The sequence below is a fragment of the Engystomops pustulosus genome, chromosome 9 (assembly GCF_040894005.1).
Source record: "Engystomops pustulosus chromosome 9, aEngPut4.maternal, whole genome shotgun sequence".
In the NCBI taxonomy this organism is placed as follows: Eukaryota; Metazoa; Chordata; class Amphibia; order Anura; family Leptodactylidae; genus Engystomops; species Engystomops pustulosus.
Genome location: NC_092419.1, coordinates 38,514,130 through 39,090,845, shown reverse-complemented (window position 1 = coordinate 39,090,845; position 576,716 = coordinate 38,514,130).

Sequence of the window (576,716 nt, the reverse complement as noted above, 5' to 3'; positions counted from 1 at the left end):
AATTCTGAGCAATTTGTAGTGAGACTTGCGACCGCTGTGTTCTGCGCTTAGTGGCGCACATATCCATAGCAAAGGCCGAAGTGGCAAAATTCAGTAGGGGTTGGATTTCTATTAGGCAATAACTCAGTGTCATCTCATCTGGCATAGTAGTGTGCTTCCTTTGATACTTGGCTAGAAAATAGCCATAGGAGAATACAAACAGCTTCTTGAAGCCTACAGTAGCGTTCTATATATTTGATTTCTGGTTGATCTGCTGGTGGCTGTAGTTTCTGCAGTGCATGTACTTGCCAATTCTGAGCAATTTGTAGTGAGACTTGCGACCGCTGTGTTCTGCGCTTAGTGGCGCACATATCCATAGCAAAGGCCGAAGTGGCAAAATTCAGTAGGGGTTGGATTTCTATTAGGCAATAACTCAGTGTCATCTCATCTGGCATAGTAGTGTGCTTCCTTTGATACTTGGCTAGAAAATAGCCATAGGAGAATACAAACAGCTTCTTGAAGCCTACAGTAGCGTTCTATATATTTGATTTCTGGTTGATCTGCTGGTGGCTGTAGTTTCTGCAGTGCATGTACTTGCCAATTCTGAGCAATTTGTAGTGAGACTTGCGACCGCTGTGTTCTGCGCTTAGTGGCGCACATATCCATAGCAAAGGCCGAAGTGGCAAAATTCAGTAGGGGTTGGATTTCTATTAGGCAATAACTCAGTGTCATCTCATCTGGCATAGTAGTGTGCTTCCTTTGATACTTGGCTAGAAAATAGCCATAGGAGAATACAAACAGCTTCTTGAAGCCTACAGTAGCGTTCTATATATTTGATTTCTGGTTGATCTGCTGGTGGCTGTAGTTTCTGCAGTGCATGTACTTGCCAATTCTGAGCAATTTGTAGTGAGACTTGCGACCGCTGTGTTCTGCGCTTAGTGGCGCACATATCCATAGCAAAGGCCGAAGTGGCAAAATTCAGTAGGGGTTGGATTTCTATTAGGCAATAACTCAGTGTCATCTCATCTGGCATAGTAGTGTGCTTCCTTTGATACTTGGCTAGAAAATAGCCATAGGAGAATTTAAACAGCTTCTTGAAGCCTACAGTAGCGTTCTATATATTTGATTTCTGGTTGATCTGCTGGTGGCTGTAGTTTCTGCAGTGCATGTACTTGCCAATTCTGAGCAATTTGTAGTGAGACTTGCGACCGCTGTGTTCTGCGCTTAGTGGCGCACATATCCATAGCAAAGGCCGAAGTGGCAAAATTCAGTAGGGGTTGGATTTCTATTAGGCAATAACTCAGTGTCATCTCATCTGGCATAGTAGTGTGCTTCCTTTGATACTTGGCTAGAAAATAGCCATAGGAGAATACAAACAGCTTTAGGTCTGTTTCTCAGCGCATATCGGAGGAGGTGGAGGTGGAGGAGGATGAGGAGGAAGAGGAGGAGAATGTTGGCGAGACACAAGAGGGGACCATTGTTCAGTCCTTCACTGTTCAGCGTGTATGGGCAGAAGAAGAGGAGTTGGAGGAGTTGGAGGAGGAGGAAATGGACAGTCAGGCCAGTGAGGGGAGTGAATTCTTACGCGTTGGTACTCTGGCGCATATGGCAGATTTCATGCTAGGCTGCCTATCCCGTGACCCTCGCGTTCAAAGAATTTATTCCAGCACCGATTACTGGGTGTTCACTCTCCTGGACCCACGGTACAAGCAAAATCTTCCCACTCTCATCCCTGGAGAGGAAAGGAGTGTGAGAATGCATGAATACCAGCAGGCCCTGGTGCACAAGCTGAAACAGTATTTCCCTTCTGACAGCGCTAGCGGCAGAGTGCGTAGTTCTGCGGGACAAGTAGCGAGGGAGAGTAGGCGAGCAGGCAGCTTGTCCAGCACTGGCAAGGGTACGCTTTACAAGGCTTTTGCCAGCTTTATGTCACCCCAGCAAGACACTGTCACCTGTCCCCAGTCTCGGCAGAGTAGGGCTGATCTTTACAGAAAGATGGTGAGGGAGTACGTAGCTGACCATACCATCGTCCTAAATGATCACACAGCTCCCTACAACTACTGGGTTTCAAAGCTGGACATGTGGCACGAACTGGCGCTGTACGCCTTGGAGGTTCTTGCCTGCCCTGCCGCTAGCGTCTTGTCCGAGCGGGTTTTCAGTGCAGCTGGTGGCATCATCACCGATAAGCGTACACACCTGTCGACTGACAGCGCTGACAGGCTGACGCTTATTAAAATGAATAAAGGCTGGATTTCTCAGAATTTCCAATCTCCACCAGGTGAAGGAAGCTCAACCTGAATAATTGATCCACTCCTCCTCCTCCTCCTCATTTTCCTCCTTCTCCTCCTCTTTGTACAGTAAAGCAGAGGAAAATGGCTATTTTTTGACAGGGCCCACTGGCTCTTGCTATAGTACTTCATGCATTTAATTTTTCTGGAGGGTCACCTACCCGGTCCTCTGTTTGAAACAGTTTTTGTGAGTGCCACATACAGGCACTCAATCTATTCCATTTTTCTGGAGGGCCACCTACCCGGTCCTCTGTTTTAAAAAATTTTTGGGACTGCCACATACAGGCACTCAATCTATTCCATTTTACTGCAGGGCCACCTACCTGCTCCTCTGGTTTGAACAATTTTTGGGACTGCCACATACAGGCACTCAATCTATTCCATTTTACTGGAGGGCCACCTACCTGCTCCTCTGGTTTGAAACATTTTTGGGACTGCCACATACAGGCACTCAATCTATTCCATTTTACTGCAGGGCCACCTACCTGCTCCTCTGGTTTGAACAATTTTTGGGACTGCCACATACAGGCACTCAATCTATTCCATTTTACTGCAGGGCCACCTACCTGCTCCTCTGGTTTGAACAATTTTTGGGACTGCCACATACAGGCACTCAATCTATTCCATTTTACTGGAGGGCCACCTACCTGCTCCTCTGGTTTGAAACATTTTTGGGACTGCCACATACAGGCACTCAATCTATCCCATTTTACTGGAGGGCCACCTACCTGCTCCTCTGGTTTGAAAAATGTTTGGGACTGCCACATACAGGCACTATCCAAATTAAATTGTCTCCATAGCAGCCTCCACACGTTGTCTCCATTGCTACCTCCAAAAGTCGTCCATATAGCTGCCTCCATACATCGTCCCTTTATCAAACAAGGTGTGTCAGGCAGAAATTTGGGTTGTTTTCATGGATTCCACATCAAAGTTGTTAACTTTGTCGCCACCCTGCTGTGTTATCCACAAAATATACTGGCAAACTTTTACCATTTAGGGATATTATTTCAGCGCTTCTTGCGCATCTGTTTACATTCCCCTCACCCGGCATATCCTAAACTTATAAGAACGCTACTACACTTGATCTTATACAAAAGGTTCTTAGAAGTGCTGTTTGGGGAGTAGCCTAGAGACAGGGGCTTGGATTGGCGAAAGCTCGCCTGGCAGCGGAACGCCAGCTCCATGCGCATCATGCGCTTCTTGCGCATCTGTTTACATTCCCCTCACCCGCCATATCCCAAACTTATAAGAACGCTACTACACTTAACTTGGTGCAGGCTGGGACCGAGTCTGACCCTGGGGCTGGTCATATACTGCCGACGCAGAGAATTGCGGGGCCTACCTCGGTCCAGGTCTCAAAGGCCTACTATACCTCCTCCCACCCCTCCTCCACCTCCTCCTCCTCCGAATTACCATCCGTGGGCATGGCGCCATCAGTCGGTAGCTCTAGGCACAGCAGCAGTGCCGTCGCTAAGCGACAGCAGGCGGTGCTGAAACTGCTGAGCCTAGGCGATAAAAGGCACACCGCCCAAGAGCTATTACAGGGCATTCCACATCAAAGTTGTTAACTTTGTCGCCACCCTGCTGTGTAATCCCCAAAATATACTTGCAAACTTTTACCATTTAGGGATATTATTTCAGCGCTTCTTGCGCATCTGTTTACATTCCCCTCACCCGCCATATCCTAAACTTATAAGAACGCTACTACACTTGATCTTATACAAAAGGTTCTTAGAAGTGCTGTTTGGGGAGTAGCCTATAGACAGGGGCTTGGATTGGCGAAAGCTCGCCTGGCAGCGGAGCGCCAGCTCCATGCCAAGATCCAACTAACATAGTTTTAACTGCAGCAACTTTAATCTACTACTAGTTCACTGCCTCCATACATGGTCCCCTTATCAAACGAGCTGTGTCAGGCAGAATTTTGGGTTGTTTTCATGGCTTCCATGTTAACTTTGTCGCCACCCTGCTGTGTAATCCACAAAATATACTGGCAAACTTTTATCATGTACCGATATTATTTGAGCGCTTCTTGCTCACCTCCTTTGGTTCCTCTCTGCCACCCATTGGTTTGAAGCCTGAGTCCATTTAGGGTATGTCGCCATGACACTCTCTAGCCTGCTGCCGCTGCCTCTGCATGCCGTCCCCTATAGTGTCAGGGTCAATTATTGGATGTTTTAGATGCTATCTAGCTTCATTCTGTCACTCTGTCATGGCCATGCTGTTGCCCATAATTTTGGCATAATGGTGCGATTATGCAGCCTCAGAGGCATCCATGCATGCTGCCCCTGCTGTTTCCTGTCCATTTCCGTGGTGTTTCCATCCTTTTCTGAGGTTCCCAGGTGTTTGGCCAAGCTTCCCTGTGCAGAGCCTTGGTCCCCTTGAAAAATGCTCGAGTCTCCCATTGACTTCAATGGGGTTCGTTATTCGAGACGAGCACTCGAGCATCGGGAAAAGTTCGTCTCGAATAACGAGTACCCGAGCATTTTAGTGTTCGCTCATCTCTAGTCAATAACAATTCAAGTATAAATCTACATAAACCATTTCAACCTCCACATCCATTGGTTAAGTGGGATCAAAGCTAATTTTCATGGATTTCTCTCCATTGAGGGATGATGCAATGTCAATACAGTGTGAGCCATGGAAATAAAACATAAAATCATCTCTAGAAAAACGGAAAACCTAGGAATACAGAAAGGGGTTTTCTTAAATGAGGGAAGTATATTTGTTTTTGTCGAAATGCTTTTACAGAATAATAACTGGAAATCAAGTTTGATTTTCTTGGATATAATGTATTATTAGGTCTGCAAAATAATAGTATATGCAAAAAAATACTATTTGTCATTATTTTAAAAGCATTTTCTTTGCTTAAATGATGGGTTCAATTACACAAATGTCTTTATGCTGAAAATATTTTGTACTTTGGGAATTGACTTGCTTGAGAATTTACTTTGGGGGAATAGAATATTTAGTGTCAGAGTTAATGAAAATTTACTTTAGGGAATGGAATATCCATCTCATAGGAGGAAATTTATCAGCGCTTGCACACCATGTGGGAGTGAAGGGACTGTGGAGTGGTGCATGAGGTATCATGAGGTCTATCGTGGTGGCGGGGGAATGGGGGCGTGGCTTTATCATACACATGATAAATCTCCCCCATAGTTTTTTGAAAATTTGCGCAAACATTTGGTGTTCTGGTGTAATTTTATCTTTTTTATGAATAGGATGTCACAGAGGAACTGATCATCTGCAGATTTTAAGAAAATAAGCTTTAGATTGGTTATTTTTTATTGAATATCCAATTTATGAAAGCAAACATAAGGAGAGGTAACTAGTCTACTTTAAAGGGAACCTGTTATCAGAAAAAGGCAGAGTAAACTTTACTCAACCCCTTCTCCCCGACACTGTGCCCTAGGGTCCTAGGGTCAATCCAGTGTGAATGGCAGTGATAGGGCTAATCCATAGCCTTTAGTAATTAGCTGAATGGTTAGGAGTATGCGTGTGAATGTGACTACCGGATAGGCAATAGACAAAAAGGTAGAGGGAATATATAGGAGCACAAACTGCTAAAGCCAACCCTCACCTATGGCTCAAGTATAGTCTCTAGTAGCCCAATGCAGACAATAATACCGCATAGTCACTCCGAAAAACCATCAGTTAATAAGTAGCAGTTCAGACCTAGTACTGCTCCAGTCGCCCTGCCAAAAAACACTGAGTGGTGATTTAACAACACACCTACAATCACCACTGTGCTGTATAAAATACCTTTTAAAATTGGTTGTTAGTATTGTTGCAAAAGTGTTGCAACAAAAAGTAGGATACGCAAGCACAGTTTATGCACCTACTTAATGAGAAACTAACAAAATAACCACGATAATGTTGTACATTAAAAATCACAGTCTTGCCCTCTTTTAAGTATGTGAAATAAAAGCTACGTTTTATTTTCAAGTAATAACTCCAAAATCAGTGAACCTAAACTTTACTCAACCCCTTCTCCCCGACACTGTGCCCTTGTGCTGTATAGATGTACCAGCTTAATCCCTTAACACCCTGGTCCTTTTTTATTTTTTTCAAATTACACTTCATAGTGATGGTAATTAATTATTTCATGGCATGTACTCAGAAATGGGAAAAAAATTCTAAATGCAGTAAAAATGGTGAAAAAAACTAATTTGCACCGTTTTCTTGTGGGCTGGGATTTTATGGCTTTTACTGTGTGCCCCAAATGACGTGTTTCCTTTATTCTTTGGGTCAGTACGATTACAGAAATATCAAATTTGTATAGGATTTTGCAATGTTTTCATACATTTACAAAAATTAAAACCTTTCAGTACAAAAAATTTGGGGGGATTTTGCCATATTCTGGCGCTAATAACTTTGCATATGGAACTGTGGGTGGAGACATTTTGTGCAACTTTTTATAATGTTTTCAATACGACCATTATTAGGACTGTAGGACCTTTTCATCAATTTTTATTGAATTTGTTATATTTTTTAAAATGGCAAAAAAGTGCCATTTTCGAATTTGGGCGCTATTTTCCGTTACAGGGTTAAACGCAGTGAAAAACTGTTATTATATTTTGATAGATCGGCATTTTCAGTTACGGTGATAGATGTAGTAATTGGCTTAGTGATAGAAAACAGAGAGCTGTCATTTATGGAACATTCTCAGATTGGGTTGACCTTACCAGTAGTGCCACAGGTGTCAGTATTGGGCTCAATTCTTATTAATGATCTTGTAGTGGCTTTACACAGTCAAGTTTCAATATTTGCAGATGATACTAAGCTGTGTAAAGTAATAAATACTGAGGCCAATAGTTTAGCATTACAGAGGGTTTTGTGGAAGCTTGAGGAGTGAACGGAGAAATGGTTGATGAGGTTTAATGTAGATAAATGTAAGGTTATGCACTTGGGCCATGAAAACAAAAGGCACAATGTTCTAAACAGCCAATTACTTGGTAAAACTGAATGGTAAATTTAATTTTAGTGACCAGAGCCAGGCAGCTGCTGCTAACGCAAATAGAATTATGGGATGTGTCAAGAGATGAATAGATTCTCATGATAAGAACATAGTTTTGTCCTTATATAAATCACTGCTCAGACCACACATGGAATATTGTGTACAGTTTTGAGTATATAAAAAGGATATAGTAGAACTGGAACGGGCACAGAGGAGAGCAACCATGATTATTAGGGGAATGGGGGAGGGACTAGAATATAATGACAGATGACAAAATTAGGGATTATTCAGTTTAGAATAAAGATGACTGAGGGGAGACCTCATTACAATATATAAACACTTGAACAGGCAGTACAAGGATCTTTCCAAAGATCTTTTTATACCTAGTCCTGTGAATAGGACAAGGGGATATCCTCTACATCTAGAGGAGAGGCAATTCTACCACCAACAGAGGTTCTTTACTGTAAGAGTAGTGAGACTATGGAACTCTCTGCCCAAGGAGGTTGTTATTGCGGACTCTATGTACATGTTCAAGAGAGGCCCGAATGCCTTTTTGGAAAGCGAAAATATCACAGGTTAAAAGCAATTGTCTAATTCTTAAAGGTTAGACTTGATGGACTTGCATCTTTTTCCAGCCCTATATACTAGGATACTATGAATATTTACATCCCCTGATGGTCTTTTTAAAATGTTTTTATGTTGCAGCATGAATAGAAAATCGTCATTTATCCTTTTGTATGATGCAATGAGGGAGTCAGGCAACCCCACCTCCTGCAGTCATACAACCCCGCCTCCTGCAGTCAGCCAACCCCGTCTCCTGTAGTCAGACAGCCCTGCCTCCTGCAGTCAGTTTGCTCTGCCCACTCTCACAGATCTCCTGATAACTGGACAATTAAATCACAATTAGGAGGCAGGGATGGAATGCCAGGAGGTGGGGTTGCCTGACTGCCCTTTATGGCTGAAAATCCCCCCCAAATTATTCTATATTTGATTAGTGAAATGAAAATATTCAAGGAACACAATATGCATGATAAAATCTGTACAATTCTGACAAAATTCCAAATCTTTAAGAAAGATAGAACATAGCTTTTGAGACAGTTGGTAGCTATAAATCAGTAATTTATTGTCCCTTTTTTTTGTTTTATCAAAGAATCATAAATAATGCAAAGTGTCCAGATGTCTCAGTGTTACTTTTAAATTGATCCAGACAGTAAACCAGTCTTGTGGTGTTTAAAATAAATATTAAATTAAAAAAGAACATTTTAGTCCACAGTGTTTTAATCTTTAGGGTAAAGAGTTTTATATTACCACGTATGATGGAGAAATGGTAACTTTGTAGTATATTTTTTTCAGAACCAAGATTAAAAAAATGAAGTTATATTATCTTAAGAGGTATGTAGCTTATACGTAACTTAGAATAGCTTTTGAATTTTTGTCTAATATTTAGTAATAAATACTACTGTGACATGTTAAAAGGACGGTTCTTTTCATTGCTTGATTTTTCATAGTCTTTGTTTGTTTTAACCTTTGTTTTGTTTATAGGGCATTTAACCCCTTAATGACCGCCGTATAGGCTTTTTAAAGCGGTCATTAAGGGTACTTCTTCTGACGCGTACGCCTTTCTACGGCGGCGCGTCAGAAGAAGATTTTGGGACACCGGGTCCTGCAAGTGCCGGTGCCGGGCTGTGATCTTACAGCCCAGACCCGGCACTAACACCCGGGATCGGAAAAACTCTGATCTCGGGTGTTTAACCCCTTACACGCTGCGGTCAAGCATGACCGCGGCGTGCAAGTGTGTCCCCCGTGGATCAGACCCCCCGGTATGCTTACCGGGGGATCCGATCGGCCCTGCTGCTACCCACGGGTCCGGCGAGTGACCCAGGGATTCCGGCTCCTCTACCCGCCGGGTTCTGCCTTTTTGGCAGAACCCGGCTGTAAGTAACTGAGCATGCGCAGTTTGTCTAAGTAATGTCAGATTGGAGGAGTGGCGCCACACTCCTCTAAGCGGCACAAACCGCCATCCCTTTATGGCAGCTGTAAGGGATTAGCTCCGGGGATCGTCGTCTCCTAAGCAGACGACCAGCACACACAGGGACTTCACACAATGTGAGTAAGGTTAAGACTGGCCTCAGCCAGCTTTATTAGGCAGTACACAAACTCAAAACATAAAAATAATACCTAAGCCTCTCCGGCACTAACTAAACATCGAGGTTCCCTACCTCACCAGGTGCTGGCCTACTGCCAGCCACCCCAAAACACAGTAACAGTTCACTGCCACCGCTCCACAGGCCTTTGCCGTAGCCTGTCTCTTCCCCAGGGTGGAGCCCAGTGTGAAGTCTGCCCCATGTATTAGTGCAGCCCCTCCAGCTGAAAACTAATCCACTTAATTAGACAGACCCAACTTTTCCAGGTCTGTCTTCTACTCAGCTTTTCATAAGGCAAAATGCACATTTTATGCCCAAAAGCTTCTCTAGTGGCAGCCACCCTGCCACATATCCTCCCCCTGTGATCAAGGCCGTAGGCCTGATCAATAAGCTTAATTCTCCCTCCGGGGTCAAAGCTCCTATATTGGGGTCTAATCCCTACGGTTCCTAAAAGCACTGTAGAGACCCTACTATCTACTACATCTTCTATACCTGGAAAATGACAGCTTTTTTCCTTAACTGCAGGAGACACAGACAGCTCAAAATTAGTCCCAGCATCTCTTCCTTCACACAACTGATCATCTTCAATCATGTCTCTATTAACAATGATAGATTTTCTTCTCCTCTTTCTCTTGCATTTTACTGGAGACTCCACATACCCCTCAGGGCTTGGCATGGTTAGGCCCCATCTCTTCATCACCTTGTGGATGCCGTCACACCGGTTACCATCCACTGAGGCATATGCACTGTGCTTTTTCCCCTTCGCATTGCACACGACACGCACGGGTTTGCCCGTTTTCCAGTCTTCAGCTTCGGCACCTTCTTTGTCATTGAAGGGGGCATTACCGTTCAGAACCAGGGCACGATTCACATTGGTGAGCTTCTGGTCACATGTCTGCAAAGCTGTGCGCTTGCTACCTCTGAGGTCACAACCTCCGCTCTCGGTGTAGGTGAAACTCATCTCAACATCAGCATCATCCTCATCACCTCCAGCTAACACTTCGGACCCAAGTCCTGGCATGGACTTTCCACAATGGCAGCCTTAAGCTCTTCATGGCTTGCACTAGGTTCCTGGCTGACCTCTTCCTCGGTCAGTCCTTCATACGCCTTGCTGGCCAACACCTCAGTCTTCACCGAGTCTTTCCTGTGTAGGAATTTCGAGGGCTCTGTTGACATTATATCAGACACCGTCTCCTCACATCCACTGCAGTCATCACCCGGTATATCTTCAAGGCACTTCTCACCATCCAGACCATCTTCACTTTCGCTCTTCAGATGATCAGGCAGATCTACCGTTGGGTGCAGCTGTGCTGGAGTCTCTGTAGGGCCCATCTGGGTATTCCTCCACTTGCCCAGAGAATGCTGGCATGCACTATGACTGAGACGAGACGATAGAGCTTCCACACGTACACAGCAACTCGGCTGGTCCCTTTGTTGTAGACTTGGCGCCACTTCAACCTTCTCCACAGGTTCAGCAGGCTGAGACAGCTCTTCACCTGTCTTCGGGGGGTAACCATTAACCCATTCTTCGGATTTTCCCAAGACTGTATTCAGACTACTGGTTATAAGCGATCCCACTTGGGTGGCCATCACGGTTGAGACTACAGACTTAGTCACACCCACACCGCCTTGTACTGCACCAGCTTCCCAGCCCAATATATCGGACGTCGCACCTGTAACAGTGTCTCGGGCACCAGTCACTGTATTTGTCTTCAATACGGCTTTTCCAGTTGGCTGCTGAAGAAAAGCCAGGTTGGACTCCTGTTTCCCCAAACCTTTGCGAGCAAAGTCATTACTTGTGGCAACCGGTGGCTCCAGAATGCCTATGAGAGGCCTTGATCCAGTCACTGTAACGTCAGTCAAGGGCTTCTCCTCCTTCTCAGCAACATCACGATCACTGCGGATGCATGGGCGACCTTCCCTCACAGAGTTGTAGACTGCACTCACCACACTGCAGGCAGAACTACCAAAGGGCTGGGGCATCACATGTTCCACCACCTTCTGGGGATCTGGGGTCCCCTCATCCGTAGGTGTATGATTAAGAGTGGCGCTTCCACCCTGTTCACACACAATTTCAGTCAGCACGCCATCATGCGTATTCTGCGGTTCATCAGCAAGTGTACAGGGGTCTGGTTTACGCCTGGTCTCCTTCCTAGGACACTTCTGGTGCCACATCACGACAGAACACACCTGGAGGTCGGCATCACCATTTTGGCACTTTCTTTTGTTCCCCGAACACGTACACATGTGAACCTCCCATTCACTTTTCTTTGCAAACACCGTATCACAGAAAGGACAGTACGAGATATCAATCTTCAACTCATGTTTCTGTAATATATGTCTCTTTAGGTCATCTTTTCTTCTATAAGACACGTGACAATTGTAGCATTTATACCAGTTATTCCGCAAACCAGTATTCACATGACGCTTCAGTTTATTGATGCTTCTTCTGGCCTTGTTCACACACGAACTCAGTACATCAATCTCCTCAGAAGCCTCAGGTGTATCAGATGTTTGGTTTCCCCCTGACATTTCCTGAACACTGATGTGAGACTCCTCCACAGGTGACTGACACAGGCTATCCTCACCTCCTGCAGGTTCTGAGCGAGTAGCTGCTTCTCTAGGGCTCTGTTCACACGCACTGTTTGTGTAACTCTGGGCTGAAGGGAAACCACTAACAATCAGGATCTCATTATCTTCACCTGCCCTTGCTATGGCGGTATCCCTATCTGAACTGCCATTAGCTACATTACACATCTCAGGCTCGCTACCTGTGTCATTACAACTCACAACCTCTAGGGGCACCTCTGAGCTAACTCTCTCAGTATCTAGGGCTGCACCTAGTTCACACTCTGCATAATTCTGAACAGACATTGTAACGCTATCAGATGTTATCGGCATTGCAGAATTGTCACATGTTACAGGTAGTGTCATATAATCACAGTTAACACTATAATCACAGGTTAGAGGCAGATTATGCACAACATTACACTTTTCTGGTTTAACTTCAGAAATTAAGGCATCACAAATATTATCATCATCACATAGTCCATCAGACTTTATCAGTCTCAGTGGCAGAGTCTCCTTCTGTGGGATCAAGACCCCTTGGTCACAGTTCAGACTGCAACCTGTTGAGACTCCACCCACCATCACCTCAGGTCGCTGAGACTTCTCCAGATCGTCCTTTGGGGAGATTGGGACTGTACCCGATGTCAGAGGGGTCTCCCAGGAAAAGCAGCTATTCCCACTACTTGGAATACTTTCCCACAAGTCCCAGAAAAAAGGGAGGTTTTTCCCCAGGATGAACTCCACCTCCAGATCTGCACAAATCTCCAGCTTATGTGTCACAATCGCAATATCACTTTCAAAGTCAATCCAGACAGTCTTACCCTTCCCTGGCTGGTACTTCAGGAACAATAAGATGTCCGGTTTAACTCTGGAGACATCCTGAGAACAGTCCAGTTCCACCATCAGCGGGATTCCACCCACTATCATCTCACAGGTCTTGACTGGCAACTTCTCTGGTCTCCTGACCAGAGGACAATGAGGTGCACTGACCTCACATGGCACAGCCGCATGCTGTCGCCGTTGGTTGCCCCTAGCAACCACATCTTTGCGCTGCTGCATACACGCTGCAACACGTGGCCACTTGGCTGCAGGACATTCCGCCACACACCGGTTCATCCGTAGACATCTGCAAAGCTGCTCCCGTCGGTTGCCCCCGGCAACGGCACATAGCAACCTCTCCTCAGGAACTGCAGACCGATCACAGACATCTCGAACCATCGGCTGGGATCCGCTCGCCTTGGCAGTTGGGGTCTCCATAACCCGAATGGCTTCTGGCATTCCAAGGTCCTCCCACATCATCTGCCGCCAGCGTCTCTGGAACTCATCCATCGGACCCATGGTGATTACTCCCACAGCAAACAAGCAGTCTCTGTATATCTCTCACACCAAGACAAATCTTCCCGTGACCACAGCGCCTCCAGCAGCAGGAACAACAGTCTCTCACATGAGGGCTACTGGCCCTTTAAATCTCGCTGTGTGTGCTGATTTCCATGCCACAGCATACCGCCACCATATGTAAGGGATTAGCTCCGGGGATCGTCGTCTCCTAAGCAGACGACCAGCACACACAGGGACTTCACACAATGTGAGTAAGGTTAAGACTGGCCTCAGCCAGCTTTATTAGGCAGTACACAAACTCAAAACATAAAAATAATACCTAAGCCTCTCCGGCACTAACTAAACATCGAGGTTCCCTACCTCACCAGGTGCTGGCCTACTGCCAGCCACCCCAAAACACAGTAACAGTTCACTGCCACCGCTCCACAGGCCTTTGCCGTAGCCTGTCTCTTCCCCAGGGTGGAGCCCAGTGTGAAGTCTGCCCCATGTATTAGTGCAGCCCCTCCAGCTGAAAACTAATCCACTTAATTAGACAGACCCAACTTTTCCAGGTCTGTCTTCTACTCAGCTTTTCATAAGGCAAAATGCACATTTTATGCCCAAAAGCTTCTCTAGTGGCAGCCACCCTGCCACACAGCGCTATCATTGCTATAAGCAACCTTCCTCATCTGACATTACTTAGACAAACTGAGTTTGACAAAGATCTATTGTTGACCGAAACGTCACATGTTGTTTGTGTCAATAAAATTTCCTTGCAACTCACTTTTTTTCAGAACGAATCGCAAAACTTAGCACTTAAATTTTATAACTAACATGAAGTACAATGTATCACGAGAAAACATTCTCAAAATCACCTAGGTATGTTAAAGCGCTCCGAAGTTATAACCAATTATCGTGAGACATGTCAGATTTGAAAAATCGAGTCTGGTCATTGAGCTGAAAACTAGTGTCGGTGATAAGGGGTTAAAGGCATAGCCCAAAAGCCTGCTGAACCTGTAGTTATATAGATCACAGAACCACATGATGTGATCTAAAGAGATGAAATTCTCATCTTTAATCTAACACCCAAAGCAGGTACTTCTCATCTTATTTGCATATGATTTTAAAGATTTCAAATAAAATAATTCTCGAAATTATTTTTTATATAACACCTGAGGGTGCTAGTAGTTGTAATGGAATAAAAGTTCCCTATAAGTGGTTGTCCAGTTTCCATAAATAGAATATTGTTTGTATAATGAAAATGTTCTTTCTGCATTTATTCCTCAGGGTCTCTGCTTGCTGTCATTTTATTGGCAACTCCATTGTTTACCTGCTGTAGATAAAAACTGGTCAAAGATCATGTTATGTTACACAGGTTCAGGGCTCATTATATTCCTGGTCATGTTATGTCACGCAGGTGCATGGCTCACTAGTATCATGAAAAATTATCAGAGCTGTGTGACAACACAACCATGAACTGTTTTTTATGCACTAGAAATAATAATATAGGAAATATCTTGAACTCCAGTCACACTGCATAAGTTGTAAGGAAATTTTATTGACACAAACAACATGTGACGTTTCGGTCAACAATAGACCTTTGTCAAACTCAGTTTGTCTAAGTAATGTCAGATTGGAGGAGTGGCGCCACACTCCTCTAAGCGGCACAGACCGCCATCCCTTTATGGCAGCGATATCATTGCTATAAGCAACCTTCCTCATCTGACATTACTTAGACAAACTGAGTTTGACAAAGATCTATTGTTGACCGAAACGTCACATGTTGTTTGTGTCAATAAAATTTCCTTGCAACTTATGCAGTGTGACTGGAGTCCAAGATATTTCCTACACTATGTGGGATTGGGACCCTCTCCGGAGCACCTGCACCGAATATTGATTACAGTGTGTAGCCAATTTTAACTAGAAATAATAATGACACACTCTAAAGAACGAAAGCAAGCAGAGATCTCAAAATCTGTGATTAATGCATTCAGATAAATATTGGAATTTGGTATAACGCTGTCATTTTTTTTTTCTTAAACTGGGCAACTCCTGGCTGTATGGAAAGGATTTACAGACTGGCAGAAAAACAGCCTAAATGTCCTATGAAATTCATCCAAAAGAAGGCTACTCGGATCATGTTACTAAATGTTTTTGCAAACTATTTTTATTTTAAATAAAACTGCTCCTTTGTCCTATTGTCTGTCCCAATGTGATCAGACATTAATAGATTAACAATGGAGTCAAGCAGCTTCAAGTTACTTCGTCAAATAACAAATGTGTATCCGTAACAATATTTTTGGCCCAAAAATGATAATAAAATTATCTCAATTAAAAAGGTTTTCTGAATTTTGTATTCAACCGGTGAATAGTCCTCTTCTATCGCTCATCATAGTGATGCTTAATAAACGCTATGGCACTAAAAGAAAAATATATTACAATAAAAACATTATTCATCTTTTATGTGGTTAATGTTAATTTTTTAGAGCTCAACATCATTTCTTTTTTTTAAGTGGACCAATGTGGTGGAGGTTTTAGGTCTCACCGATTATTAAACTTGGATTCCATCTACGGATAAAATAAACTTTACCAATTTTTTTATTTTTTGCAAGAGTGATACAAAATCTATCTCTGCTATTAATTGATTTTATTTTGTATTACCCCTCCCTATTCTCTCCATGTACCTGGCTGAATCACTGTCTTTGTGTTCTGCATATTATTGCAGCCAGCTCTCAATGCTTTTGTGAAAATGTAAGTCTAAAAGTACATTGTGTCTCTATAATAATTGAAATATGAGCTTAGTGCCACTTGTGTCAAACAAGTTCCAGGCTTGTCTCTAACCATGTCTGTATTCAGTGTCCTATGACACTTACTTTACTGAATGTTACAAGTTGCAGACAGTCATATCAGGTTAGAAACCATTTATTTTAATAATTTACTGTAATAATGTAATATTACAGAAAATTTTTGAGCAACCAAGCCCAAATGTGAAACTGCAAGTAAATATGTTTACTCCTTCTTTATAGATTCATAGATCTAGGCAGGTTTGTTACCAGAGCTCCTCCATGCTGCTGCTTCACAGGCTCTAGAACTCCCCCTCCCACTATGTCAGTTTGTAGTAGGTTAAGTGAGAGTTTTTTTTAGAAATTGAAGATTTAAAAAAAGATTACCACTGTGCCTGGATCTATGAGTAAGTGTTCTTGTGGGGGGCCGGAGTGGGAGGGGGCAGCTGCCACTTGTTAGTATATAAGGTAATGGTGTGGCAGTGGCGTATTTTTTGCACTGCGCCTAGAAGCAGTGGCATAGAAGCAGTGGCATAGAAAACTGGCATAGAAGCAGTGATATATCCCCCCCCCTATATTTTTGACTGTTGGGACTGAAAGAGCTCTAGGAATTTGTGCTCTCACATGTCGGGGTAGGAATCAGATGTCCATCCCAGCACATTAAAGGTTAGCTACACGCAATGGAGAGCATGTGTTTTATATATCGGTCTTGATACTCCCATGCCTTACTAAAATGGCTTCAGTAGGGGACTGCATGCCAGGGGATCAAACTTTCATGACAGTTTTTATGAAAAGATTTATGGGAAGATTTATCAAAAGTGTCTAAGAGCACAACTGCTCTTGTTGCCCAATTAATCGGAGCTCATCCTTGATTTAATAAACATCTGTGGGAGAATTAAAGCTGAGCTCTGATTGGTTGCAATGAACAACTAGAACAGGTCCGCTTCAGGTACTTCTGATAGATTGTTCCCTTTGAATCTGGAGAATTCTGGAGGCATCACCTTTTTTCCAGCTACACCTCCTTTTGAAAATGTTATCCCAAGTTTTGTGCACATGAAGTAGAAAAATATGTATATCAGTGGCTTGTGCCATTTGTATACCAAAAAGCAGTTTATATATAGCATTCCCTAGGTGTATAGCACCTGTGTTTATAAATTCCTTTCTACCTCCTCATTCCAATAGGGCAAATGCATCAAACTATTTGTTTTGCTGTTTATTTGCACAACTTTTCAAGGCACATGAGAACTTTTTGGTTTTTTTGTGCCTCGTTTCTCGCTTCAAAGTTTGCCGTTGTCTAGTTTTATGATGTGTTCCCTGAGTTATCACCTGAATTTAGATGTGACAGGTGGGACTTTTTGAAAAAGTTGAAATTTTTTTTAGCTAAAAGCAGAATCCGATTTTTGGAGACTTTTGCGGCATGTACAAGTATCAAGAAGGAAAACCCACTAAGATACAACTGACCACCATACAAAAAAGGACACAAAGCCAAACATATGATACATGCGTGCCATATACTTTTATTTTCAGAAAGTGAAAAAGACACATTGGGCCAGATTTATTAAAGCCCCTACACCAGTTTTTTGTCTGATTTTGCACATTCTTTTCAGTGCAAACTGCTTGCACATGTATTTAACATATGTATCGCGGCTGCACTATTCTGCACTGAAAGTGCATGGTCTATGTTAAAGATGCAAAAAAAAAATTGAGCAGTGCAGTGGTCATATTCATGAAGAACGCGCAACACATTTCATTAGTCTGTCGCACGCTGCACCCTCTACAGGCAAACTACACATGGTGCAGTTTGCACTATTTTTAATAAATGTGGGGTATTGTATTAGTTTATATTAACTTAAAGATTTAAACAAAAAAATCAATTTTAGAAAACAAATTGAACCTTTCTTTTGTTTTTTTCTAAAGGTAGGGGGCATAAATTGATGTATCGGATGCATATTACAATAGATAGGTTTGATACAGTGAATGTTATGTCTGTATGCAAAACATTTTTAATGAGTTTCCATAAAGTTTAAGACAAAATGAATCCATTACAATGCAGTTAAATCTCATGTGCAATGTAGAGGAAAATTAAGAGAGAAATGAAGTAAAAGGAAGGATGGCAATGAAGCAAAATATTAGTCTATCTGTGCCTTTCTCGGTAGTCATTCTTCAGTAACCAGTGAATCATCATTGAGCAGCCTAAAAATGCTTCAAATACTCCAACATGCAAGCAAATACCAAGGATAGCTTTCACCAGGTGAGGGAACAGGCAATTGGTGGAGATTTCTGCATAGGATTTTGCTAGGCCCAGTGGGCAGAAAATGTTATGGATTGTGCCATAGACTTTGCTGCATATTTGAATAAATCATGAATGATTATAGAAATCAAACATTGATGGTCATTACAGGGCCCCCCTGAGATATAAACATCAGATATGACATCTAAAAGTTAATAAGTATCTCTATGGCTCTAATCTCTGGGCCTCACAACCGCAAATGGAGAGAGTTTGTGAAAAGCAGTTTTCAGCTGTTTCCACAGATTTTCGATTGGATTCAGGCCTGGACTGTGACTTGGCCATTCTAACACCTGAATATGTTTATTTGTGACTTATTCCATTGTGGATTTTGCTTTATATTTGACATCATTGTCTTAGTGGAAGAAAAATCTCCGTCCCAGTCTCGGGTCTTTTGCAGACTCCAACAAATTTTCTTCCAGAATGGTCCTGTGTTTGGCTCCATCCATCTTCCCATCAATTTTAACCATCTGCTATACCTGCTGAAGAAAAGCCCACCACCATGTGTGTTCAGGGTGATGAGCTGTATTGCCTTTATACCAAACATATCGTGTGGCTATGAGGCCAAAAAAATTGTTTTTGGTTTCATCTGATGAGAACACTTTCTTCCACATGTTTTGTGTCTCCCAGGTGGCTTGTGGCAAACTTTAAACAAGAATTTTTAGGGATATCTTTGAGAAATTGATAATGAGCCTCTTGGCTGCATCTCTGATCAATCTTCTCCTTAGTTGAAATGAAAGTTTAGAGGGACGCCTAGGTCTTGGTAGATTTGCAGTGGTCTGATAATCCTTCCATTTCAATATAATCACTTGCACAAGGCTCCTTAAGATGTTTAAAGTTTGTGAAAACTCAGATGGATATGAATCTTATGCAAGCGTGTACCTTCTTAACTGTTTTCTGTATAATACATTTGGAAAAACAATAAAAAGATTTATACAAAAAAAAGTTTGTGAAAACTGTTATAATCCAAACCCGGCTTTAAACTTTCCAACAACAGTTTCCAACAACTTGTTGTTGATTCACCACAAAATTAATTTAAAAAAAAACAAATTTATATCTTTCAGTTTGAAGCCTGAAATGTGGCAAAAGGTAGAAAAGTAGAAAAGGGGGTTGAATACTTTTGCAAGGCACTGTATCCTGTTGAGAATTTATCATGGTTTGTATGCTGTTTTGCAGGGTCAAGAATCAGGATTGTTTATGCAACCCTTATGTCAAGTGGGAATTTAGGGGAAGGGAATGGAATGGGTTGCATTACATTAGGCACATTTCCTATAGCTGACATAAGCTATAGCAGAATGTTCCCACTCTCTCCCCTATGATTTTTGGGAAAATTCCTTCAACAATATAATCCTGTATAACAAATACCATTAATTTGCAATAATTTCACAGCCAAATTCAAGTTAGTAAAGCTACCAATTGTCTTGTAAAATATAACAAGGATATGTGCCTTCGAGAGAGCTATTCCTCTCACTCAATTTGTCTTTTTAGGGTTACCATTTCACTTTTAAATAGAAAATAGGAAAATTGAGTGGACTATCATTATGTTAACCTTAAACCTGTAAAATACATGAAATTCACGTAATTCATAAAAAAGCTAATTTCTTTTCTTTTCTTTCCAAGTCAACATTTAAAAGACCATAGGAGACTGTAAACTAACAAGGGATTGTGTTTAGTGCTCTACAAAGCAATACATCTAATCTCAACAACCTCAAAAGTTCTTAATGAACCTTTTGTTTACAATTTCTCAAAAGCATTATTACTTTCATGCACCCATTAAAGGGATTCCACAGTGAGAACTTTAAAAGTTTAGTTTGACTTTGAACTGCTATGTACTAATGGATCTAATAAAACTTAAATGAAGCTGTTTTGTTCTCATTATTTAAATGGTCATAAAAGAGATTTGTAATGATCCTTCTTAATATAAAATATAATGCATTGTACCTTCTGCATGCAGTAAACTAAAATTCAGTTAGAAGGTTAAGTTATTTGTGATTGACTCTTAACCTGAAAGATGTTTCAATAATATGCATCAAGAAAGTGGAACCCTGCACAGCAGTGGTGTACACCAAAAATGTCCACGACACACTGAAATGAATCCAACAAACAAAAGCAAAGCTGTGTGCCATTGATAAATTGGTACAAAAAAACAAGAATTTTTATTGAAACACACACCTAAAGACAGACAAAAAAAACCATAAAAACAATTAAAAATAGTACCAAAGTACAGACAGTACAAATTTGTATTATTGATACTCTGGTAAGTACAATAACAAACCCCTCCTGAATGGGTAGTGTAAACCATGACCAACCCTATAGAAATGTAAACAAGTTGAAAGTGCCTGTGCATATAGCCAGCTGACATAAAAGTACTGAATAGGTAGACTGGTGACTAGAGAGAATATTCCTCAAAAGTTAGTAAGGTAAGTGCAAGGCAAATCCCCAGTATACATTACAGGTTATCTGGCATTAAGCCAGGCAGCATGGTGACAACATCAAAGGTGCGGGTTGATGCAAAAGTCAGGAGGTGGATGGCTCCCCACGCGTTCCGTCTCACTAGAGACTTCCTCAGGGGTAAAGATGCTGTTGCATCGTGCGTGTTAGGCCCGTGTGTGCACTACAGATGCCGGAAGTCACGCGAGAGTAGGTGATATTCTGTCAATCAATACAGGCGCATGCGCAATCAACTAGGTCCGAACACTGGAAGTGACGAGGCGTCGGACGCAGCGCTATCAAGGTAAGTATAGTAACCAAGCAACCAAATGCTACTGACGATAGATATATCAATCCTCATGCATAAATACGGCGATCTATCATTCTGCTCCGACCCTATGGTTAATCCTCAGGTACATCGATGATGCACTCTATTTGTTATAAGTGAAATCACGCGTCTTAATACATTCAATGAATGGTGAAAGAAGAGAGATGAAAATAAAAGTGAAAATGCTTCATGTGACAAAAAATCTAAAATAAATCTTGTCAAAGTATGAATTTATTATAGAGACCACAAATAGTATCATCCCACTCCAACACAGGAAAAATAATCCTGTGCGCATCACGTGTAACGACAACGATAATATTACACCCAATCTACATATATAAAAAGTTAATGGCGAGGTAAACATGCAAATAAATGAAAGAATGCCCACATAAACGTCACCAGTGGGTATGCAGTATTAAAGTGCTATTCAAATTTGAATTGACACAAAGGAAGAGAGTTATAGAAACGTATATGTATCTTATATACGACGCAATTACAATAGAGTGGAGATATGATAACCGAGGTTAATGCGTGGATAATAATTAAACAGTAACGAGATTAGAAAGGTAAATAATTCAAATGGCCTGTTTATAAGGCATGTATATCAACCGAAGGAACTAGCAGAGTACAAGTGGGAACATATAGGAGAGCCATGGCAAAAAGCACTTTGGTCAGAAAGATATATATTTGTTTCTCTGTGTGCGGTGGGTTTAAGTCCTAATGTAGGTAGAAACCAATCATAAATATAAAAGTCACATAAGGTCAAATAGGGAGTCAGAAGTCCAGGAATCAGAAGGGGGGGTACAACTGTTGACAAGAACCATGTTGGTTGTCCATATTGCATTAAGTGGTCTTTATCTTTCTATTTTCTCATTTTTCTTGTACCTTTCCTTTTCTCCTTTCTTCTCTTTTCTTCTTCATTCTTTCTATTTCAATGGGAATAAGAGGTCTGGTATTCAGGAATCAATTCACAGGTGATATGGTGTTATGGTGAAGGTACATGAAGAAACCTCTTCCATTAAGAGAGCTATTTAAGTAAAAAATCACATATTAGTAGATCCTACAAAACATAAACTCAGAGGGTACCAGAGTAAATGTGAAAAAAGGGGGGAAGGTGCTAAAGTGGGAACTATAGGAGGACTATAAGAGTCCCAGACTACAAAGGGGCGGGACCCAGAATAAACCAAAAGAAAGAAGAGTGCAAGTGAACTTGGATATGGGAATATAGTACAATGTGCCAGGAGAGTATCTGTGAATGAAGGAGGGAACATTGGGAGGAAAGAAAAATAGAAAAAAAAGAAAAAAAGGAGGGATAATTAGGTAAAGGACTTACCCTCAAGATACATGTCGATCGTGTACACTGTCAAGAGATGATTCGGCAATACCTTTCTTCTGAGAGTGTCTTCATTAGCGTTTGTAGAAACCTATAAAGAGCAAATATTCGTTGATACCATCTGGTGCTCGTGTCCCCAGTTGGTAGATCCACCGATATTAGATTTTTTGGCACATGAAGCATTTTCACTTTAGATTGCCGTATTTGTGCATGAGGATTGATATATCTATCATCAGTAGCATTTGGTTGCTTGGTTACTATACTTACCTTGATAGCGATGGGTCCTTAGCCACGTCACTTCTGGTGTTTGGACCTAGTTGATTGCGCATGTGCCTGTATTGATTGACAGAATCTCACCTACTCTTGCGTGACTTCCGGCATCTGTAGTGCACGATGCAACAGCTGATTGTGAGTGCTATGGGGGGGGGGGTGTATAAGGGGAGCCTGGCAATAAGGGGGCATCTTTACCCCTGAGGAAGTCTCTAGTGAGAGACAGAACGCATGGGGAGCCATCCACCTCCTGACTTTTGCATCAACCCGCACCTTTGATGTTGTCACCATGCTGCCTGGCTTAATGCCAGATAACCTGTAATGTATACTGGGGATTTGCCTTGCACTTACCTTACTAACTTTTGAGGAATATTCTCTCTAGTCACCAGTCTACCTGTTCAGTACTTTTATGTCAGCTGGCTATATGCACATGCGCTTTCAACTTGTTTACATTTCTAGGGTTGTTCTTGGTTTATGCTACCCATTCAGGAGGGGTTTGTTATTGTACTTACCAGAGTATCAATAGCACGAATTTGTACTGTATGTACTTTGGTACTATCTTTAATTGTTTTTATGGCATTGCCTGTGTTTAGGTGTGTGTTTCAATAAAAATTCTTGTTTTTTGCACCAATTTAACAGTGGCACACATCTTTGCTTTTGTTTGTTATGCTCCAATAATAGACAGCAAGTGATCCTCCAACAGAGAAGGGAAATTTTCATTGTTAATTCAGCACTAAGTTGACCTTTCAATAGTAGTGATTTGGGTTTTACATTATGATTACGAAAACAATTGAATTGTGGCTACTATTAACCCCGTGCCAATTATGACATATTAGTACATCACAGACTGAGCCCTCTCCATACAATGCTTTCTGCATATGGCAGAAAACACCCTTCGGTAACACATAGGTATTAACCTCTCGATCGTCATTGACACAGCTGCTGATGGCATTAAAAAGCAAACATATCGTGAGCGACGCCATATTGGCTTGATTGTTACTTCTCGTAATATCATTGGAGATTGGTGATCTGTTACCATGACAGCCTTGGGTCATACGAAGACCTGAGGCTCATTTTAACCCATTTATTACAATGTGCAATTAGCACAGTGTAATAAAGGATGCAGACATTCCCCATAGTATGGCAGTTTATGCTATGATCAATCAGAAAACCTAGGGTTAAAGAACCCTAGGGGGTCTTAAAAACTGTAAAAAATACATTGAAAAAGTGAAAAAAAAAAAAACCCTTTCCTTAGTAAAAATCATAAATATATTAGATACTGCTGCATCCAAAATGTCTCATCTATCAAAATATAATAATGATTATTCCCAGCACTTAACCTTGTAACAAATTGTCCTCAATAATGTTGGTAAGAGCAAGCTTTCATTGTGCACACCTACTGGGAAACAAAATCCATTACGCACTGAAATACTGAATTTCTGAAAAATTATACTATAAGAGAGCCCCAGAAAGTCATGGTATAAGAAATTGTTGTGGAAAATGGAATCGGCAGAAACATAATTGGATTTGAATGAAAATGGTGCAGAAGATTAACTACTCATTGCCAGTTTCTCTAAAAAAAAGTCTTATAGAAAATTGTCATAGCTAATGGAGACATTGAAGAACATTTACCAAGCATCTGCAAAGAAAGCTTGTCTTCATGCATACCAAGTGACCGTGATCCATATATAAAATATGTTTTTTGTTTTTGGGTTGCTTTGGAACATTTTTCCCCAACATTTCTAATGTAATGTGGTAAACGGAGATGGCATGAATTTCCCTATAATAAATGGATCTAGTGCATGGTATTATGGGTGCATAATCGGCTCCATCAGTTTTGACTACCATGAGCACTACAGTGTAGGTGAAGATTTTCAATGAATTTGTTGATTAATTGGATGATGAGAAAATTAGCACTGGATAATTTCAACAGAAAGGGGAAACACCTCCAATGCAACCATAACTTGATGACAGGAAATTGATGGAGCAATGCCAGTCCCACTAAACAGTACACTCAAATTCTTGGTCATAGATCTTGGAGTTATTATCACACCTATTCAACTTCAGACCACCATAAGTAGAGTCCATTGGTATCTTACATTATTTATAGCATAAAGAATAATGGTGGCATGGTGCTTTTTACAGATATACAGAAATGAACCTTCCATTCATACAAGTCTATGTGAACTGATGGTAAACTAAAGCGCTTCCAGATCAGGTGTGCATTATTCTCTTATATAATGGAAGAGAGCAGATAACTATTGATGATGTGAATATAAAAATATAAATAAAAATGATAACAATGAAGATGAATATCAGAGCCATATTCCATTTCAAGTATCACTGAAGCAGTAATAAGCCAAAGCATCTCATGCTGTGGATTAGATTGTAATTAGGTGAATATAGCTCGTATAATACTACTCACTTAGTGTATAACAAAACATGCAATGTACATTGCGAGGATCTTATGGTGCAGCTACCCGGGGTTCAGCATCTGCGTAGGAAACCCAAAGGAACATCAGTATAGGGAGGATAAAAAGATTTAAGGATTTAGGTGCACTTACAATAGGTCAAAATGGTTATCATCTAAAAAGAGATGTCACTCAGGCATCAAACTGTACCTATACATCACTTCATGTAATAAACCACTAATTCTCTATGAATTTGGTGTATCTTCTGACAACCATGATGGCCTATTATAGTAGTGCACCTGATTCCTTGAATCTCTTTATCCTCCCACTACTGACTTCCCTTCAAGTAGACAATGAAGAAGACTGGCATAAACCACACTGAGCCCCTGCAATAAAAGATGAGTCACTGATAGTCTGTAAAAACTCTTGCCACCAGAACTCTGTACGAACATTTAGCATCCTCCTAGGTTTCCTCAACAAGAAGCAGTGTTCAAATACAAAGCCTTGGCAGAACACCTGTTTCCTGCACTGAGTTGTGATCACGCCTACAGTAAACTTTTCAGGAAGTCGCTCTTGCCCACTGTCTGTTGTTAGGGAATATTTGGGCAATTGGGAAATAAGAAAATACATTTTCCAGGATGGGAACACATTGGTCAAACATTGTCTCCTTGTAAGGAATTGGCTACCTTGTATGGCAGCACCCTTAACATAAAGCATGACTTTATGTAAGCCCAATGACAGTATGCAGGATTAAAGCCAAAAGGAACCAATTCCAAACTGTAGAATTCTGAAGCGCTGCTTCAGTATAGTTGCATCTCTTCAGTAAAGTGTAGGGAACTGGTTTGGATGAGTGAGAGGCTAGGGTTGGAAAGTAAAAGCTCTCCTTACGGGGACTTTGCCAATTGAGGCACCCTTACAGGCGTGTGAAGACTTTCAGCAATGAATGCTCTACTGAGGGATTCTGGGAAATGTTTTACAGGATGTGAAAATAGAAACATTGCCTCTCTAGCTGAAGGCTACCAGTATCCAAAAGCAATAACCGCACCACCCTCCGTTACTCAAAATACATAGAGAGATATATTCGATATGAGTACCAGGAATGTTCACATACACAGGTGTAGGAGCAAAAAACCTAAATCAGATGGTGCTCCAGTCTTTGGAAAAGACAGTCCCACAACAGATCAACAAAGGTGTAGAAAATGGACGGCACTTACCAATCTTCAGTAATACATTTCTTCTTCTTTATTGAAGCAAAAACAGGGAGGTCAAAAGAGAGACAGAGCCACCCTCCGCATGGTTAAGCACTGCACTTGAGAGGCTTTACCCAGGATGTGAGGAAGTCACAATTCGGCAGGTGGAGCGACTGCACAATGGGGTGGGTTTAGCCAATGTGCACTAGGGTTACGTATAGCCCATGATATTGGATCTAGGTGTGTTTGTATGACGTGTGTTTCTAACTATAGAAGTTCAAATAGTATATATAATTGGAATATCAGGTGTTTCCCACTTGACCTATAGGCATAAAAGAACCCTATTTGGTCTTGATCACTATACACGGAGGCCGGAAGAAGCACTGTATTGCGCAAAACGGCCATCACCTTTTAACGGGCACCCTGCTTTCACTCCCTCCCTATTATGTTCTCCATGTGAGTATATGTTTTTGCTTCAATAAAGAAGAATAAAGATGTTACTGAAGATTGGTAAGTGCTGTCCTTTTTTTATACCTTCATTGATCCATTGCCTCTCTAGCTACCTTGTAACTTATTCCTAACTTATTTATGCCATGACATGATCTTCGGGGACGGTGTCTTTTTGTGCTCTTGTAACTTGTAAATAAAAGAAGTGTTTTATAAAAAATTTTTCAGGATGTTGGGTGCAAACTAACTCTTTAACAAATGCAATTTCAAATGTCTTGCTTCTATGGAATTCACCAAAGTAGAATGGAATATGAATTTCTCCTATTGTAGTGTCCACTTATATTTGACAACAGATATTTATAAATAAATGACGAATAAATCTGCTAAAAATTGATCCAAAAATTGAGTTAGCAGTTGATCCGATTAAACATAGAAAGTGCACTGGTCATTCTTCTCAGCAGCTGTAGTGGTTCATTACACACTAGACATAATATAATACCTAATTTAAGGTATTATACAGAGTCTCCCTGCCAAGGCCGATAAATGTTATAAACACTGTATCATTATAGCGGTGTATAAAGAGACCCATATATGCTACAACCATACATGATAACTCTACTGGTTGCAAACCCCCAAAAAGTGATTAAGGATATTTACACTCAACAATCCAATCAGTATCTGGACCTGAAGAAGGTCCATCCCCGAAACGCATTGTACATGCTTTCGTTCTTATATACATGCTTATGTTCTTATAAATGTTGTTACTTTTTGTAAAATACTACGTTTGAGCAGTTACCCACATTATATAATCCTGATTGCAGTACTTTATTTAGAAGAAATTCTACAGATTTATTTTAAGGCTAATTCTATGGAACAGTTTTTGTTTTTTCGGACTCTTACTGTACTTTATGGCAAAAAGTTACAAACAAATATTCATATATTCTACAAATTAATTTATACTTTATCATACCATTTTCTTATCTTCTGCATTTTATCATTAAAAAAAAATCAGGATACATTGTGCAGTGAATTCAAAGCCCAAAACATGTTCCACTTGGATAACAAACTGGCTGTTCTCATTTCAAAGGCTATCTGGTAATCTCTTGGATATCAAATTACTTTTTTTGAGTTATTTAGATAAAAAAAGTCACAATGGTTGCAAAAGGGCAATAACCTTTTCTTATCATTCTTCTCTCATGATCTCTTACTTCAAAAACAATTCTAAAAAAAATAAAAGAAATAAAAAATAAAACATTGTAGTTGTGTTTGAGCTAATATTTAACCTTTTTCCCTTCCCTACCAAGAATGGCTTAAACATGTCTTTGTAGATGCTGCAGTTGTGTCAATGTTTAAGCATGTGTTTATCTCGTAAAAATGAATACATTAAATTTTATTTTTAGTATCTCTAATGCCATACAAGAAAATGTCTTCATAAATTACCATGGTATTACAAATTGTTGTGACTGTCAAGCATGTGGTAGTAAAGTAATTTTTACACTCTAAAAAATATACTGTGAATAATGTGCCAAGTTCTGTGCATAGTGAAAAATATAGTGGTTTGTGTAAAAATCTTTTCATTTCAAGACTTTCGAACACATATAAACTGCAAATAAAGATCTAGTTCCTGCCTGTTTTTCCTGCCTGTATGTCCAGTTCTGTAGCTTACAAAACCATATGCCTGATGCTATCTGAAAGATAAGGTTCCCCTCTTTAATATGGCACACTAATCATATTTTTAGGTACTATAGAGCTTTTAAGCCCTATAGATAGGGCTTTCTGAAATGAAACTCCCCCTTCAACCTCCAAACGCCACTCATCTCATTTGAAAATGAGGTGAGCAGACACAGATTTGCCTTACTTTAGGGGTGATTATTTATAAGTAAGCAGGAGAGATTTCACATAAAGAGGGTATTTTAGAAAGGGCATTGTAAAACTGACCGGACAGTATTGTGGAGTAAAACCTGATGACCGGTTCTCTTTAAATAGCCAGAACAAAGGTTAAAAAACACTGACCCCCTGGGGTGGGAGCTTCTGGGTATAAGACCCTGTACAACACATTAATCTCCTTTTCCTTGAAGCAATTTTAGCATAATAAATCATTCAAAGTTACCCTGAGTACTAAGCAGTAGATCAGCGTAAAATCAACTGAAGCTATAAAGAAATATGCAGCTGCAAGGGTACAGGATTCTCCTTTTATTGTATTTACATTACATTCGGAAAAAAATCCATTTTATATAATAGAAGTATGGTCACTTCTCACTGTGTACGTACCAGTATACATGCAATATTATAAAGGTCTCTGCAATACATAGAGGTGAGCTACTGTATCAAAGCAGCTATCATATAGGCATTCACCTCATAAAGAGTTGAGCTGCTTGTTAAAGAAGATTTATCAATGAAATACTGTTTCCAAAATACTCTGACATTTCTTTGTACCAGTGCCTCTAATTTCTTTAGACCCTGGCAATGAATTTGACTTCACCCGGCATCAATGGGTCAGGTTAGCTGCTGAAAGGTGCCTACGTGTATGATGAAGAGCACTGTGGGGTTCCCATACAGAACGTTTGTCCTGGGCCCGATATTGTAGTAGAACATAATATAAAATGTGTAAAAAGTATAAACAGTGTAAATAGTGTCTCAATATTCACCAGGAAAGAAAATTATTTGTAGGGTTTTATCTAAGAATTACTTTGCAAATTTTTTGTCAATTGCAATTTGCAATTGTGTTTTCTCCATTGAGACTTTATTTAATGTAAATATTATACAATGTTAGATATTATATAATGTTGCAGTAGATGTAAAACCTATGGAACATTTATTTATATGATTATACTGTTGTGCCTTATACTTGCATTAACTTAAAGGTCAGCACTGAATGTCAGTCCAAAATCAAAGGTTTTGTATCCAAATCCATTACCATATGAATTTAGGCTTAGTAACACATGACTACGTGAATGGCCTTGTTATCATATGAATACCTAAAACCTTAATTAGAATAGGAATAATAATATCCATCAGAAGCAGTTCCCAGGTAACAAAAGATTTTTATTTCAAACTGCACTGAATAAAAATGAAACGAAAATTACATAATAAACGCTGAGACACCTATCGTGCATAGAACATCCAGTTATCCACTTAAAAGTCCTATAGTGAGAGTTTAGAGATATATATCTGGTAGATATGCAGAGTTGATCTTGTACCTCAGATCCGTAGCAAATTTGAACATATGTGGATGAAGTTTAAAAGAATGAAGTTTAAAAGTATGAAAAAAAAAATGCTTTGGATATCAAAGAATGAGGGTGAAATCTGCAGTAAAATCACCGCAAAATCTACATGTAACACATTCATATTTTGTTCCATTATGTTCCATTCTTCTAATCAATAACAAAAGTTGTATTGGTTTTTATATAAGACAAAAGACTCTCAATACTGTAGTCATTTACTTCCTCCCTGCTGCTAAGAAAAAATTACAGGAACAAGGCTCAGTTCACACCTTTCTCGGGGGTTTACGTTACACTCTCCATTTTACTTGTGGAGCAAGGGACTCAGTTGCAGGGGGTTCTCATGTTGGATTCTCACTCCAGTTATATCAAACAAAGAGCATGGCACCACTAAAGGATATATTTTTCTTTTTTTTAATTTACATAAATGTAGAAAGTTATAAGCTTTCACCATAGTATATCAATAATAAATATCACATAGGGAGCAAATCAAAATCACACAACGTTTCGATCATCCCGGCCTTCGTCAAATAATATCTGAAATCTGGGGATACTAACCATTTGAGTCACCTCTCCATTCATGATCTAAGCCTAACAAAAATATCTTGAATTTCCTAACCAGGCAAGAAATAAAATGCAGTCTGTGTACTTTTGCAGGATATATGTAGAGATGTGCTAGAAAAATTCTAGGTATGAAAATAGATGCACTGCTCAGTAATGGTTCAAATTTCAAGTTTATTAGGTTGTTTAAGTGGGCAAAACATTTTGGGAAGATAATATTAGAGATAATATGTGAACCTCTAACAGGGGGATTATTTATTCCAGCAGAGGTGATGGATGTACATGACTGCTGTGAGGAAGTGCAGAGGCTCAAATATATCAGATTTTTGGACCTGATGAAGGGAACAGTGCATTCCCAAAACACGTTGTCCACTGAAACAACCTAATAAACACAAAATTTAACCATTACCAAGCAGCCCATCTGTTTCTACCTGGAATTCTTCTAACATGTCTCTACATATACCGATCCATATGCCAATCCTTTTCCAGGAGATACATGGAGTTACCTAGTACTGCAACTTATGGAGTTTCAGTCTATGTATTAATGTAGTTGTTGTGCTGTGGCATTTGCATATTTTTCCAGGAGATTTTCTGGCTAAAGTCTCAGTCCAAGTTCAAAAACAACAAAGACAAGCATGAATCTACGGCAGGAATGTTGAAAGTAAAATTATATATAATTATATATATATATATATATATCTGGCTATGAGTAGTAACAATAATATTTCTTTATTTATATAGCGCACACAGAGTACGCAGCGCTGCACAAAGCATGCCAAACTGGTCCCTGTCCCCATGGGACTCACAATCTAAACAACCTAATAGTATGTTTTGGAGTGTGGGAGGAAACCGAAGAACCCAGAGGAAACCCACACAAACAGGGATATAACATACAAACTCTTTGCAAATGTTGACCTGGGTGGGATTCAATCCCAGGACCCCAACGCTGGAAGGCAAAAGTGCTACTCACTCGCGGCCAACAAAGCACATCATTTATCTAGACATGGGGCAGAGAAGCCACCAATACACATTTAAATATTTATGACAAGTAGGAATATAAGTACAGAGGTCTGATACTTAGCAGCCGCAGAGATCAGGAAACAGAGAACTGGTCAGAGAATAGATTATTGCAGAACAACCCAAAGAAGAACAGAACTGTCTGCTTCCTTTATTTATAAGATGCTTAGAATAGCTGATCTGTTGGGGTACTAGGTGTCAGACCATCATTAATGTGACATGGAAAACCTATTCTAGAGATAAGTTATCAATTTTTTTCAAAATGGAAAAACCCTTTTACTCATCTTTTACATTACCCTTTTACTATATTAGCAAACATTGCATGAAAATTTTAGTCTCTATATTGTATAGAGTTGAGTTAAAACAGTATCAATCACAAATTCTATTCAAACATTCCAAGTATTTACTAGAAATACAATGTGACACATTCGAGTTCATTATTTAAGTCCTTGCGGCTGCTTTTCTTCTATATTCCTATACCTTTTGGCTTACCTGCGGTCTTGTGTACAGCTACAAAGAACATGAAAAACTGAGAAGGATGTTGCATAGTAATGAGGATCATTTTCTTGCACTTCTGAGCGTGAGAAGGTGTAGGGCTTAGTCTTTCTTGATCTGCAAACACACAGGTGGGATAAGTTTTTTTACTTCCAGAAAGAAGGTGAAGGGGTCATGTTTCTGCAACGATTTTTACACTTTGAGTTTCAGAAGTCCTTCTACACTAGCTAATGCTGAGCCTGGTATTCACTGCATTCCATTTTTACCTCTTTGACTTTAACAAAGCCTCCTGCCAAATAAATAATTAGGTAACCTAGCAATTTTCTTTCATGGAAGATTAACACGTCAGGTTGGAACATAATTAATGTATCAAAAAAAAGAGATGGTGCACATGAGTTCCTGTAGGTAAATGTCGATTTTACCCTTTTTTTTAATACATGTTGAGCCTAAACAGCCCTTACCAAATGGTTCCATGAGAGTTGCGACATCTCCTCTAGATGCTTGTCATCTAGAAAAGTGCATTGGCTCCTTGGTTGTCACCACACCCCTCCAGGTCCAATAAATCAATTGTAGAAGTTCTGGCAAAGTTTGGTGTTGAGAACAGGGTTGTATTTCAATAAAATCCATGGAGAAACTTAATAATACTGTCATTGTCCTTTTACATCTAGGCTAACTGACATAATGGGGGAGATTCATTATGACTTCTCTACCAGTTTTCTTGTGGAGAATCCACATGAAACTCCCGGTCCCTGACAGTCTTCTGGCTTCTCTGTCCCACACACTACTATAGGCTTGTCAGTAAGAGAGCAGGGACAGGGCAGACAGGGGGCAAGAAAGAGGACAGGCAGAAGGTGGGTGCATTTACTATATACTACATTTACATATTTACTACATAGGAGAAAACTCCACCAGTTCCAATTTGGTCTACAGGTTGGAGTTGTCAGAGCCTGCGCCCATATCCACTAAGAGACCAGAGAGAACACCAGATTGCCAGTGCGGGGAACTTTAAGACTGGGTACATAATAAATTTAGTACAACACATTTAGTAAAGAAACCCAATTTGCATAGTGCTATATACACCTTGGTTTAAGGCTTAAATTTTCTTTCTGCTTATTTTCCTTGTTAAACAGTTCATTTTCTTTCAGTAGGAAAGACTTTTGGTATCATATAGTCTGGCACTAGTCTGCTTGCGCCCACCTCATCTTCTTATTTGGTCTGGCACAGGGTGCTATGCCCAAAATGCGTTAACGGTTGGATTACCTTTGTTGTTTTACTAAATAAATATCAGTTATAAAGGGATGGACATGGTCAGCAACAATATTCAGGTAGGCTGTGGCGTTGCAACGATGCTCAATTGGTACCAAGGGGCCCAAAGTGTGCCAAGAAAATATTCCCCACACCATGACACCACCACCACCAGCCTGAACCGTTGCTACAAGGCAGGATGGATCCATGCTTTCATGTTGTTGACGCCAAATTCTGACCCTACCATCCGAATGTCGCAGCAGACTCATCAGACCAGGCAACGTTTTTCCAATCTTCTACTGTCCAATTTCGATGAGCTTGTGCAAATTGTAGCCTCAGTTTCCTGTTCTTAGCTGAAAGGAGTGGCACCTGGTGTGGTCTTCTGCTGCTGTAGCCCATCTGCCTCAAAGTTCAACGTACTGTGCGTTCAGAGATGCTCTTCTGCTTACCTTGGTTGTAACAGGTGGCGATTTGAGTCACTGTTGCCTTTCTATCAGCTCGAACCAGTCTGCACATTCTCCTCTGACCTCTGGCATCAACAAGGCATTTCCGCCCACAGAACTGCCGCTCACTGGATGTTTTTCCTTTCTCATTCTCTGTAAACCCTAGAGATGGTTGTGCATGAAAATCCCAGTAGATCAGCAGTTTCTGAAATACTCAGACCAGCCCTTCTGGCACCAACAACCATGTCACGTTCAAAGGCACTCAAATCACCTTTCTTCCCCATACTGATGCTCGGTTTGAACTGCAGGAGATTGTCTTGACCATGTCTACATGCCTAAATGCACCGAGTTGCCGCCATGTGATTGGCTGATTAGAAATTAAGTGTTAACGAGCAGTTGGACAGGTGTACCTAATAAAGTGGCCGGTGAGTGTATATAGGAAACCAGAGAACCTCTGTCCAGAGAGAGCTCCGTCTACAGCAGGTTAACTATTGCTGGACCAAAGCAGAGCTGCAGAGGAGAAGGGTGTGGTGCAATTAACACGCTCCTAACATCAAGGCAGCCATACAATTTTGAAATTATCTATGCTGACTGTGTCAAAAACATATGGAATGATCATAACTTCTTCAAGAAAATAGGTGGGACATAGCCTTACACCTTACAGCCTTTCACAATTATTTTTACTTGAGTCATCATCAATTAGATAATAATCACCTAATGTACCTTCCTTCTCTTCTTTACTTAGTATATCTTGTGTGCTTAGTATATTCTATGTCTGTCATAGAATTGTTAGGCACCGGCACAGGTTATAGGTAATGCATCGGAACGGGGCTTTCCCCCTTGTGCGCTGTGGCACGGCCACTTGGGCCACACATTGTTATATGGTATTACAAACCTTGATGAATCCCCCATGTTTTTTATGTATTTACAAAAAGCACTACAAATTATATTTGTAATATTTTATTGTTCTTCTGAGTTTTACTCCTATAATTTCTTTAATGACAACCTCTGAGTACTGAGTTATATTTGTAAGATGTTCCGATGCATTTAGTCTAGCAAGCTGTTTTTGTACTTAAGGAAAAAAAAACGTTTAAATATGGGGCATCAGCAGATTTGTATACGCAGTCAGCATTTATTGAAAGATTTTATTTATTTATTCTTACATGATATTCTTTTATTCCACTAATGTTACTGTAAAATATGCAGTGTTTTAGCTGAACTTGCTTCTAAATCAAAACTGATATAAAGGGCTACAAAACATAAAACAACTGTTTCTAAAATGTAGACACAGTTTTTGAAGATAATTTTAAAGTGTTCTCTAGATTAAACTAATTTGGAAGCATGGTCATACTACCATAATAAAATCCTTAAAGGGATATGGCCAGGGTTGTATTGCCCTAAACACTGAGCCCGAAAACAACATCATTAAAGGTCCATCTACATTTGACAATTATCATCATGATTCACTCTCTCTCTCTCTGATATCATGTAGCAATAAGTGATTAAAAATAGAAGAGAGTGTAAAATATGTTTGAAAATATTTTTTATCACTTATGTAGTGCAGTGTATGTGATATATTTTCATTTGTTTTTAATATTTCTCCATATTTCGCATAGTTTATGTTTTATGGTAAATTTGAGTAAACATAGGGGCAGATTTACTTACCTGTCCTGACATGTTCCCCAAAAGTGCATTGTCCGACCGGGATTCACTATAATTGTGTGCTCGATATCCTACATGTGACGCTTCCCCACTCAGGTCGGCAGGAGTTCACCTTCTTCTTCCTGGTGCATGTAGGTGCCTGATCTTGCGACACAATTTGAAAGTTAAATCCCGTGCTCCGTCCGAATCAGTCGGATTGTCCCCCAATTTCTGTTGCATTAAAGCCAGGGCAGATGCGCCGAAATCCAATTGCGTGTGACACAATCCCTTGCCAAATACCTGCCACCGCGGAGCAAATCCCGAAAATGTTGGCAAATCCGACGAAAATGTGGCCGTGGACCCTAAGTAAATAAGACCCAAAGTGTTAATCTCCGAGTTGTGACATATAGCTCAGGAGATTGGCACTATAAGTGAAGTCCATTAAGGTTTTATAATGACTATGATGAAGTCTTTTTGTCCATTAATGGTTGATAACCCCTTGCACATTCCGGTCAAGCAGGACCCCAACATGCAAAGGGAAACCTTCCTCCCATATGTCGGACCTCCCCCCCAAGTCACTTACCTGGGGGATCTAAACCTTATATAACATACTAAAATGAGTCAGAATGCTGATAAAGTTAGTTTTCATATTATAGCATAGGCTATTGGAACCTGTCACCAGCCACAAATGATATTCCTGCTGATAGGTTTGCTATCATGAAGTATTTTTTTCCATAAAACAATAGTGCAGGTGATAATAGTTGGTTCTCCGCCACTGTGCTATGTGGTCTGATTCTTTGTAAATGTCTTTTTGTCTTTAACCTGCTGGAGAATTTAGGTCTCAGCTGTGGTAATTTGTATTATCCTATCAGGAGTGACCAGGCTCCATTTAAGGCTGGATTAGTCATTCAGTCTTTGCTAGGTATTGTTGTATCTGCAGCTTATCCCTGGCTCTGTTCTGACGGATCATCTATACTTCCTAGTAGCTTGTTTCTTTGTCTGTTGTGAGAGATTCTGAATTTTTGTTCTCTTGTATGCTCTTTCCTGTCTGTTCCCCTTTGTCCGTGTTTATGTAACAATAAGTGCCTTGTGGACCTGCTCTGGTTGTTATCCGTTATTCCTGTTATTGAGCTCCTTCCTGTATTTAGTCTCGAATGTGTGTTTGTGTACATGCTGGGATTGATAGTTCTCCAAGTATTTTGCAGCAATCTTTTCACTATGGGCGCCCAAATTTAGCAGACCAGACCCTATTATTCTTTGGTCCTTTCTTTAACGTTATGGATAGGTCTTCATGATCAGAGAGAGAAGTTGTCGGGTCCAAGGAAGCTGACCATCACTAGCTTAGTCATAGAGTAAGGGACAGTTTTCTCTTCCCTGTTTTCCTAGTTCTTGCTGCTCTCTCTACATGGTTTCCTGCATCTGTGTAAACCGTAACATAAACTACATGCAATAGAAGTCTTTGGAGAGGGGAGAGAGGATGAAGAGGCAGAGATAAAAAAAAATAATTTGCATTAAAATTTGATAGTATTATGTTTCAATGAATTGGATTACCATGTGAAAACGATATCCTCCACTGAAAAAAAATATTATTCTCCGCCTCACTTCACAATAGATTTTAGTGTAAACAGATGTATTTGTGTCTGGACTTAAATACAATCTAACAATGTATGACTTTTTCAAGTTACACAATAACATATTCAATCCTATAAAACTGGATTTTATTGTCTTGTGCTCATGACCCCACTCCACCTCCGCCCCCCACCATGAAGCTACTGTTGGCTTTTGTACAAAATCCAATTACCTAAGACTAGGTTTCATAACTCTTAATCTTTATTTATTATGAACATTTTCTGCAATGTCTCACTCTCAGTGGCTCTTAGTGAAGGAGTTTCAGAACAGATTCCATTTTCCTCCATATTGATAATTTTATCAGACCTGGGAGATTTCCTTGTGTACAATACCTGAGCCTTCTGATAAGATTATCTATCTTGCAGACAGAAAGTGTTGAGCTCTGTTACAATTGATTCCCAATTGAACACGTGTAGAATTGCTGGGCTTTTAAGAAGCTCTGAAAACCCAGTAATATCAAGAGGGGGTAAACATTGTTCTTTAAAAAAAAAATGTTCATATTTGTATTTGCTGACATGTAGTATCTGTTTAAACATGACAAATAGAATGTAACTAAAGAAATCTATTTATTTTACTGCTATATGCAATGTTTTATATCGTGAAAATATTATCATTAAGTTGCTTTATGTTTCATCAATTATCAGTCATATTCCAGTTATTTCAAGCTACCTCTTATACAAAGGATTGGAACAAAAACTGTCAAGGGTGCCCGCGCTCTGGCCCCAGCTCCGGACTCACCTGTCATGGCTCCTTCTCCCCAGTGGACTGCCGTGCGCGCGCATCCCCACCTCCCAGGTTACGTGCCGGCTGTTGGAAATTTAAATGGCCAGCGCACCGCTAATTGGTGCTCCGTCTGAACACCTAAACTGTACTAACCAGCAACTCTCTTCCTTCCCCATGGATCTTTGTGCCTATGCCTTTATGAAAGCTCCCCTGCGATATTCCTGCGTTTCTGCGGGATCCTGCTCCTGAGTTCCCGTGTTCCTGAGTTCCCGTGTTCCTGAGTTCCCGTGTTCCTGTGTCCCTGTGTTTCTGCGTTCCTATGTTCCTGTGTCCCATTCTCATCTGCCTGGACCTCCCGTTGCTGACCCCGGATTGGACTTGACCTTGCATCTCTGTTGCCTCCCCTGACCCTGTGCCTGGACCTGACCCCGAGACTGTTTCCTGCTAAGGTACCTCAACTTCGGCTGCCACCGCAGGCTAGTCACAACTGTGGAATGACCTGGTGCTACCCCGCCGCTGCAAGACCATCCCACTTTGCGGTCGGCTCTATTGAAGACCAGGTACCACTTAGACTCCATTCCCAGGTGTCGGCTAGTACCACCTCCCACAGTGGATCCGCTGCTCCCGAATCCTGACAAAAACTTTCCAATATGTAAGGATCCAACCACAAAGACCCATAATACCTACTTAAATTAAAATCCTGAATGTCCCTTAGGAATGGACCTCCAAGTGGTGCATGCATGTTGTCAATTTATTCAACCCAATGGAATGACTGAGACAGCTAGATACTGAATACAGATTTTTTTTTCCTGCTGTCCCATAAAGATGAAGAGAAGCTTGAGTCCTACAATGAAGTTCTATGGATAAAACCTTTTTCTGGTCCATATTGTTTAAATAATTGGATTGAAATCTGGAGAAAAAGGTGGCCTAATCATCAGCTTGAAATATGTCATGTTCCAGAAGAAATTCAATGGCAGATTATCCTAATGAAAGAGGTTATTTCTTTTAGGGAATAAATTAGGGAATATCTTATTGGCAGTGGAACACATTGAAGTAACATTCCATGAATGTCAAAACTTATAGGATTTTAGAAGAACAAAAGACATTGCTTCCATTAGCACAGCTTGTCTCATAGTGCATCCTGTTAACAACAGCAATAGACATACAACCACATCACATGATGTATATGACAATCTAGTTCTTCAGACATGGCCACTTCTGGTGTTAGGGCCAGTGATGGTGTTCAGTGTCCACTGTAGCTACTTTAAATTGTGGGAAGGAATTAAGATGGAAATTCTGACTGGTCAGTGTATACAAAGCCACATAAGGAAAAAGTCTTGTGTTTTCATGAAAGTCATGAAAACTTTTTTTCATTTTGCCTTGCCCCCTTTCCTTTTTTGGATTAATAACAGCAGTAGTTAGCTGCATTTAAAAAAAATGTCTGAAGAGAAACAAATACAGATTTGCAATAGTGCCAGAATAATTACAGATTCATACTGAATCTATGAACAAGTAAATTCATCTATAGTAATTATCCTTCTTCAGATCATTATTGATAGATTCTAACAGGGCCGGCGCCAGCACTGGGCATACCTAGGCAAGTGCCAAGGCCCATGGTTGCTGGGGGGGGGCAACCATAAGGCTGTACATAAGGAATCCATCAGTATGAAGGGGGTTGTAGCTAATTAATGGGATGAGTGGGCTTTATATAAAATAACCATGAGGGGGCTGTTTGATTTGATAAACAAGGGAATATTTTAGGGAACAGGAAACTTTTTAGTTTCTGAACTTTTAATGTTGCCACGTAAGTTCACTACAAAGGGGTCTACTGAGGCTCTGTCACCCAGAGGCCTACTGAAACCTGGAACTAGCCCTGGATTCTAACCACTATATACCCAGAGCACCAGGGGAACACCATCCATGAGGAAAGTAGAGCCATTTGCCTCAGGAAGCAGCACCTTAATCTATAAATTAGAAAAAAAAATGTGCTAATTTAGCCAAATAAATTTTTATTCATAGAGGATATTAAAAACATTCAAAAGGACATACATGTTCACACAAACAGCAAAAAAAACATATATTAATATAAATTCATGAGTAAAAATTTCATATAAATATGCAATATATATATTTTGTCCGATACAATAAAGTTTTAGGAAATAAAGTTTGTGGGGAAGGTAGGTAATAGGTAAGTAATCAGGTAATCAGATGGTACATGTCCTTTAAATGGCCTTCAACAAATAAGCTTCACTTGTTGCCTTTTATATCCTACTCCTTGCAAGAAATAATCTGTGTTTTTCCCCTCCTGCTTAATGTTTTGCTTGATAACTTGGCAAATCTTTTCAGTATCCTTTATAAAGGCAAAGATCTGAGCCCCACAGTAATTCAACATTTCTCAACCTCGGCAAAGGAAAGATCATTATTTCATTCTGTCGTAAAACAAAAACAATTTCTTAATGTACTCGCAATAGCATATTTGTGTCAACTTCCACTTATAATTTTCTTTTTACACTGATAAAAACCATTGTTTTAAGCAATAACATATCCAGCTTTGCAAAAAGACAGATTCTATTTGGAAAGCATAGCAGTTCTAAATTTAGTTCCAGATTATGTGCATCTTGAAAGGTATAATTACAGAGCAGCAGTGAGATAATAAATGGTTGTGCGTGAACTCTTGACTGGAAAAGACCCCAGGGATTATGTTCCAGTGCAGTTTTAGTTTCTCTGTTTTATTTTAATTGTTGATCAACATTTTGCATCTGTAGTACATAAATGTGCGAATATTTACTGCATGTGCATACATGTGAAACCCTTGCTCCGAGGCTGGATGGCAGAATTTCTAGGATATAATGAAGAAACATGCTGCAAAGGTCAAAATCTTCTTCCTTCAGAAATTGCTTATTAAAATCTAACCTTTCCATTCGGGTTCAGCACTGTGATTACATAAGACTGATGCAGTACTATGTACTTTAAAATAAATTATAGATTGCTTCTAATGAGGATTATCTATTATGCTGCATTGTTATACAGTTTAATTCACTATATTTTATTCTTATAAAGACAGATGAGACACATTGATGGAGTATTTTGCAGATACTTGGGATTTTCCTTTTTTCCCCCTTTTTTTACTTTATAATTTGATGTTTTGAAGAGTAGACTTTATGAAGAACAAAGGCAAGTTTGCCCGTAACACATTCTATGTAACTGCTTGAGGTCCTGGAGACCAAAAGGTATCCACACAGTGATAGAATACAGGTTCACCCTGACTTCTTGTTAAAATAATAGCTACTTCGGGGAACCAATGAGAAGCTGCATCCTCCCTTTTAACCCCCATAGGGTTAACCACTCTCTTTCTTTCTCCATCCGTTCTAGGAAGATGGTGATGAATAAAGTGTCAAAGGTGCTCCCGCGACCACGTCTTGGGTCGTGGGCACACCCGTGCTCCCGACCAAGTCCCAGCACTCCAGCAGCCTAACTTACCAGTCCTCATTCCTGCTTGGCCTCCAGAAGTCTGGCACATGCACCCCCGCCTCCTAGGGCGTGCGCATGCTGACTCCCGAAGATTTAAAGGGCCAGCGCACTATTGATCGGTGCTGGCCATTCCTGCAATCTGTGATAAGCCAGATTCTTCCTGCACAACCTGCGGCACCCTTTGTGCTTCCATGCCTCTAAGAAGGCTGTGTTCCCTGTCCTGTGCTCTAGTCCTGATTTTCCGTTGTGACCTTGGTTCTGTTCCTGGCCTTGCTTCTCTGCTGCCTCCCCTGACCTTCTGCTTTGCCCTTGACATTGATCCTGTGCTGCCTGTCTCGACCTCCTTCCTGTTCCCGATCATGGCTCTGTACCTGACCTTGGCTGCCACTGCGGTCAAAGTCGTGCCTGTGGAGTAACCTGGTAGTACTAGGCAGCAGCAAGTCCAACCCGCTTTGCAGCGGGCTCTGATGAAAAAGGAATTGAGCTGTGCTACTCCAATCCAAGGGGCAAAGTTTGACATTGGGGGACCCCAGGGACAGAAGTTTGCTTGGGACCCACAAAGTACCCAGACTGCCCTTGATAATAGGCATTAGTATTTTATTCACAGAACCTCACAATGCAATGCAAGATTTTATTTCATCACATAAAAAAGTAGTATTTGCACAAAATGTATCTAAAATTAAATCCAGCCTTGTATTTCTGCTACACCACCAGAGAAACTTGTTCTTCTATATATAGAAATGTGTCAAAACAACTAAATGGGACCTGTATGTATCCCATCTGCTATTGTGCTAATGTAAATCTGCAAAAAGTTTGTATGTTCTCTCTGTGTTTGCATGGGTTTCCTCCAGGTCCTCTGGTTTCCTCCCAAAAAATACTGGTAGGTTGTTTTGATTGTGAGTCCCATGGGGACATGGACTGATTTGGCTACCTCTGTGCTGGATTGCGGAATCTATGTGCGCTATATAGATAAAGAATTATTATAAAATAGCTGCAGTTTAGCTGCCAACAGTGTCCTTCAATGTATCTGTTACAATCCCTGATTCTGGTGGTAGTCCTTTAAGCACTTACAGTATTCTGAAACTACACCTCTTTCCCAGCATTCAAAACTGGCGTTATTTGATGTTCTATGTACAATAATACTTTGCTGTTTTTACAGGTTACTATTGGAACAGTAAAGTTTTATTGTCGTACTATAGTGATGTGTAAGAGTGAATGATGGATTTTTTCAAGGCTCATGATAAACACGGTATTGAGATGTGGTGATATGAGTTGACAGCGGTGATTTTTATGCAATTTGTAAGTGTAGTTCTTTTTGTGGTATGAGGGTTCATTCATACTCCTGTTTGTGGTGTATGTTTCATTATTATGGTTGGTTAGATGGTTGGATGTGTAACATTTTATGTTGTGGTGGGGTGGCATGCATCATCTGGGGCTGGGTGTGGGTTGTTCTTTTGTGTAGGGGCGGGGTTTAGTGTCGTATGTGTACACTATCATGCTGAATTGTAGGTTGGTGTGTTTTTAATTCACATTTTCATGCAACTAGTGCATGTCACTGATTTTCATTATTATTCTTAGGTCATTATTTTTGTGATTTGTACACATGTATTCACTAATCTGAAAATATCTCATACATATATTACAGTATTCAGATTTTATTTTGTTTCATTCTTTATGGTGATGCACAACAAGTATATAATGGTTCTGATATATGGTATATAGTTTTGGTTATTGTTCATGCATTGAAGGTTTAATTTACCTTATACTCATTTGGTCAACTATGTTCAATGACCGTGTTTTGTTTTTTCTACTGTTTATATATGGATTTAAGTCAATCGATCATTTATCAATTTGACAATCTGCATGATGCCGATAGGAAGAGAAGTTTTGACAATTTATTTTTTCTTCTCTAGAATTGCCACATGTGAGCGCATGTGCCGGGAGGAACTTCATCTACTCCCTTTTCTTGGACACCGATTGAGGTAGGGAATGACGCCATCTGGTCACATGCGCCCGGTATTATGCTACTTCCTTCACAGGTTATTGAATAATGGCGCTCACCTGTGATTTTCACTATATACAGCTGAACAGCACACTTGTTCAGCACCCCCTGATGAAACTTGGTGCAAAATGTGTTGGTGTGCTGGGCAATGTGACTTGGTTGTACAATACAAAATGACCTGTGGTTGGTATTTTTAAACTTTTGAACTATGGACTCTAGTGCAATTCAAGTTTAGGATGTTTGATCTAAGTGATGTTGTGATGTAATAACTTTACAGTAAGGCTTTTCAACTTGGTTGTGTCTTAAAGGACACCTGTCATCAGGTCTGTGTCACTAGTCTTGTCACTACTACCTGTTGGAGCAGGTCACAAGGATCCATCCCAGCCTTTATCTAGTTATTTCATACATTATTCATTGTAAAATCACATATTTTTTATCATGTAAATGAGGCTGGTCACATGGTCAGAGGCAGTGATGTCACCCCTGTTATCCCTCCCCTCTCCTCCCCCTGCTCATGTCTGTGTGTAATGTATAGTAAAGCATGGCTTGTGTGTGTTCTGCATCTGCTGACATGCTGTATCCTCCTAATATACAGGTGAGAGACAGACATCAGCTACACATGAATCTGACATGTTCTGCTGTAACATGGCTGCATCCTGGAGCTGTTGTATCTCTCCTATACACACACATAGGCTGCAGGGGGCGTGGCCATCAGCACCAGGAAGCACATCATTATACAGGCTGTCAGTCATGCACTGGGGGTGTGGCTGTGCCTCCCACTCATGAATAAGGTGGACAGCTAGAATATGCTAATGCTTCATTGGACATTTCACAGGTCATTTGCATACAGCTTTAGGACCTCATTTCTTAGGTTTACAGGCATGTAGAGGGACAATGAAGGGATAGAGGCAATGCTCTCTAATGGCAGTTTATGAAAATATATTTAGTTTAGGGGGTTATTTTGCATGACGGGTTCTCTTTAAGGTATTTTTAGGTTAACATGAACAGGTAATTTGTATTGTAAACAGTTGCACTTTATTATACCTTAGGTTTTTATAGCGTCAAAGTATTTTGGATTGATTCCTGACGCTAGTTGTTAATGTCCATGTTTTGTTTGTTTTTTATTGTATTTTTAAAGAGGTATGGTTATGCTGTCTGGTGTCTTGCATCTAATAAAATTATGATCAGGGAGAGGTGGATTTTGAGGTGGATCTCTTTAAGGCATTCAGAAAAATAAATTAAAAAAATTTATAGGACCTCATTGCTTAGGTTTACAGCCATGTAGAGGGACAATGAAGGGATAGAGGCAATGCTCTCTAATGGCAGTTTATGAAAATATATTTAGTTTAGGGGGGTTATTTTGCATGACGGGTTCTCTTTAAGGAGAGAAGCATGGTGGATTTTAATAACAGAAGCCCTTGGAGCATTAGGACTCAATGACAAAAATGACATGGGAGTTTTTTTTATAAAGTTAGTCCATAATTCTACCCAGAGAATGGCTACTAATAAGTACTGTTCATTGTGGCAGGATATAATACTTTCCCAGTAAGTCTTTTATATATATATATCTATTTTTTGAGTAAGTCGAGACGTCTCTGGCTCCCCTGCATAGTTTGTTCCCTTGCTTTCCCTCCGATCATCAAAGCTATTTGCCATAACATTAGGCCAGGATGTCTTAGCCCACACCTTGGCCGGCCTTATCTGTGTATGTTAAGCTTTGCTCATCTAAGTCCCGAACCAGTACTGTCTTGACGGTAAATTAACATTGTATTAACTACGTGTTATTGGTTGCTATGCCTATTTAAAATATAATGATTGTTTTTGTCTCTTTTCCAGCTGGAATATAAGCCACACCCCCTTTTGCAAACAAGGAATACTATTCTACTCCTTTTCTGCATAAAGTTCTCCTTCAGGTCCGCATTGGAGAGTTATGCCCATGTATTTTTTGATTGGCCGGGCGCGCTCCGACAGATATGTGTATGGTTTCTATTCAGGTCCAATTCAGTCAAGGTTCATAGACTCCGCCCCTCCACAAATTTGATTGGAGGAGTTCGCTAGTGCAGTCTTCCTTCTGGTCCAAAGCGGCACCTTGCTTGTAGAGGCGGAACCTAGTAAGGCTCCACCCCTTCTATTTGTTTTTAACCAATGATGTTTATTTTAAAGTTGTGGGTGTGTTATTGTGACATAACATTCTGTGTGCCAAACCGCCTATAAATGAGTTGGACTGCCACATAGAGTCAGGCAAGATGAAGCGCTAAGACAGCGCAAAACGATTCGTCCCTCTCACACTGCTATCTGCGTCCCTCCCTCTCCCTGATCGCATGTATGTATTTTAAAGGATCGCAAAATAATGAAATGATGTTTTAATCTTCAATGGTGAGTGCCAACTATTCATTTTCTATTTGACTATTGGATAAGAAGACTGCATCTTTGATTATAGTTAGAGCACCACCTGCATTAGTCCCTGTCTTGCACCATGCAAAGTTATGTCCTAAATAGGGAAAGGAGAAGTCTCACTTAACGGACTGCTAATAGCGCCCATTGAATTTTTCTCTGAACTTTCTTTGTTATTTTTCTAATAAAATAATGACTTTGTGTCATCATTGAGTTTTTGTAGTCATTTAAAGGTACTCTAAGATTTTTGATTTATAGGTTACCTATTCATTTGTTGAGGCAGAGCCCTCAAATTTGGGATATTTGAGATTGATATTGCATAGGACAACTGTATTGTTTTTCTTGGTTTATTAATCATACCTGAACCATGTCTTCATAACACCATACCGACTGATATTCTCCATAATCAAGACAAACAATACATCCAATGTAAACAATGACTGATCTTAATCAGCAAAAATTAAGCATAAAGTACAGAGCAGACTAGCAAACTAAAGATGTAACTCTAAACATGATAGAAACCATTTAAAACAGTATTTTTTTTACTTCGGAAGTAAAAAGTAAAATCTGGCAGACTCCTACTCAATACAAATAATTAAGTTAAAGATTGGCTTAAGCAGAGAGATTTCAGACTTCCTTTACACAGAACGCTGACAGCAGGCTGCAGAGATTCATCATTACGATCTTTAACCACATCTGTGCCTCTTACTCCTCCTTGTGGTTTTCCTTCTCTGTTTTCAAATAATCCACATCTGTATCTTTGTTAGAATCAGCATGAGGTAGGAGCATGTCAGTTTGATTATTGTCATCGATATCAACGGAAGCAAGTCTCTGGCATGTGGATTGATTTCCTATGTGCATAGCATTGCATGATAGAACACTGAAGGTTACAGTTCTGTACAGTATGTAAGCGAATACACTGTGCTCACTATTCTATGCCGCTTACACACTGTACTTTTTACATTCCAACATTTATACTAAGCAATTTGTTGTGTAGACTCTTTAAAGTGTTGAATTTTAGCATAATCTTAATTCTATTATAATTTTACTATATTGGCATAAGAGAAGATAAGCAAAGCTGTGGTTATGATAAGCTATTATGGGCTTGAGTGGATACTTTTGCTTGAACCAGTAGGCAGTTAGATGCAAAAGGACATGAAATTAAGAAACAGTCAATGAGGTGTCCCCCTGGTCAATCATATCCATGGCCGGTTGCTCAGGGCATCAATTTGCGGCACTGGCTGTCCAATTCAGCAATACATCCAGGTCTGGGGATCGAACCCGAACCGGAATGTCACATCTGATCATCTCTATCCAGGAACAAACTGAGAAGGCTCAGCAGAAGCATATGTGAATTAGAATATGGTGTTTGTAATAGCAAGGTTCTTTCCATAAACAATGCATGGGGAGAAATGGCAGAACTACAAACCAAGGAAGATGGTTACACTTGTTGAAGTAGCAAACTAGGCAAAACACTACAGTAATAGGACAAAACTGTGAAAACCACTAGAGCAGCAGTGGAGGGCGTGGTAAGACACTAGAGTAACATGCTACTTGAATTAGGAAAATAGGTGAAACAACCAGTAGCAAAATACACAACATTAACGACTTAATTCTAGGATGGTACCAAGGAGACACTGTGAGTATAGACCAGAAGCAAGTCTTGGAAACATCTAGGACAGTGATGGCAAACCTTTTAGATGCAGAGTGCCCCAACAACATCCAAAACTCACATATTTTTCGCAAAGTGCCGATGCGACAATTTGAACAGTAACTTATTACTCCCTGCTCTGTCACATGTTTAAATTGTATAGGAACCTGAGGACACCAATACAGTAGAGAGAAGGAGAAAAAGCTTTGGTTATCATTGCAGCTTCCTTCTAGGGTCCTGGGCTGCCTTGGACTGCAAGAGGCCTTGAGTGCTGCCTGGCGAACTCTGCGGTGGATTGATGGCAAGAGTGCCCATAGAGAGGGCTCTGAGTGCCACCTCTGGCACCCGTGCCATAGGTTTGTCACCACTGATCTAGGAGAAACAGGACGTAGCAAATAGAAGCAGGTTCTTGATAGAACCAGTATTCTTCAGATGCTATGACCAGGGGCAGGCAATAGACATAACAAAGATGGCAATAAAAATATACCAGGAACAGCATCCAGAATCATCCAAGAATTGGAACCAGCAGATTCCAGGACCATCATCTAGGAGGTTATAGGTTATTCCAGCACAGTTTATATTTCAATGGTGTTTTGTAAAAAATGATCAGTATTACTGTATGCAATGTTCCTCTACAATTCTCTTCTTCTGGAATAAACATCAGTTACTATGGTCAAGAAGTCAACATTTTTTAGGTACCCTTTAACTCTGTTACAACTTCTAGTCATGCTGCAGTTTCCTGCTGCCTTGTACTCTTTTAATGAAGGCTGTTTGTTGTCATTTAATTTTGCAAACAATCAGATAAAATTAGTTCTAGTCACCTCTGGATCATTATTCATGAATTTCACAAGGACATTCTTTTCACAGGAGCGGATTGCTTCTACTTCAAAGTACAGTAAGTCCCTTCCAAAAAAAAAGACGTAATGATGTGTGAACAACCAATACATCTATTCATAAATTGAAACTTAATTGAAACAATCACCCAAAAATTATGTAAAAAATAGTTTTTAGGTTACAGAATGCCATGTATTGAGTAAGTTAAAATCCCTCACTTTCCAAAAAACCACTTAGGACAATGGTCTTCACAAAGTGCTTGTCATTGAAAAAACATTCCATGTGTATTCTCAGCTCCTAAGTGACTGTCCTCAGCATAATAGATCACTAACATTGTTACAAACCTACCACAATCAGAATTTTCTAAAGTAAAAATCTAGAACATCACATTATGGAATATATTTATTGTTCATGTCATTGTATTTGCAACTATTCAACATAACTGCTGTGATTATTTATTGCTAGAAATTCTTAGTTCTCCATAAACCATTCCCAGGTTGAACATACTTTTTAAAGTTTGTTTTATTACTTGAAACTTGGCTACTGCTCATAATAAGCAGGGTTATTTTGTGATAGGTTATATGCCTTAACACTTTCAGCACAAATTCAGCCATCTGATTGGATATGGATGAATAATCAACCTGTGCATATAATATGTATAGATTTTGATTATTTTTTACACTTGGTTTACCTAGAGGTCTATAAGGATACTATGTGGTCTGAATTATTTCATTTTCTGTGCTACAGACTAGGGGCCCTTTGATTATAGTTTTGGCAAAATACAATTACTGTGAGGTATGGTATTGGGAAACCATCATGGCACTGGGTAAAGTGCTACTGCACTGCCAGAATCATGTGCAACCAATTTGAAGGTGGTCTCAATTGAAAAAGTCTTTGTAAGGAGAACTTTTATTAACTGACCTTAGTCAAACGCCTCCCAGCTTAGCTCTAAGCCAAATCAGTTCCCTACACTGTACTGATGAGACGCAGCCACATCAAAACTGTCTACTGTTGAGAATCTGTTCCTTCTGGATTGGTTTGGTTCTGCTGGTTTGGCTTAATCCCAGCTTCTTGAAAGCCATGTTGGAAAAAAAAATGAAAAAAAGATCCTACCACCACAATTAAAAATTCTTGATTTATTTAATACATGTTAATACACAAACAGATTGATATTGTCATCCATACTGCCTGATGCGTTCCATGCAACTTAAACAAATTGTGTGCCCTTAGTCATAGCCTACTCACCAGGGTGGTTGTTTGCAACAGTCAGAGAAAAAGTTGCATCAAAAGTACATAGACCAGGGTAGGGTCTGGTGTCAATCTGCGCCTAAACAAAACCTCAAATCATGAACGCAGTCCTATTGTGAAAACTAGTCTATGCAAATAATGAATTTGGTGCAAGTAAGGTTGATGTCAAAGTGACTTTGCATTGTCTTATGTTCATTTGGTGCATTGGAAAGTCAGAAAGATGCCAAACACAGCAAAAAACAAACTGTGAAAAACTACCCACTATATTTCCATTGCTTTTATTTAAACCCATAATTCAAGTGCTGCAAAGCAAAAGTAATGTGTACAGACACATACACATCAAGCAACATATCTACATACTCTTCCAGCTACAATTAAATCTTCTAATGTTTTAAAATACCTCAAAACTTTCATAAAAAATGATCAAAAGTGGAGTTAAAAAACAGAAATCACACAAAAAGATGTAAGAGGGATGTTCAAAGTTTAGCTTTAGTTTATTCCAACTACAGTCATGGCCATAAGTTTTGAGAATGACAAAAATATAATATTTTTGTGTGTTTGTCAGATGTTTTTACCAAATACAGAAATACAAGTGCAATCATATTATGAGTAACAAAAGCTTTTATTGGCAGCTAGAATGAGTTAATGCAGCAAGTAAGTATTTGCAGTGTTGCCCCTTCTTCTTCAGGACATCTGCAATTCTCCCTGGAAGCTCTCAATCAACTTCTGGACCAAATCCTGACTGATAGCCGTCCATTCTTGCACAATCAATGCTTGCATTTTGTCCCAATTTGATGGTTTTTGTTTGTCTACCCGTCTCTTCACTATTGACCACAAGTTCTCAATGGGATTAAGATCTGGGGAGTTTCCAGGCCATGGACCCAAAATCTGCATGTTTTGTTCCCTGAGCCATTTAGTTATCACCTTTGCTTTATGGCAAGGTGCTCCATCATGCTGGAAAAGGCATTGTTGATCACCAAAATGCTCTTGGACGGTTGGGAGAAGTTGCTCTTGGAGGACATTCTGGTCTCATTCTTTATTCATGGATGTGTTTTTAGGCAAGACTGTGAGTGAGACGATTCCCTTGACTGAGAAGTAACCCCACACATGAATGGTTGCAGGACGCTTTACAGTTGACATGAGACAAGACTGGTGGTAACACTCACATTGTCTTCTCTGTGTCTTTCTCAGAGAAAATGACTTTACACCAGTCCTCAGCAGTCCACTCCCTGTACCTTTTGCCTCACATTGCGTGCAGATGCACTCACACCTGCCTGCTGCCATTCCTGATCAAGCTCTGCACTGCTGGTAGCCCAATCCCGACGCTGAAACACTTTTAAGAGAAGGTCTTGGCACTTGCTGGTCCTTCTTTGGCCCCCTGGAGCCATTTTGGCAACAATGGAACCTCTCTCCTTGAATTCCTTGATGATACTCTTCCCAGTTTTGAGCAGTGCAATGATGACTGCACATGTTTCTTTAGAAATAATCATGGTTAACGGAAGAGAAACAACGATGCCAAGTACCAGCCTCCTTTTCTTACCTAATCATGATAGATTGATCTCCAGCCCTGTCCTCATCAACACCCACACCTTTGTTAATAGAGCAATCACTGAAACGATGTTAGCTGCTCCTTTTAAGGCAGGCCTGCAATGAAATTGAGATGTGTTTTGGGGGAAAAAGTTAATTTCCTAGGCAAATATTGACTTTGCAATTAATTGCTGTTAAGCTGATCACTCTTTATAACATTCTGGAGTATATGCAAATTTCCATTATAAAACCTGATGCAGTAGACTTTGTAAAAACATCATTCTCAAAACTTTTGGCCATGACTGTAAAAGTGAAACACTATGGATAATTCCACTTCTTTCATTACCACATTTAAATGAGGCTTGATGCTGCAGATGCTGAACAGATCTGAATGTATCTAATTTATCTTTATTAATTAATTGCTCAAATCATGTCACTAAGTGACATATTTAAAACAAATGATTTGCGAAAAAAAATGTTACTTCTCCATAAGTCACAGATGAGGCAGTCAAATTAATTTATCTGTAAAACCTCCATTTGGCTTACTTAGAACAGATACTTGAAATCCAGCCAACTTCAATTAAGTAAGTAGAAAAAGTAACATTTTACAAATTGCTCATGTCTTTACACTAAAATCCAAGCTATAAGCAATCAGCAACTTATAAAGAAGTAACTTTTCCTACTTTCTCCTACACATGACAAGGATTTGCGGACGTGTGCTAACCATTTGTTCTACAGCTAGTATACATTTATTGCCTCATGAACAAGGCCGTGGATTCTATACTCCATACATAAGCTGGTTGGCTGGGTCACAAAAGATAGGGAAGTTCCTAACAGGCTGTATCTGGCCAGTGGAGTCTTGCTCACCCGCCAATGACACTCGGACTGCGAACAATGATTCATTAGACCCTTGTTTGCGTCCCATAGTCTTAGATCCACTGAACAGAACTAGAAATTTTGGAAGTGCGGTAACCATAAATTTTACAGCTAGAACATGTCCTCATTCACTGCTATTGAATCATGAAAATAGCCAACTATCTAGGCTTCAAATGTTAGGGCAGATCCTATCCTGCTGCAGTCAGCCTGAGGAGTCATTCTCACCCACCAATGACACATTGGGGCACATTTACTTACCCGGTCCAGTCGTGATCCCGCGGCACGTTGTCCTACGCTGATTCGGGTCTGCCTGGATTCACTGGGGTCCGTGCGCCCGATATCCAGCTGCTGCGCCAAGGTTCGCCGGAGTTCACCTTCTTCGTCCCAGTGCATGTAAGTGCTGATCTTGCGACACAAATTCTTTTTTAAATTCTGCAGTTTTTCCGAATCCATCGGGTCCCCGATTTCTGTTGCGAGAAAAACAAGCGCCGATGCGGCACAATCCGATCACGTCCGCCGAAATCCCGGGGCAATTCAGGGCAACTCGTAAATATTTGGGAAACCCGACGAAAGTGTGGCGTTTGGACCCTTTGTAAATGAGCCCCATTGGCTGCAAACAACAACCCACTAGACCATTTTCTGCAACCCATACAACTGCATACTTCATATGCAGGTAGCCATAAATTTTTGATTGTGTCACAGATATGAAATATATATGAAATTTACTATAGCCATAGGTGACGCTATAAAAATCTTAAAAAAGAACAGAAATCATAAAAAAAAAAATTACAATCTTAAAAATAAGTGATTCCTAAGGATTTTTTTCATGACACATAGGATTGGCCATATATTTATTACAAATAAGCATCTGTTGCTGCTAAACAGACCTCAAAGTAACATGCTTTCGGCTTGCCATATATACTGACTGGTCAGAACAACCTATTGGAGTTGAGTGAGGTTCCATCCCTTTACCGATCAGACTTGGATGGCCTATCCTGAGTCTATATAGGTCCTTATTACAAATTCCATTTATGTCCACAAATGCGCTTATCTTGATAGACAATCTGGAATACATTGAGAACTGGCACCATATATATTTGAGGTGAGAAGTCAAGCTTAGTTGAAAATAGAAGACATTACAGAAAAGCATCTTAAGGTACTGGTATTAAAATCCCCCTGTTTCTGAAGTGTAGGGAATAGTCGTAAGAAATCTTAAATATTATAGCGGAACTAGATGAAGTCTGACTAGTCAAGAGAGTAAAATGGCCACATCGGTCAGAAAGGTGGCCAGTAGTATGTTATAATAAAACATATTAATAAGTTAGCTAAAGGAATTATATGCTTAGACAATGGGGCACATTTACTTACCCGTCCCATCGCGATCCCCACCGTGCGTTGTCCGACGAGGATTCAGGTCTGCCACAATTCACTAAGATTGTGCGCCTAATATCCTGCATGTGTCGCTTCCACGCTGAGGTCCACTGCAGTTCACCTTCTTCTTCCTGTGCTGATCTTGCGACACAATTTGCTTTTTAAATTACGCGGTTTGTCCGAATCAGTCGGGTTGTCCGACATCCACGCCCTCCGATTTGTGTTGCATGCAAGAGGGTGCCGATGGGACACTATCTGATCGCGTACGCCAAAAACCCAGGGCAATTCAGCGCAAAACGGAAATAATTGTGAAACCCGACGAAAATGCGGCATTCGGAACCTTAGTAAATGTGCCCCAATGTGCTAATGTAAATATATAAAGGAAAAATATTCTGTTTTTATGTCACATAAAGAAGAAAGTAACTAAATGGCCTAATAATAAAGTAATACAGGTAAATTAGCTTGAAATGCATGCTATTTTGTTGTCAAATACATTTCTAAGTTTTTCCTAAGTGCTTTCTGAATGCAGAGCTGCCTGTCAAGGTATAATTTGGATTATTTTGGCCCAAACAAGTGTAAATGATTCTATTTCTACAAACATGGATTTCTTTACTATGATTTACAAGTTGCCTTCACTACACCTGTCAGGAGAGAGAAATCTGTGGAAAAGGACTATATTTCACTTCTGTGTTACTATAGCAGTTGGGCTTTAATTATATGCAAGTGCATGACTTGAAAACACATCCATTTTTTGATGTAACAAATTGATCCTTATGATAATTTACGAGACCTTACAAAAGGCATTTTCAGCAGATTTTTATGAACTATAATTTTGATTTAAACTGTCAATCCACTTTTTCTAAAGTATATTTACAGTTGACATTGGAACTGCTTAGTAACTTTGGTTTGTTTCAAAAATGCTTTTTTCATAAAATTGAAACAAATATTACTTTGGCATTTAAAAAGGTTAATAAAATATTTAATTATGCATTTATTTTGTCAAATTTAAAGTAGATAAAACATCATAGTAAGTGGGGGTGAGTTTTTGTATTTTCTAGAGCTTCAAGATGTTTTGCAGAAGGATATAAATGGTAGGGTGTAAACATTGTCAGGATTTCTAATGGTATACAGGACCATAAAATGGATTGATGCTTCAACTGAAGGAGTGGGATCATGCGGAATCTCCACAATTCTGCCAAAAAAGATTTTGCACAATTAAGTAGAAACCCTAAACTAACAACTCCAAACTGGTCCCGCAAGTAGTTATATAGTACTGTGATAATTAAGAAAAAAAATAAAGTGAGCACATCTATTACATCTGAGCCTGCACTCTCCTCTGTCCATAAAGTACAGCTGAGGAAATGCTGATGGTGTAAAATTTTTTTATTCTGTCTTTTGCTATTCTGAAAACTGGTGTATATTCCTCAAAGCCATGATTGACAGCCATCTTTCTCCTTCAAAATCCACTGTAAGTGACATAATGGGGCACATTTACTTACACGATCCGGCGCGTTTCACTCAGATCGTGCGCATGAGATCCTGCATGTGTCGCTTCCCTGCTGAGGTCCGCTGGAGTTCACCTTCTTCTTCCCGGTGTGTGTCGCATGAAAGTCGGCAAAATCTGATCGCGTGCGCCAAAAACCCAACGGAAATGCGGTGTGCTGACCCTAAGTAAATGTGCCCCAATATCTCCCAACTCTCAAAGCTCCACTGTCTGATGACAGAGAACTAACCCAATCACCTTCTGGACTGGGGTTATGGTTTCTCATGCATGGTCTTGTAGATCATTACTCTTTTCCTGATATTGTTTTGTATTTGACTTGTTTATTCTGTCATCTGTTTCTGGTATTTTAACTATTTTGTGTGTATCTTTGACTACCCGTTTACCGAGGGATTTTGTATTGCATTGTCCTTGTGGTTCTGACTCATCTTTGGTGACTATTCCTCTCTTTGTGTATCGTCCTGGCTTTGTCTCCTTGTTTGCATTTTGGCAGAGGAAGAAAAGACTTACTGCTTAGGGTAAGTGGGGCAAATAGGTAGGGAAGTCTGGAAAAAGGTTAAGTCTTATTAAGACTTATTGTATTTGTTTGTCATTACTATCCATCCAGTCTGTTTCATGAATAGCATCATTGTGCAGATTCCCCTAGGGAAGTGGTGGTAAACCTAAGGCACAGGTGCCAGAGGTGGCACTCCTAACCATATATGTGGGCATCAAAACCAACATCCCAGCACAGAGTTTACCAGTCAAGACTTAAAGAATCTTCCTGCAGTCCCAGGGGACTCAAGATATGCTGCTCCCAGTTCCCTTTTAAAGCAACATATCCTGGGTTGATTGGGACTGTAAAATTATAGATTGCCTTTGGAGGTCTTCCTGCTACCCCCGTGTTTCTTCCTGTACAGGGGGAGCCTGGAGATAAGATAACAAAAAATTACTGCCTAAAATGTAGTGTGTTTGAGTTAAATCTTGGGTAATCAGTCTCTAAAAGGCGCACCTTCATTTCTCTATGGTAAACATTGACTGATAAACTCTCTGTGTTAAAGTTGCTTACTTCTTAACGGGGTTATGCCACGAAACAATTGACTGCAAAAAGCTGTCAAAGAGGTTAAAATATTTCAAAAATCCATTTGTAATGGTTACCTGGAAGTAAAAGTACCTTTCTATTTGTTATTATGATGCTTGTTCAGCCTCTATTCTGTTCCACACAGAAGCAGATGTGGGAGGGGCCTAGCCAGGCATATGCACAGCACTGACAGTGGCAGTTATTGCACAACTCAGTGCTATAGAGCGCTCAGCCTTCAGAGTCTCCTTCCACCTGCTGTGCTCAAATAGTCCCTGCATTTACTGACCCAATAGAAGTCCAATAGAAATGTGTCATAAGCCTCATGTCAAAAGTGCACCAAAAAAGTTGGTGCAGTCTGTCAAAGCAGTGCACCAGATTCATGAAGAACATGCGCCAGAAATCCTGAATCTGGAGCCCCCTGCACACTACACAGGACAATGCACATAGTACACAAATACTATGTATTCTCACAGCATCATGGTCGGTCAGGCTGACATGCATGGCGGAAGTCTAGGTGGGTGTAGGGGAGGAAAACCCCACATGTATCGTCACTCCAAAGTGACACTTACCCCTGAGGAAGTCACTTTGAAGTGAGGATACGCATGGAGTTTGCCGTCCCTGCATTTTTCTAGACCTCTGACATATTTACACTTTACTGTCCGCCTGACCGACCATGATGCTGTGAGAATACATTGAATTGCAACTAAATCACTAGATAGATAGATATTTATGAGATAGATAGATATGAGATAGATAGATATGAGATGGATAGATAGATAAAAGGTGATAAATAAATAGGACTTGGATAGATAAATAGGTGACAGCTTCTCAGATGTTACTGATCTTTAGCCCTGTCAGGGACAGGGGCCCCTTTGCAGGGTAGCATGGAGGGACAGTGCATGGAGGAGAGTACAGGAGGAGGGCTGCAGGAGAGCAGGGTAGCATGGAGGGACAGTGCACGGTGGAGAGTACAGGAGGAGGACTGCATCAGGAGAGGTCAGAGCTCAGACTGTTACTTGTGTTATCTCTGCAGCCTCCTGTGTGACCTGACTAATGGTGGAGGGAGGAAGAGCTGCTATATTGCTATGATCCATGTTAGGGGAGGACTCCTCTGTGCAGCAGATTTCCATGTCTGGCTGCAGTTACCTTGTATCTGTTGCTGTAGGCTCCTGTGTGACCTGACTAATGGTGGATGGAGGAGAGGGCTGCTATATAGCTATGATCCATGTTGGGGGAGGACTCCTCTGTGCAGCAGATAGCCATGTCTGGCTGCATTTGCCTTGTGTCTGCTGCTGTAGGCTCCTGTGGAGCTGGTAAGCAGTGGCCATCACAGCACAATCTCTGCCGCTCCTCCTCTCTCACTTCCTATCGGCTGCAGTGTGTCAGCTGATCTCTCAGTGTGGAGAGGAGCTGTGTGGAGTGATCTGTACTGCAGAGCAGCTGCTTACTCCTTGAGCACAGACTCGGCCAGATCAGCTGTTGCTCAGGACGGGACACAGCTACCACTAGAGGGCGCCAGCAACCAGGACAAAAGGAGTTATCTCAGTAAGGCTGCAGATTTTGTAATAAGTGTAAATGGTGAAAGTACTTGTCACAATGCATTGGACCCAATTACAGCCATTTGCTATGGTGACACAACCCCTTTAAAGGTCTTTTAGGAGACAGTGGCCCACTATGTGCAGTTTTCCTGTGTAGTGTGCAGAGTGTGCCAGATATAGGCAGAAATAGGCACAATATTTGAACACTGCTCTTTTACGGCCTGATTCATAGAAGCCTTTCCATCTGGAAATGGAAGCCTGCTCAGTGGGAGCTGGGACGGTGCCCACCCAGAAAGTGCCCAAAGGCCAAACCCTCCCTTTCTCAAAGACTTTATCCTTCACAGAAAGGAATTACCTCATAGGGGACCGAGAACTAGTGGTGATTAAACTGGTGTTATTTTCTGGAGGGAGATAGTTTTCCGGTCTGCATATATACAGATCACAAGAATCTCCGGAATGCACAGTGAATCAACCCACGTCAAGCTCGCTGGTCACTCTTCTTTTCCCTCTTCAATTTCCTTATTCACTTCCATTCGGCTGAGAAGAACATCAAGGCTGATGCCCTCTCTTGTGCCTCAGATATCATTGGGGAGAAACTGGCTCCTAGACATGTCATTCCTCCTGAGCAGTGGACCTTCAGGAGCTACCTTCTGGCAAGAGCTAAGTCTGACCTGCTCTACAGAAGAAGATTCTGCCTTGGAGACATTGCTTATGTGTGGCTTGGCAACCTGGGGAGCAACCCTCACTCGCCCTCATTTCCCCTTATTATTGGTGGCCAGATCTGGTCAAGGATACGCAACTTTGTGGGATTGTGCGCTTCCTGTGCCTGAAATAAGTAATCTTGTCTGAAACCTGCTGGTCTCCTTCAGCTATTGCCGATACCCAGCTGCCCATGGACTCATATGGCTATGGATTTCATCACCAACCTTCCACCCTCCACAGGCAATACCATCATCTGGGTGGTGACCAACCATTTTTCCAAAATGTACCATTTTGTTTCTCTGCCGGGTCTTCCATCTGCTCCACACCTTGCCAGCCTGTTCTTCCAACACATCTTCCAGAACCATGGACTTCCCCAACACATCGTTTCTGATTCGAGAGTTCAGTTTGTTTCTGAGTTCTGGCATTCCCTGTATAACTAGCTTCAGATTAAACTGGAATTTTCTTCCACCTTTCACCCACAGTCTAATAGCCGAGTGGAAATAGTTAACCAGACTATCACCAGGCTGCTACCACCATTTTGTTTCTGGCCGTCTGGACGACTGGTCTACTCTGTTGCCATCGGTGGAATTTCCTACAACTCCCTAGATTCTGCATGTGCCAGCTGAGCACCATTCTTCACTAATTATGGACTGCACCAATGCCCTCCTCTTTCTCTATCCATGTCTTTGTACGTTCCTCCAGTTGAAGACTTGGTACAGGATCTGAAGTCCATTTGGGAGCAGCCTCGCCTTTCCTTGCTACAGGCTTCTGCTCGAACCAAGCTTCAGGCTGACAAGAAACGTAGGTCTCCTCCTATCTTCTCTCCAGGTGACAAAGTCTGGTTATCCTTCAGTTATGTGTGGCTGAAGATCCCTAGCTATAAACTTAGTCCTCGTTTCCTGGGTCCTTTCGAGGTGCTGATGCGCATCAATCGACAAGCTGTGCCTTTCTCCAACCAGGCGCATCCCGAACTCCTTCTATGTCTCGCTACTCAAGCCTGTCATCCTGAACCGCTTTTCCCAGCAAGTTCCTCCTCCTGCTACTGAGTCTGACTACACAAATGTCTTTGGGGTAAGGGAGATCCTAGACATGAAGACGGAGAAAGGTAAGTGGTTCTCCTTGGTAGACTGGAAGGGTTTTGGGCCTGAGGAGAGAACTTGGGAGCCCGAGGACAATATCCTGGATCATGATCTCCTGCAGAGATTTCTGCAGCCCAAGAAGAAGGGGAGGTCCAAGGGCGTGGTACTGTCATGGGTGCTCCAACGACCCATATTGCGGGTCCTGGGCTCATCCTTGCCCCTCATGCCCCACCAGCGCAGAGCCCACACCACTCCCCTATCCTCATTCTTGTTCTGGCTCCTGCGACTGTGTGCATGTGTCTCATTGGCTTGCAAAGGTTTAAAGGTCCAGCGCACCACTGATTGGTGCTGGCCATTTCCAGGAAATTTTTAAAAGCCAGCCTCTTCCAGCATCCCCTGCCAGATCTTTGTACTATATGCCTTTAAGAAAGCTAGTATTATTGCCCTCGTGTATTTCCCGTTGTGACCCTGGACCTTTTACTGTTTATGCTTCTCCGCTGCCAGCCCTGACCTTCTGCTTAGCCACTGAAGTTGATCCTGTGCCACCTGTCCTGACCTCCTGCCTTTCCCAGACCAGGAACTTGCCTTCCATTTCTGTAACTCGCCTTTGCTGCCACCGTGCACAAAGTCGAGCCTGTGGAGCAACCTGGTGGTACCACGCTGCAGCAAGTCCAACTCATTTTGCTGTGGGCTCTGGTGAAAACCATGTGCCACTTAGACTCCGATCCCAGGTGTCAGGTAAGGTCATCGTCAGTGGTGGTCCATTAAGTTCACTACCCCTGGAGTTTGACACTCCACCATGGCCATAAGAGCTTTTTCATGTAGCAGAGAGATGGTGGTGGTAGTGCTGACGACAATGGTGTCATCAGTGCTTAATATATCTGTGGCCAATTGGAAGCATTGGCAGCCCATTCATTGGAAGTACAGTGCTGCTGCTCACTACTTTGACTCACATGAGCATTCTGGAGCTGGATCTCAACAGCTCTGGCATTTCTGGGTAATGGTTGAGAAAGCTTTGTACAACCAGATTCAACAAACGCGCAAGAACATTCATTTACTATCCTCAGCACAAAGCTGCAACAAGGTTTCACTGTTGTCAGAAAACAATCTTATGGGCTTCTGGTTCAATGGAAGCAACCACTCTCCTGTCTGCTCCTGAATCCTTGTCCCCAGTTCCCTGGCAGTCAGGTTTGTGGGTTCTCTGTGGCTTTGCTAAAGCCGGTGGTGCCTCCTATTGTTTCCTCCTAGTACTCTACTTCTTCCTCTCTTGCTCAAGAGAGGAGGAAGTAGAGTAGTAGGAGGAAGCAATAGGAGGCAAGGAGTGATGATTGGTAATCCTGGGTAGGGGTAGAATGTGAGCCAAGGTGCTCTCTGCCCTGGAACAAGCCACCACTACATTAACACAGTGGGCAGTTAAAAAGATCTAATGTCCCTATGCATGCTTACTTGTCCATGTGTCAGCTGTGAGGTGCACCTCAGAACTAATGGCTTTCCACAGTACTCATCTGATTTTGGAGTACATAAGCTGTTGGAGCACGTGATGGCCTGCAGGGAAAGTTGTAGGCGCACAGCAGTCATCAGATCTTTAAAGCTGTCCATCTCCACCACCCTGAATTGAAGCATTTCAAAGGCCATCAATTTGGAAAAGCTCTTATTCAGAACCAGAGCTTAGGAACGAGATTGCCCAAACTTCCTTTTTCTTTCCTTGATGTGGGGGATGGAAATCTGAATTTATGGTGTGGACAGGTAGCCTGGAGTGACCAGAAATACTCACATTGTTAAGAAATTGGCTGTGATTTATGGACTGTTAGTACAGTGTGCAACACATGTTCTCTGGGAAAAAATGCCACAACGTAGACCCCTGCTGGCCTTTGTTTGCTGGGTCCCTAGGCTTGCTGGACAGCAGCAGGCAAGAACGTAGCTACTGGCTGATGGTACTTTTACTTTTTTCGAACTAACAATGCCTTCCACCCATTCAGGGTCTTTTAATTGTTCATCATCCACACCCTCTTCCTACAACATAAGGTCTTGGGTAGCTTTCAATGCTGAGGCAGGTGGATGGGCTGCAGATTACCAGCTTAATGACTTTTGTCTGAAATGGCTTTTCTGTTTTGAAGAGGGGTGAGGAAGAGGGCTCTGAACTTTAAGCACAGGTTGAGCATCACAAACATAATCAAATAAAAAGGTTGAGGCACACCCCTGCTTTGCCAAGAGAAACTTGGTGCAGGCAGAGAGGGAACAAGATATTACCTTGCCCCACCAGCTCCACCACAAGCTACTTCATTAAAGAAAAAAAAAACTGCAGTACCATTTGAGGATATAGACAAAATAATAACAATTTATTACTGTATCCCAGATATAGGTCTAAGAGTGATAGTGTATGTTAATACTTACTAAAATACTTGTAAAACTGTGAAATTTGAAGAAGCAACTTTCATAGTTTGATGGATTTGCAAACTATAGAGCAATAACACATTTCAGTTTTGTTGCAACTGCAAACTATAATATAACAACCTGTTTCCAATTTTTGATGGAGCGGCAAACTATACTGATGTTGTGACTTTAGACAAAATCTACCATTTGATTTCATGCATTATGAACCAATCATAACTTGAGAATGCTCTAGCTACAATGATGCAGAAATATATCTTGTTTAATCCCTGAGCTGAAGCTCTGTTGTTCCTTTGCCTGGCTTGGCACTTTTCCTCTCACATTAGTTATGCACGGCACCAGAGAATGTTGTAATCACTGTGTTATCCCATAGAGGCAGAAGTCATCAATCACTGCACTGCAGCTCAGGTTTATTAGTCTTGTCTAGACTGTTCAGAAAGCTTGTGTAATGTGTTTTTTAAAGGCAGGCTGAAGAAATCCCAAGGTCTAAAATATTATCATTGTTTTTTTCAGCAAAACCACTCAGCACAGGGATAAACAAGATATGTGCCTGCATCAGTATGCAACAAGGTATGTTTGAAATCAAATGGTAGATTTCCTTTAAGATATTGCTGGATAATACAGGAACTGCAAATTTTAGTATGACATTGCTGTTCCATCAAAATATGAAAGGCAAACTAAACTATACCTTTTAGAATGTGACTGCAAAATATAATGTAACAGAAGTTTGCAGACTTTAATGGACCTGAAACCTATACAGCAACAGCAACTATGCTAATATTGTGCATTTAAAATACTGCCGAATGATGCAACTGTAAACTATAATGTGACAGCACCTTTCAGAATTTGATACAATAGTACTTATAGTACTAAGTCTGATCCCACACTATAGCAGTCTATCAGTAGCTCAATGCAGTTCTTCATTGTGTCCTAAAAAGGGCAATTATTTCAGATATCCACCTGTCTCTAGTTACAACAACCTTCTAAGTGTCCTGAAAAGGGCAATTGTTGTTTGAGAAAACTCTTCCTATGTGACTGACACTAAACAGCAGAGAGATCTCCCAAGCTATGCCTCCTGTGTGTAATGGTGACTGGCCAAGCTACTCTGCTCTTGTACAGCAGAGTCACAAGTCCTGCCTTGCCAATTACAGCCATGCCCACAGAGGACATGTCTATGGTTGCTGAGGGACTGCAAGCTGGTTGATTGGCTTCTCAGCAGTCAATCAACCAGCTTAGCACTTTTTCATAAACACAATCCTGAAGCACAAACAGCAATGTCTGTCCGCCAGATTCGGATGTGAATTTTGTAGCTCAGATTCCCTCATCATTAATATTAATCTTTATGTTTAAATTCTAAAACAGTATTTTGCTTTAATAATGAATAAATATAAAATATATCAACAACTTCCCCAAGCTGTTATATATGGGACATAGTGTATAAAAGAAGTTGCACATTTACTTAGAAGTAAAGCTACAGTATGATGCATTTGACAACATTTATAAAGCACCATTTATTTTGGTATAGATTTCACATAAATACATGTGCAAAATGCTTTATGTAGTGTTTCCGCCAGTTTTATGTCTGTCACAACACAAAACCCTGCACCTAAAGGAGCGTTCCAGTGTGTATTCGCACCGTGCACCATATTTATGTTGACAAGTCCGACATAATGGTGGCGCATGACCATTAAACTGAGTGCACCCAGTTTACTCACATTAGGTGTGTGTAATCTGGGTACACTCTGTGAATGTGGGCCATTATTTTTTAACAAAGAAAATTAAAAAAAAAAATAATGAAATCAATTGAAAAATACAGTGATCCAGAGATTTTTTCCAAATCAAAAGGGATTTAAGTTTGAGGGTGCTTGGCAATGGGGACTCTTCTTACAATTTAAATTCCAACATCCAATAATTTGCACATTTGGATCTTTAACATAAATTGACGATGTGGTCTATTGAAAGAAAATTTTATTCCATCGAGGTCTGGTTCTTATTTTTCTATCATTCTTCCATGCCTCAATTAAGAAGACCGGTAAAAAATAAGAACAAGCTAACAAATTGCTAAGGGAACTGTGGATGTAAGGTTACATGCAAAATATCTTCAGTATTGTAAGATATTGAACCATAGATTCATAAATATTACATATCAATATTTTTTTTAGTTCATTATTACTTAAAATTCATGTGATTTTGGACAGGCTAGTGCTGACTGCAGAAGGACTCTCCAGTACCTGACTTCATCACCTGGGCACCCATTGACCCAATGAATACCCAGTTAAAGGGGTTGTCCGAGTTTTGAAAAAAAAATAAAGGTGGCCGGGAGCGGGCTGCTTAAAACAATAAAGATGTACTTACCTTCCGGTGGCCGCCGGAGCAGCGCTGCATTCAGCTTCCGGCCGGACCCAACAACCTTCCGGCCCCCATACACAATGCTGTGTATAGGGACGGATAGGCGTACCCGGCCAGGGCCGGCCGGAAGCTGAATGCAGCGCTGCTCCAGCGGCCATGTTTGTTTACCGGAGGGCACCGGAAGGTAAGTACATCTTTATTGTTTTAAGCAGCCCGCTCCCGGCCACCTATAGTTTTTTTTCGGAACTCTCGGACAACCCCTTTAAGGCCAAGGACATGACCAGATTTTTAAAAGAGTAGCCACTTTATCCCAGATACTTTTGCTGTTAAACAAGCTGAGTATTTTACATTACAAAATACTTCCGTTAATTACATTTCAATAATTGTACATAAAATGGTTTCATAGAAAATGTCTAAAATAATAATCTGTCCTACATTTGTATAATGTAATATTTTTGCACTCATTTTTGTCCCAAAGATAGCCTTAGATGACTTCATTAATTAGATGATTCTATATAATAATGCAAAACCTCGAGGATCTACTTATGAAGTCAGACATCTAATGATGTATTTTAAATCAATAATCTAATTGAGATATAAGTTATTGTCACTTCATGCCCTAAAGCAGAATGTGCTGAATTCTCTATAATGAGTTTTCTTGGACTTTGTATAAGCCATAAAAAGCAACAATTATGCTTACCGACTATGTCTTATTTCTGCCTAGATTGAGTAGCTAAAAGCGTAATTAAATAATATACTTTGTATGGAGATAATTAGAATATACTGTTTTAATATCACACAGTGATATCTGTCACAGACAGTTGGTTAAGCTCCACTATGACACAAATCTGGTTTGATTTGGATGGCCTTTGCTGCAATAGAATTACCAGGTGGGTCTGGCAGAGAAAATTTGAGGTTGGTGCAAGTCCAAGTACAAGCCAATGGTCGGAGTAGGCAGCTATAGTTAAGAGACAGATCATGCAGAAGTCGTCACCAAATGACCACAAAATCAAAATCATATATCAGAGACAAAGTCACAGAACAAGAGTGTTCGAAACACAGTTGTTAGATGTGGCAATATATTATAACACCATCTCATATAATAGGATAGTTTGGTGCCTTTTATAAACAGGAATGGTCATGAATCGGTGCATTTGCCCTGAGAAAGTTAGCACTAATATATGCTAATACATGCCCACTAGTGCTTGAAGGAGTGTGGCTGCCTAGAGAGGTAAAATATTTATGGGTCAGGTTTACATCGTCCCACATATAGCTATATGTGGCTATGCATTATTTGATACAGCTATAGAACATCAGTACAGGTGTCAGTTCTGCTCCTATGATATTGATTGCATAGGTACAATATTCTGGCACAATACATTACATTCAATGTTATACCAGTGGCGCTGACACCTGTAGGGATGCTGTGCAGTGATGGTCTGCAGCGTGTTGGGTATGGGAGGAAGGTCCAGAAAGCTTTTTATACAGTAAGTTCTGTAAGTCCTGTCTGTTTCTGCTCCTCCTGTGTCTTATATAGTTAAAATCACAAAGAGAAGCCTGTAGAATCACGTGAAATCCTGGGGTGCAGCAGCGTATTGTGCCTGACCACAGCTCTAATGATAAAGTTCACCTTCTTCTTCCCAGTGTATGTAAGTGCATGGCTTGCAACACAAATTTAAATGTTAAATCTTGCGTATAGACTGAATCCGTCAGATTGTCCCAGTGTCACGGGTCACGTGCGACACAATCCCCAGCACAATCCCCGAAAAGTCGGGAAAAACAACGAAAATAAGCCCCAGTAGGTCCAAATCTCCTGTGTTACAGTTTCCAGGACAATTGGAACTGAATAAAATGAGGAAAATAGATGAGAATTTTATAAATAAAATGATGGCCCTATCACAAAGTTTAGAAACGGAAAGTCCAGAGCAGCACAGCTAACGGTGGGTGCAAAAGCCGATGATCCCTTGGCGCGGGTCCCAAATATACAATGAGTGAAGAGGCAGCACTCCGAGATGTGTTGGAATGGGTGAGGTTTTATTCCATTAAAACAAACTCACAAAAAAAGCATCACAAAATTTAGACATGATGTGAAGGAAACCGCAACGTTCCGGACCCCTGAAGGGTACGTAAGGTCACTCAGTTATCCTTTTACAGACACTCCCAGAACGCACGGGTTCTGAGAGGCGCAGGAAGTGATTTAAAGTTGTCCACCCAACTTCCGGATATGGCACAACCCTAAATCAAATCCCTGAATGGCTATAAGATCCCTCTCACTAGCCGCAGTGAGACAGAATATTATCAGCCTTATGCTGCCACCAGTTCTCTTTTAATATAAGCCCGGTCCGTAACGGGATTACATAGGGTGAGGAACCAACCCGGTAGCATGTATATAAGCGAGAAACCCAGACGTAAGATTCGTGATCGAGATAAAAGAGCAACACAGATTAGATTTTATATTTAATTGCCTTAAGGGCACACTTGACAATACAGTACACACAATAGATATATACAGTAAACAGAGTACAAATTACACGGGTAGCACCACTAGTCTAAGCAGTTTAGTTAGTTAGTTACCTTTGTGTGTGGCCTAATGGGGATGGATAGTCCACACTTTTAGATCCTCCCTGCGCTTAGTTGATGTTAGTTTCCCCCAGGGCAAAAGACAACCGGCCCCTTCAATGGTGCCCGATTATATCAGGTGTGGACTTACCTCTGTTCTCCCTAAAGGTGTGGTCAATGGTCACTCCTACCAGATATTACATCCAGAGCCCTGGAGAAGCCACAGCTACCCCAGGGGAAGTCCTGGGGTCATGGTTCTGGTATCATTGGATCCGGGTGAATCCCAGGATCGCATTGATACCAAACCTGACCCATTTGCTATGGTCCTATCCAGAGATATTGATATCTCGGGATCTGAGTATCCTAAAGCAATGAACAATGGGTTGTTATGATTTACGGAGAATAACCAATCCAAAAATGTATTTTGTGTTCTGGTGAGACGGACCATAACATCATAACTGTCTCTATTCAACCTGGTGATGTGAAAGTTTTAATGGCTCTTTGTTTGAGACTGGGGAGACGAGGAGGGGGTGAGGCCTGCAGTCGGTTTGTCTGTATAGGTCTTTGAAGCCCAGTCACATGCTGGGTTTGTCAACAAACTGGCTCATTTAGGTTAATTTATGGTGGTGAATTACCAGCAGGCCTCCCCTTCCCCTGGTCACATCATCACACATGAGCTTTAGCATTTTGGCAAAATTTGCAAATGGAGCAAGTAGGTGGATTAAAATATTTCATACTTTGTAAAAAAGAAACAGCTTGATAAAACGTCCTAATAATTGATCGCATCCTCTGACATCTATTAGTGTGGTGGCTGGATTATACTTTTTATAAAATCTTAACTCACACTTATTTTGCAGACTATATATGGAAATTTTTAAATATTAGGCTTTATTAAAACCTAGAGATAAGTGTCTTTGAGTTTACACTTAGAAGATTTTATGACGCATATGTCAAATTCATTGAACTCGGAAAAGTTAAAACTGTGAATAACAGTCATTGACCTTTTTCTTGCCACTTACAATTTGAGCACCGAATTCTACTAGATGTAAAGTAGATGTCGTAAGAATATGATTATGTTGCCAAATCTGCCTCGTACTCTTAGACAGGAGGAATAAGTAAGTCTCTTGAGCTAAATTTATAAGACATATAAAACATATAAAACATACTGTACTGCACAAAATGAAGGTCCGGCAAAAATGCTACTGAATATAAATAGTTTATTGCTAAAAAAAAGGGTTTTTTCCAATAATGAAGACCTTACTCAGTTGATAGGATGAGCATCTAATCCTTGCATTTGCAATAGCTGGCACTTTCTGTGACAAATAAGAATCCACCGGTCCCACATCTATCATGAGGCTAGTGGATACGTTGGCCTCAGGAGGCATTGCAGAGCAGTTGAGGTAGGGTGGAAGTGCACCAATTTATGGGCAGCTACCTTAAATGTTGTGCTGCACTACCATTTTACTTCATCCCCCCCTTCTCTGCCTCTTTTCAGTCCTGGAGGCCAAATCAGACAGTAAACGGAGCAGAATTTTCCTTCTGCTGGATGGAGAAGATGCAGTTGTCGTTGAATCTAGAGAATGGGGTGTCAAAGGGTGCAGGACTGCGTACCTGAGGGACAGGAGAGCTATGTCGATGGGATCTTGCCCTGTCCCAAGTTCTGGACCGTTCATGCTTTATGTGCTAAAAGTAAGTTATTGCGCGTGTGTATATAACATACACTTTTGTAAGTCATTTTAAATAAATATATATGCTCAAATACAGTACAAAGCTGTTGTCCAGTTTTATTAATGTTTATACTATGGACCAGGGGCGTTGCTAGGGTGGAAAAAGATCCGGGGCACGGGCCCCAATGCATGTGTATCGCACTTTCAGTAATGCCCCCCCTGTACATAACCCCCTCACATGTGGTTGTGCCAATAACAACTTTACAGAGGGTGTATACAGCTACAGAAACACCAGAGAAATCCCTACGTGTTACATCCAGTGACAGCTGGTGACATGTCCACTTCACTATTAGGGTGGTGGCACACGTGCCGTTTTGAACCCGCTGTTAGTCGGGTTTTAGTCATGCGTTTTCAGTACATTACTTAAAAACGGGCCAAAAACGTGTTTAAAACGCCACGTGTAAAATCACCCTAAGGTTGCGCTCACACGATTGCATTTAAACAAATACAAGACACCAGGCGCTCGTTATCCATCACATGCATTTCACTGGAAACTCATGTGAGATCAAACCTAGGCCCTTCCTTCTGCCACGTGTGAACACACCCCAAGGAATGTCCTCACAGCCCCCAGTAATGTACCCACACATCCATCCAGTAATATCACACACAGCCCCCTTGTAATCTCCCTCAGTAATGTGCCCCACACATCCCCCCCCTGTAATGTCCCCCAGTAATGTGCCCCACACCCCCCCCCTGTAATGTCCCCCAGTAATGTGCCCCACACACAGTCCCCCTGTAATGTGCCCCCCCACAGATCCCCCTGTAATGTGCCCCATACAGATCCCCCTGTAATGTGCCCCATACAGATCCCCCTGTAATGTGCCCCATAAACATCCCCCTGTAATGTGCCCCATAAACATCCCCCTGTAATGTGCCCCACACAGATCCCCCTGTAATGTGCCCCACACAGATCCCCCTGCTATGTGCCCCACACAGATCCCCCTGTAATGTGCCCCACACAGATCCCCCTGTAATGTGCCCCACACAGATCCCCCTGCTATGTGCCCCACACAGATCCCCCTGTCATGTGCCCCACACAGATCCCCCTGTAATGTGCCCCACACTGATCCCTCCTGTAATGTGCCCCACACTGATCCCTCCTGTAATGTGCCCCATAAACATCCCCCTGTAATGTGCCCCATAAACATCCCCCTGTAATGTGCCCCATAAACATCCCCCTGTAATGTGCCCCACACAGATCCCCCTGTCATGTGCCCCACACAGATCCCCCTGTCATGTTCCCCACACTGATCCCCCTGTAATGTGCCCCACACTGATCCCCCTGTAATGTGCCCCACACAGATCCCCCTGTCATGTGCCCCACACAGATCCCCCTGTAATGTGCCCCACACAGATCCCCCTGTAATGTGCATCATACAGATCCCCCTGTAATGTGCCCCATACAGATCCCCCTGTAATGTGCCCCACACAGATCCCCCTGTAATGTGCATCATACAGATCCCCCTGTAATGTGCCCCACACAGATCCCCCTGTAATGTGCCCCACACAGATCCCCCTGTAATGTGCCCCACACAGATCCTCCTGTAATGTGCCCCACACAGATCCCTCCTGTAATGTGCCCCACACAGATCCCCCTGTAATGTGCCTCACACAGATCCCCCTGCTATGTGCCCCACACAGATCCCTCCTGTAATGTGCCCCACACAGATCCCCCTGCTATGTGCCCCACACAGATCCCTCCTGTAATGTGCCCCACACAGATCCCTCCTGTAATGTGCCCCATACAGATCCCTCCTGTAATGTGCCCCATACAGATCCCTCCTGTAATGTGCCCCACATAGATCCCCTGTAATGTGCCCCACACAGATCCCCCTGTAATGTGCCCCACACAGATCCCCCTGTAATGTGCCCCATACAGATCCCCCTGTAATGTGCCCCATACAGATCCCCCTGTAATGTGCCCCATACAGATCCCCCTGTAATATGCCCCACACAGATGCTCCCACAATGTGCCCCACACAGATCCTCCCGCAATGTGCCCCATACAGATCCCCCTGTAATGTGCCTCATACAGACCCCCCTGTAATGTGCCCCATACAGATCCCTCCTGTAATGTGCCCCACACAGATCCCCCTGTAATGTGCCCCACATAGACCCCCCTGTAATGTGCCCCACACAGATCCCTCCTGTAATGTGCCCCACACAGATCCCCCTGTAATGTGCCCCATATAGATCTCCCTGCTATGTGCCCATATACATCTTCCTATGTTCTCCCTCTCACCTCACTCACTCTTGCAGATCCGTGCACTGCCGCCCCCTGCAGGTCATGTGATCGTGACATCATCACAGGTCCTGCAGGCAAAGCAGTGAACATTGTGCCTGTCTCATCACGATCTATGTCCAGAGGACTTGGATCGTGAAGAGAGAGAGAGAGGAGATCCGGGGCACCGGCCAAAAGATCCGGGGCACGGACCCCGAATCTTTTGACCTAGCAACGCCCCTGCTATGGACCCCAGGGGCTCTAAAAATAATACAGTAGTCCATATCATCTCACATGCACCTTCCAGCCTTTGTTGCTATAATGAGACTCAGCAGTGGCCATGTTGAGAGCACGCTCCAGGCTGTAGCTGGTAATGCTTCTCAGTAGTGGATTATTATAAAGGCAGTTTGGGAGGTAGCCTCGGGCCCAAGACTTCTGTGGTGCCCATAGTGCCCACTAAAATCTATACTCTAAAGGACCTTCACCCATGAAATCCTCATGAATCTGTTGCTTCTGTATGCAAGAAATATTTTAGGACTTTTGAAGGTCCTCCAAAGGTCCTGAAACCACAGATTATAAGGTGGCGAAAGAGATGCATTCTTCATTTCCGTAGAAGCTAATTTAAGCACCAGATAGAAGAAGGGCATTCCAGACTTGTAGGCTATAATATTCATATAGCCCAGGGCCCATGGCAGTCTTATGCTACTGTATATCACTGCTTTACAGTCTACACATCCCTATAGTTAAAATATAACTAAAGATTTCTTAGTTATGTGATTCATACCAATGGTATTACGATGAAGGTATTACATGTACATGCAGGATTAGGTATAATGAGTAGTTATTCCCATCTGCCTATTTATATTCAGTTTCCACTATCTATTTCACTATAAATACACTAAGATCTCAAGTACAGACCAGTATGAACAGAGTATAGGTGAACTGAATAAACAAGTTACACTATCACAATGGAAAAACTGCTAATTAAAATAGAAGCACTCTGCATAGGGCAGTGGTGGCGAGCCTATGGCACGGGTGCCAGAGGCGGCACTCAGAGCCCTTTTTGTGGGCACTCAGTGATACTGACTTTGCGACTTGGGAATGTAGGCAGAAGAATGAGTAGACAGGGCCAAATTATATTTGGAGGATCTTCTGCTGGCCCCACGATTCTCAGAGTACAGAGGGACACTGGAAAGAAGCTAAAATGTTGCAAATTTTTCATCTTGTCCTCAGGAGGCCTATATGATGGAATGTTGTAGAGGAACAGGGAGCAATAAGTTACTGCTTTAACTTTTGGTTGGCACCTCGCAATAAATAAGGGAGGTTTTGGGTTGGAGATTGGGCACTCGGCAGCTAAAAGGTTCGCCATCACTGGCATAGGGTATTAAAAAGTTATTTGGCCTCTAAGGTAGTAGACAAATATGGTAGTTTTCTTATGACTAGCCACACACGACCGACACATAAAATAGAAACATAACAAAACCTCTAAAATGATCAGGGATCAAGCAAGATTGCCTTTGATATCAGGACTAGATATATCTCATCTGTTGCATCTTTAACCTAATTTATATATCCAAAAAAAGGACTATAAACTACAATGATTTACTAGAATCACAGATTCTGCGTCTACGAAAGTCTATTTAAATATCAAGTGGATCCTTGCTATGTATACTGTAAGGCATTTTCAAGTACAATTAATTAACACTGAATGTTAATTGGGTATAACTCTAAATCAATAAGGTAATAGAGTTCACAGCTAAGAGGCTCTTCATCTTATATGGTATTTTCCTAGTCTCACTATTTAGTGAATCACGTGATTAAATGACATATATGTCAATAGACGTATCCCAGTATATCAAGGTTTCTCCACTCTGTATAGATTGTCTCTAAAACCTCAGCAAAATATACTGTATGAGAAATGATCAATCTTATTATTGAGTGCATTGAGTTGTATATAAATCATGGCTATATGCACATTAATATCAGTGAGCTTGGATTATTGCTAAAGTTACCCTGGTCTAAAATGGGGGTTTTAAATTCACTATGTTGCTTGACTTGAGAAATATATGTATAGTATGGCTGCACTGTATTCTGTAGATTCAGTTGCCTATAAAACCAGTCCCAAGTTATGTACATGGTGGGCTCTGTAGGTTTGTTCTTAAGTGTCAGGATTCAGGGGTAGTGGGCCCATTGAACCACAGTGGACGACACCATAAGCTGACACCTGGGAACAGAGTCTGAATGGCACATGCTTTTCAGTAGAGCCTTCCGCAAAGCAGGTTGGACTTGCTGCAGCACGGAACCATCAGGCCGCTCCACATGCTCAGCTTTGTCCACGGTGGAGGCCAAGGCGAAGTACAGAGTCGTGAGGTAGAATTGTGGTCAGGGACAGGCAAGTGGTCGAAACAAGAGGCACAGGATCAAGGTCAGAGGCAGAGCAGGAGGTCAGGGCTGGCAGCGGAGAAGCTTAATCAGGAACAGAACCAAGGTCACAATGGGAATTCACCAAACAATCACAGGACTTAGAGAACAAGCTTTTCACTAAGGCACGAGGCACAATGATCTGGTTGGGCATGTGGGAAGAGGCTGGCTATGTATTAAATGACCAGGTAGTCAGCACCGATTAGCGGTGCACTGGCCCTTTAAAATGCACACAGTCGGCGCATGTGCACAGTAGGAGGCGGGGACGCACACACCTGACTGCAGGAGCAGCTACTGGTTCGTGAAGAGGTAAGTGAGATTGCTGGGGTGGATGGGGAACACAGAAGAGCAAGGGTGCACCTGTGACCCGAGACATGGTTCGCAGGGGCACCCATGACATTGAGTTTGTTCTGAAAGCAGGAAGAGGAGAGCACATAGAAATTTTGTAACTTTTATATGCCAAAAAATCCCAGCAAAACCAATTATAAATCTCACCCATACGAAGCATAAGAACATTTATTAAAGGGCCATAGCCACTGAATCTGATGAGCCGTGGAGTTTCATAAACATAGAACTGTCCCAAGGAGCCGCCTAATGATAAATCTCCCCCATTGTTATTATTACTTTAGTAGATAGATAAAAGCTAGTCAGGGGAGCAAAGAGGTCCATTTGGAACTATGAACTAAAAGAAGGACCAAACAGTGCTGATTTATAATTGTTTACTCCCAGTACCAATTAGTAAGATTTCTATCTGGCTGCAAAATGAGCATTTAATGTACTGAATTGATTCATGTTGTACATTACACCAGCCTTTGCTGACAGATGTGTATCGCTAGTGACGATCTGTCTCAATGTTCACAACGCTGCATTATGTTTAAAGAGTAATGATGTTACCACAATGATGACGAGCATGGATTTGCCTTGAATTGCTACTCATGAAAAAAAGAATTTTTATATTGTGCTCCTTCCTACTGTTGTAATGATGTAAAACGATAGACGTAAAAGCCTAATATGCTCATCACACAGTGTGCACATACAGACATGCATATTGCTGGAATTTTTTGTTTTTTCTCATTTGTTCCAGCTATTTATACTGCACCTGCAAACAGACAAATATATTTTGACATTTCTGCTGTTGAAAAGCCTACTTCAAGATGATTGTCATTACAAAAATATGTTCATATGCGCAGATCTGAATTACCAGATGGAAATGTAATTCTATCTCACCATACTCTTCAAATGTCTAGCATATGTTTCACAAAGGGCTGAAAAGGGAGAAGCGGTAGACACATTTTTCTTTCTGGAATAGCATTTACATTGTGTTCTGTTATTTTGTATCCTACGATATGGCATATCAGTGTCTTTAGACATAGCAAAGTGCTAACAAAGCCTTAAAACTCAGCAAGGTCTTCAAGGTGACTCAGTCATGTAAACACAGTCAAAGATTTAAGAACATGTTCTTAATGTCTAGGACATCTACAGAATAATCTGTAAATCCCGGATAAATGCAGATTCTGGTACAAACATTTTTGCAAAGTGAATGGGTCCACTAACCTACTACCCACCAAGCACTCTGTCTGAGCACTTACACAAGATCAAAATATAGCCTGGCATGTATGTTTAGTTGTTTATAGGGACTTGGTTGATCTTACCCTTTAGGAAGTCACCTTGTGCGACAATACGCATGAGGTGCCTACCAACACTTCAGGGGCGTAACTAGGAGAGGCAGGGGAAAATATACATATTTGTATAATCACACATGTTTTTTCCTGGATGCCAGGAAACTGGCTAGCTGAGAGAGATGCTGGGCAAGGTACAGGGACTGGCAAAGGGCATATATCTATACATGAGCAACAGCAAAACCTAATCAACTAATCAGCAGCTTTTACAACACCTACATCTACTGATGCTAGTTCACATAGCACAACAAGACCTCCTCAAACCAACACTAGCAAAAGAAGTATCCGGAATCATTTCCACACTACCAATAGGGAAAAGCCCTGGCCCAGATGGGCTACCGTCTGAATATTATAAGATAGATAATTGTGGTAGCTATAGAACCATCTCATTACTGAACATTGATGTAAAAATCTGAGCAAAGCTTCTAGCCACGCTCTTGGCATGCCATTCAATACGCAACGTTGAAACAGATCCCACTAATTCTACTTGATAGAGATGCCAAAAGAGCATTTGACTTGGTGGACTGGTCTTTTCTGACTGATCTCACTTTAGTGTCCCCCTCAGTTTATTAGAGCCATCATGTTACTCTATAGAAACCCTAGTGCTAGAATCAGAGTCAATTGCATTCTCTCTAGCCCCTTTAAAATCTAGAAAGGAACACACCAGGGCTTCCCCCTGTTCCTCTTTATAATGGTCATGGAGACTCTATTCCAAGCGTTAAGACAACACTCTGACATTAAAGGACTAATGGTGGGCAAGACACAAAATCTCAACGTGGCCTTCTCCGACAATCTCTTGTTGCTTCTCACAGACCCTGGCACAACATTCCCACCCATAATTAAGTTATTTTCAGAATTTGGATCCCTTTCAAACTTTAAAGTAAATCTAGCTAAATCAGAGACTCTTAACATATCAGCCCCTTTAGCAACTATTTTTACCCTCAAGACTGCTTTACCCTTCAAATGGCAAGTGACAAGATTAAAATATTTAGGCCTTTACATCACACAGAAATGTGCCTCATTATACAAGGAAAATTACCTCCCCTTACTAAACCAAATAACCCCTTTGTTTTTGAAACGTTAGCTTTACCATACGTCTTGTGGATGTGCCGTAAGAATCTTATAAAGACATTCACTATGCCCAAACTATTTTACCTCATTCCTACTTAACAGTCCTTTTTCTTAAGACTTAGGACAGTCTTTATCTTTTTCTTATGGAAAGGAAAAAAAGCGAGAGTCCCATTTGAATGCTTAGAGCTCAAGAAGCTCTTTGGTGACTTTGGCATGCCAGATGCCTACAACTACTACAGGGCTAATCATCTGAAACAATGGATACAGCTCCAAAACCCTAGGCACATCTCTGGAAATGTTTTCTCTGAGTATGCGGTAAAAAGCTCAACTGTGGAACAAAGACACTTCCTGAACCTATTATAATCCGGTCACCAGGGGCATCATGCAAGTGATTACATCACTCAACCAGGATATACACCTATTAGGACACCCCTCTCCTCTTATGCCCAGTAGTATAGACACACTAGACACCTCCCTGAAACCCTAATCTATTTGGGCTCATCTAGACCACATCCCTCTCAAGAAATTACACAGTTCCAACATTTCTGACCTACTGATTGATTCACAGTTGCACCACTGTACATTCAAATGGCTGCAAACAGATCCACCCACCATCAATGAATAGCTGGATAAGATTGACACTACTTGTAGACTGGAGGAATTAGTGAGTTAAGAAGCGAGAACTCATGCTAAATATAAAAAGTTATGGGCCCCTGGAAGGACTTTAGGTTCTGACAGAAGCCACCACCAAATATTGATATGACCTGAGGGGGCCACCTGAGGAAACCTTCTTTAGCCCAGTGTATACATAGATAGGGGAAAGTAGAAAACTTAGCAAACAGGATAGTGAGATAGATCCCATAACTACATCCATTACTTCTACATGGTATTGTACTAACTACAGGCTGGACTGGACTCATGACTTGGAATGATCAACTATACAAGGCTATGTTAGTAAGGACTTGCTTAATATGTTAATATGTTGTTGTTTCTCCTTTGCTCACCCTACCCATCCCCGTACGGGATTCCGTAAACTCAAACATGAAAATACAAATTAGGACCCATTATTGTATCTTATTTATTACTATGTTACCTTTGTTACCAACCGAGGGTATCATTATGCACATTAGTGATTTTAACATTATATTACCTAATCTACAATAACTTATTTCAATGTTCTATATCCCATCATGACTAGAGTGGACTAAGTCCTGAAAAAATTACCTGACTCTATGAAGAAGCTACTTTCAAAGATTGAATATAATTCAGGTGCAGTGCAGTTCTAATCTGCTTTAGTTTTTTCTTTGGAATCCCTCAGACGTACAAGATCTTTTGCTTCTATTCATTATTCCTATGTCTGACGTTGTTCAAAATAATCGGGTAAATGTGTTGCAGCATGCTGCTATAAAAAGCCAGATGGAGACATAACATATTGTTATATTACGTACCAAGTCTAGCATATGTTCTCCACCCCCACCCCCAAAAAAGTATTCTTTATTATCTTGACAAGCACATTGCTGACTCATATTTGTTAAGTATTTTAAGGATTTATTTTCTTTTAAGTCTCTTAGGCAATGTTCTTTTATTTTTAAATAACTAATACACTTTATTTTTTTTCCTTCTATTTAAAACACAACTCAACTATAAATGCTACATTTTTTTAAAATCCTGACTTTCTTTGTAAATTAACTTAATTGCATCAGAGGTATAATGGTGGAGGCAGATCTTACTGAGCTCTCAACTCAGTCAACACCACTTTGTGACTTTATACTGGTACAGGTGCTTTGCAGACCATGATGTATATAATGCCCCTCATTTATATAAATAATAACCCTCTAATATTGACCCTTAATTTAACTAATCCCCACGCTTATTTAATTTCCATAAAATAAATATTGCTTACTTTTATAAAACCTCTGTTCTAAAATACCCCTTCCTATTGCCCTCGTAGACAATTACATTTGTGCCTCAAAGGGAAACTGTTATCAGGAAGGTTATTGTTACATGATGATAGGTTCCAATTGCCTTTGGCATGTTGATTTCAAAATTCATTTCAATTGTTTCTTTAACATTACCTGGCTCCCTGTCAGAAGAGTGTGGTGAGTCCTGGGGGAAGGAGGGAGTGGCAGTTCAAACAACAATTGCTTGTGGTAGTGAGCTGATGTAAGTGGGGGAGTAGAGGAGAGGCTGACAGAAGGGGAGGAAGATGAACTCGGTCCAATGTTCAGCCCACCTTTGGCTTAAGTTGGATCCAGATGTATGGAAAATGTGCCCCAAAGTGCAATGCTCTTCATGCACATAGGATACCATTAAAATATTCTTTCTACTTTATTAGATCACATGAAAAGGAAAGCATGATGCTCTGAATGGCCACATAAACCACCCACAAGGAGGAGAAAGGATGTGGCAAATAAGGAGAACATGATTTGTGCCATTTGAACTGCCCCTCCCCCCCCTCTTCCAGGACTCACCACACGCTGGAATTATTCAGATGCACAACAATGGCATTTCTGGGATCAACATGCCAGAGGATATTGGAACCTGTCATCATATAAAAATTAACTTACTGATGACACGTTCTCTTTAATTTCCACCAAATTTAAGAAAACTGGTCACCGTATTCCTGTGTTTTAGACACTACTACACTACTTTGGCTTATCCAAAAAGAGGATTGGAACTTGTAGGAGCTGCAAACTTTACTGCCCCACAATGCAAGAAAACGAATGCAATTCTGTGATGTATCCAAAAGCAGGGGGCAATAATGAAACCCTATCCATATCTGGCCTTGTTTCCTAGTGTCATAATGCTAGAAGGCATTGGGGCAGATTTACTTACCCGGTCCTGTCGTGATCCAGAGGCGCGTTCTATGTGGAGGATTCGGGTCTTCCGTAGTGCACCCGATGTCTACTAGGTGTCCTTGCTCTGCTGAAGTCCGTCGGAGTTCACTGGAGTTCACCAAGCTATCCTGGGTGCAGGTAAGTGTGTGTAAGCGGCATTTTTTTTTAATACGGCGGTTTTTCTGAATCCGTCAGGTTTTCTTATGGCCACGCCCCCCGATTTCCGGCGTGTGCATGCCGGCGCCGATGTGCCACAATCCGATCGCGTACACCAAAAACCCGGGGCAATTCAGGGAAAATCGGCACAAAACGACATAATTCCGGTAACCCAATGGAAAAAAGCGATTCGGGCCCTTAGTAAATGACCCCCATTAAGTTCACTAAGCTTTAGTCTGTATTCCATCTACAATATTTGTATAATGATGTATGATTTCACTTGTTACACTGTAACAAGTGGAAATGCTCTTTTAATAGAAGAAGTGTTATACAGTTGCCATTCAGAACAAGAAACTTAAAGGTGTAAAGTGCTTTCCTACGGCCTTCTTCACAAAATATCACACCATTACCATTTAGAATTTGGAATGCCTTGGATTTCTTAAACAGTTACTTAGGAAGCCCTGGATACTTATGTCAGCGGTCAAGACCTGTGTTCTTCACACCTCATTCTCTTTTCACAGTTGCAAAGCATTAAAAGCCAGTCTACGGGTTTCAGAAAACCAATGAGTTAAATCGCTGTATTCTAGCATTACGGAGACAATAAGAGAAGCCACTGAAGCCAGCGAGTTCTCCATTGATCTGTATGGAATTTCTTATAGACTTGTCACATAGTGATTTAATCTCTTCTGTCCAACACATTCTTCCAGAGAGCATCTGGTAAGCAGGTTAGGAGCACCTTTATTTATCCAAAATCTAGAACTCAATAGTAAAACTGCAGTCACTGGGTGTTTTGTGCTGGGACGAGCTGCTCTGATACAGCCATGAGTTAACCCATAAGTGACTGATTTGTTTAAACTAAATGCAGTGTAGGAGTTGAAGATTGGCCCCATCGTGAGCAGTCACATGGGATTGGAATATAATTATTGGCTAGACTGTTTGAAATCCATCCATGTTGTACCTTCTAAGGATTGGAATCATTTGACTAGATTGGAAAGAAAGCAGAAGCTTATATCAAGACAAAAAAAAACAAGCTGCTATTGTTTCTATTCTATTGTACAGTGTGTAGTATGCAAAACTTAGCAACCATATTATATTGATACTGAGAGCTTTTATAAAATTAAATAACTGTTCTTTGATGTTTCTTTGCACTTTATAATGTATCATGTGATTATGTTTGTATTGGCACTTGTAATCCATTGTGCCCTTAAATGGTCTATAGAATATAGAATGGCAGAAAGAGAGAACAAGTAGGAAGTGCTAATAGTGTGATAATGTATGGAACAAAGTCAGAAATACAAGCTGAAATGGTGCTCACCGTCTTTGGTTGTGCTATAGATAGGCACAACACTATTAAGTGGCCTTGTACAGATAACATCTGGTGCTGTCTTCAGATAAGGAAGATCGTCTGTATTGAGTAGCCTCACTGGACAGGATCCTTACAGTAAAAAGTATAAACGTGGCTTATTCGAATGGTGGACTCAGACATATGAATGGTGGATATGAATGGTAAAATATTACCAAATTTTTATTGAAAGTTGAGGTCTTAACAACACAACAAATTTTCGGGTGAAGTCTCCCCTTTTTCAGTGTAACATTAGACTGATGCTAAGGGTACGCTATGTTGAAACACTCTAGATTTCTAATATTTTACCACCAGTATGCACCTTTGAATGGGACTGGTCACATATATATTAAGTTTACCACAGTAAGTACATTTCCTTTCTGCCCCTAGAAGCTGAAACTGCTGATAGCCACTTCAGGACTTTACAAGAAGTCCCATGTCGTGCAGATTTCTGGCAGGTCAAGGGATTGTGTACCCTTTACAAGCCAAGGACATCTACACACCACTCCAACCACTGACATGAGTGTGGTGTTCCCGGAGGGGCGTACATTCAGTAATGAGTTCATGGCTCCCTCATTTGTCATAAGGAAAAGCAGTATAGGGCTACTATTTTATATTTTATTCCTTTATTAGAGATGAGCGAGCACTAAAATGCTCGAGTGCTCGTTATTCAAGACAAACTTTTCCTGATGCTCGAGTGCTCGTCTCGAATAACGAGCTCCATTGAAGTCAATGGGAGACTCGAGCATTTTTCAAAGGGACCATGGTACGGGAATAAAATGTGTTATTTAATTGAAAAAGAATGTGTTCTGATAAGTTAGCAGATTTATGCAAACATCTGCAATCTATTCTTCACTGTTCCGCGCGTATATTATCTCCCGACAAGTTAGCAGATGTGAAGAACAGTGAAGAATAGAATAAAAACAGTGAACACAGGATCATTTAATTGAAAAACGCTGTGAAAAACACAGTGAAGAATAGATTGCAGATGTTTGCCCCATTGCCTCTGCGCTGCCCCCATTGCCTCTGCGCTGCTCCCTGATGCCTCTTCGCTGATCCCCATTGCCTCTGCGCTGCTCCGCATTGCCTCTGAGCTGCTCCCCGATGCCTCTGAGCTGCTCCCCGATGCCTCTGCGCTGCTCCCCAATGCCTCTGCGCTGCTCCCCATTGCCTCTGAGCTGCTCCCCGAAGCTTCTGAGCTGCTCCCCGAAGCCTCTGCGCTGCTCCCCGATGCCTCCGTGCTGCTCCCCGATTCCCCTGCGCTGATCCCCATTGCCTCTGCGCTGCTCCCCATTGCCTCTGAGCTGCTCCCTGATGCCTCTGAGCTGCTCCCCGATGCCTCTGCGCTGCTCCCCGATGCCTCTGTGCTGCTCCCTGATGCCTCTGCGTTGATCCCCATTGCCTCTGCGCTGGTCCCCGATGCCTTTGCACTGCTCCCCGATGCCTCTGCGCTGCTCCCCGATGCCTCTGCAATGCTCCACGATGCCTCTGCGCTTCTCCCCGATGTCTCTGTGCTGCTCCCCGATGTGTCTGTGCTGCTCCCCGATGTCTCTGTCCTGCTCCCCGATGTCTCTGTCCTGCTCCCCGGTGTCTCTGTCCTGCTCCCCGGTGTCTCTGTCCTGCTCACCGTGTTCTTCAATGTGTTCTTCACACATATATATTGTTCTTCACATACTATTTTGTTTGCAACGTTTTGCGCGTATCTTCCGACAAGTAAGCAGATGTGCCGAACATCTGTAATCTATTCTTCACTGTGTTCTTCACTGTGTTTTTCACTTAAATGATCCTGTGTTCACTGTTTTTATTCTATTCTTCATTGTTCTTCACTGTGTTTTTTTAATTAAATGCTCAATCTCGAGCAGGGGAAATACTCGTCCGAGCAACGAGCCGTTTCGAATACCTTAATACTCGAACGAGCATCAAGCTCGGACGAGTATACTCGTTCATCTCTATTCTTTATACTTTGAAATATGAAACAGGACAAAGTGAATTGAATACTAAGATATTTTCAGTGCAATAATTTTCAATGCCACTCTTTCAACAAATGGTGAGACTGGTTGTTACTTGCATTAAATGTGTTATCAAATAAACAGCATTTGTAATATCCATCAAAGAGAATATATGAGCGTTGCCAGTAAAAACAACGAGAGAAAAGCATGTTATACTATTGTAATGTAATAATTGTTTTTGTTAAGGACAGCATAGAGATAATGAATACTCTCTGCTAAATATGGTATAATGACAGACTAATTACACAAAAATAATAAAGTCGAGAGATATTTCTCGCAAATGATTTCTGATGTCTGTATCTAAGGATATGGAGTCATTTTTAATTAGCGGTATTGTTAAAATGTCCCGAACAAAGTTCAAAGCAATTTCTTTCCTATTTGCTACTGCAAGACTGTTTTATATAATGGGTTTTACAAACAACATAGATGTTATATTTACAATGAAGGTGCTAATTGAGAATGGATGTTTACTGGAAAGCTTGTTCACTAAGCAATTATTCATTTTGGAATGATTGCAAATAAATCAAAATACTATCAAAATGAGAAGTTAATATTTCAATTTTATCACATTCTAATTATAGTTGGTCCGCCCATATATATTCCACATTCCTTAATACAATCAGACTCCTCTGTCATAAATTCACTGAATGTATCCACTGCTCCATATTCACCCACCCCAGCTAACTTAATGTCTGCCCACACACCCCTAGCTCAACTAATGTCTAACCACACCCAAACCTTATAAAGTATCTGCCTACAACCCCAAGCCAACTTATGTCTGCCTACACACTTAGCCAACCTAATAATGTATGTATAACTATATACACTCACCGGCCACTTTATTAGGTACACCTTTCCAACTGGTCATTAACACTTAATTTCTAATCAGCCAATCACATGGCGGCAACTCAGTGCATTTAGGCATGTAGACATGGTCAAGACAATCTCCTGCAGTTCAAACCGAGCATCAGTATGGGGAAGAAAGGTGATTTGAGTGCCTTTGAACGTGGCATGGTTGTTGGTGCCAGAAGGGCTGGTCTGAGTATTTCAGAAACTGCTGATCTACTGGGATTTAAACTCACAACCATCTCTAGGGTTTACAGAGAATGGTCCGAAAAAGAAAAAACATCCAGTGAGTGGCAGTTCTGTGGGCGGAAATGCCTTGTTGATGCCAGAGGTCAGAGAAGAATGGGCAGACTGGTTCGAGCTGATAGAAAGGCAACAGTGACTCAAATCGCCACCCGTTACAACCAAGGTAGGCAGAAGAGCATCTCTGAACGCACAGTACTTCGAACTTTAAGGCAGATGGGCTACAGCAGCAGAAGACCACACTGGGTGCCACTCCTTTCAGCTAAGAACAGGAAACTGAGGCTACAATTTGCACAAGCTCATCCCAAAGATCTCAATCCAATAGAGCATCTTTGGGATGTGGTGGAACGGGAGATTCGCATCATGGATGTGCAGCCGACAAATCTGAGGCAACTGTGTGATGCCATCATGTCAATATGGACCAAAATCTCTGAGGAATGCTTCCAGCACCTTGTTGAATCTATGCCACGAAGAATTGAGGCAGTTCTGAAGGCAAAAGGGGGTCCAACCTGTTACTAGCTTGGTGTACCTAATAAAGTGGCCGGTGAGTGTATATACTATAACTATACTACACTGCACAGTGTACCACACTGTGGTAGTGATTACAATACCGTGTGGACTAACTAGACGGCTAGACCAATCTAGATTAATCTAATGCATAATAAAAATGAAGAGGCCTTTGCCAGATATTCTTTGATCTAGCCCATATTTGGTGAGCACTTAAGATTAATGAAGAAACAAAACAGATTAAAGAGTGTTCAGCAGCGACAAAAGAGAAATAGTGTAATGTTTTTTTTTCTGTATTGAAAGAGTTTTTGGAATAGCCTTCCTCAGCACTGGTCATGGAAGGGACAGCAGAGAGCTTCAAGAAGGGTCTAGATGCCTTTCTACAACAAAATGGCATAGATAGTTATGTTATTATTAAAATTGTTTACTTTACGCCTTCACTTTACTTCCTTGGTTGAACTTGATGGACAAATGTCTTTTTTTAAACACACTGTATAAAAATAAAACACTGTTTTATGAGAAATTTACCTGAATATAACAGAGAAGAGATTTATTCTTCATTATCTCCATCTGTATTTCACTTGTGGCTTTTAGATATTTACAATCTTTCCACTAAAGGAAATCAACCGCTGAAAAAAAACAAAAAAAGGTTACAAATACTCATACCCGCTCATCTTCACCTTAATCTCGGCGCTGTTTGTCTCTAGTCTTGACACTCCGGGAACACCTGCCAACTTATAACTAGCAGCACGGAGAGCGGGTACAATGCCCGGCACCCTGGGATAGTAATTATACATGCCCCTGCATGTATAATACACACCTCTTGTGTGACATCACCTTGCCCTCCATGCTTCCAGCATGGAAGGCGAGGTGCGAGGGCATGCATAATTTTCAGCCTGGAGCACCAGACATCTTGTCCCCGTGCTCCATGCTGCTAATTACAATTTTCTTTTCTGGGTGATCCTGACATGTCAAGACAAGAGACAGACAGGGCCGGGATCAAGATATACAAGATATAAAGGAGTGGGTGTGAATATTTGTAGCTTTTTTTTTTTTTCAGTCGATTCAGTTGATTTCCTTTAGGTGTGCCAAAGATAGCAGTTTTGGAAAAATCTTTGTAGTCAACAGTTCAACAGTTCATGGGTGAAAAGTAAATAAGTAAAATATTTACATTTTTCTCATTCATTTTTCCAGAAGTATTTACCACTTTGATAAATATCTAAAATATATATTTTTGTTTGTATGGTATGAACCGGTTGAATTTGATATTTTTGAGAATTTTAGATTTAAAATTTAAGCAACTAGTGAAAAAAATGGAAAATTTCAGGTTTCATTGCTATTTCATTTATTTTTTGAGCAGAGACGCATGCATGCTGTTTAATGGATAAGTCCAGCTGAGCTGGCCAAGAATTGTAGTCAAATGGAACAGGAAACAAAAATTTTGCTCGTATTTTGGTAACAAATATCTTGTTATTTTTCAAGGTTTTACGTTTTGCTACTACAAAGCTTTTGCAATAACCCCCCAACCATGATGTTTGGGCTGTTGAAGCCCATTGTTATATGCCGGAATGATGTATCAGTACTTAAAATTATTCTAACTTTTCCCCATTTCTCTTGCACAAACAAATATCACTTGTGTGCTTTTTTAATGATGGGAGATGAACAACGCATGAAAGAAGCATGTATAATATGGCTTTATATCACAACTATCAGAAATTTACCATGCTGTGTATTGCAGTGTGCTCTTCTTCCAGTCTTCAATGCTTTAATCTTCTCAAAAATACTGGCAGAAGTCTTAGCTATAAAATGATCTATTTTAAGTTCCTTCCCCGGCTATATGTGCTGGCAGCTGCGGTTTAGTCAGGCTGTGCTTACACGCTGTGTTTGAATTGCATTTTGAAATGCAAGTTAAACACAATGGGGAATAGCCTGTCCCGACCCGATATGGGCTTAGACCTAAATATATTCAATCAGGAACAGCAAAATACGTGGTTCTAGTTCCAGACTGCATACATTTAGGTGTAAATGCATTTGCAATTCGGAGTAATTCCTCTCATTGTGATTGAATTGCAATTCAAAATGCAATTCAAGCTCCACATGTGAATGCACTTAACTGAATCTGCAGTTGATAATTAGGTAATTTAAGCCCACTAAATACCCAGCTTGCCCTAGCTGTTGGGTGGTGTTAAATATTAACCCTTTAACGACCTGGCCCTTTTTTTTTTTTTTTCATTTTTCACTTAACACCTTCAAAAATCTATAACTTTTTTAGTTTTACACGTAAAGAGCTCTGTGACAGCTTATTTTCTGTGTAATAAAATGAATTTCATAGTGATGGTATTGATATATTCCATGACATGTACTGGGAAGCAGGAAAAAAATTGCAAATGCAGTGAAAATGCTGAAAAAACGCATTTGCACCATTTTCTTTTGGGCTTTGTTTTTATGCCTTTCAAGGTGTGCCGCAAATGACATGTCTACATTGTTATTTGGGTTGGAGCGATCAAGTGGATAACACATTTGTACAGGTTTTATAATGTCTTCATACATTTTAAAAAATTTAAACCACCTATACCAATTTTTTTGATTTTTCTATCTTCTGGTAGCAGCACAGTGAAGAAATTCCATCATTCTTTCTAACCCTGCTATGCATTGCAATACAGTCTTCTTTGGAGGAACCGTAAGGGGTACTGCAGCATTACATATTCCAATACAGCCTTTTCAGTGGTTATGCACTAAGCATATCCCCCTCAGGTGAAAGCACACTCAAAGGAAAACCAACAAAAGATGATAAATCCGCCCTACCTTCACCACAACATAATTTCAACAAGGACTGACAAACTTTAACATATGACTGATAATCTATACAAATATTTTGTATTCTGCAACCTGGACACTGACAATAAATTGATCTTTTTATAAGAATTGCCCTGAGTCCTTCTGGTGTTACCCAAGTAATTTATTTTGGAAAGAATACGGAAAAATAATTTTAATGTTCCCTAAAGATAGTAGCCCAACCCTTTTTGTGTGGAGCAAGACAAGTGTTCCCAAAGAATCTGTAACCATTCAGCACTGGGATAAAACATTTTAATAGATCTTTGTAAATTCTGCTTATAACTGACACACAGAGTAGTAATAAAGAGTCCTCATGTTCAAGGGTATATTGCAGTGGTATTATTAGTTTTATAATGTACTTATAAGTGCTTGTAACTACTAGAACAACATAGACTATAATATGTCCATGGCCTTGCATTTGTTAAAAGAATAAAAATTACCTCATTCAGTATCTTTACCATTGAAATATATATGACTGCCAAGAAACAGCAGCAAATAGAACATTGGATTACTTCACATCAAGTGCCCAAGTGTTCCAAACACACCCCGACCCAAAAATAAATCAGTAAAAAAAAAAAAAAAACATTCTATATAAGGTATTAAGGTTCAAGCAATGGTGATATGAAAAGCTAGATGTTCAGTAGGTGGTTTTCGAAAATAAGTAATAATGCTATGCCCGCAGAGGTTAAAGACAAAATACAGTAAAATAAAATATATATGTATCTTGTTTCCATTGAATTAATATTCCAAATATTAACTTTTTCTCTGCCAGGCGTTGGAAATTTTGTTCTGTTATTGGCCACAGCAATTTTTGCTATTTTGACATATAACTAAATTAACACCGTAAAAAATTAGACTAAACCCTATAAAACCATGTATTCAAAACCACATTAAGGGGTTTATTGAAATAGGCACCTTCATGCAATTTTAATTCAAAGTATAACATTTTTTAAAAATGTATTAACTTGTCTTTAAATGGAAAAATTAATACAGTTACAACCTGCAAAATATAGCAATTAACCGGTTCTGAGCCCTCTCCACAGCCGGTAAGTCTTTGCTGCATATTGCAGCAAAGGCTTACCGGTAACACCCGCGATCGGTGCTAGCACCGATCGCGGGTGTTTTCACAGCGTGGGCTGCCGGCAAAGCTGCAAAGGCGCATGGGCGCCGCCATCCTACCTGGGATCGCCGCTCCCCGTGACGTCATCGGGGGGCGGCGATCCGTCTCCATGGTAGCCTCGGGTCTTCCGAAGACCCGAGGCTATTTCATTTTAACCCCTTCATTACAATGTGCTGATAGCACATTGTAATGAATGAGGAAGAAAATCCCCATATACTGCCATACTGTAGTATGGCAGTATATGATAGGATCGATCAGACAACCTAGGGTTAAAGTACCCTAGGGTGTCTGAAAAATAGTATAAATAAAAAAAAAAAAAGTTAAAAAAAAAAATGATAATAAAAAAACCTAAAATTTCAAATCACCCCCCTTTCCCTAGAACTGACATAAATATAAATAAACAGTAAAAATCATAAACACATCAGGTATCGACGCGTCTGAAAATGCCCGATCTATCAAAATATGATAACGTTTTTTCAATGCGTTTAACCCCGTAACGGAAAATAGCGCCCAAAGTCAAAAATGGCACTTTTTTGCCATTTTGAAAAATCTAAAAAGATCTATAAAAAGTGATCAAAAGGTCGTACAGTCCTAAAAATGATATCATTGAACATATTATAAAGATTTCGCAAAAAATGACACCACCCACAGCTCTGTACACCATAGTATAAAAAAGTTATTAGCGCCAGAAGTTGGCAAAATCAAAAAAATTATTTTTGTACAGGAGGTTTTAATTTTTGTAAATGTATGAAAACATTATAAAACCTATACAAATTTGGTATCCCTTTAATCGTACCGACCCAAAGAATAAAGTAGACATGTCATTTGGGGCGCTCAGTGAAAGACGTAATATCCAAGCCCACAAGAAAATGGCGCAAATGCGTTTTTTCACCATTTTCATTGCATTTGGAATTTTTTTCCCGCTTCCGAGTACATGGCATGGAATATTTAATACCATAATTATGAAGTGCAATTTGTTACGCAGAAAACAAGCCGTCACACAGCTCTTTACGTGTAAAAATAAAAAAGTTATAGATTTTTGAAGGTGGGGAGTGAAAAATGGACATGAAAAAACAGGAAAGGGCCCGGTCCTTAACCGGTTAAAAAGAAAGTACAGGCAGTCCCCGGGTTACATACAAGTTCTGTAGGTTTGTTCTTAAGTTGAATTTGTATGTAAGTCCGAACTGTATATTTTATCATTGTAATCCCAGCCAGAACTTTTTTGGTCTCTATGACAATTAGATTTTAAAAATGTTGGGTTGTCATAAGAATCAGGATTAACACTAAAGCTTCATTACAGACACCTTTGATAACTGTTCTATCTGTTTATTGTAGCCTAGGACTATAGTACAACAAATTACCAATATCCAGTGGTCCGTTTGTAACTAGGGGTCGTATGTAAGTCGAGTGTTCTTAAGTAGGGGACCGCCTATACACCACTAAAACCTGTATATTTTTTTAAAGGAAACCTACCATTTCAAATGGTAGGTGTAAGCTGTAAACACCGAGCACCAGCTCAGGGTGAGCTGGTGCCGGTGCCTAGTTTCGTTAGTGTTATAAACCGCTGTATCGCGGTTTTAACACTTTTTAAACTTTATAGCAGAAACTGCTTCGGCGCTGCGTGCGCACGGTCGCGCGCAGCGCCGAAGCAGCTTCTGCTATAAAGTTTAAAAACTGTTAAAACCGTGATACAGCGGTTTATAACACTAACGAAACTAAGCACCGGCACCAGCTCACCCTGAGCTGGTGCTCGGTGTTTACAGCTTACACCGACGATTTGAAATGGTAGGTTTCCTTTAAATGCAAACAACTGGGCACTTACATTTGTCTCAATAAACATTTGAAAGCCCATATTACTCTCGCTCTTTCATCAAATCCTAAAACAAATGTTATGCAATATTAAGTGTAATTCACATTTTACAGAAAACACAGTCTAAACAAAGATACAAAAGGTATACAAAAATAACTATTACACACATCCCCCTTCATGGAACTAAGCAAGCAAACTGTGATAAAATACAAAAATGACATGAACATTGTAAATTTCCACTTAAATATGTACAAATCGGAATACTTACATAAATACTTTCCTTTAAACCGTAATATATAAATATATATATATATATATACATATATATATATATATATATACAGTGCCTACAAGTAGTATTCAACCCCCTGCAGATTTAGCAGGTTTGATAAGAAGCAAATAAGTTAGAGCCTTCCAACTTCAAACAAGAGCAGGATTTATTAACAGATGCATAAATCTTACAAACCAAAAAGTTATGTTGCTTAGTTATATTTTACCAAATTTTAAACATAAAAGTGTGGGTCAATTATTATTCAACCCCTAGGTTTAATATTTTGTGGAATAACCCTTGTTTGCAATTACAGCTAATAATCGTCTTTTATAAGACCTGATCAGGCCGGCACAGGTCTCTGGAGTTATCTTGGCCCACTCCTCCATGCAGATCTTCTCCATGTTATCTAGGTTCTTTGGGTGTCTCATGTGGACTTTAATCTTGAGCTCCTTCCACAATTTTTCAATTGGGCTAAGGTCAGGAGACTGACTAGGCCACTGCAACACCTTGATTTTTTCCCTCTTGAACCAGGCCTTGGTTTTCTTGGCTGTGTGCTTTGGGTCGTTGTGTTGTTGGAAGATGAAATGATGACGCATCTTAAGATCCTTGATGGAGGAGCGGAGGTTCTTGGCCAAAATCTCCAAGTGGGCCGTGCTATCCATCTTCCCATGGAAGCGGACCAGATGGCCAGGCCCCTTGGCTGAGAAGCAGCCCCACAGCATGATGCTGCCACCACCATGCTTGACTGTAGGGATGGTATTCTTGGGGTCGTATGCAGTGCCATCCAGTCTCCAAACGTCACATGTGTGGTTGCCACTAAAGATCTCTCATCAGACCAGAGAACCTTGAACCAGTCTGTCTCAGAGTCCTCCAAGTGATCATGAGCAAACTGTAAACAAGCCTTGACATGACGCTTTGAAAGTAAAGGTACCTTAAGTGCTCGTCTGGAACGGAGACCATTGGGGTGGAGTACTTTACTTATGGTATTGACTGAAACCAATGTCCCCACTGCCGTGAGATCTTCCCAGAGCTCCTTCCTTGTTGTCCTTGGGTTAGCCTTGACTCTTCAGACAAGCCTCACCTCGGCACGGGAGGAAACTTTCAAAGGCTGTCCAGGCCGTGGAAGGCTAACAGTAGTTGCATTAGCCTTCCACTTCCAGATGATGCTCCCAACAGTGCAGACAGGTAGGCCCAACTCCTTGGAAAGGGTTTTGTACCTCTAGCCAGCCTTGTGACCCTCCACGATCTTGTCTCTAATGGCCTTGGAATGCTCCTTTGTCTTTCCCATGGTGAACATGTATGAGTGCTGGTCACAAGTTTGGGGAGGGTCTTAAATAGTCAGAAAAGGCTGGAAAAACAGATAATTAATCCAAACATGTGAAGCTCATTGTTCTTTGTGCCTGAACTACTTCTTAATACTTTAGGGGAACCAAACAGAATTCTGGTGGTTTGAGGGGTTGAATAATAATTGACACATACTTTTATGTTTAAAATTTATTAAAAAATAACTAAGCAACATAACTTTTTGGTTTCCAAGATTTATGCATCTGTTAATAAATCCTGCTCTTGTTTGAAGTTGGAAGGCTCTAACTTATTTGCTTCTTATCAACCTTATAAAACCTGCTTGAATACTACTTGTAGGCACTGTATATATATATATATATATATATATATATATATATATATATATATATATTCACCAAAATATGCAGCAAATAGAACAATAAATCTGCACCAAATAATTTTTGAAAAAGATTCCACTTGGCTGTGCAATATAGCTGTGATATATGTTTGCACATTCCTTTCACAATGGTAACTGGAATAAAAAACTATATATCCATAAACCAAGCTAATTTGATATTGAAGGTCACTGTAAGATATGTGTAATATGCAGCGTAGTAACTCAACTTCCCGCTGTTCATAAGAATTTGAGTAAGAATGCTGTAAAATAAATATATTTAATAGGAAGTTGATGGAATGTTTGTATGTTCCACATGTTATATGCAACTATTTAGAAAAAGTTCTGGATTGTGGTGTTAATATATAGTCACATTAGGCAAAGAGGTGCTGCTCTCACACATTGGGGCACATCTACTAAGTCCGAAAACAGCATTTCCGTCAGGTTTCCAGACTTTTCACCGTTTTCCCCTGAATTGCCCCAGGTTTTTGGCACGGATTGGCGGCATCAAGGGATGGGTAAGTAAATGTGCCCCATTGTCTCACAATTATCCACTACACAATATTCAATACACAACACTGAGATTGGTTTTGGTACTGTTCTCTTGTACATATTTATGCGTTATGCGTGTCTATATATATATATATATATATATATATATATATATATATATAGGGACCTGCAGCACCTGCAGCTCTGGGTGTGATGTCCCTTCTTCACCTCTTTATGCATGGAGTGTGTGTGTGCATAGCCCTGTATAGTTGTCAGAACTCATAAATTGCTTTGAATGTGATCAGATTCTGGCTTCTGTGCTTGAAAACCACACCCAGAACTGCTTGTGATTGACTGTTCCCTTTTAGGATATTTCCTTAGGGAAAGTTAGGTATGAGTTTGAGCTTGTTTCTGTGTGTAGCTGGGGCTTGAGTGAGGGACGGCTGAACCAGTTAGTGCAGGGGGCAGTGTGCATTGCTCTCTTTATATTCTGCCCAGTTTTGTCTCCGTCTCTGTCCGACTTTGCTTGTCTGACTGTATTTGCTGTTTATCCCTCAGTGGTGTATATTTCCCAATGTGACCCCGTTTTTCCTGTTTCCGACTAGTGTTTGTAATTGGCTTCAAGTCTTTCTGTGTACTAGTGTAAAGACAGGGCTAGCTCTGATTTCCTGTTACCTTTCCACTCCACTATCCAACAGGTGCCAGATGAAGTAAGTTTTTTTCTGTGTCACCTTGTAGGGTCACTCAGGGTCCATAAGTTATGTCCTGAGAGCAGGTTTGCCCTTGTCAGGGCGGTCTTTCTTCTACAGGCTGGGCCTCAGCCTGCAGGAACATTGCATAGTGAGTTGCCATTACTTACCTAGTCTGACAGCTTGCACCAAGTCTGGTTGTGGTTGCGCGGTTGTGATTTATGAAAATAATAAACCAATTAATTTAGTTACATGAATTCATTGCTCTTATATTCTTTGTTATAGATCATACACACTTATTTAACAAAATATTTACACATATGGCTTAACTGGCTACTTTTCAAATATAATAATATGTGCCAGTTATGGCATATGGTGCACTTTGGTTCCAAAAATAACTACTAAATTACAATACATTGTTTAATTTTATCGATTTTACATTAAACATGAAGGTATTTTTTTTAAAAAAATTTAATTAAATGTGTATTCTATTTAACATATCTCCTATTTTCTTGTATCATAATGATGAATATACAGTCATTTTATGTTACATTTGTAGGCATAGTATCACTCTAAATATCATTTATAGCTTTCAATTTGAAGTTTTTTTTTAAATGGAGAATTTCCGAATGCTCTAGAATCTACAGCACGGAGGGGCTCTGGTAAGACACCCAGGATACCGTTGGGCTAATTAGTATCATTTTATAAGTTGATTTTAGAAGGAAGGAGGCCCTGGATAACACATATAACAAAATCACCACAGTCACTGAGCCTGAAAACCCTTCAAATCTTTGCTTCCTAATGCAGAGTGCAGCAGAGTCCCATATTTTGGAGTAAATTATAATTCTTGTGCTCCACATAGAAGAGCACAAGTATTATAAGGCAAAAGAGCTAACTGCTGTTTCTGTACCCTTATAGTTGCATCTGAGAAAGTTGATAATGTGAAGGCTGATAATGAGACAATAATTCTGAAACCGTTATGAGGGCAAATAATTACATAATATTTTCTAAAACCATTATCCTATTACATTATTTTATGTGCTACAAAACCGCCATTATACTTTTCTTTTCCAAACAAAAGTGTTTTATCTGCAGCTGAGAAATCTCATTAATTCACTGAATTAATACCAAATATAATAGTGTTATATTAATATTCATTCAAAGTTTAAAACTTTCCATTAAGTTTCTATTACATCTATTTGTTGTAAATATGTCACATAAAAGTAATTTATTGGGAAATTCTAAGCCTCACATATTAACTGCGGTTGGGCAGTTTATAATAATGATTCTGAAAAGTGTAATTTTATGATATTCAACACAGTCAGCAAAACAAACAAAGATTTTTATGTACAAAAATGTTAATATTAGATAGTTATTTTATAGTTGTTTTGCTATTAACATCATACATTACCACTTAATAATTTTCCTGCATAGCAAATCCATAATTTCATTTCCAGCGTTTATACTTTGTAAGATTTATGTATTGTGCTTAATAACGCATACCAGCTACACCAAGATAGGCTGCAACTTGTTATTTATTATGTTAATGGTTGTATTTTATGTTAATAATCACAAACACAACAGACATATGTTTCATAAAGTTGCATTCTGGACTATAAATTACACAGAAAACATAGATAACTACAACTAAATAAAGCAAAAAAGGTGCCTTTTATTCAAAGATTGAAGCATTTTCTATGGATCTTTTTATACATTTACTACTTTTGTGTTTAAAGAATTAATAACAACCATAGAATATAATACATAGTCATACAACAAAAGTACTGTTTGAATTCTGTGTTTTTTTTTTATCAAGACATAATTTAAAAAAATTAACAATTTGGTCCTTAGAAGAAAAACATGACACAACACAAAAATTTGGCCAAAATGTTAACATTTTACATTTAATTAAATTCAAAATATGTCATATACATACAGTACGTTTCTTCAATTAAATATTATTTTTTTTAAAAAGTACCTATGTGAACATATTTTCCCATAGATATAGTCATATGCTCCCTTAGAAACGAGGGATATCTGTCCTTGGATGCGACCACTCCTGCTGGATTTATTGTCCAAAGAAACAAATAATTTCTGCATATGTAATAGTCAGAAGTTATTGCATGTCCCAGAGTGGTCCTGTGGTAATAAACACTGAATCCAGGTGATCTCATCTGGCCTCAATAGTGAATGCCTGGCCACTGCTGGAAGAGTGATGTGGTGGTCATATCCAAGGACAACATGGTTAAATTTATTAGAAATTATCTTACCCATGTACACTTTTTTTTAATAACATGCATTTATGGCAGATAAATTAACTTAAATGTGAATAACCATGTGAGAATATCCCTTTAATGTTAAAGCACACTCTGTGAACTACCAGTTAGTGGAACCACCACCAGCAACAATAACTTTAACCTTCTCTCACATTGTGTTTTGTGGACATCCGTCTATCTACTTAGCAATAGAGTATCCAGCTCACATTTTAACAACCACAGATCATGCTTCCCAGCAGAGCTTCAATTCAAAGATAGAAAAATATAGTGATCCAGGAATGATTTTTTATTGAAATAAACAAAGTTACATGGGAAACATCAAAAGAGACATCAACAATTAATTTCTGGTGAGTATAGAATCTTACTTAAAGCCATGATTTAGGGTGCTATATGTATCGCAAACACATTGGAGATGTTGAACATGCTATACTCATCAGAAAAACATTGAGATTTTGGACATCCATTTTTGCATAACTCTCTTAAAGGGGTATTCCCAATGACTTAGGTCTCTTTCACACAAATGTATGCTCACCTGGGCTGCTCACCCCTCCCCTCTCCATAGGGAAGAGTGCAGCGCAGCCATACTTCCCCGAAAAGATTGAGCAAGCTCAATATTTTTCCTGTGTATGTTACAGTATGGTGGCCAATACATCGCATTCAAATGGATGGATATATTGCCCACTAAAATGCATGTGCCAAAATGTTACAATAGCATGCAACCAGAAAAAAATATTCATGTGCTCAACAATTTTCAGCCTATACTATTGAATGGAGTTAGGATGAGCTGGAAGCTCATTAATTGTTGGATATATAGCCTCAATTTTGACTATAATGCTTTGCTTTACAAAGTCGTTTGGGGTTGACTGCAAGATTTCAGAGTCCTTTGACTACAAAATCAGGCCCAAATTATCATCCCTTCAACATCATAGTTGACAGGTGTTATTAGAGGTTTGTGAAGATCTATTGTGTGCTTTCACCAAACGTGCCACAGAATATTGTAATTAAACTGATTCACTTGTTATTTGCTTCTTGGTAATAATGTTACTTGTGATACAGATTAGGGTCATAATTTTTCTTTTGATAACTAATGCACATGATGACTATATCTCCTTTCCAATTCCATGGAGAAGTTAGGGTAGCACAAATGACTGCAGTACATCACAAATTGATATTTTTGGGGTTTTGTAGCTGCAAACATTGCCCAAAGTCACGTCGCCCATTTAGACATCTGTCTACCACCACAAATACCTTTACAGGCATCAGAAATGATGTCTTAGTGTACTTAGTGCCTGCCAGCTGAGACAGCAATCTCTATACAGAATTATGGTTTCTTACTAGATTGTAAAAAATAGTAGGTTGAAAAAAAACATTGGTCCATCAAGTCCAACCTATGAATTTTAAAAGGCAGACGTTAATCAATAAGTTTTGTTTATTAGAAAAGCATCCGTGTCCCTCTTGGAAATTTTCAGATTATCATCTTTGTCCTCAGTCTCACTGCTCTTACAGTAAAGTAACCCTCTACATGGCAATGGTAGAGCCGGCTCTCCTCTAGGCATAGAGGATGCCCCCTTGTCCTGGTCACAGGCCTAGGTTTAAATAGATACTTGGAAAGATCCCTGTACTTCTCATTCAGGTATTTGTAATGAGGTCTCTCCTTAGCCGTCTGTTATCTAAGCTGAATGATGGCAAGTTTTGCATTAGGAAGTAGGAGTTCTCCCTATGGAGAAACTGCCAATTGAGACCACCTTGTAGGCATGAGGAGAGTTAAAGCCATTGATGCACCACTAGGGGATTCTAGGTTCCTGTTTCAATGGGGTTGTATCTCTTCAGTACAGTGTAGGGAACTGGTTTAGCTGAGGTTTTTTGACTGGATGGGACAAGAAAAACCATGCCTCTTACCTCCAAAGATAAGTGAGACAGACCTATCCTAAATGTATTCTCACAAAATATACAGTTGTGTAGGAATCTTCTGTTTGTCATCAATATTAGTCTACTACATTAAATTGCGAGGCTTAAAAATGTTTACCAGTAAAAGAAAGTTCTCAAATCGTAATCCCCTATTAATTCTAGCATGATAAATATAACATTTAACCCCTTAATATGCAAAAAAGCTTATTCAGTTTTATTGCTGTTTTTGCTCCGATCACTGTTTTAGCTGCTCTGTGTGAGAGCCAGCTCTTTGGGCGGGAACTAGCTGGGAAGACATTTTAAGCTTCCCCTGTACTATGTTTGTGCACAAGAAGGTGTGAGCTGATAATGTTATTAGATTATCAAGGTTTAGCTATGCTAAATTTAGCTCATTTAGCTTCTGTGCATTCAACTAATAAGATTCATGAGATAGATATAAGACAGAATGACACACTTGACAGCTCTACTTTCTCACCTAACCAAGCCCAGGCTCAGTACTGCTATGCCACCTTTCCCCTCAAGAGCTTTTCTTTCTGTAGAGCAGGTCTCCACCTCAAGCTGCTGAACAGAACATGTCTCTGTCTCTAGTGCTTTATTTCCCCTACCACTTGCTGCTGTAGTACAGTAGATGCATGTTCATGTGAGAGGAATCAGACCTGCTCCACTATAGGCATTAGTTTATGGCCATATCCAAGGACATCCAAAATATACAACATCAGACCATATTCATGAGTTTATGGTTATATACAAAGGCAACCAAAATATTTAACTTCAGGACTGATGGAGACAGGATAGAATTACATCTGTGAAATGTTGATAATTTTGTTAATAACATTGAATTAGAGAATGTGTTATTTTGCTATCCTTGGTATATTTAAGAATGTTGTCTTAAATATGATGCCTGGTGCCTGTTCTAAAAATCGGTAAAATCCAAAAATATCAAAGCATGAACTGTTAACACCTGCTGCTAGAGACGTGATTGCTGAAAGCTCATGCTCCTCTAATATTGCATATTTAGAGGGGAATTTTCACTCCGTAACTGTTTTCTGTATGTTCTGACTTTTTTTTTGTCTTCAATAGATGTCAAATGTATTATAATAAAGGCAAAATTAGGAATGCAGGCACATAGTTGAACAGCATGTACAAACTCTGCAATCTGATAAGTAGAAAATGAAAAAAAGATATGTGTAAACCCCCTCGGGTAGATAAACTTTAAAGTTAATTTAATTTCTTATCTTTGAGATGCTAGAAAAATATAAAAAGAGGATCATATCGTCAAAACAGTTTCTGATCACAGGACGTCTTATATTATTTCAAGAGTTCTTATTGGTATCTAAATCAAATTATCATAGAATGAGACAATTATTGCAAAACAATGTTATTCAGACAAGGGAGAAATTGCTCCTGTATAATATTGCTAGAATTCTTTTGACTATAAAGGTTTGCTCATATTGTAAAATATCACCTTGATTGTGGATATTTCGGTGATCCCTTTATAATATTTAGCAGAAAGATTATTTGTCTGGGTGCAATAAAATTTCTTTCAATATAGAATTAACAAGATAGGTATGTCTTTGTAATAATAATAAATATAGTATAAATGGCTATTTTTTTTCAAGTTGCTTTAATTAAAAACGAGATCTTTTTCACATAAAAATTCCTAAACAGGTCCTGGTAGATGGAAAAATCAGACACAGAGCAAACTAGATGTTTGTACCACTTCCCGTAGAGGAAACTAGGTAGGTGTCACAACACAGACTATATAACTCAGGACTATCGTACAAATGAGTAAAGCTACTTGGGGGCGTGGTTTGGCCGCCGAGAGAGATGGCCGCGTGAAGCGTTAGCTCCGTGCACTGAGCAGCAACCCACCGCTCTCACCTCTCGCCAGCGACTCAGAGCACCCTAAAAAGTGCCCAGCAATCTTTATAAAGCACATGGGAAAGAGGGGTGAAGTTACTAACCGGTACACAAGAAGAATCCCGCAATACTTCCCGGCAACAGCGCGCCACAGCAAACATGGCGCTGGCGCCAAAAGTGTGAAGGAAGCAGACAGACAGAGAGACGGTCCTGCCGAGACAGGGATAAGAACCTTGGCAAGAATTTCAAGCGCATCCCCGGTAAAGGTAGGAGAGATCCCTGCGGAACGCATAGTTCAGGAGTTCGAGGTTCCCATTAGGTGGGCGAGCACGCCATCTCCAGTGGCAGGGAAAATGGCGTCAGGGGCCATAAAAAATAGCAAAGACTCCCGCTCCATGCAACGAGCTAAGCCAGACAAGGGGGTAGAGGCAAGACAGTCTACCTCCAAGACACCGACAGGAAGCCCGGCAAAACAGCGCCAGAGACTGCAGCTCAACCCGAACGCAGAACCGTGGGATGCGGAACAGCAAAGAGAGGAGTTAGAAACACAGATAGATGAAGCAGATGCCTTTGCGTCATTCCAAACTTCTGATAAAACAGTGACTGAACACTTATTGAAGGATATGTTGGAAGCATTGAGATCGTCTCTCACATCCAATCTCCTTAAGCTAATAAGCCCCCTGCAATCCAACATTGCTGAAATACAAGAGCAAGTCTCCCATGTAGAATCTAAGATGGCGGAATATGCCTCTGAGTTCAACAATCTAGCCGACGGTCATCAGGAACTAGAAGGGAAAGTTTCCCAATTGCAAGCAAAACTGGTGGACTATGAGGACCGCAATAGACGGAATAATATTAAATTCAGGGGGATTCCCGAGTCGGTTTTGGGCCCAAAGCTAAGGGATTACGTGACTCTACTAACAAAAACCTGCCTGCCGAAACTGACGGATTGTGAATTGAATATCGACAGGGCTCACAGAGTCCCCAAGCCAAAGAACTTGCCGGACACTACTCCCAGAGACGTGTTGGCACGTTACTGCTTCTACAACACCAAAGACCAGCTGCTGACATATTCAAGGAAGCATCCCAGTCTCCCTGCTCCATACAATATGATCAAGCTGTATGCAGACCTGTCGTCAGCCACACTACAGGCGAGGAGAGGATTCCAGCCACTGACCACAGTACTACGCAAGCATGCGGTCCCGTACAGGGGGGGATTTCCGACCAAATTGCTGATTACCTACCAAGAGAAGATTCATGTGGTACACTCCCCTGCGGAGGGGCTCGACTTGCTGAGAACCTGGGACTTACCTGAGGAAATGTGAAGCTGGGATGTTTAATACTCACCACACTCCAGAGACTGGTATTTATATATATAAATACGGCTATACTGTTGTAGTAGGAGTTAATTATTATAGCCAGCACCATTGTTACCTTAAATGTTGTTATATCCACAATGTAAGGTTGGTCACATATTAGCCTACTCTAAGATGCTGCTCGGTGTCGCAAGGGGCTAGTTTATGTATAACCACTCGACCCCATACTCTTAGAGTACGTGAATTGTACTTAAAAACCTAACTGACTTAAAGTTTTATTATATAACCTACTTATCCAAATTTCTGTTTAAATTTTATCCATATCGGGTGGATTTAACCTGTATAAAGAAAAAAAAAAAAAAAAAAAAAAAAGATCGATAATCCGACCTGTGAGAGGAGACATTTAGCTTTAAGGAGAAAGGGCTGGAATCATTATGGGGTACAAAATAGTGTCCATAAATGTGAGAGGCCTAAATAGCCCACAGAAAAGAACCTACATGTGGCGAGAAGCAATATCACAGAAATGTGACATAATATGTGCCCAGGAGGCACATCTAGAGACAGGAAAGACTCCAAAACTATTTCACAAAAAATTCCCTACGATCATCACATCTACATTCACAAAAAAAAAAAGAGGGGTATTGATTGCCTTTAAGGACTCAATAGCAGTGACTATTCACTCGCAAATAATAGACCCACAGAGTAGATTTATCATTGTAGTATGCACAATTAACAACACTGATTTGACGTTAGTCAACTTGTATGCCCCTAACCGCCACCAACTGAGATTCACAAAGAAAGTGATTAGAGCAGCAAAAAAGGTGCAGAAAGGCAATTTAATACTTTGCGGGGATTTTAATGCCCCCCCAACACCATCCATTGACACAACCTCTAAAAATGTCACTACGAGCACCAGACTGGATCAGATTATCTCTGAATATGGGTTGTTTGATGCCTGGAGGGTTTTTCATGCTGAGGAGAAAGATTTCACTTATTTTTCTGCCCGTCACCACACATATTCGAGAATAGATCTGTTCCTAGTGGAGAAGGATTTATTAGATAGAATAGAGGACTCGAATATAGGCGACATTACGTGGTCCGACCACGCTCCGACGGCGATAAGCATTTCTGATCAGTACCCCAAACACAGCGACTACACTTGGAGACTAGACACATCACTATTACATAACGAACAGACTGCTAAAACAATCAGACAGTACATAGTAGACTACTACCATCTTAACTCAACAGTCGATCTGGATGACTTTACTTTTTGGTCGGCCCACAAAGTATATGTAAGAGGCCTCATTTCAGACTTAAGTGGCAGGTTAAAACGCCAAAGAGACAAACAAATAGAAAAAACGACAAACAACATTCACAAACTAGAAACAAAAAACAAAAACTCATACGACCCTACCACAACCAAAGAACTAAAAAAAGAAAGGGATTACCTAAGGAATCTACTTTTGTATAAATATGAGAGGGATCTTACAAAATTAAAACTAAAGTACTACTCACAGGACAATAAAACAGGAAAATTATTAGCCTCCAGAGTGAAAAAACTGGCGCAAAAAAATAAAATTCTTAGCATCCTACACCCTACAACCCGACAAAAAATCCTCTCACCAAGAGGTATAGCCAATGCTTTCAAGGACTACTATAGCGCCTTATATAATCTAGAAAAAGATCCAGATATTTCAGCCCCTACTCAGAAAGACATCGATGCTTTCCTTGGGGGACTTAATCTACCAAAGCTGTCTACGGAGCAGCTACAGAGGTTGAATGACCCAATAACATGTTCAGAAATTAATAGTACAATTAAAAAGATGCCCAAGAACAAGGCACCAGGATCCGACGGGTACGCCAATGAATACTACCATAAGTATGCGGATATTCTTGCTCCAAGATTAGAGGTTGTGTTCAATAAAGCCATGAAAGAAGGCGACTTCCCACTAGATATGTTGAGAGCTACAATCACGACGATTCCTAAACCGGGTAAAAATCCAGAGGAAGTCCAAAACTATAGGCCTATATCCCTATTAAATGGGGACATTAAACTGTACGCTAAAATAATAGCCACCCGATTGATGAAGGTTACACCAGAACTTGTCAGAGATGACCAGACGGGGTTCACCCCAGGGAGACAGGCCCCAGATAATACGCGTAGGATTATCTCGTTAATGCAATACTGTGAAAAAAATCGGATACCATCCGTGTTTGTAACGGTGGACGCAGAGAAAGCGTTCGATCGTGTTAGCTGGATATATGCCTTTTCGGCTCTTAAAAAATTTGGTTTCACAGGCCCGATCCTCTCTGCTATAAAAGCGCTTTATTCGAACCCTAATGCCCAAGTGTTAGTCAATGGGGTGCTATCGAAATCCTTCCAATTAACTAATGGAACAAGCCAAGGGTGCCCTCTATCCCCGACCTTTTTCAACTTATCCATAGAACCATTGGCGGAAGCAATTAGGTCTAACAATAGCATAGAGGGCATAACGGTGGGGAGGGAATCACACAAGCTTGCCTTATTCGCAGACGATGTGATTTTGATGCATACGAACCCTATGTCTTCCTTGACAAATTCACTGAACCTGCTAAAAGACTTTGGTGCAATTTCACTCTACAAATTAAACGCCTCCAAAACGCAAGTGCTTCCGATAGCCATGCAGGAGGAAGAGATCACCCTACTGAAAAAAAAATTCCAGCTAGACTGGAGATCTGAGACCATAGATTACTTGGGGGTCAAGTTGGCGTACCCCACCTCAGACTTATTCAAACATAACTTCCCTGAATTGCTGAGGAACACAGCCCGAGAATTAGAGGATTATACAAAAGTAGTCACCTCATGGTTTGGGAAAATAGCATTGTATAAGATGATGATCTTGCCTAAATATCTGTATCTATTTCGAACTCTCCCGATAACATTACCAAAATCTTTCTTATCACAAGCCAGGAAACAAATGTCTAGATTTATATGGCAAGGTAAGAAACCAAGAACTTCCATGTCTATCATAACAAAACATAGACTAGCAGGCGGGTTGGGACTCCCCGACTTAGAGGATTACCATACAGCATGTATAGGAGACCAACTGACACATTGGTGGAACTCAAACAGGGAGAAAGCATGGGTCCGGCTAGAACTAGCCCTAACTAAATCCACATCATTGAGGAACAGACTGATATCAGGATTATGGAACCTGAAACCCCCCCACTCTGACATGCACACAATACAGGCTTCAGACAAGAGTTGGTCGTGCTTTAACAGCAGGACAAAAAACCTGACCAAACTCCCATTGCAGGACATACCTATTGAATTTCTAGAAGAACAGATTGAGGATTTAAACTTGAAGCAGTGGAGAGCCAAAGCGATGATATCTATTTACGACTTGAAACCAGACGTACGTAGAGTAGAAATGCAGCACCTTAAAGAAAAATTTCATGTCCCAGACTCAGAGTTCTTAGCCGTGCACAGAATTAATGACTTTTTCGCATCTCTCCCATCTTCCTCTCCTGCTATGAATAACGATCTCCTAAAAGCATGGACAAATAGGGAGGGAAAAACAAAGGGTATAACCAAAATATACAATAACTTAGAGGACAAGAATCTCTTAACCTTGAACAAACCAATGGAAAATTGGAGTAGGGATCTAAACACACACATCTCAGAATCAGAGTGGAGACATGCTCTTAAAGATATCTACGCCACATTCCGCTGCACGCAATTTCAGGAGGCAGCTATCAAAACCATTATGAGATGGTACTACACTCCGTCTAGGCTACATCTCATATACCCATCTTCCTCACCCAAATGTTGGAGGGATTGTGGACACATGGGTTCACTTATTCACATACTATGGAAGTGTAAAAAAATCTCCCCTTTATGGGTACAAACGAGAACAATGATCTCCTCCCTACTCCAAAGACCCTTTGTTCTAACCCCCAAAACAGCACTATTACTGATAGATCTGAGGACACTTAAACCAAACCAAAGAACGGTGGTGGGCCACTTGCTGATTGCCACCAAATTAGCTATTACTCGTCATTGGAAAAAGGAGGGATGCCCCCCCGCCTCAGAGGTAATAGATATTATGAACAATACCTATGCATTTGAACGAGCTTTGGCACTCGGCTCCAAGCGGTCAACCTCATTCAAAAAAAACTGGCCAATATGGTCCTCCTCCCCATACTGTGGTAAATAATCAGAAGTAAGAACTAAGCTTGGTCTCTAAAACAGGTCGCACACACACCAGAAGGAAAAGGGCAGTGAAGTCAGGATTACAACAGGTCACCCGATAGGTTAGATGGTAATCTCTTAAAGTTGTTATTTGGTTGATGGCACAGCAACAGCATACATTGTAAGTATCTCAACTCTACATACGTAAAATAACGCCAATCCGGATAGAGTTTCAAAAATGTGATGGAATAACAGGAGAAGGAAATGAGAACACAAGCAACAGGAGAGCTGTTATCCTCCAGTACCCCCGAAAGTGGATCCGGATAAAGGTGAAATATAAACTATGTACGAAAGATATTTACGAATCAACAAGGAACTTTTAAAACAAGATTTCGAGCGTTAAAAAGTGAGCTTATGAATATGTAAGGTTATACCGACTGTGTTCGGATTACTGTTGTAGGCTAGTCGCCTATGAGTTGTTATTCTTTGTGTAATAAGAAAAAAAACCAATAAAAAGTTTTATAAAAAAAAAAAAAAAAAAAGAGTAAAGCTACTTAAACTCATTAAATGAAATTAAACTCATTGAATTGCCTGTTTTTTAAATTGAGTTTTGAGTGTACTGGATAATATTTGACCTTAATTGTCACCTAAATAGGGTCACTACAAATGCCTAAGGCTGGCCTATGCAAATTTCCTAAATAGGTAAGACAGGGAATTGTGGCGGCTAGAGATGAGCAGACCTGGAGTTTCAGTTTGGGTCGGCATTCGGATTGGCGACCAAACAGCTGAACTGAAACTACAAGTCCGCTCATCTCTAGAAGTGGCATGAATTTCAATATTTTTGTTCCTGTCTCCTTCCTATTATCTATGTGTCTAAACATCAACAGTTTATTAACTTCATGAATTGCTGTGTCACTTTTGGAAACCTTTTGGACTAGGAATCATTAAGATGCTGTTTGGGCAATTACAATTTGGGAAATACAAGTTTGGACCATAAAAATTGGCAGCAATTGGCAGAATTGGCAGCAACACATTAATTGGTAATTGGTAAATTTTCTGAGAAACTTTGCAGATTTTTACTGGTAGCCATTAGAAAATGTAAAATCTCTGGCTATGTAATGAAGAAAGAGCCAGAGTCTTTTTTCATACATGCATAGATATACATAAAGAATTAGAGGGACAACATTATAGATAATTTGTTTCTTTCTTCTGCAGTTCTCTACGTACTTCGAGCCATTTATCAATAAGTTTAGCTTTTTTTTCCACAATGCAGGATTGGTGTAGTGCGATGCAGTGAAATGTGACCATTGTCCTCTACCACATTTTTATGGGTGGTGGGGGGATTTATCAATCCTGGCAGTGCAAACAAGCCTTGATTAAGTTGCAATTCCTTGCACATAGACTCCAAATTAGGATCATTGGGGGTCATTTACTAAGGGCCCGATTCGCGTTTTCCTGTCATGTTACCCGAATATTTCCGATTTGCGCCGATTTTCCCTGAATTGCCTCGGGATTTTGGCACACGTGATCGTATTGTGGCGCATCGGCGCACCGGCATGCACGCGATGGAAAAAAAAATGTGTCGCGAAAATTGCACTTACCTTCACTCAGCCCGGCTCGGTGTATTCCAGTGCGTTCGATGTTCTTCAGTGCAGCAGCGCCACCTGGTGGACGGCGGAGGAACTACCTTAGTGAATCGCGGCTGGACCCGAATCCACCGCAGAGAACGCGCCGCAGGATCGCGAATGGGCCGGGTAAGTAAATCTGCCCCATTAAGTTATATCCTATGCCTATTCCTGGAGCAGATAAATCTCCACAAATGTGTGCTAGTTAATATGACTCATGATGATTAAAATTCATATTTATATTTCTATTCTGTCCCTTGTACTAAATTAGACACATGGGTCTTGTGGGCCGATATGCCATACAAAATGGTGGTCCATAAAAAGTTTTACCATTAAGTAAGCTTTCTGGACATAAAGTTTTAAGATAGTATGACTGAATGTTTAGTCTATAAAGAGTTTCTTTATTTTGTTGAGGATATACTGTACATAATGCTGAAGATAAATTGTAAGAATAAAATAGATTTAAAGACCTACTGCAAGGTTTCTACATCAAGGATAGTTCATACTGTAACATCTACAGTAAGTGCATCATAAATAGTCCTTGTAGGACAATGCACTTAAAAATGATCTGTAATATTTGATTACTTACTCCATTAATGCATTAGGAAGAACAAAACCTTTGCAGACATAATCTAAAACCGTATTTGAAAACCTAGGAAGGCAGAAGGGGTTGTGGTGGATGGTAGACATATGTCTCCGAGGTGCCTTACCTCAGTGACGTAAAAACCATTATTGCTGGTGTCAGAATCATGAATTGTAGGAAAGCACAGGGTGTCATGGTCGATGGTAGACACGTGTCACCAAGGTGCCCGGCCTCAGTGAAGTAAAAATCATTATTGCTGGTATCAGAACCATATATTGTAGGAAAGTACAAGGCGTCATGGTCGATGGTAGTTACGTGTCACCAAAGTGCCTGGCCTCAGTGTAGTAAAAACTATCATTGCTGGTGTCAGAAGCATATATTGTAGGAAGGCACAAGGCATTGTGGTGGATGGTAAATACTTGTCACCGAGGTGCCTGGCCCCAGTGAAGTAAAAGCCATTATTGCTGGTGTCAGAACCATATATTGTAGGAAGGCACAAGGCGTCGTGGTTCATGCTAGAATGTGTCACCGAGGTGCTTGGACTCAGCTAAGTGAAAACCATTATTGCTGGTGTCAGAGCCATAAATAGGAGGAAAGCAAAAGGCATTGTGGTCGATGGTAGATATGTGTCACTGAGGTGCCTCGCCTCATTAACGCAGAAAAACAGCAGCATTTGGCCACTAAGAAACATTTGTCAGCTTAGTAAAGATGCAACTCTATTTATCCAGGACAGTTTTTTCTGGAGCATTCAAAGTGCTGGGTGGGATGTCTGCTCCCATGTTCCAGGCTAGGGCTTACAAGTCCTATGTAATGTCAACATTGTTGGATGAAGGGGGTGTGGTTCCCTACCTGTGGTGTAGCTCAGTGTAAAAAAGTGGATGTCAGAACCAGAATTGGGCCTTGCTGTGTGCAAAAGTCTGAGGAGTAAAACGTGCAACTAACCCAGTGGAGGTTGAAGTATGGTAGTGCGCCTGAAAATATGTACTGTGCTTGATGATACAGAATGCTGTGATTTGTCGACTGGCAATTAAAGACAACTGTTTAGTCATCTAAACCCCAAAATATATGTAAAAAAGTGTTCTTTTCTCACAGTGTGATTACAAAAATTTGATATGAAAATGATTATGAAGAACCCTAAAATGAAAAATAAAATGTGACTAAAATTCGACATGTGGCTATTTTCTATTTAACCACTTTTTTACCACCATATGATTATTTACGTCATATAGTGGAAAGGACTTTATGCAGAGGGCTCATGGACAAGGTCTACATACGAGGCAGGTATAAGCTATTTTATACTCCAGACATCTGCCGTTAACTGCTGTGATCGAACCATACATAATCTCATCTCAAAAAATGAAAGTATTATTGGTGCTATCATATGGCCAAAATAAAATAATTTTTTTGTACAAAAGATTTTCATTTCAAATTTTAAAACATTATGAACCATAATTGAATTTGGTGTCTCTGTTATCATCTCTGTTAACCTGTTTGAAAATCTTTGTCGATTGCATTAGGAATTCCATTTCCAACTTCCCTGTAGACTAAGCAAAATATAAAATTATGCCATCAGGAATTGTGATTTGTCATGGAGATAACAAGCCTATACATGTCTCTGTAAATGGAAAGTCAAAAAGATATGGCGCGAGTAAAGAGGGTAGTAAGGAAATGGAAACCCAAAACTGGAAAAAGTTATGTTAGAATAGAATAGAATGCTTTATTGTCCCCATAGGGGAAATTGATTGTGTCACAGCAACAACAACTCCATCCGCATAATCACAAATATACAGATACAAACAATAAAACATGATGGCGTACAACCAATACACAGACATAATAAGAGTAACGAAATAAAAAACCACAGTAAAAGGTAGTGATAAAAATCACATGCCTTGGGTATTTGTAGCCTCAATTTCTTACCCAGGTTAACTTACCCATTTCCGAGATCTTCACAATGGCTCTATGACATCTATGTCAGTAATTGCCATTGAACAAATAACAGTTTCCAAACGGGGGGGCGACCGCATGAAAAAACTTCACATGCGGGAAGCCTTCTGGATTAGGATGCTGGACACCCGTTTTCCCAAAGGGATGAACTACAGAAACGATTTAATGTTTGTTTATTAATGTTTTTTCCACATATTTCTTACCTACATTTCTTCTACTCCGGTCTTTACATGTTCCCTCCCTCCTAATGTCATGTGATCCTAGTCCAAATCCTTCTGTCACGCCTCTCACACGCCCACCATACTGTTTCCGGTGGCGTTCTCCTCCATTATAAAAATTTGTCTCGATGTCTCCTTCAACAGTTATGATTAAGGACAACAATTTGTCCGAAACGCGTCACCTTTAATTTTCCCCGATGTGATGTCACGCTTTTAACATGTTACGAATAAACTTATGAAGATTTTTTCTACCTTTTAACAGCTGCTAGTGCGGATTTCCTTTATTTCCATATTTTTTCTTACATCTTACCTTGGATCCGGACCAAGTGTCACTTCTCATCCAGCACAGCCTACAATCAAGACGTACCTTGGAAGGGTGAGCACACATAATTTTGTTCTTCCTCTTTTTCCTTAACTTACCCAATTACCCTAGGTAAAAATGAGTTTTTAAATCTATTTGTTCTACATGTGATTTGCAGAAACCTTTCACTGAATGTACTACACTGTACGACTAGTGGATTAGCTTCATTGCTCAAAATGGACCTGTATTTCGAGAGCATACATAAACACAAAACTGACTCCCAGTCCTCCATCTTGGAGTCAACAATCGAGCTCTCCTTCTTAACCAGTTTCTTAATTTGTTGGAGTCTGCGTTTAAAGCGTTTAAAGAATTTTCCAACCAAAACAATCTATCCACATTTGAGAATTGAGTGAAAAGGCTAGAGATGAAGTCGATGTTAGCTGGTGTATACCATAATTCATCTCTTGTCTCCAAGATTGTTGGTATGAACTCCAATTTAGTAAGTGAGATGTCAAAGTTCTGTAGCCGACCTGGGTATTTCTTCCAGTGCTGTGCCTGTTCACTCGCTATAGCCTCCGACCATTGAAGCCTGAATGGACACTTGTAACATAGCCTGGTGTAGAATTGTACGTCAGCACATCCAGCCTCTGAATACATTAAGACACCTGATCAATCTACCTTATGACTGTAAGGCTACCATCACACACACACGTATGGGGGACATATATACGGCCGACGTATATACGGCGTATATATGTCTCCCATAGCCATCAATGGTTGCACGGTGCTGTACCCGGGAGAAATGGGACATGGCCAGGATATGTCCTAATTTTTGCCTGAATATGGCTCCATGCACCATATATTACTATGGAGAAGTTAATGGAAATCTACCATCAAAATCCATGGTTAACCTACTCATAGATCTGGCCACTGTGTGGTAATCTTCTTATGCTTTTTATCCATGGTCACCTTCCTTCTAAAATCAACTTTTACAATTATGTTAATGAGATGGGCTCTGGGGTGCCAAAGCACCTCCATGCTCTGGCATTACACGCTGTTACACTGTATAGAAGCACTTACCATTTTCACTGTGTGCTTAAATATCCTCTGCTAAAAGATAACAGCAAGCAGAGAGAGGAAGGAAGTTCTGAGGGAGCTTGCGGTGGGAGAGGACAGTGTAACAGCCTGTGAAGCCAGAGTATGTAGGGGCTCTAGTAATGTACACTTGGAGCCCTTCTGTTGAAACATAATTCTCTGATGATAAAGAGAACACTTGATTCTTTGGAATAAAAATGTGAGCCATGGTTTAAATTTTTTAAAATGTATTAAAAGACAATAAAACCTGTATAAATTAGGTATTAGCATGGTCTTACCAAACCAAAGAAAAAAGTAGAGGTGTTCCTTGGAGTGTACAATGAAAGCCATAAAAACTGAGCCAACAAGAAAATGGTGCAAATGTGTTTTTTCAATGATTTCACAGCATTTTGATTTTTTTGCCTGCTTCCCTGTACAAGGCATGGAATAATAAATACCAACACTACAAAGTACAAGGTGGAGAGCAAAACATGAATGAAAAAAGGCTGCATCCTTACGGGGTTAAATACACTTGAAAGGAGCTGTTGTCAAAATGATCTCCTTAGTCTTGTGCAAATAATCCTTATGATGAGAAGTGCGACAATTATGTCTGGCATCCCGTAAACTACAAGCTTGAAGTGCCTGACACCATAATAATAGAACCAGGGACAGATATATTAGATAAAAGAATGACCTTATCAGCAATAAAAATGTACTTTATTCTTAATATACAAGATAAACTGACATTGAAAATATATGGAAGTAATTGCTGCTGATGGTGATCTACAGGTTATTATTGTTGTTATACTTTTTCTTGCACTGAATGTGTCTCAATAAACATACATTGTATAACTGTCTGTGTTATTAGGTAACTTACATTGTATTTGTCTGTAATTGTAACCCACTTAGTATTCAGACCTTATCTGCATGAATTCACATTTTTATACCTATTAACTCATTCTACCTTTAATTTGAAGGCTAGGAGTCATACGATAGTATTCTCACGGTATAGCAATGCCATAACATCACTTCATTTAGTCATCAACATAATCTATTACTTGATGCAGTGTGGAGATGGAACAAACTGAATGTATAAATAACATTCAGATACAAAATCAACAATAAAACATTCAAGCTTCATGGTGTGACCCTTTTGTATACTTATAGAAATGTTTAATTTAAAAAAGATTATCCTATTTCTATCATAATTCTAAAATGTAAATATTCACATCATTATCATGTGCTTTGTGCTGTCCTTGCTATAACTAGTCTCTATCTAGACCCTGTGTGTATACACAAGGCAGTGTTCGGTGGATGTACCAAATTTGAACCTATATTACTTCATGACTGAACAGACAGCACCATGAGAAGTGAGGGCAGCTTCTAATTAACTCAACTTAAGGGCAAAGACAGGAAGAGGTTAGTCTCTGCCCACTTTGTAGCTGCTCAAGACGATTCCTGACAAGCAGAATAGAACAGAAATATGACATACAGCTCCAGAAAAAAAGGCCAGAAAATGTGATATGTGCAGCAAAGGGGGAATTACTAATTGGTAAAAATCATTAAGAAATTCTAGTTACACTCTAAATCTACTAAGGCTGCATTCAGAAAAACATGTGCACACGGCAGCACGCTGGAGAGGAGGAGGGGTGAGCAGTGCTTTACTCTCCATAGGAAACAGCGCCTAACTGCTGTTCTTATGGCTGAAGGTAGAACAGGCTCTATATTTTTTGTGGCAACTGCATGGTACAGTACCACGCCCTGGCGCCATAGACTTTTATGGGGACATATACCCCCCCCCCCCACAACAGTCATATGAATGCAACCTAAAATGTTTTTATTTACACAGATCCCATTTTAAGTACATTTTATTATTTTCAATAGTGATTGTGTATGGTATTGATAACCGTTTGCTTCTAAACCTTTCTGTATCTTCATTTTATTTTATTCACATGTAAAGTTAAAAAAAGGCCTTCCATATTATTTGGACTTTGTATGCGCTTGGAAGATTTGTAATATTTTGACAATGTACCACTAGATTAATGAACATGTACACTGTTTTAGATGTGTCAATGAGTAAAACTATACCTTGCTTTATGCCTGAATGGCTAGCAATAATAAAATACCTTCCTCTTGGTGAACGCAAACAAAATTTTGACTTTGTCAGGCTTACAGTATTTGTACATTGTTTAAGCACTATTGTTATGTGTGTACTATATTCATTGCCACACAACCCATGAGGAGACCTGAAAAAGTTGCTGCCTGCTGGATGAGGGGAAGTGGGTGCTTCCTCCCCCTATCAGTAAAGCACCAGTGGCCGCAGCCCAAGACCGTGCTGCTGAATACCATGTCCAAGCCATGGTCAGAAAACTTAGATTTCAAATTAAAATAAAAACTCTATACTTTTTTCAGCTACTTCTCGCTGCTGCTCCGTGTTCTTCCCTGCCTGAGTATACACTATTATGTCCCAGGGGGGGTTTGCATCCGTGTGGCATCATAGTGTGTGCACGCCTGCAAGGTGCTGCCAGAAAGTAAAGCCACGGGGAGAAGAAGCCGATGGCTCTGCAGTGGCCATTTCATGAAATAGGGCTCTGCTGTTTCATTAAAGGGTGCTCTGCTGTGGATATTTCATTAACGCATGCTCTGCTTTGGATATTTCATAAAATAGGAAGCTCTGCAGTAAATATTCCATTAATGGGGGGCTCTGCAGTGGATATTTCATTAAATGGGGGCTCTGCCGTGGATATTTTATTGAAGGGGGGATCTGCAGTGGTCATTTATTAAAGGGGGGCTCTGCAATAGATATTTTATAAAATGGGGGCTCTGCAGTCGATATTTCATTAAATGGGGGCTCTGATGTGTATATTCTTTTAAAGGGGGCTTTGCAGTGGATAATCTATTAAAGGGGTGCTCTGCAGTGGGCATTTCATTAGTGAGGGGGTCTGCTGCACATTTTAGTAGCAGCTGCATTTCCTACCCTAGGCTTATACTCAAGTCAATGGGGCTCATTTACGAAGGGAAAACCCGACGGATTCGGAAAAACCGCAGAATTTTTTTTAAAAAATGTGTCGCTTGACACGCGCTTACCTGCACCCAAGATAGGACGGGGAACTCTGGCGGACTTCAGTGCAGCAGTGACACCTGGTGGACATCGGGCGCACTACCTTAGTGAATCGCCGGAAGACCCGAGTCCTCGACTGGATCGCGAATGGACCGGGTAAGTAAAAATTACCCATTCTTTTCTTGTGGTTAAATTAGGTGCTTTTGGTGCTTTAGGTGCTTTACATATACTTAAGAATTTATGGTATGAATATATTTTTTTCCCTCATAGTAAAAAGGCTAAAGACAAGAGGACATTAGAGGTGTGTGTAGAAAAACGGTTGTTATAATGTGTCATCCTTCTTATAAAGACAGGCAACAGAAGAAGCAAAACTATGCAGAACTATTATATGGTAGGGAACATGTGTAACTGGCTTCTCTATCAACTTTGTGATCGGTGGTCACCCCAATTGATTATTACCACCAAGTACAGTGTATAACTCTTTGTCCATGGGGGAGGAGTCTCTATAATTCACCTCAGGCAGCAGAGAGGCAAGGTAGTCCCCTGACTATATGGCTTTGCTATTTGTTCCATGCAGGACACTTATCTGCACACTTTAAAAATATATGTAGAGGTATTTGTTAGAACTGGGAATGAGGTGAACCCTTTTAATTTGCTTCGGGGTACCCGTGCCCACAAAGTTCACTACAAACCCATGCTTTGTGGGTCGGGTCTGCCCACTACAGAACAACATAATTTTGAAGAAGTAGCTGAGCCATATGAGCGGAAGTAGTGAGTAGCAGAAGTAGTGAATTACAAAAGAACGCAAGCTCCATAGAATTTTGATATTGTAGCAATGCCCACAATACTGTACTTTGCACAATGCTTACCAGTGATATTTGCTTACTGTTTGACTTTATTATTGGTTCACGTTTCCACCTAATATTCATACATTTTATTAGGTTGATATATACATGGGCCATCGAATTGATCCACTGCAACGTCCATAAGATTATTCTCCTTTAATCAATGTAATGAATTCTGACAAAAATACAATCGCCTTCTAAATTTGTATTGTGTCTGTTGCACTTTTTCCTCTGACAGCACTGACATCATTATACAGTAGATCAAATAGATGCCAAGTTTTGTGATCCTACAGGCAGAAACTGAAATACTTAAAAATCTGTCTCCAATTTGTGTCTGTCACATCGACACTACCTGGCCTAATGCCTTCGCATGCTTTACCATAATAAAGCCTGGAGTTGTATTACAAAGTCTTCACCTGAACAACTTTGTCATATGCATCTGATGATCACCTCCCTTCCTTACAATTGTCACTGTCACTTTCCCTTCCTCGCTGTGTATTGTATATACTGTGCATCATAATACTGCAAGTTGAACAATTTTATAAATATATTTAAAATTTTTGTATGTTATGGTCATGTTATGAATTATACTAGACTTATTAATATATATATATATATATATATATACACATATATATATATATATATATATATATATATATATATATATATACTGTATATATATTAATAAGTCTAGTATAATTAATTTATATATATATTTATAGTATTATTTTTAATTAGAATGTAATATTATATTAAAGGCGAGCATTAAATTAACTGTACACTAGTTAGAATGGATACTATAATTCTGTTAGCTGGTTTATGGGGTATACTTTAATAATTATCATATGCAAATATTTGCCCTATGGTGGTACTCTATTAGGCATATCAGAATAGAAATTCAGTATATGGATATGTGCTGAATTTACCAATATTTCAAGCCATTTTTTATTATCCACATACAGGCAATCCCCAGGTTAGGTAAAGCATAGGTTCTTTAGGTTTGTTCTTAAGTTGAATTTGTATGTAAGTCAGAACTGTTTATTTTATAATTGTAGCTCCTGATAGTCCGAAGCAGTTGGATTGTCCGTCGGTATGCCCCCTAATTTGTGGGGCATGGAAGCCAGCGCAGCTGCACCAAAAAAAGGGTTGTGTGTGACGCAATTGCAATGCACCCACTACTTAACTACCTGTGTAAGCCATTTTACCGAAAAAAAGGGCACAGTCTGAAAAAAATGTTTCACAAAGCCTTAGCCTATTTTGACTTGTTTTCTCGCCTTTATTGGCCTACAGTTGGGAATCTGCTCCTTCTGGAATAGATATACTGGTTTGGCATAACCCCACATCATGTTTTTAGACTTCTTGTAGGTCATACTTGGTGTTAAGGCAGCTGCCTTTCAAGGTAGCAAAAGGAGGCATTGTTTTTCATTTAACACCTTGGAAAACATATTTGCATACTGGTACATTTCAAATGAAGACTTCATTTCAGCCAGTACCTGCCAAATAAGAGGGCAAGGTATGGTGTGAAGATGTATAAGCTGTGTGAGAGTACGTCAGGGTACACATATAAGTTCAGAGTGTATGAAGGGAAGGACTCAAGAATAGTTCCACAGAATAACACCAGCATAACACCAGCATTACACTGTTTAAAAGCCTCACTTCCAGAAAAACTGTGGTGTGCAGTACTGTCAGAAGGAATCAGAGAGGAAGTTGCTGCTAGTAGAAAAACTAGAAAGCCCTAGAGACGGGCACTATGCAGCAACTCTGTATTGTGTGTTAATTATAAGGACAAGAGAGAGGTTCTTGTATTAAAAACAATACATGACAAACAAGTACCCCTCCCCTGTACGAGGTACCAGTACAGAAACCCCCAAACCGGACTGCATTTTGGACTACAATAAGTACAATGTATACTTTCCTGGAGGGGTATAGTTTTCAAATACCAACAGAAAACATATGGGATCACACGTCATACTACAAGTACCAAAAATTTAATTCAAAATATACACCTTTATTAATTCAAATAGACAATCATAAATTGGACATTAAAAACATACACATTAAAACCACAAAAACAAACAGCATGGTGGTGGTCAGTCTATTAACCATAGTAAAAAGTACCACGTCATAATAGTATACAACATCAATCCATAAGTATGAAAATAAGGGCTATACCGGGCACAGAAAATATAAACTCAATATCAAGTCAGACACAATGTCAAAGTAATATACCTGTGCCTCAGACCAGATTAGCCCCAGACCACCACCACAGCACCACATGCTTGAATTACATAGGGATCGGTTACCAGAGAAGTGGGTACACTTATTGGTATTTATAGTTTTCAAATAGGGTCAGTTCTCAGGGGTTTCTTCAGTACTGGTCCATAAGGGCATTTACACTTTCTTCATGAGGCAGAAATAATATAAATATATATGTGTGTGTGTGTAAAATGTCTGTGCTCCAAATGCCAGTTCTTTTTTCTGAGATCTGTCATGTGCCCATTCTGTTAATTATTGCCACATGTGGGTTATTGCTGTACCAAGGACAACCCGCATAATGATTTGGGGAGTTTTTGTCTCCAGTGGCAAAATACATTTGACACTACAAGGCCATATTTGATAATTTGCAATGCAATTTTTACTCTGCACCATTCACTTTTGAGCCAACATCTTAGGGGTTAAAATGCTTGTACAACCCAAGATAAATTCTTTGATGGTTGCCCTTTCCTAAAACAGGGTCATTTCTCAGGGGTTTCTATTATACTGTTACCTCAGGGGCACCTCAACTCCAGTCTAGTGAAAACTGAGTTCCAAAAGCTAAAATTTTGCTAGTTCCCTACAGACCCCTGCTGTAGCCGTCCTGTTGATTATTGACAAATTTGGGGTATTCCCCTAATTGGTATAAAGCACATAATGATTTTTTATGTGTTTCTCCCAGGTGGCATGAACTGGGCAAAATACAATAGCACTACATGCCATATTTGGCCAGCATCTCAGGGGTTAAAATGCTCACTAAACCCAAGATAAATTTGAGGAAGGGTGTAATTTCTAAAATGGTGTCACTTGTTGGGGGTTTCTTTTGTACTGGTACCCAGAGGCTCTGCTTACACAACATGACACTCAAAAGCCTGTGAAAACAGAGCTCCAAAACCTTAATTTTTGGGGTTGTGTTTAACTAAAGTGGCATGAGCTTAGCAAAATATATTTGGCACTGAAATGGCATATTTGAGACAAAATACAATTTTTACACTGCACCATTTCCGTTGTAATTAGATTTGGGCCAGCATGTTGGGGGTTAAAATGCTCATTACAGTCCTATATAAATTAGGGTTTCCAAAATGATGTAACTGAGGGTTTCCAATGATGTTGCCTTTGACGGTTTTCTATTTTACTAGTACTTTAGCGGCTCTCCAAGCACACTGTAGCACCACAAAACATTTATAGCCAAAGTGGCCTGCCAAAAACCCAATAACAATAACTCCATTCATTGGACATCGCTGAGTGATGAAACAGCAGTTGACATCCACATGTCAGGTATCGGGATGTATATTTACCTTCTGAGTGTGTACATTTTAGAGCTAAATGTGAATATTCTTATACAAAAATTTAAATGTAGAAATTGAGGAGAAAGAATCAAAGGGTTAACAACATTTCCAAATGTTAATTTGAATAGTCTGGGGTGTTAAGTTCATAAAATTATGTTCTTGTGGGGGTTTATTGTACATAAACCTTTATAATGCACTTCCAAACTAAATTGGCACCAAAAATTTTGCGTTTTTCAAATCTCTTGAAAATCTGAGAACTTGCTACTAAAACTATAAACATCCATAAAATAAGGAAACGTAAAACAAATTATGGAACTATAAAGAAGATAAATAGAAAAAGGTTTCTACGAAAAAAAAAAATTATTGATTGTCTCACGAGATATCTCATGAGATAACACTCTCTGAATCCCAGGGATATGTTAAAGTGTTGAAAAGTTATTACCATGGGAAGAGACAATGGTTAGGTTTTTAAAAAAAGGGCTGTGCAAACTGGCTACGTCCTTAAGGGGTTAAGAAATAGTTTTTAGGTCCTAGTGACTGATTGTATTTTTTTATGTTGTATTATAGACCTATATCTCTTGATTAAATTATCACGTGGTTCATCATTGTTATTTGTATAGTATAGTAGCATAGGTAATCCCATTTTGGTCAGGAAATATGGGAAAGGAAACATCATTCTTACTGAAGGATATCTGGTCTCAGCAGGGGGAGGGGGGGGGCGAGCCAACCTCAAATGCTCTGGAGGACAATTTCACACCAGCTGAAAGTTACGTTTTTTTAAGGTGCACAGCCGTTCTTCATAGAAACTCTCCTAGACATAATTTCAAAAGGAAGTTATGGTGCATCCTAGATGTGCATCATATACATTTCTGTGATCTGGGGAGCAGGACAAACGCCGTCCTAATTCTCAGTCTGTCTCTTGAATGGGGAGATATGTTGGAACTCCTAATAGAAGCATAGAAGCAGAGCTTTGTTGGTGCCAATATGTGCTAGGTGCCTGGCCAGATCTGATGGCAAAAGTACTGCCACTCTTTGTTCTTCTGTTGAGGATTTCTGGCCTATCTTGGCTTTGGAAGGAGAACCCTAGGATCCTCTCAAGATTGTCTAACAAAGAGACACCTCTGGAGACAAGTGGATTTTTCTTCGCATTGGGAGAGATTTTCGGCTGACCATTGCATTGATGAAGCCTGTATTTGTTAACTTGCTTGTACAGTCACCTGCCCCTCTGACACTGCCAGATAGATCAAAAGGCTTGAGTCTCCTTATTTATTTGACACGTGGCTGTGCCAAACCAGCTTTCTGCACCAAAAGCCATGTGCACATTTAAGGTGAACGTTTGCATGGCCTTGGTGGTGCGCATGGTCTTGGTGGTGTGCAGGTGCGGGACAGAAACACCATGCACCAGCCCACTCTGCCACAGGCCGTACACCCTTCAAACCCCAATTGTGGTGTTTTATAAGTAACTGTGATTATTTAAGGGGCTTCTAAGCCATGCATTTTCAAAATCAGCCTAGCATAATATCTGGTCCCCCTTTTTTACACGACCTCAGGTATTCTAAAAAAAATTTTTAGGCTGCTGAGTGAACTTAAAGAAATCACACCAAGACTGGAGTATGGTATAAAAATCTTCCTCAGCAGGAAGTGTAACCGACCAAAAGAGGAAGTAGTTCTGGTCTTTATTGCTGACACATAACATTATATACCAGTGATGGTGAACCTTTTAGAGACCAAGTGCCCAAACTACAAACAAGACCTGCCTTTTTATCGCAAAGTGCCAACACAGAAATTTTATTTGTGATTTATACTCCCTTCTCCTGAATTTGGATGATCATTGTAGCTTCTCTAAAGCCATAAACAGGAAGAATTGCCAGGGCCAGAGCAGGAGCTACAATGATAATCCAAATCTGTCTACACCTTCCCACTCCTCCAGTAGTCCCAGGAGCGCTATCTTGGGTGGTCTGCGACTGTAGGAAGATACCTGGAGTCCTATCTAGTGATGGCCTGGGTGCCCAGAAAAAGAGCTCTGAGTGCCACCTCTGGCACCAGTGCCATAGGTTCGCCACCCTGTTATATACAAACTACTTTGGGGAGAGAACATCACATCTAGTAAGGAGTGACTACATAGATGATTGGTTGTCTCATCATCACATGAACATAGCAATGTAGCATCATTTCCCCATAGTCCATATAGAACTGTAATAGTTCCAATAATGCTCAGTGGATCTGTGACGTTGGTAGCAGATCTTCTCTGTTATTTACAGGAACTGGCTAGGTACAAGACATCCGTCTATTCCAGCAAGTTTTCTTCCAGTTGAAGGCACATACTGGGGGTCGATCCACAGGTAGGTATCATACCAGTATTTAGCAAGGGAGCAAATTAAAAGCATTTTTATTAATCATACAGTAATACTTCACAATAGGGCACTGGAAGCTGTCACCAGCCAAAAATGACATTCCTGTAACAGGTTCACTTTAAGGCTTTTTGTATGGAGAGCTTGTTGCTAATACTGTAGAAACTTAAGCTTGATACACACACCCCAGTGGGTTCTTGCCATGTTTTCAACATATCATATTTTATGTTCATAGATTTTGGGAAACATGGCAATGTATCATAAAAGCTTGCTGCCCTACAGTAAAGATGATCTTCAGCATTATCCTACTTATTCCTGTCAGTTCATGTTCACCAATTTCTTACCATTTCCTTTTTATCTAATGATTATGCAGAATGGAAATTGTTATTTTGGATGAATTTTAGTTTAACATTAGTTACCCCCTGTATTATTCATATACTGTATAAAATCATAATGGCAATAAAAGAGTAAAACTGTAAAAACATTGTGCTGTTTGCCACCTTTAAAAGTCATTTTCTTTGTATTTTGTTTATTATTCATTGTTATATAATCCATATTCCTTTGATGCTTCTTGGTAATTTTACCTTTAATGTTTACTTTGCATAAAGGAATATTTCCTGATGTCTCAGCATACAGATGGGTTACAAGATTCATTTGCATATATCTTTTCTATAATCTTTCAACATTTATGATTATATGCACCTACACTTTGCACCCTGGTCATTAATATTTTGCATGCTATGCAAAACTAAACATTTACCTAATTGCTATTAGCTGGCAATTATTTTTTTTTCTTTGTTAATTAGTAATTACTTCTTCAATTTCAGTGGAAGCCAGATTGTACAGCAGTCGTAGTGGGAGATTGTCAGGTTCGATGATTGCATATAAATTGAAGGACAAATTCACATTAACTCTGAAAACTAATGAGTGAAAGTGGCATATATTACTGTATACAGTACAAAAGGAAAATTGTCATGATTAAATTATTAAACCTAAACTCTTTCCCTCACTGCCCTTATCTCCAGCAACAGCCTTTCCCTCTCTGTCTTCTCTCTGTAACAGTTCCGTTGTATGTGTTATGTGTCCCACCTGGCCGATACTTTGCATGGCTGTGTTTGCTAAGTGCTGAAATTGGTTGATAGGCTGCTCAGATTAGATTTTCCTCACATTACTGAATGCCAAACCTGAAGCCTAAATGTCTGGTTGATGTTTGGCTTTGGGCTTGTGAACCCGAACCGTTCATCACTAATAGAGAACCATACAGTTTTGTAGCTACTGGGGTTCAGACTTGAAGGGAACTTCTATAAGAAAATAATAGAACGTATCTTTCTCAAGCTCCTATTTCCTGTGTTGCTCCTTAATTTCCGGTTTTAGGCCCCTTGCCCAACTGGAACTTGTGGTGGAATATGGTACCTACTGTATCGAAAATCTGGCTCTCCTGAAAGGGAAAATCACTTTCTTCTTCCGGGGGACTTCACTTTCTAAGTTGGTCCCTGGAGTCTATTCATTGCATGAAGAGGGTCCCATGACCCCACTATATCTTGTTCAGTAAGGAAGGGGAGACGGGTACTTCAAGTCAAAGGGATACATTAATAAAAGCACATCAAGGGCGCAGAGCCATAAGGTCGGAAGATACTTGACAGACATGACATGGCAATTTGCAATATCCCAGTTCTTATTATAATAAACAAACCCATACTATTTCAGCTCAGCATTATCTTATGAGTTATTTTGATGTAGGATCTTATTACTATTGTTTTCAAACAAGAACCTAAATCAATATCCGGGTTGTTCTGGAATTAACATAAATGGCCTCCAAAGTGTCAAAATGTCTTTCTTACACACTTTTTTATTCTTCTGTCATGTGTTATGATAGAAATGTTGAGCAGTTCAGAGAATCTTTTCATATTGTAAAAACCTTTGACCATTAAAACAATATGTTTCTTTCCGGCTCAGGCTATAAAAAAGTGTTTTGTAATTTACATTTTTTGCTACAATGATGATTTTAGAAATTGTAATTATATGTTTTTAAGGTTGGGCTGAGAAGAAGTTGACTTCACTATGATTTAGAAATTCCATAGTTACTTCTTTTCTTAGTTACTTAATTATTTCTTTCAGGTACACACTGCTGCAGAGGAGGATTTCAAAGGTCTTCAGTCCTATTTTTTCTTTATGACTAAAATTACCAATGTATTTCACTGTTACCATTTAAAAAATACAACTCAAACACATTTTATAATTGATGTTATAGGAAAATACAGTACTTGAATTTGTTGATGCAATAAAAGGAAACCAATGGTTTGATGTCTATGCGCTTTCTTGAAAATTCCAGGCTCCAAGTGCTTACATATCACATGCCGCTTCACATGGAAACTCTTTATACAATGTTCATTACCATAATCATTTATATCAATATAATTTTTAACATATAAGTTAAGACACAAATGCTTGTATTGAGAGGGGTCATGGGCTGAGTCCTCTCTATACAGGGTGGGTATTTGGTGTATTACACAGGATCTGTAGTTTTAATTGTGGCAAATTGATTGAGACTTTAGAAAAGGTGGTATGTACCTTTAAAATTTAAGAGTACACTTGCAGCTGTGATGTTAACTACTCAAATGCCGTGGACACACCCAGAATTCTCTAGAGGAGCATCAATGGCTATACTTCTTCACAAACCTAAAAGGTGGCCTTTATTGGCAGTCTCCGTAAGGAGAACTCTTACTTACTGACCCTAGTCAAAAGTCTCTCACTCAGCCAAACCAGTTCCCTATGCTGTACTGAAGTGACCTAGGTTGAAACAGTGCTGTCTACAATTGGGAATCTGTTCCTTCTGGAATAGATATACTGGTTGGGTTTTATTCCTGCATCATTAGGCTTTCTGACATGCTTGATTTCAAGGGAGCTGCCTAAAAAAGGTGTGGTTTTCCTTATCCTTTCATGGAAAATTTGCATATGTCTCCATACACTTGAATGGCGGCCTTAATCGGCAGTCCTTTATTTTCCGACCATGGACACACCCAACACATACGCACCATCAAATTGACCTACCCCCAGAATGCTAACAAAAACTGACAAATTCAAAAACATGCCAGGTATCCTCACATCATGAAATGCCTGGTTTATCAAAATATAAAAAAGATTTATCCATGCAGAAAGAGACATAAATGAAAAGCAATCGCAGAGGTTACGAATGTGACCAAGCCGTAAAGGAGAGCAAGGCCTGTTGCTGTCAAAGTTCAATGTAAGAAGAAAGTAACGGCACTCATCCACTTGTTAGAAAGTGCAATGTCCTTTATTCAGGTGAAGAAGCATAAAATCACATGCAGGGAGAAGCAAGCCTTGGAAACGGGGCCGTTTCACGCTCAGTGGTGCTTTTTCAAGAGCATCAGCCCTTTGGGCTCTTACAGGAAGAATAGAACACACAACACACCGGATGACGGTCAGTCTGACATTGCTTCTGGATGAAGCCCCGATGGGGGAGAGAAAACTTGGAAACTACCCAGAGACTGAGCCACGGCTGTTTCCATCACCATGGTACTAATCATTGAGCACAAGACAGGCGCAGAAGGACAGCTCACATGTATGCTGGGATTGCTCATCAGAATATGAGCAATCCCATAATAATATTGTGTTTAGATATTAGATGTAAACGCTTTGGGAGGAATTTATCAAAAGCTGTAGTATTGTGTACCAGTTCTTGAAGTTCATCCCCCACCCCAACCTGTGCACATTGCACCAGATATGTTATTCCAAGTCCTGCTTGCCGTACAATTACCGTACAATGACCTATGCCAGGTGCTGGCACATTCTATTGCATGGTGGTGTTGTTGGGTAGAAAAAGTGATATATGATGAACAGCAGCACCCTCAATGTAACAGTGCCAATGCTGCAGTTTGGCTGGCAGACAAGATGTCCTGTATAATACAAGAACTACCATCTGCTGCACTGTGTACAGCCCATATGATCATGCCTTCATATGGGCCTGTTGTACGCAGGTTGACAATTAATTGACACCAGTGGGGGGTAGGTTACTGGAGTCAATTGTAGCCAGTGTTAATGCCAGAAAACTGTCTAGAATGTTCACAATTCCAAAGGAACCTGGAATTAAAAATTTTGATTTTTTTCCCTGGGGCCCAGTGGACACCACTGCTGATAACTAATTTTTTACATCTACAATGATCACCATTTGGAGTCTGTTTTTTGTTAGACAAGTTGTTCTTTTTAACATCCATTTGGGTGCTACTAAAGTATTAACCAGATTTTAACTCTTCTGGTGTGATGAGGAAAAATAGGGTATTTTGGCATTGTTGTTGAAAAATTCATTTTTCACTGGAGAGCTTATATAACATAACTTTATTATGCAGGTCTATACAATTCAAACATTAGATAATTTATATAGTTTTGTTTTTTCATCTTTTGATAACAGTCATGTAAAGGAGTTTTTGTTCGGTGAACTGCCATCTTTATTATTATCATTATGGAAAATGTGAGATTGTGAGATATCACAGTTGGCTGCAAAACAAACCTGCATTTTATCATTATTTTAAGCAATAGAATGACGTAAAGTATCAAATGTACATGAAATATGAACAAAACTATATTGTGGTGTGCTAATTCAACCCCTATAAAAATACACATGCATAAAAACTTATACAAAAACATTGGGGAATCCTCCTGATGGACTAGAGATCCAGGATGTCCTGGGAGATATTCCACAAATCACATTCAGAAAGGGACAGATTACTCAAAGATCGGCTGGTTCAGAGTCATTATATAACCCCCCAAAATACTACAAGAATATACTGGCTGGGAATTTCAAATGCAATGGGTGCATTGTATGCCCCTACATGCAGGTTGGTAAGACCTTTGCATCTACCAACACGGGATGCAGTTATAACATCAAAAATATCAATAAATGTAAGACCAGTGGTGTAATTTACAAAATGACATGCAGATAGGGGATTGAAAAAAAGAAATGTGAAAAAGGATATGGGGACACTTACTATACATTGACAAAAACAACGACACGTCGGTGGCAAAATATATAAATCAGAAACATGGGTGTGATACTTCTGTTTTATCTTTCATGGGCATAGAGGTTGCCAAACAATCACCAAGTGCTGGAAACTGGGAACAAACCATTTTACAAGAGAAAACCTGGTGGGTTTTTGAATTGGACACAATGAACAATTGAATTTTTTTTGTTTTTTATAAATACTAATGAGATGAAATCCCAATAAGAAATAATATCCAAATGAGTCGAATCTTGGGCCATATATGTAATAAAGGGTTTTGTTAATCCAAGATCAAACTATCATGACCCACAATAGGGCACACTCAGTGCCATTTATGCCACTTCAAAAAGAAGTACCATCATCTGTCACCTAGATTTTTAACTAAAGACAAGGTGCAGAGTGTGATGACCCCCGGATAACCATTTCAATCCTGTAGCATTAAATCATACTATTGCACATCAAAAGTGTGAAATCCACTTGGTTGGAAAATACAAAAATAATAACTACATTAATCATGTCTCTCCCAAATTTTTGGTAGTTTGATCTATCTGCCGCTGGAGATTGGTAATTGAAAATAGGCAGCACTCCAAGGTATTCAGTGAAAAAGCGGTGTTCTTTATTCCATGTTAGAGTACATTAAAGTACATAAGCAGCAACGTTTCGGCTCCAAGCCGCTGGAGATCCTTATCCAATACTTCAGTGTTGGATCGGATCATCCCCTCCACTTATATCCAAAACTTGCACACCCACATGCGCATCAACATGCGTTCCATATGAGGTGCGCATGCACTGTCATAGTACGCTTCACAGTGGAACACACCTACTTTGACAGCGTCCAAATGGTGTAGGAGAAGTACACCAACTAATCAGATGAGGTTTTTAATTTATGGAGACTGATGGATGTGCAGAGGGGGAGACATTTTTGCCTATATGGGGGGGGGGGGTCAATTAGATATAAGGAGGATATCCTCACTCACTCCTCATTCACCAATGGGGAGAGCCCTACAGAAGTCCTGCATCTGACCAAGTCCAGTGTTCTAACGGTCCCCAATAGGTTTGTTTCCCTATGGCTGCACTTTTTCAGCCATTGCAGTGCCTCAATAAGGAGGTTCAAATCCCCTTTCTTTAGTCCCAAATAGTCCCCTGATGATTCACTGGAATAGGTGATTAACGCATAGGGACAGGGACATCATCTACCGTCTTTTCAGGACGGTAACTTGATGGGTATATAGGGACCTTGATGAGGATATAGGTATCATTTAGAATCATGGAGTAAGTGCATCCATAAACCCCATCCTGAGGCTCTCTACTATGGTTCATATCCTAAAGCTCAACACCCGACCTAGTAATATTTTACTAATTTTTTTTAACTAATATTCATGTATGCATTTTGGCACAGTTTCAGTGTGTGGTATGTATTTTTTTTAGTAAAAGTTATGTTTTATAAGCTAGTGCCTTGTCTTTGAGAGATATTGAATAGGCTGGATACCAATATTGTATAGGTAAAGATTTGGCATGTCCGTATTTAACCCCCATAAGCCAATACTTTGTGTACACCATAGTGTGTGCGAGGGCAGTGCAAGATCTATTGCTGGTGGAGCCCACACTATGATGTCAGCAAGTGGCACTTGAATCATGAAGAGGACATGCGGGGGGGGGGGGATGCAGAAAGGAGAGCATTGACTTTACTTTTTTATATACTGGGCTCTTGGACACAATATACTAAGGGCTAACTATATACAGGATGTAGGCTGGATGGTTATATACAGGTGGCAGGTGCTGGATAGCTTTATAATGGGGGCAGGTGCTGGCTATATACTGGAGATCAGGCACTGGCGGGTTATATACTGGGGGCTGGCTGACTAAATGCAGGTGACTGGCTGGCTATATACTAGGGCAGGGGCTGGCTATATGCAGGGGACTGGCATGGGACTGGCTGGTTATATACTAAGAGGCAGGGGGCTGAATAGTCTAGGCTATGACCAATGTATTTTTCAACCTAGGCTTATACCAAGTATATACACTAAGTTGTATTTGTATGAAAGTCGGAACAGGTATGTTTTATATGTGTAATTCTGGACAAAAATGCTGTTGTCATGGGCACAAGGGTTATCAGTAACACATAATTGCATACACCTTTGATGACTCTTACAGCTATTCATTGCACTCGTGGGGCTAAATTTCAATAAATTACCAGCATCCTGTCTGTAAGTCAGGTTCTTATGTTGGGGACTGCTAATATAACAATTTTGAAGATATTTACAAACACTTCAATGCAAAGGTTTATCAACGTCTATCGATATTAAATAAGGAATTTCACTGTATATCTATGCCAAAAATACACTGTATCCTTCTCAAAAAAATCTTAAGAAAATAGAAGTAAACTTTTTCTGTTTTCGTATCTCAGTACACATAATTTATTTCTCTTGGGTTATCTTAAAAAGTGCCTTCACAGCAAATTAGAGGCCTGGATGTGTTGTGAAGCTTCTCTGCTATATATGGAATCTGTGCAGAATGTAGCTATGCCACTGAAGCTTCAAATACACAACATAAATTGCATTACCTCAGGCCTTTTACTCATTTGTGAACTCCCAGCAGATAATTGATGCCACAGCACTGGCTGTATCATTAAGGGAAACAAAATGTTGTGACCACAAAGGGAAAAAAGCGAGTGTTTTGGGGGAACAGATGTAATCAGCATGGCTGTTTTTTTTTCTTTCTTTTTTTTTTTTTTTAATCTCAACATTGAAAAGATATAAAGTAGATGAAAAATCACACACAGTCTATTTCCTGTGGCATAATGTGTCCCAATATGTCTTGACATAATTAGAAAATACAGGGATTTAAGGTGGCTGGGCAGCGAAGACAAATATGATCCGCAGTCGTCCAAATGTTATACGAAGCCGCACTGGCCTTTGGTCACAGCATTTCACAGGAAATTGTCAAATTTGAACTTAATTTGTTCTCTGCACCATGAAGGTTCATGCAGAGAAAGCCAAGCATTGTGTTGTTATAAATGCACCGAGCTAAAAGTGTGCAGTCTATCTCAGCAAGTAAGCAAATGTTCGTGATACAGATCATTTTTTGTAAGAGCAAAAAATTATTTGCTCACATGTACAATTTATGATAAGGTTTATTCAATTTGATAAAGTTCATCAGATTTACACATAATAAAATTATAGATCTGTACAGGATGTGAATGGAGCTGTAATCTGGCTCCATTCATATAGTATAACAACTGAGGGTTTTGGGGACCACAAAACCACATTAAATTATAAGGAACTCAAAGGTGATGACTATGATTATGATTATTCATTACTATCTGGTAAGCAATTCTATCAATACAATAACATTGCCCTAGTAAATTATTGCAAACCCCAAGATTGCCAGTTTTATATCACCATAACTATAAGGCTACATGCACACTGCCGTGAGCCAACGGCACACGGCAGCGCGGGGAGAGGAGGAGGCGGTGAGCACAGCTCACCCCCGCCCCTCTCCATAGCGATATATGGCCGCGACGCCTTAATACGGGAAAAGATAGGACATGTAGGGCGCCGTGAGCCCATAGAAGCGTAATGGAGCCTAATACACGGATGTGAACACAGACTTAGGCTGCATTCACACACATGTATGGGGGACGTATATACGGCCGACATACGTCCCCCATACATGTGTGTGAATACAGCCTAAGTCTGTGTTCACATCCGTGTATTAGGCTCCATTACGCTTCTCCATAGCAGATTCCATTAAAAAGCATGGATAAGAAAACTCCTGCTATCAGGGTTTTTACTCTCTTATATATTACTCTGTCAATGAGTCCTTTAGGTTGGACTCCATCATTGCTCCTTTTGATTTGGCTCCTGAAGAAGCAACAGGTGCAAAACTTGCGTCTGGGTGTTTGCATTGGCCTCCTGGGATTGTACTTCCATTTTTTTCATGTATTTGGCAGATAACTATACTTACGTAACATTTTATAATATATTATATTAATACCCATGGATGGGATTACATATTTAACTTTTTTATAGATGTGGTGATAGGGATTGGGCATTTTGCGGGGGATGTGTATGTTGTGTTTGCCTTATTCTATTCTGTGCCTTTTCCTCGGTATCAATTGCCCTGATAACTATGATGAATTGAATTGTTGCCAATATTTTTTGTAAATAATAAAATTTGGTATTTCTTCATATTGAATAAGACAGACCCCAGTTCTTTTTTGGTTTGGAATATAATACAATGGCGTAGTAAATTATTGCAAACCCTGGGATTCCATTAAAAAGCATGGATAGAAAAAACCTCTTTTTACTCTATAATATATAACGTTGTCAATGGGGCCTTTTGGGTTTGACTCCACTATTGCATACCGCAGTTTATTCTAATTGTTCTGCTTGTATACGCAAAAACAACTGAAGGTCTACCACTGGTGCGAACAACTTACACAAAATAATACTGCAACATCAATTTGAGATTTCCAGATGAGATAAAATGTAGCCATAAACATGAGATAATGTTACCCCATGTATTAAGATAATATTACCCCGAAGTATTAAGATTGGCGTGTTGTGCGCCAGTGTTACTCATGTGATGCAGGTGACATACCGGAATTAGTTATTCTGGTTCAGTATTTGTAAGCTATATGATTTGTCTTGACTTTTCCCAGTCCAATACTTTTGTTTTAAAAGGAAGATATGACACTGCTAGTAATGCGCTTAATTCTACAGGCAAAGTCACCAACAGTAATCAAATTATGCACATTTATGTCAGCAACATGCTCCAACATCATCAGGGAGCGATGATACTCCCCAAATTACTAGTGTCCTGAGAAATTAATAATTCCATTGCTGTTAACAGAGTGAAGAACCTGGACTGAACTTTCTAATGAGATTCAGGGTCAGGTCCAGGTACCTAAATCCACAAAGTTCAGTTCAAACCAAAATTTTGCGGTTTGGGTCTGTTCAACACTACTGAATGTCCAATGTTAAAGAAAGAATTAGGCTCCTTTCACACTTGCGTTTTTCACGCGCATTTTCTGTGCGTGCTTTTGCGTTGCAGATCCCGTCAGAGTTTGGTCAGGGTTTGGTCAGTGAAAAACGCCCATTTTGCATCAGAGTTCAATCAGTTTTAAATCAGAGTTTGTTCAGTGTCTCAGTTTTTCACGTGCGTTTTCAATGCATTTTCAATGCGTTTTTCACGCACAGGTAGTACGCATGAAATGGAGTCAGGACTGAGCTCTATCTTTTCTATGGCAATTGATGCATGAAAAATGCATTGCACTTGTATTGCACTTGCAAGTGTCTCAGAGTGCAATGCATTTTTTATTCATCTCCATAGACTTGTATGGTGCGTTAAAAAAACGCGTTTGTGCGCGTGAAAAAAATTGTCTGCAAAAGCCCATTGACAATGAGTCGGAGTGCAATGCAAGTTCTGCGTGTCAAAAGCACGCGCAGAACACGTGCTTGGATGCACAGGCACCAGTATTTTTAAACTATTTTTTTTATTTATTTTTAACAAATAACTGGTGCCAGAAAATGTAATAGTATCTGAAGCTTATGGCAACTCCAGAGCTTGATCAGATCTAAAATATTAGAACAGTTGTTTCCTCTATAGGAGAGCCTGAAAATCTGTTAATGATATAAATCCTCTCTTTGCAGTAATGACAGAAGTTGCTAAGGGTGGCCCCCAATAGTAATTACTGCATAGTCTCAGTCAGAGATATAACTTTTAGCTGCTAGCTCCCAATGTAAAATCTATTCTAGACTGTACTGTTTGTTATTATGATGCTATCTTTGTAATGCTATTGGGTTGGGTACACTCTCCAGTTATTTTCCTTGTCCCTATGCCCACTATAAATTACTACATTGTTATCCCAGACGTAACACCGTCAATATATCATAGTATATAAGGCTGAAAGGAGACGCAAGTCCATCAAGTCCAACCTTCAAGAGAAGTGTGTTTCATAGTTCAGTTTTAAAGGCATTTTATTACAAACACCTAAACTATAGGTATAAGAAAATAGATTTTCTATAAGACAAAAGATGTGAAATCCCCACTTAAATTTCAGCTTTTAAGATTGCATAAGGAAAGTGTGGCCGTGAAAATCACATTTCTGAATTTCTTGCATGCTGGGAGTTAACAAGACAATCACTGCTAATTAGCAACTATGAAATAATGTTTCATAGCTCTGAAGATGACAGCAGATTCAAGACAACACATCTTATCTGCATATCACGCAGAACAGAAGATGACATAATGTGGAAAACGAAAAAAGAATCATTCTGCATAGTCTGCAAAAGGAACCATACAAAGAAGAAAAACGAATTTCCATCATGATGAAGTACTCACGAAATGGGGGATATGACATTGAGATACTTAACAGACTGGGCCATAAGGAAATTGTTATTTAGCATGGTTAGAAAAAATAAATATATCTATAATGTCTAATCCGAACTAGATTAAAATTGGCGGCAGTTTCCTTGTAGTAGTTGATCACTATTTTATAGGGATTGATTACAACTGCACTATAGGAGGTATCTACAAAATGTATTGAGTTTGAGTCCAACGTTTACGACCACCAACATGTACTAGAAAGCTAGACAAATTTGCGATAATAAATAATAAATAATAATAAAATATACAGTTCCGACTTACATACAAATTCAACTTACCTTATATACTCGAGTATAAGCCTAGTTTTTCAGCACAAAAAATGTGTTGAAAAACCCAAACTCGGCTTATACTCGAGTCAAAAAAATAAATAAATCAAAACTCCCCTTTCCGGCTGCCCCCCTAGATCTTCTATGCGATCCATCCGGAAGAGGCGGCAGGTCCATGCGACATCACATCATCTGACATCAACAGCAGCCGCTGCAATGGTATTGTTGTGCTGCACGACAGGGGGAGGGTGGCTATTTACACTGGGGCAGCGGCTGCCAGGATATATACACTGGGGCAGGGGCTGGTAGGCTTTATACACTGGGGCAGGGGCTGACTGGCTATATACTGGGGAGGCTGTGACCAATGCATTTCCCACCCTCAGCTTATACTCAAGTCAATAAGTTTTCCCAGTTTTTGGGGGCCTCGGCTCATACTCGGGTCGGCTTATACTCGAGTATATACGGTAAGAAAAAACCTTCAGACCCTATCTTGTACGTAACCCGGGGACTGCCTGTCCATTCAATATATTCAATATCGTATCGCCACATTTAGAATATATTATTTTCTGTGACCTTATTTATAGTATACGGCAGTTCAGCACAATTTATAAAGATGTGTAAAAAATGGAAATCTGTATATTTATATGTCATGCATTGCTTATAATGTTTAGAGATTTTTTTACAGTATTACTCCCTTGATAATTTATATAAAATTCTCTCTCATCTCCTCATTTAAAACTATGCCCTGTTAGTGCTTCTAATGATCTTATTTAGTTTGGCAGAAACTGCCTGGCACTATTTTTATGGTCCAGTTTTCCATACATTAATATCCCCAAGTCCTTTTTCATGTCAGTTCTGTTAAGGTTTATGCATTTCAACACATAATGTATTGTATAAATTAAATTGAAATTGTTTACCTACCTTAAGGGAGGTTTATAAGATATTGATATTGCTGACCTAGCCTTAGAATAGGTCATTGATAGACCTATACTTCCTTTTGTGGCAGACAATGGCGCACAATCTTTTCTTTACCCTATATATAACACAGTCGAGCTTACCATCACAGTACACCCTGAGGAAGCTGACTGTGAAATGTGTGTGGGGTGCTGTGGTTGGGGGTCTATGATCCTTGTTTGAAAATGCAACAGTCTAGTTGGTATAGTATTAGGCCTCTGATTATTGGTTTTTGATGCGGTCAATATGCTATTGTGTGTGTTGTAGCACTTTCTAGCTTTTTATACTTTTTAGTCCCACCAAGACTGGTAATATTTGTGGTAGACCAATACCTTTATGCTTTTCAAGAATTTTTTATTGCTTTTATACAATATTTTATTTGGAATATATTTATGTCCGGGCAATCACTACATTCTTTTATGTATATGTTCAGGTTTGATGATCAATGTGTTTTTATCTATTTTGTACTGATTCAATTATCTGTTTGACTGTGCAGTGAATATTGTGTGGTTACTTTGGTCCTGGTTACGTATAGATAAATATGGTAAGTTGTAGTCAATGCCGTACAATGTGTATGAGTTAAGAGGCTGGAACTTTTTACTAATATTGGTGTTAGTCAACTTTAAGACCAATTTACAAAGTTCTAGTCTTAATCAATGTGCACCATTATGTTTCCCCTCATTCTGCAGCTCCTGCTGTAAGAGATTCAATCCCCTACTGATGACCGTCCTAAATGTTGGGTTTTCCCGTTGGGAACCCAGTAGAGAAAGCAGAAATAGTATTTACCTTGTGTTATATTATGTGAGTGGACCTTTTAGTGGAGCTAAGCGGACCTGAACTTTAAGTTTGGTGTTGTTCCCCCTAAACAGGACATAACCTGCAAAGCCCTGTCTGGGTCCACTCATTTCTAGCATTGAGGGATTTTTGCCTTTAAAAATGCAAAAATGTAAAATTTAAAAGAAAAATTAAAGTGTGTATGCCCCTCCAGTCACTAACAACCAATACATAAAAAAATAAAAACAATACAATAAAACAGACAGGTGATATGATAAAAAATTCAGAGAAGAAATAGACAAAAAAAATGTAGAGGGAAATAAACTGATAATTGGTCTAGGACTAGAGGTTCTCCATTACCTCAAGTAAACGCATCAAATATACAATATTTACAATTCAGTTGCAATAGTTGTAATAATGACTTGTTACTGCTTGAAAATGGCTACATTGAGCTAGCCGAAACGTAGCTTTGTATCCACATGTGAATAAACACTTTTTGGATTGGGACAACGGAGTGCGGCTGCCTTCTCTTTTGGTTTTGTGACTACTGGATCTCGGGTCGGATCAAAGCAGCTAGCACCCACACGGATTGAATCCCTTGCTACACCTCACAGTGCTGACCTTTTCTGCCAGACTTGTTATACAATGTTAAAACAGAGAGTGTGACTGTAAAACATATTTCTTACTCGCATAGTTAGCGTAGTTGAATTAGTATAGTGTAAAACACTCACTTGAACTTCAGACCTCGGGCAGAGACTCGTACTCAAAACAATCGTATGAGCCACATGACGTGACGTTTCAGGGGGCGAGTAAAAATATGTTTTATAGTGACACTCTGTTTTAACATCCTATAAAAAGCCATTATTACTCTTGTGCACAAAACTATGAAGACTATTGCAACTGAATTGTAAATATTGTATATTTAATAATATTGAAGTAAAGAAAACACTTGTCTAAAGAAGAAAACTTTGTTTATGGTCTTTATTGTTGGACACAGTTCATTGATATGTTAAAAAACTCTAAATAAAGTGCTAAATGCTATTGTTGCCGTGTTACATTCAGGAAAAATAGCTCACATGGAAAAAAAAACTTTTTGAACAAGTAAAATTGTAACCCTCCCCCCAAAAAAATAACATAAGAATCCTGTGGCCCACATTTATTAAAATGTTTGCACCAGTTTTCTGTCAAAAAATAATTTTCAAACTGCTTGCACGTGTATTTAAAAAATGTCTTTGTCAGTGTTGTGCCATGGCTCCACTGTGGGGGGGATTTATGCACTTACGCCACAATTCTGGTGGTTTTGCACCAAAAACAATGGGGGTCATTTAATAAGGGCCCAAATCGCATTTTTCCACCGCGTTACCCAAATATTTCCGATTTGCGACGATTTTCCCTGAATTGCCCCAGGTTTTTGGTGCACGCAATCGGATTGTGGAGCATCGGCGCCGGCATGCACACGACGGAAATGGGGGATGTGGCCATACAAAAACCCAACGGATTCGGAAAAAACGGCACATTTTTTTTAAAAAAAAAGTGTTGCTTGACACGTGCTTACCTGCACTCGTCCTGGCTTGGTGAACTTCAGTGAACTCCGACGAACTTCCACGCAGCAGCGACAGCTCGTGGACATCGGGGGAACTACCTTAGTGAATCACCGGAAGACCCGAATCTGCCACACAGAACGCGCCGCTGGATCACGACAGGACCGGGTAAGAAAATCGGCCTCAATGTCTAAAATGCCTTGCACCACATTTATCAAGGCTTTTAGACCTTTTTTGGCACTTTTCTGACTTTTTCCGACTAAGGGGACGTGGCCTTAAGGGGGCTTGGCCTAGAAAGAAAGCGGCATAGCTTGTGAGAATTTGCCCTTGGGCACATAATTCTGGCGCACAGTTTCGACCAAATTAAAGAAGGTCTAGAGTAGTAACCGACAGTCTTATCCTGCACTAGAATTCTTTATCACAGTGATAAATCTAGCGCATCAAAAGACTATTTTTGTGTCCAACAAGGGGTATGTTAGTGCTTATTCGGAGTTTGCGCCACATTTATCAATGACGTGCACCACAATTTTGCAGCTTGAACAAAGTGCATACAAAAATGGGTGCACACTTCCCAAGCAACAATAAAATCTGTGCGCCAGTTCTGATTAATCTGGCGCATTCTGCACACTTCGCAGGCTATTTGCACATAGTACAGACTGAACTAAGTTTGATAAATGTGGGCCTAAATATTAAAGGTGCACCAAAAAAAAGATGATACACAATTTCAAAGCTGTGCAGGGTCCTGCACCTTGCATTTTTGTTTGCCTCACTATTTATAAATCTGGGCCAGAGACTTGAAAAGCAACCATACAGAAAACTAAAATTTTTTTTCACAAAATAAAAGTTTCCTCCTGTATAATAACAATGTGTGATTTAAAACTGTAAATACCAGAACTAATCTGATCTGAAAAATCTGTGAACATGGGGTTTTGGTTTTCAGTGAAAAATGAAATCGATCTACAATGCTTTGACTTTTTGGCTTTGGAAATTTGCATAAAGAACCTCCATTGCAAATTCCATAAAAAATCATAGACTTTTTTTGTCTATTATCTTTTGTCAAGATAATAGACTCTCCAACAGACCACAAAACAAGCACAACAGAAAAATAGAAGCCCCCGAAACTAATTGAGCATAGCCGAAATAAAAGCCAATAAAATTGTAATGCTTCTCAAATTTATTGTCGAAATTGAGATATAATTTCTTATTATGTGGCATTCACTGTTTATGATATATTTTGGTTACCATTAATGTTTTATAATGAGAGATTGTATAAAATGTTTTGAGCACTCTGAAGCAGTCAGTACCATTTAGAGGTTAAAGAAAAATGTGTAGCCGATAGCAAGACAACGCTTCCTAACAAGCATGCCTTCAGGCTCAGCACTTATCACTTACCTAGTCAGTAACACTAGAACATATCGTGAAGAGGAAATGGGACCAGGATGACAAATACACAGTATCCTTAAAAAACATGGTCAATACAAGTGTTCCTTTCAATTCCTTTCAATAAAATTCATATACAATTTTTTACAAAGTGGATTAGTGATTGGGTATTCAGTACTACTTGACAAGCTGTACAATAGTAAAAAAGAAAAATAGAAATGGCGCTACCATCTGCTGTCATCCTCTTTCGAGATTTTGAGCATGACATGTACTTTTTCAGACATCAGAGTACTGAATCTTTAGCAGTGCTACGTGATAAGCTGAATTTAGAGGGTTATTCCAGAAATTTGAACTTCTGATAAAAACACATAATGATTTAAACAAATAAATAAAACAAAACAAAATGTCATTAATCACAAAGCAGAGTGTAAACACCGTAGTTTAGTTTTATGGTCCACAACATTTTATAGGCTTCCTAAAGTAGGAAGAATTGTCTCCAAGATGGCTGCAACAAGATACTACAAATCCCATTATCCCTCAGTAACAATTTCACCCTCTTATGCTCAGCTCACAGTGATGATATCCAGGCTGTCCTGCTCTATTACCATAGTAATGATATGTGTGTAACTGCCATCACAGCATGTTGCCCCACTGAGCTGATGTCTAACTAAAACAGTGGCCATACTGGATGCACTGCAAGCAATCAACTACAGCAAAACATAGTGTTGATCTTCTGTCCTGTGTCTCCTCCACAGTGACAAAATCAAAGGACTGATTAAAGGGCGATTAGCATTTTAATAATTCAATATAGTTTACATTTTTTGCTAAAATTTTAGATAGTAACTAATTACATATTAGATTATATTTTAATGAACAATTTAAAACTTTTTGAATCTTTTTTTGCCCTTTTAGGAAATTGCTGACAACTATATGACAGACATTGAATTACGCTTCCCCCAAACTATTTATCAAGACCATTTTAATACATGTGGGTGCTCTTTGAGAATACTGAAAACTGTAAGAACCTGAAGCATTTGTAAAAATCCTGAGCATGTCTTTCCAACAGATGTTTGCTCTCCACATGAATGCACACTATCGCCAATCAGACAAGAACCAAATCCAAATTTCCATTCAATGTTTCTCTCCCGGTTTGATATACCAGTAATGGTTATATATGTTTGCAGTAGCACATGACAGTCTTCAAGAAATATTCCTGCCCACCGGCACACTTTATGCAGTCAAAGGCAAGTGGACTGTCAAAGGTTGTAAATGTTTTTACTTGCGGCTTCTACCTGACAAATCAAACCTTGCTCGTTCTTGAAAAGTCCACAATTTTTTTTCCAGCAACTTAGACTCCATGTTAACTCTCTCAGCAACTATGAAAATAGGATGGAGAAAGCTTTCACATTTTTCCTTATGGCTCAACAAATCTTTAAAAATATTAATATCTGTTATTATACTATTATAAAACACAACATAAAAATTGTATTAATAAAAATGCAACACTATAAAATAGTTACCATAAAAAATGTTATAGCAACATCAAAAATAAAAACCAAATACCTGTGTTTTGCCTTCTAGTAGCTTCGTTCAAGAGACTTGGGGTCTAGCTAGTGAACTGCATGCGTTTCAAAAAAATGAAAAAAAAAATGTATTATCATTATTTCCTTTAGCAGAGAAATGTACCAATTTATTCCTAATATGAATCCTTTACATTTTATTCTGAAACTTGACGTACAAGGATTTATGCTATGAAGCACAGATTCGATAGTCTGCATTAATTAAACCCAAAGGTGTTCATTAGGGTTGAGTTTAAGATCTGGAGTTCCTCCACATCAAAATTGTTAAACAACGGTGGAGATTTATCATAAAAACGGATTCATGTGCTGGTTTGTAGACTGTCTTAGAGCTCTGCTACACGTCCGATTTATCAAAGTGGCTTAGATCACTTGTTAAATCTGGCGAATGAAGTGTTACGGTCTGCTAAAAAAGTCATAAGAAGTCACAATTTTTTTTGTGCAACTGATCCCTTAGTTTTTCCTACACCATGAGGAGACTGGAGAGATTTTGCACTAAAGGTATCAAATTTGTGAATTGTCGCACATCATAATCTAAACTTCTGGATTCTAGCGATATTGAGAAGCATAGTAGGAGAAATGAAAAGTGGGGAGGGTATGGAATAATTGCAAAAAATTGTCCAAATAAGCAGTTGAAACAATTTTTTGACAAGGAAACCACCTGAAAACAGGTGCAAAGGAGAAGATAAATTACCACTATGGGGCTCATTTACTAAGGGCTCCACAGCCGCACTTTTGTCGGGTTTCCCAACTTTTTCCGTTTTGCGCCGAATTCTGCCGGGATTTTTGTGCACAGATTTTTGTGCATCTCCAGAACCTGATAGGAGCTGGACAACTTCTGGGAATTAACCCCTCATGGTGCAGAATAACCAAGCACAATAGCAAGCACCATGCAGAGGTACCACAACTCCCAGCAGTCCAGAACACAACTCCTAGACAGTGCGAGGTCTTAGCAGCCGCTGCCCGGGGTGCTTGCCAGAGACCGCTGGTAGTGGACGAGAGGTGGAGTTTGTGCGAATACGCGCTGGAGGTCGGATAATGCTGCTAGCACCACCAGAAGAACCAGAAGTCCCAGCATTCTCTCCAGCGAACCTCACATGAACTGTTTGCTTTGTTACCATCCAGAGATATTTGTATCTCTGTGTCTAAGAATGCTAGAACCTATTAAGTCTGTTTATATCATCCCCTGGCTGTACCAATTACAAAAATGTATCAGGCTTTGGTCTGAGATGGACCATAATTCCATAAATGCCCATGACTATGATTGGGTATTTGTTGTTGTCATTAAGGGTACTACTTCTGATGCCATGCCTTTATATGGCACTACATCAGAAGAAGATTGCAGGGCATTTTGTCCTGCTACTACTGGCACTGAGCTGTGTAATGACAGCCCAAAACTCTGGATTGGAAAAGTTTTGATCCCGAGTGTTTAACCACATAGACACCACGGAAACCCCATGAAAACGATTTCCTGTGATCTAAAAACCTAATTAAGTAAAATGGTTATTACACTTACAGGCCAGGGAAGCGGTCTGATGCAGAATTGATCAAGGTGCGTGAAAGGGCAGGTTGCGCCTCTTGTGCATAGAGCCCCATAGTATGTCCGGTGTGACATGCAGGGCAGGGGAAAATTAAAGTTAGAGCATATGGCGCACGGTCACTTGGCTAACATGCTGCAATATGGCCAAGACAGCATCACAATGCATTTTCATAACTATATGGGGGTCATTTATTTTAACTTCTCCCTTTTTTGCCTCTTAAATTTGTGATTTTGTGTGTCCATTTGCAGAATTGCGCAATAATTTGCAACGTTTTCACCTGCAACCAATCTTAAAAATCTAGATTTGAATACATAAAAAAGCTAGGTGCAAATTTTAAGAATAAACATAAATGACCCCAATATCTGAGCTTTTAGTAATTTTTTGAAACTATACTGTATAAATTCTCTATTCTTAACTCAGTTGCTCAAAAAATAAACAGCAAAAAGGTACAGAAATAAAATAATCCAATGAATAGAAAGCTTTTCTTCCAGAGATCAAAGCGTTTTTTATTTTTTGTTACAAATGGTATATAAGAGGTATATAAAAAAAAGCGCGTTTCGGCACTCAACTAATGCCTTCATCAAGTTAAAAAACCAATCTATGTACAACATGTGGTATAGTCGATTTCCGTTTATGATACTCTCACTACCAGAAATAAAATAAAAAAATAGACAGTTCAGAAAAAAATAGGTTACACTGATATATAACATGGTCTTCTTGTGAAAATAAAAAAATATATCATGTGTAAGTGTGTTTTCTATATAAAATAACATGTGAAATGTAAAATAAATCTGCGATTTTTACTTTTATGTTTGCATTCCATAAATACCTAGTCCCCTATCCACAAAGGAGTTAATTAGTGACTGACATTTTTTTGTGCTTAGAGCATTAAACTTACATTGCACCACACTATTTCTAGCTCTAGGGATCTGCCCCAGCTATGTGTTTTTGGAACATTTACAAGATTTTCACAGTCATTCTCTGAAAATATATCAAACTTATTCCATGTCCAAAATGCTTCGCTTGAATATAATGAGTTTACACGATAATAATGAATTGTTAATGTTTGGTATGGGTGATATTATTAGTACATGGCTAGTAGCAAGTAACATTTAGTAAATTTTTCACCAACAAGTGTCATCCCTATTGGCAACACAACAAGATGGGGGAGATCTGCTATGTGTTTTTTGGCAGTTTACTGGCAGACAAGGCATGTAACCCCTGTTGTGTTGCATTTTCCCGACCCGAAAATTGGCAGAGACTATAACTGAAATCTCTACCAGGTTAGACTCGGCCTGGAGGAGATTGCTTCCGTGTCTTCTAAGAGACCAGAGCCTCTTAGTGGATTTGGGCTGCAGAGCATTAGTGGGTGGGATAATCATACTGGGGTTCAAAACACCTGTCTTAGTAGATCCCCCCCCCCCGATATGTCTTCACCTTTTAGATTTTGGCACACCCTATAAGTTTTCTAATCTTTGCACATCATATATGTTTGCAAATCACACTGACCTAACAAAGTAAAATAAGGTAAAAAAAGTAATAACACAATTATTTTTTTTACAAAAATAAGCAAAACCTCGCACGTATATAATTAGTTTTTCTACATCCCAAAAAAAAAAAAAGAACAAGCACGATAAAGGTTTGGGTTTAAAGTAGATGGCAAAATAAATAATTTATTAAATATTTCTTTTTAGTTCATACAATTAACAATAAAACACTACAAACATTATGTATGAACACAACTGTGATATGTATTTATTACGTTTTATACGTTCCCTTCCGTCTTTATGTTTTGACTTGCAGGACAAATGTATATATAAATAGGAATAAATATTTAAAAAAAAGATATTATGAGTTAATTATTTTAACCTTATCTATCAGAAAACACTTTTATACAGCAAACTAGAGCACATTTTTTAAGAAAGTAATTTATTGATGGAGCATTTGTTTTTTAGGGAGTAAATGGATTTTTTATGAGTTACAATCCGTACACCACAAATCAATATTTTCAGATGGTGAACACACTTACCTCTAATGCACTTACTACATAACAACAAAGACCTAGGTCCTTTGAGACGGATAAAAGCTAACAGCACAGCATTCTCCATATAACCAGTGTCATGTGAGGTAATAAGAGTGGTACATGGGACCCTTGTTCTCTATTGACTCTTTGTATTGAAAACTTGACGTCCCAGTTGAATAAAGTTTAAAAAGGGAATGTTAAGTGACATTGTTTTCTACCAAATATTAACCTACAATATACAACAGTATTAAATATATATTATCAATAGTGATGATCACCTGGGGCAAAATACAGTTTTTTCTTTTTTTAATGAATTTTTATTGAGTTTTTTTCCTTTTTCAATAACATTACATGTCAGATATACATAAAAAACAGGAATGTACACAATAAACTTTGCTCTTTCCATTTGTTAAAGAAGCGTAAGTACTTTGCCTGAGACGTCCCTAATACATGTGTCATTTTGCACGCTGTGCCAACGGTCCCTGCAAGGAGCAACAATCTGTATTACCAGGTCCCCTCCAAGCAAAACAAGAACTGAAGTGGATGACACACCAAAACACATGGAAACACCTGAGGCTCCCTCTTCTGCTTTGGTTGTTTAGGTCTCTTCCCCCGACTCTAAGTGACAAGGTCACCTGTCTACCCACAAAGGGAGGATGTATCACCACAACCATCAACAATCCTGTAAACACCATCCCAATGAAGCTTTTAGCTTTCTATGCCACCAAACAATGGAGAAAAAGTGGACGTTTGGCCCATCACACTCAAAAATCCTGGAATTGACTGGGAATGTTGCAAAATTGCTGGCCTTCAAAAGGTACCATTCCAGGCAGCTTCAAAGATCATTTGGCGGGAATTATCCCACATATGTCCCATTTGCCACTACTTTTCTGAGCAGGCCATCCCAAGGTATAAATTGTGCAATGCCATTAGTTGCAAGGCGCACACCACAATTGACATGTGGACAAGGAGGAGTGTTACATCTCTTTAAGTACCCACTTGGTCTGTTTGTACCACCAAGGATTGATGGACATCACTACTTACCTCTGGTTGCCTTATAATTCTCTTCTTCTGTCTCCTCATTTAGTCAGTGTTGGGCTGACACCACCTGTTTCAGCACAGCCATGGCAAAATGGCTCCATGCTGAAATGTATCTGTCTTGCCAAAAGACCACACACTTCCCAAAGTTGTGAAAAATTCCAACACCTAGAGTAACTCCTTAGATCAACTGAAACTATTTACATAAACAGAAACTTTTTAAAAAAATGTAAACTTTATAGAAAAACAAGAATATGACTAGTCTAAAACTGTTCCTATTACACAGTCATCTTTGCTGGGATGTAAACTATTTTACCTCACCGTGCTTAGCAGGAGCTAGTGATGGCCATTAGTTTCACCTTCCCTCTTTATTTCCTACCTGTACTGGTAGTTGCTAAGTGCAGGTCCAGAGAGTGCAGGAGGATAGAAGATGATCAAGCCCGTGTAGCTACTGTAGGTGAACTGTTCTCCTGTCTGTAACCATATGTTATTCTATCACATGTATATGGGGGGGCCTTAATAAAATATGGAGGGGGGCCTTTATAAAATATGGAAGGGGGTGGCAGTTTGCATTGGGGGCCTTAATAAAATATGGAGGTGTTGGGAATGGCAGTGTGCATGGGGGGCCTTAATAAAATATTAGGGTGAGTGGCAGAGTGCATGGGGGGCCTTAATAAAATATTAAGGGGGATGGCACTGTGCATGGGGGGCCTTAATAAAACATGGAGGGAGGGAATGGCCGTGTGTATGAGGGGGGCCTTAATAAAATATGGAGGGGGTGGCAGTGTGTATGGGGGGGCCTTATTAAAATCTGGAGGTGGGGCAGTGTAGATGACATTGTTTTATCCAGGTGACATTATACTGTAGGTAACTGTGGTATTTTTAGGGGCACAGTGAGGGGGATATGCTTCCCAGAGCTGAACACATCTGCCAGAATTTTCTGCAACCAGATTTTATGATAATTTTGGACGTAAAGGAGAAGACGTGTCACCAGTGAGGTAGTAGATCCTACTTCTTCCTTTGTCAGATCAGTTTTGTATTCACTGACTAACCTTCTTGCGTGAGACAGCTCTCAGCTTATGTACTGGTTTATCTATAGGGTCAGAGAGCCAGGTGTGGTGCGGGGAAGCTATAGTAGGGTAAATGTCATTAGTTCTTATAAAGGTTTTCAGCATTTCATTATTGGAAGGTTGGTATGCAGTGCGAACACTTACATCCCTAACCACGGCCCAGCCAGCAGCAGAAAGCCCGGGAAACCAGGAGTAACTCTTCTATTATTCCTAACATTAATACCCTGACAAAACGTCACCACTGAAGCCCCTGTACACAAACCAAGAGCTCTTCCTCAGACTTCTGAACCACTGTCTGATTCTGCTTTTTAAGAAAGTTTTATTTTTTTTTCCTTTTCTGATACCAGACATCCTAAGTACAATAAAAAGTGAATGCCAGTTAATTTGACCACCAAACTGTAGTATTGTGGTGTGAAACCTGTCAATAGATTTGCTAGAATGAGATAGTATACAATACTGTATTGAATTGATATAATGAGAAATTGGAGCTCATAGACAAATTTGAGCTAAATGATTGCTAATATTTCATGGAAATAATGGGGCACATTTACTTACCCGGTCCTGTCGCGATTTAGCGGTGCGTTCTGAGTTGAGGATTCGGGTATTCCGGTGATTCACTAAGGTAGTGTGGCCAATGTCCACCACATTCGTCTGGAGTTCACTATCCTATTCCCGGTGCAGGTAAGCGCGGGCCAAGCAACACTTTTTTTTTTTTTTTTTTATTCCGAATCCGTTGGGTTTTCCAAAGTCCACGCCCCCCAATTTCCGTTGTATGCATGCCGACGCTGATGCACCACAATCCGATCGCGTGCACCAAAAACCCAGGACAATTCAGGGAAAGACGGCGCACATCGGTAATATTCGGGTAACCCGACGAAAAATAGCGATTTGGGCCCTTAGTAAATGACCCCCAATATATATTTTATATATTTATATAAGTTTGTGTTAGTTTGTGTTCTATAAGTGTACATGGACAACCAACCAGTGGCTTTGTTGTAATTTGATCTCAGAGTGTGTGTTCAATGTCATCAGTCATCTTCAAAAAACATTCTAATGAAAGGCGTGTATTTCAGTGACAGGTTTTCTTTGAATTTCTTTATGAAATCCATGAAACCATCCACTTAATATTTTCAGTTACTATAGCATGAACATTTATATAAGCAAGCATGACATTTGTATGTATGTATTCAGATGAAATTTCAGTGCCATCTAATTTGCAGTTTCTATCATTGTGTCCTTCCTTTTTATTTTGTCAATTGACTCACCATAAGATAAAATAAGCAATTTACGGAGTTCTAACCTGTTTTATACAACTCTTCTGGGAATTTATCTGAATAGGGATAATTTTAATTGCCTTTCTAATCTCTACAGAATTAATCGCGACAAGTCAAGGTTTTGTTGATCATTAATATACAAAAAAAAATAATTGATCATTTCAGCATGTCGCCATTTGCCGATTGTGCATTTATTTTTTGAGTAATAGGTAAACTTGCTGTGCCAAGGACTTGGAAGAACTGCATGTTAATTGCATTGCAAAGTATTCTGAACTCAAAAAAAGTCAACTTCCCAATGCCTTTAAAGTGCCATTTTCCCCTTGCAGGCAAAAGTTAACATCAAAGAGAACATTCCCTTTTTAACATAACATCAAAGTCCCTGGTTTTATATAATTAAACTAACGTACAGTTACATCTGATTAATTGTCATATTTGATTTCAGGTTAAAAAGAAAGCATTTTAGTCTTTCCCTTTCTAAAATATTTATTTTATAAAATCCAAAACAAACTACTTTTTTATCTACTGTTAGTGTTATATCATCATGGTAGATTGTTTGGCTGTATTGATTAAAAAATTCTTATCACTTAAAGGGCATCTAACATCAGGTTTGCTGATGGTAGACTAGTCCTACTTACATACATAAAAAAACAATGTTAGTGCTCTAACTCCACAATAAAAGCACTAACATTGTTTTTTTATGTGTGTTTTTCTGGCTAATTTGGGAGTTTTGCCAAGTTAGTAGCTCCTCCAGTATTTGCCTCCCCTTTTCCGGATACTGCAACACAATTTTTTTTTTAGTCCTACTTACATGCTCGTGCAGAATCGTTCTTCTGAGAACATATTTTATCATAACCCAATAATCTGTAATCTTGGTGACGTACTGTTAAACAAAATATGCTAATCAGTCTGTGTTTCTCCGGTCTACATAACCCTTACATCTTTATGCTTCCAGCTCCACCTGGTCTCTCCTGGAAGTATAACAGGGTAGCGAATAAGTTATAAGATGTGGCCCACAGAGGTGACATAAGCTGGAGTACCCAATATATTGCAGAAATTACAAACTATAGAATTATAATAAAAAAAGTTCTAAGAAGAACGATTTTGCTCAAGCTTTAAGTTGGACTAGTCTACCATTAGTAAACCTGATGGTAGATGTCCTTTAAGAGACAGCAACCATTACACTGTGTTTACACTGAGGTCTCATGAAAATAGGCTGCCCACACAAGTACTCACAAAAAGGTTGGCTTGTGGGTGATATTTCAGGATGAACCTAAAATGGAGTCTAATCTTCACATGTGAACTCAATGTAACCTTCTCTAAACTTTTGGATGCACTACTGTCCAATGTTTCTTTAGCAGAATAAGTTTGATCCACTAATCACTCAATAAATTTCCTCAAATTTTGACAGAGATCGAGACCTAACAATTGACCATTGCAAGGCTTCAAGTTGTTGATGTTCTCTGATGGAAGTGGCCACTGAGCTTCGAGTGCCACAGAGAATCTGTAACATAGATACAGAAATGCTAGAATGTTCACAGAGAGGGCTATAAGTGGACATCATTTGGCTAAATCCCACAATGACTGCTTCATTGTGAATAGTGCCCTGCAAAAAACAGATAATGAATGCCACACACCTCCAGGCATATTTAGTTGGGTGAGAGGCACTCAAATGCCATATGTCAAACCATATAAAACTATTTACATCAGTGTACTGCTTGCTATATACAGGTACAAGGGTATCCTACCATTCTACCTGGCCCAGATGTCATCATCTTGGATGATTCAAGGAGCATCCAAGTGAGATAAGGGTACAGTGAAACTCAGTGCTGTTCACCAATGATGTTACAGATATCAAGGTGAATGCTATGTATTAGTCACTGTTGTCACTAGAAGAGCCTTCTGTGGTGTGACAGTGTGGGCAGGTGTATCTAATCAATAAAGAACTTTCATAAACTTTATAGGTAAAGTTACAAACCCAAAGTACTTGAATAAAATTATTGATCCAGTCATTGTGCCTCTGCATAAATAACACAGGCCAAATTTTATCTTCATGGATGACAATGTCCAAACTCATTAAAGTAATTTGGGAACAAATGCTAGAGACTGTGGTAACTCAAATGGAGTGTCCTGCCCTTTCTCCAGACCTTTTCAGAGGCTCGAAACTCTTTGCCCCAGAATCTTAATGACAGAGGGCTGCCCCTACAAGAAGAGTGGGATGCCATGCCTCAGCAAACAATGAGTTAACTTATGAACATCATGAGATGTGGTCAAGTGGTAATTAATGTCCAAGGCCACATGAAAATGTATTGATAATTAACATTTTTTGATAATTTTTGTTTGATATTATTTCAATAATTAGTTTGAGGTGAGGAAATCACCATCTCTTGCTTCTACTTAAATGCCCTACTTTCTTGATATAATGTAACCGCTGTGTCAACATTTTACATTTTCAATTAACAGCACCTTAAACATCCTTTGCTTTTTGTGGGTTGTGTATATTTGTTGTTACTACCACAAGTTTTATATTAGAGCTGGATGCAATATGGAGGTATGTAATTTTGAAATGCTTGGGTGAAGGATGAACCTGCCTTAAAGGCTTCATCTGTCTGGCAATATTTGAACATGTAGGAGTCTGATTAATTTATTTGTCTTTCTGGTTCACTAGCAGTTAACCTGCTGTGATGGACAGAATCCTTATCCTATCGCAGTGATGGCGAACCTATGGCACTGGTGCCAGAGGTGGCACTCAGAACCCTTTCTGTGGGCACTCAGGCCATCACCAGAGATGACTCCAGGTATCTTCCTGCGGTCCCAGACAGCCCAGGACTTGCTGTGCACAGAGATATTTTAAAGTGACAGCTCTACCTGGGACTATTTTCTGCCATATTGGTGTCCTCAGGAGCTAGTATCAATGAAAACTGTGACAGAGAAGGGAGTATAAATCACAAATTACATTTCTGTGTTGGCACTTTGCGATAAATAAGCGGGTCTTTCTTGTAGTTTGGGCACTCGGCCTCTAAAAGGTTCGCCATCACTGTCCTATCGGATATCACATAAATAGTCCTTGGAATTTATCCTCTGTGCTTATTATAGTTCACACTTGACCATGCTTGTGTCTATTGTGTTTGGTTATAGCTGGTGTCTTCTGACCCCTTGCCTTGTCTTACTGTTTATCCTTTTTATCTATTGATTTGGTACTTTGTTGTCCTTTAGGATAGAAATAATTCCAGCCTGTCTCTATCAGTCTTTGTGTACACAATTGTGGTTGTCCCAGGATACGAATGTGAATCTTCTGACTTCGGGGTTGGGAAGACATAATGTTCTACTAACTGACACTGCACTGAGCTGCTCTCTGCACTCCAGCCGCCAGCCTTGCATTCCAAGATGAGCTCACACACCGACTTCCTGCTGGCAAGCTATAGTGGGGGGAGAGTGAAGCCGCAAACTACAGGCAAATATGGTCTTTATGCAGGAGAGGGGGAAGCATATAGCAGAGCTCACAGTGTATGTTATGTTATGTTTATGATAGTAGAGCTGAGAATTTTATGTGTAATATGCATCTTATGGATCTCATCATCTCTCATCTCCAATCTGTCTCATCTATCTTTCTGTGTTTTAGATACTAGTGAATGTTCAGAAGCTAAATGAAAGTTTATATAAACCTGTACTTTTATAATGTAAGCACATTGTCAGCACACAGCATCTCATAGCACAGAGGGATCATAATGTTTCTGCTTACAGAGTCCATGCCCACACTCTGGAATTTTACACAGACCATCACTAAATGATATAGTAAAAAGAAGAAGAGTCAGCTCACCAAAAGTCCATGTAGCAGGGTCAGGACTGTTGGAGCACGAGCAATTAGTTCCAAGTCCACGATATAATGATAATTATAAGTCCAGCTTCATACAACAGTCCGGGAGTATTTTTAAAACGTAGAAGTTTATTTTATCTTGTTAGAAGTTGACAAAGACCTGCAGTGTTATTTGGCAAAGGGGCTAAAACAGCAATACAACTGAATAATGATCTTGGTTGAGGTTGAAAAATGATCTTTATTGTATTAACATTACTAGGGGTATGAAATTTGAGAATTTTCTTTCATGGTCAAACCTTTAAGCAGGGGCTGTCAACAGTTCACTAACAGTTAACCTGCTGTAATGGACAGAATCTTTATCTTGTCAGAGTTTGTAGCAAGATACCAACATCACATAAAAGTTCCTGGGAATTTATCCACAGTGCTTGTATAGTTAAGATTTGATTAGGTTGGTATTTATTCTGTCTGCCTATTTTTGGTGTCTTATGGCCCCTTACCTTGTCTTACTGTTTATCCTTTTTATCTATTGACTTGGTACTTTTTGTCTTCTAGGTTTTGACTCGGCTCTGGTGACTTTTCTTATTTGTTTAGCCTTTATCTGTTGTTATCACTTAGAGTTAAGCAGGGGCTATCAGCAGATACTGGCCACCACCCAGGATAGTTTCAAGTAAGTAGCTAGGGACCGTCAGTTTAGTTTTAGGGCTCAGAGTCTGTGTCTGTCTTTCTCTTACCAGTCTGCTCTGTTACACCTGTTGTATCTTCCAAAAAGTTGTGTTATTTGATTATTTGTTTCTTCACTCTAACTTCAAATATATCTGGTCATCTTTTCCCGATGGATACATGTTACAGGACCCAACAGTTTTGAAATAAATTTTGATTTTGATGCCCCTTCACAAATTTTTTTTAGAATGAATTATATATGAAATCTTTACAATATAATAAGCTTTTTCTGGAATGATTTATTGAGCTACAGTGTATGACAATTTTGCTTTCTGTAGTAAGTAAAAGAATAGATCACACTTATTTAGCAGGTAAGTATCACCCTACATGCCAACGGTGCAAAGTCAGTTGTCTGCTCCAGGTCACCAGCTGTGCAATAAATATTTAACTCAAGGGAACAGAGCAGCATTTACACACTGTCTACAGTCATTGTAATGCACATACATAACACTGTTTAATTTATTCTCAATTATTTTTCACGTATTTTACAACAATTAAATGTTTTATTAAGCTTTTATAAATGCAAAAAATATAATTAATTAAAAGAACATTCTAGGCTGATACACTGGGGGAGATTCATTATGGCTGAAAATAACACAGAAATCCCCCCCATTCCAGCCAGTTTTTGCCATTCTCTGACCCATGTGCCACTATGGGCATGTCGGGGTAGAGAGCTGATGGGGAGCAAGGTGGGTTGAGAGTGGGCCAGGCGCCTGTCATATGTACTATATTTATTATTGCAATAAAGGAAACAAGTTCCAATCTGGTATACAGATTGGAACTGGTGAAGTTTACACTCATATTCACTAAGAGGCCAGAGCCTGTTAGTGAATACAGGCGCATGTCTGCTGGTGAGGGGAATTTTAAGACTGACATTAAAAATGCCAGTTTTAATAAATTCCCCCCACTGTGTTATAACTATTTGGTCTTTAAAGCTTTTCTTAATATGCCTCTCCTTCAGGGTCATTGCTAGGCACAACATACTAATATACTTTTACATAAATGCCGTAACTTGTGTAATTTGCCGAATGCAGAGCTTTTGGGAGCTTGTTTTCTGCAGGACAAACTGTACTTCCTAGTAGCTCCATTTATTCTTCTACATCCCCTTCTTCAGGTCAGTGCGATCACCACAATGCCACATTTTTATAGCTAGTATCATGCTTTATTACTTTAAAAAAAACATTAAAAAAGTCCATATCAAAAATGTAAAATAACCCTTTTTATTTTATACCACAGTGTACTGAGATTGGTGAGGTATAATCTTTTTACAAGACAAACTGATATTTTCATTGAGACCAGTGTGGTACATTTGTAACTTTTGATTACTTTTTCTTTCAATTTTTATGTCTGGGGAAATGGTGAAAAAACATAAATTCGGACATTTAGACATTTTCTTCCCATTACTGGGTGTACCACATGTAATAATATGGATATTGTATATATGGATAGATGTGGCATTTTGGGATATAGGACACCTAACATGTTCATTTGTTAATATTCTTATATTCTAGGAAAGGATAGGGCTCTTGATTTGAAGTTTTTTTATTATGGTTTTTGGTCCATAATTACTTTTTTTAACCTGTCAGCGCTCTGCGTCCGATATATCCAAAATGCAATAAAAAGTGATCAATAAAACATATGTACTCCAGAATGATCCTGTTGCAAAGTCTAACATGTCCCACAAAAAACAAGCCATCAATCAGTTCCATAGCCAACAAATAAAAATGTTATGCCACTTGGAAGACGGCGATGCAAAAATGATGGATTTTTCCCCACATTAGGGTTTTATTTGGCAAATTTATTAAAATGGAAGAAAAAATATTTAAGTCTGGGATCCCCGTAATTGTATTGACCCATAGAATAAAGATAACATGATTATTGGGCTATACGGTAAACACCAAAAAGAAAAAAAAGTTTAAAATGCAGTACAGAATTTATGCTTTTCTACTCCTGCCCTCAAAAAAAGTTCCTAAATTTTCAACAATAGGGCCTACTAACCCCAAAATGGTAACACTGCAAAAAACATCTCATCCTGCAAAAAAATGCCATCATATGGCTCCCAATAACAGAAAAACTAAAATTTTATAGCCTGCAAAAGGGACCAATAAGGAAACTAAAATCCTGTGTCAAAATTGTCTTGATGGGATCAGGTTTCAGGTTTCTTGCCGGAAAACCACACCCAGAGCTGCCTGTGATTGACAGCTCCATTTCTGCTCTTGGGAAAGTTAGGTTGTGTCTTTGAACTCGTTTTCTCTGCATCTGCAATTTGAGTCATGGACGGTTGAGCCAGTCAGCGCTGTAGGTAGTGTCCATTACTGCCTTAAATTCTGCCCTGCCCCTTCATTGCGTGCTGGGTTCTTGCTATTCTGTGTATTGACTTTTGCTTTGCCTACTGACCATTCTATTTGCTATACGATTCTGTACCTTTGCCGCCATCTTGGTTTTGAGACAGTTTGTTTAACTCCGCTTGTCTTTCTGTATCTGTTGTTTGTCCCTGAGTATCGTTTATCTTCTAGTGTGACCCCACATTCCTGTCTCAGTCTTATGTCGGGTTCTGTGTACCAGTGTGAACGCTGGTCTATTCCTGTATTCCGGTTACCTGTCCGCTCCACCATCCAGCTGCTGCCAAACGAAGTAAGTCTTCCCTGTCAACTTGTAGGGTTGCTCAGGGACTGTCATTTAGGTTCATGATAGTGGGTTCGTCCTTGCAAGGGGGATTTATCTGCTTTAGGCAGGCCTTAGCCCGCAGGGATGTCGCAGGGTGAGTTCGCCACCACTCACCTAGTTTGACAGCCAGCGGCAAGCCTGGTTGTGGTTGCGCAGTTGCTGGACAGGTGCTGACATCCTGGTATCTATATGTCGCTCCTTCCCTTCTGCGCCTTGTTGTGTGCCTATAAAACAATTAATGGTCACATGTGGGAGGTCTCTGTACTCGGGAAAATTTGTGTAATAAATTGTAAGATGGGTTTTCTCTTTTTATCTTTTGAAAATGTGTAAATTTTAGGGCTAAATGAAAGTAAACAGACAAAATCTCAAGGGGTTTGAAAATGGGTTGATTATAGGGGGGCCTTGAAGTTAAATATGTAAAATTTCATTCAAAATAGTATTTATCCCCAAAATAGTCAATTCTGAAAATACGGAAAATCGATATTCAATTTGTAAGCCGCGTGACATCAAAATAAATTAAATGTAAAGTAGACATATGGGAAATGTTATTCAGCAACTTATTAAGGTGGTGAATCGATCTGCTTGAATACGCAATGATTTTGAAATTCAAAAATGGCAAATTTTTCAAAAAGTTCATACATTTTTCTCTTTTTTGTAAATAAACACAAAACTTATCAGCCAACATTTACCAATAAAATGAATTACAACATGTGGGGAAAAACTATCTCAGAATCGTTTTGATAAGTAACAGTGTTCAAAAGTTATAACCATATAAAGCAACACAGAATACAAAAAATTGGGCTAAGCCTTAAGCTATAAACTGGCTGCATCTTAAGAAGTTGTTGAAGAGGTTTTCTAGTTTTATAAAAAGTGCTCTTTAAGTGGCTTTACATTTGTCAGAATAAAAACAACGCATTTCGGGGCCGATCGGCTCCCTTTATCAGGTCCAAAAGACAACAATCGAGCTATGAAATTTAAAAGTGAAAAACACTAATAACAGTATAAATACAAAAGAAAAAGTTGAAATTAAGAGGAAATACCAGTATTACTATTTGGAAACACATGCATATACATAACATATAAAAGGTGAACTTCACAATTCAATGTATAAAATCCATTAACCCCTAGGCGCACCAGGACGTTATAGTACGTCCCCGGGGCTAGATGCTTAGCGCACGGGGACGTTCTGTAACGTCCTGCTTCTGGCACCGGCTCCGATCGCGGGTGTTAACCCCTTACACGCCGCAGTCAAACATGACCGCGGCGTGTAAGGGTGTTTGCGCTGTGGATCGGATCCACCGTGCCGCTTACCGGGGGATCCAATCCACTTCTGGGCAGCTCCGAGGACTGGCATGTGTCCTGGAGCTGCCCGGTCTCCATGGCAGTCAGACCCCTTCCGGGTCTGATTGTAAACTGTCTGAGCATGCGCAAGCTTGCTCAGACAGTTTACACTGCTCTACAATAAAATAGTATTGTAGAGCAGTGTATTGAACTTAAACCAGTGATCAGAGCATCACTGGTTCAAGTTCAAGTATGTATAATTTAAAAAAAGTCAAAAACACTAAAGTTAACACATTAGAATAAATAAAAAATAAATGCATTAAAATATAAGCCCCTAAAATGTCACTTTCCTATAAAAACACTTAATGAAGTATAAAAAACACAAAAATACAAAAACCCCCAGCATATTTGGTATTGCCGCGTCTGTAATAATCTGTGTAATAAAACAGAATTGTTACTGGACCCGGACGGTACACGCCGTAGAAAAAAAACGCAAAAACGTTCCGAAAAAAGATCATTTTTAATTAATACCCTATAAAAAATGCTCTAAAAAGTAATTTAAAAAATGTTATGCACTCCAAAATAAGCCCACTAAAAAGAACAACTCTTCTCGCAAAAAATAAGCCCCTAACCAGATTTGTCAGCCGAAAAATAAAAAAGTTATGCATATGAAAAGATGGTGATGGTAAAATGAACAATATTTTCTCCAAATTGGTTTCTATTCAGTACAATTGAATAAAATACACAAAACCCCCACATATTTGGTATCCCTGCGTCCGTAACAATCTTCATAATAAAACAGAATCATTATTAGATCCGCAAAGTGAACCCCGTAAAAAACAAAACAAAAAAAAGCTCCAGAAAAAAGATCATTTTTAATTAATACCCTATAAAAATGCTCTAAAAAGGGATTTAACCCCTTCCCGACATTTGACGTACTATTACTGCATGGCGGGAGGTGCGTTCCCGCAATATGCAGTAATAGTACGTCAAACTTCTGGCCCCGGCTCCTGAATGGAGCCGGGGCCAGAAGCTGCGGGTGTCGGCTATATATTATAGCCGACACCCTCCTCTAACACCCGCGATTGGAGATTTCTCCGATCGCGGTGTTAACCCCTAACACGCCGCGGTCGCGCTGACCGCGGCGTGCTAGGGGCATTTAACTAGATTCGGACTGCCGGTGCCCGGGGCTGCGCGATCTCCTTCCGGGGAGCTGGGTCCTGCCTCCTGGCAGGACCCGGCTGTGACACACTGAGCATGCGCAGCATGCTCGGTGTTTCACATAATACAGTGTAATACATCTGTATTACACTGTATTAGGTGAAGAATAGCTTGAACAAGTGATCAGTGGATCACTTGTTCAAGCTAACCTGTAAAAGTAAAGAAAAAAAGTTAAAAACACTGAATAAACACAATTTTTAATAAAAATAATTAATTAAATAGAGTTAAAGTCCCCTAAACACAAACATTCCCTATACACATCTAATAAAGTAAAAATACCTGAAAATCACCAAAACCCCCCACATATTTGGTATCGCCGCGTCCGTAACAATCTGTACAATAAGTCAGAAACATTATTGGACCCGTACGGTGAACACCGTAAAAACAAAACCCGAAAAACTCGCCAAAAATATAAATTTTCATAAAATCCCTTCACAAAAATGTTCTAAAAAGTGATCAAAAAAAGTTATGTGCCCCAAAATGGTACCAATTGAAAGAACAACTCAACACGTAAAAAATAAGCCCTAAACTAGCTCTGTCAACCAAAAAATATTAAGGTTAAGTTCCCGAAAAGATGGCTATGCAGAAACAAATGAGATTTCCTCTATATTAGTTTTTCTCCAGTAAAATTGTAAAAATAAATGAAAAACTATATAAATGAGGTATCACCGTAATCGTAGTGATCTATAGAACGAAAATATTATAGTATTTTTTTTAATGTATGGTGTACGACCCACAAAATATACAAAAAAAAAGAAACCCCAAATTGACAATTTTCTTTTCCTCCATACATTAAAGAGTTAATGAAATCTCATCGAAAAGCTACAGATCCACTTAAATGAAGTATTTGTAAAGTGCATCTCATGTCGCAAAAAATAAGCCCTTATATGTCCAAATTGCCAAAAAAATAAAGATTGTATAGCCCATAAAAAGTGACAATGCATAATCTGCTCTGAATGGCGCAGCTTCCCTTCCATGCCCTGGGGTGTGCCCATACAGGAGGTTACCACCACATATGGGGTATTGTTATACGCGGGAGAGATTGGGGATCAAATTTTGAGGAGCGTTTTGGAATTTTATCCACTGAGAATTTGTACATTTTATGAAAAACACATTCATTTAGCCAAATAAAATGTAATTTCGAAATTGCATCCGATTTTGTTTTAACCCCTGTAAACCAATTAAAGGGTTAACAAACTTGATAAAAGTTGTTTTACGTACGTTGAGGGGTTTAGTTTCTATAATGGGGTAATTTATGGGGTTTTAATTTATTTAGGCATCTCAAAGTGACTTGAAACCTGAGCAGGTCCCTCAATAGCAGGATTTTGCTTTTTTTATGAAAATGTAAAAAATTGCACCTAACGTTCAAAGCCCCATAACATCTTACAAAAATAAGAGTATGCATAAAAAACCACGGAGGTATAAAGTAGACATTCGGTGAATGTTAGTTATTATGTTTTTTGGTGTTATGACTCATGTGTGGAAAAAGTAGAAAATTTAGAATTTCGAAAATTGCTAATTTTTCCAAATTTTCACCAAATATCTGATTTTCTCATAAATAAATGCAAAACATACCACCAAAATTTTTTAACTAACATGAAGTACAAAGTGTCACGAGAAAACAATTTCAAAATCACTTGGATATGTTAAAGCGTTCCAAAGTTATAACCATTTATAGTGACACAGGGCAGATTTGAAAAAATGGGCCGTGTCAGGAAGGTGAAAAGTGGCTTCAGCGTTAAGGGGTTAAAAAATGTTATGCACTCTAAAATACGACCACTAAAAAGAACAATCCTTCTCGCAAAAAATAAGCCCTTAAACAGATTTGTGAGGCAAAAAATAAAAAAGTTATGCATATGAAAGACGGTGATGCTAAAATTAACAACATTTTTGACAAATTACTTTTTATTCAGTAAAAATGGGAAAAAATAAAAAATCTATATAAATGAGGTCTTTTTGTAATTGTGGCGACCCATAGAATAAAAAAAATATACTATTTTTATGGTATGGTAAACAGCAAAAAAAAAAACCATAAAAATCTTCCTGAAAAGTGATGATTTTCATTTCCTCCACCAACAAAGTGTTAATAAAATCTCACCAATTAGCCTATAGATTCCCCCAAATTACGTACCGGAAAAGTGCATCTCATGTGGCAAAAGAAATAAGCCCCTATAGGTCCACATTAAAAAAAAGAAAAAAATTATAGCCTGTACAATGTGACATAGCAAATCTGATCTGCATGGCGCCTCCTTCCCTTCTCTGCCCGACCGTGCGCCCATACAGCAGGTTACCACCACATATGGGGTATCGGTGTACTCGGGAGAGATTGGGTAACAAACTTTGTGGAGCCTTTATTCATTTAATCCATTGTAAATGTTTAATTTTCCACCCAAAATGGGTGTATTGTGAAAAAATATTACAATTTGCAGACTGCACCTCCATTTTGTTTTAACCCCTACAAAACACGTAAAGCGTTAACAAACTTCTTAAAAGTGGTTTTTCATACGTTGAAGGGTGTAGTTTCCACAATGGGGTAATTTATGAGTCTCGCTATTATTTAGGCCTCTCAGTGTCAATTAGAAGTTGAGCAGGTCCATCTAAATACGGGTTTTGGTGATTTTACAAAAAATGTGAAAAATGATACCTAAATTCTGAGCCTCATAACATTCTATTAAAATATGTGGAATCTTAAAAAACCATGCCAGCATAAAGCAGACATTTGGGAAATGTAAGTTATGAATTTATTTGGGAGCTATGACTATCTGCATCAAAAGTAGAGAATTTAGAACGTTGAAAATAAAGAATTTTTCCAAATTTTTGCCAAATTTTGTTTTTTTTCATAACTAAACGCAAAAGATTTCATCCAAATTTTTAAACTAATTTGAAGTACAATGTGTCACGAGAAAACATTCTCAAAATCCCCTGGATATCTCATAGCGTTCCAAAGCTATAACCACTTATAGTGACACAGGTCAGATTTGAAGAATGGGGTCGCGTCCTTAAGGCCAAAAGAGGCTGAGTCCCGTAGGGGTTAATAGTTCAAAGTCAACATTGTATACACATGAAAAAATTATAAAGGCAATCGATAATAATAGACAACTCTTAATCAGAGTAGGACCACCTGCATAATCCTAATAACTTAATCCTAACATGTATGTGTTATTATCATTATCAGTCTAACTTTTCAAAAGTTTACATTGTTTTTTGCAAACACAACACCATCACCATTATGAGATTGCAACCACTTATGTTGTAGTCAAAGCAAAATTTGGATTGTTTAAATTCTTTCCTAAAGTGTGCTGTGTACAGTGCTGGACTGGCCAGAACCAGGGCATCTGCCAGTGGGCTCTGGTTTGAACCCAATACTGGACCCCAAACAGCAGAAGTAGGGCTGATGGATGATGGGCCACTAGAATAATTTTAACTGAAGGGCCCAATAAGTCCAGTTTGACATCTGGTATTTTTCTTTATTTAACTGTAGATATAAAGCTACAGAATTATCAGTATTTTGTTTGAAAAAAAATGGACAAATACATGAAAATGCAATATTTTTCAAGTCAGAATACATTCATAAGTGAGGGAAAGCAGTTGCACAAATGAAAAGCGACACTAGTCTAAAAGTGTGAAAATTGACCTTGTACTCTGCTGTCACTTAAGTACATCTTTTGTTCTGTATACCTTTCCTCCCCTCCTTTCAATACAAATCAAAAGATAAATAGGATTTTATAGTGAATGTAGAAAATAGTACATTGTTCAATGCCCTGAAGATGGTAACATTTAACCATCTACTTCATATAAACTAATGATTGTTGGAATCAGAAACATATTAGTTTGCATATTGGTTTCCCCATGACAGTTTCATGTTACTTAAGTGGGTTGCCCAGCTTTTTATACTGAAGATCTATCTTAATTAGAACATCCTGGTTTATAATTACAATAGGGTATAAATATGGGATCATATGCCACTGACAGCTATGAAACCAACAATACCACTTTTCTTTCTTTTATCAATACTACTGTACATCCTCTCAGGAGCCAGGTACCACTATCTGCTTCTTCCCATATTCACTAATGAAAACAAACGATCTGTAGGTGTGTAGTGTATTACCACCAATAACGTAATACTTATTTATTCTTAAAGGGTACTATATGTACATCTTTGTCAACCCTTTTAGTTTACTGCTTATTGTAATAATAAAGAGACTAAAATAATTTTATCAGTAGGGATACATTAAAAGTGGCCTATCCTGTGTGTCAGGAAGCTTGCATATATGGCTGTACACAGCTTAGCTTCTTCACCAAATTAGTTTGAGTAATATTCATCTCATTCCTGCTATATCCCTTCATCAGCTAAGCTCCTCCCATCTCACAAAAGTCGACTCAGTATAATAAAGTTTTTTTCCTGCTGTATCCCTCCATCAGTCATGCTACTTCCCTCAGCCATGCCCATTCCATCACACAAAAGACAACACAGTATAATAAAGCTCATTCCTGCTGTATCTCTCCCTCAGTCATGCCACCTTAATGTCAGCCATGCCCATTCCATCTCACAAAAGACAACTCAGTATAATAAAGCTCATTCCTGCAGTATATCTCCCTCAGTCATGCCACCTCCCTCAGCCATGCCCATTCCATTTCACGAAAGACAACTCAGTATAATAAAGCTCATTCCTGCTGTATCTCTCCCTCAGTCATGCCACCACCATGTGAGCCATGCCCATTCCATCTTACAAAAGACAACTCAGTATAATAAAGCTCATTCCTGTTGTATCTCTCCCTCAGTCATGCCACCTTAATGTCAGCCATGACCATTCCATCTCACAAAAGACAACTCAGTATAATAAAGCTTATTCCTGCTGTATCCCTCCATCAGTCATGCCACCTCCCTCAGCCATGCCCATTCCATCTCACGAAAGACAACTCAGTATAATAAAGCTCATTCCTGCTGTATCTCTCCCTCAGTCATGCCACCTCCCTCAGCCATGCCCATTCCATCTCACAAAAGACAACTCAGTATAATAAAGCTTATTCCTGCTGTATCCCTCCCTCAGTTATGCCACCTCCCTCAGCCATGCCCATTCCATCTCACGAAAGACAACTCAGAATAATAAAGCTCATTCCTGCTGTATCTCTCCCTCAGTCATGCCACCTTAATGTCAGCCATGCCCATTCCATCTCACAAAAGACAACTCAGTATAATAAAGCTTATTCCTGCTGTATCCCTCCCTCAGTCATGCCACCTCCCTCAGCCATGCCCATTCCATCTCACGAAAGACAACTCAGTATAATAAAGCTCATTCCTGCTATATCTCTCCCTCAGTCATGCCACCTCCCTCAGCCATGCCCATTCTATCTCACAAAAGACAACTCAGTATAATAAAGCTTATTCCTGCTTTATCCCTCCCTCAGTTATGCCACCTCCCTCAGCCATGCCCATTCCATCTCACGAAAGACAACTCAGTATAATAAAGCTCATTCCCGCTGTATCTCTCCCTCAGTCATGCCACCTCCATGTGAGCCATGCCCATTCCATCTCACAAAAGACAACTCAGTATAATAAAGCTTATTCCTGCTGTATCCCTCCCTCAGTCATGCCACCTCCCTCAGCCATGCCCATTCCATCTCACGAAAGACAACTCAGTATAATAAAGCTCATTCCTGCTATATCTCTCCCTCAGTCATGCCACCTCCCTCAGCCATGCCCATTCTATCTCACAAAAGACAACTCAGTATAATAAAGCTTATTCCTGCTTTATCCCTCCCTCAGTTATGCCACCTCCCTCAGCCATGCCCATTCCATCTCACGAAAGACAACTCAGTATAATAAAGCTCATTCCTGCTGTATCTCTCCCTCAGTCATGCCACCTCCATGTGAGCCATGCCCATTCCATCTCACAAAAGACAACTCAGTATAATAAAGCTTATTCCTGCGGTATCTTCCTCAGTTATGCCACCTCCCTCAGCCATGCCCATTCCATCTCACAGCAGACAGCTCAGGCTAATAAAGATCATTCCTGCTATATCCCTCCCTCAGTCACACCACCTCCCTCAGCCATGCTCCACTCCCTCTATGTGTAACACTCACTGTCCAGTCTTTCCTCTCCCACATCAAGCAGTGAAGAAGCAGTAGATATATTTGATGAAGCATTTGATACATTTGTTCATCTCTACTTATCAAAATGGATATATGCAGTGTAAACAGAAAAGGTGGTGGGCGGTGTGCATTTGCATATGTGATACGGAGAGACAGCTGATGACATGTTCCCAAATGTAGGCAACACCCAACAGCCAATTTCCAAATGTTAAAAAGATTGCAATTGGAAATAATGATTTATAAATGTATGAATCATTTCTTTTGTTTACTTGTACAAAAGAAAAGTTTTAACGTTCCTTGTATGTTGCTACAAATATCTTCAAATTTGCTTTGGCAAATACATTCAACTTAACATGAAATATTGAAATATATAGTATATGATTAAATTTATAGAACATTTTACCATAGGGAACAAATATTATGCTATGTCTTTTATTGTATTGGTCACATTCCTGTTTGCTGGTCCAAGAAATGAAGGCTAAATTCTGAGTGGTTTGCTCATCCTACTCTCAATTGCATTTCTAAATTGCATTCCCGTGGATGGATTTCTAAGCTTAATTTACTTATGGTTAATTTTTTTTCTCCTGTGTTTTCTCATGGATATTGTTTGTTATCTGATTCACCATTTCACTCTTATCTCCAATTCTCTACATCCTCAGATTTCTTCATCTGCTTTATGTTACCAATCTTGCCAACATTCCTGGCATGTCTTAGGGTAAATTCTTGCAATGTATACCAGATAATAATTTTGGGAGACCTTTCCTTCTAACTTTATATTACATTGCCATGCACAGGTAATGTCTGCTCCTTGTTCTTTTTCACTTTCTCCTCCACACAGCCTTGACTGCCATGTTGACTTCTTCTGATGAAACCTCTTTAACATCTTGTTTCTGCTGCTATGGCAGACATGAGAAGAGGTGCCCTACATTAATTGGGATGCACAGTTTATGACAGTTATCTTATAAATCAGTCAGCCGCTTGTACAGAAGACTCTAATAGAGCTAGGTGATGGCATTTCTCCTCATGTTACAAGCACAGATTGTGGGGGTTTACTAGTGATGAGCGGACCGCTTCCTCTACTTGTCGCTGGCAAAGCCACAACTAGTCAACGTCTGTGATTGGTGGCAGTAGTACCATGTAGTGTTACCAAACCAAATCTTTGTTCAAGGTTTGGCCAAACTCGTCAAACCTAAACATGTCCGCTCATCAATAGATGGCTAAATAATCAGCTACTTTTTACACAGGGGGGATAGGACAGTAGGGAAATGCATGATCCAATTATTCCTCTTAAAAGCTCACCCAAATATGTATCTTACAGCAATAACAGTAATCCAAATGTCAACAATATTGGGGCACATTTACTTACCTGGTCCGGAGGAGTTCCCAAAAGTGCATTGTCCGGTGACAAGTGCATTGTCCGATGCATTGTGCCCAATTTCCTGTATTTGTCGCTTCCCTGATCAGGTCCGCCGGAGTTCACCATCTTCCTCCCGATGTATGTAAGTACATTTCTTGCAACACAATCAACTTCACACGTTTGCTTTTTCAGATGCAGTTAAATTCTGTGGCTTGTCCGAATCCGTCAGATCGTCCGACGGCTGGCCCCACCCATTTATGTTGCATGAAAGCCAGCGCAATTGCGCCAAACATCCGATCACATACAACACAATCGTCTGCTAAATACCTGTCCCAGTGACGCTACCCCCGAAAATGTTGGAAAACCCAGTGGAAATGCAATCTGCGGACCCTTAGTAAAAAAGCCCCATTGTGCTCTAGGACTTTGCAAAGGCATTTGACGCTGTCCCTTATAGATGCCTGATGGGTAAAATAAGGGCTATTGGTTTGGCAGGAATCATTTGCAATTGGAGTGAAGACTGGCTGAAGGATCGTATACAGAGAGTTTTGGTCAATGATTCCTACTCGGAATGGTCACCAGTTATGAGTGGTGTAACCCAGGGTTCGTTGCTTGGTCCACTACTATTTCATATATTTATTAATGATATAGAGGTAGGAATAAATAGCACTGTGTCTGCTTTTGCAGATGCCACCAAGCTGTGCAGTGTAATACAGCCTATGGAGGATGTTCATAGGCTGCAGGGTGACTTGGACAAACTGAATGTTTGGTCATCCACTCTGCAAATGTGGCTCAATGTGAATAAATGTAAGGATATGCATCTGGAGGCTAATAATCCACAGGCAACATATGTGGTTGGGGGAGTAAACATGGGAAGAGTCCCTTGTTGAGAAGGACCTGTGGGTACATGTAGATCATAAATTAAATAACAGCATGCAGTGTCAAACAGCTGCCTCTAAAGCCAGCAAGATCTTGTCATGTATCAAAAGTGGTAGGGACTCTTGTGATAGGGATGTAATATTACCACTGTACAAGGCATTGGTCAGGCCTCACCTGGAATATGCTGTCCAGTTCTGGGTTCCGGTTCATAAAAAGGATGCCCAAGAGCTGGAGAAGGTTCAATGAAGAGCTACAAAAATTATAAGGGGTATGAGGAGAGATTAAAACAACTGGATTTTTTAAGTCTGAAAAAGAAACGACTACAAGGGGAAAAGATTAATTTATATAAATATGTGAATGGTCCATACAAAAAATATGGTGGTAAGTTGTTTCAGATTGACTCAAATCAAAAGACGAGGGTGCACAAGTGTAAAGTATCTTTACACTTGATTTAAGCTATTTAAGGTGAGCGCGCTTCTCAGGGGGGGTACTGTCCATACCCTCCCTCTCTATACATATCCCTCGGATATTTTCATTTCAATTTAATTTACTTTTTCCCATTTATCCTACGATAATACACGAGGCGCCATCCTCTTGTTTTGCCTCTCCTTTTTTTGTTTTCATTATAGCATTAATCTGTGGAATAGCCAGCCTCAGGTGCTGGTCACAGCAGGGACACAGAGAGCTTCAAGAAGGGTCAAGATGCCTTTTTACACCTAAATAACATTGATAGTTATGTTTTATAGAATTGTATCCCACAAATCTCTTCCTCATCCAATCCCTTCCCTTGGTTGAACTTGATGGACATGTGTCTTTTTTCAACTGTATAAACTATGACATTTTTCTATTTTTTCTATGAAATTTTTCTATGAAAAATGTACTGTATGTTACTTTCTAATAAGAAAATAATGGTCTGCTCTGATAACAAGCTCCATGGACAATAACAAGGTGGATTGTATCAGGCAACCTTGTCTTTACGCCTAAGGCACATCAATTAAAGGGGTTGTCTTAATATTGATGCAGTACTCCAGCAGCCCCATAAAAGTAAAGAGAGCTGGTCATAAGATTTCATTAACACTGGAATTCTAACCCTCATTTTCTTCCCCACTGGGGAAGGTTTTTTAGTGGGAGCCCTGACACCCCTTTCATTATATGTCTTTCCTTATTGCTTGCGTCAGATACCAGCTACCAGTGGCATAACTAGGAGAGGCTGTGCCCCATGACAAACTTCTGCATGGGGGCCCCTTTCCCCTGAAAAAAAAGGTAGGCGGAGTTTCAGTGGGTGGGTGGGCTGAAGTTTGTACTGGGTGGCGGGTCAGCATTCAGGAAATTATAGGCACAGCGGGAGGGGCAGGCAGCTAGAGTTTGGGCTGGTGGGGCCTTACGGCCTTTGGGCGGGTGGAGTTTTGGCTGGCTGGCCGGCGTTCAGAGAAGACAGGGAGGGAGGGGCCTGCAGGTATGCATCAGTGAATTATGACCCGGCCGTGTGTCCCCGGGTCCCTCCCCACAAAGGGGAGGGTGCGACAGCGATTATTACGCCACTGCCAGCTACTGCATACTGTGAATATTCCACAAGACCTCTGGTTATGTCGACTTAGTCGTCTACCTATTTGGCTCTTTTGAAAGTCACTCACATCTTTACACTTGCCCTTTTTCCTACTCTCAAAGCATTAACTTCAAGAACTGACTTTTCACTTTCTGCCTTAAATATCGCACCCTCTGACAGGTGCTATTGTCACTCGATAATAAATGTTATTCACTTTACATGTCAGTGGTAATGTTATGGCAAGTCCATAGATTTGCTTTATTTTGGAAAACATTGTGGCTTATATTCTGTAGGGATGAAATAATTTCCACTGTATGTCTACATACCGTTAATTCCGTATGACATGTACATAGATGTCATGTTAGTCTTAGAGAAAGCAGTCACCAAAAGGAGGCTTGTTAGTTTCGAAGAGAAGAAATTAGCCTGAATCCTGCTTTCTCGTTTGAGGAAATTATTTGTAATGAGTACATCTGAGTAAAAAGTTTTTTCAAGAGTCATTAAAAGAAAATAATTGACTGTGAAAACTGCTGGTGTGGAATTTCTTGAAAACAACAACTGGATGTTGTGGAGCCGTTCTCCTTAAGCGATAATTTTAGACGTTGTTTTCTTCTTTCCTGCATTTTCCCAGTTAACTGTCTGAACTCAAGTCTAGAATCTATTTTAGCTATGCATCAATTTATTTATTTATTTATATGATTATCCATCCATCCCATGTCAATCTTTTTATATTACATTATTCATATAGATGAATTATATTTTCATCTATTCAGTATTTAATTTAGTTTTCTCTTTACGCCACAATTTGGTAGCTAGGCAATGTCCTGTCTAAGCTGAACAATTGGTAACCAAGGTTTTAATTCCAAGTTGTGTTGTTTTGTCCTTCAAATTTATCATACGTATAATGCTATCCTCTCCCTACAACAGGTTTATCTGGAGGCTTTTAACCACCTGGATTCAATGGGGCACATTTACTAAGGGTCGCATATTTCCGCCGGGTTTTCTGAATTTTAACGTTTCCGATTGCGTGCGCCAAAAACCTGGGGCAATTCGGCGTACGCGATCGGATTGTGTTGCATCGGCGCCGGCTTGCATGCAACGAAAAACGGGGGGCATGGTTGTTGGAAAACCCAACGGATTCGGAAATATTGTGCTATTTTTTTAAAAAAGTGTCGCTTGACACACACTTACATGCACCAGGAATAGGATGAAGATCTCCGGGGGACCTCAGTGGACATCAGCGCAGAAGACCCGAATCCTCATTGGAGAACGTGCCGCTGGATCGCGACAGTACCGGGTAAGTAAATGAGCCCCAATGTTTTTACTACAGGTTAGCTGTGGGACATGCAGTAACTCACAGACATTTCATGTGTAAAAGCAGTGGTCGTATCCAAGGAAAGCTGTTTCTAAAGGACTACATGTCGTAAAGATTTTTTAAAAATGATATCCAATTGAAGAAATGTAGGTATATCTATGAATTAAATTAAGTGTTTATTCCAAGATGAAAATACCCCTTTAAATAAGGTTAACTAAACCAATTCTTCATGAAACCATTTCATTGCAGTTTTGCAACATAACAACAGTAGATTTACAAACTGTGGTTTATACTCCCCCAACACAAATACAGTTCAATTCATACAATGTTACTATGGTTATACCAGTTGAAATTGCTTTGTTTATTGCAGCTACAGGTACATTGATTTGACACATATTACGTACAATATGTCATCCAATAAACATTATCATAGGACCATTACAATAAGGAACTCCATTGTGTTTGTAAGATATAACAGTATATGATGTAATTGTTGGTTACATAGCTTTATTGTCTTTGGAATAATTGATCTATGTAATTACTATGTGAAGCATTGTATCTGATGGTACCAATCCCTGATTAGACTTTGATGATGGAGTAGCGGGGGGTATAATGGGTAAACATTGTTCTTTACAATTGTCTTTAATTTTTACATCTTTCTTTCCATACTTCATGGTTCTCCTATTGCACCCTGTGCTATCATTGTGTTTGAGAACATACTTAGGATTCAATTAGAAAATTAGAAAGGCTTCTATTGCACGTAAGACTTTGTATATCTGTATAGTTTGTCATTACTTTTAGCCCAGTTTTGTTCATCATCTATGCAGACCCTGGTTTAGTGGTGGCCTTCATTTCCGCACATCTAAGGCTATCCATTTTATCATTCCACTCAAACAACAAATAGACTAGTTAACAAACTGTCATGATATCATGTTGCTCTGTGAAAAGTATCTATGCATATATCAATATATCAAGCCAAGAGAACAGGTAACATCTGCATGCTGTATACATATACTGTACAGGCAGTCCTTGGGTTACAGAAAGATAGGTTCTTTAGGTTTGTTGTTAAGTTGAATTCGTAGGTAAGTCGGAACATATATATTTTGTAGCACTGATTATCCTAAGCTGATCAAGTTTACGTCCCTCCAGAAGTTAATTATTTTCACAGAATAGATTAAAGACTAGAGATGAGCGAGCACTAAAATGCTTGGGTGCTCGTTATTCGAGACGAACTTTTTCAGATGCTCGAGTGCTCGTCTCGAATAACGAGCCCCATTGAAGTCAATGGGAGACCCGAGCATTTTTCAAAGGGACCATGGTTCAGGAATAAAATGTGTTATTTAATTGAAAAAGAATGTCTTCTGATAAGTTAGCAGATGTATGCAAACATCTGCAATCTATTCTTCACTGTTCCGCGCGTATATTATCTCCCGACAAGTTAAAGATGTGAAGAACAGTGAAGAATAGAATAAAAACAGTGAACACAGGATCATTTAAGTGAAAAACGCAGTGAAAAACACAGTGAAGAATAGATTGCAGATGTTCGGCACATCTGCTTACTTGTCGGGGTGATACGCTGTCCCGGGATCCGCTCCTCTTCTTCCACTGAAGTCTCCCCGTGCTGCCCGATGTCTCCCCCGTGCTGCCCGATGTCTCCCCCGTGCTGCCCGATGTCTCCCCGTGCTGCCCGATGTCTCCCCCGTGCTGCCCGATGTCTCCCCGTGCTGCCCGATGTCTCCCCCGTGCTGCCCGATGTCTCCCCCGAGCTGCCCGATGTCTCCCCCGCGCTGCCCGATGTCTCCCCCGCGCTGCCCGATGTCTCCCCCGTGCTGCCCGATGTCTCCCCCGTGCTGCCCGATTTCTCCCCCGCGCTTCCCGATGTCTCCCCGCGCTGCCCGATGTCTCCCCCGTGCTGCCCGATGTCTCCCCGCGCTGCCCGATGTCTCCCCCGCGCTGCCCGATGTCTCCCCCGCGCTGCCCGATGTCTCCCCCGCGCTGCCCGATGTCTCCCCCGCGCTGCCCGATGTCTCCCCGCTGCCCGATGTCTCCCCCGTGCTGCCCGATGTCTCCCCGTGCTGCTTGATGTCTCCCTGCTGCTTGATGTCTCCCTGCTGCCGTTCCGCGCGTATCTCCCGACAAGTAAGCAGATGTGCCGAACATCTGTAATCTATTCTTCACTGTGTTCTTCACTGTCTTTTTCACTTAAATGATCCTGTGTTCACTGTGTTCACTGTTTTTATTCTATTCTTCATTGTTCTTCACTGTGTTTTTTTAATTAAATGCTCGATCTCGAGCAGGGGAAATACTCGTCCGAGCAACGAGTCGTTTTGAGTACCTTAATACTCGAACGAGCATCAAGCTCGGACGAGTATACTCGCTCATCTCTATTAAAGACGCTAAAAAATAACTTTTATTAGTATTATTTAAAAATGCCAAAATAACCTTATTAAAGGATCAAGAGAACAATTGGCACTTAAATGAGACCCATACACTTACTTTCTATTGGCCTCTCCTTTTAAGTTGTATTTTTAATATCCATCCAGTAAGCCTATAGGGTAGGTTAACTGGTATTAACAACTGACAACATAGGCCTATAGTATTTATAAAGACTATTCTAGTCTATAGACCCTGATAACGACCCTACACGTTTCGACGAGTGCCCCCCCCCCCCCCATCCGGGGTTCTCAATTTCACTCACAGTTTCTTTATTATTAGAGATGAGCGAGTATACTCGTCCGAGTATACTGCTCGGTCGAGTATTAGCATACTCGGACCTGCTCGTTACTCGGACGAGTATCTCGCCGGCTCGAGATCGAGCAGTAAATTAATAAAATAAATTGAATAAAAGTATTTTTATTGTAAAAAAAAATATTACACATGTTTGCAGATGTTTTACTTGTAAGAACACATTGAAATAACACTATTCTTCACTTTGCAGGTGTTCGCGCGTGTCTCCCGCTAAGTTAGGAGATGTGCACGAACATCTGGAATGTGAAGAATAGTGTTATTTCAATGTGTTCTGCACTTAAATGATCCTGTATTCACTGTTTTTAATGTTTTAATTCTATTCTTCACATTGCAGCTGTGCGCGCGTGTCTCCCGATAGGTTCGGAGATACGCCCGCACATCTGCAAAGTGAAGAATACTGTTATATCAATGTGTTCTGCACTTAAATGGTCCTGTATTCACTGTTTTTAATGTTTTAATTCTATTCTTCACTTTGCAGCTGTGCGCGCGTATCTCCGAACCTATCGGGAGACACGCGCGCACACCTGCAATGTGAAGAATAGAATTAAAACATTAAAAACTGTGAAAACACAAACATTTAAGGGCAGAACACATTGAAATAACACTATTCTTCACATTCCAGATGTTCGTGCACACCTCCTAACTTAGCGGGAGACACGCGCGAACACCTGCAAAGTGAAGAATAGTGTTATTTCAAGGTGTTCTTACAAGTAAAACATCTGCAAACATCTGGAATTTTTTTTTGCACTGTTCTTTTACTGTTCAGTTTTATTAAAAAAAAATGCTCGGGTCTCCCATTGACTTCAATGGGGCTCGTTATTCGAGACGAGCACTCGAGCATCTGGAAAAGTTCGTCTCGAATAACGAGCACCCGAGCATTTTAGTGCTCGCTCATCTCTATTTATTATCTAAAAATTATCTTTAGAAAAAATTCTTTATTATCTAAGAATTTTTAGAGTTTCACCAGAGGTCGAAGAGAGGTGCATCTGTAACTAGGGGCCGTCTGTAAGTCAGGTTTCATTGAGTCAAGGACCGCCTGTACAGGTTCACATTTATGAACTGGGTACACTGTTACACATATATGGTACACTCACCGGCCACTTTATTAGGTACACCTGTCCAACTGCTCGGTAACACTTAATTTCTAATCAGCCAATCACATGGCGGCAATTCAGAGCATTTAGGCATGTAGACATGGTCAAGACAATCTCCTGCAGTTCAAACCAAGCATCAGTATGGGGAAGAAAGGTGATTTGAGTGCCTTTGAACGTGGCATGGTTGTTGGTGCCAGAAGGAATTTTCACGCACAACCATCTCTAGGGTTTACAGAGAATGGTCTGAAAAAGAAAAAACATCCAGTGAGCGGCAGTTCTGTGGGCGGAAATGCCTTGTTGATGCCAGAGGTCAGAGGAGAATGGGCAGACTGGTTTGAGCTGATAGAAAGGCAACAGTGACTCAAATCGCCACCCGTTACAACCAAGGTAGGCATCTCTGAATGCACAGTACATCGAACTTTGAGGCAGATGGTCTACAGCAGCAGAGGACCACACCGGGTGCCACTCCTTTCAGCTAAGAACAGGAAACTGAGGCTACAATTTGCACAAGCTCATCGAATTTGGACAGTAGAAGATTGGAAAAATGTTGCCTGGTCTGATGACCTGGTCTCGATTTCTGCTGCGACATTCGGATGGTAGGGTCAGAATTTGGCGTCAACAACATGAAAGCATGGATCCATCCTGCCTTGTATCAACGGTTCAGGCTGATGGTGGTGGTGTCATGGTGTGGGGAATATTTTCTTGGCACTCTTTGGGCCCCTTGGTACCAATTGAGCATCGTTGCAATGCCATGTCAATCCCTTTATGACCACAATGTACCCAACATCTGATGGCTACTTTCAGCAGGATAATGCGCCATGTCATAAAGCTGGAATCATCTCAGACTGGTTTCTTGAACATGACAATGAGTTCACTGTACTCAAATGGCCTCCACAGTCACCAGATCTCAATCCAATAGAGCATCTTTGGGATGTGGTGGAATGGGAGATTCGCATCATGGATGTGCAGCCGACAAATCTGCGGCAACTGTGTGTTGCCATCATGTCAATATGGACCAAAATCTGGAATGCTTCCAGCACCTTGTTGAATCTATGCCACGAAGAATTGAGGCAGTTCTGAAGGCAAAAGGGGGTCCAACCTGTTACTAGCATGGTGTACCTAATAAAGTGGCCGGTGAGTGTATATATATGGTTTTCTCTTGATGCAAAAAGTTATCACAAATTCTTTCATTTTGTCCCTCCCTACCCCTTTCTACTCCTCATTGAAGATACGATTGGTGGTACTGAGTAGTGCGGAATGGATTTTGACACTTTATTTTATTCTCAACTTAAGCTGTAGTACCAGCAAGATGAATAGTTGTTATCCTACACAATAACTTCAATGAAGTGATTCTTATACTAGGTGTATAAATGGCGAGCTACATAAGCAGAACAGGTGCACCAAGGTGTGTCACTGCTGGTTATTTAATGACTATTATATATTTTCCTCACTGTACCATACTCTTATGGTACAGTATATATCATCGTTTTTATCTCATCTATCAATCTATGCATCATCTATCTTACATCCATTTATCTATGTATTTATCTATCAATGTTTCTTGTAATCTACCATTTCTCTTATCCTTTACTATCTCTTTCTATTTCTCTCTTATTCATTGTTCTGTCTCTATATCCATCCATCCCCCTCTATCTCTTTTTTGTTAACACTTGCCACAACAGTTATATGTCAAATAACGCAATAAACAGAAAGTGACATTCCTCCAATGAATACCATTCAATTGAGCTATTCATATGAAAATACATCCCCTGCTGCCACCATCTGCATGACTCTGTGTACGACAACTACATAAAAGAATCGCTTGTTTTCTTCTGCAGTATAGGTATGGAATCTGGGGTTATGCCAGGTTTTACATAAAAGCAGAGAGCATATTCATCAGATAATATGAAGAAGTGTGAGAAGGACATATTTTCATATATTTATGGATAAAATTTCACTTACAAAGTGGTATGTGTCAAAAGTGATGTAAATGCAAAGTAAGTAAAGAAACATGTACTTCGCATCTTCACATTTTATAGGAAAGTTAATCATTCAATGTTTTCACAAAAGCCACAAAGTTCAATGACATTTACTTTGAACACATTTTTCATCACATGTTTCTTCACATTATATATATATATATATATATTCTTTATTTGTCAAATACAATATATATATATATATATATTTAATTCACAATAAGGCCTTGTGCACACAACTGTAAATGTAAAAATGGCAGCTAGTTAACCAAACAAGACACAGCAATGCACAAAAAATGGCTCATAAAGAGTACACTTATATTAGATTAAAATACTATAAATGTTATTGCGGAACAGACCAAACAACAAGGACATACATGTAAAAACATTTAAAAAATGTATTCTACAAAGTGTACAAAAGCGGAGACCCGTGTGGAGGTCAACTGCAAAAAACACCACTGTCCAAACACTTGATAATGCCACCTAGCCTCCCTATGGGTGGGCAGAATAACAAAATAATGAGAAATATGAAGAGTGTCCACTATTTAGCCTTGCATCACAACTCCATGGAAGTACTATATAGTCAGCATTTTAACAAACCAGGGACCAAAATAAATCATCAACTGCAAGATCAATAAAGAACTGTACTGTAACAAAGTGCCAGTGCCATAATCAATATTTAAATAAATTGATACAACTTCAATACCAAGTAGAAGAATAAACTGGAAGAAAAAAGTGCAAAGTGCTCAATATCCCATACAAAGCAGGTTCCCAAGTTCCACTAGCTAGTCAAGAGATGCAGTATCCGGCTCCCATAGAGTAGGCATGCAGATGGGAGGAGGAATAGGTCCAGTGGTTGCTAGTTCACAGCTGCTATTGACTGTTAAGTGAGCACAACACGTCTCACCACAACGTGCCAAGCCGGGTGGCCACTAAGCGAGATTAGTATAGCAAGATTTATTCCTGACCCCATTCGATCTACCTTCTCTGCTGGACATGTTTTGGAGGTTATATCACTTGATAGAATTAGCTTCCACAATACAAGTGGATTAATATATTCCCTTCCAATTAAAAACTTTGCAGGGTCTTATATAAAATTATCCTGGCCTTAAGACAGTTGTAATTCCTGTCACACGGCCAGAAATTGTGACTATTTCCCCCTTTACACCACCTCCACCACCACCTTATACCACAGGGGTGGATAAAATTAAACGCTGGTGCCTGATGGAACACCCTTTGATAAATTCCTCCAGATTTAAAGGGAACCTGTCACCTCCTTTAGCCTGCTAAACCATAAAGAGGACCTTTCATGGTATGATTAATGCGGTCTGTAGGTAGCCTTGTAACCAATGCTGCACTATGCCTGAACAATTCACTTACATATAATGCCTTTCCTCCAGTCAAAGATGTGGGAAGCTATATGTCAACCTGATATGCCTCCTGATGGCAGTTTGGACATCAAACCAAACCTCCGTCCATCCCATCTGCTGCCCATTCCCTGCCTCATTCATTTCCCACTTCAACGTTGGCCTGTTAATGGCTTGAATGAGTAAGTATGCATGCGCAGTGCGCCTGTACACTCTTCTCTGTCCCTGCACACTCATGATTGGCTGTGCAGCTTTGTCTGTTCTCTGGCTAGGTGAATGCAAGGATGGATAATGGAGGATAGCTGCACTGCACATGCACAAGAACTCATGCAAGACATGGGCAGGAAAGATGGAGTTCGAGGTCTAAATGGCAGGAAGCATGCCAGGGTGACTGCTCATCCTGCTCCCCACCTCCTGGACTACAGGAAAGACATGGAATATAAGCATTATTCAGGAATGCTGTAGCATTGGCCGGTTATAAGGACACCTCCTTATAAGGACACTTCCAGAACACATTAATCATCCCATATAAGATGCATTAACAGACCTTTTTATTTTTTTTGGTGCATACCTGTAATTTGCGTAAAGACTGTATTTACTGTATTTACTTCTGGAGTTGAGAGTTGGTTGACTTCTTTTAAGGCCCCTGTAGCTGACTGCACCCTACCAGTATAAACAGTCCCGTGTACTAGTCAGTTTCATCTCACCAAGTACAGTGCAATGCCTGTGAGTCCTTGCATCATAGAGAAATATGGTGCAAGGAGTCTCTATCTGACAGGCAAACTGAAAACCTGACACTGTAACCACTGATAATCCAAAGAAACCCTATAAATATGGACACATTTTTCGACACTTTTTTTTCAACATTTTTCCCCTAAATATTATCTAGGAGAACTTAAGGATATACATCCCTATTGTATATATGATGAATATGGTGATCATTGTATCACCTTTATGAGTTCCACCTGGCTGTTGTTTTATCTTTAATTCTTCTCTAAGTATTACTTTCTATAACATGTTGTGTATATTTTACAATTAAATTTGACCTTTTTATGATGTATGGGTCATTGCTTTGTGTCTTGTAGGTGTTAGTTTGACATATTTTCGAAGGACACTGATTATAGTGTTTGAGGAATGTTTCTAGGTGGTATTATATTATTTCCTGTTTGATCTTTGATCTGCTTCCATGTTGGATGTTCCTATGGACAATTTGAATGGACTTTAAATAAAAGGTATGGATTCTATAACTATTTGTTCCTGCAGCTGGATCTTTTGTTTCTTTGGATTTCCACATAATTCTCTTGGGGTGGGATGGCTCGGACTAATTCCACATAATGTGTCCAGGTGAGCTGATCCCAGATTATACAGCAGGTGGGTGTTGCTAGAAGCTGAACGAATCACAGCTTTCCCTGTTTGTTTACATGGGGCAAGGACCAGAGAGATGGCAGCACTGGACGCCTGGTGGGACCTCGAAGGTAAGTACATGTTTATTTATTTTTTTTAACTTACCCCATCCTGGCCACTCAAGGGGTTTTTTATGCACTTGGACAACCCTTTAATCATGTCTTAATCCAGTGCCATTCAGATTGAGATTGGTTACACACACATACACACATTCTCTCCCATTATAATGGCAATAACAGTATTTCCCTAGGTTAATCAAGGCAATTATGTTTTTACCGTAATAATCACTTCTACAGTCAAGTACCTGGATGACACTAATTACATGGAATTATACCTTAACCTTTATGGTGCACCTTACAGTCAAGTAGTCCATAACATATTTATAGAGTTCCTAATTTGCAAAAGTGTTACTGTGTAAGTATCATTAATTAACCGAGGAGATATGAGAAATGAGATGGCTTCTTTACTTCCTCAACCGTTCTATTGTTACATCCTTCTGCATTTCAATATATATTTCTACAATGTGGCCCACGAGAAGCTCTTCACAAAATTAATATTTGAAGGTGAAGTGCTTTTTCAGTAGTTTCCAATGTGTAAGGATTATATAATTATTCACTGTACTCTACTTTTTTTTATTAATAATCAGCAAGTGATTTAATTCTCAAATCAGTGTCTGCATTACAGGTTCCCTATAAGTATATAACCTAAATTAGGATTCACATAATTTTACAAATAAGTCAGGATCAGTCAGGATTTCATTTCTGAACACCTTAAAAGGTAATTAAACATAAGTCTATATTTAAGTTTTTCTCAAGTACTGTACAGATTAATTTCCACTGATGTATTATGTAAAAAAATTGTAATATTTCTACAAAATATATTATTGTCATTTTTGTATATTGTAATTCCTTGTACTTTTGTCCCATTCTTATTACCCTACATATTTTACTATAAATAAAAGAAAATGAACTCTATGATATTTTATTGTAAGTTTGTATCTTTCATGGAAATCTAAATCTTTTTCTCCTCATACTTTGAGGGTATGCAGTCTTCTTATAGGGTCATGTCAATGCTGTACATTCTGGTATAATAAGATGTTTCCTTTCATTTCTGCATCTTTTGGTGTCTTATTTACATCCCGAAGAAGAGAGAGGCCAACCCCCCTCCATTGTCTCCCTACCAGGGGCGTACCGAGAAGAGGCATGGCCCAATAGCAGACTTCTGAATGGCCCCCCTACCTCTCATACATATTTATGTACTCACAAATGTATACGCTCTCACACACATTTATACACTTACACAGATCTGTCCCAGTAGCTGCTGACCACATGAAGGAAGTACATTGCAGGAATTAGATATGAGAGATCCCTAGTCCTTTCATTCGACTGTCCCTTCTCCTCCATAATTTCTTATCTGAGCTGCTGATTCATGCTGTGTAGTGTGTAAATTGTGAAGTACTATATACAAATGCTCTTCAATGTACAGCATAACATGTATATAATCATGTACATCCATTCTTTAGTGTTTCAGGCTGGATGCTGGGGCCACTTGACATTTGGGCCCCATTGAAGCTGCTAGCGCTGCTACCGCTGTAGTTAGGCCACTGCTCCTTACTGACAGCCCACATACAAGGGATGGGTACAGAGGGATAGGTACCTTGGCAACTTCTCACCACATCTCCCTTGTCCTCCTTTTGTACTATCGTCTCTGTTTTTTTGATCCCTCCCTTTGTTTTGTGAAATTTTAGGAGGGATTTATCAAGGGTTTTACTGGTGTCACAAATCACAGTTCATGTTACAAGGCCAGGAGTTGCAAACCCTGTACAAGTGAATATAACACAACCTTTTTTGACCCTTATACCACTAGATCTCTTTGCATTATGAAGCTTGACTTTCATTTCCCCCTATACAGCTCCCCCGATACTAAGCAGTGGTATTACATAACATTTCCAAGATCATTAACTTTGGGACATCCAATTTTCGACCAATAAAATGTTGTTTTGGGCAGACCATGGTTTGTTGTGTTACGATGATTTTTTGGAATGCTGTGGAAATGCTGTGTCTTGGGTTGGAAAATTTCCAGCATACATTGATATGCTATTGCAATTGTATGTTTCTACAGTTGTAAATTGCTCTGTATTTGCCACCAGCAACTGAGCAGAAAAAGTGCAGTGTGATGAGACACATGACACAGACACATACAATCACATAAAAGTCAACTGCAGGACACAAATGTCATCATTCAATAATCTAAAACTCTAATATGTCTAGATAAATTGCCGTCCCGTCACAATGTGTCTAGCTGAGTACAATGTATCTCTATAAAAGGCCATGCAATTAGAGTATTACATTGTTGGTTTGTGTAGTCATCAAAGGTAGAGTGATATTGTTTGCCTTTTCAAAGCTTTGAATAAATTGACTATTATTGAGTGTAGCATCTTCTGCTTTGACAAAGTACAACATCTGATCGATCTGACATTTTTGGTTTTTAGAGGATTGAAACCTATCGATCTGCTCTTGTGTGATATGAATACATTTATCAAACCATTCTCTTTATATGAGTAAATGCATACGGAGCACAAGTTGCCAAAGTACAGATACAAGAGAAGTCAGAGACATTGACACTGATTTCTTTGCAAATAATTTGAGTATTCGTGTAAAAAGTGAAGGTATCAAATTGCAGCACCAGAAAGTTTTGACCATTATATGCAGATGAATGTGTACAAGTAAGAAGATATATATAATATATTTATAATTTGAAAATATAATATACAAGGCCCACATATTGAAAATAGTAACTTAACTAACTCAGTTGCCAAGTCATCAATGGTCTACATTAAAGAAGGACATATACTGTGTCTAGTGAATTGCAGACCCCAAGCACAATGCAAGATGCCATTTACTATAGGATCATCGATCCCCGATGATGTCACAAGGAGCTAGGATTCTCAGCAAAATAGCAACACCCTGTTATCGAAGGCAGTTTTACCGGTGGGGGCTGAGTGTTCAGTTATAATTCTCTCATTCATAATTTTTTCCTGTGGTGTCTTTTGGTCATGTGCTGGATACACAACACAGCTGTATGGCTTTTTACAGTCAAAACACAATTATAGTTTCTTCTTTTTAACAAACCATCCCCCAAAGAGTCCATTACACGAGCATAGACTGATTTTCATTCCATTGCTAACCATCTATAGCACTGTATAAGAGCTAGCAGTAATCTCGAAAAAATGTGAGAAACTGGTCAAAAATATAAAATTGATGATTTAATATTTGTAATACATGTAATTTATATTTTTATAAATGAATAACATAGTTTTTTAAACTGGGGCACCCTTTTAAACTTACATATGTGAAGCACAACCATATTGACATGAGAAATAATGACCTGAGGGAAGTTGGCCCCCCTACCTTCTTCAAATCAAACTAAATTGGTGTCAAACGTTTGTGCTACATTTGTGCTGGTTTGTGCAGCAGAAATTTTCGTATGTGCCGCTATCGTTTTTAAGATTTTAATGAAAGTTTCCAGAGGTCATCAGAGGTCAACCAGCCCCCCCACATTGCCCAAATCAAACAAAACTGAGACTGAACAATTCTGCTATGTTTGTGCTGGATTGTGCTGCTCAAATTTTTGTTTGTGCTGCTTTTGTTTTGAATATATGAACAAAAAAATTAAAGTTCAAAAGTTCAACCAGCCCCCCCACATTAACAGAATCAAACAAAACTGGTGTCAAGCGTTAGTGCTACGTTTGTGCTGGTTTGTGCAGCAAAAAGTTTCGTTTGTGCCGCTATCATTTTTAAGGTATGTTCAGGTGTTTAAGGTGTTTAGGATGAACTGGTAAAAAACAAACTTAGTGACACTTTCCTGGTTTGACCACCAGGGGGAGCTAGCAAACACATTGTACTTTGGAAGAAATGAACTCTGATGACCTCTGCAAAAAAGTATGAATATATTAAAAATGATAGTGACACAAACGAAAATTTAATCCAATCTGATGGCGAGAAGGACCACCCTAAGTCTTGTTCCAGTGCAATAATAAAGACAGGTTTTGGGATTCCATGCTTGGAGAGAGTAACTGTTTTTAAAGTATGGCCAGAAGGTGTCTAGGTACTTTGGGAAGCATAATTATTTCTTCCATCCAAGAAGCCTTTAGAGCCTTGGCCTCTAATCTCATTACTTGTTTACACATTGTTGATTTATCCAATATGTGTAAAAAAATTAAGAGTAGGGAACAATTTACTTAGCATCACTGTCAGTGCCTCTGGGTCACTAGCCTTTTATAGTAAGGTTTTAGAAGAACCCCCAGATATTTGTCGATTGTTGGAGCCCATGCAGAAGGGAATTAAATTAGCTGGCATTGCAAGTGCTGGTGTGGCCCGCTTGTGTAATGTTTTGTTTATTCACCTGGCAAATAATAAGGTTCCCTTAGTGATAGAGCTTTCCCAGTGCCCTTGGTGAGAGTCAGTCAGGTTCCAGGCCATGCTAGTTGTTCTGCTGGAAGCATGGCTATTTCAAAGTCCATTCCTAGCTGCTCATGGTTTATGTTGTTCAAGCATATCCATCTCTTTAGATGTGAAACATGATAGTACGTTAATGGGTCTGGCAGTCCTATGCCTCACATATTTTTGTGGCGGTTTAGGGTACTATAAGCCAACCTTGAACTGCCATTCTTCCAGAGGAACTTTCTGAAAATTGTCATAGTAGAGGAAAAGAATCTCTGAGGGAGGTAAATAGTTATCATTTGGAGCAAGTATAATCACTTTGGCATAATGTATGTTTTTAATCAGTTCTTCATTCCTAACCATGAGATGTAGGGAGCCAATATTGCCTTTAATTGACAATTCAATTGATTTCAGTAAAAGGTAAGTAAGTAGTTCTCTGCGTAGAGGTCCCTAGGGTCGCGTGTGATTAGCAACCCAAAATATTTGTTTGTTGGGTTTCCATTTGAATTTAGAGTCTCTTTTCAAGCTTGAAATTTGTGACTTGGGCATAGATATATTCATGGCCTCCGACTTGCTAAAGTTAACCCAAAAACTGGATATTTCTCCAAGAGTTTTAGTACTTGAGGAAAGGCTTCCTTTGGGTTAATTATTAACAGCAGCAAGTCGTCCGCAAATGAAGCTTTCAAATATGATGGTGTTAGGGTTGGGTAACACAAAAGACAGTGGATAGTGTGCCCTGAGCTTGCCTCAACCTCTGTCCCTTCCTATAGCCCCCCCATGCTAAACCGTGGGGCGACTACTTGAAGACTCGAAATACACTGGATAAGTGTGGGAAGGGAAAACACAAACAGACTGACAAACATAAAACATAACGAGAGGGTACGTCAAGAGCAAAATCAGTAAGCAAAGAGTCAATGTCAAAAACTAGCCGAGATCACAACAATTCAGACACAGAGCAAGTAAAACCTAATGCAGAGAACAAGCAATGAAAGGGATTTCAAACACTGGCACAAGTGACTAGTGAAGCTGCAATTTATGCAGTCAGAACCTCACCTCCACAACCTCATAGGAGCTGGACAACTTCTGGGAATCAACCCCTCATAGTGCAGAATAACCAAGCACAATAGCAGGCACCATGAAGAGGTACCACAACTCCCAGCAGTCCAAAACATAACTCCTAAACAGCGCAAGGTCTTAGCAGTCGCTGCCCGGGGTGCGCACCAGAGACCACTGGTAGCGGACAAGAGGTGGAGTCTGCACGGATACGCGCCGGAGGTCGAAGAACGCTGCTAGCATCACCAGTAGAACCAGAAGTCCCAGCATTCTCCCCAGCGAACATGACAGATGGACCTATTTTTAGTCCCTTTATCTCATTGCATTCCCTAAGAGCTTGCAGTAGAGTCTACATGACTGAAATTAACAGACAGGGAGAGCAGGCAACCTTACTGTGTTCCATTATTTATAAGGAAGGGGTCTGAAAGTACCCCGTTATTTTAACGAGTACCGTCGGGCAATTGTATAGGGAATTCACTGCCTGGAATCTGGGATTTTTAATTTTCTCGTCACCCCATACATACAAACCCATTTGACTTTATCAAAGGCTTTCTAAGCATCTGTGCTGAGAAGGACCAATGGTATGTTGAGCTTTTTTGCAAACTGGATGGGGTGTAGGACCCTAGTGGAGTTCTGATTGCCTTTCTGTCCCTGTATGAAACCTGTTTACTCAGGGTCCAGTAACAAGGGCAGGAGTTTAGACAGACGCTGGCCAAGAATCTTTGCTCAGATCTTTCTATTTGCGCTGATTAACAAAATGGGGCGGTAGTTACCACATAATTCCAAGACCTTACATTCCATTGGTATGAATGTAATAATAGCTTCTAGGGCTTGCCTTGGGAGGTTTTCACCTGTTCTTAAAGCTTCAGACCACTCTACAAAGTAGGGAAGAAGGACTGGTTATAATTTTTTAAAGTTAATGGTTGTAAGTCCATCCGGACCAGGGCTTTTATTTACGGTAAAGAAGGCATGGTCCGGCTATTTAAGGACCAGAATTTAGGGGCATGGACTTTATTACCTTTTAGACCTACTTGGTAGAAATTGGTTGAGCTAACTCATCCCTACCCTCTCTGCTCTGATGCGGCAAGCTAAGTGTGTATAAAAATTCTCTAATCTCAGTCGTGGATGTTGCAGAGCCATTCTGGTGTTGTGTTTTTATTTTGTACAGGTTCTCATAGAATGACTTAAATTCCTTTGCAATCAGGGATGTATCACTTGTTTTAGTAGAGTCTGGCCTAGTTATGTTTTTAATATGGTATTGGTATTTCTGTTTCTGGATAAGTCTAGTCATTAATTTATTTCCCTTTATCCCCATGAGCGTAGTAGAGGAATTTAGTATATAGGTAATTTCTAGCTGCCTTGATGTCCAGGTGGTCCTTTAACTGCTCTCTTAGTTTTGTCAATTCAATTTGTCAATAGCAGCTCGTTGAAAGTGGCTAGTCTGTGTTTTTTAACTGCTGGCCCTAATGCTATCAGTTCCCCCCTGATAAAAACTTTATGTCCCTCCCATCCAATAGCTTGTGATGAGTCTTCTGTTTTAGTTCTCAGTAGTCAGAATGCTTGTGCTGGAAATTCTATTCTCTGTATCTAGTAGTCACTTGTTTAGTGCCGAAGATTTTGCGCCTTTGGTAGGTCTGAGAAGGTCAGTCGTAAATGTCCATTTCCATCTTTGAATCATGTTAAGACAATGTCATGATATAAAGAGATAATCTAGCCTCTGAAAGCTGTCGTGCACCGAGGAATAGAATGAGCAGTCTTGATCTGAAGGGTGGCATAATCGCCAAGTGTCTAGTAAGTTGTCTGGCAAATAGCGTTTTTGCACCCCCGCTAGTGCTTTATGCGTGTGTGAAGTCTGTCCCTTGGATAAGTTGAATGAGGGCTTCAAAGCTACTTTAATACGCCCCCCCCCCCCCCCCCGCGATTAATATCCCCTCTGCAAATTCAGTTAGTTTGGGTAGGGTCTCTCTTAACCAAGTGGTTTGACCCCTATTTGGGGCACAGAAATCAGCTAGTTGACCTCAATGTGGCCTAGTAGTCCCGTCACAAAGATGTACCTCCCTTATGTGTCTCTACATACTTGCCTCAAGGGTGTCTGTCTAGAAACCGCTATGCTTACTGCTCTTGCCACTGTCTCCAGGAATGAAATCATTGTGAATATTGCCCTGATGTTAATTTGGGTAGCTTATGTTCTCTAAAATGTGTTTTTTTAGGAAACAAATGTTAGTGTGCGGTTTGCTTAATGGTGTGTAGACTTGAGAACTCTTTTGAACCAGATGCAGTGCCCTGTGTGTTCTTTCAATGATGACTTGTTTGGCATATTCTCTTTGGCAGCTGCAGTCAGCTCCTTGTGCATTATCTCGTCAAGGATGCCTTTGAATATAACATTTTTTTCCTGGTCTTCTAGCAAGGCAAAAGCCTTATTCATTGCATAAAGTTGGGCTTTATAGGCAATCTCCATAGCCGAATTAAAATTGACCAACACCTCCTGGTTTACCTCTAGCTCCTCTACCCGCTGCCGTATATGGCATACCTGCTATTTTATCTCTGCCAGTTCTTTCATTATTGGTGTGGATGCCTGGAGAGGTAATGGAGTCTCGGCTTCACTCGGTAGAAGATTCCGGACATGCTGTGTATGAGTCCTCCATCACCTTGTGTTCCTTTCCATCTTGCATTTCTGAATTGCAGGAGAGGTCAGCTTCTTCTGCAGGAATTTGTATAATTCACCTTGGCCTCTCTTGTTTCTCGGCATGCCTGTCATTTCTCCAGATCTTCCCCTATCCATATTAACCATGTTTCACCTGGTGAGTTAGCTAGATTTAATATTGCTTGAGACCCTGGCTGCAAGAGCTCTGTCTTAGATATCCGTTTCACTACACGGTTAGCCGCCGCCCCTTTTTTGGTGGATTCTACCTCTATTTTTGAGTGGAAACTGCTTGCACATGTATTTTAGAAGTGTCTTCGCAACATATGTGTCACACTTTTGTTGGTGCAGCTGCACCATTCCTCACGCGACACAAATTTTGTCAAAATTGGCATTCAGGTGCACAGTCGGATGCATTTAAAATGTCACATGCCACATTTAACATGCAAAAGTCGACAAAAGTGTGTTGCACAGACCATCTGTGAACAGAGCAGTGCAAGGAGTCCCAGGTTCATGAAGAATGGTAACCACAAATCATGAATCTGGCGCACTTTGCACTATACACAGCCAATCTGCCCTAGTGCAGTTTGCCCTATTTTTAGTAAATGTGCCCCATTATGTTAGAATGCTTCCCATGCCTTAAAGGGGTCCTCCAGTGACTTACAATTTGGTTCACAACTGGCTGCACGCTTCATGTTGGGGTGTAAGGGGGGTACAGCAAACCTCCATTGTTGTGATCTCTGAGGTCCCATCAATGAGACCCCACAAATCAGCATGTTAACCTGTATGTCACTGGAACACCCCATTCATTTTGGGTAACAACAACTAAAATAAATAACATAAAATTTAATTAAAGACAGAGTGAAAAATTTACAAAATGTTGATATATTGACAAAATAGATAAAATTGAATGATTTATTTTTTACAGATACATTTTAAATGGAAATAGTTTTACACAGAAATGTATTTTCTCATATACTTATTGCCAAAACAGGAAAACACACTACATGCGAGTTATATTGTAAAATAAAGAAAAAAAATAGGCTAGAAACTCGATATGAAAATTAATGATCATTTCAATGATGATAGACATTGAGGATATACAATGGAAAATTTGGTTAGTTAGACAGAATTAGAAATTAATCAAGTAAAATCTATGACAACTTGGAAATAAACAGATATAAGGAAATTGAATTAAAAGGCAGAAAGCGTATTAGATAAATTGTAGCGGCTCGAGTAATTTAATATCTATGTGATAAGTTTTTTTTTGTTGTTTCCTTTTTTATAACAGGGTTTATCTAATAATAATAATTAAAAACTAGAATCAAGGGGCGTCTTATCAGTAATCATTGTTCAGTACTCCCAGCTACCAAGAAAATGACCTACGTGTCTTCTTCTCCACAAAGCAATTAGAATGAAGGACAGAAAGTGTTTCTTTCATTTATCACTAGAATATTTTAGTCCACGAAGGAATTTGGAAAGTCAGAAAAATTCTAAGAGGCAATTTGTTTATGACGAAACCTCTGTGTATTCAAAGAATAATCGAGAATGTTTTTAATCAAGAATAAAAGTCTCCTAGGATCTTATTAAGACTCAGGAAGCAACTCTGATATTTACATTAAAATCTGGTATAGTACTAAGGTAGACAATACACCAGGTCATAAACGAGAGTATCAAGATGAGAAGGATCATGCCAGCCGTCCTTTACATGGGGCATCATGGGGCATCACATGGAGCAACAATCCTCTGGACATCATTTTCAGGTCAGATCCCGAGTGTTACTAGGGGAAGGGGGTTGAGCGTTCGGGCGCGGTATGTAAACCGAGTCCCTAAGATTTTTATGTGTGTTATTATGAAGCTATCCAATTATTATTGAATAAAAAATCATGAGGGAAGACCCAGGAGGCAACTCTAATATTTACAGTGGGTACAGAAAGTGTTCACACGATCATAAATAGTCAGACCCTATGGTCAGTATTGAGTAGAAGCAGCTTTTGAGCTAGTACAGCCATGAGTCTTCTTTGGAATGAGGCACATTTGGTGGGTGGGTTTTCAGGGGTGACAGGTCCTCTTTCAGTCTCCGCTCGTGAATGCCTGATCCAGCCTCTGCTCCGTGATGCCCGCTCTGTTTCACTCCAGCCGTCCAGCCCCCGCTCCGCTCCTCCACCGTTCGGCGCTCGTGTCTTCAGCTAAGTTAGCAGATGTTCGGAACATCTGCAATGTGTTCTTCACTGTGTTCTTTCACTGTGTTCTTCACTTAAATGATCTTGTGTTCACTGAGTTCACAGTGTTCACTGTTTTAATTGTATTCTTCACTGTTCTTCACTGTCTTTTCTTAATTAAATGCTCGATCTCAAGCAGGGGAAATACTCGTCCGAGCAAAGAGCCGTTCCGAGTATGCTAATACTCTAAATGTAATCATTTTACTTGCTGAGCCTTCATTTTTAACGTAGAGTATAATGTCCTCATGTCATACAGTGATGCATATTTGGTAAACACATTTATAATTCTATAACTCGGATGCCACCAGAAGTTGCCCGGAGGTAGGTGTAGAACATGCGCTTACCAGTTCCTGCTTTTTTTGGCATGCGTTAATCTGAACAAACAACATTGTCTTCATTTTAGTTCAATGTCTTCAGGGGGCTATCTCGTGACGTCAATTAACTTTCCATATATCTTATTAGGTTTTTAAAGCCATGTAGCTAAATGAAAAATGTTTAAACATATCCCATAATCATTATTTGCCAATGACAAAAAATAGCTGCCTACTAACCTTTGTTAAGGGACCACTTCAGGTAGCAGTTTAAGTGGGTGACCTCTACCTTCACACCCCCTTTGCAGTAACTCACCCCAAGTTACCTCCTATTTATTTTTAATATTTCCGGTTACTTTGCTTATTTAGAACTCTGCACCATTAGAATAAAATCAATGATCAATAGGTTCTCACTTAGAATCCATTAGCAATACGAATATATCAATAATGCATGTAGCATTAGAGGTCATATAAAAAATCGGAGAACACATTTATATGCTGGAATATTTCCAAAGATATAGGTGGGCATTGGATAACAATCTTTATGCTGACAATGAATTCTGTTGACATAATGTATGGACATAAGCGCATTTCTTAAATTATTTTGTGTTGGATTTGTTTTATTTAGTTTCAACAGTATTATTGTTGTAAAAGCAAACAGAACCTTACAATAACACAAGGCAAAATATACGCCCCAGACATAACAAGATTTGTAAAAATCGGTACAAGTCCACCATTAATAACAATTCAATGGGGTGGGACACAGGAAGGAGGGCAAATATTATACTTTTTATGAAACATTTACCAGCAGTAATGTTTAGATACCTATTCTTAGCCAAACATCATGTTTATATGAGCCAGATCATTACCAAGTTGAGGGTTAGGAGAGTACCAAAGTCCTTTCAAGAGTGACCCCGATAAAACAATCCATGGGTTCCAAATTCTATTGAATAGCAGAAGTATGCCCGTCCTAGTTGCCTCAATTCTCTTGAACAGCATTACAAGGTTAATCCTATTTTTACCTGCGGTAAAGGAAAAGTCTGCTGTTTTTGATTGTCATCTTAATGACAACCTTTTTCTTAGGTTGTTAGGAGGTTCTGAATTTTGGTTGCAATTTTTCTGAAAATCGCCAAAATCTGTACTTAGAGGCATCTGCTAAGCTTTAAGTGACATTGAGAGCCCGAAATAGCAGTAAAACCGTGTAAATTGTAGCATTTTAGAAACTACACCCCTCAATGTATGAAAAAATCTACTTTAAAAAGTTTGTAAACCCTTATGTTGTTACACAGGGGATAAAGCAAAATCTAGGTGGAATTTACAAACTGTGATTAATTTGGGCCAAAAATTTAAAAGTGGCAATATATTAAATGAAACAAAAAAACTCCACAAAGTTTGATATCCAACTAAACTCGAGTATGCTGTATGGGCACATGACATGACATAGAACGGAAGGAGCGCTATTCAGAGCAGATTTGCATTGTTACATTCTACAGGTTATAAAATGTTTATTTTTTTTATAATTTTGATATATGGGGGGTTATGTTTTGTGGGATGAGATCCAATTTTCAGGTACATCATATGGGGGGTTCAATAGCTAATTATTAAGATTTTATTATTAAGCATTAATTCTGGTTTGGGGTTTTTAGTTTTGTTTCCATCCGTTCACCCCTCCATAAAAACAAAATGTTATCTTTATTTTATGGTTCATCACAATTATGATGATACCCCATTTATATAGCTTTTTTATGGTTGACTTCTTTTGCAGAATGTAGAACTCATTTTGTGAGAAATTTGCTTATTTTTCCATTACCATGTAATGGGCATAACATTCATGATATTTCTGCTGACATAAAGGTGGGTAGATGGTGTTTAAGAAGCTGTCTGTACTACATGGGTCAAGTTGAGTGAATGCGGATTGGAATTGACAGAATGTGCTGTAGATATGTTCAAGGTGGAAAGGACTGTGTTAATGCATTTTTATGTGTAGAAGCTAACATTTTGTCAAAATTGCTGGCGTATCTATAAAAGAATGCTTGACTCCATCTAGGGACCCTCACAGTTTTAGTAGTAAGGAGTTCCTTAAATTCCTGAAGTGTGGTATCGTAAATGTGTTTGTTGGGGTGTAGGGTGGGTTGCAGTTGATTTGTCTGGCTCTCCAGTCTATACTGCATCTAAGTATGTTGCCTTTTATGTTGTGCTGCTTACCTCATTATAGCATTTAATATAAATTGTTTATGACCCAACCATCGGCTACTTACCGGTTGGTTACCGGAAAGATTAAATAAGTTATGATTCTATATTTTTGAACGGATAGTGGGGTCCACTATTAGCAATTTGGAGTTGGTTTATTCAAAAGGATTTTACCTTGGTCTGTTGGAATATGAAAATTGCAAACAAAGTGGTTCTCACCTTTTGCTGGCTTTTATTTCCAGCTTGTCCAGAAGCTTCAGCAGTGACATGACTACCACAGCTTTCTTTTCCTTCTGTGTCTACTGTGTCTGCAGGAAGATACCTGGAGTAATCTCTGGTGATGGCCTGAGTGCCCACAGAAAGGGCTCTGAGTGCCACCTCTGGCAACCGTGCCATAGGTTTGCCATCACTGCTCTAGAGCATTATCAGTAGGACTTGACCTTGCTCTACCATTGGAGATAGCCGCAAGCAGCATACCGAGATAACTGTCTTAAGAAAACACTCTATTCCCTTTTTAATAAGGTGAGCCTAAGAGATTCACTAAAATATTTCCTTTGTCACTGAAGATACCTTTTAATCATGTGTGCTTTTCTCTCTTTTGTTTCCTCTGGCTCGGTTTATCTCTCTCACACTTGAGAAAAAAAAATGCATTTCCCAGACCTTCTGAATACCCAGTGGTATAAAATAATAAACAGTTCATACCCTCTCCAGCGCTCTCATTCAGGTGAGGCCTGCATGCTACCACTGGCCTCTGTTTGCATATTTTTCATACCCAGAGAGGCATATATTAAAATTCATCTGAACACCTTTAAGACCAAGCATAAAATGTTGATATTAATATATCAGCTAAATTATTTATATGTTCCATGCAGTTCCAAAATCATGTGAAGCATTCAAGGAATTCTACCATCAAAATAAAGCATGATAAACCAGGAATGCTTACTCACAGATCCAGGCACTGTGACTGTAATAATCTTCTATTTTTTTTCAATGGCCTCCTTGGCCACCTCAGCACTTCCCCCTTTCTTCACACGAATTGCTCCTTGAACTCTGCAACAACATGTGAATCTGCAGCATGGAGGGGTTCTAATTTCAAAAGTTGATCTGGATCTATCCTTTATTCCTCCACAACAAAAAATTTTAGCTGCTAAACTAATTTCTATTGCAAAAGTACTAATAGTAAGAAATACTGCTGACCTGAGAGAATTGTGTCCTAGTTTTCTGGCGTAAAGTAAGCCAACTAATAGGAGGTGCAGCGTACGACTAGACAGTCTGATACTAGGACAGATTTACCATCCAGCACCAGACATTTAGATGAATCTAGTATAGAATAAGATGGTCTAGTCTAACTCTGCACTGTCTAACCTTAGGACACTTATTATAAATCTGCCACAATATGTGTTACGGTATCTATAGACAAATCTGTAAAAATATACAGGCAGTCCCCGGGTTACGTACAAGATAAGTTCTTAAGGTTTGTTCTTAAGTTAACGTTGTATGTAAGTCGGAACTGTATATTTTATAATTGTAATCCCAGGCAATTTTTTTTGGTCTCTGTGACAATTGGATTTTAAAACTTTTGGGTTGTCAAAAGAAACAGGATTAACAATACATATTAATTACTAGATATAGGAACGAGGTGGAGAGACAAGAGGAGACAGAGAGCGCTCCTATGGTGTATTACCCTTGATAATATGGTTATCAGTGTTGTGGTATTACACTCACCTCTGAGAGTTGTGCATCAAGGGCACAACTCCTTTTGATGCCTGTAACAATGCTCTAAGCCGCTGCCCGGTCCCGCTGTTCAATCTCCTGTAAACAGTAGACAGTATTCAAAAGCATCCGAATGGGATGCGTTGATGTTCTCCTCAAGTTTTGGGACATGAGACAGGCACTGACTTACTTGGAAGCTTTTCCTTAAAAAAAGTCTTTTTTTATTTAAGCCATAAATGGCGATAAAACAATAAAAGGTTCTTACAATTAAAAATTGGAATAACGCTAAGTCCTAGCGCGAAACGCGTTATTCCAACTTTTAATTGTAAGAACGCTTTATTGTTTTATCGGCATTTATGGCTTAAATTAAAAAAAACTTTTTTAAGGAAAAGCTTCCGAGTAAGTCAGCGCCTGTCTCATGTTGCAAATACTTGAGGAGAACATCAACGCACCCCATTCGGATGCTCTTAAATATTAATTACTGACACCTTTGATAACTATAAAACACAGTTGTTTGTGGTGCACAGTTTTGCCCCTTAAGGAGCTACTCACGGTATAAGACCGGTCCACACAGTCTTTGAGCAACGCCCCGGAAGAAGCCTTGCCGGCGAAACCCTGGGTCGGGCGGAGAGAAAGCTAGCGTCCCGTTATGTGAATTTGTGATATGCGCATTTTTATTGGATTTTTGTGAGTATAATGAACTGGAATAAATTTTAATCTTGTTGGAACGTACCACACCATCTGCCTGAAAATTTTCTTCCAGTTACAATATAATAAAGGAGGAGAATGAGAACGTGATGGTGCTAGTCTGAATGGTGACATACTTTCAGCAGGAGAAATTGAAGATTGGTGCTGTTCATCGAAGTTTTAGAAATCTTGGAGCTCCGGTCATAGTGAAAATATTTTTCTCTATTTTGTGGACCTTTGATAACTGTTATAGCTGTTTATTGTAGCCTATGTCGAAAATACAGTAAATCACCAACGTCAAGAGGTCCGTTTGTAACTAGGGGTCGTATGTAAGTCAGGTGTTCTTAAGTCGAGGACCGCCTGTAGTCTGTTTTGATTTTCCTGTGGATATTTATTATTGTTATTGTCCCTTCCTTTACTTCCTCATAAAGAAGTCTCTGATATGGAGATACTCCTTGGGATATATTTGTAGCACTAGAGTATTTGTTACATACCATGTAGTATTCGCTCTATATCGTCCCTTTCAACCTGTATGTAACGGCCCTGCGTAGGCAAATGCTACTTTGAATGTACCTCATGACCCTGTCTATGTTTTCTTGTATATTTTATAAATGAAACCCCCAAAAAACAAATAAAAGTAATATTTTAAAAATAAAGTTGATTTCAGATGAAAGGAGGCCATGGATAACAGATATTAGAAGATTACCACAGTCACGGTGCTTGGATCTATGAGTAAGTGTCCCGGGTTTATCATGGTACATTTCTGTATGTATGTAAAACACTCAGCGTGTCATTAGCTGAATCGTTGTATTTCAGCAGCTGGGAATGATTGTTTTGGACATATGGAGTACCTGCATGAATTACAGGTTAAGTATGATTTAAAAAAACCCACCATTGCATATGACAGGCGTTTACTTTTTTCGCATAATAAATATATCACATGGCATTTACAAACTCTCCAATACATCTCCCAAACAAAGAAGAAGGAAGAATACGGTATTCTTCTTCAGTGCCTCAAACAAAATAGAGCTGTCAGTTTCTTATGCTAATATATAACAAACAAGCGGTGTCATTCTTTGGTGGTGTCAACAGTTTACCTCATTAATATTGATTGATAAAGAATAGTTATGGTTCTGGATGCATTTTTTAATTAATTATCCAAATGTCTTCGGGGCGGGTTCATTAGCATATCTAGCACTTGTGATGTGTTTCTCAAGCAGAGTAGACAAAGCAATGTTGTAATCTAATTCAGCACAGTTCTCTTTGACTGCACATCACAGTATGTACTATGATTTTTGCTGAAGGCTCATTTTCATGCTCAGTGAACACTTGAGTGACCACATATCTCTGAATCTTTGTTTGTTACTCCTTAGCACTCATACTCCTCTCTGACTAATAGAAAAGAGATTAGTCACAGAGTCTTTTCTGTGCTTCTCTCGAGCATTTTATTAGAAGCTATCTCATGTTCTGTCAATACAATCGGAGAATAACTCATGGTGGCCTGGGCGGCAATTTTCCATTCACTGGGAGTAATAAGTAGCATTAATTTTAGAAAATTCTTGAATCTTGTTCAGTGGTTGTAGAGAATTTAATGGAAACTTGTCATCACATTTTTCACAAATACAGCTAGTGGCAGGTTCCCATAGAGCCCTAGTAACTGATAACCTTCTTATAGCTAAAAAGTATGGCCCTCAGATTCCCATATATTCAACTTTATAATTTTATCTGGTATCCAGGAATATCTACAGCAAGAGCAGGTGGGCGTAGCCTCCTCAGGCTGAATCCAGCAGCTCCTCCCAAAGCGTTATCTGCATGCAGCAGTAATGTCATATGACCAGGGTGACATCATTGCAGGTCCTTTAGCCTTGTAACATTAGAAAACTGTACACCAACATATATCACATGAAATCACAGCATCCTGCATGGCAAGGAGTAGAAGCACATGCAGGTGTGCTGTGATTCTTTATGTGGTCAGATATGTACACAGGGTACAGTTTTCTAATGTTGAGAGGCTAAAGGACCTGTGATGATGTCAACTTGGTCACATGACATTAGGCCATGACCCCCCTCCCCCATCCCTGACTCACTCTAAAGATCCCTAGATACCAGGCAAGTTTATAACTTTGATTTTTATGGAGAGTTGAGGGAAACAACTTTTAGCTAAAAGAAGGGGGTCAGGGCTATTACTGTGGCAATTTAAGAACCTGCCACTAGCTGTATTTGGGAAAAATTTGATGACATGTTCAATTTAAAGAAATGTTAGTTTAAACCCAGTGAGATTTCGTTATTTTGCTTTTCAAACGTCATTAATTTTATTAATTTTTTATGATGGAAGTGACTATAGAATCTTCCTACTTGTAAAAAAATAACATCAATAACAACTGTTTGAGGCTGTGGAGATACAGTGAAGGAAGGGAGGGTGTTGGTTAATGTTAAGAATCTGAATCATGTACATTATTGCTGTGGATACTAAATGTGGAATTCATTATTTTCAATGCAAATATGGAGCCCAAAACCCATGCTGCAGGATGCCAGAAGAAACCAACCTTTTACCAAGTGTCAGTTATTACATCTGAGGTCCATTGTAGTAAATGGGAACTGATATGCAAATCAAAATAACCTGTGAACAGGTGCAATGGTGGTTTTGGAAGCAGTTTTATAACTTTCTTTTATGGATCTACTAGTGCCCATTGACAATGAAAAGATAGGATCTGAAAATACCACATCTTTCAGCTTTCAGCAAAAATGTATTTAGAAAAAAGACAGAGCTTGGAACCATAATAATGTGATTTGCTCCTAAAATTAATAAAATAGTGATTAAGTGGCAAAGAACAAATGATAGTGTTTTCAGAAAAAGTGGTTAAATGGTTATTAATAGATGAGCAAAAGGGTCAAAATTTGGTTTTGACGGGCTCATTTCACAACAATATTCAGTTCACCTCACAGTCTTTGACTGTAAATGACTGTAAAATGGGGCTAGTAGAGGCTAGATGTCGTGGCTGAAAAATGGTGGGAACAACTTTCCAGTTGCCATGCCCACAATGGGTTAGGCAAAGTACTTGAAACAATAACATAAAAAAATTAAAAAATGAGAAAATAATTTTAAAAAATTATGTTACAGGGGTTAAGGGTGTTTAGGCCCATTTATTCTCTCTGAGGTAGAAGAAGCAATGGGAAAACCAGAAACTCTCACTGTGGTTAAAGGCACTCTGGGCGTTCAGACCCAGTTATTTACATAAAGGTTTAAGTTCCAATGGAAAAAGAACAGTCTTCCTCGCAGACAGCACTCACTGATTCCCAAGGTGCATTGTTTCTTTATTTTAGCATAGAGGGCAGTGGTTCAGAGGCCAACACTCTACAGAGATGGGCCGTTTCACACACTCTGAGTGTCTTCTTCTATCGCTGGTTGAGGAAGTGCGGACTGTGCAAAACAGCTTGCATAGCGTTGGAGAGCCCCATCAGATCTTTAAAGCTGTCGATCACCACCAATCTGAATAGAAGCAATTCAAATGCCAGCAATTTGAAAATGTGTGATCGGCAAAACCTTTACTTTCTCTCATTGATTTGGGGGATGCAGAGCTGAATAGATGCTGCGGATGAGCTTGGTTATGGTGACAGTGGTGTTGCTGGAGGTAATAGCGGGGGTGACATCTTAGGTAGGCCTTTTGAGGCCTACATGTACACGCTGCACACTCTGTGGCTTACCTGCACCAGAGGAACTTGGAGCAGACAGAGTCGGAACACATCCTCTCCCTGTAGCACTAGCTTTATAACAACCACAAGCATTTTCATGGCCAAGCCCCTGCATATTTATCCCTGATTTCCTCATTTTAAGGTATTACTGGATGCTATTCACTGACAATTGCATTTTTATGATCTACATATTAGTGTGCTAGTGTTAGCAAATGCTATTTACTGACAACAGCACATTTATGATCAATATATTTGTGTGCACTATACATTGCCAATAGCACTTTTATGATCAAGGTATTACTGGATGCAATTCACTGACAACAGCACTTTTATGATCTATGTACTGGTGTGTGTTATTCACTGACAACAACTCCTTTACAATCCAGGTGTTACTAGATGTTATTCACTGAGAAAATACTCCTTATGATATATCTATTAGTGTACATTATTCACAGACAACAAGGTATTACTAGATGCTATTGACTGACAGACAGATTTATGTACTAGTGTGAGGTTATTCACTGACAACAGCTCCTTTAAATTCAAGGTTACTAAATGCTATTTATTGACAAAAGCATGTTTATGATCTACACATAAGTATGCACTATTCATTGACAACTACTCTTTCATGATAAAGGTATTACTAAATTACTATTCACTGACAACAGAACTTTTATGATCTATGTATCAGTATGTGCTATTCACTGACAACAGCAATTGTGTGATCAAGGTATTACTGGATGCTATTCACTGACAACAGCACCATTTACGATCTACATATTAGTATGTACTATTCACTGACAACAACACTTTTATGATCAAGGTATTACTGGATGCTATTCACTAACAACGGCACCATTACAATCCAGGTATTACTGGATGTTATTTACTGAAAACAGCACTTTTATAATTTATGTATTAATGTGCACTATTCACTGACAACAGCACATTTACAATCAAGGTATTACTGAACACAATTCACTAAAAAAACAGCACTTACATGATCTAAGTATTAATGCATGCTATTCACTGGCAACAGCACTTTTATCATTTATGTTTGTGTGATATTCACTGACAAAAGGACCTTAACAATCAAGGAATGATTGATGATGATTTATGATTTTTTTAAAGCTAAAAACTATACAAAGACAGGACCTTCTTATTGGATGATGCAGTAAATGCTAATAGTCTAGTCTTTCCAAATATTTATGTAATCCTATATAATCTTTAAGAATATTTCCGCACTATAGAAGCCTATGAGTAGCCTAAGGCAGATCTATAGAGTGCCTTAATAAGGGCAATTATTTCAGATTTCAACCTTTCCCTAATAACAGCAGCCTCCTCTGTACACCAAAGTGTCCTGAAAATGGCATTTGCTGTTTATGTTTAGAAGCCCCTGCCCATATGAGCAGCAAGCTCTCCCTTGCTCTATCTCTCTTATGTGTAATGGCACCAGAACATGTGACCCTGCTATACTGTAGAGTCACATGTCCAGCCCAGCTAACCACAGGCATGCATACAGAAGACTTGACGGTGGTTGCTAAGTGTCTGCCAGCTACTTGAATGGTTGTTTTAGTGGTTAATTAAGCAGATTGGTGTTTTTTCCAAACACAGTCAAGGATCCCAAACTGCAGTGCTGGTTCGGTCACCGAGTTCAGTGGTGCTAACCCCATCAAATTCAGGACGGATCTGCTAATCACTAGTCATTAACTTTTACACAATCATTGAAGTAGAATCTTTGAAATATTAGATTCAAGTGCCTCTTTCTTCAATTACTTTGGCTCCTTTCTCTTTCCTTCGTAATCTGATTCTCACTTTAATAGATTTGCTGAATTCAGTTCATTGAGTCCATTGGTCTCATACAGTATTTCAGCTTAGTTCAACTTCATATATTGGATAGAGCCCTGATAGAGTCATATGTTTGTATCCTAGTTTTATTTTTAAGAATTTAGATTTGTAGCTTTATCTTCAGCTGCCCATCCTACAGCAAGATTTTTTTTGTTTGTTTTTTGTTTAAAGCATAGACTACTTGCATAGTGAAATGTACAGGGTAAAAATATGAACATAATCATATTTTGAGACCATTAAAGTAAAAGTAAAGGATAAAAACTTTCTCACAGTCACAAATGAAAGGGAAGGTTGTAACCTTCTCCAAGAATATGTTTTCACCTCTCATCAAAAGTGCTTGGATTTCTCTACGGAGAAAAAAAAAGGTCAGTTTGCTCAAAGGTTGGCTTTTCTTTTTTTTTATTTCCTTTCTTTTATTCGCTACCAATGAATCTACAAAACGCTACATGCTTGACATAATCCGTGAGACAACCATAGGTCACTGGTAGAACCCCCACAGGTCTAAACAAGATGTATAAAGTAATACATCAGTGACTCATCCTGCTTCAGTTTCTAAGTCTTTGCAATGTGCGACGTTCAATGTATCATTCCAATGTGCAGTTCTACGACATGATCAGTTGATCGTAAATGATAGTAAACCTTTCTTTGTTTAACAGCAGTATTCGGTTCATGTTATGGTCTTTTTGTCACCTTTATCTTCATGGAGAATATACTGCAATTTTATAGGTCATTTTGGTCTTAAGAGAAAAAGGAGGCCGATTAATCAGTTGATAATATAATATCTAATCTTGTAAACCAATAAATATCATAGCCGGGTTCAATATATTTTACAAGTAAAGTAAATTTAAAAAAGGAAAAGAAAATGTACTGTACAATATCAAATGCTATAGAATTATACAAAGAGACTACTGCTGCAGAATAAATAGCTATTTCAACCTTACTTGGACTAAAATTTGTAGACTTAAAAGTAAAAATAATATAAAACAATATTCTTAAAGCTTTTGTACCTTATTCAATATTAATAATGCAGGGTTCATTTTCTATAGAAATAATAGCAGTGCAATGTATAGCGTCTCATTGATGAAGTCTTACTAAGATGGTCTTACTAGAATACTATAATATAAAATTGAAAAGGATTCAATTAAGGCATTGACAGAATCGTATGTCAAAGTGTCATTAAAGGACACCTATCATTTAAAATTGAAGCCCATACTTAGTCAAATATCTATATTAGTCTAATAATCACCTTTCTATACATCTATATATGTGGCTTCTTTGTTTTGAAATACTTTTGCAAATTATTATCCCACCTTGCCTGCCAAATATGCAAATGAGCACAAAATGGTTCAATCCACAGAACTTTCAGAGGGGTGGTCTACTCCACTTCTCCTCTTCTAATCCAATCCACCCCTTCACTCCCAGTCTCATGCTTGTGCACTTCCGTTCACTCGTTCTGATCTCTCCCTAGAGTCTCCTTCCCCTGCTGTGCAGGCATCATACACTGTGTTTGATCAAACAGAATCTCCTGGCCAAAATCTCGGCAGCTGTGGGTGATAGATGGAAGTGGTGGGTGTAACCAACCTAGGCAAAAGCCTATGACAAACATTGAAATAAATGGTGGTTAATATTCAGGGTTGTGTTCCAGGTGGTAAATTCAGGTAAGGTCCAAATATCTGAGTTGCCACTTTTATGCCGTTTCATAATGAATAAAAATTTGTATTAAAAAAAATTAATTGTCAAATTAATTACCTTTTTAGATGTCTTGATACATGTTCCAGTAATGCCTCTATCTATGGGATTAAAGCCAGCATTATTTAAAAAGGACTTTTATTGACGTCCTCTGTTCCAATCATGGAGGCAGGGAGCTGCATGCATGTATTCAGTCAAAGTAGCTTGCCCTCCTCACTGACGCTGACACTGCTAAATTGGCTGAAAATAATTCCTGATGGAGGTATGATGAGATAAGTTGATTTCTCTTTACATAGCGTCACTCTCAACATCCACCTTCCTGGGGGAGTGGCTGAAGGGGTTTTCCCTAGAAGTGCCTTGGAGAAAGCTTGTCTTCTATGTTCCCTGCGACTATTGTGATTTCCCTTAATGCCCTTGATTCCTGTTCCTGACCCTGATATTTTGCCTCCTTCCTTGACCTCCAGCTATGTCCCCAACTCTGATCCCATGCTGCTTGTCCTGACCTCCTGCCTGTCCACGAGTCCGTCTTGCCTCACGATTATGTACCACACCTTGGCCACCACTGCGGACAAAGTTGTGCCAGTGGAGCGACCTGGAGGTACCACGCTGCAGCAAGTCTAATACGCGTTGCGGCTGGCTCTGAAGAAAAGCAATGCCACTTAGACTTTGCTCCCATTTAGCAGCTTACATCATCGTCCATCTTGGTTCAGTGGGTCCACTACCCCTGACCCGTGACAAGATATATTTTATTTTGTAGGTTTAGTAAAGATGTACTACTTGGTTTAGTAGCTTAAAGGTCTACCCTCCCAATACTTGAGATGCTGACCAGTAGTGCAACAATTTGTGTTCCTGAAGAAAAACCATTTTTGCCTACTTACAGTACTATTCAAAACATTCATTGGTAAATCTTTTTTTTTTTTTGTATTGCCACAAGTGATGAGGAGTTTTGGGGAGGGCTTCCGCTCCTGATAATGTTATTGGGGAACAATGATTCTCCCCAAAATGGTCACACCCTGAACCCCGCTGACAGGTTAGTCCTGGCATGCACATCCATTACCATTTAAATATGACTAACAACTTTGCCAGCAACATATAAAGAGTTAACAGAAGGGGGTAGTTTGAGCCAAATGTCGCGGTTTGTGTCCTCTCAACATTAATTGCCACCTGAATTTCTCAGATTTGACACTTTGCATAGACTGAATATATGTTTATATTACCCTTGCAGAGCAAACACATTTTTACTAAACTATAGTTTAACCAAAATAATTGAACTAAAATATATTAAATAAAAGATTAAGATTGCCTTGACTTGGATGAGGATTTTATACTGTTTTCATAAATTTTTTGGTCCTCTGGAAACATTTCTTAAAATCACATGAAGTTAACTCTCTTAATTGTATAATGTATAATTTTACAACTGTAAAATGGTTTGGTCATTTTATTACTAGTTTATCATTTAGTTTTTTTCCTTGAAATTTTGTAGTATTAGTTTTCTCCTAATTTTTGAATTAAAGGCTCCATCTGGTGGTCTTTTCTCTAGTTTTCTCCTAGAAAAAAAAAAAATCAGTATACAATAATACACTATGTTGTAGACACATGCATTGCCATTAAAGTCATATCATATATGTCAGTCTCTCAGAATTAAGCTATTGGATGTGAACTTAAAAAAACGCTACATTTGTAGATGAGCTTTTTTTGGATGACAATGGTGCCGCTGAATCATTGGACTCATAATTATCATAATGGTAAGACAAGAAAAATTAACTTGATAATGAAATATTATATATTCCAATTATTTTTTATTCCCATAACTTAAAATAACTATAGATTATAGTTATGTTAATTAACGTTTTCATTATTGCATTGTTATATCACTGCCTCCTTAAGACATTACTTCTCTATCAGCATCATATGCGCCGGAATAAGTGCTGCTTTTAAGAGGAATGGGTCATTTAGCATATTTTATATTCCCAGCGAAAACATTTCACTCTTGAATCCTTTATGAATCATAGAACAGTCAAGAATTGAGCACTTTGTTCAACCAGTGTTTTACATTTCAGACAAAAAAATTCTAATTTGAGTTTAGATACCCCGTGGTCACCAAAGAAAAGTTTTTTTTTTAAATTGACATCAATATGTAATGAGGTTAAAAGTGATGGGATAATTTGCACAATTTTGGTATTCCAAATATAAACTCATTTTGATTTATTCAAATGGAAAGCAGAGACAGATACTTTCTCTGGATATTTCTACAATACAATTCAAGAGATAAGACCCAAAGCAGCTGGGGCTCAGCTTCCTTTTAGCATCCATTGCGTTTTGATGCCATTATGTCTCCGTTTTGCTTCTGTTTTGTCTCCACATCTGCAAAAAAAAACCCTGAAGGTTTAACATTGTTTTAAAAATATCACACCTGGTTTCTCAGCCTCATCAGTTAGAAAAACATATTTTTTTCAGTTTTTTTGCTGATCCATAGACTTCAATGGACTCCCATGGTTCGCATCCATGAAAAAAATAAGGCAAATTTCATAATTTTTTCCATGGACAATGAATCAGTGAAATAACAAGCCAAAGTAAAAACACTCATAAATTCTATGGTTTTGTGAGACATCTGTGGAAATGACTGAACCACGGACATTCCAATGTGAAAGAGCCCTCAGACTGCTTTTCTTTTTTAAGATTAAGGGTACAGTCACACATTGCAGTTAAGACTGCATCATCTTTAGTTTTGAGGTGGTTTCAGGTGCAGTTTCTTATTTTAACAGTTGAAAATGTGTGGAGATTTTCAGGCCCCTTTATGTTTTTGTGAATGAGAATTAATTTGAATGCCCACTATTCTGGTCTGGAGGCTTGGGGATTCATCTAAAAGTACAGCCAACATGACTGTAGAACATATCAAATCAAATTTCTCACGGTCACCTGCAAAAGGATCTGGGAACAACTTCTTTACCTTATGTTATTGCGGGATGCACCTCCTGTTGTCCAACAGTCCTCTTTTCCCCAAGAACAAAAGTTGAAGATGTTGCTCCTGGATCATTTCCAAGGTGACCCTGAGAAATTTGAGACATTCTGGAAGTTGTGTCAGCTGTATTTTTTGGTGAATCCCAAAGCCTACCAGACCCAAATAGTTGAGTTGCTGGAATTCAATTAGGACAAACAAGAGTAAAATAGGGAAGAGTAAAGACTAGTGCAGGACGGAATCTTAAATAAGTACAAAATCATAGTCCATAAAACATCCTCCGGCGTACTTTCTGGAAAGAGGATTGTGCTATAGCCGCAACGGGCACAGTTGTTACACTAATAATTTTAATGGTTTGCAATATGTTACATGGGAGGTTAACACTTGCTATGATTAGATAATGTCTGATACATTTTAAAGGTAAAGTCCCTCGAATTGTATCGACTTTTTAAATCTTCATGATTACTAACTATTACTAAGTAATAATTGTATTTATTTCTCTTGACAAGTGCATAACACTGAATTAAATGGAAAAGCATGAAACATTAATTAATATATAAATGATAATGAAATATTAATGTTAATTAAATATTAAATTTTATTAATATTCATAAAATATTAAACATTTAGATTATATGTGTTGCATCTTTAATGTCATCTTTGGATGGATGCTCTTACTTTGCCTTCAACTACACATTAACCAGATGGATGAATCCTATAATAATCATGAACATGATCAAGAAGGTTTAACCATGAGACCTTTTTGGAGCCTCTGGATATTTTAATGAACATCGGAGGAAAGTATAAAAATACAGGATGGATGATCAAACATCTCACGGATAAGGTTAAATCTAGATGATTGAAGCCCATTTTAACTTCTTAATGCAGCTCCCTTTCCTAGTTTATTTTTGTTTCTACTTTTTTAAGCCATTACTTTTTATTATTTTTCATTGATAGCTACATGAAGGCTTGTTCTTCCTACTGGGACTATTTTACATTCCATTCATTATAATGGTAAGTTGAAAAAAATAGAAAGTTCGGTGGAATTGACAAAAAACACGATTACACCATTGTATTCGAATCACCATATTCTCATATACTGTTTTGAATTCTACAAAAAGTTGTGAAAAGGGTAATTTCCATTGGTAATATTTTAGCAAAAATATGTATACATGTATGCATGTATATAAATACTTGTGGACTTTTACTTCTTTATACCTGATGAAGGCTTAAGTACTAAGCCGAAACGCGTTGTATATATATTTTTTTAACTCTACATGTTTTATACTCTCATCCATGTATTTAATAAAACCTAACAATTTTTGGAACTTAATCAGCCTGGTTCCTAGTTAGGTTTTTTTGAACCTAAAGCGCCAGTGCATTTCCTGTGACCTCTCCTTTGGATACCCACATTCCCCCTATGTGAAAGCATGGGAAAGAGAACTAGGAACAACCTACACACCAGAAGACTGGCTAAAAGCATTTGAGCTTTGCCACAAAATATATCGGTTTCCGGCAAGGCTCAGGAAACTAACTTTAAATTTATGTCTAGGTGGTACTGGACCCCTGCTAAACTAAACTCTATCTATCCCTCATGCCCAGGAGAGTGCTGAAGGTGCCGACAGAATATAGGCAATATGCTTCACATTTGGTGGGATTGCCCATTACTACAACCTTTCTGGTCTTGAGTTGTTAGCATAACAAACAAAGTTACAGTTTAAAATCTGAGAAACGAACCGGCACAACTCCTATTGTCTATGCTTTCTACGCCCCCCACTAAGGCAAAAAGGTCCCTGGTTGGCTTCCTCTGAATTGCAGCTCGATCTTTGGTCCCAAGACTATGGAAATCCACCCAGGTACCATCAGTGACAGACTGGTTTGCTGAAATCCTACTTCTATAGTGGATAGAGGAACTCTCTGCAGAGCTCCAACGCTCGGCAATAGACCACAGACAGACGTGTGGTCCCTGGAAAAAACTTTGTAAACTCCTCTGACTACACCACGCTGACAGACTAAGAATATAGTAACCTGAACATAAACTCTGAATTTGTTATGCAAATACCCTATCCGCTAGTGTAGTACAATTGGTTCACAGGAAGGAAATGAGAACCATGGGGCCCAAATGCAGGGGATTGATTTTTAGGTAAACCATAAGCCAAAAACATCTTTGAAAAGGGGATACCATGTAATTCCATGTGGAGTAGGTCTTGTACTAGATATTTTGGAAGGGGCTGTGTAAATATTTGTTCTATTACCTAATACACTACCTTCCTCTAGAGTTTTTGGGCATCCCCAGAAAATATGAAATATTGAGCCCTTAAACCTGCATGATCTCCAGCAGAGTAGAGAGAAGCCCAGGTATATTTTGTGTATGCAGTCTGGAGTTACGAGTGTAACAATGTCTTAAGGAAATTTTCTACATGTGCGGTGCATCTAAGGTCTACATGAGATATTTTCATAACTTTCACCCATTCTTGATCACTATATGTACCTTTAAGAATGTCCTACCATTTCTGAAGCAGTTGGGTATTTTAAATGTCATACAATTAGAGATAAAGCAATAGAGTGGTTTAATACCCTTTGTGGCTAAGGATAGCAACGTGTACAATTTGGTGGTCATAGCACACCTCCTGTTGCGTAATAGATTCTACCACATGTTTCACTCTTAGGTAGAGAAATATATCTCACCTTTATAAGACTGGGAACAGTACAAATTTTTGCTTAATTAGTAATTGAGACAGCAAAAATATGCCCCTATTCCTCCATGCATATTTTCCCAAGCTCCCTTCTTTTAGGTCTACAGGTAAGTTTGGAGCTTCGTGTAACTCTCCCAGTGGCTTGTGCATGTAATTCGCCCCAACATGTATAAACAGACTTAGTCAATGTGGAGATTTAGATTCCTGATTTTGGGGTTGATATGTGATGGGGTCACTCTGCAGATTAAATAGGTTCGCATAGAAATCCTTGAAGCTGTTTGCTACATCTATAGGGTGCATTACTTTATCTTCTGATTTGATGTATATTAAATATGCTATTTTAGATTGGAGGTGTCTTGCTTTTAATTGAGACATCAGCAACTTCCCACCTTTATTACCTTGTGAGTAATATCAAGTACTGGTGATGTGCTTTTCTTGCTTCAATTAGCAATGTAGCTGTTTAGCAATCTTAATACCTCTAATAAACACATTATGGGCATTCTAAAGTGTGGCAACAGATTCGTTCTTGGGGGGTTGTGCTCAGGGTTGTTTAGCAAATGAGAACTACAGTGCCAAAGATAAGTTACGGGGTATATCTCTTATAAAAATGTATTCTAGCCACTAGGATTTTGGGAATTTAATCCCCTACATGGTTAGGTCTTGGAAACATTTGTGGCCTTTCAATCTCTAGATCTCGTTAAGAACAATTTGGGAGAAGGGCTCACGTTTAGTTCTGCACATAGTTTGTAAGGTTCGTTTGACCAACAAGTCCTGAGATGCCCCTGAATATAACAATATTGCGCCGTGACCTGTCCTCCAAGTTCGCCAGCTTACTCTGGATGCTTTGAACTTCTTTCTCCAGTTTGTAATGGGCATCAATTAGATCTTATGCAATGACACTATTTCACCCATTTTGAGTTGGTTAACTCAAGTGCCAGTCTGTGCCAACCCAGCTGATATTGGCTTTAGGATTGAGGTGATTATTGTTTTGAAAGAGCGCTGCAAAGCCCCTAGCATGTGCTTCATTTCTATCTCTGTCATCAATTTATCTGTAGTGGGAATCTGCATTAGTTCATCATGGAATTCATCATGGAATGCTCTTGGCTGCAGGCTCCCAGGACTCATGCATTGCTGCTGTTTTGCAGGGCTCTGAGATGGTGAAAGGGAGTAGAGGAAGTGTCACTGGCATCTCGTGAATTCAGCTCACAATAAATCTATCAATTAGACTATGGGGGTCATTTATGTTAGGCTTTGTTACTTTTTTATACTTTTTTTGGAACTTTTTTATATTTGTGGCAAAATTTGCTACTTTTACACTTGCCTAGCAAAGTTAGACACGCAAAAACTTTTCAGTGTTGGACTTATTATATCTTTAAAATCCAGATGTGGGTGAATAAAAAAGTAGCAAATTTTGGCAAAAATCATGGTAAGCTGGTGCAATTTTGGTGCATATAAACTCCAGTCCCAAACAGGCATAGGCAAATATTTAGAAGGAGGTAGAAGAATTTGGAACTTTTGTGTGACTTCAAAGATAAATGACCCCCTATAAGTATAGCATAATTTTATTTTATAATTAAATTACATATGGCTATGAAGACATACAATCACTTAAAGTGCCTTCAAGTGGTAGTGATCATGAATGTTCAATTGTACAAACAATAGGGGAGATGTATTAATGTGTTGGTTTTTAGAGTAGTGCAAAGTAGAACTACACAGTTCTCTGCTGCACCAGATTTATCATTGTGTCTGATGCTGGATAATTAATCGGCTGCACAGACTGAATTTTCTGACGCACAGGTTATATCTGGCACAGACATACCCCATTTTTCCAAGGACACCCCAATGTAGCCACAATAGAAAGAATATGGTTTTCACAGAACACAAACAATACAGAATATCACATCGGGAAATATAGTGGTAATATCTCAATGGTAAAACTGAATAATATCCATTAATCTATCAATATTTACACAAATAACATATACACAAGTACAAGTACTAAATTGTATCAAAAAGTAGTGAAAATCAGTTACACTCCAAACACTACAAACAAGACCACCATCCAATGGTCAGTGATTTACATCCTAGTACTTAAGCTTGTATCCCTTGTAATTGAAAGTATTATTCTGCATATTTTATATATAAAGTGAGTTAATTCTGTTTACAAAAACTTTGTGATATATGATAGTTTTCCCACACATTCAATGATTTCATTTAAAGGGATGTGCAACATCCCCCACCACTGAGTCAACCGGGGCCCGCGGTACCGGAGTGGCTGGCGGTTGCGGCCTAAGCACGCTATTGTCACGGTGCTTGGTACGGGGGGAACCGGAGGGCTGTCCTACAGCCTGGCAGGACTCCAGCAGGGTGGTGTTGGCAAGAAATGATGAGGGAGCGGCTGCTATAGCGGATCTCCCTGGGGCAACCCCTTAATGTCCCGAGGGTGAGTCTCTGGGTGATGGACAGGGTGCCGGTGATGAAGGCAGCCGTATTAGCAGGGACCAGACGGAGACAGAAGTTGAAGAAAACAACTTACAGTTCTTTATTTGAACCGCAGGAACCGCAGCAAACGTGCCTTTAACAGGTAGGTAGGGTGCTGAGATGTGAGTTGGAGGAAGCCTCAGGAGACAGTTCACCAGCCTGGAAGTGGAGGGCAGGCTGGGAGGCAGCTGTGTCCTGGTAGGAAGCTTCAGCTTGTCCTGTAGGGCTTCAGGTATCACCTTCAAAGGTAAGATGATACCCCTTTTCCTCACTACACTAACTCTAGTCTAATGCTCCACTCTTCAGAGGCAGGGGCTAGGCTCTTCCTGCTCTGGTATGGGCTAGACAGAGATTACTCACTCACTCACTGATCTCTAGGATTCTCCTACACTGGAATCTCTCTCTTGAGAGACTTCTCTCTAAATCCCTCAGTGTTCTCTAGAACATTCCTGGCCAGGGGGTTTTATTACCTCCCTTTGGTCAGGTGGTGGCTGCTCCTCCAATCACATCTCAGCTTACAAAGGACAGGATGTAACACAGATCATTGGATGACAGAATCTTACATCATACAAAATACTTAACCTCTGCCTTGCCAGGCAGAATTCACCACTGCAATACCCCCTATGTCCTATCAGGACCATGTAGTATGATGTGGGTATATGCAGGTGGGACGTATTCGCAAACACTACCTCGCCATTGCATCGGCGAGGGTGTTGCATACCCCGGGGGCAATTGAAAGAGCCGCCCTCGGCTCGACTATAGATGTTTTTGGGGCACAGAGGGGGCTAAGGGCACTTCTGGGAAGTGCAGGCTATGTGAGGTGTAGGGACAAACCGCCCATGGTCCTGGAGACAGGCACCTGGGTTGGTGTCGGACTAAGACAAAAACATATTGCTGTATGACAGTTGGTCGCTGACGCCATTAAACCGAACTGTACAGTAGGAAAGGTGTGGTGTCATGTCCTGTAATCCACTCCTTGCACCAAGGCCTGTATATTTGTTTTATCAACGCTTCTTCCCTGGCGGCAATTATATGGTGTCTATCTGCATTGCGTTTGCATATGCGACACGAGTACCTCCTGACTGACAACCTTACCCATGTATGAGTGGCATCCAGGTGTTAACTGTGTAACACCCCCGGTCCCCTAAAGACCCGCAGTTTACGGACTACCCCCACGTGCAAACCTCAGTTTGAGGGATCAGGTAGCGGTCAGTGTTTTACATAGAAAGACGGTCCGACACAGCCACACTACAACCTGAAAAGCCTATGTAAGGGTTAATGCAGACTACTGGCATATATGACAGTGTGCAAACATTTGGCAAAATCACATTGGCTTAGGAGCCCAATGGGTACACATCTTATAACATTGCAAACGTTACAGAGGTGGATAGGCTACTCAGGGTAGCAAGATAGCAAATGTCTCTTTTCCTGCAAAGAAAAGGCATGGAAGTGCAAGCAGAATGTCCGTACCTAAAAAGGAAGGCATTAAGTGCAAAATAATAAGTCAATAGACATAGCAACTTTTCCCTGGAGTATCTGGCAAAAGTCTCTCAGAAGGTCTCTACTGACAAAGTCCATCTTCTGGGTACAGCCCTTGATGTGGGGGAAAAGTGCAATGAAGAAGCAAAGGGTCTCCTCTTTTTGGAGAGGGACAGAGTCCTTTGAAGAAATCTCTGCTGTGGCAGAGGAAGGGTGCTATCATAGCACAGGACAATGTATAATCTCTTGACTGAGATAAATAAGGGTAAGAGTCTCAGGAAAGTCTCTGGCTCTTTAGGGAAAGGACAGAAATAAATATTTACAATGGACAAAGTACCTGGAGAGGGCTACAGCCCTTCAGGGGTTAGTCTGATGCACCTTCGCTGGGTTCAGCAGGGGCAGGATCCAAAGTCAGCAGGGAATCCTGTGCGTCCTCAGCGGGAGTAGGTGCCGGCTGGGGACACCCGGTGGCAGTAGTGGGTACTGCAGGTGCAGCAACATCCTCCGGACCTTCAGGGGGAGGAGCGCTGTCACCCGGGGTGTCGGCTGTTCCAGCCGGGGGCTCAACTGAGCCAGGGACCACGGAGGGGTCCAAAAAGAAAAGGTTCTTCCGGGGCCGGGTCATCACCCCATTGGAAACCGGCAAGGGGAGATGTGGGCCTAGACGGAACCTCCGGACAAGGTTCGCTAGCCGGGATGTCTTCTCCCACAGAAGAGCCGCGGGACCTGGCAATACTCCCAGCAGGGGAGACGGTGGGGGTGGCGCCCTGGATCATGCCCGGCCCATGGATGGCAATGGGACCCGTACTCACTATTACCGTGGATGGGGCATTCACGTGGGTCACCGCCCGGGGACTTGCAGCCGAGGAAGAAGAGGTGTTCGGAGATTCCGGCCACTCGTCGTCCTCATACCAGTCGTCCTGCGGGAAGTAACGGTCCTCATCGGAGTCGGGGATCCGGATCACACCAGCCGCCCAGGGTCCTCGAGGTCCTTCCTGCAGGGAGAACTCGATACACTCTCCCGGCTTCAGGTTGTGCAGGCTCTCGGGCAGATCAGGCCTCTTGACTGACCAGCGGGGAATAAATACCTCCCGTCCGGTGTAGTCCTGGGTGGCGAAGCCATAGCCCTTCTGCTTGTCAAAGAACCGGACCATGTCGGTGGTGCGGTTCTTCTCGACCCAAGCTCCCGCTGTGGATCTGCCGGCCATATACCGCTGGGCCTCCTTCTCTCGGCGTCGCTGGTCTGAGACAGCGTCTCGGAGTCGCCGGGGGCGGCCTCACCTCGGCCTTGAGGCTGCGGAGGTTTCGGTGCTGGGGCTCGTGGCTCCGGTTCAGGCTCGGATCTCCTTGGGCGACAGGTAGGTGCCGGAACAGGAGCAGGAACCACCGGAGGATCAGGAACCACCCCCGCGGGGCTAGCAGGCCGCGCAGCAGGAGTAGTAGGCCTCGGAGCAGGTGGAGTGGCAACACTAGGCCCAGGCGTTGGCTCGACAGGAGTCGGGGCCTCCCCACATGGCGCCCCCACGTGAGCCCGCGGTACCGGGATGGTAGCCGGGATAGGGACGAGGAACCGCCCGGGTGGGATTTGGTACTGCGTCACCGTTTGGTAACAAGTCCTGGTGACGAAGGCCCGAGTCAATCCTCGGTGCAGCCGATGTCCAGCGGAGGGTCTTCGGACGGGCTGCGCAGAGACCACCACCATAGTCTCTAGGACCTCGTAAAATTCCGGACGCTCCACAGGAGGGAAGGGCGGAGGACCCCACATGGTGTTGTCCTCACGGTCCAAAGTCCACTCGAGTTCTGGCGCTTCTCTGAGGCAGGGCAGGAAGTCCGCCTCTAGCCAGTGGGAGGAGTCCAAGTCCTTCCCGCCAAGAGCTGTGGCGGGCTCTAATTTTTCCTGCGCCACAGGAGGCGGGGTTCGCGCCCTTCGCGCGTGGGTGGAGCTTGATGCATCATCTGGGTTTCCCGCCAGTGAAAGTTTTGGCGGGCTTGAGTTATTTGCTGCGCCACAGTTTCTGAGGTAAAAATCTTCAGGCGTGGCAGCGCCAGATGTAGCAGAGCTGGTACAGTTCTTGCCAGGATTAACCTCTGGAGTGCGGGAGCAGCGCTCGACCGCACGTGGCAGCAGTATAACACAGTTCATTCCAGTAACACACAAGTCTTTGGGCCTAAACCCGGATGGCAGCAGGGTTAGGCAGCACAGTCTTTTTAATAATAAAGTACAGTCTTTAGTGCCAGGATAAGGCACAGAAGTAAATATCCTGTTCGTGACGCCACTTGCAACATCCCCCACCGGGGCCTAGCCCTTTGCGGTGGGGCCTGGAGTCAGCCGGGGCCCGCAGTACCGGAGTGGTTGGCGGTTGCGGCCTAAGCACGCTGTTGTCACGGTGCTTGGTACGTGGGAACCGGAGGGCTGTCCTACAGCCTGGCAGGTCTCAGCAGGGTGGTGTTGGCAAGAAATGATGAGGGAGCGGCTGCTATAGCGGATCTCCCTGGGGCAACCCCTTAATGTCCCGAGTGTGAGTCTCTGGGTGATGGACAGGGTGCCGGTGATGTAGGCTGGGGTAGTAGCAGGGACCAGACGGAGGCAGAGGTTGAAGAAAACAACTTACAGTTCTTTATTGGAACCGACAGGAACATCAGCAACGTGCCTTTAACAAGATGGTGGAGTACTGGAGAGGTATTTGGAGGGAGCCACAGGATGTAGATCACCAGCCTGGATGTATAGGGCAGGCTGGGAGGCAGCTGGGTCCTTAGAGGAGGCTTCAGCCCGGTCCTGGATCTCTTCAGGTATCACCCTTGAAGGTAGGATGATACCCCTTTCCTCACTACACTAACTCTAGTCTTATCTTCCACTTCAGGCAGGGGCTAGGCTCTTCCTGCACTGGTCTGGTATGCTAGGGACTCTGAGCTGCTGCTCAGCTAACTACTCTCTGCTTGCATCCTGCAGACCCAGAGGGCCTGACTAGGACCGGTCTCTTCTCCCTTCTGGGAGAGACTGCCCTCCTCTCTCTCCTGAGAGAGACTCCTCTCGGAGTGTTCTCTGAGTGTTCTCTAGAACATTCCTGGCCAGGGGGTTTTATTACCTTCCTTTGGTCAGGTGGTGGCTGCTCCTCCAATTACCTCTCAGTTCACAGAGACAGGATGTAACATAGACATTGGTTGACATAATTACATCACAAATTAACTTCTGCCTTGCCAGGCAGGATTAACCACTGCAATTTCCCCTTTGTGATGTGGTGACATGTTATGGGGCTTATTCGGAAGCACCCACTCGCCATTGCATCGGCGAGGGTGTTGCAGATGTTATGAATGTGATTATGTATCAAGTATCTTGACTGCTCACATAACATACACATAGCAGATCTATCACATTTCAACAACAAAAAAATGTCATATGCTGTTATTAAATCTCATATTGGCACAGAGGCAAAATTAGAGCAAGCAAAACAATAAGGCTCAAATATTAGATTTATGTGCTTCGAGAACACTATTTTGACAATGTAATAATGTTTTTTTGCTGTAAACACAAATAATAACAGAAATAATGTATAAACCCAATGACAGACACTTTTTACTTGATCAGCAGGTTATTTTAACCCCATAAGAACAATGCCATTTTACCACTTGGTTTTAGGTTTTACTACTGTATGTTTTAATAAAGTGAAAACAATTAAATACTTTGGCACAAAAAATTATCTTAATTTTGCCTTATTCTGACACTAATAACTTCATACTATGGTGTATGGACCTGGGTAAGGTGCAATTTTCTTGTGGGACAAACTGACGTTTTTATTGCTACCAGTTTGGGGACTGTACCACTTTTTTTTCAACATTTCTATGTATTGTAAAATGATGATAAAGTGGCAATTTGGACATTCAAATGCTATTTGACATGAGACTCCAGGCTGTCGGACCTGTGAAAATTTGGCAAAGGGATGGAAAGTTGCCGACGGCATTTAAATCATTTTGGCCACTTGGAGAAGTGATCCTCCTCAAAATGGTAGAACACTGTCTCGTCTCAATGCTAGTGCCTGGCCATATGCGGTTACAGCTGACATCCCCTCCTTTTTGCTTAGTTTCGGTCTGTCTTTGAGGAACCTGCACAGGAGTCTTCAGCCAAGACTGCACTGCTGAACCTGCATCACGGAGACTCCTTTTTTGGTGACTATGTGGTTCACCTTGGTCCACGTCTCCCCTCATGTTCTGTGGTTGCAGCTCCACACACCTGTGCTTAATTGGAAGACGGGGGAGACTCTTCATTGGGGACCTGATTGGCAGTTTTGCTGTATGGTGTTTCCTCATCCAGTATCTTTCATGGTCTCTTCTGTGGTCTCCAATTCTTTCAGCTTCCTATCAAGACTTTGCAGATGTTTTTTCGAAGAGGAGGAGATGTAACCAGCAGCAGATCAACAGGGCAGTCATGGTGACTCGTGCAGTCATGGGAAAAGTCCAGAGAACCCATACCAGAAGTCAGGTACAAAACCAAATGTTGCGGTTCAGATCCGTTCAACACCTGTGATGGGTCTCAGTCCCCCAATGTCATCACCAGTGTGACAATCCTATCCATGAAGGCTTTTGAGTTTGCAAGGTAAGTTATAACACACAATTATATTGTAATGCAAATGCTTAGAGAATGCATAAAGGCATATTTGCAATGCAGGTGTTATGGGCTTCTACAACCTGTCTTTAGTGAAAATTAGGTCACTGGTGACAGGTTCTTTTTAAAAGAGTATTCCTATTTCAAAGAAATAAATGTTATTGTTTGTATTATGTAAAATTTGACAATTTTCCAATATATACTTGCTATCAATTACTCACAGTTTTCTAGGTCACTTCTTACTGTTATTCTATTGGAAGTTTCTATGTTTACTCCCAGTGGACAGAAATCTGTCCATGGTCACACAGATGACCATGTGGTTAGGCCCAGTGTATAATCTAGTTATCTTTAGATGTAATATGGATATCTTGATGGATTTTGATTTCTTTTAACGTCCTAAAACATTTGTCACTAAAACGTGTAAAAAATATGTAAATAAACAGCATTATGACATGTGGAGTTTGGTGTAGTGTGTGTGGAATGTCTGTTGATTTTTGTCTCCATTTTGTCTCCGTCTTTCTTCCATTCTGTCACTGCATCCGCAAATAAAAACTAAAGGTATAACATTGATTAGAAAACATAACACTTTGTTCCCCAGCCTCATCCTTGAAAAGAAATGGTTATTTTTGCAGATCTATGAACTTCTATTGCCTTCTGTGATCCACATCAGTGAAAAAAATAGGACAGGCTTCAATTTTTTCCACAGGTAATGGATCAATGAAAAAAAGGCCTATATACAAACAGCCATAGAAACCAAAAGCTCTGTAAGCCTTCATAGAAAATCACTGAACCACCGATGTGAAAAACAATGCTAGTGTGAAAGAGCCCTAACGGGGAAGTGAGTAAGAACGTTGAACCTAGCATCAATGAATTGTAAAGATTCTTAAACTTTCCATAAAATTTAAATTCTAACTTATCTGAAATGATTTTTTTTTTCTCTAGTTTTTCACCCTCCTGTTTAACAGTAAACAACACTCTGTTCTTTGCTGTCTTTTGCAAGTTACCTCTGTCTTTGGTATATTAGGTAAATATCACTCAAAAATGATTTTACTTGCATAGACATATAAAAGATGACAAGTTGTCAAAAAATGCTAAGTAAAACATTTCATGACCACCTCTGGCTTTTCCCATTCAGCCGCAAAATAACTTGATGTCAGTTTCGATCATATAGTAAGTGAAAATGCTTACGTTATTACCTGGTGGCATTTAGAGCCATGTATTCTTAATAACCAAGGCTTGTGACTGATAGAATAAAAACATACAACTTTCTTAGTAACTTACGAACAGCCAACAAGTACCAAAAACGTGACAATTTCCGAGACATGTTTATAACAGATATGACTTTCAGCACAATTTAACCAAATGTCTCACAGAGTTTGTGATTACCTGAATATGGATAAAGATCTCAGTGTGTCAACATAAACCTACCGAGGTGCGCTTCATGGCGTTCAGACAATAAATCAGTGGACCATGGGTAATTTCTTCTTTCAGAGGACAAGTGTTGTCAATCTTCTTTGAAGTGGCATTTTTATCTCAAGGGGAGGTCTTCAAGTGAACCGGTTAGCTTCTAAATATAATGCCGCTTAGAGCAAGACAAATTCACTATATGGTCATTTCCAATAAGTAGTGTAGTATTTATTTTATATGAAGTGGACGAGATAGATTTGAAACATCCAAAATTTTATTCTTGTTTCATTCTTGTACAAACATTTTATACACAAATAATATTTTCTATTGGGTAAGACAATTTTTGTAATGTTACATCATCTTGTATTGAAGCTGTTTTATTTTTATTAAGGGTTATTTATATTTTATAGTTTATATCCATCACTTCTCCATCACTTGAATGGAATGATGGTCAGACCGTCCTCACACTTCCAGTTCAAAGGAAATATGCAAAACAAGCTTTCAGGATTGGATAATGAAAACAACACTGTCTACAGTTGGTGTTCCTTCTGGACTTTGGCTTTAATCAGACATAATGTCATTAGGCTTCCTGAAGGTCATGCATAATATTAAGAGGGCTACCTTAAAAGGCAGCTGTAGAAGAAATGTTTTCCTTATTCCATCCTGTAAAACTTTTTTGCTTATTTCTCAGAGTTCCCTAGTAGAGCATAAATGGACATAAGTCTCCACATGTCTTTGAACCTTCCTAAATTGGCAAAGTGTCCAAAAGGAGAACTCTTACATAAAAAGCCTCTCACTATCACACTGTACTGAGAAGATGCAACCTTTATGAAACATTGATGTCTATAGATGAGAATATGTTCCTTCTGGTTTGGCTTTAATCATGACATTAGGCTTCCTGAAATTCATGCTTGATATTAAGGGGGCTGTCTTACAAGATCATGATGGAGTCAATGTTTTCCTTTTCCCATATGTAAAATGTATTTCCATATTTGCAAAATCTCCTAGTGAAGCATCAGTGGCCATAAGTCTGCACACCCATGCCAGACGGTCTTTATATAATAATATAATATAGACGCCTGCTTTCCGATTCTCAGATCAAGTAATTGAGAATGTTGTACAGTTAAAGCAACTATCACTCTATAGAAGAAGCCATGAAACATAAATTTCAAGATAGATAAAAATATCTGATTATTGCTTTACAACCCCCATTATTTCGGAGCAATCATACAATTCTGTGGTAGTAAATGTGTCTTTTTAGTGATGGAGCAGAATTTCGGTGTTGACTATCTTTGCTCTGGAAGAGAAACCACATAGTTTTAGTTTCTCAGTATGAATAGCAACAAAACAGCATCAGTCTTATTCAATGGAGGTTATTACCCTGTTCCTGTCCATTTATTATTTCAGGCTGGCTAGACTGAATATACATTAATCTCAGGCTCACATGTGGGCAGCATACATTATCCAGTAAAAGGCACTGGGATAAATTGGTGCAGCATAAATCTGTCTGTTATATAGTTTTAGTAGGGGGTTTGAAAATCAAGAAGGTGTCTATTTTAAGCATTGGAATTTTCCCGTGGAAGCGATGAAGGGAGACGTCAGCGCCGCGTGGATCCAAAAGTAACTACTGGAACGTAGTTGGTGGTAAAAGCTTGTGCTTTATTAGTAAAATAAATAAATTGATAAAACTTGCTACGCGTTTCGGCCCTGTACAAGTAGTTACTTTTGGATCCATGCGGCGCTGACGTCTCCCTTCATCGCTTCCATGGGAAAATTCCACTGCATTATTCTGCCACTCCGCCTACTGGTACGGACTCCGCAGACCCGAAGGGACCACTAGCTGCCGAGCCTGGTATTCATATAAGTGCATTATCCTATGCTCTCAGGTGAGCAGCCAATTTTTTATCGTACTTACTACGTTTACCACTACTACTTCACAAGGTCAGTGCACCTCTCTCTTCCCCTTTCCTTCCTCTCACCTCATGACCATTGAACACCCGGCCCGGGTGCTCGTAGAGCTGGGCTGAAGACAAACCTCCACTCCAGTATCATTCCAACTATTTTAAGCATAGATGAGTGAAATAAAGTAAGCACAGACAGTCCCCGGGTAATGTACAAGACAGGTTCCATAGGTTTGTTATTAAGTTGAATTTGTATGTAAGTCGAAACTGTATATTTTATAATTTTAGTTTCAGACAAAATTTGTAATAAACATAATGTAGAGTCAGGTGGGAATACTGGGATAAAATGTTGTGTCCCCCTGTAGATCTTTTTTACTATACAAGTATAATCAAAACTACACAGTGACAATGGAAACAACAAAAGCTAACTCAATTTTTGTCAATAGATTGAGTATTGCTGCCTCTTAAAACTCCTCATGATAAATTTAGCCAAACAGTTGTTGGTTTGGGCCAGTTCATTGAGAATTGACACCAGATTTTGAGTGTAACCAATAAATTAAATTGTATTCTACAACAACAAAGTATCACAAACACTCATCGCATATAACAACCCAACACAAATAGAAGATAGCCAGAAGAACAGGCACTACAAAAGCTGCTGCATATTATAAATATTGTGTGTATAGTCCCAAACAAAATGGTCCTGTACCTGCCCCAATCGCTGATGGGAAGTTTGACAAAGCGCTAGTTGCGCAAAACAGGCTGTTACCTTGTGGACCTAAATAAAGGAATTGTGGATAGGAAACAGTGAGTGTGGTTCCGTTCTTGGATGACAATATAACAGCCCAACACCAACCCACCCAACCACTCCCTGAAGGAGGACAAAAAATGAAACAAATAGCCAACAATTTAATTCTATATTATACTATTAGACAAAAAGCTAAAATGTGCTTTCCAATTTTTTCCAAAATTGATACATACTTGCATTATTCATAACTGCAGAAGATTTTACATTATACATTAATTTGTAATTAATTTTACCCTTATTGTGCCCGCTCTGGGGAACTTGTCCTTCAAATATTGTACCATGGCTTTCCAGGACAAAACAGGGTTTCACTACGAAACTTTTTGGGGTAATAGAAGAGGCAATTGAAGAGTCATTGTCCTTATGTTCATTAACAATTTTTTTTACTATTATTTAATGTAATTAAAGGGTTTGTCCAGTTTCGGCAAGTATATGTTATTGTTTGTATTTGTAAGTTATATAATTATATTATTTGTAACTTATATAGTTATACTTACATAATCATGCAGATTAGCCAGAAGGGCTCTAGTTTTGTTACCAAAAACTTTCTGCTTACACAATGAAAAAAAGTGCCAGGGGATCAGGTGGGAGGGGGAGACAGTATACCAGTCTGTGAAGCTGCAAAACAGAGGTGCTTTTTTATCACCCCGGAGCTTATCTGGCTCATTAGCATAATTTTAAACGTTGATTTTAGAAGAAAGGAGGCCATGGATGAAAAACAATAAGGAGGTTATCACAATCACGATGACTGGATCTAGAAGCAAGTGTCCCTTTTTTATCATGCTTTATTTTGATACTAGATTTCCCTTAAAGTCCCAATAAATCTGTTTAATATAAACTTTGGCACCTATAACTTATTATTCTTTGGAAAATGAATATTTGCATATATTCGGACTTTTATGTTAGTTTTGTCACTATATATTTCAGTAACTGTTCACGTCTAGTTTGTGCAAAATATTCTAGACATTAATAATAGTATAAAGAAAATCTGACGGGTAATGTAAATGTTATAGTAGAACATCTGACATTATAAATGTGCCAAAATAAACCAGGATGTGTATACGACTATAAAAAATACATGTTGAATGTGATTTTGGCTTTGACCACTAGATAGAGCTATTGTTATACGAGATTGATAAAGCTGCGCTATAAAAACAATGCATTGCACGAAGAAGGCGAAGCAGAAGTGCTTTGTATTTTTCTTTATTACAGGCCTTGACTGCACGGATGAGTTAATTAATTTCAATGAAATAGCAAATACAAGGTTTCTTCATTTCATTAAAACACATTAGTGCCCTGAATTTTCCTTTAAATTTCCTATAAAATTAAATTACTATAATAATATTATAAATAGCAGGTTTCATTGCACAGAACATTATGTTTGCATCTGTGTAATTTCCTAAAAAGATTTATATTAACAAATGAGAATCTTGTTTCGTAATCTACATATTCGTAATAGGACCTGTAAATGTCCTACATGTATATGCGAATTACTCGACAATGTAATGGCGGACAAAAGTGAATGTGACAATATGTTTAGCTGTGTGTATTTGGATCAGGTGTTTGCTACAAGGTTTTTGCTGAATACCAGGAAACCTAATAGAATCTGATTTTGGTTCCAAGAAGCTATCGCTGAGATTCTACCTCCTTTTCCTATCATGAAGTGATTTCTAATGTATGCCGCAGCTGCTTTCTGCAATGTGTAATACTTGTGTTCTTTGCTCGAGTGTTCGCTTGATGAAAGATTTCCTGTAACAAAAGAATATGACAGAAAAATAAAGGATGTGGGTGATGAGACTGGAAACGTAATAGAATTTGAAGAAGGGAATTTTACCATAGTAATGTCATTTTGTCCAGTGAGAAAATCAATTTAGTGTGATTTGTTCCATGCAATAAGAGGATCTATGCCACAACATAACGCCAACAGCATAAGGCCTGGGAGAATTTATTTAATTTTTTTTTATAGGATATTTGAATGTCCTTAGTAACTGAAGATGGATATTGTCAGAAAAAAGTACTCAGCATAAATGAGTGCATCTAGTCAAGAGCTTAGTCTATAAAGAGAACCTTCTACCACCTCTACCAACTCTAAATATGTGCCACTCCACTGACGCAAGTACGGTTAGGATTTTTTTCTCTAGCCCCAGCATTGTAGCACAATCTGTGTCATTAGATTCAACAACCTAATATGCTAATTAGCTTATATGCTGTCAAGTTAGTGGCTCCGGGCTGTCTGTTCCAGGCCTAGAACCTCCCACATGTTGATAAAGAGACCAATTAGTATATTGGCTTCGGCTGAATTGTTCTGTTAAGGTTAAGGGCTAAAGTAACAATAAATCCAGCTATACTGAAATCAGAAGAGCTACAGCTAAAGGTATTTAAGGATGGAAGAAGTGAGAGATGGAGAAGGAGATGAAAGGTCCTCTTTTTATGGTGAGAACTTGTGTTGAGCAAACACGAACTACAAAGAAGGCCGGGTTCAGCTCAACCTCACCGCCGTTAATGTTGGCGATCAGGGCTGGCACCAATTGTAGGCGTGAACTCTTTAAATGCCATTGGCATAGTCTCCAGTGGCATTTAAATTACCCACAGCCACACGGGCCTATGTTAATCTGCCGGCATCACCATTTTAAGGAAAATTGTCTATCGCTATGACATCATCACCAAAATGGCCACACACACAGCTGCCAGCAGGTTATTTATGGCATGCACTTGGCTGCAGCTAATTAAAATTTTACTGGCAACTTCCCAAACTGCATTTAAATAGTTACCACCCACGATCGGTGCCAGTAGCCAAATCTGAATTTCAATAGGTCCCCTTATCACTAGTTAGAACTAGGGTAGAACCTGAAATGACCCCATTTGATACATAATCAATCCATCTCGCATTGCTTTGGTTTAGTTTTTTTGTTCTTACTATGTAAAATACAAATGTAATGTATGACACAGATGAAAACTTTAAAGTGTTTCTCTGCAAAAATGGATCCCTGTGTTCAGATAAAGATGAAGGAAGGCCCCTTCATTTTGTCCACTGCAAGATCTTTATGCTTCTATGGCTGAGAGAAAGCTGTATTCCAATCCCTTTGCGATAATCCTGACTTCCCATTGTGACCTTGATTCCGTTCCTGACTCTGATCCCTTGCTGGCTGTCCTGACGCACCACTATATTCCCAACTTTGATCCTGTGCTGCCTGTCTTGACCTCCTGTCTGTCCCCAACCACGAGCTTGCCTTACCATTCTGTACTACACCTTGGCCACCACCATGGACAAAGTCGCACCTGTGGAACGACCTGGTGGTACCATGCTTCAACAAGTCCAACCTGCTTTGCAAAGGGCTCTGGGGAAAACCGGGTACCACTTGGACTCTGGTCCCAGGTGTTGGCTAATAATATCGTCCACGGTGGTCCAGTTGGTCCACTACCCCTGGTTCCTGACAATAAGATCGGGACATGGATCCCACCAAGGGTCTGCTATCTGGCCTGGCTGATCTTACCACCATTGTGGCCCAGCAGTCCCAGCAGATTGCCGTGCAAGGTCAGCAACTTGGACAAGTCACTGCCATGTTGCAGCAAGTGATGGCTACTCAGCAGCATCAAGTTCCTGTGGTTCCTTCTGCTACTCTGGTTTGTCTGCTTTCTGCAGAACCAAAGCTGAGACTCTCCATGCCATCTAAATATGATGGGGATCCCAAGTTGTGCGGGGGCTTTATCACTCAGTGCTCCTTGCACATTGAACTCCTGCATACAGAGTTCGCCACACAATGGTCTAAAGTGGCTTTCATCGTCAGCCTCCTCTCCGTGAAGGCCCTGGCATGGGCTACTCCCCTCTGGGACAGGAAAGACCCGGTCACGGCTAATATCACAACCTTCTTCGCCAAGTTCCTGTCCGTCTTTGAGGAACCAGCCCGGACGTCTTCTGCTGAGACTGCAATGCTGAACTTACATCAAGGGACTCATCTGTAGGTGACTATTCACTGTGCGGGGGCTTTATCACTCAGTGCTCCTTGCACATTGAACTCCTGCATACAGAGTTCACCACACAATGGTCTAAAGTGGCTTTCATCGTCAGCCTCCTCTCCGTGAAGGCCCTGGCATGGACTACTCCCCTCTGGGACAGGAAAGACCAGGTCACGGCTAATATCACCACCTTCTTCACCGAGTTCCGGTCCGTCTTTGAGGAACCAGCCCGGACATCTTCTGCTGAGACTGCAATGCTGAACTTACATCAAGGGACTCATCTGTAGGTGACTATTCACTGTTCAGTTCCGTACCCTGGTTTCTGAGTTAGCCTGGAATGAAGCCGCAACCTTTAAAAAGGGGCTTTCTAGACAAATTAAAGACACACTGTTTGCACATAACCTCCAGTCTCATCTCCCTGGCCTATCAGATTGACATATAGATTACTGAGCGCTTTGAGGAGCAACATCTTTAAAAACTGAAAGTCAAGGTCCGCCATCTGCCCCGCCTGGCTCCTGTCTTTCAAAGTCCACCCATCTGCCCACACCAAAAGGCAGGCCAACAGGAAACGTAGGCTTCCACCAGTCTTCTCGCCTGGATAGATAAGATAAAGTCTGTCTGTCCTCCAGATATGCCTGTTTGAAGATCCCAGGATAAAAACTTCCTCGTTTTTTTGGGCCCATTCGAGGCACATCAATTCTGTGGCATACAAACTTTGTCTGCCTCCCACCATGCACATCCTGAAGTCCTTCCTTGTCTCCCTCCTGAAAATGGTCATCTCAAATTGATTCTCCCACCAAATAGCTCCCCCTGCTCCTGTGGCTGTTTCCACCAATGTCTATGAAGTCAAAGAGGTCCTGGACATGAAGTTGGTTAGAGGGAGACGATACTTTCTCGTTGACTGGAAGGGGTTTGATAGGATCAATCAGACAACCTAGGGTTAAAGTACCCTAGGGAGTCTGAAAAATAGTAAAAATTAAAAAAAAAAAACAAGTTTAAAAAAAATATAATTAAAAAACCTAAATATTAAATCACACCCTTTTCCTTAGAATTGATATAAATATAAATAAACATTAAAAATCATAAACACATTAGCAATCGCTGCATCCAAAAATTCTAGATCTATCAAAATATAATTTTTTTATGCTGCATTTAACTCCGTAACGTAAAATAGCTCCCAAAGTCAAAAATGGAAGAGCAAATCGGCCCACCTGTTCAGCTGGAGGGATTGATAGTAGAGCCTCAGGTTGGGGAGATTAATGCTTCCATGTATTTTTCTCAGTGAAAGCAATTGGTATCTTATTCTGGGCTCTACAGGGATTCCAGCCGAGAGGGAGGGACTGTTATATTCAGGATCTCCGATTTCGCCAAGCTTACGTTAAAGAATGAGAGCTTTCCAAATTCTTTAAATATCTCCGTCAGTACCTTTAAAGAGGTCTCTGGGTTGGAGATAAATATCAGAAGATCATTGGCAAATGCGACAGTTTTGTGGTAACATCCTCCAATTTACAAAACCTTTCAACTTCCTCTCCACCTGGATCCTCCTCAGCAGCAAAACAATAAAGCTGATTGGTAGGGGCCCAAATACCCTTAGCATTTAATAGGTACCACCAAATGTTGAACAGTACAAAGCCAATCAAATTTATAGAATTTACAAAAAATGTTATCCTTTATTTAAGCATAATAAAATCAAATAATATACAGCAAGGATGTATGGACCACAACAAAAGGAATTAAAAGAGTATGTATGTCCTTAAATAGCCACTTAGGACAAAAGTTAGGTGATACAGCCCATATATAAAGATAAATACATAAGACATGTCCGTTTGGACAACAACTGTAGTTAAAGAAAATAAAGTGGTGGAGGAAACATTGTTTTTGGCCTTCCATCCAATATATTACAACTACTGTAATTGTTTATCTGCTCACTATCTTATATTTAAATCATGTTTAAAAATCTACTTCCGAATATGGAAGGTCTAGAAATGCAGCTATCTCATAATCTACATATCTGAGAAGAAGGTGCCAATACTAATAGCTTAAGAAATGCTCATAGGACGCTTAGCTTTCTGACAGCAGGGCATGTGCCAAACAGCCTGGCCATCCATTATGCCAATTTCCAAGAGAACTGATACATTTTAGTATGTTTAGTGGGTAATTCTAGTACATAAAGCTGGCATAAAAAAAAAGAACATGACTTATTGTATAAAACAATGTTAAATATTTTTGTATAAAAAAAGCATAGAAATTAACACTAAAAGAATAAATAACCAAAATATGATTCTTTAGTCCTTTTTTAAACTATAAATGTATCTTTTTTCTAGTAAAATATGATGCCAAACTAATTTTAAAAGGTCAAATTATTTTCTAATATACATCCCAACAGTACATTGCTGTACAGTAATGCTTTAGGTATTCCTAGAACACAGAGTGGCTTATTCAGGGCTCATACACACATCAGCATTTTATTCATTTTTTTCTGAAAGAGAACACGCTTCTGAGCTGGTACACATAGCAAACGTTTTGTCAATGACTGGCCCTGCAGCAAATAACCTGGGGATATTAACAGGTTAAGGACCCTTTCAGGTTACGGGCCCTTTCCTGTTTTTTTCATGTCCATTTTTCACTCCCCACCTTCAAAAATCTATAACTTTTTTTATTTTTACACGTAAAGAGCTGTGTGATGGCTTGTTTTCTGCGTAACAAATTGCACTTAATAGTGATGGTATTAAATATTCCCTGCCGTGTACTCGGAAGTGGGAAAAAAATTCCAAATGCAGTGAAAATGGTGAAAAAACGCATTTGCGCCATTTTCTTGTGGGCTTGGATATTACGTCTTTCACTGAGCGCCGCAAATGACATGTCTACTTTATTCTTTGGGTCGGTATGATTAAAGGGATACCAAATTTGTATAGGTTTTATAATGTTTTCATACATTTACAAAAATTAAAACCTCCTGTACAAAAATCATTTTTTTGATTTTGCCAAATTCTGGTGCTAATAACTTTTTTATACTTTATTGTACGGAGCTGTGGATGGTGTAATTTTTTGCGAAATTTGATAATATTTTCAATGATATCATTTTTAGGACTTTACGACCTTTTGATCACTTTTTATATATTTTTTTATATTTTTCAAAATGGCAAAAAAGTGCCATTTTCGACTTTGAGCTCTATTTTATGTTACGGGGTTAAACGCATTGAAAAACCGTTATCATATTTTGATAGATCGGGCATTTTCGGACGCGTCGATACCTGATGTGTTTATGATTTTTACTGTTTATTTATATTTATGTCAGTTCTAGAGAAAGGGGGGTGATTTGAAATTTTAGTTTTTTTTATTATAATTTTATTTTTTTAACTTTTTTTTTTTATTTTTACTATTTTTCAGACTCCGTAGGGTACTTTAACCCTAGGTTGTCTGATCGATCCTATCATATACTGCCATACTACAGGTGTTACCGGTAGGCCTTTGTTGCAATATGCAGCAAAGACTTACCGGCTATGGAGAGGGCTCAGTCTGTGAGCCCTCTCCATGCAGCACGACCCGACCGCCGCCATGAATACACGGCGGGCAGTCGCGAAGTGGTTAATATGTCACCTACCCCAGCCAGACTGTTACAGCATAGAACCCCAGTATGCAGCAGGACAGCAATTCACCTACAGTGGGTCAGTAGAAAAAAAGAACACAGCGCATCAGAGTATTACAGAGAATGTATGTTCAAAAACATAGTGAGGGTAACACATGAAATATGTAGTATAGATCGACCGAGACTTAGCTGCGTGGTCCTTTTTCCCGATTGGATCGGGAATAGGAATGTACAAGCGTGGGGTAAAAAAATCAGGACCAGTTTCCGCGCTTCTCGGTGTTGTCAAGGCTTTTATTTAGGTATAAACAAGGACGACGCGTTTCGGGAGCGTACCGCTCCCTTCTTCAGGTCCGTATAGTTTTTTACAATGCTCTATTATACAAAAATATATATATTATGTAGATAAATATATGTAGATAAAAGAGACATACATACATACATACAATGCTCTATTATAATGCTCTAATATACAAAAAATATATATAATGTAAATAAATATATGTGGATAAAAAAGACATAAATAGATATACATAAGAGTCGATAAAAGTCAATAAGAAACATTTCATATAGAACAAACAAATGTAAAATGCATAATTTATATAAAAAGTAATTCATACATAAGTGTTTAGATATTTTATGGAAACGAAGGTGAGCCGCTAGTTAGATTAGATAGATATATCAATCTATAGCATATAGAGAAATGGTTAGTGATTCACTATTGAAGAGATTGAAGTAGTAGCGTGATGTATAGTTAATACATATGATATCCACAGTACAGGTGAAGATAAATGAAAATCTAGAGTGGGATAGGAAGAAAATATTAACTAACTAACTCGTATAGCCTCAGTTTGCCCTGTTCTGGTGGTAAAGGACATATATTCTTCCCTAGGATGGTGTTAGTTCTAAATATCTGGAGGAGATACATGGAATTTATCAGTTCAAATTGCAGTGGGTTGTAGTGAGGGAATAGTAGGGTTTGGGCTTACCCTAGCGATGTTAATGATGGTTTAAAACGCTGTATTGGTTGTATTTAGTCCTAAGAATGGAAGGATGTAGATCTACCCCTGTGGAATATAAAATGTAAGATATGAATGGTAAATCGACTTGGTGTGTGTTTTTTTAAATGTGGGTAAAACTTACTTAATCTGGGTCCGGATGGTCTGGGAGCTCTGCGTGTAGTGTCTCCTGTTGCTGGATGGGGAGCGCTGTGCGGCGCGTCTCCCATTGACAGCTCTTATATAAGCCCGCCTGCGTGCATAGACCATTTCTCTATATGCTATAGATTGATATATCTATCTAATCTAACTAGCGGCTCACCTTCGTTTCCATAAAATATCTAAACACTTATGTATGAATTACTTTTTATATAAATTATGCATTTTACATTTGTTTGTTCTATATGAAATGTTTCTTATTGACTTTTATCGACTCTTATGTATATCTATTTATGTCTTTTTTATCCACATATATTTATTTACATTATATATATTTTTTGTATATTAGAGCATTATAATAGAGCATTGTATGTATGTATGTATGTCTCTTTTATCTACATATATTTATCTACATAATATATATATTTTTGTATAATAGAGCATTGTAAAAAACTATACGGACCTGAAGAAGGGAGCGGTACGCTCCCGAAACGCGTCGTCCTTGTTTATACCTAAATAAAAGCCTTGACAACACCGAGAAGCGCGGAAACTGGTCCTGATTTTTTTACCCCACGCTTGTACATTCCTATTCCTGATCCAATCGGGAAAAGGACCATGCAGCTAAGTCTCGGTCGATCTATACTACATATTTCATGTGTTACCCTCACTATGTTTTTGAACATACATTCTCTGTAATACTCTGATGCGCTGTGTTCTTTTTTTCTACTGACCCACTGTTGTTGAAATTCTGGTGAATCTTGAGACCCCAGAACACTAGTAGGCCCCCCACTGTCAATCATACAATTGGGACTAACCTACTATACACGTGCAGCATCTCCTTAAAATGGATTATTACCATAATCGATGGGCGCACCGAGAATCCCTAATTAGGAAATTCTCTAATACGAATGAACCCACGACTAATTACACCAACGTCACAGCCACTTATAGTGACACACAAACAAAAACTATGACCAACATGTATCTAGCACTGGAAAACCTACTTAAAATAGAGATACAGCACACCATAGATATCTCATTTCTCAAAATCTACCTGACTGAAAACATTGCACCTAGGGGTCTCCGACTCCCATTCCAATCCCCCTTCTCCAATGACCCCATCTTCACCAAAGAATGGGAATCATATATGGAGGAGTGCGCAAAAGGGATGATCATGAGATTGATCCATAAGAGGTCATTAATAGTGGAGGAAATTACCACTAAGATTGACACTATCAGACAAGATCTAGAAACCTACTCTGATCACCAAGACTTCCATAAAATTAACCTATCCACTTCCCACCGCCTCAGAACAATAGAACAGGAACTAATATTCAAAAAATCAAAAAAACTGTCGAGGGACCGACGAGAATACACAGACAACAAACACAGAATTTGGAACTCAGATTCTGACACACAGACCAATACCACCAATAACCCATTAGACCACCCCCCCCTAGCTGCAAACAAACCCCAACCACGATCTCAACAAAAAAACACCAGAAAGAGAACCTATACCAACCAAACCTTGAGGATCCAACCACAAAAGACCAACCAAAGCAACTCTGAAATACGCATTACTAAGAAGACACCACCTCGGAGCAGTACCAAACCCAGATCCCCTCCACAACAAAGTGATAGTGTATCCAATCACCCAACTAGGAACAAAACCCCATCCCCAGAGAGGACCCCAACGAAAACAACATCAGATGTAGATTCATTGAGCCCCCAAACATCAAGTCAATATGCAATTACAAATATAGAAAATGACCAAATACCGGAGGAATTACTGTCACTTACTATACATACCGAAAGTCCCCCCGAAACAGGTCCTGTTGAGTTCATCAACGGTACCATAGGAGCCTCATTCTCTAATAGCCTGATGCCATCTTTTTTAGAGCTTCCCCAGCTCCAAAAAACCCCGCCATTAAGAGACGAGATCATACCACTGATCAAGAGCCCAAAAGCAGTATTTGCGATCTTCTCCAGAACAAATACAGGACAAAAAAGAAAAAAACCACAAGAGGAAAAAGAGGAGGAATCAAACACAGTAACAAGAAAACGAATAGCCCGGGATTGACCCAACAAAAGGTACGAATCTTTAATCTCTCCTCCCATATCCTCACGGAAGAAGAGAGTTCACTTTTTAGCAAAGGACTCTATTTCTGTCCTACCACCAGATCTAGAGAATTTGACCTCTTTCTAGATTTGAATAACTTTGTGCGGAAATTAACCCTAAAAAGACATTTTGCCATCTCTCAAGCAAAAAGCAAAGAAAAATCTGAGAATTCAGAAAGCCTTTACCTACATTCCGGTCTCAAACCAATATCCAATTTTAACCCAATCCAAAGTAGAGGACCCTATATCGAAACATTCTTCTCAATGGTATCCTCCGAACTCCGCACACTGGATAGACCTCAACCAGGAAAACAGAAGGACAACCTCTCGAGACTGGAGAGGAAAGCCCTAAATGCTCTAAAAAATAATACCGAACTAACCATAAAACCAGCGGACAAGGGAGGAGGAACTGTTATTCTGAATACCACGGATTATATAAAAGAAAGCCTCAGGATTCTATCAGACGAACAATACTACCAAAAATTAGATCATAATCCGAGCAGCGAACATCTTGAATCACTCAAAGCCCTCACCCAGATGGCCCACCAAAAAGGAATCTTAACCAAAAAAGAAAAAGATTTCATTATCCCCTCTCACCCACGGCAAGCTCTCTTTTACTATTTGCCAAAGATACATAAGGATCCGAACAATCCGCCGGGAAGGCCTATCATATCAGGCATTAACTCTATCACGTGTAATCTATCGGCCTATGTAGATTCGTATCTACAATCTTACGTCAAGACGCTTCCAACCTATCTTCGAGATTCTTCTCAGTTGATCACCGAATTGGAGAACTTTCAATGGGATACCACATTCAACCTGCTTACAATGGATGTAACGTCACTGTATACTAATATTTCTCATGTCCTAGGTATCGAAGCAATACGAAAAACACTTCAAAGGGACCCAGCACTACCGCCCCTTCAGGCAGATTTTCTTATTCAAAGCATTAAGTTCATATTAGAACACAATATCTTTAGCTTTCAAAATCAAGTATTCCACCAGAAAAAAGGTACGGCCATGGGCACACGCTTCGCACCGAGCTATGCGAATATCTTTATGGGTGAGTTTGAGTCCACCTTTATCAACAATAATCCCAAATACAGATCAAACATCAAACTCTTCAAGAGATTTATTGATGACCTCTTCATCATATGGCAAGGAAGCGAAGAACAAGCAAATGAATTTGTGAGTATAATCAACCAGAATCCCTGGGGGATTTCACTCACACTGAACTTTTCTACAACACATATCGAATTTCTCGACCTGTTGATATCAGTCAATCACAAAAAAGACGGCCTCCTGACAAGCACCTATTTTAAAACGGTCGATGTAAACAGCTTTTTGGATTATACAAGTGCACACTATAAAAGCTGGTTAAACAACGTACCCTACAGCCAATATAAGCGCATTAGAAGAAACTGCTCGGAAGAATCCACATTTCAAGACCAATCAAAACTTCTACACAGACGTTTTAAAGAAAAAAGGGTACCCTAAGGAAATTCTCAAGGATGCCTATAAGAGAACCAAAGCCCTCTCGCAAAAAGAATGCCTGGCTCCACGAAAACAACAAGATTCCATAAATGACCGGGCCCTGAATTTTATCACCACTTATACTTCAGACCACAACACAATAAAAACCGTATTGAACAAACATTGGTCAATTCTGACTAAGGACCCACATCTAGCTAAATCCATTCCCATGGGCCCAAAACTTACTTACAGACGAGCACCCACCCTGAAAACCATACTAGCACCAACAAAATTACGCACATCAAGAAAAGCGAAATCAAAATCACAGACATCCCTATTTCCAACATTAAAAGGAGCGTTTCACTGTAACAGTGATAGATGCCTGACCTGTGACATAATACAACATCGCACAAAAATGTTTACTTCCATATCTACAGGTGAAGAATTTGAAATCACCTCTTTTTTAAACTGTGCCTCAGATTTTGTTATCTATCTACTGCAATGCCCCTGTATGTTACAATATATAGGAAGAACCACGCAAACATTGAGAGAAAGGATGAATACGCACCGTAGCAAAGTGAAGTCCGGTTTTCAGCTACACAGTGGGGGTCATTTATTAAGGGCCCGATTCGCGTTTTCCCGACGTGTTACCCGAATATTTCCGTTTTGCGCCGCTTGTACTTAAATTGCCCCGGGATTTTGGCGCACGCGATCGGATTGTGGCGCATCGGCGCTGGCATGCGCGCGACGGAAATCGGGGGGCGTGGCCGAACGAAAACCCGACGTATTCGGAAAAACCGCCGCATTTAAAAACCGAAAATGTGTCGCATAAGGACCGCTTACCTTCACCTGGTCCAGCTCGGTGCATTCCGGCGCGATGAGTTTACTTTCAGCGCAGCAGCGCCACCTGGTGGACGGCGGAAGAACTACCTTATTAAATCCCGGCCGGACCCGAATCCAGAGCGGAGAAGCCGCCGCTGGAACGCGAATGGACCGGGTAAGTAAATTTGCCCCAGTGTGTCTAGACACTGTAGATCTCATCATGAACAGGACTTCAATTGCCTAACCCTAATTCCAATAGAACAAATCGCAAAGGATCATCCTGACAGACTTAACCAGTTAATTAAAAGAGAAAACTACTGGATTTTTAAATTAAATACATTGTGTCCTTATGGCCTGAATGAGACTCTAGAAAGAACATAACTTCATCACATTGTCTATTTCCGACCAGTGAAATATAGATAACGGCACTGCACTTATGTACCCAGAGTCTTATATATCCTTTTCACTAACATCTGTATCATTTCCTCACTCTCAACCCAACTCTATGTTATATCATCATCCCATCCCACTTACTACTCCTGACAGCGACAGTCCGAACTGCGCATGCGCAGTATCGATCTCAGACAGCGCCTGTCCGTTCCTCCCCCACGTCTATGCACGCAGGCGGGCTTATATAAGAGCTGTCAATGGGAGACGCGCCGCACAGCGCTCCCCATCCAGCAACAGGAGACACTACACGCAGAGCTCCCAGACCATCCGGACCCAGATTAAGTAAGTTTTACCCACATTTAAAAAAACACACACCAAGTCGATTTACCATTCATATCTTACATTTTATATTCCACAGGGGTAGATCTACATCCTTCCATTCTTAGGACTAAATACAACCAATACAGCGTTTTAAACCATCATTAACATCGCTAGGGTAAGCCCAAACCCTACTATTCCCTCACTACAACCCACTGCAATTTGAACTGATAAATTCCATGTATCTCCTCCAGATATTTAGAACTAACACCATCCTAGGGAAGAATATATGTCCTTTACCACCAGAACAGGGCAAACTGAGGCTATACGGGTTAGTTAATATTTTCTTCCTATCCCACTCTAGATTTTCATTTATCTTCACCTGTACTGTGGATATCATATGTATTAACTATACATCACGCTACTACTTCAATCTCTTCAATAGTGAATCACTAACCATTTCTCTATATGCTATAGATTGATATATCTATCTAATCTAACTAGCGGCTCACCTTCGTTTCCATAAAATATCTAAACACTTATGTATGAATTACTTTTTATATAAATTATGCATTTTACATTTGTTTGTTCTATATGAAATGTTTCTTATTGACTTTTATCGACTCTTATGTATATCTATTTATGTCTTTTTTATCCACATATATTTATTTACATTATATATATTTTTTGTATATTAGAGCATTATAATAGAGCATTGTATGTATGTATGTATGTCTCTTTTATCTACATATATTTATCTACATAATATATATATTTTTGTATAACAGAGCATTGTAAAAAACTATACGGACCTGAAGAAGGGAGCGGTACGCTCCCGAAACGCGTCGTCCTTGTTTATACCTAAATAAAAGCCTTGACAACACCGAGAAGCGCTGAAACTGGTCCTGATTTTTTTACCCCACGCTTGAGCAATTCACCTAGACTGTGGACTTGTGTTGCTTATCAAATAGAGGCAGTTTGTTCTTAAAGGAAACCTACCATCTCCGATCTACCATTTAAGGTAGATCCGGCGACAGGTTCCTCTAATAAATGCCATTGGAGCCCTTTTTAAGGCTAATCTTTAAATGCCTGATACGTTTCTAAATCTTTTATTGCCCTAATATGAAAATTAGTGAAAGAGACTACTGAGGTGTGGAGTAGCCGGAACTAAAGCTACACAGCGTGGCTACTCCGCACACAATCGCCTCTTTTGAGTCACCAACACTGAGATCTTGAGCACACAGATCCTGGTAGCTGCTGGCACTCGTCCGCACCCTACATAGAGTATGTATGTAGAGCCGACAGCTTCAAGTACTTGCATGCACAGTAGCTCCGGCTTTGGAACCAAGCACGTGTGGCCGCTTGCTCATGCATGGATGAGTGCATGCAGCTCCAGGAGCTGGGAACAGAATATATAGTAGGAGGATCGAAAGAGGCTACAACAAGAATTTGCATATTATGGCAATAAAAGATTTACAAACTTATCAGGCACTGAAGTATAAGCCCTAAAAAGGGCTGCAATGGCATTTATTAGAGGAACCTGCCACCGAGTATACCTTAACAGGTTTCATTTAAGTTGAATTTGTATGTAAGTCAGAACAGTATATTTTATAATTGTAGCCACAGCCACATTTTTTTGACAATTGGATTTTAAAAATATTGGATTGTTATAAGATCCAGGATAACAATAAGGCTTAATGGTAGACACATTTGATCCATATCCATATCCAGAGGTCTGTTTGTACCTGGGGGTCGTCTGTTAAAGGCAACACTGTTAAAACTTCTTGTAGTTGTAGCCCTATTATGTTTTAATTTTTTTTTGTTTTGTTGGCCTTTTCCTAACATCATAATTATCTTCACTGCTAATTTATTTTCATGCACAGAAGACTCACTGAGAACAAAACACTCACACACCTGCTTTTAAATATCCATGCAACAGATGCTACAAGATAATTGCTGATGAAAGGTTGAATGATGGAGGATAGCTGTTGGCCTGTATCTCATATCACTGTGTCTAAATGGTCATAAACGGGATAGTTTATTGAATAATCTACCGAGTATGTTGGATGAATGCATAGACTGGTTGTGCTGCTGATTATAACTATTTGTGTTTACTGATGTAAGAATTCTAAAGGATTTGCCTAATTTCTAGACCAATTCAAGCCTGAGAGGTATAGGAGGTTTAGTATCATGCTCTTCTTAGCAAGTAATCAATTCAGTCTACTTTACTGTGCATCTAACAGTATGATATTTATATAATAAAATATACTGCATACCCAGCCAGGGAAATGTGTTAATTCAACTATTTAACAAAATTCAACATCAGCTATACATTCTAAATATACATTGCTATACACTCACCGGCCACTTTATTAGGTACACCTGTCCAACTGCTCGTTAACACTTAATTTCTAATCAGCCAATCACATGGCGGCAACTCAGTGCATTTAGGTATGTAGACATGGTCAAGACAATCTCCTGCAGTTCAAACCGAGCATCAGTATGGGGAAGAAAGGTGATTTGAGTGCCTTTGAAAGTGGCATGGTTGTTGGTGCCAGAAGGGCTGGTCTGAGTATTTCAGAAACTGCTGATCTACTGGGATTTTCACGCACAACCATCTCTAGGGTTTACAGAGAATGGTCTGAAAAAGAAAAAACATCCAGTGAGCGGCAGTTCTGTGGGCGGAAATGCCTTGTTGATGCCAGAGGTCAGAGGAGAATGGGCAGACTGGTTCGAGCTGATAGAAAGGCAACAGTTACAACCAAGGTAGGCAGAAGAGCATCTCTAAACACACAGTACGTCGAACTTTGAGGCAGATGGGCTACAGCAGCAGAAGACCACACCGGGTGCCACTCCTTTTAGCTAAGAACAGGAAACTGAGGCTACAATTTGCACAAGCTTATCGAAATTGGACAGTAGAAGATTGGAAAAACGTTGCCTGGTCTGATGAGTCCCTACTTCTGCTGCGACATTCGGATGGTAGGGTCAGAATTTGGCGTCAACAACATGAAAGCATGTATCCATCCTGCCTTGTATCAACGGTTCAGGCTGTTGGTGGTGGTGTCATGGTGTGGGGAATATTTTCTTGGCATCTCTTTGGGCCCCTTGGTACCAATTGAGCATTGTTGCAACGCCACAGCCTACCTGAGTATTGTTTCTGACCATGTCCATCCCTTTATGACCACAATGTACCCAACATCTGATGGCTACTTTCAGCAGGATAATGCGCCATGTCATAAAGCTGGAATCATCTCAGACTGGTTTCTTGAACATGACAATGAGTTCACTGTACTCAAATGGCCTCCACAGTCACCAGATCTCAATCCAATAGAGCATCTTTGGGATGTGGTGGAACGGGAGATTCGCATCATGGATGTGCAGCCGACAAATCTGCGGCAACTGTGTGATGCCATCATGTCAATATGGACCAAAATCTCTGAGGAATGCTTCCAGCACCTTGTTGAATGTATGCCACGAAGAATTGAGGCAGTTCTGAAGGCAGAAGGGGGTCCAACCCGTTACTAGCATGGTGTACCTAATAAAGTGGCCGGTGAGTGTACATCAGCTGGTTTATATACCCACAAGGTCCAAGACAATATTAATTTGGTTTAGTTAAGGTTACATTCACATGTGGTTTTGGATACTTTTAGTGTATAAGCCAAGAAAACTTCCATCATATAATCTGAAAGTATTCATTGATTATACTGCCTGATCCTTTACATGAAACACTAGTAGGAACTGGAACCTGTATTTGAATCTGTATTCAGCCGAATTGAATGTGTTTCCTTAACCCTGTATCCTACCTGATCTAGAATCCTGTATCCTGCCTGAACTAGAACCCTGTATCTGCCTGATGCAAAACCTTGTACCCTGCCTAATCCCAAAACCTTGTATCCTGCTAGACCTAAAAATCCTGCTGCCTTTCCTTGATCCATGTATCCTGCCTGTTCTGAAACATTATATCCTGTGTGGGAGATTTGGCCCAGTAGAGACCGTGGTAGCGGGGTGCTGTGATGCAGTTCAAGACAGTGACACCAAAGTACAGTCCAAAACAGGTCTCGCCTGCGTTTATTGTAGCAGCAAAATAAAACAGCCTTCACATTCAGGCATTAAATAAACAAAAATCCTACCCGTCAGGGTGCTAACTATACAGGTGTCCACTAACTCACCACTATACAAAATCACTTGGCTGCTCCAGGCACAGAGGTCAGGGCTGTGTGCTCTCCAGCCTCCTTCCAGAGAGAGACAACATTTCCAGCTCTGCTGAGCGGTTTAAAAAAAAGACTGATTGGGCTGCTCCCATCACCTGTGTCCAAGGTGCTGGACACCCAACCTCAGCACTAAGGCCTTGCATAATAGCAAAACCTAGGGGAAACATACCGCCCATCCACAGTTAACCCCTTCAGTGTCTCACATACCCTCCCCCTCTGTTTGACCCTGTGGGGGCGAACACTTTTGGCCATCAGACAGTGGGTACGAGACAGGGCATCGGCATTCCCATGCAGCTTTCCTGCTCGATGTTCCACCGTGAATTTGAAATTCTGCAACATTAGGAACCACCTTGTGACCCTGGCGTTCCTCTCTTTGGCCTGACTCATCCAGGTGAGGGGAGAGTGATCGGTCACTAGTGTGAACTGTCGCCCTACCAAGTAATACCTCAGGGATTCCAGAGCCCATTTGATCGCCAAGCACTCCCTCTCAACTATACTGTAGTTCTTCTCAGGAGGTGTGAGCTTGCGGCTCAGGAATGTCACGGGATGTTCCTCACCCTCCACTACTTGGGACAGGACAGCCCCTAAGCCCACGTCAGAAGCGTCAGTCTGCACAATAAAGGTCTTGGTGAAGTCAGGGGTGATCAGTACCGGTCCCTCGCACAAAACCGTCTTAAGTCGCTGAAACGCCCCCTCAGCCTCTTCACTCCACTTTACCATCACCGCCCTGCTACCCTTGGTCAGGTCAGTCAGGGGTGCCGCTATGGTAGCAAAATCGGGGATAAATCGGCGATAATAGCCCACTATGCCTAGGAAAGCCCTCACTTGCTTCTTGCTCATAGGTCGTGGCCACTGCTGGATCGCCTCCACTTTATTTACTTGGGGTTTGATGACACCTCGCCCAATACGGTTCCCCAGGTAACGGGCCTCTTCCAGACCCAGAGCACATTTTTGGGGGTTCGCTGTCAACCCTGCTGCCCTCAGGGAGTCTACCACTGCTTGCACCTTGGCCAGGTGACTCTCCCAATCGTTACTATAAACTATGATGTCATCCAGATAGGCCGAGGCATATCTCCGGTGAGGTTTTAGCACGAGATCCATTAACCTCTGGAATGTGGCGGGAGCCCCATGTAGCCCAAAGGGGAGTACCACGTACTGAAAAAGCCCATCAGGAGTAACAAAAGCGGTCTTCTCTTTGGCCCTGTCAGTAAGGGGTACCTGCCAATACCCTTTCGTCAGGTCAAGGGTGGAGAAGAATCTAGCCTGTCCAAGTCGTTCTATCAACTCGTCAACCCTGGGCATGGGATAAGAATCAAATTTGGACACCTCGTTCAACTTCCTAAAGTCATTGCAGAACCGTAGGGAACCATCAGGTTTGGGAATCAACACAATAGGACTCGACCAGTCACTTTTAGACTCCTCGATAACCCCCAGGTCTAACATCTGCCTGACTTCTTCGGATATGGCAAGCCGGCGCGCTTCAGGGACCCGGTAGGGTTTTTGGTGTACCCGGATGTGGGGTTCGGTTATGATATCATGCTTGATGACTGAAGTACGTCCCGGTAACTTAGAGAACACATCCACATTTCGGAGGACAAACTCCTTCGCTTCCTGAATCTGGGCCCTGGAGAGGGACTCCGAGATCCGTACTTCAGGCACCTTGGCATCGGGTACACCTACCTCCGGTGTCCCCTTCTTGGGGACAGATGCTTTTTCTACTCCCACGGCCATCAGGGACTCCCTTTCCCTCCATGGCTTTAGGAGGTTCACGTGGTATATCTGTTCGGGTTTCCTCCTCCCCGGCAGAGATACCTTGTAGGTTACCTCCCCTACTTTCTCCATGACCTCATATGGTCCTTGCCATTTTGCCAAGAACTTGCTCTCAACGGTGGGCACCAGAACTAGCACTCTGTCGCCTGGGTTAAAGGTCCTGAGTCTGGCTGACCTATTGTAGACCCTAGACTGGGCCTCTTGTGCCCTTGTCATGTGCTCCTTTACAAGGGGCATTACCGCCGCTATGCGGTCCTGCATAAGGGAGACGTGTTCTATCACACTACGGTGGGGGGGTCCTCTCCTGTTCCCAGGTCTCCTTGGCTATATCCAAAAGCCCACGTGGGGAACGGCCATATAACAGCTCAAAGGGTGAGAAACCCGTGGAGGACTGGGGAACTTCACGTATGGCAAACATCAAATAGGGCAACAAACAATCCCAGTCCTTCCCATCCTTGCTGACCACCCTGTTTAGCATCCCCTTCAAGGTCTTGTTAAAGCTCTCGACTAGGCCATCTGTCTGAGGATGATACACAGAGGTGCGGAGCTGTTTAACCTGCAGTAACTTACACATCTCCTTCATTACCCTAGACATGAATGGGGTACCCTGGTCAGTCAAGATTTCCTTGGGGAGGCCTGTGCGTGAGAATACCTGGAACAGCTCCCTAGCAATATTTTTGGAGGAGGTGTTCCTTAATGGAATCGCCTCGGGATACCGCGTAGCGTAGTCCAGGATAACCAGGATGTATTGGTGCCCCCTTGAGGATTTGACTATGGGGCCAACCAGATCCATTGCAATCCGTTCAAATGGCACCTCTATGATTGGTAGCGGGACCAAAGTACTCCTGAAGTGGGAGACCGGGGCAGTAAGTTGACACTCAGGGCAGGAGCTACAATACCGGTTTACCTCCTCCCACACCCCGGGCCAGAAAAATCTCTGCAGGATCCTCTCCCGGGTCTTCTCAGCACCTAAGTGCCCTCCCAGCACATGTTTGTGTGCCAACTCTAGCACCAGCCTACGGTGAGATTGGGGTACTACAAGGTCGACCCTGTATAACAGCTCCCCAACAATCACCATTCGGGGGTATATTTTGTCAGCCCCTGGTATTTGGAGTACCCCATTTATCACCTTAACATTCTCCCGTGCTTTAAACAAGGTAGGGTCCTGTAGCTGTTCAGCCCCAAAATTCTCACAGGAAAACTCAAGGTCCGGCATGTCGGCCACCTCCTCGTGGCCCTTGACCTCACCATCTAGGACCTCTAGGGGAGAGAATTCATCACATGGGGTCACCCCTACTGCTGGTGTGGGTACATCGGCCTCAAAGGGTTCAGGGGCCAAGGCCGGACATACCTGACGTCCATCATCTGCAACAGCACCTGAGGTGGGTCTTCGTCTCCAGAGGTCCCAAAACACCGGTAAGTCTCTGCCGATAATAGCCTCATGAAACAGGGTCCCCACCACCCCCACTTCATGGGTAATAGTACCACAAGGTGTATGTAGGTTGATGACAGCAGTGGGATATTCGCGAGTGTCCCCATGTATACACAACACTCCCACTTTACGCCCACTGTACAGTCCAGGATCAACCAAAGTTCCACGCACCAGGGTAACCAGACTCCCTGAGTCTAGCAAGGCTTCCACCGTGTGACCACCGATTGTGACCATACACACTTGGGGTTCTGCATCCGTGACTGACTCGGCAGCCAGAACCGGCCGGGCAAACAGTGACATTCGCCGGGTCTGGTTGCAGTCCATTGGCTCCACTGACAGGGGACAGTTGGCAGCAATATGGCCCATTTCATGGCATCGCCAGCACTGGATACGGCTATGACCTCTGTCACGAGCCTCACTGGGTTTCTGTGTATCCAAGCCCCCCAGTGTACCCCCTCCCAACCTGACCTGTTTCCCTTTTTCTGCAGTAGCAGTCCTACCAGATGGTTTAATGGCCTTGTCACTGGCACTGCTTCGTGTGGGAGGGATAAGTAGAAGATCCTCCGTAGTCCGATATCTCTCTACTAGGGACACGAGTTCCTCAGCATTTGTGGGACCGGCCTGTCCAACCCACCGCTGGAGCCGAGAGGGCAGAGAACGGGTGAACTTGTCAAGAACCACTCTCTCGACCATCTGTTCTGGGGTGCAGTCATCGGGTTGTAGCCACTTCCGGACAAGATGGATCAGGTCATGCATTTGGGAGAGCGGGGGTAGTTTTTCAGAGTATGCCCACTGGTGGACCCGGCTGGAACGAACTTGAACGGTGACCCAAAGACGAGCCAGAATCTCCGCCTTTAGCTGGGGGTACTCACGGGCCTCCGTTTCACTCAGGTCGTAGTAGGCCTTCTGCGACTCGCCTGTCAGGAACGGTGCCAGGACATCTGCCCACTGCTCAGCTGGTAACTCCTCTCGCTCAGCTACTCGCTCAAACACAGTGAGATAAGCCTCCACGTCGTCGGTCGCCGTCATCTTTTGTAAAGCCTTCTGCACTGCAGCCCGTGCGGAATGCTGGACAACCGGGTACCCTTGCAAACCAGTATGGGACCCCACAGTAGTCGTCGCTTGCAGTGCTGCCATAACGCCAGAAAACTTTTCCATCATCAGCTGGAACATGGCTCGGGACTCTGCCTGCTGTTGCTGGAGCATGGCTTGCTGCTGTCGGGACCTCTCCTCCTGCTGCTGGAGCATGGCTTGCTGCAGCTGTCGATTAGCCTGGGACTCTTCCTGCTGCTGCTGCCGATTAGCTCTGGCCTCCTCCTGCTGCTGGCGGGACCTCTCCTCCTGCTGCTGGAGCATGGCCTGCTGCTGCTGCCGATTAGCTCTGGCCTCCTCTTGCAGGTATTTAATAAAGTCCTCCATCTTGGCTTTATCCTGCACTTTGCCTGCTGCTTTCACCCAGGCCATGCAATGTTGCAGGATGTAGCGAGCCTTTCAGGTGTGTGTCTTTTTGAACTGCCCGCAATCCGAAGCACCATATGTGGGAGATTTGGCCCAGTAGAGACCGTGGTAGCGGGGTGCTGTGATGCAGTTCAAGACAGTGACACCAAAGTACAGTCCAAAACAGGTCTCGCCTGCGTTTATTGTAGCAGCAAAATAAAACAGCCTTCACATTCAGGCATTAAATAAACAAAAATCCTACCCGTCAGGGTGCTAACTATACAGGTGTTCACTAACTCACCACTATACAAAATCACTTGGCTGCTCCAGGCACAGAGGTCAGGGCTGTGTGCTCTCCAGCCTCCTTCCAGAGAGAGACAACATTTCCAGCTCTGCTGAGCGGTTTAAAAAAAAGACTGATTGGGCTGCTCCCATCACCTGTGTCCAAGGTGCTGGACACCCAACCTCAGCACTAAGGCCTTGCATAATAGCAAAACCTAGGGGAAACATACCGCCCATCCACAGTTAACCCCTTCAGTGTCTCACACCTGTCCAACATGGAACCCTGTATCCTGCCAGTCCTTAAACCCTGTATCCTGCCGGACCTTAAACCATGTATCCTTCCAAATGTAGAACCCTGAAACTTGTACCCCAACTTCATCCAAACCACTGACCCTTGTATCCTGCCTGATCCATAATTCTGAACATCTCCCTCGACCCATTCCTAGTGCTCTTGTGTCTGAAAATTTCTGCTTCCATGAAAGTTTTAGTTGATTGATCGTTTAATGGATCTTCAGTGAGGGGTGACAAAATCTAGGAGAATTATGGCAGTATGCTGGTCAGATGCATTCAGACATGTGGATAAACACTAGCAATGATCAATCGGGGTAAGGTTATGAAGCCATATCCAATAGATTTTTTTTTAGTGTCAATCCAAATTTGGCAGTTGACAGTCTTTTCAGAATTGCCAATCCAAAACGATCCATCCGAGGTCAGACTAAGCAATGCTCAGAGACACTGCAAATAAGAGCTACATTTCAGATCCCACTGACTTCAGTTAGCATGGTAGATGTTCATGACGATAAATTCAGAAAAAAAAACTGAAAGCCATGCTAGAGAAAAGCATTGTCTTTGTAAAATAAATGTTGTACCTCAACAAACTTTTGGAACAACAACAGACTTTTGGAACAATGGGGGTCATTTACTAAGGGCCTGAATCGCGTTTTACCAGCGGGTTACGCAAATTTTTTGCGCCGATTTTCCCTAAATTGCCCCGGGTTTTTGGCGCATGCGATTGGATTGTGGTGCATCGGCCGCCGCTGTGCACGCGACGGAAATTGGGGGGCATGGCTGAACGTAAACCCGACGGATTCTGAGAAACTGACGCATTTAAAAAAAAATTGTCGTGGGACACGCAATTACCTTCACCAAGTATAGGATCGTGCACTCCCGCGGGCCTCGGCGGGCTTCAGCGCAGCAGCGAAACCTGGTGGACGTCGGAGGAACTGCCTTAGTGAATCGCCGGAAGACCCGAATACACCGCAGAGAACGCGCTGCTGGATCGCGAATGGAACGGGTAAGTAAATCTGCCCCAATGTATTTAGACAAACAGAATTAAAGAGTATATGTTTGACCATGATTCACAGTGTCACATTGAGCAATACCAAAACTGTCATAAACATGTTTCTCTTTAATCTTAAAGGAACACTCCAGTCAAAGCTGATTAATGAAATAATAATGGTGCAAGGCCCTAAAGGGAACCTGTCACTAGGGACCTCATTTGCATTCCAATATAATTGTATCTTATAACTTACTCTGCCCCCTGTCAGAATCTTCTGTGTAGTCCTAGGGGTTGGGGTTTGTTTTGAATGCATTTCAAAAAATCATGTGTGACTTGTCTGGTGACCTGAAATCAGTGGGAGAGGGAGGAGCTGTACAGGAGCACAAAGGTGGAGGCTGAGAGCTGAGGTGTCTGCAGCACAGACAAGTCATGTTTTGTTATTTGAAAAGCATCCAAACTAAGGGCCAATATTGGGACTACAAAGGTGATTTTGTCAGGGTGCAGGGAAAGTTATAACACATGATTATATTGTAATGCAAATGCTTAGAAAAAGCAGAAAGCCATATTTGCAATGTAGCTGTAATGGGCTTTTGTAACTTGTCTTTAGTGAAAAGGTCCCTGGTGACAGGTTCCTTTAAACAGAAGAGCATTACTTTCATGTTTATTGTATTCCTAGAACCTTGGTAGAACATACAGTCGTGCTCCTCCCTTTAGACCCCGAGCCATGCATTATTCAATGAATTAGCTTTAACTGGATTGTTATTTTAAGAAATTACAAATTGGGTTATGTAATCTTTTCATCTAGCCCACAGAACATATTTTGTGGGTGGACCCTAGGCACCCCTGACATTATATTCTAGAGTAATCATCTACTAAGTATGAAGAACAGTTGAAGCTACTAAGATGTCTGAAGCTCTAGACAAAACAGGACAAGAAGTATAGGCCCTGAGCTTCAAAGGTAACACTGTCCCTGCATAATTGCCAGGCCATGCTCTAAAGTGGAAACTGGCTGATGTTTCCTATTCTGAGTATGTGCCCAGAACAGAGGACAAATGAACAAAAAGACAGACAGATAGTAAGACATACATAAGCAAAGTCAGAATAACTTTGTCATATTCAAGATGGTACCAAGGTACAGAATCCTAATGCAAAGAGTAGTCAGAAAATAATGGGTTGGGTATGGGTTGAAATACACAGCAAACAAAATAAAGACAATAGCAAGAGATTAGCATAATCAATAAATGAGTGATGTGAGGAGCAGGTATATGTTGAGCTGAGCAAGAACTCGTTGTATAATGTATATAAATGACTGAAGGTGGATAATATATAGTGTAGCAGCAAAGCTCTATTCCAATGAATTAAAATGGACCACAATACCAGTCTCTATCACCGGACAAGATTGGTTCTGTTTCGGAAAGAAGATAGCCATGTAGTTTTATCTCATAGAACCCCATTGATTCATTATTATTATGAATGTGTATTTCATTCCTACTCTATGATGGCTAAAGGGCTAAAAAGCCACAAAAGCTACTGAAGTTAATAGAAGAAAGCAGTAATTTACATAAAATGTCATTTTTTATTAGCATTTACTGTTCAGTTTGCTAAAGGTGGTATACATTATTACAAAAGGGAACATATTTCTTTCCATTTACTATTGCTGGAACTGTTTTTTATTTCATAAGCACAGCTAGAACAAGATTAATACATTTCTATGGTGAGAAAATATCAGGTTACAAAATGCAAGCAATGCAGTTCTTAGTAAATTTCTAGGCAAGTGTGAAAATGCCTTTTGCAGCTTTTCAGATATATCAGTTATGGCAAATGCTATTACCTCCACGGGCATGCTCCAGCAAGGAAAAATACTGTATTTGTTATGCTTTTTGTTTAGAAGGAATTTGTCCAGACAAAGCAAGTAAGTAAACAAGATTTATAGTCAGAGTAACAAAAATCCAGCATGGTTGTGAAATGTAGCTAAATTGTGGATATAAGTTGAATGAAGGATTTAAGGTGAAATGGTCAGGTTATATTTATATCAGTTCTAGGGAAAGGGGTTGTTTGAATTTTTAGGTTTTTTTATTATCATTTTTTTTAAAACTTTTTTAAAATTTTTATTTTTACTATTTTTCAGACTCCCTAGGGTACCTTAACCCTAGGGTGTCTGTACGATCCTATCATATACTGCCATACTACAGTATGGCAGTATATGTATATGTTACTACTCATACATTACAATGTGCTGATAGCACATTGTAATGAATTGGTTAACCCGAAGTAGCTTTGGGTCTTCGTGAGACCCGAAGCTACCATGGCAACGGATCGCCGCTCCCCGATGACGTCACAGGGAGAAACGATCCTCAGAAAGATGGCGGCGCCAATGTGCCGTCATCTTTTTGAAGCCGCCAGCAGCTTTCCTGCAATCAGCAGAAAAACACCCGGTGTTACCGGTAAGCCTTTGCTGCAATATGAAGGAAAGACTTACCGACTATGGAGAGGGCTCGGCCCGTGAGCCCTCTCCATGCACCGGGACCCGACATGGGAAGTACTATTACGTCACATGTCGGTAAGGGGTTAAGGATCATTTCCATAATTTTAGAAACCATTTTTTTGTAAAAACAATGGCATAAGTAACTAAAATAAGAATGAATCCTGCCAGAGGGGGCATACACCAACATGTAAGTGTCATTGGTTTAAGATCCTTCATCCTGATGGTAGATGTCCTTTAAAGACATAGGGGCACATTTTGTTACCCGGTCCCTGCGTGATCCCCGAGGTGCGTTGTCTGACGAGGATGAAGTCTACCTCGATTCAACAAGATCATGCGCCCGACATGTGTTGCTTACCCGCGCAGGTCTGCCAGAGTTCACCTTCTTCTTCCCGGTGTATGTGAGCGCATGGCTTGCGACACAAAATTAATTTTAAATCCCGCGCTTTGTCCGAATCAGTTGGTTTGTCCAGTCGACACTTTCATGTGTTGCATGAAAGTTGGCGCGTGCACCAAAAGCCGCTGTTAAATGTGGCGCAAAACGGAAATATTCGGGAAACCCGACGGAAATGCGGTCCACGGACCCTTATCTGCAGCTTTCATTTCCAACTAATCCCCTCCTTTTTATCAACTGTCTTTACTGCTGGTTCTGCTGGTTCTGTAGAAGCAGAAGCCTGATACGATCAGTAAGATGAGATTCTTATCTCTAATTTGACCCTCAAAAGCATGCCTAGTATCTACAAGATTGAAGATTTGTCTGAAATGGAATTTCCGCTGCAGCCACTAAATTTGACTTATCAGGCAAAAAATATGAATCTTCTCTGCTAGTTTGCCTTTGACTTTGGAAGTGATTTTTTATAGGTTAAATTTTTAAGATTTCACATAAGAGAAGGAATTCTAGCAAGGGCATCCCTACCTGAAGTAGTACCCTAGTAGTATGCCCCTTAGCTAGGGGATATGGGTAAAATCTGAAATGGTCTCTTTTAAAAGTTTTTCCAAACCAATATGAGGTCTGATGTGGACTGCTAAAAAAACTTATCTCCTTAATAATCTTCTTTCTATCCCTACCGGGCTGCTTTATGTAATATCATTTGTTTTAGAAGTGTCAACCTTACTTAATCATTGTGCCAAAGAGGAACCACAGTGATCGTAGAAGTGGGAAGTTAGGAGATCAACTGAACTCAATATCACCAATCTCTCTTTGGTGACTGCACCATATGCACCATGGGAAGAGGAATCTGATAGAAAGTAAGTACAGTTCTTCACCCTGACCATCTATTCACTTAACACTAGAGATAAGCAAGCATACTCGTCCGAGTTTGATGCTCGTTCAAGTATTAGCGTACTCGAAATGGCTGGTTGCTTGGACAAGTATTTTGCCTACTCGATAATGAGCCTTCACTTCAGGAAACACACTAAAGAACAGTGAAGAATACAGTGAACTTAGTTAACACAGGATGATTAAGGATCATTTAAGTGAAGAACACAGCGAAAAACACAGTGAGGGTGTTCTTCACAATAGTTCTGCACTCATGTCTTCTGATAAGTTAGCAGATGTACGGAAACATCTGCAATGTGTTCTTCAGTGACATGAGTACAGAAAGGTGTTCTTCACAATAGTATGTGAAGAACAATATGTTGGAAGAACACATTGCAGATGTTTAACACGGGTCATTCTCCTTTTTGAAGTTTCACGAATATTCCATAGAATAAAAAAATGAAGAAACAGGAGTGACTTCCTTATTTCTCAATAAAATTACACATTTTATTGCAGAGCCTTGGTCCCCTTGAAAAATGCTTGAGTCTCCCATTGACTTCAATGGGGTTCGTTATCCAAAACGAGCACTCGAGCATCGGAAAAAGTTTGACTCAAGTAAAGAGCATCATCTCTACTTAACACCTTCTCACCGACAGCCTTTATCGTTTTTGTGTTTCCAGTTTTTTTCTCCCCTATTTTAAAAATCCTGTTTTATTTTTCTGTGTATGGAGATTTATAATGACTTGTTTTTGTACTTCCTATCAGCGGCATTTAATTTTCTGTGCCGTGTACTGGTAAGTGGGAAAAAAAATCTGAATGTGTTAATATGACAAATACTTTTGTGCCCTGCTTTATTGGGCTATGTTTTTACAGCTTTCACTGTGTGCTCTAGATGGCATCTACCCCTTTATGCTTTCGGTCAGTGTAATTAGCAAACTTATATGTTTTTTTAATAGGTTTTGAAAAATTGAAGCTGCACAGGCTGTTACAGTATGTTACAGGAGCACTTTTCCCTTTACATGGTGTGCTGAATCTTCCTCCGCTGCAGTTAGATGCCATCAGGCAGAGGTAAGGGTAGTGTTGGGGAGCAGGGGAGGGTGACACAGTCTAATATCCTGTGAAGCTACAACATGGAGGCTCATTCAGGCTCATTAGCATAATTTAAAGCACATTTTTTTAGGAAGGAGACAATGGATAATATATATATAAAAAGATTACCACAGTCACCGTGCCTGGATGTGCCTGAGAAGACTCCAGATGAGGAGGTTTTCATGATACTTACACCAACAGTAGCACCAGCAGCTTTGCAGTATTAGTCCATCCCAAACCCAACCCATCAGTGTAACAAGTAAAAAAAAAATTAGACATAGCACCTTATTGACACAGACAGACGGAAGATGTTTTGCTTGTATCTGTCCTTCAATGTTATAAAAGTAGAAGGGTACTTTCATCTTATTTTCTTTTATTTTTATGGAAAATAAGTTTTATTTCTCTGTATAAAAAAAAAAAATTGATATATTGGAGAAGTGAATGAGGACACATACAAATAAAATCTTTAGGGTGTGTCCGTCAATCAGGGAAACTTTAAAATCCATTGTTGTGATCCAGTGACAGATAAGAACTACAGATGTTTAGTAACAGTGTGAGATGAGCCTAAAAGGAAGAGATAAATCTGCAGTGGTTAGGCAGTTCAAGCAGGCAAAAATGGTTTGGGAAATAGGGAGCATCTGATTGTCCTGGGGGAGATGCAAGGAGCAGATGTTAAGGAACAGCATGAGCTGCACTTTTGATTAAAATGTAGCAAATAAGTCACCATTGTCTAAATTTACTTGGGTACCTCACCTCGTTTGCACACAATTGAGTGTCAGAAAAGGTTTATGCCTTTGGAGATAACACTTAGTTCTAAAAGGAATAACGGGACCATAGAAATTTCAAAGCGACAATCTAATCTTACTGAAAAAATAATGGAAAATACTTAAAAATCATTGAAAAGAGCATATACTCACCTCCTGCAGTGCTCTGACTCAACAGTGGCTCATCATTGTTGGCCTCTGTAAGGCTAGTCCAAGACCAGCTATAGCCTGAAACTCCTGCTGTAGCATAAGCGTGGTTGTTGATGCTGCCGGCCCAGAGGTCAGCAGTGACTGTTACATACAACCCCTTTTACCTTAGCAACATAATATGACTATACATTAAATAATATACATTACAGCTACCACAAAGAATTTTCTAAAGGAATTTCATTTTATAAATACAAAGAAAAGTTTCCATTATATCCTGCAATCTAGTATTAGTTCCAGGCTATTTCTTGAGTAGGCCTAAATGATTACATATTTAATGTGAATTAGAAAATATTTATTACAATCAATATTGAATTCATTAAATATGTATTATAAATACTCGCTTTCTAGCTGTGTACAAGTCAAACTTTTTTTCTCGAAATGAAAACATGAGTTTGTTTCTAGTGTAATTTTCAAGTGCTTGAAAATATCAAAGAAAGGGAAGGTTTAATTATTCAGTATTTAAGAAAATAGCTAGCTTGAAATGTTAGATTGCAAGGCCTGTATGAGAATAATGGAACAAAAATGTGACCTTATAACTGTGAGAAGCAATTAAGTGATCACATTTGGCACTTCAAGGCACAACGGGAGAGAAAAGAAAACACTTTGTGTGAGCTGTTTATTTTCTTATATAAATATGCTTCTAATTCTAATAAATGCATGGATATGCTATTAACACAGAATTATTTAAATATGATCAATACTGCAATTTTTTAAGAATGTATTCATTACTTGTTGTCCAATTTCATATTTAAAGACCATTTTTTACCCCTCCTGACATGCCTGTTTAAGTAATTACTTGCATTTCCCATGAAATAACAACTGCGGGAATAGTTTCTTAGAAAGCATAATTTTGCTGTTTCTTATACACAGTAAATTGACCTGTAATTATAAAAAATGTCACCATAAAAGGGCTATGTTCCATAATAGTTTGGCAATAACATCACTGGTTAGGCAGAGTTAAAGGGGCAGATTTACTTACCCGGTCCATTCGCGATCCAGCGGCGCGTTCTATGTGCTGGATTCGGGTCCGGCCGGGATTTATTAACCCCTTAAAGGGGTTATGCCATGAAACTATTTAATTTAAAACTCTCAAAATTATTTAAATATTCAGATAATAACATATAAGTAATGGTTAACTTGAGTAAAATATCCCTTGTATATGCTTTCTTCATGTTTGCTCGAGCTCTATTCTGTGTCACACAGAAGTAAATGTGGGAGGGGCCTAGGCAGTTTGTAAGAGTGTCTCTCTCATTGGCCGTTCCACCACACAACATCACTGCTCGCAAAGTCTCCTTCCACCTGCTGTTTTCAAATAGTCCCTTCACTTACTGATACGTAGTAAAGAAAGATTTTAGTAAATATAACGGAAATCTTATCTACAGAAGCCCTGGCACTCTCTTCCCTGTCCCTTCTCATCCATTACCATATACTTGAATAAGAAGATAAAAACGATAACACTTACCTCATAACACACATTTTATGCATTATTTATACAATAGCCAATGGCAACCAATCATAACTCTGCTATTTTTCCCAATCAGTGTAAAAATGAAAGCAGAGCCAAGATTGGCTGCTAGGGCAATAAATACTGTTTTATAAAAACTCCTATGGTAAATTTGGCTATTTTTATATGCTGTTTAACTAATCTCCAATCTATCTCAAAGCGTTTTCTCTTATATTTATACAGGATAGGTTTCCTGAAGACATGTACAGTATATAATGATAGCAGGGCTCCAGTTAGCAGGGAACACATAATATATGCACTGCTCTTCCTAGATACCGATCACCTATGACAGTGATCTGATGGGATCTCATTTCATAACTGATACCAGTGATCTTTATTAACTGATAATGCACTTTACATCTTAGACCGGGTTCACATTATGTTTGTGTTGTACATTGCAGATTCCCAAAGTGTCCTTACAACATATGGCACAGACATATCTCACTGTATGCATATACAGTGGGATACGTCAACCAGTGACCCATTTTCCCCCCTGAATGTGTGGGGAGGAGTGTACGAGGTATTTCCCCAGGGATGTCACTGTCTTTTCTGCTGAGTGACATATCTGCTCAGTGAGCCTGGAGGAGGGATGTAATACGTTGCATCCGCTCCCCATAGCCTTCTATTGACTCCGCTGAGCGTATACGTTGCTCACCAGGAGGGAGCAGGATTGGAAGACGTAGCTTGTTTCTATATTAAGTGGATGCGTCCAAAACTAGTCAGACGGAGGCAATAACTATGCCAGTATATTTTAATGGGTACGCTCAGCTTATACTTTGGGAGCTTTCTTGATGTGTACACTGAGCATATACCTGAAACATAGTGTGAACCCAACTTTACACTGCATTTCTATGAGCCTGCACAGGGGACTCAATGTGATTTCATCGCTGACATCAAGGGATCTCCTGGCATTTAGGGGCCCTGCACTCAGTATGAGGGCTATTTTTAGGGGCATGCTGATTATATTAGTTCCATCACAGGATCTTGCAGATGACACTGTGTGCAGGAGTTCACGATACTATCATAAACCACAGGGATCAAAGCACTCACGTATGACATAATCACATATACAATGCATTGATTATATGAACACACTGATATAACATATATACTCATGTATACATACACAAACTTGCCATACTTCTGAAAGTAGCAGAATGTCTACTAGGATCCATGATATAACTTTTATTCCCTCCCTTCTTCTCCATGTGCCAACTGCTGAGCTGTCATATCATGCAACTCAGTGTAATGGCAGCACCAAGGGATGATGGGGAAGGTATTAACCCATTAGATCCTGCAGTACTGCTGGATCTAACACAGGGGCAGAGGGACCACTGCTAAGAGGCAACCTTGGAGTATTCATCTATTTTTTTACATTTTTTGTTTTGTGGTCTTTCCCTAGCAAAGTGATTAGACTCTGCGGGGGACCTATACAGTATAATTACCATAATGACTCGCCATACCTGCCATCATTGCCTCCTTGCAATGCAGCCCCTGCCATTCCTCCTGCTCCAGCTCAGCTGCTCTTTCTGGGCTGGCTCTGTGCTGGCAGCCTCTGCCTCCTCTCCCTGCTCCTGTGGTGTGTGATGGGGCGGGGGAAGGGCAGTGCAGGACACAGCAGTCCCGATGTCTGTGATAACAGGGTGACTGCTCCAGCGCCCTGGCTGACCTGTCCACACTGACCTGAAGCGGGGCTGGCTCTGCTACATCAAAGACAGGACACAGCCTGCAGCCTCTCACAGCGTGGCAGAGGAGAAGGGCAACCTGATTGGCCGTGACAGTGTATGAAGATGGAGAGGAGTGATGCGGCCAGCAGGCGGAGGAATCATCAGTGTACAAGTAGCTGCCCGAGATGAATCCTCTGCGCATGTTCGGCCAGCAGAGGAAAACAAGAGGACGGTTAGAGCAACCAGCAGGGGGAGCCATAAATAAGTTTAAAGACAATTGCAAAGTAGGGAAGTATAATTTTTAATGAATACTTATGGCAAAAGTAACTATTTTAATGCATTCAATTTTATTAAATAAATATAACTATGGTGACATAACCCCTTTAAGGACGCAGCCTGTTTGCAGGTTAAGGCTCGCTACTTTTTTTTTAAAATTTGACCAGTGTCTCTTCCTGTGGTAATAACTTTTCAACGCTTTAAGATATCTCTGTGATTTTGAGACTGTTTTCTCGGGAGACATTGTAGTTTATGATAGTAGTGTCATTTCAGTGATCCGTTCCTTTTTTGGGGGGTAAAAATTCAAAAATTTAGGAAAAATTTGAAAAAAATTACTATTTTCAAAGTTTCAAATGTTATACTTTTTAGACAAAAAGTGATACCACAATTTTTTTTTGATAGAAACCTTTTGCTATTGGTCTTCTTTTTATATCCATTATTTGTTTTAAGTTTCCATTTTTTTATGGATGTGAGAAGGTTTGAAGTTTTAGTAGCAACTTCTCAGATTTTCTTGAAATTTGAAAAACTTTTTGGTGATCAATTCAGTTTGGAAGTGCTCTATAAAGGCTTATGTACTATATACCCCCACAAGTAACACCATTTAATGAACCTAACATCTCAACCTATTCAAATCAGCATTTAAGAAGTCTGTTAATCCTTTAATTATTTTTCCGGAAGCATATGAAAATGGAGTGGAAATTTTGAAATTTCAATTTTTGATTTCCAATTTAGCCCTAAAATGGATACATTCAGAAGGAATTTGCTGTTTCCCCGCACAGTGATGTCCAGAACAGAGTTAGCGATACTGGGAATTTGGAAGGCCAATTTGGCTGCAAATATTTTGTGGTGCCACAGTGTATTTGAAGAGCCGCTGAAGTAAAAGTACAATAGGAAACCCCCCAAAATGTCACCATTTCGGAAACTAGACCCCTCAAAGAATTTATCGGTGGTTGTGGTGAGCATTTTAACCCCCAACACGCTGGTAAAAATTGAATGCAAAATAAATGGTGCAGAGTAAAAATTGCGTTTTTATCTCAAAAATGTCATTTTAGTGCCTCATATACTGTGCCCAACCCATGCCACTTTAGACAAACACACCAAAAATCATTCTGCGGGTTGTCCCGAGTACAGAAATACCACACATGTGCCAATAATTTACAGACTGGTCACACAGAAGGGATGAGAACGGAAGGAGTGAAATTTTGATTTTCCAGCTCTGTTTTCACACATTTGGATTTGGAGTGCCATGTCATGTTGGCAGGGCCTGTGAGGTGCCAGTGCAATAGAAACCCCCAATAAATGATACCATTACGGAAACTAGACCCCTCAAAGAATTTATCGGTGGTTGTGGTGAGCATTTTAACCCCCAACACGCTGGTCAAAATTGAATGCAAAGTAAATGGTGCAGAGTACAAAATTGCATTTTTATCTCAAAAATGTCATTTTAGTGCCTCATATACTGTGCCCAACCCATGCCACTTTAGATAAAGACCCCAAAAATCATTCTGCGGGTTGTCCCGAGTACGGCAATACCACACATGTGCCAATAATTTACAGGCTGGGCACACGGCAGGGGTCAGGAAGAAAGAAGCACAATTTAGGTTTTCAAGCTTCGTTTTCACTAGATTGGTAATGGGAGGTAACCCCGAGGTACCAGTACAATAGAAACCCCCAAGTAGTGAACCCATTTTGGAAAGGGCACCCCTCAAAAAATGTATGTAGGCTTGTATGAGCATTTTAACCCCTAAGGTGCTGGCTCAAATGTAATACAAAGTGAGTAGTGCAGAGAAACAATTGTATTGCAATTTATCAAATATGCCATTAAAGTGACAAAAGTATTTTGCCCAACTCATGTCACTGGGGAAAAACACATCAAAAATCATTCTGCGGGTTACCCCGGTTAGGGCAATACCCCATAGGAGGCAATAATCTGTAGGATGGAGACACGGCAGGGCTCAAAAGGGAATAACTTGTTGGAGCACAGACATTGTACATTTTTTTTTTCTTTTTGGCATCATGAAAGATTTGTAGATGCCAATAGGGGCCAGTACAGTAGAAACCCCTAAGAACTGACCCTATTTTAGAAACTACACCCCTCCATGAATTAATCTAGGGGTATAGTTAGCATTTTAACCCCACAGGTGGACCCCTGAAAAAGTGCATAATGGATAGTGCATAGTAAAAAATATCCATTATGTCATTTTGTGCCCAGCTGCTGCCATGGGAGACAAACACCCTAAAAATCATGATGCATGTTTTCCCGGGTAAAGCATACGGGACAGTAATCTACAGGCTGGGCACATGGCAGGGCTTAGAATGATGTTTAAGCTGTGCGTCAGGGTAACAACAGGGTACTCTAAAAATCCAGGGATGTATGATAAATTCGGAAGCAATCTTTCATACATAACCCTGGTTTTTCTGGGCATGTCTCACAGTGATGAATGGTGTCCTTCCGAATGCCATTTTTGGAGCACACCCTGCACCTCTTTTGTGACCTTCCCTTGCTGGCTGTTTGGGGAACTACTCCTGGAAAGTGCTGCCCTGGTACAATACATGATGTGGCCTCACTTCCAGATGTGCTACCACTCCCCCCTTCCTGGTCTCCAAAAAGAAAGTACTTTATTACCACCTCTTGAAATTCCAGGAAAGTTCCCCTCTGGCCGGCATATCGATGCAGCACATAAGCATTATACAATGCCATCTGCATGATGTGCACGGCCAGCTTCTTGTACCACACCCTCGACTTCCGCATGGCATTGTACGGTTGAAGCACCTGGTCAGACAAGTCCACCCCTCCCATGTATTTGTTATAATCTAAAATACAGTCTGGCTTGGGGGTTTCTGTACTGGCACCTCGTACTGGTACAGGGGTGGTGGTGTGCTCATGTATTGTGGTTAATACAAGGACTTCTCTCTTGTCCTTGTACTTAACACACAATACAGAGTCGCTGCATAGTGCCCTGCTTTCGTGCCTTTTAAGTTTTTGCCCAAGCAGCGACTTAGGGAGCCCTCTCTGATTTCTGCGTACAGTGCCGCATGCCGCAGTATTTCTGGAAGTGAGGCACTTGAACAGGGTGGTGCTGGTGTAGAAATTGTCCAGGTAGAGGTGGTAGCCCTGGTCCAGCAGTGGGTGCACTAAATCCCACACTATCTTCCCTGTAACACCCAGGAAGGGGGGGGGATTCTGGGGGCACTATAGTGGAGTCCTTCCCTTCATATACCCTGAACTTGTATGTGTACCCTGATGAACTTTTGCACAGCTTATACATCTTCACACCATACCTTGCCCTGTTATTGGGCAGGTACTGGCGGAAGTGAAGTCTCCCTTTGAATTGTACCAGGGACTCGTCTATGCTCACATGTTTGGCGGGGGTATATGCCTGGGCAAACTTGGCACTAAAATGATCTAATATGGGCCTGACCTTAAATAACCGATCATAACTGGGGTCACCTCTGGGTGGGCACTGTGTGTTGTCAGTGTAGTGCAAAAACTTATGGATGGCTTCAAAGCGCATCCTGCTCATTGCCATGCGGAACATGGGGGTGTGGTACAGTATATCTGTGCTCCAGTAGTCGCTGATTGAAGGCTCCTTTACTATCCCCATAAGGAGTATTATGCCCCAATACTTGTGCATCTCTGCTGCAGTGACAGGGGTCCACCTGTAGGGTTGTGCATAACAGGACGTGGGGTTTTGGGCAATATGTTGTGCAGCGTAGAGATTTGTCTGAAATATAATAATATTCAGCCAAGCCAGTCAAATTACAACTGGAAAATTGAACCCAGACTTTTTAGAATACTTGGGGTTTTAAATACTGTCAAACTGTGGCTAAACCATCTGATCAAATAAAAATTTAAAGCATTCACAAGCCCCTATTTAGATTTGACATACAGATCCTTTATTTGAGGACACCCGACAGACTAGAGGACAGCCCTCTAGTGGAGCTTTCTGGATATTTTACTTCAGTTCCAGGCTGCAATGATCAGCTGTGAGGTATATGTAATGAAGCCCTTTTGATAATCCTTGTTCCCATTACACAACCAACATTTATAAAAATCTAATTGTCACTGGGACAAAAAAAAGATTTGTCTGGAGTTACAATTACTAAACATACCTGGTGCAACTTATCTACAAATAAAACTGCTTAATAACCTATTTTCTACATAACACTGCTTATGTAAGCGCTTGTGTTTCGACAACTATGGAATTTCCTCTACTTATTGATCAGCAACTGTCTTGTCGCAAAATCTGCAAAACAATGCACCAAAACTAATAAATCATAAGTTTAAATTCTGGTGCAGGTGAAAATAATTTAGTGCTTAAATTATTTAATAATTTTGGCCCCTCTGTCACCAGTGGATCCAATGCATAAGATATATATCTACAAGACAATGCACCACCATCTCATAAACACGAAATAGATGGGCAGGATAGGCACCAACAACTAGGTAATAGGGGGTTAAGGGGCCTATCAGTTTAATGATATGGAGTCCCAATAGTTCGACCCCAAAGACCATGGAGCTTTACTAACTATACTGTAGATACGAAGGTGTCAGATATCCCCTTTCGAACATCTTGAAATTAATAGTGTAATTTTACCTTATTGGGGTTTTCCTTCAAAAAAGTTAGGCCCTATCCACAGGCCAATCGGTAGAGTTCTCATTGATAACAAGAACGGGGGGTCCGATGTACCCCAGTCAGACCCCATGTTGTTCCCTGAGATTATACCATGCAAGGCTGGGCTGCACCGTTCATCTCATCTGATGGAGATTGGCAAGTGTCATACTCGGCAATCTCCGTCAGCTCCATTGAGATGAATGGGGCAGCCCGGACATGTGTGTCCTGCTTCTCCGCTCAACTCGGGGAATGACAAGGGGTCCAAAGCAGTCCAATGTATCTAGTGATGTGTGTAGGTCCCATCACTGAGACCCCCACCGATCAGCAAGTAAGGCTCTATCCAGTGGATAGGGCCAAACTTGTTTTGTGGGAAATCCCCTTTCATTATTCAAGTCGAACAGCATTGCTAAAACAGAAATGTATCTGTAACAGCAGCGTACAAGGACAGTGATCACTGGCACTGAAATCCCCTACCTACTTATTGGGTCCCCCCTAAACGGAAACCAACAACTGGGTGACATTCCCTCCCTGGGTAAGGTGTGAACATGTAACAATACAGACAGACAAAACGCAATAAGGTGAGGTATACAAACCGGGTTGGCAACAGCAGAAAATAACAATAACCAAATCACAATCCAAATAGAAAAGTCCATACACAGGTAAGAAATCAGAAACCAGGAATCAAGAGAATACAAGAGACGAGCTATTGGACACAGCAAGAGAGCAGTTTGACCAGCAAGGAGTCAAGGCTAAACTGGACACTTAAAAGGAAACTAAGGTGTCATAGGTTGAAGGAGCAAACAATTAAAGGTTCACAGTGTTCCAAGAGGTCAGACAGCCACTAGAACCTAGTTCAGACTGCAGGATGACGAAAAACTCAGTGTCTCCTAATCCTACCAGCACGGATAGAGGAAACAGAAGGCGCAGACATGACAATATCCTTAATGGCTCGTTAGATTTTAACCTGCTTTATGTTACCAGAAAAAGGTAAAATTCCTCTCATACTTTGTGATAACCGTAACATCCTAATGTTAACAAGGGAGTCATTTTATTTAATAACTTTTTTTACTTCAAAATTTCTCTGTAATCTAATGCTTTAATGTATTATTATTATTCCACCTCTCAAGGAAAAGTACCATAACTTAAAGGACAAAAAAATCAATTAATTACTATTAGAATAAGCCTCCCAAATTTGTACAAGGGAATAGCTGGGAACAAGTTTTCATTACAGCCAAATGGCTGAGGACAACTTACAGGGAGATAAGTGTCCTGTGGAGAGATTAGTAAATAATTCATTTACGGCACAAGAAGATATTGAAATTATCTTTCTCTTTATGAAGCAATTCAATTATGATTCATGTCCCCAGCTGATGGAAACTCAGTTATACCTAATTTAGAAGACTTTTCATGTTGGTTTCATTTTATTAATATTGCACACTTTGAATTACATAGAAAGGAGAACTTTTACTGGGCTAAGTAGAAACAATGTTTACATTGTAATTCTATTGAGATTAATGAGGCGTCATCCTCTCTGAACAAGTGGCAGCCATGCTGACACTTTTTGGGACCCGATCCATGTTCCGAAAACTCAGACAGATGGTCATGTGGTTCAATCAAAGAATCTTTACTTAAGCTTAGTCAATATGCTCATAGTTGGGCATTTGGTGCTAAGGTCAGAAGGACATTGCTATGGCATAAGGTACAGATCATGATAATAGCTTGAAATAATCCAGTTTTAATTACTGTACAGATAGCAGATTGTTCTTAATGTGTAACATGTACATACTATATGGAGAAGGATACAACTTTTATTTTGCTATAAGAACTTATTCCATGATAAGTAATTGTCCCTCTTAAGTGGTCATATGAAGGTCACTATAAAGCCAACAAACAGCTCTAATTAGTGTAAATCATTAAAACAGCAACCTAAATAGAGGTATATTAGGAACAAATTGGGGCATGCTACTTCAAACTCAATCTTCTATTTATGGAGTAAAAATTGTGCAAACTATTGTTTCTTTACCACCCTTGGCACTTTCAAAAAAGGGCACATGGCCAAGGTCTTCTACCAGCCTTGTGATCTTTCAAGTAAGAAACAGGTATAAAAACCTATAAAAATCTTTGTCAGGTCCCTGTTCTTATGTAAATTGGTCCCAGCCTGCTAAGGCTTTGCTCCTAAATCATGTTGAGACCTGTCTCTTATCATAGAATAGGCACATGCTACACTGGTGCAGCGGGTACCAAGACCATAATGGAAAAAGCTGTTCTTGATCCACCTGAAAGTGTGCAAACTACTTGCACATGTATTTGTAAAGTGTCGGGTATAGTGTACTGAAAGGGGCGGTTTGTTGCACAGTTGGACCTTGCGCCACATTTATCATGTAGTGTCCGACAGAATTGTGTTGCACACTCTATGGGGGATTTACTGATTCTGGCGCATGCACGACTGTCGGCATCAGAAATCAGTCTCTGGATGTCACAGCCCGATGTTTTAAAGTGGCGCGTGTCTGTAAGTAAATAATGGGTGGAAGGTAATAATCAGTTGTGTGCCAAAAAATGCCAACATCAAAATCTTGCATGGACTGCGCCTTAATTATGCTCCCTGACCATTTTATTCCTGGTCTATCGTGTGCCAAAGATTGCAAATAAAAATGGCGACAAAATACACATAAATGTGACTGATAATGTGGAAATGTTAGGCCACGTCAACTTGCGCCGAGAAAAGACGGTGGAGTCGAGATAGTCGGAAACATCTGTTCTTTCTGGCACAAACTCATTATAAATAATCCGCAACAATTTTGCGCCCAAAAAATCAAAGATCCCAGCATTTTTTAGGCGCAGATACGATAATACATGTCCCCCCTATGTTAAAGGTGCACCCAAACTGTTGGTGCTCTCTGTCTGAGCAGAGCAGGGGGCGCCACATTCAGGAAGAATGGGCGCTACAAATCATGAATCTGGCGTCCCCTGCACACTACCCAGGCAAGTACAGTTTTCACTGTTCATGATAAATATGGACTACTGTGTGAAGAGGAAGTGCAACCGAGAGAAAGCCAGCATGACAAGCTGTATTCTTATTAAACACGTAAGAAAAAAATGTATAAAATGCAGTTTTATTATCTGTCTTTTTTACTTGTTACTTTCAGAAACAAATTTTAAAGCATAATTATCTGAAGAAGATTAAGTGCACTCGCAGTTTTGTTTTTGCTTCTTTGGCAGCAGTTATTCCCTGTCTATGAGCTGGAGTGCAGTCCTCAACCTGTACATTTTGGCTTTTGTATTTTCCCTATTTCAAAATAAGTTCACTGTTGGAAACTTTTATCGAGCTTTATTTTGGACAACTAATTTATGCAGAGCATATGAGACACAAACAAGATCTTAATGGCCATTATAAAAGCCTAAGCAAGTCAAGTGATCCCCTACTTACAGACGACCCCTAGTTACAAACGGCCCTCTGGAAGTTGGTAATTTACTGTACTTTAACCTTATGCTACAATAAACAGCTAAAACAGTTATCAAAGGTGTCTGCAATTAACTTTTATTGTTAATCCTGGTTCTTGAGACAACCTAACATTTATGAAATCCAATTGTCACAGAGACCAAAATAAAATTGGCTGTGTGGGCTAGGGTGCTCATACTTAACATGACTCTGTTTACCCGTGTTCAGGGGTTAACCTTGCCTCCCTGCTGTCTGAGGCAAACTATAGACAGACGCCCCCGACCCTCCATCCCCCCCGGTTCAATAATTATAATGTGATGAAATTGTAAAAAAAAAACCATATTTGCGCCATTTTTTTACACAGTTTTTGCTGCTTTTACTGTATGCTCCAAATGACACCTTTAATTTATTCCTTGAATTCGTATGATCTTGGGGATACCAAATTGATGTAGGTTTTATTATGTTTTAGATTTTAAAAAATGAAAATTTTTTGTACTTCTTAATTTTGCCCTATTCTGACACCAATAGCTTTTTCATACTTTGTCGTATAGACCTCTGTAAGGTGTTATTTTTTGCAGGTTATGATGACCTACTAATCAATACCATTTTTGGGACTGTACAACCCTTTGGTCACTTTGTAGAAAAATTTTTATGTGTTACAAAATGGAAAAAAAGTGACGTTTTGGACATTTGACCATTATTTTCCCTTATGAGGCTTTATTTTGATAGATAACATTATCCCCAAAAGTAATATAGACAATGGAAAAGTGATAAAAATATCCATGTGTAGAGCTAAATCTAGTGCAACACTTCCTATTGCTATTAAATATATGAAGTCTGTATTGCATTGAACAATTCTCTTTGACTCAGAGCTCACACATTTCCCTTCCCCAATAACAGCACCCGCTCCCCAGAGAAAAGCACTGCACCTTGTCTACTTGTCAACTACACAACCACTTTGTCATCTACACACTCCCCCTCCCCCACTTTCAGTAAACAAGTCTCATATACCCCCCTGACACCACACTCATCTCTACCCCACTGACAACATACATACACCCTAATCCTCCATGGCATCACTCACACTTCCCATACCTCACTGACACCCCACACTTACCTCAGCTATAGATGTCTACCCTCCTTGCTGTCTCTCTCATGCAAGCAGCCATTTTGTTGGGGTGGGGCTTCATCCAGTAGTGGCAGAGCTATGTTGGCTCTGTACCTCTGCAGTTCAAGCTGCAAGATGCTGAGGGGGAAGGCTGACAGCAGGGAAGAGGAACAAGTTCTCACTGTCAGCAGATCCATGGCAGGCAGAGCAGAGGTGGCACCCTAGGCAGGTGTCTACCTCTGCATATAGCCCTAATCCCCAAAGAGACAGTGATGCTGCTGGTGGGAGCTGTTAGTAGGCAGTGGCAGCATTTCTACACTGACTCCCTTTAGACTGGCTGCCCCTCCTGCTATAGACGGACACAGAGCCACGAAATGCCGCGGTCATAGTTATCAACCTCATACAGTGTCCAACTCCTCTATGATTCTGCCACTCCCTATAGTTCCACAAGTGGGCGCCGCCCGAGGCTGGTGCGTCCCTGCCCCTGTTGTAACAAAATGTAGACTATTTGTAGTGGGTTAAAAGGTATCACGTGGATAACAGTTTTGTAAATTAGATTACTTTTTGAGTGGGGGCCACCAATTTAAAGGACATCTACCACAGGATGAAGGATTGTAAAAAAGCACACTTAAATACTGGTGTGTGCCCCCTCTGGCAGGATCTACTCTTTTTTTTAGCTTCTTATGCCCTGGTTTTCACAAAAAAAGGCTTCTACATTTCTGCAAATGAGCCTGAAAGTCTCCTGGCTCCACTGGTGTTAATGGAACTTGGAGCACCCCAGGCTTTTTTCTTAAAAAACAATGGCATGGGAAGCTTAAAGAAAAATGGATCCTGCCAGAGGGGGCACACACCAGTATGTTTGTGTCTTTGGTTTACAATCAGTGATCCTTGATGCAGATGTCCTTTAACGATGAATTCATCACTTTTTTAAATTTGGTACATAATGTCAGATTGTATAATACAATCATTTTTGGGATGAATGAGTTGTGGAACCTTATACTGGTGGTGCGATCACTGATGGAGTCATTAGGCTTACTTAAAGTCAGGATTTATGGTAAGGGCCTTACAAGGTATCGAAAGAGGTATGGTTTTACTTGTCCTATCCTGAAAAAATTTATTTTCATATTTCCCAGAATCCCCTGGTTGAGCATCAATAGTTATAAGTCTACACACCCCAGCAAGGTGGCCTTAATTTGCAAAGTCTCCATAAGGAGAATTCTTACCCCCTGACCTGTGGGAGGATAACAGAATGTATGGGGTCCAAGTTATATAATGCAATTGACTCAAGTTTCTGGAAGCATCTGTCATCCCATATCATTTCAAATGGGCTTAACTATTATTCTCCCCTACACTCTCTGAATAATTTTGTTTATCTTGTATCTATTTTATAAAATGCTCTAAAATCTAAGTCTTATGTATACGATTGGAGCTAACTGATTAATGAGTTCAAAATGTAGATACTTTCATACTTTTTTCCTAAGAAAAGTAAATTTGTAAGAAATTGATATTTTTATGCCTATAGTTATAGTTTTAAGGTTTTTACATTATTGTGCAAAATGACTGTACCATAATGTACTTTCTATGTAAACTAAAATACGGTACCACAGAACTATGCTGCTAAAAGAAAATCTTTCCTGCAAGGAAAACACTCTTTAGTACTGCATGTTCTTATTCCAGTATTTAATATCCAGTTTACTGGAGGGAGGATTTTTTTTTTTGCTTCCATGCACAGAAAATTGTATTTGGAAAGGAAGAGAAATCACATACATAATTTAGTGAGTCCAAAAGTTGCCGTCAGTACTGTAAGTGCAGATATTGTATTTTAAATTTTATTCAGTGAGCTATATACAGAATTCATTATAGGGATTTTTGACTAAGCTACTGTATGTCTTACCGTGGAGTCCTAATTATTATGCTTGCTTCAAACTTATCACTGTGCTGGAAAACCATGAGTTCTGCTAATATTGACAATGACTTAAACTTGCAAAATGAATTTTGTACTTACTTTGCCTCTCTCACTAATTCACTGTCTCTTTTGAGACTTTTCTTCTCTTCCTCACTCTAAATGTACCGTTAGATAAGCGCAAGGGTTCGAAAGTTCACTTTTCCAATTTCTGTTCTACAAACCTGATAAAAGAAGGTGCTCGGAATCTGAGTAATTCCGAAAGATCACAATTCAAAATTAGATTCTGAAAAGATGTCAGTCATATTTCAAATATTAAACTATGTTTTTTTCTTAATGTGTTTTTAGAGTATTTCTTTGTAGTTTCCGAGAGAACATTCAACAAAAAAAAAGGATGGGCTTTGAGGGGGATGTTAGAAATAAATAAAAAATTGTTGGGTGAGGTTCTTTTGCAAATCCTTATGGTGATTAAAGTTTGTTTCAGCTACATGAAGTTGTAAAGTGAATTCCCAAAATATACATTGGGTCCTTAAAGGGGTTTTCACATGAACATAAGTTAAGCCCTATGCACAGGCTACGGCTTAAATTGCTGATTGGTGGGAGTCTCAGTGAGGAGATCCCACAGATCGCGAAAAAAAAGGGGTTTGATGGGGTCCCACCTACCTCCGTCAGACCCCTCATCGCTCTGTCAGAGTAATGCAGCAGATGGCTGCGCATAACCGTTCAACTTAATTAGTCGCCATGGATCTGACGGAAATTGCTTCAGGGAGGGTTGAATGAGGGAGCCAATTTTTCTTCAATTTGAGCTTCTGTCCCATTCATGAGGAAGGGGTTAATGATGTAGCAGACCCGAGTTCACTGAGCTGAAGAGCTGAAGCATTATAATTGTTCAGCATTTTATTTAGCATTGGTAGTGGCAGTGGTACCATTAGTCACTGAGTACACTAGTTATATGAAAATCTGATGCTCAATGAATTTGGTGTTTCATGATTAGGCATGACACAGTAATACCTACTGGGAAGTACATGGCAATGTGGTTCACACCACATATCCCTAAATAGGGAATCTCTATCAACTAGGTGCTTCTGGCTTTGAACTAATAGCTAGGCACCACTGTGGAGGTGGGTTATCATTACCTACCCTCCACAGGCAATTTGTAGCTTTACACAAGCACATATTGCCATAAAGTTGAATAGAGTCACATTAGTTGCCTTCCCAGTCACACCTATAGGAGACTTGTCTCCCTTTTGAACATCAGGAGGACACTCACACCTAATAGTATCTGACACCGGTGACCCTACTTGTATGAATTGATCCACTCCACTCCTCTGTAGATTTTTAGTCAGTGGTGTAGTATATCACTATAATTAACTAATAATCAGTTCTCAACATTTAAGTTTTAACCTGAGAAATAAAAGTTATATTTTAGACAAATGGGTTTCAGTGAGGTCCCCTTGGACCTTTTTTGTATATAATTGCCTTGTATTGAAACAGGACCCAGTCATACCTTTCCACCTTTCCTTTTGTTTTATATACAAGTGAACACAACAGCATCTCAGCTTCTGGAGCAATTCCAAACCTCTTTAGGTCTGTAAAAAAATATTATTGGAATGTCAGAAATTGCAAAGCTTAGTGCTCAGTTAGCTTTAATACTCAGCTCCCTTTATCTTCACCAATGCTCTGACTGATTTGCGAAATTAAAAAAAAATTGAATTTAAGCCCAAATCAAATTGCTCCTAACCGGGGGGGTTATTGAATCTGGACCTGACCTACTGGAACCATGACTTGGCCTGACGGGGCAGGCAGTGCCTATTCTAATTATCTGAGAGCAGAGGGGCCTAGTCTCCCATGCTAAGACAGACCTCCAGGACTGGGGCTACTATTGGAGAGCCTCCAGTCTTGGCAGAAATCCTACCAACACTGGAATGAGGCACCAGGCCGAGCTGGAAAGGAATCTTGGAGGGCTTTCACATTCTCCTGGTCCCTGCCACCAAGCTCTAAACATGTCCCTTTTCAGGGTTCCTGAGCATGGACTTGGCAAAAGAAATGGGATAATGAGAGGTTGTCAAAGCCTTAGCAGAAGTTCTATCAAGATTGGGAGGCTCTAAAAAAGTAGGGCCTACCTGGAGCCCTGACTTGGTCTCCAACTCCAAGACCTAGAGGAACGGCACCCACTGGGACCACTGATGCACCCCTGCCAAGTCTGGGCTCTAGCAGGAAGGCTAATTTTTGAGAGAATGTCAGTTTTTGCCTGAAATGGAATTCTAGTTATAAGAGACTATAATTTGTAGCAACATTTATTTGGAAGTTAAAAGAAAATGCCAGGCAACATAGGTGGTTCTCCGGGACTTACTGGATTCTCTCGACATGTGAGGTTGTTTTTGAGTGTGTGGACTGCATCTCTGCAATAGCAACACAATTCATGTTGTATGCAACAGGATCTCTGTTGGATTCTTTTATTTAAAAACCCTGTGTTTTAGAGGTTTTAGATAGGTTTATATACCAATTTCCAGCACAACATTGTTTCAAAATGAATAGATTCTGACCGGAATCGTATCTTACCAAAAATGTGATTTTCTTTTCTAAAGTTTTCTTTGAGACCAAGATAGTAACACTGTAAAATGGAGGAAACAAGACCTTGGAGTGACAATAGTGGTTTTCTGTAAATAAAGCAACACAACAGGGATCAGACAAAAATAGTAAAATCTAAATTGAGATAAAAGTCTTAAAGGAAACAAACAGAAACAGTGTGAAACAGTTATCAGCAGACAGAAATATCCATATGGAATCTAAAAAAAACACTAAAGAACAGGAATGGGCATAGAAAGGGAGCAAAATGATTAGCAGGTATGCATAGAAACCTTAACCCCTTAATGCATTATGACATATATGTACACCATTATACCATTAAGGATGTATGAAGAAGGCTCATGGGCTGACCCCTTTTCATACATGGTGAGTGTCAGCTGTATTATGCAGCAAACACTAAGCACCCACTTCCACGATCTGTGTTGGCACTGATCAAGTGTGTTAACCATTTTCCTGCTGCCAGTGGTTCCGCAATCATGGAGGCACACTGTTATAGATCCATATGAAATGAATACCATATATAAATTTGGTATTCCCACTATTATACCAACCCAAGGAATACAGTAGAGGTGTCATTTGGAGTGTACAGTGAAAACTGTAAAAACTGTGTCCACAGTTTTAACGCATATGGAATTTTTTATTTTAACTTCCTAGTAACTGGTGTGAAATATAAAATGCCATCACTGGGAAATGCAATTTGTTAGGCAGAAAACAAGTCCTCATACAGCTTTGTAAACAGAAAAATTAAAAAGTTTTGGATTTTTAAAGATGGACAATGAAATATAGAAATGCAAAAAAACAAAAATGATGTGCTCCTTGAAGGGGTTGTCCAAATAATCGGTATGGTTTGTGTATGGAAAAGTTATACAATTTTCCAATATACTTTCTGTATCAATTCCTTATGGTTTATAGATTTCTACTTTCTGTCCTGCTATAGAAAGCTTCTATGTCTACTTCTAGTGGATAGAAATCTGTACATGGTCACACAGGTTCATGAGCTTTATATCACAGAGCTGTCTGATAATACAGGCAGTCCCCTGGTTACGTACAAAATAGGTTCCAAAGCTTTGTTCTTAAGTTGAATTTGTATGTAAGTCCAAACTGTGTATTTTATAATTGTTGTTCCAGACAATTTCTTTTTTTCCCTAGTGACAATTGGAGTTTCCAATTTTTTTTGCTGTAATGGGACCAAGGATTATCAATAACCTTCATTACAGACACTGATCATTGCAGTCGGGGACTAGAGTCAAGCATTCAGACAGCTTCACCAAAGGTCACAGTGGGCAGAGAGGCCTGTCTGTAACTATGGGTCGTCTGTAAGTCGGGTGTCCTTAAGATAGGAGACCGCCAGTCCATAATGTTTGTATTTTTTTTCTATTTACAAGGACCACATAGCCATATAATTTCCAATTTGTGTGACGTGGTTTAAAAAAACAAATATATATATATATAATTTTTTTGTGACTGTTTTATTTTAAATTAATACTATGTTACCATTTGTGTTTATTTAATAACTACTGTATATATTGTTTGGATTATGTTTACAATCACAATGATAAACAACGAGTTTTGCTGTTTGCAGTTATATTCCATATTGTCTGTAGAGGGCAATGCAAAATAAGAAATGCAAGAATCATTATCATTCTCAAGGTTTTCCAAAAGACATGATAGTTTTGAAGCAATTGATTTTATGATGACAAGACTAAATAGTGTGTGGATTTTATGTAAGTTAAGAAGGGCTTTTTCTCTACAAATAAACCAAATTGTCTTCTACTGTGCCATCTGCATACAAACCTAATGCCTATTTTGGAAAGAGAAGTAGAAAAGGGTTTATTCAGCAGCGAAGATCAACATCTTTATTACACTCTTGGTTAATAAATCAGAAAAAGCTTTAATTTAGAATGAAACCTTACATTCTTTGGGCATATGCTCATGAATATTTTGACTTCTCATTGCAGATATACTGTATGTTATTCTGGGTCATATATTATAAAGGCAATGACACAGGATGTTCAAGGGTAAAGGCTCCAGACTGTTTACATTCTAAAGACTTCTTGCAATTTCTGCTTAGAGTCTTATGTACTTGACTATTGCCTATGGATGACATGCAAAAAGACTATTGCGGGGAATTATCATGCCTTTTTTGAAAAGTGGGCATGAAGGGGTAGATTGCACTGTGGGTAAAGGCTCCCATTCACCAAGTAATTTTACTATTAACTAGCATCTTTTCACAGTTTATAGCTAAATTAGTTCTAAACCCGGCAGGACCTCATATGCCAGGCCAGAACCTCTTAGTATAAGAAGGCTGGTGCACATTGTGTCTTTTAAATACTTCCCTTTGTCACAAAGCTTTTCTGCATGATTTCAACATAAAACAGACTTTTAGGGTTTTAGGATCAGTTTAGATGTCTTTTGCATATCACATTTATCACAGTGGCCTAGACTTGAGAAATGTGGCACATTAGTTGTTACTGTTAATTTTAAAGCCAATCTGCCATTTAAATCTACCACTTGAATATAGATATCCAAGCCATACCTCTACATTGGCAACATAATCTAGCCCTCCAGACTTCTTCTGCATGTGTGCTCTCTCATTCAACTTAATGTTTCTCTTTATGTAAATAAAATATAAGTGCTTTGAGTAGGTGCTACAAGAGCCCCTGCGGTCTCTTGCTTTACAACTAGAGATATATACTCGTCCGAGCTTGATGCTCATTCGATTATTAGCGTACTCGAAACGGCTCGTCACTCGGACGAGTATTTCGCCTGCTCGATAACAAGCTTTCACTTAAGGAAACACAGTGAAGAACAGTGAAGAACACAAAGAACGCGGTGAACACAGGATCATTAAGGATCATATAAGTGAAGAACACAGTGAAGAACACAGTGAACACAGTAAAGAACACATTGCAGATGTTTCCGTACATCTGCTAACTTATCAGAAGACATTAGTGCAGAACGGTATGTAGAACGGTACGGTATGCAGAATAGTATGTGAAGAACACTGTTGTGCATACTATTGTGAAGAACACCGTTCTTCACTTGTGTCTTAAGATAAGTTAGCAGATGTACGGAAACATCTGCAATGTGTTCTTCAGTGAAGGACACAATGCAAATGTTTCCATACATCTGCTAACTTATCAGAAGACATGAGTACAGAAAGGTGTTTTTACAATAGTATGTGAAGAACAATGTGTGAAGAACACATTGCAGATGTTTAACATGGGTCATTTTTGAAGTTCCACGAATATTCAATTGAATTAAAAAAACTAAGAAACAGGACTGACTTCCTTATTTATCAGTAAAATGACACATTTTATTGCAGAGCCTTGGTCCCCTTGAAAAATGCTCGAGTCTCCCATTGACTTCAATGGGATTCGTTATTCGAAACGAGCACTCGAGCATCGGGAAAAGTTTGATTCGAGTAACGAGTACTCAAGCATTTTAGTGCTTGCTCATCTCTATTTACAACCACTGAAACACTTCTTCCCTGCCTTATGCCTTCTCTGCCAGTACATGTTGTCTAGCACATATGGACTCAAATGTTAAATCTGGAGTAGGTTGTCTGAAGTGAAAAATGTAGCAGGTCGGAAAAAATTTTAAAAAAAAGTCATAAATTTGGCTCAAATTGCCAAAATGCAACATTTTGAAGACAACAAACTGTAGATCTGAGTCTTAAGTAACTGTAACTAGTTCACTGTAGCAAAGTGCATAATCTATGTTAAAAACATTGCAAAACTTAGCTTAAAATCAGCAAGTAATTTCCTCATTTGAAAAGTTATTTTTGTGTTGAAAGAGGGGGAATAAAATGAGTAATTTTTTTTTTTTTTTTTTGGGGGGGTGACAAAATAATTGCTAATTTTTTACTTTTTGTTTTATTAAGATCTTTTTAATAGGTTACATGGGTTACATGAGTTGTTTTTAAGAGGAGTGCTTTATGTTAATCTATTTTTTATTATTATTTATACTCTATGAGGTCTATGATGTTTTGTTTATCCAAATGTTTCTACTGGTACTACAGCTGGCTTTTTTTTTCTCTTGCTGATGGGATACGGAGCAAGTAGATGCTTTCACCAAGATGAAATTGATGCTCCTTTGACTTTGAAGGTCTCCCCAAGCACTACTTAAAAAAACGGTGAATGGCGGTCACTCAGGTGAGAAGCAGGTACCAGCTTTTGATGATTAGGCATTTTAATAGGGCCTTGTAAACTATTTTATCAAAATATGATGATATCAGAGATTTTGGTTTCCTTTCTAATACATTTCACTTGCATCTGAAAGCTTGCACAGCAGTAGAGTGAAGCAAGCCAGACAGACTAGGGATACTAGGGATATACCCTACCTCCATGGTCTACTTAAACAATGTGTGAATAAATGTGTGCTTTAGAAGAAAAATCGGTATTGACCTTCACCCAGCCTAGAACTATGCACACTTCATCACATTGTACTGCTGTTCTATACAAGAGGTTTTAGTGGTTTCCAAATCATAGACTGCACAGTATGTCTGATCATCAGTGATCTATTATCAGAAAAAATGAATCCAGGTATAGATTGCATCTCTTTCTTGAGCACAAACAATGGAAGTTCAAACAATAGAAATCCTAAGTGAAGCACAAAGGTTTTTATTGATGCAGCCAGGAACATAATGAATATTGATACAGTAATTATGTTGCCCCTTGATTAAACTGGAAGAATGTTATAGACTTTTCTAATTGTTGAGATGACCTTTGCAGATGTTATTTGATTATGAAAAAGTTATTGTTTTTTTGGGGGGGAGAATAAATTTGTTATCATGACCCATCTAAAATTCTTATAAAAAAAAAAGAAAATGATAATAATCAATATTGATCGCTGATCTGATAAAATAAGGCAATATTATGTTTTGTGATGCAGTAGCAAAAGCAATAAATACTCCTTTGATGGATCCCATTCATTTTATTGTCTGAAAATTGGATCTTTAGTGAAAATCAATTAATGTGTTTAGGTGTGCTATATCATAACATTTTGAAATATTTGCATATTTTTTGGTACAACCTAAGAGAAACTGCTAGGTCTTAACATTAAACCCTCAGTGCCAATTATACTCTAGAAATAAATATATACAACACAGGTCACAAATTTTGTTCCATGGAGGATTCTAAAGAGAATCAAGGCAATGCAATGAAAGGTTTTAAACTAATGTAAAGTACAAGTTAAATGTAAACGTTAAAGAAATATTGAAGAGGAAAATGCTGATTCTCCTTGAGAAGGTTCTACTCCTTCATTGGAGTCCAGTTATATTTAATTGCACTGATTGAACACGATTAGGAAATGCACAAACCTATCTATATACGACCTTACAACTCACAGTGCAGGTCAGAGCACAAGAGGATCATGAGGTCTAAAGAAACTGCCCAAGGAGTTCAGAGACAGAATTGTGACCTCAAGGTTCATAGAGAACAGATGTCTCCATAATCTTTAAATACAAGAAGTTTGGGACAACCTCAACTCTTCCTTGACCTAGATATCCAATCAAACTATGCAATCGTGGGAGAAGAGCCTTGGTGGGAGAGTTAAATAAGAATGCCAAGATAACTGTGGCTGAGCACCAGAGATGCAGGAGGGAGATGGTAGAACGTTCCACAATGTCAACTATCACTGCAACCCTCCACCAGTATGGGCTTTATGGCAGAGTGTGCCGACAGAAACCTCTCCTCAGTGCAAGACATATGAAAGCTGCATACAGTTTGCAAAAAAACACATGAAAGACTCCCAGACTATGAGAAATAAGATTTTCTGGTCAGATGAGATGAAGTTTGAACTTTTTGTTGTTAATACGGTATGTGTGGAGAAAACCTGACCCTGCTCATCACCTGCCAAATACAGTCTCAATAGTGAAACATGGTGTGGCAACATCGTGCAATGGGGGTGTTTTTCATCTGCAGGGGCATGATCACTAGTTGCAATTGAAGGAAAGATGACTGTGGGAAGAGGTCCTGATAAACATGCCCCTATGCAGTGATGTAACTAGGAGAAGCAGGGCCCCATAGCAGGCTTCTGCGTGGGCCCCCCTTCTCACTAAAGGAATATACATATCTGTATACTCACACATGCAAGTTTAAACCCACATATAGAGCATATATACATCACATATATGTTATATACATATTATGCTGTACAATGCTCAGCCTAATATGTATATAATGGTACACATCCTCCACTCTTTAGTATGTCAGGTAGGATGACGGGGCTCCCTGACACTGTGGGCCTCTTAGAGGCTGCTATGGCTGCTAGTTACGCCCCTGCTCCTACGTCTGTCTTTGTAGTTTTGCTGCAGTCAGATTCATGAACGTGGCTTTAGCCCTTCCTATATCTGCTTATGCTTCATGGGATGTTTGAAACTGTTTCATGAAAGGTCGCAATAAAACCATCAATAGTTACAGCATAGACCAGGAATGGGACTGGTGTAAAATTGCGCCTAAACGGAAATTTGCAGCAAATAGGAAAATAAGTAATTCAGTCATATTGTGAAAACTACTCTATGCAAATAATGAATTACATGCAAAGTCTTATATTCATTTGCAGCAATGAAAAGTCGCAAAACAGTATTTGTACCGCAACTGCGCCAAAACAACGCCAAACATAGACAAAAACCCAATGATAAATTATCCCCTAAGAAGTAAATATTTCAGAAAAAAGCACACATAAATGTATAATGCATATTCGTTGTAATTTTCTGTTCTTTTAAAATGCTTACTTTGAGCTTTGTGACCTTTCTTAAGCCACAATGTACTTGAAGCAGGTGTTCATGTTATTTTTTTTTTTTTTATTTTTAGTGAAAAAAGTGTAATGTGTTTATGAATTGTTATTTTACACATAGTAAATCATATCAGTGGATATATTAACCATATTTAAGTTTTACATAAAGCCATAATTCTAAGACATTTGTCTCCCCCTTAGAACATAATTCTAATTTAAAATCTGTCTAGACATTAACTTCAAGCTAACAAAAGAGATGTATGCTTGTAATTAGAGGCAGGCAGTCACCATGACAAACATACTATTTATGCTGATGGGAACTGCTACAGGGCTTGAATGATCTGAAGTCAGGCACTGGTTGTGTCGCACAACCGTAGCAGTTTTCTAATGGCAAAGATCAAAAAAATCACTGCTGAATCTTTAATATGGATTGATAAATAAAAAGTGTGGCATACTGTAGGGGAAGTCTGAGGAATTTCTTATGATATGATCAGCATACCTACTTTATATAAAGAGATGAACCAGGTTTCTTTTTAAGTGCGGGTCTGGGCTTCGCCTGTGTCTGGGTGTCCTACCTGGCCAACCACAGCCATGGGTTGCAGGTAGGGTCTTCAATTTTCCGAATAGACTGCATGGCCACCAATTTGGCAATATGTCTGGATTTTGTGGGTTGCACGAACAAGAACATAAATTTCGGATCTGGTCATCTCGACATGTATGCCAAAAAAGTTAAGATTCCATTGAAGTTCAATCCTCAAATGCTTGAACTCTAAGGCTACATTCACACTGCAGTTGCCCGCCCGTACCGTACCGTAGCGGGCAACGGCAGTGCATAGGGAGAGGAGGAGGAGGTGATCGCAGCTCACCCCCGCCCCTCTCCATAGGAAGTAATGGGGCACGGCGTCGTATTACGGCAAAAGATAGGACAGGTCCTATCTTTTTCCGGGTACGGAGCAGTATGGTGCCGCACGTGTGCTGCACCGTACCGCTCGCGTAGGGCGCCGTGCGCCCATTGACGTGTATGGAGGACGTATATCGGCCGTATATACGTCGGCCGTATATACGTCCTCCATACGTTAGTGTGAATGTAGCCTAAGGGTGAGGGTGTTTTTGGTCTATTTTTAAACATCCGTTTTCAGTCTGACACTTGGGAAAAAGGACTAAAAACGGACCAAAAACGCTATGTGTGGCATCACCCTAACACTTCTGTGCTAATATGCGAGTCCACTTTGTATGTTGCTCCTATTGGTGCTGCCCCTATTTTCCAATCTTTAAATAAATATGGATATCCCATACCACTCTGTAAGAATAATGTTTTCATGCAAATGATTTTTGAAAAATAAAAATATATCCGCAGCTATCTAAAGAGCATACAATATTTGACAATTGAGTGTGAATTGGATAAGGAGAATTATTATTTTTGCCTTTCAAAGACATTAATTTCCTTATTGTTTGATCCCATTGTGTGTTTAGAAAACCAGTTTATCACCTCATTCTGGAAGCCAAGCCTTTCACACTACTCTGACAATAGAAAAGTAATATGCCGTAAGTCAAATGTTATCATGATATGATAGAAATCCTGGCATTGTACGGCATGATTGACATGTACTTTCTGTAAAAACTGCTGATTCAAATGTATAATTTAAAGCTCTTATTAGGTTATGTTCTTTTTATGGTAAGAAAATGAGCATCTTCTACATCTACTACAGCACCCATTGAAGTATTTACAAAAGTAATAAAGTGTCCACATAAGAAGCATAAGAAGTGGTATATCTAAAGTTATATGAACATTTAACTTTTAACTTAACAGCATTGTGGCATAGATGTACTTAACCCTTTTATGACTTTTACGTGGTTCTTGTTGTCCTTAGTCAGTTTGTGTGACCTACTAGGAGTTAGAGGTAATCAGGAAGTCCGGGCGTAAGGTACATCTCTGGACCCTATACTGTTAGCAAAGACTCAAACTATGGGTCATATCCAAGTTATTTTGAAATATATCATTTTCATTCAAATTTCAAATTATATCAAACTTTTTTGACTTAGTGTACTTTTGGCAGGAATGAAGCCAGACCAGGCTCTCTACTTTGCATATCCCTTTCTAGTCAGGGTTTCAAATGAGCAAATACTCCTTTGGATGTGTGAACTTATCTGACATGGTTGGTCCTCCCTGGTTTTCAGGCCTTCCTTTGGAGGTATTTTATGGCTGACATATGGCCCATTAGTCACATGACTGACCATCCTCAATAGCCACATGTCATTTGTGGACACAACTTTTGGTCAGCCCATTGGACAGGGAAAGCTAATAAATATTTTTTTCCCCTTAAGCTCATATCATATCCCACCATTTTTCTATTAACAAAATTAGACTACTTCTTCAATCCCTTTATTTGCAATCATTGTTAGCTGTTTAAGGGGCACAGCTGCCGCATTGAATTTCTGTTTCCCATGCTCTCATATTAAATGCTCGGTTAAAAAAAAAAAGACATTTCACTCTGTTATATTGTGTCATTTCATTCTTGTCAAATCAGATAGCTAAAGATTGGATTTTCAAAGTATATTGAAGTGTAATATATCCAAACTGAAGATAGATTAAGTTGTCCTTATGATTAAACTCAGAAACTTATCTTTCAAAAATCTTTGCTTTCCAACAAAACTTTATAGTTTTTATAGATAACTTTGCGGTCAGAATACACGTTTTACCATTCCATATTTTTTCTTCTGAGCGTTTATATTTAAATAGTGTACTGAACTGGAAAAAAAGGAAAAAGATAAGTTCATATACTATATCACACTTAAATATTTACTATTTTCTTGGTTGGCATAGACTATTAATGTCATTGTCAGGATCAGTTGTAGTGGATCCTCTGGACCATCGCGGACAATGACGTAAGCTGACACCTGGGATCGGAGTCTAAGTGGTTTTCACCAGAGCCCGCCGCAAAGCAGGTTGGACTTGCTGCAGATTGGTTGTCCAACAGGTGTGACTTTGTCCGCGGTGGCACCCAAGGCAAAGTACAGAGTCATAAGGCAAGATTGTAGTCGGGGACAGGCAGGAGGTCAAGACAGGCAGCACAGGATAAGAGTCAGTGACGTTGCGGAAGGTCAGGATGGGCAGAACAGGAGCAAGGTCTGGACCGGAATCGAAGTCACAACGGGAAATCAGGATAATCATTCCGGGCATCAGGATTTCTTTCTATATGGCTATGAGGCACAAAGATCCGACAGGGAAGACAGGAAGAGGCTGAGACTTTATCAGAATTGGCAGCCAGTCACCGCCAATTATCGGCGTGCTGGCCCTTTAGATCTCCAGAAGCTGGTGTGCGCACCCTTAGGAGGCGGGGAAAAGCATGCCAATCTGTCGGAGCTGGATCGAGGAGAGATGAGAGCCATGACAGGGGACCGGGGGGCACACGGAGGAGCATGGGTGCGCCCGTGACCCAAGTCGTGGGTCGCGGGAACATCCGTGAGAGTCATAAAGGGTTGGCCACTTTTAAATGAATTAGACATGTCACTGCATCTATATGTGCCTGTATCTTTGCCTCCTTTTCAGAGCCTCTTCAGAGACGGGTAAAGGGGAGGGGGAACAGGAGTATTTATATGCCCCTCCCATTTATCATAGGTCGCACATGTAAACAAAGAATCACAGAGAGTCTGCAAGCAACAAAAAAGGAAGTATCAGGAATGCTGAATAACAATAAATATTCAGGGATTATAATTAGGGCAGTAAAGTATTATGAGCAACTTTTAAAAAGAGTAGCCAACCCATTTGAGGACACAGGCCCTTTCCATTTTTGCATTTCCAGTTTTCAGTACCCACTTTTATTCCATCTACACAACTGAAAGGGGGCTTGTTTTCCAGTTAGCAAATTGCACTCCCTAGTGATGGTATTTAGTTAACAATGCCATGTACTGGAAAGCTGGAAATAAAATTCCAAATGTATTGAAATCGAAAAAAAACACTTTTGCACCATTTTCATTTAGGCTTTGTTTTTATAGTTTTCACTATGTGCTCCAAATGACACCCCCATACTGTTTTTTGGGTCAGTATGGTCACGGGGATACCATATTTATGTAGGTTTTATTATGTTTAAGTAATATAAAAAAAAAGATCTCAATTTTGACATACTCTGAGGCCAATATTTTTTTTTTTTTTATAATTTGGTGTACAAAAAGGTGTAGCTTTTTACATTGCTACCATTTTGGACCTTTATAATAAAAATTTTTATGTGCTGCAAAATAGCGATTTGGACAATTGGGCACTAACGAAGGTGTTTATGATTTTATATGTTCATTTATTTTTATAAATGTACTAAGGAAAGAGGGGTGATTTGAGATTTTAGTTTTTTGTGAATTTTTTTTGTTATTTGAACCGTAGGAGTCTAATCAATCGTAACATAATTTGCAATACTACTGTATTGCAATATAGGGGGGATTTTGCTAGTGATTTTTAACAGTGGGGTATTGGCACACATAGGGGCACATGTATCATGGTTTGGTCTCTCTGAGGTGAATTTTAGAGACTTTGGCGGCTAGTTTTTACACCTTATGTATGATCCTGTCATTTTACTTGTGAAACATGTTCAGTTTTTCCTATCCTGGCAGGCGCAAATTTTGGCTTCTTTTTGAGACTTTTTGTTGTAAATGAATCAAATCCACATGGACACAAGTTACGTGAGGGGTTATATGCAGGAGAGGACACAAGCCATGTGAGGGGGTTATATACAGGAGAGGACACAAGCCATGTGAGGGGGTTATATACAGGAGTGGACACTACTGTTAATTTGGGATTTAACATGTTTCATTTTTAATGCATTTTTGAAACTAATTACAACAGCTGAGGAGAGTGGATTTGCCTTATCTCATTACTTTTAACATTTGAATTTACAAAACGCATAGTAAATGCAATGTTAACACATGTTTTGTAAACACAAATGTTAACAGTAATGAAATAAGGCAAATCACCACTCCTCGGCTGTTGTAATTAGTTTCAAAATGCATTAAAAACGCAATTAAACCTCTACGTGTGACCTCATACCAATAAAAAAAAAAATACGAATTTTGATAAAAGAGGTTACTGTGCAAAATGTTAGGCCTCTTGCACACTAGCGTTGCGTTTCACGTGCGGGTGCAATGCGTGAAAAACTGACGTTTTTGCTGCGTTTTTGTTTCATTTTTGTTCGCGTTTTTTTGCGTTTTCGGTGCGTTTTTCACGCGCGTTTTTTTAAGTCAATGGGACTTTTTCAAAGGGACCATGGTTCGGGAATAAAATGTTTTATTTAATTGAAAAATAATGTCTTCTGATAAGTTGCAAACATCTGCGATCTATTCTTCACTGTTCCGCGCGCATATATTATCTCCCGACAAGTTAGCAGATGTGAAGAACAGTGAAGAATAGAATAAAACCAGTGAACACAGTGAAAACAGTGACCACAGGATCATTTAAGATAAAAACACAGTGCAGAACACAGTGCAGAATAGATTACAGATGTTCGGCACATCTGCTTACTTGTCGGGAGATACGCGCGGAGCGCTGCGAACAAAATAGCATGTGAAGAACAATATATATGTGTGTAAAGAACACATTGCAGATGTTTCCATACATCTGCAATGTCTTCTTCACACATATATATTGTTCTTCACATGCTATTTTGTTCGCAGCGCTCCGCGCGTATCTCCCGACAAGTAAGCAGATGTGCCGAACATCTGTAATCTATTCTGCACTGTGTTCTGCACTGTGTTTTTATCTTAAATGATCCTGTGGTCACTGTGTTCACTGTGTTCACTGGTTTTATTCTATTCTTCACTGTTCTTCATTGTGTTTTTTTAATTAAATGATCGTTCGCGAGCAGGGGAAATACTGTTATACTGGTCACCTAGCAACCCTTACGTTTAAAACGCATTGCACTCGCATTGCACTTGCAATGTTTGCGAGTGCAATGCGTTTTTGATACGTCCCCATAGACTTGAATGGTGCGTGAAAAATGCGCGTGAATCGCAAAAATAGAGCATGCTGCGATTTTGACGCGCGTGCAAACGAACGCAAGCACGCGCGTTGAAAACCACGCAAATGGAGAAAGACCCATTGAATACAATGGGACAGAGTGCAATGCGAGTTCTGAGCGTCAAATGCACGCGCAGAACTCGCGCGTGAAAAACGCCAGTGGAGAAGGGGCCTTAAACATTTAAGCATGTGAAATAATTCCAATTTACATGTTAAAATCGGGTCCATGAAAAAGAACTTCCTTTGCACCTGCCCTGGACCAGGTGTAGATTTGCGCCTAAAAAGTTGCAAACATTTTTTTTTTTTCTAATCTGCCCTGTGTCACTATAAATGGTTATAACTTTGAAACGCATTAACATAGCCAAGTGATTTTAGAATTGTTTTCTCGAGACACATTGTACTTCATGTTAGTTGACAAATTTTGGTGGTATGTTTTGCATTTATTTATGAGAAAATTAGATATTTGGTGAAAATTTGGAAAAATTCTCGATTTTCGAACTTCAAAATGTTCTACTTTTTCCACGCATAGTCATAACCGCAAAAATACTTAATGACTAACATTAACCAAATGTCTAATTTATGTGGACATGGTTTTTTATGCAAACTCTCATTTTTGTAAGATGTTATGGGCCTTTGAATGTTAGGTGCGATTTTTCACATTTTCATAAAAACCGCAAAATCCTGCTATTGATGGACCTGCTCAGGTTTCAAATCACTTTGAGAGGCCTAAATAAAAGTAAAACCCCATAAATTACCCCATTATAGAAACTACACCCCTCAACGTAAATAAAACAACTTTTATGAAGTTTGTTAACCCCTAGGGGACACAGCCTATTTTGGCCTTAAGGACGCGGCCCCATTCTTCAAATCTGACCTGTGTCACTATAAGTGGTTATAGTTTTGGAACGCTATGAGATATCCATGGGATTTTTAGATTGTTTTCTCGTGACACATTGTTCTTTAAATTAGTTTAAAAATTTGGATGATATCTTTTGTGTTTAGTTATGAAAAAAAACAAAATTTGGAAAAAATTTGGAAAAATTCTTTATTTTCAACGTTCTAAATTCTCTACTTTTGATGCAGATAGTCATAGCACCCAAATAAATTCATAACTTACATTTCCCAAATGTCTGCTTTATGTTGGCATGGTTTTTTAAGATTCCACATATTTTACTAGAATGTTATGAGGCTCAGAATTTAGGTATCATTTTTCACATTTTTTGTAAAATCACCAAAACCTGTATTAGATGGACCTGCTCAACTTCTAATTGACACTGAGAGGCCTAAATAATAGCGAGACTCGTAAATTACCCCATTGTGGAAACTACACACCTCAACGTATGAAAAACCACTTTTAAGAAGTTTGTTAACGCTTTACGTGTTTTATAGGGGTTAAAACAGAATGGAGGTGCAGTCTGCAAATTGTAATATTTTTTCACAATACACCCATTTTGGGTGGAAAATTAAACATTTACAATGGATTAAATAAAAAAAGGCTCCACAAAGTTTGATACCCAATTCCTCCCGAATGCACCGATACCCCATATGTGGTGGTAACCTGCTGTATGGGCGCACGGCCGGGCATAGAAGGGAAGGAGGCGCCATCCAGATCAGATTTTCTATGTCACATTGTACAGGCTATAATTTTTTTCTTTTTTTTAATGTGGACCTATAGGGGCTTATTTCTTTTGCCACATGAGATGCACTTTTCTGGTACGTAATTTAGGGGAATCTATAGGCTAATTGGTGAGATTTTATTAACTCTTTGTTGGTGGAGGAAATGAAAATCATCACTTTTCAGGAAGATTTTTATGGGTTTTTTTTTTTGCCCGTTTACCATACCATAAAAATAGTATATTATTTTTATTCTATGAGTCGCCACGATTACAAAAAGACCTCATTTATATAGATTTTTTATTTTTTTCCCATTTTTAGTGCATAAAAAGTAATTTGGCAAAAATGTTGTTAATTTTAGCATCACCGTCTTTCATATGCATAACTTTTTTATTTTTTGCCTCACAAATCTGTTTAAGGGCTTATTTTTTGCGAGAAGGATTGTTCTTTTTAGTGGTCTTATTTTAGAGTGCATAACATTTTTTAAATCCCTTTTTAGAGCATTTTTATAGGGTATTAATTGAAAATTATCTTTTTTATGGAGCTTTTTTTTGTTTTGTTTTTTACGGGGTTCACTTTGCGGAACTAATAACGATTCTGTTTTATTATGCAGATTGTTACGGACGCAGGGATACCAAATATGTGGGGGTTTTGTGTATTTTATTCAATTGTACTGAATAAAAACCAATTTGGAGAAAATCTTGTTCATTTTAGCATCACCATCTTTTCATATGCATAACTTTTTTATTTTTCGGCTGACAAATCTGGTTAGGGGCTTATTTTTTGCGAGAAGAGTTGTTCTTTTTAGTGGGCTTATTTTGGAGTGCATAACATTTTTTAAATTACTTTTTAGAGCATTTTTTGATAAGGTATTAATTAAAAATTATCTTTCTTCGGAACGTTTTTGCGTTTTTTTTCTACGGCGTGTACCGTGCGGGTCCAGTAACGATTCTGTTTTATTATACAGATTGTTACGGACGCGGCAATACCAAATATGCGGGGTTTTTTGTGTTTTTGTGTTTTTTATACTTTATTAAGTGTTTTTATGGGAAAGTGACATTTTAGGGGCTTATATTTTTATGTATTTATTTTTTATTTATTATAATGTGTAGTGTTAAGTGTTTTTGCATATTTTTACTTCTACATACTTGAACTTAAACCAGTGATGCTCTGATCACTGGTTTAAGTTCAATACACTGCTCTACAATACTATTTTATTGTAGAGCAGTGTAAACTGTCTGAGCAAGCTTGCGCATGCTCAGACAGTTTACAGCCAGACCCGGAAGGGGTCTGGCTGCCATGGAGACCGGGCAGCTCCGGGGCACATGCCAGTCCTCGGAGCTGCCCGGAAGAGGATCGGATCCCCCGGTAAGCGGCACGGGGGATCCGATCCACAGCGCAAACACCCTTACACGCCGCGGTCATGTTTGACCGCGGCGAGTAAGGGGTTAACACCCGCGATCGGAGCCGGCTCTGATCGCGGGTGTTAGCGCAGGCTGTCAGCTGTACTAGACAGCTGACAGCCGCTGCTTCTGGTACCGGCTCCGTTCGTGAGCCGGTGCCAGAAGCAGGACGTTATAGAACGTCCCCGTGCGCTAAGCATCTAGCGCCGGGGACGTACTATAACGTCCTGGTGCGCCTAGGGGTTAACCCTTTAATTGTTTTACAGGGGTTAAAACAAAATTTTGAAAGTACATTTTTTTGGCTAAATTAATGTGTTTTTCCAAAAATGTACAAATTCTCAGCGGATAAAATACCAAAACGCTCCACAAAATTTGATACCCAATCCCTCTCGCATAAAACAATACCCCATATGTGGTGGTAACCTGCTGTATGGGCACACGCCAAGGCATCAAAGGGAAGCTGCGCCATTCAGAGCATATTATGCATTGTCACTTTTGATTGGCTATACAATCCTTTTGGACATATAAGGGCTTATTTTTTGAAACATGAGATGCACTTTACAAATACTTCATTTTAGTGGGCCATTAGCTTATTGATGAGATTTTATTAACTCTTGAATGCATGGGTGAAAAGAAAATTGTCAATTTTTGTTTCCTTTCTTTTTGTATTTTTTGGGGGTCGTACACCGTACACTAAAAAAACTATATTATCTTTATTCTATAGGTCACTACGATTATGGTGATACCTCATTTATATAGTTTTTCATTTATTTTTACAATTTTACTGGAAAGAAACTAATATAGAGGAAATATCATTTGTTTTAGCATCGCCATCTTTTCAGAGACGTAACTTTAATATTTTTTGTTGACAGAGCTAGTTTATGGCTTATTTTTTACATGTTGAGTTGTCCTTTCAATTGATTCCATTTTGGAGCACATAACTTTTTTTGATCACTTTTTAGAAAATTTTTGTGGAGAGATTTTATGAAAAATGTACATTTTTGGCGAGTTTTTCGGGTTTTGTTTTTACAGCGTTCACCGAGCGGGCCCAATAATGTTTCTGAGTTACTGTACGTATTGTTATGGACGTGACAATACCGAATATGTGGGATTTTTAGGCGATTTTGTGTTTTTTTCACTTTATTGCATAAGTATAGGGAATGTTTGTGTTTAGGGGACTTTAACTGTATTTAATTAATTCTTTTTATTAAAAAATGTTTTTAGTAAATGTTTTTAACTGTGTTTTAGCACTTTTACAGGTAAGCTTGAACAAGCGATCCACTGATCAGTTGTTCAAGCTATTCTTCACCTTACACAGTGTAATACAGATGTATTACACTGTGTAATGTAACACACTGAGCATGGAAGGAGGATCGCGCAGCCCCGGGCACCGGCAGTCCCGGGGCTGCGATCGGAACAGCGGACCCCCCCGGTAAGCGCCGCAGGGGGGGGTTCAATTCTTCTCAAATGACCGCGGCGTGTTGGGGGTTAACACCCGCGATCGGAGAAATCTCTGATCGCGGGTGTTAGAGGCGGGTGTCAGCTATGATATATAGCTGCCACCCGCAGCTTCTGGCCCCGGCTCCGTTCAGCTTGACTTAATAGTACTGCATTTTGCGGGAACGCACCTCCCACCATGAAGTACTATTACGTCAAATGTCGGGAAGGGGTTAATGATGGTGGCTCCCAAGCATTGATGGCTAATAAATGCCCCAGTGACTTGCAATTGGTGCTGGCATAGAACTTGGGTGGGTTGGGACTGGCGTGGGTCTTATCTGGGGCTGGTGTGGGGATGGTCTTCATCTTTATACTCCAGTATATAAAAATAATAAACCTTTCCGACTCTCCCGTGCAGGTACGCTACTTTATCCAGCCCCACCGACAGTGACAGGTCTGTGCACATTAGCGGCTAATGTCATTGGATAAAGTTGCAGACCTGTAGGGGAGCGTTGAAAAAGTGAGTACATATTTTATTATTTTCATGTGCTGGGTAGGGGGCTGGCTATATACTGGGGGGGGGGACTGGCTGCCTATAAAATGGAGAGAATGGCTGGTGGTATAATGGGGGAACTGGCTGGCTGTATACTGTTGGGACTGGATGGCTATATAATGGGGCTGATAGGCTGTATACTGGAGGGAATTTGCTGGCCGTTTACTGGAGGGACTGGCTGTATTCTTGAGGATCTTGCTGGCTGTATACTGGGGACTGGCTGGCTATATACTAGGAGGAACTGGGTGGCTATATACTGGGTGACTGGGTGGCTATATACTGGAGGGGACTGGCTTTATACTGGGGGGGCAGGATATAAAAAGGGGGCTGGCTGGCTACATACAGGGGACTGGATGGCTATATACTGGAGATTGGCTGGCGGTGTTATATGGCATAGTAGTAGAAGTAGTAATAGTCATTATATTCCTATACATAGAGGGCAGAATTATGTTAGTTATATTCCTGTTCATAGTGGACAGTGTTATAGTAGTTATATTTTTGTGCATAGGAGGCAGTATTATAGTAGCTGCATTCCTGTATATAGAGGGTAGAACTATAGTAGTTCTATTCTTGTACATAGGGATCAGAATTATAGTAGTTATATTCTTGTGACCATGAATAAGTTCTTACAAGCGAAACGTGTAGGTCATCTCCTGTAAAGTCTATCGATGTAGACCTGTTTATTCTGCCGTGAAACATGTCTTTTTATGGAACATAATAAAGAAAAAATAATTTTAACCTTGAATCTCCAAAAGTGCTGGTGTCCTGTGTCTTGTTCATAGGGAGCAGTATTATAGTAGTTATATTCCTGTACATGGGGGGCAGTATTATAGTAGTTATATTCTTGTTCATATGGGGCAGTATTATAGAATTATATTTTTTACATAGGATGCAGTATTATAATATATTTTACTTAGGGGCAGTATTATAATATATTTTAAAAGAAACATTTTTTTAAAAGAAATTTTTTTTTATTGCAGCACTACCCTGGCATTAACATTGATATGAAATGGACAGTGGGCGTGCTGATGGCGACATACAGGTGCTTAACTGTATCAGCAAATTTGAACAAGACAGAAAGTAGCACCAAGCACCAATCCACACTGTAGCTATAGATGTAAGAGTAAAAAAAAATATATATATTTTTCACTTTTCACAAATATTCCCGGGATATTCATCCACTTAAAAGGTATACCTTAGTGCAAACACTTGAAGTATAACAGTTAAAATAAAAATAATATATTATACATAGAAATATATACACTCTTTAAGACCTCAGGCTGGGCTAAAAAAAGAGGAAGAAATGGCACTAATAGGGCCAAGTGCACATTTCTGCCTTTTAAAAGGCCACTGAGGAAAGAGCCGAGGAAGGCTTTGAAACGTGTATGGCGATATTGGACTACAATTCACACGTGGAGAAGTTACAAACCGCTGACAGTGCACACAGTCACCATCAACAGCCAGCAGGGTCCGCTATTCATTTCTCAAACCCTCGTTCTAACTGTTAACAGAGCACCTGAGCATTGTTTAGCAAGGGAGATCACCCATATACCTCCCAGATCCACCATATACCTCCCAGATGCTCCTTCATTCCTGTCCATCCTGAAATTGGAGATCAACAGCTCTATTAATCTGAGGGAGTGTAGCGCACTTGCGCATGCGCACACTCACTAGGAGGACGCCGAGATAATCACCATCATTTGCAAGGCCCGCACAGCGAGGCATCGGACCCCAAGGAGGACAACTAAACCGTGAGTGTGACTGTATACAATGAAAAAACTGAAGATCTGACGGTCGTAACAAAAACCTATTGTTAGACCTGTATCTTAATACTACACAGGACCATTTTTTCTCTCAATTTATCGCAGAGACATTACCATCTAGTCAGAGCGACATGGACAGTGTAAAAATACAAAGCATCGACTTAAATGACTTTGGTAATCAACAACTAAACAGCAAAAATAAAGAATAAAACATTACAAGGACTCAAAACAATCATAGTATCCACGGACCACGTTTTTGTAGTCTATATTTTATTTTTAAATGCAGAAATGTGCACTTGGGCACTATTAGTGCCATTTCTGCCTCTTTTTTAGCCCAGCCTGAGGTCTTAAAGAGTGTGTATATTTCTATGTATAATATATTATTTTTTTTTTTTAAAGAAGCTTTATTCTTGTACAAGGGAGGAAGTATTAATCTGCTTCTCTGCGTTGTACATGTTTATTAAGACCATCTTTCAACAGTTTGTGTGGAGTTTGGTAAGTCCACCCACATCACTTGCCCCTGCCCACAAAATGGGGCCACTGAGAGTTATTTCCAGGGCCATTTTAAATTCCCAGTCTGCACCTGGCAGTATGTATGAAGAGAGCTTAGGCCATAAAACCTGTTCATATACCCATGGCCACAACAGGGCATACTGATATGCCCTGGTGTTGTAAGGAGTTAATATAGCCTTGTTATCAGGAATTGAGCCATCATATATTGCATTCTTGTCATATCGCACACTTTATATTTATTTGCATTGTGTTAATATATGGAGTTTGTGATAATAATATTACTCCTCCACAGTTTGTTATATATATATATATTTTTTCTTTCTTTGTGTTTCATTCTGCCTGTTATAAATCATTAGGCTCCATTTGTTTAAGACCAGCCAGAAGATGAGCCTGGCAGGGTGGTTATAAAACCCCAGGGAGTCTATGTTTGATCAGAGAAGCATGGTCTTCTAAGTGGTAAAATTAACACCTTTCGGCCAGAGTAGTCTAGCTAGTGGGGGATGAAAAGAAGCCACAGACTGCATGTTTTTCCCTCCAAATTCAGACAAAGGGGAATATCATAGCTGTCCATAACTGGGACAAAATTCATAATTATAGGTCCCAAGTTACACAGGACAGTTATGGGGTCTAGACACACTTCTGGACCGAAAATCAGAACATTAGCTGCAATGGAAGGCAGCCAATAGCAGAACACCCCTGATATTAGGCTAAGACACCCCGAGTTTGGTATGGGGTTAATTATGCCATCTCCCAATCAAAAGTTATGGGGTTCTGATAAAAACCCAGACCCAAAAAGTAGCTCACTGATGGGAGGGGGATAGAAAAATCCCCCTCACAGTGACATCACAGCCAGGGGTGGGGGTCAAAAAATTACCTGGGCTTAAATTAATGAAGCAGCCACATAGTAGTGTTCAGACTGAGTGACTCTATGACAATAGAAGGCTGGATTGATGCTTATGCCCTGTCCTCGGGCCAAAGAATTTCTTCCTATTCCACTAGCAAGAATTTTTTTGTTTCTTCTTCCATAAACTGAAAGTATTGTATGTGTATTGTTTTAATCCTTTTTTCATTTTATCTGACAATTTAATTCTTTGAGTGTACTGCATTTTTATGTAAATTAAAACTTTTTAATAAGCCTCTGCTTGTAGCCTTAAAGAATCTGAGTCTCTGAAGGGAATCACGTTACCAGAGGTCATTATTAGCATAGTCCATGTAGTAAGTGATTGCATGTTCTGTGTGAGTTTATAATTGTAATATCATGTAAGTAGTGAGTGCATGTGCTGAGTTATCATCAGGGTGCATTGTCTGTGTGGTTGAGGTGCCTACGGCCTTCTTTGCATAAGTAACTCGTGGGTGGTGGCAGTGCGGATTCTGTGGAGTAAATTTAGCGTAAGGACGCCATTTTGTGGAAGTGGGCGGAGCTTAAGGGCTAAATTCTGGGACTCCATAGAGTAGTTATCCCAGTGGGTGAACTCCGGTGAGTCGGGTTCGTGACAGATTGGTGGCATAGCGGTGGGATAGTGTATAATTTTTTATTACACTGTTAAGGCTTTAAGTGTTTGGTTTAGGCAATTAACCCTTTCACTTAAGGGCTGAAGTATTCCTAATACTACAGTCCACAAGCAAGAGACTCAGTGCACTCAAAACTTGTCAGTCAATATACATACGTGCAAAACAGTTCCCCTCCCCCTCTTTTCTTTTCTATCTTTTGTTTGCTTAGTGAGACCACTGCTACGATGGCAGAGGTATACAGAAACAGATCCAAGGCTGATCTGCTGACTCTCTGTGCGGAGAGAGGGCTAATAACAACGGGCCAGAACAAGGCGGAGGTAATTCAAACGCTGGTGGCGTTTGATGTGCAGTCCCATCCTTCTGCGGAACCGGACCAGGGTCCTCCAGCCTCAGAGGAACCGATAGGAGATGTCTCGCAACCGGCTGGGCATGGCAGCGCCAGCGGTATGGACACTTCTTTTTCTCTAATTCTCCAGCAGATCGGTGGCTGTGATCCTAGCCTTAGGATACAGCTGTTGATGCAAGAACGGGAGAGACAAGCAGAGCGTGAATTTGCTGAACGCCAAACAGCGCTGGAAGCTGCCCGAGCAGAGAGGGCGGCTGGGGAACGTAGACGTGAGTTTGCTGAACGCCAAGCAGAGCGGGAGCATGAGCTGCAGATGGCCCAGATACAGCTCCAACAACAGCAAAGAACTTCACCATCATCACAGAGTGAGTCCATGGACAGTGTTTCTTTTAGGCCCCGCCTGGATCGTTTTCCTGTCCTGGAGAATGATGGGGACCTGGATGTCTTTTTGCAAGGATTTGAGAGGGTCTGCAGGCAATTTCAACTGCCGCCTGCTGAATGGGCCCGATACCTTACCCCTGGACTTAAAGGCAAAGCACTGGAGGCGTTTGTAGCCTTACCTGCCTCTGTGGAGCACGATTATGAGGCTATAAAAATGGCTCTGATACAGCGTTTTAACCTCACTCCAGAGGTATACAGGGAGCGTTTCCGTACTGTCAGGCGGACAGATACGGATAGCTATGCCGAGTTTGCCAGGAAACTGCTAAACTTGGTGAAACAATGGTCCAGAGGATGGGGTGTGACCACTCTAGAGGAGATGGATGACCTGATCGCCATGGACCAATTTATTCACACCTGTAAAGCGACGGTGCGACAGTTCATACGAGAACGGGAGCCAAAATCGTTGGAAAAGGCTGCCCAGCTGGCAGATGTGTTTGCTGCCAGCAGAGTGCCCGAGGCACGGAAACCTGCAGCTGCAGGATGGAAGGGGGGTAAGCCCCCTGTTAACTCTTCTACAGTTTCCCACAAAGCTTCTGGGGCATCCCCTTCTTCGTCATTTAAGCCAGCGGGAGACCAACGCAGGTGTTTTGTTTGCAACCGATCGGGGCAAATCAGCATTACATGCCCAGAGAAGAGGAAGACCACCCCTTTGCCCAAACCAACAAGTCTTCACCATCTGTTTTGTTTGTGGGGGGGAGTAAGCGGGGGGTTGGTGACAACCTACAGGAGGTTACTGTGGGTGACAATGTCACAATGGGGTTGAGGGACACTGGTGCAGAGATGACCCTTGTGCACCCCTCACTTGTCAAGCCGGAGGATCTCATCCCAGGACGGACTCTTACAGTTGCTGGAGTTGGAGGTCTCACCCCTGCATTGCCCATGGCCCGGGTGTACCTGGATTGGGGGGCGGGGAGAGGGATAACAGACGTGGGTGTAACGGATAAAATTCCCACCAATGTGTTGCTGGGGACCGACCTGGGGCGTCTGGTCTCTAGATATGTAATCCAGAATGCCGATGAGGACACAGGCATCCCTGGTGCCCCACGTGAGTTAACATCTGATGTTGTTGGGACTATGCCTACTGTAGACTGTGACGATGATGCATCCTGTGATATTGTTGAAATGTGTAGTAACCATTTACCTGTTTCTAACCTAGCTTTTAATGCCATAGACCATGAATGTGAACATAGTAATGATATAGAGTTTAACTGTGTTAATAATGTGGCTAAGAGTGGTAGTATGTTAACACCCACAGCTCTGCGCCAAAAGCTGGAGTGTGGTGTGTCCGTGTCCGCTGTAACTCGCAGTCGGAGTCTTCAGGAAGCTCACCGTTGCCTGAGTCCTGAACCTCCTGCTGTCCGGGTTACAGAGGAACAGGAGCAGACTGACAGCCTGTCACAAGTGGCTGAGACCAGTCAAGGGGTTAAACTATTAACCAGTACAGTGTCAGAGCGTCGCCAGTTTCTGGACGCCCTGCACTCAGATGAGAGTTACGTGAGAGGGCTGGTCAGACCCCTGAGGAGGGGGACAAGGAATGTATTACATGGGACCAGGGTAGGCTATATAGACAGAGCCTTCACACTGACCCCCAGCAGGATGTATCCCTTGAAAGGCAACTGGTGGTACATCGCCCTTTCCGGGAGCAGCTTTTGAGAGTTGCCCACGAGATACCACTAGCAGGCCATCTGGGGATAAGTAAAACCAAAAGTCGACTGAAGCTGAATTTCTATTGGCCCAATATGGGGAATGATGTGGCGGAATATTGCCGTTCCTGTATAGTATGTCAAAGGGTGGGGAAGGCCGGCCAGGTCCAGCGAGCACCCCTCATCCCTTTACCCATAATTGAGGAGCCTTTCCAGAGAATTGCTGTTGACATTGTAGGCCCTGTGAATGTCACCAGCAGCTCAGGTAAACGCTTCATCCTGACAGTTGTGGATTATGCCACACGTTACCCAGAGGCCGTGGCATTGTCATCCATCCGGGCTGACAAGGTGGCAGAAGCGCTCCTCACTATATTCTCTCGTGTAGGGTTCCCCAGAGAGATGCCCACAGATCAGGGGACCCAGTTTATGTCTCACCTTATGCAGTGCCTCTGTAAGAAAATACAGGTGCAGCACTTGGTAGCCAGTCCTTATCACCCGCAGACCAATGGACTCTGCGAGCGGTTTAATGGGACCCTCAAACAGATGCTCCGGACGTTTGCGGATACCCATGGGAAGGACTGGGATCGTTATCTACCACACCTGCTATTCGCTTACAGAGAGGTACCGCCGGCATCGACTGGATTCTCTCCCTTTGAGCTTCTCTATGGCAGTAAGGTACGGGGCCCACTAGATCTCATGAAGGAGTCATGGGAGGGAGAATTAGGGTCACCAGAGGTCTCTGTAGTTGACTATGTTCTGAAGTTCAGGTACAGACTGCAGGCATTGACAGGGATGGTGCAGGAGACTCAAGCCCAGGCCGACCAGAAACGGTGGTATGACAGGAACGCCAGGGAGAGAGTGTATGAGGTGGGCCAGAAGGTGTGGGTCCTGATCCCCACTACCCAAAACAAACTCCAAGCTGCGTGGGAAGGCCCATATCCCATTCATCAACGCCTAAATGACGTGAACTATGTAGTCACGATCGACCATGTTCGCAAGAAGCACAAGGTTTTTCATGTCAACATGATCAAGGCTCATCATGATAGGGATACGTGCGTCCTGCCAGTTTGCAGTATACCAGAGGAGGGAGAACGGGAGGCCTTGCCTGACTTAGTGGCATCCGCACAGGAGGGAGGGTCCATTGAGGATGCCATAGTCAGCGCCCAACTGTCTGGATCTCAGAAATCCCAGCTGAGAGAGACACTCAACCCATACCTTGACATTTTCACCGGTAAACCAGGAAAAACCTCACTAGCCTCTCATCATGTAGACACGGGGGAACACACACCAGTCAGACAGGGTGCCTATCGGGTTTCTACAGAAGTAAGGGCTGACATTAAGAGGGAGGTGGAGGAAATGCTGGGACTGGGGGTGATCCAAGAGTCTCAAAGTGCGTGGGCATCACCTGTGGTGCTTGTCCCCAAAAAGGACAAGACCACACGCTTCTGTGTGGACTACAGGAAGCTGAACAGCATCACAGTTTTTGACGCTTACCCAATGCCCCGCATAGATGAGCTTTTGGATCAACTCGCCAGCGCCCAGTATATCACCATCATGGATTTAAGTAGAGGGGTATTGGCAGATTCCCATGACAGTGGAGGCGCAGGAAAAGTCCGCCTTCATCACCCCCTTTGGACTATATGAGTTTAAAGTCATGCCCTTTGGCATGAAGAATGCCCCTGCCACATTCCAGCACTTGGTGAACAAACTGCTAAGTAAGTCTGAAGGGTTTGCTGTGGCATACCTGGATGATATTGCAGTGTTTAGCCAGACTTGGGAGGAGCACTTGACACACCTGTCACAGGTGCTCAAGCGCCTCCGGGAAGCCGGTCTCACCCTCAAGCCTGGGAAGTGTCAGATAGGCATGTCTGAGGTGCAATACCTAGGACACCTGGTAGGTGGGGGGACACTTAAGCCCGAGCCAGGGAAAGTAGAGGCCTTGCAAATTGGCCTACCCCCAAAACGAAGAAACAGGTGATGTCATTTCTAGGAACAGCTGGGTACTACCGTAAGTTCGTCCCTAACTACAGTACCCTGGCCAAGCCTCTCACAGACCTCACAAAGAAGAAACTACCACAGGTAGTCAGCTGGACTGCCGATTGTGAGCGGTCCATGGCGGCTCTGAAATTGGCTCTGACTAGCTCTCCAGTCTTACAGAGTCCAGATTTCAGCCGCAAGTTCGTAGTCCAGACTGACGCCAGCGCCTATGGCTTGGGTGCGGTACTCAGCCAGGTCAACCCAGAGGGAGATGAGCACCCCATCCTATACCTAAGCAGGAAACTCTTACCCAGGGAGGTGGCCTATGCCACCATAGAAAAAGAATGCCTTGCCATTGTGTGGGCCCTACAGAAACTACAGCCCTACTTATATGGCCGAAAGTTCACCGTGGTAACGGACCACAACCCTCTCAGTTGGCTTCACCGGGTATCTGGGGATAACGGAAAGCTGCTGAGATGGAGTCTAGGCCTACAGCAATATGACTTTACCATTCAACACAAGAAGGGCAGTGAACATGGGAATGCGGACGGGTTGTCACGGCAGGGAGAGCCGGCGGATAATGGCTTGGGATATTGATTAGAATATCCAAATCCCATGCCATATCTCTGGAGGGAGGTGTGATAATAATATTACTCCTCCACAGTTTGTTGTATATATATTTTTTTTCTTTCTTTGTGTTTCATTCTGCCTGTTATAAATCATTAGGCTCCATTTGTTTAAGACCAGCCAGAAGATGAGCCTGGCAGGGTGGTTATAAAACCCCAGGGAGTCTATGTTTGATCAGAGAAGCATGGTCTTCTAAGTGGTAAAATTAACACCTTTCGGCCAGAGTAGTCTAGCTAGTGGGGGATGAAAAGAAGCCACAGACTGCATGTTTTTCCCTCCAAATTCAGACAAAGGGGAATATCATAGCTGTCCATAACTGGGACATAATTCATAATTATAGGTCCCAAGTTACACAGGACAGTTATGGGGTCTAGACACACTTCTGGACCGAAAATCAGAATATTAGCTGCAATGGAAGGCAGCCAATAGCAGAACACCCCTGATATTAGGCTAAGACACCCCGAGTTTGGTATGGGGTTAATGGGAATAACATGCCCGTTTGGTTGGAAGCCATGGCACAATTGTGCCATCTCCCAATCAAAAGTTATGGGGTTCTGATAAAAACCCAGACCCAAAAAGTAGCTCACTGATGGGAGGGGGATAGAAAAATCCCCCTCACAGTGACATCACAGCCAGGGGTGGGGGTCAAAAAATCACCTGGGCTTAAATTAATGAAGCAGCCACATAGTAGTGTTCAGACTGAGTGACTCTATGACAATAGAAGGCTGGATCGATGCTTATGCCCTGTCCTCGGGCCAAAGAATTTCTTCCTATTCCACTAGCAAGAATTTTTTTGTTTCTTCTTCCATAACTGTTTGTAAGTATTGTATGTGTATTGTTTTAATCCTTTTTTCATTTTATCTGACAATTTAATTCTTTGAGTGTACTGCATTTTTATATAAATTAAAACTTTTTAATAAGCCTCTGCTTGTAGCCTTAAAGAATCTGAGTCTCTGAAGGGAATCACGTTACCAGAGGTCATTATTAGCATAGTCCATGTAGTAAGTGATTGCATGTTCTGTGTGAGTTTATAATTGTAATATCGTGTAAGTAGTGAGTGCATGTGCTGAGTTATCATCAGGGTGCATTGTCTGTGTGGTTGAGGTGCCTACGGCCTTCTTTGCATAAGTAACTCGTGGGTGGTGGCAGTGCGGATTCTGTGGAGTAAATTTAGCGTAAGGACGCCATTTTGTGGAAGTGGGCGGAGCTTAAGGGCTAAATTCTGGGACTCCATAGAGTAGTTATCCCAGTGGGTGAACTCCGGTGAGTCGGGTTCGTGACAGAGTTCAAAATTGAATTAATTTTGTAATATTGTATCTGATGGGGGGTCCTATAAACCTCTATGGTCTGCTATATTATAGCTTTGTACACATCAGGATTTGCATGGAGTGAAATTATAAAAATGCAAACAAACACTTAAAAATCAAATGTACATGACAACATTGATAATGCTTCTTTCATCCGTCTCTCTGTATGACTGCTATAATTTACAAGAAGTTTTTTCTAAATTGCATGGTTAATTCCGCTTTTAATTCAAACTTTTTTTTGGATAATGTAATTTGGTTAAATGTCAGAACAAATATGTGTATTTTTGAAATTTACATTCTATGTTGTTATATGTACCATGTACCATGTACTGGTATAAAAACCTTAAAATGGGACATTACAGCCAGTCTTGTCAAGTTTACTACTACCCACTATAAAACCAAATCTCTGCTGTCCTCTTCCAATGATTTTTATTGCTCTTTAGGGTATGCAGTAACACTGGCAGAAACATATTAGTAGAAGTGTATGTGAAGTTTTGTCTGAAGTCTGATTGGTCTGATTGGGTGGACGTCCAACTTTTATGACCCCCAAAGATCTTGAGAACATCTGGCACAAAACATATTAGTAGTGTGTGTGAAGTTTTGTCTGAAGTCTAATTTGGTCAGATCACAAAAATGGGAGTCCCATTCTCATTAATTTAATGAAATGGCAGGTCATACATGAATCACTGCGCTAAGCTATGGGAGAGTCCGAAATTGCCAAGCACAGCACTCAGCTGCCTGTGACTTTTCACTGTTTATAAGACTTTGAGAACTCTGTCACTCACTTATTATTGAATGGAATAGCCAAACACATACATGATTTGTGATCAGTTCAATTATTATGATTTGTCCAGGTTCCATCAGTCGGGCCCACACTAATCATATTGTTATCCCCTATTCTGTGAATAGCTTTTAAAAGGAACCTATCAACAGGGACCTCATTTTCACTAAAGAAAGTAGCAAAAGCCCATTACATCTGCATTTGTGCCTTCTCTGAACACTTTTATTACACAATAATTGTGTGTTTTAACTCACTCGGTTCTCCTTCAGAATCATGTGCTGAGTCCCGTGGGTTGCTTTGGTTTGGATGCATATCATGACTTGTGTCTGTCACTCTGACAAAACACAGTTTTTGAGTTTCTGAGAGCCAAGGCTCTGACCAACATGTCAGGTGAGGAATAGAAGTCCCCCCCCCCCCTCCACCTCAAGCGATTGCTGTGACTGGTCATTTGTTACAGACAGACAAATCCCAGAAAAAAGCAGGCTTTCCCTGTCTGAACTTCCAGTATGAGTATAAAAATGAGCTAGTGAAAGTAATTGCAATCAGATGCTGCCTATACAGGTCAATACTGATAGACTGCCATGTATACAGTGGAGGTAATTAGAGATGAGCGAGCACTAAAATGCTCGAGTGCTCGTTACTCGAGTCAAACTTTTTCCGATGCTCGAGTGCTCATTTTGAATAATGAACCCCATTGAAGTCAATGGAAGACTCGAGCATTTTTCAAGGGGACCAAGGCTCTGCACAGGGAAGCTTGACCAAACACCTGGATACCTCAGAAAATGATGGAAAACACCACGGAAATGGACAGGAAACAGCAGGGGTAGCAGGCATGGATGCCTCTGAGGCTGCTTAATTGCACCATTATGCCAAAATTATGGGCAACAGCATGGCGAAGACAGAGTGACCGAATGAGGCTAGATAGCATCTAAAACATCCAATAATTGACCCTGACACTATAGGGGATAGCATGCAGAGGCAGCGGCAGCAGCGGCAGGCTAGAGAGTGGCATGGTCACATACCCCAAATGGACTCAGGCTTCAAACCAATTTAAAAAATTCCTTTTGGTGAGTATAACGTGTAGCACTGTATGTATCAGTATTTTGCATGGTTAAGGCGGCAGAGAGGAACCAAAGGAGGTGAGCAAGAAGCACTGAAATGATTTCCTATGTGAACAAAAGGTTGACGGTATATTTAGTCGATAACACAGCACGGTGGCGACATAGTGACCAAGTTCCATAACATATCTGGTGAAAGACCCGACACAGCTCGTTTGCTAAGGGGACGACATGTGGAGGCAGCCATGGAGAGGACTTCCATGATTAAGAGCGACAGTATAGGGCATCCATATTGCGCTGCTGTGATTGAAACTTCAGGTCTCCAGCATGGCGGCGACAGATGGGCCAAGTCCCATTATGTATCTGGTGAAGCACCTGAAAATTCTGCCTGACACAGCTCGTTTGATAAGGGGATCATGTGCTGTATTTCCTCTCGCGCTCCAGCGTCTGGGGTATAGAGAGTTGTAAGTTGCGCATGGAGACATTGGTGGACGCTGTGGAGGATCGTGGAGGCGAAATGGACAGAAAACAGCAGGGGTAGAATGCATGGATGCCTCTGAGGCTGCCTAATCTTAGGATGGAGCTGGCGATCCGCTGCCAGGCGAACTTTCGCCTGTCCAGGCCCCTGTCTCTCGGCTCCTCCACACCCAAAATGGGCCTGGGGCCAGAAGTGTTTACTTTGAAAAAATTATAATTTTCAAAGCAGGTGGGGTTGTTTGAATATTTCATCTAGGAATAATGGAATAGCATAGCTGTTCTATTTTTTATTTTTTTCAGAAATGGTACCATGATTAAGAGCGACAGTATGGGGCATCCATATTGCGCTGCTATGAATGAAACTTCAGGTCTCCAGCATGGCGGCGACAGATGGGCCGAGTTCCATTATGTATCTGGTGAAACACCCGAAAATTCTGCCTGACACAGCTCGTTTGATAAGGGGAAGATGTATGGAGGCAGTAAGGTAGTAGTAGATTAAAGGTGCTGCATTTAAACTATGTTAGTTGGATCTTGGGATGGAGCTGGCGGTCCGCTGCCAGGTGACCTTTTGCCTGTCAAATCCCCTGCCTCTTGGCTCCTCCCCACCCAAAATGGGCCTGGGGGCCAGAAGCGTTTACTTTGAAAAAATTTTAATTTTCAAAGCAGGCGGGGGCCACAAACAGCACTTCTAAGAACCTTTTGTATGAGATCAAATGTAGTACTTATAAGTAATTGGCCTGGTTATAGCGGGGGAGGAGAACGTAAAAAGATGCGCAATTAGCGCTGAAATAATATCGGTAAATGTCAAAAGTTTGCCAGTATATTTTGCAAATAACAGAGCAGGGTGGCGACAAAGTTAACAAGTTTGATGTGGAAGCCGTGAAAACAACCCAAAATTCTGCCTGACACAGCTTGTTTTCTAAGGGGACGATGTATGGAGGCATCTATGTGGACGACTTTTGGAGGCAGCTATGGAGATGACGTGTGGAGGTAGCAATGGAGACAACGTGTGGAGGCAGCTATAAAGACGATGTGTGAAGGCTGCTATGGAGACAATTAAATTTGGATAGTGCCTGTTTGTGGCAGTCCAAAAAAGTTTTCAAACCAGAGGAGCGGGCAAGTGGCACTCCAGAAAAATTTAATACATAGAGTACTATAGCTAGAGCCAGTTGGCCCTGGCAAAAAATATCCAGTTTCCTTTGCTTTAGTGTACAAAGCGGAGGAGAAGGAGGAGAATGAGGAGGAGTAGTGCATACATTATTCAGGTTAAGCTGCTTTTACCTGTTGGAGAATGGAAATCTTGAGAAATCCAGGCTTTATTCATCTTGATAAGCTTCAGCCTGTCAGCACTGTCAGTCGACAGATGTGTACGCTTATCGGTGATGATGCCACCAGCTGCACCGAAAACCCGCTATGACAACACGCTAGCGGCAGGGCAGGCAAGAACCTCCAAAGCGTACAGCGCCAGTTCGGGTCACATGTCCAGCTTTGAAACCCAGTAGTTGTAGGAGCTGTGTAATAATTTAGGACAATGCTATGGTCAGCTACGTACTCCCTCACCATCTTTCTGTAAAGATCAGCCCTACTCTGCCGAGACTGGGGACAGGTGACATAAAACTCTGCCGAGACTGGGGTGACATAAAACTGGCAAAGGCCTTGTAAAGCGTACCCCTGCCAGTGCTGGACAAGCTGCCTGCTCGCCTACTCTCCCTCGCTACTTGTCCCGCAGAAGTACGTCCTCTGCCGCTAGCGCTTTCAGAAGGGAAATACTGTTTCAGCTTGTGCACCAGGTCCTGCTGGTATTCATGCATTCTCACACTCCTTTCCTCTACAGGGAAGAGAGGGGAAAGATTTTGCATGTACCGTGGGTCCAGGAGAGTGAATACCCAGTAATCGTGCTGGAATAAATTCTTTGAAAGCGAGGGTCACGGGATAGGCAGCCTAGCATGAAATCTGCCATATGCGCCAGAGTCCCAACGCGCAAGAATTCACTCCCTTCACTGGCCTGACTCTCCTCCTCCAACTCCTCTTCTTCTGCCCATACACGCTGAACAGTGAAGGACTGAGCAATGCTCCCCTCTTCTGTCTCGCCAACATTCTCCTCCTCTATCTCCTCATCCTCCTCCACCTCCTCCGATACTCCGCTGAGAAACAGACCTGAGGGTGCTTTGGCTATTGTGATAATAATATTACTCCTCCACAGTTTGTTTGTTGTATATATATATTTTTTTTTCTTTCTTTGTGTTACATTCTGCCTGTTATAAATCATTAGGCTCCATTTGTTTAAGATCAGCCAGGAAGGTGAGCCTGGCAGGGTGGTTATAAAACCCCAGGGAGTCTATGCTTGATCAGAGAAGCATGGTCTTCCTAAGTGGTAAAATTAACACCTCTCGGCCAGAGTAGTCTAGTTAGTGGGGGATGAAAAGAAGCCACAGACTACATATTTTTCCCTCCAAATTCAGACAAAGGGGAATATCATAGCTGCCCATAACTGGGACATAATTCATAATTATAGGTCCCAAGTTACACAGGACAGTTATGGGGTCTAGACACACTCCTGGTCTGAAAATCAGAACATTAGCTGCAATGGAAGGCAGCCAATAGCAGAACACCCCTGATATTAGACTAAGACACCCCGAGTTTGGTATGGGGTTAATGGGAATAACATGCCCGTTTGGTTGGAAGCCATGGCACAATTGTGCCATCTCCCAATCAAAAGTTATGGGGTTCTGATAAAAACCCAGACCCAAAAAGTAGCTCACTGATGGGAGGGGGATAGAAAAATCCCCCTCACAGTGACATCACAGCCAGGGGTGGGGGTCAAAAATCACCTGGGCTTAAATTAATGAAGCAGCCACATAGTAGTGTTCAGTCTGGGTGACTCTATGACAATAGAAGGCTGGATCAATGCTTATGCCCTGTCCTCGGGCCAAAGAATTTCTTCCTATTCCACTAGCAAGAATTTTTTGTTTCGCTCTTCCCTAACTGTTTGTAAGTATTGTATGTGTATTGTTTTAATCCCTTTTTCATTTTATCTGACAATTTAATTCTTTGAGTGTACTGCATTTTTATGTAAATTAAAACTTTTTAATAAGCCTCTGCTTGTAGCCTTAAAGAATCTGAGTCTCTAAAGGGAATCACGTTACCAGAGGTCATTATTAGCATAGTCCATGTAGTAAGCGGTTGCATGTTCTGTGTGAATTTATAATTGTAATATCGTGTAAGTAGTGAGTGCATGTGCTGAGTTATCATCAGGATGCATTGTCTGTGTGGTTGAGGTGCCTACGGCCTTCTTTGAGCAAGTAACTCATGGGTGGTGGCAGTGTGGCTGGGGAGTAAATTTAGCGTAAGGACGCCATTTTGTGTAAGTGGGCGGAGCTTAAGGGCTAAATTCTGGGACTCCATAGAGTAGTTATCCCAGTGTGTGAACTCCGGTGAGTCGGGTTCGTGACAGATTGGTGGCATAGCGGTGGGATAGTGTATAATTTTTTATTACACTGTTAAGGCTTTAAGTGTTTGGTTTAAGCAATTAACCCTTTCACTTAAGGGCTGGAGTATTCCTAATACTACAGTCCACAAGCAAGAGACTCAGTGCACTCAAAACTTGTCAGTCAATATACATACGTGCAAAACAGTTCCCCTCCCCCTCTTTTCTTTTCTATATTTTGTTTGCTAACTTGAGACCACTGCTAAGATGGCAGAGGTATACAGAAACAGATCCAAGGCTGATCTGCTGACTCTCTGTGCGGAGAGAGGGCTAATAACAACGGGCCAGAACAAGGCGGAGATAATTCAAACGCTGGTGGAGTTTGATGTGCAGTCCCATCCTTCTGCGGATCCGGACCAGGGACCTCCAGCCTCAGAGGAACCGATAGGAGATGTCTCGCAACCGGCTGGGCATGGCAGCGCCAGCGGTATGGACACTTCTTTTTCTCTAATTCTCCAGCAGATCGGTGGCTGTGATCCTAGCCTTAGGATACAGCTGTTGATGCAAGAACGGGAGAGACAGGCAGCCCGAGAAGCTGCCCGAGAAGCAGCCCAGCAGCGCAAAGCAGAGCGTGAATTTGCTGAACGCCAAACAGCGCTGGAAGCTGCCCGAGCAGAGAGGGCGGCTGAGGAACGTAGACGTGAGTTTGCTGAACGCCAAGCAGAGCGGGAGCATGAGCTGCAGATGGCCCAGATACAGCTCCAACAACAGCAAAGAGCTTCACCATCATCACAGAGTGAGTCCGTGGACAGTGTTTCTTTTAGGCCCCGCCTGGATCGTTTTCCTGTCCTGGAGAATGATGGGGACCTGGATGTCTTTTTGCAAGGATTTGAGAGGGTCTGCAGGAAATTTCAACTGCCGCTTGCTGAATGGGCCCGATACCTTACCCCTGGACTTAAAGGCAAAGCACTGGAGGCGTTTGTAGCCTTACCTGCCTCTGTGGAGCACGATTATGAGGCTATCAAAAGTGCTCTGATACAGCGTTTTAACCTCACTCCAGAGGTATACAGGGAGCGTTTCCGTACTGTCAGGCGGACAGATACGGATAGCTATGCCGAGTTTGCCAGGAAACTGCTAAACCTGGTGAAACAATGGTCCAGAGGATGGGGTGTGACCACTCTAGAGGAGATGGATGACCTGATCGCCATGGACCAATTTATTCACACCTGTACAGCGGAGGTGCGACAGTTCATACGCGAACGGGAGCCAAAATCGTTGGAAAAGGCTGCCCACCTGGCAGATGTGTTTGCTGCCAGCAGAGTGCCCGAGGCACGGAAACCTGCAGCTGCAGGATGGAAGGGGGGTAAGCCCCCTGTTAACTCTTCTACAGTTTGCCACAAAGCTTCTGGGGCATCCCCTTCTTCATCATTTAAGCCAGCGGGAGACCAACGCAGGTGTTTTGTTTGCAACAGATCGGGGCACATCAGCATTACATGCCCTGAGAAGAGGAAGACCACCCCTTTGACCAAACCAACATTGTCTTCACCATCTGTTTTGTTTGTGGGTGGGAGTAAGCGGGTGGTTGGTGACAACCTACAGGAGGTTACTGTGGGTGACAATGTCACAATGGGGTTGAGGGACACTGGTGCAGAGATGACCCTTGTGCACCCCTCACTTGTCAAGCCGGAGGATCTCATCCCAGGACGGACTCTTACAGTTGCTGGAGTTGGAGGTCTCACCCCTGCATTGCCCATGGCCCGGGTGTACCTGGATTGGGGGGCGGGGAGAGGGATGACAGACGTGGGTGTAACAGACAAAATTCCAACCAATGTGTTACTGGAGACCGACCTGGGGCGTCTGGTCTCTAGATATGTAGTCCAGGATGCCGATGAGGACACAGGCATCCCTGGTGCCCCACGTGAGTTAACATCTGATATTGTTGGGACCATGCCTACTGTAGACTGTGACGATGATGCATCATGTGATATTGTTGAAATGTGTAGTAACCATTTACCTGTTTCTAACCTAGCTTCTAATGCCATAGACCATGAATGTGAACATAGTAATGATGTAGAGTTTAACTGGGTTAATAATGTGGCTAAGAGTGGTAGTATGTTAACACCCACAGCTCTGCGCCAAAAGCTGGAGTGTGGTGTGTCCGTGTCCGCTGTAACTCGCAGTCGGAGTCTTCAGGAAGCTCACCGTTGCCTGAGTCCTGAACCTCCTGCTGTCCGGGTTACAGAGGAACAGGAGCAGACTGACAGCCTGTCACCAGTGGCTGAGACCAGTCAAGGGGTTAAACTATTAACCAGTACAGAGTCAGAGCGTCGCCAGTTTCTGGACGCCCTGCACTCAGATGAGAGTCTACACAAGCTACGTGAGAGGGCTGGTCAGACCCCTGAGGAGGGGGACAAGGAATGTATTACATGGGACCAGGGTAGGCTGTATAGACAGAGCCTTCACACTGACCCCCAGCAGGATGTATCCCTTGATAGGCAACTGGTGGTACCTCGCCCTTTCCGTGAGCAGCTTTTGTGAGTTGCCCATGAGATACCACTAGCAGGCCATCTGGGGATAAGTAAAACCAAAAGTCGACTCAAGCAGAATTTCTTTTGGCCCAATATGGGGAATGATGTGGCGGAATACTACCGTTCCTGTATAGTATGTCAAAGGGTGGGGAAGGCCGGCCAGGTACAGCGAGCACCCCTCATCCCTTTACCCATAATTGAGGAGCCTTTCCAGAGAATTGCTGTTGACATTGTAGGCCCTGTGAATGTCACCAGCAGCTCAGGTAAACGCTTCATCCTGACGGTTGTGGATTATGCCACCCGTTACCCAGAGGCCGTGGCATTGTCATCCATCCGGGCTGACAAGTGGCAGATGCGCTCCTCACTATATTCTCTCGTGTAGGGTTCCCCAGAGAGATGCTCACAGATCAGGGGACCCAGTTTATGTCTCACCTTATGCAGTGCCTCTGTAAGAAAATACAGGTGCAGCACTTGGTAGCCAGTCCTTATCACCCGCAGACCAATGGACTCTGCGAGCGGTTTAATGGGACCCTCAAACAGATGCTCCAGACATTTGCGGATACCCATGGGAAGGACTGGGATCGTTATCTACCACACCTGCTATTCACTTACAGAGAGGTACCGCAGGCATCGACTGGATTCTCTCCCTTTGAGCTTCTCTATGGCAGGACGGTACGGGGCCCACTAGATCTCATGAAGGAGTCATGGGAGGGAGAATTAGGGTCACCAGAGGTCTCTGTAGTTGACTATGTTCTGAAGTTCAGGGACAGACTGCAGGCATTAACAGGGATGGTGCAGGAGAACCTGACTCAAGCCCAGGCCGACCAGAAACGGTGGTATGACAGGAACGCCAGGGAGAGAGTGTATGAGGTGGACCAGAAGGTGTGGGTCCTGATCCCCACTACCCAAAACAAACTCCAAGCTGCATGGGAAGGCCCGTATCCCATTCATCAACGCCTAAATGACGTGAACTATGTAGTCACGATCGACCATGTTCGCAAGAAGCACAAGGTTTTTCATGTCAACATGATCAAGGCTCATCATGATAGGGATACGAGCGTCCTGCCAGTTTGCAGTATACCAGAGGAGGGAGAAAGGGAGGCCTTGCCTGACTTAGTGGCATCCGCACAGGAGGGAGGGTCCATTGAGGATGCAATAGTCAGCGCCCAGCTGTCTGGATCTCAGAAATCCCAGCTGAGAAAGACACTCAACCCATACCTTGACATTTTCACCGGTAAACCAGGAAAAACCCCACTAGCCTCTCATCACGTAGACACGGGGGGACACCCACCAGTCAGACAGGGTGCATATCGGGTTTCTACAGAAGTAAGGGCTGACATTAAGAGGGATGTGGAGGAAATGCTGGGACTGGGGGTGATCCAAGAGTCTCAAAGTGCGTGGGCATCACCTGTGGTGCTTGTCCCCAAAAAGGACAAGACCACACGCTTCTGTGTGGACTACAGGAAGCTGAACAGCATCACAGTTTTTGACGCTTACCCAATGCCCCGCATAGATGAGCTTTTGGATCAACTCGCCAGCGCCCAGTATATCACCATCATGGATTTAAGTAGGGGGTATTGGCAGATTTCCATGACAGTGGAGGCGCAGGAAAAGTCCGCCTTCATCACCCCCTTTGGACTATATGAGTTTAAAGTCATGCCCTTTGGCATGAAGAATGCCCCTGCCACATTCCAGCGCTTGGTGAACAAACTGCTAAGTAAGTCTGAAGGGTTTGCTGTGGCATACCTGGATGATATTGCAGTGTTTAGCCAGACTTGGGAGGAGCACTTGACACACCTGTCACAGGTGCTCAAGCGCCTCCGGGAAGCCGGTCTCACCATCAAGCCCGGGAAGTGTCAGATAGGCATGTCTGAGGTGCAATACCTAGGACACCTGGTAGGTGGGGGGACACTTAAGCCCGAGCCAGGGAAAGTAGAGGCCGTTGCAAATTGGCCTACCCCCAAAACAAAGAAACAGGTGATGTCATTTCTAGGAACAGCTGGGTACTACCGTAAGTTCGTCCCTAACTACAGTACCCTGGCCAAGCCCCTCACAGACCTCACAAAGAAGAAACTACCACAGGTAGTCAGCTGGACTGCCGATTGTGAGCGGTCCATGGCGGCTCTGAAATTGGCTCTGACTAGCTCTTACAGAGTCCAGATTTCAGCCGCAGGTTCGTAGTCCAGACTGACGCCAGCGCCTATGGCTTGGGTGCGGTACTCAGCCAGGTCAACCAAGAGGGAGATGAGCACCCCATCCTATACCTAAGCAGGAAACTCTTACCCAGGGAGGTGGCCTATGCCACCATAGAAAAAGAATGCCTTGCCATTGTGTGGGCCCTACAGAAACTACAGCCCTACTTATATGGCCGAAAGTTCACCGTGGTAACGGACCACAACCCTCTCAGTTGGCTTCACCGGGTATCTGGGGATAACGGAAAGCTGCTGATATGGAGTCTAGGCCTACAGCAATATGACTTTACTAGAGATGAGCGAGTATACTCGTCCGAGCTTGATGCTCGTTCGAGTATTAAGGTACTCGAAACGGCTCGTTGCTCGGACGAGTATTTCCCCTGCTCGGGATCGAGCATTTAATTAAAAATACACAGTGAAGAACAGTGAAGAATAGAATAAAAACAGTGAACACAGTGACCACAGGATCATTTAAGTGAAAAACACAGTGAAAAACACAGTGAAGAATAGATTACAGATGTTCGGCACATCTGCTTACCTGTCGGAAGATACGCGTGGAACAAAATAGTATGTGAAGAACAATATATATATGTGTGAAAAACACATTGAAGAACACGGGCAGCAGCAGCATGGAGACATCGGCGGAACGGGCAGCAGCATGGAGACATCGGGGGACCGGGAAGCAGCATGGAGACATCGGGGGACCGGGCAGCAGCATGGAGACATCGGGGGACCGGGCAGCAGCATGGAGACATCGGGGGACCGGGCAGCAGCATGGAGACATCGGGGGACCGGGCAGCAGCATGGAGACATCGGCGGACCGGGCAGCAGCAGCATGGAGACATCGGGGGACCGGGCAGCAGCAGCATGGAGACATCGGGGACCGGGCAGCAGCATGGAGACATCGGGGGACCGGGCAGCAGCATGGAGACATCGGGGGAACGGGCAGCAGCAGCATGGAGACATCGGGGGACCGGGCAGCAGCATGGAGACATCGGGGAACCGGGCAGCAGCATGGAGACATCGGGGGAATGGGCAGCAGCAGCATGGAGACATCGGGGGAACGGGCAGCAGCAGCATGGAGACATCGGGGGACCGGGCAGCAGCATGGAGACATTGGGGGACCGGGCAGCAGCATGGAGACATCGGGGGACCGGGCAGCAGCATGGAGACATCGGGGGAACGGGCAGCAGCAGCATGGAGACATCGGGGGACCGGGCAGCAGCATGGAGACATCGGGGGAACGGGCAGCAGCAGCATGGAGACATCGGGGGACCGGGCAGCAGCATGGAGACATCGGGGGAACGGGCAGCAGCAGCATGGAGACATCGGGGGACCAGGCAGCAGCAGCATGGAGACATCGGGGGACCGGGCAGCAGCATGGAGACATCGGGGGACCGGCAGCAGCATGGAGACATCGGGGGACCGGGCAGCAGCATGGAGACATCGGGGTACCGGGCAGCAGCAGCATGGAGACATCGGGGGAACGGGCAGCAGCATGGAGACATCGGGGGACCGGGCAGCAGCATGGAGACATCGGGGGACCGGGCAGCAGCATGGAGACATCGGGGGACCGGGCAGCAGCATGGAGACATCGGGGGAACGGGCAGCAGCAGCATGGAGACATCGGGGGACCGGGCAGCAGCATGGAGACATCGGGGGAACGGGCAGCAGCAGCATGGAGACATCGGGGGACCGGGCAGCAGCATGGAGACATCGGGGGACCGGCAGCAGCATGGAGACATCGGGGGACCGGCAGCAGCATGGAGACATTGGGGGACCGGGCAGCAGCATGGAGACATCGGGGGACCGGGCAGCAGCATGGAGACATCGGGGGACCGGGCAGCAGCATGGAGACATCGGGGGACCGGGCAGCAGCATGGAGACATCGGGGGACCGGGCAGCAGCATGGAGACATCGGCGGACCGGGCAGCAGCAGCATGGAGACATCGGGGGACCGGGCAGCAGCAGCATGGAGACATCGGGGACCGGGCAGCAGCATGGAGACATCGGGGGACCGGGCAGCAGCATGGAGACATCGGGGGAACGGGCAGCAGCAGCATGGAGACATCGGGGGACCGGGCAGCAGCATGGAGACATCGGGGAACCGGGCAGCAGCATGGAGACATCGGGGGACCGGGCAGCAGCATGGAGACATCGGCGGACCGGGCAGCAGCAGCATGGAGACATCGGGGGACCGGGCAGCAGCAGCATGGAGACATCGGGGGACCGGCAGCAGCATGGAGACATCGGGGGACCGGGCAGCAGCATGGAGACATCGGGGTACCGGGCAGCAGCAGCATGGAGACATCGGGGGAACGGGCAGCAGCAGCATGGAGACATCGGGGGACCGGGCAGCAGCATGGAGACATCGGGGGAACGGGCAGCAGCAGCATGGAGACATCGGGGGACCGGGCAGCAGCAGCATGGAGACATCGGGGGACCGGGCAGCAGCATGGAGACATCGGGGGACCGGCAGCAGCATGGAGACATCGGGGGACCGGCAGCAGCATGGAGACATCGGGGGACCGGGCAGCAGCATGGAGACATCGGGGGAACGGGCAGCAGCAGCATGGAGACATCGGGGGACCGGGCAGCAGCAGCATGGAGACATCGGGGGACCGGGCAGCAGCATGGAGACATCGGGGGACCGGCAGCAGCATGGAGACATTGGGGGACCGGGCAGCAGCATGGAGACATCGGGGGACCGGGCAGCAGCATGGAGACATCGGGGGAACGGGCAGCAGCAGCATGGAGACATCGGGGGAATGGGCAGCAGCAGCATGGAGACATCGGGGGAACGGGCAGCAGCAGCATGGAGACACCGGGGAGCGGCAGCACGGATCCCGACAAGTAAGAAGATGTGCCGAACATCTGCAATCTATTCTTCACTGTGTTTTTCACAGCGTTTTTCATTTAAATGATCCTGTGTTCACTGTTTTTATTCTATTCTTCACTGTTCTTCACATCTGCTAACTTGTCGGGAGATAATATATGCGCGGAACAGTGAAGAATAGATTGCAGATGTTTGCAACTTATCAGAAGACATTCTTTTTCAATTAAATAACACATTTTATTCCCGAACCATGGTCCCTTTGAAAAATGCTCGAGTCTCCCATTGACTTCAATGGGGTTCGTTATTCGAGACGAGCACTCGAGCATCAGAAAAAGTTTGTCTCGAATAACGAGCACTCGAGCATTTTAGTGCTCGCTCATCTCTAGACTTTACCATTCAACACAAGAAGGGCAGTGAACATGGGAATGCGGACGGGTTGTCACGGCAGGGAGAGCCGGCGGATAATGGCTTGGGATATTGATTAGAATATCCAAATCCCATGCCATATCTCTGGAGGGAGGTGTGATAATAATATTACTCCTCCACAGTTTGTTGTATATATATTTTTTTTCTTTCTTTGTGTTTCATTCTGCCTGTTATAAATCATTAGGCTCCATTTGTTTAAGACCAGCCAGAAGATGAGCTTGGCAGGGTGGTTATAAAACCCCAGGGAGTCTATGTTTGATCAGAGAAGCATGGTCTTCTAAGTGGTAAAATTAACACCTTTCGGCCAGAGTAGTCTAGTTAGTGGGGGATGAAAAGAAGCCACAGACTACATATTTTTCCCTCCAAATTCAGACAAAGGGGAATATCATAGCTGCCCATAACTGGGACATAATTCATAATTATAGGTCCCAAGTTACACAGGACAGTTATGGGGTCTAGACACACTCCTGGTCTGAAAATCAGAACATTAGCTGCAATGGAAGGCAGCCAATAGCAGAACACCCCTGATATTAGACTAAGACACCCCGAGTTTGGTATGGGGTTAATGGGAATAACATGCCCGTTTGGTTGGAAGCCATGGCACAATTGTGCCATCTCCCAATCAAAAGTTATGGGGTTCTGATAAAAACCCAGACCCAAAAAGTAGCTCACTGATGGGAGGGGGATAGAAAAATCCCCCTCACAGTGACATCACAGCCAGGGGTGGGGGTCAAAAATCACCTGGGCTTAAATTAATGAAGCAGCCACATAGTAGTGTTCAGTCTTGGTGACTCTATGACAATAGAAGGCTGGATCGATGCTTATGCCCTGTCCTTGGGCCAAAGAATTTCTTCCTATTCCACTAGCAAGAATTTTTTGTTTCGCTCTTCCCTAACTGTTTGTAAGTATTGTATGTGTATTGTTTTAATCCCTTTTTCATTTTATCTGACAATTTAATTCTTTGAGTGTACTGCATTTTTATGTAAATTAAAACTTTTTAATAAGCCTCTGCTTGTAGCCTTAAAGAATCTGAGTCTCTAAAGGGAATCACGTTACCAGAGGTCATTATTAGCATAGTCCATGTAGTAAGCGATTGCATGTTCTGTGTGAATTTATAATTGTAATATCGTGTAAGTAGTGAGTGCATGTGCTGAGTTATCATCAGGGTGCATTGTTTGTGTGGTTGAGGTGCCTACGGCCTTCTTTGAGCGGAAATTTGTGGAGTAAATTTAGCGTAAGGACGCCATTTTGTGGAAGTGGGCGGAGCCTAAGGGCTAAATTCTGGGACTCCATAGAGTAGTTATCCCAGTGTGTGAACTCCGGTGAGTCGGGTTCGTGACACCTATCAACAAGGGAATCTTCTTCCCCCATCTCTTGTGACAAGCGCAAAGCTTCTGTCTTCATGCTGACCAGAGAGTTTTTCAACAGGCCAAGCAGCGGAATGGTGAGGCTGATGATGGCGGCATCGCCACTGACCATCGGTGTTGACTCCTCAAAGTTACTCAGCACCTGACAGATATCAGACATCTACGTCCACTCCTCATTGTAGACTTGAGGAAGCTGGTGCCAGCCACAGATCAGTCTGCATCGTGATGCCCTGTAATAGCTCTTGGGCCTTTTATCACCTAGGCTCAGCAGTTTGAGCACTGCCTGCTGTAGCCTAGCGACGGCACTGCTGCTGTGCCTAGAGCTACTGACTGATGGCGCCATGCCCATGGATGGTAATTAGGAGGAGGAGGTGGAGGAGGGGTGGGAGGAGGAGGAGGCATAGCAGGCCAGTTGCACTGTATTTCCTCTTGCGCTCTAGCGTCTGGGATATAGAGAGCTGGACGCTGTGCATGGAGACATTGGTGGACGCTGTGGAGGATCGTGGAGGTGAAGGTGTGGTTTTCGCCGGGGAGGTGTTTGGGCCGCGGACCTGGGCAGGGGGCTGACTAGCAGAGGCAGCAAATGACACAGGGGAAGGAGCAGTGGTGGACCGGCCGGAGGTGAAGGGCCTTGGTTCCATTGAGTGGGGTGTTTAGCATTCATATGCCTTTGCATAGTGGTGGTGGTTAAGCTAGTAGTGGTGGAACCCCTGCTGATCCTGGTGTGGCACAGGTTGCACACCACAGTCTGTTGGTCATCCAGTGTTTTCTTTAAAGAACTTCCAGACTTCAGAAAATCTAGCCCTCGCCACGGAAGCTTCACTACGTTAAACATTTGGCACTGATGCACCAGCTCTGGCCCTGCCTCACCGTCTGGCCCCACCACTGCCTCTTCCAACCTGTTCTCGTATAGGACTCGCCTCCGTTTCACAAGCACTGTGTTCACCCGGCCTATCAACCCAGCTTGGGTCTGTCACCTCATCATCCTCCGATCCCTCAGTCTGCTCCCCCCTCAGACTTTCTGCCCTGACAACAACTTCACCACTGTCTGACAACCATGTCTCCTCATCATCCGACACCTCTTTACACACTTTTTCCACTACGTCAAGAAGGTCATCATGACCCACAGACTGGGACCGGTGGAAAACCTGGGCATCGGGAAAGAGCTCAGCAGCAACCGGACAAGTGGTTTGTGACTCTGGGAAGGGTCCAGAAAACAGTTCCTCAGAGTATGCCGGTTCAAATGCCAAATTTTCCTGGAAGGGGCAGACTAGGGGGAAGGAGGTTGAGGTGGAGGAGCTGGAGGAGTGCTGATTTGGGTAACATGGGTGGACTGCGTGGAAAACTGACTGGTGGACAAATGGCTTGAAGCATTATCCGCAATCCACGACATCACCTGTTCGCACTGTTCTGGCCTCAGCAGTGCTTTACCACGAGTCCCAGTAACTTGAGACATGAAGCTAGGGAGTGTAGCTCTGCGGCGTTCCCCTGCTTCCTCATCAGCAGGTGGTGTCTCACCCCACCCAGGACTACGGCCTCTGACCCCTGCAGTAGTTTGTTGCCCACGCCCTCGTCCTCTACCCCTAGCCCTCAGGTTCAATATTTTCAAAATTAAAGTCTATTATATAGACAAAACAGAAATATAAACTGTAGATTTTTTTTGTGTTTTTTTGTGTTTTTTTATTTTATCCGCAGACTGTGGCTAATTTAATCAAACCCCTAATAAATTTTCCCACTTAGGTGTTTGAGATGGATATGTGTGTCACTAAGAGCTAAATAGAACGTTCGCAAGTCTCTCTGCAGCCAGCAAGCCCAGCCACAAGCAAATTTAAAAAAATAAAATATAACGCTATTTTAGCCCTAAGAAGGGCTGTTGGGTTCTTGTAGAATCACTGCTGCCTAACACTATTCTAATAGAACAGCCTAACGCTTTCCCTGAGCAGCAGCAGCTCTCTCCCTAACAGCGTCCAGACAGAGAATGATCGGAGCAGCGCAGGCAGGGGCTAGTATATTCCAGGGTCACCTGATCAGGCAAGCCAACCACTGCTATCGACATGTAAGTGTACTACGTGATGCTGGGTGTAGTGCAGAGTTTCCTGGCATGTGATTGGCTCTGTTTCCGGATTCCAAAAATCTAAACGCCACGAGATGAAATTTTCTCGAGCGGGCGAAATACTTAGACAAGCAGCAAGCTCGGACGAGTGTATTCGCTCATCTCTAGAGGTGATTTATGGTAAGTATATACACTGCTGAGAAAACATGATAGGATATAACTATATTTGAGATGAAAGCTAGATTGGCAACCCTAGCAGGTAACAGCAGGCTTACCCATTGGACAACACACCGAGCTCAGGTACTCATGTACCAGGACTACTGGAATTTTACATTGACCATCACTGAGTCATATTAGTTAAAATAATAAAAAAAACTAAAATTGTAAAGTAAGGGGTTTAAAATGATCTTTATTGTGTAAAAATAAACCTTTAATGGCACGCAAAAAAAATGGCCCTATTTTGAGAGTTTTAAAAACCATTATTCTGTAGAGTTTCAAAATTACCCTTTTCCACAAGTTGTTGAAAAAACAAAAACAATTGACACCGGTTGGAGTCTAATGGAAAGTTATCTGCGTTCCATCAGGTTCTCTGAACCTTTTAGATTTACGAGGATAATACTTTAACCAAAAACAAAACACTTCATAATTGTTACTTTAACAGGAACAGTCAAGTATCTCTGAATTTCAGAACACAAGTTAAGAGTAAATGATTTTAGCATAATAAAATGTGTAATCTTTTTTTATGTTTAGTGCAATCTCTAACCACTAATAGAGAATATAATTGTAATTGTTCCATTTGTCTACTTCAATCGCTTGCATACACATAGGGACACAATCATGGGCAACTAAAGATCACCAAGGGCATTGTTTTAAGAAGGTCATCAATTCCAGTCATGAAATCACTTGAAGGAATTTAGAAGTGCTATATAAAACATAATGACTTAATCTTTCTTGATTTCTTACCATTTGATGCTGATGTCAGCTTGAGTCTAATGCAGTTTAAATGAAAATAAAATACAAATACACTATATTGTGGAATTTTTGAAGAAAATAAGAATTTTATTTTAAGGGATGTTTCTTATCTCCTTTAGGCTACATTCACATGAAAGTATGGGGGGGGGGTGTATATACTGGTGGCGTATATACAGCGTATATATACCCCCCCATACATGGCAATGGGTTTGGCACCCTATGGGAGCGGTACGGTGCAACACATGTGCGGTACCATACCCTTCCGTAGCCGGGATGAAAATAGGACATGTCCTATCTTTTGCCGGAATACGGCACCATGCGCCATATATTACTATGGAGAGGTGCGGGTGTGAGTGACACTTATCCCCTCCTCCTCTCCCCTGCGCCGACGTGTGCCTGCCGGGGTATGGTATGGCGGGTACGCGTTAATGTGTACCCTTAGTGTAAGAGTAGGAGTTTTTTTTTTAATACATACAGCAGTACAAAATGTATTCTAGTCCTGGAAACCTGGGGTCAGACGTTTCATACAAATCCTAAAATATTCAACATTAAAACATCACAAATCATTTTTTCATATTATGAAGTCATAGAAAGCTAGAAGCCATGAGATGGCATGATTAAACCTCATTTATTTTCTGAAAGGCAGATAAAGGTCTAATGAGTCGTCTTGGAGAGATCATAAAAAAAACGAAAGTCTGGTTTATTTCATCTTAAATACTGCATAAAGAATAAAAAAATAAGGACAAAAGAGTAAATTCTAGTAGAACTCTCTCAAAGGCCTGTACAATCTGCAGTAAATGGCGTAATGAGCGATGCATACCACAGAGAGGTTTTTTTTAAAGCTCTTTTCATTATTGCCCCAGCAATAATGCATAGAAATTGTTGTCATGCTTCAAGTAATATCACAGCAGGATAGATCAAGTGTAAAAATTGTTCAAAGAAAGGAAGAATTATTTTACAGGAGACACAAAGAAGAATACATAAAATAGTTTTTTTATTTTTGTATTAAAGTTCACAAAAGACTATAAACAATTCTCAATGTTAAAGGGGTTATCTAATTCTTTAAAGCTGATGGCCCTAGGATTAGAATGATAGATTTATTAGCTGTTTAGATGTTTTTAATACTGGTTAGATATCATGTGATTGCTCTTAGGTGGTTACTCTTCATCACATAGTTTCTTTACAAACCGTATTGAATTGATTTTTGTGGTTGTAGCAGTAACATAAGGAGTGGTGGATGAGCACCGTCTTTCTACTCTCGCACAAGGGTCTTAAAGCTACAGCTCTTTTTCAGTTTTTACATTTATTTATTTATTTTTAATATTCTTTTCATTAGCAGAAACATTTGTAATTTATTGCATTGCTTTGTTTTGATCGGATACATTAAACATTTTTTACAAAGTTCTCAAAGCCAACATATTTTGACAAGTGGAACTTTATAAGGAAGTTTGGAAAAAGGTTATTTTTTTGCACCACAGGGTGTTTTCTTTACTTTCATTTTGATGGAATATTAGAGTAAACTTACAGATGGCGTGATCTAATTCTAGAGGTCTAATTATCATGGTTCATCAGAGAATTGTCTATATAAACCATAACACCCGGATTAGATCCACGGCTGTGTAAACCCTGCAACTACGATGCCTGTAGTAGAATTTTTTGCCCGACTGATCTTAGCAGGGCAAATATGCTTGCTTGATTTGTGCCTCAGGTGTTTTGTGCCAAAAAGAGGGCGCAAAAGTATCTCAGCACTTTGGTGTCAGCAAGTTTCTTTCATGGAAGGATCAAAAAGAAAAACTGTTACAGCTTACCCCTTTCCTCAAGAGATGAAATCTGTGCACACATGGGAGATGACGCCGTCACTATACCGGGATGGCTACTGGCTGGACTGCACCATGTGGATTTTTTACTATGTTTCTGTTGAATGTCTACATAAAAATTGTTTGTTTATGTTTTGCAAGTTAGGCTATGAATATGGGCCATTTAAAGGCTCAAAACATGGTAACTATACTTTAGCTGTACTGAAATTTGTAATTGTTGGAATATAAAATTTAAAAAACCTTTAACAAGGCGCTGGATGATATCCATCTTTTTCAATACATCTATCTTTAAAATACCAACATGAGTTGAAATGATTTTCTATACCGATAACCTTTTTTGTCATAAAAAACATTTGGCAGTGATTATGTCAGCTCATTGGTGGAAGTTGGACCCCAACAGATTTGATTATTTTTTAAGGAATCTTTATGAACATTAAAGTGGCAGTACTAATACGTATAATGTAATGACATGTAGAAATGGACAACAAGTTTGAAAAGAAAAGCACAGACACAGGTAGTAAACCCTAATTCTAGACCCACAAAGCTGGCTCTACCAACTTACCTATCCTACCATATATGGTAGTTGGCAACTGGTTGACATTCCCTTTTTTATGCGAAGGTGAAAATTACAGGACAAATACAAAAAATTGATAGAATAAATACTAGTCAAAACTGAACAGCCAATCTGGAAAACGGATTCCCCTGCCAACCCAACATGACTGGGATTGTCCAGAGGTTTCCCATGGCTGATCAAAGCCACAGCTAGTTGGCCAGGGGTTTCAATCTGCCAAATTAGATGTCTGGTGGTCTTTTGGCCTGCCAGATGCACCCAAACCCTGAACCTGGAACTTAGAGTTCTGGTCTGCTTTTCTCTATTTCGTAATCATCCTCATTCCTAAGTCAGGGAATAACTGTTTCTTTAAAAGTCAGCTACTTATGTCAATGCAATAGAAGAATGACTATACAGCATTTTTGTCTGTGTTTTAGCATCACCTTACACAAAGTGCAGTATCTGTCAAGAAGGGAAAATGAGAGGAGCACTTTTAGGAAATGGTGTTTTGGTTGTTTTGCACCTCACTTGAACCTTTTTTGCTCCTATTCCATAGGCTGTTTAAAATTTGAGAATTTGTTGCCCAACTGATCTTAGCAGGGCAAATATGCTTGGTTGATTTGTGCCTCATGTGTACTGTGCCAGAAAAGGGCACAAAATTATCCCAGCAAACTTTGGTGTCAGCAAGTTTCTTTCATGAAAGGATCAAAAAGGCACTCCAATAGACAAATTGCGCCAAATGAAAGGCAGGAACTGAAAAGTGTCTTGACAGATTTAAAACCTTATAATGAATTAGAACACAAAAAGAAATGAAGAAAAGATTAAACAATAGAATAAAGAACAAGAACTAACTATGATAAATGGTTTACTGCCTGTGTAAGATTATCACCTGATTTACCATAGGTCACATGTTGCAAAAGATCTACAAGATGCCTAAAGTGCTACATGTGCCATAGATGTGACAGTTTTTACCAAATCAGCCTTATTTTAAAATTAGCCCATAATTCAAATTTTTAATCATTTTACAATATGGGTATTTATCGTGTCTATATCTATTGACTTAGGGACATGGTTTTATTTCCACTCTTAAAAGCTTGTTCAAAAAATCCAGCTGATGCTCACATCCAATTCCTGTTAAAAGCCATTGTGGATCTAAAAATCATTTTCTGTGGTTCGCAGCGTGTTCTTATATGAGGAATCCAATGTCAACCCACACACAGCTGCCTCATGTATAATTTTATAAAGAATATACTTATCACAGTTTGCATCATCTCATTTCACGTCTTCATTTCTTCTGCCAAAGATGTTGCTTTATTTAGACTAATGACCATCTTCACTTCTCTAAAGGAGTGAACTGATTCCAGTGTATCACATCATTATACCGGGCTATAACTGGCTGCAGAACTAACACATTCACTTAGATCAAAATATTGCCAGCAGTCACATTCACAAAGATAAAGGACATTAAATAATACATTTATATTTTACTTCCTGGAGATTTCCATTGGAACTGTTCGCTATAAACACACGGCTGAAAGGAATTGACATTTCACATTTTGTCTTTGATTCAGCAAGAGGTGATCCTTAGGTTCTTAGTAATGGGACCAATATTTTTCTATCGTTTTTTCTATTATCCGAAGCTCATATAATGGTATCATATTGAGCTAAAAAAAAATGTCTTTAGTTAAAAGTTTGTGATTTTCTGGGCACAAAGCCTACTTTATAATGGACAGTCTTGAGTAAGTAGTACTGAACCATTTATCTCAGTGCATGAAAGTTCTGGATTTGTATTATACACCAAATATCATTTTAGTCACCACTTACTATAAAAAGAATCAGGTTCAAATTCTTGTTTCAAGAAATATGTCATAATATATCCACAGGTGCAGCGGGGATCAGTTTTTCACAAAATAAATCATCTCGTGTTTCACCCTCAATGATCAGGACATTTTTGTGCTTCCATTTTTCACGTCCCAACTTCCAAAATCTATAACTTTTTTATTTTTCTATGTAAAGAGATGTGTGAGGGCTTGTTTTTTGTGTAACAAATTTTACTTCATAGTTTAAAGCAGAGAAAAACGTTGTAAGAAAAGCCAGCAACGCTCACCCGATATGGCACTTCCGGCACCGACTTTCACTTCTGCGACTCGGATCTCCACGTGACCAGGGTGTCTGACAAGGGAAAATCCAAAAAAGATACAACGATCCAGCGCAGAATGGTAAAAAAATTCTCAATCAGTTTTTATTGGCTCCAATGGTAACAGATGTAAAATCACATACGCTAAAGCACTGTGTCCACAGCGAGGGCTATAGTTCCTTGCCTACGCGTTTTAAATGCGTTATGCACTCTTACTTCATACTGACAGTATTTACTATTCCATGTGGTGTACTGGAAAGTGGGAGAAAAATTCCAAATGCAGTGAAATTGATGAAAAAACACCTTTTTCATGTGAGCTTGGATTTATGGCTTTCACTGTGAGTTCCAAATGACATGCATACTTTTTTCTTTGTGTTGGTAAAATCACAGGGATGCTAAATTTGTATAGGTTTTATTGAGGCACATGTATCGAACTTTTGGCTTCCCTTTTCTTTAATTTTTGAGACTTTTCATGTTGCTTGTGCTCTTTTGCAACTGTTTTTTGCATTTCTCCATTGTCCTGTTATCACCTAAATCCAGATGCGAAAGTTGCAACTTTTTTTTCAAAAGTTGCAAAAAATTCACAAATTTTGGAGCAGAAATCAGCTTGGAAGTGATTGCGGCTTTTTGAGACATTTTGTGACTTTTGCTTTAAAGGTATCAATAAGAAAAATGCTAAGATAAATATGACCAGCAGAAAAAACAATAAAAGTCCCAAAAAACAGATGGACAAAAGCCTTGGTTTCCATGGGCAACTAAGAATATTCTGACTTTTTAGACAGTTTGATAAATCTGCCCCAACGCGGCACATGTATATGTATATGTGCCGCGTTGGGGCAGATTTATCAAACTGTCTAAAAAGTCAGAATATTCTTAGTTGCCCATGGCAACCAATTACAGCTCAGCTTTTATTTTACCAGTGCTCATTAATATTTTAAAGGAGAACTGTGATTGGTTGCCATGGGCAACTAAGAATACTGACTTTTAGACAGCTTGATAAATCTGACCATTGTGTTTATAAACGTTCTGTACAAAAAAATGCCATTTCTGGTGCTAATAACGCTTTCCTACTTCATGCATGGAGCTGTGTGAGGTGTAATTTTTTTGCAAGATAAGTTGACATTTTGTTTGCTACAATTTTGGGGATTGAATGACCTTTTGATAATTTTTATTACTTTTTTATATATTGCAAAATGGTGAAAAAGTGATGTTTTAACGTCGAAAAACTTATAATATTTTGATAAAACTGACATTTTGGAACATTGGAAAATCTAAAATCTTTAAGATATTTGAATATCAGCTCTAGGGAAAGGAGGGTAATTAGAATTTTATTATTTTTTTATTTTAGCTTTTTAAAAAATGTTTAAAAATCTTTTTCTTTTTTACTATTTTTAAGATCCCCTAGTGTAGTTTAAACCTAGGTTGTCTGATTGATCCTACCATTTACTGTCATTTTATTATGGCAGTAAATAGGAATTTCTAATGATCTATTACTAAGTGCCACTGACACATTCTAACAGATCTTCAGAAACCGTATAGCCTTGGAGAACAACAAGCTCAGCCAAGATGCACCAACAGCCTTTGACTTCCACCAGATTTTGTCTGCAATCGGCTACTATATGTGATGTTATCTCCCTCTCCCATGTGGGATGGAGGTGTGAGGGCATGCATAATTAGCAGCCCAGGGCGCCGGTCATCTTGTTTCCCAATCCGTGACACTAATTATAAGTTTCTTTCCTAGATGATCCTGGCATGTCAAGCTTAGCAAATAATACCGCTGTGATCAAGATAATAAGCAGTGCTGGTGAGTATTTGTAGGTGTATTTGTAGTATTTGTCAGTTATTTTTTAATCATTTTTTATTTCCTTTAAGACCGTGGTGAAGCTGAAAAAAAAATTGTAAATACTTCCAAAAAGGCGCAAAAGTTTTTTTTTTAAAAAGATACAAAACGAAAAGATAAAACAAGTTAAAACAAAAAAAACAAAGATATGTGTCCCCCAATGTGATGATAAATACCCCATTATGTTCAATTTTTAAATAATTACAGAACCCTATAATTGAATTTAAATTTGTCTGGGATCGGTTGAAGAACTTTATTGACTTTTTTGCTACTTTAGGTTGTGACATTTGTAAAAGTCACAAAAACTTGCCATAAAATAGTGACGAATGAGGCACAGAGTGGCATTGAGTGACATGTTTCTCAGTTGGAAGATAGAAATCGATAAAAAAGTTGTCCTGGTCTTTGTGCCAGTTTTTGCACCAAAGCTAGGTGTAAAAAGAAGATTGAGACTATGATAACCCCCTCCCTCATCCTATCAATTTCGATATATACAGGTACAATATATGAATTGAACCCACAGGACCCACTATGCACTGTGATCCTCCTGGGGAGGGAGACCAGTGCTGCCACAACTGAATTGTAACTAAGTTATATTCTCTTAGAAAATGCAAAAACTTTTGAAGGTAAGGATTTCCCTTTAAAATAAGTCATTAGAACAAAAGAAAATTCATAAGTAACAAAGAACATGATAAACGGCAAATTTATTTTTGTGTCCTTAATAACTTTGGAGGCCGCATTAATCCGGCTTTTAATGATGCCACATTGCTCATTTTGATATATTTCCTTTCATATTTTTGAATAAAGAAAATGTATAATTATTAAAGTAAATGAAGAGTAAGAATAATGCACATGTACCAATCTGGACAGTCACATTGTACGTGAAGATTAACACCTTGAAAGGAGCTCGTGCTCCAAAGACAATTATGAAGTTGTAACTTCATGTTTCTTTATTTCATGACAGGGTCAATTACTTCGTTAAAACTCCTTTAATGAATTAAGAAAATGAATTTCTCATTGTGCCGGAAACTTTAACATCGTGTCATTTTTTTTTTATAGTTCTGCATCGAGACTACGTTTTCATTTGCAAAGCCTGGCATGTATCTCTATGGCAACTGTTTTGCATAACCGATGTGAAATGTTACATGCTGTATAATGTATGTTCTATTCAAGCAAAGTTTTGCCAGAAGATTGAAAGTCCGTCACATCTTTTCAATAACAAAATATCAGAGGATTAATGGGAAGGAATGAATTAGAGATAAGATAATTGTAGGCCATCTCCGTTGACACATCTGGCCTTGAACGAACTTCTCAAAGACTGTTGAGTTTTACTTTATTAAATCAATAATGTGAGCAGAGATGGGAATTGCCTACATAAGTGGTGGAATAAATACAAGTCAAGGTAAGATGCATTGTCTTATCTACATTTTCAATGAATGGACATTTCAATTCCCTATCCAGCTATTATGTTGTTATGCCTGGGAGTTCCATTCCATTCTTCATAGTATCTTTACCTTGAGGTCTACAGTTTGCAGCTAATTGAATAAGATGAGTAGATTTGCACTTTAAGAACTCAATATTCTAGATGATTGTTGCTAAGGCACAACACTATTTACCCAGTATAATGATAATTGCTATTATGCTATAGATTATTATGAATAAATCAATTCTACATTGTAGAAAATATATGAACTGTGGAAGCTCTGAGACAACCACCATTTTTTTTTTAATTCAAAGCAGGGGTCTGTTTTAAATCTACCATCAAAAGCAAACATGATAAATCAGGTACCATTATTTACCTACTTTTATTTGTTATCCATGGCCTCCTTCCTTCTAAAATCAACTTGCATAATTATGCTAATGAGCCTTAAAGGCTCTGGTGGGTGTTAACAGAGCCCTTCAGTGCTGCAGATTCACAAGCTATTATAATGAGCAGATCGGGTGTCCCCTCCCGCTGCACTTCCTGCTGCTGCTAAATTACACATGCACAGGGAGAAGTTTGGAGTAAGAGGTTGCAAGAGAGAAGGCCAATGGAAGAGCTAATAGTGTAATACCACTCTTGTTAATCAGAAAGAGAGGGTGAAAATATGCTCACCGTGTTGTGCTAGGATAGTCACAATGTTCTGGGATAGATATAAATACCCTCAGCACCAGCACTTGAGAATGGGGTAGAATTTTTATAACATTAGCAATAATGAATTATCGAATGAATGAATGAATTATCATAAGCAATAATCTCAAACTAACTTCATCACTCGAAACCTCTTCTAAAATGCAGAGGGAGAAGGGAGATAGCAGGGGATAGGGTGAAATATGTTCTGCTCATTATAACAGCCCTGGTAACACCTTCATAACTCTTAAGGCCTATTTATATAATTTAAAAAGTTGATTTTAGAAGGAAGGATGTAATTGATAACAAATATAAGACAATTACCATAGTTGTGGTGTCTGTGGATCTATGAGTAAGAATCCCTGATTTATCATGATGGATTTTGATGGTAGATATTCTTGAAATTCTAACACTTTAAGAAGAGTGCAAAATAGTCATTATCATATCAATAATATCATAATAGAAAATTATTGGAATGGATGGGCGGATAAAACAAATGGTCAGTGAAAGATGCTATGAATAATATGGGAATGGTCAATGCCGGCCTCTTGCCGTTATTCTCATATTCAGCATCTTAAGGAGATCCAAATGAGATTGTATTTATCCCCTTATTTACTTGTCTCCAATATCCCATGTATGCATTTTATCTTTTTAGCTAAAATCTGTTATGATTAGTGATCATAAGGGCCTAACAGTGCTGAGACCCCCACAGATCACGAAAACACAGGGTCCATCTGACCCCTAGTTGCTCTGTCATTCAAATGGAGCAGATGGCCGCGCATGACCGTTTTGCTCCATTAATTTCTATGGAGCTGATGAAGATCGATGAGCGCAGCGCTCGGCAATTTCCATAATCTCCATAGAGATTAACTGGTATTCACGGGCTAGCACCGATCGCGGGTGCTATCACAGAGATCGCTGCCGGCAAAGCTGCTGACAGCCTCAAAAAGATGGCGGCACATGGGTGGCGCCAACTTGCCTAGGACGTTGCTCCCCATGGTGTCATCGGGGAGCGCCGATCCATCTCCATGGTTGCCTCGGGTCTTCCAAAGACCCGAGGCTATTTAGTTTTAACCCCTTCATTACAATGTGCTGATAGCACATTGTAATGCATGAGGAAGAAAATCCCCATATACTGCCATACTGTAGTATGACAGTATATGATAGGATCAATCAGACAACCTAGGGTTAAAGTACCCTAGGGAGTCTGAAAAATTGTAAAAATAAAAATAAAAAAAAAGGTTTTTTAAAAAAATTATAATTAAAAAAACCTAAAAATTCAAATCACCCCCTTTCCCTAGAACTGACATAAATATAAATAAACAGTAAAAATCATAAACACATTAGGTATCGACGTGTCCGAAAATCCCGATCCATCAAAATATATTAACGGTTTTTCAATGCATTTAACCCCGTAACAGAAAATAGCGCCCCAAAGTCTAAAATTGCACTTTTTTGCCATTTTGAAATATTTTAAAAAATCTATAAAAAGTGATCAAAAGGTCGTACAGTCCTAAAAATGATATAAATGAAAATATTATCAAATGTCGCAAAAAATGACACCACCCACAGCTCCGTACAACAAAGTATAAAAAAGTTATTAGCGCCAAAAGATGGCAAAATAAAAAAAAAATTGTACAGGAGGTTTTAATTTTTGTAAATGTATGAAAACTTTATAAAACCTATACAAATTTGGTATCCCCATAATCGTACCATCCAAAAGAATAAAGTAGACATGTCATTTGGGGCACTCAGTGAAAGCCGTAATATCCAAGCCCAAAATTTTCACTGCATTTGCATTTTTTTCCCGCTTTCCAGTGCATGGCATGGAATATTCAATACCATCCAATTGAAGTGCAATTTGTTACACAGAAAACAAGCAGTCACACAGCTCTTTACTTGTAAAAATAAAAAAGTTATAGATTTTTGAAGGTGGGGAGTGAAAAATGGAAATAAAAAAATAGGAAAGGACAGTTTTATATTGCCGAATCCAGTTCAACACTACTTGCCCAAAAGTGGGTACGAAATATCCTCATCAAAATTTCCTCTTTGATATGGAATCTCACCAGTTTACCAGTTTAATCTCATCTTTCAGATAACATTAATAATGTGGTTCTGAGAGCTATTGAACTGGACATACAGACAGGCAAAGCAATAGGAACTGGATATTTATCTGAAGCTCAAATTTCCATTTATGTTTTTAACTGTTCTGTAGATCAAAAAAAACACTGATGTGAATATGCCTGAAATGACTCTCCACCTGCAGCTGCTAAACATGACTTACCTGCAAGAAAAAAATGACTCTTCTCTGCTGATTTCCACAGGATGTTGGTGAAGACAGTCCAGAATTAAAAGGGAGAGAAGAAATTATAGAAAGAATATTTCATCTACAACCTAAGGGGGCTATTATTTTATTTGGATAAAATCTGGTTACAGCTTTCCTGATTTAGATTCTATACTCTGGAATATCAGCAGTTACAATATCCGACTAGACAGCAGGTTTTGATGTTTGACCAATCCCCATCGAAGGCTTATAAAGTGGATAATGGTTTCTCTTTCAAACAGCGGACTGATGGGAATGCAGGGAATTGGACCTCCCAATGATAGTATATTAATAACTTAACATTATAATAGGTTAACAATATTTTAGTCCCAGAAACTCTCTTAATGGTTTCAACATATACACAGCTCCACATTAGTTATTTCAATTTCCAGTTCATGATCAATAATAAAAACTTATCCCTCATGCATCTTACTCCACAATACATGCTTTGCTGGCTTAAAGATGTATTCTCATCTGGCCATTCATGTCTAATAGAATTCATCAGCCATAATAAATACATATATTCAATTAGATAGATCATTTCCTATAAATGTAGCAATGTTGTCCCTTAGAAACAAGATTTCTGTCCTTGGATACGCCCACCTTGAGAGAGTGGGCGTATCCAAGGACTTGCTTGAGAGATTGTACAAGGAAGCAAATTGTTTTTGATATGAAATTTCCGGAAGTTACTGCATGTCCCACTGTCGTCCTGTAGTAATCAACACTGAATCTGCAAAATGTGAAATTCAGTGACAATTAAATTTTTATTTTCAAAATGCCATTGATTCTCCTGCCACACACCACAGATTGGAGCTAGATGCTTTGATATTTAATAAATTCCAGATCCAATGCCTGCTACTACATTGATGTACATAAACTTAGGGTTTGTTCTTCTTTGTGTTTTTTAAATTTTTAATGTTGAGGAGTATATTAAAAAATGAACAGCTTAAAACTATCCACCAGAATCCTAGGGTTTCTACTCCTGAACAGGGTACTTAAATCTGACCATGAACCTATTCACCCCTGAATCTCAAACCTTGCCTGATGTGTTTCCCTCTTGCCTATGGGTTTGGCTTTACCTGCCCACTCCTGAATTGCCACTGTCTTGTCTACCGCTAGCAAATTCACTGTTTTAGGTTTGAAAATTTCATGTTCTTCTGATGCATTCATTGAGCAACACTTAATGGGGCCAATTAATCAGGGTCTGCAGACGTACTTTTGTCGGACTTTCTGACGTTTTTGGGTTTTGCGCGGCTGTGACAGATATTTATTAGGGGATTGTGTCACATGCAATTGGATTTTGGCGCAGCTTTCATTTGACAGAAGTCAGAAGTCGGGCCGTCGGACGATCCGACTGATTCGGACTGAGCGCTACCTGAGTGAAATTGCCCCCCCCCCCAACTTGTTCAAATCAAACAAAATTGGTGTCAAATGTTTGTGGTACATTTGTGCAGCAGAAATTTTCGTTTGTGCCTCTATCATTTTTAAGATATTAATTAAAGTTTCCAGAGGTCATCAGAGGTCAACCAGCCTCCCCAGCGCCCCCACATTGTCCAAATCAAACAAAACTGGTGCAGGACAATTCTGCTATGATTGTGCTGCTCAGATTTTTGTTTGTGCTAAAACCCCTTTAACTACCTGTAGCTGGTTACATGATTCTTCTCACCACATATGACAGGGGATAACCTTATGATCACATCCAATCACAGGAACAAGGATCTCATTCCTTATTTGCACCTCTTTGCTTCAGAATATATAGATTGTCCATGCACTCTTGTCGCACTTGGAGGAAACTGGATTACACAATAGCAAATAAAATACATTATAGGATCAGAAAAATGACTTTTTTATTCTAAATATTGTGCCTGTTTGACCTTGGGTTGTGTTTCTTACTGCAGCTCAGTTGCCTTCACTTCATTGGAGCGGAGTTGCAGTATCCCACACAACCTGTAAACCGGTGTGGTGCTGTTTTGAAGTTTAGTGAATGTATCCAAGTGTCTATTTTCTTATGGATTTTTTTTTTCCTTTTAATAGAAACATGGTCCATGGTCTTATCACTCTGGGCACAATCTGTTTCACATTCACTCTGTGGACATCTGCCTAAGTTGGGGGGAGCTACCATCAGACAGTAAGTGCTTGACACATGACTCATTGCATTGATTGTGTATCATTGTGTATTTTACTGCACTTAGTACTGTCTCGGGGGTGGTGCTCAATGGGTAACTAAGCATATAGATGTCCAGACCACCTGGACAATGTTGGGTGGCAGAAATCCTCCCTTTTCAGAGCTTTTTTTTGTCACACTCTTTTAAAGGAATAATTGAGGGGTTATTCCTTTAGTGTTAAGATTAGCAAGTTTAGATTAGTAAAGATCCATTTGTAAAATGACTGGACACCGTACAACTCAATGGTGTAAAGTTCAAAATTGATGTGGCATGAACACTCCACTAGATACCTTGGCCACTAGGACAATGTCCTTGTTCGGTCCTACTCACCATCCTGGCTGTTCTTGTCACACTGTGTTATTGTGATGATGTTATCCCTTTAATGTTGTGATAAAATGGCTCTCCCTAGAACTAGCCTAGTAAAATGGCATCTCACCATACGACTCCATGTTGAGCATGTCCACCCATCTCCTCTGGCAAGTTAGTGGCTACTTTGATCATGACACGTTGCATTGATAATTGAGGGGTATCAGTGTAACGCCATGGGAAAATGGCTATTACGGCATATAGTTACCTATGGTAACTACATGTTAGAGCAAAAACAATATTGATGCAGTATTTTTGCTGCATTGATTAACCCCTTTAGGACGCAGGGTTTTCCCGCTCATTTCTCGCTCTCCGACTTCAAAAATCCATAACTTTTTCATTTTTATGTGTACAGACCTGTGTGAGGGCTTATTTTGTGCGTAACAAATTTTACTTTCCTGTAATGTTATGTATTTTAACATGCCGTGTCTGCGAAGCTGAAAAAAAATTCCAAATGTGGAAAAATTGAAAAAAAACATTCTTGTGGGCTCAGCTTTTTCGTCTTTGAATGTGCACTCAAAATAACACCTCAGCTTTATTCTTTGTTTCGGTGCGATTGCGGTGATACCAAATTTATATAGGTTTTATTGTTTTTTAATACATTTTCAAAAATGAAACGAATGTGTACAAAAAAGAAAAAAAAATTTTGCCATCTTCTGACACTAATAACTTTTTCATACTTTGGCGCACGGAGATGTGTTAGGTGTCATTTTTTGCGAAATGAGACGACATTTTCATTGCTACCATTCTGAGGTCTGTGCGATATTTTGATAATTTTTTATTTTATTTTTTATGTGATGTTGGGCGCCATTTCCCATCTCGGAGGTCACCGCCGGCCGTAACCATTTTTATATTTTGATAGATCGGGCATTTTGGGACGCGGCAATACCTAATATGTTTGTGATTTTTTTACTGTTTATTATGTTTTATATCAGTTCTATGGAAAGGGGGGTGAATTTTTAATATTTTAATTTTTTTTTATTTTTTAAACTTTTTTTTTCTTTTTTTCCCCACTATTTCTTAGACCATCTAGGGTACATTAACCCTAGATGGTCAGATTGCTCCTACCATTTACTGCAATACTTCTGTATGCAATATATGGCATTTTTGCAGCACATTCATTACAATGAGCCACTGGCTCATTGTAACGCATCTGCAGAAGCCAGGTATCCTCGGGTCAAATGAAGACCTGAGGCTACCATGGCAACCGATCGCCGCCCCCCGATGACGTTCGGGGGTGCAGCGAACGTAATAAAGATGGCGGTGCTCGCGCGCCGCCGTCTTTTAAACGCCGCCGGCGACTTTGCCGGTGACAATGAAAGGGTTAATGGCCGTGATCGGTGCAAGCACCGACCGCGGTTATTAGCGGTGGGGGTTTTCTGCAATATTCAAAAACCCCCACCCTTGTATGAAGAGGACTCAGCCCGTGAGCCCTCTTCATACACTCCTTATACCTCTGCGGCGCAGAGCGTTAAGGGGTTAATAAGGATTTCCCCGGCCCAACAAAACAATGTTCTGGTGTAGTTCTCCTTCAATCTAATGCAGTTCTTTGCTGTTTTTCATCGCACTTCGCTACTGTGATAACTGAGAGGGGGTTATCACTTTAAAGCCGTGATGAGAATGGCTGTACAGGTCAGACATTGGCAGTAGAGAGGGCTGTTAGGTCCCGTAGCTGCATGACAGCTCACCATACAGCTCTATTGTGAACATGTCTACAGGTTAGTTATAGCTCCTGTAGCACGACTCGTGGCATTGATAATTGAGGGGTTATCAGTTGAGCACTATGTAAAGGACCTGTAATATACTAAACATATAGATGCACTATGCATCAATATTAGAGATGAGCGAACACTAAAATGCTCGGGTACTCGTTATTCGAGACGAACTTTTCCCGATGCTCGAGTGCTCGTCTCGAATAACGAACCCCATTGAAGTCAATGGGAGACTCGAGCATTTTTCAAGGGGACCAAGGCTCTGCACAGGGAAGCTTGGCCAAACACCTGGGAACCTCAGAAAAGGATGGAAACACCACGGAAATGGACAGGAAACAGCAGGGGCAGCATGCATGGATGCCTCTGAGGCTGCATAATCGCACCATTATGCCAAAATTATGGGCAACAGCATGGCCATGACAGAGTGACAGAATGAAGCTAGATAGCATCTAAAACATCCAATAATTGACCCTGACACTATAGGGGACGGCATGCAGAGGCAGCGGCAGCAGGCTAGAGAGTGTCATGGCGACATACCCTAAATGGACTCAGGCTTCAAACCAATGGGTGGCAGAGAGGAACCAAAGGAGGTGAGCAAGAAGCGCTCAAATAATATCGGTACATGATAAAAGTTTGCCAGTATATTTTGTGGATTACACAGCAGGGTGGCGACAAAGTTAACATGGAAGCCATGAAAACAACCCAAAATTCTGCCTGACACAGCTCGTTTGATAAGGGGACGATGTATGGAGGCAGTGAACTAGTAGTAGATTAAAGGTGCTGCAGTTAAAACTATGTTAGTTGGATCTTGGCATGGAGCTGGCGCTCCGCTGCCAGGCGAGCTTTCGCCAATCCAAGCCCCTGTCTATAGGCTACTCCCCAAACAGCACTTCTAAGAACCTTTTGTATAAGATCAAGTGTAGTAGCGTTCTTATAAGTTTAGGATATGCCGGGTGAGGGGAATGTAAACAGATGCGCAAGAAGCGCTGAAATAATATCCCTAAATGGTAAAAGTTTGCAAGTATATTTTGGGGATTACACAGCAGGGTGGCGACAAAGTTAACAACTTTGATGTGGAATGCCCTGTAATAGCTCTTGGGCGGTGTGCCTTTTATCGCCTAGGCTCAGCAGTTTCAGCACCGCCTGCTGTCGCTTAGCGACGGCACTGCTGCTGTGCCTAGAGCTACCGACTGATGGCGCCATGCCCACGGATGGTAATTCGGAGGAGGAGGAGGTGGAGGAGGGGTGGGAGGAGGTATAGTAGGCCTTTGAGACCTGGACCGAGGTAGGCCCCGCAATTCTCTGCGTCGGCAGTATATGACCAGCCCCAGGGTCAGACTCGGTCCCAGCCTGCACCAAGTTAAGTGTAGTAGCGTTCTCATAAGTTTGGGATATGGCGGGTGAGGGGAATGTAAACAGATGCGCAAGAAGCGCATGATGCGCATGGAGCTGGCGTTCCGCTGCCAGGCGAGCTTTCGCCAATCCAAGCCCCTGTCTCTAGGCTACTCCCCAAACAGCACTTCTAAGAACCTTTTGTATAAGATCAAGTGTAGTAGCGTTCTTATAAGTTTAGGATATGCCGGGTGAGGGGAATGTAAACAGATGCGCAAGAAGCGCTGAAATAATATCCCTAAATGGTAAAAGTTTGCCAGTATATTTTGTGGATAACACAGCAGGGTGGCGACAAAGTTAACAACTTTGATGTGGAATCCATGAAAACAACCCAAATTTCTGCCTGACACACCTCGTTTGATAAAGGGACGATGTATGGAGGCAGCTATATGGACGACTTTTGGAGGTAGCAATGGAGACAACGTGTGGAGGCTGCTATGGAGACAATTTAATTTGGATAGTGCCTGTATGTGGCAGTCCCAAACATTTTTCAAACCAGAGGAGCAGGTAGGTGGCCCTCCAGTAAAATGGGATAGATTGAGTGCCTGTATGTGGCAGTCCCAAAAATGTTTCAAACCAGAGGAGCAGGTAGGTGGCCCTCCAGTAAAATGGAATAGATTGAGTGCCTGTATGTGGCAGTCCCAAAAATTGTTCAAACCAGAGGAGCAGGTAGGTGGCCCTGCAGTAAAATGGAATAGATTGAGTGCCTGTATGTGGCAGTCCCAAAAATTGTTCAAACCAGAGGAGCAGGTAGGTGGCCCTGCAGTAAAATGGAATAGATTGAGTGCCTGTATGTGGCAGTCCCAAAAATGTTTCAAACCAGAGGAGCAGGTAGGTGGCCCTCCAGTAAAATGGGATAGATTGAGTGCCTGTATGTGGCAGTCCCAAAAATGTTTCAAACCAGAGGAGCAGGTAGGTGGCCCTCCAGTAAAATGGAATAGATTGAGTGCCTGTATGTGGCAGTCCCAAAAATTGTTCAAACCAGAGGAGCAGGTAGGTGGCCCTGCAGTAAAATGGAATAGATTGAGTGCCTGTATGTGGCAGTCCCAAAAATTGTTCAAACCAGAGGAGCAGGTAGGTGGCCCTGCAGTAAAATGGAATAGATTGAGTGCCTGTATGTGGCAGTCCCAAAAATGTTTCAAACCAGAGGAGCAGGTAGGTGGCCCTGCAGTAAAATGGAATAGATTGAGTGCCTGTATGTGGCAGTCCCAAAAATTGTTCAAACCAGAGGAGCAGGTAGGTGGCCCTGCAGTAAAATGGAATAGATTGAGTGCCTGTATGTGGCAGTCCCAAAAATGTTTCAAACCAGAGGAGCAGGTAGGTGGCCCTCCAGTAAAATGGAATAGATTGAGTGCCTGTATGTGGCAGTCCCAAAAATTGTTCAAACCAGAGGAGCAGGTAGGTGGCCCTCCAGTAAAATGGAATAGATTGAGTGCCTGTATGTGGCAGTCCCAAAAATTGTTCAAACCAGAGGAGCAGGTAGGTGGCCATGCAGTAAAATGGAATAGATTGAGTGCCTGTATGTGGCAGTCCCAAAAATGTTTCAAACCAGAGGAGCAGGTAGGTGGCCCTGCAGTAAAATGGAATAGATTGAGTGCCTGTATGTGGCAGTCCCAAAAATTGTTCAAACCAGAGGAGCAGGTAGGTGGCCCTGCAGTAAAATGGAATAGATTGAGTGCCTGTATGTGGCAGTCCCAAAAATGTTTCAAACCAGAGGAGCAGGTAGGTGGCCCTCCAGTAAAATGGAATAGATTGAGTGCCTGTATGTGGCAGTCCCAAAAATTGTTCAAACCAGAGGAGCAGGTAGGTGGCCCTGCAGTAAAATGGAATAGATTGAGTGCCTGTATGTGGCAGTCCCAAAAATTTTTTAAAACAGAGGACCGGGTAGGTGGCCCTCCAGAAAAATGGAATAGATTGAGTGCCTGTATGTGGCACTCACAAAAATTGTTTCAAACAGAGGACCGGGTAGGTGGCCCTCCAGAAAAATTAAATGCATGAAGTACTATAGCAAGAGCCAGTGGGCCCTGTCAAAAAATAGCCAGTTTCCTCTGCTTTACTGTACAAAGAGGAGGAGAAGGAGGAAAATGAGGAGGAGGAGGAGGAGTGGATCAATTATTCAGGTTGAGCTTCCTTCACCTGGTGGAGATTGGAAATTCTGAGAAATCCAGCCTTTATTCATTTTAATAAGCGTCAGCCTGTCAGCGCTGTCAGTCGACAGGCGTGTACGCTTATCGGTGATGATGCCACCAGCTGCACTGAAAACCCGCTCGGACAAGACGCTAGCGGCAGGGCAGGCAAGAACCTCCAAGGCGTACAGCGCCAGTTCGTGCCACATGTCCAGCTTTGAAACCCAGTAGTTGTAGGGAGCTGTGTGATCATTTAGGACGATGGTATGGTCAGCTACGTACTCCCTCACCATCTTTCTGTAAAGATCAGCCCTACTCTGCCGAGACTGGGGACAGGTGACAGTGTCTTGCTGGGGTGACATAAAGCTGGCAAAAGCCTTGTAAAGCGTACCCTTGCCAGTGCTGGACAAGCTGCCTGCTCGCCTACTCTCCCTCGCTACTTGTCCCGCAGAACTACGCACTCTGCCGCTAGCGCTGTCAGAAGGGAAATACTGTTTCAGCTTGTGCACCAGGGCCTGCTGGTATTCATGCATTCTCACACTCCTTTCCTCTCCAGGGATGAGAGTGGGAAGATTTTGCTTGTACCGTGGGTCCAGGAGAGTGAACACCCAGTAATCGGTGCTGGAATAAATTCTTTGAACGCGAGGGTCACGGGATAGGCAGCCTAGCATGAAATCTGCCATATGCGCCAGAGTACCAACGCGTAAGAATTCACTCCCCTCACTGGCCTGACTGTCCATTTCCTCCTCCTCCAACTCCTCCAACTCCTCTTCTTCTGCCCATACACGCTGAACAGTGAAGGACTCAACAATGGTCCCCTCTTGTGTCTCGCCAACATTCTCCTCCTCTTCCTCCTCATCCTCCTCCACCTCCACCTCCTCCGATATGCGCTGAGAAACAGACCTCAGGGTGCTTTGGCTATCAACAAGGGAATATTCTTCCCCCGTCTCTTGTGACGAGCGCAAAGCTTCCGACTTCATGCTGACCAGAGAGTTTTTCAACAGGCCAAGCAGCGGGATGGTGAGGCTGATGATGGCGGCATCGCCACTGACCATCTGTGTTGACTCCTCAAAGTTACTCAGCACCTGACAGATATCAGACATCCACGTCCACTCCTCATTGTAGACTTGAGGAAGCTGACTGACCTGACTACCAGTTCTGGTGGAAGTTGACATCTGGCAGTCTACAATCGCTCTGCGCTGCTGGTAAACTCTGGATAACATGGTCAGTGTTGAATTCCACCTCGTGGGCACGTCGCACAACAGTCGGTGAGCGGGCAGTTGGAGGCGGCGCTGCGCTGCCCTGAGAGTGGCAGCATCTGGGCTGGACTTCCTGAAATGCGCACAGATGCGGCGCACCTTCGTGAGCAAATCAGACAGATTGGGGTATGTCTTGAGGAAACGCTGCACTATCAGATTTAACACATGGGCCAGGCATGGCACATGTGTCAGTCTGCCGAGTTGCAGAGCCGCCACCAGGTTACGGCCGTTGTCACACACAACCATTCCCGGCTTGAGGTTCAGCGGTGCCAGCCACAGATCAGTCTGCGCCGTGATGCCCTGTAATAGCTCTTGGGCGGTGTGCCTTTTGTCGCCTAGGCTCAGCAGTTTGAGCACCGCCTGCTGTCGCTTAGCGACGGCACTGCTGCTGTGCCTAGAGCTACCGACTGATGGCGCCGTGCCCACGGATGGTAGTTCGGAGGAGGAGGTGGAGGAGGGGTGGGAGGAGGAGGAGGCATAGTAGGCCTGAAACACCTGGACCGAGGAAGGCCCCGCAATCCTCGGCGTCGGCAGTATATGAGCAGCCCCAGGGTCAGACTCGGTCCCAGCCTCCACCAAGTTAACCCAATGTGCCGTCAGCGATATATAGTGGCCCTGCCCGGCAGCACTCGTCCACGTGTCCGTGGTCAGGTGGACCTTGTCAGAAACGGCGTTGGTCAGGGCACGGATGATGTTGTCTGACACGTGCTGGTGCAGGGCTGGGACGGCACATCGGGAAAAGTAGTGGCGGCTGGGGACCGAATACCGAGGGGCGGCCGCCGCCATGAGGTTGCGAAAGGCCTCGGTCTCTACTAGCCTATAGGGCAGCATCTCCAGGCTAAGCAATCTGGAGATGTGCACATTAAGGGCTTGGGCGTGCGGGTGGGTTGCACTATATTTGCGTTTCCGCTCCAGCGTCTGGGGTATGGAGAGCTGAACGCTGGTGGATGCTGTGGAGGATCGTGGAGGCGACGATGGGGTTTTTGTGCCAGGGTCCTGGGCAGGGGGCTGACTAGCAGCTGACACAGGGGAAGGAGCAGTGGTGTGCACGGCCGGAGGTGAACGGGCTTGTTGCCACTGAGTGGGGTGCTTAGCATTCATATGCCTGCGCATACTGGTGGTAGTTAAGCTAGTAGTGGTGGAACCCCTGCTGAGCCTGGTTTGGCAAATGTTGCACACCACAGTCCGTCGGTCATCCGGTGTTTCCTTAAAGAACCTCCACACTTCTGAAGATCTAGCCCTCGCCGCAAGAGCCCTCACCACGGGAGCTTCACTAGTTGACAGTGGCGCTGATGCACCAGCTCTGGCCCTGCCTCTCCGTCTGGCCCCACCACTGCCTCTTCCAACCTGTTCAGGTCGAGGACTCTCCTCCGTCTCAGAAGCACTGTGTTCACCCGGCCTCTCAACCCAGCTTGGGTCTGTCACCTCATCATCCTCCGATCCCTCAGTCTGCTCCCCCCTCGGACTTCCTGCCCTGACAACAACTTCCCCACTGTCTGACAACCGTGTCTCCTCATCGTCGGACACCTCTTTACACACTTCCACTACGTCAAGAAGGTCATCATCACCCACAGACTGTGACTGGTGGAAAACCTGGGCATCGGAAAATTGCTCAGCAGCAACCGGACAAGTGGTTTGTGACTGTGGGAAGGGTCCAGAAAACAGTTCCTCAGAGTATGCCGGTTCAAATGCCAAATTTTCCTGGGAGGGGGCAGACTGGGGGGGAGGAGGCTGAGGTGCAGGAGCTGGAGGAGTGGCGATTTCGGTGACATGGGTGGACTGCGTGGAAGACTGACTGGTGGTGGACAAATTGCTCGAAGCATTGTCAGCAATCCACGACATCACCTGTTCGCACTGTTCTGGCCTCAACAGTGCTCTACCACGAGTCCCAGTAACTTCAGACATGAACCTAGGGAGTGTAGCTCTGCGGCGTTCCCCTGCTCCCTCATCAGCAGGTGGTGTCTCACCCCGCCCAGGACCACGGCCTCTGACCCCTGCAGTAGTTTAGCGCCCACGTCCCCGCCCTCGTCCTCTACCCCTAGCCCTCGGGTTAAACATTTTTAAAATGAGAGTTATAACTTTATTTTTTTTTTTACTTTTTTTTTTTTTTTTTTGTGTTTTTTTTTTTTTTTGTGTTTTTTTTTTTTTTTTGAGTTTTTAAAACCAAACAATGCTATCCTATTGCTATGGCTATTTTCTAGCCAAGTATCAAAGCACACTACTATGCCAGATGAGATGACACTGAGTTATTGCCTAATAGAAATCCAACCCCTACTGAATTTTGCCACTTCGGCCTTTGCTATGGATATGTGCGCCACTAAGCGCAGAACACAGCGGTCGCAAGTCTCACTACAAATTGCTCAGAATTGGCAAGTACATGCACTGCAGAAACTACAGCCACCAGCAGATCAACCAGAAATCAAATATATAGAACGCTACTGTAGGCTTCAAGAAGCTGTTTGTATTCTCCTATGGCTATTTTCTAGCCAAGTATCAAAGGAAGCACACTACTATGCCAGATGAGATGACACTGAGTTATTGCCTAATAGAAATCCAACCCCTACTGAATTTTGCCACTTCGGCCTTTGCTATGGATATGTGCGCCACTAAGCGCAGAACACAGCGGTCGCAAGTCTCACTACAAATTGCTCAGAATTGGCAAGTACATGCACTGCAGAAACTACAGCCACCAGCAGATCAACCAGAAATCAAATATATAGAACGCTACTGTAGGCTTCAAGAAGCTGTTTGTATTCTCCTATGGCTATTTTCTAGCCAAGTATCAAAGGAAGCACACTACTATGCCAGATGAGATGACACTGAGTTATTGCCTAATAGAAATCCAACCCCTACTGAATTTTGCCACTTCGGCCTTTGCTATGGATATGTGCGCCACTAAGCGCAGAACACAGCGGTCGCAAGTCTCACTACAAATTGCTCAGAATTGGCAAGTACATGCACTGCAGAAACTACAGCCACCAGCAGATCAACCAGAAATCAAATATATAGAACGCTACTGTAGGCTTCAAGAAGCTGTTTGTATTCTCCTATGGCTATTTTCTAGCCAAGTATCAAAGGAAGCACACTACTATGCCAGATGAGATGACACTGAGTTATTGCCTAATAGAAATCCAACCCCTACTGAATTTTGCCACTTCGGCCTTTGCTATGGATATGTGCGCCACTAAGCGCAGAACACAGCGGTCGCAAGTCTCACTACAAATTGCTCAGAATTGGCAAGTACATGCACTGCAGAAACTACAGCCACCAGCAGATCAACCAGAAATCAAATATATAGAACGCTACTGTAGGCTTCAAGAAGCTGTTTGTATTCTCCTATGGCTATTTTCTAGCCAAGTATCAAAGGAAGCACACTACTATGCCAGATGAGATGACACTGAGTTATTGCCTAATAGAAATCCAACCCCTACTGAATTTTGCCACTTCGGCCTTTGCTATGGATATGTGCGCCACTAAGCGCAGAACACAGCGGTCGCAAGTCTCACTACAAATTGCTCAGAATTGGCAAGTACATGCACTGCAGAAACTACAGCCACCAGCAGATCAACCAGAAATCAAATATATAGAACGCTACTGTAGGCTTCAAGAAGCTGTTTGTATTCTCCTATGGCTATTTTCTAGCCAAGTATCAAAGGAAGCACACTACTATGCCAGATGAGATGACACTGAGTTATTGCCTAATAGAAATCCAACCCCTACTGAATTTTGCCACTTCGGCCTTTGCTATGGATATGTGCGCCACTAAGCGCAGAACACAGCGGTCGCAAGTCTCACTACAAATTGCTCAGAATTGGCAAGTACATGCACTGCAGAAACTACAGCCACCAGCAGATCAACCAGAAATCAAATATATAGAACGCTACTGTAGGCTTCAAGAAGCTGTTTGTATTCTCCTATGGCTATTTTCTAGCCAAGTATCAAAGGAAGCACACTACTATGCCAGATGAGATGACACTGAGTTATTGCCTAATAGAAATCCAACCCCTACTGAATTTTGCCACTTCGGCCTTTGCTATGGATATGTGCGCCACTAAGCGCAGAACACAGCGGTCGCAAGTCTCACTACAAATTGCTCAGAATTGGCAAGTACATGCACTGCAGAAACTACAGCCACCAGCAGATCAACCAGAAATCAAATATATAGAACGCTACTGTAGGCTTCAAGAAGCTGTTTGTATTCTCCTATGGCTATTTTCTAGCCAAGTATCAAAGGAAGCACACTACTATGCCAGATGAGATGACACTGAGTTATTGCCTAATAGAAATCCAACCCCTACTGAATTTTGCCACTTCGGCCTTTGCTATGGATATGTGCGCCACTAAGCGCAGAACACAGCGGTCGCAAGTCTCACTACAAATTGCTCAGAATTGGCAAGTACATGCACTGCAGAAACTACAGCCACCAGCAGATCAACCAGAAATCAAATATATAGAACGCTACTGTAGGCTTCAAGAAGCTGTTTGTATTCTCCTATGGCTATTTTCTAGCCAAGTATCAAAGGAAGCACACTACTATGCCAGATGAGATGACACTGAGTTATTGCCTAATAGAAATCCAACCCCTACTGAATTTTGCCACTTCGGCCTTTGCTATGGATATGTGCGCCACTAAGCGCAGAACACAGCGGTCGCAAGTCTCACTACAAATTGCTCAGAATTGGCAAGTACATGCACTGCAGAAACTACAGCCACCAGCAGATCAACCAGAAATCAAATATATAGAACGCTACTGTAGGCTTCAAGAAGCTGTTTGTATTCTCCTATGGCTATTTTCTAGCCAAGTATCAAAGGAAGCACACTACTATGCCAGATGAGATGACACTGAGTTATTGCCTAATAGAAATCCAACCCCTACTGAATTTTCCCACTTCGGTCTTTGCTATGGATATGTGTGCCACTAAGAGCTAAACACAACGGTAGCAAGTCCCCCTGCTAATTCCTCACAAAATGGTAAAAGATGCAAATTAAAATAAAAAAAGTAGAACGTTATTGTAGCCCTAAGAAGGGCTGTTGGGTTCTTTGAGAATCACTCCTGCCTAACAGTAAGCTAATAGAACACCCTAACGCTTTCCCTGACCAGCAGCAGCTCTCTCCCTAGCGGCATCCAGAGACAGAATGATCCGAGCAGCGCGGCCAGCGGCTAGTCTATCCCAGGGTCACCTGATCTGGCCAGCCAACCACTGCTATCGACGTGTAAGGGTACCACGTCATGCTGGGTGGAGTGCAGAGTCTCCTGGCTTGTGATTGGCTCTGTTTCTGGCCGCCAAAAAGCAAAACGGCGGGAGCTGCCATTTTCTCGAGCGGGCAAAGTATTCGTCCGAGTAACGAGCAGTTTCGAGTACCCTAATGATCGACCGAGCATCAAGCTCGGACGAGCATGTTCGCTCATCTCTAATCAATATACATAAATTTTAAGCCCAAATATCATGCTTCAAGCATGAAGAAGCCACTGCCTTGGTCTTTGACGTTGTTAAAATGGCCCCAGTCATCACAAGCCCTGGGTCACTGCCCATAGACAAAATGAGAAGCCCGCAGTCGTTGTTATCCTGCAGCTTCTGCAACAGTTACACGGCCACAGCCACCACAAGCCATTGGTCGCTGCTAAAACTAAAATATCAGAAGCCAGCAGTTGCTGTAATCCCTTTGCTGCTGCAACATAGTCACATGGCCACAGCCGCATTAAACCCTTGGTCGCTGCTAAAACTAAAATATCAGAGGCCTGCAGTCGCTGTAATCCCTTGATACTGCAATACAGCCACATGGCCAAAGCCGCCAAAGCCCATGACCGCTGTAAAAAGATGCCCGCAGCTGGTGTCAATCACTGTTGCAACAAAGTCACATGGCCGCAGACGCAATTAATCCTTGGCTGTTGTTGCTGTTTACACTGATGCATTTGAAGGTATTTTTTACGCCCGCTTCTAGAAACCGCTAGCAATACATTCTTTTTTTGCTCGAAGCTTTGTAGTTGACTTTCATCAATCTCTGCTTTCATTTGTTGACATTTGTCAATTTATGGAAAGGCTTTTGACCTCTCATCATGTTTTTTATAGTAGGTCTGGAAAGTTCACTTCATTGTCTATTGGACCCCAGAAGGGTTTGAAAGAACAGACTACCCACCCGGGCAATGCTCATTTCATGCAAATGGCATTACAAATGGCAAAAACTGGTAAGTTTCCTTTAATAGTCTAAAGCTGGTTCCTGAGACTTCTGTTTCATTTTCATTGAAAGGCGTAAAGGTTCATAATTCCCTCGTTATGGATCTAATCCTTTTAGTGTTGATGGGATGGTTGTGGACAGAGTCAGTGGCCGGCTATTATTCAATCATTTTGCTTGCATTCAGTAGTAGTCTAAAGCTGATTCCTGAGACTTCCATTTAATTTTCATTGAAAGGCGTAAAGGTCCCTTGTTACGGATCTAATCCTTTTAGTGTTATAGGGGTTTTCCCATGAAACAAGTTGGGCCCTATCCTGTGAATAAGACCTAACTTGCTGATCGGAGGGGGTCTCAGTGATGAGACCTCCACAGTTCACGAGAACAAGGGGTCCGATGGGGTCCCCCACCGATCAGCAAGTAGGGCTTAACTTGGTTTGTGGGAAAACCCCTTTTATGGGATGGTTGTGGACGGAGTCAGTGGCGGGCTATTATTGGATGCATTTGGATTAGAATTTCATAAACGGTATCTTCTTATTACAGCTTCCTAATATTTGGACAAAGCTTAAGATATGGATCTTCAGTTATCGTCTTAAGAAGAATGTGTTCCATGAAGATGAAATGGTCGTTATTTGAATTTGACTTGTTTCCTTTAAAATGTATTTAATTTTCTTTTTTACCGAGATGCAGATTTCTACTGTTCTGTAAATAAAGATTTCCTTTCAAAGTAGTTTTGAACCTCCCTGTCGTGCTGCAACCCACATTCCCCCCTACAACTATACATTACTTTAATGTCACACTGCACCCAAAATTACATCCCTGTCACACTGTACCCTACATTGCTCATTGCAACCCCAACACCTCTGTCATGCTGCACCCCCATAACATCCATGTCATCCTGCACAACACATTTCCCTTTGCACCCCAACATTACATCCATGTCACGCTTCCCATATTACATCCATCACGCTGTACCCCAATATTACATCCATGTAACGCTGTACCCCGACACATGTCATGTCACAGAAAAAATAGCCTGGAGGGCAGAGGCTCCCCAGTAAAAAGCCAATTGAAGTACACAGCAGGATTTAGAAATGAGTTCCTCTCCCCTGACTTTTCTTATCTGAGCTGCCGTTTGATGCTGTGTACTGTGGAAGATATGCGGCCTAATATGTATATGATGGTGCACATTCTCCATTACTTAGTGTGTCAGTTCAGGTGCCAAGGCCCCCTAATACTGCAGGCCCCATAGCAACTGTTATGGCTACTACTGCTGTAGTTACACCTCTGCTTATAGTGTCTCAAATCTGTCTCAGATGCTGTGAACCTGGAAGATGGGGCCACATGGGCTTCTCCATGTGTTAATAACCCAGGGAGAACAAGCACAAAACAAAGGGCGCAACCCTAGCGTGATAATGTATAGGTGGTGTGCAATATTCACAACACGTATAGTAGAGACTCTCACCTGATTTCAGATAAGCCAAAGCTTTGAAATGATAATGGCAGCCTGTCCAACCTGTAACCTCGTTACAGGTGGACCAAGGGAACCACTTCGCCGAGGTGAAGAATGTGCTAAATCCCGTAATGAAGGAAGGTGGTGACGGACCGGCGCTTAATCAGTGAAGAGAATGCATACAGCCTTATGTAGCAAAATGAAGGCTTTAATGTTACACTGTTGCGACGCGTTTCAGCCCCGTACCAGAGATTTCATCAGGCATCTAATGAAAGCTCCGGTACGGGGCTGAAATGCGTCGCAACAGTGTAAAATTAAAGCCTTTATTTTGCTACATAAGGCTGTACGCATTCAAATCTGTCTTAGCCTACAGTGCGAGAATGTCTCAAGATGTGGGGAAACTGAGCAAATTTCATTATGAATCCGTCTTCTGGGTCTTGTGCAGTCTTGTCATACTAGCAGCACATAACACAAAGCCTGTGATATTGCAACCAAATATTTGGCAATATTTTGAAGTTTAGATGTCACAAACCAACTATAGACAAATGGGGGCATCCAGCTGTGCCTGTATCTACTCCAAAATCCCATGCACAGTTATCGCACAGGGATAGTCACTTCTTCATATCCCTAGTTTTTGGGACACATTTATCATTATTATGGTGCCCCAGGCCCCAGACATATTTATCATAATAATTAATAATGCTTTTATTTAGTGCACACAGATTAAGCAGACCAAATCGGTCCCTGTCCCCATGGGGCTCACAATCTAATCAACCTACCAGTATGTTTTTGGAGTGTGGGTGGAAACCACAGGAAACCCACACAAACACAAAAAGAACATACAAAGTCTTTGCAGATGCTGACCTGGATGGGACTTTAACCCAGAACCCCAGCACTGCAAGGCTGTGGTGCCCTCATGAGGCTTCTGCACTGCACCAGCAGATCATTTCTACACCAGGTCTAACCTGGTATAATATTGCATTGATTTGTAAATACTACAAAATGTCATGGCATTTTATATATATATATATATATAAAATATTATTATTATAGTCTACACTTCCACTTCCATATCCAGTTTTCTTGTATACAAGTGATGAAATTGCTGCAGTTCTGTGCAGGAACTGCCAGGAATTTTGATGATCTTTACCCATATGCTACCTTAGCGCCAGGTGATTTTAAAGGGCGTTTGAAGGGGTTTGTGTGGGTATTCCTGTCTTTTTGGATGAAGGCTGTATTGCAATTCTATGCCAGACAGGGACCTGAGTGAAGTTGCCCCCCCCCCCAAATCAAACAAAATTGGTGTCAAATGTGCTACATTTGTGCTGGTGTGTGCAGCAGAAATTTTCGTTTGTGCCGCTATCATTTTTAATATATTCATAGTTTTTTCCAGAGGTCATCAGAGTTAATTTCTTCCAAAGTACATTGGGACAGATTTACTTACCCGGTCCTGTCACGATCCCTGCTGTGCGTTGTCCGACAAGGATTTGGGTCTGTGACGATTCACTAAGGTCGTGCGTCCAATTTCCTTCATGTGTCGCTTCCCCGCTGAGGTCCGACGGAGTTCACCTTCTTCTTCCTGGTGCATGTAAGTGCCTGATTAAACACAATTACGTTTTTAAATTCCGAGGTTTATCCGAATCAGTCGGGTTGTCCGACGGCACGCCCCCGATTTATGTCGCATGCAAGCCGGCGCCGATGCGCCACAATTCAATCTTGCGTGCCTAAAACCCGGGGCAATTCGGTGCAAAAAGGAAATATTTGGGAAACCCTTAGTAAATGTGCCCAAATGTGTTTGCTAGCTCCCCCTGTTGATTAAACCAGGAAGGTGTCACTAGGTTTGTTTTTTGCCAGTTCATCCTAAACACCTTAACCTATGTAAACACCTGAACATACCTTAAAAACGATAGTGGCACAAACGTTTGACAACAATTTTCTTTGATTTGAACAAGGTGGGGGGGGGCAACTTCAATCAGGTCAAAACCTGGCATGTGAATCTCCCCTGTACATGTATGTTCATCACAATATCTGGGAGGTGAATCACACCGGAGAAGTTGAGATACCAGAAAACTTGTTAAAGGGGTTTCCCCATCCCCTAGACTGAACAAGTAGCCTAATTAACTGGTGGTAGAAAACTGGTGGTAGATGTCCTTCAAGGCCTTAGTCACAAGATATGATTGAATACATACCTCCCAACATTTCCAGAAGAGAAAGAGGGACAAGATGGCGGCACGTGTAGCGTACCGCGGCGATCCCCCCTAAGCCATACCCCTAATCATACCCTGGCCACTCCCCCGCAAAAAAAAATTTGTGCCACAGGGAGTCCTTCCATTATTTTCCCCAAAAGTCCTGATATATCAATATTTTAAAATAGATTTTTCAGTTGGCGAACCCTGTAATGGAAAATATTACCCAAATGTCCGAAACCCCATTTTTTTTTCCATTTTGTGACACATTTGAATATAAAGCGATCCAAAGATCATATACTTCCTAAAATGGTATTAATGTAAACGTCATTGAGTACCGCAAAATTACACTTTAAACAGCTATATAAAGTTAAAAAAAGTTATTGGTCTCAGAAAATATTTACTTACTGAATTTGGTATCCCGTTGATTGTCCTGACTCAAAGAATAAAGGGAGGTGTCATCTGCAGCCGTAAAAGCCGTAAAGACAGGACTAATAAGAAAATTGTGGGGGTTTGTTGTCAAATTCTTCACAGTTGGATTTTTTTCCAGCTTCGCAGTACCAGGTATGGAATATTTAATACCGTCACTAGGAAGGACATTTAGTTATAAAGAAAACAATTCCACCCACTGCTTTTTAAATGGAAAAAAAAAAATATGTTAAAAGTGGCAAGAGAAAAATGAAAATGCAAAAAAGGGCTGTTTAACTAAGGGGTCAAAGGGGTTTTCCCACAAATACAAGTTAGGCCCTATCCACAGGAGGGGTCCGGATGAGGTATGCTGGTCCCCTCATTTTTGTGATCTTTGGGAGTGTCATCACTGAGACCCCCACCGATCAGCAAAAAAAAACCCTATCCTGTAGATACGGCCTAACTTGTATTTGTGGGAAAACCCCTTTAAGTCACATCTGGCGAAATAAAAACAGAATATCAGGGCACTGTTGTGATTGGTGATGGAGCAGGGGGTCTATGGGAAGTAAAGCATTTAAGACTTTATCTGCTGCCTGCCTACACATACAGCAGTCACAGGAGCACAGAAGTAACTGACATGACACTGCAGTAGCTGCACACTCTCGGCTCTGCTGCATCTCCGTTTTTGACGCATTTCATTGTCTTCAGCCTTGATTACATGCTAAGATTACATTGCATTTTAGCAGATGCATGTAATCAAGGCTGAAGCCAGTGGAATGTGACAAAAACGCAACGCACAATGCGATGCAACGCATCGTGTGAATGCGCCCTCAGTGAGGAGGACGGGGCAGGGACTGCTGCTCCCACTCATGTGGTAGCAGAGTTAGTGAGCTCTAGCCTGCACCCAGGCTGATCCTCCGAGGCCTGCTGTGTAGTGGCAATGCAGAGGGCATCACAATCTTCTCTGCCACTCATTTTACCTCCATCCATGTGGTGAAACATTGGAGCGCTGGCATGTAGCAGCATCACCTGAGTTAAGTTGGCCCCCCCACCTTGTTCAAATCAAACAAAATTGGTGTCAAACATTTGTGCTATGTTTGTGCTGGTTTGTGCAGCAGAAATGTATGTTTGTGCCGCTATTGTTTTTAAGGTATGTTCAGGTGTTTACATAGGTTAAGGTGTTTAGGGTGAACTGGTAAAAGAAAAAACCTAGTGACATTTCCCTGGTTTGATCACCAGGGGGAGCTAGCAAACACAATGGGGCACCTTTATTACCCGGTCCTGTCGCGATCCAGCGGAGTGTTCTCAGAGGAGGATTCGGATCTTCCGGCGATTCACAAAGGTAGTGCGCCCGATGTCCACCAGGTGCCGCTGCTGCGCTGAAGCCCGCTGAAGTTCGCTGAAGTTCGCTGGAGTTCACGATCCTATCCTGGGTCCAGGTAAGCGCATGTCAAGCAACACTTTTTTTAAAAATTCCGCTGTTTTTCCGAATCTGTCAGGTTTTCCAACGGCCACACCCCCTGATTTCCGTCGCATGCATGCCCACACCAATGCGCCACAACCCGATCGCATGCGCCAGAATTCCGGGGCAATTCAGGGAAAAATGGAGCAAATCGGTAATATTTGGGAAACCCGATGAAAAAAAGAGATTTAGGCCCTTAGTAAATGACCCCCAATGTACTTTGGAAGAAATGAACTCTGATGACATCTGGAAAAAAGTATGAATATATTATAAATGATAGCGGTACAAACGTAGGACTATCATTTGACACCAGTTTTGTTTGATTCCGTTAATGTGGGGGTCTGGTTGAACTTTTTGCCTTTAGTTTTTTGTTCATATATTCAAAACAAAAGCAGCACAAACAAAAATTTGAGCAGCACAAATGTACCAGTTTTTATTTGTTTGATTTGGGCAATGTGGAGGGTGGGGCTGGTTGACCTTTGATGACCTCTGGAATCTTTCATTAATATCTTAAAAACGATAACGGCACAAACAAAAATTTCTGCTGCACAAACGTAGCACAATTGTTTGACACCAAATTTGTTTGATTTGAACACGTTGAGGGGGGCCAACTTCACTCAGGTGTTCGTGCGGGATTTAACTTTCAAATTGTGTCACAAAATCAAGCACTTACATGCACTGGTAAGAAGATGGTAAACTCCGGTGGACCTGAGCGGAGAAGCAACACATACAGGGTATCGGGTGCACCATCTTAGTGAATCACGGCACAGTGCACTTTCTGTGAACTTCAAGGAAAGGGTAAGTAAATGTGCCCCACTGTCTCACATCTTGATCTGCCAAATCAACCAGAGATCTTTTTAATGGAACAACATTTCTTGCTAGGGACATGATAAACTAAAGGGCATCCTTAGATTATGCCGTAGAGATCAGAAATGTGGGGGTAGCTTGTTATGCTTGCAGGCTTTATCATTCCAGTTTCATGCAGATTTTGAAGAACTAGTCAAATTCATTTACAATAACATCTAGTTCAAACGACTTGGAATTATTATTTAATGGAGTATTATTTAAAAAAAAACAGCCGGGTCACGGGGTTTTCACAGGTTTTCTTTAAATATATATATACCACTGTGACATCATCGTACCGGAGAACAACCAATGGATATAAAGGCTCTGTAACTGCAGAGAGAGCACAATTTTACTACATTCTGAAAGTACATTATTAATTTATACAATCTAGATTAGATTAGTATCCTACAGTGGTATTGTTCAAAGCCTTATATGTATGCAAAAGCTAAGCTGGAGTCAGTGTAGGTGGGAACAATGATAAATTATTCCAATTAAGTTTGTACAAATCTTTGTGATAGCCAGAAGAACATAAGGTTGTGTTATTAAGAAGAAAAGAACGTCTATTTTTATAAGCAATACCAGCCAGGTTATCGCACATTGGAAAAAGAGTCCTTATTATTTATTTTCATAGTGTTGCTTACATTTAGTAATTGATAGATCTGTAAATATATTTTGAACACAAATAATCATAAAACAACACTTAGTAATTATAAAAAAAACCTTAAAATCTCCTTATGAAAACAGGCTAAAAAGTTTGTTAAATGTCATAATTTAATCTACCCAACACACCGATTCTAAAGAATTTTACTAAATGTACCTTGAGATCACAATGCTTGGAGTGCCTAAAATTAATTAAGAAAAAAAATGCCATAAAATGTTTTCTCCTCACTGCTTTAGTGAACACATTCAATATTTTTTCTTGAATTGTAGGTGCAATGTAATTTGGCAAATAAGATTTTTATTTAATTGTATTTAATAGTAAATTTCCATACAAAATATAGAAAATCCGAGGATGGCTGCCCTCTAAGTAAACATCAGAGCTTCCCTTGCTATCAAGGTGGTAGAAATGAGTTTCTACTACAGGATTTTTTTTTTTACATAATGTGGTTGGTAATTGTAAAAATCAAAATGGGTTAGCCACGGACCATTCTGCTGAGGTTATCTTTCGGTGATTACAGACAGTTTGTTCCCAGCCTACAGTTTCTGGTCAAGCAAATTTTATAACTAACTGGCCACATTTTCTGTGAATCACTTTTTCTGGGAAAACATTGGACTTCACAAGACTTCCAGAACTGAGACAGCACATAAAAATATTCCACAAAAAAGAAAGGAACAGGGGTTTAATGCTGGGAAAAACATTATTATAGGTTTATAGATCAGTATTTTAGGGATGTGGCAAAACTGAACCTAACCTACAGGCGTAGAATGCCTAAAATTACAGCAAATGCTAGCGTATTGCTATCACTTGTTATTATATTCCCCTTTACACCATCTCCACGCCAGGGGGACATTGAGGGACATAAATGGAGACATGGCCGGCCTGGGAGTGGGTGCTGCTGGTGGGGCAGTGGACATGAATAGTTTCCAACTGCACTTATTTCTATGCCAGGTAGGACCTGGCATAGAAATACACACTGCAGAGCCACCAGCCAGATATCTCAAGAGGTCAGAGGTTTGGCGGGGCTATCATACAATAAATATGATAGATAATCTCCAACATGTTTATGATCATAATTTATACTGTTTATTTTTATATCAATTGTGTCATTTGAACTTTTAGGTTTTATTTATTTTACATTTTTTTACCTTTTATTTCTTTTTTAAAAAAAATTTTCAGTATGCCTAGGGTACTTTAACTTTGCTGTCTGATTGATCCTATCATATACTGCTATACTACAGTACAGCAGCATAGGTAGATTTTGCATATCATCTGTTACAATGTGCCACTGGCAGATAAATTATACAGCCTTGAGTCTTATAAAGACTCAAGGATGTCATGGCAACAGATCATAGATCTGTGATGACTTCAAGGAGAGTGACTATCAAAGCCAATATGGCAGAGCCCACACTCTTTGGACTGAGGGAATCAAAGGATTAATATCTGCAATTGGTGCCAGCACTGATCGTGGGTGTTAACGGTGGGTGTTTGCTGTATATTGCAGCAATCACCATCTTGTACGGACAGAGCTGAAACTTTGAGCCCTCTCCATACTCCCATAAACAACATGTGATGTACTAATAAGTCACACATTAGAAAGGCCTTACATATTTGATCACTAGTTAAATAATTACATAGTCACTGAATGATTTTCATAACTCCATATGTTGCAATCAGAAAAATCCTTGAATTAACTTTTTACTTTTGGAAATCTAACTCCCATGGTTTCTATCAAACACGTTCAACTGACCAGTCCTGACCAAAATGCATATTTTGATCAATTTTAACTGTTTATGTCATTAAAAAAATCTTGGCCACTTTTTTGAATGCTGCCTTAATTTCTGCAATTACTATAGAACATCTTGTGTCCAGTAGATAACTTCTATGGGGGGAGTTTAACATGCTATGTCCAAACACCCCAATCTGCCTTATTAACTATAGTTGGAGACCATATCAGTGAACACTACAACTGAAATCTCTAACAGGTCCACTGGTGGAGCTCAGTATAGCTCCTAGTATATTTGGCATCCAGTATAATATGGTAGTCTTAATAAACCCCCCATAACTTCAAAGTACCACTTTGAAAGAGCCTCTTATCAACCCCAAAAACATTTTAGGACGCCAGCAAGTTTAAAACCTTGAGTACATTAAGCATGGCTCTCTAATAATTGTACTTCCTTTAGATTCTTCTTTATATTATTTGAAGCCATTTATAAGTTTAATCACACTGCAGGGATAAAAAAGTATTCAAACAACTTATACTTTTTGTATTAAATTTTAGCTGATAGATATCTTTAGTATTCCATTCTGAGTAATCCTTCACAACAAGTCACATTTTCCAAATGATTGATTGTTTTGAAAGAGTTCTGGTGAAAGTAAAACTCCTTTCTCATTAGCATTTTTTGGTAAACAATAGAAATCTACATCTGACAGCTCATCTGTCTATTAGATTTTATATTTTTTATAATTTTTGATTGAATGACGCTAAAATCTTTAGGCCCATCATTAAAATTCTTGCACTGAGAGAAAAGCACTAGAGATATTTTTGAGAATGTCAGGGAATTTATCATCTAGGCTAAAAACTTGTCAAATAACATTTTGCTGGAAGGCATGAAGAAAGTAAAAAAGTTACAAAAGAAGAAAAAAATCCACATAAGGAATTTATTTTTTTTCCCCTAAGTCAAAATAGAAAAAGGAGTTTGATGGATTAATAAAATAAATATATACAGTATGTGTTTGTCTAGGAACATTGCAGAAAAGATGTGGAAAAATTATTTGAAGAACTATAACTGAGTCTAACTGCAAAATATTTAATTTGGAATAGAAATAGGATAATTGAATTTGCATCTCCAGGTAGATTTTTATTATGATAGCTGAAACTGACACTTTAAAAGCCTAGACTCATTTCTGACTTCCCGTACAATTCTGCCATGTAAAATACACTATATAATATTATGACACTTAAATTATTTAAATAACAATAGCTATCAAGCATTGTAAGATGATGGAAGACGTAAAGCTGATCAAATTACTTTGCTTGGTTATACTTCCCCAACAGAGCACAAATCTCACCTATATGAAGCAAATTGTGCAGCTCTATGGCAGATCTCTGCACATAACAATCCATAAGTTATTTCTGTACAGTGTATGAAAGCTTCATTTGACCTTTGGTCGCCACCTCTTTTATCTTGATTCTGACGCAATCTTAACCTGAGTTTATGATATACACTTTCTCTGTCCTTTAAGGTCACCTGTAAACGGTAGTGGATTATAATACAGGCAGTTTGGGTGTTAATAATAATTCCTTTATTTATATAGTGCCATCAAACTCCACAGCGCTACACAAAGCTTGCCAAATCAGTCCCTGTCCCCATGGGGCTTTCAACTTATCAGTATGTTTTGGAGAAAACCACATACTAAAGGAAACCCACGCAAACACGGAGAGAACATACAAACCCTTTGCAGATGTTCAACTGGATGAGCCTTGAACCCAGGGCCAATACCTTCTAGGGGGCCCATGACCACACAAATAAGCCAGAAAATTTAATACTAAGAAGGACCTTCATCAATGAAATCCTTATGCATCTGTATCTGCTTTCAATACATATATACACACAAACAATTTCAGGACCTTTGAAGGTCCCCCAAAGGGCCTGAAATTGCAGATTGAAAGCAGGCAGAATGAACACATTCTCCATTCTCCAAGAAGCTTGATTCTGGTACCATATGTAGGAAGTGAATTCCTGACTTTTAGGAACATATGCCTAATTTAAGTATAAAGAAATAATGTTAAATTAATATAGCAATGAAAATGTATGGAAAATTGCAGAAGTATTAAACAGTAAAGAGTTGCACAGTAGGATTAGGAAGAGAAAATGTCAGTAAAATCATTGTCAGTAAAATGGATATTATGGCAGGAATGTGTGCAGCCCATGGGAACAGCCCATATTTTGGCCCAATTCTGTGCACACCTACAGGAGGGGAGTCCTTCCTATCTGCCAGCCACTGACAGACACTGTACTAACTGTTACATTATGGTGCTGTGGTTTTACAGGCAGGTGGGAAGACCTTGCATCATATTTCTGTATAATGCAAGGACTTATTTTCTGTGAAGTCTGTGAGATTGGACAACCATATACACTCACCGGCCACTTTATTAGGTACACCATACTAACAAACGGATTGGACCCCCTTTTGCCTTCAGAACTGCCTCAATTCTTCGTGACATAGATTCAACAAGGTGCTGGAAGCATTCCTCACAGATTTTGGTCCATATTGACATGATGGCATCACACAGTTGCCACAGATTTGTCGGCTGGACATCCATGATGCAAATCTCCCGTTCCACCACATCCCAAAGATGCTCTATTGGATTGAGATCTGGTGACTGTGGAGGCCATTTGTACAGTGCAGTGTACTCATTGTCATGTTCAAGAAACCAGTCTGAGATTATTCCAGCTTTATGACATGGCACATTATCCTGCTGAAAGTAGCCATCAGATGTTGGGTACATTGTGGTCATAAAGGGATGGACATGGTCAGCAACAATACTCAGGTAGGCTGTGGCATTGCAACGATGCTCAATTGGTACCAAGGGGCCCAAAGAGTGCCAAGAAAATATTCCCCACACCATGGCACCACCACCACCAGCCTGAACCGTTGATACAAGGCAGGATGGATCCATGCTTTCATGTTGTTGACGCCAAATTCTGACCCTACCATCCGAATGTCGCAGCAGAAATCGAGACTCATCAGACCAGGCAACGTTTTTCCAATCTTCTACTGTCCAATTTCGATGAGCTTGTGCAAATTGTAGCCTCAGTTTCCTGTTCTAAGCTGAAAGGAGTGGCACCCGGTGTGGTCTTCTGCTGCTGTAGCCCATCTGCCTCAAAGTTCGACGTACTGTGTGTTCAGAGATGCTCTTCTGCCTACCTTGGTTGTAACGGGTGGCGATTTGAGTCATTGTTGCCTTTCTATCAGTGCGAACCAGTCTGCCCATTCTCCTCTGACCTCTGGCATCAACAAGGCATTTCCGCCTACAGAACTACCGCTCACTGGATGTTTTTTCTTTTTTGGACCATTCTCTGTAAACCCTAGAGATGGTTGTGTGTGAAAATCCCAGTAGATCAGCAGTTTCTGAAATACTCAGACCAGCCCTTCTGGCACCAACAATCATGCCACATTTAAAGGCACTCAAATCACCTTTCATCCCCATACTGATGCTCGGTTTGAACTGCAGGAGATTGTCTTGACCATGTCTACATGCCTAAATGCACTGAGTTGCCACCATGTGATTGGCTGATTAGAAATTAAGTGTTAACGAGCAATTGGACAGGTGTACCTAATAAAGTGGCCGGTGAGTGTAGTCCCACTTCCATTGGCTGCACACATTAGAAACCTAGAACTAACCCTGATCTGAAAATAACAGTAATTCACTCAATAAATAAAGAACTGATATGTCAGGAATGTAGAGTTCCAGTAAAGTGCAAAAGTTTTAGGCAGCTGTGGTAAATTGTTGCAAAGCAGGAATGCTTTCAAAATATTAGTGGCAAAGTTTCTTTTTATCATTTGACAAAAACCAAATTCAATACAAAAAAAATTAATAAATCAATCTTTTTCTTTAACTTCAGTTTTCATCTTCAAAAACTAACCATAGATTATCAGTAGCTGAAAGCGTTCCTACACACACGATGGTGTTGTGACCAGGGCACTGTAGGGACCATCACTTATAGGACTCCTCACAAAGAATGGTCACACTAGAAATTGAATAATTTTGTTTTTCTTTTGTTTATTCACTTTGCAGTTTGTTAGAAGATAGTATGGACCATTAGCATTTTCTTCTTTAATACCTTGGATTTACTACTCAGACATAAAGGAGGCCAGTTATCTCAGGATCTTTATTTTCTGTTATATTTACAACTTTTTTGTCACATTTGTAAATTTGCTCCTAAATTTGCAACTTTTTCACTCTTCCTGCAAAGTTAGCACTACAAGACTTTATTAGTGTTGCACCTGATATATCGTTAAAATCCAGATGTGAATGCATCAAAAAATATTGGTGCAAATTGTGGCTAGAAAGTAGCAAATAGGAGTTTATTTGTTAGTCCTGAACAGTTCTAGGAAAAACTTGAGAGTTGAGGTTGCAGAAGACTTTTGTGTAACTTTTTAATAAAAGCAAAAACCCCAGACTCCTGATATTCCCAAACTGCCCCCCCCCCCCAAAAAAAAAACGAAACACAGAAATGTCCTGACTAAAGGCAAATAAAAGTTTTTTTTTTCTGTCACATAAGGTTCATCAGATGCCAGGCTTATACAGCATTTCTCTTGAGGTCATTATGGGTCCAACATTCAGCTCCTCTTCCTGTGCCAGTATCAGTTTGGGTAGTGGGAGTCCTAAGTCTCAGACCCCTCACTGATATGATTTGGATGACCTATGCATATTGCTCAAAGGTTTGCTTATATATATCATGAACGTTGAAAACATTTTAAACACATTAGGCAAGCTACTCACCATGTGAGCAACACCACACAGTGGGGGATTTATCCCAACTCTGAGGAGAGTTTGGGCACCCAGTTGCATGTCTGCAATTATGTCTTTTTAATCTAAAATGGCACCAAAATGCCACAATAGCTGTGCACGTGCCATTTTGGCTTCAAAGACACATCTCACAGATAAATCCCTCTTATTGGTCGCTAAACTTAAAGGGTATCTACCACCAGGATCTAGGATTGTAAACCAAGCACATTGATATACTGGTGTGTGTCCCCTTTGGCAGGATCTGCTCTTTTTTGAATTTCCTATGCCCCTGTTTAAAGATAAAGAGCTTTAAACATTATGTAAATTAGCTTGAGGAAGCTATGGAGCCCGGAGCCCCAGGGGCTAGTTTGCATACATTTTTAAAGCATTTGTTAAAACCAGGGCATAAGAAGGGCACCCTCTAGTATGTCAGTGTGCTTGGTTTACAAACCTTCCTCCTGGTGGTAGATTTCCTTTAAGATTACATATGTACTGTACACCAGGAAATCAGTTACTTTCTTAGGCCTACTCATCTGGAAAATCCTTAGAACTTACTTTATCATTCACAAATTAAAATGAAAATCAATTTGACAGGTTCAAGATGGTTGACAATGTTCTGGCTTTTCACTTTGACATGAAAAACACTTTTGCTGTCAATGTAACTCTACACAACGTTACTTGATGATTCATATGTTTGACATATGTTTTATGATTAACCTTGAATATCTGAAGACATTCCTTTACCTTTCTATCAGGTTTTGTTCTGTATCAGCATTTCAATCAACTGGACTCATCTTGAAAGACTAGGGATTATCTGTCTTACAAAAGTGAATATTTAATACTTTACAAAATTAAGTATCTTGCAAATATCTGCCAACAATTAGATAAAAATCTTCAAAATACACTGTTACAAGTTTATTAAGAACTTGGAAATATTAGAAATACATAATGTCACATTCAGTGATGTACTGAAATCTAGATCATGAATCATGAAATATCACATGCAAAGATGACAGATCTAAAACATTATGGCATTTAACTTGGTCCAAGGACAAGTCTTTCCACATGTTTTAAATTTTGTCAAAAAGAAAAGTGTCAAAGCATTCGTCAAAGATTCCTTTACATATTCACTTAAAAGAAAGTTCACAACAAATATTAAAGGGGAAGTTTCATTACTTTAGCTGAAATTTAAAAAATCATCTTAATGATTGAAATGATTTAAAATAAATGTTGTAATCACCAGATGTAACAAGTACAAGCTCTTATTGCTGCCCCTAGTGTTACCTTTCACAGGGTGGGTCTGTGTCTGTCCATAGTGCTTTTGCATGTGCAATAAAGTTCAATGTGCAGCTGTCTTTGTAGACCCAGCATAGGGATCCAATGTTGTAAAGGAAATTTTGAATACAAGGTCACCGATCCTGGAAATACTTACAAGTTCTGATGTACAGAGACAAATAGAGAGAGTTCTCTAGCAGCCAGGAATCCCTGTAAACATATGAAATAAAAAATTTAGAAACATAAAAAAACTAAATCCAGTGAAAAAATTTAGAAACATCAAAAAACTAAATCCAGTGATACTTACTGTTTAAGACGTTGTCCGATTGTAAAAAAAAAAAAAAATGTTCCAGGCTGGGGAGCGCTTTTAAAAAAAAAAAAAAAAGCGTACTCACCTGGTCTTGTGCTCCTGATGTCCAGCGCCAGGGTCCATCAGAGCTGTGCCCCTTTTAATTTACAGGGGCATAGAAGCTCCACTTTGACAGCTTCTGGGTGGCCTGTAATGTCCACCTGTCCCTATGTCCCAGTGTTGTACGATTTTACAAAAAGGATTCAGCTGCACATCCCTTTTTTATTTAATTGGTGCTCTAGAAAGAGACCTAATCCCTTGTAATATGTGGTAAGGATTTCAGTCACACTAAATGAAAGTATTATGGCTTGTCCTGGAGGCTTGCATGTAGGGAGTGCACGCATGTGTCTGGCTTGATACAGCAAAGTTCCAAAAGAAGAGGTTACCGCAGCACATCCGAATAAAATTTTAAGTTCCTTTATTTACCATATTTAAAATAATTGTACATAGGTGTACATGTAGGTACAGCAAAGAAAAATCTACGCGTTTTGGCTAAGTATTAAGCCTTACTCATGGTATTATGAAACAGTTCTTTTTAATAGTTTTTCACAGCAAACACTAACTAGTAATGTTTCGGTCCTAACAAACTGACCTTCATCAGACACTGAATGACAAATGTATTCAAAGAAAATAATAAATCATCATGCAAAGAAAAAAATGATCACTGTGGGGTGACCAAAAATATATATACACAGATATATAAATATATACAAAGTGACTTGTGGATGATCTTTATCAAATAGTGCATGAGAACTTTAGTGCCAAATTTGTACCATATAATATATAATATATAGAACAAGATTCATCATACAGGAGTCATAAACATATTAGGAGACACTGGCCAATCTTGGTAAAAGGCTATTCTACGTTACAATGGCTCCAAAGAAACGTTTTTACTAGAGATGAGCGAAAATACTCGTCCGAGCTTGATGCTCGTTCGAGCATTAGGAAACAATATGGATACAGAAGAAGACAGGGGCCCACTAATTTGTGTTACAGCGTATTAGTAAATGATGCCTCAGGGGTTTCCTTATGGCGTGGGCCACTCACGTAACGCACATAGATTGTTGTAGTCCAGAACTAGATAAATACAGATGGGTACCCCTTACTTGAAGGGGAGATGGACATAAACAAGATTCGAAGTATTCATAAAATTAAAAAACTTTATTAATGCAAAAAAGACAAAGACTGTGAATATGAATATAAAAACCCCGGGCCATTGAAAATGGCTCCGGTATAACAGTGTGGTAATGTACGATGCAAAATTATAATAAGTACATAGACAAGCAGTGGTGTGGCACAGATGCAAGAGCGGGTAAGCAAGGCAGGGGAGACAGATTGTATTTAAAACAATTGAATGGATATAGAGCTGAACGCAAAGGTGTTGTTTTTGTGCTAACTCCACAGGATGGTTCACTGTGAGAGATCCAGGACAAATCCTTAAAAAATCAGTAAAGGAATTAGTGCTGGTGTATGTGTATATGCAAGCTCTTACCAGTAAAGAATAGTGCCAAACTCCGCTGCCGAGTTTAAACCGCGTCGTTCGAGCATTAGCGTACTCGAAACTGCTCGTTGCTCGGACGAGTATTTCGCCAGCTCGAGAAAATGGCATCTCCCGCCGTTGTGATTTTTGGCGGCCAGAAACAGAGCCAATCACAAGCCAGGAGACTCTGCACTCCACCCAGCATGACGTGGTACCCTTACATGTCGATAGCAGTGGTTGGCTGGCCTGATCAGGTGACCCTGGAATAGACTAGCCCCTGCCCGCGCTGCCCGGATCATTCTCTGTCTGGATGCCGCTAGGGAGAGAGCTGCTGCTGGTCAGGGAAAGCGTTAGGGTGTTCTATTAGAATAGTGTTAGGCAGGAGTGATTCTACAAGAACCCAACAGCCCTTCTTAGGGCTACAATAACGTTTTATTTTACTTTTTTTGGTTTGCTTGTGGCTGTGCTTGCTGCCACTAGTAGTGCAGCTAGTACCATATTGTGAGGAATTTGCAGGGAGACTTGCGACCGTTGTGTTTAGCTCTTAGTGACACACATATCCACCTCAAACACCGGGGTTTGATTTGAATTACGCCGAGTCTGCTGATTTATTTTTTTTTTACGTTTATTTACTTTTATAACTCAAAGTCATCAGGCACAGCACAAAATCCAGTTGTGTGCTGTCAGTATAGGTTAGAAACTAGCCATAGCAATAGGATATAATCGTTTTGTTTAAAAAAAAAAAAAAAAAAAACAAAAAACAAAAAAAATGTACAGTTTACACTTTAATATTGAAAATGTTTAACCCGAGGGCTAGGGGTAGAGGACGAGGGCGTGGACGTGGGCGTCCAACTACTGCAGGGGTCAGAGGCCGTGGTCCTTGGCGGGTCGCTGACGGCACATTGGGTTAACTTGGTGGAGGCTGGGACCGAGTCTGACCCTGGGGCTGGTCATATACTTCCAACACCGAGGATTGCGGGGCCTACCTCGGTCCAGGTCTCAAAGGCTTACTATGCCTCCACCCACCCCTCCTCCACCTCCTCCTCCGAATTACCATCCGTGGGCACAGTCGGTAGCTCTAGGCACAGCAGCAGTGCCATTGCTAAGCGACAGCAGGCGGTACTCAAACTGCTGAGCCTAGGCGATAAAAGGCACACCGCCCAAGAGCTATTACAGGGCATCACGGCGCAGACTGATCTGTGGCTGGCACCGCTTAACCTGAAGCCAAACATGGTTGTGAGTGACAATGGCCGTAACGTGGTGGCAGCTCTGCAACTCGGCAGACTGACACATGTGCCATACCTGGCCCATGTGTTAAATCTCATAGTTCAGCGTTTCCTCAAGACATACCCCAATCTGTCTTATTTGCTCACGAAGGTACGCCGCATCTGTGTGCATTTCAGGAAGTCCAGCACAGATGCAGCCACTCTCAGGGCAGCACAGCACCGCCTCCAACTGCCCTCTCACTGACTGCTGTGCGACGTGCCCACGAGGTGGAATTCAACATTAACCATGTTATCCAAAGTTTACCGGCAGCACAGAGCGATTGTAGACTGCCAGATGTCAACTTCCACCAGAACTGGTAGTCAGGTCAGTCAGCTTCCTCAAGTCTACAATGAGGAGTGGATGTGGATGTCTGATATCTGCCTCACCATCCCGCTGCTTGGCGTTTTGAAAAACTCTCTGGTCAGCATGAAGTCGGAAGCTTTGCGCTCATCACAAGAGATGGGGGAAGAAGATTCCCTTGTTGATAGCCAAAGCACCCTCAGGTCTGTTTTTCAGCGCATATCGGAGGAGGTGGAGGAGGATGAGGAGGAAGAGGAAGAGAATGTTGGCGAGACAGAAGAGGGGACCATTGTTCAGTCCTTCACTGTATGGGCAGAAGGAGAGGAGTTGGAGGAGGAGGAAATGGACAGTCAGGCCAGTGAGGGGAGTGAATTCTTGCGCGTTGGTACTCTGGCGCATATGGCAGATTTCATGCAAGGCTGCCTATCCTGTGACCCTCGGGTTCAAAGAATTTAATCCAGCACTGATTACTGGGTATTCACTCTCCTGGACCCACGGTACAAGCAAAATCTTTCCACTCTCATCCCTGGAGAGGAAAGGAGTGTGAGAATGCATGAATACCAGCAGGCCCTAGTGCACAAGCTGAAACAGTATTTCCCTTCTGACAGCGCTAGCGGCAGATGGCGTACTTGTGCGGGACAAGTAGCGAGGTAGAGTAGACGAGCAGGCAGCTTGTCCAGCACTGGCAGGGGAACGCTTTACAAGACCTTTGCCAGCTTTATGTCACCCCAGCAAGACACTGTCACCTGTCCCCAGTCTCGGTAGAGTAGGGCTGATCTTTACAGAAAGATGGTGAGGGAGTACGTAGCTGACCATACCATCGTCCTAAATGATCACACAGCTCCCTACAACTACGGGGTTTCAAAGCTGGACATGTGGCACGAACTGGCGCTGTATGCATTGGAGGGCCACCTACCCGGTCCTCTATTTTAAACAATTTTTTGGACTGCCACATACAGACACTCAATCTATTTAATTTTTCTGGAGGACCACCTACCTGCTCCTCTGGTTTGAAAACTTTTTTGGACTGCCACATCCAGGCACTATCCAAATTAAATTGTCTCCATAGCAGCCTCCACACGTCGTCTTTTTAGCTGCCTCCACACGTTGTCTCCATTGCTACCTCCACACGTCATCACCATAGCTGCTTCCAAAAGTCGTCCATATAGCTGCCTCCATACATGGTCCCCTTTCAAACGAGCTGTGTCAGGCAGAATTTTGGGTTGTTTTCATGGCTTCCACATCAAACTTGTTAACTTTGTCGCCACCCTGCTGTGTAATCCACAAAATATACTGGCAAACTTTTATCATTTACCGATATTATTTCAGCGCTTCTTGCGCATCTGTTTACATTCCCCTCACCCGCCATAACCCAAACTTATAAGAACACTACTACACTTGATCTTATACAAAAGGTTCTTAGAAGTGCTGTTTGGGGAGTAGCCGATAGCTTGGATAGGCGAAAGCTCGCCTGGCAGCGGAGCGCCAGCTCCATCCCAAGATCCAACTAACATAGTTTTAACTGCAGCACCTTTAATCTACTACTACTTCACTGCCTCCATACATCGTCTCCTTATCAAACGAGCTGTGTCAGGCAGAATTTTCAGGTTTTTCTCCAGATACATAGTGGAACTCGGCCCATCTGTCGCCGCCATGCTGGAGACCTGAAGTTGCAATCATAGCAGTGCAAAATGGATGCCCCATACTGTCGCTCTTAATCATGGAACCATTTCCGAAAAAACTATTAAAAATAGAACCACTATGCTATTCCATTATTCCTAGGTGAAATATTCAAACGACCCGGTCTGCTTTGAAAATTATAATTTTTTCAAAGTAAACGCATCTGGCCCCCAGGCCCATTTTGGATGGGGAGGAGCCGATAGACAGTGGCTTGGACAGGCAAAAGCTCGACTGGCAGCGAACCACCAGCTCCATCCCAAGATTAGGCAGCCTCAGAGGCATCCATGCATGCTGTCCGTGCTGTTTCCTGTCCATTTTGCCTCCACGATCCTCCACAGCGTCCACCAATGTCTCCATGCGCAACTTTTAACTCTCTATACCCCAGACGCTGGAGCACGAGAGGATATGCAGCACATCATCCCCTTATCAAACGAGCTGTGTCAGGCAGAATTTTCAGGTGTTTCACCAGATACATAGTGGAACTCGGCCCATCTGTCGCCGCCATGCTGGGGGCTTGAAAAGGAGAAAGAATAATCCAGCGTGCTGCATCCAGGTGGTGAAAAATCTTGATTACTTTATTGTGGACTCGTAGTCCGAATAAAAACTGGGTTATAAAATTAGTCATAATTTTATAACCCAGTTTTTATTCGGACTACGAGTCCACAATAAAGTAATCAAGATTTTTCACCACCTGGATGCAGCACGCTGGATTATTCTTTCTCCTTTTCAAGCATTCATTTACGCAGAGGTCCGTGCGGAATCCGTGTCGTGCAGCGCTGGTTGGAAGCATTGGGTGAGCAATACTAAAAACGCACTGTATATTTTGCCGCCATGCTGGAGACCTGAAGTTGCAATCATAGCAGCACAATATGAATGCCCCATACTGTCGCTCTTAATCATGGAAGGCGTCTCCATGGCTGCCTCCACATGTCGTCCCCTTATCAAAAGAGCTGTGTGAGGCTCATTTTTCGGGTGTTTCTCCAGATACGTTATGGAACTTGGTCACTTTGTCGCCACCATGCTGTGTTATCGACTAAATATACCGTCAACCTTTTGTTCACATAGGAAATCATTTCAGCGCTTCTTGCTCACCTCCTTTGGTGAAGCCTGAGTCCATTTAGGGTATGTCGCCATGACACTCTCTAGCCTGCCGCTGCTGCCGCTGCCTCTGCATGCCGTCCCCTATAGTGTCAGGGTCAATTATTGCATGTTTTAGATGCTATCTAGCCTCATTCGGTCACTCTGTCATGGCCATGCTGTTGCCCATAATTTTGGCATAATGGTACGATTAAGCAGCCTCAGAGGCATCCATGCATGCTGCCCCTGCTGTTTCTTGTCCATTTCTGTGGTGTTTCCATCGGGAAAAGTTTGTCTCGAATAACGAGTACCCAAGCATTTTAGTGCTCGCTCATCTCTAGTTTTTACCATACTTTAAGAAACCACCCAATCTCAGAAACAAACTGTTCATAGCATTCTTAGACGACCCGAATTGTGCCACATTCCCATGCTTACATTCTGCGCAATGCGGTAATATACAAAAAGGGGATTCTTTCAACAACCCTCTTTCAGGGCGCAGATTTGCTGTGAAAGATCTCTAAACATGTGATTCAACATTTGTCATTTATTTAATCAAATGCTCTTGAGGCCTCGGATATTTGGGTGAAATTACCCAACACATTTGTGACCGCATATCTTAACAGAAATCTACAATCCATCTTTAAAATCTACTTCGCCCTATACCAGCACACTGCACACTTTCATGAGACAAAACACTCCTTAAACCATCGGAAGTATCAAATAATTAAACATATTGACAGCCCTAGGTGCAGAGGGGAACACATCAAAACACTAAAATTACGAGAATCATTCTTGATACATACCTTCCAAACCCTTTATCCATATAGGGTGAACCGTGAATATAACACACAGAGTTTTTGCTGATTTAACCATTTGTAATTTTGCTTTCTCTAGAAATGGGGATATGAACCATCTGTCGATCCAGTGACTATGGGTATACTAATGTGACTGTCCATTCTTTTCTTATGTTCTGTCCCTTTTTTTGCGTGCCTTACTGATATCTCTCTCGCATACCTACATGCATACTTACATATATGCTACTTAAATTAAAGTTTTATCGTATCATATATTATCATCTGCATTATCTGCCGTGATTTATACATGCAAATAAAGGGAATGGAGGATATTTATGAGGGCTTTTGTAGGAAGCCAGTGGCATAGAAGCCCTGAAATAATCATAAATCCTAACTTATTGTGATTATGTTCCCTTTCTTGCCACCTCCATGTCAGGGGGAAGTGTAGGGGACGTGAAGGGGGAAGGAGGGTGGGCCGGCACAGGTCATTCCTCTACTCACCTGTGGACACGCTGCAGCTGGCGAATTTTCACATATGAAATAAATAGCATAGAAATAAACGCTGCCCCCACCTCATACATCAAGAAGCCCTTTCATATATCCAGGGAGCTTGATAGATAACCTCAAATATCTTTACGTCTCTATCAGGAATTACTGCTGAACGTTAGTTGTGACATCCCGAAACAATTGTCGCAAAAACATGAACCAACTGAAAACATCGACATTAATCTTTGGATTTTATCTGCAAAAACAACAGTTTTAGGCATAGAGATGCCTAGCCAATCATGTACATAGAACGGCTTATATTTTGTAAATATTTTGTAATCTACCAACCAGTGTATTCACTGTCATTTTGTAGAATATTAGATACCTTATATACTCGAGTATAAGCCTAGTTTTTCAGCACAAAAATATGTGCTGAAAACCCAAATTCGGCTTATACTCGAGTAAACAAAATGAAGGTTTTCCCAGGTTTTTGTGGTAAAATTAGGGGCCTCGGCTTATACTTGGGTCGGCTTATACTTGAGTATATACGGTAATCCCATAACATGTTTGAAGGATGAAGACCTCCTACACATTTATCATTTCATCATGGAACATTTAGCTACCAGTTCCATTTGTTTCAATGTGGCATTATTGTTATTTATATAAACTTGATCAATTAATAAAGTATAGTTTTAATTGAAAGTAAAATACTTAGCCTCCTAGCAATATATGACTAAGGTAAACTACAAAAAGGACATTAGTTTTGTATGAGAAAACATTTTAGTAAATAACAAGTGATTTATAGACCAGATACTAAAAGCAATGACATACGTTTATGGTCCATTAAGCTGAAAAAGGTTTTCGAGATTGCATATGGGTCATTATATGCTCCTAAGTAAGTAAGCAATCTCATCTTTTGTCTGGGAGGCTTACGAGACACTAAAAATGAATATCCAATACATGGAACCTGAAGGACCTTTTCAACCTTGGTAGTCGTACAGCTTTACAAAACAAAGAAGCTGTGCTATAAATTCAGAAAGCACCATGGTAACCTGTTACTACTTATCTCTTACATTCCGTGCTTTAAAATGACTTTGCCACCGTTTTTTCTACCGGGCATGAAACCTTTCTTTCACTATACATTAGTATGGATTTTCCATTTTACTTACACAAGTGCTTGAAAAGATGAATTCACTTGTGCTATAAAATTCTGTAAAATATATACAGTAAACAAAGCTAAATACAAGGCACAGAATGATGAATGATTACTGTAAATAATAATTATAATAATAATAATCTTTATTTATATAGCACCAACAAATTCCATTGCGCTTTACAAATCATAGGGGAATATACATATATGATATTACATTACAGAGTACAAAAAGTCATATGGAACAATAAAAGTGAGGGCCCTGATCACAAGAGCTTCCAGTCTATGAGGATGAGCGGGTGACACAAGAGCTTACAGTCTATGAGGATGAGCGGGTGACACAAGAGCTTACAGTCTATGAGGATGAGGGGGTGACACAAGAGCTTACAGTCTATGAGGATGAGGGGATGACACAAGAACTTACAGTCTATGAGGATGAGGGGGTGACACAAGAGCTTCCAGTCTATGAGGATGAGGGGGTGACACAAGAGCTTACAGTCTATGAGGATAAGGGGGTGACAAGAGCTTACAGTCTATGAGGATGAGGGGGGGTGACACAAGAGCTTACAGTCTATGAGGATGAGGGGGTGACACAAGAGCTTACAGTCTATGAGGATGAGGGGCTGACACAAGAGATTACAGTCTATGAGGATCAGGGGTGACACAAGAGATTACAGTCTATGAGGATGAGGAGGTGACACAAGAGCATACAGTCTATGAGGATGAGGGGGTGACACAAGAGAATACAGTCTATGAGGATGAGGAGGTGACACAAGAGCATACAGTCTATGAGGATGAGGGGGTGACACAAGAGCTTACAGTCTATGAGGATGAGCGGGTGACACAAGAGCTTACAGTTATGAGGATGAGCAGGTGACACAAGAGCTTACAGTCTATGAGGATGAGGGGGTGACACAAGAGCTTCCAGTCTATGAGGATGAGGGGATGACACAAGAACTTACAGTCTATGAGGATGAGGGGGTGACACAAGAGCTTCCAGTCTATGAGGATGTGGGGGTGACAAGAGCTTACAGTCTATGAGGATGAGGGGGTGACACAAGAGCTTACAGTCTATGAGGATGAGCGGGTGACACAAGAGCTTACAGTCTATGAGGATTAGGGGGTGACACAAGAGCTTACAGTCTATGAGGATGAAAGGAAGTCCAGGGAACAATATAAAATAATTTAATAAATAGAAATTATGCTGCTTGAACCAGTCATCAGCCGCCATCTTATATACAAGGTCCAAGGTGAAAATGACTGCAGAGAAGCCAGGAACATGATATATATGTGATATTTGGGGGATAGGAGACGGGAGGAGGACATAAGATGGATTAGTAAAGGGAGAGTTGACGTTTCATGTAGTTAGTGAGTGTGATAGGCTTGCCTAAAAAGATGGGTTTTTAGAGCACATTTGAAGGGTGGGTATTAGTCTGAGAGTCTGGAGAAGGGCTGTAAATGTGTAACTCTGTTTTTAGTACTTTTGTTATGTTTTATATGTATAATTAAATATTTGTATTTTATTTTAAAGCAAAGTAACTGTACAGACTTTTCCTTAGCAATCCTCAATAAAAGCCTCCATGGCCAGATATCATTGTTTTTTCTTAAAGGGAATCTATTAAATCCCAAAAATCACCATATAACTTAAACAACTTTTGTTTAGGGCACCTGATAAGCTCTCTAAACATCTCCTCTTTCCAGTTTGTACAAGCCAAGTGGCTTAAAAATGCTATCATTTTTTGGTGTGGCAATCATCCCTTAATATATGACAGAAGTTAATAAGATAGAAGCACAAAACTGGAGATATGTGGCAGTCAACTGCATACAACACTTTCTACCTCATTTTTCTGGTTGTACTAATAATCTGTATAAATCACAGAGCATGTCCATAAAAACCTACATTATAAGTCAATAGGTTTCAATCTGAGTTTGGTTTATTTTAAAGAACATCTACCATCAGATTAAAGGGAACCTACCACCACAAATCTACCTATAAAGGTAAATTCGGTGGTAGGTGGATCAATGGGACTTGAGGATAGCCCTTTTAAGGGCTAATCCTCACGTCCCTGCACTTTTTTGATAACTTTTATAAGATATATATTCAAATTTACTGGGGCGTGGAGTAGCTGCATCTGAGGTTACACGAGGCGGCTACTCCACGCCCCGGTAGCCTCTTTTCCCCTCCTACTCACCCATCTTCAGCGCGCAGCTCCGCGTAGCTGCGTGCCCTCGTCCGGCAATCCTGCCGCCTGCGCATGCGTAGAAGAGCAGACCCGCGCCTGTTTCGGAGCAGTGACCGCGCAGGCGGGGGCCTGCTCTTCTGCGCATGCGCAGACGGCAGGATCGCCGGACGAGGGCGCGCAGCTACGCGGAGCTGCGCACCGAAGATGGGTGAGTAGGAGGGGAAAAGAGGCTACCGGGGCGTGGAGTAGCCGCCTCGTGTAACCTCAGATGCGGCTACTCCACGCCCCAGTAGCCGCATAAGTAAATTTGAATATATATCTAATAAAAGTTATCAAAAAAGTGCAGGGACGTGAGGATTAGCCCTTAAAAGGGCTATCCTCATGTCTCATTGATCCACCTACCACCCGATCTACCTTTATAGGTAGATTTGTGGTGGTAGGTGCCCTTTAAGTGATGGTCAATGTTCCAAACTTTACTCTGCAGAAGCCCTGATCAATGGTCCATGTAATGAACATGGAGAGGGAGTACGTATATTATCAGATGGCAAGCTAAGAGGTGCTCCGGTGATGTAGACAAGAGGATCTCTGACAGGTCAAGTAGTAAGATCTCTCCTTACAGAGACTTTGCCAGTTAAGGGTACATTCAGAGGGCCATCTTGGGGGATGTATATGCGTCCGCAAATTTGCAATGGCTACACGGCAGTGGCACCATTCTGCGCTGTACACAGGGAAAAGATAGATCATGCTTTATCTTACCCCGTGTGTGCATTGTGTCCGCTTTTTTTTTATGGAGGGCTCACTTTCTCTTCTTTACCAGCGCACAGCGGTATGCCTGCCCGGCTACAACCGCGCGGGCATATGACTGTGTGAATGTACCCTATGGCTGATTTGCAGGCACATGGAGATATTCAGCCATTGATGCTTCACTAAGGGAATCTGGCAAACATATTTTCCAGGATGGGATAAGGAAAACATTGCCTCTTAGCTTCACTTATAAAGCAGCCCCTTAACATCAAATATGACTTTTTCATAAGTGTGCTGAGGTCCGCCAGAGTTCACCTTCTCTGTCCCGGTGCATGTGAGTGCTGATCTTGCGACACAAATTGTTTTTTAAATTCTGCGTTTTTTTCCGAATCCGTCACCCCCGATTTCTGTCGGGTGAAAGCCGGCGCCTATGCATCAAAATCCGATCGTGTGCACCAAAATCCCGGGGCAACTCGTCGCAAATCAGAAATCGTCGGAAAACCCAAAGAAAGTGTGTGATTCGGACCCTTTGTAAATGAGCCCCAATGTGTTTGATCTCTTCAGTACAGTGAAGTAAACTGGTTTAGCCAAGTGGGAGGCTTTTGACTAGGTCAAGGAAGTAATAACTCTCCTTTTTTAGATTTTTCCAATGAAGGCCCTTATGTCTGCAGTTGGGAGTCTGTTCTTTTTGGAATATATTTTCTGGTTTGGCTTTAATCCTGTATCATGTCATTAGGTTTTTCTAAAAAGTCATGCTTGATGTTAAGGGGACCTTACTGGTTTGATAAAGAGGCATTGTTTTCCCTATCTCATCCTTGATTTGCATATTATATAGTTTCCCTAAGTTTTGAAATCTTTCAAAATCAAAGCAAAAAGATTATAAAAATGAAAAACTGAATAAATAGCTTCTGTTATTTGTTTATCTCACCTGATCTGACATCAGTCATGGAGAAAAGCATGGCGCATGTTAATTTATACACTCTTCAGGGGCTCACATGGTTTCCTCAGCAACTCTACTGGTCGGCATGCCCCCCGTGTCTCTCCTCACTTGATGTTAGATTGCATGGGAAGACTAAATGTTATTGAAACTATTCGCTTAGCACAAAGCAATTTATTCCCATCAGTTGCTCAATCCATTCTCCAATATCAAAACCTCAACAATAGAGCAGCACCACAAAAGAAATAGTATCCTTCTTCCATGGATTGTTTTAAGTGCTATAGTTCAGTCTCAATTTCTTTTAGTGGGGATGATCTGCAGTACATTGCACATGTCATGGGTAACAGTGGCGTTGATTCTGATTTAAAACATATCAGTTTTGGGCCCAAGTATCCAATCATATTTTTTTGTCATTTCATTTGGTCTCAGCTTTCAGAATCCATAACTTTTTACGTTCTCTTTATAGACGTATGGGGGGGTATTTATCACATGCTGGCACATTATTAGAAATAAACGCAGCTGGTGACTTTTTACATGTGAAGATTTGCTGGCTGCATCTAGTGTGCAGATCTCCGCCTCCATCCGCGCTCCCCGTTCATGCCCCTCCATGCCCCCTGGCTTGAAGGTGGTGGAAATGGGAAAATAATTGCAACTGCTAGCTATAAGCTATCATTTACAATTATTTCAGGGTTTCTACACCACTGACGTGGTGCAGAAGCCCTGATAAATATCCCCCATGATGTTATTTTTCTTCTGCCGATTGAGATAAAAGTTTTAAAAGGAACCTGTCAACAAAAATGTAATTTTTATGAAGTTTTTATCTGGGGACAAGTTCCAATAACCTCTGCAAATATGAGTTTTAAAATCCTTTTGTTGGCATTCTGAATTGTTTTTGTACTTTATAAAAGTATATTATACATTACTTGGCTCCATGAAAGCATTGTTCATTGACCAGTGAGGGAAGGGGGAAGAAGCTCCAATGGTCCTAGTCCCCATCTCCTACTTTCTGCTGACATCTCCAGATGAAATAGGCAGGGAAAGTTAGCAGCAGAAAGGTAGTGGGAGGGAGAGGAGTGAGAAGCAGTGGAGGATGAATCAATGAGACAGGGGCTTGGGCCATTGGAGCTGAACTCACCTGTGACACCTTACATGTCTGCATGTTGATGTCCACCATTCACATCATCAGAGGGCACCAATTAGTTCAATGACAGCAGGGAACCTGGTAAAGGCTCTCATGTCTGTCCTTAGGTTTTTTTTATTATAGTCTGCAGGAGACAGACTTATCCAGTTACTCGCTCATTGTTTTTTTTTTTGTTTGGGTGTATCTCTGGCAGCATACATGCTCTGCTCAAGTGCAGTAGCTCCTGATCCACTGATTGCAATGCACCTGCAGCCTGGGAGCTCTGCTCATGCACAATAGCTTCTATCAGTGTTTTGGCAACACACCGGCAGCAGGGCAGCTCTGCTCACATGTTGCCGGAGACGTGCATGAACAAAAATAGATGAGCAGGCAGGCAGATCTGCAGGGGCAACTGGGGGCATTGATTTGCCTTTGCCCCTGGAGCACTCTGATGCTTCTCTACGCCCCCAGTAGCCCCTGCAATTAATTTGCATAAAGAAGAAATATAGTTTATTTTATCAAAGGCTGCATACGAGAGTTAGGTAAAGATTGTTTGCTAATGGGGCAGGGAGGGGGAACCTACATCAGGAACCATGTCAGAAAGTAGATTCCTGAGGGTAGTTTTCCTTTAGGCAACCTGCTACATGTTTAAGATCTGTTTTTAGTTTGTTTTCTTACAGATGAATTAGTGGGGCATGCCTGCATTCAACATGGATTTTAAAGCATGGAAAGTGTCTAAATAGTTTGAAAAGGTGGTGTGCACAACAATTTTTTCTAATTGCACAACAATTTTTTCTAATTCTAATTTGGGCACAATGTTATCACGGTTTTAATTGTAAATTTTAAAGCCAAATAATTTAAATAAAGGAGCAATAGACATATGTAGTTATTACTTCCCTTAATCTAATACTAGTCATAGTTTTGCCTCTGGATACAAACTTTTGAAGTTCATTGGTTTAAGTATTTTCCGTTACAAAGACTTCATTTACTTTTCTGTAAAGTTTGTCACAACCTTTGCTCAAATCAATAGATTCTTATTAAAAAGAGAATCACTGCAACTTGTACAGCACTCATCTTTTACCATTCAATTTTCTCATATGCATTTTTCAAGATGTTTGTTTTTTTCCCCATTTGATTGTATTTTTCTATTACTTTTTGCTTCTAATCTAACACACCATCATCAACTATAAATTTCAAGGCAATAAACAAAGTTATTTTACCTGTGATGTATCGCTAAATCTTTATTCCGCTTTCGAAATTCAATTTCTGTATGTTTCCAGGCTATTTTTTTGGGTTTCATTCTATATCACAATCATAATAGAGAGCAAAAAGATAGATTCAGATTGAAAAATGTCACCACCTCGAGTTATTATCAGCAGTCACAATTAACATTCCAAAAGAGTTACAAAATTGTATTTACATAATTTCATGGAACACAGTTTATGGTCAAATCCATCTGTATATATCTGCATATGGAATGTAATATTTTCATGACTTCAAGGTCAACTAAAATATCCATTATAAGGGTGCATGTTCAGACCTATGCATGAAGAGCTTGTACGGAGCCATATAGCTTATATTTGCTGCCTAGGTTGTGTTTGTTGCTATAGAATGGTTTTTGGAAATTAATACCTTCAGCAGACCCAAAATTAATGTTTGTTGTGTTCCATGGTGAACTGCATTGATTCCGTAGAATTGCCTCTATAATGGAACGTAGACACTGTGGCAGATTTACTTACCCAGTCCATTCGCGATCCAGCGGCGCATTCTCTGCACTGGATTCGGGTCCGGCTGGGATTCATTAAGGTAGTTCCTCCGCCGTCCACCAGGTGGCGCTGCTGCGCTGAAAAGCATCGGAACGCACTGGAGTTCACCGAGCCGGGCTGAGTGAAGGTAAGTGCAAGCTCCGCAACAGATTTTTTTTTAAAATGCGGTGGTTTTTCCGAATCCGTCGGGTTTTCGTTGAGCCATGCCCCCCGATTTCCGTCGCGTGCATGCCAGCGCCGATGCGCCACAATCCGATCACGTGCGCCAAAATCCTGGGGCAATTCAGGGGAAATCGGCGCAAATCAGAAATATTCGGGTAACACGTCGGGAAAACGCGAATCGGGTCCTTAGTAAATGACCCCCACTGTCTTATGTTTTATTTATTGGGCCGTAAAATGTATCCCTTCTCACACATTTTTTGTTTACGTTTTTCGCTCCCCAATTTAAATAAAATCAATAACTTCTTTTGTTTTACTATGTACAGAGCTGTACTAGTGTTTGCTTTTCCTGTAATACACTCGAAAGCTGTAAAAGAAAATTCCAAATGCAGTAAAATTGATGAAGAAATCCATTTGTCCCAGTTTTAAGATTTTCTCTGTGATCTCCAAATAACGCCGCCCTTTTAATCGCTTGGTTGGTATAGTCACGGTGATAACAAATCTATATAAATTTTATTTACCGTATACACTCGTGTATAAGCCGAAAAACGTCCCCTCGGCTTATACACGAGTCACAAGTCACTTAAAAAATACTTAAAAAATAATAAACTTATATACTCACCCTCCGGTGGTCCCGATGTGCAGCGCTGCTGCCCCGATGTCCGCGCGGGTCCTCTTCTGGCTTCCGCTCCTATCTTCTGTCTTCTGTACATTGCGCTGGGCGGCGCCATTGCTCTCTCCCAGCTCAATGTACAGAAGATGGGCGCGGAAGCCAGAAGACGACCCGCACGGACATCGGGGGAGCAGCAGATCGGGGCCACCGGAGGGTGAGTATATAAGTTTTTTTTTTTTTTAATGCTGGGCTGGGCTGTATACTACTGGGGGCAGGCTGGGCTGTGCTGTATACTACTGGGGGCAGGCTGAGCAGTGCTGTATACTACTGGGGGCAGGCTGGGCAGTGCTGTATACTACTGGGGGCAGGCTGGGCAGTGCTGTATACTACTGGGGGCAGGCTAGGCTGTGCTGTATACTACTTGGGGCAAGCTGGGCAGTGCTGTATTCTACTGGGGGCAGGCTGGGCAGTGCTGTATACTACTGGGGGCAGGCTGAGCAGTGCTGTATACTACTGGGGGAAGGCTGGGCAGTACTGTATACTACTGGGGGCAGGCTGGTCAGTGCTGTATACTAGTGGGAGCAGGCTGTATACTACTCGGGGCAGGCTGGGGTGGCTGTATACTACTGGGGGCAGGCTGGGGTGGCTGTATACTACTGGGGGCAGGCTAGGATGGCTGTATACTACTGGGGGCAGACTGGGGTGGCTATATACTACTGAAGGCAGGCTGTATACTATAGGGGGCTGGCTGGCTATATACTGGAGGGGGGGTCTGTGACAAATCCATTTCCCACCCTCAGATTATACTCAAGTCAATAGGTTTTCCCCGTTTTTGGTGGTAAAATTAGGGGTCTTGGCTTATACTCAGGTCGGCTTATATTCGAGAATATATACGGTATTTATTTTTTTAACTTTGTTTTGCCATATTCTGACACAAATAACCTTTTCATTCTGTGGTGTACAGACCTGTGTAAGGGGGCAAATTTTGCAGGACAAACTGACATTTTTTTTGCTGTATGCCATCAAGTCCTGTAGGATTGTTTTAGCTGACAAAGGATGGGTATGGTAGCAGACCATGAATGCAGCATCAGCGGTGACCATATGGGTGCCATATTGGAAGCACTGCAGAGTGGAACAAATGTCTCTCGTGGTGGTGAAGTGCTGTTGGTCACTGTTCAGCAACTCGACCTACCCGTGAATTCTATAACTGAAACTCAAGGATTGGCCACCACTTCTCATTTACCCTTTTCAGCACAGTGGAATTCCATTTGTTTGGAACATCACATATGAGGTGGGGGGGGGGCAAATTATTATGCAGTAAAGATATTTCAGCAGCATGTGTGAATGCAGAAATTGCAGGATTTCTGTCTGCTAAGCCTTACTAAGGCTTAAAATAAAATCTCTCATCATAACCAAGCATGATAAACCCGGGATATTTACCATAGATCCAGGCACTTGACTGTGCTAATCTTCTTATATTTGTTATCCAAGGCCTCCTTTCTTCTAAAGACAACTTTTAAAATTATGCTAATGAAGCCAAGAGGCCATTATCAGAGCCCCTCAGTGCTGCAAATTCACAGGCTGTTACATTAAGCAGAGCATGTTTCACCCAACCCTCTGCTCTCTTCCTCCTCAGAAGGATATGCAAAGAGTGGGGAGACCTGCACTGCTCAATGTAAAGACCCTGGAAGCTGCCGCACTGAGGGACACTAGAAACACTCACCAGAACCCTAAATAATTGTAAAAGTAAAAGTTAATTTTAGAAGTATGAATCCCATGGATAACAAATATAGTAAGTTTAACACAGTCATGGCGTCTGGATCTATGAGTGAGTGTCCCTGGTTTCCCTGGATTTTGATGGTTTAGTAACATGAGAACTTTTTATTAATAGTTTCTTTTTTTGTAAAAGTTTATATTTCTCAAAAAAGTTGTAGTAGTTTCTGCTGATCCAGGGAGTTATTTTCTCTCCAGTTATTCTGACTGCCATATTAAGGGTTAGAGAGGAATTTTCCCTACTTTAGCCTTGCAGTTTTTTGCCTTCCTCTGGATAAACACTGTAGATTGTAGAATTAATAGGCTATTCTGAATATATTGTTGTTATTTTCATATGGCTTTTTAATATGATGCTATGAATTTTGTTTTTCACCAAGTTTCAGTTTTTCTAAAATGTTTCTGTTTTTTGAAGTTTGTTTTTGTAAACTATTTCATTTGATCCAAGGAGTACCTCTTGGGATCAGGATGAAATTTTTGCTACTTTGGTGGGTATGTGGTCTTTTTCCACATACACATATGAGTTTCAGCATGGCCTGCTGCAGTCTCCCCGTGGCTGTGTTGAAACTGGAGCCGCAGGCACTGTGATGACTGCATGAGGAGGAAGGAGACGAGAAAGCTCAGGTTGCTACTACATTAACCCAGTGAACAGTTACAGAGATGTAATTTGTCAATTGTGGTGTGAATTTTGTGACTAATAGCATTGAACAGTGCACACCTGATTTTCTCTCCAGCCTGTTGGTGCAGGGTGGGGATGGCCTGAAAAGTAGTGGCAGATGGGAATAGCCCCCCCCCCCCAAAGTGGGGGTTATGGGCTGTTTGATTCGCCCTTCTGCATCATTTGCTGGCTACCTAAGACTTTGCGACCTCCACCTCTTCCTCTGAATTATCATTACCTTTGATCCATGTTGAATCTAGGTCATCATCCTCTCCCCTCAGATCCTTTTCCATCATACCCTCACCACTGCCCTCCTCCACTATCAGTCTTCACATTGCAAATTATGCATGAATTAGCACTTTGGTTTCATCCTCATCATGGCAAATGTCCTACTGTGGTCTGCTGTCTACATCCTCATCCTCCAACACAAATTGTTGATCATTTGGAAACTCTATATCTGCAACTGGAGCAGGGGCAAGTGGATTGCCCATGGAACTCATCTAGGAGAATTATCATAGAGCATCAGTGACTGCTCCGTGACCTATGGCTGAGATGTCCATACTGTTTTGAATGGCGCTGAGGTAGAGTACTGTGCATTGTCAAAATATGTGGAGCAGGATGAAGAGAATCTAAACTTAAGGCACTTTCTGTGATGTAAATGACCACTGCCTTAACTTCATCTGGCTTCTCCATTATATTTAGGCGCTAATGTCACCTTCAAGAATATGCTGCAAACCCTGGTGCCTGTTTGCACCTACTTGCAAACAGTATGAGTATACACCTGCAGTTATTGTCATTTTTTTTTTTAAAAAGGTGTAGGAATAAACACACAGCACTTTACACTATCCAAGTCCAATTATTTAAAATTTGTAGCTGCCCCTCCCTGTCATTCTAGCTGCCTCCTCTCCTACAAACAGTGCTGGTCAGGTCCACTCATCACTACACATGCTGTCTTCTAATGTAGTGACATTAACAGAGTTGTCTTTTTTAAATATTTTTTTTAATGTATCTATTTAAATTTTTTAATGTTTGTATTTTAAGTACTTACCTATCCCATTAGTTATTAGATCCATTTTTCAGCCCTCGAGCTCTTTTCTGAAGGAGAATATAGTTAATAAGGTAGACAGGAGTGCTACAACCCCCATTTCCGGTTCCAAAAGTGGCAGTTGGTGTGAAATGCTGACAAAACTAAAACAGAGATAGAGATTGTTACATGCCTTATCTGCCAGAAAACAGCCGCACAAGGTATAGTAAATGCCCCCAACTTTGAAACAGTTTTTACCTTTAACCCCCCTTTAGCCATACACAACTGGGTGGAGTCTTGGTTGCTGACGGGTGGCCACCTTTTTTTCTCAATTTTCCACCCTAAATGCGGTATAAGCTGGAATGTATTTGCCTTCTACAATTTATTGAGTCAGTAGAAAGAAGATGGCTTGTCATGTCATGCTTACAGCCATGACAAAAGACCCTCTTCTGTAATTCAGATGAAACGCTCCCTTTAACAATACAAACATAAAGAAAGAAACTAAAACTACACTTCTGTTGTGATGATTATAGTACCATCGGGGTGTAGGATTCAATCTCCTATCAATAACAGCAAACGAAAATATGTACAAAGTTCTAGTTTTCAGTTTAGTACAAGAAGAAAAGCTTGAGAAAAGACTGTGAAAATAGAGGTCAAAAAAAGAATAGGAATAGGAAAAGTAATAAAAAAGAGCAAAACCAACAAGAAAAAAAAGATAAATTCACTTTTGTCCTTACACTTCTTCAACTTTCCAACTATACATTGTATTTGTCTCAATGTTTCAGATAGCTTTCTCGATTTTCACGTATATTTATAACTAATTTACTACATGACATCCTTTCAAAGTAACAAGGATACTGTATACAATTCAAGGGGCAGGATTGAAAACTTGAGTATGTTTGGAAAGATAAAATCACTGTTTGATGACCTTAAACTTCTGAAGGATTTATTACATATTAGCTATGAGTAAGTACTACAGTACTATAATGCTTTATAAAAAAGGTTGATAGGATACAGTAAATTCATCAAGTGCGTCAATGTGGAAGATTTTACAAATTGAATTTTTTAATTTATTTTCTTACATTGTCTTACTTTATTAAAGCAAAAACTGCAAAGTTATAAAATGCCTTAAAGTTTACTTGCTAAAACTCAAATTACACAGATTTTACTTGATTTAACAGATTGCTTTATACTTACGAGATTTATCAAATTAGAAAATAATCGGTGAGGGTCCAATTCCTAAAATCTTCACTGATCTTGAAATTGAGACCCCCAGTACAAGCAATAATATGGGATGGTGATCAGTTATCTCTGTCCATCTCCTGTCCAAATGTGCACTAGAGACAGCCAAGTGCTGTGCTCAGTAATTTCCGACATTCCCATAGAACGGAGAAGCAGAGGGTCCCCCTCTAGGACCCCCCTAAAATTTCATAATCATTGGCGGGTTCCAGCAGACCATCACCAATCAACTTGTTATCCCCTACTCTATGGATAGGTGATAGTTTGCTAACTTGGCACAAGCTGTTTAAAAGGATAAACAGTTTGGTTCTTAGCACAATGGGGCGGATTTATTAAGCTGTCTGAAAGTCAGAATATTTCTAGTTGCCCATGGCAACAAATCACAGCTCCCCTTTAAAATATTCATGAGCACTGGTAAAATGAAAGCTGAGCTGTGATTGGTTGCCGTGGGCAACTAGAAATATTCTGACTTTCAGACAGCTGGATAAATCTGCCCCAATATCTGTACTCATCGGAAGAGGAAGTTATGTTAATTTATTAGCAGAGGACATAATTCGAGTAGAATGAGACCTCATACTTTTATAAGACTTCAAATATTCTGGGTTTTAAACATTTAAAGGGGTATTTAATGTGATGTCAAGATTCTTAAAGGGGTATTCCCATTTCAGCAAATAATTGATATTGTTTGTACAATGAAAAGTTATACAGTTTTCTAATATACTTTCTGTATCAATTCCTCATGGTTTTCCTGTATCAATTCCTCGTGGTTTTCCTGTGGTGTACACAGGAACACAGGAATCACAGGAACGCAGGAATCACAGGCACGCAGGAATAACAGGAGAGCTTTCTCTTCAGGGAAGTTTGAAGAAACGGCAAGGGTCACAGGAAGAGACAGGAATTTATGTCAGGCCAGCGCCAATTATCAGAGCGCTGGCCCTTTAAAACTTAGCGAGCCGGCGCGCGCGCACCCTAGAAGACGGGCACGCGAACGGCGAGCAGCAGGAGCAGCAGAGATTGCCACTGGAGCCAGGGGAGATAAGCGGTTCCAGGCTCCGATGGTACACTGATGCACGGTTGTGCCTGCGATCCGAAACAGGGATCGCGGGAGTAAACTCTATTACACTAATAAGCCGCGCACCTGTGTGACCATTGACAGATTTCTGTCCACTAGAAAAAAAACATAAAAGCAAAAGTATAGAATAAAAGCAAGCAGAGATCTTGAAAACCATGAGGAATTGATACAGAAAGTATCTTGGAAAACTGTATAACTTTTCATTGCACCAATAAAATCAATTATTTGTTGAAATGGGAATACCCCTTTAAATGTACCCATGATAACAAAATACCACACTTTCTAATTCAATTTTATTAACAAAAATATACAAATTCAAAAATATAATTCTAACCTGTCTCTATCAGTGCCGGTGTACAAAATTTTGGTTGCCCCTGGACCCGGCCCTGGATCTTCTGATTTTAGGGTTGACATCCATCTTGCTCTTCTGTTTGACCCTGTGCTGAGCTGAGCTCCATGCTCCCTGCATTGCAGGACCAGCTCACACTGATACACACTGACTTCCTGCAGGCAGCTGGTGAGGAGAGTAAAGCTACAGACAGATAGAATCTTTATCTGGGGGAGGCACAGCAGTTCTGATAGTGTTAAAGGTGAGATATGGCAGGGCTGTGTATGTTATGCCTGTAATAGTAGAGCTGAGAATGTCATGTGCGATATGCATCTCATGGATCTCATCATCTCTGATCTGTCTCATCTCACTTTCTATGTGTCAGATACTAGTGAATGTTCAGAAGCTAAATTATAAGTGTATTTAAACCTACACCCTAATGCTCTAAGCACATTGTCGGCACACAGAACTAGAGGAAAGGAGCCCAGACCCACACTCTGCAATTTTACACTGACCATCACTGAGTGATTGGAGCTAAACAGCATAAAAACTGAGTAAAATTGTAAATTAAAGGGTTAAAAATTATCTTTATTGTGTAAACATCACGCAGGGTTGAGATTTTAGCATTTTCTTTAGTGGACAAATCCCTTTATCTACCTACACATACATTGCCTTGCGAAAGTATTCGGTCCCCTTGAACTTTTTTACCTTTTGCCACATTTCAGGCTGCAAACATAAAGATAAAAAATTGTTATTTTTTTTGGTGTGCATTATCACTGCACGATTTCTGATCCCTGACATAATAGTACATTAAGGGCATTATAAGTTGTGTCAAGAATAAGTATTGCTGACTGATGGTAGAATTTCAGCCCAGCAATTTGAAGTCATTACACTATGAATAAACTTTCCATTGCTTCTAATTTTGTTCATATTTTGCAGTATTCAGCTCAGTCTTCACCTCTAGTCATTAAAATTAATCATTTTACCTCTAGTCATTGAAATCAAACAATCATTTCACATTCTCTGAAATATATGAGAACTTCTTAACTTGTTTGCCAAGACAACCCTTTTATCATAACAGATTGTCAGTAACATGGTTTCCGCTCCATTGTATTTAAGGCATGTGTTCATCTTTTTCCTCAACAAAACCAAATTCAATCCAATTTTAATTGGTCACCTTAAAGGGAACCTTCAAGTAGGTACTAAGATATTTGTTGGTTCATTTTAGAGAAATCACTTTTAGAAAAGGTATTTATCTTTATTCAACTTCTGGAACAAAAGTTATGTGGGCGTCTCAAGTAGCAGATTCATGGAGTCACTGTTGAAAAAAACATGCTTTTGCCTTCTTTTCCTTTCTTCTCCCTCCCTCCATGTAACGTCATTGCTGCTTTTGCCAAAATCCTGCTGATAAACAGCCAATAGGGTCTAACAGCTCCGGACATGCACAGTAATGTCAACACAAGGTGAATAAATCATGAGCGGAGAAATCACAATGGCATTATCTCTCCACCGGAACACTCCCTTCTCTTGGCAAGAGTGTGTTGTGACGTGGGCCACGTGACCCCCTTTGCCGAAAGGCTTAGTGGATAATCAGGTCAAATGATTTGACAGTAAATGGCTAAACCGATTGGAATGTCCTAACAACCTTTTTATAAAGAGCTACTGTAATATTTCTTGTATCATATGTTATTATTAGAGATGAGCGAGCACTAAAATGCTCGAGTGTTGGTTACTCGGGTCAAACTTTTCCCGATGCTCAAGTGCTCGTATCGAATAACGAACCCCATTGAAGTCAATGGGAGACTCGAGCATTTTTCACTGAAAGAACACATTGAAAGAAGAACACTGAAGAACACATTGCAGATGTTTGCAGATGTTTTCACTGGGGGTCATTTACTAAGGGCCCGATTCGCGTTTTCCCGACGTGTTACCCGAATATTTCCGATTTGCGCCGATTGTACCTGAATTGCCCCAGGATTTTGGCGCATGAGATCGGATTGTGGTGCATTGGCACCGGCTTGCACGCGACGGAAATCGGGGGGCATAGCCGAACGAAAACCCGACCATTTTAGAAAAACTGCCGCATTTAAAAAAGGAAATTGTGTCGCGGAGCTTGCGCTCACCTTCATCCAGGATAGGATCGTGAACTTCAGTGCATTTCAGGGAACTTCAGCGCAGCAGTGCCACCTGGTGGACGTCGGAGGAACTGCCTTGATGAATCCCGAACGGACCCGAATCCAGTGCAGAGAACGCGCCGCTGGATCGCGAACGGACCGGGTAAGTAAATCTTCCCCAATATGTGTGAAGAAAACATTGCAAATGTTTCCATACATCTGCAATGTGTTCTTCACACATATTGTTCTTCTCATACTATTGTGAAGAACACCATTCGTCACGTGTCTTCGGATAAGTTAGCAGATGTACGGAACATCTGCAATGTGTTCTTCACTGTGTTCTTTTAATGTGTACTTCACTTAAATTATCCTGTGTTCACTGTGTTCAGAGTTTTCATCGTATTCTTCACTGTTTGTCACTGTGTTTCGTTAAGTAAATGCTCGATCTCGAGCCAGCGAGATACTTGTTCGAGCAATGAGCTGTTTGGAGTATGCTAATACTCGAGCATCAAGCTCAGACGAGTATACTCGCTCATCTCTATTTATTATATACATCTCAATCTGTTTTTTAACACATGAATGTTGGTGAGGGCCACACCGTGTTTCTGCAGGTGTATAAACAACAGCCATATGCAGACCAATATGAAAGTGCTGCAGATCCTATACAACTCTGGATCAGCCGTGATTTATGTCTGTTCTAGGCATTTGTGGAGGTACATATAGTCACTGCTCTAGACATTTAAAGCAAATGCTAGATTTCATAAGAAATACACTTACGGTTTACCTTGCTTTATGTTTTCAATCATTATCCGATATGAAGTATATATCACTATCTCTGCAGCGATGCTGAGAACACGTAAACGCGCTTGCTTGACACTGGCTTAGGTACATCAGATAATACACATTCATTTATAAGCAATAACCTCAAATAATTTATGGACCTCTCAGAATCACTCTTAAAATATTACAGTCAGTGATGTTCACAGCAAGTCCTGAATTTTTATCACTCGCAGAATGACTATGTCATATATCAGTCAGGGTCGGAAAATGATGTAGTGTATCTTATATTTGAGAAGGGCATACTATATGGAAAAGTGAACTTTTATGGTCGTTTATAGTTTATGTTGGTATGCATGTTATGGATAACCGTGACTAGAGACATATAACTGTATATGTCCATGTATGGGTATTATTTTTACATTTGATTCTATAGATCAATAGATCCTCCAATGTGGAATAAGGAAATCAAAAACTGAATACAAATAACCGGTTCTGTATTTATTTGCTAAAAAGTATTTATGGCATTTTTAAGTTTAGTGTCCCTTTATGACACATTGAGGGGGATTTAACAATGTGTCTCAGGTTCAGCCTGTTTCTAGCTGAAAAACACTAGACTTTTGCTGCAGCAGATTTATCACAGTCATGGTGAATTCTGGTGCAGGATAAGATTGTCGGTTCCTACTTTAGACCTTTTAGTTGGTCTAAACTGTGCACCTGAATTTTGGGCGATTTCCCTCTGGCAAAGCCCATTTTCCCAAAGGCCACGCCCCTTATTCGGACAAGTTAGAAAGCTGCCAAAAAAGCCTTGATAACTGTGGTGCAAAGCATTTTAGATGCAAAACCACCAAAATTGTGGTGCAAGTGCGTTAATACACCCCCCTCTATAGGGTGGATTTATTAATTCTGTCGCAACCTCGACAGTCAGGATCTGAGATCCGATGATGAAAAGCATAGCCCGATGTATTAAAGTAGCACAAGGCTGTAAGTAATTAATGTGCAGAGTCCAACAGAAATGTGTTGCATGTTCTATGTTAAATGTGCACCAAAAGAGTTGATACACTCAAACCAGTGCAAGAAGTGCCAGATTCATGAAGAACATGCTCCAAAAATCATGAATCTGGCGCCTTCTGCACATCACACAGGTATACTGCACTGTTTTTAGCAATTTCGCCCCATTTAGTTTCATAAATCACTTTGCCCACAGAAACAGAATAACATGAGCCATCACGTTGCCTGTGGATCAGTTGAGGCAACATGAGGGATGCATCAAAAAATAATAATCATATACTCACAATATACCCCTTAGACCTTAGACCCTTAGATCTTATCTGCTTCCAATCATGCTAGGATTTCATACATGGTAATACATTTGGGTTTCCTTGCATATTTTTTGGGTTTTCCCTGACTAGGAAGATACATACCAAGATACCAAGACAGATATTTACTTATTATGTAAGTTTTGGCTCTCATTGTTATAACATGACACTTGATGTGTCTGATGTTTTTATTTAATTGGAACATATGTAGTAGCATGTGTGAAGAACACATTGCAGATGAATGGAAACATCTGCAATGTGTTCTTTACACATATTGTTCTTCACATACTATTCCATGTGTCTTCGGAAAAGTTAGCAGATGTACGGAACATCTGCAATGTGTTCTTTACCATTTTCTTTCAGTGTGTTCTTTCAGTGAAAACATCTGCAAACATCTGCAATGTGTTATTCAGTGTTCTTTCAATGTGTTCTTTAAGTGAAAAATGCTCGAGTCTCCCATTGACTTCAATGGGGTTCGTTATTCGATACGAGCACTTGAGCATCGGGAAAAGTTTGACTCGAGTAACAAGCACTCGAGCATTTTAGTGCTCGCTCATCTCTAGTGGTTATTGGTACAGCCTTTTGATACATTATCTATTTTATTGTGTGATCGAATAATTGGGTTATTGTCTCTTCACATTGTTGGGCAGTTTCTTCAATGGCTTTTACATATTCTGTTTAAAAAACGTGGGCCTGGTTCCAGTCTTTCTTAGACAGACAAACATCATTTTTTGCACAAAAGATCTCCACACCCATCTAAAAAGAAGACAAGAAACACGAGTGTATATGCACTTCTTATTAAGCATGCAAAATTTTGCACACTAATTAAACAATAGCCTTGCATCTATTTGTTAAATAATACGCAGTGATTATCCCAGCAGAGAAATCCTTGAAACAACAATAACAGGGGCAGAAAAGTTGCTTAAGGTAAATTCCCTCCATGATATATGACCAGCTTAAAATCCCAAAGGAAATAATAGAAATAAATGTTTCTTTGCCCATATCAAAGTAGTTTGTACAAAAGCTTTAGTTGCGCAAAATGTACACTACTTGAAATTTGTTAGGAACAGTAAATAATTGTAAAAACTTTAGAACACCTTAAATCGCTAACATAACTTTACTACATGTGTCTTTGACGTATACTGTTACTACAATATTTGTTAACTAATTCTAAAATGGTGAAGCCATTTTGTATTGTGAAATAATGCAAGAACACCCTTGGTAAAATATTAAAATTTTTCATCTTACGCAGGGAGTTCTACAAATGTTTCTTTTTATGTTTACATTGTATTATGCAATGGTTTTAGAAATGAATTTATGTTTTGTGAAACGCTTCCAGGCCAATGTCTTTTGTGGCATTTTTATGTCATCTCTAATGCATTGGGGGATATATTTTAAACATAGCATTAACAAATATATCTGTATGATAAATGAAGGATTTTCCAACCTTTATCTCAAAATAATTTTTCACTGGTCTAATAGACGTCTGTTGAAGAACATCCATCAACACAAATGCAATACCTATGGCACAATGCGGTAAGTAACTATAGTAATACAAACTGATTATATTTGTAACAACATTTATATTATATTGCTGCCCACCTGTATCCAAAAGAAATGTGACATCTGCGCTATTTAATAAATAGGAAAAATAAATTCTGCACAGTTTTTATGTATATATATATATATAAATATATATATATAAATTGAGATAAGGTCTTCTTGAATATAGATTTTAAAAAAGTGAAATAAAGAATGATAACACAATTTTGTTTTTGCTTTATGATTTTTTTGGCATAAAACTACTCTGTACATTTTCAGTAATTAATATTTTGGTTAGTACATGAACCCATTCAGAGCAAGCCTGCAGGATTAAGCATTTTCATATTTTTTTCATTATCTCCTTCCTAAGCTCAAAAGTGACACCCGGTATGTAAATAATAATAAAAATTTAATTTATATGGGGCACACAGATTACGCAGCGCTGCACAGAGCTTGCCAGATCAGTCCATGTCCCCAAAACGCTCACAGTCAAATCAACCTACCAGTATGTTTTGGAGTGTGGGAGGAATCCAAGTAAGACCACGCAAACACGATAGAACAAACTGTTTGCAGTCGTTGACCTGTATTGGACTTTAATAGAGATGAGCGAGTATACTCGTTCGAGCATTAGCATACTCGCAACTGCTCGGTGCTTGGACGAGTATTTCGCCAGCTCGAGAAAATTGCATCTCCCGGCGTTCTGATCCTTGGCGTCCAGAAACAGAGCCAATCACAAGCCAGGAGACTCTGCAGTACACCCAGCATCACATGGTACACTTACAGGTCGATAGCAGTGGTTGGCTGGCCTGATCAGGTAACCCTGGAATATACTAGCCTCAGCCTGCGCTGCTCGGATCATTCTCTGCCTGGATGCAGTTATGATAGAGCTTCTGCTGGTCAGGGATAGCATTAGGGTGTTCTAGTAGATTACTGTTAGGCAGGAGTGATTCAACAAGAACCTTACTGTTAGGCAGGAGTGATTCTCCAAGAACCTAACAGCCTTTGTTAGGGCTATATTAACATTTTTCAAAAGTTAAAGTGACAGTCACAGCACAAAATCCTTTTGTGTGCTGTCAGTGTTGCTTAGAAACTATCCATAGCAATCATCTTCTCAGGTTGCTGTCTGATTTCTACTGCACAATTTGTTCTATAAAAAAAAAAAAAAAATACCATTTATATTTCTCTTTTGACTTTAATTTGGGAAATGTTGAACCCGAGGGCTAAGGGTAGAGGGCATCCAATTACTGCAGGGGTCAGAGGCCCTTGTTCCGGGGTGGGGTGAGACACTACCTGCTGATAAGGAAGCAGGGGAACGCCAAAGAGCTACACTCCCTAGCTTCATGTCTCAACTTACTGGGACTCGTGGTAGAGCACTGTTGAGGCCACAACAGTGCGAACAGGTGATGTTGTGGATTGCGGACAATGCTTCAAGCCATTTGTCCACTAGTCAATCTTCCACGCAGTCCACCTATGTTACCCAAGTGAGCACTTCTCCAGCTCCTCCACCTCAACCTCCTTCCCTCCAGTCTGCCCCCTCCCAGGAAAATTTGGAATTTGATCCGGCATACTCTGAGGAACTGTTTTCTGGACCCTTCCCAGAGTCACAAACCACTTCTCAGGTTGTTGCAAAGCTCTTTCCCGAAGCCCAGGTTTTCCAACGGTCGCATTCTGTGGGGGATGACATTGTTAACGTAATGGAAGAAGTGTGTAAAGAGGTGTCGGACAATGAGGAGACATGGTTGTCAGACTGTAGTGAAGTTGTTGTGCGGCCAGGAAGTCCGAGGGGGAAGCAGACTGAGGGATCGGTGGATGATGAGGTGACAGAGCCAAGCTGGGTTTATAGGCCGGGTGAAGACAGTGCTTCTGAGACGGAGGCGAGTAGTATATGAGATCAGGTTGGAAGAGGCAGTGGTGGGGCCAGACGGAGAGGCAGGGCCAGAGTTGGTGCATCAGCGCCAAATGTTTCACGTAGTGAAGCTCCTGTGGCGAGGGCCAGATTTTCTCAAGTCTGGAGGTTCTTTAAAGAAACACCGGATGACCGATGGACTGTGGTGTGCAACCTGGGCCACACTAGGATCAGCAGGGGTTCCACTACTACTAGCTTAACCACCACCAGTATGCGCAGGCTAAACACTCCACTCAATGGAACCAAGGCCGTTCACCTCTGGCCAGGCCCACCACTGCTCCTTCCCCTGTGTCATTTGCTGCCTCTGCTAGTCAGCCCCCTGCCCAGGACCCCGGCACAAACACCTCCCGCTCAAAAACCACACCTTGGCCTCCACGATCCTCCACAGCGTCCACCAATGTCACCATGTGCAGCTTTCAGCTGTCTATACCCCAGACGCTAGAGCGCAAGAGGAAATACAGTTCCACACGCCCCAAGCCCAAGGTCCACCTACCCGGTCCTCTGTTTTAAAAATTTTTTGGGAGTGTCACATACAGGTACTCTATCTATTTAATTTTTATGCAGGCCACCTATCCGGTCCTCTGTTTTGAAAATATTTTTGGACTGCCACATACAGGTACTCTATCTTTTTAATTTTTCTGACGGGCCACCTACCCAATCCTCTTTTTTGAAAACTTTTTTGGACTGCCACATATAGGCACTATTCAAATTTAATTGTCTACATAGCAGCCTCACTTGGTCACTCTGTCACCATGATGTTGCCCATAATGTTGGCATAATGGTGCGATTAGGCAGCCTCAGAGGCATCCATACATGCTGCCCCTGCTGTTTCCTGTCCATTTCCGTGGTTTTTCCAACATTTTCCAGGTTTCCAAGTTTTTGGCCAAGCTTCCCTGTGCAGCGCCTTGGTCCCCTTGAAAAATGCTGGAGTCTCCCATTGACTTCAATTGGGTTCGTTATTCGAAACGAGCACTCGAGCAGCGGAAAAAGTTCGACTTGAGTAATGAGCACTCAAGCATTTTAGTGTTGGCTCATCTCTAGACTTTAACCCAGGATCCCATTATTACTAAAGAAGACCTTTCACTGCCTTATATATGTGGTGATGAAGAAAAACTTATTACAGGCAGTCCCCGACGTACGACAATCTGAGTTACGTAAGTCTAGGGTTTGTATCTAGGATTGAGCCATTCCTCGGATCGCAGTAGCAATTATTTACCCTAGAGAACTCTTGCCAGATTCACTTGTGCTGCTCTTCTGTGTGCCGACGCCTCCTTAGTGATACAAGTGAAGGGGAGATAACTAAGGACTCTGTCACACGATACCAATGGCTTGTAAAGCGCTTCCGTGTGCATAAAGAACAAGTCACTGGTATTGTGCGACTGCGTCCTTAGTTACCTTCCGCTTGTATCACTAAGATTGCGGTCCCTTTATATCAGTAACTTGTAAAGTTCTTCCGTGCGCATAAAGAACAAGCTGCTGGTATCGAGCAACTGTGTCCTTAGTTACTTTCCCTCCGCTTGTATCACTAAGATTGCGGTCGCATTGTACCAGCGGTTTATCTTTATACGTATGGAAGTGCTTTACAAGCCACTGATATAACAGGACCGTGATCTTAGTGATGCAAGCAGAGGGGGAGGCAACTAAAGAAGGAAGCAGTCGCACGATACCAGGGACTTATTCTTTATGCGCATGGAAGCTTCTGATATAACGGGACCACAATGAAATTAAGGGTGGCTATAAAACATTAAAGATGGTGGTAAAATCTGAACAGGAGCACAAAATCTACTGTACATTTATAAAACTTACCAGATTGGATTTACATACAAATGTAACTTAAGTATAAACCTACAGTCTCTATCTTGTATGTAATCTGGGGGCTGCCTGTATAATGTCTGTTACACAGATTCAGAGACACTTTGAATTTTCTTTCCAACCCTGTCGTTTTTCATCTCTGTTGTTCAGTGATTTCCATGGTTGCCTCTCAAAGCAATTGTTTTCAGTGGCTTGTATTTTCACTGATCCATTGTACATTGAAAAAATTATGAAACCTGTCCTATATTTTTCAAAGGTCCGCAAAAAAAACGATGAAAGATCTTTTTCAATGTTATATCTTCAGTTTTTTGTGGACACAGAGACAAAACGGAAGAAAAACAGAAACACAATGGAAACAAAATGCAACAGATGCGCAACAGAAGCTGAGCACCAACACCAATGTTAAAGAGCCTTAACTCATAGGAATTATAGTTAGTAACCCTGTTTGGTTGACAGTTGTTTTTCGTTGCATGCAGTATGTTTTCATCCAGTCTACAGTGCTGTATATTATAGATAATTAGTTTATTTAAATAAAATGATTTGTTCTAGTAATTGGAACAAGGTTACTGCTGGGATATTTGAACACTTTCATGTATGCTTTCAACTGTATCTATCTTCCTAACAAAGTTTTTAGGCAACATCTGCCGGTCTTCGCTAACTCCCGGTATAAGCTTTCATATTATGCCAGTGGGTTGCTATGTAACGTGCGGGCTCCTATTTGTTCTCATGCCAATAAGTTCACTAGACAAAATTCCGACTGTAAGAAAAGTTAAAACTAACCATAAGTATTATGCTTGCTTTCAAAATTTTGTATATATTCTGATCCCAGTTTGCTGGTCACTTATACTAAACTTTAACAGGGTATGTATAAAACCCTAATAAAGTTACCATGCAAAAGATTGGCTTTAGCTGCCCGGAGCCACAGTTCATGTAAAACCTGGGCAGCAGGACAGTGGACAACCTGTGATGTCCCATTTCTGGCTAGCTTTGGGTTGATGAAGGGGCATGCATGCAGTAATTACTGTATGCACGCCCCCTCCATCACAAACAGTTCCATATCAGTGGTTGGAGGGCATATGCATGACTGATACTATTATTATCTGCATGCCTCTCCAAAGACTGCAAAAAAAGGCATGTATAGAGAAATGACTGTGCACACCCCTCAATCTGCCAGAAGCCAGCAGGACACAGAACATCCCAGGAAGTCCTGCTTCCTGGGGGTCACGTCACCCACAGCACTTGGCAGTAAGTGGCAAACTTTAACAGGGTAAGTATAATATGGTGACCATATTAGGGTCTTATATGTAACCCTTTAAACTTTGGTATAATTACCCAATCCCTTTAAAGGAAATCATCTTGCATGATAAACCATGGACACTTACACATAAATCCAAATGCCATGAGGTAATCTTCTTGTATTTGTTATATATGGCCTCCTCCCTTCTAAATTCAATGTTTAAAATTATGCCAATAAGCCAGAAGGCCATTACCAGAACCATTCCGTGCTATAACTTCAAAGGCTGTAACACTGTCAGGCAGCAAAAACATCACTGATTAGGCTGAAAATCCATGTTTTCAAAGCAATATTAACCCTTTCACGTGCTGTGCCATACATGTATGGCACAGAGGTGCAGGGGGTGTATGAAGAGGGCTCACTGGGTGCACCAATCACGGGCATTAACTGCTGCCGGCGTCATTTAAAAGACGGGGGTGCGTGAGCGCCGCCATCTTGGTTCGGAGCGTCACTTGCCCGAACATCATCAAGGGGTGGCGATCGGTTGCTATGACAACCTCAGGTCTTCATCAGACCCTAGGCTGTCTGATTTCTGCAGATTTGTTACAATGAGCCCTGGCTCATGAATACTGTGCAAAAATGCCATATACTGCAATATAGTAGTATTGCAGTTTATGGTAGCAAATATTACACCATCTAGGGTTAATGTACACCTGCAGGTCTAAAAAATAGTGAAAAAAAAGTTTCAAAAAAGTTTTAAAAATAATTAAAAAGTAAAAAAACCTAAATGTTCAAATTACCCCCCTTTCCCTAGAACTGATATAAAACGTAATAAACAGTAAAAATGAGGGGCACATTAGGTATCACCACGTCTCAAAATGCCCGATCTTTCAAATATAAAAACGGTTATTGCCGTTAGTGACCCGTTAGTGACCCCCAAAACGTAAAATAGCCACCAAATATCCAAAACGCGACTTTTACATCATTTTCACATGACATATAAAATGGAATAAAAAGTGATCAAAATGTTGCACGGTTCTCATTATGGTAGCAATGAAAATGTCAACTCATTTTGCAAAAAATTACATCTAACACAGCTCTGTACACCAAAGTATGAAAAATTTATTAGCATCAGAAGATGGTGCCAATTTTAATTTTACTTAAAAAAATGTATTTAAATACAATAAAACCTATATAAATTTGGTATCACTGTTATTTGGAGTGCACAGTGAAAGTTGTAAAAACCAAGCCCATAAGAACGTGATGCAAACACTTTTTCAAAAAAGGGCAGGATTAAGCGCTTGTAGCACGAAACGGGCCGTCGCCTCTTGTGGGCTCCTGCTTTATTCCTCTCTCCTGTAGCGAAGTTTTTAAAGTGATATAGAATAAAAGACTGATTTTACTTGAACAGCAGTGAGTGCCAGCTATTTCTTTCCTCTTGAATGCATTGTTTTCTAAGCACCATATGAGCTAGAGCACCCCTGCACACAATTTGTTTCAAGATCCTCATTGCCTGGACTGATTAATTTTAAGTTAATGCTCCAAAACAATCTGCTGTGGGATGTTTTGTTAGCGCTGTGCCCCTCTGTTTTCTTCCTTTTGTGCAATGCCTTTTTCAAACAATGTTTCCACATTTGGAATTTTTTTTCCAGCTTCCCACTATCCGAGGTAATTATAAATAACATTTGTAAAAGTAAAATTTGTTATGGACAAAATAAGCCCTCACACAGCTCTGTACATGGAAATATGAAAAAGTTATGAATTTTTGAATGTGGAGAGCAAGAAATGAGCAGAAAAAAAAACCCTGCATCTTTAAGGGCTTAAACCTTCAGTTTTATTTGCGGACACGGAGATAAAACGAATACATTATGTAGAGAGAAAACAGAAGAAAACTAAGATACAACGGAGACAAAATGCAACAGATGTGCAACTAGAGCTGAGCACCATCGGCAATGTAAAAGAGCCCTAAGGGTGATTTCACATTGGCACCATTTGTCTCCTTGTCCACAGACAGTTTAAGACAGAAGTCACCGCACCATCTTGACAATGCCAGCAGCCTGTTATGCTCTGGACCTTGAAAGGGGAACAAAAGCTAGGAAATATTGGCAAAATGGTAAAAAAAAAATGATCTAAGAGAAGACAAACACAATTTCTATGTTAGATTTTTGAAAAAATGTTTAGAACATCCCTTTAATATCTTAAATGTCAAGTAAATGTTTGCTCTATTAAAATGACACATGGTAATAAGTAGATTTCTTATAGATTTCACAATACGAATCAGACTATAATTGATGCCAAAAAATTGCTTTGCTCAATATGTGGGAGATGTATAATTATGTAGACAATTATGTTGTGTTAAATAACTGTTACATATGGACATCACTTTTTTAGGAAACTGTTTTCAACTTTGAAAACATAAAAAAATGCATTATTTTTCTGGGTCTGTACAATATAAATGTGTTATGCAGAAAAACCTCAGCAGATTGTCTACAGTCGTACTTGTGTAGTCATATGCTTTTGCTGATAAATAGTAAAGCTGTTCTGGTTTTTGGTCTCAATCATATTTTCTGTTTATTTGTATTTATGTTGCTTTCAAAGAAAAGTTAAAGTACTGATAACAGCAAAACATTGGTCTTTTAATTAAGGCTAATGTATGATAATTACTGCATACAAATGAAGGCTGTTGTTATATATTCCGACCACATAGTGTTCACCTACTGATATTAGAACAATTAAAACAATTTAGTTATGCAATTAAGGTAATTGTTTACTTTGCTGTTTATATCACATTGCACACAGGTGAATTTCAATTCTACCTTCAACCTTTGAAGAAACAGAAAGAACAAGCTTGAAGTATTATGGCTCTTTCACATTGGTGCATTCGTGGTTCAGTTATTTACAAAGCCATTTGGGGTCATTTATCATACGCCGGCACTTGTGTGCCGCCATATGATAGCCCTGCTGCTGCTCCGGTGCAGGCTCTGGCCTCTTGATGTATCCAGCAGGGTCCTGCACAGCTTTTATTTTTAGACCAGAGCCTGCTTGATGTAGAGATAAATGCAGCCAGCAAATTTGGTGCAGGGACAGGAATGCCCACTCCCCAGCGACCATGCCCACCCTCTGGCTGAGTGCACCCCCATTCATGCATGGAGGTGGTGGAAAGGGGAAAATAATTGTATCTGCTAGCAGTAGGCCAGTATTTTTAATTATTTTGGGGCTTCTGCGCTATTGGCGTGGTGCAGAAGCCTTCATAAATACCCCCCATTGTTTTCAATGGGTGTTGTCACATTGGCTTTTTTTCACTGGTCTTTTGTCAATGGAAAAAATTTTGCAACTTGTCCATTGATTTTCATTTATGCAGATTAAGGAAGGTAATAAGAGTCTATGGGTCCGCAAAAAAAACTGATGAACGGTCAGCTTTTTTTCACTGATAAAGCTGAGAAACCAGGTGTTATATTTTCAAAGCAATATTAAACATTCCCTTCTTTATTGTGGACGAGGAGACAAAATGGAAAAAAAACAGAAACACAATACAATAGATACACAATGGCAGCAGAGCACACACACCAGTGAGAAGCCTCCCTCAGAGCTCTTTCATATTGCCATTGGTGCTCAGTCTAAGTTTCACATTCGTGTTTTGTCTCCATTTTTTTCTTCCATTTTCTCTCTGTGATGCATCAGTTCTGTCTCTGTGTCCGCAAAAAAATGTAAGGTTTAACATTGCTTTAAAAACATCACATCTGGTTTTTCAGCCTCATCAGTGAAAAAAAAAACGATGTCTCATCTGTTTTTTTTGCGAACTTATAGACTTCGATAATCAGTGAAAAAACTAGGACATGTTTCATAATATTTTCCATGGACAACAGATCAGTGAAAATACAATAAAATGTAAAAACACCCATATAAATCGATGGCTCAGTCACGCATCCGTGTCAATCACTGAGCCAGTCATGTGAAAGAGACCTGAGGCTTTGGCTTCACTTTCTATGTTTGTAGCAATTTGAAAAGTGCACCTGCAAATACACATGTAAAAAAAAAAACTTTAAAGGAAACTTTTTCACAAAGTTTGCCCAAATCTCCCTGAATATATATTGTCAAAAATAAAAGTATTAATCTGCTCAGGATTTTACTAAACAATACTAAGCAACAAACTATGGAAAAAACCTAAAATGATGTAAAATGGAGAGTGAAAATTACAAAACCAAAGTGGCTTTGAGCAATTAATTGTTTCATTGATTTGGTACAAATCTGCAAATTTTATGGAATCTAATTGAATTTCAATATTTTTTGATTCTCTTAGCATGAACCAATGTTGCTCCAATTGTACCAGAAATTGATATAGAATTACCTCTTGTCCTCTAAATGTAGACTTTTCATTAAAAAAAATCTACATAATCTTAATTTTCTACATGTTTTATATTTTTCATTTGGTTTAAGGTTAGCATTCAGGTAAGAGTTAGCATTATGGTTAACCCAAATTCCAGCCCTAACAAAAGGAAAACAAATGTAGAAAATTGACAAAATAAGAAAGGTCCTCTTTTTAATTAAAAAAAAAAAAAGGTTATTGAGGACTAAGTGAATCAGAAAATATTTGTCAAAGCTTCAGAAAATTCAATCTTGAATGATTTGCACATCTCTTCCTATGACACGGGACACTTTCCCTGTAAGGCCATATGTTTTATTTATTTGTGATTGGGGAGCTATTCCATTTGCACACTTTTTTTATGCCGAAGTTTTTATGCCGATGTCAATAAAAGAGAAGGTCTGCAACACTGTATTCACTGAAAGACTTCAGTGCTGGCAACATTTATGAAGACCATGTTAGACCATGTAAAAATACAGGGCAACATTTACTAAAGCCCCTGCACAAGTTCCCTGTCAGACTTTGGATGCGTGCACACTGCCGTTGCCCGCCGTACCATAGCACGGCGGGCTCCACAGGAATATATGGTGCACAGCGCCGTATTCTAGAGAAAGATAGGACATGTCCTATCTTTCTATGGGGTACTGAGCACTACAGTGCCACACGTGTGCAGCACTGTACCACTCCCGTTGGGCGCCGTGTGGAAATCGCCGTCTATGGGGGACGTATATCGGCCGTATATACGTCCCCATACGGCAGTGGGAATGCAGTCTTTGCCTGTTTTTTGTAGTGCAAACACAATTGCTTGTACATGTATTTAAGTGTCCTATACTATACCCGACGCAACACAAATATCTGCACATAGAGGAACGTTCCAGTGCACAGTCAGACCGTGCGCCACATTTATCATGCAGTGTTCATCAGAACTGTGTCATGCCCCATGTTAAAGGTGCACCAAAAAAATTACTTTTGCTAAAATCCTGCTACAGTCTATACTCAAACAGTGTGAGCATTTTGCACTGACCCATTATTTTCTGAGTGTTTGCAAAGGCGGGTTTTATGCTAGAGGTCGAGTTTAATTAAGTCCTATTTCCACTGGTGAATAAACATCTGATTGATGCTACAGAGTCGTTTGTCAATGTGTTTGACAATGAGACATTGCCTTTATTCTTGTAGAGTTTACAGTTGCATTTTCCACTCAGTGACATGCGGCACATTTAGAGCGGGCTCATATAGGTGGCATCTGAATGCCAATTTATACTATTTTTATTTACTCTGGAGAACATTGTGGGTTTGGGTCTGACATTCGGACTGACAATTTTCCCAGGATTTTTACTCCCCAATTATGTATTGTAAGTAAATCTGATTGTAGATTCCGACTACCTTCCTCTGCCCTAATCTTTATTTTATTAATCTTGAAACCTATCCAAATGTTTCAAAAACTGTAATAAATTAATAAAAATGATAAATAAGTAAATTACCTGCAGAGGCTATTAGGGTGTGGAGTAGCTTTAATGGAAAAGGCTATTCACACCCAAGTAGCCTTTGCAGACCCACCCCCAGCACGTCTACTTTAGCATTACCAAAAATTCAAGAACAAAGGGATGCAGTAGTGACCCAAATAAGCAAATCTTTATTTAATATACACAACAAAGAAAGCATAAAATCATCTAAAAAATTTAACCCATATGTTGCATCAAGCACTGTGCTCCTGAGCGTACAAAGCAGGGCTACAGTGGTATTCCCCTCGAAGCTGCCTAAATATATTTAAGTATATTTAGGCAGCTTGGAGGGGAATACCACTGTAGCTCTGCTTTGTACGCTCAGGAGCACAGTGCTTAACCCCTTACCGACATGTGACGTAATAGTACGTCACATGTCGGGTCCCGGTACATGGAGAGGGCTCGCGAGCCGAGCCCTCTCCATAGCCGGTAAGTCTTTGCTGCATATTGCAGCAAAGGCTTACCGGTAACACCAGCGATCAGTGCCGGCACCGATTGCGGATGTTTTACCGCTGATCGCCGCCGGCAAAGGTGCCGGTGGCTTCAAAAAGACGGCGGCGCGCATGCGCCGCCATCTTTCCGTGGATCGTCGCTCCCCGTGAAGTCATCGGGGAGCGGCGATCCGTCGCCATGGTAGCTTCGGGTCTCACGAAGACCCGAAGCTACTTCGGGTTAACCCATTCATTACCATGTGCTGTCAGCACATGGTAATGTATGAGTAGTAAAATCCCCATATACTGCCATACTGTAGTATGGCAGTATATGATAGGATCGATCAGACAACCTAGGGTTAAAGTACAATAGGGAGCCTGAAAAATAGTAAAAATAAAAATTAAAAAAAAGTTAAAATAAAAAAATTATAATAAAAAAACCTAAAAATTCAAATCACCCCCCTTTCCCTAGAATTGATATAAATAAAAATAAACAGTAAAAATCATAAACACATTAGGTATTGCCGCGTCCGAAAATGCCCGATCTATCAAAATATGATAACGGTTTTTCACTGCGTTTAACCCCGTAACAAAGTTGAAAATGGCACTTTTTACACCAAAGTATGAAAAAGTTATTAGCCCCAGAAGATGGCAAAATCCCCCAAAAAAATTTTGTACAGGAGGTTTTAATTTTTTAAATGTATGAAAACATTATAAAACCTATACAAATTTGGTATCCCCGTAATCGTACCGACCCAAAGAATAAAGTAGACATGTTATTTGGGGTGCACAGTGAAATCCGTAAAATCCAAGATCACAAGAATACGGCACAAATGCGTTTTTTTACCAATTTTTTACCACAGCATGAAATATTAAATACCACCGTTTTGAAGTGTAATTTGTTATGCAGAAAATAAGCCATCACACAAAATCGAAAAAGGGCCGCGGCAGGAAGGGGTTAATGTAACATATGGGTTACATTTTTTAGATGATTTTATCCTTTGTATGTTGTGTATTTTAAATAAAGATTTGCTTATTTGGGTCACTACTGCATCCCTTTGTTCTTGAATTTTGGTACTACTTATTGATGCATGACCACTTTATGCATTTTTGTGATTATTGTGCTCACCTTTCTTGTTTGTTGGATTACTTTAGCATTAGCCGCATCACTGCTTTCTATGCTGTTACTGCGCATGCTCCTGTGCCAAGTTGAGTGAAGAGCATGTATATAGTGCAGAGGGCACCCACACCTCTTTGCTGAATTTGGCATGGGAGCATGTGCTGCTGCTCTATAGAAAGATGTAGAAGTGGATGGTGCTTGTGCACAGCCGCAAGCATGAAGATGAGCTGCTTGGAGGTGGGACCTCAAAGGCTACTGGGACGTAGAGGCTTCTCCACGCCCAAGTAGCCTTTACAGGTAATTTACATATGACTTTATTAAAGTTTTCAAAACATTGGTTAGGTTCTAGGCCTAGTAAAATTAAGATTAGGGCAGAGGCATGTGGGCGGTATCTACAATCAGATCTATTTTTGATATTATATTCCTCCTGATAGGTTTTCTTTGATGGGTGTATGAAAATAGCTCATCAGTTGAGCCCTCTCCATACATTTGGATTCTTTGTAGCAATATGAATCAAACATTTACCAGTAACAGCCATGATTTGGCATGCTAGCGGTTCACTTAAATGACATCAGTAAATTTGGATTGAAATGACAGCCCATTGGGGAGGGTGACAATCATTTGCTAGGAGACCTGGGACCCGGCCTGTATGGCATCCATCTCCAGGTTCCAATAAATGGACGTTTGACCATTAACATTCAAAACTCTTCTAATTGTTCATTAGGAAATCCCAGTATCGATGCATAGTACAGTTTATTTGTAACATTTTTGAAAAAAGTACAGAAGTAAGAGAATATTGAGCAAAGTTTAGAAAAGGAAACATATAAGTACTGTAAATACACAACAAAGTAGATTATCGCTATTAATACTCAGAGATGGTTGGCACCATAGTGATGAGACTATAATCAGAACACAGTTAAAGGAAATAGTTTTAATGCAGATTAAAACAACTGGAATACAGCAACATCGGATAAAATACATTATTCTAATTCAATTTCCTTTTGTGATGTGCAAAAGTCAAGTTACTGAGGCAAATTACAATATTATTCAATCAATCCTCCAAATGTTCATAATATGCAAATGAGTTTACCAAGCACAAACAACACTATAGCACCTTAATGGACTGAATACAAGGATGCTTTTTATCAACCTTGAATTCTCACATGCAGGGACGGAATAGAAATGTTATACCGGCAAATTTTATGTTCACCTACATCCACTTCACAGGAATCATTCGGCCAAAACAAAGATGTTAAAATGTATGAATACTGCCTGTCTTCGTAAAGAGATTGAGTTGCTTTTCTTGTTTGGATAAGTTTTGTCCCTGCATGTCTCTTTGGAAAAGCTATCAAAAAGAATGAAATGTAATAGAAACAATGGCTGACACACGAGACGCAATTAGCCATATATACGTCTGTTAAATTTACTGTACATTAGGCACTTTTTTCTGTAGACCAATGAACATGTTACTTGTACTTAAAATGGTTGCACCTAATAGTTTTCAATACATTGATAGGAGGGATGTGGTTAAAGCAATGCATCCTGTTATGGTCATCAGTATATAGCTAGCCAACCCGCCTCTAGCATATAGTCAGCTCCTTTCCCAATATTCAATAAAAGGAAAAAAGAAGGAAAAAAGAAATTCAGCTCACCATTTCCAAATACTGACAAGATGTGTAGGTGGTGCACGGATGTGCTGTGCAGCGACCAGTTGGTAAATCCAAAATTAGTAGAGAGGCAGTATAGCATCTAGGCAAAAATTATTTAAAAGTAAGAATCCACTTTATTAGAAAACAAATTAAAAAACATAAGGATGTCCTATAACATAGTTCTGAGTCATAGCCCAACAGGATGGACAGATGGACATCTAACTTTAGTCTAAACAGCTGATTTATAAATAAATAAAGCAAATCCATCCAAAAGCTGAGCACCACGAGTTGTGGAGCAAATACGGAAAAGTCACAGAAAAATGCTCATAAAATGCACTAATATTTGAATGAAACATAAAGATAAATCTCCCCTCGTGCCTTTAAAGGAAATTTACTTTTAAAATCAAGCATCATAAACCAGGGACACTTACTCATAGTTCCTAGCTCTTTGACTGTGGTAATCTGCTTATATTTGTTATCTATGGTCTCCTTTCTTTTAACATCAACTTTTAAAATCATTCTAATAGAGCACAGAAGGGATCATACTAGAGATCCTCTGTGCTGTAGACTCACAGCTGTTTCAGGACCAGTTCCCCCGTCCCGCTGTGTGAGGTTACAGCAGGCAGAGGGAGAAGGAAATGTCGAGAAAGCCGAGACATGATTCTATAACACCCTATGAAGCCCGAGCACAGAGAGCTCTGTTAACACCCCCAGTAGCCCTTCGGTCTCATTAGCACAATTTTAACAGTTGATTTTTGAAGGATGGTGGCCATGGATAACAAATACATAAGATTAAAACAGTCACGGTGCCTGGATCTATGAGTAAGTGTCTATGGTTTTTACTGATATAGATCCATCATATTCCTAAGCACTGTACAAATCATGGGAGACATATACAAATAAAATAGGACATTATACAACAATAACATGGTCATATAAAGTAATAATGATAGGAGTGAGGGCCCTGCTACAATACAAACAAATGTATTTTAGATAACACCAGCCATATAAAATATTTTATAAAAACAGTCGTTTTGGTGATTTTCTTTCAAGTTCTCTAAAAGCATTAGCCTGGATGATAAATTGTGTTGTCTTTTTTTAACAATATGTTATGGCAGTTTCCTCTTGCTTTAGGCCTTTCAGTGTACCCAACATCTGTACACTGCAGTATTGCACATCTGTATAGCCCCCTAGCTTTTACTAAAACAGATTGATCCTTTATTTGTGTTTCAGATTCAGTATATGCTCTAAACCTTTTAAAGAGACAGCACACATATTAATAATATTACATATAAACATGGGTGCCCAAGCAGGAAAGGCTGCCGAATTCAAGAAAGACAGTAGGGAAATGATATTTGTGGGTATCTACTGTGACAAACTGTCTGTCTGATTGTCCAGGAATTTCCGTGCTCTTTATTTGTTTATATGTTATAGAAGAGGTTGTTGTAATATTGAAGTGTCTATAGCTATGTTTACAAACAAACAAATGTTATAATATGACACATGGGGGCACATTCACTTAGAAATTTGGAAAATGTACTAAAAGTGCATTTCCGTGTATAATGCTGTATGTTGCGATTCACTTAGATCGTGCGCGAAATCACGAATCTGTCGCTTCCCCACATTAGCCTGACAGACTTCACCATTTTTTGTGCTGCACCTTTAACATAGGGCGTGAAACACAATTTGCAAGTTGAATACTGCACTCGGTCTGAATCAGTTGGACCATCGAACGGCACACCGCCTAAATTGTATGGCATGGAGACTAGCAGCTGCGCCACAAAAGAGTCGCATGTCACACAATATCAGCACAGACACTTCTTAAATACCTATGCCAGCAGTTTTAACCTAGAAGAACGTGCACGTTTCAAGAGACTGAAATGCATCACCTCCAAATTACCACATATAATTGAGTATAAGCCTAGTTTTTCAGCACAAAAAAATGTGCTGAAAACCCAAACTCGGCTTATACTCGAGTAAAAAAAAATATATACGATTTACCGGGTTTTTGTGGTAAAATTAGGGGCCTCGGCTTATACTTGGGTCGGCTTATACTCGAGTATATACGGTACATTTCTCTTTCCACAAACCATGAAGTGTTTCAAAGTGAAACTCAGAAAAACAGAAGAGGGGGGCTATAATATTACAATACAGGGTCCCCACTCAATAACATCATCCCTCACAAGCAATACACTTCCAGAATCTACAGTTGAGTTGTTATTTTGTGCAAACACATTTGATTTATGCAAAAGAACATTGTCAGTTTAACTAGAATAATTTTCAACTTCTTTTAATACATACCTAATAAAGATTAATCTTCTTTTCCAATCAAAACCTTTCCTACTTCACCCCTGACCCATATCTTCATTGTAAGAAGAGACACATGCTAGAACAACTTTTATTGTAAGACCAGAGCTTTAAAATGTTTGTTTTAAAGTGGTAGTAGGGTGCAGAAAAGACAAGATCGAAGAAATGAAATACGATCGGATTTGATTAGAACTGGAATTGTTGACACTTTCTAATCTTTATTTAAAAAAATATATGTTTACTGAAAAGATTGAAAATTTTTGACTGAAATAAAAAGACTATTTGCAGCTCTACACATATTCCACGTACAAAACTAAGCTTTAGATTGTAATATATATTTTCCAAAAACTATCATATTCAATCAAAAAGATATCATCAAGGCAGAAATGAACACTGAGATTTTAAAACATTTAAATTTAATACAGGTCTAGGGTGATAAAAAAATGAGAACCACCAGCCAAAATGTTTATCTATACTTTATTACACATATCAAAATAAGATCCAAATGACTTTGTTGTGTAGAAATTGCAAGTTAAGGCATTAGGACTCTTAGGACTCTTGCCTTGGTCGCTTGCAATATTGTTATTCTGTATCTGGCCTTCAGATATTTTGCTGAATCTGCTAAAACCCATATTTTAGGTTATTGAAAAAGCTATATTCCACACCAGTTATTTTTTGCTTTATATATATTTAAAATGGGTGAATACTAAAGTGATCTTTTTTTTACCTTGAATGTTATTGCCAAAAAATCTTTCAGCTGGACACACTTTATTGAAACAATATCTCAGCATGTTAAAGGTTTTGTATACATAAGTAGAAATGGACTTTTGCTTTAATGAATAAAGACAAACAGTTGTAATTACAACACATTGAGAGTGCACTTGGGGGAATAATTGCAACCTAAAAAAAGAACAATTTCTGTGGATAGGAAGGAAATTAAAGTAGTAACTTTCCCTAATGAGGTAATTCAGCTTTGTCTCAATGTGATGATGACAAGCCGAGTATGTTTTAATTTAATCACGGTGGGAATACTTTCAAATTTGTCCAAAATGAAACCTATAAAATACTCTTTTTTTGCTAATACTGTCAGAGACATGGTTCTATAAATATAGAGCTTAATTTATACAAATAATAACTTATTTTTGTGATAATGGTATTATTTGTTTTGTGTTTAAGAAATGGATTCATTTTCAAAGAGGATGTCTACTTTTTTGAGTTTTAGTTAAAATAATTGCCAGATTTTTGTGATTTGTTTATTTACAGAGGTACTAGGAAAGGGGGAGCTATTTTAGACTTTTATGTACTGACGTCTAATAAAACATCATACTTATCGCCATATTCTATACTTAAAGTTTAGCTTGAATTCCACTAAGAAAGAGCAATAAACAGCTATACCAAAAACATCATATCAAACATTCCAACCATTGGAAGACCCTCCCCCCAGTGTGATTAACCAAAGGCATGGCGTGTCTTGCACCATATGTATCAATCAATATTTTTAGACAATTTATAGATTGTGATACTTGTCATAAAACTAAGGGGTAGTGAATGCAAGGGAAAATGTGCCAAAATTATGCAAGCACTCTAGGATTTCTGCACATTTTCCCGACTTAAAGAAAATCTACTGTTAAAATGAAGCATGATAAATCAAGGACATTTACTCACAGATCCATGCACTTTGATTGTGGTTAGCCTCTTGTACTTAATATCCATGGCCTCCTTCTAAAATCAACTTTTAAAATGATGCTAATTAGGAGGTGCTACCAGAGCACCTTCACAGGCTGTTAGACGGTGTGACTTTCCCCCTGCTCCCTCAGCACTTTCCCCTCTCTTTGCTTGATGCCATCTCACTGCAGAAGAGCAAGTTCAATACAAAGAGGGAGGGGGAAATTCTCTCTGCACACTGTAACAGATTGTGAATCTGCAGCATGAAAGGGTTTTAGTAGCAATCTGAGGAGACCTTCAGGTCCATTAGCATAATGTTAGAAGTTGATTTTAAAAGGAAGGAGGTCATGGATTACAAATATAGCCACAGTCACAGTTTTTGGATCTATGAGTGTCACTGGTTTATCATGATTAAATTTGATGGTAGATTTCCTTTAAGCTACTGTGGTCTTAATAAAAGGAGGTGCAAAGTAAGACTAGACAGTATACGGTAACAGAAAGTATCTAAAGCTGAATGGTATATCTACCATAGTTCATGGATGTCCATTTAACTTTCCTGTCTTATTTTTAGATATTTTTGTCCTAACATACTTCACAAACCACGGTTGTGTTTTCTTTTGTTTTTGTTTGCATTCATGGTGGATGAGTATTACCCATTGAAGATGTGGCTTCATTTTGGACTTGCACTTCTCACATCTATCAAAAGTTATTTCTGTAGAGGCTTTCTAACCATAACACATGTGTGGTCTGTCTATAGGGCTGGTGATTAATATGAGACTGATGTGGTTTGATGTGGGGATAGCCCTGCTACACACTGTATTTAGCACTAAGATGCAAGCTCCATTAATTCTGTAGATTCCCAAGATTTCTTCAGACCAAGAAGAGGGGGAGGCCAAAGAGGGGGGGGGAGTACTGTCACGAGTGCCCACCTTTCTCTCATTTCATAATATCACTGTAAGTCTGCCAATAGAGAAACCAAATGTTACAACCCCACTGGTCTCACATCAATCACCTATCCTATGTTAGTATGTTAGATTTGGTAAACCCCTGTAACTAGTCAAGGCCTGCTCCTGTTTATTAATGACCAGTGGCCTGGTCTTAATAAATAAATGAAACAAAAATATATGTTTATGAAATATAAAATGAAAGAAAAAAAAAATATATATATATATTTACGTATATACTCAAGTATAAGCCGAGTTTTTCAGCGTCAGGTCCGCGGCAACGGCTCTTCTTCTTCAGGCCGGCACCAGGTCCACAAAAGCTCCGTGAGCACGGTCCGGCCATAAATTCTACCACAAAAATGTGTTCACCTCATTAGTCCCTGACATAGAGCTTGATGATCCCCATTTACTCTAAAATAAACAGGTGACAAACCTCAATTGGCAGAATATAGTTCTAAACATGATTATGATGTCTGTTTTATGTGATGCTTAAATGTAATGCTTACATGTAACATACTTTTTTATATATTTTATCAGCTTTTAAATTTATAATTGATTGTGTGAAGGTGACTATGGTCAGCGGGTACATGGGTCAGCATGTGGCGTTCTTGCCTGGACACTACACCCAATCACAGTTGACCGACATTCCATGCCAGGAACAGTCAGGCACCAGATTTATCAGGATTTATCAGGATTTATCAGGCCAAAACGTCCTGATCTGGCATAGAGGGATGGTTGATGTTCAATTATAAAAATGCATGATGGCCTGCTGCTCATCTCCCCAAATACATTGTATAAGCTCAACCCAAGGGAGGTCTATCATTTTAGTGACAAAATTGGAGTGAATATGTCACCCGATGACATATAGAAGTGGGGGGAACAATGTAAACAAATGAATGAAACATTAAGGACCCCAATTTTGTCAGTGATTACACCTTACCAACGCCGACATGGTGATTCTATCCCCTTTTTCAACCATGCACCATCTTCTTGGGTGATCAGACTATCTTACATTTATCTTTTCTTCAGTATCATTATAGTGTTAGGTCTCACTTGAATTAGGTCACCTTGTCAAAGCAAATTAACACTAACATTTTTATCAAGAAGTGAGTAAAAATCTTCTTATATTTATAACTACAGAGACTACTGTAAAATGTCTATACATCATTCAGCATTGCTTTCTATTCCTTTTTTTTTACAAAGTGCCATAGAATCATATTGAGTTTGTTTCATTTCAGCCAGAGTAGTGTGCATATGCTTAAGGGAGTATTCCCACAAAGTCACATTTCTTAAATATACTACGGATAACAAAATAACACATTCTCTAATTCACTGTTATTAACAAAAATACAGAATTTCACATATATAATTCCAACCTTTCTCTATATGTCCTGGTGAACAAAATCTTGGTTGCCCCTAGATCTGACCATGTATCTTCTGAGTTTAGGGCCAGCAGACATCTTGTTTTTCTGTCTGACGCTGTACTGAGCTTAGCTGCTCTCTCCCTCCAGCCCCCACCCTTGCATCATAGGACGAGCTATCATTGACACACACTGACTTCCTGCCGGCAAACAACAGCAGCTTCTCGAGGAAAGTTGAGCTACAAGCTATGGGCAGATAAGATCTTTATCCAATGGAGGATGAGAGGGAGCCACATCTGATCTGACAGTGTGTGTTTGTAGCTGTGATGTAGTGGAGATAAGAATGTTATATACTTTCCATGTTTCTCATCATTTCATCTCTGATCAGTCTCGTCTCTTTATCAATGTGTCAGATACTAGCAGAATTTTCAGAAGGTAAATAAAAGTGTATATAAACCCTTGACTTTAATAACCTAACCACATTTTCAGAGCGCAGCATCTCATAGCAATAGAAGGATTATACTGTGTCTGCTTAGAGAGTCCTTGCCCACACTATGGAATCTTACACTGGCCATCACTGAGTGACAGGAGCTAAAACAACCATAAAATGGAGTAGAATTACAAAGTATGGGTGTAAGCATCCCTAGGGGGTTAAAATTTTCTTTCATGTGCCTTTAATCTTTGTCTCTATCTTACCCATTTATCCTTGAACAACACAAGTCAAGAAGAGGTCCTGTAAAACAGATCGTCAGTCTCATCAATACACATCTAGTGATTATGGGCTGCTTTAAACATATTTATCATCCTAGGTAGGTTTAATTTCATATTTCTCCAAGTATGTATACATTACAATTTTGTAATAAATGCTCATTTGCATGCACAATGACATCATACGTGATAAGGTTAAAGACACAGATGAATGTATAATCTGTCTATTTGCATAATTAGAGGCGAGACTGATGATAATTGTAGCAATTAGCTGTATCAGATGCGTTATCTTTGCTTAATGTATTTACGGATACATAACACTGATGATCCGAATCCCTTGTCTGCATGCGTTATTAGACCTTAATTCTAATCACTTTAAGTGCGTTGGACCTGAACATATTAAAGTTTAGTATCAATATTATAGAGAATACCTGTATTATAAGAATGACATACCTTTATATGTGAAGGAGAAAAAAGTTTGGGATATGATGTTTATCAAACAATTCAGAATCTCATGGAAGATTAATTTCACATTAATTATTCAAGCCAAGTCAGTAACCTAATGTCTTGCCTGAAAGTAGACTGCTATGCAATATGGTAAGGCATTAATGTATTATTTGTGAGTCATTAAGTTCCACACAAATGAACAGCTGTTCGCTTTTACTAAAGATGAGCAAAGAAAATAGAATTTCTTGCTGGCTGTATGGACATTACATTTCCGATCTGCAAAAACATGCTTTGATAGGATCAGATATCTTTTTAACTGTGATATGTCATTTGAAATATTTATAACTGGGATGTCATAAAGAGCTGTGTTACAATTTACAGTGTTCTAGGTGTAAGGAGGACTTGGACTTGGGAAGACAAACTGGCCAGTGAGCCTCAAGCTAAGTCAGCTCTAAAACTGTCACCTGCCTACTGCCCCAGCAATCCCAAATGCCTCTGGACAACTAGAAGACAATCCCTCCCTAGGTCTCTGTGCGCACACGGAACAAGACAAAGAAAAAAAAAACATAATAAGGTGGAGCTGACAAACTGATTCAGCAACTGTGAGAGCAAATAATGACAAAATTAGGATCCAAAGGGCAGTAAGAGGTTCAAGCCAGAGGCCCGGTAACAGAAGAGAATCAGAATTAGCAAACAGTGTAACTGTGAAAATTTGAAAAGTAGCCTATGGTGTGAGTAGTTAAAAGTCATAGAAAAGATAGGCCCTGCCACAAGTGAATCACAGACACACAGACCCTTGCCAGAGAAAGGCAGAGAGTAGAGTGCAGAGAGTGTGTGGCAGAAGTCACATCAGCCAACCAGTAAAGCCCAGTGTAGACTGCTGGACAAGTGAATAGCAGAAAAACTTAATTGCCCAGATCTATTAAAGCAGCTGTGCCAGTTTTCTGTCAGACTTTGCACATTCTTTTTAGGGCATGTATTTACAACTTGACACGTAGAAACAATAGTAACCACACACCATTCGGGGGTGGTGCTCAATGTAGGATTCTCAATCCGTCCGTAATCCAAATAGAAAACATGGCAACCTCACCATTCTCCTACTAACTACCCCAAACAGGGCCAGATCATACTTTCTGATCTGTACAATAATATATAATTTGTGTTTATTTACTACGGTGAAGGCTATACTGTGTGAAATATTCACGCAATCGGATTTTGCCACATTGGCGCCGACTTGCACGCAACAGAAATGGGGGGGCATGGCTGTCGGACAACCTGCGAAGGCGCAAGATTTAACATTTAGAATTGTGTCGCAAGACACGCACTTAAAAGCACCAGGAAGAAAAAGGTGAACTCCGACGTACCTCAGCGGGGAAGTGACGGATGCAGGAACTCGGGCGCACAATCTTCATGAATTGCGCCGGACTTCATCCTTGTCGGACTGTCCGAAATGGGGATCACGACTGGACCAGGTAAGTAAATTTGCCCCATAGAGTTGTCATAAGGAGCATTGCATTGAATTGAGTTATATTATTGGAGTAAAGACATGATTACTAGAGATGAGCGAGCACTAAACTGCTCGGGTGCTCATTATTCGAGACGAACTTTTCCTGATGCTCGAGTGCTCGTCTCGAATAACGAGCCCCATTGAAGTCAATGGGAGACTCGAGCATTTTTCAAAGGGACCATGGTTCGGGAATAAAATGTGTTATTTAATTGAAAAAGAATGTCTTCTGATAAGTTGCAAACATCTGCAATCTATTCTTCACTGTTCCGCGCGTATATTATCTCCCGACAAGTTACAGATGTGAAGAACAGTGAAGAATAGAATAAAAACAGTGAACACAGGATCATTTAAGTGAAAAACAGTGAAGAACACAGTGAAGAATAGATTGCAGATGTTCTGCACATCTGCTTACTTGTCGGGAGATAGACTCCTCTTCTTCCACTGAAGTCTCCGTGCTGCCACGATGTGTCTCCGTGCGCTGCTCCCCGATGTGTCTCCGTGCGCTGCTCCCCGATGTGTCTCCGTGCGCTGCTCCCCGATGTGTCTCCGTGCGCTGCTCCCCGATGTGTCTCCGTGCGCTGCTCCCAGATGTGTCTCCGTGCGCTGCTCCCCGATGTGTCTCCGTGCGCTGCTCCCCGGTGTCTCCGTGAGCTGCTCCCCGGTGTCTCCGTGCGCTGCTCCCCGATGTGTCTCCGTGCGCTGCTCCCCGATGTGTCTCCGTGTGCTGCTCCCCGATGTGTCTCCGTGTGCTGCTCCCCGATGTGTCTCCGTGCGCTGCTCCCCGGTGTCTCCGTGGGCTGCTCCCCGGTGTCTCCGTGCGCTGCTCCCCGATGTGTCTCGGTGTGCTGCTCCCCGATTCTTTAATGTCCCAATAGTTGCTCTGCCAAACACAATCCTAGATAAAGGCTGCCAGGATGATCAGATAATTGACTTAGGTCCAGCTTTTTACAGCCCTGGCACATTACATTGGGAATAGCCATCTCTGTAATCCGAAATGTTTGTTAGTGACCTTCTATTACAGATAAGAGTAGGGGTCCTGAGTGTTTCATCTTTCATCTATGCCATCCATTAGACAACCCCCTACCATATATACACATACAGTCCACATACTCAGTGTTATGTCATTTCACTTGGTTATTGGTTCCAAAGACATTAAAGATGTGTCTCCGTGCGCTGCTCCCCGATGTGTCTCCGTGCGCTGCTCCCCGATGTGTCTCCGTGCGCTGCTCCCCGATGTGTCTCCGTGCGCTGCTCCCCGATGTGTCTCCGTGCGCTGCTCCCCGATGTGTCTCCGTGCGCTGCTCCCCTGTGTCTCCGTGCGCTGCTCCCCGGTGTCTCCGTGCGCTGCTCCCCGGTGTCTCCGTGCGCTGCTCCCTGATGTGTCTCCGTGCGCTGCTCCCCGATGTGTCTCCGTGCGCTGCTCCCCGATGTGTCTCCGTGCGCTGCTCCCCGGTGTCTCCGTGCGCTGCTCCCCGGTGTCTCCGTGCGCTGCTCCCCGGTGTCTCCGTGCGCTGCTCCCCGATGTGTCTCCGTGCGCTGCTCCCCGGTGTCTCCGTGCGCTGCTCCCCGGTGTCTCAGTGCGCTGCTCCCCGGTGTCTCCGTGCGCTGCTCCCCGATGTGTCTCCGTGCGCTGCTCCCCGGTGTCTCCGTGCGCTGCACCCCGATGTGTCTCCGTGCGCTGCTCCCCCATGTGTCTCTGTGCGCTGCTCCCCGGTGTCTCCGTGCGCTGCTCCCCGGTGTCTCCATGTGCTGCTCCCCGGTGTCTCCATGTGCTGCTCCCCGGTGTCTCTGTGCTGCTCCCTGGTGTCTCTGTGCTGCTCACCATGTTCTTCAATGTGTTCTTCACATACTATTTTGTTCGCACCTTTTCGCGCGTATCTTCCGACAAGTAAGCAGATGTGCCGAACATCTGTAATCTATTCTTCACTGTGTTTTTCACTGTGTTTTTCACTTAAATGATCCTGTGTTCACTGTTTTTATTCTATTCTTCATTGTTCTTCACTGTGTTTTTTAAATTAAATGCTCGATCTCGAGCAGGGGAAATACTCGTCCGAGCAACGAGCCGTCTCGAGTACCTTAATACTCGAACGAGCATCAAGCTCGGACGAGTATACTCGCTCATCTCTAATGATTACCAATATAAACTATCTGAAAAGTTCTGACTTTGCCCAAAACTCAAATTCTTTTCCCAACAACATATTATTTTTACTATTTTATTTATTTTGTATTCCATCATATTAATACAATTACATATTTGCTTCTGATCAATTTATGAATACATTCCCTGATTGCTAAACATTCTCTATTCACCGACTGCTTATTTTCTTTGTAGAAAATTCTTTTACTATTGCTTCTGTATAAAATTCTAGGCAGGCATCCATGAATTGATTATAATTTCTGATTTGAAATTATACCTGCTAACGAGTCAATATGGAACATAAGTGAAGTTTTATGCTATTTGTGCTATAGCAGGATCAGACAAAGTGATTTGATTTTATTATGTGATTGTTGATTGACAATGTTATTTTAATTAGAATTTTTCTCATCTACTTAATTTAAATAGAGAATTGGAAATTATATTGGGCAGCAGAAAATGGTACAGTATAATTTATGCAACTTTGTAGCACAGGATATAAATATTAAAATAAGAAGAGAATGTTAACAGTCTACTACAGTAGATTTTGTCACATAGTTATCGAAAAGTTTTTTTTTTTATGTTAAGAGGAAATCAGCTCATTTATAAGGAATAACATGGGTTTTAATAACATTAAAAATTTTTATAACCTGCAATTAAATAAATGTGTATATCTACCGTATACAAACATACTATATATATGTATAGAGACACACAGATATATATACACACAAGGGCAGTTTAATAAGTACCCGTGTTGGAAATGAAGACACCATCAAAAACGGATGTTCACCCACGTTTACATTTGTAGAACCAATATCTAACTGTGGTCATAGATGGCAAAGTGTCCCCATAAGCAACATCCTACTTTGTTTTCTATCTCCTCGCATTTTTTCCCACCCGAAAACAAAAAGCTAATTTTTGCTCTTTTGCCATCTTAGCAAAAATCCCGAAACACGTCTTACTCAAATGGCTGCCAAATCCAAACTAACCTATCAATAGGTCTGGAATTTGTTTTGTTGTTGTTTGATAGATGGCAACACACGATGATAACACCAACTTCCCTCAGGAGTGCCCTTTGTCGTCAAACAAGGGTACTTATGTCTAAAATTTGACCAGTGTCTCTTCCTGTGGTAATAACTTTTGAACACTGTTACTTATCAAAGCGATTCTTAGATTGTTTTTTCCCCACATGTTGTACTTCATTTTAGTGGTAAATTTTGGCTGATAAGTTTTGCGTTTATTTACAAAAAAAAGAAAAAAATAATGAATTTTTAGAAAAATTTGCCATTTTCGAAATTCAAAATCACCGCGTTTTCAGGCAGATAGATTTACCACCTAAATAACTTGCAGAATAACATTTCCCATTTTTCTACTTTTCATTTTCATAATTTTTGAAATGTTTGGATAATTTATTTTGACGTCACGCGGCCTACAAATCAAATAGCGATTTTCCATATTTTTGGAATTGACTATTTTGGGGATAAATACTGTTTGAAATCAAATTTTACATATTTAGCAACAAAACCCCCTATATAACCAACCCATTTTCAAATATGCACCCCACAAACTATCAGAAACAGCACTTACAAAAATTGTTAACCCCTTGAGATCTTCATAGTAATTGAATCAAAATGGCGGTGAAATTTAGAATGGTCAAATTTTGTCGATTATACGTTCATTTAGCCCTAAAATTTACACATTTCCAAAAGATAAAAAGAGAAAACTCACCATAAAATTTGTTCTAAAATTTCCCCTGAGTGCAGCGACCCCCCACATGTGGACATTACTTGTGTTATGGGGGCACAGCAAGGCGCAGAAGGGAAGGAGCACCCTGCAGCTGCCAGGATTTTAGTTTTCTGGTTGCCCCCTTTTGAAGGCTATAAAATGTGTGCTTTTCCGTTATTGGGGCCATGTGGCGGCATTTTTTTTGCAGGACGAGATGCTTTTTCCAGTGTTACCATTTTGGGGTTGGTATCACCTGTTGTTGAAAATTTTGGAACTTTTTTTTGAGGTCATGAGTAGAAAAGCATCAATACTGGATTTTTTACTTTTTTTTTTTTCTTGTTCACCGTATAGCCTAATAATCCTGTTATCTTTATTCTATGGGTCGATACGATTACGGGGATACCAGACATGAATATTTTTTCTTATGTTTTACAAAATTTGCCAAATAAAACCCTAATGTGGGGAAAAATCTATCATTTTTGCATCGCTGTCTTCCAAGTGGCATAACATTGTTACGTTTTTGGCTACAGAGCTGGTTGATAGCTTGTTTTTTGCGGGACATGTTGTTCTTTGCAACAATATCATTCTGGAGTACATATGTTTTGTTGATCACTTTTTATTGCATTTTTAGTGGGATATAATAGGTAAAAATCATAATTTTTGGCGCGTTTTTGACGTTTTTTTTTTACAGCGTTCATCATATGGGTTCAATAGTTATGTAGTTTTATTCTACAGATTGTTGCGGACGCGGTGATACTATATATATGGGGTTAGTGTTATGATTTAGACTTTTTTTAGCGTTATATGTCTCTTTATATGTTTTGGGGCTTATGGGCATTTTTAGTGATTTATAAAGTAATTTTTTATTGAAAAACATTATTTTGTACAATTTTTACATGATCCACCATGGGATATGAACAAGCAATCATCTGATTGCTTGTTCTTGATAATACTCTGCAATACTAATGTATTGCAGGGTATTATCAGTGCCAGCCTATGCAGATGCATAGGCTGACACTTTGCCTTTAAGATGACGTCACAGACGCCATCTTAAAGGTAAACCCTCCAGGCTTCTCTGGGGTCCCGATCGGACCCCAGAGGAGCCAAAACAGCGATCACCCCCCCCCCCCCGAAAACGGTGCGGGGAGGGCGATCGTGGGGTAAAGACCCCCAGAAGGCAAGTTAAATGCCGCGGTCGCGTTGACCGCGGCATTTAACGGGTTAAACACCCGCGATCGGAGCCCACACCGCGGGTGTTAGCCGGGGATGTCAGCGGTAAATTACCGCTGAAATCCCGCGGCTAACGATGCCGGTTCGCTGCTATGCAGCGCTGAACCGGCATCGGCTCTGCGCCGTAGCTGTACTGCGCTGAGCGCTAATCGTCGGAAGCTGCGCAGTACAGCTACGGCGCGGAGCGCTAAGGGGTTAATAGACACATGCTTCTACAGGTCTGTCTTTACACATACTTAAAGAACAACTAACAAGAGGGAAGGCACTAGAGTAGAGGTACACCAAAATAATTAATATCTTAACACTTTAACCACTTAAGGACCCAGTCATTTTTATTTTTTGTGTTCCCATTTTTTACTTCCTTTCTTTGAAAATACATACATTTTTTCTTTTTACAGAGCAGTGTGAGGGCTTGTTTTCTGTAACAAATTGTCCTTTCTGGTGAGAGAATTTTATATCTCATGCCGGTTACTGGGAAGCTGGAAGAAAATCCAAATATGATGAAATTGTAGAAAAAACACGTTTGTAATATATTTTTGTGGCTTCTTATGGCTTTCACTGTGCGCTCAAAATGACACTTCTAATTTATTCCTTGGGCAGGTACACTCATGCGGATACCAAATTTTTATAGGTTTAATTATATTTTAATAGATTTTAAAAAATGAAAACTGTTTGTCCAAAAAAAATTCTTCATTTTGCCCTATTATGATGCTAATAACTCTTGCATACTTCAGCATGAATATGGAACTTTTTGTGTGATGTGATGACGTTTAGATTGGTACTATTTGGGGGACTTTTGATCACTTTATATAAAACATTCTTATGTGTTGCAAATAAGCAAAGAGTGGCATTTTGGACAATTGGCCAATGTGTTCTGTTACGGGAATCACCGCTGGGAATAATAATTTTTTCCATATTGATAGATTGGGATTTTTGGGTTGTGGTGTTAGGTAACATGTATATAATTTTGTTTGTTTATTTATTGTTATAACAATTCTAGTGAGAGGAGGGTGATTTGAATATTTTTTCTATTCTTTTAATTTATTTATTTATTCCTTTGTTTTTTTATTACTTACTAGACCTCCAAGGGTGCTTTAACCGTTAGGTGTCTGATTGTTCCTACCATATATATGGAGAATTTGCTATGGATCTATAACACTGTGCTTTTGACGCACTATTACAGATTTTTCCCAATGAAAGGTCCTGGAGTCACATACAGATTCTAGGCTGCCATGGGAATGGATTGTTGCTTTTGCCGATCTCAAGTTTTATGTAAGATTTATTTTTTTGAAAAGTTTCCTTGATATTTAACAAGCTTGTGATTTTGATATATTCATTAAAGGAAACCTACCACTTAAAAGTGGTAGGTTTATACACATATAGATGGCACCAGCTCAGGGTGAGCTGGTGCCAGAGCATATTTTTGTTAGGGGAACAAAGCCCCTATCGCAGTTATATTAAGTTATATAAGTTATACGTGGGCTCTCCGGCACACGTGCGCCTGCGCAACTTAGCACGGGGAAACAGGGGTGACGTCACCGGCTCTCCAGCACTTTAGAATAAAGTGCACGCACGGGTGCGCGCATGGTGCGCCGTGCCCAAGTGTGGTGCTCCGAGTTATAAGTTAATATAACTTAGAATTCCCCTAACAAAAATATGCTCTGGCACCAGCTCACCCTGAGCTGGTGCCATGTATATGTGTATAAACCTACCACTTTTAAGTGGTAGGTTTCCTTAAAGGCCAACATCACCTTATGACTTTTGATATAATGTTTTAAATGGACTTCTAAGTATCATGCAGGAACGTAACTATAGTAGTAGCAGCCACAGGCACCAGGATGGAATAAAGCACTCCTTGTGAATGGAACTTTGCTTGTATTGTGCCGTGTACTTCTTTTTGCTCTATGGGGCCCACAGTGTCAGAGAGGGCCCTGACATCTGACATGAAACACTAAAGAACAGAGGATTTTCACCAAATTATTGTGAGAGAGGGAGGGCTGTGCATAACGATAGGACTAGGGATCTTTCATCTCCAGTGTATAAATCTATATATCAGTGCATAAATATGTGTGCATAAATGTATAAATGAGTGAGTGTACAAATATGTATGTTTTCTGATGGGGTAGGGGGCATCATTTAGAAATCTGTTATGGGGCACTCCTCGTTTCATCCTTGGTACTTCTCCGTGACATTCATAGAGTGGTCATGAACTTTATTCCTCTCTTTTATACAATTAAAGACTCTTCGGAATAACAGCATTTTTGCTTTGTTTTGATATGTAAATCGCAATATTATTAATAAAATACATGTTCACAGAATATCCAAATGTAATATCCAGATTTAATCTCTATTCTTCCTATTCCATCAAGAATTAACACAATGCACTTTTTTCCATTCATCTTAAATGGTAAATGTCTTTGCTTTATTGCATTGCCTAAAAAGCAGTACCATGTTATTGTTGTCCGCATTGACATTGTGTCATAAATTACTAGAAAACGACCGTCAATATTAGCAGACATCCTGTGATGCCTTTCAATCCAAAGCTATTGAAAGGCCCGAAGTTGTCAGGGTTCTGTGTTTAACGTGCAGTTAAATTCTTTCTTAATTTTGTTTCTTAATTATAGAAAAACATCTGCCAGGGGAATTTTATAGCTACTGCTCCTTGTATTTCATCTCACAAAGTGTTCAGGATAAAGTTGTAAATTAGAAATGTACAGTAATACAGCATTCTCATTTAAAAACCCATAAACCATGCACAAGTTAAACTGGTTTGTGACATATGTCCTTTTGGAGAAAAATTGTAAAAATAATCAAATGATCGGAGCTACATTCCTGTTAAAAAGAAAATCATGTTTTGCACAATTCTTCCTATATTTTAGGTAACTGCTAGTGACTTAATATTGGACCATTGGTTTCTATTTTTAACTACTAAGAAAAGATGAGACACCTAAGGGAAAATGACAACCTGCGAGGGAGAATGTCAAACTTAGAAATAGTCCATGTAAATTTATCAAACATTTATCAAATTCACTTATAGAATGTATCTTGAAGGCAATCGGTCATTAGGTTTTAACCATTAAAACTTAAAAGAGGTTCCTACAGAAGTCTTCTTACTTTGAGAGATAATACTGGATATTAGCCGCCATTTTGTGTATGTAGTTTCCATTTTTTACAATCTGCCTAGTGATTAGAACAGGCTACATGAGTTATGGGGATCGGGTGAGTTTAGGTTTCCGTATCTCGAGCAGCAGGAGCCTAACTAACCTTAGTGTACAGCAGAAGACGTAATTGAAACTGCCCGAGGACCAGAGACCAATTAGCTGGTTAGTTATTCTTCAGAACACAATCAGGTTACTTATTTACCCTTGCCTATGCTAATCACAGTAGCCAAGAATAAATACTCTATGTGTAACCCAAGGGCTACATTCACAGGACCATGTGGCTGTAAATATGTCATCCATAGACGACAATGGCCAGACGGAGCAATACGGTGCCACCTGTGTACCGCTCCGCACACAGGACTAGGAGAGGACATGTCCTATCTTTCCCTATGTTAAATCCTGTACACCGTGCACTTCTACGGAGAGGGTAGAGGCCTCCCCTCCTCTTCTCCGTGGCACCGGACGTGTGCCCGCCCAGCTACTGCCCAGTGGGCATACGTTCGTGTGAATCCAGCCTAACAATAAAGTATGAGCTTCCTTTCATACTGGAATCTGTGTCTTGGTTTTTAACTCATCCTGATATAATAGTATTGGTGCCTTTTCTAATTTGGAAGTCACTCTACAAGCTAGAGAAGTCCTGAGACTTTACAGCTAATTAATCTCTAAAATTACAGTTTCCGATTAAGTTTTTTTCGTTTCTGCAATTTAGGGTTATTCTGTTGCAGCAAGAATGCTGCTATTTTTCTAATTAATCATTATGATGATGATACAGTAAGAGTATCTTAAACTTCTTCACACTTCCCTGAAAATGGCAGTTATTTATATACTCTATATGTCTTGCAGACTTAGTGTTTTCCCTCTTTGCCCTCTTTGCCCACTATTCTTTCCCTTACATTCTATCCAGCTGTAGCTTCTTCCTAGCTTTATCCCCTGGCTGTAATGGTGCTGTATAAGAACAGGGTCACAAGTGTCTCCTGGCCAATCACAGCCATGTTCAATCCGTTGTGGTTGATTGGCTGCTGAGCCAATGGTCAATGAATTTGGGGGTTTAGGCTTTCTCAAGACTATTCGGCAGGCAAGTCCACAGTCAATGTGGCATAACCACTTCTGGTCTAAAAAAGCAAAAAAAGTGTAGTAATTAGGAAGTTTCTGGAAACTTTAATACACTGTTTTCTTTATTAAATCCATAGCCTGGCAGCAATGTTTCAAACTTGTAAGTATTCTGGTCTCCTGAGCTTAATAAACACCCATTGAAATTGCAAGATAAATTAGATTACCGAGTATGGACAGAGTAACTCCTTCGTAAAATATACTGTTTGTTTATACTGCTAAACAAATAGTTAAATTCCACGACTATAAAAGTCTTAGATAATACAGTATGTTGCACTTAGCCCTGAACTACTCTTCTGGATAAATTTTGGTGTTTAAACGTCCCTTTGGATTTTTCACCTCAGTGTCTGAAAGTCTTAATGAGCAGCACATCAAAGAAGGGATCTTCTTATTCTTGCCTTTGTGAATAATGACCTACTTTCACCATACTTTATCCTTGTGTTGATTCTACATCTTCTACAGAAGGAAACTCAGTTTCTTTGTTTATTTTAATATTAATTTTCCTTATTTGTGAATAAAAATGCACGAATAAATGAAAACTATATTAAATGTAATAGGCCCAATACCTGAAAAAAAATTAATCATTCTATGTACATTTCTACTGTAAGTCTGGCCAGTGGTAAGAAGTCAAAAAGCCAAACTATATATAACCTTACAATAACACATATACAGGCGGTCCCCTACTTAAGAACACCTGACTTACATACGACCCCTAGTTACAAACGGACCTCTGGATTTTGGTAATTTACTATACTTTAGTCCTAGGCTACAATAAAGAGCTATCAATGGTGTCTGTAATTAAGATTTATTGATAATCCTGGTTCTTATGACAATCCAACATTTTTAAAATCCAATTGTCACAAAGATCAAAAAAATTTTGACTGGGGTTACAATAATAAAGTATACGGTTCTGACTTACATACAAACTCAACTTAAGAACAAACCTACAGACCCTATCTTGCATGTAACCCGGGGACTGCCTGTACTTAAAGAAGCTTTGTTCTTATCAAGATTTTTACAGAAAACCCTTAAGTTAGGTTATGTGTTTTCTGTAAGATGTAGAAATATAGTTACAATGATTCTTTAAATATTTTTACAAAAACAAGTTCCTTGTATTTCTATAAATATAATTATCTTGTTTGCTGAACCTGACGAAGGCGCTGGTCCAACGAAACGCGTAGTTCATTTGCAATAAAGATTCTTACCAAAGTGAAGTTGTGCCACACTGTGGATCTTTCCTGTCTTGCTTACCTACAAGTATAAATATAATTTGTTGTTATTAAATATTTTTTATATTTCATAATTTAAATATAATGTGTAAGTGTCTTCTATGAGCGGACCCAATAAAGTTCAAGTTCATGCGATTTTGGCCAAACACGAACCTGAGAGTTCTGTCTGGGGTCAGGTACAGGTACTGAACCCAAACCCCCACCTGTATCATTTGTGATCCGTTGAATGAAGTTTGGGGGACCTGAACCTGCAATGTTTGGCGCGGACCCGAACTGTAATGTTCATGCTCGTCACTATTCATGACACATTATGAATTAATGAATCTTAGAACTTTATTAATAAAGGAAGTACAGCTCATCTTGTAAAAATCAAGCTCTCAATCAGCCCCATCAATGGAAAAATATAAAATGACTTCTATTTTAGGTGAAAATGATAATTTTGGTAAAGTTGCTTCGTTTATGGTAAAATGTTACAAAATAGAGTTCTCTGAGCTCTGCTGAATAGGCTGAGGAGACTATGACTCATGCTGCTCCTTCCTTGCCCCATCTCCCTGTCTATTTCAGTGTGGAGAGAGAGGGTGCCATCACATGGATGACCTGGAGCTGAGACAGAGATGAGAGCTGTGGTGTATGCAGGGAACAGGATGCTGAGGACAGGGAGAGGCTGAAGCTTTCAAAGGAGTCAAAAGACAAAGGTACATATACATGCAGAGACATATCCAATAGAAGATATTTGCTGAAAAGTGGCCACCACCTTTAAATTATTACTAAAATTATTAAATGATTCTCGACTTTGCAATACAATTTGAATTACTTTATGCATGATGCATATCTATGTATCTGTGCAGTGTTCAGTGGATTTACTTGTGGGAAACTAAATGGATTTAATGCTAAATTAGAGAAAGAACACAAGGCATCATGGGATTTGTGGGCAAGCTAACTGCCTCAGCTTGAGGGCATAGACTGACAGACAATAGTCTCCACTTACTTCACCTTTGGTGAGAGATATTTTTGTCAAACACTTTCAGAACAGAAAAGGCCATAAAAAGAAAAGGGCGAGCAGCACAAAGTGGGCATCGGTCTGTTTGTTTTAAAAGGGGGAATCACAATAATTGGTTAAAATCACTAAAACTTTACAATTACCCTTAAAGCTTAAGAAGGCAATTGCTTTTTCACATTAGTCATATGAATGTTACACTCAAAGACTGCTATTTAATTCATTATTTGTTATATTACAAAAACATTGGATATTTTGGATATCTTTAATGCTAATTTCTGTAAAAAATGTATAGCTGTCATAGCTATATGGAAGAAAAAGTTCTCCTTATGGAGAATGACAATTAAGGCCACTGTGTCATAGCTGTAGATATAGAGTCAGGTTTGTGCCTAATTTTCCATCTATTTGCACATATGCCCCTTTATATCACTTTCTGAAAAAGTGGGTTTTTCAGGGTATGGCTGCAGCTCTCATCTGGCATAGCTTCAAAGGAAACCTACCATGAGGAATCTACCATCAGAAAAAGATCTGATGGTGGATTCCTCCTCCCTGCCTATGCCATTGTCTGTAATTTAATAATCCTGAAGCCTAACCTAACTTGATAATAACTTAATTTGAGTAATATGTAAATTAACTGCTAGGGTGTGGAGTAGCCTTAGCCCCTAGTGCCCGGTCAGGCTAGTACACACCCCAGTAGCCTCTGCAGTTAATTTACATAAAGTTTTTTTTTAATCAAATCTTTTTTTATTGGTTTTTTAAAAACATTTTATACATAACCACAACTTCCCACTTTACCTTCCCACCCTCTAACACAGATACCCTCCCCCCAACCCATACCCTTCCGGTGCAATTGCATAGTAATAATGGCATTACAGGAGTTCAGTGAAAAATGGATACACAGCTATTAAATATACAGCATTTAGCAATTACAAAATATCATATTATTAACAGTACACATGTTCTACATGAATGCTGATAGGGGATGACGCCTCAAGTGTATTGAGGGGAGTCCCGGCGTATCCAGCCAGGGGCCCCAAATGCGTTCGAATTTTGTATTTGCTTTACGTTTACAATAAACAGACTTTTCCAACCTTATAATGTTGTTCAGTTTTTTAACATATGCCTCCAACCTTGGTGCACGGGGACGAAGCCAATACATAGCAATAAGCTTCCTTGCTTGATACAGCATTCTATTGATACCTACAGTTACTCCATCCTCCAATTCATCCTGTCCCAACAGACCTAGCAGGCAAACCATCGGGGATGCCGTCAGTGTCACTCCATACACTTTAGTAATCAGCCTTAATACTTCTCCCCAAAATCTTTTGAGTTTTCTACAATCCCACAGCATATGAAGTATGTGGGCGTCCTCCATACCGCATCTGGGACACAAGTCCACTTCACGCAAACCAACCCTGCATAGCCAGTGAGGAGTACGGTATACCCTGTGCAGTAAATATAATTGAGAGAGCCGGTGAGCATCACATAGAGATAACGAGGGAACGATGGAAAGTGCCTCAGTCCACTGATCATCTGACAAAGGTCCTACATCTTCTTCCCATTTTTCCCTGATGGTAAGGGGATTCTGTGCATGTTGGGCCTCCAACAGCGTACTATACACCCTAGATATATATCCTTTTGTGCCATCTGCAACCGGTATATCCTCAGTCAGCTCATGCGTTACTATATGTATGGTCTCAGCCCTATTTTGAGTTTCTAAGGCATGCCTTAGCTGCAGGTACTGATAAAAGGAATCGTGTGTAAGATGAAATTCCTCCCTCAATTGATCAAAACTTTTGAGAGCACCCTCCAGGTACAGCTGATGTATCCCGTGTATACCTTTAATCTCCCACCTCTGGAAGCCCTCTAGTTGTGCTACTTCTTGCAGATCAGGGTTTTGCCACAGTGGTGTGAACCGCGTAAAACCGTTCATTCCGAGTATACTCTTAATTTTCTGCCATAATTTACGTATCAGTGTCACAGTGTGTATACGGTCGGGTGGTCTACCCTGTGCTCCCAGTTCTAGCAAGTATAACGGAGGTCTACCACCGCCATGATATCTCAGTAGTTTTTCAGAAGAGGATCTAGCATTTGTTAGACTCCAACCTTTCAGGTGTTGAAGTTGCGCCGCTAAGAAATACAACCACGGATTTGGGACCGCTAGCCCCCCTTGGTCTTTAACTCTTTGTAGGGTTTCTAAACGAATCCTGGCCGATTTCTTACCCCAAATTAGCGTTCTGAATAATCTTTGTATTTTATTAAAGATTCCAGTTGGAATCCACACAGGGGAGTTGTGGAGAGCATATAGAAATTGAGGCATAAGCACCATTTTACATAAATTAGTCCGTCCTATTGCAGATAGGGGGAGGCGACACCACGTATCTACCTTGGATGCCGCTCTCACAAGCAGAGGGTCTATATTAAGTGTTACATATTCTGACACCCTAGGCGAGATCCAGATGCCTAGGTATTTAAAAGTAACGACCGATTGGATTTGATGCAAATCTAGGTTGGGTGGGATGGGATCTAATGGCATCAGTACCGACTTGTGCCAATTTATTGTTAGACCAGAGTAGCGGCCAAAATCATTCAGCAGAGCCATGATTGGGCCCAGAGAGTGCTCCACGTCTCCTACAAACAGCAGCATATCATCTGCGTAGAGGGCGATGCGTTCCTCCAGTGTTCCATAGCTAAATCCCTGTAAGTCTGGAGAAGACCTTATAAGGCAGGCTAAGGGCTCTATAGCCAGGGCAAATAGGAATGGGGATAGTGGGCACCCCTGTCTAGTACCCCTGTGAAGTGCAAAAGACTCAGACAAAAGCCCATTTGCTCTTATTTGTGCTCTGGGTGAGCCATATAGCATCTGCACCCATTTAATATACTTGGGTCCAAATCCCATTTTCCTCATGATCGCCCATAAGAAAGGCCATTCAACACTGTCAAATGCCTTGGCGGCATCCAGCGATAAAATTGCTCTGCTCCCTTCTCCCTCTTGCTGTAACTGTAGGTTTAAAAATAATCTCCTAAGATTAATAGATGTTGACTTGCCTGGCATAAAACCAGTCTGATCTCCATGAATCAGTGTCAGTATTACCTTGACCAACCTGTTTGCCAGTACTTTAGCTATCAATTTCACATCATTGCACAACAGTGATATTGGTCTATATGCATCTGGTAATAACAGGTCTTTGCCAGGTTTTGGTATAACCACAATGATGGCATCGCTCATGGAGCCAGGTAATTCACCCATTCTTTCGGCAATTTTAATTACCTCTAGTAATTCTGGTAGTAGTAAGGAGCTATAGGTTTTAAAGACCTCCCCCGGTAAGCCATCCGCCCCTGGAGCTTTTTCATTCTGCACTGTTTTAAGGGCCTCCTCTAATTCTTCCAGATTAATCGGGGCCTCTAACATCTGTCTCTGTTCTCTGGAGAGTGTGGGCATATTGATTGGCTCCAGAAAGTTCTCGATATCTTCTGGTCTATCCCTAAGTCTAGAGGAGTAGGTGTCTTCATAGAATCCCCGGAACACCTCTAGAATATCCTGATCTGAATTAACTATTTCCCCACTTATAGAAGTCAGTGAACGCACCCTGTTAGACTCTGTCTGCGCTCTTATTACCGATGCTAGTAGCTTGCCCGTACCTTCCCCTCCTTCAAAATATTTCTGTTGGACGAAAAACTTCTTAGCCTCGGCTGTTGCCATTACGTGAGACTTAAGAAGGTCCTGGGCTTCTATCCAGTCTGCCTTAGCTTCCTCCGTTCCAGTGTCTACAAAGCATCGCTCAGTGTCTTGTACCCTTGTTTGTAGCACCTGTGTATATGCCCTCTGCTTGGAATTGTGAGCAATAATGCCTTTATTAAAGCAGTCTCTAATGAATGATTTTAATGTGTCCCACACTATCAGTCTGGAGGTGGTGCCAGTGTTAAATCTTAGAAATTCCTTTATTTCCCCAGGTATCCTATCTGTCGGTCGCAGAATCGGTATCCAGAAGGGGTTAAGCTTCCAGAGGCGCTGTCCCCCCCAGTGTCTGCAGCCATTTTAAGCGTAACCAACACTGGGGAGTGGTCAGACACACCTCTAGGAGCGTATTCCACCCCTGCCACCATGTTCAGCATTCTATCGTTCCCAATTGCCAGATCAATGCGGGACAAGGAGTTGTGGGAGCTCGAATAACACGAATACCTTCATGTCGTGGGGAATTTATGCCTCCAAATATCCGTCAGTCCCACCTCAGCCAGAACCTTAGCCAAGGAAGTGTCAGGACTATTAGCAGGGATGTTACCTCTATGATGTCTGTCATAATATGGGTTAATGTAATTATTGAAATCCCCTACCAAAAGTACAGGGATATCTGGGAATTCCATAGCCACCGATATAATTTTATTCAATATAGTTGAGGAGTAAGGTGGGGGTATATATACTGCTACCAGTAATATCTCCCTTGCATGTAGCATACATCTGAGAGCAATAAAGCGCCCGTCTGGGTCGATATTACCGCTTATATACTGGAAAGGTATCGCTCTGTGTACCAATATGCTCACTCCTCTCGCGTGCGAAGAGTAAGTAGAGTGATACGCGGTTCCCACCCAGGATCGTCCCAAGCTAGCTATATTAGTGTCTGTAAAGTGAGTTTCAGATAGGCAAATTACTGCAGGCTGATACTGCTTTAGGGCAGTTACTACTGCGTACCTTTTAACAGAATCGCCCAATCCCCTGACATTCCAGGCTACTATATTTACTTTAGTCGCCATTATATGAGAGGTCTAAAAATAAATTTGCTGTGCACCTAATAATACTCTGCAAATACCCGGTTAGGAACCAACATACAACAAATAAACACAAAACCACGCGCCGTAGGCGCAACCTTGGGGAAAAAAAGTAGCTGCGGCCTGCAGTTTGCCTGCTCGCAACATAGTGCAGTAGTGAAGAAATCATTACAATGTAAGACAAAGTCACTGATAGAGCATGACCCGCTATTCAACTTTAACTATGAATAATTTGCACCCTGCAATTATTTTTTAGAACTCAAACATGCATATACTTGCAGCTCCTGGGTCAGTGTCCAATTTGGCAGACAGCCTATTCACGTTGAGGGCTACGCCGTCGCAGTTCGTTGTCGTGAGCATCCAGCCAGGATGTAGCTTCTTCCGGTGAAGTGAAGAAATGCGTAGCTTGCAACGCCACCACTCTCAGCTTTGCTGGGTAAAACATAGAATATGGTAGATTATATTGGCGCAAGCGCTGTTTCACCCCCATAAATGTGGCCCTTTGCTTTTGAACCTCAGCTGAGAAATCGGGGAAAATTGAGATCCGGTTTCCATCAATGCGCAGGTTTTGCTTCTCTCTCGCCTTTCTCAGGATGATATCTCTATCCTTGTAATGTAGAATGCGTATGAGCACTGGTCTCGGGGCAATGCCTGGTGGCAGGGGTCTGGATGGGACCCTGTGAGCACGTTCCACAGCAAACAGCGGAGTTAGGGTTTCTTTGCCAAAAACAGATACAAGCCACTGCTCAAAGAATTCACCCGGGTTTCTGCCTTCCACCTTCTCCGGTACCCCGATGAGGCGCACATTATTGCGCCGTAGCCTGTTTTCCATATCATCTTGTTTAGCTAGCAAAGCAGCTATGGAAGTATGCATACGTGAAACATCCCTCTTGACTGGCGGGAACTGGTCTTCCACTTCTCCTACCCTGCCTTCTAGGGCCCCCATTCTCTCTGAGACCCTTTGCATGTCATGACGTATAATATTAAGATCTTCCTTCACACCACCCACTAGCATTGTGAGTGAGGAAATGGCATTATTACAATTATGCACAGCAGACAGTACCTCATGGAGAGTTGGTTCAGAGCCTGTGGCAGCAGGATGTGAGGAGGCAGCTGCCTGTTCTTGCATCATACGCTGTCCACGTGGTGGTCTTGGGGTGTCTGGTGCCTTAAACCTCTTTGCGGCCGCCATATTGGATTGCGGGGTCGGCAGAACCGGCCAGTCCTCATTCCTCCGGTCTCCCCCTGCGGTCTCTGACTCCGGATCCAGCTCACCCCCCACAGGCAGCACATGGGCAAACCTCTGAAGACGGGCCGCCACCTCTGCCGGGTCGATGGCCGCGGCCCGCACGCTGCTCTCCACCGGTCAGTTCCTCCGGCGCCTCCCGCGCCTTCTTTTTGTTCCCCCCGCCGGCCATGGAGGATCGTGGGGCTCTCCGGGCGTGAGTTCCTCGCTACCGGTCAGTCTTATCAGCAGGGTGCCGGATAAAACAAGGATGTGTAGCGGGAGCTCTGTCAGCATGCGACCGCTCACATCCTCCGCTAAGCCACGCCCCCCCTTACATAAAGTTTTTAACAAGTTATGTTAGGTTTCAGGATTATTAAATTGCAGATTAAGGCAGAGGCAGGCGGGAGAAATCTACTATCAGATCCAATTATGATAGTAGATTCCTCATAGTAGGTTTCCGTTGAACCTTAGGCAACACACCTAATTCATTAAAAGGCACCCAAGCTTCACTCTAGCAATGGGAGGATCAAGACTGACGTACGGAGCGCTAGTCTTGATAAATATCCACCATACATTTTCAAAGCAAGATGAGAAATATATAATCCTTGTAATCTGTTGAATGTGATTCTCTATGTGATTCTGCATATTATGAAAAAACATAGAGGGAATAATTATTCAAATTGAAGCAATTTTCCAATTTTCTTGTCTTCATTTGTCTATTCCATTTAACAAGAATTTCTTTAATGTGCTCTTTTAGTGAAAACTTTTCTTTTAGGCAAATTATATACCTGAAGAACAAAAATTTTTAAACATACATTTAGATTTGGTACCTGGTGATCCTATCAGCTCTTGGGAAAGTGGTCAAAAAATACTCACAGCTTGAGTGACCTCAGCTGTCTCAAGTGAGGTGCTGGAGAGCGCAGTTTAAAAACCATTAGCCAGCTGGAGACCTTGTATCTTTCTGCTTAATTGGCACAGACTAATACATTGTGACAGATGGGGAGAGGGAGAAATACCAAAATATGTTATTCCAATTAAACAATACTTGGAAAAGAGTGTTCTAAAAGTAGAATTGTTTCCCTTTTTACAAACAGGAGTCTTGCAAAATAACTGAAAGTCATGTCTTTGGAAACTTTACAGGCATTTTTACTTTTTCATGTTTTTCTTTTAGTGTGTTGTGCAAAACAGATTCCTCAATATTAAAAAGGAAAAAGGTATTTGTGCTCATTTTTGAGTGTATATAAGCTCTCCAATTTCAAAAACAAACAAAAAAACCCAAAGAATTTGGTGATACCTTAGACCTGTCATTGAACGTCCAAGGTCAATTGGAACCAGTGTTGCAGTGTTCTGGGCTTGTGAACCACACACAGGTCTTCTCTGCTTGAGGATATGTTTGAATATGTTTGAAAATTTAGTTCACTTAGCTGAGATGAATACATTTTGTGGAAAGCTGGGTATATTTCACAGTGTAAATTGGAGTGAGGGATGGTTGAATAAGTCAGCTGCTGGGGTGACCTTTAGAAGTTCTGTTTAGACTCACTCATCCCTTCATTTTGCACTATTATACTGGCCTCCTTGTATATGTTGTATTAGTTACTCTTTGGCTACTGTTGTGTACTTTTTATGTTCTTTACTATTCTTACCTCATTATTCTGTACCTTGCTGCCATCTTGGTTTTGACCCGGCTATCCTGACTATGCCTGCCACTGTCTGTCTGTCTCTATTTGTTTGTTTGTCATCTGAGCAATTACACAGTTTAGAACATCAACCAGTTGCTGCTTAGTTTGTGCAGGGCCTGGAAAGTCGGCAGGGACAGGGATACTGGGTAAGCTCAGTACTTGCCCCTCTTGTCTTGACAGTCACATAGCTTATCTTATGCCCAATATAACAATCCAGAAATAAACTTATCCATTGACTTATCCAGGTCTACAGAACACAGTGGTCTTGTCTGTGCTATTGATACTTGAACCCAATAACCCCAAACAACATTATAGCCTTTCTGAATCTTTCGTATGTGACGAAAATCCAGTCAATCAGCATAGACAGATAAGTATTCATTGCTTGCATTTTATGGCTACAGGAGGTACTATGGGAATTAGTCCAGTCTACCCATGAGAGTGCAGAAGCAGAGTCAGTAAGATGTTACATACTCTCCTGTAAAAGAAGAACCAATGAAAAAATACCCAAACCCTGCCTCTACATAAATTTTTGAGCCAGGGCAATATCTGTGCACTATATATGCTGTACTCTATCATAAGGATATGGCATCAATATATGTAAGGACAAGATGGCATTAGGGTACAAAATCAAAAGGACAGTAAGGAAACAGGATAGATGAAAGGTAACTGGAGTCCAAATCAGGGAGTACACACACACACACACACACACACGCACACATGAAGATTAACAAATAACTGGCTGTGAGCAACAGTCTTATGGTGTCATAATGAAAAAGGGATGAACAAAACTTACTACTATGATATTATGAAGACCACCCAAGGTTTTAACTCTCATCTGCACTTCAGCCAAGCATTGGCATCAGAAAATGGGAGTTATTTGGCAATACTTACTATACTGATTAAGTGTACAGAACTCCAAACTCATTGGGGCCAGTCAACCACCTAATGGCAACATATTTAATTATATTTCCATAATACCAGTACCTATGTACTCTGTGACAATAGGCTTATAGGGTCCAACAAGCCATTCAATCTTGACAAACGTATTTAGATATTTGGCTAGAAAACCAAACTGAATAATTGCCACAAGGGATGAAAATCTTACCTACACATTTTTATGATAGCATAGCAATAAATATTGTCATAGGAAAAATATATCTTTCTCCTAAGTAAAGGCTAAAAGGTAGGTCATCACTAGATTTTACTTAAACTACTAGCCCCCACAGATTTAGCATGAAGTGTATCTAGAATCCCTTTTTCGATTAAAACCTCACCTATTTCTTATATAAAAAAATATTTTCCAAACTCATGTGAAAATGAGAGTCATATTTGCTTAAGATTGAAGTTTAAAGGCTGTATAGGAGTGTAATTTTTTATATGCCCCTGTGTTCAGTTTTTATAGTACATTGAAACATTCTTTTGGTGTCACATTAAATATATGAATCTCATCTTTCATAGTGTTCCCGGATTATTGTAAGGTAAGGTACACAAACATATTTATAATAGTGGCATACAGTAGTAGCTTCAGCTAAAATCCAAATTTTGACCTTTTTTTAACGGTCTGTATCTCTGGATCTATAGTGATGTTAACACAATAAACTGTTTTAGTTCCTATCACTTTCTAAGCTGCTCAGTGAAAAATCCCAGGGTGAGGGCAGGGCCTCTCTAAGCAGACACATTACTGTATTATCCATGATATGTAGGGTGACCATCTGGTTACATTATCAGAGTACAGATGAATATACACTTTCAACTGGCTTCTGACATTGTACACATAGGGGCTAATTTACGCGCCCTTTCGTCGGGTTTCACGATTATTTCCGATTTGCCCCGGGATTTTGGTGCATACAATCCAATTTTGGCGCATTGGCCCGGGCTTTCACACGACAGAAATCGGGGGGCGTGGCCATAGGACAACCCGACGGATTTGGAAAAACCGCAGAATTTAAACAATGCACTTACATGCATTGGGAAGAAGCAGGTGAACTCCGGCGGAACTCGGCGCAGCAGCGTCACCTGGTAGATATCGGGCGCACGAGCCTTAGTGAATCCCGGCAGACCTGAATCCCCATCAGAGAATGCGCCGCTGGATCCCTACTGGACCGGGTAAGTAAATGTGCCCCATAGAGATGTGTTTGATCAGAGATGCATGAGAGGCTACACAGATACACAGAGGCTGATAGACACTGTTACACTCTGATCTGTGCTTCATCTCACAGATAGCTCCCTTCCCCCATATCACTTATCTCCCCTTAGTTTGTAGTTTGCAGACCCTCTCTCTGCACACAATCTCCTGGCAGGAAGTGATCAGTGAGTGTCTCTGAGCTCTGTGGAGAGGACGGGATACAGTAGACACAGCAGAGAGACACAGAAATCTCAGCTCCACGATCTCACACAGAAATCCAAGCTGGCGGCCATCTAGCCCTAAGTGAGATCTTACTGGGTCATGTCTAGGGGCAACTGAAATTGTGTACACCAGGTCTGATAGAGGCAGGCTGAAATAATATCTGTGAAATACTGCATTTTTGTTAATAATAGTGAATTAGAGAATGTATTATCCTGAGTACAGAGGAAACTGGTCTTCGTGGGAATACCCCTTTAACAAAAAAACAGGATGTGATTTGAAAAATGAGATTCTTGACATGACAACAAGTATTATAGAGCCAAAGATAAGGGAACTGAAATGGCGCTCTACAACAACCTCTAATCTATATTCTGTACTCTTTTTTACAAGTTTCTGGAGGAGATGTTTTATAACTAAAGTGGAAAGATTTCACATAAAAGAATTCTGGAATACCCAACATCAAGGTGCTAGTAGGACTTGGGGTAAAATATGACAAAAATGTGACAAAAGATAAAAATTCTTGGATGGATTAAAATTACTGAAATTGTCCCCCCCCCCCCCCATTACAGACAATATTAATTATTTTGCATTTGAAGCATGAAAAAGTATTTTGTACTGAACTCAAAAGTCAAAAGTGTCAAATGTGAAATATTAATAAAAAATACCTAGATCCCAGAGTTATGGAAATACATTGTTCTTCTCTTTTAAACATTGATGGGAATACTGATGTATTATACGTGTTATATTGTACAGTATTTTCAACAATGAAAGGATTCACCAACGTTAAAACTGCAAAAGGGCAAAATTGAAATGATTTTGCCGAAGTACAGTTTTTTACTCCAAGGACTATCCACAGTCACATTTTTTCTAAATATATGTATAGTATGCATAGGAAAATCCCAAGGTTAGACAGGCTAAGCCAGAAATAGTGCTTGCTTCATTTTATATTACATTTACTCCAGCTGAAAGTAGTTCAATCCAAACTTAAAGTCACAGAAGGCAAAGAACAAAGCACATCTATATTCACTGAGATGCATTATTCAGTATTGTGTGATTGTAGCATAATCCTGTAGCCTGAGGAGGAAGGCTGTGGATTTTCAATATTTACTTTAGCACTTCATGTATGTAGATTATAAGATGGGAAGGAAGCCCTATAGGTGCTGACATCTGAGATCATAGTTGATATATATCAGAGCCATAATATAGTTAAACTGAAACGTATTACATTAAATTGTGCACTTTCATTTCATATTTAGTGAAATAACAATGAAACATGTTTATTTTTTTACTCTAGCATTCTAAGAACCACAACTTTCATTATTTATCATGTATGTAATGAAAAATAGTTTTTGGCAGGCCCTGTAGACTTGTTCTTAAATTGAATTGGTATGTAAATCGGAACTGGTATATTTTATAAGTGTTAATCCAGAAAAGGTTTTTTTATTTAAGCCATGTGACAATTTCAAAATTGGATTTTTACAATTTTGGGCTGTCATAGGAACTAGGATTGTCAATAAAGCTTGATTTCAAATACCTTTGATATATTTTTTAGTTGACCATTGCCGTTTGCGGCTAAAGTAAAGTAAATTGACAGCATCCAGAGATTTTCACCAGAGTTCACAGTGGGAAGTGAGGTCTACTTGTAACTAGGGGTCATCTTTAATTTGGGTGTCCTTATGTCGAGGAATGCCTGCGTTTATCCATCCATTTTTGTAACTGCACCATTAGAAACTGCTATACAGATATTGTTTTTATAGATCTGATGAAGGAGGTAGTTCACCTTTGAAACACGTAATCTATTATAAAAAAAACATTACCAACTGGACTCCCTCTGCACCTCTTTTTGTCTCCAATCCATCTTCTTTTACCTATCTCCATTTATTTAGTTTTAAGGTTTTAAATCACTTCTATGCATGTAAGCTAATGTGGTACCATAATCACAGTGACATTACTCTGTAGTGGTGGAGTAACAGAGCTACTATTGTAGGAATGTCTAGAAGCCCAAGGTTACTTTTGTAACAACGTCCCTCAGTACCCTCTGACTCCTGTTACTGTTTTAGCATACATAGTTGTAACAGGTATTTTTAATAACTTTAACTCTTGCAACATTTGAATTTTCAAAATTTTGGGTTTGAGCAAAGTTGAAAGAAGACTTAAGTGAACAGGCGCTACTTCAAATGTCATTTATTCAGAAAGGATACTATGTATTTCGGCCTTGTACTGAAACCTTCTTCAGGTTTGCAATAGATAAAGCTACAAAGTTTTGGGTTGTCATGGCATCATGGACTTACAGTAAATCTTCATAGCAGACACTGTTGATAACTCTTATGCTGCATTTCCATGAACGTGATATTTCTCCAGTCCCGTATTTCCGTGCCATACGAGACCGTATATATGTGAAATTTTTCATCCATATGCTACACGTATTTAACCCGTATTTATACGTCCCCATAGATTTCTAAGGGCTTAAGGGAACTAAAATACAGCATAAAATATGACATACTCTATATTTTTCTATGAATAGTATATGGGACAGTATGGGGTTAACAACGGCAATATAAATGGCTGGACGTATTGTCCATTGAAATGTGGTGGTATGTCCTCTCCCCTCTCCATTGAGATGCACGGTGTACGGGCTTTAACACAGGGAAAGATAGGACATTTGTGCGGCACCGTATCGCTCTGTGTGGCCATTTCTATCTATGGGGGACGTATGTACAGCGGCAAGTGTCCCCCATATGTATGTGTGAATGTAGCCTCACAGTTGGTCATTGCAACCTGGAGCTGAAGTTCAACAAAAGTTACAGTGCACCAAAAGGTTAATTTGTAACTAGGAGTCATCTGTAAGTAGGGTGCTAGGTGTACTGTATTGTGACCTGCAGCATGGTGTTCTAACCTGCATAAGGACAAAGTTGACAGCAGGTTCCCTTTAAATCCTGAGAGTGTATATGTTGCACAATGGATAATATGTTGATCTGACTATTAGGCTATTGAACTCTCTGATAGATAAATGGTCTTAAACAATCGAGCACAATTATCGCATAAAAAAGGAAAACATTAATGGAGGTCATTTATAAATTAGCTGTTGAACCTGTAAAGAGCTGTAAATCTGAAGGTGTAAGATCGATAAGCAATTTCACTGTAACCAAAGTTCAAGCATCATACTTTTCTGCTGGATAAGGTTAGAAGTAGTGGGCTCAAAAGATGATGAATCAGATTGACAGAATTAACAAAATGAAGTGTTCTTTAGATGACAAGATGACTTTTGCAGATTTTTCTTGCCAATTACTTGAAGAGCCTTGTGTCGCCGGGCCATAGGCTATTGACTGTGAGACATTAAAATGAAGATCAGTAAGGAGAATTCAAACAAATCTGGCTTCCTTAACCTCCTACGAGGTTGGAATAGGCTTTGTAGACTGGGCATTTTTAGGAAACTTTCATACATTTATTTTGTGGACTATCCTAAAATGTTTTGCTTTTTAGTGACACATAGAGCTAGCTAAATATTAACAAAGGTTAAATTATTATTATTGTTTTTTTAATTTTTAGTTTTATTTGGAATTAGAGTTGTATTTAATTTTTTGCAATGAATAGTATTTATTTATTTCAAATTCAAAATGAATTAACATATTAAATTGATTTCCTAGTATGTGATGGTTATTTCAATATATGATATTGCTATACAGAAAATGTGATGTTTTTCATATGTGTACTCATTCATTTTTCAACTATCATTTTTCACTTTGGTATGTGCAGCTATTACGGCATTCACAATATTAAATTATATTATTTTTTTGCTTTTTGAAGGGTTGACATTTTGGGACAAATAACATTTTTATCATTTAGCATTTTTACATTTTTTTAGGTCACTTAAATGCCTGAACACTAGGGGATCTGATCGCCTTCAAAGGTTTGTTGAAGTGGTGCTTGTTTGAAAGCCTTTGGTGCCTCCCAGAGGCTTCTATCTATCTGGACAACCAGGGCAAAGATTTGGAACTCATGTGCCACCAGAATCAACTGTGTCTTAATGGTGGGTGTCTTCTATTTAAACCAATAGGCACTCACTCTCTATGGGGGCACAAACTTTAAGACCTCCCTCAACATGATTAAGGACTGTGATGTAAAGGCAAGACACATACAGTGAGCCCTAATCTGATCCTTGGTCTTGCTGCCTTCCAGCGCCAAGCTGTAAACACCTAACAGGATGTGGCCAATATCAGAATAACCAGAAGAACCAAAAATACCAAGAGTGGTGAACAGAAGCTAAAAGACAATCAGTTTGACCCGCAAAGGGGGATGGGGCACACAGAGTTAAATCAGAGATCTACAGGTGAGAGAGCCAGAGCTCTAAATGTCCAGAGCGAGTGTTACAGATTTCCACCAGTAGATCATTGTTCAGACAGCCAACTGAAAAGCTCCAAATAGATTTCAGGACCTACTTAGCCAAACAGCAGAAGACCGATACATAGATGTAACATCACATCAGACAAGAGTTGTTAAAAAATGTTAAGCTCAGCTATTCTGCTTATTGTTTTTATAGAAAAGTGTAGGAATGTTAGAGAAGAATATATTATATCATACAGAGCATAAAATAAGTAAACAGCGTAGAAAAGGAGGACACTATAGGAGTGTAAATCTAACTGAAATAAGTTTAGACAAAAAATAAGTTACCAGTGTTACAAATTGCTGTCTACTGCTGAAACCATCATTATAAAGTTGCAATAAAAGTCAAAGGATACTGCCTGGTACACAATTATATTACAAGCAATCTTACACATTTATCATCTTTGTCAGTCGATGGTTCATCGTTACTTCATCTTCTGGATCCTGGAGGAAGAATAAAGAAACACATTTAATACTACCGACAGTGACTTAGTGGAAATGCTCAGACAGTAATCAGAATTAATTGTGAGTATCAAATTTTCTAAGCCTTTTACCGGAGATTTTGAAAGCCAAAAAAATTAAGGTAGTTTGTAGAGTTGGTCCCTAATATTGTATTTCATTAAAAAACATCTGCACTTGAAATAATTTATCATCTGTTAACTGTTGTGTCTAGACATAGGATGACCATTTAACTGGATGCGCTATATACTCCTATGAACCTTAACCCCTTCACAACTGCCATATGGCTATATAAGTCCTATTTGCCCATGCAGAAAGTACGTTTATAAACGTCTTGACACTGAAAACTTCAAACGGCAATATCTCCTGAACCATGGCACTTGTAAACATATTTTTTATATATTTTTAATCCCTTCCCGACTCCCCATGACACCTTTGGGGAGCGGCGATCCATCGCCATGGTAGCCTCGGGCCTTCCGAAGACCCGAGGCTACTTTGTTTTTACTCATTCGTTACAATGTGCTATCAGCACATTGTAATGAATAGGGAGTAAAATCCCCATACACTGCCATACTGTAGTATGGCAGTATAAGATAGGATCGATCAGACAACCTAAGGTTAATGTACACTAAGGAGTCTAAAAAATAGTAAAAGTAAAAATAAAAAAAAGTTTAAAAAAAATTATAATAAAAAAATCTAAAAATTCAAATCACCCCCCCTTTCCCTAGAACTGATATAAATATAAATAAACAGTAAAAATCATAAACACATTAGGTATGAATGTGTATGAAAATGCCTGATCTATCAAAATACAATAACAGTTTTATTACGTTTTAACCCGTAGCAGAAAATAGCGCCCAAAGCTGAAAATGGCACTTTTTTGCTATTTGAAAAAAAAATCAATAAAAAGTGATCACTAGATCGCACAGTCCTAAAAATTATAGCAATTAAAACTGCATCAAAAGTCGCAAAAAATTTCACCACTCTCAGCTCCGTACATCAAAGTATTAAAATAGTTATTGCGGCCAAAAAATGGCAAAATTAAAAAATTTTTGCAAATGTATGAAAACATTACAAAACCTATACAGATTTGTTATCCCTTAATAACAACCACCCAAAGAATAATGTAGACCTGTCATTTGGGGCACACAGTGAAAGCTGTAAAATCCAAGCCCACAAGAAAACATTGCAAATGCGTTTTTCACCATTTTCACTGCATTTGGAATTTTTTCCCCGCATCCCAGTACACGGCATGGAATATTAAATACCGTCACTTTGAAATGCAATTTGTTAAGCAAAAAATAAGCTATCACACAACTCTTTATATGGAAAAATAAAAAAAGTTATAGATTTTTGAAGGTGGGGAGTGAAAAATGGAAGTGAAAAAACTAAAACGGGACAAGTCATTAAGAGGTTAAACAGTAAATCAGTTCTCTTAAGCATCTATGCACAGTACATAAATCATAATAAAAAAGGAGACTCTCTTGTTTAAAATAATAGTATTGTGTTCCTAATTTCAGGTGTTTAGAAGATATAGGTGTTTGAACTGTGCCCCCTGCAGCCTGTTTGCTGTAGGCAAAATATAGAAGAATCTGCAGGAAAGACTTTTACTTTGCTGAGGATCATGCACCCTCTGCATCTGTAGCTGAACCTGGGAAAGTGTGATGGAATAATGATGTACATTATATTTGTCTGCATTAAACCTCACCTACCATTTGTCAACTCATGCCTCCAGTTTCCACAAATTCCTGTGTAATATAATACTATCCTCCTATGTATTTATTGCTTTACAGAGTTTATTATCATCTGCAAATATTAAAACTTGACTTTATTTACCCTCTATGAGGTCAATAATAAAAATATTTAAAAAACTGGTCCTAATACTGACCTCTATGGCAACCCACTGATAACCTCAACCCAATCTGATGATGTGCCATTCATGACGATATGTTCTGCCTATTAACATTTAAAAATGTTCCATGGGTGCCACTAGGCCCGCGGTGGCAGTAAGGTATAACAGGGATCTAGGACGCAGTCCGAGCCTGGGATGACAGCAGGAAAGCGGCTTGTGAGGATGAGCTGGAACTCACGACAGGCAAGCAGGCAGTAGCTGGAACTGGACCCAGGTGGGCAGGAATGGAGAGGTCCTTAGAGGAGAGTTGGTGGCTTGGAGGCATCTGGGAATGCTGGGAGCCACGAGGAGCGCATGGGAATAGTGGAGACAGGAAACATGGAGGCATCTGGAAACACTGTAGGAACACAGGGAACACAGAGGCATCTGGAAATTCTGGAGGAACAGGAGCGTCTGGAAATGCTGATGGGTTTTCTTCTTTAGCAGGAACCGCTGTGGGAAGCAAGGTGTTGTAACCTTGGGAGTTCCTTGTAGAATGCTGAAACAATGCTGAAAATCCATCAGGGAGTGAAGGGGATGCTGGATTATAAGGGTTGGGCTGGATACGCAGAACCAATCCAGACAATCCTGGCCCTTTAAGTCTGGACCAAACGGCGCGCGTGCACCCAGGCAGCGGGAGGGTGCGACCTAGCGAGAGAAGCCGGAGTGCGGCCTGGGCAGGACCGTGGCAGCATCAGGAGCCAGGAGAGGTCGGGGACAGGCCACACAACGGAGCATGGGTGTACTTACGATCCGCGACATGGATCGCGGGAGTACCTGTGTCAGTAAGTTTCAGATGGTCTTCTGTAAGAGCCTCAAGTTTCAAACTTAACCAATTCCAACTTACATACAAATTCTATCAAAGAATGAACCTAAAGAGTCTCTCTTTTATGTAACCTGAGGACTGTCTGTATTTTCTATTTTTAGATTTAAAAGAAGGAACAGTAGTACAATAAATTATTTTTTTGCTCTATCTTTATCTAAGAAAAATTAACAGCTTCATAAGTTGCATTAAGTAAGTAAAATGTAATTTAGTTACATGTATAATAATAATAATAAAAATAGCATATACAATGCAATGCTTTTCTTCTATTGTAGGATATTAAAAATTGACTGATAGTATATTTTTTAGGCTTCACAACACAATTTTTTACTGTTTTAATCTTTCCCTTAAAACAGTACAACATTTTGTGGATTTTCTAACTGAATAGACCTACAACTTTATTATGTTCACATTTAGTTTAATAAATGGAACAAGCAGATCTGATTTAATCATTATAATTACTTACTTACTTACTAAATATTTTTAATAATGATCAAATCCCATATAAATTCTTATAATTCCAGAAATATATATTTTTTTTAATGCAACTGTAGGCATGCAGCTTTTTGAAGAATTGGGAATTTCCTTATTTACAGATTCAGACCACATTCTAGTTCCTTGCTCCCAGGGTTTACGTGTATTTATTGCTCCACTATCTGCAACCTCTACTTCTTGTTAACCTTTACAGATTGCAATTAGAAATGGTTTGTTAAAGGAATATATTTGGAAATATGTCCATATAGACCATATATTTTCCAGTAATCCTCCAAGTTGCCAACCTTTGTTCAATATTAGCCACATATTAAGGAACTCTTTCAAAATGCAGTGAAGCTGAACACTCCAATGACTTGTTGTCAATCACAGGTTTATTATTTGGTATAAATTAGAAGCAATTGATGCTGCATAATTTTAATATGCAAAAACATTCATGTTTATGTCTGATGCCAAGTAATTTGATGTTCTCTAATGCATTAATTAATGAGGACTCATCTTGATCACTCCCAAATGAGAAACAAAGGCAGAAGGAAATTCAAGAACAAATGCTGTAAATAAAACCCACAAGGCCTCCACTGGACTCTCTCATGTAGAATTTTCATGAATCTATATATTCCCAGGTTAGTACTGAAGACTGTTTTTTGGCAAACATTTTTCATGCTTATTTAAAACATCATGAAGTTACATAATTCTAATCACATCATATTGCCATTGTTCTTCACATAGACTATACTACAAAGAATACAATATAGTTTTAATAGGTCATAACAATTTACTGATATAAACCAATGGGATATGGAAATCATGGCTCATACTGGTTGCTTGAAGTAAGAGATCACGGCACTTCGAGGTAGGTCAAAGCAGATTTCTCCTTTTATTTATGGAGCAATATAACAAAATGACACGCAAGGTAAACACGTTTTTTTGGCTCTACCCAAGCCTTCGTCAGCTAGCGTCCATCTAGCGAGTTTTAAAGTAACAAATGTCCAATAGCTATGTGTTCTTTCTGATGGGTTGGCTCATACTTCATTCGCCTGCCATGTCATGGCCATGTGATCGTGTCATGTGATCTGTCACTTATTCAGTGACTGCGATCATCCCGCAATTGAATGGACTCATCACATCCTGTTTGTTAGAGAAAGTTATCTTGGCAGCAAAATTGAACAAAGGTGTATACATAATTATGTACATTCTTATTCACAAGGCAACAATTTAGCAGTGCTTCTTGCGGCAGTGTATCCATAATGAACAATTTATTGTTAGTAACATTTCTTACAATGGTTTATCCGAAATAAATAATACATTGTTGGTAACTTTTTTACATTCTTGTCAACAAGGTAACAGATTAGTATCATTTTTTGCAACAGTAAATCTGTGATAGGTAATGCATTGTTAGTAACATGGTTATTTCTGCATACAAGTATTAATGCAAATAAAGAAAACATTTTCTATACCATGTCTTTTCCCCAAAATCAGATGTGTGCAAATATTCTGTGTCTGTAAAGAAAACAATAGGAGGTCAGGCTAAAGTCGGTAGATTTTATATTCCCTGTTTAAACCATAAGGCTCCAAGGTTCTCAACTCATGTATCCAGAAAGCCTCTTTCCACAGTAGTAACTTAGCCATGTTATCTCACAGCCGGCAGGAGCATAGTATGATGTCGGCAGCAGCCGCATCATTCTATGCGCCTCCCGGCAGATAACATAGCCACGCCCTGCCGCCTGTTACAGAAGAAAGAAGAAAAGCCATGGGGAAGCCAGAAGAGGAGCCGCAATGACACCGGGGGAGCAGCGCTGCACATTGGGGCAGTCGGAGGGTGAGTATGCAAGCTTTTTTTTTGTTTTTTAAGTGCTGGGCTGGCTGTATACTAATGGGGGCTGAATGGGCTGGCTGTATACTTCAGGGGGAAGAATGGGCTTGCTGTATACTAATGGGGGCAGAATAGGCTGGCAGTATACTTCAGGGGGCAGAATGGGCTGGCTGTATACTACAGGGGGCAGGCTGGGCTGGCTTTATACTACAGGGGGCAGAATGGGCTGGCTGTATTCTACAGGGGCCGAATGGGCATGCTGTATACTACAGGGGGCAGAATGGGCTGGCTGTATACTAAAGGGGCAGGCTGGGCTGGCTGTATACTACTGGGGGCTTGCTGGCTATATATTGGGGGGGGCTGTGACCAATGCATTTCCTACCCTCGGCTTATACTTAAGTCAATAGGTTTTCCCAGTTTTTGGTGGTAAAATAAGGGGTCTAGGCTTATACTCGGGTCGGCTTATACTCGAGTATATATGGGTATATATGGGTATAATGAGTATATTCTAATCAGCATTAATAGTTAATAATGTGGAAATACAATAATAGATTTCCTTTAAAAGTGCCAATTCATACTGTATGTACAGCCTTTTTTGCCTGCAGAATTTGCCCCAAATTTTATCATCTATTTTCTTTGTACAAAGATCATCTTACTCTAGTCCTACTGACAAATATACTAAATAAATAAAAAGTGTCTTCTGAATATCGAAATACGATATTTCAGAATATTTTTTTACATGACTTAACAAGGTTAATTTATTATAGCCTTGTTTGTTAAAGTGTTAAACTCCTGGATATTTGAAAAATATTCATATCCGAAATGTTTTAAATTGGAGCTCACACCATCTCTCAAGTCTCAGGCTTCACAGGCAGGAAAGTTTCCTATCTAGTTCTGAGCACTGAACTGCAAATACTGTATAGGAAATGCACTGATTCATGGCGGCAGAATGCAATAGGAAAATGATTAAAACTATTCATATCTTGACCTTGCAGGGAAGGCAAAAAGATTATTTTGCTTGTATATTTCCAACGGATGAAAGATACAGTTAAAAAAAAAACAATTTTGGACTTATTTTTTTCTTTATGTTTCACTGATATTAAAGCGAATTTGTCCATTTTCAAAAGGATCCTTAGCACTTCGCTTGGTTTCTCTGTGATCATTTCTCTGTGCTTCAGTAAATCTTCCATAGGATACATCAGAAGACTGAAGCACAATAATAACACGCAACGTAAAGGGAAAAAAAAATCTGGGAATAATATATTAAAAAAAGCCTTCTAGCCCAAAAATGTCTTGTGGATACATTTTTAGTGGACTCATTACCCTAACACGTTGTGAAAAATGATGCGTTCTGCAAGGCGATGTAACTCTGCAGTTATTTCATTGTCATAATGAATTCAGATTCTCCTAATTAGTAGATGAGGAAAAGTGCAAAGTACATTCTCTGCCTTTTTTATTCGATTTAAATGGAGCACATTTTCAATGTTTCCAAGGCTGAGCGTAAACTTATTGCTGTACAGTTTATGAATCAATATTTGCTTAAAGTCGTTTCCGAAGAAAGATCATCAAAATTTGCATCAACTCAAAATTTTTATGTACTAAACCTTCCTGTGTCCTTATGTAATCATTCCTAGACTACAAATATCCAGACAGTAGTATGTACATGTATTACACTTCCTATACTTGCTGTGGTTGCTCCATGTTACTACGGTACTTACATTGCAATACATATTCCAGGAATTACCGAAGTACTGTATAGTGACTCTTCTTAGAAAATGAGATATAAAAATAGAATGACCGATTGATCTTGGTACACTTAGCATCTCGAAGCATTGACATCTGTTAGTTGCAGAGTTGCTAAACAATCAATGTAGTGATTGTTTCTTTTTGTTGGGTGATAAGCAGAATTCTAAATTATGCGACTGTATGGACTAAGTCAACAAAAAAAAGGCAAACTTATAACTGTACAGCATGAGAGTATTTAAACACAAACAATTTACGCTGCATTGGACGTGAATCTCGGAGATTCCAGGATATGCAAATATAAAAATAACAAACTTAAAGGTTGAAAATTATTTATCTCTAACTACTATGTTATTTGATGTCTGCATTCAAACTGATTCACACCCCCTCCCCTCCACTGAAATATCTTACTGCAAGCCTGCTACTGGTCTTACTCGGAGTGTGTTGTGTTATGCTATCAGGAGTGGCCGGGCTGCATTTAAGGATGGTTTTGTCATTCAGTCTTTGCTAGGTATTGTTGTATCTGCAGCTTATCCCTGGCTCTGTTCTGTTGGATCATCTATATTTCCTAGTAGCTTTTTTCTTTGTCTGTGATGAGAGATTCTGAAGTTTTGTTCTCTTGTATGCTCTCACCACTTTCCTGTTTGTTCTGCTTTGTCCATATTTATGTAATTGTAAGTGCCTTGTGGAATTGCTCTGGTTATTACACATTATTCCCATCCTTCCTATTGCCCTCTTTCCTGTATTCAGTCTTGGTTGTGTTTTTGTGTGCATGCTGGGAATGCTAAATCGTCAAGTTTTACTTGCAGCAATCTTTGTTAGGGCAGCCCAAATTTAGAACACCAGACCCTAGTATTCTTTATGCCTTTTCCCTACCTCCTGGATAGGTGTTCAGAGAGAGAGAGAAGTTGTTGGATCCGGAGCTAGTCCAGGAAAGCTGACCATCACCCGCAGACAGGGAGTAGCTTAGCCTTAAAGTAAGGAACAGTTTTCCCTTCCCTGTTTCCCTAGTTCTTGCTGCTCTCTATACACAGTTTCCTGCTTCCTTATAAACCGTGTATGAACCTTAAAAGTTTCTGTTACATCTGTAATGTCTACCCCATGTATGTATCTGATCACATGAAATCACAACATGTCTCCATGGAGACGCATGTCCATGGAGGCATGGGGATGTGTAGAAATCCATAGAGGTATGCTGTGATTTCATGTGTTCAGATATATACATGAGGTAGAAGTTGCAGATGTATCATAGATAACTTCATCTTGAACATATGACTTTGAATGTCAAATAATGCTACAGAGCTCTCTGTTCCATACATCAGAATGGAGGGCATGATTGCACTCACTTAGTGTCATTGGAACCACCACAGGTGAGTTAAAAATAAGTTTACAAACTGATATTTTGCAACATTGTAGCCATGGAAAGCAACCATTTAGGAATGAAGTATTTATTTTGGGTGGGTTATTTTCAATAGTCGGTTAAGGGATAATAATAATAATAATAATAATAATAATAAATCAAAGGGTACATATACAAACAAAATACAACATTACAGAGTAATTACATAGCCATATAAAACAAGAGGATATGGACCTGCCACAAGAGTGCAAGTTGAATAGGACTGCAGATTAACCCGTGGATGGGTTTTAAGAGCAAGTTTGAAGCTTTGGTAATTAGATATCGGTCTGGTAGTCTGGGTAAGGGCATTCAAGAGCATTTGTGCATCTTAGGAGTAGTCCTGGTGGGGTATCTTTAGTCTGTACATTTATGCATGTGTTTTTTTTTTCTTTTTCTGGGATTTGGACTTGTTTCATTTATCTCAGAAGGTGATATATCAGGCATGTGTGTATATTGTTTTGCACCTTTTTTTAAAAAAGGTTGGAAATCTTTCTGAAACCGCCCGCTAAACTTTTGATTAGAGCTGAAGTGTGCTAAAATAGCGCAATTTAATGTGATTTGCACAACTTTTCTATACGTCCACACCTGGATTTTAAAAATAAATTGGACACAAAACTGAAAAATTCTGGTGCGTCTGACTTTGCTAAACTAGTAGAAAACTTGCATATTTTGCTGCAAGAATGTACATGTGCCAAAAAATTTACAAGAAGAGAAAAATTAAGGAAAGCCCAAGATAAATGACCCCCCAGGATGCTTTAATTAAAGATGAGACTAATCTTATATCACAGAATGATCAAGCAGCACAGGCTGGATGATAGACTGAGAAGAGAGTGAGGGAGGTAAGGCACAGCACAAAGCTTTGTGGATGAGGGTGATCAGTTTGAATTGTATTCGGAAGGAGACTCACACACCAGTGCATCAACAAACAGAAAGGTATTAATGCTAATATCTTTGGGGACAATACCTAATTCTGTCTGCTGTTTTACATGGACCCCCATTTTACAAGATGTTACTAGAAAAAGCAAACTATTGAATAGAAACCACTATTGAATACAGCTCCACGTAAATATATGTCGGCTTTGACTGTGATAGATTTCAGAAATAAATTTATTTGTGGTCCTTTTTCTCTTTCTCATTTTGGACTTCCTGCTTGGGGTCTGTAATACACTGCAAGAACAGAAGTGTAATATTCAATACTGGTCAATAACCTCTATGACCTAAAACATTGTAAGAGGAACATTTATTACCATGTACCAATATTACCAATATATTTATAAGCTTTGTTCAGCATTTTAACACTTCCCTAAAGCAGCAATCCCAAATTCAAGCTAGGGAGAAGAACAGCTCCTGATTATTTTTCATGAGAGGCACATCAATCAACTTTCACTTTTCATTTATTGATACTATACTAAACCAATAAGGTCATAGGAAAAAATACAATCAAAGTAATCAAAGTGAAAGACTGTTGCAACATATACAGAATACTTATATATATATATATATACATATGTATACAGTATATACATATGTATACATATATATACATATATATATATATATATATATATATATATATATGTATACATTCTCCGGCCACTTTATTAGGTACACCATGCTAGTAACGGGTTGGACCCCCTTTTGCCTTCAGAACTGCCTCAATTCTTCGTGGCATAGATTCAACAAGGTGCTGGAAGCATTCCTCAAAGATTTTGGTCCATATTGACATGATGGCATCACACAGTTGCCGCAGATTTGTCGGCTGCACATCCATGATGCGAATCTCCCGTTCCACCACATCCCAAAGATGCTCTATTGGATTGAGATCTGGTGACTGTGGAGGCCATTTGAGTACAGTGAACTCATTGTCATGTTCAAGAAACCAGTCTGAGATGATTCCAGCTTTATGACATGGCGCATTATCCTGCTGAAAGTAGCCATCAGATGTTGGGTACATTGTGGTCATAAAGGGATGGACATGGTCAGCAACAATACTCAGGTAGGCTGTGGCGTTGCAACGATGCTCAATTGGTACCAAGGGGCCCAAAGAGTGCCAAGAAAATATTCCCCACACCATGACACCACCACCACCAGCCTGAACCGTTGATACAAGGCAGGATGGATCCATGCTTTCATGTTGTTGACGCCAAATTCTGACCCTACCATCCAAATGTTGCAGCAGAAATCGAGACTCATCAGACCAGGCAACGTTTTTCCAATCTTCTACTGTCCAATTTCGATGAGCTTGTGCAAATTGTAGCCTCAGTTTCCTGTTCTTAGCTGAAAGGAGTGGCACCCGGTGTGGTCTTCTGCTGCTGTAGCCCATCTGCCTCAAAGTTCAACGTACTGTGCGTTCAGAGATGCTCTTCTGCCTACCTTGGTTGTAACGGGTGGTGATTTGAGTCACTGTTGCCTTTCTATCAGATCGAACCAGTCTGCCCATTCTCCTCTGACCTCTGGCATCAACAAGGCATTTTCGCCCACAGAACTGCCGCTCACATGATGTTTTTTCTTTTTCGGACCATTCTCTGTAAACCCTAGAGATGGTTGTGCGTGAAAATCCCAGTAGATCAGCAGTTTCTGAAATACTCAGACCAGCCCTTCTGGCACCAACAACCATGCCACATTCAAAGGCACTCAAATCACCTTTCTTCCCCATACTGATGCTCTGTTTGAACTGCAGGAGATTGTCTTGACCATGTCTACATGCGTAAATGCACTAAGTTGCAGGCATTCGATTGGCTTATTAGAAATTAAGTGTTAACTAGCAGTTGGACAGGTGTACCTAATAAAGTGGCCGGTGAGTGTACATATATATATATATATATATATATATATATATATATATATATATATATATATATATATAGGTCTTATTATAGTCAGAACTCTGTGGAGAGAGGGTATATATTTTGCTGCTATATTTTTGCTATATTTTTGCTGTAGACTGAATAAATTACAGCACACTACATAAAATGGCAAAAAAAATAAAATAATAAAACAATTATTTGAAAAATACTGGAAAGGGAACTTGCCATCAGTAGCTCTTTTTCTCCCCCCCCCCCCCCCTCCCATGTTCCCATAGAGAATTGTGTGAACATTGAATTGTGTGAACTTTACCTTTCTCTATGCAGAGATCTGTCCTATGTCCCATTGGAATGGCCAGTGAGAAGCAATCCCGGCAACCCTCAGGAAACCCCTCCATCATGAGCCTACCTCAAATTAAAAAACAGCCCATCTCCCTCCTATTTTAAATAGACGCATGACAGAATGGTTTGCCGAGGGTGGGGAAACCGCCTTTCACTGGCAATTCCCATGGGACACGGGACACGGGACTTTTTATTGGAAAATGCCAGTTTTATTATCAAAACACTTTGGCAATTGTGTACACTATACTCTATACATACATGTGTTAGCCAGAAAAACGGCTCCTGATGATAAGTTACCTTTAAAAAGCAAAGTATTGCTTTTTTTTAAAACTTTTTTCCTTATGATTTTTTCAGATGCTGAAAAATATATATGGAGTATTTATAAACCTACTATTCTAAAAGAAAGCCTCTATAGTCACTAAAAAACCTGAAAAAAATATTTAAATATGCTCTTTAATTAAAAAGTTGTTTTAAGATAATTTGAAGCATACCGATACTGTTAACTTTAATCTGGTTCTGAAGGTCTTAAGATCATGAAGGAGTTAAATTATATAGCCTGGCTTCCTGCCACCATGTCTATAATCTGATATACTGCAAAATTTTTCAATGTTTAGGATGGCCTTTTGGAGCTAACTTTTGTGTGTGTGTGTGGGGGGGGGGGGCATGCCACACATTTGACTTACGATGAAGGACATGAATTGTCCTGCAAATAGGAGCTTTACATCATGATGCTTGGATTGTTGTATACGTAGGGGCACAGATCATGCACCCAATATCCTGCATGTGTTGCTTCCCCGCTCAGGTCCGCCGGAGTTCACCTTCTTCTTCCTGATGCATGCAAGTGCATTGTCTTGCGACACAATTTAAATGTTAGACCCTGCGCTCAGTCCGAATCCGTCGGTTCGTCTGACGACGCACCCCGATTTGTGTCGCACGAATGCGCCAAAATCTGATCACGTGCACCACAATACCGGAATATCCGATGTTTGTGCGGTCCGCGGACCCTTAGTAAATGAGCCCGATCATGTCAATTTTAGACACTCAATGAATTCTAAAGTAGAGCATTGTACAGCCATTTTAGGTATTAATAGTCCATTTCAAGGAACCTTGTTTCTGAAATATACATATTGGCTTAGAAAATAATGAGTAAAATGAGCCAGGTGTGAACTTGAGCAGTTTATAATGACCCTATAATGACCTAAAAAGTCCTCTCATATTTCTGGGTAATGCTCACATTTAGTAGATATCTAAAGCCTTGGTAAGGGTTTCTTATTCACAGCCATCATCGAGAGATATCTCTTCATTTCACAATGGGAGATTGTATCCTCAATACAAATTAATATATAGGGAATACTCTGAATATTATCATCACTCTATGTGCTTTATAGCACAATTAAGATATTTTAACATTTGGCTCATTTTATGCTTTAGATTAATATTTTGTGAGATACTGTCATGCCATTTTATCTAGAACTAGTGTTCTGTTAAATTAAATCTAAATCGAGTGCATAACTGAAAGACGTCAAGTGTTATCATTTTTAATTATAAAAGTGTGCTTCATCACTTCGGGCCAAAGTTGAAGAATTAACAGAGGATTAATCTCTACTGCGGCATCTTTTCTGTGATGAAGTAAGTCTGGATGTAAGTTCAAACATTAAAAATAGAAGGGACAATTCTTAAGGAAAGGATACAACTGAAGGATCAGAAATCAGCGATTAATTCTTAGAATTCTGATAACTTCAATGGGGGGGGGGGGGGTTATAGGATTAATCATAAAGCAGGCTTCTTACGTCTGTTTTTTAGACAGTCTTAGGGTACATTCAGATTGGCATTGTGGGTATGAATATGTGGCCGCAATTTTGCAGCCGCAATATATGTCCCCATAGACAGCAATGGCGGCCCAGCAGCGGTACGGTGGCAGACATGCGTGGCACCATTCTGCGTCGTACACCGGGAAAAGATAGAGTATGCTTTACCTTTCATCCATGTGTACAGCCAAGCGCTGCTTTTCTCTATGGACCGGTCACCTCCTCCTTCTCTCCATCGCACAATGGTATGCCGCCCAGCTTCTGCCAGGCATGCATCACGCTGTGTAAATGTATGCTTAAAATAAATTTACCAGCAGTATTAGGAATTGTAAGCCAAGCACACTTACATGCATGTCTTTTCCCTCTTTGGGAGGATCCACTTTTCATTTAGCTCTTTATTCCCTTGTTTTTACAAAAAATAAGGCTTTAAAAATATATATAAATGAGCCTGAGGGGCTCTGGGCTCTATAGCTTTTAATTGACGCTGGAGCCCCTCATGCTTATTTGCTACATTTTTACAGTCCTATTTTGATAAGGAACTAAAAGAAGAGCAGATGCTGTGTGAGGGGCACACACATGCATGTAAGGGTCCTTTGGTTACAATCCCCGATCCTGGTGGTAGATTTCCTTTAAGAACTTTTTGGACACTACATTTGACTGCTTGCTAAATCTTGAGTTAAAGGGGTATTCCCATCTGGGCATTCACATTTAATTTAATTCATTTGCCATATGTCATTTGCCATATGTCATTGCATAATGCCATTAACATTTCTTCAATTGGATGTTATTAAAAAATATGTTCCTGTGTGAAGATAATTTCTCATAAATGTAGCCGTGTTGTCCCTTAGAAACAAGATAGCTTCCTCTGATACGACCACTCCGTACTCTGGCAGCAGCAGACATGCCCTATTGAGCCCTGCCTCACCACCTTGCTTTGAGTGATCATTACCACAGGATGGCTGTGGAACATGCAGTAACTCCCAGACTTTTCACATACAAAAACCTTTTGTTTCTTTGTGCAATCCCTCCAGCAGAGGTGGCCGTATCCAAGGACACAGTCTTGTTTCTAAGAGAACATATGACTACATTTATGTAGTTTTTTTTAATAACATCAAAATGTTTATATATGGCAGATTAATGAAACTCAATGTGAATGCCCTTCTAAGGTTTGCCTTGGATTTGAGAATCTTTGGTGCACATTTACAGAAAATCACAAACTTTTGCATAACTAATTCCTGACTATGTGGAATTAAATGTAAAGTGGAGTAGGTTGGCATATGGCAAAAAAAGTTGCTAACTGTTGTGACAATTGTGAGACATTTGCCAGAGAATTGACCTAACAAAGAGTACTGAAAGGCCATAGTCTGCACAGAAAGTGGAAAAAACACAGGAAAGTCTGCTAACCTGACAGGCTCACCTGAGGGGTATAGAAGAGGTATTGATTGATGTAGGTAATGAAATATTTTTTTTTTAGAAATATATAACTGTCTTACTATTCATTTTTGGTTATTTCTATTTTATTTTGTGCAATGCGATGAGATTTCATCAGTTTCATCATGATCATTTTTTCATATACAGGTGGTCCCCTACTTAAAGACACCCGACTTACAGACAACCCATAGTTAAAGATGGACCCCTCTGCCCACTGTGACCTCTGGTTGAGCTCTCTGTACGTTACTATAGCCCGAGACTGCAATGATTAGCTGTAATGTGTCTTTAATGAAGTTTTATTGATAATCCTTGGTCCCATAACAGCAAAATATTTTGAAACAACAATTGTCACTGGGCAAAAAAAAATGTTGTCTGGATCTACCAATATAAAATTTACAGTTCCGACTTACATACAAATTCAACTTACGAACAAACTTACGGAACCTATTTTGTATGTAACCCGGGGACTGTAAGATGAAATTAATTTCTTTTATGAATTATAAATGTTACTATGATTGATCACCTGGAAGTAGAAAAAAACCTTGAATGTGTTTATGTAAGTTGATCTCATTGGGGGTCTTTTATCTTCAGAATGGAAATTTGTGTGTGTCTTTTTTTTTTGCTTTTTCTGGGTTTTGTTTCTTGCTTCATTTTTCTTAGAGGGTGATATATCAAGCATGGGTGTTGTTGTGGCTTTTTTAAGAGTTGCACAAAAGTCACAAATTCATCTCCAACCAACTTCCAAAGTATTGTCTACACTTGCTTCCTTACAAGCTGCAATGCAAAAAAAAATAAAATAAACCACTAATTTGTCACACATGCACATATAACATGTACAACTTGTTATATGTAACTAGAAGAGACTGGATCCCATAGCAGACTTCTAAATGGAGCCCCCTACCCCCTCAGAAAATATACATATTTTGTATACTCGCACATTTATACACTTATGTACTTACATTTATGCACCAATATATACATTTACACACAGATATTTCCCAGTAGCTGCTGACCACATGGGGAAGTACACAGCAGGAATTAGAAATGAGAGACCCTTAGTCCTGTTGTTATGCTGTTCCCATCCTCCCCCCGATATTCCATGCTGTGTGGAAGATGTGCACATTAGATTATGCTGTAAAATGTGCACATCTTCCATTCTTTAGTGTGTCAAGTCTTATGCCAGTGACCCTGACATTGAAAACGAGAAAAGATTGAAGCTCTCAAAAGAAGCAAAGGTAGAGGTACATATACATGCAGAGATATGTCTAATGGAACAGAATGAAGCTAAAGTCTGTGAGCCCACTGGACCACAGCGGGGGATAGAGATACTAGCCGCAACCCGGGAGCGGAGTCTAAGTAAACTCCTGGTCTTCGCCAGAGCCCGATGCAAAGCAGGACGGTCTTGCTTTGGCGGGGAGCCACCAGGTTGCTCCACGGGTGCGACTAGGCCCTCAGTGGCAGCCAAGGTAGGGCACAGGGAAAGCAGGACCATGGGAAGGCAGGACACAGAGAAGGCAAGACCACGGGAATGCAGGACCACGGGAAGGCAGGACGGCTGGCAGGACTAAAGAAGGATGGCTGGCAGGACCTCGGAAGGATGGCCACCACAGGATTACAAGAGCTCCACAGGATTACAGGACCACCACAGGATTACAGGACCGCCACAGGATTACAGGACCGCCACAGGATTAAAGGACCATCACACTGGAACACCACAGGAATACGGAAGGAACACGGGAACACCACAGGAACACGGGAACACCACAGGAATCACAAAGGCATTTGGAAACGCTCATGAAACTCGGAGGCATATGGAAACATTAAGGAAACTCGGAGGTGTCTGGAAACGCTCAGAAGGCTTTCTCTTCAGCAGAATGACCTGAGTCTTCAGGCTATATAGCAGAGCCGGGAATGCCAGCGCTAATAAGGAGGACGCTGGCCCTTTAAATTCTTGTAGAGTCAGCGCGCGGCCTATTCAGGAGGCAAACCTGCGGCCTGGATGGGACTGCAGCAATAAGGAGCCGGGAGAGGTAAGTACTGACCTGGGGGAGCAGGGACAGAGGCAGCACAAGGCGAAGCACTTGGATCGAGGGGGCATCCGTGCCATAGGTCCAGACCGGGTCCGAGCAGCTGTGATCCGTGCACCCGTGATCCGAGACATGGATCGTGGGGTCACCTGTGACACAGATTGCTGTATATTTCAACTCTTACTATGTTCTTGACTATTGTTTGACTCTTTACCTTGCCATCATTTTGGTCTTGACCTGACTTTCTTGAGTTTGCTAGTCTATCTGTTTTTCTTTTTTTGTCACCTCTTGTTTTGTCACCTGCACATACTCAGAATGAAGAATGTTGACCAGTTGCATCTGTAGGTTAGCACAGGGTCTGTCAAGATGGCAATACATACATTTCTATTCACCCAGTACCCTTTACCTAAGAACTTACCCGGGTAAATCAGGCAATGTTCTGGTGCTGTTGTCCTTGGCAGGATGAACTAAAGGCTAAATAGATTAAAATAACCTCTAGTATTATATGTTATTTGCTTTTTACAATATGAAATGTAGCTTAAAGTGGTGTTCCCATTTCAGCAAATAAATATTATTATTATTTATTTTAAAAAAAGCACGTTGTACAAAAAGTTATACAATTTTCCAATATACTTTCTGTATCAACTCTTCACAGTTTTCTAGATCTCTGCTTGCTTTCATTCTATAGAAAGCTTCATTGTTTATTTTCAATGGACAGAAATCTGACCATGGTCACCCAGGTGCACAGCTCGTTATAACGCACGTCTCTAATTACTCTCTGTGATACTATCAAGCTCTGCACCTGTGTGACCATGGTCAGATTTCTGTCCACTGGAAGTAAACATAGAATCTTTCTATAGAAGGACAGCAAGCAGAGATCTAGAAATCTGTGAAGAATTAATACAGAAAGTATATTGGAAAATTATTTAACATTTTGGTATAAAGAACAACAACATTCATTTTCCGAATTGGGAACACCCCTTTAAGTTTTAGAGTTTGTTTTGCTGTCAGATTTCCATTCAGGTCAGTTAAAAGAAGTCTATAAAATAATTGTATCTTTGACATCTTCCAGAGCAAGTAAACATTTGTATCCACTAACATTTTACCATTATCAATAATAAATGCATAACATCAGTTTTTTGGAGGTACTCAGCCGGACCTTCATTAAAAATGAATAATAATAGAGAAATTATAAAGATGATAAAAATAATAAAAAACAATAAAAATGATAATGATATAGTGATCTAGCGACCCGTAAAAGTAATATTTAAGTTATAAAAAGTTTAAAAATATCATATTTAAACTAATTTCAGTGCTAAAATTGTAGGGGGTAAATGAATGAAAGGTAACATTTGTTTCGATTCTTTTTCAGAATCATGGAAAACTGGGAATTCGATTAAATCTCAAGATTTTTTAAAGCATTTCTGTTAGAGAAACAGAAGCCAACCTTCCAGGGCAATTACCAATATTTGTTCATGTGAGGGGATAAAAACACACAACAACCAAACAAAAAATAGTACAAGAGATGACTGAAAAGGGCATGAACTGGCAAAAAGATTTGCCGAGCTCTCAGTGCTCAAAGGAATTAATTATCTTCTGGTCAGTAAGCAAGATCATTTCTGCTTGTCAAGCTAGGATCTTCAAGGACTGAAAATATAGCATTTGTATAAAGAAAAATACTGACCCTAACATCAGAATTTCTTCAGTTCATCTCTGTCTCATTAGCTATTGTAAAATTAAACATAAAATAAATAGAAAACGTTAATGGCTGAATCTATTGTTTATGACTAATGTACAATATAAAGTTGTTTGTGTAGAGCCTTAAAGGGGTTGGCCACTTTACCTCATGTTTTTTGTAATGTGTGTGCAAGTGTGATGTCAGGTAATTTACCAATATACATGTATTAATAGTTCTGCTCTGCTTTATTAATATGTAAAGTGAAGCCTCCTGTTTTTTTACCTCATCAACCAGACATTCCTGTCCATAAAATGGCCGCAGATGGAGGGCCATCAATCACCAGTTAGAGATCACATGACCCTTTTATGGTCCGGAATGTCTAGCCGATGAGGTAAAAGACGGGAAGTTTCACTTTGCAAATCAATAAAGCAGAGCAGAACTATTATTAGAGGTAAATTACCTAATATCCTGCCCCCACACTTACACATTACAAAAACAAGAGGTAAAATTGGCAAACCAGTTTAAATCAAATTAGCATTAACCCCATAATAATGTTTCTTTTTTTGTTTGTGTTTCCATTTTTCACTACCACTTCCAACTAACACTTTTTTCTAACCTCTTTTTGTACAGGACTCTATGAGGGTTTGTTTTCTGCATAACAAATTGCACTTCCTGGTGGCTGTATAGGCAGTCCTCTCCAAGCTTTATTTGTGACAATGTGGTGACAGGTTTCCTTTGCCACAAAAAACCCAATGACACATGAGACTAAGGACTGGCAGAAAAATGAGAAAGAACATTTTTCAAGGGGACCAAGGCTCTGCAATAAAATGTGTCATTTTATTGAGAAATATGGAAATCAGTCCTGTTTCTTCATTTTTTTTTTATTCAATGGAATATTTGTGGAACTTCAAAAAGGAGAATGACCCGTGTTAAACATCTGCAATGTGTTCTTCACACATATTGGGGGTCATTTACTAAGGGCCCGATTCGCGTTTCCCGACATGTTACCCGAATATTTCCGATTTGCGCCGATTTCCCCTGTATTGCCCCGGGATTTTGGCACACGCGATCAGATTTTGGCGCATCGGCGCTGACATGCACGCAACGGAAATCGGGTGGTGTGGCTGAGTGAAAACCCGACGGATTCGGAAAACCCGCCGCATTTAAAAAACAAAAAGTGTCGCGGAGCCTGCACTTACCTTCACTAGGAATAGGCCAGTGTACTTGAGTGCATTGCAGCAGAATTCAGCGCAGCAGCGCCACCTAGTGGACGTCGGAGGAACTACCTTAGTGAATCCCGGCTGGACCCGAATCCACCTCAGAGAACACGCCACTGGATCGCGAATGGACCGGGTAAGTAAATCTGCCCCATTGTTCTTCACAATAGTATGTGAAGAACAATACGGAATAGTATCCTCGCTCATCTCTAATGTAAAGCCAATCATACATGTTTCCCTTATTTTCATTTTTTTTCAGCTGTTATTTAAAAAAGTCAGCATATTACTCATTGCTCTACCACTCATTGCTATATATATATGGAGTCAGGAGTGTATATGAAGAGACCTAACAATGTGCTATCACTGTATGGAACAGTACGTAGGGAAAGTCCAAACAGCACATCAAAGAAACAGCAATGGTGGGTGCAGGCACTCAGAACCAGGCTTTAGGTCCTCCAGAGGTAGGTAATTGAAAATAGGAAGCACTCCAAGGTATTCAGTGAAAAAGCGGTGTTCTTTATTCCATGTTAGAGTACATTAAAGTACATAAGCAGCGACGTTTTGGCTCCAGGGAGCCTTTTTCAAGCCAAGTGAAGACAGTGGAGCTCATATATATATACCAAACAGAGTGATCACATGATTAAGTGACCCCGCCCCCTAATTTGCATATTGCGTCTAAATTTACAAACATGATAGGCATTAAATATCCACAAAATCATCAATAAATATATACATAGTGAAAGTGCATGTGCTATGGTACAGTACATACAATTGATTTTACAAATATCATCAAGATTGTGTATTATAAAGTGCTAAGTGCAGTGTTACAAGGATAAATTACAATCAAAAACAATGACAAAAGATTACGGGATCTCACCACCCTATCCACGCTCTGCAGAGGGAAAATAGCCAGCCTGTGAGCGCGCCAATAACCTCCGTGCGTGATACGCACATATGGAATGCACGCCAAAAGAGGTGTAATGCGCATGACCGGAAATGCTGCTATACCGTTGTCTAGGAGACCAACGCCGCTAACGCTCTGCTGTCACTCATATTCCTAGGACCAGTCGATGTAATGCAAAGCGGTACATTGTAAATTATATGCGTGTGTCACGCTAAATAAATGAGGGTCAATGGCACAAAAAGAGGGCATATATAGTTATATAGAGTCGGCACTTTTAGTGTCCGAGGGGCCAATAATGGCCAATGGTAGAGGAGGTGACGGGTCAGGTCCCTGTGTATTCAGGAGACAAAACCCACGGGCATCTAGTCCACCCTGCAGCATCCAATTAGCTTGTCAGGGGATACGGATCCGGCGCCACTACTCCCCATGTTAACCCTACACGAGAAAGCCACTCCCTTGGCACATAATATGACCACTGGGTACATTAACTGGTACCATGGGTACCTTGATTTATTAAGGGAAATTGCACAAGAGTAGACAACAAGGTGTAGCAACAAATCCAAAAAAACAAGAAGCAAGGCAGGCAGAGAACTAAAAAGTAGCAAAATTTTAAGTAGATAGCAGCCTATGGTGGTGAGAAGACTCCCGGTATTGGCTTCAATACATTCATATATTCATGTCGTCTGGAAAATAAAAGAAAGACATTTTAAAACTTGATTCAACCAACACCGCTACACAATACGTAGCGGTAGGAGAGATTTACCCGTGTCGAAACACTTTATTGAAGCAGGTCACACAGAAAAGGACTTACGATCCCAATTGATCGATCATGTACCCCCATTGCGTAGAGGAGGGGACAGAGAACGCATTTTGAAAAAGAAGGAGTTAGAATGGATATATGTCCTTGACACCCTTAGACCAAAAGGTCTTAATGTTGATTTTAAGTTGACCGGTATTTGAAATGTATGTGACAATGCTCTAGCCTGGAGACCTTTATGATATCCTATAGGATGTGTTGACACAAAGTGATAACACCTCTAATAAATGTCTAAATATTTTTACGACACTTGAGTAATATTACTAAAATGTCTTTCTTTTATTTTCCAGACGACATGAATATATGAATGTATTGAAGCCAATACCGGGAGTCTTCTCACCACCATAGGCTGCTATCTACTTAAAATTTTGCTACTTTTTAGTTCCCTGCCTGCCTTGTTTCTTGTTTTTTTGGATTTGTTGCTACACCTTGTTGTCTACTCTTGTGCAATTTCCCTTAATAAATCAAGGTACCCATGGTACCAGTTAATGTACCCAGTGGTCATATTATGTGCCAAGGGAGTGGCTTTCTCGTGTAGGGTTAACATGGGGAGTAGTGGCACCGGATCCGTATCCCCTGACAAGCTAATTGGATGCTGCAGGGTGGACTAGATGCCCGTGGGTTTTGTCTCCTGAATACACAGGGACCTGACCCGTCACCTCCTCTACCATTGGCCATTATTGGCCCCTCGGACACTAAAAGTGCCGACTCTATATAACTATATATGCCCTCTTTTTATGCCATTGACCCTCATTTATTTAGCGTGACACACGCATATAATTTACAATGTACCGCTTTGCATTACATCGACTGGTCCTAGGAATATGAGTGACAGCAGAGCGTTAGCGGCGTTGGTCTCCTAGACAACGGTATAGCAGCATTTCCGGTCATGCGCATTACACCTCTTTTGGCGTGCATTCCATATGTGCGTATCACGCATGGAGGTTATTGGCGCGCTCACAGGCTGGCTATTTTCCCTCTGCAGAGCGTGGATAGGGTGGTGAGATCCCGTAATCTTTTGTCATTGTTTTTGATTGTAATTTATCCTTGTAACACTGCACTTAGCACTTTATAATACACAATCTTGATGATATTTGTAAAATCAATTGTATGTACTGTACCATAGCACATGCACTTTCACTATGTATATATTTATTGATGATTTTGTGGATATTTAATGCCTATCATGTTTGTAAATTTAGACACAATATGCAAATTAGGGGGCGGGGTCACTTAATCATGTGATCACTCTGTTTGGTATATATATATATGAGTTCCACTGTCTTCACTTGGCTTGAAAAAGGCTCCCTGGAGCCGAAACGTCGCTGCTTATGTACTTTAATGTACTCTAACATGGAATAAAGAACACCGCTTTTTCACTGAATACTTTGGAGTGCTGCCTATTTTCAATTACCTACCTGTATGGAATAGTAGATTTTTTTCTTACCAGATTATAAAACTAGTATATAATACTTTCTTGTATTTTACTTCATATTACTTTATACTAAAATAATTAATAAATATAAATCGCAATCTACATATAAATGTAAGTGTGCTGCTGTACATTATATTTAATATACAATAAACCTATATATATATATATAAACAAAACGTGTTGTGCTAGAGTTTTCTGATTCTTTTCTATATCTGAGCTTTTGATATTTGTTATCTTTTTTATTTGTTATTTATAATTCCATTTAATTCACCTAAGTAACTAACCAATGGGTCAGAAATTGTCATGAATTCGAATAAAAGCTATGGAAGAACAAAAACAGGTAGGTCACTGAAGCACTGTGTACAATGTATTATTATTATTATTATTATTATTATTATTTTGTGTATATTAAACAGTGTTATTGTTTCTATACCATCAACTGTGTTTCCTTTTCCCTGTGAGGTTAAATTAGTCAACATATAATTAAAGGCTATGTATATTATTATGTTATTTGTAAGTACTGTATATACTGGCGTATAAGACTACTTTTTAACCCCTTAAAATAATGGCTACAGTGGGGGGTCGTCTTATACGCCGGATATACGGGGGCCGCACTGTGTGAGGTGTTTTTTTTCCCCTTCAGCGCGCAGAGAGCCGCTTCCTGGGACTGCCTCTCACAGTCATTAGAAGAGGCTTAGTACGCGCTGATGGGGCGGCGCGCTGTATGCTAATGCAGCCGCCCTGTCACAGCGGTCGGCGTCACAGAGCTGGGGGTCACAGGCGGCACTTACAGAAGCATGTCGGATCTTCATTAATATCGCAGCTTACAGTTATGATCACCAGGCACTTGCTCTCTTGTTTGTTTTGCAAAGTTTTAAGCAGACTTTTTTTCATTTGGGAGAGGGGTAGTCTTATACAGTGAGTATATACCAAATTCTATATTTTTAGGGCAGAAGTTGGGGGTCGTCTTATACGCCCAGTCGTCTTATACGCCGGCATATATGGTAAATAATTGCACATTATATCATTACACTTTAATAAGTCTTGTACATATGATGCAATTTGCGCCTATCTGTTTATATATAAAAATAGGATTTTATGGCAGTGTACTCGAATGGAGGAGCAATAGAGGCAGCACATCCCAAATATGGTGCTAGTAAATGTAATTATTATAGACAAATAGTTGTGCCACATTGGCTGTTAGTCATTAATGCACATCTTCAAATAGATGATGCACTAAAGCAAGTCTAATTATGTTTCAAAAAGAGTAAATTAATGTTCTATATCAGGATATGGTTGTAAAATTAGTAATTTATCTAATTAATTATTTTATGGAAGAAAATGTATCCTATTATGATGTGATACACTTCCTCTTATTACAAATAGTGTTTTTTTGAAAAAATGTTATGTTTATTAAAAACATAACTGATTATTTAAAATAATCACAACTCATGTTAAGTAGGTTATAATTTTCTGAATTGTAAACTTTATCTATGGCGGCCTTAAATGTAGTCTAGTCACCCCACAAGTAAACACAGCATTGTGTCGGATACATTATTAGTAGAGATGAGCGAGTATACTCGTCCGAGCTTGATGCTCGTTCGAGTATTAAGGTACTCGAAACGGCTCGTTGCTCGGACGAGTATTTCCCCTGCTCGAGATCGAGCATTTAATTAAAAAAACACAGTGAAGAACAATGAAGAATAGAATAAAAACAGTGAACACAGTGACCACAGGATCATTTAAGTGAAAAAGACAGTGAAGCACACAGTGAAGAATAGATTACAGATGTTCGGCACATCTGCTTACTTGTCGGAAGATACGCGCGGAACGGCAGCAGGGAGACATCGAGCAGCAGGGAGACATCAAGCAGCACGGGGAGACATCGGGCAACACGGTGGAGACATCCTTCAGTGGGGAGACATCGGGCAGCACGGGGGAGACATCGGGCAGCACGGGGGAGACATCGGGCAGCACGGGGAAGACATCGGGCAGCACGGGGGAGACATCGGGCAGCACGGGGGAGACATCGGGCAGCACGGGGGAGACATCGGGCAGCACGGGGAGACATCGGGCAGCACGGGGGAGACATCGGGCAGCGCGGGGAGACATCGGGCAGCGCGGGGGAGACATCGGGCAGCGCGGGGAGACATCGGGCAGCGCGGGGAGACATCGGGCAGCACGGGGGAGACATCGGGCAGCACGGGGGAGACATCGGGCAGCACGGGGGAGACATCGGGCAGCACGGGGAGACATCGGGCAGCACGGGGGAGACATCGGGCAGCACGGGGAGACATCGGGCAGCACGGGGGAGACATCGGGCAGCACGTGGAGACATCGGGCAGCACGGGGGAGACATCGGGCAGCACGGGGGAGACATCGGGCAGCACGGGGGAGACATCGGGCAGCACGGGGGAGACATCGGGCAGCACGGGGAGACATCGGGCAGCACGGGGAGACTTCAGTGGAAGAAGAGGAGCGGATCCCGGGACAGCGTATCACCCCAACAAGTAAGCAGATGTGCCGAACATCTGTAATCTATTTTTCACTGCGTTTTTCACTTAAATGATCCTGTGCTCACTGTTTTTATTCTATTCTTCACTGTTCTTCACATCTGCTAACTTGTCGGGAAATAATATACGCACGGAACAGTGAAGAATAGATTGCAGATGTTTGCATACATCTGCTAACTTATCAGAAGACATTCTTTTTCAATTAAATAACACATTTTATTCCCGAACCATGGTCCTTTTGAAAAATGCTCGGGTCTCCCATTGACTTCAATGGGGCTCGTTATTCGAGACGAGCACTCGAGCATCTGGTAAAGTTCGTCTCGAATAACGAGCACCCGTGCATTTTAGTGCTCGCTCATCTCTAATTATTAGCTTTCAAGACCTACTTTTTCTGATCACCAGCTAAGTTGCATTTATAGTAATTTTGAGCGGGTTGGGCAAAATATGGGTTTGAATAGAGTGTTCAAATGTTTGGGAAAATTAGGTTTGGGACCTGCACAAATTATCGTATCTCTGTTTGATTTGAGTAGCTTGTGTCGTTTTTCCATCTGCTTCTTTGGTAATTTATCAATCTCACTTTTTTCCTGTGTTAAATGTTTTTTTTTTCAGATCTCTTTTCAAGACATTTGTTATAAATGTCGCAAAAATGTTGCACAAATGTCTCAAGTCAACCCTTTCCATTTTCTAAGTTTTCTTTCTCAAAAAAATGTCAGAAATTTGAGACAATTTTAAAATATATATGTCATTTGCGACATTTAGTACATCTGGAACAGAAAATAAATGAATCTTACTGATGAAAAACAAATATCCAGCTGACATTTCAAAATGTCCCCAAAAGGTGCAAAAATTGCAACACACCAAAAAATTTCTCAAAAAAGACAGAAAAAAGAGGAAGAAAAATGAACATAAATGACCCCCAAATAGTTTGAAAACAATTAGTGTAAAATAACACTGTGGCAAATACTTGTAAAACTGGACACGTGAAGTAACAATGATGCAGATATTTTTAAGACTGATAGTTTAAGTTTTACAGTATGGAATGCAGTCACACTGATCAATAGTTGAGTTTTTAGTTTATTTTGCAAACAGTTACATTCATGTGATGTTTTGTTCAATCACTGACCTTCTTCTTATACAAGGCATAAGAAGCTGCTATGCAGGCAGGTGGCGGTTAGGAGGATAGCGGGGGTCCGCTTGTTAGAGTATATATATATATATATATATATATATATATATATATATGCGTTCCCCTACTTAAGAACACCTGACTTACATACGACCCCTAGTTACAAACGGACCTCTGGATTTTAGTAATTTACTGTACTTTAGTCCTAGGCTACAATAAACAGCTATAACAGTTATCAGAGGTGTCTGTAATGAAGCTTTATTGTTTATCCTGGTTCTTATGACAACCCAACATTTTTAAAATCCAATTGTCACAGAGACCAAAAAATTTTTGACTAGGGTTACAATAATAAAGTATACGGTTCCGACTTACATACAAACTCAACTTAAGAACAAACCTACAGACCCTATCTTGTATGTAACCCGGGGACTGCCTGTATATATACACTCAGCGGCCACTTTATTAGGTACACCATGCGGGTTGGACCCCTTTTTGCCTTCAGAACTGCCTCAATTCTTCGTGGCATAAATACAACAAGGTGCTGGAAGCTCCTCAGAGATTTTGGACCATATTGACATGATGGCATCACACAGTTGCCGCAGATTTGTCGGCTGCACATCCATGATGTGAATCTCCCGTTCCACCACATCCCAAAGATGCTCTATTGGATTGAGATCTGGTGACTGTGGAGGCCATTTGTGTCCAGTGACCTCATTGTCATGTTCAAGAAACCAGTCTGAGATGATTCCAGCTTTATGACATGGCGCATTATCCTGCTGAAAGTAGCCATCAGATGTTACAGGGTACATTGTGCTCATAAAGGGATGGACATGGTCAGCAACAATACTCAGGTAGGCTGTGGCGTTGCAACGATGCTCAATTGGTACCAAGGGGCCCAAAGAGTGCCAAGAAAATATTCCCCACACCATGACACCACCACCACCAGCCTGAACCGTTGATACAAGGCAGGATGGATCCATGCTTTCATGTTGTTGACGCCAAATTCTGACCCTACCATCCGAATGTCGCAGAAGAAATCGAGACTCATCAGACCAGGCAACGTTTTTCCAATCTTCTACTGTCCAATTTCGATGAGCTTGTGCAAATTGTAGCCTCAGTTTCCTGTTCTTAGCTGAAAGGAGTGGCACCCGGTGTGGTCTTCTGCTGCTGTAGCCCATCTGCCTCAAAGTTGGACGTACTGTGCGTTCAGAGATGCTCTTCTGCCTACCTTGGTTGTAACGGGTGGCGATTTGAGTCACTGTTGCCTTTCTATCAGCTCGAATCAGTCTGCCCATTCTTCTCTGACCTCTGGCATCAACAAGGCATTTCCGCCCACAGAACTGCCGCTCACTGGATGTTTTTTCTTTTTCGGACCATTCTCTGTAAACCCTAGAGATGGTTGTGCGTGAAAATCCCAGTAGATCAGCAGTTTCTGAAATACTCAGACCAGCGCTTCTGGCACCAACAACCATGCCACATTCAAAGGCCTCAAATCACCTTTCTTCCCCATACTGATGCTCGGGAGAACTGCAGGAGAGTGTCTTGACCATGTCTACATGCCTAAATGCACTGAGTTGCCGCCATGTGATTGGCTGATTAGAAATTAAGTGTTAACGAGCAGTTGGACAGGTGTACCTAATAAAGTGGCCGGTGAGTATATATATATATATATATATATATATATATATATATATATATATATATGGGAACTCTCACTAAACCTGTAAATACATGTGAAAATATAAGAATTTCTCATATTATAAGACCTGTTATTTCATTTATGTAGCAAATTTAACTTGTTTAAACTGTACTTTTATAGTTTTGACACATTTTTTCATTGAAAAGAATAATTAGGTAAAGTATTGAGCATTAAATTACAGGAGGCATAGCCCTTACCTATAAGGTTTTATTTATGAAAGAAATGAAGAACGTGCTGGGATAAACAATATTACAGTCCTGGATCAGGCTGTAAGTGGCCTTATAGGAAATGCATTTATTGTAATCACATTTTCAATGACTTGATGTTCCAGATAAGTAATTATTTTTCAATTATGTGACATGAATTCTCTATCTTAGTTGTGAAATGATCTTTCCTTTGCTCATGTTTTGTGCGCTATTGTTACTTTGTTTGCTGTAATATTCTTGTTGATTTAACCCTCATCAGGGACTGTGTTGTCCTCTCTGTCCATTATTATATTTAGACAATATTATCCGTCCCCCACATGAATAACCTCCGACAGTTTTCATGTTTTTAATCCTTGATTTGATAACTCTATAAATTGATGATTTTCCTCCTTTTTCTTCTCTTATTCGCGATTGCAAAGTGATTTTTTTACATAATCTAATAAAAAACATCTTTTAAATCTTGGGGGTTTAATTTTTTGTGTTAACTTTTTGTGTTAAATATATAAAATATATAAAAGCATGAATATTTAACCACTGCCTTTCTGCTATAAGAGTATTTACTTGAAATAGCAATAAGTGCTGTATGCATATGTGGCCATTGTCAGCTTTATTACACAGCTGATACCTGCCATTAACTGCTGCCTTGAGAGCTGGCGCCAATTGTGACAGTTAACCTATTAGGTTCCATGCTTGACAGTAGTACCTAGTAGTGCTTTACCTGGGCGCAACCATCATAACATGCCGCTTGATGCCCCCCTGTGTTATATTGCTGTATATTTTATGAGTAATCAGAGCCCATTGGGTTAAAATACCCTAGGGGACCAGAGACAATAGTGGAAATAGTAAAATAAAAAAATTATAAAATTCTAATCACCCCCCTTTCGTTAGAACACATAAAAATAAATGAACAAATTTCCCAAAATGTTAATTTTTTTTTTGACAAGACATTTAAAATTCTTTTTAGAGTTAAAACATAATATATAAATTTAATATCTCTTTGACCCTATCAAATCAGTGAATAAGAGGGAGGTGTTTTTTGGACTACACAGAAAAAGATGTATAACCAAAGATGTATAAAGATGGGAATATGTCAAAACTGTATTTTTTCTATTTTATTAGGATTTTTTTTCCAGCTTCTCTTTACAATGAACAAAATATAAATTGTTGCCACTAGAAAGTTCAATTTGTCCTGCAGATGATATGCCCTCCTCTATATCTCTGTAAGTAGAAAGTTTTAAAAAAATATGGCTTGCAAATGCAAAAATTGAAAAGGGCCTGGTAAGGAAAGGGTTATATAGCCATCTGTAAGTTAAGCCATGACATGTATAAAGAAACATAAATTTAACACATATTAATATTTGTAATATAAAAAAGAAAAGGTTATAAAAGACAGTATTTTTTTAACCTTTATCCCTGCACACTAGATGTCATTTTTTATGTCTGGAAAGTACGGAATATTCTTATTTTTGCCTATAAAGTTTGTTTATGTGGCAAGGACAATGTGTTTTTGAAATATACCTTTCTCTTGCATTGAAAGATAAGCAAATTTTCAGATTTTCATAAAGTCAGGATAAAACCCTTTCTCATACCAACATTGCTCATCAGTCTGGAAACTATTTGAAAAAAAATGAAGAGAATTAAAGTATCTTCAAGTGTCTTCCTTTGAAGGGGTATTCTGGGAATCTAAAATAAAATAAAATTTCTCCAGAAGCAATTCTGTCTCAGTTGCTTCCAGTAAATAATAACATTTGAAAGTACAGGCAGTCCCCGGGTTACGTACAAGATAGGGTCCGGAGGTTTGTTCTTAAGTTGAATTTGTATGTAAGTCGAAACTGTATATTTTATAATTGTAGATCCAGACAAAAACTTTTTGGCCCCAGTGACAATTGGAGTTTAAACATTTTTTGCTGTAATGGGACCAAGGACTATCAATAAAGCTTCATTACAGACACCTTACAGCTGATTATTGCAATCTGGGACTAGAGTAAAGCATCCACATAGCTACACCAGAGGTCAGAGGGGTCTGTCTGTAACTATGGGTTGTCTGTAAGTCGGGTGTCCTTAAGTAGGGGACCACCTGTAACTGAATTTGACAGTATAGTTTACCAACTCCCACGTCATGGGGCAGCAACAACATAGCTTGCAGTTTTATGCTGTACCTATATTTGATTCAGGAGTTAAAGAGTTAAAGGGGTGTTCCCATTTCAGCAAGGAAACATCTAATGAAAAGCAATACAATTTTCCACAGTTTTCTAAATCTCTGCTTGCCGTTATTGAATAGAAAGCTTCCATATTCAGCGAACAGAAATCTTTCCATGGTCATGTGATGGCACACAGGTGCACGGCTCATTATAATACACAGCTCTGATTACTCAGTGATGCTTACAATCTGTGCACCTGTGTGACATCACATGATCATGGACTCATATCTGTCTACTGGAAGTAAACATAGAAACATAGAAACTTCCTATAGAATGAAAGCAGAGATTTAGAAAACTGAGGGAAATTGATTCAGAAAGTATATTGAACATTTTTTTTTATTTGCATTATGCAAACAATACTGTTTGTTGAAAGGGGACAATCCCTTTCTTCTGTAATCCTAACCATCCCTACAAGTTTATATGCCAGGAAATGGGTTTAGGGGAACCCATTCATTAAATGGAATAGTGCAGCAGACTAATAAAAATGTGTATGTGCGGTTTAACCTTTTGTTAACATGGACGTTGCTGGTAAGGGGCATTATCATGGATTATGATTTATGCTTTCTTCTCTCCCGGCACCTGTTACCACTGTCCGTCACAGCCATATTCTGGTTTTGTATACAGTACGGATGTAGATGCGCATCACCGCTGACCCTGTGAGAGAAGTATATATATTTTTTTATTTTTAAAGACTCCCACCCTCCAGCCGTATATTTGAATATACCTATACCTGAACAACTCTTTTATAACTTATTATCATTACATATTATTACTTATCAGTTATTATCATATTTAAGTAATACGGATATTACTTAATATCGTACATATTTTACATCTAGAGTCCGTCCATTACCTTTCCAAAAAAAAAAGAATTACAATTTTTTCAGCACAAAAAAATGTGCTGAAAACCCAAACTCGGCTTATACTTGAGTAAAAAAAATATAGGTTTTACCAGGTTTTTGTGGTAAAATTAGGGGCCTCGGCTTATACTTGGGTCGGCTTATACTCTAGTATATACGGTAAGTCCATACGTGGGGACAAGATATGTGGGGACAAGCATTAATAGAAGCCATGCTGATATCAATAGATGTTAATAGTTATCTTGAGATAAATAACGAAAAACTGTACTTGATATAATAGACTTTACAACTTGTTACCCTAGACCTATCGCTTTGTGCATTAAGGTTACATGTATAGGGATATTATTTATTCCACATTCTAATTAGTTCTGTAGCTAATTGACTAAATAATTCATTCTGTAATATTCTTATGTTATTTGAAGTAGTAGACAAGAGTCTCCCAACTGTTAGTTAATTCATCAAGTAATTCAAGGCTGGCATTGAGAAACCTTTGTGAACTAAATAAAAGAATCGTTACTAGAGATGAGCGAGTATACTCGTCTGAGCTTGATGCTCGTTCGAGTATTAGCGTACTCGAAACGGCTCGTTGCTTAGACGAGTATCTTGCCGGCTTGAGATCGAGCATTTATAACTAACAAAACACAGTGAAGAACAGTGAAGAATACAATGAAAACAGTGAACACAGGATCATTTAAGTGAAGAACACATTGAAAGAACACAGTGAAGAACACATTGCAGATGTTCCGTACACTTACTATTGTGAAGAACACCGTTCGGCGCTCGTGTCTTCGGATAAGTTAGCAAATATACGGAACATCTGCAATGTGTTCTTCACTGTGTTCTTTCAATGTGTTCTTTCAGTGAAAACATCTGCAAACATCTGCTATGTGTTTTTCTTTAGTGTTCTTTCAATGAAAAATGCTCGAGTCTCCCATTGACTTCAATGGAGTTCGTTATTCAATACAAGCACGCGAGCATCGGGAAAAATTCAACCCGAGTAACGAACACTCGAGCATTTTAGTGCTCGTTCATCTCTAATCGTAACCATATATCCAGTTAGGCAAGAGATTGCCTTTGGAGGGATGGTTTACAGAGTCTCCTAGCTACCATTTGGTACCCTGCATTGACATCATGGTGGAAGGCAAATCGGAAAAAGATGGCTGTGCCTTTTGAGTTGGGTTTGACTGTAGCATTTAAATGGTCAATTGCCGTGATCGGGAACAAAGTTCATGAAGAGGATAGACCGATACTTGCAATTTTCGTACAACAGTCACCTTATTTACCTCACATAACAGACAAGAAAAACTAAATTATGACAAAAAAAATAACCCCTCTAGAGAAAACACAATTAGCACATCCTTAACTGTCTAAGAACAAGAAATATCTCAAATCACAAATCAAAAAGTTGATTAGAAAAATGGTAATGTAGGGGTTTTTTATCTGGTTTTAAACAGTACAAAAACAATGTTGCCATATTTCCTTTAAGAAAGCAGACTTACATCTTTTTGCTACATTTTCCAAAGGTTTATACCACAACATAAAGAGCACCTAGAGCCTAGACGTCTATTTGATGTTATACACGACTATCAGTCACTGCCTTCAGCACTTGGATCATGTTCAGCTTGTTCTGTGGGTTCTTATGATACTTCCCAACATGAATGTGGTTAAGCTATTATATTATTTATGCTATTTCATTCCTTTGCTATCACACCTCCCATCACATAATTACCTCCAGCTATACGTTTTATTGTCATTTTAATAATTTGTTACTAAATGTTTGGATTCTGTAAGACAAAGAATTTGCCAAAATGGTGTTGTTAAGTTTTGCTTCTTCAGTTCATAGTTACCTCATAGCAATTTAAAGACAGGTAGATCATCTGAAGTCTGGGCACAGTATAAGAAAACACATTTCTCTACCAGACGCCCTCTGGGACTGCTTTTACTTTGCTTGTTTCATTTCGTCACTAACCTCAAACAGAATGTTCTGTACCAAATATGTGCAATATTTTACTTTCCTGCTCAGATTTATTTTCAGACTAGGGGAATAAGGTTTTTTTTTTTATCCATATCATGTGCTCAAAATTAAATATTGAATCCTCTAGTGAATTTTCTGCTTTCTAAAATATTGTGGATTTTAATTAATGTGCATTTATAGAGTGTTAATGATTTCACGGTGCTGTACATTCAATAAAGGGTTTACACACATTAAATTAAGTTTAGAAAAAATGGAAGTACAAAAGAAAGAAATCTAAATGAAACTGGAAAGAGTGGAAGTAGGACCCTTCCTGTAAGAGCTCATATTAAGGCAATAATTAAGAATCCAAAATTGAAAGGGTGTCCAGCATGCAGGCAAAAATAGAAAGATTAAAACACACTTTATTAAAGAAAAACTTTAAAAAAATATATAGGGACGTCAACATCACCACAACATATCTCTGACGTGTTTCGGACTAACATGAGCTCTTAGTGTTTGGTCTGACCAGTGATTTGTATAAGGTCAAAACTATGTCTTTATCATGAGAATCAATTCCTCTCTTGATACATCCCATAATTGTATCTGCTGTATCAGCGCCTGCCTGACTCTGGTCACCAAATAGTGGACTGTTAAGAAAACAATTATAATTTTGGTTTCCATGGCCTAAGTACATAACCTTACATGTATCTACATTAACCCCTTCATGACTGTCGTACGGCAATATACATCCTATTTGCACATGTCCCAAGCCAGAAGAACATTTATAGATTCAAGCGGCTTTACCTCCTGAACCCTGGCACCTTTAAACAAATTTCTTTTGTCATATTAAACAGAATCTCCACTTAAATAGGATATATGGATTGTATAGGAATGCTTCATAGGACCAGAGAAATCCACTCTTAAAATTGTAGTAAAAAATTTAGATTTTTATATACAGCTTTCTATTTCTGTGATTTGTTACTGTAACTTTAAGAGTGGATACTTACGATTCTTTGAGGCATCCTATGTAATCCATATTAAAGGGGAGATTCACATGACACAAAAATTGTGTTTGTAGGTGCTAGGGTTCAGGAGTTATAGATGAATGAAGTGTCAGTTGACAGTTTGCAGAATTGAAAAAGTACATGCAAGCTCTGCATTTCTCAGCATTTTTTGGCAAGTTATTATTCAATATTACTAATTACAAACATTACAAAAAAATGACAAAAGAATGTATACTTAATAAAACTGCCAAGTTAAAGTCTCACATGTTATGAAAAAAACAAAGTAAAATTTGTTAGCATATCTAAAGCTTTTCCACAGATATTGTCATTTAAAGAAGCGCATAGCAGAACGTCAAAATTTGACTGGGTCATTCAGGTATCAATGACACTTGGTCATGACAGGGTTAAATTTAAATAGCCATTTCTCCGCCCCCATTCCACCAGCTTTTACAAATCCCTCTTTAATGTTATACTATTGGCCTCAATGTTAATTACTTTACACAGCTTAGTATCAGTTGCTACTATTGACTCTACTGTGTAACCCCTCTATGAGGTCATTCTTAAAATAATCCTTTACAAAGGATTATCGGTTTCACAGAAGAATGACAGTGCAGACCATTGTATTGTTTCTAACAGTATACAACAGGTGAAAGGGAACTGAGCATCTAATTTTATACAGATTTTTTATGGATTGCAAAATGAACAATTTTTTCACAGTACAAAAGGAGGCGTTTCATATTGTAGCCCCCATCTCATCTTCACATTGTGGTCTCTCATCTCCCCCTTCTATCTCCCCATTTTATTGTGGCCCCGTTATCTCCCTCCTCATATTGTGGCCCCTTATCTCCCACTCATATTGTGGCCCCCTCATATTGTGACTTCTCATCTCCCTTCTTAATGAGGCCCCTCTCATCTCCTCCTCATATCATGGCCCCTTGGTATCTCCCCTCTTGTTGTGGCCCCATCTCACCTGTCTCTCTTATTGGGGCCCCTCTAATTTTCTCTAATTTTCTGTAGCCCTCATTCTCATTTCCCCCTCTCATGTTTTGAGCCCCTTCTTATTGTCACCCCTTCCTTTATTTGTGGCACCCTTAAAGGGATTTTCCAGTTTCAGCAAATAAATAGTTTAAGACTTAATTATTGTTGTTTGTGTAATAAAAATTTATACAATTTTCCTACATACTTTCTGTCAGAATTTCTAATGGTTTTCTAGATCTCTGCTTGTTGTCATTCTATAGAAAGCTGCATTGTTTATTTCCAGTGCATATAAATCTGTCAATGATCACACAGGTGCACAGCTCATTATAAAACACTGCTGTGATTACTCTCTGTGATACTAAAGAGCCATATTATAAACATTATACTTACCTTTTCACTTTCCCCAGCAGCTCATTTCCTCTTCTTCTTTGCTGCTGTCTAAAAAGGCTGGTGGTGTAAGTGGTGATTGGTGGCAGGGCCAGTTGAAATTGGTGGTGCACCCAGCAGGTTTTGTGGCCCACCGGAGGTTTCACCAACACCCTGGTCAGTCTATCCCTGCACACATACAGCATATACTCACCCAATACCACAGATGCAAGGGCCCACTAACACTGTGGTTCCATATCCGCTGTTATGGCTGCTACCATTGTATTTATGCCTCTTCTTATCTATTTTCTATCTTTTATTTTAGGGGAAATTATTATATATTTTTTATGCAAATTAGCTTCATAGGGCACAGACAGGTTTATAACTGCTTTTTTCTATACCTTATTTCTACAAGGAATATAAATTGTTTTATGATGCTGAGTGGTGGGAAGAGGAACAAATTGAAAAAACATTTGGATTTGGCACCGATCCCAAACTTTTGTAACCTACCTTTTGACTTTCCATTTATCTTGCCAAGTCCATTTCAGGTAAATGTTTTGTTGTCATTTTTGAAACGTCTTTCTTCTTACAGCTATTTTGATTTGATACAGGTTATACATATTTGTGATACACATTTTTCCCGATACTTATGTTTTCAATTCATATCCCAGCATGTATGATCACAAAGCACAGAGAAGCTTATTTTGATGCATATTTATTTATTGTATATTTATTGTATTATTGTATTATCGTCTATTTATTGTATTACTGTATTTATTGTGTTTCTAAATTGCAAACTTTTGGTAAATGGAATTACAATGTTTCAAAAGCATTCACAGTGTTGTATTTCATGAAGCGATGCCTTTTCTCTTGGACTTGTACAGTCTAGTGTTATAATTGTCACTATGTGGAGAAAATGTAGTGTTGAATAGGTGCTGCGATCCTTACATTCTCAGAATTGATGGTAGACCCAGAAGTCAGCTGCTCTCCGATCCCATTAAAATACCATCATGGATTCAAATTAAACCAGTTTTTGTTAATTACAAGTTAACAATTACATTGAATACATACAATTGATTCATATAGTATTATTTTTCAGGCAATATGTTAAAAATGTATGATTTTAAACAAAAGGAAGCAATATTTTAACTGTTTTTCTTAGGTTTCTATCAAGTCAAACAATTTATATCAGGACGGTAGTTTTCTCCAGCCCCTACCGGCTTTCTGCATTATGGCACATTATATCCTACAACTGGGACACTGCCGTGTGATGATTAGAGGAAAGGATCATGTCTGTGTGATCACCTCTCAGGCACTCCATCCCATGGTATATGACAGAAGGCTGGAACACCGAGACTTAAGGATTAAAAAATATTGATGGAAGAATGATAGAGTGAGAAAAAAGCCTGGAGCATTTTACAGTCATTGTGATTTCACAGCTTGACTGCTTGAGAACCTAGTCAGTGATCATTGCAAGCATCTGCAGTCACCAAGGACCTCCTCATTTAGTTAACTGGAATCCGGGAGATACAGTCACTGATTCAGTCGTTGTATAACAAGCTGAGTTAAAGAAAAATGTTGGCTGGATTCAAAATAAAAGAGAAATTTTAACTTTTCTTAAATGCTTCACATTGTAAAACAAACCATTTACATGTTAATGTTATTTTTTTTAAATATACAGACGGTCACAGGGTTACATAGAAGATCGGTTCCATAGGTTTGTTCTTAAGTTGAATTTGTATGCAAGTCGAAACTGTATATTTTATAATTGTAGATGCAGACAAATTTTTTTTCTGCCCCAGTGACAATTGGAGTTTTTTGCTGTATTTGGACCAAGGATTATCAATAAAGCTTCATTACATCCAATTTACAGCTGATCATTGCAGTCTGGGACTAAAGTATAGCTTCCAGAGAGCGTGGGCAGAGAGGTCACTGCCTTTAACTAGGGCTCATCTGTAAGTTGAGCGTCCTTAAGTAGGGGACTGCCTGTGTATGACGTACATTTTTAAAGAATAATAATTTCTTCTTCCTCTTCTTCACCTTTCTTCATTTCTTTATTTTGCTTCCTCCTCTTCCTCTTCTTTTTCTTCTTTATTAGATTGTAACTTTATGAGACCAACAATTATACAATTACTGTATATCTCTGTCAATTTGGCGCGCCATAGGGAATATGCTTTATAAAGTTGGGATATCTATACATTTTACTTTCGCCAGGGGCGGACCTAGTGTGTGCGGTTTATGATTACCAAATTTCTTCACATCTTTTTTATTTTCATGAATTGAACTAGTTTACTAGTTACAGAAGAAACATTTCCAAAGTCCTAGAAACTTTAAGATTGTCCAATCAGTGTTGACAACATCACACTGCGTAGATCATCTCTCTTGACAAGGGGAATAAAAACAACGAGTTGGCAACTTAATAATAGATTTTCAGAAAAAAACAGAGAGCATAACATACGAGTGAAAGAAAAAGTACCGAATACACTCAACCATTCTGACCATTTTCTTTAAAAGAAATCTACTTATAGATCCAGGGAACATGACTGTGAACATGTTCTTATATTTGTCATCCATGATGTCATCTCCTTTTCAAAAAATCAACTTTTAAAATTATGCTAATGCTCCAGAGCTCCTCTATTTCACTGTTTACCCTCCCCCCTGCTCTCTCACCACTTCACCTATCCCTCTGAATGTTGTAATTTCACTGCAGTAGAGGAAGTTTTAGCACACAGTGGGAGGCAGTAAGTGCTCCATGCACACTATAACAGCCTGTGAATCTGCAGAATGAAAGAACTCTGGTAACATACTTAGAAGCCCTCTGGGCTCATTTGCATAATTTAAAAAGTTGAGCGTAGAATGAAGGAGGCCATGATTATCGGAATTAGAAGATCACCACAGTCACGGTGCCTGGATCTATGAGTAAGTGTCCCAGGTTTATCAGGATGGATTTTGATGGTAGATTTCCTTCAAGAAATTTTGTGTATTAGTAGACCCAGGTAATACTGTAGTGGGGAAAGACTCCTGGCCTCTGCTATAAGGCCTCTTTATGAGTTGAAATACAACTTTTTGCTTAAAACGTACAGTACAGAAAAAGATATAAAAAAGGGAAAAATATAAAGCTGCAATTTTAAACAAAGATTCTAGTACTTGTAAAGATAGATTTAATAGCTGCTACAGTGTGTTGAGAATATATACTAAGGATGGCAATATCTGCTGAATAAAATATATGACTCTGATATTTTTTATAGCTTCTGTGCAGTCTAAAGCTATTTTATGCCTAAAATGTAGAAAGTAGAAAGATTTTGAGATGGAGTAAATGAGTTAGAATGTTATACAATTGTTTTATTATTACGTTTTCTAAAATATGTCCTTTCATATGAGTTTGTAAAATGGTCTCTCTGGATGCTGTGTAATGATAATAAGTTGCTATTTTCTTGTTTATATTATATTCAATATATATTTCCTTTTCCGTCTATGGCGTATCTCAATTTAACACCTGCTGTTAAATTGCTCTCCTGAGCCAATTCCAAATTGTCTTTTTTTTAGCTGAGCAGGTCCTTGAGTTAAATATAAAGTGGTACTCACCTTTTCATTGCTAAGCTACTTTACAACTAAAATGTACTCCTTGCCAAATACTTCATTAGGTTTAAGTAGAAAACCTTACAATAAGACATAAAGCAAATGTAAAACATGCAAAATACTCTAGAAATTGATATGTAGATCAGAAAAAAACTGGTTACATCCCATTATAGCTGTTCTAGGAAATCAAGGTTTGTTCCATTGGACATTGGGGGGAATTTATCATATATCGGTGCTCATTTGCTAGTGTAATGTATGCAAACCACGCCCCTCCTGTTTTGGTGGATATATCAAGATATCTCACCCACAAGACCCCTATGTACCCATAAGGGGGGGCTGCTGGGTAAAACTATGACAGACTTTGACTTACATAGTTTTGCATAAGAACCTGTAGACATTTGTATTTACAAAGTGTGCAGGAATGGCCTATTCATGCCCCCTTCATACCCATATGGCACGGAGGTGGCTTAGTTACAAAAATAACCACAATTTGCAGTGTGCAAGAAATTGCAATTATTTGAGTGTTTTTCCACCAGAACACTGGCATAGAAGCATTAATAATTTCCCCCATTATGTGTATGTACAATCATTCCGTATGTGTACAGTCTCTGCTATGTATAGGGCCTCAGTAGGCTTTTTAATGTAAACATTTTCCTGGTGTTTCTAATTTTATTTCTGGGAACATGACACAAAGATTAGCTGACTTATCTATTGTCATGGTGGCTGAGCAAAAGCCCGCACAGCAGAATCACACCATTGAATGTAGATGTCTCATCATATTGCACAATAGGGAGAATTTAACACGACTTATCTGCCAGATATATAAAAATCCCCACTTACCAGAAAACCAGTGGAGACTACACCTGAAATCTCAGATTTCATTCTATCAGTATACAACATATTGTATATACTGAGAGGCCAGAACCTCTTCGAATATCATGAGTGCAGTATACTGGGGGGTGGAAAATTAAATTAATATTGGCTTTCAATACACCAGTCATAGTAAATCCCTCGCAGTATATTTACTTCTCTTCCTAGATGCACTACTCTGTATACATTCAGTGGAGCATGCCATAGTTTATTTCTGTTGGGTTCCTACAATAATGGAAAATAACTCAAGCAGTGCTATACTACGTATACATCAAATTGAGAGCATAAGATTCAAATTATCATATGGGATGTGATACTAAAGGCGTATAAAGGTGCATAACCACACCGGTACCTGTAATTACCACCATTACCATGGTCAAACTTGAAGATCACTGTCCCTACCCTCCATCTTAACCTATACTTATGGCTTATGGCTTATTTTCATGTTCTTTCCCTATTACCACCCCACACAATGAAGAACAAATGTATTATACTGGTCAGACCACCATCATAGTTTTCGAATATACATGGATCTACTGGTCAAGTATGTGCGGCTTCCCCGTTTATCTATTTTTGGAAATGCTGTAACCAAGTACACACCTGTCTATTCCATACCCTTAAAGAATGAGCAGTAGAAGCTCAGCCACCAGGTCCTGAGTAAATTACAATATATTAAGCTGGCCGTACACTAGAGGCTTCAGTTTTCTAAGTGATTTGTCTTTCACTGTTGTCATTCTCAATGATTTTTTTTTAAATTAAAACAGCAAATTGACGTTCTGGGATTTTGCCTTGATCTGTGATTTAAGCTTCTATTAGATTGGAAAGGTGATATTTGTTATGAACAGCTTCACTAATTTCTCTAATGGCCACATCTGACAGGAGCTGAAAAATGTCCGAGATGCCAGATTTTTCACGGATCAATCTTATGGTCATTGCCTTCTAATTACTTAATATGGACACATGTAAGCCATGACTGACAGCAGTTAGTGGTCAAGAGCACTTATTATGGAACACAAAATCCCCCAATGTATTAGTAGACTGATAGAGCAATGGATTGACTTGGGACATCTCTTTATTAACCATACACACCCTCCACTTCCTTTTTAAATAAGTTACTCTGTAATAAGTTGTTACTTTTCAGAAGTTCTGTTTTTGCTCCCTTGCAGAATATATGTATTAAGCAAAAAATTGTATTACATTCCTTGCTTTCACAACTGGTCTGAAATGTTAAAGGGATTTTCTTAGTGTTTTTTTTATAAATGATCCTATGAGACACATCTGGTGCCAGACATCTTTTCCACCTTAGGCCTATTTCTTTTTTGCTCTGGTAATAAGATCCCTCCACAATTTTTGACTTTGTGACATCTGACATATTTGGTTTAGACCTTGAACTATCTGATTTATCTTACTGCATTGTACTAAATGCCATCCCATATGGTCATTTGACAACTCTACCTGTTTAATTCACCCTTCTGTCCCACCTACTAGCTCACCTTGTCGCTTGTAGGATCACTGAAGGTTTGAAAGTATTTACATCCACGGAAGGCAAGGTCTACCCAAGCAAGTATATTGCAGGGTGGGTTTGCTTCCACTTGCCCAACCTTCAGATTGCTTCCTATTGGTCTGTTTATTCTATTACAGTGATTACAATGTGCATGTACCAAGATACTTCATCTGTGTTCAGCAATGGGATAACTAGGAGTCCCACAGTGAACTTCTGGATGGGGCATTTATTAGAATGCATTTACATAAATAAGGCTAACCTCAAAATTAGAAATATATAAAAAATTTAATTTTATTATTTATTAATATGGATAAAGGGTACATAAATGTCAATAAATTGAGGAATGTTCCAATTACAAAATGGGGGGAAAGTGCAGTGGCCAATATACAATGTAGGGTTTTAGACATCATACTCAATTATAATGAGCAGATTGTGGCTCACATTTACTTACCCATCCCGTTGACGCCACTGATACGGAATGTCCGACGAGGATTCGGAGCTGCCGCGATTCACTAGGATTGTGTTTCCAATTTCCTGCATGTGTGGCTTCCCCTGCTGAGGTCCGCCGGGGTTCACCTTCTTCTTCCTGGTGCATGTGAGTGCTGATCTTGCAACACAATTTTGTTTTTAAATTCCGCGGTTTGTTCAAATCAGTCGGGTTGTCCGACGTCCACACCCCCCGATTTGTGTTGCATGCGATGTGCCACAATACGATTGCATGCGCCAAAACCCAGGGCAATTCAGGGCAAAATGGTAAAAAGTTTGGAAACCCGGCGAAAATGCAGTGTTCAGACCCTTAGTAAATGTGCCCCAATGTGTTAAGATGCTGTGCCTGAATTTAAGACCCTGAAAGGTAGGGACTGGACACTAGTATATGAAATGGACAACCACAAAGCCACTAAGGAGACAAGGAGGAAAAATGAAAGATGTCTCACCCCCAAACCATTATAGGTTCCTCATACCCCTACTACGTTGAGAACATAATCACAATTTAAAAAATATGATACAATAAGTTGCTATAACCTCTAAAACTCTTCAATTGAGATCCAAAATACAATTTTTTGTTCAAACTCTGTATTATTCTGAGGATAACAATTCTCCGTAAATATTTCACCAGAAAGTAAATTCCATGTTTCAAAGTGTTTATTAGAAATGTAATTATAACTGGTTCTGAATTTGCTGTTGTATACAAAATATTATGTAGTTATCAATGATAATAATAGCTACAGAAATCCAAGACACTTTCCCATTTGTAAACTAATCTCTGAAATAATTGCCTTACTGTTCATCACAAATAATTTTAAATGGAAATATGATACATTCGCCATTTAGTATTGTGTAAAATAAAAATGTGAGGTTCCCACCTTCAGGACATTGATCTTTTTTTAAGAACATGGACCCCAAATCTCTGTTTCCTTATTCTTAGAGTAATCAGGCGCATACAGTTATTTTTGGACATCTCCCCACCCCCTAAAAAATAAAAGGAGAGAGGTAAATCCCTGTAATTATTATGGGAATATTTTTAACTAGGATTAGTTTATTGAGCATGCCTTCCCATAGAAGGGGAACATAGTGGCACAGATGGACTGGACAGAGCTCAGAACACTCAGGTGACAAGCTAGATGGACAATCATTATGCAACCCCAAAACTTTGTGTTTCTCTTATCTCTAAAGTGTGTAACATTTTCGACAGGTTCACAGTATGTACTTTCCTCCACTATAAATGCTAGTATAATGACTATGAAAACCTAGGATAGGCCATCAATATCTGATTGTTAGGATTGAGACCTGACCCTGACAGCTGCAGTACTGGTATATTACCAGCAGTAGCCATTGTCTGTACAGCTATTGAAAGCCATCACTCCAGTTGCTGTTCCCGTTGAAATCAAGTAAAAGTGACAATATATAAAGTATCAAACAGCTGATGAGTAGGGAGGTTTGGTGTTGCTCACACCCAACACCTATAAGATATTTATATCCTATCCTATGTATAGACCATTGATATAAATGTTTAGCCACACTCTTAAAGTTAGTTTTAATTGAATTTCCTTCACATTGTATCTTTAAATCTACTTAGTTTTCGTTATATTTCTTTAATCATTGCCCCTGTCTTTGTTACTGACCTTGATGTGTCTCTGTTTTTAGTGTTATCTTGCTAACTACCATTATAAAGTCATATTTAGCACTTGAATAAGCCTACTTACAATGAATATCTTCATTATCAGATTTGTCTGGTTATCACAGCTGGTACCTTATTTTCAAATCTGTCCGGAGACACAGTAAAGCCTTTTTGGTCAGGCCTAAAATGTAACCTTTATTATATTTAAAAGTAAAAGGTAACTACTGTATATACTCGTGTATAAGCCGAGATTTTTAGCACAAAAAATGTGCTGAAAAATCTTACCTCGGCTTATACACAAGTTAATTAAAAAAAAAAATTAATACTCACCCTCCGGCACCCAGATCCTCGGCGGCGGCACCCGGATCCTCAGCAGCGGCTCCCAGTCCTCAGCGGCGGTTTCCGCTTCTCTCTGCATTCTTCACTAGCCGGCAGTCGCGTCCATGCGTGCTGCCGGCGGGCCCACACTATGATGCGGCGGTGTCGCCGCTGATGACGTCATTGGCGGCGACACCGCCGCATCATAGTGCGCGCCCCCGCAGCAGCTCGCATGGACGCGACAGCGGCTAGTGAAGAATGCAGAGAAGCCGCCGCCGAGGATCCGGAAGCCGCCGACTACTGCCGGCTAGTGAAGAATGCAGAGAAGCCGCCGCCGAGGATCCGGGAGCCGCCGCCGAGGACCGGGAGCTGTGCCGAGTATTAAAGGTGAGTATCGTTGGAGGGTGAGTATTAAGTTTATTTTTTTTTATTAACTTGGCATGCTTGGGGCAGGGCAGGCTGTATACCACTTGGGGCAGGGCAGGCTGTATACCAATTGGGGCAGGGCAGGCTGTATACCACTTGGGGCATGGCAGGCTGTATACTACTTGGAGCAGGGCAGGCTGTATACTACTTGGGGCAGGGCAGGCTGTATACTACTTGGGTCAGGGCAGGCTGGATACTACACCTTCGTCTTATACTCAAGTCAGTAGTTTTTCCCAGTTTTGGTGGTAAAATTAGGGGTCTCGGCTTATACACGGGTCGGCTTATACTCGAGTATATACAGTAATTTACATCACAATAACTCATGCCTTGGCAGTCCTGAAAGTGCTACCCATTTTGTAGTTTCAACTGGTACCCCACACATTTTACTTTACTATCTATTAGCAAAAAGCAGTAAACTGATATTCTACTGCTTTCAGAGAGAAGGACTTATCCTGACACAATATAAATGTATTATGCAAAAAATACAGCAATAACAGCTATGTGCTGCACACCTCTCTCATGGAGCTACAAACAGTCAAGGGTTGATCCAGTAAACCCAAATTGTAAAACATAGAAAATGAGTTCTGACCGGAGCTCCCGATTCCCTTGCTTCCGTGTGTCCTTCTCTTCCAATATGTCAAAATTGAGCAGTTCACACTCCTCCAGCACAAATTCCTGAATCCTCCGATAAGAATATACCGCTAGGGCAACGCCCCAGAAGAAGCCAAACCGGGCGAAACCCAGGGTCGGGCAAGAACGTGCAGCTGGCGTCCCATATTGGAGTTTTATATGCACATTTTTATCGCTCTTTTGTGAGTATGTTTTTAATCTAAATAAATCCTGAGTGTAAACTGTACTACGCTATCTGCGGGTGAATTTTTTCCAGCGATCTACCGCAACATATGTTGCATACGGAGGAGGTCACAAGAAAAACGCAGGAGTGTTGGTCTGAATAGCGGTATATTCTTATCGGAGGATTCAGGAATTTGTGCTGGAGGAGTGTGAACTGCTCTATTTTGACATATTGGAAGAGAAGGACACACTGAAACAAGGGAATCGGGAGCTCCGGTCAGAACTCATTTTCTATAAATGTATTATACCCTCTTTCTAAATGATTAGTTTGAAGTCATTTTCTGGGCTGCTCATATGTATCAAAATCCAGAGCAAGAATTTTTACTTGATAAACTAAGATCTACTGACACCAACTCAGTTTTGGTGCCTTCTTCTCTTTATATATTGTACTCTATGACTAGTGAATGATGACCCCTTCCTCCTCACATCACAAAAGATACTAATGATTCCAAGCTTTAGGAATAAAAACACTGCCTGTCATATACTCTCAACAGGTAGTGCCATAATAATATATTATGGCATCACCAGATAAGACAACATCAGTGATATCAGGTACCAGTAGCGGCATATTCTGTCTCCCTTCTGTGCAGATCACAGAAAAGATTTTTTTTTCCCCCAAAGCAGTTTTATAAGTGACATCAGTCAAATGCAGGCATCATTTTGGCAATAAAGTTCATCCATATTACTAAAAAAAAATCATAAAAGTAACATTTTAGTAAATGAAGAATTACAAATGACAGTAAAAATATGATCTATTATACCAATGTGTGGCAGGAAAGCTCAGGAAATGTAGGTTAGACTTACTGGTAGTAAACATTCCACAACAGGAATTGTAGTTTTAAATATGAAGATTTCTACTATATATATTAAGGGTGTAAACCTAGAGGACGTTGGGGATTGACCAAAAAACAAGGTTGAGAAAGGACTCTAACTAGTGAGTCGTGGACCTGAAGTTTAAAAACCGGTTAAGGCCCGGGCACCGCAACACCCGTGATCAGTATTTTCCGTACTGCAACCGGACGGCATGCAGCCTTTTTGAGGAGGGTCATTGCTTTTTATGACGTCATTGGGGAGCAACGATTCTCCCCAAAATGGTGGTTGCATGCAGATACTGTGATTTATACACTGCTGTCAACTTTGCCAGTGGCATCTAAGGAGTGTATACCTGCTATAAGTGCCAGCGTTAATTGCAACCAGAACAAGCCCACAGAGTTTGGGTTTGTACCAAAGTTTGGGTCTGCATATCACTAACCCTGACACACTCCAGAGGGAGAGCTCACAGCAAGACTTGTGGTCTGTCATGAGAACACTGGGTTCCAGAAAGGACTTGAAAAGATTGAGCTGAGCAAAAAGCCAAAGTGCTGAAGAGGGCCCTCGATAAAGTTTCCTTATAAGAAGAATTTAGCTAAAGTTCAAGTAGTCAGGTAGTGCCCTATGTGTGGGCTTGTTTGTTATTTTCATTCCTGTAATTATTTAAAATTTTAATTCTTATGGATTACTATAATTTATTATGCTTTTTCTTTGGCACTAAACACAACATTACCTGTCAGGTTCAGGAAGCTTCTTCTATTGATACTAAGTTGTTTTTTTTGTCAGTAGTTTTGAGATAGTGGCACATTTACTTACCCGTCTGCTGGAGCTCACCGAAAGAGCATTGTAGGATGAGAATACACTCTGCCACAATTAACTAAGATTGTGCGCCTGATATCCTGCATGTGTCGTTTCCCCGCTTAGGTTCGACGGAGTTCACCTTCTTCCTCATGATGTATGTAAGTGCATTCATTTGCGACACAATTTGAAAATTAAATTCCGCGCTCAGTCCGAATCAGTGGGATTGTCCGACGGCACGCCACCTAATTTGTGTCGCTTGGAAGCCAGGGCAGGTGTGCCAAAAAACGATCATATGCAACACATTGCCAGTGCAGACACGTGTTAAATACCTGTCACAGCTGTGCAATTCCTGAAAAGGTGAAAAGTCTGACGAAAATGCAATCTGTGACTCTTACTAAAATAAGCCCCAGTGGGGGTCATTCACTAAGGGCCCGATCACATTTTTACGACGGGTTACCCGAATATTTCCGATTTGCGCCGATTTTCCCTGAATTGCCACGGGTTTTTGGGCACGCGATCGGATTGTGGCGCATCAGCACGGGTGTGCACACGACGGAAATCGGAGGGCGTTGCCAAACGAAAACCCGATGGATTCGGAGAAACCGTCGCATTTAAAAAAAAAAAAAAGTGTTGCTGGACACGCGCTTACCTGCACCCAGCAATGGATCGTGAACTCCAGCGGACCTCGGCGGACTTCAGCGCAGCAGCGACACCTGGTGGACGTCGGAGGATCTGCCTTAGTGAATTGCCGGAAGACCCGAATCCACCGCAGAGAACGCGCTGCTGGATCGCGAATGGACCGGGTAAGTAAATCTGCCCCAGTATGTTAAAAAAAAATTACCATAATATCCTTTCTACAAATTTAGCTCATAGACAGGATTTAACGCCTGTGAACATGTTTGCCATGCTGATCATGGACAGGAAAAAAAAATGTGAAGTAAATCCTAAGCTTCCTTTTCTTGGAATTATCAGGTTAATTTAATTAGTTGTATCATTACACACAATACTGATAGATGTGGGATAAAGTATACATATTTTTGGAGTTGTTGATGTTTGTGGTCCAGTTCCTGGACCTATCCCAATTTAATTTCATTGTATTGACTCGGTATTCAATGATCTAATAGTGTGATCCAAGCCAACCCCTTTAACGATCAATTTTGTTATTTTGTTAATTCATAGAACTGAATGGAGAATTCTTAGTCCTCCATATTAGAAAGTGTTCTTCAATTACGGTCACATAAAATATGTCACAAAGAATATGGTGGACATGTATCACTCCTATTGCTTTCTTTTTCTTTTTTGTGTGTAACTTTTTGTGAGACTTTTCACAGTTTGAGACTTTTTAGGTGCAGAATCAAGCAGCGTACCAAAGTAATCTGCCTCAAGGATTTACTGCAATGTGCCAGATTTATCTTTGAAGCTCAGATGTTTGTTCATCTTGTGAGACTTTTAGGCTCTGAAATTGTCCCGTTATTGCATCTAATAAGTCCCAAAACAGAGCATGCTAAACTCACACTTACTTTTGGGAGCAAATATTTGAGACTAAAAAGTCACACAACCACAAAAAGTCGCAAAGTTGAGACTTAAGAGGCAACTTATCACATGAATCACAAAGGGGAAAAATCTAAGATTCATTGCACTGATTAAAGGGGCATTCTCATCTGGCCATTCACATTCAGTTTCATTAACCTGCCATATGTAAACATTACTTCAATTAGATATTATTGAAAAAAAATGTTCCTGTGTGAAGAGAATTTCTCATAAATGTAGTCATGTAGTCCCTTAGAAACAAGATAGCTTCATCGGTTACAACCACCCAGCACTCTGGCAGCAATGGCCAGACATACGTTATTGAGCCCTGCTTGACCACTTGGCTTCAGTGTTCAATACCACAGGACGGCTGTAGGACCTGCAGTAACTCCCGGACATTTCATATACAAACACTTTTTGTTTCTTTGTGCAATCCCTCCAGCAGAGGTGGCCGTATCCAGGGACACAGTCTTGTTTCTAAGGGACCATATCACTACATTTATGAGAAATTATCTTCACACAGGAACATTTTTTTTAAAATAACATCTAATTGAAGAAATGTAATGCAGATTAAAGAAACTGAATGTGAATGCCCAGACGAGAATACCCCTTTGAGTAGGCCAACTTCAGGAAACTTCAAAAAGTGTCTGTCAAAAAACTAGGATACATGTGCCCCAATGTCTAGCAAAGAATATCTCTCTAGGTTTGGATCCTATAGACCCCTTTTACAAAGAGTTATTTCAGATTGAATGCATTAGGACTGCATAAACTTCTATACTGCCAGTGTGTGTTAATAACCTTTTAAACCTGTGTATTCACACAAAGCTTCCGTACGACCAAATGTTTGCGTGATCTCTAATGGAGTATAACAGTGGGAGAAAACCAGCATGATGTAACCCATGACCTTGTAGAGTCATTAAGCAAAATAAATGTGAACAGTTCTATTGTTTCAAACCACTCTTCTGGGTACATGCATCAAACATTGGAATTGCCTTTTTATTAAATTTTTGAGACTCTAATGGTTCTTGTGCTCATTTGCAACTTTTTTTTGCGCCTAAAACAGCCTCCCTTCAAAATTGGCCTTTATCTATTTTCCTGTAGTGTTTCCTGAATTATAACCTTAATCCAGATGTAAAAGTTGCGTTAAAAAAGTCGCAATATATGGCAAAACTGTTTGGCTGCCCCTGACCAGGCGTTGAAATTAGCTGGGGAACTGTTCGCGACTTTTTGCGACTTTTGTTTTAAAAACTTGCAAATTCACTATAGACCAAACACCACATGTATCAATAAGGAAAAACTACTAAGATATGACCAGCAGGAAAGCCAAGAAAAGTCTCAAAAACAGACAGAAAAAGACGGACTTATGATACCTGTGCCCCTTTGTGAGGCGATATACACATTTAAATTGTATTTTATATAAAACACAATAATATAACATCAAAATCCAGCATGATATGCCAGGAACACTTACTCATAGATCCAGGCACTGTGACTGTGGTAATCTTCTTATATTTATTATCCATGGCCTCCTTTCTACTAAAATCAGCTTTTAAAATTGTGCTAGTGAACCAGACGTGCTATAGAAAGTGGTAACTAAGCACCTTTGTGCTGTAGCTTCACTGCCTGGTACACTGTGCTAGATTACTTTCCTCTCCCTTGTGTATAAGATGAAAGCAGGCAAATAAAGGGGGAAATGCTGAGGAAGCATGTAACAGACTTGGAAGCTGCAGCGCAGAGGAGCCCTGGTAACAACCTCAGTTTTTTTCTGGCTCATAAGCATAATTTGAAAAGTTGATTTCAGAAGGAAGAAGGTTATGAATAACAAATATAAGAAGATTACCACAGTCAGAGGTGCCGTACTTGACCCATACTTTATTTTAATGGAAGATTTCCTTTACGAATGCTTCAATTTTCAAAAAAAAAAAAATCACTTATAATTAATACCAAAAAATGTATTAATTTTGAACAAATGGATGGTTTGGTAAATAGTTAAACATAAGATGACAATGTTATATTTGCCTTACATTTTTGCCCTGAAATATAACTGCTATTTTGTATGTACAATCTGCATTTTCCACATTCTTATAATTGTGTGTTACATAACTGTTATCTTTAGCCTTGTCTTAGTATTTCAGTAGCTGAGCTGAGGCTGCATTGGATGTACTTTAATGTTTCTCGACTGCCTTCAATTAAATCCCAAAGTGCATAGGATAACTGAACAATAATTATATAGTATAACAGATTTTAAAAATATATTGTTGTATGTTTTCGGAAAATGTAACTTTTTCATGCAGAGTGAATTGTACAGAAGATTTCCGTAAACCTTGGGAACAGCTGTCAGTATTGCACATAGATCCGAACCCATGTGTGTGCAATGTTATCTTATAATTAAAGAATATAGATGCTATATGACCCATGTTATTTGACATGTTCACCGCTCTTCTAGCAATCACTAGAGTCCGAGGAATGCAATTTCCACTGTATTTTCATGAGGAAACGTAGCATTGCTTTCTGTAAAGTGTATCGGCTTAACGTCACACCGTGTGCCTTGCTTATCTAAATTTAGCCATTAATATGGAAGCGCCTCAGCTATTTACAAATGTAATGTGAATTTTATTTCCAATCATTGACAGCCCAAAATGCTTAGTTTGTAAATATTACGCGCATCCTTGCTGAATAAAAACTTTCAACAAAAAACACCAACTTTGTCTCAGTAATTGTAAACATTGACATGCATTTAAAGAGGAACAGATCAGCTAATTCCCAAATGCCTATGTGCCGAAAAATGACCTTTAAGCATTGATTGTTGTTTCTTACAATTCATTATCAGTTGTTCCAGACACAGACTGTAGACTGGATGGTTATGAGCCTTGATTTCACATGGTATTGAGCACTGATAGACATAAAGGATGGTGGGGGGAGAGCTGTTCTCTCTTTGTAAGAATAGAGCACAAATGAAGTTCCTGTACATTGTAATGTGTTTATTTTATGACATTTAGAATATGCCTTGTAATACATCCAAGTTTATAACATTATTTAAGTCAGGTTCATTATTCACTCTTTAAAGCAGGGGTCCCCAAACCTTTTAAATAGGGGGCCGTTCATTGTCCCTCTCAGACCGTTGGAGGGCCGGATAAATAGCGGTACATGGGACCGCATCTGTAATACACTGCCCCCCCTCAATTAATTATTTAATATACTGCACCCCATTGTGAACTATTTTATATATTGGGCCAATGAATAAATTAATTGGTCAATTAATTATTAAATATACTGGGACCCCTCTCCATTAATTATTGAAAAAGCTATTAATTATTACTAGACTGTCCCTCATAATTAATTATTTCCTATCCTGCCCCTCCAACATTAGCTATTTGATATGCTTCCCCTCCACCATTAGTTATTTTACATGCTACCCCACCATTAGTTATTTTACATGCCCCCCACCATTAGTTATTCTATATGTCCCCCCTCCGCACCATTAGTTATTTTATATTCCCCCACCATTAGTTATTTTATATACCCCCCCACCATTAGTTATTTTATGTCCTCCCCACCATTAGTTATTTTATATGTCCTCCCCGCCATATTAATTATTTTATATGTCCCCCTCGGCACCATTAGTTATTTTATATGTCCTCCCCACCATTAGTTATTTTATATGTCCTCCCCACCATATTAATTATTTTATATGTCCCCCCCTCCGCACTATTAGTTATTTTATATGCCCCCCACCATTAGTTATTTTATATGTCCCCCCTCTGCACCATTAGTTATTTATATGTCCCCCACCATTAGTTTTTTTATATGCCCCCTCACCATTAGTTATTTTATATGTCCCCCAACATTAATTATTATTTATGCCCCCACCATTAGTTATTTTATATGTCCCTCCACCATTAGTTATTTTATATGTCCCCCCACCACTAGTTATTTTATATGCCCCCCCACCATTAGTTATTTTATATGACCTCCCCACCATTAGTTATTTTATATGCCCCCCCGACCATTAGTTATTTTATATGCCCCCCCCACCAACCATTAGTTATTTTATATGTCCTCCCCACCATTAGTTATTAGGCACAATGTTTTTAACTAAGAGATAGAAGTGAAAACCGGCACTACCCCCTCTTATATCAAAACAATAGGATGGTTTTATGCAAAAAACATCAGTGGTGTGCGTTGGTACCTCTGGGGTGCTCAGCGCGAGCGTAGATCCAGGTCACTATACGAGCGATTGCAGAGAAGAAGGTGCGGCACTCTCCAGTACGGTACATCAATGTTTTCTTTATTTGGTGCAGGTACAGGTACAGGACGCCGACATGCGGGCAGGAGCTTCCTGTCTGGACGGAGGCCCCTGCCTGACTGACTGCCGAAGGCTGCGGACGGATGCAATGGGGCCCGCAGCTTGGGGACGAGATATGCGGCGCTCTAGGTGGCTTATTATGCACACCCCCTGTACTGTGCTGTGCCCATATTAATGGATAGGAGTAGTGGTACTGTGTTCATATATATGTGATAATAGTAGTGGTATTGTGTCAATAAATACAGGATAGGAGTATTAGTACTGTGCAGGAATGAACACACATATTCAAAGAGAAATCAGGTAAATATCCTTTGATCAATACATTTCTTTGTACTGCACTGCTGATTAAACATTTATATGAGGAAAAAATACTTAATAATGACATAAACTTTATTAGTCAATCAAGGGCTTTACAAAGATAGGCATTCAAAACACTTGTCAGGGAGGTGCCCCCTTCTTCTCCCTCTTCCTCTTGATGTGGGAACTTATTGTTAGCATATTGAGGCAGTCTTTGGATTCAAGGTTCCCCCCATGAGAAGTACATTATTGTTTTACATCATATGCATTGTGAATATTTATTATTTGTGGCAGACTCACTACTACTAGGATCACTACTGAGTACTATGATGGGTTGCTATATACTGGATAGGAGTATTAGTAATATGCTTTGCCCATGTCAGGGTTCTGGTACTGTGGACCCTCTGGGCCACCGCGGGAGATGGTACTAGCCGACACCTGGGACCGGAGTCTAAGTGGCACCTGGTCTTCACCAGAGCCCACGGCAAAGTGGGATGGTCTTGCTGCGGCAAGGCGCCAATAGGTCATTCCACAGGTGCGACTAGCCCGGGGTGGCAGCCAAGGTAGAAATGCAGGACACAGTCCGAGCCAGGGGTGACAGCAGGAGAACAAATATCCCTCATTATGTTATATTACATCTGCCATATGAATATTTGAGTGTTAGTGGGTTAAAGTTTTACACTTTTTATATTAAATGTCATTCTTTCTGAAGCTGATACCAGTCATTGGTTGGAGCCTTGGAAATCACCCAGAGCTGGAAGTCTATATATATATTACTCATGGCTTGATTTCTGGGTCTTTCTTTTTCTCAGTTGTGTTAGACACAGGACCAAGTCTCTTTTCCCCAGGCTCTGTGTGCCTAATTCAGCAGAAACTGCATCAGAATAGTAGCCTAAACTACTATCCAGCCTATCCTATCATTCAGACCAGAGCCAATGTACTCTCCCAAGCCAAGCTACAGATCTAACTAATCCCCTACCTCATAGAACCCTGCAGATTAACCCTTACAGCCTTGTTACCTGCTGCTGCATCGGACTGTCTGCCAAATAAAAAGACTTTTAATTTATTGTTTAACTTCCCTGTCTCCAGGTATGATCCCTGACTGCTGCGGCTAACACTACAGGCCTTCCCTTCCCCACCTGCTCAGGGATCCATCACTGAATGTACATCTAGAGTGCCCCAGGGGGAACCCTCTTCTCGCATTCCCTTGCTCACACTGCTGGGCATGGATGAAGCCCAATCACCTGGAAAAAGCCACCTGTGACATAGCTCTACCACTTGGTTGCACTACAAGACAGTGACTTTGGCACCAGAGAATACAGCTGCCCCCACACTGTAGGCCCTAGGGGGTGGATGTTGCACATACATGGTTTACCTATATTCTGTCTATATTGGTTCACAGATAGTATAAATATGCTTCTCACTAAAAACAGATATAAATTTGGCACATCTTACCCCAGCTCCCTTTAGACTAAAGCAGTACAGGCGCTCCCCTACTGTAGGACACCCGACTTACAGAAAACCCATAGTTACAGACAGACCTCTCTGACCTCTGGTGAAGCTTTCTGAATGCTTTACTATAGTCCCAGATTGCAATAATCAGCTGTACGGTGTCTGTAATGAAGCTTTACTGATAATCCTTGGTTTCGACTTACATACAAATTCAACTTAAGAACAAACCTCCGGACCCTATCTTGTACGTAACCCAGGGACTGCCTGTATTTCAAAATGTCAATTTCACAAGATACTCCATGTTGCTTTGAAGGCAACATTTCCGTTTCACTCTTGCTGTCACATTTCTAGAACCGGCACTACATTGAAGTACCTCTATACATTTATTTGAGAGCTCTTAGTCCCTTTTTGTGTTTCACGCTTTGCGTAACTGGTGAATTACTATTTTATGTTCTTCAGAAACATAACAGATTGGTTATGGTATAATTAATTAGTTATAGTTATGTAGTATAAAATCATGGTTGATACTCTGACTAAAAGTGGAATCTTAGGGGGAGGGCAAGTCTAAAAACTGTTGCGTCTTGTAGAAGGAAGTTCTGTAGTCTGATATAACTGGATTCTAGTAGTATCAAAAATCAATATTATTTCATCTATTTGTATCTCTCTGTGAAAAGCTACATTAGTGATATTTAATTTGTGATATTTAACATCAAATCATAATCCATGTGTTTATTCAATTTTACAATAATATGTGCAGTGAATGTCATTTAGAATATCTTTCCTCATTCTTATTAAATTGCAATCTAAAATTTTTACGCAAAGTTGATTGGGTTTTGCCAGATCTAATCGCACTAGATCATGTGGGATTTGTAGTGGGGCACCAAGCAAGGGATATAACCTGACGTATGATAGATTTACCTAATGGTGTACATCAGTTGGGTGCTTCCAGTGTGCTGCTGTCTTTGGATCTTTAGGAAACTAGGTACATTGGGGGTACCTGAACAATGTCCCCCTCTATATGTAAAGCAGTGCAATATATCATACGATCTTCTTCGTATGATAGGTCACTTGTTTTGTCACATCATTTGATGTGTATTTGTAAACCAAATCTAGGAACACGCACGACGTATGAAAAATATGTAAATCTTTCAATTTTTTCGCTTATATATGCTGACATATTATATTATTACAAATGCTGGCACGTGAATGTGGCAATATTGTCCTAAAACTGTCCTATGTGACATTATTTAAGTTTTTGTGCATATAAATGACCTATAACTACCAGCAGCTTTTCTTTCATACAAAGCTGCAGAAAGAGTTATGCAGTCACGCTGGAGATCTGTCTAATCATCCTCTGGTGTATGTTATTAGTAGAATCAGGACTGAGAAAATATAGTTTTATTCCTGGGTTGTAGCTGTACTTGGTGCACTCTTGTGTGGGATCTTACAGCACAGCCCCCCCCCCCCCTCAGCTCTGAGTAAGGGCAGTAACAGGCTTCTGGTTAGATATCACAACAGAGTGCAGGATCTGGGGAGCAGATTGAATGCATGAATCAAAGAATACCCATTGTAAAATTCTGGCATTTATAGTTCAACAATAACGTATGTTAAAGTTTACCTGGCCCCTTGAGTGCACAGGTTACTAACTAGAAAGGTTTTCTTTTTAAAGTACTTGATGAGGAACATTCTACAGAGAAGAGAATCTTCTGGGGGAATCTTCTCTGTCCAGGGACTCATGGATACAAGCTGGCAGAGAGTCTAGGAAAACTTTAATATAAGTGTTTAGGGATCTGTAAAATAATCCTCTTGTGTGTGTTATTAGTAGTATCAGTACTTGGAAATTGCACTTTTATTCCTGAATTGCAGCTCTATTTGCACTGCCATCTTGTGTGGGATCTCACAGAACAAGCCCCCCTCTGCTCTGGGTAAAAGCATCACCAGGCTTCTGGTTAGATATCACAACAGATTGCAGGGTCCAGAGAGCAGTATGAATCCATGAATCAAAGAACACCCAGTGTCCCAATGTAAAAATTCTGGCATTTCTAGTTCAAACAAAAACTTATATTAAAGTTTACCTGGCTCCCCGAGAATGCAGCTCACTATCTAGAAAGTTTTTTTTTTTTTTAAGTGCTGAATGAGGAAGATTTTCCAGCAGAGAGGTGGGGGAATCTGCTCTGTCCAGGGACACATAGACACAAGCTGGCAGGGAGTCTGGGAAAACTTTAATATAAGTGTTTAGGGATCTGTAAAATAATCCTCTTGTGTGTGTTATTAGTAGTATCAGTACTTGGAAATTGCACTTTTATTCCTGAATTGCAGCTGTACTTGCACTGCCATCTTGTGTGGGATCTCACAGAACAAGCCCCCCTCTGCTCTGGGTAAAAGCAGCACCAGGCTTCTGGTTAGATATCACAACAGATTGCAGGGTCCGGAGAGCAGTATGAATCCATGAATCAAAGAACGCCCAGTGTCCCAATGTAAAAATTCTGGCATTTCTAGTTCAAACGAAAACTTATATTAAAGTTTACCTGGCTCCCCGAAAATGCAGCTCACTATCTAGAAAGGTTTTTTTTTTAAGTGCAGGATGAGGAAGATTTTCCAGCAGAGAGGTGGGGGAATCTGCTCTGTCCAGGGACACATAGACACAAGCTGGCAGGGAGTCTGGGAAAACTTTAATATAAGTTATTGTTTGAACTACAAATACCAACTGTTTAGGGATATGCTATTTAATGTCTGAGTTGACATGGGGGGAGTGTAAACAGGGTGTTTAGTCACAGGTTCCCTTTAAGCCACTGATAGACTCCCGTTCTCTAATCTGTGAACAAAGTTATCCATCTTTTTTCCTTCACATTGCTTTCTCTTGTATTTTTTTAGATACATAAACACCAAGCAAGGAACACTAGAAAATAACAGCAAATGGATACTTCACATTAGCAAAATCCTATTTTCTATCTCTATAATGAGGTACAGTTTGCACTGCCTTCACACTAGTCGATTCTAAATAATTGAACTTTATCATCAGTATGAATTGTCATGAAAATAGCAGAGGTGAGACCAAAGTCTGTGATATTTATTGCAATTGTATCTACTATGCCTTAACTAGTAATTATTTCTTGGTCCATAGACAGGTCAAAATGTTCCTTCTAGTGTAATCCAAGGAGTATAGGCTTTATTTTGCTATGTTTTCATCTATTACTTGTTTTGTAAGTTTATAATAATCTAGTGGGTGGTAATAATATTCATAGTCATTATTCTGCATTATAAAGTACTGTTTTCTGTACATGTATTTTATAATAATAAACTGCCATTTTTGCTGGGAGTATAAATAACCCAGCGCAAATTGCACAATGCAGTACAGTCTTTCTTTTACTTGTGTTTTCACAGTTCTTGCACCAAGTGAAATGCTGCTATCTTGTTATGTATATCCAAATATTTCAAATAACAGTGTCATGGAATTGTTGTAAAATAATGACCACAAAAACAGCTGGTCTCTGCCACAGTGTTGAGCGAAAATTTGCTGCAGATGACAGAGTGTAACCTTTTCATGGCATAGGTTTAATTCCGTATTTCCAATCTGCAGCAATAATTGACATGCACAAATCATTTTATGCTCCAGATGTGTTGTGTAACAAATACATGAAATTTACAATAAAGGGGTTGGCCACATTTCAATAAATCTCTTCTATTAGACATGTCTCTGCATGTATATGTACCTTTGCCTCCTCTGAGAGCTTCAGCCTTTCCCTGTTTCCACATGCTGCACTTTGCATCTCTACACAACTTCCTGTTTCTCACTCCTTCAGTCCGTCCTAATGGCAGCCTCTAGTGTGTTTTTTTCCCCTCAGTCCATCCCACTAATACCTTGGGCTATTTTAATCTTTACTCATCACCAATTTCTTACTTGCTCTTCTTAGTATGCACAAAGTTTGACCTGATGTTTAGATATCACAGTTTGTTCTAAAGGGACCTAGGAATTGGTGGAGAGATTGGTCAGGGGAGCTCAGTCATAACTCGCCACAAGCTAAATACTGTGCTATACGGAAAGGATTGTGGCAAGTTTTGAAGGTATTTTTAATAATTTCCAAGTAGTCTTTCTGGAAATGATTTCAGAGATTATCCTCTTAGTGACCTAGGACAAAAATCGTTGTACAGATTGGTTGGTATTTCCTGCACCTGATTGAGGAGCTTGGCTGTATGGACAACTGATCTCCCTTGGTAACAGTTGGGATTGCAATAGTAACAATCTCAACTGTTTAATCCTTTAGGCACCATGGTCAAACATGGCGTCTATAGGGTTCTTGACCTGTTCACTTATGATCGGCACTCCAGGTCCAGGTTTGGGGGTGCCAATTGTCGCCATGGAAGCCCCGGGGTCGCATGAAAGACCCCCCGGGCTGCCATAATGTGTATAGGCTGACTACTGTAATGTATTGCCATACATCAGTCAGTTGAAGTGTATTAGTTAGAACAAGCACTCAGTTAGACAATAAAAAATTAAGAAAAAGTTTAAACATTTTTACATATAACAAAATAAAATTTTAAAAATGCCATGCTTCCTGCTCACAGTGGTGAAGGTCAGGTGACAGAGCCATCTCTGTGTATGTAGCAGAGCTGGATGTGTTCAAGACTGGATACAGATGTCTCTTGCACAGAATAGTGAGTTACTTCCCTGTTACCTATCAGTTCCACTATCCCATTCTGGGATTCTTCAGAACTTTCTCCGTCTCTCTCTTCCCCTCATGCTACTCCCCTCCCCCACCTTGCAGTTTGCACTTTGTGCACTGTGCTCATATAGCAAAGGCTAAAGACTTCATGGTTTACTTATGATTTCTTCTACTAGTTACATGATCCCTGCTCCTCCATGTGATGGAAGTTGCCAGGTTAATACCATACACATCCTGTATGTGCACTGTGCAGTGTGCAGTGGATTTACTTGTAGGAAACTAAATGGATTTTCTGCTAAATTATTTTGAGAGAGAACACAAGGCATCATGGGATCTGTGGGCAATCTACCTGGCCTCAGCTTCAGGGCATAAACATACAGAGATTAGTCTCCACCCACTTCACCTCTGGTAAGAAAGATTTTTGTCAAACACTTTCTAAACAGAAAATTCCATAACTTTAGAAAGAAGAGAATGAACAGCACAAAGTAGGCATCATTCTGTTTGTTTTTAAAGGGGGGGTTACATATAATAATTTGGTAAAATCATTATAGAGTAACTTTACAGTTACGCTTTAAATGGTTAACAAGCTTAACAAGGGCTGTTTTAAAAAGTTTGAGGGGTACAATTTGAAAATGGGTTACTTTTTGGGGAGTTTCTAATACATAGAACTTAAAAACCCCTATAAATATGATTAGGCCAATAAAATAATTTTCTTGAGAATCTGGAAAATTTTCTTGAAAATCTGGAAAGTTACTGATCATTTCTGATGTAATCTGAAAATCACCTTGGTAAGATAAAGCGTTCTACAGTTATAATCGCATATAGTGAAATATTGTGTATTTGAAAAATCGGGCTTGTTCCTTAAGGTGAAAATGAGCTGTTTCCTCAAGGAAATTAACACAATGCTTATTTGTTGGTATTTTTCCCCACTCCCTGTCAATGCTGTGTCCATTTGTTCTCTAAAGTGGTGAGCTGTGCACAAACACTATGCACAAAGTTGCAATTTTCATGCCTTGTAGTCCAGAAAACTGGGAAGATAAATTGGCCCCAATGACATACATTTATCCCAGAATCTTCCTTCCAATGGGAAGCTTAAGAGCTAAGTGAATGGATTCTCAGAAGAACTCTTTATAAATGTAAAGATTGCCATTTTTCATAACTTTTACACAAAGAAGCAAAATAAGACTTTCTTTATAACCAGTAAACTAAAAGTCTAGATGAGAGTCATTCCCTACTGCTATTATATGAACTGTAACTGTGAGCAATAACTGTGTCACTTTAAATGTCATCTTACTCAGTGTTTCTATAGTGACAGTTCTCTTTTGAAAAACAATGGTGATGACATATACTTTTATGTCTTCTGTGAAGTTAAGTAGTGATAAGATATGAACTTTTAAAAATCTGCTTAGAAGAAAATAAGAAGAATTGACAATCCTGTAATATCCAAAAAATTGAAAAAGGACCAAGTCTAACCATTCAATTATTAATAATAGGTGTTATTATGTTTTAATACATTTAAAACAAACTAAAACCTTCTGTACAAAAAATAATTCTTTGTTTCATCATCTTCTGTCGCTAATAACATTTTCATACTTTGGTGTACAGAGCTGTGTGACATGTCATTTTTTGCAAGATGAGCTGACTGGCTGTGCGACTTTTTGATCACTTTTTAAAAAAAATGTATATGTTGGTAATTGTCAAAAAAGTGGCGATTCTGACTTATAGGCGCTATTTTGTGTTAAACTTCACTGCCTCAGGTATTAAAAAGATAATCACAGGGATTGACAATCCCTGCCAAAATGCTGGCTTTTGGCCGCTGAAATCAAAGGGTTAACATCCGCAATCGGTGCAACCACTGATCAGGATTGTTGCCTCTAGATGTTTGCTGCTTGTATGGAGAGTTCTCCGCCCTGTGAACTCTCTCCATAACCTGCAGCTGATGAGTGACATACGTCAAACATCATTAAGGGTTAAAAGTAGTGTTCCCACGAAGACAAGATTCTTAAATATACTCAGGATAACAAAATAATACATTCTTTAATTCAGTGGTGTTATTAACAAAAATACAGCATTTCTCCGGTATATCTCCAATTAGTCCTGGTGTCTACAATTTGGTTTTACCTGAATCTGACCATAAACTCCCGACTATGGTTGGCAGATCCACCCTATGATCAACTATTCATGTCTGTATGATGCAGTACTCTCTGTTTCCTGCCTCTCCCCCTGCATCACAAGACCATCTCAGACACCGGCACTTCCTGCTAGAAAGCAGCATGCAGAGACTTACTCTACAAGCTACAGAAAAGATGAGGTCTCGATCCGAGGGGAGGGGGGTAAGATAACAGAGCTAAGTCTTTCATTATGTCTTATATTCATCTCATGGCACTGATCTGTCAGGTTTTATTGCACATTCATACATGCTGGTTTAAGTGACATATGTTTATTTTTGCTAACTAGGGCTAGTTTAAACTAATAAAGGTTAAAGGATTTCTTTTTTCATTTTTATTTTTTGGGGGGGAGTTGAAGTTACAAAATGTATATTATATACTATAAATTTATATATACCTTATATACTCGAGTATAAGCCTAGTTTTTCAGCACAAAAAAATGTGCTGAAAACCCAAACTCGGCTTATACTCGAGTAAAAAATATATAGGTTTTACCAGGTTTTTGTGGTAAAATTAGGGGCCTCGGCTTATACTTGGGTCGGCTTATACTCGAGTATATACGGTATATAGTTTTAATTTAGTTTTAAATGAACTCAAACAACCATTATAAATTAATAAATTTGTGATGGTTGTTTTGGTATATATTGTGAGATAGTGACTGGTAAGGTGGAGGGAAATCGCTATATTTCCCCTAGATTTCTCTCATATGTCTTCTAGGGGACAGGAGGTGTACATCTCACCCAGGGAAAGCTGAGTGAGATGTAGAAGATCCAGGAAGACTTGATGTCCTTAGCAAGACATAGCTTGCTAAAGGATCTGGTAAATCCTATTTTCGGGCCTGGATTTTTGGAATGACTGGCAGGCTGGTAGTGGGGCTGGTCATTCCCTTCCTGTCCAGCACTGGTTTTCCTGGTTGCTTCAGGAAACCCAGGTGTTGGAGCTCAGCTCCAACTAGAGCTTTAAAAGGATTGCACTCTGTGCTTCACAAGGGGGGAAAAACATGTGGAGAGGCAGAACCTGTCTCTATTCTCCTGCACTGAGGCCTGCGAGCCTAATACGGACTGTGTGTATCACGTGAGGTAAAACCCACGTTTTGTTTTGTTTCAGGTGGCTGGTAGTACGCCACCCGAGTAGTCAGGGAAGACTCTGTGTTAGTTAGAGTTCAGCCGAACAGGTGTTTATTTTAGCCTGAAGTTAAGGCTTTGTTTTATTTTGTATTTTTTCTGCTATTAAAGCCAGGCAAAGCCCTGTTTATAGCCAAAGCACTTGTGTCACTGTCTCTGACTGCGATTCTGGACTAATTTTACCGCTTCTACCAAGCTAGTTCCCACATATGGTGGAGGATGCGGGCAAAGTAACGCAGTCTTAAAGAGACATACACGTATTTTTTTTTTCCTCTCCTGGATTAAAGCTGCGAGAGCGTCCGGTATGATGGAGGACTTTGTTAAGCAGTTTGGACAAGCCATCCTACAGCAGCAGCAAATGATTATGCAGCAACAGCGAGCTTTTGCCCAGGCTGAGGAAAGGCAGCAACAAGCCCAGGCCAAGCAAGACGAGATGAATCGCCTCCTGGTGGAGAAAATGGCCTTGCTTGGTGAGACACTGTCGTCCAGCAGAACAACCTCTGGTGTGCACGGGACCCAAGGAGGGTCTACTTCTCTAAGGGCCTCAGTACATGCCTCTCTAAAAAAGATGACCGCCACAGATGACGTGGAAGCGTACCTTATGGTCTTTGAGAGAGTGGCAGAGCGTGAAAAGCTGCCAGCCGACCAGTGGGCAGATGTGGTAGCACCTTTGCTGACAGGTGAGCCACAAAAAGCTTACTATGACTTGAGTGAGCAGGACGCTAAGAACTACATAAAGCTTAAAGGTGAGATCCTTGCCCGACTTGGAGTGAACATGCATGTGCGTGCAGGGCGTGTGCACAGTTGGACTTTCTCTGAGACACTGCCACCAAGGTCACAGATGCATGATCTCATACACCTTGTAAAGAAGTGGCTGCAGCCGGAGGAAGCCACACCAGGCCAGATAATAGAGAAGGTGGTCCTGGACAAATTCATCAGATCCCTTCCTTCTAGGATCCAGCGCTGGGTCGGACAAGGAGGACCTACGACGGCTGATGAACTCGTGAGTCTCGTAGAAGGATACAGTGCAACAGAGGAGCTACTCCAAACATCTCCCGGACGTGCCAACCCCAGGGACAGCAAGTTATCCAGGTCAACTGGTAAGACTGTACCTACTGTTAAAGGGGTGAGAAATGTCTACAGGGGAGGTGGCTCAGAGCGGGAACAAGCAGCTGGGTCAAGTAGGTCTAGTGAGCCCTTAAGAACCAGACAAGGGTCTCAAAATGGTGACGGGGGCAGCATACGTTGTTGGCGCTGCCGAGAACCCGGACATGTGATTGCGACTTGTCCCCTCACGACCGAGCCCATGGACTGCAACACCGCAGGACCCGTATCTCTGTTTGCAAGACCTGTTTACTCTGCAGAGACTAAGGCAGAGCCTCAAATGTGTGCTGTGAAAATAGGAGGCTGCTCTGTGAATGCACTGCTGGACTCTGGGAGCTTAGTGACCCTGGTACATGGCTCTCTGGTAGACCCTGGATTGTGCAGCGGACAAACTGTTGGGGTACTTTGCATTCATGGAGAGACCAGATATTACCCTACAGCCGTGGTCATGTTTGAAACTCCCTGTGGTGCAGCTTCCCACAATGTGGCTGTGGTCAAGTCACTAATGCACAGTGTGATATTGGGAAGAGACTTTCCCCTTTTCTGGGACTTGTGGCGACATAAAAATGTATCAGTTGACAATGTAAGTTCCGTGGTTAGCCCTGAACCCTTTGACCCTGACAGTGAGGTTCCAGCGGTAGGGGTGACCAATAATGAAACCGAGAATTTTCCCCTAGCGGTACTAGCTGGTGATACTGAGGAACAGGAGGAAGCTCCTGATATGCCTGAGTTGGAGGTGTCCCGGGATAATTTTGGGACCGCTCAGCTAAGAGATCCCACATTGTTAAAAGCCAGGGAAAATGTGAAAGTAATAAATGGTGTGCCACAATACCCAGGGGCTGAGAAGGTATTTCCCCACATGGCGATTGATCGGGAACTGCTATATCGGGTAAACAATGTACGTGGGGAAATTGTTGAACAGCTGGTAGTACCCCAACCATTCCGCAGGGTGGTGCTGGATCTGGCCCACAAGCACGTGCTAGGCGGACATTTGGGATGTGAAAAAACCCGTGAACGTATTTTGCAGCGCTTCTTCTGGCCAGGGGTTGTTGTTGAAGTACAAAGGTATTGTGAGACCTGTCCAGAGTGTCAACTAACCGCTCCAGTGTCACATTTCAGGAGTCCTTTGGTACCCTTACCCATTATAGAGGTACCATTTGAAAGAGTGGCAATGGATCTGGTTGGTCCCCTGGTAAAATCAGCTAGAGGACATCAGTATATCCTTGTTGTTGTAGACTATGCCACACGTTATCCCGAGGCTGTGCCACTAAGAAATACTTCCTCTAAGCTAATAGCCAAGGAACTATTTCACATGTTCTCCCGTACAGGTATCCCTAAAGAGATCCTTACAGACCAGGGAACCCCCTTCATGTCTAAGGTAACTAAAGAATTGTGTAGGCTCTTGAAAATTAAACACTTGCGTACATCTGTATATCATCCGCAGACGGATGGCCTGGTTGAGAGATTCAACAAGACCCTGAAGGGCATGTTAAAAAGGGTGGTTTGTAAGGACGGTAAGGATTGGGATTGCCTGTTACCCTATCTAATGTTTGCAGTTCGTGAAGTACCGCAATCCTCCACTGGGTTTTCCCCATTTGAGCTGGTGTATGGTAGGCACCCCCGCGGCCTCCTTGACATTGCCAAGGAAACCTGGGAACAGGAACATACACCCTACAGAAGTGTAATAGAGCACATTAGTCTCATGCAAGACAGGATCGGTGCAATAATGCCTATAGTTAAAGCTCACCTAGAGCAGGCTCAAGAGGCTCAAAGGCGGGTATATAACAGGTCGGCTAAGGTCAGAACTTTTAACCCTGGTGATCGCGTTTTAGTTTTGGTACCAACCATAGAGAGTAAGTTCCTGGCTAAGTGGCAAGGGCCGTATGAAGTTTTGGAGAAGGTAGGAGAGGTGAACTACAAAGTATATCAGCCAGGGAAGAGGAAGCCAGAACAGTTGTACCATGTAAATTTACTAAAACCCTGGAAGGACAGAGAAAATTTGTCAGCTGTAAGTTTTCCTTGTGAAGTTACTCCGCAGGTCCTTGCAGTAGAGGTAAACTCTCATGGTAACAGCATACCCGAGGTTCGTATATCCGAGTCCCTGTCCAAGGCTCAGACGCAGGAAACTAGAGAGTTCATCTTGCGAAACGCTGATGTGTTCTCAGAGATGCCAAGCCGTACCTCGCTGTTAAAACATGACATTGTCACCGAGCCACAGGTACGAGTTCACCTAAAACCGTACAGAGTACCTGAAGCTCGTAGACAGGCCATTTCGGAAGAAGTCAAAAAGATGTTGGACCTAGGGGTTGTTGAGGAATCAAATAGTGAGTGGTCAAGCCCCATTGTCCTGATTCCTAAACCAGATGGTACGCTGCGTTTCTGTAATGACTTCAGAAAATTAAATGAGGTATCAAAGTTTGATGCCTATCCAATGCCAAGGGTGGACGAACTAATCGAGAGACTTGGTCATGCTAGATATTTTTCCACCCTTGACCTAACCAAAGGGTACTGGCAGGTACCGCTTAATGACAGGGCAAAGGAGAAAACTGCATTTGTCACCCCAGAGGGTCTTTTCCAGTATGTTTGTTTGCCTTTTGGGTTGCATGGGGCCCCAGCAACTTTTCAAAGGTTAATGGACGTTGTCCTTAAGCCACATCGTAGATATGCCTCGGCTTATCTTGACGATATTATCATTTTTAGTGAGGACTGGGAAAGTCACTTGGCAAAAGTCCAGGCGATACTGGATTCTCTTAGGGCTGCAGGGTTAACGGCAAACCCTAAAAAGTGTGCTCTGGGTCTTGAGGAGGCACGTTACTTGGGCTATGTCATTGGTAGAGGTGTGATAAAACCCCAAGTAAATAAAGTAGAGGCTATCCAAAACTGGCCCCGACCCTTAAACAAAAAACAGGTAAGAGCTTTTCTGGGAATTCTGGGTTATTACCGCAGATTCATACTAAACTTTGCAAGTATTGCAGCACCCTTAACCGACCTTACCAGGGGGAGTAAGTCGGTCATGGTCAAGTGGAACCCAGAGGCTGAAAGATCATTTCAGGAATTAAAATCTGCCCTTTGTAGACAGCCAGTCCTAATAACTCCTGACTTTAAAAAAATGTTTGTCGTGCAAACGGACGCCTCTGATGTAGGGTTAGGTGCAGTCCTTTCACAGGAGGTTAGGGGAGAAGAGCACCCGGTAACGTATCTAAGCAGGAAGCTTACACCGGCAGAGAGAAGTTATAGCATTGTTGAACGTGAGTGTTTGGCAATCAAATGGGCCTTGGAATCCCTGCGGTATTACTTATTGGGTCGACACATCAGGTTGGTGACAGATCATTCCCCTCTTACGTGGATGAGCCAGGCTAAAGAGAGAAATGCAAGGGTCACAAGATGGTTTCTCACTTTACAAAACTTTAGGTTTTCAGTTGAGCACAGGTCAGGCAAACTGCAGGGAAATGCAGATGCTCTGTCCAGAACACATTGCTTGGTGGCTAAGTGTGTCCGCCCCGACAGGTTCGAACAAAGGGGGAGGGTATGTGAGATAGTGACTGGTAAGGTGGAGGGAAATCGCTATATTTCCCCTAGATTTCTCTCATATGTCTTCTAGGGGACAGGAGGTGTACATCTCACCCAGGGAAAGCTGAGTGAGATGTAGAAGATCCAGGAAGACTTGATGTCCTTAGCAAGACATAGCTTGCTAAAGGATCTGGTAAATCCTATTTTCGGGCCTGGATTTTTGGAATGACTGGCAGGCTGGTAGTGGGGCTGGTCATTCCCTTCCTGTCCAGCACTGGTTTTCCTGGTTGCTTCAGGAAACCCAGGTGTTGGAGCTCAGCTCCAACTAGAGCTTTAAAAGGATTGCACTCTGTGCTTCACAAGGGGGGAAAAACATGTGGAGAGGCAGAACCTGTCTCTATTCTCCTGCACTGAGGCCTGCGAGCCTAATACGGACTGTGTGTATCACGTGAGGTAAAACCCACGTTTTGTTTTGTTTCAGGTGGCTGGTAGTACGCCACCCGAGTAGTCAGGGAAGACTCTGTGTTAGTTAGAGTTCAGCCGAACAGGTGTTTATTTTAGCCTGAAGTTAAGGCTTTGTTTTATTTTGTATTTTTTCTGCTATTAAAGCCAGGCAAAACCCTGTTTATAGCCAAAGCACTTGTGTCACTGTCTCTGACTGCGATTCTGGACTAATTTTACCGCTTCTACCAAGCTAGTTCCCACAATATATATATAAATATATATATATATAATATGATTATAAAATGTCTTGGGCCAACAGGATGACTATGGAAATGTTTTTATATTGTACTTGGCATTTTTGGAAAAATATTCAGGTTTACTTTAAAATATTTTATAATATTTTATGTGTGTATTTTTTACTTTGTATGTCCCATGAGAGGTAATAAATACCCCTGGGTTACATTTTTATGATCTATGAGAGGCACAGCTAAAGGGGAAAATTACCGCCTGTTGGGACAAATGTCTGTGGCAAAGCTGTACTGATTTTTGCAGTGAAGAAAGGAGAAGGAAGAAGAGGTCCTGCTCCTGCGATCAGCAGCAGAGCAGGAGAAACTGCAGCAATACTGAAGGACCCAAAAGACTTCAAAAGGCAGTGGTGGGCAGTCAGGATCGAGTTAATAGAACTAAGGAATATAATGTGGAAAATCTTTCCACATTAAAATCTTGTGTAGGAAAAAGTTGACAACTTGCTGTAAGACAAAAGTGATTGCGGTACTCACTAACCCATAACATTTTTAAATATTGATTTCAAATACTCTGAATTATTTACCACTAAACTAATCAGTTCCATTTCATAAAGATTTCATAAGGTATCTTTCACTAAAACAAAGCATTTTTTATCCTTGCGGTAACAATTAGCCAAAAGTACTGTAGCTCAACCAAATATGAGTTGTAAATGTCATCTTAAGGGGATATAATGGCTATAAATATTAATTACATTTTAAGAACAAACTTTTTATTTCTTTATATTTTCATGATTAAATGCTGGCTAATCCTTTTTTTTGTTAGAAGTGCCAGCCTACACTACATTCATCACAAGGTTACCCTTCTGCATAGATCCTTGGGATAAAATTTGATCTATGAGGATTCTTTTATATTACATAACATTTTTCTCAGGGACCACTGCTGGGAAAATTAAAGGGGTTGTCCACTTTCAGCAAATAATTAATATGGATTGTGTAAGCAAAAGTTATACAATTTTCCAATATACTTCTGTATCAATTCCTCAGGTTTCTAGATCATCCCTTTCTGTCCTGCTACAGAAAGCTTCTATGTTTACTTTCACTGGATAGAAATCTGTCCAGGGTCTGACCGTTCACCTTCACCACCTGGAAAACACAAATATGCCTCACTAGCTTACTTGGCTAACATAGTCACAGTGCCCCACAGAAGCCAGTAGTCATAGTGCTCCACAGTACTCAATACTCAAAGTGTCCCACTAGTCACTAGTCACAAAGCCCCGAGTAGCCAATAGTCACAGTGACCCCAGTAGCCAGGCAGACATGATAATAAGATTGCGTCACCTGTTTTGACACAAGCTGGCCACTACCCATCTCACAGGCCTACAGCAGCCTATGGAAGTGGAATATCAGGGAGACACATGCTCCCATACTCCACTGTCCACTATGGGTAGGGATTCGGATGCAATCCAACTTCTTCAATATTCACCAATTCAGCTGTAAATTTAGGAACTACTTTCAGAGACCCTTTATTATAAGGTAGACTCACTATGAAGTCATTATTACTAATACATTTAATTAAATATTCAATTTTGATATGACAAGTAAATTAAGGTCGAGAACATAATATCAAAATGATATAGAAATAATATGAGTGGTGCTTTATTCATCCAAATTTTATGTTGTTGTTCATATAATTTTCAGCTTTTTCCACACTTTCATACTCACTGAAATCTTAGAGAAATTTTATAAATGTTATTTAATTTCACCGCAAAGCTGTGCCCATAATTTGATGCTAAATGAGTGTGATTCTGAGATCATCCAAAAATAAATACATTTTCCTTACAAACATTGCCTTAGTCATGTAATATTTCTGGAATAAAAACAACACATTTTGAGCTCATTTTGGCACAGGGGAGGCTGTTCACCTTGGAAAGATCTTAGTGATTCACAATTTTACATCTGCACAGATTTTAAAGTGTGTAATTGATACCATTTGTGAATGGCCAGTCCTTTCAATTTGTTATAATGTGATTTGTTGTACAGAATATTTAGCTTTGATTTTATTTTTTGTAATTTTTTTATTTAAAGAAATAGGCTACTTTGTCCCGTTTTCCCTTCTTCCTTTCTTGCACATATCCCTCTATCTAAATGAATTAATCTTTAATGACAACTGTCATTAACACCCACAGTCAGTACTGGTTTGTAAGGAAGCCTATTGGTGGCTATGAATATGAGACCTCCACCAATTAGTTTGTTTGGTGGTGAAACCCCTTTAAAGCTATTAGGATGGAGAGAGAGTAAAATGGAAACATTGGGGCTTATTTACTAAGGGTCCCGCGGCCGCATTTTTGCTGGGTTTCCCAACTTTCCAGGGATCGCGCCAGGGATTGTTTCACATGCAATTGGATTGTGTCGCAATCACGCCGGGTTTCATGAAGCACAAATCAGGGGGGTGGGACGTCAGATTAGGATTAAGCGCGGGATTTAACATTCAAATTTGTGTCACAAGCCAAGCACTTAGATGCACCGGGTAGAAGAAGGTGAACTCCGGCGGAACTGAGCGGGGAGCAGCACATTCAGGGTATCATGAGCAGGATCTACATGGATCGTGGCACAGTGGATCATCGTTGGGGAACGCACCTCAGGGACCGCAACTCAGACAGGTAAGTAAATGTTCCCCATTGTGGATTCCCTTACCTATGTAAAATAAAAATGTTGTCATCTGATCTGCCTGTAAATTTGCATTCACTGACCAATATTATCGTAACAGCCGCACTTCATTTTGATTTTAAAGAAAAAAAGGAAATATGACATATTTAATAAATGACTCTCTCACTTTCATAGTACCAAAGCAGCTATCCTTTTATTAAAATATTGCATTGTTTCCAAGAATAATGAATTATTTAACATTTCTTTGCATTTAAGAAAGGGAAACCTTATGGCTTACACTATAGAACCTTTCAAAGTTGATTGCATAATTTATATTTGTTGATATTTTCTTAAACATGTGCGAAAATGTGCTCCTAATTGGCGATTCTTCAATGTGCAGCATTTTTTTCGAATAAATACCATAAAAATCAGATAGAATGAAAAATAAAGATTCATATTTCATACATTTGCCTTATTTAATGCAGAACCTAGATAATTAAGTGTATGTATCAATAAACATGAAAGTATAGTCTTAAACATTTGAAGTGAGGGAATATTTTTATACTAGGAAATCACACACAAAAACACAAAGTAAAATTAATGCCACCTAAACCACACTCTGTGGACAGAGGAATACTTTGGCATGGATGTTACATAAGGTTTTTTCCAACTAGTGCCACTAGTGCCAGACCAAATAAGGGTCAGGATACAAAAAACAGACCCTTTCCTTATCATAGCATGCCATTTTGGCCGCAGTATAACATAACAATCTAAAATAGTTAACCCTAAGGTTACAGCTATTTGTTAACTTTTGTAACATAATCTGTGACATAAATAATAACACAAAGTTAAAAAGGTGCAAGAAAACTATAATTTGATTATTTAAATACATTTGTACCCCCAAAAAACCCATTATGCAAAAATAAGTTCTCAAACAGCTCCATTGATGGCAAAATAAAAAATAGGTTTAAAGGGGACAAATATGAAAAATATTCCCTTCATTAAAGAGTTAATTGTAATGTATAACATGGTTTAGATAGTTACGTTACCTCAATTAAAGCCAATGCTTGAGGTAGTTACATACTTGGATTTGTTTTTGCCATCGTGTCATGGTTGTGACCAGCTTTACGTTTATTTTTTGTGAGGAAAGCTGTTTCCTGAGGTTTAAACATATAAAAGTTAACCTATTTTCTGGAGCACTGGAGTTAATACGTCAGTGCTATTTCACCCTTCAATTAATCCTTCTATTTAAAAGTCAATATGCGGCACTTCCAATATGTCACATATTTCAGTCACTCCACTGCCTTGTGGAATTTATAAATCAAGTTAGAGGAAAATGGAGGCAATCGCCCATTGATGGACCACTCTCTTCATGATTAATCCCACTGCCTTAATCATATCCAATTCATATGCCAATCAATATTGTCATATTTACAGCCTCTGCTTCAGCTTTGTTTACATTTCCGTACCCTTGAGATATTGCATTTCATACAATACGCCCATCTCATCTATATTTCCATGAATATCACAACCTAAAAGTCAGCGTGATTATTGCTCCCTGCTTGAAGTTAAAATATAAAACCAGAAATTGTTATTTCGCTTACTGTTCCAACTGTGGGGAGTGTAAACCGAATCTACCAATTAAGGACCCTGCACGTGTAAGGGTAATTGTTCTGCTGCTGATATTAAATATTTATGGTGCTTGAAATTTCCTGTAAATTATGATTAGGATTATTTACTGTTCATTTAGGAAAAGACTTTCCCCATAGATTTTTTTTTCGATGATAAGTGTTTCATGTCAGCATTATAACCTTAGTTATGTTAGATCAAAAATATCATTCTAACTAGAGATTAGTGAGCACTAAAATGCTTGGGTACCTGTATCGAATAACGAACCCCGTTAAAGTCAATGGGAGACCCGAACACTTTTTCACTGAAAGAACACATTAAAATAACAGTACAGAATAACACATTGCAGATGTTTACAGATGTTTTCCTTGTAAGAACACATTGAGAGAACACTATTCTTCACTTTGCAGTTGTTCACACGTGATTTCCGCTAAGTTAGGAGATGTGCACGAACATCTGGAATGTGAAGAATAGTGTTCTTTCAATGTGTTCTGCACTTAAATGGTCCTGTGTTCACTGTTTTCACTGTTTTTATTCTATTCTTCACATTGCAGGTATTTGGGCGTGTCTTCCAATAAATTCAGAGATGTGCGCGCACATCTGCAAAGTGAGGAATAGTCTTATTTCAATGTGTTCTTACATCTGTAAACATGTGTAATGTGTTATTCTGCACAGTAAACACTGTTCTTCACTGTCTTTTATTAATTTAATGCTCGATCTCGAGCCGGCAAGATACGTGTCCGAGCAACGAGCCGGTCCGAGTATGCTAATACTCGACCGAGCAGTATACTCGGACGAGTATACTCGCTCATCTCCAATTCTGACCAATTAACAACCGAATAGCAGTAAGCTAATAGCACTAATTAGAAGAATTGTATAATTATTTTTTAAATATACATTATATTGTATATATATATATATATATATATATATATATATATATATATATATGTCTAACTCAAATTTATAATTTTTATGAATATTGCTTTTGAGTCATTGGGAGTTATTTATCATTTGCCGGTGCTCGTGTGTCAGTGTATGATAGCCCCGCTGCTGCTTCAGTACAGATGGATACATCAAGAGGCTCCGGCCTCTTAATGAATCTGGCAGGGGCCTGTGCAGCATTTATTTCTACACCAGGCCCTGTCTGGTGTAGAAATAAACATAGCCAGTGAATTGTCACGTTGGAAAATATGCCGGCTTCAGCGATTGCACAAACATGGGGGCAGGAGTGCCCTATGCCAAGCCCCATCCCTGCTGACCTTGCCCCCCCCTTCAACTTCCTCCACAACCAGTGGCATGGAGAAGGCAGAAAAGGGAAAATTAACACATGTGCTAGCAATAAGCTAGCATTTATGATTATTTCCGGGCCCTGATAAAAACCCCCATTCTCTCCATTTTTGTATTCCAGCAGACATTTAAAGGGAACATGTCATCAAAAGCCCCTTTTCTCACTCCAAGACCCACATTGCCAAAGAGTTTTTATAGTAAAACTGGCTTTTTCCAAAAAAAGATAATTTACATCTAAGTTCCACTTTCTGTATGCAAAGTTGTGTTCCCAGCCCCATGTGAGGGGCCAGTGAAAGTGGGGCGGACATGTATGACATCCTGAGGTGGAGAAGATGGGGGGGAGAGGATATGAGGGACATGAGAGGTTTTTTAAAATTTGAAATCAATGCATGATAGAGTGGTTTCCCAAGTGTGGGGAGCAAAACCACTTCTCCCTGGCCACTCCCATGGAACTGAAAAGGGCTCCTGGTTTACTTTAAACTTCAAGTCCATGGTCATTTAGCCACTTGGTGGCCCAGGTGTTTCTTGGTTTACATGGAAGTCTATCTACACAAGCAGTTGTGTCTGGTACTGAAAATGATTCCATTCAGCAAAGTTTAATTTATTGGGATGAACTACAGAATAAGCTAGATACGTTCATGTGCTGCTCCAAACAATGCTTACATTCTGTACATTCATCATATGTACTGGTACTGTGATGACAAGTGGGAAGAACTTATACTCCTAATGAACATTACTGAAGATATTTGATTACTGAAATGAAGATGATGTAATGCACTACAAAACTGGTCCCCGACTTAAAGACATTCAAATTACAGTCAACCCCTAGTTATAGACAGACCTCTCTGCCCACTGTGACCTCTGTTGACCTCTCTAAAAACTTTGCTTTTGTCCTTGGCTTCACTGATCAGCTGTAAAGTGTCTGTATTGAAGTTTTATTGACAATCCTTGTTCCCATGACAGCACATATTGTGAAAATCCAAATGTAACAGGGGAAAACATTTTTTATCTGGAGATAAAATCAAAGAATATACCTGTTCCAACTTACATACAAATTCAACTTAAGATCAAACTTAAAGAACCTGTCTTGTATGTAATCTGGGGTATGGATGTATTTGTTTTAAGCCTGTGTTTTCAAGGTAGTTCTGTAAGTTCTGTAGGTTTGCTAAATTTGTATGTAAGTTGGAAGAGAAACATTTTGTAAGTGTAACTCTAGGTAAATTTTAGTTTTGTTACTGTGAAAATGGGATTCTCCAAATCTTTGGAACAAGGCTCAAGACTAAAGCCTTATTTGCAGATACCTCACAGTTGATCATCACCAGAGGTCACAGTAGACATAGAAGTAAGTCTCAACCTAGGATTTGTCTTTACGAAGAGTGTTTTTGAGATAAGGCTCTCTTATATATATATTTTTGTCTGAAGACCACAAATTACTGTACATAGTAATTATGAAGAGAAAGAATTATATATTGATAAATCCGGAAATCTTTATGGTCATATAGAAACAAATGTTACATCAGGAATGTTCCTTAGCTACTTAGTGATTAACCCAATGCAGCAAAATCTGTGTTGACAAGGTCTAGAGCAATAGATTTAGTGTACAGCTAGATGGAAAGTATAAGATGGACAGTGGTTAACTAATTTAGTTATCTGCTTCACTTATGCTTCCATGAACTTTGTACACACTAAAAACTTGGTATACAGAAATATAATTTTGTTTTTTGTACAATGGTTGCACAATAGTTGGCCTCTAACTTGGATGTTGGACGGATGCGGAGGACCACAAGGATATATAGGGGTATAATCCAAGTTTTGATAAACAATGTTGTGAAATCTGTATAAAGGTATAAAATAAACTGCACGTAGATCATTCTATTAGATCTCCGTGGATACAGCTATATTTGTCTGTGTCTATGTCATTTCGGCCGTTTTATTATTTTTATTAATTACTCTCTGCCTGGTTGATATTGAACTACTTTTTACTTCAACAACAGTGAATGCAGTATTCTTCTTCACTTCCCGTCCTGGGATGAAATCAAATTGCTCTAGATTTATTTGAGAGAACGACTTTAGTTTGGAAAAAACTGCAGGGGGAATTGATCATTAAAATTTGTCTTTCACATGATTGTCTATGTTCAATTCCATTTTTGTTTTATCTGAATTCATCAAGTGAGTCTATGTACGTTGTTGTATTTTTTTTCTGGTTTGTCTGATAGTATAGTTTTTTTGCATCTGTCTCAAATTTATTTATTTTTTTGCCACACATGCCCCTATAAGGAGCTATTGATAAATTGGGCAGTGTTTTTTTTTAAACTATTTCTGTGCCAGGGGGTGACTGGAATAATTTTCTACCATAACATGTGTCTAAATAAAAATTTGCACCAAATCTCAAATCATGAATTGAGTTCAGTATTGATAAAAAAACAGTCTAAACAAATAATGAATTTGGCGCAAGCAGGGTCTATTTTAAAGTGACTTTGCACTGTCCTATGTTCGTTTGGTGCAATACAAAATCGCAAAACAGCATTTGTTCCAATGATAAATTTCCCAAATATTTCTATTATTTTATCATAATGTAATAATGGATGGTAGTTCTTTAGGAAAAAAGAGACATCCACATTAAGTTCAAGTATTTATGGTTAGTGAGTAAATGTATTTTTTACAGGGGTGCAGAGATGGGAATTTAGATATTAGGGAGTGTGATTTATATATTTTCTTTGTGTTAACTATATATTACTGTAAGTTTATGAAAAATATTAACAAACAATGGAGGAAACTTATTATGGAAATGGCATGAATATCCCCATACCCGCCAGTTTCTGATTTTCTCTGACCCACAAACCATTTTGGGTGTGTCAGGGCGGAGAATGGACAGGGACCGTGCGGATGATGGTGTTTGGCTAGAACGCCCAGACCGCCTTACTTACTTTGGTCTGCGCTAGAAAACTTGGAGAGTTGGCACCCAGTTTTGTTAGATCTGAGGTGAGTCTTGTCTGGCTACTACAAGAGCTCCATCATGCCCCTAGTCTCACAATGCAAATTAAAAACATATAAATTTGATTTATGTATAGGTTGTTATATTTATTGGTATAGTGTCTAATGTGTCTCAAAAAAACTTTATCGAACATTATTCTTTTTTACATACTGTAATTGTTATGGTATGGTATATTTATATTATATTGTAGCAAGGGTAATATTTTATTAGATTATGCAGAAATAAACATTTCAATATAATGAGATAAAAAATCTTGTTCTGAATTTTGTAGAAGATACAATGAACCTACTGAATCTACTGTGGCTCATGTTCCCTAGAAAGTTTTGCATTACATAGTTTGCAGCATTACTGCAAATGCCCCACTATGAGATACTCCTGAGGAAGTCTTTGGTGGGAACAGCCAATAACATTTGGCATCTTTTTACCTTTTAGAGCTTAATTATGTAATAAATATTTCATACTGTATTGAAACCATCTATTTGTGATGAACACCTAAGAAATGTTCAAATCTGCGTGTGGTTTATTTGAAATATATTGTTTGTCTTTGTAGCAACATACAAATATTCATCAATTCCGAACTGTTTTAGTCAAGTGTTTTGTATTTTTCAAGCTAATTTATAGTTGAAGCTCCTGCATCTAATAGTTACAAATAATCTCTAGTTTAAACCATAGAGCAATGATCTGCAATTTGATTGAAACAACTCCAAAGTCAAAAGAGCCTACAAACAGGGTCGGATTAATACTGCCATCGGCCTTGGGATGTATGAATATTATTGCCTCTACAAGCCTGGAATTCACTTACTACATATGGTACTAGAATCAGCTTCAAGGAGAATAGAGAATGTGTCCCTTTCTGCAGTTTCAGGTCCCTTGGAGAATGAGGATTTCATGTATGAAGGTCCTTCTCAGTATTCATTTGGCGGTTGGTTTGGGTGGCCATGGCCATGGAGAATGTGTCCCTTTCTGCAGTTTCAGGTCCTTTGGAGAATGAGGATTTCATGTATGAAGGTCCTTCTCAGTATTCACTTGGCGGTTGGTTTGGGTGGCCATGGCCCCCCGAGAAGGCTTGGAACTAAACCTACAAAAATATTTGAAGGTGATTTGTCCGCTACACAATTAAAAGGCTTTGATCAACACAATTAAACTACCTGATATGATATGCTGTTCTATGCAACACGTCTCCTTGACCATTGTATTTACTATCCAGCTGCTGCTTCCATGCTAAAGCTTTACTTTAGAAATGTACAAATTAGGCTGAAGTGCTTTTCCTTCAGCAGATGACCTCACGGCTCCGGCTCCACAACAAAATCAATGCCCTCTGCTACATTTCCATCATCAAATCCCTTCTCTCAACCTTTCCCCTTTAGCAACATCACTACTGGGTCCATTGTGAGATGCAGGGGCAATGTTATTGCTGCCGAGTCTGAGCCACCAAAGTATTTGAGTATATATATATATATATATATATATATATATATATATATATATATATATATATATATACTATATGTATATAGAAACTATATGTATCCGTAGCTCATCCAGATAAAATAATGATTCTTTCCTTTATTTTCGTCATCATTAAAAATTGTACATGGTGTACAGTAGGTGTTTGGACCTACTGTACACCATACAAGAACTAGGGGATCACTTAAAATATTCAAAAAGAGTACAACTAGTGATTTTTAGGAGTATATGTATTCATTTATTTAATGTATTCATTAACACCTACTGTACACCATGTACAATTTTAAATGATGACAAAATAAAGGAAAGAATCTTTATTTTATCTGGATGTGCTACGGAACTCTTCTTTTTTTGGAACCTGCATGCATAAAGCCAGCTATACGTGTGGACTCCAGCCAATGGAGCCTCCACCACCTCAGGACAAGCCAGAGTATGTGAAAACTTTCTTTTTCTTTGTCATATGTATTCTAGAAACACTACCCAATAATTATGAGCATGGTATAAAATAGCCAATAAGATAGCATTTTGTTTATTTAAGCAAAACGATTTTGATTATGTGCATAGTTATCTGATTGGCTGATAAGATGCATTTATATTGAACCACCAGAATAAAAAGAAGTTAATAGAGGACTTAGAGTAAAGTTAGAGTAAGATGATCGAACATAATTTACCAATAAGTAATTCCTGGAAGAGAACGGCATAAGGATCATTTTAATATTAGTAACTTGTGTTCGGTTGCATAGATTTTACATTTCATGTCTTTGTAATTTTATAAAAATTGGGTTATATTCATATAAACCAAGCAATTTCTGCAACTATCTGCTGTGTGTGAACATACACCAACGGCAGTATCTTTCATTGTATTTCTATTGTCCTGTTTAGTAGAATCAACCTTCTGTGCCTATTATAACTTATATGCATCTTAATGAGATTCCTACTGTATAGTGAAGTCATTTGCTATAAAGAATGTTATTTCCAAGGTAATGATTCAGTGTGTGTGATATTTGAAAAAAAAAAAATCAGTTTTTTAATTTTATTACCCTTCTCACCTTTATTATGCAGAAGAAATGGTTGTCGGAGATTGTTGCGCTAATGAATTACACTGTGCAAACATCTCCTTTTGTAGTTTAATTTCTTTCAATTGACTATTCACACTTTAATTCTTTTTTATTCCTCAGTTTGACTTTTAGCCTGCATAGAAATAGAGTTTATTTTCAGAACAATTGTTAAGGAATATCTAGGACCCGAACCGCCTAATACCTAGTCTTTAGATTGAACTCGTAAAAGCTAAGTCATGAAACATACATATCTTTCTGGGAATGTTTATGTGTAAGAAAGGTTTATATGTGAGGCTATTTTATGGTCTACATTTAACATTTTCATATAAGGATTTCTATATAAATCTTAATTTTATCACAGCGCCTACTTGCCTTGTGGTGCATTATGCATGAGGTATTAAAATGTTGCAGTATGGAAATTCCCCATTCTAAACACTACTGATATTTAGCAACACCAAGCAGGAATAGTGTATTATCAGGCTACATTTTGTAATATTATTTTACCTTTGAAATTCATTTTTATCAAAGATTCCATTTTTGTTATTCCAAAAAAGTAATATACCAGTGCGATGATGCTTCACATTGATACAAAATGATAGTTAATATAGAGCATCCATGTTTTGAACCTTTGACTTTCAGTATCTCACTGTCTACTGCAACTTTGAATGGGAGTCTACCATCATTTCATAGATCCATCACCTTGGTTATTTCATACATACCTTTGTCCTGCAGATATTTTGCATATGCTCAGTTATGCAGATTTTTGCTTTATTACTGCATTGCTACTGTTTTACACGCAGTGGTGAAACAATCATTTTTGTCTTGTAAACTACAAATTACAACATATGCATGACCCTCTTTCCTTAGTGCAGGGAGGGACCCTTTGGTAGTAGTTCCACTGGTGTACTGCCTTGTTGGAAATGTAGTAACCTCATTCCATCAACAGAAAACAAGAAGCAGCTTTCAAGTGCTTCTTTATCAGCTCAATACCATAATCCTTAGCTAATTTTTGGAGCTTTCAATGTCTGTACTTAATACTGCATCTTAAAGAAACCTACAGAGAAACGTAACCAAATAAAAATAAAGGTGATAATTTTTTAAGAATTTTTGGTTTTCATCAGAACTTTTCTTTAAAGACATGAGATGTGAGCAAGATGATTTGTAAATTGTGTTTTTAAAAAATCCACTCAAAGGCACCAGCATACTTAGAAAACATTAAATATATTCAGCAAATTTTTCCATCAAGGTGAAATTTCTAAAGAAGTTTGTTGTTTGAGGTCTTGGAGTTTGCTGTTGTACTTTATTTTAGGGCTTCAGACTGGTTTATAAGTCACAGTTTCCATAGTTACCTTTTGGGGACTTTGAGATCTCAGTATGTTGCTGATTTTAACACAAAATCTTATGCAGCAGTGTTTGATCTTCACAGAATTTTCTGTTGTGCACAGTTTCGATATTGAACAGTCCTTTTGGAATCTCATTTCTGGTATTTTTTGTATCCGCATAATGAAGTCACCTTCTCGAAATTCCCAGATCTCTAACAAAGAGGAGAAAACACTGCTAGATGCTAGACTGCCAAAGTCACTGAAGACAAATTAGCTTTTTTATGCAGCATCATAAAATTAACATTTACAACAGTAGTTACCCGTTATGCTTCACAAAGATGTGGAAAATATTTGCATTTCCTAACAAAACATGAAATTTTATTTAAATTTTGCAAACTTTCAGCCGAACATCTTTAATAACAGGTTGCAGATCTTGTGAGCATAATAAGAGCTTATGGACAGCCCTTCTACATGTATTTCATTTTTGCTTCTTGATCATTTTTGAGGAATATAGGATAAGTTCTGAATTTTTTGGCTAGATTTACTAACAAAACTACTCAAAGGTAACCTGTCATCAGTTTTATACCATTAAACCATATGACAGGTTCCCACAGAATTCTTCTCACTGTTTTAATTTGGGTTTTTATTATAAAAATCCATAGCTCAAATGTTACTTAAATCAATTTTGCTAAAATAGCTGGCACCTTGCCAGGAGACTCGCTCGGGTTCCGTTTTCTTAAGTCAGGACATTTGTGTGTTTCTTTTTTTGTTTTTCTTGATTTTAGACTTGTTTCATTTATTTTAGAGGGTGATATTTAAGCAGCTGAGTCTGTAAGAGTGTTTGCTAATTTTTTTTAAAAAAAATTTGCACAAAAGATTTATCACCGTGATACATTTTTTGATACATATGTTATACAGAATCAGCCATATTGCATAAATACTGCACCTGGCCATTAAAAGTAAAATTTGTTAATTAAATAATAGGTGTCAGGATCAGTGGATCCTCTGGACCACCGCGGGAGATGGAACTAGCCGACACCTGAGACCGGAGTCCAAGTGGCACCTGGTTTTCACCTGAGCCCGCCGCAAAGCAGGTTGGACTTGCTGCAGCAGGATACCACCAGGTCACTCCACAGGTGTGAATAGCCTGCGGTGGCAGCCGAGGTCTAGGTACCTTAGCGGATGACAAACTCGTAGTTAGGTCCCGGCACAGGGTCAGGGCAGAAAGCAGAGATGCAACGTCAAGTCCAAGTCCGTGGTCAGCAACCGGAGGTCCAGGCAGGTGGGAATGGGAACACAGGCACACGAAACACAGCAACACGGAGGAACTCAGGTAACACGGCAACACAGGACTCAGGAGCAGTAACACACAGGAATACACAGAAACGCAGGAACACACATGAACGCAGGACCACACAGGAACGCAGGAATACACGCTTGGAAGCTTTCTCTTAGGCTATGAGGCACAAAGGTCCGGCAAGGCTTGCAAGAAGAAGCAGGCTTATGTAGAACTGGGCATAAGCGGAAGCGGAAGGGAGCGAGCCTGGAGCCGGATGGGTGAGATGCGCTGTCGGCGCGCTGGCGGGGGAGAGCAGCACGGGTGCGCCCGTGACAATAGGGAAATTCCCAAACGTATCTAATACAAACCATCGTAAACCATTTACTATTTTTTTCTGTGCTTTTTTTTTATTCCTTTTCTACTGTTTTAACCTGGGACTTAGTTTCCAAGACTCCCCAATTTAAGAATTGAAACAGCCGCACTTACAACCTCCATTTCTTTCATCAGCTTTTCAATGGAGGAATTAAGATTTTGAACATTTGTTATGATTTCCGTCAAAATTCCATTGACTTCTGCATCCACCCTTTGTACATGAAGCACCTCATACCTAGATCCCGTAAAGACCCCCAATACCTTCTCAGAAAGATATTTGCCCATGGGTGGGTTTCTCTATCTGCCTTGTTTTCATACCCAGGGTTTTCCACAATTTATCCAATTTTGCAGAAGCATTAGCCTTCACTACAGTTTTTTCCTTAGGTGAGGGGTTTTTACAGGCATTTTGAAGGAAAAGACCAGTAGATCCCACTCCTCATATAATGAAATAATCGAGAATTTCCCAAATGTATTTGAGAAAAGCCATACTTTAAAAAAACGTGGCATCACATATCTGATAAACACTGTACCAAATAACTAATTTAGCCTTTATTGGGGAGGATCTCTAAAGAATTTTACAAAGCCATTTACAGTCTTTTGATCAAATTGCCATGCATTGCAAAGTAAAACTAACATAACAAAATATTCTTTTATGTCAAGCAAAGATACTATTTTTTTAACTGTTTGTGGATATATTATGTTGAAAGCAGATTTATTCTTCATGCCAGAGAAAACCTTATTTACTGTAACATGAATACAGTAAAAGTAATCAGCTCTCCCACACTGAAAAATCTATATGTTTGCCACTTGGATTGCCTTGACCTGTTTCCTGACTGTGTTTATTGATTATTGTCTGCCCTTACCCATGTATTTCTTCCTGTATTGAAAAAGTCTGCTAGCTCTGACCTTGTGTATCTTTTCTGTTGCCCATTATATAATGGTTATCGATCTTGTACAATACGAATTGGTACTTAAAATGACTAGCTACAATATTATCCATGAAGGAGTTTCTAATCTGTTATAACTGGAAAACTCTTCATACTATGCATTCATATGCCAGACTGAATCCACACTGTGCGTCATAATAAATCCAAGTTTTCCTCACTGAGGAATAGATTTTAACTTTCTGCATAATCCTTCTTTACTTCCCGTTTTCTATACGTAATAACTTTTTTATATAGACTTTTGGGGCTTGTTTTATGCAGGACAAATTGCACTTCCGAAAGGCAACATTTGATATTTCATGTAATATATTGGGTAGCTGGAAAATAATTCTAAGTCAAATGCAGTTGTGACATATTCTCACAGACATTGTTTCTTTGCTTTTAAACGTACAATCCAAATGATTCATGACCGATGCCACATCCCCTTTTTTATTTTTCTATGTATAAATGATATAGTTTTGTAATATCCTAATTAGAGATGAGCAAGTATACTCGTCCAAGCTTGATGCTCGCTCGAATATTAGCGTACTCGAAACGGCTCGTTGCTCGGACGAGTATCTCGCCGGCTCGATATCGAGCATTTACTTAACGAAACACAGTGAAGAACAGTGAAGAATACAATGAAAACAGTGAACACAGTGAACTCAGGATCATTTAAGTGAAGAACATATTGAAAGAACACAGTGAAGAACACATTGCAGATGTTCTGTTCATAACTTATCCGAAGACACGCGTGCCAAACGGTGTTCTTCACAATAGTATGTGAAGAATAAAATGTGTGAAGAACACATTTCAGATGTATGGAAAGATCTGCAATGTGTTCTTCCAATCACCTTTTATTAAATTTTTTAAGGATGTTAAAATGGCAAAAAAGCATTGACCTGGATATTATTTTCATTCCAGAGTTTATCTGTAACACTACTGTTAAGGAATAGATGCAAAGGTGGGACAGACACAGACAGTGAGCCATAAAGCTAGAACATCTATTTTACCATAAATCTTTGGGGGTAACTAGTCTATATTCCCTTAGAGCAACAAATTAAAAACACTAAGACAAAGATGGAACAAAATGCACAAATCCAATAGGATAAAGCATTACAGAATCAAGAGACAAGCTGAAGACAGGGACAGGCGATGGTCAAAAAATTTAAAATACAGAAATCTAGAAAATGGTAACATTAGCACAGAAATTCCTCCTATAATATATCAGAGTTCCAGTCTTAAAGGGCAGCTACCCCCACGAATCTACCTATAAAGGTAGATCGGGTGGTAGGTGGATGTATGGGACGTGAGGATAGCCCTTTTTAGAGCTAATCCTCACGTCCCCGCTAGCGTCACATAAACTTTATTGCCCTAATATGTTAATTTAATTAAGCGGCTACCGGGGCGTGGAGTAGCCGGACACGAGGCTACACGGCGCGGCTACTCCACGCCCCAGTAGCTGCTTTCCCCCGCCTACCCTGTGATCTTCGGCGCGCAGCTCCTGGCAGCTGCGCGCCCTCGTCCGAGAAGCCGGAGTTCTGCGCATGCGCAGTAACTCCGGCCAAGATGCGCGATCTCGGGAACGAGGCCGGAGTTACTGCGCATGCGCAGAACTCCGGCTTCTCGGACGAGGGCGCGCAGCTGCCAGGAGCTGCGCGCCGAAGATCACAGGGTAGGCGGGGGAAAGCAGCTACTGGGGCGTGGAGTAGCCGCGCCGTGTAGCCTCGTGTCCGGCTACTCCACGCCCCGATAGCCGCTTAATTAAATTAACATATTAGGGCAATAAAGTTTATGTGACGCTAGCGGGGACGTGAGGATTAGCTCTAAAAAGGGCTATCCTCACGTCCCATACATCCACCTACCACCCGATCTACCTTTATAGGTAGATTCGTGGTGGTAGGTTCCCTTTAAGGTTGATTGTACTGGTCCCCTGACAAATAAGAGGAGGTATGTGAATGGAAGAGGCATCTGTCCATCACAGCTATAGTACCTTAACCATCTGCAGCCCAAAAGTTAACAGGAGACAGACAGGTGTAGTAGAAATATCTAAAGACATCCAGTAGGGAAGTAAGGCACTAGGATGGAATGCAAACTAAGTACAAAATCACAGTCAGCAAGAGATCTTCTGCTGTACTATCACAGACATCGAATGATGCTGGAGACCGACTGTGCAAAGATGTTGCATTAATATTTTAAAAGAAATCTACCACCAGGATCAAGGATTGTAAAACAAGCAAACTTTCATGCTGTTGCATACTCTCTCTAGGATCTCTGGATCTGGTCTTCTTCTTGCTTCTTATTCCCTTTTCTTAACAAAAAAAGCTTTAAAAGTCATGCAAAAGAGCCTGAGCCCTCCATGGAGCTGGAGCACCTCGGGCATTTTTGCTTAATTTTCAAAGCCTTTTTTTGTAAAAATGAAGGCATAAGAGGCTAAAAGAAGAGTGGATCATGCCATATGGGGCATAAACCCGCATATAAGTGTGCTTGGTTTACAATCTTTGATATTGATCTTGAATTGTGAGACACAGTGATACCAAACATGTTTATGTTTTTATGAGTTTTTATGTTTTCTGTAAGGGTGATTGGAAATTTAATTTACTTCATTAAATATTTATTTCAAACTTTTTGTGTACCTAAGGTGTCTGAACTAAGGTAATTGGGAAATCTTGTACTATAAAAATAGATTGGGGCTAGCTGAACTAACTTGCAAAGAGAATTGAACTTTTTTTCATAATCATTTGGACTTTTGCATCAAATAAAAATAAAAGGTGTTGATTGTCCATCAAGTCATTAGATAGATATATAGTTATACCCAACAACTGGATGGATTCCACAGATAAATTTATCTTAACGTTCATCTCACAATAAGTAAACATTAGCAGCGCAGTAAGATTTTTCTAAGTGCTAATTGGCAAAGGCTGTTTAGGTTAAGAAGATGAGAGCAAAGGTTTAGATTTCACAGTTCTTTCCATAAATAAATAAAAATCACTTGGCCATTGAAATATCTGTTTTTATTGAAAAATAAGAACACATAAAAAGTTTTATGTGAACTATGCTTTGATACATACAGCTTGTTAGGGTCACATTATAAAGATATATAGAGCTGAACAAAACTAAAAAATGGCACTTTTAATGACCTAGGTAACTACACTTCCAGATATAGAAACATTTTCAACTAGAGCACAATTAATATTAATTTAACTAGAGAGGTATATTATATAAAGGTTAGTAGGAACTCAATGGTAATGTTAAATCCTCTACTACAAAAATATATCAAACAAGAAAGAGCAGAATTGCAAAAGCCACTATGGTCTATTTCAAGGTGCTCTAACCTACTTGATGTTTATAAAGACCAACAACAAAACCTCATTTCAACAGTAAAAGGATCACTGAGAGAATAAGTGATTGTAAGGTGTACCATATCCAAGCGGTTTACAGAGAATTCTGCACTCTGTAAATTCAAGCTGATAACAAAACAATAATCATTAGTAAATTTACAAAAATGGTTAAAAAAACCGAAGATTTGTCATCTTAGCCTTGTTGAAATGTTCTGGCTTGATGCACAGAGGGATGGGCTAACAAGGCATCCTAGAAATATTGATGAAGTGTTTGTTTTGCAGAATGGTCAAATTTTCTCCTCAATTCTGATTAATGCATTGAGGAGAAAATTGTTCTCCTTATTATTTAAGGAGAACAATTTTCTCCTCAATGCATTAATCAGAATTGTATCCACATTGTAATGCTCATGTTAGTGAACGGGCAATAAGATGTTAAGTTACAACAGACAAGGACAGTGAACCCTTAAGCTGGACTCCCAGCTGCCCCTACTTAATTGCTCATCCTACCCTAAATGGTAGGTGACAATTGGTAAATATTCCTTTCCAGCGCCAAAGTGAAAATGTGATGACAAAAACAGGATGAAATGAACGTAGAAGAATAGTCATACAAACAATGCTCAAATCCAAGAGGAGTCAAAGGACAAAAGGGTGGTCAGAAAGCAGACAATGGTTAAAAATACAAAAAACAGAAATCCATAAAATGCTAGCAAGCCCCCAGGAAGACTTAAAAGTGGGGAGACAATCTTATTATGAGATATCAGAGTCTCAGTTCCAAAAGTTTACTGTTTGAAGTGAAAATCATTTGAGACAGCAAGGAGTGAAATGAGGCAGTGTTCAGACTAGTGTAGGACAGACTGCAAACTAAGTACAAAATCACAGTCAGCAGCCCATCGTCTACTGTACTTTATGGGCAGAGGATAGTGCTGAATGGGAACACATATTACACACATATTACTAGTGATAAATTCAATATTTCTAGAATTTATTAAATAAGAAACTTTTTCTATGCAATATTAATCTTGCATTTTGGAATTCATGCTCTTTTGATGCTTATAGGCCCCTCCGCTCTTTTTATGCTTACAGGTGCAATGGGCAATTTGGAGTTTTTTGAGATGGTTATCAATCCCTGCTTTAAACCATTCAATGGACGCCTATGCAAAGGGAATTTTTCACCAGAGCTATACAGTCTGTTCAGATCATCTCATTGTATAACATGTTGTCTGCATATTTGGGTTGTATTTTTTTACATGACGACATTTACCTTGAACGCAAAGGTTACTTACAAGGTCACAATTTCCTTTGATGATATTTGCATTATTCACAGCTAGCTCCTGGTTCACAGTTTGCCATTGACTGCGTAGAATAACAGTTTTCTCATGATCCCAGTTTAAGGATTTGTTCCTCGTGATGAACATGTATTTTGAAATACATCCTGTTTTTATAAGATTTTACAGTTTACTACATAGGTAAAACAATATATGTCTTCCTAATACCTGCAACAGCAAAATTAAGCAGCAATACTCAGAAGGATAATAGAAAATATTAATAAAAATAACAGTTACATAAAACAGGATTTTCCAATTGTTTCATTTATTTAACATAAAAATGGAATAAATGAATGACATTTCCACTAAGTAGCATTTTAACACCATAAATACTTCTTGTTAAAGGCTTTGACAATGAAGAGTAGCATTGTTTTATGATTTACAGCTCACATATTCAGTTTTTCCTTTTCACCCTTCTCTTCTCATAGATCTCCATGGCAACACACAAACGAGACAATGCTCGCAAGGCAGTTATAAAACAAGAAATATTACATCAAGTTCCAAGTTGCATATGAATACAATCTAAGACATTCCTACATTTATAAGGCGTAAAATACAGCATAAAAAGCATGAAATTTGATTTAAATATGATATGTGTGACAGTCATTGTGTATTGCACACATGAGATACGGTTATTTATTTGATATACAATACCAGTTTAGCCATTTTCATTGATTTCAAAAAGTTTGGGCACTCCTTGCCAAATTGGTTGGTTCCTTAAATAAAATTGTATGATATATAATCATTAGGAGGGACTTTTATCAGTACTACTTTGTCATGGGTGTCCATGCGATCTACGTCTCTGATCGCAGGGACACCCATGCCCCTCACCGTGGCGGTGCGATCACCTCTCCACGCTTAAGCTTCTTCCTCATCCAGTCGGCACGCGCGTTCCTACCCCCTAGGGCACATGCCCTGGCTCTCGTAGATTTAAAGGGCTAGCGCAACGCTGATTGGCGCTGGCCACTTCATAGGTTTATATATATCAACCTCGGCCGTATTGAGCTCATAGCCATAGAGAGCTTTCACTGTGATTCCTGTTCCTATTCTCCTTTCCTGTTCCCATTCTGCTTTGAATGTGACCTTGGACCTGAACTTGATTCTGCACTGTTGCCGCCAGCCCTGACTATCTGCCTGTCCTCGACCTCGAGACTGGCTTGTGAATCTGTACCTTGACTTTGGTTGCCACTGCGGACAAATGGCACCAGTGGAATGACCTGGCGGCACCACATCACAGCAAGACCATCTTGCTTTGCGGCAGGCTCTGATGAAAACCGGGTGCCACTCGGATCCCAGGTGTTGGCTTTTGTCATTGTCCGCGGTAGTCCAGGGGGTTCACTGACCCTAAGCCTTGACACTCTTTTTACTTGCAGCAAGCCAGCATATATTCAATCTTACCCCACAGGGGACATTTATCTTCCTGTGTCTCAGGTTTGCATTTTTTGCCCCCCTTTTGTGCTTTTTCCTGTATTGTAATTTACCTTTGCTGTTTACCTGTTTAGGTGAATGTGTTTTGCGTTGGCGCATTGCCAATTCATTCATGCCTGATTTGTCGTGAATTTTGCCCCTACAAAATAGATCTCATTTGCAACCAGTAATGAAGCTAGATTGAGTAAAGGTGTGACAAAACATTCCGAATTAAATTTTTGCTAGGAACGTAATGCATTTCTATTTTAGATGTCTTGGTAGGTAATAAATTTACTTGCGCTCACCTTTACTAGCTGTACAACACCTTAACGAGCTTTGGATATAGTGAATGTCCAGGTAGAGCCGCCTTCCTTGTCTCCAAGATGCGAAATTGTCTAGGTAGCATGATTATGAGTAGACAGTGTGTTCCCAGGTAGTGTTTCTCGGCGCCAGATGCTCAAAGTCAAAACCTTTGGTATAATCTTAAGCTCCTTTTTGGATGTTTAGAGATTCTATACTGGCTTTATACTGTTAACACCATCAGGGATTTTACGTAATATTCTGTCCTTTGCAGCACATAGAGTTTGATTCATCTTCGCGTCCCGATATCTTGGTATCTATTCTATGGGGTTTTTTTTAAAATTATTTTAGAGATGTTTACCAGAGATGACCCAACATACTCGTCCAAGTTTGATGCTCGTTCGAGCATTAGCATACTCGCAACTGATCGGTGCTCGGACGAGTATTTCGCCCGCTCAAGAATGTCATCTTGCGGTGTTTTGCTTTTTGGCGGCCAGAAACAGAGCCAATCACAAGCCAGGAGACTCGGCAGTACACCCAGCATCACGTGGTACACTTACATGTCGATAGCAGTGGTTGGCTGGCCTGATCAGGTGACCCTGGAATAGACTAGCCCCTGCCCGCGCTGCTCGGATCATTCTCTGTCTGGATGCTGTTAGGGAGAGAGCTGCTGCTGGTCAGGGATAGCGTTAGGGTGCTAGTAGATTACTGTTAGGCAGGAGTGATTCTCCAAGAACCTTACTGTGAGGCAGGAGTGATTCTCAAAGAACCTTACTGTGATCCAGGAGTGATTCTCCAAGAACCCAAAAGCCCTTGTTAGGGCAACAAAGTTAAAGTGACACACTTAGTCACAGCACAAAATCCTTTTGTGTGCTGTCAGTGTAGGTTAGAAACTAGCCATAGCAATCATCTGTGGTTGCTGTCTGATTTCTTCTGCACGTTTTGTTCTATAAAATATATATATATATATATATATATATATATATATATATATTTATATATATATATATATATATATATATACACATATAAAAACGAAAAAAACAGCAGCACAGTCTATCCAAAATGTAGAGATAGAGATGCGGGTGCTATCCTTGTTCTCTTACCAATCGAGTCCAAATGTAGACAACAGAAAATAGCAGCACTCCATTTATGTGAAAAAAAGGGTGTTTATTCCATTCTATGCAACGTTTCATCTGTATCCCAGCTGCTTGACAAAGGCTGGGATGCAGCTGAAACGTTGCATAGGATGGAATAAACACCCTTTTTTCACATAAATGGAGTGCTGCCATTTTCTGTTGTCTATACACACATACATACATATATATATATATATATATATATATATATATATATATATATATATATATATATATTGTAGGGTTTGGGGGTAACTTAGCATCAAAGGTAAAAGCTTGCGGACCTTACAGGCGACTTTTGTGTTGCTGAGCGCCAAAAAACAGTTACGTAGGAGCTTGTAGCAATCCAAAAGAAAACGGCTTTATTCAGCTTTAAAACATTTACAGGAACAAAAATAACAAACAGCCTAGCCTCTACTTAGGGCACTACCTCACTTCTTGAACCCTAACTCCCTTCTAGGTTCAAGGAACACTGCTGGGGTTCCTCCTCAGCGCTCTGGCTCTCAGTGAGCTCAAACAAAACAATGTCCTTACTGGATTCCAGTCCTCTTGGGACAGACCACCTGTCTGTCTCCAACTGGTCCCAAGTCCTCCTGCTGACTGCAGGACACACAGCACTGGCTTGCTGTGAGCTCTCCCTCTGGAGTTGGCCAGGGATGGGAGTGGTCAAGGTCCTTTTCAACCCTGGTTGTGGGTCGCTCTCCAGCGCCCCCTAGGTTCACACTCTTACATATCCTCCCCCTCAGCTCACCACTTATGGGGTGAGCGACCCTGGGACAAGACATGTAATGACGACGTCCCTTTTCACTTAAGTTAATATGTACAATGTCTATCCACATTTTCTCAACTGCAGCACACATCTTGTCTGGTGGTCTCATCTTCCAAGTTCCTGTCATTCTACTTTTCCTGGTTCTTGGCATTTCTGTTTCTTTGTTGAGGTTCTCAGACTGAACATTAACAATGACTCCCAACCATCTTTTTTTTTTGTTTGTTAAGAAACACGGTTCAGTTTCACAATTACTTTTTGTTATGGACATAGAAACTCTACATTTCAACAGTTTCTTCTTGAAATCTGCATCAGGATGTAAAGCTTGTATTTCACCTTTTATTTTCAAGTGTAGTTTTGTTTTGCACTTTGTGGACAACATGGAGACAATATCCACCATGGGATTAGGCATTTTAAGGGCTGTGACAACATACCTCTGGTCACTCTTAATGACTCTTGTCCTTGGCTTTGGATGTATTTCGACTAGAGATGAGCGAACACTAAAATGCTCGGGTACTCGTTATTCGAGACGAACTTTTCCCGATGCTCGAGTGCTCGTCTCGAATAACGAACCCCATTGAAGTCAATGGGAGACTCGAGCATTTTTCAAGGGGACCAAGGCTCTGCACAGGGAAGCTTGGCCAAACACCTGGGAACCTCAGAAAAGGATGGAAACACCACGGAAATGGACAGGAAACAGCAGGGGCAGCATGCATGGATGCCTCTGAGGCTGCTTAATCGCACCATTATGCCAAAATTATGGGCAACAGCATGGCCATGACAGAGTGACAGAATGAAGCTAGATAGCATGTAAAACATCCAATAATTGACCCTGACACTATAGGGGACGGCATGCAGAGGCAGAGGCAGCGGCAGCAGGCTAGAGAGTGGCATGGCGACATACCCTAATTGGACTCAGGCTTCAAACCAATGGGTGTCAGAGAGGAACCAAAGGAGGTGAGCAAGAAGCGCTCAAATAATATCGGTACATGATAAAAGTTTGCCAGTATATTTTGTGGATTACACAGCAGGGTGGCGACAAAGTTAACATGGAAGCCATGAAAACAACCCAAAATTCTGCCTGACACAGCTCGTTTGATAAGGGGACCATGTATGCTTACAGTTCATGCCAGTCGCTGCACTGGCTGCCAGTCTCCTTTCGAATACAGTTTAAAATAATAATAACCCTCATCCATAAAGCTCTGTATAATGCTGCACCCCCCTACCTCTCCTCTCTTATCTCAGTCTATCGGCCAACCCGTGCTCTTAGATCCACCAGTGATCTTAGATTAACCTCTACCCTAGTGCGGACCTCCCACTCGCGTCTCCAAGACTTCTCTAGAGCTGCACCAATTCTATGGAATGCTCTGCCCTGGACTATCAGACTAATACCTAACCTCCAAAGTTTCAAACGTGCTCTTAAAACCCATTTCTTTAGGCAAGCCTATAACACTCATTAACTGCATGAAGTTTTAACTCTTCTACTAACCCGTCCTGTGTCGTCCTCCCATCTGTTATCCAGCAACCAACAGGCACCAGACTTCTCTGCAGTCCCATTCACCCTGGACCTGGTATATAAGATGACGGCTGAGTGGTTCAAGCGACAGCAATTCCATTTATTATATTTTTTTCTATTCCCTAAGAAGAATGGCTTGACCATTAAATATTCTTTTACCTCGTGTTACCCCATCATCTTCATAAACCGTAAGCTCTGGCGAGCAGGGACCTCACTCCTGTTGTTCCATACAAATGTTGTGCTCTGTTACATTACATTTGTATTTGTTTCCTATGATTTGTAAAGCGCTACAGAATATGATGACGCTATATAAATAAAGATTATTATTATTATTATTATGGAGGCAGTGAACTAGTAGTAGATTAAAGGTGCTGCAACTATGTTAGTTGGATCTTGGGATGGAGCTGGCGCTCTGCAGCCAGGCGAGCTTTTGCCAATCCAAGCCCCTGTCTCTAGGCTACTCCCCAAACAGCACTTCTAAGAACCTTTTGTATAAGATCAAGTGTAGTAGCGTTCTTATAAGTTTAGGATATGGCGGGTGAGGGGAATGTAAACAGATGCGCAAGAAGCGCTGAAATAATATCCCTAAATGGTAAAAGTTTGCAAGTATATTTTGTGGATTACACAGCAGGGTGGCGACAAAGTTAACAACTTTGATGTGGAATGCCCTGTAATAGCTCTTGGGCGGTGTGCCTTTTATCGCCTAGGCTCAGCAGTTTCAGCACCGCCTGCTGTCGCTTAGCGACGGCACTGCTGCTGTGCCTAGAGCTACCGACTGATGGCGCCATGCCCACGGATGGTAATTCGGAGGAGGAGGAGGTGGAGGAGGGGTGGGAGGAGGTATAGTAGGCCTTTGAGACCTGGACCGAGGTAGGCCCCGCAATTCTCTGCGTCGGCAGTATATGACCAGCCCCAGGGTCAGACTCGGTCCCAGCCTGCACCAAGTTAAGTGTAGTAGCGTTCTTATAAGTTTGGGATATGGCGGGTGAGGGGAATGTAAACAGATGCGCAAGAAGCGCATGATGCGCATGGAGCTGGCGCTCCGCTGCCAGGCGAGCTTTCGCCAATTCAAGCCCCTGTCTCTAGGCTACTCCCCAAACAGCACTTCTAAGAACCTTTTGTATAAGATCAAGTGTAGTAGCGTTCTTATAAGTTTAGGATATGCCGGGTGAGGGGAATGTAAACAGATGCGCAAGAAGCGCATGATGCGCATGGAGCTGGCGCTCCGCTGCCAGGCGAGCTTTCGCCAATTCAAGCCCCTGTCTCTAGGCTACTCCCCAAACAGCACTTCTAAGAACCTTTTGTATAAGATCAAGTGTAGTAGCGTTCTTATAAGTTTAGGATATGCCGGGTGAGGGGAATGTAAACAGATGCGCAAGAAGCGCTGAAATAATATCCCTAAATGGTAAAAGTTTGCCAGTATATTTTGTGATAACACAGCAGGGTGGCGACAAAGTTAACAACTTTGATGTGGAATCCATGAAAACAACCCAAATTTCTGCCTGACACACCTCGTTTGATAAAGGGACGATGTATGGAGGCAGCTATATGGACGACTTTTGGAGGTAGCAATGGAGACAACGTGTGGAGGCTGCTATGGAGACAATTTAATTTGGATAGTGCCTGTATGTGGCAGTCCCAAACATTTTTCAAACCAGAGGAGCAGGTAGGTGGCCCTCCAGTAAAATGGAATAGATTGAGTGCCTGTATGTGGCAGTCCCAAAAATGTTTCAAACCAGAGGAGCAGGTAGGTGGCCCTGCAGTAAAATGGAATAGATTGAGTGCCTGTATGTGGCAGTCCCAAAAAATTTTCAAACCAGAGGAGCAGGTAGGTGGCCCTCCAGTAAAATGGAATAGATTGAGTGCCTGTATGTGGCAGTCCCAAAAATGTTTCAAACCAGAGGAGCAGGTAGGTGGCCCTGCAGTAAAATGGAATAGATTGAGTGCCTGTATGTGGCAGTCCCAAAAATTTTTCAAACCAGAGGAGCAGGTAGGTGGCCCTGCAGTAAAATGGAATAGATTGAGTGCCTGTATGTGGCAGTCCCAAAAATTTTTCAAACCAGAGGAGCAGGTAGGTGGCCCTCCAGTAAAATGGAATAGATTGAGTGCCTGTATGTGGCAGTCCCAAAAATGTTTCAAACCAGAGGAGCAGGTAGGTGGCCCTGCAGTAAAATGGAATAGATTGAGTGCCTGTATGTGGCAGTCCCAAAAATTTTTCAAACCAGAGGAGCAGGTAGGTGGCCCTGCAGTAAAATGGAATAGATTGAGTGCCTGTATGTGGCAGTCCCAAAAATTTTTCAAACCAGAGGAGCAGGTAGGTGGCCCTCCAGTAAAATGGAATAGATTGAGTGCCTGTATGTGGCAGTCCCAAAAATGTTTCAAACCAGAGGAGCAGGTAGGTGGCCCTGCAGTAAAATGGAATAGATTGAGTGCCTGTATGTGGCACTCACAAAAATTGTTTCAAACAGAGGACCGGGTAGGTGGCCCTCCAGAAAAATTAAATGCATGAAGTACTATAGCAAGAGCCAGTGGGCCCTGTCAAAAAATAGCCATTTTCCTCTGCTTTACTGTACAAAGAGGAGGAGAAGGAGGAAAATGAGGAGGAGGAGGAGTGGATCAATTATTCAGGTTGAGCTTCCTTCACCTGGTGGAGATTGGAAATTCTGAGAAATCCAGCCTTTATTCATTTTAATAAGCGTCAGCCTGTCAGCGCTGTCAGTCGACAGGCGTGTACGCTTATCGGTGATGATGCCACCAGCTGCACTGAAAACCCGCTCGGACAAGACGCTAGCGGCAGGGCAGGCAAGAACCTCCAAGGCGTACAGCGCCAGTTCGTGCCACATGTCCAGCTTTGAAACCCAGTAGTTGTAGGGAGCTGTGTGATCATTTAGGACGATGGTATGGTCAGCTACGTACTCCCTCACCATCTTTCTGTAAAGATCAGCCCTACTCTGCCGAGACTGGGGACAGGTGACAGTGTCTTGCTGGGGTGACATAAAGCTGGCAAAAGCCTTGTAAAGCGTACCCTTGCCAGTGCTGGACAAGCTGCCTGCTCGCCTACTCTCCCTCGCTACTTGTCCCGCAGAACTACGCACTCTGCCGCTAGCGCTGTCAGAAGGGAAATACTGTTTCAGCTTGTGCACCAGGGCCTGCTGGTATTCATGCATTCTCACACTCCTTTCCTCTGCAGGGATGAGAGTGGAAAGATTTTGCTTGTACCGTGGGTCCAGGAGAGTGAACACCCAGTAATCGGTGCTGGAATAAATTCTTTGAACGCGAGGGTCACGGGATAGGCAGCCTAGCATGAAATCTGCCATATGCGCCAGAGTACCAACGCGTAAGAATTCACTCCCCTCACTGGCCTGACTGTCCATTTCCTCCTCCTCCAACTCCTCCAACTCCTCTTCTTCTGCCCATACACGCTGAACAGTAAAGGACTCAACAATGGTCCCCTCTTGTGTCTCGCCAACATTCTCCTCCTCTTCCTCCTCATCCTCCTCCACCTCCTCCGATATGCGCTGAGAAACAGACCTGAGGGTGCTTTGGCTATCAACAAGGGAATATTCTTCCCCTGTCTCTTGTGACGAGCGCAAAGCTTCCGACTTCATGCTGACCAGAGAGTTTTTCAACAGGCCAAGCAGCGGGATGGTGAGGCTGATGATGGCGGCATCGCCACTGACCATCTGTGTTGACTCCTCAAAGTTACTCAGCACCTGACAGATATCAGACATCCACGTCCACTCCTCATTGTAGACTTGAGGAAGCTGACTGACCTGACTACCAGTTCTGGTGGAAGTTGACATCTGGCAGTCTACAATCGCTCTGCGCTGCTGGTAAACTCTGGATAACATGGTCAGTGTTGAATTCCACCTCGTGGGCACGTCGCACAACAGTCGGTGAGCGGGCAGTTGGAGGCGGCGCTGCGCTGCCCTGAGAGTGGCAGCATCTGGGCTGGACTTCCTGAAATGCGCACAGATGCGGCGCACCTTCGTGAGCAAATCAGACAGATTGGGGTATGTCTTGAGGAAACGCTGAACTATCAGATTTAACACATGGGCCAGGCATGGCACATGTGTCAGTCTGCCGAGTTGCAGAGCCGCCACCAGGTTACGGCCGTTGTCACACACAACCATTCCCGGCTTGAGGTTCAGCGGTGCCAGCCACAGATCAGTCTGCGCCGTGATGCCCTGTAATAGCTCTTGGGCGGTGTGCCTTTTGTCGCCTAGGCTCAGCAGTTTGAGCACCGCCTGCTGTCGCTTAGCGACGGCACTGCTGCTGTGCCTAGAGCTACCGACTGATGGCGCCGTGCCCACGGATGGTAGTTCGGAGGAGGAGGTGGAGGAGGGGTGGGAGGAGGAGGAGGCATAGTAGGCCTGAAACACCTGGACCGAGGTAGGCCCCGCAATCCTCGGCGTCGGCAGTATATGAGCAGCCTCAGGGTCAGACTCGGTCCCAGCCTCCACCAAGTTAACCCAATGTGCCGTCAGAGATATATAGTGGCCCTGCCCGGCAGCACTCGTCCACGTGTCCGTGGTCAGGTGGACCTTGTCAGAAACGGCGTTGGTCAGGGCACGGATTATGTTGTCTGACACGTGCTGGTGCAGGGCTGGGACGGCACATCGGGAAAAGTAGTGGCGGCTGGGGACCGAATACCGAGGGGCGGCCGCCGCCATGGGCCGCCGCCATCTCCAGGCTTAGCAATCTGGAAATGTGCACATTAAGGGCTTGGGCGTGCGGGTGGGTTGCACTATATTTGCGTTTCCGCTCCAGCGTCTGGGGTATGGAGAGCTGAACGCTGGTGGATGCTGTGGAGGATCGTGGAGGCGACGATGGGGTTTTTGTGGCAGGGTCCTGGGCAGGGGGCTGACTAGCAGCTGACACAGGGGAAGGAGCAGTGGTGTGCACGGCCGGAGGTGAACGGGCTTGTTGCCACTGAGTGGGGTGTTTAGCATTCATATGCCTGCGCATACTGGTGGTAGTTAAGCTAGTAGTGGTGGAACCCCTGCTGAGCCTGGTTTGGCAAATGTTGCACACCACAGTCCGTCGGTCATCCGGTGTTTCCTTAAAGAACCTCCAGACTTCTGAAGATCTAGCCCTCGCCGCAAGAGCCCTCGCCACGGGAGCTTCACTAGTTGACACATTTGGCGCTGATGCACCAGCTCTGGCCCTGCCTCTCCGTCTGGCCCCACCACTGCCTCTTCGAACCTGTTCTGGTCGAGGACTCTCCTCCGTCTCAGAAGCACTGTGTTCACCCGGCCTCTCAACCCAGCTTGGGTCTGTCACCTCATCATCCTCCGATCCCTCAGTCTGCTCCCCCCTCGGACTTCCTGCCCTGACAACAACTTCCCCACTGTCTGACAACCGTGTCTCCTCATCGTCGGACACCTCTTTACACACTTCCACTACGTCAAGAAGGTCATCATCACCCACAGACTGTGACTGGTGGAAAACCTGGGCATCGGAAAATTGCTCAGCAGCAACCGGACAAGTGGTTTGTGACTGTGGGAAGGGTCCAGAAAACAGTTCCTCAGAGTATGCCGGTTCAAATGCCAAATTTTCCTGGGAGGGGGCAGACTGGGGGGGAGGAGGCTGAGGTGCAGGAGCTGGAGGAGTGGCGATTTCGGTGACATGGGTGGACTGCGTGGAAGACTGACTGGTGGTGGACAAATTGCTCGAAGCATTGTCAGCAATCCACGACATCACCTGTTCGCACTGTTCTGGCCTCAACAGTGCTCTACCACGAGTCCCAGTAACTTCAGACATGAACCTAGGGAGTGTAGCTCTGCGGCGTTCCCCTGCTCCCTCATCAGCAGGTGGTGTCTCACCCCGCCCAGGACCACGGCCTCTGACCCCTGCAGTAGTTGGACGCCCACGTCCCCGCCCTCGTCCTCTACCCCTAGCCCTCGGGTTAAACATTTTTAAAATGAGAGTTATAACTTTATTTTTTTTTTAACTTTTTTTTGTTTTTTTTTGTGTTTTTTGTTTTTTTTTGAGTTTTTAAAACCAAACAATGCTATCCTATTGCTATGGCTATTTTCTAGCCAAGTATCAAAGCACACTACTATGCCAGATGAGATGACACTGAGTTAGTGCCTAATTGAAATCCAACCCCTACTAAATTTTCCCACTTCGGTCTTTGCTATGGATATGTGCGTCACTAAGCGCAGAACACAGCGGTCGCAAGTCTCACTACAAATTGCTCAGAATTGGCTAGTACATGCACTGCAGAAAGTACAGCCACCAGCAGATCAACCAGAAATCAAATATATAGAACGCTACTGTATGCGTAAGTAAGCTCTTTGTATTCTCCTATGGCTATTTTCTAGCCAAGTATCAAAGCACACTACTATGCCAGATGAGATGACACTGAGTTAGTGCCTAATTGAAATCCAACCCCTACTAAATTTTCCCACTTCGGTCTTTGCTATGGATATGTGCGTCACTAAGCGCAGAACACAGCGGTCGCAAGTCTCACTACAAATTGCTCAGAATTGGCTAGTACATGCACTGCAGAAAGTACAGCCACCAGCAGATCAACCAGAAATCAAATATATAGAACGCTACTGTATGCGTAAGTAAGCTCTTTGTATTCTCCTATGGCTATTTTCTAGCCAAGTATCAAAGCACACTACTATGCCAGATGAGATGACACTGAGTTAGTGCCTAATTGAAATCCAACCCCTACTAAATTTTCCCACTTCGGTCTTTGCTATGGATATGTGCGTCACTAAGCGCAGAACACAGCGGTCGCAAGTCTCACTACAAATTGCTCAGAATTGGCTAGTACATGCACTGCAGAAAGTACAGCCACCAGCAGATCAACCAGAAATCAAATATATAGAACGCTACTGTATGCGTAAGTAAGCTCTTTGTATTCTCCTATGGCTATTTTCTAGCCAAGTATCAAAGCACACTACTATGCCAGATGAGATGACACTGAGTTAGTGCCTAATTAAAATCCAACCCCTACTAAATTTTCCCACTTCGGTCTTTGCTATGGATATGTGCGTCACTAAGCGCAGAACACAGCGGTCGCAAGTCTCACTACAAATTGCTCAGAATTGGCTAGTACATGCACTGCAGAAAGTACAGCCACCAGCAGATCAACCAGAAATCAAATATATAGAACGCTACTGTATGCGTAAGTAAGCTCTTTGTATTCTCCTATGGCTATGTTCTAGCCAAGTATCAAAGCACACTACTATGCCAGATGAGATGACACTGAGTTAGTGCCTAATTGAAATCCAACCCCTACTAAATTTTCCCACTTCGGTCTTTGCTATGGATATGTGCGTCACTAAGCGCAGAACACAGCGGTCGCAAGTCTCACTACAAATTGCTCAGAATTGGCTAGTACATGCACTGCAGAAAGTACAGCCACCAGCAGATTAACCAGAAATCAAATATATAGAACGCTACTGTATGCGTAAGTAAGCTCTTTGTATTCTCCTATGGCTATGTTCTAGCCAAGTATCAAAGCACACTACTATGCCAGATGAGATGACACTGAGTTAGTGCCTAATTGAAATCCAACCCCTACTAAATTTTCCCACTTCGGTCTTTGCTATGGATATGTGCGTCACTAAGCGCAGAACACAGCGGTCGCAAGTCTCACTACAAATTGCTCAGAATTGGCTAGTACATGCACTGCAGAAAGTACAGCCACCAGCAGATCAACCAGAAATCAAATATATAGAACGCTACTGTATGCGTAAGTAAGCTCTTTGTATTCTCCTATGGCTATTTTCTAGCCAAGTATCAAAGCACACTACTATGCCAGATGAGATGACACTGAGTTAGTGCCTAATTGAAATCCAACCCCTACTAAATTTTCCCACTTCGGTCTTTGCTATGGATATGTGCGTCACTAAGCGCAGAACACAGCGGTCGCAAGTCTCACTACAAATTGCTCAGAATTGGCTAGTACATGCACTGCAGAAAGTACAGCCACCAGCAGATCAACCAGAAATCAAATATATAGAACGCTACTGTATGCGTAAGTAAGCTCTTTGTATTCTCCTATGGCTATTTTCTAGCCAAGTATCAAAGCACACTACTATGCCAGATGAGATGACACTGAGTTAGTGCCTAATTGAAATCCAACCCCTACTAAATTTTCCCACTTCGGTCTTTGCTATGGATATGTGTGCCACAACGGTAGCAAGTCCCCCTGCTAATTCCTCACAAAATGGTACTAGATGCAAATTAAAATAAAAAAAGTAGAACGTTATTGTAGCCCTAAGAAGGGCTGTTGGGTTCTTTGAGAATCACTCCTGCCTAACAGTAAGCTAATAGAACACCCTAACGCTTTCCCTGACCAGCAGCAGCTCTCTCCCTAGCGGCATCCAGACACAGAATGATCCGAGCAGCGCGGGCAGCGGCTAGTCTATCCCAGGGTCACCTGATCTGGCCAGCCAACCACTGCTATCGACGTGTAAGGGTACCACGTCATGCTGGGTGGAGTGCAGAGTCTCCTGGCTTGTGATTGGCTCTGTTTCTGGCCGCCAAAAAGCAAAACGGCGGGAGCTGCCATTTTCTCGAGCGGGCGAAGTATTCGTCCGAGCAACGAGCAGTTTCGAGTACCCTAATGCTCGACCGAGCATCAAGCTCGGACGAGCATGTTTGCTCATCTCTAATTTCGACCTTATTGGCCAGTTCACTGCACTCATAGTATTGGACATTTTTAGACTTCTCAAACTTGCCTTTTATCTGCTCTTTAACTCCATTGTTTTCCAAAACTATAGGAGACTGTTTCACCTCTTCAACAGGCTGTAGGTTTACATTTAATTTTGGCATCTTATTTTTATTATATATCCTTTTGTTGTATGAAGGTAGAGTCTGACTTTTCAAGCCTTTGATAGCACCAGCACTAGGACAAGAAGAGGAAGACAACTTAAACCCTTCACTCTTGTTTGGGTAAACACCAATCCCCTTTTCCTCAGTAATAGGAGTTTTTTGTAATCTCTCATACTGTAGGTCATCACACTGTACAATATAATGCCCAACATTCTTATATTTGTAACACAACTTTATTCTCTCTTCCTCAATAGCGGCAGCTTTTCCTGGTTCCATAGCCATCTGTATATGACCAGCCTTCAATTCCAGCTCCAGAACTGTCTCCAGGACCTTATACCTCTGAGTGGTGTCTTCCTTGCTTTCTGAAAGTTTGACTTGCAAATCTTCCTCCAGTTTACTCACTTGTGCTTTTAATTTATCAGTTTGATGTTGTAGATCTACAATTTGAACACATAAATCAGATCTGTTTTTCTCAAACTGAATCCTCATGTCCTCCATCTGATGTTCCAGGTTACTATTAGTTTTGTTTATTTGGTCATAAGCCTCAGTCTTTTCCTTATACATTTTCTTCAAGGCCTCCAGGTCCGATTCAATTTCTCCCCATTCAAGATGTAGTCTGTGCAAATTCTGAGAAAAACAGGATGACATCTCCATCATTTCTTTGTCCTTCTCTTGCATCAGAATAGACACCCTTTCACTACTGGCATAAGAAATTTTTAGCTCCTGCTCCAGCTCGCAGATTTTAGTTTCTAGAGTCATTACTTCTTCTTCAAAAACTGCAGCTCTGCCCTGCCATTCCTTCACTTCATGAGTGATGTGAGCGTCCCTTAGTGCATGTGTGGTCCGCTCTGACTGCAAAGTCTCCTTCACGGATTCTAATTGTGTATCTCTGTCAGACACTGCTTTCCTCAAGTGTGCAACTTCATTCTCCTTATCAATCAATTCAGCTGCGAGGTTTTTATACTTTGTATCTTGAATCTCCAACTGATTTTGCAAAAACTCCCTTTGCTCACTTTTAGCACGTTTAGTGCTCTCAAGCTCCTCTTCTAGCAAATGAAGATCACACCTTAATTTCTCAATAGTGCATTCTCTGACGCGGTCATCTTGGAGACGCTGCTCCTTTAAATTCTGCAATTGCATCTCCAGTACTTGCTTCTGCTCCACACTATGTACAACTTTACTAGACAGAGAGCATTTCATCTCATCAAACTCCTTCTTAGTGACATAGTCCATTCCAGGCAAACCCAGCACCACATTTTTACCATTACTGCTGCATGAACGTCTTATAGAGTCAAGCTCTTTCTTTAATTTCACATTTTCTTTATCAGACGCCTCAAGTTGCCATTTCCAGTCAGCTATTTCACCCTCATACACAAACATGAGAGTTTTCATCTCATCTTGAAGCTGCTGCACCATATTGTTTGGCTCTCTAGAATATTCATCATGTCCACTAGTATGTGACACAACAGCAGCAGGATTATATTCAATCATAGAACAGAGGTGCTTCATAAAAGTTAAATCACTTTCATGCAGTGTATTTGCTTTAGTTGCAGCCTGTAGACCTGGTTCCAGGTTTTGTGACCCTCTGCCTTGAGACTGCTGCACTAACACACCTGTGTTCAGCTCTTTATTACACAATGAAGCTTTCTTTTTCTTGCCCATTGTTGAATATCAGCAAAACACAATATTCAGAATTACTCCTCTTTATAAATAGTGTCACTTTTTACGGTTCTCTTTGTAGTCAATAGCGTTCAACAAAACAGTCCTTCTGTTGTACTACAACAACCAGCATTTTCTTCTGTCTTCACATAAATACAGGCTATTACAATTAACCATTTCAGTCTGGTCTGCCTTACTTTCACACAGCAATACAGTTCAGGATACTGTTTCAATTTGTTGCCACTAGCAATATACACGCTTGTGTGCCACAGCATACATAAAGTCCATTGCCTGGATTCCACTTCCAGAGTTTAAATGTCACCAGTTTTGCAGAAACATTTGATTGTGGATTCACTCACCCAACCTTGGGTCTCTGCCTTGCAATTACTCCTGCTGTTTCAGCTGTAGGCCCCAATCCACATTACTGCAGTTCAGCAAACACGTTTTCTTTGGCCTTTGCGTGGATCTCCTCATGCCCGCATCCGAAGCACCATATGTAGGGTTTGGGGGTAACTTAGCATCAAAGGTAGAAGCTTCCGGACCTCACAGGCGACTTTTGTGGTGCTGAGCGCCAAAAAACAGTTACGTAGGAGCTTGTAGCAATCCAAAAGAAAACGGCTTTATTCAGCTTTAAAACATTTACAGGAACAAAAATAACAAACAGCCTAGCCTCTACTTAGGGCACTACCTCACTTCTTGAACCCTAACTCCCTTCTAGGTTCAAGGAACACTGCTGGGGTTCCTTCTCAGCGCTCTGGCTCTCAGTGAGCTCAAACAAAACAATGTCCTTACTGGATTTCAGTCCTCTTGGGACAGACCCCCTGTCTGTCTCCAACTGGTCTCAAGTCCTCCTGCTGACTGCAGGACACACAGCACTGGCTTGCTGTGAGCTCTCCCTCTGGAGTTGGCCAGGGATGGGAGTGGTCAAGGTCCTTTTCAACCCTGGTTGTGGGTCACTCTCCAGCGCCCCCTAGGTTCACACTCTTACAATATATATATGTATATGTATATATATATATATATATATATATATATATATATATATATATATATATATATACACATATATATACACATTATATATATATATATATATATATATACATACATATAAAACAAAAAAATACACAGTTTATTTTTCTGTTTTGTCTATATAATACACTTTAATTTTGAAAATGTTTAACCTGAGGGTTAGGGGTAGAGGACGAGGATGATGAGGTGACAGACCCAAGCTGGGTTGATAGGCAAGGTGAACAGAGTGCATGTGAGACGGAGGCAAGTCCTATACGAGAACAGGTTGGAAGATGCAGTGGTGGGGCCAGACGGAGAGGCAGGGCCAGGGCTGGTGCATCAGCGCCAAATGTTTCACGCAGTGAACCTCCCGTGACGAGGGCTGGATTTTCTGAAGTCTGGAGGTTCTTTAAAGAAACACCAGATGACCGACAGACTGTGTTGTGCAATCTGTGCAACACCAGGATCAGCAGGGGTTCCACCACTACTAGCTTAACCACCACCAGTATGCGCAGGCATATGAATGCTAAACACCCCACTCAATGGAACCAAAGCCGTTCACCTCCACCACTGTTCCTTCCCCTGCATCATTTGTTGCCACTGCTAGTCAGCCTTCTGCCCAGGACCCCGGCACAAACACCTCCTGGGCGAAAACCACACCTTTGACTCCACGATCCTCCACAGCATCCAGCAATGTCTCCATGCGCAGCGTCCAGCTCTCTATATCCCAGACGCTGGAGCGCAAGAGGAAATACAGTTGCACCCACCCACACGCCCAAGCTCTCAACGTCCACTTCTCCAAATTACTCAGCCTTGAGATGCTGCCCTATAGGCTGGTAGAGACAGAGGCCTTTCGCAACCTCATGGCAGTGGCCGCCCCTCGGTATTCGGTCCCCAGTTGCCACTACTTTTCCCAATGTGCCGTCCCAGCCCTGCACCAGCACGTGTCAGACAATATCATCCGTGCCCTGACCATCGCCGTTTGTGACAAGGTCCACCTAACCACGGATACGTGGATGAGTGCTACCGGGCAGGGCCACTATGTATCGCTGACAGCACATTGGGTGAACTTGGTGGAGGCTGGGACTGAGTCTGACCCTGGGGCCGCTCATATACTGCTGACGCCGAGGATTGCGGGGCCTATCTCGGTCCAGGTCTCTCAGGCCTAATATGACTCCTCCTTCTCCCACCTCCCCTCCACCTCCTCCTCTGAATTACCATCCGTGGGCATGGCACCATCAGTCAGTAGCTCTAGGCACAGCAGCAGTGCCGTTGCTAAGCTACAGCAGACGGTGCAGGCGATAATAGGCACACCGCCCAAGAACTATTACAGGGCATCACCGCGCAGACCGATCTGTGGCTGGCACAGCTGAACCTGAAGCCAGGCATGGTTGTGTGTGACAATGGCCATAATCTGGTGGCGGCTCTGCAACTCGGCAGACTGACACATGTGCCATGCCTGGCCCATGTGTTAAATCTCACAGTTCAGCGGTTCCTCAAGACATACCCCAATCTGTCTGATTTGCTCACGAAGGTGCGCTGCATTTGTGTGCATTTCAGGAAGTCCAGCACAGATGCTGCCACTCTCAGGGCAGCGCAGCACCGCCTCCAACTGCCCGCTCACCGACTGTTGTGCAACGTTCCCACGAGGTGGAGTTCAACATTTACCATGTTATCTAGAGTTTTCCAGCAGCGTAGAGTGATTGTAGACTGCCAGATGTCAACTTCCACCAGAACTGGTAGTCAGGTCAGTCAGCTTCCTCAAGTCTACAATGAGGAGTGGATGTGGATGTCTGATATCTGTCAGGTGCTGAGTAACTTTGAGGAGTCAACACAGATGGTCAGTGGCGATGCCGCCATCATCAGCCTCGCCATCCCGCTGCTTGGCTTGTTGAAAAACTCTCTGGTCAGCATGAAGTCGGAAGATTTGCAGTGGTCACAAGAGACAGGGCAAAATTTTTTCCTTTTTGATAGCCAAAGCACCCTCCGGTCTGTTTCTCAGCGAGTATCGGAGGAGGTGGAGGAGGATGGGGAGAAAGAGGAGGAGAATATTGGCGAGGCAGAAGAGGGGAGCATTGCTCAGTCCTTAACTGTTCAGAGTGTATGGGCAGAAGAAAAGGAGTTGGAGGAGGAGGAGGAAATGGAGAGTCAGGCCAGTGAGGCGTGTGAATTCTTGCACGTTGGGACTCTTGTGCATATGGCAGATTTCATGCTAGGCCTCGCCCGTGACCCTCGCGTTCAAAGAATTTATTCCAGCACCGATTACTCTCCTGAACCCACGGTACAAGCAAAATCTTTCCACTCTTATCCCTGTAGAGGAAAGGAGTGTGAGAGTGCATAAATACCAGCAGGCCCTGGTGCACAAGCTGAAACAATATTTCCCTTCTGACAGCGCTAGCGGCCGAGGGCGTACTTCTGCGGGACAAGTAGCAAGGGAGAGAAGGCGAGCAGGCAGCTTGTCCAGCACTGGCAGGGGTACGCTTTACAAGGCCTTTGCCAGTTTTATGTTACCCCAGCAAGACACTGTCACCTGTCCCCAGTCTCGGCAGAGTGGGGCTGATCTTTACAGAAAGATGGTGAGGGAGTACGTAGCTGACCATACCATCGTCCTAAATGATCCTACAGCTCCCTACAACTACTGGGTTTCAAAGCTGGGCATGTGGCCGGAACTGGCGCTGTACGCCTTGGAGCTTCTTGCCTGCCCTGCCGCTAGCATGTTGTCAGAGCGGGTTTTCTGTGCAGCTGGTGGCATCATCACCTGTACACTCCTGTCGACTGACAGCGCTGACAGGCTGACGCTTATCAAGATGAATAAAGCCTGGATTTCTCAAGATTTCCATTCTCCACCAGGTGAAAGAAGCTCAACCTGAATAATGTATGCACTCCTCCTCCTCATTCTCCTCCTCTTTGTACACTAAAGCAGAGTAAATGGGCTATTTTTTGCCAGGGCCACTGGCTCTAGCTATAGTACTCTATGTATTTAATTTTTCTGGAGGGCCACATACCCACTCCTCTGTTTTGAAAACTTTTTTGGACTGCCACATACAGGCACAATCCAAATTTAATTGTCTCCATAGCAGCCTACACATAGTGTCAGGGTCAATTATTGGGTGTTTTAGATGCTATCTCGCCTCACTCGGTCACTCTGTCATGGCCATGCTGTTGCCCTATAATGGTGCGATTAGGCAGCCTCAGAGACATCCATGCATGCTGCCCCTGCTGTTTCCTGTCCATTTCCATGGTGTTTCCATCATTTTCTGAGGTTTCCAGGTGTTTGGCCAAGCTTCCCTGTGCAGAGCCTTGGTCCCCTTGAAAAATGCTTAAGTATCCCATTGACTTCAATGGGGTTCATTATTCGAAACAAGCACTCGGAAAAAGTTTGATTCGAGTAATGAGCACTCGAGCATTTTAGTACACGCTCATCTCTAATGTTTACCAATTTATATATATATATATATATATATATATATATATATATATATATATATATGTGTGTGTATGTTTTTTAAAGGTCATTTGATATTGTAAACGCATCTTATCCAAGCTAATAAAGTACCAAAGGTTTAAGACAATTGCAAAACAAACTTATCGCGTGCAATGCAATCCCCAGCGTGAAAACATCGGAAAACCCGACAGAAATGCGGCCACGGGACCTTAGTAAATAAGCCCCTCTGTCTACTCATAATGGGAAAATGATAAAATCTACATTTTGAAACTCTGGTGAAGTATTTTTTCATGTTGCATAGAGTTCGTTTTTCATATGGGAAGTGTAGACCTTTTTAGACAGTAATGAAAATGGTCATTTTTTCAAATACAAAGCTCAGTGCAGGTTCGTTTTCGTATTTTGTTTTGCTCCTTTTTTGGAGCAAAAATTTCTGTGAAAACATCTGCACCACGCCCAAACACTGACAATATGGTGCAAATATGGTGCGGTCTCAAAACCATTACATGACTTATTTTAGCCTACAATCAAAAAAGTCCCCCAAAAGAGACAAGTCTAATAACTGCAACAAAAAAATAGCAAAAAAATGCCTAAAAATACACTACAAATGATAAATGTCCACCCTTTGTGTTTTTGGCCTGCCATTTTCCTGTGGCAATGCATGTTTTGATGACTTATGTTTGATAGAACAGTCATAGGTTTGTTATGTTCAGACATTTAATCATAATGCCACAATTAAAGTGTGTGGTTCTCTATAGACTCAACGTATAAAGGAAATGAGGAAAAGACAAGCGCCAATAGTGTGGTATCCACAATCAATGGGAAGTTTGAAAGAGGTTATAATTCTCACATTGATCAGTTGTGCTTGCCGACACTACCTGATAATAGCTTTGTCCATGATCTCCAGAGTGGCACAAATACTTCTTGTGCCTTATACATCGACTATTATTCTATTGAATATATATACTATGGACTGATCATTTTGTATGTTATGTATTTGCTTTTAAATCTAATGTATAAATCTAAGTGTATGTGTGTGAGTGCATGTATGTATGTACGTGTATGTATGTCCACTAAAGGAATCTGTACTGTCGTGTTTACAATCAATACATTTTGTACAGTTGTTGCCTTTGAATCAGGGAATGTCATAGATCAGATTTTGAGCCGAAATTTTCACCCCACGCTTTCCAAAATCCAGTTATTAACCACCAATAGAGATTTATCAGAAATAATTGTAAACCAATCAGAGATCAGCTGTAATTTTATAAACAGCTGTGAAACTTGAGCTCTGATTGGTTTCCATTGGCAACTAGAGCAGTTCTGTTCTCAGACACTTCTGATATATCTCCCTACAGACAAAGTGGCAGTCGGAGATAGAGACAGTCACTGGAATGTGAGTGTCAAAGACAGTCACCAGAATGAGTGTCAGAGACAGTCACTAAAATAAGAGTGTCAGTCACTGGAATGGGATTGTTAGAGACAGTCACTGGAATGAGATTGTCAGAGACATTCACTGGAATGAGAGTGTCAGAGACAGACACTGGAATGAGAGTGTCAGTGACAGTCACTTAAAGAGACTGTCTGAGACAGTCTAGCAATACATCTAAAATATTTTTTGTTAACCTATTCTATTTTGTAGTAGCTATAAGACAGCTTATGTGTGAGGTGATACTGTTTCAGTTTCCATGGAAAACATGGATCAGCTGTAATTTTATAAACAGCTGTGAAACCTGAGCTCTGAATGGTTGCCATGGGTAACTAGAGCAGTTCTGCTATCAGACTTTTCTGATACATCTCCCCACAAACAAAGGGACAGTTGGAGTATAGAGACAGTCACTGAATAAGAGTGTCAAAGACAGTAACCGGAATGAGATTGTCAGAGACATTCACTGGAATGAGAGTGTCAGAGACAGTCACTAGAATTTGAGTGTCAGAGACAGTTACTGGAATGAGTGTCAGAGGCAGTCACTGGAATGAGAGTGTGAGAAACAGTCACTGAAATGACAATATCAGAAACAGTCACTGGAATGAGAGTGTCAGAGACATTCACTGGAATGAGAGTGTCAGAGTCAGTCACTGGGATGATAGTGTCAAAGACACTAAAATGTGAGTGTCAGAGATAGACAGTCACTAAAAGAGACTCCCAGAGACAGATAGTCACTGAAAGAGACTGCCAGAGACAGTTACTGAAAGAAACTGCCAGAGACAGTCACTGAAAGAGACTGCCAGAGACAGAAAGGGTCAGAGACAGAGAGGGTCAACGAAGTTTATAAAAAAGGGATGGTCAGTGACTGAGATGGTCAAAGACAGTCTGAGACAGCCTATAGATATATATGAAATATTTTTTACTAACCCATTCTCTTTTGTTGTAGAGCAGTTATTTACCATACCGGGCAATGCCAGGAGCTACAGCTAGTTCAATATATATTACCTATCTGCTTTATACTATTGGGTCAATTAATACAAAAAGATAGAGACCAAGAAAACAGGGAAACATGGGAGGCGAAGCCTACTTATACCTTAGTGTATGCCCCTGTATGTATTGTCGCATCCAGTCGACAGTCCAATGCCCCAAACTGACGCTAACTAAACAACCTATTTTTTCCCCGGACAAACCAGGGAAACAGGGCGTGACAAAGACACTGAAATGTAATGAAATGAAATACAAATTTTATTAACATGAATTATGACACAAGTACAAGGTTAAAAAACATTAAATTCATGTAGGGTTACAGTGGCAATGCAGACTGAGCACAGTCATGCTTGGACAAAGGCAGGAGCTAAGGTGACAGATATTGTAAATAGGACTAGGCTGTATACAAATGTTTACCCCACAGTTTGGCATCCATAGCGTGTATTCGCACAGCACAAAATGCTGAGCCTTCGTCTGGGGGTGGCGTCATCACAGTCATGGATTCCTTATAATACGTACATTGAACCAATGAGGAGGCTAGGTTGGTGACATGTGACTGTATTGGGTTTGGTTAGTTCGCAGTCTAGAACCAGGTTGCTTGGTAACTTATGCGCATCTCAACATAACATTGGGCGCATAAGTCTTGGACAGCGACCCAGAGCTGAATCACGTAACTGTCCACCGCAGGAGCCAGTCCTCAATCGGAAACCCCGAAGTATATATCGGCAAAGTGGCATCAGTGAAGCCATTATTATGTGTACATTATCCAATGCTATAACACATCCATCAAAAGGTATGTGTAAAAAGGTTATTGCCAGGGATATTTGTGTGCATATATCCTGGATTTGGACAATCGCAGTGTGTATCTAACTAAAGTGTCGAGTGATAAGTGTGAATAATTGATATGGTGTTTTATTGAAATGTCCAATAGAAAAATTGGTGAATAAAATATTATATTAAAGTGCTGAGTGTGTGTAAATATCTTTCTATCAGTACATAAGGTGCAACGAGTGCTATAATATGTGTTGATGGAATAAAATGCACTGTAGCTAAGCGTCAACACAAGTGTGTTTATTAAATATAAAAAGTGCACATAGATCCAATTACGTAATATACATGTAGATCATTATGGCAACCCACAATTATGACATATTTCACAATATGGAACCAATTCAAGTTTACATTTGCATTAAGACAATTTTTCTAATACAAGTATTTATATAAACTGAGTACATATGATATTAGCCAAAGATGATACTGACTCACATATAATTTAACTACCATGTAGTAGATCGCATTCAATGTCATATTATATCATAATATACTTTAGGGTTGTAAGTGAAGGTGGTGGAAGTGAAGGAAGGGGAAGGGGAGGAGTCAGGAGATGCGACGTGAAGGTGCAGTGAGGAATGAAAGAATTTTTGCACAAAATTATGACCATCGCTATATGCTGGAATATTTATAAACTTAACCTTCTATGCTTATCTGTTAAACACACAACAATATATTCCATGAGTCCAGATTGATAATGCAATAGAGATTCCTTTGACTTCAACCCCAACATTATAGTTGGACTATGCATTAGGGGATCTTATTTGTACCCAAATGTATGTTGTAAAAGTATTTACCGTATATCTATTCTGTTGATAATGTAAAGGTATAGTACCTATATTGATTACAGTTGCATTTCTAAATATCGACAGTGCAGTACCCCCAGTTGTCAATTTCATTTTCATCTACAAAAACTTACGTTATAGAAAATGTCCAGTACTTATTCACCTATTAACGGTCATCATCATTCTTGTTTCAACTACGTTGGAGGATACTATCATTTTAAGGCCAACTTAGCTGGTCCAATTTGGGTCCAATGTATATATTTCTGAAATAAAATTTTATTAGAAAAAGCACACAATTAAACAAAAAGCAAATCAGTTAAAACATAATAAAAATATGTACAAAGAATGGCAGGCGCCAGTCATAATATGTGAGCATGTCAGAGAATTGGTCCAATAGATATTGGTGCATGTAGTGAATCAATAAAGAAATGGGGCAAAGCTAAGTGTTTCATTTAAACCTTTTGGATAAATACACAATCATGATAATTGCTGGGCACCATCCAGTTCCTATAGAGTGCTGGTAGTCGTATGCCTTCCTATGGTATGCGTCCTGAGGTACGGTGCCCCAGTAGCCGGACAGCGTGGGTGGTGCTCAGCTATCAGCAGGATAGTCAATGTAAACTTGAAATGAAGAAAGGAAGAGCGGCACTCGCCATAACGTGCAATAGTCCTTTATTATCGGTGCATGGTACAGGAAAGTAGCGGGGTCTGGCGACGGCCTTTTCGCGCTTCCTAGAGCTTTCTCAAAACGTTAAACCTTTTGGATGTAATGTATCTAAGGTCCAAATCCAGCGCCTTTTAAGCCCAAGATCAATTTTGTCAATGCCCCATACTTTAAATTAACTTGGATCTGAGTTGTGTTTTTCTCTAAAATGCAATGCTATCGGTTTACCTTCTGGGTTGAAGTTATAATTTGCAGTGGCCTTAATATCTTTCATATGCTCTCTGATGCGAACTTTGATTGCCCGGGTTGTGAGGCCTATGTAAATTAATTTGCACGGACATGTTGTGTAATACACAATGGCTTTAGTGCTGCGCGTAATGTTATTAGTGATTTTATACTATTTACTCCCTGTCAAGTCTGTAAATGTGCCAGTATGCTCAACATTGGGACATTTACAACAGGGTTTTCATCCCCATGCCGGTGGACCTGCCCCAAAAATAGTTTTGGGTATTCCTGGATCATAGTGATTTCTCACTAGATGGCCGCGCACATTTCTAGCCCTCTGGGCTGTTACAGTGGGGTAGGATGCAACGTATTTCGCTATTGTGGAATCACATTGTATAATCGGCCAGTATTTTTCAAGAACACCCCCCATTTGTTGCTATTTGGAATGGTAGTTGGTAATAAATCTCACCCGTTCAAGTGTGGTTGTCTTGGTCTTCGGTACCAATAAGTCCTGCCATGGAGTTTTCTTCGCTCGCCAGTAGGCTTGCTTGATGGCTCTGTTGCTATAGCCCCGCTGCTTGAAACGTGAACACATGTCTGTCACTTGTCGTTCAAAATTTTCTTCAGTTGAGCAAATTCTTTTGATACAAAGAGATTGACCAGTGGGTATTGCGCGGATTGTCTGTATAGGTTGGGATGAAGATGCATGTAACAATGCATTAATTGAAGTCTCCTTTCTATAGACGTCCGTTTGCAGGTGACCCTCTTGGTCTTTCCTGTCATTACATCTAGGAAAGAAATGCTAACTTCGTCTGCACTGTATGTCAGTTTGATGTTATATGGGTTGTCATTCAATTTATCAAAGAATAGCTGTAACTCAGTTAGGTCGCCTCTCCAGATGATCAGGATGTCGTCAATGTACCGGGCCCAGAAAAGAACCCTGTCCATGGTGACATCCTGATCAACTCCCGATAGGTCCCTCTCCCACAGGCCCAGGAACAAATTGGCGTAGGAGGGTGCACAAGACGCCCCCATCGCCATGCCCTGGAGCTGCAGGTAGAAGTATGTGGAAGGTTTTCCATGGATAGAAAGTATTGAACGACCCTAAGTCCGTCTTGATGTCTGATGCTGGTATAAAGTGACTCCACATCGCAAGTGACCAACCATGTGTCCCTCTCGTTGTGGAGACCATCAATTTTACGTAATAGATCCATGGTGTCCCGAGTGTAGGAGCGTAGGGTTTCCACCATTTTTTTCAAATAATGATCTATGAATTTACTCACATTTTCAGTGAGGCTCCCTTTTCCCGATATAATTGTGAAGTGTTAGACGTCCTTTAAAATGTTTTGTAATTTTTAAAAATGTATACATTCCCAGTAAACATCCTCTTTTTTGTCTTTAGTTTGCTTTAGATAATCTATGGATTTTGGGAAGCTCTTTTGCTAGACCCTTCATTGTTTATTAAGCCCTTTTCTGTGTATTTATTTATTATATTACAATACAAGCATTCACATTGGAGGACGGCAATAAAGGAGACTTTTTATAAGAATTACCATGAGTCCTTCTGCTGTCACCTGAGTTATCTATTTTGGGAAGAATCAGTTTGACATCATAATGTCAAATTATCTGTATCAAATTACATTTAACACTACATATAATAAAAAAAGAGACTTTCAACATGTTTCATAGTTTCATAGTTTATACGGTTGAAAAAAGACACTTGTCCATCAAGTTCAACCAAGGAAGGGTAGGGATTGGATGAGGAAGGGATTTAGGGGAAACAATCCTATATAGCATAACAATCAATGTTATTTAGGTGTAAAAAGGCATCTAGACCCTTCTTGAAGCTCTCCGCTGTCCCTGCTGTGACCAGCGCCTGAGGCAGGCTATTCCACAGATTGACAGTTCTCATAGTAAAAAAGCCCTGTCGCCTCCGGTGATTAAACCTTGGTTTCTCCAAATGGAGACAGTGCCCCCTCGTCTTTTGATTTGATTTAATCTGGAACAACTTACCACCATATTTTTTGTATGGACCATTCATATATTTATATAAATTGATCATGTCCCCTCGTAGTCGTCTCTTTTCCAGACTAAATAAATCTAGTTGTTTTAATCTTTCCTCATAAGTAAGACCCGCCATACCCCTTATCAGTTTTGTGGCTCTACGTTGAACCCTCTCCAGCTCCAGGGCATCCTTTTTATGGACCGGTGCCCAGAACTGGACAGCATATTCCAGGTGTGGCCGAACCAGTGCCTTGTATAGTGGTAATATTACATCCCTATCACGAGAGTCCATTCTACTTTTGATACATGACATGATCCTACTAGCTTTAGAGGCAGCTGATTGACATTGCATGCTGTTATTCAATTTATGATCTACTAGTACCCCCAGGTCCTTCTCAACAAGGGACTCTCCCAGATTTACTCCCCCAAGGACATATTTTGCCTTTGCATTATTGGCCCCCAGGTGCATAACATTATATTTATCCACATTAAACCTCATTTGCCAAGTGGATGACCAAACATTCAGTTTGTCCAAGTCACCCTGCAGCCTATGAACATCCTCCATAGACTGTATTACACTACACAGTTTGGTGTCATCTGCAAAAATAGACACAGTGCTATTAATTCCTACCTCTATATCATTAATAAATATATTAAATAGTAGTGGGCCAAGCACAGAACCCTGAGGTACACCACTCATACCTGGTGACCATTCCGAGTAGGAATCATTGACCACAACTCTCTGGATACGATCCTTCAGCCATTTTTCAATCCAATTGCAAGTGATTTCTGCCAAACCAATAGCCCTAATTTTACCCATCAGGTGTCTATGAGGGACAGTGTCAAATGCCTTTCCAAAGTCCAAGAACACAATATCCACAGCTGCTTCTCCATCCAGTCACCTGCTCACCTCTTCATAGAAGCAGATAAGGTTAGTTTGACAACTTCTATTCTTAGTAAACCCATGCTGGCTGTCATGGTGAAAAAGCACATCGAAAAAATTGATTCACAGGTCATCATTGATAATCACTGAAGCCAGGAAGAGAGAACCAATCTGTATGTGGCCATAAGCCAAAATGGGTGGAGATGAAAAATCACTGATGTGAAAAATAAATGCCAACATGACTCCACCCTCACATCCACAAATAACACAAATTATTTTATGAGGGCATGTCCCATTCCCAAACCATACAATAACAAAAACAAGCAAAAAGATTGTTGAAGTGGCAATTCCGTGGTATCTTTTTCTCCTCTATCTTGACTCCTCACCAAAGGCAGAAGTCCATAAAGCAAAGAATCTTTTTTATTGCAATAAGCTAACATCTTCTTCCTATGCAGAAAATACGTAGGTTTGTCTGTGTTCATGTAGACGAGGAGATTAGGAGAGTTAGCAATTGGTTGTGCAAGGATTTGTCTAAGAGGTATCTTGTGTACAGTATAGCCGGTCTGAAAGCAAGAGGTGTTTGCTTTGAAGGATTTGGCACTATCTTCTATTTCATGGTTGGTGATTCGTGCGAATGATTGTCAAATAATACAATATTTCCCCTGCTGTGACTGCTGCAAAAGAAACAGGAGACCAGCTGCTGCCAATACTATATGTTAATAATAGATAATTCCTTCAGCACATTTCATATATTGATGATATTTTACTATCTGTTTTTAATATGTAAAAATATTTTCTTTGGTTTGTGCTTCACATTCATTAGATAAAAGGAAAAAAAAATCAATTTATAAATAATAATGTTAACTGAAAAGAAAAAACTAAATAAATGTAAATGTGATCCCTTAACACATAAAATATGTTGTAATATAGAAATTCTGTATAAACTTTTACAGATTTGAATCTAAATACCATCTGTTCAGCCGAGCAAAGCACACATCAAATTTATAGATTTTTCTGGTGTATTGTGGGCATAATAGATAGTAAAAGCTGGAATGACCCCACTTCAGTCACATTAGGGCTCATTTATTAGGGTCAAGCACGCACTATTGTTGGACTGTTCACCTTTTTTGAGGCTAAAGTGGCTTGCACAGGTATTTAATAAGTGTGTGCTCTGGGATTTTGGTGCAGGTGCGCTGGCTTCCATGCGATATAAATTAGGGGGCGTGCTGTCGGACGATCAGACTGATTTGGACTGAGCGTGGTATTTAACTTTTTAATATTGTTGTACACCCTAGCCCTAAGATGCACCACAAAAAAGATGGTGAACTCGGACCGTTTCTCTTTATCTGACGGTTCTGAACTTTAGCTGTTCTCTTGGTCTATTATGGTTTGTTTGACTCCACTTTAGTTTTGGTCTGTTCTCCTCTTGCTGTTTACTTATCAAGGGTAGGCAATGCCAATCAGTTTTTAATTGGGATTAGCATAAAACTGGCAAGTTTCCAGGAGAGAAATGGAACAAAATCTCTCCTATCTTCACACAGTATGATGTCCGGAACAAAAGGATTAAAATCAGAGGAGCTACTAATGCGGCATACTCCCGCGTATCAACATAAAATCGTGTGTATCAACATAAAACTTTTTGAAGACATTAAACTTTTTGAAGACCTAGGTTGGGCAAGGTGTTCGAGGTCTTCAAAAAGTTTTATGTTGATACGCGTGATTTTAACCTTGTTTTGTGAGTATACGAAAATAAAAAACTTTTACTCTTTACCCCGGTAATCTACACCTTAAACAAACTTAAAGTACAGGATTTCTGTTGGACTTCAGGCATGTGAGTTGGACGAGTTCTGCAGTGAAGCCCAGTACGGGAAAGTTACAGAGTAACAGGAGGAATCACTGAGGAACTCTTCCCTTTCCAACCTACAAAGGACCGGGTTAGAGTGTCCTTTGGGACTGCGATATAAAATCTCTACTATGACTATTTTATAAACATCTATTGTCTTTAATATCTTCTGAACACAATGGGAGAGCTTTGCTAATCTTAAAGAAATAGTATTACCTAATTTGTAGATGTAATACAAGATTAAATTAAAGGTTTGCATGACTTGCAATATCATGCAACAAGAATGAGTAAATACGGCACAACATTGCTGGAAACTAGAGGGTGGTTGGTAGGAGCTAGAATCTGCTTCCCATGTCTGTGAAATAGTAAGGGTTGGTCTCATTAGTCTGCTGTTCTTGCTTTGTATCCCTTATTTTTCAAATGAATTACATTGTTATATTTTTGAAACCAATTGCAACAGCTGAGGAGAGATGATTTGCCTAATGACAGTATATTACTGTTAACATTTGCATTTACAAAACCCATAGTAAATGCAACGTGAACACATGTGTTAACATCCCGTTTATATTGCGTTTTGTAAATGAAAATGTTAACAGTAATGTATAAAGAAAATCGCCTCTCCTCAGCTGTTGCAATTGGTTTCAAAATGCAATGATACCGCTACATGTAACCTCATCGTTAGAATTAACCAATAAATTTAAAAGAAAATGTTAATCCAAACATTTCAGAATTTAAAAAGAAACAGGTTACTGTGCAAAATTTTAAACATTTAAAGCGTGTAAAATAATTCCAATTTACATACTAAAATCGGGTCCATGAAAAACATCCTTCCTTTGCTCCTGCCATGGACCAGGAGCAGATTTACACCTAAATAGTCACAAAGATAAGCCAAAAAAGTGATACATAAGTGAAAAGTCAATATTTTTAAAAAAATATGCCACTGGCAAACTAGATTACCCGTATATAGACAAAAGAAAGTGTTATTAAAACATAACTTTTAATTAGTATCTGATAATAAAGACTGTTCTTATAGCGATTCGCATTACTGGGTGCTCAAACTGGTATTGTGTTTAAAAACACAGTGTCATACGCTCCCCTAGTCTCCTGTGGCCAGGCTTGATTTGCTAGTATTGTGTCTGATAGGGTGCAGACAAAAGTATTTGTATAGGTAGATAGTGAGCTAGTTGTACTTGTGACTATGCTGAGTGAGTAATCGCAGAGTGTCTCTTGCGATTATGGTCAAAAAGCCACAAGTCTGCTGCCTCAAGTGGCCACTTTACTGACTCAGATGGCTATTTTAGATTGCATAGGCTGTATACTCATTCTAGGATACTCATAGTGCTATACTACTAGTCTGGTTGGTATTGAAACTGCAGGCTGTCCACAGAGATCGCGGCATTCACACTGGGGTCCTGGAGCAGATAGGTCAGAGTTGCACTATCTGGTCCCTTGTATATGGTGTAGATCACTTTACAGACCTTACCGCGGCTCACATTCGTAGATTACACCACTATATTGCACACATTCACACATTGATATAGATCACTAGAAATGCTAGAAGCACTGGCTGACCAGAGAGCGATACACTGCTAATTAAAATACTAAATTAGCCCTCCGAAATGTTTCACCAGATAAACTGGCTTCATCAGGGGTTTGGGCTAATAGTGATCGTGGCGTGAAGCCGCAAAGGATATAAAGACTAAGCCCCTCCCATCCATTCCACCACTGGCCAATAAGAAGAAGAAGATAGAGACCGTCCTCCCAGTTTATGATAGGCTTACTCCAGTGAGTGACATGTAGGCATGGCATGGAGGAGCGGGAGCTTGAGCAGGCATGGAGAAGCGAAGTGGGTCTGGAGCGGGCATGGAGGAGTGGAGCAAGCATCTCGGAGTGGGCATGGAGGAGCTGAGTAGGTATCACGGAGCGGGCATCACGGAGTGGGCAAGGAGGAGCGGAGCGGGGGCTGGAGCGGGCATGGAGGAGCGGAGTGGGGCTGGAGTGAGGATTGTGGAGTGGAGGGGGGCTGGAGAGGGCATGGAGGAGCGAAACAGGGCTGAAGCGGGCATGGAGGAGTGGAGCGGGCATCACGGACCAGGCATGGAGGAGCGGAACAGGCATCACGGAGTGGGCAAGGAGGAGCAGAGCGGGGGTTGGAGCGGGCAAGGAGGAGTGGAGAGGGCATGGAGGAGTGGAACGAAGTCTGGAGCGGGCATGGAGAAGTGGAGCGGGGCTGGAGAGTGGGCATGGAGGAACGAAGCAGGGCTGGAGCGGGCATGGAGAAGCGGAGCGGGCATCATGGAGCGTGCATGGAGGAGCGGGGGCTGGAGCGGGCATGGAGGAGCGAAGCTGGGCTGGAGCGGACATGGAGGAGCAAAGCGGGCATGGAGGAGCGAAGCTGGGCTGGAGCGGACATGGAGGAGCAAAGCGGGCATGGGGGAGCGAAACGGGGCTGGAGCGGGCATGGAGAAGCGGAGCGGGCATCATGGCGTGTGCATGGAAGAGCGGGGGCTGGAGCGGGCATGGAGGAGCGGAGCAGGCATGGATGAGCGGAGCGGGGGCTGGAGCGGACATCACGGAGCAGGCATGGAGGAGCGGGGACTGGAACGGGCATGGGGGAGCGAAGCGGGGCTGAAGCTGGCATGGAGGAGTGGAGCGGGCATCATGGAGCGGGCATGGAGGAGCGTAGCAGGCAGGGAGGAGTGGAGCGGGGCGTTGGAGTGGGCATGGAAAAGTGAAGCGGGGCTGGAGCGGGCATGGAGGAGTGGAGCGGGTATCATGAAGCGGGCATTGAGGAGCAGAGCAGGCATCACGGAGCAGTCATGGAGGAGCGGAGCGGGGGCTGGAGTGGGCATGGAGGAGCGGGGCTGGAGAGGGCATGGAGGAGTGGAGCGGGCATCACGGAACGTTCATGAAGGAGTGGGGGCTACAGCACGCATGGGGAGCAAAACGGGGCTGGAGCGGGCATGGAGGAGAGGATCGGGCATCACGGAGTGGGCATGGAGTAGCGGAGTGGGCATTACGGAGTGGGCATCACGGAGCAGAGCGGGCATCACGGAGCGGTCATGGAGGAGTGGAGCGGGGGCTGGAGCAGGCATGGAGGAGCGATGCGGGCATCATGGAGAGGGCATGTGGGAGCGGAGCGGGCATCATGGAGCGGGCATGGAGGAGCAGGGGCTGGAGTGGGCATGGAGGAGAGGAGCAGGCATGGAGGAGCAGAGTGGGCATCAAGGAGCCGGCATGGAGGAGCGGAGTGGGCATCACAGAGCAGGCATGGAGGAGCAGAGCAGGGGCTGGAGCGGGCATGGGGGAGTGGAGCGGAGGCTGGAGTGAAATGGAGCGGGGGCTGAAGTGGAGGCTGGAGCGCAGCGGGCTGGAGCAAGACTAACAGTCAGACCCTGATCACATCACATTGTGAAGAACACCGTTTGGCGTGCGTGTCTTCTGATAAGTTAGCAGATGTACGGAACATCTGCAATGTGTTCTTCACTGTGTTCTTTTAGTGTAAACATCTGCAAACATCTGCAATGTGTTCTTCTTCAGTGTTCTTTCAATGTGTTATTTCAGTGAAAAATGCTTGAGTCTCCCTTTGACTACAATGGGGTTCGTTATTCGATACAAGCACTCGAGCATCGGGAAAAGTTTGACCCGAGTAACGAGCACTCAAGCATTTTAGTGCTCGCTCATCTCTAGCGCATATCCATATGTAGGTATAATTATATTGGATCGATGATGCCAAAAATTACTTTGTCGGTAGGTATATATATAGCTAGGATGGCACTAATCATACTCTGATGTACAGTGGCCATGGTAGATCCGATGTACAGTAAGAATCTTTGAGTAAGTAAAAAAGGCAATGGAACCATTTTCAAAGGTAATAGAGAGATTTACTTGCATGATGCTTAGTGGATTAAAATAATCCTATCTATAGAGGGCATAACTCGTTGTGAATATAGCCCATCTAGAATCAGGAAAGTCACTCTGGCTGTCAATAGGTTCCGATGGTACCAAAGGACATCTATTTGCACATAGAGTAAGATGCCTAAAAATGGGTGGGGCCTGTCAAGAACATTAGTCCTCAGTTTTAAGCCCAGTCATCATTGAAGGTATAGAGAATATGTCAGTAAGGTAACAGTATAGGCAGTCCCCGGGCTACATACAAGATAGGGACTGTAGGTTTGTTCTTAAGTTGAATTTGTATGTAAGTCAGAACTGTATATTTTATCATTGTAACCCCAGTCAAATTTTTTTTGGTCTCTGTGACAATTGGATTTTAAAAATGTTGGATTGTCATAAGAACCAGGATTAACAATAAAGCTTCATTCCAGACACCTGTGATAACTGTTATATCTGTTTATTGTAGCCTAAGACTAAAGTACAGTAATTTAACAATATCCAGAGGTCTGTTTGTAACTAGGGGTCGTATGTAAGTCAGGTGTTCTTAAGTAGGGGACCGCCTGTATAGGATAAATATAAGTGAAAAGTCACATGGAACATCTGGGAAACAATCATACATAAGGCAACGCACAAAGGGGCACCCAAGGCGTACTTGAAAAACAGTCGCAAAAAAGTCGCAAAAAGTTGCAAATATGACAAAAGTCGCAAAAAAGAGACAATTTGCCTGTCAGAAATAATGTTACATGTCCCCCATTGAGTGTTTTGTATGATTAGCAGATAGTATTTAAAAAAATAATATTCTCCAGCAAACTTACTTTTTACGTTTTCGTGTTTTTCCTCTTTGGTGTTATACTGATTTTGAAATTAATATATGTTTCTTGTAATAAGAATTAATTAAAAATTACAATTAATTTTAATATTTGTGGCATAAAGCTCAATGTATTCTCACACTATCGGTGTAGTCTAAGCTGGATATATAGGTGAAAATAATCTTTTGGGTGTATTGATGCAATCTAAGGGGGGCATTTATTATGGCCTTTAAAAGGGGTTGTGTCACCATAGCAAATGGCTGTAATTGGGTCCAATGCATTGTGACAAGTACTTTCACCATTTACACTTATTACAAAATCTGCAGCCTTACTGAGATAACTCATTCTGTCCTGGTTGCTGGCGCCCCCTGCTGGTAGCTGTGTCCCGTCCTGAGCTACAGCTCATCTGGCCGAGTCTGCGCACAAGGAGTCAGCAACTGCTCTCCACTACAGATCACTCCACCGGCTCACAGCTCCTCTCCACACTGAAAGATCAGCTGACACACTGCAGCCAATAGGAAGTGAGAGGAGGAGGGGCAGAGATTGTGCTGTGATGGCCACTACAATAGGAGGTGAGAGAGGAGGAGGGGCAGAAAGCTCAGAAATCTACACAAGTGAAGGATGTGATGGCCACTGCTTACCAACTTCACAGGTGCTTCCAGCAGCAGATACAAGGGAACTGCAACCAGACATGACTATCTGCTGCTCAGAGGAGTCCTCCCCCAACATGGATAATAGCAATGTAGCAGCCCTCTCCTCCCTCCACCATTAGTCAGGTCACACAGGAGGCTGCAGAGATAACACAAGTAACAGGCTGAGCTCTGACATCTCCTGATGCAGTCCTCCTCCTGTACTCTCCACCTATCTATCTATCTATCTATCTATCTATCACCTGTCATCTACCTATCTCTCTATCTCATATCTATCTATCCATCACCTGTCATCTACCTATCTCTCTATCTCATATCTATTTATCCATCACCTGTCATCTATCTATCACCTGTCATCTATCTATCTATCTATCTATCTATCTATCTATCTATCCATTACCTGTAATCTATCTATCTATCTATCTATCTATCTATCTATCTAGAAAAAAGAAAAAAAGTTCACAGCGGCACTGCTTAACAAATATGGTTGGGTGCACGCTCAAACGGGCCGGCTAGGTCCCACAATCCATACAAAATAGAAAAATAGGCGGCACTCCAGTATTGTGGGAAAAATCAAGTGGTATTTATTCCCAAGTTGCTACGTTTCGGCCTCATCCGAAGCCTTTCTCAAGCAATAATCAAGGTGCATAAGGTTTCCATATATAGGAAGTGGTTCATAACATGGGTGGAGCGTAAATATACAAAAAGTGTTATAATGTATAAAAACAGTGATTAAATAACATCCAATACATATAATAGTATATAGAGCAGTGAATATTTGTAGTGTACATAGTCCAAGTATTAACATTCCAAAGTGTACAGGTGAAGTGACTGGCATACACTCACATGACGATCCTGTTCATAAAAATAGCGTTCTCCTTTTCCTTCTGCGCACGTGCAGGTGACGCTCACAGGGATTCACCAATCAGCATTAAATAAGCGATAACGCCCATCTCATGTACCCCACCTACTTTTTCGCATCAATGGTAGCCTAGTCGCGCATGGTATCTTGGCTGTCCGCGTCACTTCCGGTCCGTCATAGGGTCTCACACGTGTGACCTGACGTCACAGACACGTGACATATTTTCGGACATGCGCAGAGTCATACCTAGTGTGCGGACGCCATTTTGCTTATGGGTAGGTAGCGGGGTAATATTCCTAACTAAAAGAGGTAAGTCTACCAGGCTAAGACATTGGTGAAGTCCCCGAAATTTCTCCAAGGCTTCTACTCCGTCTATTAACACCTTTGGGACCGCCTCTATATATATTAATCTGACAGCTGTTATTTGTGAGTCCCCGGTGCTCACCCTTATCGGCAGTATAGGAGAATCTTAATGTAGAAAAAAATATAAATAAAAATTCGGTTCAAGATACTCGATGATTAAAGCATAAGCTACCGAACAGGATCGCTTCAGTGTTCAACAATTTCAGTTGTATTTTTCTTTCTGAAATAAAGTAAAAACATATCAATGATGTGATCATATCATTTTACATCAAAGATTAACGCACAGCCCTTACATAGAGGGTTCGAAGTTACAAATCCAATGGAGACAAAAGAGGAAAAAAGCAACTCAGTGTCTAACTCCCGACAAGGAAAAGTCCACATTTAAACCTTTCGGCTTCAAAGTGTCTAATTTATAAATCCATTCTAGTTCTCTACGTTTTAAGATCGCCTGTCTGTCACCTCCCCGTCTCAGTGGTGGTATATGGTCCAATAGACAAAATCTTAATTGTCCCTCAGTATGTTTTGCTTCAAGGAAATGTCTTGAAACAGGTAAGTCCTTTCTTTTGTTACGTATTGTGTATCTGTGGTGATTTATTCTGGTCTTAAAATCCCACGTTGTTTCCCCTACATATAGGAGTTTACATGGACACATCAAAACATAAATAACAAACCTACTATCACATTTCAAAAAGTGGTTTATCTGATAGGATTTATTCGTGACTGGATGTATGAAATTCTCTCCCTTAATCATTGATGTACAATTAATACATGAGAGGCAAGGGTAGCTGCCTTTACGTGATCTACCAGTTAATGTAGCTTGTCTCGTTTTTCTCAAGGGTCCAACATCTGCTTTGACTAGGTAATCCCTGAGGTTTTTAGATCTTTTGTAAGATAATAGGGGGGGGATTTCGGAATTCATCAATCTCAGGGTCGCAACTTTCCAGTATATGCCAGTGTTTGCGAACAATCCTGGCCACATCTGGACTTTCATTTGTATATGTTGAAATAAACGGTATTCTTTTCATATTTCTTGGGGAAGCTGTCTTCTTTTGTATTAAGGATTCCCTATCTAGTTCTTTCACTTTAATTCTATTCTTTATAATAGTAGTCGTAGGGTATCCTCTTTCCTTAAATTTACTAGTCATTTTATCTAGTTGGGTGTCTAACTGTTCCTCACAGCTTACTATTCTTTTAACTCTTAATAACTGGCTAAACGTGAGTGAATTAACCATGGGTCTTGGGTGATGACTCTCATACCTTAATATTTGGTTTCTATCAGTCGGTTTTGAAAATAAATCTGTCTTCAATGTCCTATTGTCAATCGTAACAGACACGTCCAGGAACTGTATATTTGTTCTCGATTTAACCATCGTGAATTTTACATCTCTGTCAATCGTGTTTAGATATTCAAAGAACGATTGTAATTCTACATCCGTACCCAACCATAAGAGGAAGATATCGTCTATGTATCTCCACCACCGGGCAACTAGGCCAAAGTGGCCTATCTATCTATCTATCCATCCATCTATCTATCTATCTATCCTATATCTATCTCATATCTATCTATTTATCCATCACATGTCATTTATCTATCTCCTGTCATCTATCTATCTATATGTCGGAGGTCTAGAAAAATACAGGGACGGCAAACTCCATGTGTATCCTCACTTTGAAGTGACTTCCTCAAGGGTAAGTGGCACTTACCCCTGAGGAAGTCACTTTGGAGTGATGATACACGTGGGGTTTGCCTCCCCTGCACCCACCTAGACTTCCGCCATGCATGTCAGCCTGACTGACCATGATGCTGGGAGAATACATAGGTGCACATTAACTAAAAACAGTGCAGTGTGTACTATGTGCAGTGACCTGTGTTGTGTGCAGGGGCACTTTTAAAATGGGGCGTGTGACACATTTTTATTGGACTTTGCATGTTAAATCTGGCGCACGATCAGACTGAGCTCCGGAATGCCCCCTAATTTGTGCTGAAAAATCCTAACGGTCTTCGAGCCCCCCTGGCTGCTTAGTACACACCATGACGTCAGCCACTTGGCGACATCATAGTGTGTACACCGCCATCGATGGTGTATGCGATAGGACCGCGCGGGAGCTAAAGACAGAAGAGGATCTGAGGGGGCTGAGTTTTTGCTAATAAGCTTTATATTTTTATATGGCTGTGAAAACATTATAGCTGAGCTGTGACTGATTGCTATGAACAACATAGACTGTGTTATAGTTTTTATATATGAGGCTGATAAGAAAGTTTCAGAATATGTTATTGAACATATAGGTGTACATGTACATATATATATATATATATATATATATATATATATATATATGTATGTATATATATATATATATATATATATATATATATATATATATATGTGTGTATTTATTTATTTTCTTATTCAAATATATATTGACAGTGATTAAAAAGAGAGGAAGCAGTGTCAGGGCTTTGGTAGGTGACACACAGCACCAACAGCAGATTGCTGCTGTGCTGGGGATCAGTAAATGCAGGGACTATTTGAGCACAGCAGGTGGAAGGAGACTCTGAAGGCTGATCGCTAGGCCCCTCCCACATCTGCTTCTGTGTGGAGCAGAATAGAGGCTGAACAAGCATCATAATAACAAATAGAAAGGTATCTTTACTTCCAGGTAACCATTACAAATAGATTTTTGAAATATTTTAACCTCTTTGACAGCTTTAAGTAGTAAAAAGTTTTGTGGCATAACCCCTTTAAGCAGAAAACCGTCCATGTTTTTCTTTACTCTTTGCACCTCTTGCACCTGAATTCGTCAATATTGCATCTCTTGTATTACAGAAATTATTCTATCACTTTCTTCATAGCCAAGTCTAGTTTACAGTATCAGGTACATTGCCAGAGATAACATTTCCCAAGGGTTGAACTAAGCCCAAGGCTTAGATCACACGCAATCAAATAAAGGCTCCAAAAGTCAACACATAAATAAGGCCCACCATTTCTCCTGGGCACCAAACCCCCAAATGTATTTGCTTCTCCCAACATGATGGTGGGACGCATTGCTATTACTACTCCTACTACCCTGGGCCTATATGCAATTGGTAACAACCTGTATGCCAGGAAAACTCTCATTCCCTTAGCCTGTCACTGCCATTCAGTTTGGTAGCACTGGAGAGCATTGTACCCTGCAAAACAAGAGCATTAATAAAAGTGGAAGTGGACTCATGCACTTTTTATAGACCATAATCTAAAACTGTAGCCATAACCACAAAGTACAAACCAAATGCAGCATTTTCAATACTGATTTTTCAGACTCTTAAACTTCTCTTTAAGATACTAAACACTACTTCCCTTTCGCTACAAGAAGAATTTAGTAAACATTGGACTTTTCATAAATGCATCTAGTGAAGCGTTCTCTGTGTCCTTGCAGCAAACTTGTCATGTTCCATTGCTTCCCTCGTAAAGTTTACCATTGTAGCCATAATACCTGTATTTTTTTAATAGTCGTAGAACAGATTTTCCATTCAGCAGCAAATCAAAGATGACAGTTATGGACAAAAAAAAGACATTCTTAATATTTTTTGCTCATAGATTCACACAGAATTTCCTTTTTCATGACTGTTCCTGTGTATTTGCCTAATGCATTATTTAAATGCTAATCCCTCATAGCACAACAAATTTTCTTGTTCAGACCAGAATGCTACCTGCATCGCTTTTCGGTTAGCACAGCATTTACAAACATGTCTAAATTGATTCAGTGTTAAGTAAAGTTCAGTGTTTAAATTGAATTCAAAATGCTCAGTGTTAAATCCGCTCTTCACTTGATCCACTGCCATTCTAAAGAATCTCTCAGCCCATCTGTTTATGTCACGTGTATTTTAACCAGTTTCTTTTCTCATAAAATACAAAATAAAATCTACACATCCCATTATATCTATTATTTTCCCCATGAGAATTCCATATTTCTGATTATCCTTTACATGTCCATAGATGTTCACCCATTTAGAGAAAAAATAAATACATAATAAAAAGTAAATTAAACAATTAGAGACCACCGATACAGGTTTCTATGTCGGTTCCTAAGGGGCCTTAGGCTAGGCCAACAGGTTTCTCCTGTTGGCCTAGCCTAAGCTCTGCACAGGCCCCCCCAGGCCCTGTTTTTTGACAGCCGAGACCCTGCTCTAGCAGACCAGAATGGACGGAACGGCTGTTAACCTGTTCGATCCCGTGGTCAATGTAGTGACCACAGGATCGATGTAGGTGCCATTTTCACTGCCGTGCAGCCGGGGACCCAAAGAAGATCCCCCTGGTCTGCCTTGGCATCTGCCTGCTCAGTCCTGCCAGGGGTGTCATGCGACAGTCACCGCTCCTAAACCCACTCCCTCATGAATGAGTTTGTAGTGTACAGGGCAGCAGTGTTTGTAAGCGTTATTGAGATTTCCGATAACGCTGGCAGTGTAAGACTGCTGCATCTGTTTTAGCACCAGGAGCTGCTTACTTTACTAAGCAGCACCTAGTGCCATTTTTGTGGGTGACAGGTCCTCTTTCAAGCCTCCTAAAGTTATAAACAGACAAAGTTACACATGCTGGTTTTGTAAAATAGGCCTTGGTCATCAAGGCGCAAATGATCTTGGTCACTAAGGGGTTAAAGGCAATAAACATCGGATAAATAGAAACGAATACAAGATAAATATAACTTGTGCTATGGTAAGACCATGAGATAACAGAATCGATATGTTCACTGATCATTAATCAAATTTTGTGACCAGCCAGCTCAATAGTGCATGATTTGTAAAAGCTATTACAAAAGAACACTGGTGTTTCATAAACCTCACCGTCTGGTTTGAGATAACAGTGATGAGGGAAGACATGATTGGTCAGTATGTGAAAGCTGATAACTCTTATGTTGATTATACCAATAAAAACAATTGTAAAATACATTTGTAGTAAATCAATTCTGGTTAAATAAGCACATTATCATCGGTGAGGTCTGGGGTTTGTCTACATTATACATTCTCACTAGTAATGAGCACACACTTGAACCACAACAATGAAATCAATTAGAACCTGAATTTTAACACCCCAAAATGGCTGTAAAATAGGTGTAGTAAGGGATTGAGGGCTGAAAATTCTTTGTAATAACAATTAGGGAAAGTACTTTTAATAATAAAATTATATTTAAAAAAAATTACAATAGAATAGTCATAAAAATTATGAAAAAAAATGTCACAGCAGTTAAGGTTGCTCTGGGTCTTCAGACACAGTTACTTACATAGAGGGTTAAAGAAGCAATAATAAAACCACATACACTTCAGTTAAAATTCAGCTACTACAGTATGTGACAATTTCAAGTTAACCCCTAGGCGCACCAAGACATTATAGTATGTCCCGGTGGCTAGATCCTTAGCGCACCGGGACGCACTATAACGTCCTGCTTCTGGCACCGGCTCACAAATGGAGCCGGCACCAAAAGCAGCGGCTGTCAGCTGTCTATCACAGCTGACACTGTGCAGTAACACCAGCGATCGGAGCCGACTATAAGCCCATAAAATGTCACTTTCCCATAAAAAGACTTCATAAAGTATAAAAAACACAAAAAAACACCCACATATTTGGTATTGCCGCGTCCGTAACAATCTGTACAATAAAACAGAATTGTTACTGGACCCGCTCTGTACAATAAAACAGAATTGTTACTGGACCCGCACGGTAAACTCCGGAGAAAAAAAACGCAAAAAACTTTCAGAAAAAAGATCATTTTTAATTAATACCCTATAAAAAATGTTCTAAAATGTGATTTAAAAAATGTTATGCACTCTAAAATAAGCCCACTAAAAAGAACAACTGTTCTCACAAAAAATTAGCCCGTAACCAAATTTGTCAGCTGAAAAAGAAAAAAGTTAATCATTTGAAAAGATAGTGATGCTAAAATGAACAAGATTTTTCAAATTAGTTTTTATTCAGTACAATTGAATAAAATACACAAAACCCACACATATTTGGTATCCCTGCATCCGTAACAATCTGCATAATAAAACCGAATCATTATTAAATCCGCAAAGTGAACCCCGTAAAATAAAACCCCCCAAAAATCTCCAAAATGATAATTTTTAATTAATACCCTATAAAAAATGTTCTAAAGAGTGATTTAAAAAATGTTATGCACTCTAAAATAAGACCACTAAAAAGAACAATCCTTCTCACAAAAAATAAGCCCTTAAACAGATTTGTGAGGCGAAAAATAAGAAAGTTATGCATATTTTTGCCAAATGACTTTTTTATTCAGTAAAAATGGGAAAAAATAAAAAAATCTACATAAATGAGGTCTTTTCTTAATCGTGGCGACCCATAAAATAAAAATAATATACTATTCTTATGGTATGGTTAACGGCCAAAAAAAAAAAACACTTAAACATTTTCCTAAAAATTGATGATTTTCACTTCCTCCACCAAAAAAGAATTAATAAAATCTCACCAATTAGCTATAGATGCCCCAAAATTATGTACCAGAAAAGTGCATCTCATGTGGCAAAAGAAGTAAGCCCCTATAGGTCCACATTAAAAAAAGAAAAAAATTATAGCCTGTACAATGTGACATAGCAAATCTGCTCTGCATGGCGCCTCCTTCCCTTCTATGCCCGGCCGTGCGCCCATACAGCAGGTTACCACCACATATAGAGTATCCGTGTACTCGGGAGAAATTGGGTATCAAACTTTGTGGAGCCTTTCTTTCATGTAATCCATTGTAAATGTTTAATTTTCCACCCAAAATGGGTGTATTGTGAAAAAATATTACAATTTGCAGACTGCACCTCCATGTTGTTTTAACCCCTATAAAACACCTAAAATGTTAACAAACTTCATTAAAGTGGTTTTTCATACGTTGAGGGGTGTAGCTTCCATAAAGGGGTAATTTATGAGTCTCGCTATTATTTAAGCCTCTCAGTGTCAATTAGAATTTGAGCAGCTCCATCTAAATACGGGTTTTGGTGATTTTACAAAAATTGTGAAAAATGATACCTAAATTCCGAGCCTCATAACATTCTAGTAAAATATGTGGAATCTTAAAAAAACATCTAACATAAAGCAGACATTCGAGAAATGTAAGTTATGAATTTATTTGGGTGCTATGACCATCAGAATTACTGCCTAGTGGCTTCTTCTCATGTCCTCTCTACTTCTGAATATCGTTTTAAGCTGATTTACTAAAAGATCGGAATAAAATACAAAAATAGAAATCAAGCAACAGTTTTAAAATTATTACTTGATATAATCTTCTTCTAAAATACTGATGCCTTTATCCATCTGATTGAAGCCACCTTTTTTTATAAAAAAAATACCTTTTTTGATGTCCTCTGTTACAGACATGAAGGCAGAGAGCTGCAGTATGTATAAGAATAGGTCTCCAGCTCATCAGGATCGTGGCAGGTCCCTTCCAGTAAGCACGGATCCTCCCCGCTGCAGGGCAATACATCCACAAGAAACAATTCAGGATCCAGCTTTGATTAAAGGTAAAACCGCCTTTATTTAATCCTTCATGGCATCCAATAGGTAAAATACATGTGGACAAGCCTGACCGCTCCACCTGTATTTTACCTATTGGATGCCATGAAGGATTAAATAAAGGCGGTTTTACCTTTAATCAAAGCTGGATCCTGAATTGTTTCTTAGGGAGCTGCAGTATACCCCAGGGAGGCAGGGAGCTGCAGGGAACTACTTAATGATGCTGACACTGCTAATCCAACCACCCTCAATCTGAAGACAATTGATGAGGGCAGCATGGGGTTGATTTGTCAAAACAGCCAGCTCTCTCTCCAGCTCTCTCTCAGCCCCGACTTTCTGAGAGTGATAAATGATGTAGCAGTACTGAGTTACATAGTCCCTGTCTGTCTCTCTCTTTCACTCAATGTTCCGGCAAGGGATTGTGCAGGATTTCCAATCTCTCCAAGGTAGTGTAATGGGGATTTAGATGTCTTTGGTTGAATAATGACACACAGTCCTTAAGTACTTGTTCCATAACGACAGCATGTTTGTAGCAGAGAGACCTGTCAATCTAGACTAGGGAGGCAGGGCAATGCAGTGAACACTGAATGCAGGACTAAATATCCATTGCTATCATTGGATTCACCTCAAGTGAGTTGCATGTAAGCTTACAAACTGATTTTGTTTTATATTGCAGCCATGGAAAATGAACCATTTAGGGATAAGAGCAATACTTTTAATTATAGTTTTATTAATTTATTTTATTTATTTATTTTGTTTTTAAGTATTTATTTTTGGTTGGTTAATTTGCATGGCAGGTTCTCTTTAAAGAGATGATAAACCTAATGGCAGGTTCCCATAGTACTATGCTAAGTATTGCCCTCACTGTAGATGGGCTGAGTCACACAGTGACTCGCACAAATAACACATGCCCCTTATGTCTCATTGCTCCTTCTGGCATGGTGCCAGGGAGACTTAGAAAGTTCATTTTCAGGGAATAGGAACTGTGCATTTTTTTAGTTGAAAACAATGTGGATAATAATTACAATAGTCCTATTGGAACCTGTCATTAGGTTTATTAGTAAAAATCTGGAGAAAGATTCATTACACAAAATATTTCCAGAGAGGTTGGTTTGTAGATAGAGTCATGACAGTCAGTCTGCAGCATAATGCAATAAACAGCATCCTATAGGTTGAAAAGTGGTTTGTATACATATACCTCTCCTCTCCCTAAAAATAAATAAATCAAAAATAACAAAAAGGCTTCAATGCTGAACAGAGCCTTTCAATTATTTCAATAAATCTTATACTTCTCTTAAACAAAAAAAATAATTTTTTTTGTGACTGGAAACATTTTCTCTTTACTTTTTAAGTACCTTTCATGCTCAAAACAAACAGAAACTATGAAAGAATAGAACTTTGATGGTAGTAGACATCATACAGATGTAACAGAAATAGAACAGGACGCAGTGGTAACCATGACAACTGTATTTTCTTTTAAAAAACATTTGCATAAAAAGTACAGGTCTGCAATAGGTAGTGTGCATAGCTATGATATTCTTCTGTATCCCTTCATTTCATTCAGAAAACAGATTTTTGTAGAGGGATGACAGTATACAATCATGGAGGAATGCTACAGTAGGAGGTGCATTTTGCTCTTTCCATGAATTGACATATTAGGAACAATGTCAATCTGGCCAGAAAAAGAAAATGATAGTCAACGAAGTTGGCTGTTAACTCCAAGTTTTCCAGCCAATAGGGTCACCATTCAGAGCTTATACTTGCTACTGTATCTGGGTATCTTATATATTTATCATATAGCAGTTACCTGTAACCAGTGTTACCAGTGTGAGTGTGCAATTGGGTACTGGAACCCACAGTGAACCATACTTTCAGATTCGGGATTAGCCAAACTCGGCAAACTTGAACCTGAAAGGGTCCGCTCTGTCCTGCAGACAGAACATTAACATTCCTAGACAACCTCTTTGATAAGCAGGCAAGTATGCTACAATATAATGTAATTATAATTATTATACGTAATAAAAAGTAATAAAAAATATGGACATTGAACTTGAGTTCAAATAGAGGAAATTTAAACAAAATCTACCATCTGGAATCTTCTTACTGAAGTAGATTCAGAGGTAGATTCCTCAGGCCATTAATATCCCTTAATTTATTTTTATACTTTATTACATTTGTGTTATTTGATTAAAAACTTAACTTTTATAATATGCAGATTACCTGCAGAGGTCATAGGGGATGTGCAGTAACCTCTCGTCTAAGGATTTTCCATGCCTCCAGTAGCCTCTGTAGAGATGTCTTCATGTGCATCTGCCGTGCAGTGACTCTCTCCATGCTGCCAGCTTCAGGGGGAGCTCTGCACATGCACAGTAGCTCCTGGTTCCTGACCTGTTTCAGCAAAGCTTTGCTGAAGCCGGAGGCATGAAAGGAACTACTGTGCATTCACGGGCCCATGTCACTGGATTCACCACGGACATGCTTGGAGGCATCTCTGCAGAGGCTACTGGGGATGTGGAATAGCTATAGCACACATAAAACCCAGAGGCTACTTTACACCCCCAGTAGCCTCTGTAGGTAATCTGCATATTACTAAAAATATGTTTATATTCAAAAAGCACAAATGCATTAAAATATTTTAAAAAAATTAGGGATGGTAATGGCCTTGGGAGTCTACTTCAGCAAGTGAATTCCAGGTGGTAGATTTCTTTCAAAAAGGACCTGTCAAGCGAATAAAAACCTCTAGCAGCACTTACTAAAGTAAGCAGCTTACTAGCCCTCCCCCAGTTGGAGCATTGTTAAATTTCTAGCTTTATCGGAACATACAGATAAGCTAGGAAACAATGGGCACTACGTAGCAGTCTGATCTTCGGACCTAGCTTAAAGCATATGATATGCTCCGGCGTATTCATGAGGGGGTGGTGCCTTCTCTTCAGATTCTCCCCTGGACCCCTACTCCTACACCTGATGTCGGCGGTGATTGCCAGGCTTGATGCTGCAGTCACCCCTCCTCGAACCGCCCCCTCATGAATAAGCCGGAGCACTGTAAGCCTGGTTCGACAATCGGACCTCTACTTAGTGGATTGTTTCCTAGCTTATCACTATAGCTAGATGAAGACAATAAAGCTAGAAATTTAACAATGCAATAACTGGGAGAGGGCTAAGGGGGCTATTACTTTAGTAAGTGCTGCTAGAAGATTTTATTCGGGTGACAGGTCTTCTTTAAGTAATTTTGTATAGGAGTCAGATATACTGCACTTCATATTGTATGTAACTTGTGACAAAAGAAAAAAAAATACATCTCGCAGTGGCAATGTTTTCGGATTAAAAGTGAAAAAATAGTTGAAGCAGAGATTTAAAGAACAATATATCATGCCCGTCTGACAGTAAGGTCTTTTCAATCTCAGCTATGTAGCGGTGCCCCATATCATGTAATAGAATTTGACTGCAGATGGGAGGTCAGGATGACACTGTCAGAAGCTGTTGTCCCGGAACTTACACATAACATGGATTAGCCTTTAGACTCTCATCACTACAACCCTGGTGGTATTCTATAAAACCATCTCAATGTATTCCTTCCTCAAAATTTCTTTGGAAACATGGTTGATAATTTCCTGCACATTTTGTCTTTAAAATATATCAAACGTATAACTTCTACATTTTGTTTTGCAGTTGTATAGTACATGGTAAGATATTCTTTATTTTTTCACTGTGAAAAATATGTGATACTTCTTCTAATGACGAACAATAGATCAAAAGCAAATGGATCAAACCCTTCATTGTATGGATAATGTTAATACATAATGATATAAACAATATTCATAAATCTAATATATAAAGCTAAATGTATGTGTGTATATGTCCACTATAGGAATTTTCACATTTGCAATCACCAAATTTTGTACTGCAATTCTCCATGACTCAGGGAACGTCATATTCCAAGTTTTGAAATATTCCCTCCACCTTTCCAAAATACACTTATTAGCCACCATATACAGGAGCAGAAAATAACCAATCACAGCTCAGCTTCTATTTTGCCACAGCTCTGAGCTGTAATTGGTTACTCGAGGCAATGGGGGTCATTTACTAAGGGCCCGATTCGCGGTTTCCCAACGTGTTACCCGAATATCTCCGATTTGCGCCGATTTTCCCTGTATTGCCCTGGGTTTTTGGCGCACACGATCGGATTGTGGCGCATCGGCGGCAGCATGCACGCAACGGAAATGGGGGGGCTTGGCCGAACGAAAACCCGAAGGATTCGGAAAAACCGCCGCATTTAAAAAAAAAAAAGAGTCGCTCGGCACGCACTTACCTTCACTCAGCCGGGCTCGGTGTACTTCAGTGCTTTCTGATGCTCTTCAGCGCAGCAGCAACATCTGGTGGACGGCGGAGGAACTGCCTAAGTGAATCGCCGGAGACCCGAATCCACCGCAGAGAACGTGCTGCTGGATCGTGGCTGGGCCAGGTAAGTAAATCTGCCCCAATGTGTTTAAAAAAAAAATCTGTATAAGGTAATAAGGATATAGAGAGACAGACAGACAGACAGAGATAAAGATGAATGACTCCAATAAAGGTCACAAGATCCTGGTAACTTCCCCTGCACCTCACACAATGTGGGTCTATCTAATAATGTGTTCCAGATGTCCTACTATCTCAATCAGGGTACAATAAAACCATCTCACTCCCCAAGTGTTACAATATCTACAGCCATTAGTGCTTCCTCTTCAACTTACATTGATTGTTCTTTTTCTTGTAACGTGTATTATAAACAGTTATACAACTTTCCAATATACTTTCTGTATTAATTGCTCATGGTTTTCTAGATCCACGCTTGCTTTCATTCGATAGAAAGCTTCTGCATCTACTTCCAGTGGACAGACTGTCCATGTCTGACCATGGTCACACAGGTGCATGGCTCGTTATGTCACAGAGAGTAATTAGAGCTGTATGTTATAACGAGCCGTGCACCTGTGTGACCATGGTCAGATTTCTGTCCACTGGAAGTAGGTGCAGAAACTTTCTATAGAATGACAGCAATCAGAGATCTAGAAAATCATGACGAATTGATACAGAAAGCATATTGGAAAGTTGTATAACTTTTTATAACACAAACAATAAAATTAATTTGCTGAAACTGGATAATCCCTTTAAGTATAACTGTGTCCATTTATATATAAAACTGTGTTGTATTGAGATGTAGTTACGAGCAGACCCATTAGTATTGAAATTTAGAATTAAAAGTCAAAACCAGACCTGGATCGGAAGTTCTAATGAAGTTCTAATAAAGTTCAGGGTTAAAGGGCACCTACCACCACAAATCTACCTATAAAGGTAGATCGGGTGGTAGGTGAATCAATGGGACGTGAGGATAGCCCTTTTAAGGGCTAATCCTCACGTCCCCGCACTCTTTTGTAAACTTTTATTACCCTAATATGTTAATTTTGTTATGCGCCTACTTGGGCGTGGAGTAGCCGCATCTGAGGTTACACGAGGCGGCTACTCCACGCCCCGGTAGCCACTTTACCCCTCCTACTCACCATGTTCGGCGCGCAGCTGCTCGTAGCTGCGCGCCCTCGACCGCCGATCCTGCCGTCTGCGCATGCGCAGAACAGCAGGCCCGTGCCTGTGCAGCCCCGGCTTCGGAGCAGTGACTGCGCAGGCGCGGGCCTGCTGTTCTGCGCATGCACAGACGGCAGGATCGGCGGACGAGGGCGCGCAGCTATGAGCAGCTGCGCGCCGAACATGGTGAGTAGGAGGGGTAAAGTGGCTACCGGGGCGTGGAGTAGCCGCCTCGTGTAACCTCAGATGCGGCTACTCCACGCCCAAGTAGCCGCATAACAAAATTAACATATTAGGGTAATAAAAGTTTACAAAAAAGTGCGGGGACGTGAGGATTAGCCCTTAAAAGGGCTATCCTCACGTCCCATTGATCCACCTACCACCCGATCTACCTTTATAGGTAGATTTATGGTGGTAGGTTCCCTTTAAGTACAAGTGGTATGAGCCTGAACTTTGTGATTCAGGCCCCCTTAGAACTATTCAGATGTTGTCTTATTCCATGCCTGACAAAGAGACTTGAGTAGTCTCAAAAGCTTGCAATTGCTATCATCCTTTTTAGTCAGCCAATAAAAGGTATCAACAACTGAGGACTTTTATCTATTTAACCACTGGATAACATGGTACAAATAGATCTGTCAGTCTCTCTCTTTTTTAACTCATTTCTGTAATATTCACTTTTTTTGTCCAGGAAATGTATTCTGTGCATTTTCCCATTTTTTGGTTTCTTCAGCTGTATTTGACATCCAGAAATACTCTACCTTGACACAAACTGTTACTTGATCGGTAATCAAATTGACATATTGTTTCTATTAAAGTAATGAATATTTTAGTCAAATTTTTTTCCCTAGTTAAAGTCACAGAAGGTTATCGCTTTGCTTCAGATCTGCAATACCTATTATTCTACGTTAGTGACCGTCCAATAAAACAAAGGCTGCAAATTCAAACTTTCCCCGGTATTTATAGAGCAATAACTTTACTCTCTAAGTAAGCGGAGTTGTGTGGAATTACACATGAATTTCATTGGCAGGTGGATAAAGGAAAATTACAACTCCTCACATGTCAATGTCGTTATTGACTGGTTAATTATTAACAGATTCTCCTGACATTTCAGCCAGCAGCTTCCTAATAAAGGACAGCAAGCGCATTTCAATTCTGTCATTTTAATTATTTATTTATTTTCATATTAAACAAAAAAACAATACAGGTGCATATAAAAATCGGATGCCAATCACTAAAGTTTATTTCTTCTCATCACCGAGAACAGTGCACAAAATAAAAATAATATGTATTGACGGTGGAAGAAGAAATGTTGGTCTCTTCTTGATATCAATGCCACTTTCTTCTATTTATAGGGAACCTGTCAGCAGAAATTGACCTAATAAGCCACTACCAGTATGTTATCAACCAGGCTGAATTTCTTCTTGATCAGATTTCTTTTATGATCTAGTGTGGGAGCATCATTCAGAAAATCAACTTTGAAGTGAGTATAAATTGGTTGTATAAAGTCAAGGAGGTGGAGCTTTTAATACTGAACTAAAGCTCTCTCTTCCTCAGAAAGCTTCTTTCATTGTACTTGATGGTCCCACATCCAGAGACATCAATAAACAGATCTCCTGACGTCCTGTGCTTGATGTCAATCACAGGAGAGGAGGCATTTCGAGGCAAGGAGAGCTTGACTTCCACATTAAACCCTCCGCCTCCTAGACTTTATACAACCAATTTACATCTCACTTTAAAGTTGCTTTTGTGAATAATGGAACTAAGCTGGGATATGAAAGAAACATGATTTGGAAGATGTAAAGCTTCTAGACAAAATACTGGTAATCATTTATTAGAACAATGTCCAATGACACGTTCCCTTTAAATGAAATCTACCATCAAAATCCATCATGATAACCCAGAAACACTTACTCATAGATCCAGCACTGTGACTGTGGTAATCTTCTTATATTTGTTATCCATGGTCTACTTCTTTCTAAAATGATTTTTTTAAATATTTTAATAAGCCAGAAGGTCTACCAGAGGTCCTCCATGCTGTAGATTCACAGGCTGTTATAGTGTGAAAGGAAGTCTCCTTCCTCCCACTGCTTTCTGAAACATCCTCTTCTGCAGTGTGATTACATCAGGCAGAGGGAGGGGGGAAGTGCTGAGGGATCAGAGGTAAAGGGTGGGACAGCCTGTAAATCTGCAGCACAGAGGGGCACTGGCAACACCCCCCCCCGCCAGGGCCCATTCAGACTCATTAGCATAATTTTAAAAGTTGATTTTATAAGAAAGGAGGATAACAACTAAAAAAAAATAACCGCAGTCATGGTTCCTGGATCTATAAGTAAGTGTCCCTGGTTTATCATGCTTTGATGAAAGATTTGCTTTAAAGATGAGGTCACAAGAGTCGAGAGATAGAACATTGGTTTCTATACGAACAACAACCATTTACTGAGAATCTGATGTAAGGAGTTATTAACAACATGAATGTTATTCCCAGAAATGTACATTATGTCCTAGTGATTGTGCTGTAGATGCAGAGGTTGGGTATTATACAGAACTAATACATGGAAATGCATGATCCTTTACGATGCTGGACCTGGCGCAGAGGAACACTTGTAATATTTTCTAAAGTAATGATTATGATTTTATTGTATATTTGCAATTTTAACACATGAAATATTCGGCATATGTGTATCCACTGTGTTGTACATTCCCCAATACAGTATGGGACTTCATATGTTCCATGGGAACATGTAAGAATGAGAACGCAGCAGTCCACATTTTATATAAGTAATAGTTTGTCTCACTAATGTGCAGTGTGCCCCAGAATCATTAAGAACGGAGAACGTTCTTCATGAATGTGGCACACGCTGCATGTGACCAAAATGCTTAAACTGAGTGCAATGTTTTTTTTCTGTGGTGTGCAATACATTTAGGTCAGACTTCCGACATAGATGTGGTGGCCGGTGTACATACCCCTTTCTGTACGTGGTTACTAGGGCGGGCATTTCATAAATACATGTGCAAGCACTACACCAGAATTTTGGTTTCAAAAATGTTTGCCAGTGAATTATACTGTAGAGCAGAAAGAGCTGAACAGATTGTGCATAGTGTCCAAACTGCAGGCAGCATGTTATAGAGCAGAAAGAGCTGAGCAGATTGTACATAGTGTCCTATCTGCAGGCAGCATGTTATAGAACAGAAAGAGCTGAGCAGATTGTACATAGTGTCCTATCTGCAGGCAGCATGTTATAAAGCAGAAAGAGCTGAGCAGATTGTACATAGTGGGGCACATTTACTTACCCATCCCGTCGCGATCCCCGCTGTGCGTTGTCCAACGAGGATTCGGATCTTCAGCGATTCACATAGCTCGTGCGCTCGATTTCCTGCATCCGTCACTTCCCCTGCTGAGGTCCGTCGGAGTTCACCTTCTTCTTCCCGGTGCATGTAAGTGCTGATCTTGCGACACAATTTCGTTTTTAAATTCTGCGGTTTGTCCGAATCATTCGGGTTGTCCGAAGTCCACGCCCCCCGATTTGTGTCGCATGCAAGCCAGCGCCGATGCGACACAATCCGATCGCGTGCGCCAAAAACCCTGGGCAATTCTGGGCAAAATGGTAAAACGTCGTGAAACCCGACGCTGTTTAGACCCTTAGTAAATGAGCCCCAGTGTTCTAGCTGCAGGTAGCATATTATAGAGCAGAAAGTGCAGAGAACAGATTGTACATAGGCTCACATTTACTGACCTGTCCGACAAAGTTCCCCGAAAGTTCATTGTCCGACGATCATGCACTCTGCCGCGATTCACTAAAAACTGGATTTTTTCAGGATTTTTTCTTTTTTTTCTTATATTTGCAATTTTTTTAACATTTATATAATTACACCAACATTTTCAGTGTTGCACCTGATATTTCTTTCAAATCCAGATGTGGATGTATGAAAAAGTCACAACTTTGAAACAAATTTCGATAAAGTGGTGCAATTTTAGCACAAACTCCAGTCCTAAGCAGACGCAGGCAAAGGTTTAAAAGAGTACTTCAAAACAATTTTTGACTTGCGCAACTGTTTTAAAAAAGGCACAAAACCTAAACAGAAACGCATGTCTGATATATCACCTTCTTAGATAAATTAAACAAGTCCAAAACCCAGAAAGAGCAAGAAAAAGCACACACAAATGTCCTGACTAAAGTTAAATGGACACCATAATGTCCAATCTGCAGGCAGTATGTTATAGTGCAGGAGGAGCAGAGCAGAGTGTACATAGTGTCCTATTTGCCAATAGCATGTTATAGATCAGGAGCACAGCAGATTGTGCATAGTCTCCTATCTGCCAATAGCATGTTATGGAGGAGGAGGAGCTGAGCAGATTGTACATATTGTCCTATCGGCAGACAGCATGTTATAGTTCAAGAGGAGCGCAGTAAATTGTACATAGTGGGGCAACTGCGGTGGATTTTTGTCTTCTGGTGATTCACTAAGGCAGTTCCTCCGATGTCCCCCAGGTGTCGCTGTTGCGCTGAAGTCCACCGAGGTGCGCCGGAGTTCTCGATCCGTTGCTGGGTGCAGGTAAGCGCGTGTCCAGCGACACTGTTTTTTTTAAATGCAGCGGTTTTTATGAATCCGTTGGGTTTTCGTTCGGCCACGCCCCCGATTTCCGTTGCGTGCATGCCGGCACCACAATCTGATCGTGTGCGCCAAAAACCCGGGCCAATTCAGAGAAAATCGTCGCAAAACGGAAAAATTCGGGTAACTCACCGTAAAACGCGATTCGGCCCTTAGTAAATGACCCCCAGTGTCTTATCTGTCAATAGCATGTTATTGAGCAAGAGGAGCACAGCAGATTGTATATTGTGTCCTATCTGCCAATAGCATGTTATAGTTCAAGAGGAGCACATTAGATTGTACATAGTGTCCTATCTGTCAATAGCATGTTATAGAGCAGGAAGAACAAAGCAGATTTTAAATAGTGTCTTATCTGCCAATAGCATATCATAGAGCAGGAGGAGCACAGCAGATTGTACATAGTGTCCTATCTGCCAATAGTATGTTATAAAGCAGGAGGAGCAAAGCAGATTTTACATAGTGTCTTATCTGCCAATAGCATGTTATAGAGCGGGAGGAGCACAGCAGATTGTACATTGTGTCCTATCTGCCAATAGCATGTTATAGTTCAAGAGAAGCACAGCAGATTTTACATAGTGTCTTATCTGCCAATAGCATGTTATAGAGCAGGAGGAGCACAGCAGATTGTACATTGTGTCCTATCTGCCAATAGCATGTTATAGTTCAAGAGGAGCACAGCAGATTGTACATAGTGTCTTATCTGCCAATAGTATGTTATAGAGCAGGAGGAGCACAGCAGATTGTACATAGTGTCTTATCTGCCAATAGCATGTTATAGAGCAGGAGGAGAATAGCAGATTGCACATAGTATCCTATCTGCCAATAACATGTTATAGAACAGACAGAAGACAGTAACATGCATGTAGAGTCTCAGCTGCAAACAGTATGTTATAATTTAATGATAGAGGAGCGGAGCAAATTGCTAAGAAATCATTTCTGTAAAACATAAAACTTTGGGATTCTTCTTTACTCATTGTGTATGGACTGTAAATAATATGCATGCAGATGGCTTAACATCCTAAAACTGCAACATGCGCAGTCATGTAGTATAAAATTGTAGTGTAATACACTATGATGATCAAACAGTGATGGGATTCCGCCAATCATCCCAGTTGTGAGACTTGTGGAGTTCTGCTTGTACCTATCGGTAATGTTTTCCGGGTATTTCTCATCCTTACCTTTTTGGCTAAGCTACACACATATATCCAGTCCGATTTTCTGGGCAGGAACGTTTAACATTCTATAACAAAAGTACAGAAATCACTGATGAGCTATATTGATAATAAACCTATGACTACAATTTACTGAAATTTCTGACTGGAGTAGTCGTGGAGGTAGGTAAAAATTAACTTTTATTCAAGAAATATTTAAAATGGCTCCAGTATGACATACAAAACATAAATGTCCAGAATGTCCGATGTATTGTGTGACATTCTGCCAAGCCAGAGGTAAGTATTGCTGCGGGCATATAGAATACCACACGCTTATTACTACTATGGGCAACTTTGGTATAGGTTAAGGTCGCGGCAAATTGTGCTAAGCTGCCATCCGATCCCCCAGTAATAAGAGATCGTGGACCTTCTGATCCTATTGCCCAATAGTCCGGCTCTAATAGCTACAGGTCACTTAAAATCTCATAGTCCCTGCGCTCAGGCTCTACGCGTTTCGCCCTGGATGCTAGGGCTCATCAGGAGACATAGAGCTGGGACATCAAGTGCTGTTATGTCTAGTCTAATACATACAGGACAAAACATAAAACATAGTAGAACGCCGGCGTCCTGATGGTGGGCGCCGGTGTGTGTTAGTCGTAGCCACTGGCGCGGCGGATCAGCCGTCCTTATATTCGGCATGACTCCGCCCCCCGGCCAATGTGGGAGCGCACACTGAATGATGCACGAGACTGTCCACCTATCCAGGGGAGTCGATTGCAGGCTGGAGCACGTCGGCCCCGCTGAGAGGTTGTGGAGAGCGGGTATTGACACCAGCCCCCTATTCAGACCCCGCCCCTTCATCGGACGACGGACAGGTAAATAATTTTTCTTTTTCATGGCAGAACGAAGCGAGATATCGGAGCACCCCGGTGTTAACAAAAGGGGTGATTGCTCCTCAATAATGCTGTAATACAGGAGATTAAGCGGGCCCCAGTTAATCATAAGCCCGATATATTCCTGTGAAGACACTAGATAAATGTCTAACGCATTAGTCTAAATGTAAGCGATGGACTAATGCCTATGTTGCATAAAAGTAAAGTGTTGAAAGTTCAGAGTTAAATAAACGGTGCAAATGATATTGCATCATTTAAACCATCAGGTTTAATGCACTTCATCCGGAATATCCACTGAGATTCTTTTCTCAGGATGTTATTATTCCAGTCCCCCCTCCTTGAGGAGGGTCGAATCCTTTCGATGCCCTGAAACCTCAGAGCATTGAGGTCACCACCATGGTGTTGATGGACATGGTTGGCCAGGGGTCTATCCTCGCCCCTTCTGATATTCCCAATATGGTCGAGAATTCTTACTCTCAGTTCTTTGATGGTTTTCCCGACATAGTTTAAGGGGCATGGACAGGTTGCAAGATAGACCACTCCCATTGTTCTACAATTGATAAATTCTCGGTTGGAGTAGGTAATGCCTGTTTTGACACTAGAGAAAGTTTTACTCTGGTTGATGTGTCCACAGGCCTTACATTTGCCGCATCTAAAGGTCCCTTTGATGCTGCACTTTTGTAGCCAAGAATTCTCAGAGGTAGCCGGTGTGAGATGGCTATGGACCAAACGGTCACCGATATTCCTCCCTCTTCTGTATGTTATGGATGGATGGCCTTCAATCCTCTGTTTCAGATCCTGATCGTATTTCAGGATGTCCCAAAATTTTCTCAAGATATCGTTGATTTCTTGGGCTTTTTCATCGAATGTGGCGATAAGTCTGATTTTATTGTCGCCATCACTTCGTTGTTTTGGGACTAGTAGTGAGGATCGATCTTGGTCTCTAGCAAAGGACCTGGCTTCGTCTAGAATTTTTTCAGGATATCCCCTCCTCATGAAGCGTGTCTTCAATTCACTGGCTTTCATTTCAAAGTCAGAGATGTTGGAGCAATTCCTTCTCATCCGGAGGAACTGTCCCTTAGGGATTCCTTTCTTTAGGGCTGGTGGATGATGTCTTTGCCACATCAGAGAACCGCAAACAAACGGCCTCAAACAACTTGCTGATGTGGCAAAGACATCATCCACCAGCCCTAAAGAAAGGAATCCCTAAGGGACAGTTCCTCCGGATGAGGAGGAATTGCTCCAACATCTCTGACTTTGAAATGAAAGCCAGTGAATTGAAGACACGCTTCATGAGGAGGGGATATCCTGAAAAAATTCTAGACGAAGCCAGGTCCTTTGCTAGAGACCAAGATCGATCCTCACTACTAGTCCCAAAACAACGAAGTGATGGCGACAATAAAATCAGACTTATCACCACATTCGATGAAAAAGCCGAAGAAATCAACGATATCTTGAGAAAATTTTGGGACATCCTGAAATACGATCAGGATCTGAAACAGAGGATTGAAGGCCATCCATCCATAACATACAGAAGAGGGAGGAATATCGGTGACCGTTTGGTCCATAGCCATCTCACACCGGCTACCTCTGAGAATTCTTGGCTACAAAAGTGCAGCATCAAAGGGACCTTTAGATGCGGCAAATGTAAGGCCTGTGGACACATCAACCAGAGTAAAACTTTCTCTAGTGTCAAAACAGGCATTACCTACTCCAACCGAGAATTTATCAATTGTAGAACAATGGGAGTGGTCTATCTTGCAACCTGTCCATGCCCCTTAAACTATGTCGGGAAAACCATCAAAGAACTGAGAGTAAGAATTCTCGACCATATTGGGAATATCAGAAGGGGCGAGGATAGACCCCTGGCCAACCATGTCCATCAACACCATGGTGGTGACCTCAATGCTCTGAGGTTTCAGGGCATCGAAAGGATTCGACCCTCCTCAAGGAGGGGGGACTGGAATAATAACATCCTGAGAAAAGAATCTCAGTGGATATTCCGGATGAAGTGCATTAAACCTGATGGTTTAAATGATGCAATATCATTTGCACCGTTTATTTAACTCTGAACTTTCAACACTTTACTTTTATGCAACATAGGCATTAGTCCATCGCTTACATTTAGACTAATGCGTTAGACATTTATCTAGTGTCTTCACAGGAATATATCGAGCTTATGATTAACTGGGGCCCGCTTAATCTCCTGTATTACAGCATTATTGAGGAGCAATCACCCCTTTTGTTAACACCGGGGTGCTCCGATATCTCGCTTCGTTCTGCCATGAAAAAGAAAAATTATTTACCTGTCCGCCGTCCGATGAAGGGGCGGGGTCTGAATAGGGGGCTGGTGTCAATACCCGCTCTCCACAACCTCTCAGCGGGGCCGACGTGCTCCAGCCTGCAATCGACTCCCCTGGATAGGTGGACAGTCTCGTGCATCATTCAGTGTGCGCTCCCACATTGGCCGCGGGGCGGAGTCATGCCGAATATAAGGACGGCTGATCCGCCGCGCCAGTGGCTACGACTAACACACGCCGGCGCCCACCATTAGGACGCCGGCGTTCTACTATGTTTTATGTTTTGTCCTGTATGTATTAGACTAGACATAACAGCACTTGATGTCCCAGCTCTATGTCTCCTGATGAGCCCTAGCATCCAGGGCGAAACGCGTAGAGCCTGAGCGCAGGGACTATGAGATTTTAAGTGACCTGTAGCTATTAGAGCCGGACTATTGGGCAATAGGATCAGAAGGTCCACGATCTCTTATTACTGGGGGATCGGATGGCAGCTTAGCACAATTTGCCGCGACCTTAACCTATACCAAAGTTGCCCATAGTAGTAATAAGCGTGTGGTATTCTATATGCCCGCAGCAATACTTACCTCTGGCTTGGCAGAATGTCACACAATACATCGGACATTCTGGACATTTATGTTTTGTATGTCATACTGGAGCCATTTTAAATATTTCTTGAATAAAAGTTAATTTTTACCTACCTCCACGACTACTCCAGTCAGATATAACAAAAGTACAGTAGACATGAAGGTGAATATTCAGGTCAAACCCATTGTCACAAGTGATTTGCTGTTGTGGCATTACACAGAACTATTGTGACCTTGCCTGCAAGAAAACAAATATGAGGCTGGTGCTTAGGTGGAATGTTACATGTGTATCTGCTTGTATTACAGCTAAATAAAAGCATAAATTAGGTATTGATCCAGTTCTCGAATGCGTCCATATGCAAGCAATGTAACTGCAATATGTTAGGTAATTTAGGTAAATTGTCTAAGTATCATGGTGAGCAAGACAGCTGGTTCATGTTTATGAACCTGTAATGGTTAAGACGTTGTTGGCATGAAGGCTTGGCATGTGCTAGTTTTCAAAAAAATAGACAAAAATAGCATTTTTGGCGTTTTTGGATTTTGTGTATGACTTTATTGCAGAAATGTCTCCACTACAAAAATAATATTTTCACGTTATGATCTCAATTGTCATTCGCAGCTACTGTATCTGCTTCAAATACTTACCTCGTATAGACAACACTTTCTTAATGTAAAGTCATTATTATAAAAATTGCTCACCACAGCATTGACATTATACTGAGTGCCATAAGCAGAAAATACATTCTGCTGATAGCACCTACAGGGTAGCAGCTGGAAATTCGAAATTTCTGGCAGCCCTGCAGGGGTTGTAATAACATTGTTTTTTGTTATTTCCTTACCGTTTCTTTAGGTTTATAAACTTTTAAAAGATACCGTACACAACAGAGCAACAAGACAGTCTTTCTGGGACCATTTATATTTGACAATTACCATGATTTGCATGATTTTATAACAATATTTTCAAACCTCCAAACTTTTGGGCTAGAGAAAGAAAGACAAGAGGCCCGGCCCATTACCTCGCCCCCTTACCACGCCCATTATCCCATCCTTAAACATAGTAAAATATCATTATACTATGTCAGGGCCATTATATATATAAAGCATAATGCCACTTCCTCTGGCCAACCCCTACCTGCGGACCCATATTACACTCCCTAATGCAACTCAGTAACATATAATATGCCTCTTTTATTTTATCCTCCCTTTAATTTGAGATCCTCCTCCATCTTCCCTCATATTGTGGCCTCCTGTACTCCCCATCTCCCCTCATATTGTTGCCTCCTGTCCTCCTCCATCACCCACATATATTGGCCTCCTGTCCTCTTTCATCTACCCTCATATAGTGGCCTCCTGTCCTCCTCCATCTCCCCTCATATAGTGGCCTCCTGTCCTCCTCCATCTCCCCTCATATAGTGGCCTCCTGTCCTCCTCCATCTCCCCTCATATAGTGGCCTCCTGTCCTCCTCCATCCCCTCTCATATAGTGACTCCCTGTCCTCCTCCATCTTTCCTCATATAGTGGCCCTCTGTCCTCCCCTATCTCCCCTCATATAGTGGCCTCCTGTCCTCCTCCATCTTCCCTCATATAGTGGCCTCCTGTCCTCCTCCATCTCCCCTCATATAGTGGCCTCCTGTCCGTCTCCATCTTCCCTCATATAGTGGCCTCCTGTCCGTCTCCATCTACCCTTATACTCTCATTCTCTAGTCTAGCCATGATGTGAACATCACTGAAGATAATCTAGTTACCTGGATGTTTTTGTAATCTTATTCATCTTTCTCAGCTGTGTCATGTGACCTGCAACACAACCTCTCAAAATGAGATGGTGTTTCATGTATGAGCGGGAATTTAGTTTCTCTATTTATTGCTGTTTCATCTTCCAATTCTTCTTTTAATCAATTAAGGTTTTGAGTTCCTTGTTGGAAACAGTGATATTGCATCAGAACATCAAGCAAAATATTCCCTTACAAGGATAAGGAGTCAATGTAATGTATTTTTTAAAATGAGTACATTTTAAAAAATGTATTCATATTGTATTAAACAAATGTATTCAAATATGTATTCATATTTATTCGAGTATAAGCCGAATTTTTAAGCACAAAAAATGTGCTGAAAAACCTAACTCGGCTTATACTTGAGTCTATATAAAAAACCTCTACTCACCTTTCCCATGCTCCCCCACAGGCCCACTTCCTTTTTCCAATGTTTTGGCTCTGGGTCCTTGGGTGCTGCCATCACGTAATAGCCCCTTGCTGACATCATAGTGTGCATTGACGGAGCAGGTGCATTGGAAGAAAGAAGGGGTGTCGTAAATGTGAGTTCATAATTATTTTTCTTTTTAAGGGCTAGGCATATTTCAGGGCAAGTTGCTGGCTATACACTAGGGGGCATGGGCTGCTGGTTCTATACTAGTGGGAACGGGCTGCAGTCTTTTGTGTTAAAATTAGGTACCTTGGCTTATATTTGAGTATATAGGTTATAAGGTACATACAGAAGTATATGAAAAAACATATACATCCTCTAAGACAATATTTTAAATGCTATATTATGGTATTTAACCTCTAAGTATTGAGTATATATGTCATAAAGTACCTATAATACATACAGAAGTAAATGAAGAAACATATACAACCTCTATGAGAATATTTTAAATGCCATATTATGGTATTTTACATTTAAGTAGGTGAACTTGCCGTGGATGCAATCATGTAGGGTGTATGGAATGAGCTGTATACTATATGTTACTGCTGTGGGTCTTCTCTGATGTAATGATGCATGGTTTTTTTCTGGTAGGGCTTACTGCTCATAATACATTTTCATTTAAAAGCCTCATTTAATTTGACTTCCTGAATTGTCGTGATGATCTGCTGTTGCCCTGGTTACGATGATGAAAACGTAGGGACAGCTCATCCTTCATCATAGAGAAAAGAGAGATATTACAATAAGTAACATTCCAAATGAATGGAATACGAAGAATAATTCGACTATTAAGATCATTTTATTTTGAACTGACACATAAAATTGAATCCTCGCACTTCGTATATACAGTATATGTTTTCACCACTTGAAGTGAACGTCATTGCCTTCTGATTTAGCTTTGTACTGTTGTTATTGAACTTTAATATCCCATTTTTATTGGGTTCCGAATACCTCATGTGCTTGTCGTATTTTTCCTCTTAATTGTGTAATGTAATTGCAAGAGGGAAAAATCGTAAATTCATATAGTCACATTCTGCAATGTCATGAATGATTTACGACTTTCTATTGGCTGGAAGGTGGCCTGTGGCATTCAGAAAATGTGCACGACTCCGAGGAAACCTTTATCTAGATAAAATATTCTGTATGAAATAAACTATCCATGTGCTTGTCCCCTGGAAGTTAATAAAGGTAAACACATTCACCAAGAAGAGGAAAACTACATCCTTGTTTTATTGTAAAGTGAAATATAAAAATAATGGGGAATTGGTACCAGTCAGTGCTACATGTTCCAAATGTTTCACCTAACACAAAAGTTTTGAATAGTAGTCAATGTTTATAGACAGATTTTGGTATCTTATAGAGGAAAAATAAATCTAAAATTCTTGGCATTGTAAAAAGACACTTTTTTTTTTTTTTTAGTATTGCAGGCACATGTAGTGTTTTTCCAGCTTTTTTAAAATTGGTTTCTTACAGTTAAGGACCAATACTCTGGCAAGTTAAAGAACACCCAAGCTCACAGTCTCTTCTCATTTGAAAAAGGAATCCTTTGACATTTCGAAACATGCTGTGTAACCAAGACACCAATAAAAAGTATTTTGTGAAGATTATTCTGACTACCAGTGTTTTAACCGCCCTATTACCCAATGCACCTGATCCAGACCGATGTGGCTACTGTGAACTGACTATCCTGTCAATGGGCAGCACTTTATGGTATCCTGCTTAAGCTTCCTACTAGTGTTGTGCCAGGTATTAGCACAACTCTCTCTGGTGAGCCTTATTTTAACCACCTCACCAAAATCTGTTTTTCTCTGCAAAATACTACACTATGAGCGCTTTCTGGTCTCTCCTTGTTCGCTTTTCCTATGCATTTCTAGAAGTGCAGTATATGGTAGGAGCGATCAGACCCCCTAGGGCAGTGGTGGCGAACCTATGGCACGGGTGCCAGAGGTGGCACTCAGAGCCCTCTCAGTGGGCACTCAGGCTGTCATTGGAGCTCCTTCTATGCCACCCCTGAAACATCCTGTTCAGGAGGCTGTCAAGGGAAGCTCCAATGGCAATCCAAATTTAATCTCCTTGGTGCCCCCAGGCCCTTTGAAAGCTGTGGTATACCACGGAGCAAGAAGATTGCAATAAGTTACTGCTTTAATTGCTGTGCTGGCACTTTACAAAAAATTTGCAAGTTTTTGGTTGCAGTTTGGGCACCCAACCTCTAAAAGGTTCGCCATCACTGCCCTAGGGTTAAAGCACCTAGGAGGTGTACAAATAAAATGAAATAAAAATGTAAAAATATATATTTTAAACCATGCCCTTTCCACAGAACACACTATTTTAGGTATTTCTGTATCACAAAAGTCTTGTTCTATCAAAATATAAAAATGGTTATTCCTAGTGGTGGACCCTGGAACTGAAAATAACGCCCCAAATGTCAGAATCACCAATTTTTTGCAAATAAATACAGGTTGCAAAGTATCCAAAATGATATTAATGAAGCTCGTCCAGTAGGAAACTTAGTACCAAATGTAGTATCTATATGCATCAGAATAATGTCAAAGTTTTTTGCACAAAAAGTTTTCATTTTTTCAAAAGTCTATGAAAACCTATTAAAGCCTACAAATAAATGGTATCCCTATGATAAAGGGGAGGTTTCATTTGGAGCGCACAGTAAAAGCCACAC